Source organism: Neodiprion lecontei, chromosome 1 (genome assembly GCF_021901455.1).
Source record: "Neodiprion lecontei isolate iyNeoLeco1 chromosome 1, iyNeoLeco1.1, whole genome shotgun sequence".
Classification (NCBI taxonomy): Eukaryota; Metazoa; Arthropoda; class Insecta; order Hymenoptera; family Diprionidae; genus Neodiprion; species Neodiprion lecontei.
Window position 1 is genome coordinate 28189880 of NC_060260.1, and position 550023 is coordinate 28739902.

The 550023-nt window shown below is 42.7% G+C and overlaps 25 protein-coding genes and 4 long non-coding RNA genes across 78 annotated transcripts; 18 read left to right on the forward strand and 11 right to left on the reverse strand.

The window, feature by feature from the left end:
• The first annotated feature begins 10436 nt into the window (after window positions 1-10436).
• On the forward strand, window positions 10437-11804 carry LOC124292610. Its single transcript, XM_046729749.1, has 3 exons — window positions 10437-10604; window positions 10738-10862; window positions 11111-11804. The coding sequence occupies exons 1-3, from the start codon at window positions 10507-10509 to the stop codon at window positions 11260-11262; spliced, it is 375 nt and encodes a 124-aa protein (XP_046585705.1). The 5' UTR covers window positions 10437-10506; the 3' UTR covers window positions 11263-11804.
• A 71082-nt stretch (window positions 11805-82886) lies between these two features.
• Window positions 82887-224299, reverse strand: LOC124292612. Its single transcript, XR_006902487.1, has 5 exons — window positions 224018-224299; window positions 223816-223953; window positions 216727-216830; window positions 146740-146885; window positions 82887-82992 (listed from the first exon to the last, which is right to left on the reverse strand). It is a non-coding gene; the product is annotated as an uncharacterized LOC124292612 (long non-coding RNA).
• LOC107223700 (protein downstream neighbor of son homolog) lies at window positions 142618-240111 on the forward strand. Of its 7 annotated transcripts, XM_046746869.1 has the most exons (11): window positions 143986-144006; window positions 152892-152962; window positions 192196-192415; window positions 196243-196357; window positions 208897-208937; window positions 235872-236510; window positions 236789-237117; window positions 237475-237695; window positions 237959-238162; window positions 238731-238917; window positions 238988-240111. In XM_046746869.1, exons 2-11 carry the CDS (start codon window positions 152917-152919, stop codon window positions 239164-239166), a joined length of 2181 nt encoding a protein of 726 aa, XP_046602825.1. In that variant the 5' UTR covers window positions 143986-144006; window positions 152892-152916; the 3' UTR covers window positions 239167-240111. The 7 variants fall into 7 exon arrangements, with proteins under 7 accessions (XP_046602824.1, XP_046602826.1, XP_046602825.1 ...); XM_046746868.1 differs by lacking the exons at window positions 143986-144006; window positions 196243-196357; window positions 208897-208937 and adding an exon at window positions 142618-143954 and having other exon boundaries at window positions 238988-240110; XM_046746871.1 differs by lacking the exons at window positions 143986-144006; window positions 152892-152962; window positions 196243-196357 and having other exon boundaries at window positions 192278-192415; window positions 238988-240075.
• A 1790-nt stretch (window positions 240112-241901) lies between these two features.
• Window positions 241902-247249, forward strand: LOC107223687 (zinc finger and BTB domain-containing protein 14). 3 transcript variants are annotated; one of them, XM_015663466.2, is made up of 6 exons: window positions 241902-242206; window positions 244240-244505; window positions 244570-244961; window positions 245035-245313; window positions 245916-246338; window positions 246577-246712. In XM_015663466.2, exons 2-5 carry the CDS (start codon window positions 244286-244288, stop codon window positions 246315-246317), a joined length of 1293 nt encoding a protein of 430 aa, XP_015518952.2. In that variant the 5' UTR covers window positions 241902-242206; window positions 244240-244285; the 3' UTR covers window positions 246318-246338; window positions 246577-246712. The 3 variants fall into 3 exon arrangements, with proteins under 3 accessions (XP_015518952.2, XP_015518944.2, XP_046585687.1); XM_015663458.2 differs by having other exon boundaries at window positions 241904-242206; window positions 245916-246299; window positions 246577-247249; XM_046729731.1 differs by lacking the exon at window positions 241902-242206 and adding an exon at window positions 242847-243259 and having other exon boundaries at window positions 245916-246299; window positions 246577-247249.
• Window positions 247250-247503: 254 nt separating this feature from the next.
• On the reverse strand, window positions 247504-281345 carry LOC107223654 (probable G-protein coupled receptor CG31760). 6 transcript variants are annotated; one of them, XR_006902481.1, is made up of 18 exons: window positions 275083-275401; window positions 269635-269761; window positions 269365-269505; window positions 267744-267933; window positions 266396-266636; window positions 264394-264525; window positions 262437-262584; window positions 259481-259625; window positions 258326-258458; window positions 258081-258234; window positions 257404-257513; window positions 256039-256253; window positions 255042-255180; window positions 254697-254802; window positions 254446-254592; window positions 254188-254364; window positions 253828-254104; window positions 247504-252436 (listed from the first exon to the last, which is right to left on the reverse strand). XR_006902481.1 is itself a non-coding variant. In XM_046729723.1 (18 exons), exons 3-17 carry the CDS (start codon window positions 269482-269484, stop codon window positions 253849-253851), a joined length of 2433 nt encoding a protein of 810 aa, XP_046585679.1. In that variant the 5' UTR covers window positions 269485-269505; window positions 269635-269761; window positions 281065-281345; the 3' UTR covers window positions 247504-252436; window positions 253828-253848. The 6 variants fall into 6 exon arrangements, 5 of the variants coding, with proteins under 5 accessions (XP_046585679.1, XP_046585678.1, XP_015518894.2 ...); XM_046729723.1 differs by lacking the exon at window positions 275083-275401 and adding an exon at window positions 281065-281345 and having other exon boundaries at window positions 253828-254124; XM_046729722.1 differs by having other exon boundaries at window positions 253828-254124; window positions 269645-269761.
• A 1486-nt stretch (window positions 281346-282831) lies between these two features.
• LOC107223602 lies at window positions 282832-287479 on the forward strand. The gene is made up of 3 exons (XR_006902485.1): window positions 282832-283144; window positions 284529-284660; window positions 285654-287479. It is a non-coding gene; the product is annotated as an uncharacterized LOC107223602 (long non-coding RNA).
• Window positions 287480-289309: 1830 nt separating this feature from the next.
• LOC107223611 (dual 3',5'-cyclic-AMP and -GMP phosphodiesterase 11) lies at window positions 289310-381749 on the reverse strand. 8 transcript variants are annotated; one of them, XM_015663378.2, is made up of 16 exons: window positions 381467-381749; window positions 339389-339475; window positions 302173-302407; window positions 300889-301249; window positions 300316-300660; window positions 298415-298663; window positions 296981-297091; window positions 294665-294762; window positions 294494-294557; window positions 293992-294227; window positions 293773-293872; window positions 293342-293599; window positions 292860-292969; window positions 292310-292715; window positions 291607-291690; window positions 289310-291468 (listed from the first exon to the last, which is right to left on the reverse strand). In XM_015663378.2, exons 3-16 carry the CDS (start codon window positions 302373-302375, stop codon window positions 291262-291264), a joined length of 2832 nt encoding a protein of 943 aa, XP_015518864.1. In that variant the 5' UTR covers window positions 302376-302407; window positions 339389-339475; window positions 381467-381749; the 3' UTR covers window positions 289310-291261. The 8 variants fall into 8 exon arrangements, with proteins under 8 accessions (XP_015518864.1, XP_015518873.1, XP_046602822.1 ...); XM_015663387.2 differs by having other exon boundaries at window positions 381251-381749; XM_046746866.1 differs by lacking the exon at window positions 381467-381749 and adding an exon at window positions 370252-370277.
• Window positions 328192-331028, forward strand: LOC124292613. The gene is made up of 3 exons (XR_006902488.1): window positions 328192-328327; window positions 330443-330565; window positions 330908-331028. It is a non-coding gene; the product is annotated as an uncharacterized LOC124292613 (long non-coding RNA).
• Window positions 333299-399264, forward strand: LOC107223645 (ring canal kelch homolog). Of its 4 annotated transcripts, none has more exons than XM_046729728.1 (9): window positions 333299-333480; window positions 373210-373412; window positions 383826-383972; window positions 385468-385872; window positions 385963-386216; window positions 386327-386554; window positions 387476-387789; window positions 387920-388175; window positions 388497-391504. In XM_046729728.1, exons 3-9 carry the CDS (start codon window positions 383956-383958, stop codon window positions 388685-388687), a joined length of 1665 nt encoding a protein of 554 aa, XP_046585684.1. In that variant the 5' UTR covers window positions 333299-333480; window positions 373210-373412; window positions 383826-383955; the 3' UTR covers window positions 388688-391504. The 4 variants fall into 4 exon arrangements, 2 of the variants coding, with proteins under 2 accessions (XP_046585684.1, XP_015518884.1); XR_006902484.1 differs by lacking the exons at window positions 333299-333480; window positions 373210-373412 and adding exons at window positions 382498-382957; window positions 399259-399264 and having other exon boundaries at window positions 388497-390164; XR_006902483.1 differs by lacking the exons at window positions 333299-333480; window positions 373210-373412 and adding exons at window positions 382498-382957; window positions 391546-392633 and having other exon boundaries at window positions 388497-390164.
• Window positions 399265-402596: 3332 nt separating this feature from the next.
• On the forward strand, window positions 402597-417410 carry LOC107223679 (protein spaetzle 3). 2 transcript variants are annotated; one of them, XM_046729733.1, is made up of 7 exons: window positions 402597-403126; window positions 403884-405112; window positions 405887-406124; window positions 415041-415165; window positions 415892-416158; window positions 416245-416370; window positions 416547-417410. In XM_046729733.1, the coding sequence occupies exons 2-7, from the start codon at window positions 404661-404663 to the stop codon at window positions 416734-416736; spliced, it is 1398 nt and encodes a 465-aa protein (XP_046585689.1). In that variant the 5' UTR covers window positions 402597-403126; window positions 403884-404660; the 3' UTR covers window positions 416737-417410. The 2 variants fall into 2 exon arrangements, with proteins under 2 accessions (XP_046585689.1, XP_015518931.2); XM_015663445.2 differs by having other exon boundaries at window positions 402597-403122.
• A 127-nt stretch (window positions 417411-417537) lies between these two features.
• LOC107223352 lies at window positions 417538-420660 on the forward strand. Of its 2 annotated transcripts, XM_046729742.1 has the most exons (4): window positions 417538-418719; window positions 418974-419542; window positions 419670-419792; window positions 420563-420660. In XM_046729742.1, the coding sequence occupies exons 2-4, from the start codon at window positions 419035-419037 to the stop codon at window positions 420595-420597; spliced, it is 666 nt and encodes a 221-aa protein (XP_046585698.1). In that variant the 5' UTR covers window positions 417538-418719; window positions 418974-419034; the 3' UTR covers window positions 420598-420660. The 2 variants fall into 2 exon arrangements, with proteins under 2 accessions (XP_046585698.1, XP_046585696.1); XM_046729740.1 differs by lacking the exon at window positions 420563-420660 and having other exon boundaries at window positions 419670-420481.
• Window positions 420519-422585, reverse strand: LOC107223357. 3 transcript variants are annotated; one of them, XM_046729747.1, is made up of 4 exons: window positions 421940-422118; window positions 421606-421851; window positions 421301-421486; window positions 420519-421212 (listed from the first exon to the last, which is right to left on the reverse strand). In XM_046729747.1, the coding sequence occupies exons 2-4, from the start codon at window positions 421652-421654 to the stop codon at window positions 420998-421000; spliced, it is 450 nt and encodes a 149-aa protein (XP_046585703.1). In that variant the 5' UTR covers window positions 421655-421851; window positions 421940-422118; the 3' UTR covers window positions 420519-420997. The 3 variants fall into 3 exon arrangements, with proteins under 3 accessions (XP_046585703.1, XP_046585702.1, XP_015518505.1); XM_046729746.1 differs by lacking the exons at window positions 421606-421851; window positions 421940-422118 and adding an exon at window positions 422208-422585; XM_015663019.2 differs by having other exon boundaries at window positions 421606-422118.
• Window positions 422586-423671: 1086 nt separating this feature from the next.
• On the reverse strand, window positions 423672-426288 carry LOC107223369. The gene is made up of 3 exons (XM_015663031.2): window positions 426078-426288; window positions 425821-425991; window positions 423672-424638 (listed from the first exon to the last, which is right to left on the reverse strand). The coding sequence occupies exons 1-3, from the start codon at window positions 426142-426144 to the stop codon at window positions 424397-424399; spliced, it is 480 nt and encodes a 159-aa protein (XP_015518517.2). The 5' UTR covers window positions 426145-426288; the 3' UTR covers window positions 423672-424396.
• Window positions 426254-426936, forward strand: LOC124292611. Its single transcript, XR_006902486.1, has 2 exons — window positions 426254-426388; window positions 426478-426936. It is a non-coding gene; the product is annotated as an uncharacterized LOC124292611 (long non-coding RNA).
• A 423-nt stretch (window positions 426937-427359) lies between these two features.
• LOC107223370 lies at window positions 427360-429042 on the reverse strand. Its single transcript, XM_046729748.1, has 3 exons — window positions 428768-429042; window positions 428113-428268; window positions 427360-427589 (listed from the first exon to the last, which is right to left on the reverse strand). Exons 1-3 carry the CDS (start codon window positions 428814-428816, stop codon window positions 427360-427362), a joined length of 435 nt encoding a protein of 144 aa, XP_046585704.1. The 5' UTR covers window positions 428817-429042.
• Window positions 429043-432563: 3521 nt separating this feature from the next.
• LOC107223354 lies at window positions 432564-435818 on the reverse strand. Its single transcript, XM_015663016.2, has 3 exons — window positions 435637-435818; window positions 433688-433930; window positions 432564-433566 (listed from the first exon to the last, which is right to left on the reverse strand). Exons 1-3 carry the CDS (start codon window positions 435686-435688, stop codon window positions 433316-433318), a joined length of 546 nt encoding a protein of 181 aa, XP_015518502.1. The 5' UTR covers window positions 435689-435818; the 3' UTR covers window positions 432564-433315.
• Window positions 435819-449346: 13528 nt separating this feature from the next.
• LOC107223365 lies at window positions 449347-452333 on the forward strand. The gene is made up of 3 exons (XM_015663026.2): window positions 449347-449595; window positions 451038-451205; window positions 451296-452333. Exons 1-3 carry the CDS (start codon window positions 449541-449543, stop codon window positions 451499-451501), a joined length of 429 nt encoding a protein of 142 aa, XP_015518512.1. The 5' UTR covers window positions 449347-449540; the 3' UTR covers window positions 451502-452333.
• A 309-nt stretch (window positions 452334-452642) lies between these two features.
• On the forward strand, window positions 452643-460253 carry LOC107223366. Of its 3 annotated transcripts, XM_046729757.1 has the most exons (5): window positions 452643-452896; window positions 453311-453677; window positions 453734-457713; window positions 457808-457951; window positions 458016-460253. In XM_046729757.1, the coding sequence occupies exons 2-5, from the start codon at window positions 453413-453415 to the stop codon at window positions 458250-458252; spliced, it is 4626 nt and encodes a 1541-aa protein (XP_046585713.1). In that variant the 5' UTR covers window positions 452643-452896; window positions 453311-453412; the 3' UTR covers window positions 458253-460253. The 3 variants fall into 3 exon arrangements, with proteins under 3 accessions (XP_046585713.1, XP_046585712.1, XP_015518513.2); XM_046729756.1 differs by having other exon boundaries at window positions 452643-453677; XM_015663027.2 differs by having other exon boundaries at window positions 452643-453638.
• Window positions 459260-466548, reverse strand: LOC107223364. Of its 2 annotated transcripts, XM_046729761.1 has the most exons (11): window positions 466283-466548; window positions 464636-464752; window positions 463989-464031; window positions 463766-463907; window positions 462706-462848; window positions 462347-462470; window positions 461572-461718; window positions 461233-461477; window positions 460943-461140; window positions 460730-460851; window positions 459260-460565 (listed from the first exon to the last, which is right to left on the reverse strand). In XM_046729761.1, the coding sequence occupies exons 3-11, from the start codon at window positions 464026-464028 to the stop codon at window positions 460407-460409; spliced, it is 1320 nt and encodes a 439-aa protein (XP_046585717.1). In that variant the 5' UTR covers window positions 464029-464031; window positions 464636-464752; window positions 466283-466548; the 3' UTR covers window positions 459260-460406. The 2 variants fall into 2 exon arrangements, with proteins under 2 accessions (XP_046585717.1, XP_015518510.2); XM_015663024.2 differs by lacking the exon at window positions 464636-464752.
• Window positions 466549-466857: 309 nt separating this feature from the next.
• Window positions 466858-472647, forward strand: LOC124292614. The gene is made up of 7 exons (XM_046729764.1): window positions 466858-466876; window positions 468554-468622; window positions 468734-468791; window positions 471428-471529; window positions 471608-471829; window positions 471908-472129; window positions 472208-472647. Exons 3-7 carry the CDS (start codon window positions 468774-468776, stop codon window positions 472430-472432), a joined length of 789 nt encoding a protein of 262 aa, XP_046585720.1. The 5' UTR covers window positions 466858-466876; window positions 468554-468622; window positions 468734-468773; the 3' UTR covers window positions 472433-472647.
• Window positions 472648-473617: 970 nt separating this feature from the next.
• Window positions 473618-474953, reverse strand: LOC107223373 (60S ribosomal protein L32). 2 transcript variants are annotated; one of them, XM_015663034.2, is made up of 4 exons: window positions 474886-474953; window positions 474535-474647; window positions 474047-474199; window positions 473618-473823 (listed from the first exon to the last, which is right to left on the reverse strand). In XM_015663034.2, the coding sequence occupies exons 2-4, from the start codon at window positions 474625-474627 to the stop codon at window positions 473665-473667; spliced, it is 405 nt and encodes a 134-aa protein (XP_015518520.1). In that variant the 5' UTR covers window positions 474628-474647; window positions 474886-474953; the 3' UTR covers window positions 473618-473664. The 2 variants fall into 2 exon arrangements, with proteins under 2 accessions (XP_015518520.1, XP_046585727.1); XM_046729771.1 differs by lacking the exon at window positions 474886-474953 and having other exon boundaries at window positions 474535-474666.
• LOC107223355 (tRNA pseudouridine(38/39) synthase) lies at window positions 474646-477065 on the forward strand. Its single transcript, XM_015663017.2, has 6 exons — window positions 474646-475338; window positions 475406-475539; window positions 475625-476196; window positions 476273-476564; window positions 476643-476782; window positions 476884-477065. Exons 1-6 carry the CDS (start codon window positions 475261-475263, stop codon window positions 477000-477002), a joined length of 1335 nt encoding a protein of 444 aa, XP_015518503.1. The 5' UTR covers window positions 474646-475260; the 3' UTR covers window positions 477003-477065.
• Window positions 477066-477264: 199 nt separating this feature from the next.
• On the forward strand, window positions 477265-483510 carry LOC107223374. Of its 2 annotated transcripts, none has more exons than XM_015663035.2 (12): window positions 477265-477751; window positions 477879-478356; window positions 478542-478786; window positions 479720-479847; window positions 479978-480078; window positions 480174-480314; window positions 480486-480631; window positions 480748-481155; window positions 481354-481579; window positions 481680-481727; window positions 481862-482422; window positions 482543-483510. In XM_015663035.2, exons 1-12 carry the CDS (start codon window positions 477554-477556, stop codon window positions 482821-482823), a joined length of 2961 nt encoding a protein of 986 aa, XP_015518521.1. In that variant the 5' UTR covers window positions 477265-477553; the 3' UTR covers window positions 482824-483510. The 2 variants fall into 2 exon arrangements, with proteins under 2 accessions (XP_015518521.1, XP_046585714.1); XM_046729758.1 differs by having other exon boundaries at window positions 480561-480631.
• On the forward strand, window positions 483234-494032 carry LOC107223368 (protein mahjong). Of its 7 annotated transcripts, XM_046729752.1 has the most exons (18): window positions 483234-483374; window positions 483582-484120; window positions 485823-486093; window positions 486330-487718; window positions 487989-488198; window positions 488431-488597; window positions 488676-488916; window positions 489100-489222; window positions 489301-489600; window positions 489708-489905; window positions 490000-490256; window positions 490364-490615; window positions 491456-491645; window positions 491806-491938; window positions 492038-492099; window positions 492177-492585; window positions 492676-492915; window positions 493156-494032. In XM_046729752.1, the coding sequence occupies exons 2-18, from the start codon at window positions 483972-483974 to the stop codon at window positions 493359-493361; spliced, it is 4797 nt and encodes a 1598-aa protein (XP_046585708.1). In that variant the 5' UTR covers window positions 483234-483374; window positions 483582-483971; the 3' UTR covers window positions 493362-494032. The 7 variants fall into 7 exon arrangements, with proteins under 7 accessions (XP_046585708.1, XP_046585707.1, XP_015518515.1 ...); XM_046729751.1 differs by lacking the exons at window positions 483234-483374; window positions 483582-484120 and adding an exon at window positions 485026-485114 and having other exon boundaries at window positions 491806-492099; XM_015663029.2 differs by lacking the exons at window positions 483234-483374; window positions 483582-484120 and adding an exon at window positions 485058-485214 and having other exon boundaries at window positions 491806-492099.
• Window positions 494033-495369: 1337 nt separating this feature from the next.
• Window positions 495370-511549, forward strand: LOC107223367 (zinc finger protein Xfin). Of its 2 annotated transcripts, none has more exons than XM_015663028.2 (10): window positions 495370-495504; window positions 501046-501183; window positions 501311-501518; window positions 501603-501996; window positions 502200-502663; window positions 502857-503179; window positions 503394-503653; window positions 503720-503990; window positions 504945-505133; window positions 505461-511549. In XM_015663028.2, exons 1-10 carry the CDS (start codon window positions 495370-495372, stop codon window positions 509553-509555), a joined length of 6477 nt encoding a protein of 2158 aa, XP_015518514.2. In that variant the 3' UTR covers window positions 509556-511549. The 2 variants fall into 2 exon arrangements, with proteins under 2 accessions (XP_015518514.2, XP_046585706.1); XM_046729750.1 differs by having other exon boundaries at window positions 504945-505001.
• A 426-nt stretch (window positions 511550-511975) lies between these two features.
• On the reverse strand, window positions 511976-540008 carry LOC107223371 (60S ribosomal protein L11). Of its 3 annotated transcripts, XM_046729759.1 has the most exons (13): window positions 539746-539984; window positions 539333-539647; window positions 538978-539258; window positions 538491-538709; window positions 538019-538320; window positions 537754-537934; window positions 537054-537141; window positions 536425-536430; window positions 526298-526302; window positions 513273-513416; window positions 512552-512701; window positions 512299-512446; window positions 511976-512167 (listed from the first exon to the last, which is right to left on the reverse strand). In XM_046729759.1, exons 1-13 carry the CDS (start codon window positions 539846-539848, stop codon window positions 512040-512042), a joined length of 2070 nt encoding a protein of 689 aa, XP_046585715.1. In that variant the 5' UTR covers window positions 539849-539984; the 3' UTR covers window positions 511976-512039. The 3 variants fall into 3 exon arrangements, with proteins under 3 accessions (XP_046585715.1, XP_046585716.1, XP_015518508.2); XM_046729760.1 differs by lacking the exon at window positions 512299-512446 and having other exon boundaries at window positions 539746-540008; XM_015663022.2 differs by lacking the exons at window positions 526298-526302; window positions 536425-536430; window positions 537054-537141; ... (4 more) ...; window positions 539333-539647; window positions 539746-539984 and adding an exon at window positions 513739-513868.
• Window positions 513930-519434, forward strand: LOC107223363 (dynein regulatory complex protein 1). The gene is made up of 11 exons (XM_015663023.2): window positions 513930-514082; window positions 514426-514534; window positions 514666-515016; window positions 515174-515571; window positions 515756-515972; window positions 516056-516182; window positions 516312-516526; window positions 516820-516962; window positions 517026-517189; window positions 517310-517698; window positions 517774-519434. Exons 1-11 carry the CDS (start codon window positions 513955-513957, stop codon window positions 517831-517833), a joined length of 2301 nt encoding a protein of 766 aa, XP_015518509.2. The 5' UTR covers window positions 513930-513954; the 3' UTR covers window positions 517834-519434.
• LOC107223353 (zinc finger protein 385A) lies at window positions 522252-525893 on the reverse strand. Of its 7 annotated transcripts, none has more exons than XM_046729765.1 (6): window positions 525783-525893; window positions 524647-524871; window positions 524369-524507; window positions 524105-524134; window positions 522687-522829; window positions 522252-522608 (listed from the first exon to the last, which is right to left on the reverse strand). In XM_046729765.1, the coding sequence occupies exons 1-6, from the start codon at window positions 525858-525860 to the stop codon at window positions 522441-522443; spliced, it is 783 nt and encodes a 260-aa protein (XP_046585721.1). In that variant the 5' UTR covers window positions 525861-525893; the 3' UTR covers window positions 522252-522440. The 7 variants fall into 7 exon arrangements, with proteins under 7 accessions (XP_046585721.1, XP_015518501.1, XP_046585722.1 ...); XM_015663015.2 differs by lacking the exon at window positions 525783-525893 and adding an exon at window positions 525665-525775; XM_046729766.1 differs by lacking the exon at window positions 525783-525893 and adding an exon at window positions 525655-525775.
• On the forward strand, window positions 526073-536020 carry LOC107223359 (zinc finger protein 583). 3 transcript variants are annotated; one of them, XM_046729763.1, is made up of 2 exons: window positions 526073-526411; window positions 527034-536020. In XM_046729763.1, the coding sequence occupies exon 2, from the start codon at window positions 527172-527174 to the stop codon at window positions 528264-528266; it is 1095 nt and encodes a 364-aa protein (XP_046585719.1). In that variant the 5' UTR covers window positions 526073-526411; window positions 527034-527171; the 3' UTR covers window positions 528267-536020. The 3 variants fall into 3 exon arrangements, with proteins under 3 accessions (XP_046585719.1, XP_046585718.1, XP_015518507.1); XM_046729762.1 differs by lacking the exon at window positions 526073-526411 and adding an exon at window positions 526458-526615; XM_015663021.2 differs by lacking the exon at window positions 526073-526411 and adding an exon at window positions 526668-526781.
• Window positions 540009-550023: the final 10015 nt, after the last annotated feature.

The window sequence follows — 550023 nt, forward strand, 5'->3', positions numbered from 1 at the left end:
CGAAGTTATATTTATTGCTTAAAAGCATGACTCGCCGCGGTGACGGCGACGGCAACTATAGGCGCGCGATCGCTCGGATATTCTTTTTGTCGTTGCGACCTCGTTCGCTCGACGTAATTGCTTCTACTGCAGCTAACCGCCACCTTCAGGCTGCCCTGGAGTTTGAAATTTTTGCAGGAAGAGCCAATTCCGACCGGTTACGATTTTTCTGTAATACTCGCACCCTCGGCCTCGGCACCTGGGTGGTTCGTTCTCCGCTTTTTCAATTGCCCTGTGACATTTGGCTGGCGAGAGGAGCGCTAGTCTCGGTATTTCCTTCGGCGTAAGTCAGTTACGGCCGAAGGACAATGATAGGTTGTACGTGGCTCTACAATGCAGCGCCTCGCTTAGGCCTTACGGATCTCACCGGGCATGAACGCTCTCGAGTATAAGGGTGTCGGTGCGTCGTTGTGTGTAAGGTACCGATGTACCCACGTAGATGCTGCCATCGCACACACACCGACCCACATTCGTATTTACGAGTTGCCGGCCTGCACCTCCGTCACTTTTGTCGAGCCGCTCGAGCCGTCCGGGAATTATTTATACACACCGGTAAAAGACCGGAAGTAACAGACTGTCACCAGCGGCGAATCGAAGCTGTGTCACCGCTGCAGTCCGGACTACGCGACACGAACGGCGCTATAACAATAAGATATAAACATAAGGATACGAGGCCCCGTTTAAGTAGTGAGAATTTATTTGCGGCTGGCTTTATATGCGCGTATTATGCGAAGCGTATGAGCGATGAAAGGAAGTTGGCAAGTATTTTTCCTCGGTCGCAAATCAGGTTTCCTTTCCTTTTTTCTTCTACTTCTTTTTCTTTGTCCCGGTTGCGAAAGTATTTCTTCATTTTCTGAAAACCCGTTTGAAAATCTCATACCGGGTGGCTAGGATCCTTGCCGGGACAGGGGATCCTGCCATAAAGGCAGCGGAATATGAATTCTTATTTCGTCGATGAGCCTGCACGGGGTAAAATATTAGAGGGGTCTCCTAGGACGTTGGCCTCCATAAATATGATTTTAGTACGTAATATTCCGTGGTCTCCATTGTATTTTTATCTTTATTCATTTTGCATAGTTCTACCGTTCTTCCCATATTATCGCAGCTTCTTTCCCTTTCTTCTTTTCTGCGGCCTTCTTTCCTTCCTTCCTCCCTTCCTTCCTTCCTTCCTTCCTTCCACACTTCTTTGCATATACCTATACCTACCTACTACTTCCCTATTTCTACCTGCGATGTGCTCTTAAAAAAATCTCCCCCTTCGGGCGCGAGACGCGCGCCTTTTCAAGGGCCTCGTTTTCCCTTCTTTCCACGTCGATGCTGGAACGCCGAAGATGATTTTCCCGGATCGGAATCCAATATCTGCTATTTTCCAAGATTTTTTATCTCCCGTCGACATTGCCGCGAATATGGAGGATCCACTACGTTGTATACGAACCCTTCAACTCCCTCCATCACTGTGATTTCTCTCCACGGAGCTGCGTGATTATTTGCTCTTACTTTCGCGCGCTTTGTAGGTGGAAAATATTTTGGAGAAAAAAATCAACCCGGCCAATCGAGGAGGTGCGGTAGGCCAGCGTCGACGACGTCGCGGCAGACGCAGGTAACCTAACGAGATCTTATTCAAAGTTTGGAGAACGATGATATTCAGGCGTCGCAAAAGCGTTGAAAGCGCGCATTTTTCTCCCCTGCGCACATAGGACCGCACGACAAAAATTGGCAAAATATGCAAAATGGTATTCCGCCGGGAGTTTCAGCCAAATAAGGGAATTAAGATAGGGACGAGGGGGCGGGCTCCCACGCTCCGCGGCACCCTTGGGAACAGGGGCGTCTGAAAACGTCATTTTCGAAAGGTGTTGGACTCGTAGAAGTAAATCTAGTCGAACCGGACGAGCGGATCGGAAACCTGGAAGCCCCAAATGTCAAGTTCGACCAATATCCGCGAGAGAAAGAATGAGAAGCGGGATACAAACGACACGGAAAATAGCGTGGCATCAGTTTGAAACCGTTCTTTGCCCCTCTGAATAACAACAACCGGCTGGCTATGCCTGAATTGTTTCCCTGAGACAAAAGCTGGCAACTGTAAATTCCGCTCGTTTCTCTAACACGTGTGTTCCACTCGAAGCAAAGCGCGTGCCGTTGCATAAGGCGCCAAGACTCGCGGTTCCGCAGGGGGCATCGCTTGACCCAGACTGGGCTCGTACAAGTAGCCTTGATACCCTCCGTCACAGTTTCCTCGGCTCGGTCAAACGCATGATGAATTATTGCTGGAGGGGGGGAAAAATGTGACAAAAAAGTCGCAGCCCGCAGCTTTCCCCGCAGAGTTAACATAAAAGTCCTCATTAAGAGTATATTTGATCGTTTCATACGTCGTAACGAGATGCTATTACGAGGGACACGCGCCAGACTTTGGTAATGGACAAGCAGCAGCCTAGCGGTGCGTGTAGCGTATGTGTCTTTGTAGGCGTTGGGTCCGTGTGGAGGAGGCGAGTGTGCTCCTACATATGCGAGTCTAACAAGACGCGTGTTCCTACGGCTGTACGCCGTGGCGTGCATTCCGGGGCTCTAGACACGCGAGGAAGCGCGAGGACGAGCACGCGGTCGGATTTGACGGATCAATTTATTAGCATAAGCGAGCCCGGGAGCGTCCGGCAGGTCCTTGTGTCAGTAACGAACACAGGCACGCCGCCGCGGTGATGCAGTCACAAAACATAATGGTCGCATACCAGACATGCCTCTGGCCACGCCGACCGGCATTATGATATAATACCGTAAATAGGTATCATTTTCTAAACCCGGCCGGGTTGCCCAGGTATAGGTTTATCAACAATACGGACGGACATGCCGCCCGGACAAATGAACCCGCCAGCTTAAAGGGTGTTCAATTAGTATTGACCCGTTTTCGTTTTATCCCAATTATGAATTGCTCGTTATAAGGAACCCGGAGTGCCGGGGATTATCAGACGAGTTTCAAGCCCGAGAGAAGCGGGTAACGATGAATCGCTTCTGCGTTCTGTTGCGTTCTATTAAATTGCGAGCGCCGTAAAATTCAATACTACTGCGTAATGGAATTTAACAGAATATGTACTTTTTGAGTCGAACGTTACTCCTTCAATTTTCTTTTCAATAACATTGTGCGAACCACTCTTTGATACAAGTATGTAGTAATTTGTTGCATTCTTTTTGCTACACTTTGTTTATCATTCATGGACTACAATAAATGAAATAAAGTGAAAGATGACAGTTTCAAGTATACACGAATCATTCCGTATTGCATTTAGAATTGGAAAATAAAATCATCTCAAATTTTTTCTTTCGTGTATTGAATATAGACACAATTCATACGTGTTTTCTTATATCAACGTGATATGCAAAATTTCGGAGTCATGAAATTTTCGAGCTTCAAAGTTGAAAAAATGAAACTTTATTTGAATGGTTCTAGGTTGTAAATAGTTTTATAGAAAACAAATGATATTTTCAAAGAAAGTTAGTCATCGCTCAGACTTTGCATGTAGCAATGAATAAAAAACTTTGTTTGTTTATTTATGCAACGAATGCGCAATTGTTTGAAATAAATAGTATTTACACAAAATAAATCTCTTTAAGCTCATTTTTTCAAGGATTGAAATGCTTCTCATAATTGCATACTTGTTGTATAAACAAACAAAGAAATTTTTTCATTCGTTGCTACATGCAAAGTTTGATCCATTATGGACTTTCTCTGAAAATTACGTTTTTTTCTATAAAATTGTTTACAAACTAGAAGCATTCAAATAAAGTTTAAGCTTTCCCACTTTGAAGGTTCAAAAATTCATGACACCGAAATTTTTCATATCATGTTGAAATAAAAAGACAGGTGTCAATTATGTCTATGTTAAATACGAGAAAAAAATATATTTGCGGTGATTTCATTTTTCAATTGTAAATATGATATGGAATGACCCATACGCAGTTGAATTGACCTGCAAGATTTTCAAGCATGTGCTCAAATCGTTAAAAACTAATTTTATACTCTAATTTTGATGTATTGTTCATTGGTTTGTTTAATTTCAACAGTTGGAGAATCGTTGGAGATTTAGTTTTGCAAGTCCACAGACTTGCGGTGCGGATAACCATTACAATTTAAACTAACATAAATAGTCACCACTGACCAGTGATCCGTGAAGTTCAAATAATGAACATCCGGAATTCAATTTACTATTCTTCGATACTGAAAATTAACGATACACATAGTGATTCGATAATTGTGTTCTTAATTCAACAAGTTTTGGAAACCATGAAGTTAGTCTGCAAATGTCAGCAAGTTTCGCATATCGTCTGAATCTGTGATTGAATATGTTTATGCAAGGCAGGCATAACACGCAACACGTAACGAGAGAATGGTTTGATTTGATTTTAACACCACGTATATCCTGAGGGACCAAGATATATAAAATGGCATTTAGTTATGCCAGTTACAGCATATCGTGAAATAAGGGGTTATTAGGTGTCGCTGTCCCTGTATTTTGGTGAGCTTGCTCATGGTACTGTTTAGGATCGGGCGTGTTGTCTTTAGTTTGGACTTTTTTTGGGCCCCTTGGATCCGCGGGCTGCGGTCGGAGGGCCTTAGCCTTAGCCTTAGCGTACTATGTTATTACACGTCTGCCGAGACGACCGGGGCCTCAACCCACTCGCATTGGGCCCGGTAAGGCCCACGGGGCTCGCGCTGATCTTGCGAGTCCCGTCGCAGTGCCTCCCAACCGTGTTTCTTGGATTTTCGGCCCGCCATTTACGTCGAAGAGGAAACGGAGCCGCGATTCACAGCGAGAGAGGCACGTGAAGGATATCAAACTAATGTCTGGACTTCAAACGTCCAGCCAAGGTAAAGGGTTCAATCGACTAATCGCGTATACGCTTGAAAACATTCGGTCGATTTCCTTCGATATCTATACGAGAGAAAACTTTGGAAAAGTAATGCGTTGGGGGCCGTCGCGACGCCAAGGCGTCGCCTCGAGTAAACTGGCGTTGGATGAAAAAGGAAAAAAAAAACAAACAAATTTTTGTCGTAGCTTGAGGCGCTCACCGTTCAGAGTCGCCGGCTGAAATGAGTCGGACTCGTTGCTGAGGGCAAACCCCTATTAAACCAAGATACTGGTGGTGCTATTATTCAATAGGTGGGTACCTGTTTTTCCCAGAACTGATGCACTTTTATATAATGGAGAGAATTAGGCTATAACGTGTCCTAAATTGTCTAATGAGTGACCGAAGGCTTCGAGACCAGCTCGGGGTGCTCAAGGTTGCCCTATTTTTTTCACGGAAGAGATCGTTGTTTGACCGTGATCATCATCATCGGAGTTTCGAGAGAGTATAAGATAAAAAAGAAGACACCGACGACGACGGGGACGAAGAAGGAATTCTGCATCGGAATTACAACTTTTCTTCAAGTTTGTGGAGACGCTTGTAGATAAACTACTACGTTTTTGGAAAATGATATAATTCTACCTATTAGTCTGAAATACACCTTTTACCGAAAAACGGCGTATATTTAAAGCTGCGCTTATTATAGTTTCCGAAATATTTTTTATTTCCACGTATAGGCTGGCCTTCCGTCATGTGTATAGTATTTATTATACTCACGAACAAAGTAGGCTGTTTTCAAATAATATCTCGCATTCATCGGGGCCATTCGAATGAAAAGAAAAACAAGAATTACCTCACCGTACCCACTAAGCGTTTATTCTAATATTTGTATTCGTTGCAAGAAAAAATAAATCACTTTTTTTTTCGTTGAGTAGTACATCAATTGGTCTCAAAAGATCGACGACAAACCGCCATCGTTACAACAGAATCTTGAGATCAGAACCCAGTCAAAAACACAATCTTTTTTGATAAATGCATTTTCAGTGATCGTACGAGATTGCATGCATGCAATAAATTACGATTACGGACAGAGTCGAAAGAAAAACAGCAAAGAATGTGGAATAATAAATTATTCTGATCGACAACATAACCAAAATGATCTCACGCTAATAAAATATTTTCTGAAACTAAACGGATGACTCGTTTGCAAGTTCCAACATAATATTTTACACATTTTCTCTCTTTTTCCAAGGCAGCAATCTTTCAGACGGCTAAACTTGGGTATCAATTCTCACTAATATACAAATAAGCATGTAAAATCGCAAGACTGCATAAAAAGTAAGAACGTTGGCGTGACCTTGGGGTTGACCTTATCGTTTCGTATTACCTAACATGTAGCGCGCAAACAAAATTCCCGGACCTTGTCCGAGGGGATTCCCGTAAAATAAAGGAAACGAGAGAACCTCGGTCCCCTCGTCAGTTCGTCGACACGTTCTGCATCAGGCGCGGGTTTTGCCGAATTGCAATCAGCGGCTCGATTCACCAAGAAATCGGGCCGATCGATTTTTTAACCGATACACACCATCACCGGCAACCCGCGGTGACATTTGACAGCTCGAGCGGCAGTTACGGTCCCTCCGGTGATTCGACGCCAGTTCCTGCGGTTCTCTCGCTCTCCACCCCCGAACGGAGTACACGGAGTGAAATCCGACGCCACCCAACCCCCGCATACGAATCGCCGAGCGTTTGCGAGGGTGGGCCGTCGGGGGAGACGGCGAACCTCGTGCACCATGCCGGCAGACACGCCACCAATAAGTGAACATCGCTCGGTCCCGCAGTCCTGCAGCCCCCTACGCCTTTGCCGGCGACGACCTGCACGCCACTTTGGTAGCGACATGCCGCAGGGTGAAAGCGGTTGCGGGTGTGAGATCGAGGTACGTCGTACCAACACAGCTAGGGGTGAGACGCGGGTATTTCAACCCCTACACACGGCGACCCGCGCCGTTTTTTATCCAGAAAAATTTTTCACCGCTGATCTCCGGCACGTGGGTCACTGTGTCGGTTCCTGGTCGAGGGTGCAGAGAAGCGGTTTGGCCGCGGTGTTTTCCGTGCGGTGTTTCCCCCCGAAAAAAACCGCCGAGACGTACGATACGTCGCACGCGTCCCCGTGCCCGATGGCCTCGCCTCCCGGGTCGTATAAATCAATGTCTCTCCACTCCATGCCGCACATATAACACCGCAACGTCATCTGACCCAAGACTCCGTGAGCACTTCGGCTATACAGATATATAATCCACGCTGCCACCGACTGAGGTCACTTCACATGCATCATCGCCTTGGTCAAACCTCCCGACCGACGTTCCACTTGTCAGCCTAAGATGACATCATTGCGACAATCTATTGGAAGCTCGGGGTCCCACTTTCAAGGGTGCGGCGAGTCACCAATGCTGTATAAACGCATATCCGTATTTACAGCTAGTCATTCCCCAAGGAGGTTGGGAGAGGTGGAATACCGCAATTCTTGAGTTTGCATGTTTGATGGATGTTTCGGAAAGATCGGAGAATCAAATAGAACTTTGTAAATCCGCAGTATTCGCAATTTTCCCTGTTTTTGTAACAAGCCTTGTTCTGTTTATTTTCACTATTTTATTGTATTTATGTGAAATAGCAGCTCTTACTTCTGGAGAAGGAGTTTATTCATTGATCGCACAATGAACTCTCGGCTCAGAAGCACGTAATGTCTCCGGTAATTTCTGGCAATGTTAATACGAATACATGATACTTTTTTCGTTCCGCATTGTTTCAGCTTCCTATGGTTATACGAAGGATTTGGAAAATACTGGAATTAATAAATTGAAACCTAACATCCGCGTAATGTAGCGAGAGGAATCGATTGCACGCAGTCCAAATACGCTGCGAGCAAGGGATCGAGAGGTACATCAGAAAAACATAAAACTTACACAGGTTTTTTAAGAAGGTAGAAAAGAAAAATCACAAATTTATAGCTGCCAAGTTTTAGTTTATTCAATATGCCTCAATTTTACAACACGTCTTCATGTAACAGTGTGTAGTAATTTAAAAACTAGACAAACAGAATTGAGGTCAAAGACAAAAAAAATACTAAAATAAGATCTGAAAATACATATGAAATGTAGGTTCTATGTGGAAAAATAAGTGTACAGTATACATCGTCGTTAACAAAATGTGAAAAATACTGCGTTACATATGAATTATCATACTGTTAGAATATAGCTTAAGTTTCGGCATATGTAAAGGTGCAACACAAACTCACAGAATACGATGTATTATGTATGAAATTGGATCGTGTCTATCTCAGGTAATTCATATGGAAATGAATGGAAAACAATTTTTCGCAATAATTCCTGTGACGTTCTTAAATTGGTGATCCGTGGCTGATCTCGATCTCTTATTGATACTCTCGGGGGTCCAAGTGGAAAAGACGGGTTCAAAAAAATCGATTCTGGAACACAAGAATTTTTTTTATAAAAATGGGGCCCAACTGTTTGAAACAATGTATATATTTTTAAGCATTTCAAATAATGCTGGAATCGATTCACTACTTTACGATATCAACAAGGTTTTGCAAGGAAAATCGATTGCAAGCAGTCCGATTACGCTGCAGACAACGGATCAGGGATAAACGGGTAAAAAACGTAAGATTTTCTGCGTAACTCTTCTGCTGTTGGTCGCTCGCTAATTTTGGTGCATTTTCTGGGTTCCTGGGGGTCCAATGAGTCAGGAAAGGGTCGTATAAATTGAATCTGAGACCAAAATTTTCTGGCGAAGAAAAAGGTAAAAAGGTAAGGCCGTTGACTGAAGAATATAAAGACGGATACGCCTGGGTAAATTTTTGTGACCAGATTTCGGCGGGCAAATGGGCCGAGGGGGGCCTGGGAGCGTAGGGGGGTTCTGCTCTATCCACTCTACCTAACGGGCTCTCACCGACATTCGTAGCAGCCAAAGTAGTTTCGGTATGAAAGCTTCAGATTGAGTCGGTGCAAAGTGGGTACGTAAGACCACTTGTCGACTGTGATTTAGAAATGTTGATCAGCTCGATTATCCCTGTGAGAAGACGCGTAATCGCGTCCAACGCCAACCACCCCGACGACCTCCGAGCACCTCCAACCACCGTCAACCAACTACTCCCACCTCCGACCACTTTCGTCCTCCTCGACCACCTCGTCCTCATGGACCACCGCCGATCACTTCCAACCCCCACCAAACACTTCCTACCCCCTCCAACCACCGCCAAACACCTCCTACCACCGCGTACCACCTCCGAACACCTCCTAGCATCTTCGTCCACCTCCTACCACCCCCTACCACCTCCTACCACCCCCAACTAACTTCTACCACCCTCTACCAACTCCAACGACCTCCTACCAGCTCCTACCGCCTCCTACCATTTCCGAAGACCTCCGACCTCTTCCTAACACCTCCTACCAGCTCCGATTACCTCCTACTACCTCCTACCATATCCAACTAACTTCTACCACTCCCTACTACCTCCTACCAGCGCCTACCACCTCCTACCATCTCCGAACACCTCCGACCACCTCCGACCACCTTCATCCTCTTCGTCCCCCGGTTCCTCCATGTATTCTATAACATTATTATTCATATTCAATTCAATTTCTTCATTATTGTAATTTTATTTGGTGTATTAATTGAACAGATCAAGTTATACATTTCGTCTTGTAGAGGGCCCTCACTTTGGGCCGAAACGTTAACAAGTTATTCTACGTTCTTATTAAAATATACCTTCATATCCAAGAATTAATCCCCATTGAACAAACAGAGGTCAAGAACTAAGTTGATCATTGATATTCATGATTATTCCGAGAACTTTTCATTTCCTCTCTCGATCGTGAATTTTCGTAGGAATAGAATCGAAACGCTGTTTAAGCTAGTCGCAAGTGAAGTATCTACGTTGGATGAAGAATCAGAATTGTTTTTGAAATGTGTTCGTACCGGAAAAAATTCAGAGTAACTGTAATCCATCACGGATGCGCTAATTTGATCGAGATGAAATGGATGCTCCGTATAGGAGACAGTATTTAACACAGTGTCCTGATTTAAAGATCTAAAAAGGTGATTGTCGGCGATTTTTTTTTTTTTTTGATACGGAGAGATAGATAGAGAGATAGAGCGATGCTTCTTGGAACTTTGAGTGTATTTTAACAAACATTTGAAAAGTACGAGCAAAATTTAACATCCAACTGTCGCAGAACAGCAGTGTCATTAGCTGATCCGTTAACTGAAGAATATATCTTTAGTCAAAGGCTGACCATCGAAGGGCCTAGCTGCTAGAGTCTGGAATCGGCGGGAAAGATAAGTGCGTATTTCTTGTCTGGAATATAGACACTAAGATCATTATACATCATATCACATCATCATACATCTTACATCATGCATCATACATAGTGTTAAAGTTCGAAACCAAAGTTTGGATGTTCAGAAAGTGACGTCACCAAAAATTTTTTTCTCGACGTCATCGATCTAAAATCAGCTAGCCAAATTCCTCAGTCTGGAAACAACCGCGCAGTAGAGCGGACGGATGAGAATCGCGCTCCGCAGATTTCGAGTACCGGGTTCTCTACCCCGTTCCGGATGCTCTTTCTGGTGCAACTCGACTTCCAGGACAAGCACTCCGTGACTTCTGCGCTCCAGGTTCGCTACCTTGACTTCCAGGACATGCGCTCCGTAGGGTAGGTACAAATTCAGTAGCTATAAATCCGCTAATAAAATTTATTATATTATCTATTAATTAATTAATTGGATGAATCCTTATACAATATTTTTGATGTGTTCGGATACTAAATATGGTTATTACTATTCAAGGTATAACCCGAGGTGGTTGTCGGTGGTTTTTGGAGGTGGTTGGCGGTGGTTAGGGGTGGTTATGGGTGATCAATGTGGACGAGGAGGAGGACAAGGAAGACAAGGAGAACGAGGATCACTGCACGGTGAGTAAAACATTTTTATAATATTTAATGGAAATTGTATTCATATTTTATCTAAGATTTTTTGAATTTGTCATGTTGACATTTAATTACTTGAATTCGTGTTTCGCGCAAGCACAAATTCGGTAGCTATGATTGCGCTACTAAAATTTATTATATAATTGGATAATTGATTAACTAATTAATTATAATAATGCTTACACAATATTTTTGATAGGTTCTTATACTGAAAATGTTTATTAATATTTCAGATATAACCCGAGGTGGTTATCGGTGGTTGTTGGAGGTGGTTGGCGGTGGTTGGAGGTGGTCGAAGGTGGACGAGGAGGAGGATGAGGAAGACCAGGAGCATAAGGTGAACGAGAAGGACGAGGATTTGTACACTGTGAATACAACATTCTGAAATATTGAATAGAGTAGAAGTAGGAATAGAAGTAGGATCAGGAGTAGGTTCAGGATTAGGAGTAGGAGGAATTTCCTACTATTCCTAACCTACCCTACCCTACCCAACCCTACCCTACACTCTCCTAGCCTTGCCGCCCCTCCCCTCATCGTATACTTCTATTTGTACTCCTACTCCTACTTCTACTTCAATCTTACTCCTACTTCTACTACGATCTTACTCTAACTCCTGATCCTACTCCTATTCCTACTCTCACTGTTGGACCTACTCCTGATCTTACTTCTCTTCCTACTCCTACTCCTGATCCCACTCCCATTCCTACTCCTAATTCTGATTATTAATGTTATGAAATATAAAGACTGCGTGTCGGATTGAATCCCATATCAAAACGAACAATTCTTTTATTGTCATATTATAGCCGATTATTGTATATATTCTAGTTTGGTTACTAGGAATTTAAGAAATTTATAGTATGTATCACTTGTTAATCATAAATAAATCATATGTATCAGTGTCGTACGTGGACCGCACATACATTTGTACTTTTTGGTCTCTGCATCATTATTACATCTGATCTATTTTTATTCATGATCTATGTATACATTCTTCTCTCGGGTAACTACACTTTAATGGAATCACTGTTTCGCTACGAATTTTGAAAGATATTTACTCTCATTATTGATTTCTTGTATCGCCGAGAAGTCGGTAGGAACACTCAGGCCAAGTACTGGATTGGGCTTACCATTGCGAAGACTGTGTTACTCAGAAGGTGAATGCAGCCAGCATCATGGCGAAATCGGAAACTCTCTGATGTTCTGCAATAAGTTCTCAAATCAACAGTTATAACATCTCATGGAGCAATTTTCGGTTGTCACATCAAAGCCCATAAGGGAAACTGTCTTGATATTCTTCATCCAGTGGTGAGGCTGACCCCTTTGTAATTTTGGCGAAAATTTTGGCGATTTTAAAAAGTGCTGGAATAAGTTAATTGTGGCGCTATTCCGACGTAACTTTGCGGGAGAAATCGATTGGGTGCAGTCCCAATAGGCTGCGATCAACGCACCGGGAGTTACAGCCAAAAAACGAAAACCTGAATTTTCGGCATTTTTCAGCAGATGCTTCTTCCTTCGTCATTTCTCTTCTGTTGATCCCACGCTCTTTTCGCTGCGTTTTCTGAGTTCCTTGGGGTCCGATTGGTCGGGAAAGAGTCATAAAAATCAATTCTGAGACGAAAAATTTTTTGGTCAAAAAAAAAGGAAGGTTAACCCCTTTGTATTTTTGGCGAAAATTTTCGCGATTCTGAAAAGTGCTGGAATCAATTCTTTCAGGCACTATTCCGACGTAGCTTTGCGAGAGAAATCGATTGGGCGCAGTCCCAATACGCTGCGATCAACGCATCAAAAGTTACAGCCAAAAAACGAAAACCTGAATTTTCGACATTTTTCAGCAGGTGCTTTTTCCTTCGTCATTTCTCTTCTGTTGATCCCACGCACTTTTCGCTCCGTTTTCTGAGTTCCTGAGGGTCCAATTGGTCGGGAAAGAGTCAAAAGAATCAATTCTGAGACGAAAAATTTTTTGGTCAAAAAAAAAGGAAGGTTAACCCCTTTGTATTTTTGGCGAAAATTTTCGCGATTTTGAAAAGTGCTGGAATCGATTCTTTCAGGCACTATTCCGACGTAATTTTGCGAGAAAAATCGATTGGGCGCAGTCCCAATACGCTGCGATCAACGCATCGAAAGTTACAGCCAAAAAACGAAAACCTGAATTTTCGACATTTTTCAGCAGGTGCTTTTTCCTTCGTCATTTCTCTTCTGTTGATCCCTCGCACTTTTCGCGGCGTTTTCTGAGTTCCTGAGGGTCCAATTGGTCGGGAAAGAGTCATAAGAATCAATTCTGAGACGAAAAATTTTTTGTTCAAAAAAAAAGGAAGGTTAACCCCTTTGTATTTTTGGCGAAAATTTTCGCGATTTTGAAAAGTGCTGGAAACAATTCTTTCAGGCACTATCCCGACGTGATTTTGCGAGAGAAATCGATTGGGCACAGTCCCAATACGCTGCGATCAACGCATCGAAAGTTACAGCCAAAAAACGAAAACCTGAATTTTCGACATTTTTCAGCAGGTGCTTTTTCCTTCGTCATTTCTCTTCTGTTGATCCCTCCCACTTTTCGCGGCGTTTTCTGAGTTCCTGAGGGTGCAATTGGTCGGGAAAAAGTCATAAGAATCAATTCTGAGACGAAAAATTTTTTGGTCAAAAAAAAAGGAAGGTTAACCCCTTTGTATTTTTGGCGAAAATTTTCGCGATTTTGAAAAGTGCTGGAAACAATTCTTTCAGGCACTATCCCGACGTGATTTTGCGAGAGAAATCGATCGGGCGCAGTCCCAATACGCTGCGATCAACGCATCGAAAGTTACAGCCTAAAAACGAAAACCTGAATTTTCGACATTTTTCAGCAGGTGCTTTTTCCTTCGTCATTTCTCTTCTGTTGATCCCTCGCACTTTTCGCGGCGTTTTCTGAGTTCCTGAGGGTCCAATTGGTCGGGAAAGAGTCATAAGAATCAATTCTGAGACGAAAAATTTTTTGGTCAAAAAAAAAGGAAGGTTAACCCCTTTGTATTTTTATAGAAAATTTTCGCGATTTTCAAAAGAGCTGGAATCAATTCTTTCAGGCACTATTCCGACGTAATTTTGCGAGAGAAATCGATTGGGCGCAGTCCCAATACGCTGCGATCAACGCATCGAAAGTTACAGCCAAAAAACGAAAACCTGAATTTTCGACATTTTTCAGCAGGTGCTTTTTCCTTCGTCATTTCTCTTCTGTTGATCCCTCCCACTTTTCGCGGCGTTTTCTGAGTTCCTGAGGGTGCAATTGGTCGGGAAAAAGTCATAAGAATCAATTCTGAGACGAAAAATTTTTTGGTCAAAAAAAAAGGAAGGTTAACCCCTTTGTATTTTTGGCGAAAATTTTCGCGATTTTGAAAAGTGCTGGAATCAATTCTTTCAGGCACTATTCCGACGTAATTTTGCGAGAGAAATCGATTGGGCGCAGTCCCAATACGCTGCGATCAACGCATCAAAAGTTACAGCCAAAAAACGAAAACCTGAATTTTCAACATTTTTCAGCAGGTGCTTTTTCCTTCGTCATTTCTCTTCTGTTGATCCCACGCACTTTTCGCTCCGTTTTCTGAGTTCCTGAGGGTCCAATTGGTCGGGAAAGAGTCAAAAGAATCAATTCTGAGACGAAAAATTTTTTGGTCAAAAAAAAAGGAAGGTTAACCCCTTTGTATTTTTTGCGAAAATTTTCGCGATTTTGAAAAGTGCTGGAATCGATTCTTTCAGGCACTATTCCGACGTAATTTTGCGAGAAAAATCGATTGGGCGCAGTCCCAATACGCTGCGATCAACGCATCAAAAGTTACAGCCAAAAAACGAAAACCTGAATTTTCGACATTTTTCAGCAGGTGCTTTTTCCTTCGTCATTTCTCTTCTGTTGATCCCACGCACTTTTCGCTCCGTTTTCTGAGTTCCTGAGGGTCCAATTGGTCGGGAAAGAGTCAAAAGAATCAATTCTGAGACGAAAAATTTTTTGGTCAAAAAAAAAGGAAGGTTAACCCCTTTGTATTTTTTGCGAAAATTTTCGCGATTTTGAAAAGTGCTGGAATCGATTCTTTCAGGCACTATTCCGACGTAATTTTGCGAGAAAAATCGATTGGGCGCAGTCCCAATACGCTGCGATCAACGCATCGAAAGTTACAGCCAAAAAACGAAAACCTGAATTTTCGACATTTTTCAGCAGGTGCTTTTTCCTTCGTCATTTCGCTTCTGTTGATCCCACGCACTTTTCGCTCCGTTTTCTGAGTTCCTGAGGGTCTAATTGGTCGGGAAAGAGTCATAAGAATCAATTCTGAGACTAAAAATTTTTTGGTCAGAAAAAAAGGAAGGTTAACCCCTTTGTATTTTTGGCGAAAATTTTCGCGATTTTGAAAAGTGCTGGAATCAATTCTTTCAGGCACTATCCCGACGTAATTTTGCGAGAGAAATCGATTGGGCGCAGTCCCAATACGCTGCGATCAACGCATCGAAAGTTACAGCCAAAAAACGAAAACCTGAATTTTCGACATTTTTCAGCAGGTGCTTTTTCCTTCGTCATTTCTCTTCTGTTGATCCCTCGCACTTTTCGCGGCGTTTTCTGAGTTCCTGAGGGTCCAATTGGTCGGGAAAGAGTCATAAGAATCAATTCTGAGACGAAAAATTTTTTGGTCAAAAAAAAGGAAGGTTAACCCCTTTGTATTTTTATAGAAAATTTTCGCGATTTTCAAAAGAGCTGGAATCAATTTTTTCAGGCACTATTCCGACGTAATTTTGCGAGAGAAATCGATTGGGGGCAGTCCCAATACGCTACGATCAACGCATCGAAAGTTACAGCCAAAAAACGAAAACCTGAATTTTCGACATTTTTCAGCAGGTGCTTTTTCCTTCGCCATTTCTCCTCTGTTGATCCCACGCTCTTTTCGCTGCGTTTTCTGAGTTTCTGAGGGTCCAATTGGTCGGGAAAGAGTCATAAGAATCAATTCTGAGACGAAAAATTTTTTGGTCAAAAAAAAAGGAAGGTTAACCCCTTTGTATTTTTATAGAAAATTTTCGCGATTTTCAAAAGAGCTGGAATCAATTTTTTCAGGCACTATTCCGACGTAATTTTGCGAGAGAAATCGATTGGGCGCAGTCCCAATACGCTGCGATCAACGCATCAAAAGTTACAGCCAAAAAACGAAAACCTGAATTTTCGGCATTTTTCGGCAGATGCTTCTTCCTTCGTCATTTCTCTTCTGTTGATCCCACGCTCTTTTCGCTGCGTTTTCTGAGTTCCTTGGGGTCCGATTGGTCGGGAAAGAGTCATAAAAATCAATTCTGAGACGAAAAATTTTTTGGTCAAAAAAAAAGGAAGGTTAACCCCTTTGTATTTTTGGCGAAAATTTTCGCGATTCTGAAAAGTGCTGGAATCAATTCTTTCAGGCACTATTCCGACGTAGCTTTGCGAGAGAAATCGATTGGGCGCAGTCCCAATACGCTGCGATCGACGCATCAAAAGTTACAGCCAAAAAACGAAAACCTGAATTTTCGACATTTTTCAGCGGGTGCTTTTTCCTTCGTCATTTCTCTTCTGTTGATCCCTCGCACTTTTCGCGGCGTTTTCTGAGTTCCTGAGGGTCCAATTGGTCGGGAAAGAGTCATAAGAATCAATTCTGAGACGAAAAATTTTTTGGTCAAAAAAAAAGGAAGGTTAACCCCTTTGTATTTTTGGCGAAAATTTTCGCGATTTTGAAAAGAGCTGGAATCAATTCTTTCAGGCACTATCCCGTCGTAATTTTGCGAGAGAAATCGATTGGGCGCAGTCCCAATACGCTGCGATCAACGCATCGAAAGTTACAGCCAAAAAACGTAAACCAGAATTTCCGACATTTTTCAGCAGGTGCTTTTTCCTTCGTCATTTCTCTTCTGTTGATTCCACGCACTTTTCGCTCCGTTTTCTGAGTTCCTGAGGGTCTAATTGGTCGGGAAAGAGTCATAAGAATCATTTCTGAGACTAAAAATTTTTTGGTCAAAAAAAAAGGAAGGTTAACCCCTTTGCATTTTTGGCGAAAATTTTGGCGAATTTGAAAAGTGCTGGAATCAATTCTTTCAGGCACTATTCCGACGTAATTTTGCGAGAGAAATCGATTGGGGGCAGTCCCAATACGCTACGATCAACGCATCGAAAGTTACAGCCAAAAAACGAAAACCTGAATTTTCGACATTTTTCAGCAGGTGCTTTTTCCTTCGTCATTTCTCCTCTGTTGATCCCACGCTCTTTTCGCTGCGTTTTCTGAGTTCCTGAGGGTCCAATTGGTCGGGAAAGAGTCATAAGAATCAATTCTGAGACGAAAAATTTTTTGGTCAAAAAAAAAGGTAGGTTAACCCCTTTGTATTTTTATAGAAAATTTTCGCGATTTTCAAAAGAGCTGGAATCAATTCTTTCAGGCACTATTCCGACGTAATTTTGCGAGAGAAATCGATTGGGCGCAGTCCCAATACGCTGCGATCAACGCATCAAAAGTTACAGCCAAAAAACGAAAACCTGAATTTTCGGCATTTTTCAGCAGATGCTTCTTCCTTCGTCATTTCTCTTCTGTTGATCCCACGCTCTTTTCGCTGCGTTTTCTGAGTTCCTTGGGGTCCGATTGGTCGGGAAAGAGTCATAAAAATCAATTCTGAGACGAAAAATTTTTTGGTCAAAAAAAAAGGAAGGTTAACCCCTTTGTATTTTTGGCGAAAATTTTCGCGATTCTGAAAAGTGCTGGAATCAATTCTTTCAGGCACTATTCCGACGTAGCTTTGCGAGAGAAATCGATTGGGCGCAGTCCCAATACGCTGCGATTAACGCATCAAAAGTTACAGCCAAAAAACGAAAACCTGAATTTTCGACATTTTTCAGCGGGTGCTTTTTCCTTCGTCATTTCTCTTCTGTTGATCCCTCCCACTTTTCGCGGCGTTTTCTGAGTTCCTGAGGGTGCAATTGGTCGGGAAAAAGTCATGAGAATCAATTCTGAGACGAAAAATTTTTTGGTCAAAAAAAAAGGAAGGTTAACCCCTTTGTATTTTTGGCGAAAATTTTCGCGATTTTGAAAAGTGCTGGAATCAATTCTTTCAGGCACTATTTCGACGTAATTTTGCGAGAGAAATCGATTGGGCGCAGTCCCAATACGCTGCGATCAACGCATCAAAAGTTACAGCCAAAAAACGAAAACCTGAATTTTCGACATTTTTCAGCAGGTGCTTTTTGCTTCGTCATTTCTCTTCTGTTGATCCCACGCACTTTTCGCTCCGTTTTCTGAGTTCCTGAGGGTCCAATTGGTCGGGAAAGAGTCAAAAGAATCAATTCTGAGACGAAAAATTTTTTGGTCAAAAAAAAAGGAAGGTTAACCCCTTTGTATTTTTTGCGGAAATTTTCGCGATTTTGAAAAGTGCTGAAATCGATTCTTTCAGGCACTATTCCGACGTAATTTTGCGAGAAAAATCGATTGGGCGCAGTCCCAATACGCTGCGATCAACGCATCGAAAGTTACAGCCAAAAAACGAAAACCTGAATTTTCGACATTTTTCAGCAGGTGCTTTTTCCTTCGTCATTTCGCTTCTGTTGATCCCACGCACTTTTCGCTCCGTTTTCTGAGTTCCTGAGGGTCTAATTGGTCGGGAAAGAGTCATAAGAATCAATTCTGAGACTAAAAATTTTTTGGTCAAAAAAAAAGGAAGGTTAACCCCTTTGTATTTTTGGCGAAAATTTTCGCGATTTTGAAAAGTGCTGGAATCAATTCTTTCAGGCACTATCCCGACGTAATTTTGCGAGAGAAATCGATTGGGCGCAGTCCCAATACGCTGCGATCAACGCATCGAAAGTTACAGCCAAAAAACGAAAACCTGAATTTTCGACATTTTTCAGCAGGTGCTTTTTCCTTCGTCATTTCGCTTCTGTTGATCCCACGCACTTTTCGCGGCGTTTTCTGAGTTCCTGAGGGTCCAATTGGTCGGGAAAGAGTCATAAGAATCAATTCTGAGACGAAAAATTTTTTGGTCAAAAAAAAAGGAAGGTTAACCCCTTTGTATTTTTGGCGAAAATTTTCGCGATTTTGAAAAGTGCTGGAATCAATTCTTTCAGGCACTATCCCGTCGTAATTTTGCGAGAGAAATCGATTGGGCGCAGTCCCAATACGCTGCGATCAACGCATCGAAAGTTACAGCCAAAAAACGAAAACCAGAATTTTCGACATTTTTCAGTAGGTGCTTTTTCCTCCGTCATTTCTCTTCTGTTGATCCCACGCACTTTTCGCTCCGTTTTCTGAGTTCCTGAGGGTCTAATTGGTCGGGAAAGAGTCGTAAGAATCAATTCTGAGACTAAAAATTTTTTGGTCAAAAAAAAAGGAAGGTTAACCCCTTTGTATTTTTGGCGAAAATTTTCGCGATTTTGAAAAGTGCTGGAATCAATTCTTTCAGGCACTATCCCGACGTAATTTTGCGAGAGAAATCGATTGGGCGCAGTCCCAATACGCTGCGATCAACGCATCGAAAGTTACAGCCAAAAAACGAAAACCTGAATTTTCGACATTTTTCAGCAGGTGCTTTTTCCTTCGTCATTTCTCTTCTGTTGATCCCTCGCACTTTTCGCGGCGTTTTCTGAGTTCCTGAGGGTCCAATTGGTCGGGAAAGAGTCATAAGAATCAATTCTGAGACTAAAAATTTTTTGGTCAAAAAAAAAGGAAGGTTAACCCCTTTGCATTTTTGGCGAAAATTTTGGCGAATTTGAAAAGTGCTGGAATCAATTCTTTCAGGCACTATTCCGACGTAATTTTGCGAGAGAAATCGATTGGGCGCAGTCCCAATACTCTGCGATCAACGCATCGAAAGTTACAGCCAAAAAACGAAAACCTGAATTTTCGACATTTTTCGGCAGGTGCTTTTTCCTTCGTCATTTCTCTTCTGTTGATTCCTCGCACTTTTCGCGGCGTTTTCTGAGTTCCTGAGGGTCCAATTGGTCGGGAAAGAGTCATAAGAATCAATTCTGAGACGAAAAATTTTTTGGTCAAAAAAAAAGGAAGGTTAACCCCTTTGTATTTTTGGCGAAAATTTTCGCGATTTTGAAAAGTGCTGGAAACAATTCTTTCAGGCACTATCCCGACGTGATTTTGCGAGAGAAATCGATCGGGCGCAGTCCCAATATGCTGCGATCGACGCATCGAAAGTTACAGCCAAAAAACGAAAACCTGAATTTTCGACATTTTTCAGCAGGTGCTTTTTCCTTCGTCATTTCTCTTCTGTTGATCCCTCGCACTTTTCGCGGCGTTTTCTGAGTTCCTGAGGGTCCAATTGGTCGGTAAAGAGTCATAAGAATCAATTCTGAGACGAAAAATTTTTTGGTCAAAAAAAAAGGAAGGTTAACCCCTTTGTATTTTTGGCGAAAATTTTCGCGATTTTGAAAAGTGCTGGAATCAATTCTTTCAGGCACTATCCCGTCGTAATTTTGCGAGAGAAATCGATTGGGCACAGTCCCAATACGCTGCGATCAACGCATCGAAAGTGACAGCCAAAAAACGAAAACCAGAATTTTCGACATTTTTCAGCAGGTGCTTTTTCCTCCGTCATTTCTCTTCTGTTGATCCCACGCACTTTTCGCTCCGTTTTCTGAGTTCCTGAGGGTCTAATTGGTCGGGAAAGAGTCATAAGAATCAATTCTGAGACGAAAAATTTTTTGGTCAAAAAAAAAGGAAGGTTAACCCCTTTGTATTTTTGGCGAAAATTTTCGCGATTTTGAAAAGTGCTGGAATCAATTCTTTCAGGCACTATCCCGTCGTAATTTTGCGAGAGAAATCGATTGGGCGCAGTCCCAATACGCTGCGATCAACGCATCGAAAGTTACAGCCAAAAAACGAAAACCTGAATTTTCGACATTTTTCAGCAGGTGCTTTTTCCTTCGTCATTTCGCTTCTGTTGATCCCACGCACTTTTCGCGGCGTTTTCTGAGTTCCTGAGGGTCCAATTGGTCGGGAAAGAGTCATAAGAATCAATTCTGAGACGAAAAATTTTTTGGTCAAAAAAAAAGGAAGGTTAACCCCTTTGTATTTTTGGCGAAAATTTTCGCGATTTTGAAAAGTGCTGGAATCAATTCTTTCAGGCACTATCCCGTCGTAATTTTGCGAGAGAAATCGATTGGGCGCAGTCCCAATACGCTGCGATCAACGCATCGAAAGTTACAGCCAAAAAACGAAAACCAGAATTTTCGACATTTTTCAGCAGGTGCTTTTTCCTCCGTCATTTCTCTTCTGTTGATCCCACGCACTTTTCGCTCCGTTTTCTGAGTTCCTGAGGGTCTAATTGGTCGGGAAAGAGTCGTAAGAATCAATTCTGAGACTAAAAATTTTTTGGTCAAAAAAAAAGGAAGGTTAACCCCTTTGTATTTTTGGCGAAAATTTTCGCGATTTTGAAAAGTGCTGGAATCAATTCTTTCAGGCACTATCCCGACGTAATTTTGCGAGAGAAATCGATTGGGCGCAGTCCCAATACGCTGCGATCAACGCATCGAAAGTTACAGCCAAAAAACGAAAACCTGAATTTTCGACATTTTTCAGCAGGTGCTTTTTCCTTCGTCATTTCTCTTCTGTTGATCCCTCGCACTTTTCGCGGCGTTTTCTGAGTTCCTGAGGGTCCAATTGGTCGGGAAAGAGTCATAAGAATCAATTCTGAGACTAAAAATTTTTTGGTCAAAAAAAAAGGAAGGTTAACCCCTTTGCATTTTTGGCGAAAATTTTGGCGAATTTGAAAAGTGCTGGAATCAATTCTTTCAGGCACTATTCCGACGTAATTTTGCGAGAGAAATCGATTGGGCGCAGTCCCAATACTCTGCGATCAACGCATCGAAAGTTACAGCCAAAAAACGAAAACCTGAATTTTCGACATTTTTCAGCAGGTGCTTTTTCCTTCGTCATTTCTCTTCTGTTGATTCCTCGCACTTTTCGCGGCGTTTTCTGAGTTCCTGAGGGTCCAATTGGTCGGGAAAGAGTCATAAGAATCAATTCTGAGACGAAAAATTTTTTGGTCAAAAAAAAAGGAACGTTAACCCCTTTGTATTTTTGGCGAAAATTTTCGCGATTTTGAAAAGTGCTGGAAACAATTCTTTCAGGCACTATCCCGACGTGATTTTGCGAGAGAAATCGATCGGGCGCAGTCCCAATACGCTGCGATCGACGCATCGAAAGTTACAGCCAAAAAACGAAAACCTGAATTTTCGACATTTTTCAGCAGGTGCTTTTTCCTTCGTCATTTCTCTTCTGTTGATCCCTCGCACTTTTCGCGGCGTTTCCTGAGTTCCTGAGGGTCCAATTGGTCGGTAAAGAGTCATAAGAATCAATTCTGAGACGAAAAATTTTTTGGTCAAAAAAAAAGGAAGGTTAACCCCTTTGTATTTTTGGCGAAAATTTTCGCGATTTTGAAAAGTGCTGGAATCAATTCTTTCAGGCACTATCCCGTCGTAATTTTGCGAGAGAAATCGATTGGGCGCAGTCCCAATACGCTGCGATCAACGCATCGAAAGTGACAGCCAAAAAACGAAAACCAGAATTTTCGACATTTTTCAGCAGGTGCTTTTTCCTCCGTCATTTCTCTTCTGTTGATCCCACGCACTTTTCGCTCCGTTTTCTGAGTTCCTGAGGGTCTAATTGGTCGGGAAAGAGTCATAAGAATCAATTCTGAGACGAAAAATTTTTTGGTCAAAAAAAAAGGAAGGTTAACCCCTTTGTATTTTTGGCGAAAATTTTCGCGATTCTGAAAAGTGCTGGAATCAATTCTTTCAGGCACTATTCCGACGTAGCTTTGCGAGAGAAATCGATTGGGCGCAGTCCCAATACGCTGCGATCAACGCATCAAAAGTTACAGCCAAAAAACGAAAACCTGAATTTTCGACATTTTTCAGCAGGTGCTTTTTCCTTCGTCATTTTTCTTCTGTTGATCCCTCCCACTTTTCGCGGCGTTTTCTGAGTTCCTGAGGGTGCAATTGGTCGGGAAAAAGTCATAAGAATCAATTCTGAGACGAAAAATTTTTTGGTCAAAAAAAAAGGAAGGTTAACCCCTTTGTATTTTTGGCGAAAATTTTCGCGATTTTGAAAAGTGCTGGAATCAATTCTTTCAGGCACTATTCCGACGTAATTTTGCGAGAGAAATCGAATGGGCGCAGTCCCAATACGCTGCGATCAACGCATCAAAAGTTACAGCCAAAAAACGAAAACCTGAATTTTCGACATTTTTCAGCAGGTGCTTTTTCCTTCGTCATTTCTCTTCTGTTGATCCCACGCACTTTTCGCTCCGTTTTCTGAGTTCCTGAGGGTCCAATTGGTCGGGAAGGAGTCAAAAGAATCAATTCTGAGACGAAAAATTTTTTGGTCAAAAAAAAAGGAAGGTTAACCCCTTTGTATTTTTGGCGAAAATTTTCGCGATTTTGAAAAGTGCTGGAATCGATTCTTTCAGGCACTATTCCGACGTAATTTTGCGAGAAAAATCGATTGGGCACAGTCCCAATACGCTGCGATCAACGCATCAAAAGTTACAGCCAAAAAACGAAAACCCGAATTTTCGACATTTTTCAGCAGGTGCTTTTTCCTTCGTCATTTCTCTTCTGTTGATCCCACGTACTTTTCGCTCCGTTTTCTGAGTTCCTGAGGGTCCAATTGGTCGGGAAAGAGTCAAAAGAATCAATTCTGAGACGAAAAATTTTTTGGTCAAAAAAAAAGGAAGGTTAACCCCTTTGTATTTTTGGCGAAAATTTTCGCGATTTTGAAAAGTGCTGGAATCAATTCTTTCAGGCACTATTCCGACGTAATTTTGCGAGAAAAATCGATTGGGCGCAGTCCCAATACGCTGCGATCAACGCATCGAAAGTTACAGCCAAAAAACGAAAACCTGAATTTTCGACATTTTTCAGCAGGTGCTTTTTCCTTCGTCATTTCGCTTCTGTTGATCCCACGCACTTTTCGCTCCGTTTTCTGAGTTCCTGAGGGTCTAATTGGTCGGGAAAGAGTCATAAGAATCAATTCTGAGACTAAAAATTTTTTGGTCAAAAAAAAAGGAAGGTTAACCCCTTTGTATTTTTGGCGAAAATTTTCGCGATTTTGAAAAGTGCTGGAATCAATTCTTTCAGGCACTATCCCGACGTAATTTTGCGAGAGAAATCGATTGGGCGCAGTCCCAATACGCTGCGATCAACGCATCGAAAGTTACAGTCAAAAAACGAAAACCTGAATTTTCGACATTTTTCAGCAGGTGCTTTTTCCTTCGTCATTTCTCTTCTGTTGATCCCACGCTCTTTTCGCTGCGTTTTCTGAGTTCCTTGGGGTCCGATCTGTCGGGAAAGAGTCATAAAAATCAATTTTGAGACGAAAAATTTTTTGGTCAAAAAAAAAGGAAGGTTAACCCCTTTGTACTTTTGGCGAAAATTTTCGCGATTTTGAAAAGTGCTGGAATCGATTCTTTCAGGCACTATTCCGACGTAATTTTGCGAAAGAAATCGATTGGGCGCAGTCCCAATACGCTGCGATCAACGCATCAAAAGTTACAGCCAAAAAACGAAAACCTGAATTTTCGACATTTTTCAGCAGGTGCTTTTTCCTTCGTCATTTCTCTTCTGTTGATCCCACGCACTTTTCGCTCCGTTTTCTGAGTTCCTGAGGGTCCAATTGGTCGGGACAGAGTCAAAAGAATCAATTCTGAGACGAAAAATTTTTTGATCAAAAAAAAAGGAAGGTTAACCCCTTTGTATTTTTGGCGAAAATTTTCGCGATTTTGAAAAGTGCTGGAATCGATTCTTTCAGGCACTATTCCGACGTAATTTTGCGAGAAAAATCGATTGGGCGCAGTCCCAATACGCTGCGATCAACGCATCGAAAGTTACAGCCAAAAAACGAAAACCTGAATTTTCGACATTTTTCAGCAGGTGCTTTTTCCTTCGTCATTTCGCTTCTGTTGATCCCACGCACTTTTCGCGGCGTTTTCTGAGTTCCTGAGGGTCCAATTGGTCGGGAAAGAGTCATAAGAATCAATTCTGAGACGAAAAATTTTTTGGTCAAAAAAAAAGGAAGGTTAACCCCTTTGTATTTTTGGCGAAAATTTTCGCGATTTTGAAAAGTGCTGGAATCAATTCTTTCAGGCACTATCCCGTCGTAATTTTGCGAGAGAAATCGATTGGGCGCAGTCCCAATACGCTGCGATCAACGCATCGAAAGTTACAGCCAAAAAACGAAAACCAGAATTTTCGACATTTTTCAGCAGGTGCTTTTTCCTCCGTCATTTCTCTTCTGTTGATCCCACGCACTTTTCGCTCCGTTTTCTGAGTTCCTGAGGGTCTAATTGGTCGGGAAAGAGTCGTAAGAATCAATTCTGAGACTAAAAATTTTTTGGTCAAAAAAAAAGGAAGGTTAACCCCTTTGTATTTTTGGCGAAAATTTTCGCGATTTTGAAAAGTGCTGGAATCAATTCTTTCAGGCACTATCCCGACGTAATTTTGCGAGAGAAATCGATTGGGCGCAGTCCCAATACGCTGCGATCAACGCATCGAAAGTTACAGCCAAAAAACGAAAACCTGAATTTTCGACATTTTTCAGCAGGTGCTTTTTCCTTCGTCATTTCTCTTCTGTTGATCCCTCGCACTTTTCGCGGCGTTTTCTGAGTTCCTGAGGGTCCAATTGGTCGGGAAAGAGTCATAAGAATCAATTCTGAGACGAAAAATTTTTTGGTCAAAAAAAAAGGAAGGTTAACCCCTTTGTATTTTTGGCGAAAATTTTCGCGATTTTGAAAAGTGCTGGAAACAATTCTTTCAGGCACTATATCGACGTGATTTTGCGAGAGAAATCGATCGGGCGCAGTCCCAATACGCTGCGATCGACGCATCGAAAGTTACAGCCAAAAAACGAAAACCTGAATTTTCGACATTTTTCAGCAGGTGCTTTTTCCTTCGTCATTTCTCTTCTGTTGATCCCTCGCACTTTTCGCGGCGTTTTCTGAGTTCCTGAGGGTCCAATTGGTCGGTAAAGAGTCATAAGAATCAATTCTGAGACGAAAAATTTTTTGGTCAAAAAAAAAGGAAGGTAACCCCTTTGTATTTTTGGCGAAAATTTTCGCGATTTTGAAAAGTGCTGGAATCAATTCTTTCAGGCACTATCCCGTCGTAATTCTGCGAGAGAAATCGATTGGGCGCAGTCCCAATACGCTGCGATCAACGCATCGAAAGTTACAGCCAAAAAACGAAAACCAGAATTTTCGACATTTTTCAGCAGGTGCTTTTTCCTCCGTCATTTCTCTTCTGTTGATCCCACGCACTTTTCGCTCCGTTTTCTGAGTTCCTGAGGGTCTAATTGGTCGGGAAAGAGTCATAAGAATCAATTCTGAGACTAAAAATTTTTTGGTCAAAAAAAAAGGAAGGTTAACCCCTTTGTATTTTTGGCGAAAATTTCGCGATTTTGAAAAGTGCTGGAATCAATTCTTTCAGGCACTATCCCGACGTAATTTTGCGAGAGAAATCGATTGGGCGCAGTCCCAATACGCTGCGATCAACGCATCGAAAGTTACAGCCAAAAAACGAAAACCTGAATTTTCGACATTTTTCAGCAGGTGCTTTTTCCTTCGTCATTTCTCTTCTGTTGATCCCTCGCACTTTTCGCGGCGTTTTCTGAGTTCCTGAGGGTCCAATTGGTCGGGAAAGAGTCATAAGAATCAATTCTGAGACTAAAAATTTTTTGGTCAAAAAAAAAGGAAGGTTAACCCCTTTGTATTTTTGGGGAAAATTTTCGCGATTTTGAAAAGTGCTGGAATCAATTCTTTCAGGCACTATCCCGACGTAATTTTGCGAGAGAAATCGATTGGGCGCAGTCCCAATACGCTGCGATCAACGCATCGAAAGTTACAGCCAAAAAACGAAAACCTGAATTTTCGACATTTTTCAGCAGGTGCTTTTTCCTTCGTCATTTCTCTTCTGTTGATCCCACGCTCTTTTCGCTGCGTTTTCTGAGTTTCTTGGGGTCCGATTGGTCGGGAAAGAGTCATAAAAATCAATTTTGAGACGAAAAATTTTTTGGTCAAAAAAAAAGGAAGGTTAACCCCTTTGTATTTTTGGCGAAAATTTTCGCGATTTTGAAAAGTGCTGGAATCGATTCTTTCAGGCACTATTCCGACGTAATTTTGCGAGAGAAATCGATTGGGCGCAGTCCCAATACGCTGCGATCAACGCATCGAAAGTTACAGCCAAAAAACGAAAACCTGAATTTTCGACATTTTTCAGCAGGTGCTTTTTCCTTCGTCATTTCGCTTCTGTTGATCCCACGCACTTTTCGCGGCGTTTTCTGAGTTCCTGAGGGTCCAATTGGTCGGGAAAGAGTCATAAGAATCAATTCTGAGACGAAAAATTTTTTGGTCAAAAAAAAAGGAAGGTTAACCCCTTTGTATTTTTGGCGAAAATTTTCGCGATACTGAAAAGTGCTGGAATCAATTCTTTCAGGCACTATCCCGTCGTAATTTTGCGAGAGAAATCGATTGGGCGCAGTCCCAATACGCTGCGATCAACGCATCGAAAGTTACAGCCAAAAAACGAAAACCAGAATTTTCGACATTTTTCAGCAGGTGCTTTTTCCTCCGTCATTTCTCTTCTGTTGATCCCACGCACTTTTCGCTCCGTTTTCTGAGTTCCTGAGGGTCTAATTGGTCGGGAAAGAGTCGTAAGAATCAATTCTGAGACTAAAAATTTTTTGGTCAAAAAAAAAGGAAGGTTAACCCCTTTGCATTTTTGGCGAAAATTTTGGCGAATTTGAAAAGTGCTGGAATCAATTCTTTCAGGCACTATTCCGACGTAATTTTGCGAGAGAAATCGATTGGGCGCAGTCCCAATACTCTGCGATCAACGCATCGAAAGTTACAGCCAAAAAACGAAAACCTGAATTTTCGACATTTTTCAGCAGGTGCTTTTTCCTTCGTCATTTCTCTTCTGTTGATTCCTCGCACTTTTCGCGGCGTTTTCTGAGTTCCTGAGGGTCCAATTGGTCGGGAAAGAGTCATAAGAATCAATTCTGAGACGAAAAATTTTTTGGTCAAAAAAAAAGGAAGGTTAACCCCTTTTGTATTTTTGGCGAAAATTTTCGCGATTTTGAAAAGTGCTGGAAACAATTCTTTCAGGCACTATCCCGACGTGATTTTGCGAGAGAAATCGATCGGGCGCAGTCCCAATACGCTGCGATCGACGCATCGAAAGTTACAGCCAAAAAACGAAAACCTGAATTTTCGACATTTTTCAGCAGGTGCTTTTTCCTTCGTCATTTCTCTTCTGTTGATCCCACGCACTTTTCGCTCCGTTTTCTGAGTTCCTGAGGGTCTAATTGGTCGGGAAAGAGTCATAAGAATCAATTCTGAGACTAAAAATTTTTTGGTCAAAAAAAAAGGAAGGTTAACCCCTTTGTATTTTTGGCGAAAATTTTCGCGATTTTGAAAAGTGCTGGAATCAATTCTTTCAGGCACTATTCCGACGTAATTTTGCGAGAGAAATCGATTGGGCGCAGTCCCAATACGCTGCGATCAACGCATCGAAAGTTACAGCCAAAAAACGAAAACCTGAATTTTCGACATTTTTCAGCAGGTGCTTTTTCCTTCGTCATTTCTCTTCTGTTGATCCCTCGCACTTTTCGCGGCGTTTTCTGAGTTCCTGAGGGTCCAATTGGTCGGGAAAGAGTCATAAGAATCAATTCTGAGACTAAAAATTTTTTGGTCAAAAAAAAAGGAAGGTTAACCCCTTTGTATTTTTGGGGAAAATTTTCGCGATTTTGAAAAGTGCTGGAATCAATTCTTTCAGGCACTATCCCGACGTAATTTTGCGAGAGAAATCGATTGGGCGCAGTCCCAATACGCTGCGATCAACGCATCGAAAGTTACAGCCAAAAAACGAAAACCTGAATTTTCGACATTTTTCAGCAGGTGCTTTTTCCTTCGTCATTTCTCTTCTGTTGATCCCACGCTCTTTTCGCTGCGTTTTCTGAGTTCCTTGGGGTCCGATTGGTCGGGAAAGAGTCATAAAAATCAATTTTGAGACGAAAAATTTTTTGGTCAAAAAAAAAGGAAGGTTAACCCCTTTGTATTTTTGGCGAAAATTTTCGCGATTTTGAAAAGTGCTGTAATCGATTCTTTCAGGCACTATTCCGACGTAATTTTGCGAGAGAAATCGATTGGGCGCAGTCCCAATACGCTGCGATCAACGCATCAAAAGTTACAGCCAAAAAACGAAAACCTGAATTTTCGACATTTTTCAGCAGGTGCTTTTTCCTCCGTCATTTCTCTTCTGTTGATCCCACGCACTTTTCGCTCCGTTTTCTGAGTTCCTGAGGGTCTAATTGGTCGGGAAAGAGTCGTAAGAATCAATTCTGAGACTAAAAATTTTTTGGTCAGAAAAAAAGGAAGGTTAACCCCTTTGTATTTTTGGCGAAAATTTTCGCGATTTTGAAAAGTGCTGGAATCAATTCTTTCAGGCACTATCCCGACGTAATTTTGCGAGAGAAATCGATTGGGCGCAGTCCCAATACGCTGCGATCAACGCATCGAAAGTTACAGCCAAAAAACGAAAACCTGAATTTTCGACATTTTTCAGCAGGTGCTTTTTCCTTCGTCATTTCTCTTCTGTTGATCCCTCGCACTTTTCGCGGCGTTTTCTGAGTTCCTGAGGGTCCAATTGGTCGGGAAAGAGTCATAAGAATCAATTCTGAGACTAAAAATTTTTTGGTCAAAAAAAAAGGAAGGTTAACCCCTTTGCATTTTTGGCGAAAATTTTGGCGAATTTGAAAAGTGCTGGAATCAATTCTTTCAGGCACTATTCCGACGTAATTTTGCGAGAGAAATCGATTGGGCGCAGTCTCAATACTCTGCGATCAACGCATCGAAAGTTACAGCCAAAAAACGAAAACCTGAATTTTCGACATTTTTCAGCAGGTGCTTTTTCCTTCGTCATTTCTCTTCTGTTGATTCCTCGCACTTTTCGCGGCGTTTTCTGAGTTCCTGAGGGTCCAATTGGTCGGGAAAGAGTCATAAGAATCAATTCTGAGACGAAAAATTTTTTGGTCAAAAAAAAAGGAAGGTTAACCCCTTTGTATTTTTGGCGAAAATTTTCGCGATTTTGAAAAGTGCTGGAAACAATTCTTTCAGGCACTATCCCGACGTGATTTTGCGAGAGAAATCGATCGGGCGCAGTCCCAATACGCTGCGATCGACGCATCGAAAGTTACAGCCAAAAAACGATAACCTGAATTTTCGACATTTTTCAGCAGGTGCTTTTTCCTTCGTCATTTCTCTTCTGTTGATCCCTCGCACTTTTCGCGGCGTTTTCTGAGTTCCTGAGGGTCCAATTGGTCGGTAAAGAGTCATAAGAATCAATTCTGAGACGAAAAATTTTTTGGTCAAAAAAAAAGGAAGGTTAACCCCTTTGTATTTTTGGCGAAAATTTTCGCGATTTTGAAAAGTGCTGGAATCAATTCTTTCAGGCACTATCCCGTCGTAATTTTGCGAGAGAAATCGATTGGGCGCAGTCCCAATACGCTGCGATCAACGCATCGAAAGTTACAGCCAAAAAACGAAAACCAGAATTTTCGACATTTTTCAGCAGGTGCTTTTTCCTCCGTCATTTCTCTTCTGTTGATCCCACGCACTTTTCGCTCCGTTTTCTGAGTTCCTGAGGGTCTAATTGGTCGGGAAAGAGTCATAAGAATCAATTCTGAGACTAAAAATTTTTTGGTCAAAAAAAAAGGAAGGTTAACCCCTTTGTATTTTTGGCGAAAATTTTCGCGATTTTGAAAAGTGCTGGAATCAATTCTTTCAGGCACTATCCCGACGTAAATTTGCGAGAGAAATCGATTGGGCGCAGTCCCAATACGCTGCGATCAACGCATCGAAAGTTACAGCCAAAAAACGAAAACCTGAATTTTCGACATTTTTCAGCAGGTGCTTTTTCCTTCGTCATTTCTCTTCTGTTGATCCCTCGCACTTTTCGCGGCGTTTTCTGAGTTCCTGAGGGTCCAATTGGTCGGGAAAGAGTCATAAGAATCAATTCTGAGACTAAAAATTTTTTGGTCAAAAAAAAAGGAAGGTTAACCCCTTTGCATTTTTGGCGAAAATTTTGGCGAATTTGAAAAGTGCTGGAATCAATTCTTTCAGGCACTATTCCGACGTAATTTTGCGAGAGAAATCGATTGGGCGCAGTCCCAATACTCTGCGATCAACGCATCGAAAGTTACAGCCAAAAAACGAAAACCTGAATTTTCGACATTTTTCAGCAGGTGCTTTTTCCTTCGTCATTTCTCTTCTGTTGATCCCTCGCACTTTTCGCGGCGTTTTCTGAGTTCCTGAGGGTCCAATTGGTCGGGAAAGAGTCATAAGAATCAATTCTGAGACGAAAAATTTTTTGGTCAAAAAAAAAGGAAGGTTAACCCCTTTGTATTTTTGGCGAAAATTTTCGCGATTTTGAAGAGTGCTGGAAACAATTCTTTCAGGCACTATCCCGACGTGATTTTGCGAGAGAAATCGATCGGGCGCAGTCCCAATACGCTGCGATCGACGCATCGAAAGTTACAGCCAAAAAACGAAAACCTGAATTTTCGACATTTTTCAGCAGGTGCTTTTTCCTTCGTCATTTCTCTTCTGTTGATCCCTCGCACTTTTCGCGGCGTTTCCTGAGTTCCTGAGGGTCCAATTGGTCGGTAAAGAGTCATAAGAATCAATTCTGAGACGAAAAATTTTTTGGTCAAAAAAAAAGGAAGGTTAACCCCTTTGTATTTTTGGCGAAAATTTTCGCGATTTTGAAAAGTGCCGGAATCAATTCTTTCAGGCACTATCCCGTCGTAATTTTGCGAGAGAAATCGATTGGGCGCAGTCCCAATACGCTGCGATCAACGCATCGAAAGTGACAGCCAAAAAACGAAAACCAGAATTTTCGACATTTTTCAGCAGGTGCTTTTTCCTCCGTCATTTCTCTTCTGTTGATCCCACGCACTTTTCGCTCCGTTTTCTGAGTTCCTGAGGGTCTAATTGGTCGGGAAAGAGTCATAAGAATCAATTCTGAGACGAAAAATTTTTTGGTCAAAAAAAAAGGAAGGTTAACCCCTTTGTATTTTTGGCGAAAATTTTCGCGATTCTGAAAAGTGCTGGAATCAATTCTTTCAGGCACTATTCCGACGTAGCTTTGCGAGAGAAATCGATTGGGCGCAGTCCCAATACGCTGCGATCAACGCATCAAAAGTTACAGCCAAAAAACGAAAACCTGAATTTTCGACATTTTTCAGCAGGTGCTTTTTCCTTCGTCATTTTTCTTCTGTTGATCCCTCCCACTTTTCGCGGCGTTTTCTGAGTTCCTGAGGGTGCAATTGGTCGGGAAAAAGTCATAAGAATCAATTCTGAGACGAAAAATTTTTTGGTCAAAAAAAAAGGAAGGTTAACCCCTTTGTATTTTTGGCGAAAATTTTCGCGATTTTGAAAAGTGCTGGAATCAATTCTTTCAGGCACTATTCCGACGTAATTTTGCGAGAGAAATCGAATGGGCGCAGTCCCAATACGCTGCGATCAACGCATCAAAAGTTACAGCCAAAAAACGAAAACCTGAATTTTCGACATTTTTCAGCAGGTGCTTTTTCCTTCGTCATTTCTCTTCTGTTGATCCCACGCACTTTTCGCTCCGTTTTCTGAGTTCCTGAGGGTCCAATTGGTCGGGAAGGAGTCAAAAGAATCAATTGTGAGACGAAAAATTTTTTGGTCAAAAAAAAAGGAAGGTTAACCCCTTTGTATTTTTGGCGAAAATTTTCGCGATTTTGAAAAGTGCTGGAATCGATTCTTTCAGGCACTATTCCGACGTAATTTTGCGAGAAAAATCGATTGGGCGCAGTCCCAATACGCTGCGATCAACGCATCAAAAGTTACAGCCAAAAAACGAAAACCCGAATTTTCGACATTTTTCAGCAGGTGCTTTTTCCTTCGTCATTTCTCTTCTGTTGATCCCACGTACTTTTCGCTCCGTTTTCTGAGTTCCTGAGGGTCCAATTGGTCGGGAAAGAGTCAAAAGAATCAATTCTGAGACGAAAAATTTTTTGGTCAACAAAAAAGGAAGGTTAACCCCTTTGTATTTTTGGCGAAAATTTTCGCGATTTTGAAAAGTGCTGGAATCAATTCTTTCAGGCACTATTCCGACGTAATTTTGCGAGAAAAATCGATTGGGCGCAGTCCCAATACGCTGCGATCAACGCATCGAAAGTTACAGCCAAAAAACGAAAACCTGAATTTTCGACATTTTTCAGCAGGTGCTTTTTCCTTCGTCATTTCGCTTCTGTTGATCCCACGCACTTTTCGCTCCGTTTTCTGAGTTCCTGAGGGTCTAATTGGTCGGGAAAGAGTCATAAGAATCAATTCTGAGACTAAAAATTTTTTGGTCAAAAAAAAAGGAAGGTTAACCCCTTTGTATTTTTGGCGAAAATTTTCGCGATTTTGAAAAGTGCTGGAATCAATTCTTTCAGGCACTATCCCGACGTAATTTTGCGAGAGAAATCGATTGGGCGCAGTCCCAATACGCTGCGATCAACGCATCGAAAGTTACAGCCAAAAAACGAAAACCTGAATTTTCGACATTTTTCAGCAGGTGCTTTTTCCTTCGTCATTTCTCTTCTGTTGATCCCACGCTCTTTTCGCTGCGTTTTCTGAGTTCCTTGGGGTCCGATCTGTCGGGAAAGAGTCATAAAAATCAATTTTGAGACGAAAAATTTTTTGGTCAAAAAAAAAGGAAGGTTAACCCCTTTGTACTTTTGGCGAAAATTTTCGCGATTTTGAAAAGTGCTGGAATCGATTCTTTCAGGCACTATTCCGACGTAATTTTGCGAAAGAAATCGATTGGGCGCAGTCCCAATACGCTGCGATCAACGCATCAAAAGTTACAGCCAAAAAACGAAAACCTGAATTTTCGACATTTTTCAGCAGGTGCTTTTTCCTTCGTCATTTCTCTTCTGTTGATCCCACGCACTTTTCGCTCCGTTTTCTGAGTTCCTGAGGGTCCAATTGGTCGGGACAGAGTCAAAAGAATCAATTCTGAGACGAAAAATTTTTTGATCAAAAAAAAAGGAAGGTTAACCCCTTTGTATTTTTGGCGAAAATTTTCGCGATTTTGAAAAGTGCTGGAATCGATTCTTTCAGGCACTATTCCGACGTAATTTTGCGAGAAAAATCGATTGGGCGCAGTCCCAATACGCTGCGATCAACGCATCGAAAGTTACAGCCAAAAAACGAAAACCTGAATTTTCGACATTTTTCAGCAGGTGCTTTTTCCTTCGTCATTTCGCTTCTGTTGATCCCACGCACTTTTCGCGGCGTTTTCTGAGTTCCTGAGGGTCCAATTGGTCGGGAAAGAGTCATAAGAATCAATTCTGAGACGAAAAATTTTTTGGTCAAAAAAAAAGGAAGGTTAACCCCTTTGTATTTTTGGCGAAAATTTTCGCGATTTTGAAAAGTGCTGGAATCAATTCTTTCAGGCACTATCCCGTCGTAATTTTGCGAGAGAAATCGATTGGGCGCAGTCCCAATACGCTGCGATCAACGCATCGAAAGTTACAGCCAAAAAACGAAAACCAGAATTTTCGACATTTTTCAGCAGGTGCTTTTTCCTCCGTCATTTCTCTTCTGTTGATCCCACGCACTTTTCGCTCCGTTTTCTGAGTTCCTGAGGGTCTAATTGGTCGGGAAAGAGTCGTAAGAATCAATTCTGAGACTAAAAATTTTTTGGTCAAAAAAAAAGGAAGGTTAACCCCTTTGTATTTTTGGCGAAAATTTTCGCGATTTTGAAAAGTGCTGGAATCAATTCTTTCAGGCACTATCCCGACGTAATTTTGCGAGAGAAATCGATTGGGCGCAGTCCCAATACGCTGCGATCAACGCATCGAAAGTTACAGCCAAAAAACGAAAACCTGAATTTTCGACATTTTTCAGCAGGTGCTTTTTCCTTCGTCATTTCTCTTCTGTTGATCCCTCGCACTTTTCGCGGCGTTTTCTGAGTTCCTGAGGGTCCAATTGGTCGGGAAAGAGTCATAAGAATCAATTCTGAGACTAAAAATTTTTTGGTCAAAAAAAAAGGAAGGTTAACCCCTTTGCATTTTTGGCGAAAATTTTGGCGAATTTGAAAAGTGCTGGAATCAATTCTTTCAGGCACTATTCCGACGTAATTTTGCGAGAGAAATCGATTGGGCGCAGTCCCAATACTCTGCGATCAACGCATCGAAAGTTACAGCCAAAAAACGAAAACCTGAATTTTCGACATTTTTCAGCAGGTGCTTTTTCCTTCGTCATTTCTCTTCTGTTGATTCCTCGCACTTTTCGCGGCGTTTTCTGAGTTCCTGAGGGACCAATTGGTCGGGAAAGAGTCATATGAATCAATTCTGAGACGAAAAATTTTTTGGTCAAAAAAAAAGGAAGGTTAACCCCTTTGTATTTTTGGCGAAAATTTTCGCGATTTTGAAAAGTGCTGGAAACAATTCTTTCAGGCACTATCCCGACGTGATTTTGCGAGAGAAATCGATCGGGCGCAGTCCCAATACGCTGCGATCGACGCATCGAAAGTTACAGCCAAAAAACGAAAACCTGAATTTTCGACATTTTTCAGCAGGTGCTTTTTCCTTCGTCATTTCTCTTCTGTTGATCCCTCGCACTTTTCGCGGCGTTTTCTGAGTTCCTGAGGGTCCAATTGGTCGGTAAAGAGTCATAAGAATCAATTCTGAGACGAAAAATTTTTTGGTCAAAAAAAAAGGAAGGTTAACCCCTTTGTATTTTTGGCGAAAATTTTCGCGATTTTGAAAAGTGCTGGAATCAATTCTTTCAGGCACTATCCCGTCGTAATTCTGCGAGAGAAATCGATTGGGCGCAGTCCCAATACGCTGCGATCAACGCATCGAAAGTTACAGCCAAAAAACGAAAACCAGAATTTTCGACATTTTTCAGCAGGTGCTTTTTCCTCCGTCATTTCTCTTCTGTTGATCCCACGCACTTTTCGCTCCGTTTTCTGAGTTCCTGAGGGTCTAATTGGTCGGGAAAGAGTCATAAGAATCAATTCTGAGACTAAAAATTTTTTGGTCAAAAAAAAAGGAAGGTTAACCCCTTTGTATTTTTGGCGAAAATTTCGCGATTTTGAAAAGTGCTGGAATCAATTCTTTCAGGCACTATCCCGACGTAATTTTGCGAGAGAAATCGATTGGGCGCAGTCCCAATACGCTGCGATCAACGCATCGAAAGTTACAGCCAAAAAACGAAAACCTGAATTTTCGACATTTTTCAGCAGGTGCTTTTTCCTTCGTCATTTCTCTTCTGTTGATCCCTCGCACTTTTCGCGGCGTTTTCTGAGTTCCTGAGGGTCCAATTGGTCGGGAAAGAGTCATAAGAATCAATTCTGAGACTAAAAATTTTTTGGTCAAAAAAAAAGGAAGGTTAACCCCTTTGTATTTTTGGGGAAAATTTTCGCGATTTTGAAAAGTGCTGGAATCAATTCTTTCAGGCACTATCCCGACGTAATTTTGCGAGAGAAATCGATTGGGCGCAGTCCCAATACGCTGCGATCAACGCATCGAAAGTTACAGCCAAAAAACGAAAACCTGAATTTTCGATATTTTTCAGCAGGTGCTTTTTCCTTCGTCATTTCTCTTCTGTTGATCCCACGCTCTTTTCGCTGCGTTTTCTGAGTTCCATGGGGTCCGATTGGTCGGGAAAGAGTCATAAAAATCAATTTTGAGACGAAAAATTTTTTGGTCAAAAAAAAAGGAAGGTTAACCCCTTTGTATTTTTGGCGAAAATTTTCGCGATTTTGAAAAGTGCTGGAATCGATTCTTTCAGGCACTATTCCGACGTAATTTTGCGAGAGAAATCGATTGGGCGCAGTCCCAATACGCTGCGATCAACGCATCGAAAGTTACAGCCAAAAAACGAAAACCTGAATTTTCGACATTTTTCAGCAGGTGCTTTTTCCTTCGTCATTTCGCTTCTGTTGATCCCACGCACTTTTCGCGGCGTTTACTGAGTTCCTGAGGGTCCAATTGGTCGGGAAAGAGTCATAAGAATCAATTCTGAGACGAAAAATTTTTTGGTCAAAAAAAAAGGAAGGTTAACCCCTTTGTATTTTTGGCGAAAATTTTCGCGATTTTGAAAAGTGCTGGAATCAATTCTTTCAGGCACTATCCCGTCGTAATTTTGCGAGAGAAATCGATTGGGCGCAGTCCCAATACGCTGCGATCAACGCATCGAAAGTTACAGCCAAAAAACGAAAACCAGAATTTTCGACATTTTTCAGCAGGTGCTTTTTCCTCCGTCATTTCTCTTCTGTTGATCCCACGCACTTTTCGCTCCGTTTTCTGAGTTCCTGAGGGTCTAATTGGTCGGGAAAGAGTCGTAAGAATCAATTCTGAGACTAAAAATTTTTTGGTCAAAAAAAAAGGAAGGTTAACCCCTTTGCATTTTTGGCGAAAATTTTGGCGAATTTGAAAAGTGCTGGAATCAATTCTTTCAGGCACTATTCCGACGTAATTTTGCGAGAGAAATCGATTGGGCGCAGTCCCAATACTCTGCGATCAACGCATCGAAAGTTACAGCCAAAAAACGAAAACCTGAATTTTTGACATTTTTCAGCAGGTGCTTTTTCCTTCGTCATTTCTCTTCTGTTGATTCCTCGCACTTTTCGCGGCGTTTTCTGAGTTCCTGAGGGTCCAATTGGTCGGGAAAGAGTCATAAGAATCAATTCTGAGACGAAAAATTTTTTGGTCAAAAAAAAAGGAAGGTTAACCCCTTTGTATTTTTGGCGAAAATTTTCGCGATTTTGGAAAGTGCTGGAAACAATTCTTTCAGGCACTATCCCGACGTGATTTTGCGAGAGAAATCGATCGGGCGCAGTCCCAATACGCTGCGATCGACGCATCGAAAGTTACAGCCAAAAAACGAAAACCTGAATTTTCGACATTTTTCAGCAGGTGCTTTTTCCTTCGTCATTTCTCTTCTGTTGATCCCACGCACTTTTCGCTCCGTTTTCTGAGTTCCTGAGGGTCTAATTGGTCGGGAAAGAGTCATAAGAATCAATTCTGAGACTAAAAATTTTTTGGTCAAAAAAAAAGGAAGGTTAACCCCTTTGTATTTTTGGCGAAAATTTTCGCGATTTTGAAAAGTGCTGGAATCAATTCTTTCAGGCACTATCCCGACGTAATTTTGCGAGAGAAATCGATTGGGCGCAGTCCCAATACGCTGCGATCAACGCATCGAAAGTTACAGCCAAAAAACGAAAACCTGAATTTTCGACATTTTTCAGCAGGTGCTTTTTCCTTCGTCATTTCTCTTCTGTTGATCCCTCGCACTTTTCGCGGCGTTTTCTGAGTTCCTGAGGGTCCAATTGGTCGGGAAAGAGTCATAAGAATCAATTCTGAGACTAAAAATTTTTTGGTCAAAAAAAAAGGAAGGTTAACCCCTTTGTATTTTTGGGGAAAATTTTCGCGATTTTGAAAAGTGCTGGAATCAATTCTTTCAGGCACTATCCCGACGTAATTTTGCGAGAGAAATCGATTGGGCGCAGTCCCAATACGCTGCGATCAACGCATCGAAAGTTACAGCCAAAAAACGAAAACCTGAATTTTCGACATTTTTCAGCAGGTGCTTTTTCCTTCGTCATTTCTCTTCTGTTGATCCCACGCTCTTTTCGCTGCGTTTTCTGAGTTCCTTGGGGTCCGATTGGTCGGGAAAGAGTCATAAAAATCAATTTTGAGACGAAAAATTTTTTGGTCAAAAAAAAAGGAAGGTTAACCCCTTTGTATTTTTGGCGAAAATTTTCGCGATTTTGAAAAGTGCTGTAATCGATTCTTTCAGGCACTATTCCGACGTAATTTTGCGAGAGAAATCGATTGGGCGCAGTCCCAATACGCTGCGATCAACGCATCAAAAGTTACAGCCAAAAAACGAAAACCTGAATTTTCGACATTTTTCAGCAGGTGCTTTTTCCTTCGTCATTTTTCTTCTGTTGATCCCTCCCACTTTTCGCGGCGTTTTCTGAGTTCCTGAGGGTGCAATTGGTCGGGAAAAAGTCATAAGAATCAATTCTGAGACGAAAAATTTTTTGGTCAAAAAAAAAGGAAGGTTAACCCCTTTGTATTTTTGGCGAAAATTTTCGCGATTTTGAAAAGTGCTGGAATCAATTCTTTCAGGCACTATTCCGACGTAATTTTGCGAGAGAAATCGAATGGGCGCAGTCCCAATACGCTGCGATCAACGCATCAAAAGTTACAGCCAAAAAACGAAAACCTGAATTTTCGACATTTTTCAGCAGGTGCTTTTTCCTTCGTCATTTCTCTTCTGTTGATCCCACGCACTTTTCGCTCCGTTTTCTGAGTTCCTGAGGGTCCAATTGGTCGGGAAGGAGTCAAAAGAATCAATTGTGAGACGAAAAATTTTTTGGTCAAAAAAAAAGGAAGGTTAACCCCTTTGTATTTTTGGCGAAAATTTTCGCGATTTTGAAAAGTGCTGGAATCGATTCTTTCAGGCACTATTCCGACGTAATTTTGCGAGAAAAATCGATTGGGCGCAGTCCCAATACGCTGCGATCAACGCATCAAAAGTTACAGCCAAAAAACGAAAACCCGAATTTTCGACATTTTTCAGCAGGTGCTTTTTCCTTCGTCATTTCTCTTCTGTTGATCCCACGTACTTTTCGCTCCGTTTTCTGAGTTCCTGAGGGTCCAATTGGTCGGGAAAGAGTCAAAAGAATCAATTCTGAGACGAAAAATTTTTTGGTCAACAAAAAAGGAAGGTTAACCCCTTTGTATTTTTGGCGAAAATTTTCGCGATTTTGAAAAGTGCTGGAATCAATTCTTTCAGGCACTATTCCGACGTAATTTTGCGAGAAAAATCGATTGGGCGCAGTCCCAATACGCTGCGATCAACGCATCGAAAGTTACAGCCAAAAAACGAAAACCTGAATTTTCGACATTTTTCAGCAGGTGCTTTTTCCTTCGTCATTTCGCTTCTGTTGATCCCACGCACTTTTCGCTCCGTTTTCTGAGTTCCTGAGGGTCTAATTGGTCGGGAAAGAGTCATAAGAATCAATTCTGAGACTAAAAATTTTTTGGTCAAAAAAAAAGGAAGGTTAACCCCTTTGTATTTTTGGCGAAAATTTTCGCGATTTTGAAAAGTGCTGGAATCAATTCTTTCAGGCACTATCCCGACGTAATTTTGCGAGAGAAATCGATTGGGCGCAGTCCCAATACGCTGCGATCAACGCATCGAAAGTTACAGCCAAAAAACGAAAACCTGAATTTTCGACATTTTTCAGCAGGTGCTTTTTCCTTCGTCATTTCTCTTCTGTTGATCCCACGCTCTTTTCGCTGCGTTTTCTGAGTTCCTTGGGGTCCGATCTGTCGGGAAAGAGTCATAAAAATCAATTTTGAGACGAAAAATTTTTTGGTCAAAAAAAAAGGAAGGTTAACCCCTTTGTACTTTTGGCGAAAATTTTCGCGATTTTGAAAAGTGCTGGAATCGATTCTTTCAGGCACTATTCCGACGTAATTTTGCGAAAGAAATCGATTGGGCGCAGTCCCAATACGCTGCGATCAACGCATCAAAAGTTACAGCCAAAAAACGAAAACCTGAATTTTCGACATTTTTCAGCAGGTGCTTTTTCCTTCGTCATTTCTCTTCTGTTGATCCCACGCACTTTTCGCTCCGTTTTCTGAGTTCCTGAGGGTCCAATTGGTCGGGACAGAGTCAAAAGAATCAATTCTGAGACGAAAAATTTTTTGATCAAAAAAAAAGGAAGGTTAACCCCTTTGTATTTTTGGCGAAAATTTTCGCGATTTTGAAAAGTGCTGGAATCGATTCTTTCAGGCACTATTCCGACGTAATTTTGCGAGAAAAATCGATTGGGCGCAGTCCCAATACGCTGCGATCAACGCATCGAAAGTTACAGCCAAAAAACGAAAACCTGAATTTTCGACATTTCTAGCAGGTGCTTTTTCCTTCGTCATTTCGCTTCTGTTGATCCCACGCACTTTTCGCGGCGTTTTCTGAGTTCCTGAGGGTCCAATTGGTCGGGAAAGAGTCATAAGAATCAATTCTGAGACGAAAAATTTTTTGGTCAAAAAAAAAGGAAGGTTAACCCCTTTGTATTTTTGGCGAAAATTTTCGCGATTTTGAAAAGTGCTGGAATCAATTCTTTCAGGCACTATCCCGTCGTAATTTTGCGAGAGAAATCGATTGGGCGCAGTCCCAATACGCTGCGATCAACGCATCGAAAGTTACAGCCAAAAAACGAAAACCAGAATTTTCGACATTTTTCAGCAGGTGCTTTTTCCTCCGTCATTTCTCTTCTGTTGATCCCACGCACTTTTCGCTCCGTTTTCTGAGTTCCTGAGGGTCTAATTGGTCGGGAAAGAGTCGTAAGAATCAATTCTGAGACTAAAAATTTTTTGGTCAAAAAAAAAGGAAGGTTAACCCCTTTGTATTTTTGGCGAAAATTTTCGCGATTTTGAAAAGTGCTGGAATCAATTCTTTCAGGCACTATCCCGACGTAATTTTGCGAGAGAAATCGATTGGGCGCAGTCCCAATACGCTGCGATCAACGCATCGAAAGTTACAGCCAAAAAACGAAAACCTGAATTTTCGACATTTTTCAGCAGGTGCTTTTTCCTTCGTCATTTCTCTTCTGTTGATCCCTCGCACTTTTCGCGGCGTTTTCTGAGTTCCTGAGGGTCCAATTGGTCGGGAAAGAGTCATAAGAATCAATTCTGAGACTAAAAATTTTTTGGTCAAAAAAAAAGGAAGGTTAACCCCTTTGCATTTTTGGCGAAAATTTTGGCGAATTTGAAAAGTGCTGGAATCAATTCTTTCAGGCACTATTCCGACGTAATTTTGCGAGAGAAATCGATTGGGCGCAGTCCCAATACTCTGCGATCAACGCATCGAAAGTTACAGCCAAAAAACGAAAACCTGAATTTTCGACATTTTTCAGCAGGTGCTTTTTCCTTCGTCATTTCTCTTCTGTTGATTCCTCGCACTTTTCGCGGCGTTTTCTGAGTTCCTGAGGGACCAATTGGTCGGGAAAGAGTCATATGAATCAATTCTGAGACGAAAAATTTTTTGGTCAAAAAAAAAGGAAGGTTAACCCCTTTGTATTTTTGGCGAAAATTTTCGCGATTTTGAAAAGTGCTGGAAACAATTCTTTCAGGCACTATCCCGACGTGATTTTGCGAGAGAAATCGATCGGGCGCAGTCCCAATACGCTGCGATCGACGCATCGAAAGTTACAGCCAAAAAACGAAAACCTGAATTTTCGACATTTTTCAGCAGGTGCTTTTTCCTTCGTCATTTCTCTTCTGTTGATCCCTCGCACTTTTCGCGGCGTTTTCTGAGTTCCTGAGGGTCCAATTGGTCGGTAAAGAGTCATAAGAATCAATTCTGAGACGAAAAATTTTTTGGTCAAAAAAAAAGGAAGGTTAACCCCTTTGTATTTTTGGCGAAAATTTTCGCGATTTTGAAAAGTGCTGGAATCAATTCTTTCAGGCACTATTCCGACGTAATTTTGCGAGAGAAATCGATTGGGCGCAGTCCCAATACGCTGCGATCAACGCATCAAAAGTTACAGCCAAAAAACGAAAACCTGAATTTTCGACATTTTTCAGCAGGTGCTTTTTCCTTCGTCATTTCTCTTCTGTTGATCCCACGCACTTTTCGCTCCGTTTTCTGAGTTCCTGAGGGTCCAATTGGTCGGGAAGGAGTCAAAAGAATCAATTCTGAGACGAAAAATTTTTTGGTCAAAAAAAAAGGAAGGTTAACCCCTTTGTATTTTTGGCGAAAATTTTCGCGATTTTGAAAAGTGCTGGAATCGATTCTTTCAGGCACTATTCCGACGTAATTTTGCGAGAAAAATCGATTGGGCGCAGTCCCAATACGCTGCGATCAACGCATCAAAAGTTACAGCCAAAAAACGAAAACCTGAATTTTCGACATTTTTCAGCAGGTGCTTTTTCCTTCGTCATTTCTCTTCTGTTGATCCCACGTACTTTTCGCTCCGTTTTCTGAGTTCCTGAGGGTCCAATTGGTCGGGAAAGAGTCAAAAGAATCAATTCTGGGACGAAAAATTTTTTGGTCAAAAAAAAAGGAAGGTTAACCCCTTTGTATTTTTGGCGAAAATTTTCGCGATTTTGAAAAGTGCTGGAATCAATTCTTTCAGGCACTATTCCGACGTAATTTTGCGAGAAAAATCGATTGGGCGCAGTCCCAATACGCTGCGATCAACGCATCGAAAGTTACAGCCAAAAAACGAAAACCTGAATTTTCGACATTTTTCAGCAGGTGCTTTTTCCTTCGTCATTTCTCTTCTGTTGATCCCTCGCACTTTTCGCGGCGTTTTCTGAGTTCCTGAGGGTCCAATTGGTCGGGAAAGAGTCATAAGAATCAATTCTGAGACGAAAAATTTTTTGGTCAAAAAAAAAGGAAGGTTAACCCCTTTGTATTTTTGGCGAAAATTTTCGCGATTTTGAAAAGTGCTGGAAACAATTCTTTCAGGCACTATCCCGACGTGATTTTGCGAGAGAAATCGATCGGGCGCAGTCCCAATACGCTGCGATCGACGCATCGAAAGTTACAGCCAAAAAACGAAAACCTGAATTTTCGACATTTTTCAGCAGGTGCTTTTTCCTTCGTCATTTCTCTTCTGTTGATCCCTCGCACTTTTCGCGGCGTTTTCTGAGTTCCTGAGGGTCCAATTGGTCGGGAAAGAGTCACAAGAATCAATTCTGAGACGAAAAATTTTTTGGTCAAAAAAAAAGGAAGGTTAACCCCTTTGTATTTTTATAGAAAATTTTCGCGATTTTCAAAAGAGCTGGAATCAATTCTTTCAGGCACTATTCCGACGTAATTTTGCGAGAGAAATCGATTGGGCGCAGTCCCAATACGCTGCGATCAACGCATCAAAAGTGACAGCCAAAAAACGAAAACCTGAATTTTCGGCATTTTTCAGCAGATGCTTCTTCCTTCGTCATTTCTCTTCTGTTGATCCCACGCTCTTTTCGCTGCGTTTCCTGAGTTTCTTGGGGTCCGATTGGTCGGGAAAGAGTCATACAAATCAATTTTGAGACGAAAAATTTTTTGGTCAAAAAAAAAGGAAGGTTAACCCCTTTGTATTTTTGGCGAAAATTTTCGCGATTCTGAAAAGTGCTGGAATCAATTCTCTCAGGCACTATTCCGACGTAGCTTTGCGAGAGAAATCGATTGGGCGCAGTCCCAATACGCTGCGATCAACGCATCAAAAGTTACAGCCAAAAAACGAAAACCTGAATTTTCGACATTTTTCAGCAGGTGCTTTTTCCTTCGTCATTTCTCTTCTGTTGATCCCACGCTCTTTTCGCTGCGTTTTCTGAGTTCCTTGGGGTCCGATTGGTCGGGAAAGAGTCATAAAAATCAATTTTGAGACGAAAAATTTTTTGGTCAAAAAAAAAGGAAGGTTAACCCCTTTGTATTTTTGGCGAAAATTTTCGCGATTTTGAAAAGTGCTGGAATCGATTCTTTCAGGCACTATTCCGACGTAATTTTGCGAGAGAAATCGATTGGGCGCAGTCCCAATACGCTGCGATCAACGCATCAAAAGTTACAGCCAAAAAACGAAAACCTGAATTTTCGACATTTTTCAGCAGGTGCTTTTTCCTTCGTCATTTTTCTTCTGTTGATCCCACGCACTTTTCGCTCCGTTTTCTGAGTTCCTGAGGGTCCAATTGGTCGGGAAAGAGTCAAAAGAATCAATTCTGAGACGAAAAATTTTTTGGTCAAAAAAAAAGGAAGGTTAACCCCTTTGTATTTTTGGCGAAAATTTTCGCGATTTTGAAAAGTGCTGGAATCGATTCTTTCAGGCACTATTCCGACGTAATTTTGCGAGAAAAATCGATTGGGCGCAGTCCCAATACGCTGCGATCAACGCATCGAAAGTTACAGCCAAAAAACGAAAACCTGAATTTTCGACATTTTTCAGCAGGTGCTTTTTCCTTCGTCATTTCGCTTCTGTTGATCCCACGCACTTTTCGCTCCGTTTCCTGAGTTCCTGAGGGTCTAATTGGTCGGGAAAGAGTCATAAGAATCAATTCTGAGACTAAAAATTTTTTGGTCAAAAAAAAAGGAAGGTTAACCCCTTTGTATTTTTGGCGAAAATTTTCGCGATTTTGAAAAGTGCTGGAATTAATTCTTTCAGGCACTATCCCGACGTAATTTTGCGAGAGAAATCGATTGGGCGCAGTCCCAATACGCTGCGATCAACGCATCGAAAGTTACAGCCAAAAAACGAAAACCAGTATTTTCGACATTTTTCAGCAGGTGCTTTTTCCTTCGTCATTTCTCTTCTGTTGATCCCACGCACTTTTCGCTCCGTTTTCTGAGTTCCTGAGGGTCTAATTGGTCGGGAAAGAGTCATAAGAATCAATTCTGAGACTAAAAATTTTTTGGTCAAAAAAAAAGGAAGGTTAACCCCTTTGTATTTTTGGCGAAAATTTTCGCGATTTTGAAAAGTGCTGGAATCAATTCTTTCAGGCACTATCCCGACGTAATTTTGCGAGAGAAATCGATTGGGCGCAGTCCCAATACGCTGCGATCAACGCATCGAAAGTTACAGCCAAAAAACGAAAACCTGAATTTTCGACATTTTTCAGCAGGTGCTTTTTCCTTCGTCATTTCTCTTCTGTTGATCCCACGCACTTTTCGCTCCGTTTTCTGAGTTCCTGAGGGTCTAATTGGTCGGGAAAGAGTCTTAAGAATCAATTCTGAGACTAAAAATTTTTTGGTCAAAAAAAAAGGAAGGTTAACCCCTATGTATTTTTGGCGAAAATTTTCGCGATTTTGAAAAGTGCTGGAATCAATTCTTTCAGGCACTATCCCGACGTAATTTTGCGAGAGAAATCGATTGGGCGCAGTCCCAATACGCTGCGATCAACGGATCGAAAGTTACAGCCAAAAAACGAAAACCTGAGTTTTCGACATTTTTCAGCAGGTGCTTTTTCCTTCGTCATTTCTCTTCTGTTGATCCCACGCACTTTTCGCTGCGTTTTCTGAGTTCCTGAGGGTCCAATTGGTCGGGAAAGAGTCATAAAAATCAATTCTGAGACGAAAAATTTTTTGGTCAAAAAAAAAGGAAGGTTAACCCCTTTGTATTTTTGGCGAAAATTTTCGCGATTTTGAAAAGTGCTGGAATCAATTCTTTCAGGCACTATTCCGACGTAATTTTGCGAGAGAAATCGATTGGGCGCAGTCCCAATACGCTGCGATCAACGCATCGATAGTTACAGCCAAAAAACGAAAACCTGAATTTTCGACATTTTTCAGCAGGTGCTTTTTCCTTCGTCATTTCTCTTCTGTTGATCCCTCGCACTTTTCGCGATGTTTTCTGAGTTCCTGAGGGTCCAATTGGTCTGGAAAGAGTCATAAGAATCAATTCTGAGACGAAAAATTTTTTGGTCAAAAAAAAGGAAGGTTAACCCCTTTGTATTTTTGGCGAAAATTTTCGCGATTTTGAAAAGTGCTGGAATCAATTCTTTCAGGCACTATCCCGACGTAATTTTGCGAGAGAAATCGATTGGGCGCAGTCCCAATACGCTGCGATCAACGCATCGAAAGTTACAGCCAAAAAACGAAAACCTGAATTTTCGACATTTTTCAGCAGGCGCTTTTTCCTTCGTCATTTCTCTTCTGTTGATCCCTCGCACTTTTCGCGGCGTTTTCTGAGTTCCTGAGGGTCCAATTGGTCGGGAAAGAGTCATAAGAATCAATTCTGAGACGAAAAATTTTTTGGTCAAAAAAAAAGGAAGGTTAACCCCTTTGTATTTTTGGCGAAAATTTTCGCGATTTTGAAAAGTGCTGGAATCAATTCTTTCAGGCACTATCCCGACGTAATTTTGCGAGAGAAATCGATTGGGCGCAGTCCCAATACGCTGCGATCAACGCATCGAAAGTTACAGCCAAAAAACGAAAACCTGAATTTTCGACATTTTTCAGCAGGTGCTTTTTCCTTCGTCATTTCTCTTCTGTTGATCCTTCGCACTTTTCGCGGCGTTTTCTGAGTTCCTGAGGGTCCAATTGGTCGGGAAAGAGTCATAAGAATCAATTCTGAGACTAAAAATTTTTTGGTCAAAAAAAAAGGAAGGTTAACCCCTTTGTATTTTTGGCGAAAATTTTCGCGATTTTGAAAAGTGCTGGAATCAATTCTTTCAGGCACTATCCCGACGTAATTTTGCGAGAGAAATCGATTGGGCGCAGTCCCAATACGCTGCGATCAACGCATCGAAAGTTACAGCCAAAAAACGAAAACCTGAATTTTCGACATTTTTCAGCAGGTGCTTTTTCCTTCGTCATTTCTCTTCTGTTGATCCCACGCACTTTTCGCTCCGTTTTCTGAGTTCCTGAGGGTCTAATTGGTCGGGAAAGAGTCTTAAGAATCAATTCTGAGACTAAAAATTTTTTGGTCAAAAAAAAAGGAAGGTTAACCCCTATGTATTTTTGGCGAAAATTTTCGCGATTTTGAAAAGTGCTGGAATCAATTCTTTCAGGCACTATCCCGACGTAATTTTGCGAGAGAAATCGATTGGGCGCAGTCCCAATACGCTGCGATCAACGGATCGAAAGTTACAGCCAAAAAACGAAAACCTGAGTTTTCGACATTTTTCAGCAGGTGCTTTTTCCTTCGTCATTTCTCTTCTGTTGATCCCACGCACTTTTCGCTGCGTTTTCTGAGTTCCTGAGGGTCCAATTGGTCGGGAAAGAGTCATAAAAATCAATTCTGAGACGAAAAATTTTTTGGTCAAAAAAAAAGGAAGGTTAACCCCTTTGTATTTTTGGCGAAAATTTTCGCGATTTTGAAAAGTGCTGGAATCAATTCTTTCAGGCACTATTCCGACGTAATTTTGCGAGAGAAATCGATTGGGCGCAGTCCCAATACGCTGCGATCAACGCATCGATAGTTACAGCCAAAAAACGAAAACCTGAATTTTCGACATTTTTCAGCAGGTGCTTTTTCCTTCGTCATTTCTCTTCTGTTGATCCCTCGCACTTTTCGCGATGTTTTCTGAGTTCCTGAGGGTCCAATTGGTCTGGAAAGAGTCATAAGAATCAATTCTGAGACGAAAAATTTTTTGGTCAAAAAAAAGGAAGGTTAACCCCTTTGTATTTTTGGCGAAAATTTTCGCGATTTTGAAAAGTGCTGGAATCAATTCTTTCAGGCACTATCCCGACGTAATTTTGCGAGAGAAATCGATTGGGCGCAGTCCCAATACGCTGCGATCAACGCATCGAAAGTTACAGCCAAAAAACGAAAACCTGAATTTTCGACATTTTTCAGCAGGTGCTTTTTCCTTCGTCATTTCGCTTCTGTTGATCCCTCGCACTTTTCGCGGCGTTTTCTGAGTTCCTGAGGGTCCAATTGGTCGGGAAAGAGTCATAAGAATCAATTCTGAGACGAAAAATTTTTTGGTCAAAAAAAAAGGAAGGTTAACCCCTTTGTATTTTTGGCGAAAATTTTCGCGATTTTGAAAAGTGCTGGAATCAATTCTTTCAGGCACTATCCCGACGTAATTTTGCGAGAGAAATCGATTGGGCGCAGTCCCAATACGCTGCGATCAACGCATCGAAAGTTACAGCCAAAAAACGAAAACCTGAATTTTCGACATTTTTCAGCAGGTGCTTTTTCCTTCGTCATTTCTCTTCTGTTGATCCTTCGCACTTTTCGCGGCGTTTTCTGAGTTCCTGAGGGTCCAATTGGTCGGGAAAGAGTCATAAGAATCAATTCTGAGACTAAAAATTTTTTGGTCAAAAAAAAAGGAAGGTTAACCCCTTTGTATTTTTGGCGAAAATTTTCGCGATTTTGAAAAGTGCTGGAATCAATTCTTTCAGGCACTATCCCGACGTAATTTTGCGAGAGAAATCGATTGGGCGCAGTCCCAATACGCTGCGATCAACGCATCGAAAGTTACAGCCAAAAAACGAAAACCTGAATTTTCGACATTTTTCAGCAGGTGCTTTTTCCTTCGTCATTTCTCTTCCGTTGATCCCACGCACTTTTCGCTCCGTTTTCTGAGTTCCTGAGGGTCTAATTGGTCGGGAAAGAGTCATAAGAATCAATTCTGAGACTAAAAATTTGCTGGTCAAAAAAAAAGGAAGGTTAACCCCTTTGTATTTTTGGCGAAAATTTTCGCGATTTTGAAAAGTGCTGGAATCAATTCTTTCAGGCACTATTCCGACGTAATTTTGCGAGAGAAATCGATTGGGCGCAGTCCCAATACGCTGCGATCAACGCATCGATAGTTACAGCCAAAAAACGAAAACCTGAATTTTCGACATTTTTCAGCAGGTGCTTTTTCCTTCGTCATTTCTCTTCTGTTGATCCCTCGCACTTTTCGCGATGTTTTCTGAGTTCCTGAGGGTCCAATTGGTCTGGAAAGAGTCATAAGAATCAATTCTGAGACGAAAAATTTTTTGGTCAAAAAAAAGGAAGGTTAACCCCTTTGTATTTTTGGCGAAAATTTTCGCGATTTTGAAAAGTGCTGGAATTTATTCTTTCAGGCACTATCCCGACGTAATTTTGCGAGAGAAATCGATTGGGCGCAGTCCCAATACGCTGCGATCAACGCATCGAAAGTTACAGCCAAAAAACGAAAACCTGAATTTTCGACATTTTTCAGCAGGTGCTTTTTCCTTCGTCATTTCTCTTCTGTTGATCCCTCGCACTTTTCGCGGCGTTTTCTGAGTTCCTGAGGGTCCAATTGGTCGGGAAAGAGTCATAAGAATCAATTCTGAGACGAAAAATTTTTTGGTCAAAAAAAAAGGAAGGTTAACCCCTTTGTATTTTTGGCGAAAATTTTCGCGATTTTGAAAAGTGCTGGAATCAATTCTTTCAGGCACTATCCCGACGTAATTTTGCGAGAGAAATCGATTGGGCGCAGTCCCAATACGCTGCGATCAACGCATCGAAAGTTACAGCCAAAAAACGAAAACCTGAATTTTCGACATTTTTCAGCAGGTGCTTTTTCCTTCGTCATTTCTCTTCTGTTGATCCTTCGCACTTTTCGCGGCGTTTTCTGAGTTCCTGAGGGTCCAATTGGTCGGGAAAGAGTCATAAGAATCAATTCTGAGACTAAAAATTTTTTGGTCAAAAAAAAAGGAAGGTTAACCCCTTTGTATTTTTGGCGAAAATTTTCGCGATTTTGAAAAGTGCTGGAATCAATTCTTTCAGGCACTATCCCGACGTAATTTTGCGAGAGAAATCGATTGGGCGCAGTCCCAATACGCTGCGATCAACGCATCGAAAGTTACAGCCAAAAAACGAAAACCTGAATTTTCGACATTTTTCAGCAGGTGCTTTTTCCTTCGTCATTTCTCTTCCGTTGATCCCACGCACTTTTCGCTCCGTTTTCTGAGTTCCTGAGGGTCTAATTGGTCGGGAAAGAGTCATAAGAATTAATTCTGAGACTAAAAATTTGCTGGTCAAAAAAAAAGGAAGGTTAACCCCTTTGTATTTTTGGCGAAAATTTTCGCGATTTTGAAAAGTGCTGGAATCAATTCTTTCAGGCACTATTCCGACGTAATTTTGCGAGAGAAATCGATTGGGCGCAGTCCCAATACGCTGCGATCAACGCATCGACAGTTACAGCCAAAAAACGAAAACCTGAATTTTCGACATTTTTCAGCAGGTGCTTTTTTCTTCGTCATTTCTCTTCTGTTGATCCCACGCACTTTTCGCTCCGTTTTCTGAGTTCCTGAGGGTCTAATTGGTCGGGAAAGAGTCATAAGAATCAATTCTGAGACTAAAAATTTTTTGGTCAAAAAAAAAGGAAGGTTAACCCCTTTGTATTTTTGGCGAAAATTATCGCGATTTTGAAAAGTGCTGGAATCAATTCTTTCAGGCACTATCCCGACGTAATTTTGCGAGAGAAATCGATTGGGCGCAGTCCCAATACGCTGCGATCAACGGATCGAAAGTTACAGCCAAAAAACGAAAACCTGAGTTATCGACATTTTTCAGCAGGTGCTTTTTCCTTCGTCATTTCTCTTCTGTTGATCCCACGCACTTTTCGCTGCGTTTTCTGAGTTCCTGAGGGTCCAATTGGTCGGGAAAGAGTCATAAAAATCAATTCTGAGACGAAAAATTTTTTGGTCAAAAAAAAAGGAAGGTTAACCCCTTTGTATTTTTGGCGAAAATTTTCGCGATTTTGAAAAGTGCTGGAATCAATTCTTTCAGGCACTATCCCGACGTAATTTTGCGAGAGAAATCGATTGGGCGCAGTCCCAATACGCTGCGATCAACGCATCGAAAGTTACAGCCAAAAAACGAAAACCTGAATTTTCGACATTTTTCAGCAGGTGCTTTTTCCTTCGTCATTTCTCTTCTGTTGATCCCTCGCACTTTTCGCGGCGTTTTCTGAGTTCCTGAGGGTCCAATTGGTCGGGAAAGAGTCATAAGAATCAATTCTGAGACGAAAAATTTTTTGGTCAAAAAAAAAGGAAGGTTAACCCCTTTGTATTTTTGGCGAAAATTTTCGCGATTTTAAAAAGTGCTGGAATCAATTCTTTCAGGCACTATCCCGACGTAATTTTGCGAGAGAAATCGATTGGGCGCAGTCCCAATACGCTGCGATCAACGCATCGAAAGTTACAGCCAAAAAACGAAAACCCGAATTTTCGACATTTTTCAGCAGGTGCTTTTTCCTTCGTCATTTCTCTTCTGTTGATCCTTCGCACTTTTCGCGGCGTTTTCTGAGTTCCTGAGGGTCCAATTGGTCGGGAAAGAGTCATAAGAATCAATTCTGAGACGAAAAATTTTTTGGTCAAAAAAAAAGGAAGGTTAACCCCTTTGTATTTTTGGCGAAGATTTTCGCGATTTTGAAAAGTGCTGGAACCAATTCTTTCAGGCACTATCCCGACGTAATTTTGCGAGAGAAATCGATTGGGCGCAGTCCCAATACGCTGCGATCAACGGATCGAAAGTTACAGCCAAAAAACGAAAACCTGAGTTTTCGACATTTTTCAGCAGGTGCTTTTTCCTTCGTCATTTCTCTTCTGTTGATCCCACGCACTTTTCGCTGCGTTTTCTGAGTTCCTGAGGGTCCAATTGGTCGGGAAAGAATCATAAGAATGAATTCTGAGACGAAAAATTTTTTGGTCAAAAAAAAAGGAAGGTTAACCCCTTTGTATTTTTGGCGAAAATTTTCGCGATTTTGAAAAGTGCTGGAATCAATTTTTTCAGGGACTATTACGACGTAATTTTGCGAGAGAAATCGATTGGGCGCAGTCCCAATACGCTGCGATCAACGCATCGAAAGTTACAGCCAAAAAACGAAAACCTGAATTTTCGACATTTTTCAGCAGGTGCTTTTTCCTTCGTCATTTCTCTTCTGTTGATCCCTCGCACTTTTCGCGGCGTTTTCTGAGTTTCTGAGGGTCTAATTGGTCGGGAAAGAGTCATAAGAATCATTTCTGAGACTAAAAATTTTTTGGTCAAAAAAAAAGGAAGGTTAACCCCTTTGTATTTTTGGCGAAAATTTTCGCGATTTTGAAAAGTGCTGGAATCAATTCTTTCAGGCACTATTCCGACGTAATTTTGCGAGAGAAATCGATTGGGGGCAGTCCCAATACGCTGCGATCAACGCATCGAAAGTTACAGCCAAAAAATGAGACCCGGTGTCTTCGACATTTTTCAGCAGGTGCTTTTTCGCTCGCCGTTTCTCTCCTGTTCGTCCCACGCTCTTTTTGCTGCGTTTTCTGAGTTTCTGAGGGTTCAATTAGTCAGGTACGGGTCATTCAAATCGAATCTGAGACTAAAAATTTTCAGCTCCAAAAATGAAGAAATACTAAGGTACCCTTTGCATTTCTCGCGAACGTTTTTGCAATTCTGAAAAGTCCTCGAATAAATTTTTTCGAACACTATCTCGACGTGATTTTGCGCAAGAAATCGATCAGGCGTAGCCTCAATACGCTGGGAGCTCAGGATCAAGAGTTACAGACGAAAAACGAAAGATCTCTTGCGTAACCCTTCTGCTGTTGGTCGCACGCTCCATTTGGTGCCTCTTCTAGGTTTCTGGGGATACAATTAGTCAGGAAAGGATCATACAAATCGAATCTGAGACAAAAAATTACTAGTTCCGAAAATGACGAAAAAAATCCTGCAGTAAACCCCTTCGCAGTGGTGTGGATTTTGCGTTCCAGGGATCCAATCGTTCAAGAAAAGAGCATAAGAATCGATTCTACGACATAAGGATTGTCACCCAAAATAAAACTTAGGCTGGATCTGTATAGCATGTTTTCAGAAATTGCTAGATCCGGACTCATAAGGACTGATCAGACTATACCCTGCTATCTCAACACTTTGTACCGGGTTATGCATCATACACGTACATAAGGTCAGATATCTTAGCGTATGATTGTGTACGTTTCGTGAAAATATATTTTCACACTAACGTGTATGAGAATTGTAGGGTATAATGTCTATTAATATCAAGCTATATAAGAAAATAATATATCAGATATGGCTGTATCCATTTATATCTTCTCAGAAAACTTTTTCACTGCCGGCAATCGAAAAATGACGAAATTCTTCTCAAATTACTCAACAGATATCACAACGCTACCCTAGATGTTATCTTTGCATCTCTAATGATCTAAGTTGTTGACTAAGAGTAGTACAAATTGATTTCAGTTATAAAATTTTCTCGGTTCAGAAACCGCAAACAGAAGCAATGTCAACCGGTTTCAACAATGGAACAAGTTCTACGGCCAAAATATATGAAACTCGCTCAGGGTTTCTGTAATTAATGTGGGGAAGAAAAATAACAAATTTAAAATCACAAGTTTCAGTTGTTTATTGCATATTCCTTAATTCTATCACAAGTGTTCGAGTGTCAGTGTGTAGTAATTCACCAAGTTACCAAATATCATAAAGGCGAGGGACAATAAGAAATGCAATAGTATGATCCAACAATTTATGATAGTTCTGATTATCGTAAGAAGACGAAGGAGTGCAATATACCTTATCTCAAGCAACATATGATAAACATCACCTCAGATAGTCTTTGTTGTAGTTAATAAGTATTGTTGAAGTTCTGGCTTGCGTATAAGCGCAAAGCACCTTTGCAAGATACTGATATATTATGTATGATATTGTATCGGTACTATTTTACGTATCCCTTATTGAAACAAATAAATAATTGAATTTTTCGATATCTCATTCGCATTTCGTTAGCTATTGGTCGTACGACGATTTCAACGCCTTTTTTGTACTTCCTGGGGTCCGACTAGTCAAGGAAGATTCGTATGAATAGATTCATAGATGTTGCATCTACAGTATCTTGCTAAAAAGATCGAAAGAATGTAAGAATGTAACCCATTTGATTTGTGGGTGAAAATTTTGACGATTCTGAAAAATAGCCCTTATAAGTCTAGAAATCTAGAAGTCTAAGTTATCCAAATCGATTCTGAAGCAAATGATATTTTTCTTTTCAAATCACTAAAAAATTCAGATTAACCCCTTTGCATTTCATTGACCCATTTTTGAGCGATTTGTCAAAATGCTGCATAGAATTCATAAGTACTGACGTGACTTTGCAAAAGGAATTGCTTCGAAGGATGCCAGAATTTTCTTTGCTTGAATTAAAATCTTTATCATTGAACCGAAAAATATACAACTATTTTAAGTAGTTCATGCTTCTTACGAGTAAACCGCGTGCGCTGTCAATTTTTCGAAGAAATCTTCAGCATCTAGTGTATTCCCAAAAGAATGTGGTTTAGTCTACCTACACTTTACTTCAAACGATAAATCAAACCCCAAATGAATGTAATAGACTGCTTCGTCTATATCTCACTTGATCACTGAGCTCATTCCACGTCGTTTTGACGGATCAGGAGACAGTCGTAAGTATCGTAAGGTGTTACGATTCCACCTCCCACGTGCAAATATTCCCAGATGGCATACAAATACAAATTTATTAAAAGCATTTGACAATCTGTGTGTTAAACTACTTCATCTTTTTTTCCAGACAAGTCTGATAAGTTTAAGAATTAAAAGAGAAGTATCATATATGAAATACTGATTTATTTTCAGAGTATCAGTTTATACCACATGAGACGCGGATACTCCGCGTGTGACGTAAAATGTAAGGATATAGTATCAGTGTAAATGGTAAAATCTGTACTTGAATAAAACCCAGACAAAGTTCCCTAAAATCAACACATACTTTTATACAAATCCATGCAACTCAGTTTCTCACATTTAATAATTTTCTTTACACTCTTCTCTGTTGACGCTGATGCACGCTGTGAATTGGCTAGGCCTCAGATACAGTACGATGCGTGGTGCAAAGATTCCGGCATGTAATCTTTCATTTGGTTTCCACATTAGATTTCTGAAAAAAATTCATCGAATTAATTTAAATTGAAAAATTTGACCATATCTCGATTGTTCTGTCAGTTTAATCGTTCATTCATAAATATGATTCAGTTATTCTGGACTTCCTTTCACCAATTAAAAATTATCGAAAATTTTCAACAGCAACTGAGTAATAAATATCATCCAGTTATTTTGGACTTCCTTTTGTGAGATAATACCCACCGGTTTTAAAGTAAACACCCTCCTCGACTTTTTGCAGACAGGTATTCAAATTGAAATCGGAACAGTAGCATTTATTCAGCACTGAATGATCAAAAAAAAAAACTGGCTTATTTTTCGAATGCAATTTTCCTCGTATACCTCTCGCGATGCTGAATTTCCTTCTACCCTATGAATATCACCCTTATTTTCTCACCGTGACTAGCCCAATCTCAAAGAAAAAGTACACAGAAACAGGTGATGCGTTAGTGACTTATGATTGCAATCTCTTTCAATTCTACAACCGCCTTGGTTAATATTTCGCAAAAACATGCCTACTTAATGGATATCTAGCAATGGAGTTGAGTGTACATATGAAATGTCGCAGTTTCGTCGATTGTCTTTTTCTATAGTGTTGTAGCCGAGCGTGTGGGTATTATTTATTTTGACCCCCCGTCCATCGGGATGCATTCCGATACGGCGTCACGTCTTCTGGTCGCGGAGGGAGACTGGAAGGCGATATATTGGCATACCTACCAAAAAGAATTCCTGAGCGAGTGCTGCGTCGTGCGATCCGTCCGTCCGTCCTGCATCCGTCCCTTCGTCTATCCGTCTACGTACACGTCGGTGGTCAGGAGACGACACGTCGTACGACCCCGCCAAATGCAGTTCAATTGTGGACGTCAAAGGTGATAGATGTTGGCTCGACCTTGGAATGCGCCGTTCAATTCAACTCCTAGCTCGTCTCCTCCTTTTTCTCACTTTTTTTCCGGTTCTGCACTGTCTGTCGGAGTTCCCGATCAGACCTCGTGCGAAGGACAATGGCATTTCCGTTCGTAGAGGTCTTGTGAGGAGAATAATAAATGCAGGGATTCGCGAAAATTATATTCCGCATAATCCAACTGCAGAACAATTAGGTACTGGAACATTTCACGGCTCCATTCGGAGAGAGGCGTGCCTTACGACCCGCGGGGACTTGCACACGCGAGCAAGTGCGGATAGCGTTTGCTCGTCGTATCGTCGAAGGCAAAGTACACGCAGGCATGCGGGCTTAGTCAGACTCCTTTGCAACTGGGCAAGGTATCATTGACATATAACCTCAAGTGTGTGCCTATATAAATACGTAAACTCTCTCCCCGAGGCGATCCATTCTCCCGCTTAGAGCGCGATGCATCATAATAGGAGTGCTCGTAAAGCAGCGTTCATCACGCACAATAGACATCCATGAAACAAAACAGCGGTCCACCAGCTGTAAAGAGGAAATATGTCAAAGATAATAAAACAATTAGCCATAAAACGTAACGACCCCCTCAGCCGAGGTCGCCTCGCGGAGGCTTCCACCGCTTAAGAGCTGCAAATGCGTAAGAGCCGTCACGGAGGGTGTAGTGCGTGGCGTTTTAAGTGTCGGTCAGATCTGTGGAGTGCATACACCGTATTGGCCTCGGCAAGAGGTCTTCGGAGACAAATGAACGACGAGTTGTGTCGGAGAAAAATTTGCGGAACAATAAGTACAGTCGAAGGAGAGTCTCTTGTGTCTCGCTGAGGATACAGTTCCTGTCAAAACGAACGATTACGAAGAAGATGGCGTCACACCTGAGTGGTGAAAGGTAAGGGACGTTCGGTAAAACAAGGACCTTCCAAAAATTGGCAGAAACACGTTCGTCACCTGAGGTGCACCTCGGGCGAATAACGGAGAGCTAGGGGATTGCTGGCACAGCTTAAATGAGGAGGAGGAGAAAGAATTTCGCACCGTATTGCATCGGAGTCGGAAACGCATAGCGTGACGTGACAAATGACTGGTGTCGAGGAAAAAAAGGTTCTTTCCCTAAGTGAGGTGACCCGAGCAACCGAGGAATGACTTTTAATAAGAATCCCGTCGATCGCGTGCGGCCCGGCCTGCCGTGGTCTGCCCCCCTCGACTTCACCCTCGGTGGTGGTGGAAGAGAAGTCGATTTTCTGGCCGCCTATTCACCGCCACTTATCATTTAAAACGGTATTAAAAGCGTGGAACACGTGCCAAGAGAACGACACATTTCTTTTAGCTTCCCGTTGCTCTGTATTCGAATAAGAAAGGAAACACTTAATAAAAATCAATGCGAAAATGAAACGACGAAGTTTCACATGATATTCAGGTTTAGAAAATTACATCCAATCATTTTCAAATGGATAATAGTGTGTGCAAGTGTGATTCGTTAACGTACGGATGATATTACCTTATTAACACGCGTCTTCTAACCAAAAAACTGATCAAATTGTAAATAAAATTGGCCTAACTGTTAAATCCAAAACATGTCCAACAGTGTAAATTTTTTTGCTCAACAATAACTCATAAACGGACAAATCTATTCAAATAAAATTTGGGTTTAATCGACTTCACATAACTGAGAACTGATCTAACGTCAAGTACAATCGGCCAAGTCAACTAAAAATGTTTGCGATCGAGAATAGGTACGTAGGTATGTAGGTAGTGTTTATTCATTAATCTTTGGGCGGTACATGCAATATAACCATAGAGAATATCGTTTTCTCCGATATGCGTATTTTCAAAAATAACGGAAACAGCAGTGGGTTCTACGACTGAAGATTAGTTATACTGCGACTTATAAGAAGCCGATAATTTTTTGCCGATTAATGAGTCGATTAATCGAAGGCCAGAGGAGCGCAACAAATCTTTCAATTTTCGTTTATACAATCGTTGCCTTCTCGACATGATCGGGGTGCACATATTATATCGAGTGGCTATCGCAATCCGGTAGTCTGTAATGGTCGCAGCTGAATTTCTGTAAAAATAGAGAATCAGATAGATCGAGAAAAGCCGGGGATCGAGAGGAGGCGATTTCTCGTCTGTTTTAATGACAATAACCACAGGGAGTAAATGGTGTTGAAGATACAATGGTCGCACCGTAGGTACGTGGTTATTACAGTACCGCCTTCTCTCTGGAGACGCTAGCGCGTATAGACTGACGCCAGTACCGCAAAGTGCGTACCTACATAATAACGGTCGGTTATATACGGCACGCACTCGGAGGCAAAGGGGAGGCAAGTCCACGCGAGACACAATGCGGTTCGGGCTATACGAAGTATTCTCTCACCTCGTCGTTTCCGGGGTCATAGCTCGATACTTTACATCTTACAGTTTATAGTCGTTGCAGGACTTGAGCTAGCACCCATTTCCTTAAGGAATTCGCGTTCTGGGTAACTCGAGTTCCTGATGCACCGCCATGCGAGCGCAACGAGACGAGCATCGCTACGCACAAATAATTACAATATTACCCACTGTTCATCATCCGACCGCGACAGGGAAAATCTCCCCGAGTCATCTTCGAGTTTGGCACTCGACTGCAGCCTGGCGGCAGCAGCACAGCAGCAGTGGCTTAGCGACAAAATATCCTCCTGACAAATCTGAGTCCGGGAGCTTAGATGCATAAAGCCCTTCCCGCAGCCCTCTCCTTATCCCGCAGTCTTCCGCCGGCTGTATTTTTCATTCTCTTCACCCCGTCCTACTCTTTTCCTCCTACAGTCAGTCACCCAGCCCCGAGCTGAGCATCGGTCGCGAAAGGAGCCGTATAATGCAGGAGCCGAGTCTGGAGCGAGCCAGCAGCTCAGTAAAATGATTCTATTAATTTTTCCATTGGGAGCGGCACTCGTGCATGCCACCCCCGGAGTACTCCGCGTTTCTTCCCCCAGCCGTGCTCCGCGGTTTTGTGTACGGGGTCGGGTGTATAAAGATGCTTCGAAATTCAGAAGAACTGTACCGAGAGATCCGGGGTCGTTGTCGTTTGGCGTCCCCGGTGAAATTGGCTCTCTCTAATTTCCCCTCCAGTCATTCGTTATTGTATGCCCATCAGAGATACGGTGTACACTCTCTGCCCGGAGGTTTTCGCTCACAGTATTCTGCGCGGACGGCAAATTTTGTAACGTCCGGGTACTGCGTGGGCTGCTGCGGAGATACGACGAGATACCTTGGCCCAGGCATAAACCATGCCCACGTGGCGAACGCATCCTGTATTTAGGTTCAGCCGTGCGTCAACCGAGGGACCGTAACGTCGACGGATGGACGGGCGAAGGAGGGACATGCACTCCCGCGAGGCCCACGCAAGACTATTACCTACAATCGGACGTCTATATTGTTTCTATTGTCTCTATTGTCTAAGGCGTGGATGGATCCCCCGAAATACCCTCTGGCCCCGAAAATGATGACCGGTGTTGTTATTCACTTTTTATACTGACCGACCAACGGATGGACGAATGGATACATACGTGACAATTTGACGCGTCCACATTCACCCGCCTGCATCTCGATCTTGGTGAGAGGTTCAGCCGAGATACTCCTCCGTCGTGTAAAACTGTTTAGCGCGTGGGCGCCCTCACGACCTTTCACCTCGCGCTCGTCCGTCAGCGAACCGAATCATGGATTTTTATACACTGTCAGACTAGGATTGAATGTGGAATACCCCGTAGGGTGCAACCCAAATTGCTGCACGTTGGAGGTGTAATTACTTAAAAAATCGTCAAGCTTGTTTTGACACATCGCTGACATCTAGTGTCCGTTTAAAAATTGGTGACACGAAGTGGTGAGATGTTTAGAAAATATTGATCAGCTTGAACTAAGAGTTTTCGTCGTGTTATTGTTCACCTGATATTTAATAATGCTTGGTTCTCAATAATTAAACACGTAGTTCTCTGTTGCATAAAATAAATCGTTTACAAATGAGTCCGAGGATTTCTGCGATCTCTACTCCACTAGTTCACTCAGGTAACAATATTTTTGGTATCTTATGCCTGACTCTTCTCCAACTGTATGTTGGCAGCTGGATCTAGTAATCTCGAGTGAGTAAATATATATTCTTGGTACAGAATTATCGGTGTAGAGTGTGAGACACGGGCACTTTACTGACAGAAGGCAGCAGTTAGTTCAGTGCAAGAGTTTCATTGTTTGGTCAACAAAGGTGCCCGTAGCACGGGACAAAAGGGGTGTCGTGAGATTTTTTTCTCCGTTTTTTTTTATTCCGTCCTTTTTTTCTCCTGCGTGGGCGAAGGAGTGAAGCTGCAGCACCGGGACGCGACGCGACCCGAAGACCCCGCCCGCGGGTTCCCAAGGAAGTGGAGAAGCGGGTGAAGAGGGAGGAAGATCTTCCTCAGGTTGAAACCGTACGCCCTTTTTTCGAATTCTCCCTCCAGTGTAGCCGCGAGAGCGAGAGAGACTATGACCAAGTATATTTCGTCCAAGGTGTGGCACGTATCGGCGTTCAGCGTCGAGCTGAATGCTCGCATGTCTCCAAAGATGAATCTTGTTTCGTGTCACTATTGATAGAACAAAGCATTGACGGCCTACATGGCTTACACGTACTGTTAGCAACGTTCGCGCGTCTCCTCTCCTCTTCGGATCCCCCGATGTTAGTGTGACCTGTAACGCTTAACCCTTCCCGTGTCATCGACGTCAACGAGTTGAGGAAGGAATAGTTTACGGCGCCGAAGACGGGGACAAGGATGGACCAGCTCAATGGACAGACAGACAGGGCCGCGAGGGCGGGAGGAGGACACCGGCACGGGCTTGAATGAACCGTGGTTCACAATAACTGGTGCCGGTCCTCTCGGACCAGACCCACGATTCGACGGCTGACTCAAGAACGCGTCGAGATGTCTGGAGGTCCCTATTGTGTCGTAGGTATACACCGTCCTGGTAGTACACCTACGATAATGTGTTTACAAACTGTCCAATCATGTCGACGAATAAAATACATAATTCACCGTCTTGACGGGTTGCGTCAGAGGGCCGATTTCCTACGGATGTTTTTTTCTCACTTCTTTCTCGGCCAGCCGATTCATTCAGCCGTTTCCTTCTCCGGACAAACTTTCGCCAACTCACGGCCTTCTCTGGAAACGGAGTAGGATGCACTCGCCTGTTTCAATCCAAGAGAAACATACGTACAGGTACCGATTTACCTTCTGCTGAACATTTCGCATGACATGAACTGCGTCTTGTACGGAATTTCGTGCGTGGTTGGTAAAAGGACGCGAGGATTACGGCTTGTAGCAATTGCATTATACTTGAGTCGATGGCCTACGCAAAGTTAGGTGTTCGGATGGTGCGCGGTCACATGTGTACAGGTAGATATACCCCGCGGTCGAGTGCCGCAGACGCCCACGTCGAGGTTGAATCGAAATAGGCAATGCTGCGGGATTGGTAAAAACAGATTAAATCGAAGATCCTATCTTGGAGTAATTCTCCTTGGGCGGGAAGGACGCCGGTTTCAGCCGGGCAAGGGGCGTACCGTACGCGGGCGAGAGGTCCTCTCTGGCCGATGCACAGGATCTGAGGTAGGCTTCGCGCCCAGGGTCCAAGAGAGCACTCGTGTCCTCACCATGTATTCTGGAATGTAAAGCGCGCGTCATTATGGCGACGTCACTCAATCTCTCCTCCCGCTCTGCTGGGGTCCTGACTTATAAGGAATTTGATGCTGAAGTAACCCCTCGCGAGAAACTTCCAACAATCATTTATAACCGATAATTTGTATAACAAGTTTCCGAACAAAAGCCAACTTGGTACGCCTTGTTGGTGAGATTCTTCGGATAGGCGATGCTCTCTCGCTCTCCTCACGGACGACAAGAATACTATCTTTACAAGTTGAGCCGATACGCGTAACAATGTTAAGGTAACCACATGCGATCCGAAGGAGCCAAATAATCGTCTTTCCCGGTTCGGTTGGCGCATTGTTCAGCCCGTATGTCCGTTGTGCTGGAGGTAACCTATCACGCTTTCTTTATAAGAGAATCTATGACGCCGACGGATCACGACCCGCGGTTCGTTCATTCAAGCTTCGGTGCCGGGGTTATCGCTTTGAACGTACACCGGCATTCCCGACTCGACTTATTTTCAAAAATATACCGAACTCCCGAAGAAACCCGCTTCGCGATGAATAGCGAGATCGAAGTTCTGCGACGACTCTCGGAGCTGGTAATTCCATTGAAGAAATTGCTTGGCGGATGGAAAAAGAAGAGAATAACGATGAGAGAAAGGACTGTAGTAACGAAGCTTGGAAGGCTGGATATGGGAGAAACGGTAGGTCGTCGAGCCAAAACCCGAAGTGCTGGGACCGGGACCGGGTTACTGAAAAGCGTGGAAGTGACGTAGCTGTGAGTCGCGACTTCGAGGGCTTAGAGCGTAGGCGATTCGAGGGTGTGCGATGCCTCGCCCTTTTCCGTCTAGAGCCATTATTCGACGGCACACACGTCTTGGAAGTCCCGAGTCCGCTTGGCTCCGCAGGTTGGGTCGCGCGCGCGCGCGGTCCACTAACCCATAATTAGAGACTTTCGCAAATTATACGCGCGAGTGTGTCCCCTTGGTAAAATATCGGCTTAATAATAACAGTTGGAGGGTACAACGATAATTATATCGGGTCTCGAATGCTAAACAAAACGCTAGGCCTTGCTCGCGGCATTTTATGGCTCATTCGCTAGGGACGATCATTACCCCAGCTGCTTAGGAGGAAGCAGCGTCCATGGACCAGCCATTTCTCGTTATTCGAGCCACTATTTCCACGAATTCTTATAGCAGCAAAATTTCACCTTCTGCAAAATGGAGCACCTCGGTTCCACTGACTTCGAGGAAACTGATCGAGGAAACTACGAATAAAATGATCCCGACGAGTTGTGAGGCAAGAAGAGGGCCAAAAGGGGACAAGATCGCAAACCCTTTAGCAGCGTGTCTCGTGTTTTGCGGGTTATAATTATCCAGGGTCGTTTTTGGAGCGACGTGGCATCAGCAGCATCAGGAACAGGGCAGCAACGAGTGAAGACTGTGCAGTGTGTGTTGGTATAGTAGGTTCTTAAGGGGAGCCGTAATATAAGACTACTCCGTACAGTAGCTTTTTATTAGCTAATTGGTAATTAAGCTGGGTTAAACAGCGGGCAGCCAACGCTTTCTTGTCGGCCTCATCGTTCGGCGACTCGCTAATTTAATTTGCGGTTTCGTCGCGTTCGCCGTTCATGCCTGAAGAACTCCTCCGCAGTCCAGCCACCAGGGCGCTCCGTACTGCACCCGCTCCGGTGATTCTGCAGCCGCCGAGTTAGTTGATGGTCCATAACGCGACCATCTCCCTCCGCCTTACGCCCATCGAATGGCACTCTTGAACGCAAGTGGTTTGCAATTATTATCACCGGTCATCATTCCAGTACCAATTAACCAAAGCTCTCTCCTGAATCGATCTTGAAATACCGAGCCCGGTATCTCATTTCCTGTCAGAGAATCGATCAGCATTCCTGCACTTCCCAGAGCAGAGTCTGAGCTCCAGAGGGAGCGCAAGTACAGCCAGGAATCGACGATAGGTTTACGGATTCCTCGAAAGACAGTAGCTCTGCAGGTTTGAAGGGTAGTCTTGGGTGACTGCGAACGGACAACTACAACCATTGTACAAACTTTCGAAGATAGCTTAGATACTGTTGTTCTTGCTAGTATTTCACGCTGGAAGCTTACAAGTGTTCGACGAGCATCGAGTGTTTTCTCAACGCAAGCAAGAACCGGGCGTGCAGGGTTGCTATGACGTGCGCCTGTAGCTTTCCTTCGAATAGTCAGGATTTCGTCCAAGCTTCAGGGTTACCCGGGGCGCCCAACGCCGCGCGAGGGAACCCAAGAGTCTACCCTAGTGTTTGTCTTACGGTGGGCGGGCCCCGGCAGAGCTCGGTAAGGCCCAGTAAGGCCCGGTAAGAAGGACCGAGCTGCAAGTCACGAGCCAACAATAGTACAAATAATAACAAGCCAGCCTCGACTCTTCGAAAGGGGCATCTTCTTACCAGCCTAGTGGCTCCTTTCGCTGCCTCCGTGCTTTAGGCAACCTTCACACCGCGGTTCATCCCGACACAATCTATTCGGTTTTTATTCACCCTGAGATTATCATCTACACTGCCAAGTGTCTAACTATCGTCTCTAATGAAAGTACATTTACACCGCTGTAAGTTCGAATTAGTGATCGAATATGCAATTCAGTACACGGCAAAGGGAGAAATTTTATCCATTTCGATGTGAGAACAGCTTTACGTGTTGTGGATCGAGCGTTGCACGTGTGTTCGTATATTGAGGGGGGGTATTGCATGGGAATAGAGGCAAGCGACGGTAAATGCAGTCGCTGCTATCATTGCTCGACGGGCCCACCCACAAGCCACGATCCGCGGTTCTGCAGCCGCTACCGGTATTGAATCCCGCAAAGCTCTGGGTTGTTTTACTCCAACCATGAGGATATTATTTGCATCAAGACGTTCCCCACCAATGAGGCTTGGACGTATAAGGAATAACCAAGAGCAGCCACTGTTTATCGGTCGAATACGTCCGGCACGGCAACGCGAAGCCATGGGGTCACGTCTCCTGGATTTCCGCTGCTCATAATCATGGCGACAGTCGTCTTGCGCCGAGAATCAAGTCGGTAATTCGCGTATCTTTCGTTGACGTCTTTTTGAAAGACTGCGACTTCGGGAGTTTGGAGTGATAGTAATATCTACCTATCTTGGTCGGACGGTGAAACGTGGCGAAGGAACGCGGAATCTTTCTTACTTTTGCAAAAATCACCCTTGTCATAATATTACCTAATACCGGTGCTTATGCTCCATGCGATGGAAGAATTGGCTCTAGTGATTACGAAGGGTCAGGTCCCGGCAATAAACCATTCCTGGATTCTGTGTTGGCCATCAGGGCCTGTTTACATTTCGGGGAATCGGTGAATGCGGACGATATAAGCGAGCCGATAAAAAAAGTAGAAAAATATCGCATCGCATATCTCGTCTCATTCGGAGGAGAGCATGGCCCAACACCGGGAGCCATCCTACTGGAATTTAAATAATAATTATAGTCTTTAATATCATACGCTCGGTGGTGGTGCAGGTTCTCGTTTCGCCATTCCCCGACCGATCATGCATAAGGCCAACCTTTAACACTCGATCACCGATACATGCACCCCTCTATAAATCCTGAACCATGATTTCATGGTGCCTATAATAATTCTACAAGTTTCGAATGGTGATCCTTGTCAAAATTTCGTCAAGCAGACTTGATGATCTTCGAGGCTTCGATCGGGCAAAATTCTAGTACCCACAGTAAAATATTCCAATTAGAATTTCGTCATAAGTCGATTTCATATCCTAAACACTAGATGCCGAGGTATGAACGAAGCCTATTCATGAAGTATAATTAGAGCTTTACAGATTCTGTGGCTATTTCACTGTCAGGTTAGGTCATCACGAGGCAGTCGCTCATACTCACTAACTTTGATTGGGGTTTAAAACAAATACATAATATTACCCAGATACCAATTGTACTTTGGACGACCGGTTGGACTTGCAGATGCATAAAGATGTTGCTTGATTCTAAGCGAAACACTGCCGTTACCCCGAATTCTTCATCGATTGTACCGTTAATCATCCGATGAAAGAGCCCCTTGGCAACGGTAAATTGAGGAAAACTAAGAGTCCAAACTATTCGCGATAGTTTGCAGGATCTCGTTGATGAATAAACCGAGCTAATCGAAACCGCGACATTCCCAAGTCTACCGACATTTCCCGCAGGTATTGTCAGTAGCTGTACGTTGAGGTAGCTACCTCGGTAAGACGGTACAAAGTTCTCCCCAAAGCCAAACGGGACAATGCGTTGGTTGGAGGCAGTTATTGCTTCGGTTGAATGCATTAATAAAATTTAATAGTTAGTAAGTGCGCGCACACCTTAATGGATTTTGAGCGAGCGTCGGGTCCATCTCGAACGCGTCCTCCGTATCGGTCTTTGCACGGTTCGAGTACACAGGGACGTTGAGCGTTGCTGAATTGGTATTATATGGTTGGCTGGTTATTCCTCGGCCGGTTCCTCTCTCGAGAGAGAATCCAATGCGAAAGCTCGTTGCCCAGTCCTTCGGGAGGGCCGCGTCGCGGCGTGACAGAAGCCCGGGGGATGGGATGGACGGATGGACTGGCGGATGGGTAACTGCGTGCAAGAGTCATTACCGTGTGGAGTCTTTGCAAAGTCGTAATTCGCGATTCGTTCCCTGCCTCGGCAGCGCTGTGCAACCGGCGACTCGGTAGCCCGAGGACTCGGTGGACGGGGAGACGAGACTCGCTCGGCTTAGACGATCACTTCGTTTAGGTCTTGCCCGACCGGAATGAGACTTACATCACGGTGCGTTAGGAGTCCTGAAGCTCGGCTCCCGAGGGCTGACGGCCACCAGCAACGGGCCGTCGCCTCGCGTAAAACGACTCGGGGCAATTAATAGAAACCGGGTAGGTCTGCGTATTGGTACTCTGGCCAAAGGCGAGGTGCTTTAGTTACCACCTACGCGCCATGCCACCTTGGCAAATCAAGGACCGTAGTTCAATGTCACGCTGAATGTTCATCGCTTAAAAAAATCGCGCTCCGCAAGCTGGAGCTGATCGGAGGGCAGGGTGGGCGTACAAACAACTTGACTGAGACCAGCGCAGGCTACCAGCCGTGTGCAATCCAGACGTAGATAGGTACATAACGCGGCGCGTTGGAGGAAACCTCGCGAGGGAGCGAACCGTAGAATAGATGGACGTGACGTCGGTTTATCAGCTGACACACGTCCACTATTAATCAACGGCCCCTCTTAATCATTTGATAAACCAATCAATAAATCAATATTTCATATCAATCATGAACTCAGTTTCAGGATATACACTCAACGGCGTACGCGGACTATGCAGAAAACGTGCACGACGAATCACGTACATGGGGAGAAACCATCTCCTCCGTTGCACTCGATCAAAGTCGGCTCAGTTTCTCATTCCGAGAGGATCGCTCGCTTTGCAGACAATGAGAAAGAGCGATTTTGTTCCACGGAATTTGCGCTTTGATCCGTTGCAGCAGTTCTGCAGCCTGCAACTTCCGTGGATAAGCCGCTGCTCCCTGTAAGGTGACGACTGGAAGGGTGCAACACCACTGCATCTTTTTATATCTGCGAATCTAATTTCGTATCCAGCAGTGCCACGGTGCGCTAACGCAGAGCGGGAGAGTAGAAGACGTTCGGCAGGTAATCGAAAGCCGTTTAATGGAATCATCGATCAACCAGACCGCGTTCTGTGAACGGATGTCAGTTGTGTTGTTGTAGCACACCTACCTCAGTCGAGTCCAGTAGCGTCTGGCAAACAAGGCGGTGTCTGGTAGTGGCGTTCGCTACCGCAGAGATGACTCGATGATAGCCAGAAGACTAGAAAGGCTCGGCGCCTATACTTGCATTGTAATTTGTATCGAAGCCAATTGCGCGTCTGACTCTGCCGCGTCATTTGCATCGGTTACAAGCGAACGCGCGTGCGAGGAATGGCGCGTTGTCAAGCGTCTTCGAGAGGCAGAGAGATGCGTCGGGAGAGATTGTTTATTGCGGCGAAGGGCGCATAAGTCAGTCGGGGAAAAGCAATTCGAGATACCCACATACATACGTTCGACAATTTTACACTGCAGTCCAGTAACAAAGTAATACGAGTAGTAAGTAGCCGGTCGAGGAATATGAAAATAAAATAAGGTGACGGGAGATGCGGCGGCGTAAGAAGTAGTTAGCTACCCACCGGGTTTAATTAATACTCTTGATATATTAACCTGGTCACACAGCTAAACTTTTATCGCACGCCGACGTAGGTGTATCCTAGTAAGCGTAAAAGTGTATACGCTGCATTGTAAATAACAAAATAGAAAATATAACCACGCTAATGACAGTGATAAGAAACTCGAATGGATACCTACAAGCACCGCAAGCGAGATAAACGAATCTGAACAACGACCAGATAGAGTTACCGCAGCGGAATGCGAGCCTTAGAGTGAAAACGAACTTGTGGGGAATTAATTAGTTCTCGTATACAAGAATCTAGACTCCGCGTTGATATTCTGGCACGGACCAAGCCACATATAGTCTAAAGACGTGGTATATACCTAGATTCAGAGGAATATGTTATCAAAGAGTGTAACCCACATAGATTATAGACATAGTCTGTGGTTGCGTTAAGTCTGTTTTATATGGGGTTGAAATAAAGCAGGAAGGCAACAAAACTTCATGCCAATACTCGTCGCGCTTTATCAATAGACTGAATCTTATTGGTCGATAATTCAAACAGCTTGAGAATACATCAATGATAATGAATAATTTTTGAAACCACATGGTTTATTAGAATTGTCCTGGACGGATTAAAATCTCAAATATACGCTTGACAACTATTGCGAACCTGAGGAATGTAAGTTTAAAATCAAATTACACATTTAAATAATACACTAAAACTTGACAAACTGTAACGAATTTCTGGTTTATCATCAACAGATATTGGGTGGCGAGAGTTACCTTTCATTTATTGTCTAAAAAAAAGGGACTCCTTTTTTTATGAGCTCTGCACGCATGACATGGGTTAGGAGGAAAGGAAAAAAAAAAAGAATAAAATGCCAACTATTTAACCTAAGCTCTAATCGCTAACGAACATCGAATGTTTAAAATCGTAAAAATAAAAGAAGAACCCATAGAGTCCATATAGAAAATTAAAATCTAAATAAATATCAAATAAACTATACACGGCCAATATATGTATGTATAAAATTTTTACAAAAAAGGACGTCCTACTGGCGGGAAATAAATATATACTAAAACCAAGAATACGAAAGAACACGCGGCAAATAGATACTGGACCAGTTTTGAGTTAAGAGGGCAATATAAAAACAAAAAATAAGTGATAGAAGGGACAACACAAAAACAACATAAATCTACTGGGAACCCCGGGGTGTTGCTCGTATGGCCTGTTTCCTCTTCCTTTTCCGTCTCAGACTGCTGCCGTGGATCTTATTGAAAAGTCTGCTTCGAAAATGTGATGATGCCGAAATCAGTGCCGCGGTCCTGTTGTGCAAATGGCTGGTGGTCGACTGACTGCGGTCTTGCTTGGCTGGCGGGTCTTGTCCTCTCCGTACACACGGATGAGTGGATTTTGTTGTGCGCTAATCCCAACCAGCCTCACGTTACCAGTCACACTAATATTTCTTACAAAACCAAAGTTGACGGCGGTTTAGTACCAAATATACCTGAAACACACACAGGTTGAAGTAAATATTAAGTAAACCAGATTAAGTGAAACAACATGCTGTATGGATTATCTAGCCTCAAGAGTCTGAAGTGACTGGTACTCCAGAAATGTCCAAGGTCTGATTGGGCGAGATACCGAATTGTAGAAAAGGCGTAATAGGGCATGGGGTTTAGCGGCAGGAGGGAATTTCTGGGTGCTATGCATAGTCCGGTAAGGTCAGCTCGGTATCGAGGGTGGCCGGTCGAAGACTGGGACAAAAACAGCAGGAGAGATAATCTTGCTATTAGAGGCGTCCCCAGGAGATGGCCGGGGAGTCGATATATCGGGCGGCGGGTCGTCAATGGACCTTCGAGGTTAGCTAGGTTAGCTAGGGAGGCTGGTGGCCCCAATTTGTCGTAACAGGCGGGCAACACACTTTTTCCAACTCCTTATCCTAAGCCCCTTACTGACCAGGGAATCCCCGGACGGTTCCCCTAACTGGACAAACTGAATCATATTGATTGACCGTCTCCACAAAAACATACCCGAGGTGCTCCAGGGCGTCAGGACTCTCGGCAATAAGATCTGTCCCGTGATAATTCCTTTGGACGAATTCTTAGGCTTTATTCACATCGGTTGCCGGCGGCAAGAGGGGAGCAATGAGGAGAGTGCGGGTGGGTTGGTGAACTGGAACGCCCCGGTGATGCGACGGTAGTGAGTTTGCGAGTCGATCGTAGAGCTCCGGGGTGCTTATCGCCGTTTCGGATCTTGAATAAATTAATTATCTGACAGGTTAATCGAGTTAGCTCGCCGCGCCAATCATAAACTCGGAGCTTTATTAACTGCCTCTCTCTCGCCCAAGATTGAAGTATGCACATGCAACTCGAGAGCCGTGGCTGTAGTTCTCGACCGGAGGAACCGACTTGACGCTATCGCCGTCCAAGTACGGAGTCCAGGGATGACAGCAGTCGACGGAATGTATCCAGTCGCGGGGTGTTTGGACAGGCTGTCGGCCCGCGAGTCTTGCCGATGCAACATATTACCTTCAGCTACTTCCAGGTAGCAGGTAGCCCGACGTCACGTAAGCGCACCCATAACGTCGCAGAAACTTGCAGCATCAGAGCACCGATTAACGACGCAGAGACGTCGCGACGCCCCGGCGAGAAACAGCTGACCGAGTGACTGAAGCGTTATACCGGCTTCTATATCAGATTAGCTTCGTCATTAATCACCCGAAAGGATGTACAAGGGGATGCACCAGCCTGGCAGTCGAAAACACCTACGCCCTGGCCGAGCGGACGAAGAACAGTGAAGATCCGGTGAACCCGATATCCCGTAAATTCCTTGAGGAATTGGCGGAGATTTTTCATTCCTGAACTCTCGGCTAAATAGGTTCGATGTTCGGTTATCTGAATAGTCGCGCGTGCCGTAGTACACAAGATGCTTTCGTCGAGGTGAACGGAATTTGGTCCGATGATCAAACGGCATTCCAAACAAATTAGCAAATAGTTGGTTATTGGCTGCTCGGTAAGTAAAACGATATTAAATAGCAGCCTGGTTACAACCCGCCGCGATCATCCGGCGTCGGTTCAGCCGGGGCTCCGGCAGCGTATAATCTCGCTGGTTATTAATGGCGTGGTTTGGGAAACAGCTACCGGGCAGCCACGGTCCACAGCCTCGCTTTGTAAAACAGCATTCCGCGCTATACTCGTTACCATCCCTGACGATGTGCCCACATTAATTGTATTTTACGCCAACTCTCTTGCTCCAGCTCTCTTAGGTACTTGGCAGTAACACGATTTTTCACCTCAACTCAATTCAGTTACCATTGCTCACTTTTCCGAACTGCGGTTGATTATTTTGCTCGGTAGCAAACTTCGAATGAACTTCGTATCAACGAAGCTTCGCCTGTATATTTCTACCTGTAAATTCATCCGCGCTGAATTCAGACAAGTGCGAAGATATCATTCCATCGTACTTGATTGTTTATTTTGAAAATGACGTCACACTGACAACGAATAAAGCCACCCCCGAACGAGCTTACGTACCGGTCGTTGTATCTGTATCTCGCATACGTCTCACCTCACCGTCGGTTGGTGGAGTCTTTACAGAAGGTGCGGCGAAGGGCTCTCAGACACGAGGCATATCCACGAGGTCGTAAATCGAACGGGTCGGTGTGTCTGCCGGGTCTCGCCGAGATTTGCACCGATGACCCTTCGAACAATAAAAGAGCGGGAAGTTCATTTAACAGGCTATAAAGGAGTCTACGCTTAGCGGCGTCGATTGTGGTAGTGGGATAGCAGTCGGTGGATGACGGCGCAGGGGTGAATCGCCGCGCAAGTCGAGTCTTCGGACCATCCGAGGTCGCGCTTAAAATGGGCTAAAAGAGGATTTGAGTCCGGTACCACTGCCTCGCTATCGGAGATCACCTCCGGGCCCGGAGCCGGCTTATCTCGCCAAGAGGAAAGCTCTCGGTCGCCGGGGAGGTGAGATGGAAGGGGGGATCGGTTTCTCCTTCCACCTCCTCCCTTCCTCTCACTCTCACTCTCTTTTTCTCCTCAGATTTTCGTCCCATGGTACACTGGAATTGTTGAACAAGAGAAAAGTCGACGTAATGCGAGATAGGAGGCAATCGAAGGTAGCTGGTCGAGCAATTACGTATAGTAGGAACTAGAAGCATAGAAAGGTGCGTGAAACGGACGTGAGATCTTCCGGTTCGCCAAGCAGCCGGTCCGGTGCAGCTATTATCGTGAGAAGCCCTTTGGAATGCGAGTGAGTAGAGGAGGTAGGTACATAAAATTCGCTCGTTGGGCAACGCGGGTTATTTAGCTGACGCGGAGGAGATCTCGGTAGCCGTTAAAGCGGAAAATCGGGCGTTCAATCAGCGCGAGTACTGAGCAGAAAATCGAACCTGGGTGATGGACATCGCGAACGCATTGAGCCCAGACTGCTTTCAGGCCGAGGAAAGACACCCAGGCGGAACAGAGAATGCAGTAGAATGCAAGCGTTACTCGACGATCCATTAACTCGGCTTCGCCTTTGCTTGCTGCCATGCGTATGCTTGAATTGGACATTTGGAGTTGGAAAAGTGGCAGACAGGTGCGCGCGAATTGTTGAGGAATCGCGGAAATCGACCCGATGCACTAAAACGTAGTAATAATCCCCGGGGATCGAGTAGGCGCGCTAATAAAGCGCCTCGTTGCCTCTCTGATTTCCCGAGCAGTGGAAGGACCCGAGGTCGTTTCGAATCTCTAAGTACACTTTGTACTTCTGACTTAGAAGTAATATTAGCCGTCTGCCCTGGGGAGTCGGTCTTTGGTAAAAGAATGAATAAATTCAAGCCCGCTTCGCCACCGCTTCTCGCGGACACGGTGATCCGGGAAATAATAGATTAAAGTGTTACTTCTGAATAATATACAGATTTGAAATGTGTCGCAGGTACTGGAGGCTGCTTATCATCCCATACGAGGTGGACGAAACGATGTGATGCTCAGCCTTGGCGACGTGAACCGTGCAATGCAACAATGCTTTATCTGTTCGAATTCCACATCAAGTTTTATCGAGATAATTGAAAGCTAAAAATGTGCCTTTGTTTTTACCTGTGGATTGTCTGCTTATTCAAAGGAGAATGGACCCTGTTGTTCGTTAGTAGAGATGAGTATTGTTTCATCGATTTTATTCCACAGCGTTGAATCTTGTTCAGTGAACCCCAGCATCGAAAGCTCGGTAACATTGCAAGTAAACTGCAGGACGAACTAGGACCGAATGAAAACAGAATATGAAAACGGCTTATTGCACTTTCTCGGTAGCTCGGTTTCAGATTGAACGTGCGTGCGCGAAGCGTCGGCGGTAACGACGCTATCCAGCACGCGTGCTAAATGTATGGCGTTCGTGATTTTAGAAACCTGGCGTTCACCCGTTTTACGACCGCGGCATGCTCACCGACAATGCTTAACACTTTGAGCGGCTTCCTTGTCTGCTTGGTCGTTCAGTTATTCGGTTATCTACTTATTTGGTGCTTCGATTTCTCGCCTCACACAATTACCGTCACAGTCCGGTGTACGGAAATACAGTCATTGAGTAAAGTGGCATATTGCATCGCGAGGTGATTCTGCTATAGTTTAAAAATGTAAATAAATTAAGCTGTACGGTACTATCAGATGAAAAACATCTTTAACAAGGAAGTTACAAATCCACATGTTTCACGATCCACTTTAAAAAGAAACGAAACGTGTCTGACAATGAGATACGTAGTCACCACCAGTTGTGAGTAAGCATAAACCTAAATTAATAACTGGCAACTTTCGACTTCTGAAACTTGTGAAAATCATTAGAACAGCGTCATCGCGCACAAAGGGAACAACAATTCATATTAATAACGAATTGATGTTGCAAATAATCTTTCACCTCTCTGACGGCCAGAAAGAGAGAGGGCATTGTCTGCAGGCCTAGAAATTCGGTGTTTGTCGAAAGCCCCACGCGTTCTAGCGCCGCTCGGGATACGCCTGGGCTTTGTTGATCGGGCGACACTGATTGCCAATCAATATACCCATCTCGGTGGAATTTGATTCAACAACAATGTTGATCAATCAGTGTGCCAGCCTGTACCCCGTCACATACATAGCGCCGCTGCAATTCTCTCTTGGAAACAACGAAATAGCAACTTCTATTTAAACAATCCCGCCTCTGGCTGTCAATAATCCTTGTCCCTTGTTTATTCAGAATTGAATTTTCGAACGTTCAATTTTTGTTTTCTATAGGAAAGAAATACCGAATACTCTACCGAATTTTGACCTTCTACGTAAATTTTTTCCACACTTCAATTCCATCTGTGGTCATTTTCAAACGGATTCAAAACGTACTGTCAGTGCTGGCTGCTACAGGTACTACTTATAGTCAAGATGAAATATGTACTCGACGTTACACATCATCAAGAAGAGCTATTCGTGTATGCTTTTATCTGTTCTTGTCGATGTGTACCGTATAAATTGTAAATTCTATCAATATTTAGAATAGATGGACAATTGCTTCGTCAGGAGAACCGCGACTACACCACGAGTCTCCAATTATATGGATTTGACAAAAGTACACGAACGCGGTGTACACCGAGAGCTCGACACGTAGGAAAATACAGAATATTCTCTAACACTTAATCACCGGTCCGCAAACGCGGGTCCGAATAGCTACGTTTCCCCATACACGTTACTAAACGTTACTAAATGTCACCGGACCAGAAGCTCTGACTCTGATTGCGCGCTGTTTGCCAATGTAACCCACTCCCCTCCGGAACAACGCGTTGTACTTCATCCTACCCACACGGGCTTGCGGTGGGCAACAGCCAGCTTATAGGCCCAAGCCGTCGGAAAGGAAATGCAACAACTCGAAGCGCGGAGGGTCGGGATAGGAAGTAACCAAAATTCCGAACCAATCGGAGTACAATAATTATCCTGTGCATGTGGAAACCGCTGAAACAAGCAACGGAACGACACAACTTGTCGACGGTTACCCTTGCTCCTTTTCTCTTACATCAAGAGAGAGAGCCGAAAGAGACAAATGGTGTGGCGGTTCCGGTTGCTGGACACCGCGACCGGTGGGGTCAGTCGCCGACTCCTGGGGGCGTTTCGGGTGGTGGCTAAGCCAGGCACGGAAGATGTATGCCAACCGGAAGACACCGTAGCCGGAAACCATTACTGCCCCTCTAATTTCTTTACGATCACAATGCTATTGGTTCCGATTGGTCATGCTTCCGTGCCGTTCTTGTTTATGGCTCCGCCATGGCCAATCATCCACCGGGCGAGGGTAATCTGGTCTTTCCTAACCCGGCTGCTCTTCGCTTCATTGACAGGACAGCTGCGTGCAGTCGTGTAGGTATATTTACCTACGCACATACAACTGCGGATACAAATTACACTCTGAAATCGATCCAACTTTCCGCGTTCCGCGAGTGGAAGTTGACAGTCCTGCAGTCGTTATCCCTCCGCCGTTCTCTCCATTGCCGCTTCGATATCTGTATTAAAATCTCGTGCTGCAACTGCTGGGTCCGTGGTAAAAGCCTTGAGATTACTCTCTCCTGGATTCTCATACTGTAACTGGTATTTATACGCAGTGACACGGTGTTACTCTAGGCATTTATTCTTCGTTTTTTGACTCCTATGCGCAGATCTCATGTTACCGCCGTTCCTTGTGGCAATTTTGAACTTGGTCCTTCCAAAAGTCGTGTTTAACTGCTGCCCGAAAACTCTCGTGGATTGACTCTCAGCATCGTTCGTGCGTGAAACTTTATTGCGCTACAGGCACAATGCCGAATGATCGTCTGCCTTCACGCGATGCATCCATTATACTGCACAGTCCATCCAAACGCGATGCATTGTTGCGCTAATCACTGGATACATGACTCTTCGTATGGCCACTGGCCAATACCGTGGAGTTGGAGTGCGTGGCACGCGCTGGAATCAGAAAGTGCATTTGTTATCCCAAAGCTACTAGTGAGTTGCAGCTTTCCGTCAAATACACTATATTGGGGAGAAATAGTGATCTTTGTACCATGATTGCCTCAAGAATGACGAAATGGAAAAAGGAAACATATTATATTCATGATTGTCACTTACAGTAGTCTTTTCACTCGTGCCTCAAATACTTTAATTTCAATTCTTATATATTTTCATCATCAGTGGTTTGCAAACATGCATCCGAAATACCGCAAACATCTATGCACTGAAACATCTGAGTGAATGTCATATTTTGTCATAACTTATTATATGTTCCTGGTACTTTCGCTTCTCATTGAGTCATTTGTATCATAGGTACAAGTGTTCTTCGGTATTTGAAATCCCGTTGATATTGTAGATGGCACGAAGCCATATGGAAACCATCTGCAGCATGTGCTTGGCGATATTGTGATTTGTTGTCTGACAATCAATTACCAACGCGCAATATTGAGACAATTTTTTTAACATCCGGTAACCTAGCAGAAACGAATTTGATACAGTACTTAACTTAATTGTCTAATGCTTAAAAGTATATCATTCGTTTATTGCGGCCTAAAGCGAACATTGTCGAGTTTTGTTTACGACTTGGTTACGTGTGCTATAGTTCACCGAGTTAACCTTGATACCAAAAATATATTTCTAAAACGAAACATCGAGATAAATACAATGAGAAAATTGTTGTAAAACTTTCAGCGTCTCTCCTACATGTCCCGAAATAAAGAGCAACTCTTCGAGCAGGAATGAAAATTTCTGAAAATTGAGAAACGACTCTTAGACACCGATGAGTGCCGATAATCCAACGTCAAGTGCAGACTGGCGCGATGAGGCCGCTATCCAACCAGTTTTGGATAAGCCTCGAAGTGAATTACAGGAGGACGTGGAGTAGCGCCCGGCTGTGTATGGATGCACGAACAGTATCCAAACGTGATAGGGATGTGCGGCGTATTCCCGCGTCGAGGAGAGCGACTGTGTGGGTACGTCGGGCCGTGAGCGCCGTGGCTCCAGGCACAATGAGGCTATCAGATTATATTTCTATTTTCGACACGCGGTCTATCGTGCAATCCCATCTCCATCTCTCGGAGCTCCGCTACCGCCTCGGCGTTGAGCAGCACCACCCCTCGGCTCCTCGCGATGCTCGCACAACGGCAGCCCGACGTGGCTACACCAGCATTCGAAGGGCCCGAGGGCCTGCCAACCGTCGACGGTATAAGGAATGTAACGCGGACGCGAGACGAGGCGGTCAGGAAGCCGATGACTCTCTATACACGCCACTGTTTAATACGAAGAGCGTATTACTGACAAGCGATATGCCACCGCGGAGAAGCCAGTCGCCCGGCTCGCACTAAAGATAGTACCTACCCACCTTAGATCCAAGATACTCGTCGTACATGAATTCCGCTCATTACATACTTACTTTTATCTCGCGCACCGTCAGGTACCTGATTGCTCCGATAAATAGCGTTGCAGTTTGGTGGAAATCGTTTACTTTACCCCTTCTACCGTAGCCACTATCCAGGTTCAAGTGCACAAATCGGGTCACAGCCCATTTTTCACGGTGTCATGTGTCATCTCTAAACTTCATTGTGAAACACATTTTTTTTGTCAAAATTACTGTCCATCGAGTAGAGCAACTTTATACTGAGCCATATTGGTCAAGTTAATCGAACGTATAGACTCACGAAAGACCGCAGATCATTGAAATCAATAAAAGATCGTTACTCAATACCTAACTAGGTGGTAATCTTCAAGTGTAATTGCGGTTCACTCAGACCGCAGCACCGTTGGACCAGAGTACTTTGTATCACGGTAGTAGCACCCAGCGTCAACGAAACCCGAATGTTCTGTATTTCAATATTACCTTATGGGCGATGGTATCACGTGGATGGATTTGAGGTACGTAGCTCGCAGGTATCTCGGATCCTCAGCCGGACAGGCGGCGTGTTCAGTCGTGACGTTGGTTCGCATGGGTAAGATGATGGGCGACCTTCCTTCGTCCCTTCGGGCGGGGCAGCTTCTCTTGCAGCGGTTTCTTCTCGCATAGCACGAAACATCAAGTTGGCTCTTTCGCATGGCGAACTCCGCGGTCTCGACCGTGCAGGTTATTTATGGGCTAAACATCCGTCTTAAACCCCTTAGCCACTGCTAACCTTTTGTTCCTTCGTTCCTATACGTCTACTTCTAATTTACTTCTGTCTCTTGTCGAGGTATGCCTAAGAGATTGCCTGCCGATTCGTTTCGATCATCAGCAGAAACGATCCTGCGGTAGATAAATGTATATATGTATATACCTGCACGGGCGGAGAGTCGATGGTATTGAATATCGATGACGTCACCTTCGCCCCCACTGGCTCGTCTCTATGCCTACATATTGCCGTTAAGTGATCACGCTGGTTGGCTAAAAATAAAAATTCGACTTTCTCGGAATTAGATGAGTCACGGAGGTGGCACCGCATCACACGGAGACACGGGAAACGTGGATGAAAATTAGAGGAATGAAAAGGAGAAGGCAGAAAACAGGGGGCGAAAAGAGGGAAGAGAATGGCCGAGTTGCTGTACGGGCTCAGCAAACAGCTCGCGATGAAAGAGCTGCAGAGGGAGGCATTGGCGGGAGAGGAAGTATACCCGAGAGGGGAGAGGAGAGCACCCGTCGACCGGTTATCGCAACGCTTCGCGGCGTTGTACCCCGAAGCAAGAGAGGACGAGGAGGAACCGCTAGATGGTACGATGGACGGACGTCTACGCACGACACTGTAAAATTACGGTGTCAAGAACAATTACTTTACACACGAGCAGTTACCGCGCTCCACAAGCCACTCAAAAGACACCCCCACCACCCCCTTTCACCCTCCAGCCGTGTTGTGTAATGCGGAAACTGGATTCCGTATTTTGCGGGTCACGTGGCCGACGCCTCCACCCCCGCCTCTCTTCGAGGTTATTATAAAACTTTGACAACGCGATGAATTTCAGGCTCGCTGCGCGGGTACGGGCAGCGGCGTTTATCCAGCCGGACATTTTTCCCGGTTCCCTCTCCTCAACCTTTCGCTTCCTTCCAAATTCGTCACGTCCAACATTTTCCTGATTTCCTCTGTCTTATCCAGCTGGCTTAAGCCGAGGCTCGTGCGATCGAAGCCGCACTTCCTCGGACGACGCGAATCACGAGATTGTCCAAGCGGGGCCGAGGACTACGCGACCGGGCGTTTTCGACGAGGGGGTGCGCCCGATAATATCAGCGGTTCTGGGAGGCGGGGGTCGCAGGCAAAGGGTCCCAATCAATCAGCCGGAAATCAGTATGCACGGCACGTCTGCCTAATGCCGCCACTCTTTCATCGTATTCATTTGATCGCAGCTTCATCGAGCGACCTGCTGCAGAGTGCCCGTAACGCTAATGGGGTATATTTGAGTCTGTTGTCTACACCACAACCGGGGCAGCGATACGCCCTTCCTTCGAAATACGTATGGAGTCGAGGCGCGTGTGCACGATGAAGCCTTATACACACTTTCCATGACGTATTAAAACGGCTTATTATTTGCCAGACGGTGTTGCCGAGAGGCAAATGCAGCCTCTCCGACCGGACGAGGCGCGGTGGAGGGGTCAACACGGGGGTAATTCCAAAGAGCTTCTCTCCCGGCAACTAGGTGATCCGGATTATCCTGGATCCGCTTAGTTTACCGGACACTTGCGCCGGACGCCGACGATGACCGATACGATACCATCTGACTTCGCTTCTCCTTTCACTCTTCGTCTCCATCCCGTTTTCGAACCAGAAAAGTCATCGAGGCTCGAAAGCCAGAAAGCCATCGAGAAAAGTGTTGCAAACGTTTAGACGGAGCCACCAAGTTCGATACGGGCTTAGATTGGCAAGACTCGTGGCAAAATACAACCAAGCCTGGACACCCGATGAAAACGGCTATTCTTTGATATATCATTTCTATGAATTCGAATATTAAATTTTGTAAGCAGTAAGTAGGATTAACGAGATAGTTAAGTGCTTACATTCACAGAAACAAAAACTCTTGATACAAAATTTATAAAGCTTAAAAAAATATATAGTCAATTCTTGATTACCTTCATCAAAAGTGGTGAGAAAATTATTTCAAATAGATCCTATCCTTAGCCTTTAATCAACATCCCTTCTGCTAGTCCAAGTACATCGGCATCAAAAGCACCAAAGAGTTCATGGCAGCAATTGGCGTTCGGTGTCGTTGAAACCGAGTCAAGACCTCCCCAGGCGTCATGTGTCAAGCGCTAGCCGCTTGACAGGCCGCAGACAACGGAGCCCCGCTTTTTTGGGTGCGCTGTCAAAATAGATAGCGCTTCGCGGTATTGGAGGGAAAGTTTACCGAGTATTTTACGAGTGGTAGTTTGACGGTGTGGGCGACGAGGCGAGGGGTTAGGGTTGGATGTGACGTCAGGGGTGATTAACATAAGCGTATCGACTTGGCGAGGGTCCTCGTCAAAGGGTGATGACCTTGGGGCAAGGGTGCAGAATGCAGGCAACCCTTTTATGGCGGCACCGGATGACTCTAATATCTAATGTGCTCACATTAGCACGGGGATTGCATTTTAATGAAACCGTGCATGCTCCACTTGGGGTCCTCTTGCGGCTTCCCGAAATTTCGCCACGGATACACGGACGCGCCGGTTGGATCGAAGGAAATTCATGACATTGGACGATCGGATGTCGGGAGCGAATTCTCGTGCACTTTTTACTTTTGCGCGCAGTTGACGCGACCGCGAATTGGCGACTTCGCTTTCTGCTCTGCGACCAGTGTTCCCACATGTCCTACAAGGTTTTCCGATGCCATTACCAGTGACACGGTGCAAGCCGGCGATAGAAATCCCGTAATACTAAAGTCTCGGACCAGGCTGCGGTCGACTCGTTCAATGATGTATCGATCACACAGCTGCACCATACGAATTGCAGGAACAACCGCTCAGTTGTAATAAGCAGCTACAAGTAATCTGACGGTAATTAATCTTCCCCCGAGAGCGACGCAAGCCGGCTTATAATAGACGCCGCCGTAGCGCAGGAGGTGAACGAATGCGTTTGATGGAAATAAACGGGAATTACACCCTGTGAAAATGATCTACACCACGGTCGGGTGTGACAACTGTAAAACTATAAGGTGTAGCTGAACTTGATTTCAGGTAGCCGTTTGGTGCGGGTCATCGGACTCTATTTTCGGACGGTGAGAATTCGGGTACAACTTGGATGAGATTTTTCGTTACACATAATAATTTGCAAATAAACTCCCGTCGCCAAGTTCATACAAACCAGTGAAAAGGGAACGTTGATGTCGTTTCTGGTGGGGATATCAGGAACGGGCTTTAGACTGGGAGAGTAGGATGTGTAATGGATGCAGACCAGACCGTGAGTTGGACGGAGATGGCAACTGCATCTCATTCATACTTTTGCATTTGAAAAGTCATTTATGCGCGGGGTAGAAGGAGACCGGTGCATTGCTACGACGCTAAGCAGACGCGGATACGAGAGAGAAGGAGCGGGACCCACAACCAGAGGGTATTATAATAGATATGTTAGCATGCAAACGTTGTCTTTTACGTTCCCTGCCTGCCAGGATAGACGTGTGTTAGTGGTATTCTCGCCTGCAAGGATGTGCCAAGTTGTTTGCGGGCCACGAGATGTTACAGGCCAGGTCTTGCACTTGGAGAGAAGACGCTCGAATTAAATCCAAGTACCCTGACAATTCACTTCTATTCTCATCGGTGTAAAGTTGTAACATACCAATGAAAAAGAAGTCTCTCAAGGTACTTGGAATTCAGAAGGATACATGAAGTCAGCAATGGTGAACTTCTGATCATTTGTTCAAATTGACCTTTATAATCCTTCTCTTCGCTGATCCCAGAAGTATCATCAAATGGACTCGCATCTTGGTACTAATGTAAATATCGGTACAGGGTTTGGCAATAACCATTTCTGACCCAGAGGACGTGATATCTTTCGTGCATCAACTCACGTTCCTTTTTGCGACGTCTTCCGGGTGGTCGGACGTCGCCGTCGACGTGGTCGGCCCTGAGTCCGCAGCGACTGGCTCGCGCGCGGCTCGTCGGCGAGAGGGGCGGGTAAGCGCGGATCTCCGAATAGGGGTGGGGGCGGTGAGGGGTGCACCTACTTACCATACTCCCAGTATACCAAAGTCTCGCTGCCGACGCGCTTGCCACAGATAGTAGTTGCTAGCACGCGGCACTCCGCCGCAGCGCACCGTGTGCTTTCGCTCCGTGTAGTATGCACGATTCCGTGTGTTCCGCGATTTCCACGTGCCAGTTTTTGCCAGGTGGATCGATCCCCCCTCCCCAACTCTCGATCTTTTTATCTCCTTTGCGCTAACTCGCTCTCTCGGAAAACGAAAAACGCAAACTCCCTCTTTTCACGTCTATCAAAAGAACGATTGGGGGTCGTCTTATACCAGTGACCAAGGGTAATGGTGGGGGAAATCTAACCGGAAGTAGCTGGCAAGCGTAAGTGTTGTCAGTTTCGTATGGTGCCAGTTCGCCAGGGTCCCATGGTATCCGGTTCCTCGTGTTCATACGGAGTGGGGGAGAGGCAGACGAGGAGGAGAAGGAGGATGGCGACGTGGTGGGGGTTGGAAGGGAGGGAGGGAGAACGGGAGGGATGAAGGCGTGTGATGCAACCAATGCATCTGACTCGTTAAAAGTCACGTGGCTTCTAGAAATTTTGAGGATGAACCGAAGAGCGATCACGGTATCCATCGCTTAGGAAATCCGTCAATTGGTACGTACCCAATTTGAGTCATTTTTCCTACGGCAATTTATACAAGCCAGTTCTTTATACAGGGCTCGACAGGCTGGTTGACAGGGTAGACTTTACGAAGTTTGAGAAAAAGGAGACTGAGAGCTAAACGTGTTTTAGCTTCTGTCAAATCAACTGATTTTCATGCAATAGGCATCACAAAGATTCGCAAATAACAGTATAGACCGGCACATTGTCTACTTGTTATCCGTAACGAAGCCTTCTTGTGCGGTGTGGACGATGACTGCAGGGCAAGTGAGCTGAAAGAGAAAAAAATAAATTGTAAACAGTATATGTATGCCCCAAAATTGAATTCGTTTGGTGAATGACGTCTAACAAACCGCAGTTATATCATAAAAAGCAATGCAGCAGAACGTGAATTAATTCTTGTAGCACCCCTCTCGGAAGTGTCTCGAAATTCAATAAAGGCGAATAAGGCCTCGACGCAACCCCCGTTCCCGCCCCTCACCTTCTTCCATCCGCAATCCTCATCCGTATCGCAAGCTCTCTCTTTCTGTCTCTCTATTTCTCTTTCTATTCTATGGGGTGGTCACAGAGCTTGGCTCGGCGGCGTTCCAGAGTTGTAGACGAGCCACGGTGCATATATTAGTCTGTATATTATGGTGGCTGAAGAGGGTCGCCGCGACGCCAAAGACAATTACCCCGCAATAAGCAATTTCTTCTCTTTGTCATCTGACGAGTAGAGTCATTATTTTTCGAACCTCGACATCGGCATCTCGACCCCTTGAAAGACGGTGCAATTTTTCTTAAATATATTGGAGAAGGAGTGACATTAGAGGTCGCGTAATTATCCTTCGGGAACCGTTGGCGGGTCGGGGCTCGCGGTAACCTCTAAGAAAACAATGAGCTTCGAAGAAAAAGACGCGGAGTGGCGCGCTACGCAGTCGGGTATTGAGGACGAAAATTTTTGGAAACAGGAATTTCACACCCCGTATTCCTTGAGGAAAATTGAGTAGCAATTTCATCGCGAATGATCAGGATACAGCAGAAAGTGATTCGCGATGCATAAAAGGCGAGTATTCAGCAGCGCGGATGTGATTCGCTCGATATCGATCGCTACAGACGCATTATAGGTACATACTATGAATAATGCATGCGTCCATGCATGCTTGTGTAGCATATCGGATACAGACGCGTATTCGTATAACCGATCTTTCAGTGTCAACCGAGTGAAATCTAGCACGGCCACGCGTCAGGCCGGATAGCTAGGATGTTTGACGTGACCACCGAGCAGGGAGGGATTGAAGTGACACAACATTGCAATAACTGCAATTACTCAAACGGATAAATATATGTGCGAAGAGAGAACCGTGAGGTTAGCTGAAAAAATTGCATAAATTAATCTAAGAACCCCGTGGTAGCAATTCACTGCTCAGCGAATATTATATATATGTACAGTATATACAAGCAGAGATCAATCTGCAATGTTAAACGCTGTCAATGAATATTTTTCTCCATTGTTTCTATACGTGGAAACAATTTTCACCCGAGACAATTTTAATAATTATACTACCAACGTCCGATGAATAGCAAGATATGCACGGATGCTTTCTAGGCTTATCGCACTATTCGCGCAGGAGCTACAGCAAACGTTGTTATTTTCTTCCAAATGGATTTTAATTCATCAAATACCGGCTGGCCGATGATCGTTAATAATATGGTAATCAAACATCCCAGTATGGTGAAATGTATTCCGTTGAAATACGTTCAGCATTAGCGTCTGTCCGAGATCGAAGCTATTAATTACGGGCGTTAAATACTTCTATGTGTTTATAGTCAGAGCCGAATCGAATTAAACGGCAAAGTAGAAATTATTCCAGACTCACTGACAGCAAATGTCGGTTATTTTGCGTCTCTGTTTGCTTTTCTAAGCTTTCGATTCTTGCGCGTCATGTGCCTCTCATACTTGCTCGGATCTACTCAAAGTCGAAGAGGGTTGTTCTCTCGAACTGCAGCGGCTGTCGGAGGGTTATCAATTCGAAACCGAAGCACCATAGGCAGGATCAGGAGACTCAGCCGCCCGGGGCGTCCGGCAAGGCGAGACGAGGCGAGGCGAGGCGCACCCTCCTCACGTACCACTCAGAATTTCGCTTGGTTAACGTTTTTTAACATTTCATTTGACAGCTGTCGCCTGCAATACGTACGGGGTTGGCTGTCTTCCGTGGTTTCAGCCCCGAAAAACCCGCAGGATTTTGATACTGCACCGGGTTTCCGTCTGCGATTGCTATTGACTCTGGGCGTGTTGCCCTTGGGCCTTATTTTCACGGACCTTGTAACCCGAAAAAATAACCGGTGGAAATCTGGAAGTGTAATCGGCCGCAGAGGTGAGAAATCTGCCTGCGGTGGGCCTTGCTGAGAACCATTTTTAACGGCTTAACGGATCTTGTTATCGAGGCCCTGGCGAGATGTTCCCATCAGATGTCAACAAGTTTTAATGGGTACCCAAGAATCGCTTACGAAATAGGACAGAAGTTGACCCAAGACGACACGTGCAGCGCGTCGCGACGCGAGGACGCGATGCGATGCGATGCGATAGACGTTGTGGGACGCCGCGCGTTCGCTTTGAGATAAAAATGGATAGCGCGGTATATAAAAATTGCTAAGAAATCCCATGGCGTTCTAGCCTGAGAACTTTCTCAATTAAAGTCAACAATTAGCGATAGATGTAATAAATAATGACAAAGTATAACAAGCAGCTTGTCTCATCCGCTCTTACGTTTCGCTTGCCGCCGCTACCAGCTCCTCTCGCACTCACCTCTGGAATGCCCGTTAGATGGAATGGACGTGGCGGTTCGATCCGGTGTTACAAGTAGCGGCTAATGGTGTCTCCTTTTTCTTCTCTCCTTATCCTTCTCTGTCGCAACGGTATTTAGCGAGTTCGTGGGCTGCCTAATTAATGCTGGCAAGGACGCGTATTAAACTTCGAGTAATAGATTAGAAAATAGATACGGCCGGAAAAAAAATAAGAGTAATATAAAAAAAGAAAAGAGACACAACCTAACGTTTAACGAAAAAAATAAACTCGACTCGAGGTGCAACTTGAATATTTCGACACTAGCCAGTTTTCCATAGTCTTGGTTAATAAATTAAAAGTCAAGTCCACGTCGGATTCCGCGCATTCGCCTCACAGCTCTATCTTTGTTTTTGTGATGAATACACACCGTGAGAAATGATGTTGAAAACTAAGCTTGGGCAGTCAAACGACCTTTCATAATTCCCAAGAAAGTTTCCTCAAATCCAAGGGACATGATGATTAAACCAGTGAATTAGATTTTCGCAATAGCTATAGCCTCGAGTGAGATTAAAATTGATATTTCTTTACAAGAAATTACTTAATTTTGCAACATAACTTTGCAGTGTTACGGTTTTTACTGTAGATGCCTCGCAGTTGTTGTATAATAGATGGGAATTATGGCCTTCTTTACATCATTTAATCTCTCTTGAAATCCAAGCGCGATGCTATATGCATACACGGCACTAATGAAGTTTTAGTATCTCCGCAAAATAAGGTAAATTTATATTTTAGACAAATAATGATGTGTTACAGATCCAATTAGTATCTTGCGTATGATCACCATTAACTTATCGTATTCTTAATCGAGTGACTGATTAACCGCGTTGAATTATCAAAACCAGTTATCCAACGTATACTTCCTCGTAAATCATTAACCGCGGATAAAAATGCGCCTATGATTCTGCAATTGATATACAGATATATATATATATATATATATATATATATATATATATATATATATATATATATATATAGATATATATCATACGACTGCGTGTATACTCGACCAGTAGCGTTGATACGATTTGTTACTTCGATCTTAGCTCGTGGATTTTTACGGATAGAAAAATCTAGGAGAATGTTGTCTGCGCTGGATAGCGCGCCTAGTTTCCGACGACGGTAGGCATTCCTGTGTCGGACAGTGCGGAGTCTCGATGCGCGTCCTCGAAGGCACCCCGGACAGAAAAAGCAGACGACGTTGTCGTACGTGAGGCCTGCGGGAGTTAGGTACGTGACGATCGATCGTTCGCCGATTTATCGATGGCTGATTCGCGATCGAACGAAACCGGATGCGACGTTACGACCGGCGAAAGACGTTGCCGTGCGATGCGCCGTACGCCTCGAGGGTGCCTGTGCGATATAATACTCATCTCTCGGTATCACGTCGATATCGTCTGATTCGAAAGCTATTCCTTGGCGATGAAATCACTTCCATAAACATTCAATCACTCGAGTCTGTACTGCGTTAATAATTCCATTGTTTCCGGGCTGCAGTGTTTCTCGCTACTCTGACGTGCGTTACAGGGCCCAAAGCCTTCCGATAGCCACGTCGCTCAAAATCAGCGAGAAATATATCCTTCAGAGGAACTGCAAATCGATACTTTCTATATTAAGCCCAGACAATGCCGTGACGCGCGCGTAATAAACGCAGCATAACCGACTTTGACGCGCGGGATGTGCACCGTCTTATAACGATGACGAATCGCTATCGGAATGCCCAGTAGCCGGTGTCCGTTTGGTTCTGCCTTAACAGTCGATCTTGCCTTTCACGTGCCGGCAATTTCATCCGTGGAACAATTATTTTCGACAGCGATCTCGAAGACGGCTTCGTCCATGTTGCCTTTTCATGCGTTACACACCTACACTTGGAATGGTCCCTGTACCTACGACCATGTAGTCAACTACATACGCCTGGTCGAAGACAGGACCTAAGTATAGTTTACTTTTTAGTGGAATTTAAAATGACGGCCATAAAGAAGCCGGGGGCAAATTAGGCGGTGAGGATCGAGGTTGAGGCCCCTGGGGTGTCCCTTCGGTCCGCGCGAGACGCAAGTATGAGGTACGTAACTGCGTCTATACGCACACAGATTAAACATCCACGTACGTATTTCACCCCCTCGGAGTCTTATACGGTGCAAGTTTGACCCCGCCTGAATTGACGGGATGGTGTTGGATGGTGGTCTGGCGGTAGGTACGCATACGTACGGTGGCGTTGGCTGGGTGTGTACAGACCACGCGAAGTCCATGGGCTGGAATCAATTGCTGCCTCGGGGCATCATTTACATCATAAGCAATCATAATGATCGAATTTTCGGCGAACGACGATGATCCAATGAGTGGAACGAGCCCAATGGGGAGCCAATTGAGAAGCGGGCTCCCACTTACTGACTGAGCTCTATTATAGTTCAGCCCAAAGGCCTTCGCCAACAACCCTCTGCGCTTTTTAGAACCGACAAATTGTCCAGAAAGTGAAAATTGGATCAAATCATCGCGCGGATTATACATATATGTATCCTACATGTGCTTTTACGGTTCTTATTTCTCATGAAACTATTATACTCGCTCTTTCCACTCTCGGAGTTACTCCTCAAGGCCTCCCGTTACAGGGTACATTTGAAAATTAGGAGCACTTGAACACATTTTTATCACAAGTTGACTAACGAAAACAAAAAACAAAGTGATAAAAGAAGCCACTATGAATGTTTCCACCCGGCACTCGATAGCGAAGGTCCACAAGAACAAATGGTAGTTAACACAACGATGTGCGATAAAAAAGACCAGGTTTCCAAATTTGTATAGCATGGAATTACGTAAATAACCGACACATCTGTACGGTTGATGGAGAAGAGATTGATAAAAAAAACCGTAATTTATAAAAGCTAGACCGAGTTGAAAGTTTCCTAAACGTCCTACAGATTTCACTGAGGGGTCATTAACTTGGTGACGAAATGAATTATTCAAATGTGATTTTCGAATTGGACAAAATTGCACGAAGTCACACCAAATCAAGGGAAGTCCGTGTAAAGATAGAAGTTAATATAGAGACCGTTAATCAGTTAAAACCACTCGCCGTTTATCGCAAGACTTACAAGGGTATTCATGAATTCCAACGCTTGCCGCGCGACTTCTTCAACACTATCATGCAATTTCAAGTCTTATGCAACGATTTCCAACGATTCCAGATATCCCGAATAATTCCTTGTCATTTCAAAGAATATTTCAGCCATTCAAGTTCCTTCGATTTACACTTTAACTTCCAGCAATCAAATGTATGATAGCCTTGGGTGGATGCCCTCTCGATCGTTACAAATTCGAATCTCAATATTTGATATTCTCGGTCAGGATCGCGATCAAGATTTACCATTTAAAACTACCCCCAACCTACGAGATTGATGCACCGCTTATCAATCTGCGGGTAGTTTGGACGACGTTAACAACGAGTTTCCACTCTTACGTTATAAGTTTGCTAAGAACGAAGAAAGGCGGACCGGATGACGGAGGGGCTGGGGGTTCGTGGGGGGGAAAGGAATTCTCTCTCTCGGAGGAGATCGGAGCTCCGAGCTCCGTACCCGTGTTCGTGGGCTGTTGGGAGCTCTCCTCCAGCGCTGCCGGTGTACGCGGGAGCGGGACCGAGCCCATCAGTATGCGGACCGCGGCCCGTGCCGACCCTCCCTCCTCCCCCTCACCCTCGCCCTCGCCGTCCTACATCCCTCTCCGTCCCGCTCCCGAGCGGCCGCTCGTCGCTGTCGCTTCTCGACCCGAAATGTAGGCTGTTTCAGAGAGAGTGTTTCTACCGTAAAGCCGAAACAGTATTGATTGCAGCTCGCCTAGCTCAGCCTCGCCACGCCACGCAACGCCAAGCCGAGTCGAGTCGAGTAGAGCGCTATGCGAAGGCTCCTGTTTATGCCGCGATAGGTCCTCGGGACGATACTCTCCCGTTTTCCGCTCCTTTTCGCGTCCACCTTTAAGGATCAATGTTAGAGGGCCGCAGACCGCGAAAATTACGAGAGCTCGATCAACGCTGATCGTTCTTTGGCCATGGGTCACCTGCGCTTCGTATTGCCAGACGTCGGTACCGCACGTATGAACTTATCACTGTGGTTGAAGCAGAGACTGGAGAAACAGAACTGAATAGACGAGGGAGAAATGAACAAAAAGTACCATCGGTGTACAACGGTCTGGCAGTTAGCCCGGGTGAAATGGGATTTCATTCGATGGTTATACGAATTGAATGAAAACTGTTACATCAACTACTTTATTGCTGAAATTCAACAGCCCGGCAATTGAATCTCGCTTGCGAAATATTTTCCGATCATACTGCAGGCGAATGTAGAAGAAAGACATTGTTTTTTCGAAACGGGTATAATACACTGGATTTTTCTTTTATTGTTGATTTCGCAATAGATAAGAGACTTCATTTTTGCAGAGTGAACAATGGCGGGCTCTCTACACTGCAGCCGATAAACCCAGCATTAGTTGGCCAAGTTTGTTCGACATTATATTAACGGCTTGAGAAAGTTCCGTACAGGAGGGTGGGGAGGCAAAAGATAAACAGTTTTCAATGCCTGAGAAGTTTAGTACATAATTTGGTATCGCGTCAGCTGTTAATTAAGCCTCTAATTACCGAACGCTCAGCTTTGATTGTTCGGTTGGAATATTTCCAACCCTTAATTTTGTAGCGGGAACTAGAATGTCAAAGTTAAAAACTGGTTACCGCTAATTATAGGATTAGCACAGCCCGCAATTACTCCGGTGAATCTGCGCTCCCATCGTCCTCGACAGGGCAAAATTTCGAATCACAAGACCGTACTAAAGGCGAGTAATGACGTAACAATGACCTAGGAAGGCAGTTCCCGTTCTAGAGACTGTCACCCTACCGACCCATCTGGATTTCCGAGTTCCATCTCGTAAGATGGGGCTCCCTATCGTGCCTTGGCAGATAATTAGGCAGGCAATCTGACCGGGCGGAGCTTCGGAGCATTTATACACCCAGTCCGCAACCCGACAATCTAGGAATCCTGGTGAACCGCCAGCTAGCACCCTCTCCGTAAGGTCCGTTTAATGCCATAAGTACGTTACGGCGGGACAAGATTTACGATATTTAACGAAAATTGAAAATTATGGATACTCACTGAATGTCGGAGTGAGATTCGAAGCTGTTTGCACAGTTTGCGGACATGCGCTCGTACGGAAGCTAGTCCGGTGTACATGGCGGCTCATATCGGGGCGATAGATTTTCCCATGAATTCAGGAAAAAAGATCATAAGGTCACCCGTGACGGCTGAGACTTTGCTGACGTAATGAGGCAGATCGATTGCCAGTTACATTACCATGACAATGAATCACACCCTAGCGAATGGCGGCTGGGGTACGGAGGAGTAACACAATTGGTAGACGGCTGGAATTTGGCAGGAAAACGCGAAAACCGGGGAACCCCAGGGCGCGTGCAGTCAGGAATAGGTTGTAACGTTTGGGGAGGGGAAACGTCGCACCAGTTCCCTTATTAGCGGGAAATGTGATCTATTTGCCCCGTAGACGTATAAAGAATCGGCCCTGCGATATGCGGTGGAGGCCTAGAAGAGGCCGTTATTGGCCAATGGGGACCGTAAGTTAAGTTAGCCTAGGTTGGGCTAGGTTATTCCGGTATACTGCCGCGCGGCTGTACTATAGCTCATAGTTATGTCAAACCCCCTGGGACGCTGATATATCAGTAATTTTACCTCCATTCCAGATATTGCTTTATTATTTTATACGTTCCGCTATCACCCTGCACATTGAATCGCACTAATTATTCCCGCCTACGGACATGGATCGTGTCGCGGTTGGTGATCATTAACGTATCGACTGAATAACGGATCTTCAAGTCATTAGGAATTGAACATTAATCTAGAAAAATCGGACGTATTCGATTGAATATAAGAAGGTCTGATACAATCGGAATAAATTTAAAAGTTCTTAGATTTACCTGCTCTTTTGCCAAAAACTTAATACTCATTCCTCACACCCTTTGAACTCTTTTCAACCTGAGTAACTCATTGACTATTCAAAGCTCGTGCCGAGTCGAAATTATTTCGAAACGACGTAAGATCAGAATAAAACAATGATGGCCGTATATAATCGGCTCGTATTGCCTACCGGACAACGGGCCGCAGATTCACCGCTGGTGAATTTGTCCTCAGGTCGTATTTGCGAGGAATTTTGGTTCGCGGGACGTGTCGGCGTATTCGAACACCTCGAGGCGTCTTGTAAGCGGCAGATGCAGGCATGAGGTATGTTATACAGGCATGTCCGGGGGGTCCAAGCGAGACGGAGAAGCGAAGCCGAAGCGGTGTCTCCATCTCGGGAGTGTTCCGCAGAGCTGACATTCCGATGCCATGGAGGGTGGTGCGAATCGAGAATAAATTAGCCATCTTAATTTGCGTACAATCATCAACGTCGACGAGGCCCACCTTATAATTTCACCGGCTGAAACTTATTGACACAGTTTCCATCGGTAGAAATTGTACGTTTCGCAACTGGGCGACAGCCGTTGTCCTGATCCTGATCAATAACACACCTAAGCGGCATCTAGAATTAATGGAAAGACAATTATCACTGACATTGTGCGAACGCGCCGTATCCAGTCACCCTGGCTAAGCCTCCTCAGATCCGCAGCGATGACCTTATTACAGAACGATGACCCCCACGACTGTGTCAGCCACAGTTATTGAGCAGTGTTCACACAAGCCATGCGAGCCAGGTGGATACGTTATACGTACGTGCAGGCATACCGCGGCTACGGCTCGGATGTGCCCCCAACGGATGAACGGCGATGTCACCGTGGGTGCGAGCGTCGGTGTCGGGAGTGGCGTCGCCGCGGCCTCCATCCGAAGGTACGTGTCCCATTGTCGGTTTTGGTATTGTACAGTCGGGCCCCCACCCACCCGAGTATTGTTTAGCTACCCGCGAGTCGGTTCTCCGCAGGTCTCGTCGAGCATGCAGCAGGGGCCCGATGCAGTGACTCACGGCATCGGCTTCCGCCGCCCGGATTGCGCTCCGAATCGAGCCGGTTCCGACGCCTCTTAGTTGCTTTGGATTTCCCGGGCGTCACTCGATGAATAATAATCGAAAAACGGCGTCGCGGAAGCCTGCAACCGGTCTCCAGACACCCGCTGGGCGCTCCGACGCCTGCACCAAGTAACCTTCAGGGCCGGGACAGGATCGGCTCAATCAAGGCCTGCACGAGCAGCGTTCTAATCGCAGGTTTCCGTCCACGCTTGTCCACTGGGCTATAAAACCGTTTTCGAAAATCCATACCGGGCGCCGAAGCTGACGCACACCCGTAGCCGCTTGTAGAGATAGGCTCTTCTGCCAGAACGAAACACAATGGCGTGTTCTAGGAGAGACGCATCGGGCTGAGAGAATCAGGGAGAGAGCAAGAGAGGGTCAGGGGTGGGTGGGTGGGTGGGTGGGTAGAGCTTGCGTCGGTCCTTGCCCTGAGTACGTGCTCGGGGTGTGAAAGCTGTCATCGCACTGAGAGCGACCATCGACTAGTCGGTCGCTCGGTCGGTCGGTTGGTCGGTCGGTCGGTTTCGGATTCAGCCAGAAGACCACGGGATCGACTCTTGGGCGGCGAAGGGCAGAAGAGGGCATCGAGGTGGGTGGCGAGCCGCGGGACAACGCCACCGAGGAAACAGCAAGGTCTTAAGCGATCGATCGTGCAACGAAAAGTGGTACTTTTCACCGAAATGTCGCCCATCGCCAATGTTAATGCCTGCACCGTGCGTCCTGAGACAATGCAACCGTGTAACATCACGCTTTGCTGTTATAGGTGGGCATTGAGTAGCCTTGGCCACGTTCAAGGTCAGTGGTTTTTCCCGATGGTGTTAAATACGCATCGGAGTCGGAGAGTCGAGGAATATTTTGGACTTGAAAAACGAGTGACCGTTCCATCGGCATTGCGGTTGGTAGGGAAAGGCAATGCCAGTGGTTTCAGACCACCGGTTCAAGGCTCGTTTCATGATAGTCCCCGTGATTCTCTCCCCGTGTCACTGCGTGGTTTCCCCACGTCACCTATATCGCCTGCACACCGCTGCACCGCGTTGTGTGCAGTGGTTTCTGAACAAATTTGATGCTCATCTGTTCACACGTCTGTCATTATGAGACACCCCTCGTTGTTGGCGTTGGTGGTCCGGTTTGCATCACGGAAGAGATAGCATCTAAATAGAGATCAGCGATTCTTTGAGCATATAATTTGGTTTTCGATGCGGGGATAGCTGCCGCTCGATCGAATGACCCTGTAACAGTACCCTGAATGGGACCGAACTTCAGCCCCGCCCGGATGTTGGAACTTTGATCTTAGATAACGGCTGCTTCGATTCACTATCAAAAGACCATTTCAACAACAGCCTGTAGAAGTTGCTCACGTCGATCTCTTTCTCGTCCAGGGTGTGAGTTTTTAGGTGTGAACTTTGTCAGGTTCTCGATAAGACAGCCGAGCTATCGGATTGTGGGTTAATCATCCTTCGCGACTCTAAGTAGCTCGCGATTAATTTCCGAAACCGGATTAGAAAGAAGCAGGTCTGCCAGGATCCGTCGGAAGTGACAAATGTCTAAAACGCCTAAGGCTGACCATCCAGCGTGTTGCCCCCTTCCCGCCTCCTGAAAGACGCGGGCTCGTTGCAGCGCAAAGTACCAGCCGACCCGGGCATAAGTGCTCCAAGTGCCCTTCAACGGTTGATGTGCTTAGGCAAATGCAAAGCCCGAACAAGGGCACCGGTCGGCCAGAGGGGCGTGTGATGTATTTGTAAAAAGGTGTCGGGTTGGAACTAAGGAGGCCTCCGGTCGCTCGAACCCATGCCCCGAGGGAATCAGGGTGGGAACAGATAAAAGAGAATTGTATAAAATAGGCTACGAGGGGGGTGATGCTAGGGGGTGGCGGGCGATGCCCGTGGGGCACGGTGAGAGGCGCGGGAGGCGGCTGCTAACGCCATTTTGAAACGAGCGTCGCTCTGATCTGTCAAATTTCATTTCACGCGTCTATGCGCTGCGCCAATGCCTCGCGGAGCTTTGACGCCGCGACGCCTCGACGGGGTGCAGATAAGGATCCACAGACAGCCAACACCTACCCTCCGTTATGTGAGACCAGATTGCGATCTTCGTGCTGGTCGAGATCAGGGTCAGGCACGACCTTTGCCCCCGTGGGTCAGTAGGCCCTCTTCATCGTCGCAGCGTTTGTATAGAACGAAAGATTTAAGAAGAAAGCACGAGATCTAAAGTAGACATGGCATTTTCTATTTTCTAAAACCCGCCGACAGTTGTGACAATTGTGTAGCAAATTATTTTCGAAGATCGGTAGTTATCACTCTCACATCTATCATTTTAAGAATTGCGCGAATAATGTCCCGTGGACATTTTCAGAGGAAGGTCTAAGTGCTGTGGGTGAGAGAGTAGGTACCGAAGAACGAAACGCTGAGACATAAAATTGAAAAGTTTGACGTAGGAAGGTTTATGGGAGTTTTAAAAGGCAGTAAAGTCAGGCGTTATGCCTTCCGTGAGTCGTTATATTTTCTTCTCCCTTCTTCGCGCGTTTTCTTCAACTTTCATCGCAAACCTCCCTCACCGCCCGGCCGTTTCTCGCTATTCCACCGGCGAGTATCCACCGTCAAGTGCGTTTTTGTTTCCTGGGTCGTTGCCGGTACGTTTGTCGCTCCACTGAGCTCCGGTTTCTCGGCTTTTACGATCCCTCCTTTTACCTCCATCTCTATCCCCGTTTCATCCAACGTTTTCCGCACCGTCGTCGACCTGCATATTCAGATTCCACCTACGTCTGCGTAACGCTGCGGCTACCCCGTGGATACCGCAATTCACCGGAATATTTGCCAGCGAAAAAGGACCCCGAGCATCAAAACAGCCCGCAGACATTCCACCGCAGGAATCGTAGCGAATCGCGTTTCGTCTCGGTCGTGTTTTCGGGTTTCACCGAAGGAGGAATTGAGACAGCCCTGCGCATGGCCTGCGCATAAGGGGTTAGTAATGAAGCGAGTTCGGTAATGAAGCCAACCCCTAGTTGAACAAGTCATCGCCTGCTTCGGATATATTTTATTGCACCACTGGTCTGGTTTATTATCGCCCACCCCGGATGGGAAGATCAACCCTTCCTCACGCCCTCCGCCGCCCCGCGGGCCTCGGGCACCCGGTCGTCGGCAACCACGCGGCGACGCCTTCCCCGTCTGACAGTGGCGCTCAACGAGGCGTCGCGGCGAGCACGAGTTCACCCCGAAATGAAAGGGTTGCGCTTCGGTTCCCCGCTGTAAATATTACCCTAATTTCTCCACCCTGCTGTAGAAATCCGGTAAGGGGTTCGGAATCGAATTTACGCGATTCAAGCGCGCAACCCTAAACATTATCTTCTTTCTTCTACGGCGATGTCGCACGTCGCGGCTTTGTTTAACGATCGAACCCGACCAATTTCCCCCACGAGTTACGCAACAGACGTGATTCCTTTGTCCTTACGCATTGCGTTATTCGCCCAGTTTCAGAAACGAAAGTGTTCAAACAAAAACCACATTTCACTCTTGGAGATGGACCATTCTAAAATAATTCGCCACCTAAATTCTTGAATTCTTGCAGATCGGATTGAGAACCGATGCCTTTTAACGCGGTTGGATTAAAACTATAATGCACCCTAATCCAGCAATATCTCATCCTGTCTTGTGGGATTCGTCGCTCAGGCACAACCATCCCTATTTAGCGGAACTCTCTCAATATCTCTCTCGTTATATGAATAGCTATAATATGCAGATACCTACATATTATCATACATACGTACCGGGGGTGTATATACATACATTATCGTAGTCACACCGTGCCCAACTGGGAGTGAAAGTGGCCACTTGGAGTTCCCGACTGACAGTCGAATCTTTCCTCGTCCGTTCAGGCCCGGATATCTGAGATCAGATAGGCGACTACGTCGTCTTTTCCCGGGGTCAAAGAAGTGCTGAACCACCCGAATGTCCGAATAAGAGTAATTCCCATCACATCACCCGGAACCGGGCAAAGTGTCGCCAGTGTATGATCCCTGATGGACCCGTAAAGATTTTGATCTGGAGCTGATAGACTCCGAGCAAGCTAATAACGGGTCGAGGTTGATACCGGATTTTGCGGATACCGTGCATGTGTGTAGGCCGGAAGTGACACTCGGTCGTGGTATTCCTTGAAGGAGCGGCACCACCGTGTATTGCTGCGTCTTATAGTCATCGGCATCTGTTCCAGATGGAATTACGAGCCAAGTTCGCCTTGCTAAGATAATGCTTCGTTCGCGCTTCCCTGGAAGTGACTGGCTCGAGATGCTGGGCGACAAGGGGGGCAAGGGGAGCCGGGAATACTTGGTGAGTGAGGCTGGAACGGGGTGGAGCGATGCGGGTGGAGAAGAGAGCCGAAGAGCCCTGTGTATGATGGGTGAGGTTCTAGACTCCGGCTCCAGTTGCCATCGGGGTGGTTCTTGCAAGCGATATAAGCTCTCTCTTCCCTCTCCTTTGCCTCTTCTCTCGTCTCCTCCTTCTCCTCTCTGCTCTGCTCTTCTCTTCCCTTCCCTCCCCTTCCCTGCCCCTGCGCCACCAGAACACCACCCCACTGGAGCACCCACTATCACCCACAGATAGTGGTTCAGTGCTATGGGGTGTCGCGAGCTCATACATATTCAGCAGATGCATCACCCGACCTCGGCTACGTACTGGAAAATTATTGACCACGCCGACCGCGGCTCGGAAGCCTTTCAACTTGGACCAAAGTCCTCCCGCCGCTGGGTAAACTCAAATTACGGACCCGTTTTCGAGTCCGATTGATGTTTAGGCGTTTTATCAAAACTGAAAGTGGATTCGGGAATTTGATGCTTTATTCGAGTCGTCGACCGTACACCATGCGTGCTTGCGGGCTTCACGCCATTTCCAGTAGCGAAGCGTATTTTTGTTTCTTGTCCAGTTTTCCATGAGCAACGTACACAATTTCGAATATAAAGTTGATAGATGTCATTCTCTCATATTCTCTGTATCAAAACACTTTCTGTCAAGCTGATAATTCATTAGCATATTTGCAGCATACAATTTCATCCAAAATATACTGAATGATGTGAAATTTTCTAACGGAAACTTGGGCAGCGAAACCTAGTTTTAATACCAATAAAAAGAATTTCTGAAGATGAACGCAATTTATTCTAGTATCATATTCCAATTGCATGAATTATGGATAGGGTTCAGAAACAAAAAACATGTGCAGTATATTAGACGCCGGCCATCTGAACTCTGTTTTGTTACTTTCGGCGTCTAAGGACGTGATGAGCTTTGGTTTGAATGAGTTCATGATAATGACGAGCGTAAGTAAACGGTAATGGAGGAACAAGTGGAGTTCTCAAATGGTTTTTAAATAAAATTTAAGAGTTTTGAAATAGTACTAATTGCAGGCTACCCCGGGGGAGGGGAGGAAAGGAAAAATCTCGGAGAAAAAGAAACCAAATCAAAAAATTACGACCATCAAGTTAATCTCAAAGATTATAGGTCCGACAGGGTATTTCTTCTAATGAGGAATTAAGTGGTGCCTGGCACATCGAACTTAACGACTACTCGGCTACTTTTTGGCTTAATTATCAGAGATTATCCTGGCATTTATATGCGAGATCTTGAAGGGACGTGTCGCGCACGACTGTTTCGGTATCTTAAACTATAATTGGACTACCGAGGACCAATACGATTGTATTAACATAATTATCTTAGCCACGGGATGACACGAAATTAATATAAATATGCGGCCGTAGACGACGGTCTGGTCAGACAAACGCCAGACTGAGCCCGCTGGCCAGCTATAGCTTGTCCCGCATAACTTAGCATAAATAATAAATAATATTGTGAACACGTGCCAGAGTTGTAACGTGCGTCGATTTAACGCGGGTTATCAACACTCTGAATTCCGATTCTCAGTTTGATGCATTCCCTTGACTGTATGCTAGTACTCTAGCCGAGCGCTGTACAGAAGAATAATTCCGTCCCAGTTCCCGCAAACGACGGCGTAAATAATCATCGTAAAGTAATTAACTGTCAACCAGTTTCCGGCTTACTGTTCGAAGCGGCCGCACTTCGACGGCTGACGATTCGTCCAATAACCGCTGTAAAATTTTCAAGATTTTTAAACCCTAATGAAACCGCGTCGTGGCTTCCTAACTAAAAATCGAATACTCACCTCAATGTTTCTTCCGGTAAAATTTTAAAATGCATGCTTGCATCACCATTGAATATCGACGTATTTACCATAAATTGATGACTGATACCTAATTTGAAACCACCTCGCTTCAGGATCCGCAATGACGTTTGTAATTTTTCGCACCAACATTTTCTTTGCTCATTTCAAAGGTTCGGCTCGCAGCCCCGGAGCCTTGGTACAGCGTCAGGACTGGGCCGGTAAATGTCCTTCCGAGGCTTAAAAGATGCTAATCTGACGTGGATACTGGGAACGGTTGGGCTGCGTGTCCTGGACCCATCCCATTCGCCACCCAGTCTGTAGACGGTTCCGAGTCCTAATACCTTTTATCGCGAATTAAGATGTTGTCAGGGTGTGGTAGGTACGTTCCGAGAGCAACGAGGCTGGTAAGGGTGTGCTCACACGGAGAAGATCCTCCACCCGATTGGTCCGGCTTGAAATAAATCCGCCAAATTTATCGCTGTCACGCGAAGCGTTTACTCCGGGTACGCGCAGTGTAAGAGATCCGGGTGAAAACGTGAAATCCCTCTTGCGGACAATACGGTGACGGCATTGTGGCAAAAACCACGGTGCGATCCCACAAACGGCGCGATGGTTTGAACGGCATCCTTGACGGGTTTTTTTTTTCTCCTTTCTGGTTCAAAGCTTACCTCCGTCCAACTGTTTCAATAGAGTAAACGGCGGAAGAAAAGTGATAATACGGTGCATTAAATGTGTACGATCTTCCTGATTACATCCGCGTATTGGAGGGAAATTGAGGATCTTTTTTCAAAAGCTCAAGCAGCATTAAGCGTACCCTTACGATTGTGATGTGGTGAATAATATTATACCAGGGGTTGAACCGGAGCTCGTGAGCGAGTTTTAAAACGTCGAGCATCGGTTCCTTGGTTACAGTGGGTCCTGGTGGGGCTTGGGTCGGCAATTAAGAGAGGGAGACGAGCGAGTCGATCAATGCATATTGGTAGCGAGTTGGCGCCCGGAATTATTGTATCGAAAAAGTTGAATGAGTATGAAAAGGTGGCGGATGAAGCGGGATTGCAGGGAATCAGTCAGAGCGGGGAGTGAGCAGCGCAGCCTCGCCGTCGAGAGTGGTCCAATGTTCAGGAGCAGCAGCAGCAGCAGCAGTCGGCGTATCCGCTTGAAATATGCCGCCGTAGTCGCGCACGTTGTGAGTTAGTTTAATATGCAAATGGCGCAGATAACCTGAGCGTCCGTGGCCAACGCCAAGTCGTGATTCCACTTCCAGTAGCCGTGTCCCGGAGACCCGATCCAGGTTTCTGGGGAGGGACGAGGACTGGCGAGTGAATTGAGAGATAAGACTGGCCCACGCTCCCCGTACTCCTCCCCGCCCCCCTTTCACGAGGAACCAGCAGGGCCCTTAAGGGAATCAGGGACGCAGGTACCACGAGGTAATATCCGAACACTCGTGATTGGTATCAACGGTCCTTCAAAGATTCCCGCAATTGTTTTCACGGAGAAATAAGGTACGACGCGCGGAACCATTTATCGGGTGATGCGGACGGTTCAGACTTCCTGGATCCAAAAATGGATTGCATCGCTTTCTCTCCCGGCTGGGGATTGGCACCCCGTCGATAAATACATCCCTGAGAGGTTAATCTCGTAATGGTCTCCAAAGATGGTAGCGTGTAACGCGGAGTTGCATCCCATCCCTCTCGAGTCCGTTCCTCTCGTCCCCCGCAAAGCGTGATCAACGGTTTGCTAGGTGGTGGTGTGAATCGAGGCTGCAGCCGCCAGCCTTGGTAGGACGACTCATCGGCGCTCCTCTCGCTTTCCTCTCTCTTTCTGGCCAAAGTACCGTCGCCTAGCTCCCGCGATGTAGCGTGGCTTGTACGTGGGGCGGGGGTCGGGGGTGGAACCAGAGGAGGCCTGGTATAGCTGAGGTAGGTAAGGTAGGTAAGCGCTTCATTAGGCCGCGCGAGCTCCCTAATTACACACGGCCTCATTAGCAGCTTCCACTCTCGTTCCGAACTCCTCTACCCTCTAAAACCTCTATACGGTTCCCGAGCTATCCGCTGCTCGACGCGAAGGGGAATACCGCCGGAGGTGGGGGTGGTGGTGGAGGTGGAGGTGAAGGTGGGACTGAGGGCAAAGGAGAAGCTCAGAGGCTCGACGAACCACAACGGTATACATTCCTTCACCGCCGAGACTCGGGCAACGACAACTATACGCATCTGTCTGCCTGGCTGTCTGTACGACTCTATGCTACCCGACCCAACCGCCAAATGGCGTCGGGGCCCTCCAAGGGTTCAACCATCGCGTAGACGAAATGAATTATCTTGCTGTTTCACCACCTCTAACGTTGCGACAACGATCCCATTAGCAGGGTCGAGAATGGTGCTGCACCTTTCGCCGTTCACCCATTAATTCCACCAACTTGAATATTATTCAGCGGGATATTTTTCACCATTAAGTATTTTCGACTGTTATTATTATCATACCTTTCAAACCTAGTGTTGTCGCGAGTCATGGGGGATTAGCTCGGTGTCGATTCTGACATGTGGGTGGCCAGTTTCTCCTCGTAATCGGGTATAGCTGCTTATAGCTGGCGTCGTTTCCCCGGTGCCCAGCCTTCGTGTTTCCGGGGGCTTGACCTCGGGCCGGGGATTAGTGTCCCTTTGTCACGTGACAAATGATTCAGATTTTCGAATAACTGTACACGTACATGTTCATTTCGATAACTGCTCCGTCTGAGTAGGTATATGTCGCTATCGCCAGAGCCAGCGCGGTTATCGTTGGGACTATCGAAGCGAACTCTAAATTCAAACGCAACGTTTATAGTGTTCATAAACATTTCGAAAGATTCGATAAGAATCTTAGTTAGAACCGCCGCTGCCATTACCCCGAATAGTTTTATTTCGTTTAATTTACTAACGTGTATATGATCCACGTGCCGATCGGCGATATCGCGATAGTAATAATTTCTCTATCTTTAGTGGCTAGAACGCGCCGAATTAAGTCCATGCTGCTGTAAAGCGACTCACATTCTAACGTGAACGGCAGGATCAAGTTTCGGGCCAACCGAATTCGCGGTGCGTCGCGGCGTTTATCACGACGCTGGTGTTAAGTCCCGGAATGGCGCGTCGCGAGGCTCCTGCCAGCGAGGGTAGCGGAAGGGTGTGCAGTGAGCCTAGCGGGGCAATTCGTATTAATTAACCCTCTCAACACCTCCATCTAAATATTAAGCGCAGCAAACAGAGTTAGACCCTCGCTCTTGTAAGTGTGTTAGGCGACTCTGCCGAGCAGAATCCTTCGTCCGCTGGCCGAGTTGGGGCGCGATTCACAGATGTGGGGACGGGATTCCATCGGTGCGGTTCTCGATGCGCTGCTCGTTGTTTATGCATTTAAAACGCCACCCTATCCGCGCTCAACCCTTTCCTCGACGAGTGCCATGGTCGTTTCCCTAGTCCAAGGGCAATACGACAGACCGTGCAGGTCGTTGGAAGCAAATCGGTCCCCAGGCGCTACGGCCTCAAGCTAAGAGAATTTTAATAACTGTTTGATATCTCGTCACGGGTATATAAGGTATTATGCATAAGCTCCGAAATATCGCAGACGAATCGGAAATTTCATTTTCAAAGATCGATAGCTGCATCCTTGGACGGCAATTAGGCTCCGCTGGGGATGAAAGCAGAATGCGGAATGTGCAGGTGAATGCGATCGCTGGTCGAATCATCCGGAAGTAATTCGAGAGGTTGGGGAACGCGAAGAAAATATCCGTACGGGTCGAAGCGAGGAACGCACCGCTTCACGGTTTAAGCTCATCCAAGACGCGCAGACCTTGCTGTTCGAACAGAAGTTTATATTATAGACATATATATATATATATATAATACATATATACATGCAAGAGGGGAGCTGCAGAAGAAAGCCAAAGGAAGCAGGCAAGAACTCGAATACGTGGAACCGATCGCTTTGTCTCTCGGGCAAGAATCGGCGAGTATATACCTACTGCCGTTGCAGAGATCGCACGAGCGATGCTCCTGCCTGTTTATTGGTCTTGGTAGAGTCCCCTGCAGCTCTCGAAGGCATACCAAAGCCCCCTGCTTTCGATCGAACAACTTGCATTAATAGCTCAGCTCCGAAAACACATTGTCTTCATTTACGATGTGATTCGATCGCGAAGGGTTCCGAAGTGATCCGCGTCCCCGCTGATTGCGAATTCTCCCGCAATCAGGCACTCACCACTCGATCAATGAGTAGGTGACGTACTCTTGAGTCGAGACTCCAAATTCCAGCTCATGGTGAATGACCAGAAATTTCGCGTCTCCGGGACGTCAGGATCACTCAGTCCACGTTGACGAAGGACGGTATGTAGATATGCGGTAGTCGGGGAAACTGATTAATCGGGAATTTTCCAAATCCGTGTTGCCTGTCGGCCTGACCGTACCCGGTGTATAACCACGGGTTTGCGGACGCCGCGTGGATCAGCGGTGAACAATGTTTCGCGTTAATGAAATACGGCGTTGATCTTGTTTGATTTGATGAGGCATCGGTGTAGCCTGCATCGGCAACGGGTGCTGGTGTCGACCACCCTCAAGCGCGGACGGTTTTTGTCTGGCATTAATTGGAAGCATACGACCACTATAAAACGGGGCGGTCAGCGCGCGCGGATGGGGTGAATGGGGGAGGAGGCGGCAGCCACCCACGAGCACGAGGAACAGAGCCGATGAAATAAACTCCGATGCGGCGGCGGAGAACGACAAAAACTCGTCTCCGAAGAGGCTCGCATCAATCGTTCGCTGCCCGTCGTAACCAGCGACTGTCTTCTCGTCGACGGTGAGTCCGCTCCTCGAGTCAGCCTTCAATATTACGTGGAAAACGCCAGCGTTGTCTGGTGAGCACCGCTGGGAGGATCAGACGTTGGCATGTACCCGCATCAGTGGACACAGGAACAATGAGTGTCACTCGGTTGCGTACCCGGTAGAAGACAAGGGAACTTCGCGTACATGCTTGAGAGACAGTCGTCCGGCGAATCCGCGCGTCATTAAATCCGCGCTAATTTGATAGAGATGAAAAAGAGCTGCTCTATCCGTGTAACGCGCCTTCTAGGCGAAGTGGTGGAAAAAGCACCGGAAGCTGCGACGCACCCCCGACAACCCGAGGTTTAGTCTGCTCTAATCTGGATACTACAGCGGGAGAATGTTCTCACTGAATCGTATATAGAGAGCCGTACGGGGTGGCTGTCTAAATACACTTTAAAGATTTTAAAAGGTAATGGCGGCAGGCTTTGCCCAGATTTGCATGTCACGGGCGCGCATCATATATCTGGATTTAGCACACACTACGGTGTTCTTCGTGCCGAGGGGGGCCGCTGCTACGGGTGGGTTTCACGCCCCTCGCAACGCGCGCGGCTTCGACGTGGTGTGGTGCGCGGATCAGCGGAAGATCCTTCCTCGACGACATCAGCCCAGGGTGCAGAGTGCAGAGGGCGAGGTACATTAACACCGTGGGATTACCCAATCAACTCGGATCAGAGATTTAGCGATCGGTTCGATGGCGAGATGCGTGCAGAACCGGCTGGAACACATCGCCCCGGCAAAAGCGCCGATGTGTCTGCGAAAGAAAAATGGAAATGCAGATCGAAAAAAATGCCCACGGCACCGCCGAGAGTAGCGGTAAGGAAGGGTTGGGCCGCCGCTAGGGAGGCAGGTGGATAAGGCGGGGGTGGGACGCCGACGGAGGGAGCCGCAAGACAATGGGGGCATTGTGGTAGATGCTGCAGTGGGTCGGCAGCGTCGTTTCGGCATATTGACAGACTAATGATCACGCTGAACAAAGGCTGGACTGTCGCGTGGTCACGTGGTCACGTGATGGACCGTTTCCGCTTAAGCACTGCCAGTCCAGCGCCAACTGTATTCAACCCCATCCGTAGGACGGAGGCCATGAAACCGTCCGCTGACATCAATCAACCAGAAAGTGCCCACCAGTCAACCGGTCAACCAGGTGAAACCAGCGAACGCCGCGTTATTTCACTCGGAATTCTGTCGGGGCTCCTTGTAAAAAAGCCTCCCCCTTAAAAGTTACCGATCGCGGTTCTGGTACCAGCGAGCGAGCGCTGATCCATTCCCCGTGACGTTGAAATTAAAGGTGTTACTAACTTTCAAGGAATGAATTTCCATCGTCAGCAGTGTCGATACCGTATAATTATATTCAACGGATAAAAATAAAACAAAGAATAATTAGATTAAATACAAGTTGGAGGCGAAAATAATCGAGGTAAGAAAAATGAGCGGCTCATCGTTAGCAAAAAGTGCAGCCGATATTTTGCAGACGTATATATATATGTACGTAGAATAAAAGAGCCGACAAGTGACCGTTCGTACTCTCTGTAAGTAAACTGATTCGTAAGCGTGGAGTCCGAGAAACAATGGTCGGCGACACAATGGGGACCAAGTTGCCGGTCTGACCTGTGACCCGCGCGCGCCGCATTGCGCATTCGCTCGATCGCCGCGTTCGCCGCTCGCCCGTTTCTTCGATTGTGTGCTAATGTTATCCGCTACCGTTTCGGACCCCACCAAGTATCTCTGTGAGCTCCCATCGGACCCCGAGCAAACAAACACACGTCAAAGCGTACTTTACGCGTCTGGGTGCTGCGGGGAGCCGAATTATACATATTTCCACCGTTCCCTCCGCATCCCGGAATGAATTCTCATTCTTTGGCTTCAGTCCGATTCGCCACCTTGACATTTGGCGTCTGTCAGAAATATCGCGGTCGCCGCTCCGCCCAAAGTAATATACCGCTCAAGCCAGCTGTTCTCGTGTTTCAGACACTGCCAGAGCTCGTCACTACTGATCGACCCGGTGACTTGGACCGGATTGTGCGGAGAAGAAAAAAACACCGATCCACTGACATTTGGTGGAAATTAATATTGGAGGAGTGGCAGCTGACCATTGCGTCCAATGCTGGCTTCATCAATTCGTAATACGGAAAAAAGACTAGGCAATATCTCAGGGCAAGATTGGATTAGTTCAGAGAGTTCTCTTACCAAAGTAGATCGGTGAACCATTACCGTAATTACTTGAGCGAAAGGTGTCGCCATTTCTCTTTATCCCTTTCCCTCCATTCGGTTGAAGCAGGCAACTGCAGGTTGAACACGACGGCGATCTTCGGGATTTTGATAATTCTTCTCTCGTATGCTGTTTCTGTATTCCGTAAAGTCAATTGGGGTGCCTCGACGAGTTATCGGCCACTTCGCGGAGAAAGCAGATTTCTCTACTCACCCGAGCCGAGGAGCGAAGAGACGGGGGCGGAAGGAGCGGCTAATCGTCGGGTGAATCGCCTTCCGCCTTCCGGCTCGGCCAAGGTCGCAAGATCGCACTCTCGCCGCGTAACAAAGAGTAGGTATAACACCGCGTGCAGTCGTCTATCTGCGGCGGGGGGGGGGGGGGGGGGGGGGGGTGTAGACCAACAAAGCCGCCGCTTCCGCGATGGCCTTGCACCCGCAAATTTGTGAAACTTTCTCCGTTTCCCCGCAGGGCGAGAGGAAGGCGAAACGGAGTACGGAGTCGGGTAGGCGAGGGCAGAGCGAAGGTCAGTGTCTGCTTAAAAGCGCCAGGATCGGACGGTGGCGGGGCCGAAGCACCGCGAAGAGGGGCTCTTGCTATGCGGGCTGCGCACTGCGACGTACGTGCGCTGCCTGACGGCCGACTGTTCAAAGTCTGCACGCTCGCTCTCTGCTTTCCCCGAGTAGGTACTCTGCACGGCGCGGCGTGCTGCATGCGCTCCGTGTGACATCGGCCGATTCGAAGACGGATGATCTTCGGGAAGTTGTTATGACGCTCCGCGTCATTTTCGGAATTTTAACTGCGAGGTCGCACGTCGTCGTCCATTCTGCGCTTCCTGGTAGAACGCAAGAGAAAAGTTTCTATTACCCCCGTCTTGGAATCAATCGAGTCTAGTCGGAAATCGCTGGTATTGGAGTGGTCGATCCATTTTTCTTGGTTTGCAGTAATGAGAGCGATACGTTACAGTTCTGGTTTTGCAGATCGCTGAATGTCGGTATGAGTTTGGGGATGTTTTTCGGAGAGAGATTGCAGTGACTCTGCCGCAGCGAAGATCATAGAGAAAAGCTTGGCCTCGGATTATACGGCATGACACTAATTGAACCGAAACAAAAGTCTACCACCGCACCCATTGCGCTGGCTTCCAACGCGGCAGATCGAGGCTATTAATACTGTGCAGTGGTCAGTAGCGGCAGTCAAGCCGGCCTCCCAGAGCGTCTCACCAGTTTCTGACTACGGCTGTTTCTCATTCTGATCCTCTTCGTGTTGCGTCGTAAGTTAAGTACCTTTAAATCGGTACTTATTATACCCCGCTCGTAAACTCACCTTCGGAAAACACAGACCGAGTGACTCTGAATGCTTCGGTATAAGGGAACGCCACAAACCACAGGTTGCGCAACTTTGTTGATGCCCGTTTCTCCTCTTCTTACCGCTAAACCTTATAACATACCTGAACAGCGTCCAGGCTACAGTTATAAGAGATACCATGATGGAATTTTATTCCGACCGTACAAGTTTGACTTTCCAAAATTTGTACGTTTTTTTTTTTGAAGTTCAAGAATGTACAATTTGAAGAAATACCTGATGACGGCTCGCATTGTGCGTACCGGTAACTTAAATCAATTTGAAAATAGGAATTGAATAAACCAGTGAAAGCTGAACGATATGGAAAGTTTCCAAATTTGGATTTCGCGTTCAATGGCAAAAAATGGAAGAACGTTTTTTTTTTTTACACTTGTAAAGAATTCTAAACCGTGGAAAGTATACATTGTTATACGTCGTTATAAATAACTCGAATTCATGATGTCGTTTATAAATTTCAAATTATACGTAAATGCAGGTGTGTAACGCCACGCAGAATAAGCTGTCTATTATATTGTGACAGTATAACAACCGTATATATAGAGCGCTCGTATAATTTGTGCTGCACGAACATGAGTTTAGGCGGCCGTTAGTCGAAAGTCTTGAAGCAAGGATTCCTAACCTCGGTTAGCACGGTGTTGTGGGTGAGAGAATCAGCTGACTAGCAAAACTGACCTAATTATTATGCATTTATTCTTGTATTCAAATGCGACGGGCTGCGGGCGGCGGGCGGGTGGCAGAGCCGTTGTCTGGGTGACGCGACGTGGCGCTCAAAGCCGGTGTAGCTACGCGGTGTTTCCACTCTGTTTCAACCACTACCTGTTCAACTCGACTACCAGAGGAACCCACCAACCAACTGTTATACCGCCTCTATCATCAGCGAGCGTTATTTATCAAGCGACGCGCGTGCGGTGCAGGAGAAGAGAGTACCTGCAACAGCATGAACTTGCTACCTGCAGCAAGTATTTTCATGTTTATCGCTTTCCGCGGCGGCTTTTCGCTACCCTGCATACGGGTTGAGCGTTGCGGCCATATAATATGACAATTGCGACTGTTAAGCCACACGGGATAAACTCCTCCGTCCAAGAGTAGACTGACGCCCCGGTGTTACGTAATCGATAAGTAGGTATCTCCGCCTCGCTCCTCTCTCTCTCTCTCTCTCTCTCTGTCTTTCTGAAGCGATGTCGTATTCGGAGTTGTCTGACGCGCGAGGCATTCCCTCGGCTTCTACTACTACAGTGTCTGGATTCATTTCTTGCTTCATTTAATGCTTATAAAACTCGATGCATATGTGCGATAGCGATGTTCCTCGGAGTCAATGCCCGTTATACTACTACATCCATATGTGCAGATAATTAGAGATATGAGGCGAGGTACCAGAAGCAACTCACAGTAAAGATTATGTAAGTAACGGAAAAGATCATTGGCTCCCGCAAGTTGCACGGTTCGTTATTCAATTCAAATTAGAAACAACAGCTCACTTCCTCCGAGACGAACGCGAAGTACGTACGTAGTCCGAATTTAGTTCTGCGATCGGGCTTACGTTAGCTGTTGGGAAAGTTTATAAACTCTGTAAGGTGTTCAGATCGCGGGGGATGAATGCGTGCGGGATAATCCGAGTGGTGCGGACCGAAGGTGTTGTGCACGGGGCGAAACTCCGTAAGCAAACCGGGGGACATAATCGAATCGGGTTCGTCGATATTAGGCGTCTGTCTGCGTCGTCCTGCAGGGTCGGTAGCGGCGGTTCGGGTTGTCCTGCACCGCGGCGGATATATCGGGGGTTGGAGGGCGTCTCGACGCCATGCTGATTTGCATGCGCCGCCATGACGGCCGCCGCCGCTTCACCGACCACCGGGGGCGGCTGGAGGGTCGGCGGAGCTTTCGGAGGGAGGCCATCGATCGCTCCCCTCTCCTCGACTCCCAATTCTTCCATCCCTCTCGCACCCGTGCGGACAGCTTTGCACGCGCCTCGGCCCCCGGCTCCGACCGGCGAGCGGGAGCCCCGCCGAAACCCAGCCCAACACCGAGCCGAGCCACCCCTGCGCCCTTGTCCTCCCCGAGATACCGCCGAACGCTGCTGAGTTCCGATTCGAATTCTCTTACAGTTTTCCTCAATTTTTACCAACCCCTGATCTCTTGTTTTGCCACCACGTGCTGCGCTCACCCCCATTCTCCCCACTTTTTCTTGCTGCTAGACCGTGGATTTGTAGGTAAAACGACGATGTTATGCAACTACTATTGTCTGTATTACTCGGCAATATCCCGACATCGATATGCATTTGAAGGTACAACGGTAAAATACAATTATGACCGATACACGAAAAATCAATTGATGCTTGATTTGGCTATTAGATCATTCATTTTATGGCGCGTACCTAATGAGTAGAAAAATATTGTCTCCGACACTCAGGATTTGAACATTTATCACCGCATGTAGGTTATAAGTTCTTTATACTGTACGTGAAAATATGGTTATAGCTACATGCATGAGATCGGTGTTCCGAGGTATTTGGTCTATGGTGTAGAATAAGTATCGTTAAGAATATTGCTATATAGGCGAAAAAGCTTCGTCTGCATTGATATCACTAAACAATTACGTCTTCTGAAAACCGATGGGTGAAAAGCCATTTAAAAATCTATAACAAAGACTTGCTAAAAAATTTAGGGCAGTTTTCCTGAAATTTTGTCTTTCGATTTAACTATTCTAACAATTTCATTTGCATAATGCTATCGTTCAAATTATCAAAATTTCGACAAAATTTCTGTTCATGCTTTTCTCGTCAGATCGATACACCACTATCCACGGAAGACTGGAAGCGAATTCGAATAATTGCCCACAAAAATTTTCCCTGAGAATTACTTCGATACATGTCCCATCAGTAATACTGATTCTCTGTTCTTCGTTTAAAGGAATTATAAACAAGGTTGAGCCCCTCGATTCAGTTTTTCTATTCACCAGAACTCAACACATTCTTTCTAACATGATCCTAAATCCTTCTCTCTACTACTACCACTGTAAGAAGCATAAGGTGCAGACTTTCCGGCATAAAAATACAGCTATGCAATCGTAGCGAAGCCGGTAGGTTGATGTGCAGCATAGCGTAGCTAGGAATCAAATGCCCGCGAATTATTGGGCAGAGCGGGGAGAAAAGGACACCCCGGGTCCCGCGGCTGCATCGCTACATCAGCAGGATGCACGCCATGGTACTCTCTGCAGGCTGGTACTTCGCACGAAGAGCGATATAATTTATGCAGGCGGCGCGGGTGGTGCGGATGGAGGCAGGCAAAGCTGCTCTCTCTCTCTCTCTCTCTCTCTCTGGGGTCTGTTTGTTTTCATTGAGCCACATAGCGTGATACGTTTGCGTAATGCGGTCTGTCCGTCCTGACGTCCCAGCTCTCGCGCCGGCGACGCCCGACGTATAAACGGCACGGATCTAGCGCACATACGCGGCCATATAACTCATCCGAGCGGCTATTTCGCGTCCTCTTTTATCTTTATTTTCACTCTCGTCCGGATGACGTTTACCGGAAAAGTAGCAGAACATTCGAGCCGCGAGAGTCCCCTGCGTTGAACACGCCACACGACACATGTACGAGTTGACGATTTTCCACTCCGTATTTCGGCCCGAAAATTTCGCAACGTTTGATGGAATGCTCGAGGATCTAGGATCGCGATCATCCGGAACGTGCTTTTTAAGCCCCCCGTCACCAACGACAAGAAGGACGAGAAGGGTGGAGAGGACACGTGCATGACGCGTAGAGGCGCGACTGCATCGACGATCCTACGTATTCGTGAGGCGGTAGTGGGCAAGAGGGAGTGTTTTTAGGGGTTTTCTGATCGTCCGAGCGCCCCGCACCGGCACTAATCTTCGATACGCGACGATCGGATCCATCAATCTAGATTATAATTAATTGATAGCGGGATACACCCCCTGCGGTGGGTGGCAGTATCCAGTATTGCACGCGGGGTCCTGTATTGCACCGGGTATTAGGGTGACTGTCGGTCTGTCTGTTGTCGACTCTTTATCGCGCCCCTGGTGAGTCGTCTTATGCATCTTTCATGAGCCAGGCGGGCTTCGAAGGGGTCCGCGGTATCCGTAGTCGGTAACCCGTGGCCCGGAACCCCGAAAGCCGTATAGCGAACGTCATCCGCTACTGTAACTCTGCCGCAGCCAGCTATTTGAATCGCACCTTATCGAGAAGACCCTTCGAGAGACTAGGCCACCAATGTTCCCATCATTCGTTGATACCACCCTCGAAAAAAAAGAAACCTCTTTCTAAAGAAATTCATCCCGCGGCGCGTCGCAAGGATTTCTCGTTCGAACTCTCTTTGTCGGAGTTTGAAGCGGGACAGGAAAAGTTGAGATACGTTCAAGTCTGCGTTCTACAGGATGTGCAATCTTAACAAAGTAGGTATCACGCACTGATTGATATCGAGTTTTTATTTTAACTGAGGCGGATTTTACGGACTGGTCGTCGACTCGACGATTTCAGACCACCAGATACGTAAAAATTGCTTCAAATGGAATATAGCTGCGATCCTTTGTACTTTGTATTCATACCGATGAGGCGCTGGATACAGTGCCGACAAAAGAGCGGTACGTTGTACAAGAGAGACGTGAAGCGACGGTGGGCGAGGTTCCCATCAATAAGAGGAGTATGGAAGGTATCATAAAGATCAAGCCGTGTGTACGAGACGAGTCAGAAATTGAATAATCTTGGAAGAGAATACCTTATTCCGAAAAAGTAGCGATCCAAAAATAGTTATCTTCGCACAGCTACGGTTCACATCAAAGTGAAAATATTGATTAATTTGGAGAAAAGATTGATTCAGAATTCGCACTTTAAGCTACCGTCGTCACTCGGGTTGTTGCATCAAGTGCTCAAGGTATAGGTACCGGGTAGCCAAGGTTGATCTTGATAGTTCATCTGAAGAGTTTTCTGAAACCTGAATCCTAATACAAACCCATACGGCTCTTGAAATAATCGGTTATAATTATATAAAAGTTTCCTTCGTGAGAATGTAAATAACTCGAATGGGGAAACACATCCAGCACTTGAGAGATACAAGTATCTGGCAGCGAACTAGCGCACTATGATGATCTACTTGGCACTAGATTCCCACTGGAATAGGGCGGTCGAAATGATGAGTGGGCGTGTATTTACCTACGCCAACGCTCAAGATGCATGCGAGAACAATATAATTTGACATTCTCATAAGCACACTTGTCTCCCATAAAGTGGGGGCGCATCTGTCGTAGGCTCCCGGATACCAACCTGCGGCTCGCGCACCGTTCGACGTAACTGGTCAACGATAAGTGTCCAGCTGTACCCGGCGCAGTTTCGCAGCTGGCGGTGAGAGAAAGAGAAAGAGAGAGAGAGAGAGAGAGAGGATCGGGTTGGGCCAGAATGCGTCGGCGGTTCCACGCGTTGGGTCTGTGGGCTAATAGCATGCAGGCGAGCAGCTCCCGTCGCCGGTCGATAGAAATTACCATTTTTATGGGTCTATCTCGTTTGCGTCGTATACTCACATGTTCACGTGTTCTCTTCTCGATGTTCACGCACGCGGCCACTTTGCCTACTCCCCCTCGTTCCGTTCGCAGTCTCCTTTATCTCCAAGCATTTGCGAACAATGAACGAACAAGCGAATCCGTCGTTCGGACGAAATAATCGTCCTGCCCGGTTGTGGTTAAAGAGCGCCAATTAACTCTGGCGAAGTTTACACACAGCGGCTATCATTTCCCGGTATGCAGGATTCGAGTACAACGATGGGCTGTCAAGTTCTGCGGAAAAATTGCGAAAAGAGAATTACCCGCCGCGGTATTCGAACAGCCTTCGGCCTATGGGCTCGTTCTGCAACTGATGGATCTTGAGAGTTTTTGCAATCGCGGTATCGTTGCTCCAGCCGTGAAACCGTCACGGGCAGAAGCGAGGCTGCTGTTAGAGACAAACGGGATGGTGGTCTTGTTGTCCCCGGAAATCACCGCCCACTCTACAAACGCGCCAAGCCCCAACCGTTTCAGGAGTTCCTAAGCTGGGCTGAACACCGCCTTTTCCGTCCTATTCTGAGGCTCCGTTTCTACATCGCACCACGGTTATATTATTTCAGTGGGAATCCTGAGCCTGGCGACGACCAGCCGAGCACCTCTGAGCCATACTTTTATCAGAGGCACGATTCGGCAGGTGCCTCGATGATAACCTTTTCCGAAAATCACAATTCTCACATAATAATCTTACGGTGAAAGTTCAATCTCGTCTGTAAAGAAGCGACAATGGGGGAAGTGTTTTTATCGCATTCCTCAATACCCCGAAAGCACGGGAGATCGATGATCGAAAATAAATTCAACCCGTCGAACGACCTTTGGATGCATGCTGAATGCATACGAATGCGTCGACGCGCACGTAGATTGATAGATGCGCGGGTATTCGAGAGCCTCTGCACAAGTGCATACCCTCGCAATGGCGCATTTAGGTGCCTGTGTGAGAATATACGGGCGTTTTCCGCACCGTCAGTCGACACGTGTGTGCGGCGACACGGCGCGTGTAATGTGCGTGTAGCACGGGCCGCGCTCTCTATAGGGTGTTTAGTGTGTATAAACGGGGGAATGTTCGGCGGGTCGGGGGTCGGGGGTCGGAGGGCCGCGGGATATCGGAGGGCTGGAGAGGGCCCGAGGGAGCCGGCGCGTCTGCGCCGCGGTCGCCATGGACACCGCGCCTGTACGCCCAGAACACGCGCGCGATCCCCTTTAATCACTCCATCTCGTTCCGTCTCGTTCTGTCACTCGGCCGCCCCCGCAGCCCCGAATCACACGGGCGGAACTCCGCGCGCTATTCTGCGACGATTCCAGAAGTCCTGCGCATTTTTCTCGTCGTCTTGACTACCCTGTGCGTACCCGAGTCGAAATTTAGCGCCTACTTTAAAGGTGCTCCTACGAAGGGCTTAAAGATAGTAAAAATTCACGATTTACCAAGCTTAGGTTCAAAGTAGGGTATGCTTAGAACCTCCCTTAGCCCTTCAGAGGTAGGGTTAAAGCTGCTTGTTTGAAACCCTCTTTTAACGCGCAAAGTCATAACTCGCTGATAAAGGTCCATCGATTTTGATGGTGGAAATATAAAAAATACGATTAAAATGTATAAAATTAAATTAAAGTCCCAATACATAGGAATTGGTTTGGACAGGCGTTTAATCGTATTTTCTGTATATTCAATCACTTAAAAGGGCTATCATATCCGTGAGAACGTTGAATGAATAGTTGAAATGCGGTACTTAATTTTCAAATGTTATTAAAACTTATAAAAATTATCTCGAAATAGCCCTTGGATTATTAATTACGAACACTTGAATGTCGCCGCAATAATATATCTACAGAGGAAGACTTACAGGTCCAATGGAGAAGCTAGAGATTGAATAGCGTCAAAACAGGTTCAATCGTCTACTGGAAGCGTCAAAGTAGGATTTGGTACTTCGATTTTTAAGAGTTGGAGGTTCGATGTAGAATTTGTTCTTAAATTTTTTAGACTTAGAGGGTCAATGTAGGATATCTAGGTTTAGTTTCCTTCAAAGTAGGTTTACATGAACCTTAATAGGGTCAAATGAAGGCCCTAAATTTCGGCTAAAGTACAGAGGCACTCGAAAGATTATTATGCTATATGGAAAATTGTTTCCCTACTTTGATCGAGAAAATTTATTTCGTTCAAATTGGTCCTTCTCTTGGGTAAATCTGTATTCAGGGTTTAGTCACGCGAGGAGAAGAACATCTAAAAGAGAATGAAATGGGTTCAACTTGACGAAGAAGATAAAAAGATAAATCAGTTCTAAACTAATTATTACTCGTATAGAAAGAAACGCAACGTGCGTCTGCTAGCCATTTCTCAAATATTTTTACCAAGATTCCAAATACGAGTATATACCAATTCGAGGATTCTCTTTTTAATAAACAAAGGATCTTTTCGAACAACGAAGCCTCCAATCACCCGACAAAACAATCCAGACACTTAGTTCCATGCTGGTAAGTACGTTATGAGGAGGTAAAAATCTGTCACCCGAAGAGGAAAGTTATCTCGGTGACCTCGAACTGGACGAGAAGCGGTATAGACTGCCAAACAGCTCGGTTCGTCAAAGACGATTGGTCATGCGAAGCTGGGTTTCACGGTTACGAAACTAACTTCGATGGATGGACGGACGGATCGACGAATGCAGGCGAAAACCAGAATGCTGGCGATAGCAGGACATGGCCGCCACTGCTGGCTGGATGGCCGGGAAAAGATACGCTCCACTACGCACTCACGCACTCTCGTTACTCCCCCGCCAACCGTTGGCTGTTCTTCCCTCGGTGCTCGGCTCAACGAGTGAACCGACAAAGGCCTGAATAAGCCTCCGGCAATGGCGGGCGATTTTACCGTTTCTAGACATGAGAAAAAAACGAAGGATCTACCGTATGGAGAATGTAATAATTTCCAGTGTCATTTTTTGTAAAATTGGCGCTCGGCCGATGTATCGCGAAACGTGAAACGAAAAATTTTTTTTTTTGATACTATCTCAATCTCGAAGTTTCGTACTGGAAGTGCAGGCATTTCACGTCTTGAGGTCAGTCACGGGGCTGCAAGGGAGTAAGATTTAGGTGAATAGAAGTTCCCGAGAGTAATTCTTGGCAAACTCGAGCTAGTATCCTCTAATTGAAACATACGAGCGAAGGAGGCTTTTTATTCCAACAATGGGCAGAAGATTTCAAATTTTTTTGCAACAAAACGAGGGGTTGTATCAAAAAATCACGATGCTGACCTCGAGCGAGTTGAATATGTCCGATAATAGCGCGAGTAAATTTTATTCATTTTGTGCGCAAGATTTTTTCCGCCCAAACCTATCCCTTGCCACAAGGTGTATCGTATTGCTCCACCCCCGTTGGGAAACAAGGAAACGCTATCAAGACAAACGTCGGTAACTGGTAAATTATTGCTTAACTTTTTGCGGCTGGGTAATATGGTAATTTATACGGTAATCACCAGCCCTTGGACGCGGACAGCGGGACCAGCTATTCGTCACTGACTTGGCCAAGCGCGAGGCGCTGCCACGCGGGTAGCGCAAGCCGGAGATACCGCAGGGAGTGTTCACGCCAAAAAATGAATCGGGCAAGGGACGAGGCGCCCAGGGTCAGCGTTTGTTCCCGGAGATGGTCGCCCGGTGTGAGGGAAGCCTGCGATCCCTGAGATCGAGGGAGGGGGAGGAGGACAAGATGATGGATGGCTTCTCCCTCCCCGCAGCCCGGCTGTGCGAAGTGAGGGCGTCCCGTAGCTGACGACGATGCTGACGCTAATGAGCAAAATATGAGGCGCCACCCCCAACGTCTCCGTCGCCCCGGCGGCTCTCTCGACCTATCCTCCACGTCCCCGGCTTCGTCCTCCACCCCGTCGTTCCATCTTGCCTGCACTTCTATATTGATTCCCGTTGTGCCAGTCAGCGGTGAACGCGGAGGATGAGAAAGAAGCGGATTCAGACATATTCCGAGTTGTGATTTGCGGGAAATTACTGCGGAATGTGCATTCGAAAAGCGGATCACTCCATATTCCGCTGGTATATTCGATCGTGGTTTGCTTAACCGCGGTGGATGAACTTGCAGCGTTGATGGCTAAAAAACTCGATGTTTACTGAACTGTGTCTCTTTTTCACTGAATTCCTCGAGCTGTATCACACGCGGAATACGTACGTACTAGAAAGCTGCTATTGAAAGCGAACGAGTTGACCGGCTTTATTGAAGATTGACTTTATTGGTTTTTACTCGCTTGATAACCGGCAAACCCATCAATGACCGCTTAACGGCATCCCCCGATAGTTTACTGCCGCGTTCACCCCGATGTTTACGGTTCAGTTGACCGTACTTGACTTTAGCTAAAAATATATATCGACGTACCTATGATACTGACAAATCTGTTCCAAGCATATTTTACGTAGCATTCGATGAAACACGGAATCGAGAGAACTGATTAGTACTCGTATTGTAAAATTTAATATTAGTGTTTAGGTATTCGTGTGAGCCTGATCAGTATTTGATTGTCCACCAGATACGTCGTCTATTAAAATCCAAACTCCCAATTCGATATCAGTTAGACGGTCGGCCCTAAAAAATAAGTTTCTCCCGGTTGTTTACGACCGTTTCTCACCCCTGACTAGCAGGGTTTTCGAAATCTACATATCTGCATAATGAGGCAAGGACTTGAGCCTATACACATGTCTAGAGTGAGCGAATGTCGCTCCATCGTCGCTGCGTGCTTGCCCAGAACGGTTCGAACAGTTTCAACCGATTTTGAAACGCCCGTATCACGCGAGTGATCTCGATTAATATCGAGCATGCCAGTAATTCTGTAGTTGCCCCACACCACGCTGGAGCTTGCATCGTAACGCAGTACCGAAAAGTGGAAACATGATGCTTAAGCTCCCTCAGACACGACGCAGCTGACGAGCGTGGATTATCAACACGGCCTCGAAGATTGTTCGGAGTTTCCGCCAATAGAGGGGCTTCAGGGTTTTAGAGTAGGGGGGAAGGCCTGAAACAAAACTAATTAATTTGGCAAATCATCGCATCGCAGTGTAAACAGGGTGGTTCGATCTGTCTTCTCCGCACAAAGGGGGGTGTCGAAGCCGAGAGCGAGGGTGGCGTGTAAGGGTGGTGGACGGACGGGGGTGGAACGGTATGAAGAGGCGAAAGGGAGGGAGGACGGTGGCGTCGGAGAATAAAAGGGGGCTGAGGAGGATGAGAGGAGAGAGGAGGGATATCAAAGGGGAAGAAGATGAGGGATATCAGTCCCTCGAGCAGCCGCAGACTCAACTTCGCGGACCCCATACTTCCGTAGCTCTCAACTGCAGAGTCCGCCGGTGAAAATTTATTGCAACCGTACTAAAACACATTCTCTCCTCCGGGTCTTTGGCGTCGGTGTTTTCCTCGAAGGCGAAAAATACTTCGAGTACCTACCCAGAGCTGAAGGTGATGTTCGCATCGCGCATCCACGACGCCGGATATCTTTCATCGGATTATTTTTCTCTGAAGAAGGGTTGAGAGAAGACGCGTGTGGGGCGATCATCGCCGACGATCGGAAAGATTTGCTCCTCGGTATCGCTCGTAACTTTTCACCAGAATGTCAATTCGATACTCGGATCATGCCTCCGCCCCTCGAGTCGCATGCTACTTTTGATTTCGGAGGGGTTGCAGGCTTACCCACCGCCAAGAGGGACTCCTGGCTTTTTTCTTACGCCGCGTTCTTTATCTTATCGCACGGTGAAAATCGACTCGGGAGGTCAAGGCGGCCACGCGATATTGCCCCGACTTTACAGTACTCCGCGGCCGCCTTCCTGCCCTCTTCGCACAGCCACCTTAACATACACAACCGACTTTCTTAGTAACTAAGTACCCGGTTACACGCTCCTCCGATCGAGGCCGTCTTCCAGGATTGACCGAACCAGTCTGGACTCACCCCTTGAACTCGGCTCCTGATTGCCGCCGCGTATATTCTTCATGTGATATTTAGACGTTACGCGAAACGTGCGATCGAGAACGAAGATATCGACGTCGTTACGCTGACCAATGACCGCTATTTTTCACGGGTGATCGTATCAATTTGCATTTGGTAAACTGCGGCCTAGTTTTTCGCCCAGGGTTGAAGTTATGCTTGAATTTTTCTTTTCATAATCATTGATCTCTTTACCTGGAACTGCACCATCGATACCATTGAATTTGTCACTCAGCTCGCAAAGATCGCGTAGCTATTGCAGTCTGCTCTATAGTACACGTATTATGCAAAAAGAGAGAACGAGAAGTAGTGAAAAAAAAAAAATTATCAAGAAACAAAGTCGTGAGCACCCCTACAGCCCAGTCGAGATCTGCGAAGCGGCGCGGAACGGGGCTGCGAGGGCGTCGGGCTCCGGGGGACGGGGGTGTTCTTTCCCTCCGTGACGGAGGAGTTCGGAGTGCCATTGAATATGCATGAGACTCCGCGTCCTATCTACCGACCTAAAAACATCGAATCAGCCCCCCGCAAATCCAGCCACTCGCCAATCAATGTCCTGGACAGCTGAGCCGCGAACGTCACGAGCATTTTTCCCGTTATAAAATATACCTGTAGCCATGGAAAAAAAGAAAACAAAAATGAAAGAGAGACAGTAAAAGGAGCCCTATTTTATCCAGATGTCAAAAAATACAGGGAACCGATTTTTGTTACGCTGTGCAGCGAATTGGAGACACGAATCCGTTCATACCGTGAAAATTTATCCATGGTCCAAATTACTTCCATCATATGTACTCCGGTAAAATCTTTTACAGTATATGGTTTCCAAAAATTATGATGTTTTCAACGGTTTAACAGTGAACTTGACATTGTGAAGTACTCTTATAATAAGGATAAAGATGTGAAGTATAATGCTGCAAGATACGAGAGGCCGGAATTGCCGCTTCAAATTTTCATCATTATCCAAGATCCGCGTAAATTTATTTACGTAAAACACGCTTCCTATCCTTGGACATTTTTTCCTACGTTGCAGATTGAGCGAGGACGTTACAGCTTCCATTCGTGCCAGTAGCCAGTCACTTTCGTGCGTGCTTTGAGCTGCAGAGACGACAACAGCGACGAAGATGATGGACGCTTCTGTTTACCACTGTAAGGTAGGTACTTTTGACTTTCTGACTCGACGATTTCGGCACCGTCGCTTAGAGCTGCTAGCACGCCTCAGTATATATGTAGTATATACGCCTTTTCCACGCATCGCTTAATGCATTCAAATGATATTCACACGTGGCACAGGAGCCAGCTAGGCCGAGTGGCGTAAGATCTGCAAAAGCACCTCGCGCGTACGACTACCGTCGGTATTTTTGCGGCAAAAAATGAAAAGAACTCAATCACCGCTGCAACGATCACTCGCGCATACTGAAGCGATGCAGCTATTTTTAAAATGAGTCGCATGCCCGCAGCAACCTGGATAATATACGCCGATGAAATCGGAATGTACCGCAACGATTATTACGAGCTATGTAATTACTGAATTTCTCACGTAATCAGTTTCAATGAGAGAGAACACAGCGTGGTGGCTCGCCGAATGAAATATGGATGTGCGAGCTGCACCACTTTCGATTTTCAGGGGCGCGCGTCTGCTCCGCGCTCGAGATATGCTTGGAATTCGTGATGTAATGCTGGTTAAATTATTGAGGTAGGTTACCGATTCTTAGCGCAGATCTATCGCTCGCTGCATACATACATATTTAATATCACGGGCTTGGCACAATGTTACATCTTAATGCGGAAGGAGACCAAAGCCGTCGTTGTTTTAGCACTTGTAAATTAATGAGCCAGTTATTAATAATAAATAGCATATGGCGGTATGACCGAACAAGGTCTCGTGTGTTTTCATTGCAAAATTTTGTACCTTGGCCAGTTGTATTCGAATACACCGCCTTTCTCCAACAAAATATGGCAGAAGATTATTGTAGCCATCTTTTTTCACTCAACTAAATTCACAGCGACCGATTTGAGGTTCGAAGTTACTTAAAAATGCAAACTAGAACAAGAGTGAAAAAAGTTTGTTATAATTGTAATCGAAATATTTTCGCCAACACTCTCTCCACCTAAGGTGAATTTGTTATTTAAATTTTCGTTGAGAAGGTTTATTTTGTGATACAATTCAGATTTCAATCTTTTTTCAATGTGATTACGATGGGTCGTAATGACTATAGCAGATATCATCTTTTCGAGGATATCTATTGACGAATGGCAGTGAACGATTCTATTTTTTTGTCCTAATTAATTATTTCAAGTTAAAAAATTTGAATTCAAAAAGCGAATCCAACGCCTTTCTGAAATACTAAATCGTTCCGTTATTCATCCAACTCCGGGAAGCAAAAGTTTCAAAGTAGACTTTTTATTTGCATAAAAGAATTGCATACCTAATACGTATTTTCGGAATATAAATTCTATTTTTAGCCACAGATGCGAGCTGCCGCAGTATTTTATTCCCACTGCAACGTGATCACTCTGTACATATAATGTAAAGAGATTTCCGTATGCCAGCGATCTAATCTTATATACATTGCGAAAGCGTATAGGGATTTCACATGCATACTCAACCTGTGGTATAATAATATTTTACGCCGCACGTACAACTTCATAGTTATAATATGATATACGAATTTTTATAGCTGACTGTGGTCACAGCGAAGCGCAGAGACGAATTTGGCCTGCCAAGACGGTCCGTTACTACTCCATGGGGTAGCCTGGTTCGAAAATCAGATTTCTCGATGCTTTGTAGAAATGATTTTTCTGCTCGAGCTCCGCGGTGGTTGCGGGATCAAATTCGGTGATCGGCCGTGTTGCACGGTGAATAAAACGAGCGACCGACAACAGCAACAAACCGTAAACCGGGCATAAAGCAGAAATTTTGTGGCGCATTTATTATCGAGTCCCCGGTGCGGGTGAATGCCGTATACACCGTCACCATGTGTATCGGTATACAGGTAGGTAGCATGTGCGTATAAGGCATGGCTACGGATCCTCCTAAACGACGAGGAAACGAGGCGGTAAAAATAACAGTCAAATTGCGAAGCCGTGAAGAAAACTTTTTACGGTCTTGTCGGTCTTAGCAGAAGAGTACACTTCGCAACTTTTCCCGTGTACTTTAAACCTCACCATAAGCTCAGCCATCCGTTGAATTGATTTCTGAATAATCGCATACGGCATAGGAATTTGTTACAAATTTGTACCGTGGTCGAAGTTTCCCCTTCGAAAGAAAAAAAAAAAGAAAAGAAACGGTCAGGCACTCGATTCTCCGTTCAAGCAGATGGACATAACTATTTTGTATGAAAAAGTATCCTCTCCCCTGCAATAGGTCTCGTTGTAAAAAGATTCGAGTTCTGGTAAAGCTGCGTGGGTTGTACAACCATGAAACTCTTGCAAATACGTCCAGCGACCGGCTTTGGAAGGTGCTGGTGCCATCTGACGGTGAGCTTTCGAGTGCAGGTAGCCATTTTGTTTCTGGAGGTGGCCAGAAGGTCGCCGTGGTGTCGCGGCACACCCGCGCATGTCCATTGGTCCCTCCCACGGCTTCCTCCAGGTCCTCTCCTCTCCTCTCCCGTCGCTCCACGCCATTCCTCTCGCGTTGACGCTTCGCTGCTCTTGCTCTTGCTCTTGCTCTTGCTCTCTTCTCCTCCAGCACGTCGCTATCCCGGGGCGACGGATAGTGGGAGGTAAGTGCCAAGTGCCAAGTGCCAAGTGGCAACCCCCCGCTTCTCGCTCCTTTCCCCCTCTCTGTGTTTCCACCCCCTCTTCACCCCGGCAGCGCCATTCCCCCGGCGAAACGCGCTGCGCTCTCTCGATATTGTACAATGTATACGTACATAACTATCCTAGGTACATCTATCCGCAATGTGCCTGTCTCTCGGCCCGACGATGCACGGCTATTATCACTTCGTTAACCCCGTGATTTATCGGCCTTTATCAACTAAACTTCCCTTCCTTCCGTCACCTTTGTACGTTGTCAATCCTTCGATTCAGATCGAATTACGAGAACCGATTGTCAGATAAAATCTTGGAGAGGAATTCACGAAAAAAAAAACAGAATTCGATCTTGATATTTTTTCTGCGAGTGATCTCGATCACAACGGGTACCTATATATATTATATACGTGAAGCGAAGTTCTATCTCGGTGATGCGATCGCAGATCGCTGTTCAATAATTGCGGCCGATCCGGTTACCCTTACGTGCGACCTGTTTTTGAGTTCCCGTTGCACACTCGTCAGGCATTTTCCTGTGCGATCTCGTTTTGCCAATTGATGCATCATGTATGATCCGTGTGCTGTAACGAGGAAAAGTTGAAACCGAAACCTCGTTGCACAGCCAGCGCAGCGCAGTGGTTAAAATCGAGACGGCGCATCGTGCGGTCCGGCGATGATCGGCACCGCCCCTCGGGGACGGTAACCGCCAATCGGTCCGCGGCGTCGCGACGCCGTTGTCACGGTGCGGTCTGCCAAACACGCACACCCACGTACGACGGAATCTCGCTGATGTACCGACAACCAAAGCCGCGACAAAAATCAATCACTCCTCGCTGCCCGCGCTCGTCTGCAATGTGCCGGCGTTTTCTCCCGTCCCCCAGCGTCGCGACGCCGCGACCTTTCACCCGTCGAAAAATACACCCCCTACTATTTTTTTCCATTAAAAACAAGGTGTATATAGTTCTGCTGTTTTCAACGAGGTGTACATGATATATTACAGTTTGCTGTGAAAACGCGCAGGCCTTTTGAGCAAAATTATTTTCCCTCGCGACGAAACGCTGTTTCGACTGCCAAGGAACAGGAGCTTGGCTGATGAGAATCTGACGGTTCGAAAAGTGGCTGGCGATGTTCCTGGTAGGGCGACAATTGCATAAGCTTTCCAAGGAGAGGTAGACAGCCGCAACATTGACCCAGATCGAATCATATGTATATACAATAAGTTAGAAGTAAGTTCTCATGACGGTGACGGTACAGCCTGCAGCCCTGTCGCAACGGCTGTATTCTCGTCAGGGTTTCCCATAGCGCGACAGTGGGAGCAAGAGCGCCGCGTCCCTTCTGCGGACGATGGTTCGGACGATAGAGAAACAACTGCCGGTGAGCGTGGCCGAGGCCCGGACCCGTGAAAAGGCCCCGGACACGGTGTAGGGGCGATAAGGATCGCAGCCGATTAATTGGTATGACGCCGGCATGCGGCGAGGCGGGGTGCGAGGTTCTCCTCACGTAGTAGGCAGTCAGGGCTGTGCGAAGGCGAAGGTACGACGGCGTGAGACGTACGTGACAAAAAGCGTAAAACGCGCCGGTAAGGATGGGATCTATCGAGTCTCGCCGGAACTGTAGTTCCGGGGAACGGAGAGCCCAGCTGCCGGAAGTTGCCGACGATCCCTGCACCGCCTAAAGCTCGGCCGAACTTTCCTTCCAAACTTTCAGCTTCTATGGTACGTCGCGCCGCTTTGCGACGACTCCTATCTCGAGCTTTATCTGGGCATGCGCCCGACGCCACGAAGGCTGAACCTCCGAAGGCAAGGCAGAGATCCTTCCGAGACGAGCTTGCGGGCTAAGCCCCGCAAGCTTATCCTCCACGTCTTAGCGCGCCAGAGGACTTACGGCAAAATCTTGAAGTTTCTGAATTCCAGGCTCAACAATCGATTCGGCGCGACTTTCGTACTTCTATTCAATCTTTAGCTTTTACGCTCAATTCTTGTCTCGCAGTAGTGCGAGCTTTTCAAAATTTTCAATAGCCTAGTTCTCCAAGGCGAAATATGTCTATCGGAATAATGTTACATCGATAATTTTTGTAATTAAAATTAAAACCAAATGACTTTTCTTGACTGGTTTTCTGATTCGACGGTTTCAACTATTTCAAGCTTGTTCAATACTATAATTTACAGAAATTTATTAGTCCTTGTAAAGTAATTTCTTATTTTAACTATTTTTCTCTTACGTTTTCTGCTTGTCAAACTTATCTTGTTGTATTTATCACCTGGTTGGTGCGTAAAGGGGACTTGTCCCAGAAACGCAATAAACACCATCATTATTAATGTTATTATTATCTAACTAAAATAGTTATATACTTAGCCAATTGGTTTTCGGTAAAGCTTATGAAATGCTACGCTACAGTGAAATCTAGCTCTAACTGAGATAAGGTAAAATTGTAACAAAATTAGAGATACCGAATATATGGTAAGCGATCGGTTCACTTCAGCGTTCTCAAAAATATTATGGCCATGTCCTGCTGCAATTTGGATAATCGTTTCTTTTCTTCCCAAGTAACCCGTAACCGGCATCCCTATACGTGCCGTGTGAATGACTCCACCGTAATTTCCGAGTCTGGTAAAATTTTTCACGTCAGTATAAATACGTTGAAACTTTAACGACCGGCGTGAAGGAGAAATATTGCAGAGGGCTAAGGATAAGTGAAAGAAGGCCGTCCGTGCACATGTATAGCATGGCTATCCGGTGGTCATCTTTCCGTGTATTTATCCGGTGGTAAAGTGCAGCTGCTCGGTGTCGGTGTGTCCGGTGCCGAATGCGTCCCTCGCATCTCCCGATCTCTCTGATTACCGCGGTCGACGCGAGGTCAGCACTTGGCCCACCTGCGATCGCCTTCACCTGCGCCAAACGCGGTTACCGCGCCGCATCTCCTCCGGCCGAGTCTTCTCTTCCGTTTTCTCTCTGCAATATCGTTTCCTCCAAACTCTCGAAAGACCGTGGAAGCGAAGGCTCGGCATTAAGCAGCAAGGATTGTATTTCGACACCGCGATGTATCGTTGCTCCGAGCTGGCACGTATAAACGATATGTAGGTACACCGAGTGGTAATTTGAACCGTTAGTTTCAACGCTCAGGGCCTCAGGACGAGGACTCCGGCCGCACACCTTGCGCGGCAGGTGCCTGTCGTCGAGAGACTCGGATAAGCCAGCCGACGGCACCCTCGACGTCGCGGTGCTGGAAGAAGCCCGGCGTCCTTCTCCGGGGAAGCGGACGCGGCGAGAAGTCGCCCGGTAGTTAAAAGTGTGTTAGTGCAACGGAGATAAGAGCCGTGACCGCAGCGATACGATCTTAAGAACCGCGGCCACCGTGCCGAGGAGGGAAATACGCACGTCAGTTGTTCGATTCGACGGGCACGAGTGCCGCGGCCGGGGAAGTCGGTGTCACGGCGTGACTTAACCGTCACGCCGTTGGACGAGCGTGGATTATACGGCCGGCGAGATGCCCCGGGGATAACGAATTAACGGAGACATATTGCGCGGGGATTCCGGGGGTAGGAATCGGGCCGAGTCGCCGCACCTGGATGCTCCGTCTCCGCGAACTTTTCGCGGACGTCGCGACGCTGCTCGAGGCTTCCGTTGCGCTCCTTCGACGCCCGTCCCGACGACGTGATTGATGCTTCCCGCCGTTATCTTCCTACTTTCCTTGTTCTTACAGCAATTCATCATCTCCGTCTGTTTTTCACTTACTTTATATGCAACATATTCCATAATTTTTATCCAGTCAGGCCCACGCCACCCTTATAAAACAACAGACTTATACCGCGCCACCCCCAAACCCTCGCCCTGCAGACCGCCTCCAACCCCCGCAGGCCAACCGCCTCGGCTGAGGCGCCGTCGGCGACTTCCACCCACGGGGAACGATACAACTTTTCCGAGATAGGCGCGTCTTCGCTGCCTTTGCAGGGTAACACGCTCTCTGTCTGTATGCTAAGGTCCTGCGGGGATGTCGGAGCGGTCAGCCTCCGGTCAGTTTGATTTATTAGGTCTGAGAGCCACCCCCGTGCGCAAAAATTTTAGAGAAAATATGCTGCCCCCTGTATTTCCATAAAGTGAATTATTGGACGGGTCCGATACCGGAGCGCGATGTATACCGGATTCCTGTCTTTTTTTTTTCTTTTTCTTTTTTCTTCTTCGTTGACCTTATCTTTACTTTATCTCGAAGAAATTCGACTTGATCCGACGGACACGGGGGGAGGGCTCGTCTATCTGCGATTCTTTTCCCATTGCGAAAATACCGCGCGGAGATAAAACTGTTTTGCATCGGTTTTTCGAAAGCCTTGATGCGACGCATCGAATTTCAATCTTGATTTACTCGAGCCAAAGATGGGATGCGTATGTGTATCACGAATTTTTCCAACTGTATGTAGTTAATCTTGAAAAACTTATGAGTATCTATCTGCGAGTATGTAGTATACAAATATACACATACCAATATTATATATGTATATACAACATATACAACTTCGCAAACTCGTTAGAATAATTGCACGAGCTGGTATAAACTTAAACCGAATAATATCTCGGCCTCGGCATTTTATTTAGAATTATTTTTATTCCAGCCTCGAATCTACTTGCATAAATCATGCAGATCGTTTAACCGCGAGTCGATAAATTAACTGCACCCCAACACTTTCTCAAACACCGAGAATAATTCTCCCTTTTTCTTCACATAGAGCAATTTATTTTCCTTCTCTTCGCTACTTGCTTCTGTAACACGATTTAAATTTCACTCGAATCTAACATTGACCCAGAAAGATTGAGTGATTTTAAACATGGGTTGAGCGAAACTGCAAGTTATCAAAAGATCGCGTGACAGGTTAATTTCATTGTTGCTTCGTGTCTTCGTTCTCGAGAATTTTTCGTTACTGAAATCAAACGACTCAGTATCGAAGATGACGAACTCGAGCCGTGAAATTAGTTCGCTGCATTCTATCTTAGAAGCCTGTAACGGTGATGCAGATCGAGGCGTCGAAACGACGTCACCAATGGAGGAAGAAATATCCTATGGAAGAAGAGCCGGGCCGCTCGAGTGGGTCTCGGGCATAAAATAAGTCGCACTAAGTAAATCCCCGGCGCTACGGTGAGATGACGCGGCACCGAGGTTACGGGCCGGGGGGCCAAGGAGGAGGGGGCGGGTTCAGGGCGACGCTTTCAGAACTCGAGAGTCGCGCGAAATCTGCATTTTAGCCGGCCTTTCTCCATCCAGGCTTTCGTTCCATCCCCCGCAGAGCCAAAGAGCTTTCGAGAGTCGCGCAAACACTCGGGAGATCTCCTGCCCTTCCTCTTCCCTCCTCCCATCCTCGTCTCATCTCATCTCTCGTTCGGCTTCTCTTTCGGTTCAGGTCCTTCCCCGCTTCCGATGAAGGCCTCCTCCGACTATCCGCGTGTCACACGCCCGGTCGATTTCGCTCTAGCATTTTAGTATTTACCTTAGAAGAGTGTGAACCCACTTGTTTTATTCGAACGAGATCAGCGCTTTGTCAAAGAAAAGGGCAATCGTCCTCCTCGTTCCCCGCCATCACAGCTGCACCGACTCTCGTCTACACAAGTGAGTCAACTTGTGGTCCCCGGATCTCTTTGCCCGACTCACACCGTGGTCTATGTAGCTGCCTTGAAAATTTGCAATGGAATTTTGCCTCGGCGGCAGGAGGTGCACGCGTACCCTCAACGTACACTCTCGCATCGTCATCTCCTTCTTCTTCTCCTTCGAGTATAAGATCCGCTCCGCCTTCTCCGACCTCAGCGCCGAGACCCCAAACCAGAGCAAACTCGAAAGCTCCGGAGTGAAAAATTGTTTTCGCCTCGGCAAACGGACGAGCCACGAAGGGCCGACGGAGGCACGTCAGAGGCGACGGGTAATTAATCCGCGGTTTTTCCTCGTCTAATTAGTTGGATTTATTCCGTTCTGCCCCCTTGCTTCGCTCCTCAACTGGTTCGCCTGCTCGCTCGCTCGCTCTTTGTACCCTAAGTCTCGAGCTGATGTATGGAAATGTATGCGCAAAGACCGAGGCATTTTTCCAACCATGCTGACTTCCCGCGCGAGGCTTCCGGGATTTCGTTTCCAAAGCGTTACGCTAATACTACCCCTAACCACCCCGAAACACCCCTCGCCGTAATGACACGTCATCTCGTCAAATCGCGGTGTCGCTCAAAGCTTGCCGCAATCTCTATCCCCATCGCAAGTCGACCGAGGACAAACCTTACCTATAGATGCAGTATTATCTGCATGTTGTCAATACTTCTTTTTTTCTTCACACTGCCAGGTCATGCTACGGAGGCGCTAACGAACCGCCATACGAAGCCAAAATATTCCGAATGGAAATAACAGGGAAGACTGTTCTGCATCATGCCATGACCTTGGCACGTCTTTTGAATTCATTCGAAACGGGTTCAAGGTTGAGGCTTTGGTTGAATACCACATCGATTCTCCGTTCAATCTTCGACGACTGTGAATCGTTCGTGACGAATTATTCGAAGAAAAACAGCTAATCGCACCAAAGACGAATAAAAATTATTTCACACAAATCATTCTCGGTTCACGGAGTTAGGTAACTCCTTCCGCGTTTTGACTTCGAATCAACTATTACAAATGAAAATCGCAAGCGTAAACTTCCTGGTCAAGAATCAGGTGTTGAAATACAGAAATTTCGAGGAAGTCATCGCGCCGCGTGTACGATCATAAGTCCAAGGTGTGCGTATACAACTCGTCTTGTACGTCGGACCGCGGACGGCGTGAGTTTTTAACGAATGTACCTAGCTAGCCGCGACGTGGTAGACGAGACGTAGAGATAAGCCTGCGCGTGTAATTATAGCAACAAGGAAATGTACGGGCGAGGCAATAAACGTGGCAGAAGACGGGCAACAGTAGGACGACGGCTCCGTAGCGATTCGCAGCGGTGGTTAGAAAACTCCGGCACACAGGCATCGGGTGTATCGACTAATTGGTGTGGGTTGCGGCTTGCAGAAATCCACCAGAGCGGCAAGACAAAAGAATGGCGGGTATGTCTCCTGGGTAAGGACTCAGGAGGGAATGGCCGTCCTGGACACTGCGCCGAAGTTCGCTATGAGTTCCGAGTAACAGTTTCGCGAGCAATATGGCAGCCCCAGGACGTCCGGTATCGCTGGCATTAAATTGAGACGACGGATGCAGCAGATGCGTTATCTTCCTCACTGTTGTAATTCTCACTGTATAACTGCGGCGAGCAATATCCCCTCTCCAAAGCCGACGGATCAGGCGCCGAGCCTTCGCGTATCCTCTAACGATAACCTCCGATCACCAGCTTTCAGAATGTTGTACATTCCAGTGGTTAACGGCATTGTAAGGAACACTTTTATGCCTAAAATTCAAGAGTCAATATTTGCTTGTAGTATTTCTCAAGCATAGATGAGATTTGGACGAAAACAACCACTTCGTTTTAGAAGCATTCAAATTGTCAGTACGAATAAAGAATAGTCGCGTTTGGTTCATTGGCCTATAGCAAAACTAGGTAGGTACAACGTATCTGAAAAATGACCCAGAGTGCGAATTTCATATCGCTTGACTGATAAAATAACACTACACGGATTTTGCAGCCTTCTTCCAAAACCATACATGCATAGATTTATCGCGGTAAGGTAATCCAACTTGAAGAGCGATTAGTTGAGATATAAAAACGTTGGTCTCTCTATAGAGTGCGAAAATGCAACAACATTTTCTGTCATCTACGATCATCGTTTTAGTAACGTACCGTCATGCCAACCCATGTATAATATAGTTGAAACCATAAGAATGCTTGCTTCTGCCGAATTAAACTCAGCCTGCGTGATTATCCTTTAACCGAGCACAGTAATTCGTGCTCTGTTTAATCCCAACGTAGGTTATCGCGTACGTCTTCGTCGTCTGTGGATAAATAAATTTGAAGGTACGAAACGAGCGCGTAGCTGACCAGAGGCATATCTCTGAGACTATAAGAGTAGCTGGTGCGTGTACCCAGTTGCGGGCTGTTACATTTCCCGGTGGAGTTGTTCGCGTTTCATCCTTTCAGTCGGGCATTAAGCGCGCCATACGAAAGTCGGTCCGCGGCACGCAGCTATAACCCGTGGAAGTTGGTGGTAGGTGTGTTCGGTCGTAGGAACGCCATCCAGTCCCGATGCCATGCTAGTGGGTGGGAAGGCTGCGTGACGGGGCAATTGCGAACCGTGACTAAAATATTTAAAAATATGTATCTTTCTGACCGGACTACCGTCCAGCCGCGGTTCCAGACCTGGTTCCAAGCCGAGCTCTACTTCCACTTCGAGTTCCACCCTGCAACCTGACGGCTTGCCGAGCTACCACCGTGTATTTCATTTCACGTTTCCTTCCTGTTGCGACCCGCTTGTGCAAGCTATGTACGTTGACCAGAGGTATCAGTCCTGGAGACCATCGCAACGCTGCGCCATTTTCCAAATTTCGAACTAGCGATGTCGGCCAGTTACCAACCTGGAGAACACAGCCGTCTAAGCCAGTCGAAAGTGACGAACCGCTCAAGTATGGGCTACGTATCGTAACGCGGTGAAGTTTTGACCCGTCATTATCATTAGCATTCGTCATTAGCATGAGGCGGTTAGCCCACAGAAGTCAACTGAAATCGACAGAACCGGGACAGCGATAATCTAGCCCCTTATTGCGTAGATACGAGCCGCGTGTACGCCGGTATATCCACGGGAAACACAATCGCAAGTGTGCACGAATACAGGGACTGTCTCGATGTGCCGGCACACCGGTGCACGCAGGGCGTCCCATACCTCGGCTGATGCATATTCATGATTTTTTCATCGGTTAGCACCGCGGGAAAAGGAAGTAGGCACGTCTGTTTGTTGTGGGACCGCGTATAGGACCCATAGCGCAGCGGATAGGAGTCCGTAACGTCCTGGAGAACCGATAATACCAGTTCGCAGTAACCCGCAGCCCCTAGCGACACGTTCTGACAAGCAACGCTCATGAAAATCCCCCTTCCCGTTGCCTGCTCATGCCGTTTGTTCGACCACGGTTTTTGATTTTCCGTTGCTTTAATTCTCTCCACGCAGTGAGGCAGCTTATCCAGATGCATCTTCCACTGAAATCTGATCTACCTCAAGGAGATGGAATGACAATTCGTTACTTCGTCTCTGTGTGTAGTCAACTATGCATACAACTTATTGGCTCTGAGTATTGTTCAAATATCTTGACAAAATACATGAAGGATGAAACGCTACAAGAAGTTCATACCTGGCCACTTACCGAAAAATTCAAAGCGTACGTCACATACTTTTTCATGGGATTACGTGACGATTAGTCAAACTTTTGTAGCACAAGAGATAAAGAAAACTCATTTTAAGAGAAAGCTTCTGATCTATAAGACACTTTATAAGTTAATATTTCCAATTTACGATATTGTAGATATTAACCAATAAGGATAATCAGTGAATAAAGGTAGAAAATTATAACGTTAACTTCTTTCCCTGACATCTTGATCTGCATATTGAAGGTTTTTGTTAATTACTATCACAATTCTGAGGTCCCTCGAAGGTACCGGGGGCCAAAATTGCTTGGGCAAAAGATGCAAGGATCACTCGTTGAGTGTATACATTATACACTAAATCGCAGGTCGAGGTTTTCGAGACCCTTTGAACACTGGAAGTATGCGTAGGCCGCAGTAATGGCCGGGTGGATAAAAATATTCATTGGCGTTGAGGAGCGACCGGACGGGGGAGACAACTTACATTTTTATGGGGCTTAATTGTAAAGGCTGCAGCGAAGCTCGGGAGGAGTCGAGGGCAGGGTAGTAACCGGGGCTTCTATTTCCCGTTTCGCCGTAGCCGGTATATACTTGCCGCATTAATTTAATTGTTTCGTTGAGCCGCGTGAATTGCCGTTTGCTCAAAACCCCCCGGAACGGCGTTAGTATCTCGTTCGCGGTCCTCAAAAAATTAAGCGCCCAACGACTTTCCGGCCGTAGCTCAGCACCGCCACGAGTATAAGCTCACAAATTTCTTTAATCTGATTAGCAAGCTGAAAAGCTCTACTTCAGACCCGAGAATAAGAAGTCGTAAAATTCTTGTCGACATCGCGTTTGTTGCGCCTTGGTATGTCCCTGCGGTACAGAAGCATCTGTAATTTACAAACATGCGAGGCAACCGCGCCACGCTCTCTCTTATCCAAGTTGCCGCGGACGAGAAGAAGCGTCGATTTCAAGCAATCCATCAGCTTCGATGCGTCGCTTTCAAATCTTAATTTACAATCCTAACAAATCAGCATTTGATTGCCGTCGCGGAACGATCAGTGAATCGCGGAGCGCCAGGGTATCCTGTAGAATACCAGAGAGGAAAAACAGGTCCGAGAATTATACATCTGGTGCCGGTGAAAACAATAGCGTTGAAAAGGAGGAAGCGACTGCAGGAGGGGAAAGGGAAAGAGGAAGTTAAGAAACGGGACCATCTCCGGCGGGGACTCGAGTGGGCAGCAGTTAGCGCCAAAATAAAATAAGGATGGAGTGAAATAAAAGGCAGGAAAAATAAGTCGACTCTTATCTCGGGCAGTCGCACGACGGCGGGTCCCCTTCGGGGCATGCATATTCAGGAGCCTCCACTCTTCTCTCTGCCCTCTTCCACCCAGCTCTCGCCCGGCTCGGTGCGTTCGCCACCCTTAAGCTCGGCTCGGCCGGCTGGTGCCGCCTGTTTCTTTATTCTCCGTAATATACCTTACATATATACAGTGTAAGTTTGGGCACTCTATACTTACACCAGCTAATTTCTAGGCTTCCTCTTCTTTAATTGCGTTACCGCGATAATAAGATCCGAGAACCGTAGAGCGCGGCTAACCGGAAGGCAGTCGGTGGTCAACCCGATTCAAAGAAGTCCAGAAGTCCAAGCCGTAACGAGCCGACACCCATTCCGCAGTCAATCTTTACGCGGTTGCAAGAGCCGGATCAACCGGTTGAAGATCACCGCACTGAGATTTTATTTCCGGATTCAATTTCCAATCGAGTTCACCTCCGCAACGAATACCAAGAATCCAAAGAACAGCAGCTGTGCACCTAAATCGGACAGATAATTCGCGCCCCGGCTACAATGGTGACACAACTTAAAACTTGGTATTTTTGACTTGGGACCATGTTTGAATTTGCAAAATTCGAATCTATAGTCTGGTTGAAAAATTGACCTTCACAAAGCAGAAAACAACAGGTAATGTTCATAAGCATGCCAGGCTTTTACTCGTAGTTATTTGCTTTTACTGAAAAATCCCAATTGTTGAGTTGCTTCACCCTTTTAGCCGGGGTGCATTGTATCCTGTGAGGTTATGTATCTGCATTGCGAACTTGTAAGATCGTACACGGTTCATATCACGTCGACGCTCGTTAGTTTTGCATAATTCAAGGTGCGTACATCAGCGATGGAAATAAGGTCACGGTGCACCAATGCCCACGTCGCTGGTTCTGCCGATTGGCGGCAGAGTGGAAGTAATAAAAAAATAACCGAGATTTCTCGGGCTGTGAAAATGGGGGCCCACTTTCGCGGCCAAGGACCGATAGAGATCATTCGGGCCGCGTGAGATTTTCGTTTTCTTGTCGTTGCCGATGCGAGAGAATCGAGACGGACGCGCGGTGCCAGATGGAGTGAACAATGGGCGCGGCAAACGGCGAAGCGCATTCCTCGTTCGAGTCCGATGACATCGTTTCGTAGCGTCACACCTTGCTCACGTGTCTCCGCGTGGATTGGGGTACGTGACTCGTGCGAGAGGCGAGCGTCTCGACGCATCGCGATATCTTTTCGGCTCTACAACATGCCGCGTGATATTGATGAAGATTCGAGCCACGTAGAGAGCGCGAAATGGCGTCGCAGAGTGCCGGGGAGTCTTCGATGAGGTTTGACTTAAGCTGCGACCTGCAGGACGACGGTGTGCAGGAGAAGCCGTTCGCGTCGCCGTTCACCTCTCACCAAACGCACGGCGCAACGGGCACCTCGCCACCTGCCGCTCATTAGAAACCTTATCGCTAATTAATCCGTAAAGCCGTAACTTCACGGTCCCGTGTCTCAAAGCCCTTTACCCGCCAGAATATCAAACTATGACGAAACCGTAACGAAGCACCGGAGCACCGAGCTCAAGGTAAGCTTTGGGTATAACGTCCCGCGCGTCGAGCTAGGATGCGGTGAAACCGCCTGACAGTTTTCTTCGATCTGTATGACGTTTTCTTTTTTGTTCTTTCCCCTTTTTTTCTTGCCGTATTCCAATCGCGGCTCGACACGGGGTCAAAGCGGAATATTCGACACGCCGATGTGAAACGGATCGTACCGAAAGCTCGTTGAAGAGCTTTTAATGTTTGTCGAGTGGAAATGCGTCGAACGGTTGGTTTTTAGTTAAAGTACCGTGCGTATGATATATAAAACGGGCACGCAATAGCTGTACAACGGCGAAAAATGTTTTGTACTCGTTTGACTAATTACAACGTTATAACTTTGACTTCAAAGTGTTCAACTGGGTGATTTGCATTTGAGGAGTAGGTAGGTATGTATATTTCGACCGCGGCTCGCTGACACCGAAAGTCCCGCTTCGCCCACGCGTAATTATTCCGCAAGTCTCACAAAACTAATTACTCCTTCGCGTTTATGTAATACCACAGCAAGACTCTGACACTTCGCAATGGAGAGAACACGCGGCCCACCCCCATTAGTGCGAACTCACGAATCCCAGGAAACCAAAACGAAACTGTTATTAATTATTCGTTTTGGAGGATCAATATCGTTTGTCGTACACCGGCTTACGAAACTGTAGTTTTTTCCCCGTTAAAATTAATCGACAAAGTATGCGTAAACCAAGGCGAGAGCAAGGCGGTGTGGAGATAAGCGTAGGATATATTTGATCAGTGCACTGGAGGAAGAACAGCATCAGTTGCGGCATGGCACGTGCCCCGCACCCATGTGACCAGTTGCGCGAGTATGCCGAGACTCGGCTAATGGAATAATGGCTAATTTCATTCATTTGGCGTCGTTGTGGACGACGTGGTGTGTGTTGTGGACGCGGAGAGGTAAAAGGAGGAAGAATTCATGTTTATTAATGGGCGGGAGGATCGATTCGCTGTTTCACTCTTGCTTTTCAGATAATGAAACTGACCTAGGGCAATCTATGAGCCGTTTAAATTCAAATAGACGCGGCATATTGTGTGTACCTACATGCATCGTGCATCCGAACCGGCGGGAAGTCGGTGAACAGTGGCATGCGCGTATAATAACTTTGGTGCTCATACTTTTACATGTCACACATAAGCGGACGATATGAGCTCACGCGTGCAGATCGTATGTATGGATGGATGGATGGATGGATGGATGGATGGATGGATGGATGGATGGATGGATGGATGGATGGATGGTCCTCTATCGGCCATGCGAATGCCCCCGGGTGCCATGCCTTATACCCACGAAGCATACGCAAGAAGCCGGGGCAACTTGTTAATTATTAATCAGCATGTTTAATTCATATTGCGCGCGCGCGCGGCAGCTCGCCTCTGTTTGTTTCCTTGATGCGCTATAAGGTCCTGTAGTACTTAACTCTGCGCCGGTGGTTAACGAATGGTACTTAAGTATGCTCAACTCAAATGTATATAAGCTCCCGAGCAACAATCTTACTATATATTCACCACGTGTGCATCCGCGCATCGCAAGGTCGTCTCGCGCACATGATGCATATCATTTACGTAGTACGCCAGCTACTTATGCCTGCCACCGCCTTGTGTACACGCCGTTTCTTAAAACGCATTAATTAACCCGATCCCAAGGAACCGATCCAATCCACCGGTTATGCAACCATTGCAGGCGCCCCTCGCCTCTCCCACGGCACGTGCTCTTTCTTCTTCTCCTTCTTCTTCTTCTTCTTTTCCATCGAGTTTATTCACCGAGATTCGATCATTCCATCACACCGTCTATAAATCGCTCACCTGCTTTGCTTGACAATTCCAACATCGCTCTACACTCGCAATCTGCATGATCAAAATTTACATACGATTGTCACATAAATAAATAAGCAAAACAATGAATTCCATTAGCATTCGATACCAGCGTCTCACGGATACTCAAATATTTCCCGAACATGTTTCCTGATGATTTCCTGATTGGCGTCACACGAAGTCGTTGTTACGTACATGGCCACATTCAAACGTATGGAATGACCAAATCAACGCTAACAGTTCGGGTAACCAGAGATTCGAATTTTCGGTAAGACACGGTTTGAATTTTATCTAAGTGGTTCATTCTATCAAGAGTATTGAATTTAATATTATTACATAATACTGATTACCAGGAAATGAAATTTATCTGAATGCAAAACGAGGTTATGAGAAGACAATAATGCCGTATCTTCTTGGCTTTATGCTTTGTCAATTGATATGAAAGAATATTGAATTCAGCATCTATCAAAGTAAATTCGAATTGCAAGATTCCTAAATTCTGTAGTACCAGAGTGTTCGCAGTGCGCCACCACGAGTGGAAGCAACTATCCCCCCATTCCGATTCAGCGTCACTTCATCAACGAAAATTTATTCCAAAGCTTGAAAGGGTGCAAATCAGCGTTCCGGAAATCCATAAGCAGACTGCAATACAACACAGATTACAGCATACAACGTCTGTAGCCTGCAAGATCTGAGACTTTCCGAGTGATACTTCGACTGCTTGGTGAAATACGATCCAAACTCTCGTCGATTCTGGTAGACCGGTGCTTGCACCCACCGATGCGACCTTTAAGCTGGTATCAAGGCCTGCATTCGGAGCTTGTGCAGGCAGTTTTATGTATCACACGGGGTGGCCCGCGCGCTGCTCGACTTGGGGGTGTTTATGGGTTTATTATACGATGAGTCGACTGGCTCTGTGGGATACACATGCGTATGGGAGCTCGTGTAACAACCATGTACCAACGCCAATGTATGGGTACATTTATAAGCCGCATACACGATAACAGCATTCGTGAAGTCGGGCGAGACGCGTGCGGAGATCATCTTGGCGTCCACCACGGTCGTCGCGGTTGCAGCAGGCGAGCTGGGCCGTCGGTAACGTATACGCTCGGAACTCGGAAGGCCATAAAAAATACCTACTCACGAAGTGAAAATAAATCTAGTCTAACCTAACTTGGGCAACTACCCTCGGCAACGCGGAGACCGAGTAATAGAAACGAATGGCCAGGGAAGAGAATAGTTTATATATATGCATTGTATATATATGTATGTATATATATCTCGATATGTCGTAAAATTTCACTTCCCCGCTTCCACGGTACAGTAAACGCTCGACGCTGTCAGCGTTTGTGATTTTTTCACGTAATGACAGTCGAGGAGTGAGCTTTGTTATATCTCCCTGGGTCTTTGAAATTTTTCCGCAAAACTACAGCCACGAGTTATTTCGATCGACGATTCTGTTATCATTTAATCACCCTGAGTCTATGAGGTAGAGTGCCTGCTGGTCCTCGTGCAGTTCCTCAACCTCGTGACATTTCCGTGATCAATTACCATTCCCCTTATTAGTTTCACTGGGTGATCGTGGTCCGCACAGCCGGCAGCCATCACCGAGGGTAGAGAATCGAATAAAATACAGTTTCCCAGCACCCTCTGAACCACCTCTGTCTTTCTAGCTCTCGAGGAGTTTCTCCTTCTCCTCTTCTTCCTCGTCCTTCTCCTTCCTCTTCTTCTTCTTCTTCTTCTTCTTCTTCTTCTTCTTCTTCTTCTTCTTCTTCTTCTTCTTCTTCTTCTTCTTCTTCTTCTTCTTCTTCTTCTTCTCTGTCGGAGTAAGGAAACGAGAGGAAAAGAAAATGTTATCGAAGGTTTACCAGAGCTGAGAGGCGCTGCAGGAGAGTCACGGGGGCGAGACGAGGTTCAGTTCATTGCAGGAGTCATCAGTATCCATAAGTGATGAGTTGCCCCTCCCGCCTTCATCCCCCTCTCCCCACGTTCCTTCATCCCTTCCCCCGTCTACCCCTGCCGCTATCGCGAGGAGTCGGCGAGGCTGAAGGCAGGCTGGCACCTGGTTCGGTTGTTCGCCGCGGCTACCCACACCTCCGTTTCAGCCCCTAGCCGCTAGGAAAGGGGTTCATTTTCTTAGGTCAACGTATAATGAGGACTCTGGGCGACGAGAGAATGCGGACCAGCCGCTCTAGACCAATCCGCGTTCTCCTGGCGAACCCCCAGGTCGCCAGGGTGAACCAACCACGACCGACCAAAGAAGAAGTCTCGCTTCTGCACCCTGCAGCTGTTTCAACTTACCCGGATACAGATTCCCGCGACGTACACCGTACACGTACACGTGTGCGCTTGCGATAGAGGAGAGGGCACCACTCCCACGCAATAACCTATCTGCGCAGCATCACACGCGTGTAACGCACACGGTACCTGTGTAATGTACTTGACCGAGAAATTGAATAAAACCGACAAAGTGCTGCAGGGACTATTTTTACCGGCACAATAGCATACGTATCACACGTACCTGAAGTCCGCGCTTGACATACATGTATATCTGAGATCCCACACGATACCCACTGCAGGTAGGTACGAGTTTGCCGTCAGCATCGAGTATCTCCCAGGCTAGTGAGTAGACGAAGGCAACGAGGCGCGATGGAAAAATTGCCTCGATGTAAAAACATGAGGATCGCTTCGGCCGTCCACACTCAATAAAACCCGGCAGCCCTCCTCTTCCATCCGACGGCTGCCGCACACCGACGACATCGTATACGGTGCCCAAGTTCGACGGGTGTCTTCGCGAGATTCGGTTCGCCGAATACGCCCCACATACACACACACACACACACACACACACATCGACACCCAAGCACACACACGAGGGTGAAAAAGCCCGGAGAACGGCGGTCAGCTATCGAAACTACCCCGACTCCGGGGTTCTGACCAATAATAAAAAATATACGATCTTGGATGCTGTGCAGACCCACCGCCGATCGCAGACAGGGAACCGAATTATACGTCGGGGCCGGCTCTAAGTGATCGCATTTCCACATAGACGAGCTGCTTCGATATGATATGAAAGAGTGGCTGACGCTATTGCCAAAGTGGGTGGGAAGGGGCGAACAGCTCGAGCTTCGCTCGGTTCTCGGACTTTCCAGTACCCCATACACAGATATTTTTCCCACCGACGTTTACGATCGGTAGTTTTACCCGCAGGGATGCGCGCTGCAGTGGCAAGCAGATTCTGGGTCAAAATTGTCCAGGAAGATGAAATTACTTGTGAAAAATGTAGCGATGAACCATTTTTTTTTTTTTTTTTTTTTTTCAATATTCAATTGCTTCTATTTCGTTTCTTTTGTCTTCTTATACTCGTCGCAGGGGCATAAAATAATCGGCGGGGTTATTTTTCTCTCGGTATTTTGACGGTTATATATGTCATACCGATACATTCCCGCACTGCGCAGAGATGATCAGAGTGAGAAGTAGAAACCTTTTTCGAAGTGAAGAAAAGATGATCCATTCGTCATAATATAAAAATGACTCTGACAGCCGTTATCTGGGACCATTTCCTGCAGGCAGGGCTGCGCTCACTTGTCACTATACCGGATGTAATGATCATTACCGGGGTTCAGCCCCTGCTCTCGCCGAAACGAGGAACACGGCAGCGCAAAGTTCGCGGGGTCCTCCAGACGCGAGCGATAGAAGAAGAGCCAGCTAAGATGATATAGTCGACTCGGCGATCTCACCCCACTGGAGATGGAGGAAAATATCGTGTGGGGGTGGAGCGGGACAAGATGGCCGCTGGTAGGACCTCCCGCGATGGTTGGGTTTACGTGTCGTAATAAATGGTAATTTAAAACAGCGAGAACTAACAATTTCTTTCTTTATTTCTCCCCCTGTGTTCTATGGCCGATCCTCAGCGTCCTCTGCTCTTCTTCTCCTCTTCGAGCCGCGGTTCCGCGGACGGATACCCGTGCAGCCTCGTGATCTTTACTGCCTAGCTCGAAGTACCGGAGGAAAGAAAAAATGGGGGGGGGGGCACATGTACAGGGTGGCTAAAAGTCGGCCTCGAGTATGGGTTAGGTTGGGCTAGATATAGCCTGAGCAGAAGCAGCCGCGTAATATAAAGAGATATGTGCCTCGGAATAGCATTACCATTAGGAGATATAGTTTAGCGGAGGCCCGCGGATGAAATGAGATACTGCGACTGAATCATGCATGAGAGGAAAGGTGCGATTCGCTATCTCATGCCATTACTCCCCCGGCCCATCGCCGCCACCTTCCTCTTTTCTCATCCTCTTGTTCCGAAGAGTAAAGTGAATATGCTACAATATTCAAATGGTGAACGCGAGGAGCACCGAGTGACACTTTATTAAACGCGTTATTTGCATCATTTTTCTCTATTCCCAACCCTTATTTCGTCGAGGGGCTGCCGTAGAGGAGGAATAATAACACGCATGCGGAGGTGCTGCAAATACTGCTCCCAGTCCTTTCGGCGCACTCTGTTTGTGTCGTTATCGTCGTTATAAACTTCGTGCTTGATTAAAGAACGTCTCCGGGACGTCTCGTCGATCCGTTTGCTCATTGGAAGGGCAATACTGGCACGCATTTTCGAGGAAAAACCAACTTTTCGGATCGACACGTGCAGCTCGAGTCCACTTCTTACACGTTCGTGTGACGACACATGCATTTAAAGCCAATTTTCTCTTCAATACTGCGGCGAGTTGTGTTGGTGAGGCTGCTTTTTGCTGTAGAGATTTGTTACTCTTTCCCTCTTTGATCCTTGGAGGATATAAACCAACGTTGCGGCATCGAGACGCAATAGACGGATAAAAAGTTAAGCATCCACCATGCAAGCGGTGAGAACCTCGTCAAGCATCGGCAAGGATCAGTTACGGTGTGTAAGAAAAAGAAGCTTTTCGAAAGAGTTTCGCCAAGAGTTTGACGTACCTGTAACCTCATCCGCATCCCGAACTCTCCGAGGTATTGAAAATCCGACGAGACATGCACGAGTGCTTAAACGATATTAATGGCTTATAACACCTCGACAATTGCGGATGCGAATGAGGAGGAAAACAAAGCTGTTCCTCGTTCTCAGAGATACCGTGCGAGTAAACCGAAGAGACGACCTGGAGGGGCGGAGGGGAAGAAATCTGGAGTTGGCAAGAAGCCGGTGGGCGGAAGCGGCGCGACGCCGGTGACGGGACGGGGGGCACTTGTGCATTCATGCATTCATATTTCTGCGGTTTGCGGCTCTCTCGCGCACCGGTAAGAAGTCGTCTCGATACTCGGGGCGGGGAGAGCCCGGAAAGACTGTTTGCAAGTGGGACTAGGTGGCATGGGTTGAGGAAATAAAAGACGCGGTTAAGCTTGGGGAGGCAATATGAACGAAAATAATTTCCTGAGAGTATACGACATGTTCTCAAAAAAAATTTCGATTCTAACGAACACAGGTAAAGAAACCTGCAGTCGTTTTGAAAACTGACACCAAAGACGTACCCTACAGCCGGACAACGCAACCTAGGCTCCGGTGACTCCGCGTTTCCGGTCCCTCACGTGGCGTCCTCCGGGTGCAGAGCTTGCGCTGGCTAACTCTCCTCGATTCCGCAGAGTTTGAGCAGACCGAACTGCTTTAAATTATATGAAACATACATGAGGTTGGCGCTGGAGTCGTGTCTCGGCGCGGAGCGGCCTCGTCCTGGGATCGCCGTCGTTTCTGGGCGAGCTCTGGTGCCGGAGCCCCGTCGCGGCTTGGCTCGTCGTTGCGGAGGGTGGAAGGGCGCCGGCCCCGCCTATCGCAGCGCCGTGGAGCGCCGGTGAATACATTTAGCCTGGTTAGTTTACAAATGAATACAGCGATTGAAGCAACTTATAATATCAATGTACTTCGGCGTCTCCCTCGCACGCGTCCGCGCGCCCCTGCGGCGACGCCTGGCGTCTCTCTCTGCCCTCTTCCGCGCCCCCCGCGCTCGTCAGCGCGCTCTCTTCCACCCACTCTCAGGCCCCATACAGAATGGCCATATTAACTTGATAATTAGCTCGGCTATACGACTTGCAGATGAGGAAAGAGACGCAAGTCCTGGGACGGACGCCGGCTACCCCTACCAGGGTGGTGCCAGGCGGCAGGCAGGCAGGCAGTGTTCCTTGCTCTGCTATCCTATGCTATGCTCGGCTCGGCTCAGCGCGCTCCGATGGATATAGGACCCTTAGTTCGTATTCCTCTCCCTGTCTGCCAGGAAGCCCGTCGTGCGGTTCCCTTTCGCGTTCGGTTCAGGTGACTTACATATAAAATTCAGATCCCATCCGCGACGATGGTGCATTCTTGTCGAGACAGTGGCGCGGTGAAGACGTTCCAACCCCGTTTCCGTTCAGGGTTCTTTTCGCGGCCGAATGCACGCCCACGTGGCTGTTTACTGCACCCGCCAGAGGGAGGGTTCGAGGATAACCGAAGTCGACGACCACGTGGTCCCTCATAGCACGTGGTCCCGCAACCTCAGGTGGACCTCTGGCGAACGCGGCACCAACGAGCGCAAGATGGACTCTCCTTGCACGAGCGATGGGAAACCCAAGCCTTCCGAGCCTCTCGACCATCTTCGGTAAGCCGTGAAACACGAATCATCGCATCGATACCCGAAAATATAACGAATACCGCGTTGTCACCTTGGACCCGATGGAAAAGCACGCGCGCGCCACGTGGTCAGCTGGGTTCACAGATGGCGTTGTGGTACTGGAGCACGCGTGAGGTATCACGGTCACGTTGTTTGGTACAAGAGCAGGGAGTGACGTGATGAAGATGATATCCGGTTCTCAGTAGACCAACGCGAAGTGAAGGTACTATCTTTAAAGAGAACTAAACAATGAAGAAGAGGAACGAAGGAAGGGAAAAGGGAAAAAGAAGCAAAGCAGAGGCGATGCGGGGAAACCTATCGTCGAAAAACACGTTCACCTGCAGGAGGGAAGCCGAAGGAAGGAATCAGGTGGCGCCTAAAGGTCACGATATCACGGCCGCGTTGAACTCCACGGGAAGAAAGCGGTCTTGAAGGCGCTGCGAGCCTTCGGGGACCGACGATTCGACGATGCGTACGTCTGTGCGTTGCTGGCTGCGTACGTCGTCATGTCCTCAAAGAGATTGTGAAGGCCTTCGGACAGCGCGCACAGGAATACAAAGTACTGGACTACGGTGTAGGCGCATTCCAAGAGATGACTGGCATTGAAATCTGTCCTCAAGCCGCACCCGCTGCCAGCTCTTAGCTGTGTATGACCGGAATACAGAAGATGGCGGCCATATTAGGTCCCCTCTTCGCGGCGACATGTGTGTGTATGTGTGTGCACGTGTGTGTGAATGCGTGTCTGTGTCGTGTCAACGGTGTCCCATTGTGATACACCCGCGATTCACCCAGTCGAAAGGATTTTCTATTCTCGGGGTGCCGGTTCTTCCTCCTGTTCAGATCCGAAGCGCTCTGCCGACGCGGAACGATGCGACGATGACAAGACGATGGTCCATCAAATTCATCCTGTACGCTACTGTTCAACGGGAAGACGACGAAGATCGGATGTCACGGTGATGCCATACATTAATCTAACCTGCTGATCGATGCTTCCGAATTCATTACGTAATTTTTCCCTCTTGTTTCTTTTTTTTTATTTTTCTTTAGGCAAAACGGTGCCTTACTTTACAAACGGCGAGCAACAGAACAAGATACCGTTTTTCGTATATTCACGCAATTTATTTCTTCCGAAGTTTCTTTTTTTTCTTTCTCTTCTTAAATTCAATGTTAACAGCTCTGACAAGTCTTTTGTTCGTGCAGAAGAATATCTTGGAAGTTCGATGGTCGGTGAAAGTTTTCGAATGCGGCATATACGGCCTGTATCGTTGATTCAGAGGTCGTTTAATTCGGACGTTGCAACTTGCTGGCACCTGTCCGAGGTGTGGGTGAGATTATGGAGGAAAAGAGGGGTGCAGAGGGAAAAGAAATAATGTATGCACCCCCGTGTGCACGGAGAAAGGCCACCTGAACCTGCAGGCGTTATTCGAACCGGCTGCGGTCCCCATAAGTTTGTTACACGTCGGCGTAATGACCGATTAATTCAATTCTGGTTTGCTGAGCGGATGTATCGGCGTCGTTACCAGGGTAATTTTTGTACCCGTTGAGAAAAATTATTCCCATTGACATTAAGTGGCGGCTATCGGCAAAAGGATAATCGTTATTGCTCAAATCTGGGATTTTTACCGCTTCTCAAGTCATAACTTCAAGTAAAGTTTAAACAACAATTACCCCGTAACGAAGGAAATTTCTCGAGCTCAGGTACATTGCGCGACGGTATACGATAAATACGACTGAGCGTTGACTAGATAGATATAGTATAACTCTATAATGGCTAGAACGTACACATAGTTATTAAAGTCCGTCGTGATTATTTTCATTACGGAACGCGCGATTCCTATCTGACATTTCCCATGACTGTGTATAAGAGAACCGTGGCTTGGATTTCATGTTTTTTTCTTAATGATTTCAGCAATTAGCTACGCTGCCTGCCTCTCCCGCATCGGTGTAGAGGGACAGGGTTGTGAGTATAAAATATAAGCTCCAGGCAATGCTCACGGGCTCAATTTTTCCTCACTTTGTTCGTATATTTCATCCGCAAGTGGATATTATTATTGTTATTATTGTTGTTGTTATTACGGGTTCGCCTCGGCGACTCCTGTAGATACTGAAAAAGACTGGAACAAAGAAAACGTCCCCCGTAACACAGAACGTAAGTCGAGCCCGACGGTGCACGCGTACCTATAAAGAAACGGCGACGAGGTCCGATATGGCCTCACCGCTGCAGAGTTGCCCGAGCTCATTTCGCCGGCGAACGAATCGAAGGCAGAAACAGGACAGAGAGTATTGTTATGTTAACGCCTAGCTCCGGCGTAACAATTGGAACGTACACAATGGCGGGCTCACCTCGGCACGATCCAAGCCGGTCTCGGGGGCTGCAGAGAGGGTTGAGGGTTACGAAGAAGAACGGGACGCAAGCCACGGAGGTGTTATCGCATTATCGCGTATTGCGGCGCCTCCGAGTCCAGACTCGGCGGCATACATTAACCCCCCGTAAATGTATGTACATGTGCACGCATCGTCTTCCTTCAAACGCGGAAGCAAGTCGGAGGTGAGAAGAAAAATTCCTTGAAAGGTGATGCATTTGAGTACCAAGATAATCGTTGGAGTTGAAGTCGAAGGATCCTAAAAAAACGGTCCATCGACGCCGTGCTGCAGTCCCGTACTTCCGAAAGCCGGCATCCCCGCAGCCCTTATACCAACTGCACAGCAGACGGCAAAACGGGCGGATGGTGGATATGCAAATGTAATTGATATTACTTTTTAAATATTCCCCACTCCCCGAGCACAGGCTCGGCAGCCTGTTGTTCGGGTACGAGGTGCACGCTGCCCCTCGTTTCCACGGCTGAGCCAAGGGTGCGCCGGGTTCATACACTTCGGTCTAAGTGCCTTTGGCACCCTCTCCTTCTCCTTCTCCTTCTCTCGTTGCTCGGCCGTCGCCGGTGAAACGGAGGTAATTAATAGGCTTGCGGGAATCTACGAACAGGGTATAATACGTGCACATACACAAGACTAATGCTGCAGCGCGGCAAGTCATACCTACCGTGGGACAGTTGAGCTGGATTCTTGGACCTCTCTCGGAGCTCGTTTTCAAGAACGGGGTTGAAACGGGGAGCGTGCGCGGTGAAAATAAATTGGATGAAAAATCGCGCGAGTCTTGTCGACAATTCGTTATGCGGAGAGTCCTGCAGGAAGACGTATTCCTCGGTTTAGAGAGTAAGAGAGCTTAACGCGTTCGCTCGGAATCGGCGCGTTCACCCGCTCACAATAACGACCCATAAATATTCGTCGGTGCTCCCTCGTGCGTGAAACTTGTCTCCCAATAGTCGGTCTTGGGCAGGTAGTAGGTGCACGCATCGTCGCACCGTGCCGCGAATCTTCGTCATCCGTTCCTTGCCTACTTCATAACGCAATAAACACTCGTTCCAACTCCTGTACGTCGACACGTCTATTCCACGCTCGACTTCATATTTCACTTTTTCTTCCCATATCACCCAGAGCCAAATCGACATCCATTTCATATCGCGATATTTTCGCCCCGTATAATACATTGTATACCAGAGTAAAAACTCAAAGAGTAAATGTTACGCTAGCCAAAGGCAATTCTAAAGAATAGTGATCAGATTGAATGTATACATACGTGGATCATTTCAGGTAGTTTAATGATAGATCATCTTGAAACTCAAAGTCAGTAATCAAGCGTAGAAGTATATTAAACGATGTAAAAGTTTCGAGTTTTACCTGCACTGTGTTCCCTGGTTGTTACAAGTTTGAATTCTTTGTTAGAGGACGTCTGGTTTTTCTGCAGAAATCTCGGTGATTCATGATTGGGAATCCCTCGTTGGTCTGTCAATGGTTGACTGTTTTCGTATCATCGAACCGGAACACTGAAAAATCAAAATCGAATTGTACGACAAGCTCGACTAAGTTAGATATTGATAATAGTATATCAATAAATATGGAACAGGGTTTTGTCGATGATATCGAAGTGGTTCGAACGATGTTCTCGTCAATATTCCTGAAATGTTGCGGCGTGGGTATAAATCCGCAGTGGAAGTGCCACGAATGGGTAAGACATTAATTTAGCGGACCGTTCGGTTCGCGTGGTCATAGTGGGCGAAGGAATTCGCCACAGTCGTCCAAAACGGGCAGCAGTAAGTCGAAGAACGGCCGGCGGTGTGGTTTATAAAGTAATGGCCGAAGCCTCCCGCGAAATAATAAATCTCGTTGGCATTGTACGCGTTGGTTGTAAGTAACCACGCACGCATACCACGCACCGACCGACGCTAAATAGGACGTTAAATAATTCGAAAGCAAGCAGGGGGTAAGGTGGCCCCGGCCCCCCGTTCCGAAGGCGTGCGCACGCCGTGCAAGGAGCCGCAGCCTCCTGAATTGCTCCGATGAAGACGCTAATGAATGGAAGAGATCCGAAGAGCGCGTGGGCGACGCTCACCGAAGCGGCGTTCCTACCTAAGGGGGTGAAATTCCCCTGCAGTTCCGAGGCCGTCCGAGATCTGCTCCCACCGGGCACTAAATTTCACCCGCATTTCGCACGTCGTCGATTATTACGAAAACTGCTTTATCGGGTGGACTCGTATTGCATTACGTTGCCCCAGTGTCGGGCGCCTATACGCTGCAGGTGAAACAGCCACTTACGGTGGTTAGTAAAGTATGCATGATGCATACCTATAAGCTGTATTATACCCGTGTGTACCAGCGCCGTTTTTTTCCGTGGCTTGCCCGGGTTGCGTTAAGTGAAAATTAATACATTAGGTACACGCGCGTGTGTTTACACCTTGGTAATATTCTAATATACCCGCATTACCTCAGATAATACCCGAGATAAACGGGTAATGGGGTCGTTCACGACGATTGGTTTCCTCTCTTCAATTTCAACGCTCGAACAACTATGTGAATTACGGCTCCTGTAAGAATTAATTAGTTTTTCAAGAATCTTCAGCAATACTTGTGCCAGAAAATTATCATTCAAACCATCAGCCTCGCACTAGATTCAGACTCTTGCACATTGATCTGCAAAAATGTGGTAAAACTGGTTTTAGGACTCGGTATAAACTCGGCACATCGATTTCCTATTTCCACTATGAACTTTTGTTCGTTTGCACAATTCTCGCGCGGTGCTTCGTTTGATTACATTTTCTCGCGTTAATTACATAACACTCTATAGCCTTACCACGAACATCGCAAAATTCAACCAACTTTCCGAGCTATTGTAGGGATGAGAAATCAAGCTCGCGGTACCTACGTTCGAGTATATAACAGCAACTTAAACCTTTTGCTGGGGCTTCGAATTAAATCATTGTCACGTTATAATCCGTGGCACGATTCACTTAAACATGAAGAAAAAAACTAAAAGTTTACTTGCAGCGTTGAAATTATCGTAGCAAGTCGCAAATAATTAGCAACGACACGATTTGACCGATCGATTTTCACAAAATATATTGTAGTGCAATCATAAAACTATTAATTCGGTTCCAATTTGATCACCAAAATGGCAACTTTCCTCCATGCGTGTGATCTTGAAGTATGCAGTACGTTCGAGTTCCCGAACCCACTGAACTATGGAGGGTTCTTTCACCCCTCAGCAGCTTCGGCAAGCGGTCCAATTAAGCCTAAATAGCTAGAACAAGATCGCCGACACCCGAAAACCCCCGAGCTTGGAGGATCAAACCGTTCCTTTCGAAATCTCTGCCCCAAGTAAGAGAACCAAGATAGCTGTAATATCAGAGCCGATCGAGGGAGTAAGATGAAAGAAATATGGCCTCGCGGCGTAACCTCATAACGCACGACCCGGCAGGTTGCGTGCCGGTAATTACCCGGTTGTATACAGCTCTAACTATAACGTGCTGTGTGAATGTGTGCCGGTGGCCCGGACTTGACGGCCTGCGAATATGCGGCTCGACTCGGAGGAGTGCGGTGTGAGTTTTTGTCCCGCAGGTACGGTGATGCCGCATATAATGTCGCGTGTAACGGAGGCCGCAATGCGGTTGTATCGACACGCACACTCGTCCCCGAGCAATGGTGGACTCGGGCCTCCAGGTTGGCGACGCCGCGCCGTCCTGTTCCCGTCACACCGTTGGTTTCAACGCCAATTAAACACCCGCTTGTCAGCCCGATCAGATTCCACGTCTCTGATTCGTTGTCGCACGCAATATTCCTGCTAGGCCAATACCTACCGTCCGCGTTTCATTCTCACCCGGGTGTCCGGCCAATCGGCCCAGTTCTTGGCTGTAATGTCGCTACGTATGGCGGTCATTTTCGTAAAGAATTTCAATCTGTCGACACCGTCACGCGACTGTTACATCAATGATTCGGGACCAATTCCGACACGTAATTTTTCAATATTTTTCCCCCCCAAATGTAATCCCACGCTTTCAAAGAATCGTTCCATCAACACTAAAGCCATTTTCGAAAGGATTCAGACAAGATCCGCAATCGTATTTTCCCGTGGAACTTACTTTTCCCATTTTTGCACAAAACTGGAATTATTCATAATTTGCAAAATTACAAACTATTCAAATGATACTTCTAGTTCCAATAGTCGTTTAAACAATGCCTGTGCTTCTGGTATCAATAAAGTTTCGGCAAAACTTTCGTTAATAATTAGCTAATTATAATAATCGTACTGTGAATCGTGAACCGCATCAATCCTCGATAGAATTATTCGTAAAGCCACTTTTCGGAGGTATTGGTTCCAATTTTCAAGCAATTTTTTCCCCGCTCGAAATACACCGCTAGCATCATCACATATTCGGTTGGTAACAAAAGGCGAGCATACGCGAATGTGTACATAGAATTTAAATGGGTCAGAATGAAAAATACGGCAATGTTCCGTGATACTGTAGTTATATGCCGCGTGTCGTGGTATGCGTGCCGTGATAAAACAGCGGCGTAAAAATATCTGATTTATCAACTAGGTATACCATACGTATGCATGCACAGAAATTGCAATGTGTTTACGATATACGCGGTCGCGTTATATTATACGTAAGGCAAATAATCGAGACCCCCAAAGGAGCCAATTGTAAAGCGTTTACGTTTTATCCACCAGCAATTACATTCTGGCTCAGATTTTCCTCATTGTCAGCTCCCAAACATTAATTGGCATAATTTTTGGGATTCTGAGCTTTCACGGAAGGGGAAAAGTCCAATATAGATCAATTGCAGCTATCTGAAAATGCAGGTACGACCGGTCCGTGACTGTTTATCGCGTTACATACTCCGTGGGTGTATTGCAGGTATATTATGCCTGACGGGCTGCAGAGGATCGCAAGTGGGGCGTTATGCATATTACGTACGTATGTTATGGCCGTCATTACTATTATTATTAAATTAACATTACCATGGATGAATAATTACCTGAAATATCGTTTTCAACTAAAACGAAACTGGTATACATCAGCCACGTGCACTCGTGCCTCGGGGGGCGCTACGTAACGTATCTACATTATAACCGCGATAAAGGCCTTTTTCCTTTTCCCTGCTCCAAAAGAAAATTCTAATTTGCCGCGCTATCAGCACGGGTCGACATTTCCTGTAATAATGTATCGGTCCGCACGCTTTCTGTGCTTTTTACCTTCAGCTGTTGCAGCATGCTCCATTTTATGATTCTATTTTTTAACCACGCTGCGCTCAAGTTTACGGTACGATACTATTTTCGGCTCTGTTGCTGCCCAATTTACTCTTTCATCTCCATATTAGGAAACGAGGCTCTGCGTCAGGTTGTTCACCGAGACACGTTACAGGTACGCAATAATCGCTAATCGATCGTCTCGAGCAATTCGAAGGCGCGATGAATACGAAATATATTAAAAGCCCCTTTGGATTAGCTGTCAAGATTTGGTCCGACGACATCTCAATAAATTAGCTTAAGGGCTGCCCCCTCCGCCTCCCTCTCGACAATCAGCCCCCCGGAGCGAAGAAACTGATGGGGTTCCTATGGGGATCCTGTGGGGGATGCTAGTTTTAATCACATTGAAGCGATGGGGGCCCCGGGGCGCCCATGGGGCTATTTTATTGAAATACCCACTGCTACTTTATTGGCCCATCCTTCGGGATCAGGTACGCGGAGGATTGGTTCCTTAAATTAATTAAAACGTATAACGCGATGGAAAATTCTCACTAATCTTTTCTACCCATGATCCGTCCTTCGCGAGGATTAAACTTTCAATTTCTGTCACGCCAGATCGGTATCTTCGCGACGGTTGTTGCAAACAAGTTGTATACCTATAAGATAATCAGTTTCCAGAATCAGCGCCTGAAGTTGCGGATAACATTTCAAAAATATCGGTAATAAGTAATCTGAAAAAGTGAACATATAGTAGGTATTTATTTTGAACGGTTCGAGTGTTTCCAACTGCTTTCAATCAAGATCACAGCAGAAGATCAACTACATTATATATTATTAGAAAACAGAAAACATCCTTGATCGAGATTCGCTTTTCTCCGAGTGGGTAAAACACTACGGTCGCATTTACCAGGCGTAATAGTGTAATTAGTACGAGTATAGCCGGGATCTCGAGATGCAAAAAGACTTCCAAGTGGCAAAAACTCTTCGAGGCAGTTTTGCGGAGAAAGCTCGACGCGTTGCATGCAACGCTTCGACCCGTAATTCTTCGTCGAGGCTGACTTTGCCCGTGACGTACTTAAACTGCAATCGACAACCCCCGTAGGCCACGGAGTAACCATCGTTCGAAAGCTGGAGGCGAGGGTTCGTTTCGGCGTGAATGGGGTTGTCTTTGGGGTTCGGGGTTCGGGGGTTGCGCTGACTGAACCGGCGACGTCCTCGGAACCTCGCAGGGGGCTCCGAAGCCCTTTATTAAGCCCACCTCAACCATACGCGAGCGGTCCTTTATACTTATCCCGGAGAGACCTTCCATCATTTTTAAGCTCGTAGAGTTAAAATTAGACGGACAATTTCATTTCAAGACTTCCCCGATTGAATGGAACTACGCGTGACGAGATAATTCGACGCCCGGAGCTGCAGGGGGATCGGACAGAGACGTCTGTATGCCTGTAGAATCTATGCGAAGGCTGAATTTCAAACTGGACAATATACCGACTGCCCGACGGGATTATTTCCAATCGTAAATATATCTCAGGTACTCGGTTGCGTCGGTGCTTGTTTAATAACCTGCCTCAAGATTGTTGTGCGCGAGAATAAAATGAACGAATGCAGATTTCTGTGGCAAATGCACGTCAAAGTCCACCCGCGATATTTCACACTCCCATAAATAGAGCTACCTTTCAGCACTGCTTGTGCCTGTCGCGTTAACCGCAGGCTCGTTCCGTTTGCAAGCCATTCATCAGCGCTCGCAATTCTCGCTGGATAAATGGTATAAAAATCAAGAGATGACATTTTCTTTCTCACGGGGTCAAAACTCGTATCTCTTTTTTTATTTCACCCCATTTCGGTTTATCTTTTGTCGCGGGCGGATCATGCGAGTTCGCTCTCATAAGTACTTTCACCAGCGAATGCAGTAAATGGTCAGAGCATTTGACGTATGCTGGTACAGTTGTTTTATTTCACATTTTTCAAGCCTCGCTCTATCCGGACTGAGCCGTGACGTATAGCCGGAGCGAAGAATCCCTGAACGTTTTAATTGACACACTCTTTCTTGAGGTATACGTACCCAGATCTGTATCTAGGTATACGATTGCAATGCTTGTGTGAAGGGATTAAATATCGTCCGCTTGTTGCGACAGTCAGCTAAAGCAGATGGAATTCGTGTCTTCATTTACACAGGTACTGCATAACAGAGAGAGATATCGCTGTCGGAAAGTAACAGATCAATGAGAGCTCTGCTAGTTCAGGGTAGGCTTGAAAAGCACTTGGTAGTTTTTTCACGCGTTAACTCATGTCCGTTTAATTACAGGTGGAGGATAACGATTCTTGGAAAAATGAAGGAATGCAAGCCCAAGACTGATGCGGTCCGCTGTGTCGACTGTGAGTATTATTCCTGCCGCGGTTTAATACATTAATTAAAAATGTCGGCGTATGAAGTTTTCCGTGGCACCAAGGTACCACTCGTGGTGGCAGGAGCACGCCTAGGTATAGGCGTACAGTGCAACTTCGGAATAACAATGACAGTGATCGGTACACCCAAGGAATTCCCAACAAATGACGCGTCGTTCGCAGGTGTCGCTTGTCACAGCTATAGCGATGCGGGCTTTTATTTCATTTCGCCGACCTGACGTATTTCAATTCACCTGAAGCCCATTATGCCCAATACCTGGCCCCTGGTCCTCGTGAATGAATCGAGGTGTCGGAACAAACAGAAACCCGTCGTGCTTATTCGCGAGTCATTCGTTTAGCTGGAAAGAGTAATGCAGGAAAATTGCGCAGCTAACGAAATCGCTCAAGGCAATCGGTTTGGTCACCGTCCGATCCTTTCGTTGGCATAAAATATCGATGAAATGAAAACGGCCGCGTTACGGAATAGGTCGGGAATTTCTCGAACCGCGATATCGTTCCGCCCTGAGAAGCAAGGATCCGATTCCCACGGCGATTCACGTCCGCGAAGCACGAACTTAACTCTACTCCTGTACCGCAGCTCGCTTCAGGCCGTCGGGGCGCGACGCGCCGGTTCGGATAGCGACGGTAGCAGCCTGCCTGGCTTTTCCGTCCGTCTGTTCGTCCGTCTGCATCGGTTCGGTACTGCCTCCGTCCATCCCTGTAATAGAGCTCTGTTTCACCCGACTACCTGGCTCCGATGGAATAATACGTAACAGTCTAGCCTAGATCCAACCCGGTAATCAGAAAGTAATAATCTCCAATCACGGAAGATATTGCACATTTCACCCGAATTACTGCTATTCTCAGAGAAGATGCTACGTCGGGGGCGTCTAACTGCTCCTCGACATGCGATCCTGGCGCTCGATCCTTCGCCGCGATCTCCCTGCCGATCTGACCTGCGGTTTACCTATATTCCTTTACTACCGTGTCTACCTACTTAACTGCAGGCATCTCGCAAAGGCGGACCAGACCGTCATTTACTTTTCATCGAAAGTCAACGAGAGCCCAGGACAGTGATTTACTGTTCAGATGTCCATCAGCTTTGTACTCGACACTTCGCGTAGAAGGTTTCAGAATTAAAGTCGTAGGGTTCGAGCTGATAAGCTGCGAAACGAGCTACAGGTACTCCTTATGATGAGGATTAGCGAATCCTGTCGAGACTTGTGAGAACAGCTTGAATCCGTGCAATGTGAACGAAATTTGATAATTGCGAAAGAACGGACGGGGAACGAGGGAGTCAAGTTGTGAGGGAGACGGAGTTGAGAGGGAGAGAAATACGAATGAAGAGAGAAGTTGGACGAGGGGAGGAGAAGTACCTACAGACAGGCAGGACAGGTTTAACATCGGGATCTTTTTTACACGTCTACCAAACAATTCGGTCGAGCGCGGGCCGGCGGCAACGTGGACTGCCATTAATCATCGAGCCAATTCCGTAGATGGTGCAGCTCCGAAACTATTCGCTCCTTGTTGTGGCCCCGTTGCTGCTCCGATCTTTGCCGGGCGAAAGAGCGAGTTGCAGGAGCATCTCAAAAGTCTGATCTCGTCGCTTCCGATCTCATTCTCCGGCGTGCGGTCGATTTTCATTCATTCCATTTTCAACGGACCGAAGCTCACGAGGTTGTCGCACCTTCCCTGATCCTCGTGTTCTTACCCATTGTTGGATGTATTAGGAATTTGGAGGAGAGCTTGGACCGGCATGAGACGATAGTCACTCGGTTTGACAAACGTCGTATAATAAGGGAACGCTGCATCTCGTCTCGCAGACGCGAGGGAGGAGAAGAAAAGAAAGTAAACGAAAAATTGGAGAGAAAAACTAGCGCATAGTATACGGCGTATATTTTTACATCCACGTCGAACACGCGTTGGTCAAATTTTATACCGCGAGACTTCGCGGTGCGTTATTTATGGAGCATTAGTCTGCTCTCGAAGATTGTGCGAGTATTCTGATGACTATAATTTATCGGCCATTTGGTGGATTAAAAATGCACGCGGCAATTGACTAAGCACAACAGACAGAAACACAAGTGCGAAAAAATTCAAAGCGTATAAAAACTTGTCCGAACTTCGTGCAGATGGATTAATAATAACCAATTCTTTTGGGTAAAACGTGCTTCTGGGGATTCTATTCCACTTTAAAATTTATAATTCAAATTTTCACTTTATCTGCCCCAAACGTAGCAATCGTCCTGAGTGATCCGAAATAAATGTTGTAAATAACTTAAAATTAAGATATGCCAGTAACGCGGCGCGGCGGGCTCTCTCACAAAACTTTATTAAAATTGTTTTGTTACAAAGCATTGCATGGCCATGAATGACATGAAACTGCAAGCACTCGTAATAACCATAAAATCTTTCGTCCCTGTACAAAGAAATACATTCACCGACTGCATCGACGTATAATGGAGTGATTTGCAAATGATCAATTGTCAAACCCAAGTTAACTATGCCGGTAGTCCTTTGCGAACATCGAATGTGAATCACGATCCGGATTGCGGTGCAAAAAATCGAGGCGAAGACCCGGGTTGGACCCCGGAGGATCTGCAATGGAACGGAGTTGGGTGGCCGCAGCCGGCCCGATGTCAGGGGCTTAATCAATGCATTTAGCCGAATTCCGTCTGGCCTCCGGGCCCCTGATCCTCTGGCCCCGTAGGGTCCATGGCCCAAATAAGAGGCGCGCGCTCCCGCAAAAAATGTCAAGTGCGTCGTCGTTTGTGTATTCAGCGGGTGTGTCCTCCTCGCCGTCAGGGTGGATTGCTCTCTTTAAAGTTCCTACATGGTTTCCCTGGCTCTCCGATCCTCGGGACGCCCGGAGACTCTTCCTTTCGTCACCGAAGAGACTGATGCATTACCCCCCAAGACAAACGTTGCCCCTTTTCTACAGGCGTATAACCGCGTATGTACAGAAGGCACCAAGATGGGATTTCTGGTTTTATATACATGCATCTGCAGAAATTGACTGATTGAAAATATTCGTATCAAGATGCCTAGTCTGTAAAATTTCTGTACAGGAATTATCAAAAAATATAAATGTCTTCATAATTGTTGTGTTGTATATAATTATTACCTAAGATTCAGATTATTTGTATCCAAGTCTTTACTTTATCGGTAAAAATGGCGGACAATGAGCAATACATTTCATACTCCGAAGTTAATTTCGAGCCGTTCTTCGTGACGGTGAAATCAAGGCAGCAAGTATAAAGAGGACACTATAAGGAACAATTTGAGGCGAGAAATCATTTAAATGCATTATCGTACGTCGGTCTCGTATGCTGTGCATGTGGCCATGGACCACCAGGAACGTGCGAGGCTATAATTCACCCGGGACACTGTAAACTGGCGACAATGAAATTACACGTTATAATTCACGGATCGTACGACTCAATGGAGAGAATGAATAAACTTGCATTATAAGGGAGCAAAAAGGCTGGAGAAAATCACTCCACAAAGTCCCGCCTTATAAACTCGTGCTGCGGAAGATTCATTGATCATAGGCGCTATTCCTCAAATACTTATAAATTACCTAAAGCCTGTCTCTCCGCGAGACTATTCAAAGATATAAAAAAAAAAAAACAAAAACAAAACGCGTATAGCGCAACGACCAAAATGCCTGCAGGTAATAAAACATTCCCACAAGTGGCCTCGATAATTTTTCCCAATTGTCAAAAGAGCGCATTCGGAACCCCACATCGGCCGCGATCCTGCACCCTTGATCAGATTCGATACAGCTATTACGTTTTGATATTTCATTAAGGTTGCCGAGGCACGAGGAGCCGCCGAGGCTCGCTCGTTTTCATTGAGAGTCACAGAGTCTGTTGCGTTTCCTGTTCGTCGAGACGTTATCTTCGCGGACATCTTGCCAGGCTGCGGGCGGAGGCTGCGCCGCAAGGAGACAGACCGCTGAGCTCTCCACCGTCCGACTGAAACCCGGACAAATAAATCTCAACGCGCGCGGTCTTCAACGACGATGCACCGAGATCTGAATCGCATATCCGCAGACCGTTCTGTGAGACGGACCGACGACGTTTTATTCCTTTCCCTCAAAATTTCGTCCTTTGACTTGCCTGTATGATAAAACCCAGGGAAACCTCGACGCGGCGATACTCGTCTTATTGTAGAAAACCTCGCAGAAAGTCGCTTGCGAAAGCTGAACGCTGAATTATCCAAAAGGGAAAAGTTGAATAGAGTAGAATCTTTCAATTTTTCACCTTTTGCTTTCTCGTTGAATTCGATTTCACTAAGTCAGCGAATTGCCGTTTAATTATCAGAAGGTCTCAGTCTTTCCGAAGGATTTTATCCATCGATAATACAGTTAAGAGAAGGTCAGGGAATATTGCAGGGAAAAGCTTTTAATAAAAAAAAGTCGATATTTAAAAATGAAGCCATGTCAGTCATAATCGTTCAATGTCAAACGCAAAAGAAATAAATTTTTTAATTGTTAAATTAGTACACAAACATCTTCAATTATACTATCATCAAATTTTTTTCCCTTCACTGGTTAAATTTTCAGTCCTGCCTCACTTTGCCCTGGTCTGTTCCTCTACATAAAGAATATGTATTTCTAAATTATTATTTCGATTGTATCACTGATTAATTCAGTATCTTTTTCATCAAAGTCAAGCATACAATTCAGAAGATATAGCAATTTTTCTAAATTTTCATTAGGGAGTCGAAATTTCGAGATCGGTTACAATTATGATTTCACCGAGTTTCGTACTTATTTCGCACATAACACAGTTTTAACGGAGATTTCCGCGCTTGTAGTCCGACTACAGGTAGTTAAAACAAACACAGCGTTGACGATGCGTAATTTGCATACCACACATATAATATACCCGTCGATAGGAGTGGATGATGCATAGGACATATCTAGCAAGATAGTGGCCGTTACTATTCATCAACATTAACGAGCAATATCCCATCTACAAGCTGTTAATTAGATTTGCATTTGAAAAGGTGATAGGACCGTTTAATTACTCGAACACTGGACAGTGCATGAACGTGAGAAATATATAGCTTTTCGCTATACTTGTTTTACGAACTTGTTTAGGTTTTTACCTTCCTTTTTTCTATCACCAATCCGGCTCCAGCAATAGAGCTATCAATTTCCGTTGTGAAGCGATATTATATTATTTGATAATAACATTCGTTATGTTACCTTATTTCTTCCACTTCGTCAATTCGTTATTACTGCAGGTATAACGAGAGATCGCGTCACGAGGAAAAGATCGCCGGGCCCCGATTAGGACTAAGTCGTATAATGCTTCGTGCGTTGAGAGCGACTCGATGTGGATCCAGACATAATAATGTCAGCGGACCGAAGCTATGTGAAAAGTAATCCATGCTGCCGACTTACGTCGTGGGCGCCTCTCGAGTCCGCTGGTTACCTGGTCGGAAGTATAAATCAGTCAGCCGGGTCTACATTTGGAGCCGAGAGCCTTATCGGACGCAGTGCCTAGACACGGATCAAGAGAATCTACCGGAATTCTTAAGCGAGCCGAGAACGCGTTCACTGATGAGCGGTGCTCCCTGCCAGTTCTGAGCATCCTTCGTTCGTCAGTGCTCACTCCGCAAGTTGGAGGAGGTGGAGAAGGTAATGTTGATAAAGAGAGAACGAGGGAGCGGGCGAGGGGGAGAGCCGATGACGGAAGAGAGACAGAACTCAGCGGGATAACATCTTGAACTAACGCGATTATATAGGAGTTCTCTCGTGTCAGCCAGTTATCTGAGTCGTTTCATCTGAACCGTTTCCCTGCAGTTGAATACGATTGCCGAATAATTACCGTATACGTATCTTCCGTTTACGCCTGGATTTTCGGGCCTGGCCAATTGTTTCTAATTTTCTGAACGGCGAGAGCACGAGAAAGAAAAGGAATAGACAAATCGCATACCTGACTGTATATTACAACTTCGGGTGTCGTACCAGCAGGTATGATAATAATTTGAAACTTCTGCGTGACGGCTGAAGAAATAATCCTTGACTTCCGCAGCGGTTACTTTCGTAACCCAGGGTGGGTATAATGTACTTAAACGACATCGGTTCCCATGAGGCTTGATGAATCAGCAAGACACGTCAGACGCCCATAAGGAATATAATCCGCTAATTAATAGCGCAAGGGTGACACCATAGATCGTGGAATTTCTGCAACTGTGACGGAGTTTTGTTCACCGATAACTGGTTTCTTTCGCGTAGTTTAGCGAAGCCAAGAGTCCCTTGCCGTCAGCTACGGGGGAGTCAAGTCGAGCCAACTCTTGTCAACTAGACAGAAGTAAAGAGTCGTCGGTTAAAGGAGTCGAGAGAGAGGCACGAAGCGGAGGAAGGTTTTCAGTCCGTGTGACAGCTGAGGTTCCCACGCAGGACCGAGTCCACGTGGTCTCGGGGAACTTCTGTCTTCTAAACTGGTGGTGCCAGAGTCGAGCTGCTGATGTTGCTGCTTCTGCCGATGCAGCTAGCCTGGCTAGCTAACCAGCTTCACCTTGGGTGAACAGAAGAGAATCCGAGCGAGCCGTCTTCGTCCAGCCCGCGGTAAGAAGGTCGAACGGTTCGCCGCCGAGCGGATGGACTCTACGTGATTCGAGACTACGTGATATGCTCCCGGTTTTGTAGGTGGACTAGCGACTGACCGTGGCTCGAATGCGTGTTTTTTTTTCTTCTTCTTCAACCACACTACGACCAAAACGCTACCAAGCTATACACATGGACACCGTAAATATTTTACGATCGGCTTAGCAAGTAGGAAACTTTCTCAAACCTTCCAGTACGCAATCACGTAGCTTCGAAAAGTCAGTAGGATTCCACAAAAAAGTTAGTTTCGGAATTATTGAAGGTGAAATCGTCGGCCACCTCTTGTGTGTTCGGTCGATACTGATACGGGCTTCCAAATCTGGGTCCCATCCATTGGAATGTGACAAGTTTATAATCCATAGGGAGCATATGCATGACACATGACACATGACACATGACACATGACTCATCGAGGCATCAACGTTCAGCATGTTCAAATTATACCGTTGCTGATTAGCGTTGGATTCTGAAGTTTCCTTAGCCACATCTTGAGCACCCTGAATTCTCATCTGTCGATTGGCAACGGTTGGTGAAACTGTCCATAGACACACGCTAGTCCATTGTCAGTGAGAAAAGATGACGCGAGTTTATGAGAATGATTGACACGTGACCTTATAGATAGTCGTTTCTGATCACGCCCAAAATTCGGACCGCATACTTGGGCCTAGAGTTTGCGGAGGATCGTGTCTACTGTTCGAAGAGCGATCCGTTATGCGGATCAACCAGGAGGCGGTATTCGTGACAGAGCTCCTGGAGAACTAGAACATCGAAACGATTGTAGGTCGCGAGAATCATAAGGACACGAAGTATCAACGAATCTCACGTACTCGCGTTCTCCGTTCTCCACAGATGAAGTTTGAAGACTGCAGATCAATGTTTCGTTGCCTGGTGCATGATTTACCGCGGTTCGGACCGACGCTGTTCGACGTGGAGTTGAGCCCTTATGCCACTGGAGCTTGACTAGCATGAATAGTTTCAACTATAACACGACTACCTTTTGTCGCCGGAATAATTATATATGCGGTCTCGAAGCACGGGACAAAATCCTCGAGTCATCGGACTCGATGTTTAATGTATTCGGAGCGGACTTGGAACACAATGGGCACCCATGGGCGCGTTGGAAAAAAATATATACACAAATTAACTCCAGGAGAAAACGTGTTTCTTGAACGTCTGCCGTCTAGCTGTCGCTGCAGGTTTTGTCATACCCACGCATAATTTTTGCAAAAACATCTTTGCGCTTCTTCGAGTTTGCACGCTTCATTGACGAATTTTTCAAACGCTATCGGTCCACTCTACGGATCCTCGAGTTCGACGAAAACCTTGTAGACTACTAAGGTTAGCGACTGGTTGATCACAGCCTTGAGCCTTGAGCCGTTCGTCGAGCTTCGTTACGGTGGTAATTCAGGTAGTAAACGACGTCCGATCATGTCGTGAATTGAATGAGCTCCGCGACGAAATCTATACAATTAGCTCGTTCCGAAGCACCGGTGCATCGGTAAACGTCCGACATTATTATTGACGAGCCGATCCGATCGCCACATGAATCCAAACATAATTCATCGCGAAAAAATTACTTACGTAGACGGAAAATTTACGATTCGCAACCTGTAAATCACGTTTTCTGATCACTCCTCAGTTGCAATAGCGAGTCACCAAAAGACTTGAGTCGAAATTGCATCGCTGCATGAATGCAATACTCGTGCATTTATTCATTCACGCATGCAACTCTCCACGTCACGTACCAACAACGTAATCAGGAGGTTGACGCATGTTCGCACGCATCAAGCACGTAATATCGAATCATTGAGCATGCGTCAAGATGATGTTAAGTAGGTATAGCTATTCTATTCAGACAACGAGAACCTTTACGTCGGTTGATATTGCGCGTATGAAGAGCAACGAAGAGCTTTACAGTGACAAATTTACTTCCTGGGCTAGAATGAGCATCTCCAATATCGCATTACGTATACGACGAAGGTGAAAAGAACCCTTATTGTAGCCTCCATCATCTCCCCGTGTCGCTTACACACTTTTCGGGTCTTCGGCTGGCACACCCTCGACTTTGTACACGTGGCGCCGGCCCGGCCACCCGGTTTCGCTACTTGTTCGCCAGGGGTTTAGACTTTAGGAGAGGCTTATGCTAATGTTATAAGTCCAAGGAGCCAGCGAAGATGACGCCTTCGTAACGCTATTAGGCGATCATCTTGGATTATCTGTTACGATTCCGAGGCTGCAGCAGCAGCGGCAGCAGCAGCTATCCTTCGGTATATGGAATCAGCAGCTGCGGATACCGGTTGAAAACGTCTCCCGTCGGCCGTCGGCGGAGCTTTTCCTCAACGGGGAAGAAGACCGCCCCGGGTTTTACCCGAGGAGGTGACTTGTGGCGCGGAAGGCGCGGGACGCGGAGGACGCAGCGCTCACGGACTGCGGCGACGTGCAGACCGGACGGACGGACGTGACCAGCACTGCTCGCCCACGGTTCTCGGTTCGTAAAAAACAAACTGACACGCGAAACTATGCATCGTCCTGGCGAGGAGTCCTGAATCGTAATGACTCTGAAGTATCTCGTCGGACGGTTATACTGCTCGATTCGTACGTCGCCGGACTCTTAGTTTTATGCTCTTACTCCCTGCACCGCACAGTGCCCGATCCTCCGCATCCTCGTTCCTCGAGCGCTGTCCAAATTTCGTCTTCGGCGTGGTTTGTCGGACACGAAAATCGCCAGGAGGACCATTGGTCAATCGGCGTCAACTGCCACGCTCGACGCGGCGACGGCGATCTGCGTTACTGATCATCGTTCGGGAGAATGCGTAAACAATAGGCGTGTACGATATGGACAGGATAAAACACGCGTGTGGGTATTTCGTTGGGCGGGGGTCAGGTGCCGGGTGCGGCAGGTTAGAAGCGTGCATCCTGTGCGTCGAGGTGAAGCGCACCTGTTCGCTTGTAGCTGTTGCAGTTGCCCAGAGGGTAGAAGTCTACCGAAAAGGTGGTCTGTCCTCAAATTGGTCAGATAAGAAATTGGGGGACGAAACCGCATTATATACGCGTCGTTGCGGCTTGTGTTGATCGAGGAGCGTCCGGAACGATATCTACATGCACTCCATCGGATAAAATCGGTTTCGGTATTTAAAACCTACTCGCTTGCTCGACAAGCAAAAACTCGCGATCTACTCCATAGTTCAGGGTCCCGTCTAAAGTGCCGCTACGAATTATATCACACAAGCTCTACATGACGCGTGATGCCCTTCGTGCACCGTGTGTCTGCGTGTTAACGTATCATATTTACTCTCGGACGATTGTACGATCAAGGTACGATGTGTTGCATGAGTTGCACAATGCATGTATATAAAATAGATATGTATATACATATGTATATTGTATATACATGAAACCTGGTGAAAGGAAGAACCAACAATGACGTGATGCAGGTAATAACTCGATTACGGAACGTCTTTATCGGAAAATCATAAAGCAATTAATAACGTTCATTAGAGACATGGCGGTGCATAGTGTGATAATAATTCCATTTGATAGGTAATTAGGATAGGGAGCATGTAATTGCATTAATTCAGCACGCCGCGTACGTTGCGCAACTGGCACGCTGCAGAGCCACACGCAGCCGCGACTTAATTAACTACCAATTTTTCAACCCACATTGTCCCGCTTCGGAGACCTTACTCACCCTCTGGCTACATGGTCCAAGGTAAACAGTCACGATTTAAAGGCAAATATCGCAGTCGAGATCAAATTCCGATATTCTAGAATTTCCGGAAATACACCCATTTCCTAATCAGGCTTATCAGTATTGCTGCTGAAAAACTCTCTCAGAATCAATTACATAAAACAACAGAAAAGCTGATGACACAAAAAAATCGTACAGCTCTCGTGATTTATACGGTTACGGAATACTTGTGCAGTAGGTATAATATGAGGTATAATATTCGTTCTGCGCCACGGAATGACATCCCGGACATCTGCCGGTTCGGACGATTTTTTCCTCCAGTCTTCTCTTCTTTCTTTACTCTTTTTTATTCTTATCAAAATTTCGCATAATAAACCGAGCGATGCATAATACGGCCGTAAGGCTCCTGGATATTTTCCGTTTTATTAGCCGCGCTTACGTCACCCGTCTCATATTAAACATTACTATAAGAATTACGACGTAACCCTCAGCTGGAATTGGATAGGTGCAGAGGGTAGGTCAGAGGAGGCGGCTGGATCAACCCGCTATATTAAACGTCATATATGATAATGTTTGGTCGTGGTATGGATGGGTAGATGGGTATGCATATAAGCGAGAGCTGCGTCGCACGTTGGCTCGAATTGGACGCGAGTCTGCGGAATCGTCGTCGAGGAACGCAAAGTGCTTATAGAAAACATTAGAAACCGACAAATAAAAAAATTGCATCAAATCGAATTATGCAAGTAGCAAACAAACTTGGCACTGTGAATTTTATCATTCTAAACCCAAGCTGCAACTGATCGCTGCAATTTCGTTAAAATTTTCACATTTTTACCCCCATAATTATAATTGCTAATTTAAAAATGTTACGGTTAATCGTTCGTTCAATTTGTCCAGCAGCGTCAAGATCTTGCTTCACGAAATCAGATTCACACCATACGCGTGTGGAGGGCGCTCCCTAAAGACACATGAATTATTCGAAGTGATATTCGCCTGCGAGACGGCACAGCTACAATTGCCGAGAATGCCGTACGCCTGCTCGGAGGTTACAAATAATGACAGTATCTCGGTATACTTGTTACGTATCGTATCGCCTTTGTCTTTACCAAGCAGGAAAAAAATTATAACCCTGTACAAGTTGCCGTTTCGTTGGATGGGTGAGATTCTCTTCGTCCGTGAGTAACGAGTCAGCAGATATAACTCAGCTGTGCAGAAATACACGAGGAAAGCCTTCAACCTGTTATTTAATTATTTAAACTTTTATGCCCAGTTACTCTTCCGGAGTAAATATATATATATGTATATATATATATATATATATATATATACATGCTCCCTATTCATGAGTCTCTCGGAGCCTGGTAAACGACCGCCTATTAACGATACAATTAAAAATGTGCATTCTTCCAGTACCTATGTACTTTATAGCCCGCAACTTTAGCCGCCCCGACAGCACAACGGTGAACTAACTCGGTGTCCCGAGGACCGTGCACAATCAGCGAGCCGGTATTTTAACTTAGATTTTAGTTTTTTCAACTTCTCTCCACGAGATCCGTGGCTGCGTTCGAGTATCTCGACAATCGGTGTGCGTTATGCTCGTTAAATGGACTAGAATTTTTCTCGGAAGCCTGAGGTCTGGACAAGAAATATCTGTAATGATATTAACTTACTACGATTATTCGAAATAAATTAGAGAACCATAAAAATCCATGTCTTAACAGCCTTTCTCGTGCAATAAAATTGGTATTGGTACGTTTTTAGTCGCAGCTGCGGAAAATTTACGTTTAAATTCGAGAAAACGGACAATTTGAATTCTGTAACGTGAAACCGTGGTCCGGGTGGATCCGCAACTGCATGTTTATTAAAGCATCTAACTCACGGCGCAGGTAGTTGGAATGTATATACATATATCTCTGGTGCTTGTTTATGTCTTTGGCGGTATCTCTACACATTTACAGGAAGCGCGTGCTACTCTTCCCGGCGATGAATATGTATACCTTAATTCGCGCACTAATTGAATAATTTGTAAAGCGAGCGAGGAGCGGGAGGGTAACCTTTTTGGTTTTTTGCACCCTTTTTCGATTTTTCTTTTGTTCCTCTGCATTCTACGGTGTGGTCCGGACTCTCGTGTGGTATGAATAGCGGTATGGATACCTCGCGCGAAATGCAGTCTGCCGACGGGCGACAACCGACTAGCGAATTTCTGTGCCTCACACCGAAGCCACTCTGCAAATTCCTTTCGAACGCCCTGAAAAATCCATACCAATCGCCTCTTAGCTCCGTTAGCCTAGCAGCTGGCTGCAGCCTTTATTTCTTCCCAAATGAAAACTCACGTATAATAATAGTGGTGTAGTATATATTACAAGTGAACATTAAATGGTACGTTATACAATTTGGCATTATAGTTTTCGCAACTAAGACTAGAAGTGGAAGGTATCAATCGTCAAGAATAAAGATGAAAAATTTGTTCAGCCTTTGAAATGGTGTTCTATGTATTTTCTTCCGACAACTTGAGAACCATTGCAGTGTATTTTTGACACAGTGTCGTAATCATTTGATTAGCGCGTTTTCTAATGTGACACGATTTTTTAGTGAAAAAGTGATATTTTTATAGTTACAACTCTGTTCGTTCAAAACATTAATCTCAATTTATCTGCGTTCATCGTTTGTATATTGCACCTTGACGGTGCGATGTTTTCACCAATTTTGTGACAACTACTCTTCCCTTTGATGAGCGAGTGTAGGAAAGGCACAAATTTCTGTTTCGCCCCACTTTTTAAAATACCTGATTACGATACTGATCGACGACGCTTCGATTTCTTTACGTATTCATTTGTTATAGTGTTGACAGGTTGCAAAAGAGCTAGAACCGACATAGGTCTAACTGTAATTAAGTTTAATAATCACAGTTTTCTTTCGAACATTAGACATATCAGCACTTCCCTCGATTACCTCATTGCGATCCATCATCGCCGTAATGTGGCACAAATTAGCAAACGTCATAGCCGCGACCAGGTACTTGATGATAGACAACAGCCGACTGATTGGCATTGCACCGCGATTTCTTAAGGATATGCTGGATGAGCCATAGGCTTGACACGAGCGCGTACTCGAAGAAGGAAGCTTATTTACGTGGAGTTAGCAATCTGCCGATACGAGGCTAGTACCCAGAGTTCTAGGAGCGACGTCCGTCCAGGGTAAAAGATGGATGACTGAGCTGCGACGAGGCGGAGGATGGGTGGATGGACGTACGGATAAGCGCTATTCCAAGAATGTTAACACGAGTAATCATATTCTTTCCCATTTCGAGCGTAAAAACTAAAGTTGGCAGTGATGTATGCCGGCGGGTGCATGCGCTGCATAGACAAGTGACTCGGAGGCCACGACTCCATTCATCGGTTAATAGGGTCCCACCGTGAGGCCCCATCCCCGGGCAGGCCTCGGGGACCACCGCACGAACACACGACACCACCTTGACAAACCTGCAAACGTGATTCCGAAGCAACACACTACCTGCCGCCGCTCCAACGCGGTACCTACTCCTCTTACGAAATTTCACTACTCAGTTATGCTCGACGCGATACTCTATAAAGACGTCAATTTACGGCATCCGCTATCACCGGTGTTATCTACTCCACAAATCCTTGCGTTTTTCGACCTGACTTTGCAGAAGCGTCTTCTCCCATTTTCGGAGAGATGATAACGGAGTTCTTGACATATTCGCAACGTCCATTATATCACTTGGATACCCTGAATCCACACAATACTTGTCTTGGGAAAAATCACCCCGAAGTATTACGGGGTCACTATCGTGAGCAACAAAATTGCTTCTACGCAATATTGTTCTCAAAAAACTATCCACTGTTTCATATAAGGAAATACTGCGATGACTAGTGAGATTTGGAGGAAATCAGGTGCGATCAAGCGGGGCATAGTTATACCATGTTGTGAACCTCCTGCACTTTTCGTTGTTTGATGGTTCAACGGTCGCAAAGTTCAATCGTCTTTAGGGAAACAATTCCAAGACAATAGGCGCGGACTGTAGGAAACCGCAATGGATAGTGATTTGTTCCGAAAGCAATATAGTAGTTCTTGGGGATCCCTTTTCCTGAAATTTACATGAGACATTAAAGCTCGGTGGCTGCCTCCGCCATCCCAGTTCTTGTTTGCTGACGGCGCGGATCAAAGGGCTTCGAACTGATACTAACACCAGAGGTGATCCTTTTAACGTCACCTTCCAACACCCACGTTTCACCCTCTCGACTCGTTTGTGTGCACGGGACTTCCTCGCTCAGTTGACACTCAGAATCGTCGATTCATACATTATACAACAACGTCGCAAAAACTTCCATCTTCCGTCACACCTTCGAATACGTTTTACAATTAAGTTACCATAGCACGGATGCAGAACCTCATCAGAAATCTAATTGTCCTTCCGTTTCTCTGGGTAATTTTGGCCACCGCACAGCAAACACACCTCGCCGTCCCCGAGGCTGGGATATCAACGTTCGGTGAAGGGATAGAGAGGGTGGGTCGCTGGATCCATCCAGCGGAATCGCAGCACCACCCTCTTCACCCCCGGCGTACACCAGGGGCCAGGCTTCACGCATCGCCGACTCTTACGCGCCGGAATTATTGCACTGATGACTGATGCTACATAAATAGTATGTAAATTCGAGCCAAAATCAGTGGCGAAAGTGATGTCTATTCCAGCAACCGTCCAACGGGTGCAAACCGGCTTTTCCCGAGGTTCAAATACTCCCACATATTCGCACCTCGTCTACAGCCTCGAATATGTTTCAGACGAGCGTTGCGTCTCTTGCAGGGTATTCTCTTTAGACACTCCCTAATTGGGCAACAGCAGTGGGTAGAATACGAGTATGTGCAAAGTACAAAGCTATGCCATTACAGGCGCTAAACTGCATTCCCGTTTAGAGAAACGGTCGATCCATGTAGCGTTTGTTTCAGACGTAGTCAGTTGATCACATTTCCGACGTCGGTCTTTCATTTGCTGATGCTTCGATAGACTGAAAGTAATTAAATTATGTATTCCCATCACACCTGGGGGAACAAAGCTGATTCAACGTAATTCGATGATGGTCCTCACTCTTCATAATATCCGCAGACAAAGCGCTTATGAAGAATTTCGATACGTAGCAGTATATTTCCAACAAGGTGTTGGAGATTTTCGGGTTTTTTTTTCAAGCGAAAATATACTTTGATCACATCGCGTTAGAAGCGTGGAAACATGAAGTCAAAAGTCCGTTCGCTAGGACTTTCAGGACTGCACGTTTCCTCCTACGCGCATGGGTATGTGTTAGAGATCTCGCGCATTGCTTTGCATTGCGTTTCATTGTATGTATATCGGTACCGGGAGACCACGGTATACTCGGGGGAACACCGCATCGCCGGGAAGTACAGAGGTATAAGATAATGTAAACGCAGTCAACGGGTCCGAGGCTGCAAGTAGGCACGCGAGGTCCGGGTCCCTCAGGAGATCGCACCGCCGATGTCAACACGGGAACTCTGCGGGCCGCGTATCCTCTTTTATTTCACTTTTTTCCACATGGATGCACATATACATATATATATATATATACATATATATGTCGGTGTATTGTCTTAGGCTAAAAACGGCGCGTTACGTCGCCTACATCGAGTGGCAAATCGCAACCGGGCAAAAACGATTTTCAGGAAGAAGGCCACGACTTCTGAATGGTCCTCTATGATCCTTGATCAAAACCCGAGTAATTGCGTCATTTTTTCGGACTCTGATACCAAGGAGACAATGATTGATATTTGGTTCGGGTGTCGAAGCACGGACTGGATCCTTGCTACGGTCATTTCACATGCAAGGTTGACTATATTGTATTGTATTTTGACCGTGCGACACGAAACCTTGGAGCCTCGTGCAGGTGGCATTAGTGTATTTCTCGGTAGAACAACGTCGAATGACATGAAAGTACTGTGGCGAACTCGTGGCTTGTACCTTAGATGCCTTGCAGGACCTCCTGTGGCTGCTGGAAGTCGAGGTGGAGCTACGGAAGAGCATCGCGAGGACGCGGTGAGGCATGGAAGCATGGAGTCCTCGCGGAGTGCCTTTTTTGCCATAGCAAACCGGAGAATGTCATCCAATGGGGATGAAGTAGAGGGAAAACAAGTAAAATAATGATAAAAGGCGGAGCCGCAGGCGTGATTTGATTGGTCGAGATATCGCGGGCGAGTCGACGGCAAGCCGAGAGGGAGGTCGTGTCCTCTCTTCTCTTCTTGTCCTCTCCTCTCCTCTCCTCTCTTCTCCTCTCCTCTTCTCTCCTCTCATCTCCTCTTCTCTTCTCTTCTCTCCTCGCTCGCCTCGCCTCGTCGACGAGCTCGTGGTCTCCGATCGTGTCCCGACTCCAGCCACGGCATTGGATCTCTCTTCTCTCCTCGCCTCCTCGCGACTCAGTCTCTCTCTCACTCGACGGAATAAGGAAAAAGAAAAAGAAAATGCGTCTGCACTATACCACGGCCCCTGTTTTATACGCAAGACGTGAGTAAAAGTACGGGATTCCAGGGAACGCGCTCTTACGTATTGATACTAAAATGAGCAATTCGAACGCGTCGAGTTGCTCCGATAACTCTTTATGTGGGTCGAAGAGAGTTGCGCGGGAAAAAGGAAAAGCAACGAGAAGCTAATCACGCGAATTGACACACGTTCGTTTTGAAAATAAATGTTTCACGGCTGCCGTTGACTCCCTTTGTCCGTAGGAAGATAGAGAGGGAAACTGAATTATTCTCAACCAACGGAAGGGCGAAATACTCCACCCATGGCACTTGCGTCCCGGTCAAAGGCTGCAATCGGTCGGAAGCCACAAATAGGAAAAGTAAATATGAAATTCGCACCGTAGGCATCGGTGTCTGAGGCAAACAGCTCGGGGCGTAGCGTGCCATCTGTGCGGTAGCCAGCCACCCCCGAGACACCCCTATAAGTGCGCCGATCATATTGGCGAAATTAATAAGCCAGCGGAACGTTCCAAAGGGAAATGGTTAATTCCGGATTTACGGTTAAGCACGCGAACCCCTGATTCATCACTTGCCCGTAATAGATTGTGGGGAAACTTGCCAAATCGTTTAGAAAATTAATTAAATTTATTATTGCCAACATGTCGAGATCTCAGCTTCGACGCGTCGCTCGATTCTTGACCGTGAAAATTTTTAGTCAGTTCCCGTGTTCTTCGTGTGTGTAATTAATTTGATAAAAAAAATTCCTCAATCGATTTCCCCTTGTTTATTTTTCAATACTTTTCTCAGCCATGCTATAAAAACTATAACACTAATCTTTGATTCGTGAAAAGAGTTGGCGGGAAAAACGTTTCAAATAGATGAAGGGGCTTGGTGCACCTGGCCGAAGCTCACGGACACGGAGTCGCTGTCAATACCTCGTTAATCATCCACAGAATACCAGTTCCACCGCGCGGCTGCAGAACGTCCATGGGGCTAATGGTACTTTAAAAGAAGTGCCCCTGTCAGGGCAATCAGAGATCGCGTGCCGGGTTCATTTCACGGGTATTTAACGCAATTCATCGCCGACAATGATTCAATCAATTCGGATTTATTCTGCCTTAGGCACGAGCCCTGCAGTAATTACCGCTTCCCAGGAGCCTCTGACCAAAGTTTCGCACCGCGAGGATCACCCTGTTCCAAAGTATCAAACCTCTTGATAAAAAGTGAGTGTAGGGTCAAAACGGGAAATCTGAGATTCGGAGACGTATGAGGAACCGGACTTCGACTTGGTTGGGACTTGATTGGGGCATGTGAAAAGTGGTGAGAAACTGAGGTCGCACAAACGTTTTCTAAACCTCCGATTCCTACCTATACTAGCCGACGGTTTCTGAATCGGAGTAAACCAGCAGAGTCCAACGGTCTGGGGTAGAGGAAGGGTGAATTCCGTTCTATTGGCTGAAAGTCCAGGCAGAGCGGGCTCCAATTCGGATTGTGCGAAATGTTGTCAGCCAATTTTCTTGGCCAGTGCCTCTGAATGCCGCAGATTTACATCTCCCCCATCCAGCGCGTGGTTCGCGTTGGCGTCCGCATGTCCTGTGTGTGGTAGGTAAATACCTACCCCAGCTAACCACAACTGTGATTATAATTCTCACCCCCATAGCACAAGAGCGAGAGATAGAGAGATAGAGAGAGAGAGAATCGGAGAGAGAAGGTGAAGGAAAGAGAATTCTGTACCCGGTATAACCACTGTGCCCACACCGTCAGGGGTCGATCTCCCGCCGTAAAGGATTACGTACGCGGATTTAACTGATGAATCACATTGTCGTCTTGATTTGCGACGGCGTTAATTTCACCGGGGCTAGCTGATGCACCGCGCCTACGTTTTCGATACGAGACAAGGAGCCACCGCGGTGGTCAAATCATAGGGCCTTTAACCCCTACCCGGAAATAATATTTTCTCACTGTTAATATCAGGCAAGAAAAATTTTTTCGTCACATTTATGTAGTATGCGATAAATGGTAAACTATAGAAGGGATACTATAATCTCATTTTTCCCAGCTAATGGTAACCAAGTGAAATGATCAGCTACGGTGGAAAACATCGATGAACCATGCACGCATATTTATCACCTGACGCGAAATTACTGATACATAAGCCAATGGGTTATACCTAGTAAACGTCTCGGTACGTAGCTTGAGCATCTGCATAATTGAATAGAACAGCCAAAGCGTAAACTGGATATCCACCAGCTACCAGGTAGGTATTGACTTCACCGGTTATGTAGTAGCGACTACTCAAAGTCACTCAATAGTTCAGTTTTGTATGCAAAAGAATCTATGAATATACATGAATGAACCGTACAGGTACAATACTGGTACATATGTAGATGTGCATCGTTCTGTACACGAAGTAATAGACGAGCTGCATTATTTGGTGGGAAAAAACAGCATTGATTTATCACAGTGTCACTGCAGCGCTAGTTGATTCCAAACATCTCAATTTGCAAGGACGGAAGATAAAGGAAGTCGGCGAGGGTTGAGGCTAAATTTTTAACTAGCATAGATGACGATTCGCCGCGATTGGAATCTCGGTCAGGCATTCTTGGACGGTCTTATTTCGGTAACGGGAAAGGAAATACCGAGGCTGAAAATAATTGGAAACAGAATTTCCCGTCGGTGCATTACACCCTTTCCTGGATACTCGACAACGAGCATAAAGACAGAGGATACCGTCCTGCAACCCCTTCGTCGCTGCGGGGTTAGTTATATCTTGCTGGCGGCTGCAGGGTTCTCTCTTGGCTAATACGATCACCACGTGGGGTTCGCTGGCGTATAAACGCTTCGGGGAAGACTCGGTTAGCGCCAAATGAAATGCCTGTTCCTCGGTCCCGATGGCCCGAGTCCTCCTGCCCGACTTCCGCGCCCCATTACTATCTCGGCATTCTATTTGGCCGACGAACGATACTGCGGCCATGGCTACAAGATTTGTCTACTTCAGTGGACACTTAGTATTAGGGGAGGGCCGAAGACTGGACATATGGGACCGCCATGTGGCTCGGGGTGGTCCACAAAACCAGCCGCAGATTCACCGCCCACGAGCCACTAAATGTTCGGCGCAATTTGTAGCAATTTGTTAAGTAGCCGGCCGGAACATTACGTCTATTAGATCGGGAAAGGCTGGGTCAGGAAGGTTTGGTTAACCCCCGGTTGATGTATACGCGAACCGACGGATTTATTGCTCTTCGAAACCGAGTGGCTGGCTCACAATCAGACGGTGTATCGCTATACACGCTTTGAGAATCGTGGCTATTCTCCATCGGAATTACAGTCGCCATTTCGCCAAGTGGAAGATAATTGGAAGAGCAAAGCTCATTGCAAGCATCGATAAATATTACCCGATAAATCTGATCTACGATTGAATGAAAAAAAAAAATAGCAAATATATATATATATATATATATATATGGCACGGGGTTGCTGTTGAGCAAAATACTGAAACCGGTTTCCGAGCGTTGACCATCTCTTCTCCCGACGTAGACGACGGCCGTGATCTCATATAACCAACTTTCTAACAGTTTGACGTATATCTTCGAGTTCCAATCAACGTTTGCTCCCTCACGTACAATCCCGATGTAGGCTGCTATGGGGAACACGCACGTGGATGCAAGTTACCTTCGTTCTCAATCAACTTTTGAAACTATTCTCAAACCGCGATTGCAATCGACCGACGATTTTTCAATCCTTCGTCGTGGTGAACCAATGCTCTGAGCAATCTCTTCGCGAGCTTCGGCTAAGTCGAGATTCCTATTCCTAAAGCCCCTGTAGCTGCACAGTTCGTCGTAAGATCGAACCCGCACGGTAGCCTCTATAAATTCGTTTACCTCCGTCAAAGTGGATCAGGGTTATCAGCCTGGTGGTTGAGAAAGCCAACAAATCGTTCTAAATTACACGCCGGGCTCCGTTGCGGTATAATGTTTCCGTTTCCTATTACTGAACAGCGGATTTGGAAAGCAATCAAAGTATCATACGGCAATAAAATAATACTCAGAGACAGTGTTCATTCGACTAATAACATCATTTTCATGTATTTCCGAATCAGGGTTATACACACGCGAAAATTTGCGGGTCCGTTTAAGCTGGCTTAACCACGGGCGGAAAACAAGCTCGCAAATTTCAAGGAACCGGGGGGAGGCGCTCGGCGTGTAACGACTGGACAAATGGCGAATAGACAATTCCATTATATTTATCAGATAATGAAAAGACAACAATAAAACCGCAATAACCCGTAACAGACCGCGACTCGAGAACCTCGGAAGGACAAAGAACGGGGAATCCCCTACCCCGTCATTAATACCGGGGTGACTGTTACATATGGATGAGAACGTCGGGACAGCTCGGTCGGGATGTAGGAGCAGAGACGATATGGGATCTGGATTGGATAGGATAGGATAGGATAGGATAGGATGCGATAGAACAGGACGAAGCTCATCAACTAAAAGCATTCGCCCAAGATCAACGAATGCTCTGGTTTCTTTAATCTCGCAGGCTGTCCTCAAGCTTGGCCGTAAAATCTCCCGGAGTCCGTGACCTAAAAGGAATCTAACAATAAGCGCTTCGTCTCGCGATCAGCTTCGAAGACTCTACGCACGCCGAATCGGTACAAGAAAATTTAATTACACCCGCCGGCTCGTAATTGTTCAGGACGGATTCAAGCGAGCATTGTCCGCCTAATCGTCTTGCCATTTTTCAAAAACTGGCTGGCCACTTATACATGGATAATTTGAAGTAAAAATAAAGTCTTCAATTATTCTCATCTTACACACGAGAGCTGACTTACTAGCTTCTCGCTCTACCCGATCAGGTTACAGGGGGCTGGCGGTGTAATTATTTTGTGTAAAAGTCGAGACCGTAAAAGTACCTATGTAGGTACGAGGAGCCCGGGGCGTGGCTTGCAGGGAATTTAATCAATTACATACCTCGACTCAATTAGCGGTTACCCCAAATAATGTGCACGGTAATTTTGTCGAGCATCGTTATGTATGTGTACGTGTATAAAATGTATACGAGTGTCTAAGATATTATGCAGATGTCGATCGAATGATTACACCGACGGGGTTCGGATCTAGTGCATAAAAAATTGCGAACATCCGTTCAATGATTGATTTTCGTGGAAGAGGAACCAATCCCTCATTCTATATAGAACGAATAACAATTTTCCTTCACAACGAAGACGGTTATAAAAGTAATTGAAAACAATCTATCGATCTTTTTGATCGTAATCTCAGATAACCTTCCTGAAATTTATACCTACTGTTCCATGTATTACATAAGCATATTACATGTACATATGTGCCGTCTACACCTGTACGCGTATAGTATAGCAACTGTTTTTACAGACGTAGAAAACCTTCCGTCAGATTTTTCTCGCACCATCGTATGTTTGAATAAAATTTTTATTTGTATATTCCATACCGCGCTTTCCTCACCCTGCCTCGTTTTTCTCGTTCTTATTGAAACTGAACACGGCGTCAATGGGGTGTGTGTCCTTTTGTTCATCCTCGAGGTATGTGTTTCGTACGGTTATTTATGTAAATTGTACGAAACCGACGTGACCAATGCTTGGCGTCTGCGGTGCTGCGGGCGACGCGATGCTAAAAGACCGGAACTGATTGCGACAAATGGCGCCTCCACCCTGGTCTCGAATCCATTCACGCGGTCGACTGCCACCGCCAAAGCCACCGGAGTAATCCATCTTGACGTGCTTAAAAGGTTAACTGATTGCTACTTTTTATCAAGGCAAGAGGCTCACAAGAGAGCCCACTCACTTTCCGACCACCTGTTCTCTCTCGTCCCATACACAGACTCACCGGCCTAACGTTGCCTCAATCATCACCGCCTTTCTATCTCTCACTGCTCCGCGTCTCAACCATCTCGACCCCACCAATATGCTTCCACTCGAAATTGTGGCGACTCCGATTTGTCTAATTTTGTTTCAATCTCCCGCACTTCTTCGTCGAGGTTCAAGCACCGAAACTAAAACTCGGACATTCTCGGGAGTAGGCATATTCTCAAACCTGAAAATGACGTTCAACGTGCCACTCGACCAACAAACGCAACTGCGAATCCATCAATTATCCGACACGCGGTTCTCGACGAGAGTTCACAAACGCAGGTATATTTCTTTGTATTTTTTACCCGTCAAAACATATTGTCTTGCGCTGCGTACTGTAACGGGGTGATGTGCGCGGGGCATAAGGTGGCATTAGAAGTTAAATGAGCGAGACCACTTCTGTCCGTTGAAAATGAAAATGGTCCCCAGGCGGCAGTTAGCTCTGATAGTTTCATTCACGCGCCAACTGCGTGCGATCCGCAGACGGAGTGGCTGTCGTGTATTTCATGCATGTGCAAGCGAGAGGCGAAGCGACGAGTGCATTTCCACCCTGCACCCCGTGTGCGAGGCGCCAAAGTCAAGATCGGAACATGTGGCATCATTTGTTACCTCGCCCGATGCAACGCAGGCGTCTCTTCAAGAGTCGGACATATCCTCAAGGGGAGGTGAAAACTGGGGTCGGAAGAATCGGAACCCGCTGAAGCGGCTAAATAACGCGTCGCCTCTTCGACACGAGCATCGATTAATTAACCTCTCTGCCCGAGTTTCCTCAACCGAAAACTTTCCGAATAGAATTTCCATAAAATATTCAAAAACCGCATCTGAATTTCGTGCTTTTTTGCGAAAGGGGTGAAAAGCACCGAAGCGCCGAAGGCTAGACGGCGCCAATCCGCATTTGCTGGCCGGGACGAGGCGTAAGCTGCAGGTAGCCGACGTGAGTTAGGCTGAAAATCGTCCCGCGTGGACATATGGTCAGCCTAGCCGGGAACAAAAAAGCGATAGAAAACGCCGACAGAAGTTGGGAGTGTCGGCGAGCGATATATCAGGGCTTAAATATCGTTCGTACGTACGCCATCTCCCCCCGGCTAGTTCGAGCTCGGCCAGGGGAAGTCCCGCGGAACACGCGTATGTCGTTTATACGGGGGAGACATTAGTTAATAGCTGCCTTAGCCACGCCGAGCCGCACCGCCCGGATTTTCGGGGACATCTGATTAAATGCGGTTTCCAATCTGTCACGTTTTCAACGCTGTATACTGTATGCGTTCGTATATGTCGCAGCACGAGAGAGATTCATGTATGCACCTCTATTATTTTTTTCTACGTAGATATAAGCTACAGTCGATGGTCTACCTGCGAAATCAAATGGCGAAAAAGTGCGCTAATTCATCGTTTTTATAATTCGTCAGGTAATATTACGTGAAAATGCACGTGGCTTGTATGCTGGTACTTTATTTCTGATACGCCGACGGGAATTTCTATTTGTTGTCAATATGCACTGTCCTTAACTTGATTTTATTCTTTACCATAAACGAAAAATACTCTGGTAATAACATGAAATCGAATTTTGTAGCTACAAGGTAGAGAGGAAATTTAATATTCGTTGCTACTCTTTTTTGATTATGGTTATTCGTACAATATTTTCGTGCAATTGTAAGCCTTAGCGATAGTTTGGTGTTGATGGAACAATAAATTGATTTTTAGGCCTTGTGTGATCGAGGAGTGTAGTAAACTGAATAAACAGATCTAATGTTGCAATAATCAGAAACTGTAGTATTGGCAACTTTAAAAGGGATATTAAAGGAGGTTTAAATCGGTTGAAGAATCCCAAGCGCTGAGAGGGTGCAGAAAAACGAGAAAACGAACGAAGCGGGAGACAAACGGAACTCAATTAACTCGGGACGCAACATTGCGTTAAGGTCCTCATGAGATACGTCTCCTCTGCTTAAAGATTCGTTAAATATGCAGATTAATGCGTCTTTACTGCTTTGCTCGTAGGTACAAGGTATGTATAGTATAGTACGGTATTATACCTACGCCGAAGGCACAAATCCCTCGGGAAATGCAAAAAAGTAAAGAGAAGCAAATAGTATATAACTGCGATTTTAGCAAGTGTTAAGGGATACGCGGCTACACATAGATGGGTTACACTCATTATTATATACGGAATAAAATGCAATATAATCTGCGCCTACTTGCTCTATTAATGGAAAACGTGGTTAGAAGAGACCTTGGCCAAAATATCAGTCACGGGGGTTATTTTGTCTCTCGGTCTTACTTCGTCTCCTTTTTATTATTACTATTATTATTCTGTCCCCTTCACAATTTTTTTTTTCCCTATTTCCAAGTGAAAAGATTCGTGAGAAAAATTGTGTGTCGCCTCGTCGATTTGTCAACCGCTTAAGCACTCGCCGGTGGTGTCGCAAGAGGGGTCCGAGCGATCGTTGAGCTTGTATTTCTTATAGGCGTTCGAGATGAGCCGCGTTGCGCGATGACCGCCGGACACGAAGAAACCCGCAAAGAAACCGAGAACTCTGTCGACCATCGCGTGAAAAGCAACGTGTCGTCGATCATGTTTTTGGGATGAATTTGTTACTAAATTGGACGAAAAGTAAAATAAAAGTAACCCAAGCTTCGGGATGAAGATGATAATATATTTAAAACACTTTTTCGAAAATACTGTTGCGAAGACTAGACCTTCCAATTTTTTCTACTTACGATAGAAATATTTCACGGATGCAAAGTTTGTCTTCATTTTCTTAGAAGTTTTGTGAATATAATTTTTATAACATCAATCGCTACCTCTTTTACTTATTACAATCCCTAATTCGGAGACGTCGGAGTGATTAAGCGTTGAATATCTAAATTACAATCTCGAATTAGGATAATGTATCCAAAACTGAAAAAATAGTTCTTACACTCAGCAAGGTAGGTTCGTTCAATTATCTAACCGTCAACTCTCTATCAATCCTTGAATTATCCTTTTCAAATTCTATGTATATGGTCGAGGAAATATTCAAAGCACAATTATGACAATAACAAAGACCATACAGAATGGGTCGAAAAAGAAGGCCGCGATTCTGATTATTGACAAGATTCTCTAAAAAATATGCCAAGAGCATTTTTGTAAATCTCCGAGATTCAAAATCAATTAGACGAATCAGACGAGACTGAAAATCCCAAATGAAAAACAATACTCAACGTTACAATCTTGCCGTCGGACGAGCTCGAAACTATTTGCGCGAAAATTAACCGTCGGCGTTGGAAACAACAATTACTTAGATCAGACACACCAATTAGGTACCTAATCATCCGTATCCGTGAAGTTACTAGCACAAATTAAGCTACCAAGCTTTAACGGTTCTGTCGAGGGTTGGAATTCGTTCTTTGATATTTTTACATCTTTGATACCTGATAATGCTGGATTGTCTTCAGTCCACAAGCTAAAATACTTAAGATTATCGTTAACCGTAAAGGCAGCCAGCGCGAATCAGTTTTTCGAAACGACTGATCAAAATTATGAAGCAGCGCTATCCGTTCTAGAGAAGCAATTTCAACTTACAAACAAATTAAGAAATGTCAACGCATTATTTGGAAAAACGTAGCAGGGAAACAACAGAGCTTCCAATTAAATACCTACTGTCGGGTTCCGATTATCACCTACACCACATCTCGCAATAAGATCTCTAAGCCAATTAGTAAACGATGAAGCTGAAAAATGTTCAGCAGCAGCAAGATTCTTGAAGGAGTACATGTACGTCGACGATGCAATTACACAAGCACCTGAGAAAGAGGATGCTATCACATTGCGTGATCGGCTGATACAAATACTAGTACGCGGGGGCTTCAAAACTAGACAATTGGCATCCGACGATCCAGACCTGCTGAAGGATCTTCCAACCAGCAGGGTAAATCAGTAACTCAAATGCGAAATATCATCCACCATAAAAACCTTAGGTGTATTTTCGGATTCAAGCACCGATTCTATTATGCTAACGAGTGTTTTGCGACACACGTGAAGTCTAGTGCCGATGTTAGTCAACCTTGCAGTTTGACGATGAAGCTTCAATTTAATCATCTTGAAGGTCTTATCGTATCAAAATTGTAATTACTAGTAAAAGAAGAAATAGAAAACACTTTACAGGTTTCGAGCACAAGTTTTCTTTTTCCATGACGCAAGTAGTGGAAGTCACAGATCATTCCGAATCGCTACCTGAGGTATAAACAACGTTGTATAAATTGCGACGCTTTGATGTTGACCACTATTAAGGTAAAAAAAAATAAACACCTCCATTTGATACTGGATTGTGTGAAACAGTGATATTAAAAAACGTCATATTCAGTAGCAAGTCCAGTCAACTCAGTCAAAGCGTCGATTGAGAATACGAGTGCATCGGTGAACGTTAAAAGTATGGCATAGCTTATAACGAATGCAAACTACATGCGGAGAAAAGTTAAAGCAACTAACAAAGTAAGTATATATAAGTACGACGATGGCCAGCATCTGGTGCCTCGGAGGGAGCTGAGTCTGAAGTTATTATAAAAATAATCAAAGTTGCCGTGGGCCATGGAAGTCGAGTGAGCCGAGTATAGAGCGGGTCTTGGACCCTTCCGACATTCGCCCTGCTAGCGAGAACCTTTGGTCGAGTTCATTACGTTTGACAATTATGCGTTAATTTGCACCTAGCGATACTTCAAACGTTTTTATTCATCACACGACGAGTCAACTTGCGATCAACTCAAACGGGGAACAGAAACAGGCCGCGGGGTCGAGTTCGTACAAAGTAGAGAAAGGGAGGAAGGGGGTGGGGGGAGATTTCTGAAGTTTTATATTTTGAACTTGCCGCGTCTCGAGAAAGAGAGAAAACCGAAGATGAGAGGATGGACCGTCTTATATCAAAGGAATGCTATGGTAATCATCTCGTCCGCTGAATATGTAACGAGCAAACGTTCCGTCGTGATTAGTTTTTACCTTCGATCCACCATCTTGGTTTCGTTTTTCATCTTTTGCTTCTTTATTCTTGATTATTTACAATACATGTAGGTGTTGAATCCCATTTTAAAAGACTCGTATGACGTTACATTGGTATAAAAATTAGTGTGTCTACAAATTCCCGGAGGATAAATTGATTTGCAATTTGTTTCTCCGCACCACCTGGATTTAATCCAGTTTCCTGCATGGCCACCTGAAACATCTTCACACGTATCTCTGAAGGAATACACGCAGAGGTTTACAACGAATTAAACATTGCTCACACTACAAAACCTCTCGTGTTTCAAAGGAGCTGTATAATAAGCGAAGAAGAGTAAGGGTAAAAAAAAGAAACGAAAACACCGACTAAAAACAGCCCATCAATTTTGAGGACAGGCAGTCGTCCTCCCGTGATTAACGGATCTGCTCGACCGAGTCAATTAATCTCCGTGAAAGATTCGAGCCAATGCCAACGCAACGAGGTAAAATGCACGTTGAAAACGTGATAAAACACGACGTGTCGTAAAAAGAGAAAAGTAAAAAGAGGCTGGAATAAGGAGGAAGAAGAAAGGTCCACGTACCTATAGGTACACACATGCTGCACATGTAAAACCATTAAAACTAGTCGGATCCACGCGACATCCGCGTGCCAATTGGTCCGACTCTCGGATTAAAACCACTCGGGCGTAAAGACGCATAGAAGTAGTGATTGCAAACAAATCCCAGTTGCAACTGGGTTCGTTTCGCGCATTGCACGTTGCCGGTCGTATCGGCGCACGCTTCTCCAGAAGTCTATAAGTACAAGTGAAATTGCCACGGCGCTTAAACAGGGAACCGGGCTGATTTAACCCTTGCGCAATGCTGGCTCACGTGGTATCAATTAATTTTGTGTATCGGGAGTCGCGAGGAAGGGGCGTGCAGCGTTCGTTCGCCTTCTCGGACACGTGCCAGCCACAATCGTTCCTAGTGACTCCCGACGTCATCAATTGCCATCCGGGCGGTGGGCGATTCGCGAGGGACGAGAGGAAGTCCCCTCGGAACACCGAAAGCAAACACGAGTCCCACTACACCAAAAAGCATTCATTCTTTTACGCTGGTTGCGTGCTTTGAGTGGGCGTGTCGATCTCACGCCGCTCGGATCAGCCTGTGTTTTATTGTTAGGAAATTAATGATTGCCTACTTTAACGTGTATATGTATGTATATACCTATACGCACAACGGACACGATTATTCCGCCAATTTCTCTCTCTCTCTCTCTCTCTCTCTTCATCGCTGTCCTACATATTTAGACCCTTCAAATCCGATAACGAAGACGTACAGAATCAGTATTGGTAGAATTGCAGATACGTTGATTACTCATCAGGTTGATGCATCTGATGAGAATTATATGGGATGTGAATTCCGGAAGAAACGTTACGTACAAAGTCCTGCTGACTTATTGCAAGAAAGAGGGGATTAGATTTAATCCGCCGCAGAGACACTGCTCGTGAATTTTTAACGTTTCTAATGATATTTAAATGCTCATCTTTGTAATTGATTTCTTTCTATTTTTTTGTCTCATTTTCTTCATCTTCCGAATGAATTTGTCATGACATTCAGCGGATATTATTACACGCGTACGTCGCATGTGTGTTGAAAAATACGAAACGAATAGAGCGAAATATACTTTTTGCCCCGTATATTTTACCACTTGAATTATCATAATTTAACATCTATTAATAACGACACTGTACTAAACGCATAATGAGCGAGTAATAGATTAATCAGACACAAATTTGACGGGCGAAATCATTGATAAAGAAATCGAATACGTTAAAAGTAACTTGTCATAGAAGTTATCTTCAAGAGGTAGTAAAAAAAATAATGCATAATTAAACCGTGAACCGTGAAAGCGAACCAGACAGCTGGCAACGTTACGTACGTCAAATTATAGTTGCAGAGTTTGCCGTGTTAAAAGTAGGATGCGCATAGAAACGAAAAATTGGGACATTCGAAGATCGTGCTCTGCTCATTTTGTCCACGTGCCCGTTAGAAAAAAAAAAAATTAATATACCGTATCGTCAGTCGCAACTTTACAAGACATTATTCAACCCGACCGACTCGCTAATGACAACGCTTGCGGAAAAAAATAAGAGCCGTCGTTCTTCTCTACGTCAGTGCGGCATCAATATAAGTAAGACAAATAAGTCCAAGCCAAACCGAATGTCACGGTTTAAAAAAGTGTCTCGTCATCCATCTCGATCTGTCGCCTTTCGCGATTGCTCCACGTGCGTTTAACGAGAGAAGATAAATTTCTAAATTACGATTTCGTACCATCGTGAGTTCGAGAGTAACTCCATGCTGTGTCGTAGATTAAATTCGCGATTTCCGTCCAATGAATTTCAGATTACCGAACCACTTGTAGTTACGTTGAAAAGGTATTGGATCGAATCAATGTCTGCAAGAAAACCGAAAGCAAATGCAATTACGCGTTCTGTCATATAAATAAAATTTCATCTTTATCGTGAGACGTGAAGCAGAAATTAACGTAAATCAGTCTAAAAAATTTAGTCGCTACACAAAAGCGCCGTGAGGTGATTGGCTTAAAAAGTTAAACATTTTTCCCCATTTTATTCTATATCCACATTTGAGTTTGCATAAATTTAAAAATAATACGAGCATCAAAGTAACCACTTTAAGTACGGATTTAACTGAAAATCTCTAAAATTTGGTTATGAACAACGATTGCACACGTCAAAGGATCTGCGATGCGTTAGTACGAAGCACTCATCGATGACGTTGTTTAACAATGACGACCTTGATATACATGTCGCAATACGACAGTAAAAAAGAAAAAATGAAAAGAACCGTAAAGCAACGTTTCAGAGAAAAATATCCGGAAGAAATTATATATCATATATACTTCCCCCCCTAATCATATACAGTGGACATATTTGCCGTGTTGGTTTCAAACTGGACGTCACGGACTGGGTGAAACTTTCTGATATATCGCTTTATGGTTTTATAGCGGGCGATCTCCCCCACCTTTTCTTCGTCCCCCAGAATCGGCACCCCCCGCTAGAACTTGGCCAATTTATTCACCTTTTTCTCCGCACTGTAGATACAGCTTTTTATACGTCAATATGCCATGCGATTCAATAGACCACACGTATACATATATAGTTATGTATAAAATAAGTACATATGTTATATACATATACATACCGCGCTGGTGCACCGACCATCGGCTATAAAAACGCTCATCCCGAAGGCAACTCCGGGCACACGTTAAATATACCCATAAAAGTATAGAGCAGTGAATATAATATGCGGTCGGTGGGTTGCTACGTAGGGATTTCGAAAAAGGCAAGAGATGCCTGCCCGCACCGCGCATCGTCCAGAGTTCGCCAACTCGAGAGGACGATACCATGGACGTTCCCCTGACCGTGCAGGGGGGCAAGATGTCGGAGTATATTAACCGCGGTGAAGGATAAAGGATAATGTTAAAAGAGAGCCGAGTCTCGTGGTTATGGAAAAGGAACCGCGAGGAACTTGGAGGATAATGCGAGCCTCGAAGCCTAGCGCGTGTTGCAGTGTACATATTCGGGGCATCAATCTTCATCCATCACGCATGGGTCGGCGGGGTGGCACCTCCTCGCAAGCTCTCGTCCCGTCCTCCTCTGACCTCGGACGGGGCCGAAAGGCGATGGATTGATCTCACCTCAACTCGCGGAGGCTTTCGTTGCCCTTTTTGCTCCTTCGTATTTCCCCGCAAGACGGTATTTCGCAAGCGCTTTTGTAACGCAATACGTCGTATTGTACGAATGTCAATTGTTACTGACATATAATTAGCTTCGGTTTCGGTTTCGGTTCTTCCAGTTTCGGCGATCAATTCTGGTTTCGAGGAAAAATTTTGGCTCGGCCGAAACTGGCGTTAGTGTCGTTTTCGGCACTGTCCAATAGGTCCGAAATTAATTTTGTACCTACATTGCACTCCGAAAATAAAGCGAGTTCCTAATAAATTTAAGACTTTTATTTAATCTAATCAAACAATCTGTTGCAAAGCTAGAAACAACACTAGATTTCAGAGTATAACGTATATTTAACGAAATTTCGACTCTACTACACAAGTTTTTATTTCGCTTACGGTTTCGGCCGAAACCAGAAGAGCAGCCGAATACTCGGTTACGGTTTCGATTTCGGTCAGACACCAATTATTGTTACACCATATCGGATATTGAGCAAATTGACCCGAAGCGAAATCTGCTCACAGTACTACTCACAATCAGATATAGGCGAACGGTTATTCTGCGAAGAGCGTTGCAAGGATGCATCAATTGCCGACTCATCAATGGGTGTTTACGCGGGTCTCTGACGCCGCGACGCCGGCGTCGGCTCACCCGTCAGATGTTATTGATGGACCACGAGCACTCGGGCATTCAGGCATTGAACATTGACCATGGCGGCGGCGAAGCGGGGGCGGTGGGCACCTATGACGTTAACGCGAATATAATGCGATCCACCCCTCGCCCGGCCAACAATACAGTTTTCATTTTCGGAAGACCGTGGAAGGGTGAACGGACCCTGAAACCCCGGCGGAACCCGGGCTGGGATTCGGTTTGACGAGCCGAAGAACGCCGGCCAAATATCGGAGGTAATGGCGCGTGATCGAACCTCGGCTCTTCGTCACGGACGATTTTGTCACCCAGTTTCTCGACGAGAGAATGAGGAAGGCCGCATTTGTCACTCTCTGTGCGGAAATTGCCGCTCTATTATACAAGCTGCTGAAGGAAACTTTTCACTGATAATTGATTCCGCCCTTTATACGCCCTGGCGAACTTTGTTCAACGAACTTTTGTCAACTTTCTCACAAGGTTGGCGAGCGAATATTGCCAATTATATGTATAAGCGTGTTGACAAATGGCAGCAGTCTTCGGATATCAGATGCTAATAAATAAATCAGCCTTGGTGTGATATGGTGATTGGAGAAAGTCAAGTAATAGATCAATCAACGCATAACTTTTTTCGTTCGATCTGCCAATCCAGCTTTTCTAATCATAATCTGCCTCAATACGTAAAAAACTCCATGGTTAAACTTGGAAATGCGTCAACGATACAACGTATACCGGGTATCCTTGACCTCGTAAATCAACAAACAGCAAATTAATTATCCACAATGTGAGTTCAAGGATCGGGGACCAAGCCGAAAAGGTCGTCGAAGTTGCGAGGTTTCTTGTTCACCGCCTGCGACGACTACGTATGAGAATTACAGGTACCTATCTCACAGATAACGGAGAAGCGATCGTTTCCATCGTATCCGCGGACAGGACAAAGCGTCAAAAGTAAATAACCGAAATAATAAATAATGGGAAACACACGTGTGTTTGCGATCTTAGTTCAGTAGCAAACACCGGTCTCCGCACGAGCTGCGAGATGTCACCGAGATAGCACACACCGTTGTGCAGAAGGGGATGCGGTCGCAGTCTATCCTCGACCTGCAGTGCACTCGTACCGAGGGAGTCAAAAGCCGACGGTGAGGGAGCGGTCCGGGGGTTGAAAGCGACGCGAAGGGTGGCGACGGGGGCGGCGGACACGTGACTCGTGTTTGCCGGGCACACAGGACGAGCCTAGTACCTACTTTCGGCGCGATACGGAGGTTGGCAAAACACCGGCGCAATGCCGGCATAAGCGATATTTATGTCAGCACAAAGGGACGCGCGTGCTAAAAGAACAACCCGAGGTTGGGGTCCGAGTCCGAAAGCCCATTGTGCATCTCTGCCCTGATATACCCTGGGTTATACTTTACCGTGCACGCTGTGGCCGATATAGAAAATCATGCTCCTCGCTGTCAAGGATCCGGATTCTTTTTCGTCATACTTAATCGGACGCGCAAACCTGGGGTAATGACAATGGTCAGCAAATTTTTTTAACAAGACTAATTTTTAAGTACCTATTTACCTTCGTTATAAACCCAAATTTCTTTTCCTTCGATCAGGTCTGGTTTTTGTGTTACACTGACTACGAGTAAAATTGAGTGTTTATCGTTTTGACTTACCTTTTTTGATTCAGGGTGTTTTTTTAATTGTTGTAACTAATTAACTGGTGTTTCAAATCAATTTCAAATCTGAATCAAAAGAGGTGAGTCAAAACGATAAGTATTCAATTTTATTGGTATTCGATGTAACACAAAAACCAGACCTGATCAAGTGAAAATAAATATAGTTTTTTAATGAAGGTAGATATGTATTTAAAAATTAGTCAGTACCTGCCTTGTTACAAAATTTTGTTGACCAGTGTACCGCAACACTATACATAACCTAATTTTTGTTCATAAAAACTGTAGTCTTCGAAAAACTAAAAAAATTATATTGCATTAAAACTATTCGTATCTGAAATATTCTAATACCAATTCTGTTGTACGAAACCTTGTTCCTAACACAATCAGTTAAAAGTTTTCATTTTGCACACAAAAAGTGAATTTTTATTGACCAGTGTAATCTTGTCTAATCCAAAATTTTGCCAGTTGCCAGATAAACTCTTTTTGATATCTATGAATCGTAATATAATAAACTTTTCCTCAAAAGGCTGTAAAATTTTTCCCACTTGCATAATATGCATAGATATATATTAAAGTTGCTGCTTGTTTAGCAAGGTCGAAAAATCGTGCTGCAGTTTTTTCGATAGCTATATACCTATAACGTATATGTACTGCAGCCTTACTATCATGAACCAGATTTGGGAGGGATGAGCGTCCCTCTCTTTCGGAACGGAAAAAAATAGAATAAAAAAGGGATGCAGCAGTTGGTGAAGGTGTGTGTATATAGCCCGCAGGAGCGTATGATGCGAACACCGACGTAAGAGTGGCATTGAAATTTATGCGGAGCGGTTTATCCAAAGTTTAATACTTTTCGAGCAAACAGAGACCCACGTGCGAGCGCCCCGCCCTTCACGGATGCTGACAAGATTAAAACGGCGATTCTCTGATGCGCGGATCAGCCGAACTGCACTGCAGGCGGTGTTAGAATCGAACGAAACCACTGTGACTAGGCGTAAGTGATAAGCGAGATGAAGGTTCGAAAACTTTTTCGTAAATCACAACGACGACAGAAAAAAAATCAAACTTTAAATATTCAATATAATAATTATATAATTGCGAAATATTATATTTACGAGGAAAACGTCTCTATAGCGTTTTTAAGTGATAGTAATTGCCAAGGCTGAAATTCGAAAGCCGGTTTGTAGGTACTGTGTGACATAAAATTTTCGAAATGATTACATCCCATCAGATGCTAGTAAATGGATCGTAAACTGCTATTTTACGACCGGACGCATAGTTCTGGAATGTCGACTTTATTATAAGCCTCCAATATTTTCCCATACAGTGACAGCGAATGTCGTTTGTCGATTCAATTTAGTATACGTACGGAGCCCGACGGGTACAAATACTGGAAAAAAAATATACCAAACACGTCTGCTGCAAACGATGACGAGTAATTTGAGAGATATGTATATAATAGGAAAAACGTTTGGCGATTAGTATTACGGAAATAATAATCAATTTGTAAAAAAATGCAAATCATGCAGGATATTCCCTGCCGACTAACTCCAGGCAAGATTTATTACAATCGAAGTATATGCAAAGTCGAGAACCTGGGGTCAACGCACAGTGACATACGAAATCCGCCGTACGTTGGTATAATACGTTCGTACACGGCGTACCTACATACGTAGATAAGTAGGTAGGTAGGTAGGTAGGTAGGTACCGTTTGAAAACAGCATTTGGACACCAGCGTCGTCAGTCGCACGGTGACGAGTGAAACGTTTGACCAGGAAGAACGATAAAACCACAGAAGGTATAAAAATAAAAAATACAGAGCCGAGAAAAACAAGGTATATGAGAGATGAACGCCGCGGCGTAATCTTCCATCAAGCATCATTGCGGGTGAATTGAGAAAAGGAATAAGAATAAGGAAAGGGAAAACGTGCGTGCAGGTATATAGAATATAGATGTTCCCGTAGGAACACTCGAACAGGTGTAATACATACGCCCGCGTCCGCCATTTGAGTAATGGCCGTAATCTGGGAATTTATAGAGACGTCACCGCGCCGCGGGTCCTGGAGGATACAAATGAATTCGGCTTCGTTGCTCAAGCATTAGGAACGGGCCGTGATCCGGGGCTTGGAACTGGGGGAAAAGCGGGGGCCGGGGATGCGGAAGATGAGGTCCGGGATTAGACCTCGCGGTCCGTGGGCTCCCACGAAGATCGTGCACGGGGCCGTTTACGTAGTGCGAATAATTTACACCGGGCGAAACGCATACCGGACCTTGTACGCCGTTGATCAACGGATGCAGCGTGTCTTCCGCGTAAGGTGTGAAAGCAATGACCTACGAGTGTCAAAATTCGAGAGCCCGAAGACGAGGGTCGTCAGAAGAGAACACAGACCGAGGTATCAACGTTTCTTGGTAAGACAATGTGAGGAACCTCTTCCTCGCGACCCTCACCCTTCGCAGCGGGCGACGACAGATGGATCACGATACTCACGTGCTCGAACCTTCGAAGGGTCGAAAGACCAAACACCTCGATTGACACTCCACTGTCATCGGTGTCTTCTACCGCGGAATTCTACCACTGATCTATTCACGCTTCGTATCATCTGTAGACTCTGAGCTTCGCCACCTGTACGACTGTATTCGAGGAGACGCGAAAATCTGCCCGGGTGATCAACGGACCGAAATCAATTTGCTTATCTTCAACGTCGAGGATCCTGAATTGATTCAACGTGTCGTTAATTTTTGCCACACGTTATGGGGCAAATTGATCATCGACTATAGGTTTGCAAGCGATGAACAGGTGTGTTGGAATCTTAACCGTCCGTTCTCATTGTTATTTTCGATACACGGTTCCCACTGTGGACACTCTAGTGCTCGGATGTTATTTTACAGGGAACCCTCCGTTAAAAAATGTTGAAAAAAATGCTTGAATACAGAAAAATATATATATTCCATACTCCAAAAGGTTCTGGATCGATAACTTTTGTTGATTAATCAAGAAAAATTCTTACAGTCAATTAGAATGAAAACTGCAATATCTGCTTAGCACTAAAATGTACACAGTGGGGACGGAGGGTTAAGCTAGTTCGAGACAATCGTTGTCTTTGCAATTCCCTCCACGATAAACAAAACAGCGTTTCATATACAGTCCACATTTATTTTCTGGCAAATAAAGCTTCAACGGTACTTTTTACTTACCATACGCCTTGTATTATAGAAGTATCGGAAATGTTCCGATCCAGGTGGCGGTTCGATGGCAGCAACCGATGACTGCGGATTTCAGCACCGAAGGTGAATTAGTCACACACACACACACACGCACACACACGTGACAGAATGGATCGCGTTGCACCCTTTTTCGCCTCGTTTAGCCCGTCAGAACAACACCGTTCGTTGACTGACGCGATCAAACTGAGCAAACTCGAGCCGTTCTATTTACCGATGTCGTGTACTTCTCACCTTTTCGCAGCAAGGGTAGACGGCGGTGTTGTTATGTAAACTGTGAGGAATAGTTGCGCCCTCCTACGGTCACGTGACCACCGAAGATCAGGCGAAGTTATCGATACTCTTTGTTGAATTGTTCGATGTCTGACTCTGCACCGGTTCTGGCCAAAGTGTAACATTGAACAACGTTAAGCGAAAGTTGTGTAATTGAATATAATGATATCGTGCCCATTCGGTGAAATAAATTATTAGCAGCAGATATGAAGTTATCTCGCCTCCCGGGAGACGTAAATTGCCATTACGTCTCCCCAGCCGGGGACCCACGCCCCAAAGATCTTAATTATTAATTATCTCCGGACGTTATCTGGGCGGCATCGTTTCAGAAATTACCGAAATCCCCTCCGATAAGGACCCGCCGTTACTGCGCTCTCGTTTCAAAAGTCACGCTGCCTCCTCTCCCCCGCCCTTTTCGCCCCGTTACTTTTCACAATATCAAACGTGCGGAGCACTCTTTCCGCGTGACTTCAACACGCGTGTGCGTGCACGCTGGCCAACTTCACGAACCCCCGGGCTACACAGACGGCGGGGTATCGTAGGAGTCCACGCTCGAAGGGGTGTACGCACAATGGCCAAGGATTAACCGTGACACCCGTGGCATAAAACTAACCCCAGATCAGTCCGAACCCTTCGTCTATCTCAGTTTCGAACCTAGTTACGGTTCCTCTGTCGGCTAGGCTTCTGTCAAAGCACCAGCTGCAGCGGAGATTTCGCACCAACGATTCGTCCAACGATCCCCGATAACCTCAAGCGTCCGTTTTAACCAGGTGTCCCGAAATTCGGCTGATTTCGTTTGACGGAAAAAAAATAATACCCCAAACTTACTCGTCGCTTCTTTTCTTTGCTTTTTTGTTACTCGGTAGCTAAAAGCTGAGTTTTCTTAACATTGAACTAGAATTATTGGATTATTGGTTTAAACTCGATTTGAATTTTCCACGATGCATAGAAAATTGTCCTTACTTTCTCGATATTTTTCTATCTTCCTTGTCGCTGATCGTTGACAATGATTTTGACCAAAATTCTCCACAACGCATGCTTTACAGACGCCGCAGCGATCATATTCCATAATTGTTGACTTACGTACGTGTAGGCGATGCGAGACCGGAGAATGTGTTAATTATTCCGAAAGAAGAGACGTCGCTAGATTTACGACACTCTCACCCGCCTTGGACGGCGGCTGGACCCGAACCGTCGTCCGTGGTCGATGCACACGATTCGGTGTGTTATTAATTGGTCAATTATGAATATTTTTCTCTTATCTTTTATTCATTATCCGGTCCGACTTCCCTCGGCAATTAGTCAAGCGAGTGTTAAGTCTCCGACTTTATTAAGGGTCACGTCAATTTCTCATCTATCCGGCATTTGTCCTTATTACAAAAAAAATTTTTTTTTCAACTTATCCCACCTTCTAATTTACCGTCCCTATTTGTCACATGCAGAAATATTAATATCCGTAATTTTTTTTTTTTTTTTTTTTGGTTCCAAAAAATGCCAATCTGCATCAAAACGTGTCGCGATCGTCGGTCACTTTTATTTATGACCTCAACATTACTTCCCATCATTAAGAGAAACTGTCATTCATCGAAATATTCGTCGATGTACGAATATCACGTTTTTCCCATAACCCCACCGTCTCGCGATCCTTACTCTCGTGTAAAACCTGAATCGCCTAGCTCCTCGATGACGGTCAGACGACCGGTGGCCATTGGAAATGAGCTCCCCTCGATCAGTGGGCAGCACCCTCGTCCTAGACCGAGAACCCTGGTTTCGGTACGCTGGAATCACACCCCGGTAAATTGACCCTCGGTGCTAAATACCTCCCTTTGACACGTCAAAGTTTGGGGGGGGGGGGGGGCGAAGGGGGGAATCCCCGTACGGAATTACGGGACGAAATATACCGACGAGGCGTACAATTCAGAGATAGCTGAATAGATAGATACCATATATGTATATATACGGAAGCAGAACGCCACGTTGTGTTGTTCGCATTCTCTGCACCTATGCCAAATGCACCGTCATCCTCTATCTTTGTCTTTCCAGATCCGAGGAGAGATGAAAAAAGCTCCATTGATTCCTCCGTCGATCTGTCGACCCGCGAACCGGGAGGCCACTCGCTTATTGTACTCGTTATTGATGATCCCGGAAGTGTACGCGCTCATTTCTACAGTCAATCATCGCCGGCTGTACGCATCGAATCGATCCCAAATCTCCACTCAATATTTCATACCAGCCCAGCTAACGATCGGATCCTACAAGAGCGGTAAGAAGCCGCCTGACTTATATTTATGCTTAGACTTTGCGCCTTGTTCGTGGCCGGATTCGAATAAACGGTATCGAACAAGTCCCGCGTGTCCGTTTGAGGTCGGTAAAGCGAAGCTGTAAGAAATCGTCAAGGCTTCAGGACCAAGCCGGCAACCGAGAAATCGGACCGATATCACAGTACGCACGCGGCGCGGGGGAATAGAAAACGCAGAACCGTAACCGTGCGATCCTTGGCACGTGTCTGAGATTAATGTGTTTTGATTTTTAGACTTCATATTATATCGACGCGGGTTCGTACGTACAAATACACAAGCCTTCTCCCTGTTGTCCGGATGGGTGAACTGCTATACACGTATCGCACCAGTCGACTCTACCAATACCGAACTCTTCTCCATTGTGCAGGGCCCTCGTGCCCTCTTGGCCAGGGCGCCCTGCACTACGGGAGCACGTATAGTAGCTGATTCATTCGTTCTGACGTTCTGACGTTTTAATAAATGCCCACGATCCACGCTCCGAACCTACTGATTGATATATAATGACTGGCGTATACGACCGCTCTGACCGCTGGATCGGAGCTTTGCACTGACCAGCCCCCGCGGTTGTTGTAAGACGTTGGTTTTTCGACCTTCATTTCGAGAAACTGCAGATTTCATCCCAGATTATTGCCCCAGGTTGAAGTTCCGGGGGAAAAGTAAACAGAGTAAGGTATACGTATAAGCTACTCTTTTCGAATGGTCTTAAGTGACCCGGGCGAAGTTGGCGTAACGCCTACCGCGCGTAGGCGAATGCATAGGTGCAGCAGTTGTATATTATTGTATGCATACTTGATGCGGCTCTGCGGAAGCTGCAAACGGTCAAAAGCCGAGAGTGGAGAAGCCGCGATGGCGTAGCTGCAGCGGTGAGGTTTAACAAGAATTCGGAGAATGAGAGAGCGTCGAGACGCCAACTTCTCGGGGGGAGAGCTCGGAAATAATCCAGGCGCGAAGAGGCCGGGAATAAGATGAAAATACCTGCGGTGGAGTTAGAAGTCTTCGGAGCCTGAACCCAGTCTCACCTCGACTTGCGGTGCGAGGGCGAATTGCGGGGTGTGAGAATAAGACAGGAGTCTTTATATAATTCCGACTAATACTCGGTCGGTAAAACTTATACAACTCTCGGAATTAAGGGCTAAGTCCCCCAGATACGTTCTCAAATATTCGTAATAAGCAAAGTTGGCTAAGCGAGAGAGCTGGGAACTTTGTCGACAATTTACATTTCATTTTATTTATCGGGATTATTACCGGCACGCCGGATAACGCGCCTTGTAATTCGTATCGAAGGATGACGAAACGCAAGAAGAACAGGGCGCGCTGAGAAGAATTTTACGCAGCAGTCCTGCTGCCGGAATTAAACGAAATTCAGTAAAGCAACGCGGTTATACTACCCGCTGAAAGTTACGTTACAGTCCTCTCTAACGGAATAACTGAATAGTTTCCCTCCGGAGAAAGATTTTTTTAATAGCTCCGCCCGCAATACCGCGTTTTGCATTCGACCATTTCCAACAACTGCGACGTTATATTCGCACCGGTAAAATCTGGCTAATAGAGCCGTTTGTAGTCCGCTGTTTCAGTTTCTTACACTCCGAAGTTAACCACCTGCTCTGTCCTTATCACCGTCGACGACTCCGCTTCATACCAGATCATCAGTCAAATCTGGAACGCCTGCGATAACTTTTTGTTTTTTCAAATTGATTTTATTTATTTCAATGGTTTTTTTTCTTGGCAAGTTTATCTCCGATACTCGTTCTCGTTTGTAGGTATGAGCACGCGAATAAAAGAGCGAAAAACTGACGCGAGACAATCTCCGCTCAGTTTGCAAATATACGCGATACATAGATTCGCAACTCGCAATGTGTATATTAAAGTGCATCGTAACGTGAAGAGGAAAATCTACCAGACAGGATTGCGTAAGCGGCGTTATACGCGTTAAATTCGATAAAACAACGGGACACTCGTCCGGTTTGTCGAGTATTATACGTACAGCTGATACGTACACCAGAATCGTGTTCAGGACCAAGTGGGAAGCGTTGCATTTGCGAATTACTACATGACCGGGAGGAGAAACTACTGGAACCGACAAAGAGGGATCGTCCGGTGTACAAACGTATTATATGAACGATTTGCACAAACTCAATTACCTCATAAGTACACAGGTATAGTTACAAAACGAAATGGAATCCTGTGTGAAAAAAATGCGGTGTAGACTTCTACTGAACATTTTTCGGTGTCAATCTAATACTACTTATCGTCAAGTTCTGAATTGACCACAAAAATTGTTCTATAGTAGTCCATACCGGCCACTTTTGGTCAATTTTAACACCGTCAATTTTTCACAATGTATGAGATCTAACTTTTCTCCAGGTTCCATTAATTCCCGTCATTTTTCATCGCCGACCGCCGCTCGCCCTTTCCGTATTCATTAATTGCGGCCAATTACGGACTCCGCGATCCAGCATTCTTCTAAATTCCTGCGCCGGATCCGATAGTCGTAAGACGTAAGGGAATATCGGCGTATATACCGATAAGTAGACCCAGAAGCCCGACAACCCAGCGACTCGTAGAAGGTTGGTATGCGCGGTGCGGTGTTAATCTCCCAATTAGCACGTGCTGCCGCGAAGCTTACAGGACTCAACGAACCTAGCAAACGAGATTGGAGACCCACACGGTGAGGACGAGACTACGAGACTTATCCGCGGATCTGCTTATCCGTTTCGTACCCCGGTGAAATCTAATTGTAAGAGACCAGCGCCACCGACGCGATACGACGCGATGCGACGCGACGCCTCGATCTCATTACGGCGTTCCGCGAGTCACCTTGACGAAATAAAATCACCGACGAGGGAACGCATGAGGGAAAATTTCGTTTCCTATCGTTAGTGGCAAATTCTAGCCGATTGGATACAATCGTTGTGATAACGGTTAAAATATTGTATAAATTGCAAAAACAATTTTGTACAAGTAAGTATTTCGTGCAAGTATAATTTCAGGGAGTCTTCCAGGTAAGAGGGGTAGAAAATAATGATTTTTTTGTGTTTCATCGTGGCTGGACTAATGAACGGAAGAGAATATGACAAATTACGTTCGAAAATTAAAAATTTTCGCTTTGAAAGAAAAACAAATTGAAAGTTCACTCTTGTATGTCACGAAACCTGATGAAAAAAATCGCAGCTGATACAAATTTTAATTTGTCAAATATCCTTTCTAAAGAAGCTGAGAGGATGCATTGACGATTCTAAAAATTTCATGGGTTTTTGTATTTCAGACATTCCGTTCGCTTGATAGCGTCGTTACCGTTTTGCCAATCATTTTCTACAGAGCTCCACTTAAAAGGACGTGCAAGAGTTAATTTTTAAGATAATTTGAAAAACTTTTCGTGTTTTAAAGCAGAAATTTGCAGCTTTCAAATAAGTTTTGGTTGGAACAAAAGGATCATTTTCTACTTCTCTTATCTCGAAAACCCCCTTAGTGGTTACTCTGACGTTAAATCTGTTCAGTTTACTATATGTTTACACTTAAATAAGGCTTTAAAATCAAAAATTCATTTTTGTTTTCTACCCACACCTAAACTGTTCGATTATTATCGTTAAAAATTTTAAATAATTAAGGACTGTTTAACCTGCATGCACGATTATAAATGTACGAATATATTTTTCTTGCAGAAACATAAACGAAATAAGAAGTTCCGAATCACCGTTCCTCTGTAAATTTCCTGAAACGGTGAAATAATTTCTATATGCCTAGAGTCGATTTCGATTAGATAAGTTTTTTTTTTTCTCCGCGTTTGCAGTTTTGCAACGGCGCTCTTGAAAGTCAGACGAGACCGCATCGCGGGATATATTCAAATGATAATTGGTACAAATGCAACGAGGAACAATACCCACGCAATAGAGAACAGAGAGCGGGTGAGTCGCGTTCCAGGGCTTTGATTTCTTCTCTCCCTTTGGGTGGAGGAAGAGAAAGAGAAGGACAGAAGGAGGGTGACGAGGAGGCAGAGAGGAAGAGATACAGACGGAGGAGAGAGAGAGAGAGAAAGCCGTGGAGAGTGAACGATATTTACATGCGATTTGCATACTAGTTGATCCCTATTGCTTCCATCTCCAACCACCCCCCGCCCTTCTCCTCTCGACCTCTCCTTGCGTACACCGAACCTATATCTGCGGCAGCCGCCCTCGCCTTCGCCCTCGTCCTCGTCCTCGTCCTCGCCGTCATCCCCATCTCGAAGCTCTCGTCCCTCCACCCCCCCCCCCCCCCCCCCCGCGACTCGTTACCGCCGTATTTCAACAGTTTTATTAATATTTGCTCGAAACGGTTCTTTGTTTCTCGTTAGCCGCCACCGAGGGTCGGAACCCCGCGACTTCTTCAACGCCCGGGATAAAAGAGGACGTCTTCTTCATGATCCGCAGACGCTGCACACCTCGGCCGCGGAATAATTCATCTCGACGGTGAGATTCTACACGCGGACAAATCGCGCTCTCGAGACCGCGAGGGTTGATCAGGGATTTTTCACCTGCAGCGTGAAATTATCGAACCATTCGTATAGGTCTTTACCTCATACCTTGTACCTTACACCTTGTACCTTACGCTCGTGTTATAACACGTGTCGCCGGGCGGCGAGAACGAAAATGGAAGCTGCGTTTACGAGCGCCTCTCGCGCTTAAAATTATTAACGAGGTAGTCGATTTGCCTAACGAGGTACTTTCGGCCTACTCTTAAGTTTACGGCGTAAAGATCTTCTTCTGCACCGCGAGTCCGAGATTTTTCCCTCCTTTTCTTTCCTGCATTTGCTTCGTCGGTTTCTCTTTCCCGTTTGTTTGTTTATTTATTTATTTGTTGTTTTTTTTTTACTCACTATTCAAGATCCCAGCTCGTCTAAAATGTATTCAATCACAGCCCGGAAAAATAGCGGGCACTACGGCTAAACCAGAAGCCGAACGAATTTTTAATTGATTTTCTTCATCCATTCTCCTTCTGATTTACACCTCATTTTGCCAGAATCAAAAGATATTACGAAACGTCAAATGGAATCACGTCACAGAAGTGAATAAGTCGGACACGAAACACTTTACATAATAATCCATTTGTATTTTTATCTATCTCTCATGTACTTTATCTTCGGCCGTTTGTTCCTCAGATCCGTGACACACTTCAGTAGCGAGTGTTTTTTCCCCCCTTTCTCACATGTCGACATAAGTTTTGACACTTTATGCGCGTGTTACGTGTCCAAAAATATTATGTTGTTCCTTACGTTATTAACTGTTATTTTATACGACGCGTCGTGTCTCGCACTTTGCATTTTCATTTCCCTATCAATTCACCCTCCATCATTGGCGTGTATTTAAAATTACTCGACTCGGTGCTTTCCTCATATTTTTTTAATCACGCAGAACTGGGATAAATAAATTAAATCGCATCGCCTCGCGTTTGTCCTCCTCCGTACTTCTGTGCACCAGAGAAAAGAGCTCTTCATAAAAATGCGATAAAATTTTCAAGTCCTGCCAGCCAGCCACCGCGCCATGGTAACCAATTAGTAGAAACCAAACGGGTTTCCTTATTTTCTTCACTCTCGGTTGACTTATTTCCCCCCGGCTTTGTCCAATGCCTTCATTATCGCTCATCGATGCAACGAGACGCAGACAACAAAGTCGAAAACGGTCGAAGTGCAGCTTTCATTAGTGATACCGCGGCACAAAGGTTTCATTTCATAAACTAGAGTCGCTTAGCATAGTGGGTGGAGTTTTCTAGAATTGGCTGGTAGCACCGCAGTCCCGGGTATCGGAGTATAAAACTTCCGAGGTTTCGCGGGATTCTCTCTTCGGGTTTGGGCAAGGATCCACAGGACCTGCAGCATCCTTGGCCGCTACAGTTTACGCACGACTAACTCCTCGGCTGCTTTTTCCCCGCGTCTTAATTATCCCGGCTAATTCGGTCCGCGGCGAGATAGGAAAACAGAACGCTTCACTTCCCTCCGTCTTAGGTTTATATATATATACATATATATTATATATGTATACCAAACAAGCCCACTACATTTATACGACCTGATTACGCCAGTTGCCAACTGTTAAGACCGGAGCAGCGAACCGAAGGCGCGAAGACATAAAGTTCCGCTTCTTATCTATCACCGCGTGGGTCGAGACGAAGAGCCCGAATTGACGTGAATTATGTCATTCCTGAGGAAGCCCGCACGCTCAGGTACAAGAGAAAAATCTCATGCTCAGGCTGCATTACTTCAGGCCTCACGATCACCGATCTGGATCACCGGCTTATACCTACCTCGGGATACACGAGAGTTCCTGATCGAGACGATGCGATCGATTCAGAGATTCACGGAGGCGATAGGCCCCGGCATATTTACTTTTCGAAGCGCAGCGGCGAGCTGGGAGTCGCCGTGACGAGTCCGGGTGTCAATCGGCTCTCCTGCTTCCGGATTTCGCCTGAAACCGGGTCCAGGACTCGGGCCATCCGGAGCGTCCTCGACGAAGATGAGGGGACAATGCTTCGCCGCAGACCGAAGCCGAAGCCTCCGAGGTTACGATTGATATCTGGGCCCGTGCCGAGAGGGCGAAGCACACTGTCTAATTAACTCCGTGACTGGGTGACCCCACGGAACCCTCTCCTTCACCCTTCAGGCCCCGTCCTGCAGCGTCAGGCCCGCTCTTCTCGCTCCACACGTATCTAGACTCACACCGAGATTCCTCGAGCATACAGCAGCAGTGTCTTAATGGACACACACGCCCCGCTCCTCTCTGCACGACACGCTACCTGGATAAAGACATCATCGTGCTCGTGGACGAAAGTTCGCTCCGGTACAGTCGGAGGTTGTGATATCAACCGATCGACGATCTTTACGTGTGGAAGATCACGCGGTCGGCTAAAGATCGGCGAAATTTTCAGAAGGATTTATACAGCGGATATTTCACCGTGAGAAATTTTCGCGGCAGCGGAAATTCGACGCTCGCACGGCCGCCGTCGATTCTTGAGAGGAAAGCTCGGTGCAAGGAGTGTACCGGACGATACAAGATACAGCCGATATCCACGCGGGGTCAGAACGCCACGGATGGACGACGGACGCGTCGCGGCGCCTGGTGCTCGTGGTGTTTCGTTAATTAAAACGAACGGACGGAACGACCGACGGATGGAGCGACGACGAGCCACCGAGTGAATCAGGGGGTTAATTTTATGCGGGTGTCGAACGACGGCCTGGCTTTCCCATTACGGGCGGCGGTCCATCCATCAGACCGGGGATACGGCAAATGATGTCGCAAACTTGCCGAACAGGACTTGTTTTTGCAAAAATCAACCCGCCGGCGTATAAGCTGCGCGTACAACCCGTCTACTCCACTTCGAGTAATCGGCCTGCTATTTCGTATCGGCGTGATTTCTTTTCAGGGAAACGCTACGTGTGTCCAGCTTGCAGCCTCCCGAACGTAGAGTGGTTATATAGTTTACATTTCGACTTGCAACATTTCTCTCCGACTTCTCAAGTGTTTGGATTCCCTGAGACGGAGTTGAAGTACCGAATTTGAAAAGTTCCCGAAAGCGTCTAATTCTGAGTTATTTGGTAGCGAAACTTGAAGTAAAGACATCAAACTCTTACGAAACAAGAAAGTTTGGAATGGTCGGAGACCCGACATCTCAAAGTTCCGAAATGCAAGATTCCGAAAATTCAAGTTTCGATAGAGAAACATTTCGAAAAATAAAGTTTCGACCGAGTAAAGTTCCGAAAGTTAAAATATACTCACACAGCGGGGTTTACTCAACGAATGGATGTAAAAAATCAGAAGAACCAAAAGTCAGAATTACCAGAACTCCGAATGTCAAAATATTAAAAATCCAATGCAAAGAAAGATCAAAGTGATAAAATTTCGTCAAGTCAGAAATTTACAGAGGTGAAATCTTCGATCATCCGGAATTTTGATGGTTTCAAATTTTTAATATTCTCGTTTTCGCACTTTCGGAACTTTAACTTGTCGGAGCTGTGTCCTTCCAGCAGCTTGTCCTTTCGGAAGTTCGATGTTTCGTCAAAGTTTGATTTCTTTACGTCAAGTTTCACCAGTAAAAAATTCGGAATTTGGCACTTTCGGAACTTTTCAAATTCGGAATTTAAAACCCGCCCCGATTCCTTGTCTAAATCCTAAAATATTATATGAAATAATGGGAACTGTAGAACGAGAATGCGTGTATCGCCAAGATCTTGTCGGTGAATTAATTTCTGTAATCAAGAGTAATTCTGGCAATCTGAGAATTATACGATGAGAGAGATAATACGCGGTGGATAATTTTTATTCGCCGTAACGTCCGCGGTGCGCAGCTGAGGAACACGGCGTATAACGTCTGCAGCGTGGCGGTTTTTATGAGAATAAGGAGCGACGGCGTCGCGACGTCGTCGTCGAGTAATAGTTATTAATCTGTGTTTTTATCGCGGTCCATATCCACCGTCGCCGTCGTGTATCTCCTAAGAGCCGCGGATGGTCGCCCTCTAATTCACAGCAATTTAATGCCCCGCGAAACATTGATACAGTGTTTATGGCCGTCGGCTCCGTTGAATCCTCAAGAAGGAAGGGCCGAGAGGTTGCAGTGACTGGCTGCGAACAGACGACCCGTTTTATCTCGCGAGTTCGCTTATCCGGAAGATCTGAATCTGACCCAACCGTTTCCGGACTCAGGTTTGATAGACTCGAGGACGCCGCCTCTCATCGTCGACGCGGTGCTTTCACTTGAGATAAAAAAAAAAAAAAAACCGAACGGACGTTCTCCGGCAAAAGGTTCCGTAGCGTGACACGATTTGACGAGAAATTGCAGGGGAAATCGTGGCGCGCGATTAGTTAAAACCAAGGCGAAAGAATGGCGGGTGAATCGGAGCAGTTATGTATGCAGTTATTCCGGGGATAATTGGGTGTGATAAAGTGCAGGCGGTAAACGCAGGCGAGGCGATAATAAAGCAAACGAGGGAAATTATTGTAATTTTTGTATCTCGGTATGCACGTAATGCGAGGAACCGCGGAGTCCTTCAAGACACGTGATTTAATGTCTCGGAGAGAAGCGAGCCGCGAGAGTTGGCGCGATTCGCTGAATCGCTCATTTTGCTTCACGCTTAAGAAGTTATGTATAATTTTCATTTTCATTTTGTTTGCGAATATTTGCATGCAAAACACTCGGAGAGATCCGCGGTTCGGAGATATTATGAGCCCGGCGTGCGCTTTACCGCAACCAGCAATTCCAACGGATTATAATTCCGGCTTACGATTCTTCTAGCTCAGAGTATCTCTCTCGCTTGCGATATCTTTCTTCCATAGTGTTCCTCCGAGCATTTTTCCCGCACCAATTCGTACCACGCTTAAGCTCGGCAATCAGCACGATATCGTTTCAGGTAGCAACTTTCTGGTCGTTGAATGCTATCGCGTATTACGCTCAACGTGTGTGTGTGTGCGAACAATGGTGAGAAATGTTGAACACGTAATTACAGTGTATCAGTGAACCCTGTGATTTACAGCTGTGAAATAAACGCGTAACTCGTATTTAAATTCCGCCTTCGCTGGCAAGAAGTTTCCGAGTCTGAACATAATTAAGGCACAATTACATGGATCAATGATCCAAATTTCATACCGGATAAAACTGGCCGAGTGAAAGTATATAAAGAGGAATAGAAAGCATACGACAGGAAATCTTGAGAAATCATAAGGTGCTATTTTTGCTGCTGCCCAGCCAATTAGCAGTTTCACAGCCCTAAAGTGTTTTAAAACTGAATTCATAACACTCTTGATTTCTCGTCTCATTAGCTCTCGAAAAGTATCAGAGCCCCGCAGGCTGTGTGTCGAAGGAATTTTACCGAACTGAAATTCTACCGTCTCCCGCACCCTGCGTAGAAAAACACGCGAGATATTTTCACTACAGTTTAGGATACAGCTCGTTGAACACAAGGCAAAGGTCAGCGTGGCAAACATTTTGTCACGCACTCGCAAGCATCCCGTTCAACGTTGCGTGAATTTTCGCGCAGGGGAGCGTACGTTTCGTATACGTACGTGTGTATAAAGCTCGAGTTTGCGTAGGTACCATTCCACCTGAAACAACAAGCCATTTTCAGATCATGCTCAGAAGCATCCCCTATCAAACGGTGCGGAAATGTTGATCCAAGGAGTGGTTTTTTTTCCGTCATTCTACTTCGAGTCTTTCAATTCCTTTCCATTTTATAGATACAGCGTGAAAATATGCATTATACTCACTATTAGGATACGTCAATTGTTTTTGCTGGGAGGAAATTGTGCCTAATCCTTATTCAAATCAACGTACAATTTTTCTCGCCCAAATCCTTTCTTCCAGCAGCAAATAAACGCCGAATCTGTTTAACACGCAACGCGTTTCTCCAATTAAACACCAGACCATGCGGTAGTAAGGCAGGGTATTGCCTCGTATCTGCTACCGCAAAAACCGACGCCCGGGTCTCGCCCAATTAGTTCGTTTGACCGACCGTCTATCTCTACCGCTTGTACACAGATATAAGTGTACAAATATACATTCGAGTTTGAGGAAAAAAAAATTTATCGTTGTATGCGAAAGAAATAATCATGATTCAATTCACCCAATAATTATCGTGAGAAAATCCCATCCGTCGTTATTTTAGTTACGAATATAATACCACGATTTGATTGAGGCATGACATTGGATTTGAGGGTCAGTGGGTTTGGAGAAGTCATGCAATATGCATAGGTATGTACATAATGTATTAGGACGTGGTTCGATATTTTAAATTTTAAATCATCTAGTTTGACACAATTATGCATTTCTTTTATCACCTGACAAATCGGAACTAGCTAGACGATTTAGCAATTGCAAATTTCAATCACAATTCTTGATAACATTCAATCACAGGGTTGAACGAACGATCATATCGCTGAATTACGAAACGACTCAGATTCAATCATCAGCTATTATTCTTCAACACTATATCATAGTATAGAAGAGGAAGTTAAAATTTTCCATTATGTCAGGAGAAATAACTTTACTTTTTTACTATAGTCACGAAGTAGCACTGGAGTTATAATTTCTCGTTCATCAACAGGTTCCAATGCTATAAAAATATTTTATACATTTGGAACAAAAAAGAAGTATAAAAAAAATGCCATCAGCAGCAAAGCGTTTAACGCTGCATTGCAGATTCGAGCGTTTAACAGATAACAGGCGAGTCAATAATCACCTGGTCCGAGATACTCGCGTGGTATTTGGTGTGAGACGCGAAGCGACACTTTGTCGCTAAAATTAAACCGAGACTGTAGCGATCGACTCGCGAATATCCCGAGGAGTCCCTTTGCTCAAGGATCAGACGTCCGAGTTCCGTCGAGGAATGCGATCCTGCGATCCGTCCCCAAACCGGGCTCGTGGCAGCAGCCGGTGCTCGCTGAGGTGGACCACACACGCGTAATTTTGCAACTTCGAATCGAACGCAGCGACGGAAGCCAAAGAGAACATTCGCAGTGACTTATTTATGTCCCAATGGACATTCCCGCCCTCCGGTTTTTATTACTACCTCACGGATGAGGTCGCGACGCGAGTCTTGAGTCTCGACGAAGGCGAATCCGGCGAATCTTGATAATGCTCGGCATCTCACAGGCTCTCGCTGTGTCCTCGGTCGTTTCTGCATCGCTAAAATTCTCGAGAAATCCGAAATTCGATTAATACGTCAGCCTCGAGTCGGCTCGTCAAAACCGCAGCCTTTTCCCTTCGCCACTGAATGCCAGTAGCATGGGTGTTAAAAATATGCCACCATGTTATCCATATCGCTGATTATCTCAAACGGAGAAACAGTATTTTGCAATAGAATCTGCTTGATCAATTACGGCAAAATTTGATAAAGTTGTAGTAAAATTTAATCGCCAAGTGATTCGCGATCATCGGCAAATTGTTTGGTAGATTTTATTAAAAAATATTGCTGGCACGACAGTTATCGCTCACCTGCTACTTCATTTTGAAAAACGATTTCTCTTCGACCATCTGACCTGCCATTTTCCTTTTAAAAAATATTCATTCGCAATATGCATCGCGGAGTAAATTTCGAGGCGCGCGAAAGTATAAATGATTGTAGATTATTACACCATGTATAACAGTGACAGTTGGTTGCCGCCAGAAGCGCAACGAGAAAGCCTGGAGGTTTAGGGTCGAGTGAAGCGACCGCAATCTGAAGTGAAATCAGACCGGATTAGATTAGGCTGAAATCGCGTAAAAATCATGAAGCGCTAGGTGCGTAGTTTTGTATTGATGTACCCGTGGGCAAAGGACGCTATTGTGGGTGCGTGTGACGCGGAAGCTAGATGGAGGGTTTTCGAGCCACGTGTGGGATACGCGTACAAAATGGGAATCGCGTTGTCCCAGTGTGGGTAGAGTAATATGCAAAGTAGATCAGAATTCAGGGGCGCGTGGTCAGGGGGGTTCGGAGAGGCATGCGCGGCCCAAGGGGTGATTAGCGGCACAAAAGCCGACGTCGCTACAAATGGAACCAAATTGGTAGAAAATTGATAATCAACCACCAATATCAACCTTCGAAAGCTCGCTAAGCGGGACGAAGACAGCGCTACGCGGATCACGTGTTCGAAACCTAGGATTCGAGGGCGGCGCGGACCTCGGTACCCGTATTCAAATTCAATCCGGTGAACAGGGTCGCCTCTGACGTACGTGGCACATATTTATCACACCGTATTACACGTTAGACACGCGTGGTTGTCTCTGCCTCGTTCGGATCATACTGACGCCTCTATTAATCGTCCCGGGGAATACTTATTCAAGCAGGACGCCGGTCGAGGTTCGAACTGAGCGTTAAATCCAACGACCGAAAATCTGAATGGTCAAAATCCCAAATGGTCAAGACTCGGAATGGTCGAAATTCTGAATGGTCAAGACCCAAAATGACAAAAGCTCGGAATGGTCAAAACTCAGAATGATTAAGACCCTAAATCACGAAGATTCAGAATGGTGAAAAGTCGAAATAATCACGACCCAGAATGACAAGAACTCCGAATGTTCAAGACCAATAATCGTCAAAACCCAGAATGTTCAAAACGCGGAACGTCAACAACCTTCACACATGCCAGTGAAGCGTTAACCGCATATTAAAATTTTGACCATTTGGATTTTCGACTGCTCAGAGTTTCTATCACTGGACGTAACGGTCACAGTCTGAGCTTTGAAAATACGTAACTTTCACCTACACACTTTAAAACACCGGCTAATTGCAGGTAACACGCGACCAGATTTGGCGATTCCGATCTTGAACACTACAGAGGAACAGGAGTAAACGGGGATGAATTACACACCCTTGATGAGGCGGTTTCAGCGAGAGAGTTATTAAAATGTAAATAGGAAATCGACGACAGGGAACATCGCAACGTGGCGTTTCATTGCAGAAGAATCGTAACAGGACCTCAATGGTCACCCAGTCAAATTCATATTACACAGAATCAGATTATAATCTTCATCCTTGAACGTTTAAATTTTTTTCCCCTTATCCCAACGTTCCGTTGACACTATTTGCGGGGCGCGTAACAAACGACAGGAACTTTCTCGAACACCCGTTGCGTCTCGGCGATGCTACACACGCGCGGGCTGTGGTAAATGGTCATTGTAAACGACGCTGTGTACCTCGTGTTGTATCGGGTCCCGGAACCCTCGGGCGTGATAACGTCAGTTGAAAAATCCAGGCGATGAAACATCGTCGGTCGTTGTAACCGCGCGGAGCACCAGGGGTCCGGGAATGTCGTGTACCTGACCCGTGCCTCGCTGCACAATGCGTCATCCCCGCAGAAGAGAATGCGTGTTTTGGCTAATTGTTCCATTGATTTCTTGCACGTCAGTTTTCGGTGGCGATGAATTATTGTTTCTCTCTCTCTCCCTCTCTCTCCCCCTCTTCAACGGTTCTGTTTGTTTCTGGTGGGACCGAAAATTGAATCTCGGTGATCGCGAATCATCGCTTTCGAAAATCATCGCCGAGTACCTACCGCGGCGGAATCAGCGCGAAATGTTTCGAGGGTCCGCGGATTCGGTTTCCGACGAGTGTGGGTGACGAATCGGGGCGTCGGTGTGAGTGGACCACGGCGTAGGTGTATGATACGGTATGTTACGATTTGCATTGCAAATCCCACCCCGCCCATCTTCGGGTGAGCCGGGGGTGTGTTACGCCCGCGCTAAGGGTGAGTCAGAAATCGCGCGAACCCCAACGGCGCGGATCAACGAACCTACTTCTCCTCGTCCTCGACGCCGTCGACACCTCCTCGAGCTCGTGTCGTCCTCTTTTCCGAAATCGAGAACGCGGAACGAGGATCGAGTCGAATCGTCACGCTTTTCAAACGCATAATTTCGCCGCCTCCCCTTCTCTTGTCGGCCAGATATATGGGGCGTTCCAGACCGTCTCGAGCTGGCCGTAAACCTCGCACATTTTTAATTTTATCTTCATCTTTTAGTATATGAAATAAAATATTAGCGAAGGGAAAACGATTTGCACAGTTCCTGATTTGAAAAGAATTACTTTTCTAGTACGATCAATTATCGATTGGCCAAATCACCGTTAGTCGTATAATAATCAGTTTTGATGAAATTTGCATAATCATATATCTTCATGAAACGATCAAAAAAGTCCAACCCGAAGAAAAGGTGAACGCGAATTTAGACTCGGCGATACGAACAATAAAAATCAAAAATGAAATATGTTTCAAAAAGATGAATGGAAATAGAATAGAAAGAAAAATCTCCTGCACTGGAATTTTGCGGACCGAGTTTAAGTACCGATAAAGGATATCTTCCAGTTAATCTCATTTTGTTCCTCATCTGTTTTATAGTAATTTATTATTTAAAATTGATTTCCTTGTCTAACCGCTCAAACTAAATACACACCCATTTTCACTCTGAGCTAAAAATGTTTTCCTTACAAAGATTTACTGTTTAAATTCATGAAAAATGACTGTGGCTAACAGAGGTTTAGCTAATCGAATGATTACTTGAAAAGCTATATCTTTTGTTTAGAGGTTTGGAAATTACATTCTTTTCGAACGCTCCAATGCAACATGCGCTAAGAGGAGTGTAAAATTAAAAATTGTGAAGGTCTGGAATGCCCCATATATAGAAACCGAGGGGCGTCCATGGTCAGGTTTAATTTGCAGTTAGAACACAGGAAAGAAACGACAAGAGAAGAGAGAAAAGGGAAACTAAATGAAGACGGTATTTTCCTGGTTCGTTAAAAATCGAGGGTTGGGGAGCAGATTTTCCTGATTCGAAACGATGAAGAAGTTGTATTTTCGGCGGGCGGATATATTTGTTTACATTTTCTTTCCATGGAGACTCCCGTGCAGGATTGTCGAATCCGGTGCGCCGAGGAGTGCAGAATTCGGAACCATTGAATATCGGGGGGAATGATTTCGAGCCTAAAGTAAATAGATTCAAGGCTCGTTTCTGCGGGGAAGGGATGGGGGTCAATCCGTCATTAGAAATTCCACGTAATCATATTTGAGCAAATAATTCGTTAGGTTCGTTCTGCGGTCTGTTCGTTAGTGTAATTAAAATAAATTCAAATGACTTTCTTGTTCTCCCGTCCGTCTTACTCTCCCGGCGTCCCTCGCATCCCTCTCGGCTCCTCCCCGGATTCCTTTCTGTCCGTCTCTCGGTCGTCGAACGTCGTCTGACATCCTGCCGCCGCCGTTCGACGCTCGAGCTTCAGGTTTCCTTCTCAGATCCGTTGATTAGTGCAAAAATCCGCTTACAAATTAAATAAACTCCCCTGAAAAACAGCGAAGGCTCCTGTATAAGCGACGCGTCCGCGCTGCGTCAGGACGAAACTACACAGCGACTCGAGCTGCGAGCCAGGGAGCCCCCTTTAATATCTTAAGTAAGCCTGCTGGGGGCAAAAAATAAGGTTTGCCAGACGAGGAGACGGAGGTTGCCGCCCCGGAAAGAAACACAAACACCGAATTAAAATACGAAATGGAAAAGAAAGGCGGCTTTGCGGGTGGATACACGTACGCGTCCTGCACCGCGGTTTTCGAAGCCTTCGAAATCTTCTCCTCGCAAACAAGTGTTCAGGTTGCGACGCAAAATTATACATCCGCCTCAATTTTTTTTTTTTTTTTTTTTTCGCAAGCACAAGATATATTGCGGGCGAAGACGTTACAGTTTTGGAAAAAAAAATCTTTTCCCTCTCAAGTGAGGCGGTTAATTACATCGCGAAGTCGAAACGAGCGGGATTTGTAAGAGGGATGGGGGTGGATCCATTTGTCGGAATAGCCGATGTTAAAGGGGGGAGGAAGGCGGCGACGAAAGATGGAGAATAAAAGAAACTCAAGGCAGTGGTTTTCTTAATGAGAAGTACAGAGTAAAGCTTTCTTTGGATTTGCTTTGAATCCGTTCGAATTCGCGGCGCCCCGTGTAGCGGAGTTTACTTTTTATCTTCCTTTTTTTTTTACAGGCTTCTCCAGGGGAGCAGTCGCACGTTGAAATGCTTCTTGTGTAAGTAAAAATCTAAAGTGACTACCGACATCTAAGTTTTAATTAGTTTATCTTAGCCGCGTGGGCATTGAATATTTATAAGCTCCCCGCAGTCGCGCGGTTGGGGCGTTCTGCAAACCTGCAGCAGGAAGAAGTATAAAGGGATGATATCCTCCGGTTCTGGTACACCAACACCCGGCGACAAACCCGCAAATTCATCCAGTGTCACCAAAATCCGCGAAAATATTCACCTCTTTCTTCCCGTATCGTCGCAGATTACATATCGATCGTTTTTCGCCACGAATGCGATTTCGGGAAAAAATAACCGAGGTTGCGTACAAGTTTAATCAGGAAAATGCAATCCTTTCACTGGACTCGGGCCAGAGAGAAGAAGCGGGCGATCAAGAATCGACGACGGCGAAGAGAGGAAAGGATGGAGGAAACGGGAGCTGAAGTAAAGTGACAAATTTATGTTGGCCAGAAAGACCTCTGCATGGCCGCATAACTTATACGCCGGAGGGTTGCCGGGGGGAGGAAGAGTATCGCACGAAACAAAAACAGACAAAACGAAACCGAAACACGAAAAACGGGAAAACCAGGAAGCGGAAGAATCTATAAGTCCATAAATCTGCGCCTTGGCTACGGGGGGAAGGGGATCGGTGCATGAGCCGCTGGATCGGATCAGAGAGCGGAATTTATATGCGTGCGTCCTAAAAACCTCGAGCACGAAGCAGGTCGCGAGTCCCGCCGTGCGGCTAAGATATACGAGGATTAAGACGACCCGACGTTGAGGATGTCGCTGGACTACAGCCAAAAATCCGGAAGCCATCGGGTCTTACCGAAGCCACCGGCAGACTTGCGTTTTGTCGGACCAGCTCTCGAGGTGCGTCCATATTTATGCGAGTGCAAAAGTTAATCGAGTCGCACTCGATAGCAAAAAATTGGATAATAATTTGAGGATGATAATCGTTAGAATATGAAAAGCGAGTGAAAAGGGTAACGAGGTTGAAATTATCGACGTTACCGTAACGAAACATTGTTCAAAAACACATCATCTTGCAACCGTAGAATGATCAGTTTAAACGAGTTGACGATGAGTTTTGAAATATGAATGTCATGTTTGGCTTCGCTATCGTTGAACGAATCTCAGAGGGACCTGATGTTGTGAAATGCCGATTTTTAATGAGATTGCATCGTTACAGTAAAGTTCCTGACTTGAATTTTGTAAAAGGTATAAGTTTGCGATTGTAAAATAATGATCACAAGCGAGGGTCTGGCTGTTGAAAATTGAAATGATTATGGAAAGCACGCGAGACGGTATCTAACCGGTAATTACTAATCGTGACAATTCGGAAATCGCGAAACACGAGTGTAAAAACGATAACGATCGACTCTGTTACAAGCGACCAGCTAATGACCTTTTCAATTAACCGCGCTTCCCACCTGAAGTGCGTCAAAACGGCAAACCTCGCGTACATATTCTCACAATCAGATCATTCGTACTCATAAAATGATCGCTTGAATTTTACTCGCAAATTGGATCGAAACGAAAAAACAAAATTGCAGAAAAAGGTGAAAATTGGATAGCTGCAATCTTTTTGTTTCCCTTTTCGAGCCGCACTCGGTGATCGGTTCGGTCGTTTTTACATTCCAATCGTCTTTTTCGGCGTCCGCGAGTTGTTGCAACACAAAACAAGCCCAGAGGGATGAAAATCCGCAACAGTAACACTTGGCTGTAGTACAGAAAACGAAGTGAGATACTATTAGCCCTAATCCCTGCAAACAGGACCGCGGTTGAAATTTGAGGGGTTCCTTTGACGAGGCAGATCGAGTATATAAACAGAGCTTTGTTTGCATTCAAAACATATACAGAGTGTATAGGTATAACTACCCAGCGCACACGGGGCACCCCGAAAAACGGGGATAGCCATAACCGCGTTGGCCATCGCTGCACGCCCCTTCTTGATTGCAGCATGCCTGCTTCGTACAGCTGACGCAACGTTATTTAAAAAAAAAAAAAAAAATCCCGAGATTAATCTACACAACCTAATCGTTATGTATTGCGGGAAGCTGAGGAGAGTGAGATTCTGGATGCAGTTGAGGATCGGCGATCGATTCTTAACTGCGATCCCCGTCGTGATGAAAATGTTGGAAGATCAGAGAATAAAAAGAAAACAGTACTGAATTTTTTCAAAAATGGAACGACCCACTGAGAAGAGAATTTTTGTACTGTTAACAAATGTATACTTGGATATGGTGAGATAAACGTTTCGATATTATTATCAAATTTTAATTGAGCTAAATATGATTTGTCAACAATTAACAAATTTATATCGATTATTATTTGGCTCGATTAAAATTTGACAATAATAACAAAACATTTATCTCACCATATTCAAATATACGTTTGATAATGGTAAATAAGCTCTTTATTCTTCGGATCTGTTTCATGGAATTTCAAAATGGAGAAAGGTTAAAGTCATAGAAAGTTAAAACGTGAAATCATTAGAACTCTGATTCTAACTTTTGGTTTTCTGTGCTTTACCTTTCCACATTTTGAATTTTCTAAATTCCGGCTTTCTACGTTTTGAAACAATTGTAGAATAGATTTTCAAATGTTAGATGATTCGACATTCAACTGTCTTATTTTTCTATATCCCCCCCCCCCCCCCCCCCGCCCTTCTGGCTTATATACATTATATTATTCAATACTTAACTCTCTACGTTTAGACTTATCTTGTATATTTAGACTTTATACATTTTTAAATTCAATAAAACAGGTTTTTCGTGGTTCGACATTCGATATTGTGACTTTTTTATTTTTTGATCCGTCTACCTTTTACCCCCGCGCCGGAATGACTGAACTTTTTTGTAACTATGAGGAAAAGGCAATCGCCTCGACGGTTCGGACCAGGGTCGGTGTAAGGGAATACTATATTTTCTTTTGGGATTGGTAAATGTTTGTCGAGGTTTGGAGATGGGTATTCGCGTCGGCCCGTCCGCCGAGGCCTGGATCTTCGACATTTGCATAGCAAGGCCCCCTCGAATGAAAACCGCTCTAATCTGTTTTGATTTATAAAATAAGAGGAGAAGTGGAGAGGTTACGAACCGGGTCGCTTTCTCCCTCGCACCCTCTTTCCTCTCTCTCTCTCTCTCTCTCTCCCTCCGCCTCTGCAGACCGTTATTAAGCGCAAGGCCGCGATACTTGGCGGGCTCAAAGGTTCGCTTTAATCACTGCGTTCTCACGACTCCCGTCCCCGTCTCCCTCCGACAGGAACCAGGAACCGGGAACCGGGAACCACACCGGGGACTTTAATTAATGTATTCCACTTCTGAGAGGCGAGCGGCGAGCACGTCGAATGATTCGGAAAACGCGCCTTGATTTTCCCCGATTTTCATCCCTTGGCTATATGCTCCAACCACAGGGATTTTCTTACTCCCGATATAGTAGTTTCCACCGTATCGCAAGATCCGCGGTTTTTAACACACATCGTAAATTCGCCCCCTCGCTGCTGGTGCGTGAGGCTATATGTATAAATTGGCATTCGACATTAATCCCTTCTTTCGACAGGCCGGAAGCTGATAATTCGTCGACCGGTCGAAAAATGAAAGGAGAAGAAAGAAGATGAAAAAGAAGACAAAAAACAACGATATTTGAAAGAAAATGGCGAATCCGAAGCGGAATGTAAGCTACTGCGGCGGGTATTCTCTCCCCTTAGAGAAGCTTGCGCAAGCTTCCGAAAAAATCCGAGCAACACAAAGCGACGGATGACCGCGGGGTGGAGAAAAATGGCGTCGGATTCGCCAGTGGAAATAAATACCTCGGATCGGGAGAATAAATTCCATCGGGGCAAGAATAATCAGCTTCAGGACCAATGAAAAGTCGATCATCGCCAACCGCGTTTGAACGCAGGGTGCGGTATAATATATAATACAGCGAAGCGGCGAAAACCTCTGCGTACAGTGAAAGAGTGAGAGAGGGAGAGACAGAGAGAGAGAAAACTCGGTATATGTGTAATAGAGCGGCGCGGCGGACGAGGTACGAACGGAACGTATTTTCCAGCACGGAATATCCGTTTTAGCAATGAGCTTATTTTAAGTCGGCCATTCCGGGCCAGCATGCCCGCGGCTCCACCTTGCATGCAACTTATAGGCCGGTAATTAATCATTTAGGGAGTAGCCGGCGGGACGAAAGGGGGTACAGGAAGGAAACGTGAAATGGCCAGCTAGCCGAGACCAAGATTGCCGCCCCCGCCGCCCGTTTACGTGAATTCTCTCCTTATCGCGATCCACCCCTTCGATATAATGGTCACTGTGACGGCTACAGTCTTCCGACACGCGACGCCGCCGAACTCCTACGCGGACACGAAGAGCCGGGGAACCGGGAACCGGGAATCGGGAATCGGGTAAACCTCCGCGGCTACTAACGAGCCCCGACGCATTCGCTTCTCCGGAGGACGCGTCGAGGGATGTAATGTCGTCGTGGCAGCTCGGACTCCGGGCAGCGCCATAGAGGACACACAATTAGCGCCGGGAAACGCGGGGGCGGGCATGTAAGCGTCAGGAGGTGCTAACAAGTGTTCGCCTCGGTCTGGACCGGCCTCGACGACCCTCCAGACTCCCGGCTCGAGTGCCGTCCCTTGGGCCGCCATTACTGATACCGACGACCTTCGACCCTGCACCTTGACACCCCCTACCAGCTTGCGTCGACACTGATTCTCCTCCGATGGCGCGCCCCGCGGCAAGGAGACGATCCTCGCCGAGGGATGTTGCCACATTTTTTCGCTCGGAGGCCAAAACCCAGGGGAATTGGCCGTGTAACATGCAGGGTGAATTTCGCATTGGAACGAATCCTGCAGATTTTATCGGTTCTAGGTATACAAATTATTTTTAGCGGAAACCTAACAAAATTTAAGAAAAAAAGTTTTAGATACTTGGAGAATTTTACAAAAATTTTCATACGCGAAATCTCTGCACTCCTGTCGGAGAGGATTTTCACTCCGAAAGAGTAACGTTTCACTCGACGAAATTGAGAGCTGTTTACATATGTGTCACAGAGTATATAAATACGAAATCGTTTATTAGTATAGTATAATTATTACTGCAGAGGACTTTGTCAGCCCAGATGCATACCGTTCACGTTCAACGACAACATCGACAGATGTAACAAGGTCCGTGACGTACGTACGAATTTCTAATCTAAATTTTCGAGCCCACCGTACACCATTTTGATCTCGATTTTGAGCTCCGCTGTTCTCGCGCAGCTGAGCGAATCATGATCAGTGAAAAAACAAACCGACCCAGCCGTTTGTTTTTGCTGGCGTAAAATTTGTACACGCTCAACGGTACGGAAGTAACCTTCCGTGACGGCGTATAATTCAATTACACAGAAGTTGTGCACTTGGCAAGGTTCAACCCGACGCCTCCGCACCCTTCGCGGCGAACCCCGAGTCGCGATTGTCGGAATAATGCGACACCCATTGTGACTCGCGCACGGTTCTTATCACTCTTTTTATCTTACTTCTTTAATTATTGGAGCCCTAAGGAGACACGTCAGTGAAAGACCAAACTTTCTTTATTGACATCAAGTTTAAAGCATCGATCAGGCTTCATAAAACAATCAGGTAGTCTGCTTAAATTGATCATATTCGGTAAGTTCTCATGCAGGTGATTGATTCGGCTATAACATATCGTCAAAACATGGTGTTCTCCAAAGAGCTCTTGCACACGCTTTCTCGCAATCAGAAAAATTAGTGTCGAATTGGGGCACTTGTCTGCAGAAAAAAAGGGTGTAATAAAAAAAAAAATTTCATGCATAATAAACTGTCAAAATTTAATGACAAAATTATTTCTGAGATTGCATTCGCGTAAATGTTCAAACATTTTTCAACTGAAAATTTATATTTATGGATACACTATCTGCTGTAAGTAACTCAGTTAATTTGATATTTGTATAGTCGCGAAGAGATACATACCTACAGTACAGCTGTGAAATGATTCCAAAATTTTATGTAGGAAAAAAAAATTCGCGATACGAGAAGCTTATTGAAGAACACCAATTTCTACGAGAGATTGATGAATATGACAAATAAAAACGGACAGAAATTTAAGTACTCGTTTCACGAGACGTTATATTGATTATCGAGTTTTACAAACGTGAATCTCTTCAATTGCTTCACTTAACAGCATAATCCAAAAAACCTAATTGTGCCACCTCGCAGAGTCGCTCGGTACGGCATCGAAGCGTTGGATAAAACTAGACGCGATACCGGTTTTCCAACTTTCCCGAGTAAGGATACCTACCTAATTGCGCAACAGATGCTCCAGGGTGTAACCTGCAGTCGAGCTCCGGTCGACCCGACGATCATCGGAAGCTCGTGAAAATCCGTCAGACACACGAGCTTTGCTCGAGAACGAGGCGAGGCGACGTAAAAAGGGGGCTGTTGTCTCGTAACTCGGTTAACACAAGGAGTTTGCGGTGGTCGGACAGTGATTCACGTCTGCGGCAGATTCCGCTCTCCTTCTCGCAGTTTGTCGCAATGATTGATGGGCGAGAGGGAATCGGCGCCCGGGGCATGACGGGAAAACGGGGCCGCGCCCAACGGCCCGTGGAGCTTTCCTGCGCAAAGTTGCAGCTCCGACGGGGGCACCAAAGGTAGCTACGAAACGGCGGGGTTCATGACGCGTGACGTTCGTCCTCCGACCAACCACCTAACCACTCGTCCGTGCCTCGCTAAACACCGCAGCACGCGATGCCCGCCATTCACTGTCTGCGACTGCAGGGGCTCTCCCTATTTTAATAAGAATTTATTGTCGCGCTAATTTGGCCTGCCTCGACGCCGGGCGTCGCGCTGTTGGTCGCGCTTTCCACCCTGCACACTCTGTCTCTTCTCCCTCTCGCCGAGGTCCAGTTAAATGATGAATGTCACCGCACGTGATAAAAACGGTGAAAATTTTTCGCACAGAATTGCTGACGGCTCATGGGCGTTTTTAATGGATGCTCGAACATATCTCGACAGCTTTTTCAAGTATTCCATCGTTTTTTATCTCCATCGATTCGAAACGATATACGATCAAAAGTTTCACTGTAATTTCCACGAATTCTAAAAATGACTGTATCGTTGTAGTATTTTTTTTTTTTTTGTTTTTCGCAAAATCGTAGAATACGCTAATTATGAAGTTGGAACTTTGATTTCGGGGCCGATGGAATGTGAGTGTCAAACAACAACACAAAATTCAAAATTCAAGTACAAAATTCTAGGTCTCACTTTGTGAATGTTTCTAAATAACTTTGGCAGAGCAATCGCATGAAACTCGAACAAGTTTACTATTCCCAGTAATGGTCCTGACTCTGTTTTATATCGAAGGTAAGCTGTTTCAGAGCGGAGTCTGCAAATAGCGACACAGAGATCCAGGACAGTCAATTCCAGACATCGCAAAAAAGGACATCGCTCGGAGACACCTCACTCAACGAGCGTCGCTATTAGCGGGACTGATTTGTTGCTCTTGCCTCGAAAGGAAGATACCGAGATAGCGAGAGTAGAGTTACACAAGAAAGGCTGTCTCGAATGCTTAAAATTGTAGGTACAGCGATTGAGGACTAATTGTTTTTTGTTCCGTTCAGTAAAAAACTTGCCTAGAACTAAATCATACACTAGATCATTCACAAACCAAACAGCGAAAGTTAAATTGAGTCAGAAACATAGTGACGTGTATATTATACAGGAAAATGGAGAAAGTAGTCGGAGAAAAACTGTGTCGTGGTTGATACCTGTGCTATGAAGCAAAATATTGCAAATTTCAAACTCACCAGGCAGATCTGAAGCCCATTAAGAGTATCGAGACGAATGACGATCGGTAGAGGTTGCACGGAGGCTGCAGGGCGGATAGCGAAGGCTGGCCCAGTCCATAAATCTGAAGGAGATTGAATAACATGTTGAATCGTAATAAATCAGGAATTGAGGCTAGCGAATTAGGAAATTGCCTACTTAAAAACCGCACCAGAGTTAATCCCGTTCGAGTCAGGCACGCGGGACTAAGACAGAAGGAAGGAAAATAAAATAGCTGAAACCTGGAGGGGGGAATAAAATCAACGTAACTCAATCGTAGTTGTCTTCCGAGATCAGCCTTTTACCTTTCTTTCTTTATTTCTTTTTCCCTTCTCTTCTGATACTCTGATTAATGTCCCCCCCTCACCCTTGGCATGTACAGTTCGTTCATGCCAACTTCTAATTGTCCTAAATGCCAATAAATAAGTAAAGAAACAGGACGAGTCACGAGACTTACGGCTTATTTATGCGAAATTGAATTCACCCAACTCTTCGGCGGAGGATCAATGCGCATGTTAATATATATATATATTGCGGTGAAAATCGATTTGAGTATTAGACGGATGCTCAATCCATTATAAGAGCCCGATTAGCGTTTTCCCCTACGTTCTTCATTCGGCCTTGACTACGCGAGATTCCAGAGAAACAGGATGTAACGAACCGACTCCAAAAAGCAGGGAAACTTGAAGAGATTTATTCATTAGAAACAATACGTAAAATGAAAGATTGGCGTTCAGATTTTTTGAAATTAATTTCAATTCGTTGAGAAACAAAGGAAAGCTGTATGAAAATGAGCAGCTTCATTTTCTTAAGGTGAAATTAAATTGATACGATCTCAATCGTTGAGGTCTTCTATCCTACACGAATACAGACGAATTAGGGTCAATGAAATGTCAAAATACCTACCGATGTGCAAGCCACGATGAAATTAGAACTTTTTTATAAGAGAGCTTCTAGGTCTCTCCTTGCGCAGGATAAGCAACGTTTGGCATTATAATAATGACAAATGTATAGATCTGTACTGATATAATTCTGATCAAACGCTTCGACGTTCAGAAATGCTGGCGACAGTATATAACGTATAGTAAGGAAAAAATACAGCAACCAATAAATGTCAGTCCATGGATCGTGCCGCTATTCTTTTCCTGTTTACTTTATTACACTTTCGTGTTTTCGGGTCCCAGCGAGGAATCAGAAGCGCGTATAATAAATATATATCTATATATATATATAGGTACGTATATATTACGTATCCTTCAGATCGGCGATAAATCCGAATACAACAATCTACATTGAGTGAAAGCGGGATTAGCAGTGACGTATCCCCGATTCTCCGTAAGGGGAACATTAAAAAATTTGCCACGCACTCTGATCTGGAAAAACGGCGCCTCGACAGGTGTAACAATGCAATTATTCAATTATCTCAGGCTCGTTACGGCACCGCTGAAGACAGAGGCACGCAACCGAGGTCCTAACGAGTTGCAATTACAGCGGGACAGAAGCGCGGCAAATTTTCGTAACAATTGTAACGCGTGCTGCGGCTTCTCATGCGTAATTTGCAAACCCGCAAGTGTTTGTCTGCAAAGATAAGAATTGCAAAACTTGTCTTTCTCTGCCTTTTTTTTCTCCTCCTACGTACGTAATCCACGCCTCGCGGTTTCTTAATCTCGCAAAATTCTTTACTCAAACCTAATGAACCCGACCCTAAGTCTTTGGTTATACAGCAGCCAGTTTTCGGGGAATTTACGGCCAGCATAAATTGATTAACAATCGAGGGCCCAGACTACTGATAACCGCGTAATCAATGACCCGTGATGTTCGCGGCTGGGGTCAGATCCGGTCGAATTAGGCCGATATAAGCACGACGCGAGTTACCTTCGAGCTCGTAATTGTTCGGGCAACGATCGCCGTCGTCATCAATTACCTCGACAATAGATTATAAATAAACAGACGCGGTACGAATCACGGATAGATCTGTAGATCATCCGCGACGCGCGACGTCCGGCGGAGGCTTGATTGGCTTCCACGATTGCGGAATCGGCGCTCTATGACGTAATGAACGAGTACGCGAGGCAGACACGATTTTGGTCGGGATGTGCGTAGGTGGGCAGCAACTCTACCGTACGTGGAATACAGCAGCCTGGTGAACCGAGAGGCGAATCATCGACCAGCCAGACGTTCCGCATCCTCGCATTAATCAACGGTAATTAATCATTAAATCCAATGCTAATCACGTTTCCAAACCGTGCTGGTCGCAGTATCGTTAAATATACACCTACGCCAAATATCCGTATTATTTGAATCAGTGAAAAGCCCGATAAATCGGCAAAAATCATCTTCGTGAAAAATCGTAAAGATCGTAAAGTGAGAGAAAATGAATTCTATTTATCGGAACAAAAACTCGTACAAAATGTCAATTTTCTACACGATTTTCAAACACGCTTTCATCACCTAACGCTGCTAGACTAATTTTATCCAGTTTTACGCGATGCAGGGTATCTTGAAAATCAGTTGCTCGAAATTCACCACATTGATATATTAGCAGCATTACGGATAACAATAACAAGATTCGTCGAGTTACTCGTTGCTGTATCAAAATTGGATTATCGTACTCGGTGAAATTGAATTAATTTCGTATTTACAGTTACATTTAAGAAGAATACTTCCAAGTCTACTAACTCAAGCGTACACTGATTACTATTGTCAGGAAGAAATGATTTAAATTCGATTTATTGCATTTTTGATTCATCGCTCGTTTTATGACCGACAGCAATTGAAGATTTGGATTCTATTCGTAATGTATCGAAACTCTGAGTGTACAACAATCGTTGGAAAACCTGGAGGAACGAGAATTTCAAACAAATTTTAAACAATGTTTCAGATAATTTTGCAACTGCGTATCGATGTAACGTAACAGCGTGATCAGTACCATTTCCACTACCTTGTGCCTCACGATTTTAAAAATATCAAAGTCTTGAAAATCAATTGCTTCATCCGCAGTACTTGAACATCAAGGAATCGACATGTCGCAACAAATCCATGAATATGGATTATGTATATATCCACCAGGTATGGATGAATATCATAAAAATGAATAAAACGAAAGAATAAGAAACAAACCAAGAAAGCCGACTTTTTCAAATCTCATTCGAAACATCCATATAAGCTCCCAGACCTTAATTGGGTGAAGAATGCAATCCTTAAAATTAGGATCCTTTTAGAAGCCTGTTCCCGTCATTTCCGGGTTTCCATCGCGCGCGGAAGAATAAAGAGCCAATTCATCGGCATTCGGTACTTTAAACCGCCCACCTGACTGCAGTCGAACCATAAAACCAATCATAATTCAATAATAGCCCTCCTAAGCAGGACCCTTTGCGGCTAATAAGCTTTATAAGCTTTATAAGCTTTATACGACGCCTAACCACGTCGACAAGAGACCAGACACGGCCCGGTGAATTCCCCGACTCATGGCGTGTGCGCTTCGCGAGGGCGATGGAAGCCCTTAATTAAGCACCTGTCGCACGTTCCACCTTCTCAAACACTCTCTCACCCTACTACTACGCCCTTTACGCCAGAACTTGTTTCTTGATCCGCGTCAAATGACCCAATCAAGACCTCAGTTTCCGGAATCCATTGGAGCTGAGATCACGACGAACACATTAGGCATTCGCATATACATAGTAAGCTCGGATCAGCGAGTATGAGTGATTGAGGACCGTCAAGTTTGCGGGATACTTAATAAAAGCAAAATCATGACTGTAACATACGACAATGAAACTTCTGACTCATTCCTCGGATCCGTCACTGCGTGCAGGCGAACTTCGCTGTGGTATGGTGAAATTAATTTTCGAGTTAACCATACTTAAAATCTTCATGTGTCAGATCATGTAATGTTTTGAAAGAATTCGACGTGTAATTTGTTACATGATTCATTTTGTAAATTCGATCAAATACATAAGAAATCACAAAATAAATTACGAAAGCACGGATCATCGGGTATACTGGATCAAAAATCATATCATCAACTATATCGTAAACTATATGAATTTTGATCTAGTGTATCTGATGATTCGGGCTTTCGTAATTTATTATGCGATTTATTATATATTTTATCGAATGTACGAGATAAATCATGTGATAAATTACATGCTCAACTCTTTCAAAACATTTTATGATTTGACGCATCAACATTTGCAGTAGGGAATGCCGTGAGAATTCTTGAATAGAAACGATTCCGCAAACGTTTATAGTCAAACGAAAAGCCTTGCTCGTTCTGACTGAAAGGACATCAGATCGAGACACCTCCCCTACACCTCACGTTTACTCGAGATTCTGTACCACACGATCAGGTTTAGGCCCGGCGAGTGCGTAAATGCAAGAAGTATCTTGGGACTATTGTTGTACGCGTCACGCGTTTACACGATCACGCTGCCGCCTGCACCCTAAATTGCTACGAAGAATGGTCTTATCAGGGGCTTTCATCTCGTCTACTAGCGACTGCTGGCTCCATAGCGGGATGCAATTACCGATGGCCGATTCAATGCGACTACCGCGCGATAGTGGAAAAATTGTTAGGTAATTTGTTTTATCGTTTGCGTAGTAGAATTATTATAGTCTCTTTGGCGTTTATTTAATTAGCAGAGCTTCGCGTCGCGTCAAAGTGTCGTACGTGAAGTAATAAAACTACGTAAAGACCCAACGACCAGACTGCATCTCGGCTGCTTTACGACTACATTATAAACGACGAAGGTATCTCCTCATTTTTTCTTATGCTCTTCTTCTTCTCCTTTCTCGATAATGTTATCGTACGGAGAACTCGTTTGAATTAGACTTTGAAATCAAGCTAGCAAAAACTCGAAGAAATTCCGAGCTCAGGTGTGTGTCCCTGTAGGTGCATTGCAGAGTGAGTTCGAGTGGGTGCTGCAGGTACTTTCTTCGATTACACCCGGCAAAAAGAGACATTTACATTTCCTTGCCTCGCAGAAGATTAAAGCCCTCCGTTCGTAGCCCATTCTATAATATAGTTATATATATATACATACACCGTATACACACATACCGTCTTTTTACGTTTTTTCGAAAGCCACGTGTGCATGTCGGTGCTCAACCTCGATAGCGAAATTCTGAGGAAAAAAAAAATCATTCATCACCGATTCTATTCCATTCCTGCATCTTCCTCCCCTGGACCAATGGCGATTAAACAGCCGAATTATCGGCCCTCTGAAATTCCCTCGCGGACACGGCGGAGGCACCGGAACGACGCCGAGCGTCTGTCGAGGGGTAGCATCTTGCGGGGGCGGTCCCTCGGCGTCGTTATCAGGGACGCCTGGGGTTGGCCAAGCTCCGAGGTTCTCCCGACCAATGGCGTTCCGGTGTTCGCTTTTCTCTCGGAAATTGAGCCGACGGGACACTGTGTTACATATATCACTGCCGGACGCTGCCCACAGACCAGCTACCCGAGGCCAGACCAACCCCCGGGACGTCCTCCCTCGATCGAGGGATACGCGGCGCAGAAAAGGCGACGGAAAGAGAAAAAGGGAATGGATCAACGGATAAAAAGAAACGCCGCTGCCGATTCATCCTGTGGAATTGGGCCGGCATTCATTATTTTCTTATATGCGCGATAATAATCCGCAGCAAAGAGACAGGTTTGCCGATTCGGCAATGTTACTAGAAAAAATTTCTCTGAACTTCAATTGCATACCGATAATGAAAATTCATGAATTTTACTAATTATGAATTATAAAATCATTATTTTCATCTGTCTAAAGGGCACAGGTCAGTTAGTACGAATAAAAATAATTAATAACGACAACCAGAAAAATAAATCCCCCCTCCCGCTCGCCATGTTAAATTGTGAACTTGGCAATTATAAGTTTTCATAATATTTGACAATTACTACCAATTCTTATTGCGCCGTTTGAGATTAACATGTCCTTCATTCTATGAAACAAGAAAATAAAAAAGTGCCTTTATTTGATGATAATGCCGTAAATGGTTTCTGAAATGCAGGAATTCATTTTCCCAAGTTTGCGACACGGTTCCATTGTTCTGAGCGTACGCATTTTCTAAGTATTTTATTCAAAAATGCATTTCAATAAGGAAAATTTAATTTTTTAACTTTGATAATCGAATCTAATGTTTAGAAAATATAATCAGATGAAAATATTCTATAGCAAAACGCCATGAAATTTAAAAAAATGTTCTCCCGGTAATCGTGTGAGATAACAAGAACTGAAGAATTATATCTAGTATTTATTTTGTCTCATGTATCAAGAAATTAGCAAAGAAGTGGAAGCGGGAGCTGGGTTTGACGTTGGTCAAGTCGCATATGAATTTCCCCGTATGTGATGTATCATATAAGTATGCGTACAGAGTGTACGGAACTTTATTTTTGAATATTCCGTGACGAGCTCAATCCTGTTTCGGAGAATTGTTAATTTAGCTGTACTGTGTATATACATACCCATCCCGATGATATATATTCTTCGTTAATTTTTTACATCTGACCGATTTGATCATGAATCGAGACTAAATCATCACCTATGAAACGAAGACTAATGGAAAAAGAAGAGATTTTTAATGGAAGAGAACACTTAGCATTTCTTAATGCACGCGAGGGAACGAAAATTATAAAAAAGTACTACGGGGAACAGTTTTACAAGCCGTGAGACAAAGTATGAGGTAAGTAAAAAAAAAAAAAAGAGAGAGAGCAAACCGAGGACAAGAATTGCAATAATCAATAAATTTTTCGCAAGTTATTGCAACGCGAAGAAAAGCAAAAGTTGAAATGAGAAACAAGTGTAAAATCAATTATAAACACTCGATTAACTTGTAAAAAAAGTGAAACTGAAAATGCGTGCATGATAATCTGCAGTTCGCTATAACGATCATTCAAAAACAGGCTGACAAATTTTTTAAACCAATCAATAAGAAACTCACAGACTAATGTAAACCATATTGACTAGAGTTTCGATTCAGCACCAAATTATATACGGCTGCAACAATTCGAACGAGCGGGGAACATGCAAAATATCATATCCATGCAAAAAAGATAAAGCAAACAATACCGATCGCGTTGAAATCGTCGCATCGCAGCTTTGTATCCAGAGTGTCGATTCTGCGACGTGAAAAAGCCCGAATCACGAGGCTGACGTCACCAATCTTCTTTCTCAAATAGGCGACACTTCAGATGCGTCTATTCCTTCCTGTGAAAAACAGAGAAATCGATCAAACATTGTGGGTTAATTCACAGAGCATCTTTTTACTCACTGTTGTAATAACGCAGATTCTATCACATCGAGTACAATAATAATTCTGAACAAGATCTGTTGGTCAGTCTTCTTCTGTAATGGCTGACGGCAGTGAAGAGGATTCTCCAAATTTTTGCACATTGTGATTGGCGTTTGTCACGTGTCAAGCAAGAATATCGTCGACGATGTCGACGTTTCACAGATTATGAGCAAATCGTCATTCTAGTCTTACATAACACGATAATACGTAGTAGGTACTGAAATCCAGCGAAAAGAGACTCACTCACACGTTTGTGTCGCAATCCCGTTCTCGAATGTAACACGAAAACAACAATCTGAAGATCGGCCGGCCGCTCGTGACTATTTTCACGTCGTAGTCTTCGGTTCTAACTTCAAGTAACACGCATGCACGGATGAAAGTTGGGTTGCGTGCTGTCAGGCGCACTCGAGTTTAAACCGTATCGGTTGATCTATTAGTTTGAAACAAGACACGCCGTATTTTGCATATTCACTCAAATCACATTTCGAATAACGCTGGTTCATTTTGTTTCTTCAAAACAATTTCACCCTTTCATTCGGATTTTTAATAATGTTTAAAAGCAGTTTCCATCACCTTGAAAGTTGCCGCAAGTGGATATCCGGCACCGGAGCATCGGGGAAAAAAATAACAAGTGTATAGAGATTGTAACATCGATTCGTATGTGAGAAATTGGATGACTCGGAACAGAATAACACGGATCTTTGAATCTGTTAAATATAAATCGAATATTAGGCAAGTCTTGAGTGCAAGTTCTAAAGGTTTGGAAGATCAAACGTAGCTCGTTTTAAACAGACTCAGGAGAGCGTAAGCGCCTTCTCAAACCTGCGGAAGCTCCTCTCTAATCGCAAAACTGTACTCGTGTACTTAACACTGACGCTTTTGAATTTGGTTTCAAAGCCCACGAAGCACACTAGAGTCAATACCCATGTGTACATTTAGTCTTTGTTTCATTACACTATATTTCGGGAGATAAACTCTTACCTGCAGCTTCTCGACGTTTTCATGTCCGCATGTGGCTTGACACCACAGTGCCAAGTCATAAGTTTTTGCCACGCGAGCGGAAAATATGAGAACTGAATGTGACGCTGGACGAACTCTGTATGGCTCAACAAGGTTTGCTGCAAGCTCTTGTGTCTCAACGTGAGGTCGCAATATCTAGATGCCATTACTTATCGCCTGTAACGGATGATTGTCTGTTACAAAGCCTGAAATTTCATTCGGTATCGCCTATTTCTATCACTAGTCGAGAAGGCAGATGCTTTTTTTTCAAAACACATCAATAGTTATCCTGAAGCTCGAATACGGTATGGTTCGTTCGTTTCTAACTGTGTCGTTAGCATTTCTGCCTCTTTAGCAAAAGGCGGCAGTAATAATAGTGCCGTTGTTCGACAAACTACAATAACCGCGGAAGCCGCGAGTCTGAAGATGAGAAAAAATATCGCGCGTCACGTAAAGTCGAGGAACCATGAGCAGGCCATAGGTTAGAGAGGTCACGCGTGTCCAGGCGGATAGAATATGGCGTTAATTTGCATGCTGCAAACATTCGAGACGCCGCGGTATGACGCTGGCTCATTACGTGCGTAAATAACGGGCATTTCAGCCGCGCATACATCAAGTGCCCATCGCGTCACTTAATATCCGCACGGCAGGCAAATTATGTCTGTCGCGTATTATCCGGTCTTCTCTTACGTCCATCCGTCAAGTGTCTCGACGACGCGCGTCTTGAGAAGATAAAATGAAAGACGAAACATGAAAAAGATTGAAATGCCAAATTTAAAACGATTTCATTTTGTGATTGATTTTAGGGCATTAACGTCAACCCTGGAAAGCACGGATCATAACTGTACGATAATAATCATATCCGGAGACGTGCATTATGTGGTGAATACATGGCAAATAAACAGCGAAGCTGTGCTTACGTCAGTGAAGAGGAAAACCATCTCGGTGCTTTTGCCGAGTAGGTGCATTCTGCAGTCCGTATCGCGTTACGTACGTACATACTCACCATTTCGTGGAATATTCCTTGCTCCGACGCTTTGCGCTTTTAAAAGCTCACTAATTCCCCGGTTGGAGGTTCCGCAGGCAAGCAGGAGCTGGTACCGTTTCGTCGGTTTCCATCGTCCGTCCGCAGGAGGCAATATATCGATGTTTAGCAACCAATAAACGGATTCCTCAAAGAGGGCTTTTACCGTAAAGCGCTACCACCGCACTCCTCTTACGGCACTCTGGCGCTTTCAGTGCTTTGCCGGCAGTCGAAGCGTACTTTACACACCTACCGCAACGTTACACTCACGTAATACATCGGTACGATGTACTTACTCGCATTCAACCGTACGCTTATACCGCATATCCTTCCCGAGATCCCGTGCGATGATGCTAAAACGGCAAGAATCCTTTACGACACAAAGCAAACGCTGCTGCATTTATGGAGCAATTCAAGACCGCCGTTTACGGAACTAAGAATTTGCGATGGAAGCTGTTACATTTACGAAGATGTATTTCGATTTAACCTGGAAAAATCCTCCTCTCTTCTCACATCCCCATCCCAATCAATCGCAGTTTTCTCCACCGCACTGCGTTTTGTCCGCCTCCTCGATGACGATTAATCGCATGTAACCGTGTTCCGCAGGCGGGTAAGAGAATCCCAACTGCCCGACTCGCTTCCCTAATCCTCGGCGCTTTATCGAAATACGAATCGTTAAGTCGTCGTTATAAGGTTTGTAAGGACTCGGAGGTACCGGGTGTAAAGTTTAATGGACCTGTGCAGAGTCTCGGGCCACGAATTACGATGGACTTAACGCGCCAACCGGCCAAGCGTTACACAGGCGTAACTGCTCAGCTCTTCTTCTCGGGCAAGGGGGAGGGATTCAGCTCGGTTTTATGGAGCTTGCAGAGCGTTATGCAACGCTTTTAAAATTATTGCATTTCAATGCGCCGCTCCCCGCGACACAGCTATGCGTGTATGTAAGAGGAAAAATGCGATTGTTTAACGAAATTATTCCTGATTACCAACCCTGCGATAGACCCGAAATCCTCCGTTTATTCTCTTCGCCGCAGGTATAATACAGCGTAATACAAGCGTACCTACGTGGCGTCTTTCACCTCCGAAATCCTAAGATATTCCAACCGTGTCACAAGGCTTGCCAGGGCGATGATGCTAACGGTGTGCCGAGTATATCGCCAGTAGATCACACACCCGCGACACAGTCTGCAGGGCATCGCTGATGCTCCGCTCGGTGATGGATTGATCGACGATCCCCGGAGATCAAGCCTCGAATTTCGATCCCCGACGTCGCTGTATAAACGCGATCCTTTCCATGCAGGCACATCACCCTCCGTGCACACGTATTTACGTCTGGTGGAAGAATAAACCTAGGTATAGGTATGCGTCTATTGGGTACCTATAGGTTTTATAAGCCGCCTATCCATCAGTACATGTATAAGATACACGGGATCATTCTCCTATTGTTGCCATACTTGGAGATTATGCCGTAATCCTTTTAGTCACGTTGCAGAAAAATAGCGAAAGCACAATTGTGTACGTGGCTGGAGATTTTTTAAAACTGCATGACCATGAAATTCAAAATATAACATGGATATGGTTCAAACTTATTATTCTGCATAGATTTTCGATTCGACATCGGTTAGACTCGATAGTTTTTTTTCTACACACCGATGATATTTGTATATTAATTTTTGAGCATCATTATTAATTAATAGCCGTATATTCCAATCACGATTAAATTAGAAGATTTATGAAATTTAATAACGATACTTCAATAGAATTTGGTAATTGAATGAATTGAATTTTCATACAATTGCAACTGTATTTTATAAGGTTGAAGGCAAGTGGTAGACGAGTTGAATCGACTACTTCATTCGTCGCAATATGCGTTGCCTGGCGACTTTATAGCTATCGGATCGCGTGAAGATAATTAATATAATTCGATTAATATACAGCGTCGATACGAGGGTTGAGATTTCGTTTGAAGAATCTCGAGTTCCCTGAACCGTGAGAATCACGTCCGGACGATATCCATAGATTTCCAATTACCGTCGTGGAGTGGCTGGATTCCCACAGTTCGTGAAAATACGGATTCCCTCCGCATCTCGGCGGCTCGATTGGGAGTCATAATGCATTACAACCGGGGAATATCGAGATGAGGAGGAAAAGCGTCGTCAACTGAATCGTCTGAAGTGAGACACGTACCGTATGGGAGGGAATATTACCGCGGCAGATATATATGGACGGAAATAAATGAGATGCGTGGGCTTTGGTTGATCCCTTGATAAAAAAGAAAATCACCCCCATGCACCTATCCGCGCCTGCACGCGAGATTGGGGTCGGCAGACTTCTCGGGTGTATAAATATTTATATTGACGCGTAGTGACCGGGCGTCGAGACGCCGATCCGTCGATCGGCACGTGATTGTCACATCGGAACCCAGCGGGGCGCTGAGCTACAGGAAAAGCTGAAAAAGAAGCTCAAAAGAGACGAGGAAAAAATCATTCCTTCCTCGCCGCCGCCCAAGGGAGAAAAGCCGCGATAAGTGGGTCGTTATAGCCGAGCGGCGTCCCTTTCCGAGGCTGCCCAATGGCTTCCGGTCTCGAGGCGATGTGGTGGATTTGGATCACGAAATATAAGGATGACGAGTCGCCTAGAAACAGGAGCGAAAGTAAAGACGTACGTCTGGAAATCAGTCGGCGTCGGGAGAATTCAAATCGTCCTGAAAGTTATTCGTCCTTAGTTGCGCTTGCAGCTTGGTTGGACAACAGGTTGGCACGAAGGTTGTACAGTCGAGTGAAAAATTCGTCGAAACAGGAAGGACGTCGCGACGATCAACGCTCCGGAGGGTGCAGCTGAAGCGAGACAAGTTGAATATGATTTTTAAAAAAAAGTTCTTTGATCCTGAAGGAATATTTAAACATAGTGATTTCAACTGTCAGTGCACCTTAATATTAACAACCTCATAAAATTACCAGTGTTCCATTATTTTTTCAACAAAATATCCTTACATTTCTTCCGATTCTAGTAAATAGTAGCTCGTCTTATTCGTTACAATGATTCCCTACAGATTGTCTGAAATACTTGTCGTCTTGAGTTCGTTACTGGTAATTAAGCAAAAAAAAAAAACAGGTATGATAATCGTTACAATTTTTAGGTGATAATTTATGATTCACGAAACACGTTATCGTAATAATTCAACAATTTACCTTGAACGACTTGTGGAGAAATAATGCATTAATAAAATGAACTACTGCTCATCAGAATCGGGCAAGTAATGTGAATTATTTGGGGAAAAAATAGTAAAATAGGTAATATGACTTGTTTCATGTAGTCGAAACGATAAGCGAGTTTACAGGTTAAGTTTAATATGTTTTAAAACGTTTTCCTGGATCACGGGAATCTTTTTGGTTGGACGTAACTAGATTAGCTTCACTGACGCTGCTTAAAGCATTTTTCGATCAAGTTTTTGTTTCGACGCTTCTTTTTCCGGACTGTACGTCCCGTACATCCTTAAAGTCATTTGCCAAGTATATACGGTACCTCATGCAGTTGATATTGCATTTTGAAACGATGGCGTTCTTCACCGCGCATCGCGAAGGCTGCGGCCGACGCCTCGTCCTGCACACCCTCTCGACGGATCGTTGGCCCCTGAAATAACCATGGATTCGACGGATAGAGGTGTATGTATAGCGACGAAGCCCAATTTCCTCCAGTGCAAACACCCCAAAAGAGTCCCCTTAGCCGACCGGTTACGCCCTGAAATTTGCATGAAATTGCTTATTAAATTACTAAGTTTTTCGCAAAGATTTAGCGAGACTGGAGCCATTTGTCTTTCGGCTTTTAATTCACCCCCCTCTCCGCCCCTATTAATAAAGCTCGAGTGATGTATTGGTTTTTAGGCGCGGACGCCAACTTTTTGAATAATTTCAACTGGCGCCCGATAAATTTACTCCTCAAATTTATATTATTTCCACCTGGACATGTATATTTTTTAATCTGCAGACTATATACTTATACAATATTCGCGTTATACCCTTACAGTGAATCTGTAGACTGTCAAAAATTTTCAAGATGACACGGTTTATATCCCGTGCATTTTTCATTGCCCCAAAAGCTATGTCACTATATTTGACCAAGATACTAAACAAATAAATTTTGAAGTCTGTAACTAACAAAAATGATTGCAGAGAAATTAGTAATCGGTGTACCTGTGTGTACCTGTATAGTAAAAAAATGACCGTAATAGTCTTGTCGAAAAATTGTTCATCCAAAAATATCAGACAATAAAGAAAGGTTTGAAAGGCAAAGCTGCACACAAGGAATAACGAGTGTTCTAAAAACCTGTTTGAGACAGATTTTCAATCTATAATAATTTTCCGATCGATTCCGTGAAGTCATATAATAAATTCAAACTACTAGATTCTGATTATCAATTTCTTCATTTCGACACATCGATAACCGTAAATAACGTCGCATAGAACTGATTCCACGGTTTTTCATTCCTTCTGTGCTATCGACGTCATTTTCAGGGTTCCGTACCTCAAAAGGAAAAAACGGAACCCTTATAGGATCACCTTGTTGTCCGTCCGTCCGTCTGTCAAAACCCTTTTTCTCAGGGACAGGTAGAGGTATCAAATTGAAAGTAATGTCAAATACCAAGGTCTACGGTCCCTTAGAGGTGTAAAAAATTCAAGCTTCTAAGTCAACGCAATCGAAAGACACGGCCATTTATGCCACATATTTTGATACTCGCAAACTCACTCATCAAAGTCTATGGAGTACGTCCCGTTTACTTAGAATTATAAAATTTGGCAATAAGCAAGGTCTCACAGCACAAATAAAGGAAAAACTCGATAAAATCGTTACTTTGTAGTTAAGTATCAAATAAAAAATTGCTATACGGAACCCTCAGGGCGCGAATTCTACTCGCACTTGTCCGTTTTTTCTTTTTCGCTAAAATTCAACTCGTCGAACAACGAATTGCTGAAACTAGGTGGGAAATTCGACGAGTCGGCATCAGGAAGGGCGTCGAGTGTCGGCGGAGAGGCTGTCAGTCATATCTGGGGGCCGTGGCTTGTTCCCGTGGAAATCAAACCAGAGTTGGCGGCATGTGGCTTGACGCGCGCAATCTGTCCCTGACATCCCAGGCGTCGCGTCGTCACTCGACGCCCGGCGTACCGACGCGCTTCAAAGGCCGTGGACATACAAACCCTGGCTGCCTGCAACCCGAGGGAACATCGCCGATATTAGAAATGTTACAGCTTATATTATGCTTGTACCAGGGTGGCGAGAGGTGCCGACGCCGCCCCACAAACGTATATTATCTCCAGCGTGTGCGGCAGACGCGCACCTAAGGCGTCGCGACGCCGGGCGTCGGTCCGAGAAATCTAGCGTAGACGGAGGGTATACGTTGGCCGTGAGAATTAGAATTTCGCATGCGGAGTGTATATTAACGGAACGGAAATCCGGGCGACCCGATAATCTTATTTCGCATTATCGAGGAGTATTAATTAACGTCTGAGTATATACGGAATTGGGGTCGCCGACCTCTTCAAGTTTCACAAGCTTGAATAATAACTGCGGTATTTCGGAACCACGCGGTGACAATGTGACCGTGAAAATTGTCGCGTACAGCGAAATTAGTCCATATCTTCGCAAAGTCGCGATTTCTTTCGAATCTTGCACGGTACGACCTTCTTCGAAAGATTCGGGAACGGTAGAATCTTTTTCGTCGAAAAGCAGCACGCTGCCTTTCGCACAAAAAGGGTTCTGCACGCTAAGCCGATATGCATTCATTATAATAAGAAATGGGAGCTGGGAGTGAAAAGTTTGAGCGGCTGCGGCTTATCAAGTTCCCCTGAATTTTATATTATTTAAGAGAATTCCCTCCCTGTATACATATATATCCGGCATCCCTCCCCGTTTCGCCAATCCTGCAGGACGCTCGGCTCGACGCCTCATGCCTCCTCACCACTCCTGCGACGACGGTGTAAAAGTTCGCTAAACTTTGTTCTTCTGCTCGTAAAGGCGAAGATGCATGGCATTTGAAGTTTGCGAAATGTAATTTGCATATTTATTTGTCCTTTAAAAGAGTTTAGCCGAGTTGTAAGCTGATTTCCTAACCCGCGCCGCCTGCAAGCTGCGTAGTTCTACGATTTGATATTATTTCTTTTCGCCGTCACGCCACGTGCAATACTCACGCCGTAATAGCCGCTACCAATGCGTCATTCCGCTTCTAATCAGGTGCCGGTACCACCTTCGAGCTTCTTTTTACCAACGTCACAGGTATACCTGTTGTATGGATTTTATGCAAAACGGAACGACTGAAATTCTATTAGATTTTAATCGCCTCACGGAGTGCACCATTTGTAATAGCAGAAAGTGATTAATTGGTGTAATCAGCATGGTTGAAAATCGCCATGTTATGTATCTAAAATTTATCAAGACTGCCACCAATGTTCTGAAGAAATAATTTTTGTTCAGCACTAAACTTCAACTCCGTAGGATCACTTCGGTTTCTCGTCCCGGTCTATGTTTCGACCTTATATTTTTAATGAAGCAACCGGAAACGGGAGCTGGACGGAAAGTAATCACAGCAAGGGATAATAATTCGCAAAGGGTTGTCGCTCGTTCCCTATTAATTATTCGTATAATATGCAAATCCAAATCACACAGTATGCTAATGGAACCTGATGTAAATACCATAAACGGTAAGTAAGTGTTTTGATCTGGGGACCCGTAAAATATAGTATAAATTCGCATCAAACCGGCACCCCTTACAAATGTCACGTTGTAAAGTTGATTTATTACGACGCAGAAGTGAAATAATATGCATTACATGAAATTCCAGACGTATAATTCAAATTCTCGTAGAAATGTCGGTTATTCCGTATATATACGAGGACCAATTCAATTTGCGATATGTATAATGTACGTAGACTTTTGCCACCGTGAGCAGAGAAGATTTTGGACTTTGAACGACGAACTGCAGGCATCCAATATTGAACAGTTGCTAAAGGTGCTTTCCAAGGTGTGTTGAATTTCGAAGCAATAAATCCGCGAAAGGTTCCGCCCGGAGTTCGCAAGCTCCCCATAGGAAATGATATAGGCGGTGCTCGGAGGAATCCGACCGGGCCGAAACCTTCCTTCCTTCCTTTCTTCCTTCCTTCCATGTCAGCTCATCTCAAAGTCAAATACCCGTTGGAGAATACACTGCGCTCATCTCCTCGACTCACTCTTCCCATATGCCCGGTTAAAGGGCAAACTCTGTCAGTTTTCCACTAGAAATCCCCGCGCGACGGTTGAAAGAACAAAATAGATATAAAAAAAAAAAAAAGAAAAGAAAATATAACAGAAAATGAAATTACTCTTCAGTCCTCAATTTATAATGCTACCTTGACACTTGTATACATCAACGTTTCATAAATTATCTATCAGTTATTCGGTAACGGATTGAAAAATTTTTAACAGTGAAGAAAGAAAATCACTTTATGAATAATTTGTCGCGACGAATGGGTAAAATGCGAAATTAAATTCTCTCAGTAGAGACCGAACTGCGGAATTTAAGGAATTGTCTTGAAAAATTTAACTTTTCACTACTATTTTCCTTGATTTCGTTAAATGCGTTTGTAATATCTGGATGTCAGCTGGGCCCGCAGGTTATACCTACGTAGCGGTAAGGAATTGGGTATTTTTTCAATTCTGCATGGAGAGACGCAACAGGCGGGTCTTTCCCACACGGGAGGAAATCTACCGTGGCAGCCCCGCGGTTATGTTCGGTTTGGCGCACGTATACATATTCCCATTCAACAGGAACAAAAACGCCCCCGCAGGGCTTTGCCCTTTAGCGGGTAGGCCGAACAATGTTCCGTTTCGACAAATGGCAGATCAAAAACAAACGCTTGACTAGCCGCCACAAAAACAGAACCCGCAGAGCCATTGTACAGGTGGAAATCTGAAAGCGTCGCGTTGTTTTCTTGTACGCACAGTATTCGTCGATTTGAATCGAAAATTTTCGAAACGCGGTCAGTACAAGCACCGAACGTACGGTATACATTTTTACTGATATCTATGAAGCAATGGAGAGAGAGAGAGAGAGAGAAGAAAAAAGATAGATATTATTGCAAAGTCTTGGGGGAATATAACGCGAATATTCCTAGCGCGAAAGACATGGTCAAACAGGCAACATAAGCGGTCATCTAATGCATAATGCATGCGGTTCAATATTAGAAGCGGAGTTTCGAGTACGGAACGAGATGCAGGCGGGCTTTATATATATTTTAGATATATATATATATATATACATATGTATCTTGAAGGGCGCCTCTCAAAGTGAACCATATCTGTATTACGACGTGGGGTGGAACTCGCTCTTCTGGAAGAAAAGCGACTAAGCTAGCTTCTCAGCGGATCTGACATGATATTTATTGCCATCCAGTTGCACCAAAATAACACGTAATTTATTATCCACTTTTTTCTTCTCTCTCGAAGTACAGATTCCTTCTTTTTTTTTTTACTTTTTACTTCTACCAGCATAAAACTACCGACAAAAGGTCATACGATAATACGAATTAATCACATGTATACCTATGTATGTTGCAAACCTTGCTCAACTGCACAGATGGTAGTCAAAACGAGTGGAAACTTCAAAATCAAGCAAGTTTTACATTCAAAATGGATGGGTCAAAATGAATGGTTGAATAATCCCAGTTTTGGAAATACAGTTTCGTGCAGTGTGTTGAACAATTTTTATACACGGTGTAACTGGTTTTCATTGAAAAATTAGTCGCCAAACTCAATAACTGCATGTGCAGTTCGATTTCACTCAACAATCAGCACAGCAACGTAATTAAAACAATGATTCAACTTTTTGAATTACCATGCTATATATTAACCATAAGCTACTACGACAGATCTCAAGTTTGAAGAAAAGCCTAATTTGCACACGCGGAAAAGGTGTTATTAAGATTATCTCACGTTCGTTTACAAATAAAAATATTTCAAATTTGCTAGCCGCTCATAGATAAGTTTTCCTTTCGGAAAAGGTAGAGAACCGTATAGTTTCATATCAGCCCTGTTGGCTATTCTTACCTTTTATATGTCAGACAGGCCGATTAAGGACAGCTCGTCTTGATTAATTTAAAATCTCTGTGTGAGATTTGAGTAGCCATAAAATCCATAAATTTCTGATTACGTTTAGTAATAAATCAATTGTACCAGGTTATTGATACCATGACAGTGTCGACGATTAAACCACGTTCAAATCAGCCGCCATATTGAAAAGCATCGCGCGTACTCAGCGCGCGCATAGAAAAAAGACAGAACTCAGCATCTGCGCTTCTCATTGACGGTGTAGGGGGGCATCGAATGCGTGAAACGCTACGTCTGCTAAGAAGTGAATTTTCGTATTTTTGAATGAACGCAAGTTATATTTCTTTTATTATCAGTCTAAAATGTTTAGCGCTAACCGTAAAACTTGAAACACCGACGTAACAACTAGAGAGATGAAATATCGCTCGAAAACATTTAACTTAACCTAAAAAACGTCACACTCATGTTTATGAAAGGCAGCATCTGCCATCCACTCTGTATAAGTTCATTTGTGAACGACGTAGTGACAGCGTCCAACGAATAGCACATCTGCTGAACAGCTCTGTATTAATAATTCGACAAACTTTAAACGGTGATTTATGTTAAAAATGTTTGGGTTTACTTGTGCTCCTCGATGTTGTTGCATGTTGAGACGGTTGCACTTGATTTTAAGTAAAAAAAGAAATTGGGTAAATCATGCAAATAGCTACATTTATTTTTCTTATCTCATTGCAGTATGACGAAGTTCACTTTCAACCCATCAATGGATGAAAATTCTGCATCTGATCTGGCAGAATGGAAACGGCCGGAGCAAGTGATGCAGCTTCATCGATTGAAGCTGAAAAAGCGAGCGCTTCAGGCACGCATGAACAGAACTTTGGTAGAAAAGGCTTTACCTTCGCTAGATCAGAACAGTTCAATTCCTATAACCGACATCAGACAAGGTTCAACGACTTTGAAGCGTAAAAACCCATTCTCTAAAAATGCAACTACGTTTAAAAAGCACAAAACAACGCCATTGACAGCGCAGGAATTGGAAGCGAGCAGCGACACAACCCTTTTTGAGTTGTTGAACATTCAAAAATCGGGAAACACCGACAAGCCTGGGCAAAATACCCCCCTCTCATTTTCCAGCGTACTGACAAAACTAGAGAATGGATACGCAGAGGAGGAACCAACACCAGCGCCTCAAGGAAATAACTACATCCCAATAGATTGGACGCTGAATACCAAGATGCGATTCATGTCTCCGAAACCATTTGCTTGGAATGGAAAATTAAAAACTAGCGAAGAAGCGTCTGGCACTACTGGGTTTGTTCGCTGCGTCGACATCGGTGAAAAGGAAACTACATTGGACACTAGTCCTAATGCAAGGTATATTCAATTCACATCGAATGTAGACTTTGGTATGCAAAGAAGCTTTTAAATTCTTTGAAAAATTATAATCCCTTCTTAAAATCGAGACAGAATAATTCATGAGATATTGCCATGTAATATTCTGAGTAGTGATAAAATGAAAACTCTAATGAACACAGTTTGGTTCGATGTACTTACGGCCTTAAATTCCTGCACCAATGTTGTCGTCAGGTAACGCTTAAAAATTGTTATATTTCACCATCCTCATAAGCATAATCTTTTTCATTCTCCTGTAGGTTTCACCAATGCTGTTTAGTATGGCAGCATCCTTCGCTACCTTGGCTAGAATTATTTCCTCGCTCTGCTGGCAGAGCTAGTGCTGCAATATCGAGCAGCCCAATGGCAGCAACAAACCAGCACATCAAAGACGCTCTGCACCGGGAATGGAGTGAAAGCTTCAGATCGTTGTTCCAGCTAGTACGTGCAAGACAATGTCCATACTTTTACGTATGCGCAAACACGTTCACAGTTCTCTTCCGTGCTGCTGGTATTTGCGGTGTTTCAGAAGTTCACGCCCTTCTCACACCGACCACCAGAGGATTTAGACAAATTCTTAAGCAAGAAGGTAATGTGTATCAGTAGCCTTCTAATAATCATACATAACTTTTTTTGCAAAGAATTGCATCCCGAATTTTAACAGCGCATTTGTTATTCACTGGTCACTGGTGATCGGTAGCTTGATAAACATACCTATTCTTTGATCTGTATTTACCATGACACCATAAACGAACTTGCCCAGCCAATGTATACCTGGTGGGTAAAAGAAGTCGATAAAGTAGAGTCAGATGTTTGGTATTTTCTTGACGTTTCAGCAAATTATTGATTTTGCTGCTCAGTTGCCATATTATCTGTCTATTTTGCGTTATCTACTACTGCGGATCAAATCTGCATTCCATTTATTCAATTTGTGCTTCCATTTCAGACATAGAGTTTACGATGCCATTGAAAAAAAATTCCAAAAGGCGATCAGATACAACCGATTCTGGCTGCGATACTCTGGACTCTTCAGCATCAAATATGACAAATCCTACTGACACGGAGCATTTTAATGACGAAGATGAAGACGAGGATGGGCCAGCAGACAAGTGGTTGCAAAGCCTCGGATTTGAAGATTCTGAAATTAGAAAAATAAATAATTTGCAGGCATGGAATCAGATTTTAAAATATCGAATTACTTCTAGTATAGTTAAATGCAATTTTGTCCGCTAACAGAAATCAAATTCCACTCTCGGGATTGCGTACTTGATGATGCCCAAAAAAAAAACATTGTTAACCAAACCTATGAAAAAACCTGCATTTCTTAGTGTCAAAATTTATGCAAACAACGTAATTTAAAATTCACGTATTATTGTCTTATCATATGAATACCTGATAATTCATTTTAATGCAAATTGTTTCTGCTCTAGGCTCGTCTTACTCAGGATAAAGAGAGTGAAATAGACAACTCGGCGGAGTCGTTAATTTTCGTTCAAGACGTCGAGACGCAAGCTTTATTTAACTTTTTGATAAACTGTAAATCGTCGATCGCTTCGACCGGTGCCTTGGCAGGCATTCCTCCAACTCTTTTGGCGCCCGTTGCATTTCACGGCGCAACGCTGAAGCCGCTCAAGGTATTTATCGCCGCTATGGCCAGGATTATTACGCACAGGGGAAAATTGGGAAAACTCGGGGAATTTTTTATAGCAGGAAAAAGTCAGAGATTTCGAAAATAAAACTGGAATTGTTCTTATACAAAGTACTATCGATCTTGAAAAACAAATTGTACTCAAGATTTTGTTTCATCGCACCACTTCATACATTCTATGTATATTACTTGATACCAAGCCTTCTTTCGTTTTTTTCTTACGGAAAATTGCTGCCTGTTTTTTGTAAATTGATAGTCAGATAGCAAGATATTTACTAGGTAATACTGAAGATCTTGGTATTAATGTGTAAAAAAAATTGTCATTATTCAGCGGTATATTTCTTGTAAGATTACTGTAAAAATGTTAGTTTAAGGCTAAAATACCTGGAAAAGTTAGGGAATTTCAGATTCCAAAAAGCGTACGAACCCTGAATTGACATACCTCGTCACACGTACTTATCACCAATCGATCTTTCGCGGTCAAAATTGCTGCGAATATTTTCATAGTTCTCAGTACTCAAGCTAACTTTCATATAAATTCACTGTTTACACAGGTCAGAGAGAGCGTCGTGACCATAGATATGGAGAAATTTTATTCCCTCGAGCTGCGAGGACCGCTCTTACCGCACACGTTACCGAGTCTTTGCCATTTGATGACTTCGAGTCACCTGGAACAATTCTCGGTCAGCTGCGCGCATCTCAATTCGACTATTCCATTTTCGCGAGCAGGAAATGGACGAGGTAAATTATATGCCATCTAACAGTCGAAACTCTTTCTCCGTAATACATGAAATTCTAAATATTCTTATAGGAGGTGCAGCCGCCTCGGAAGAATCTGGAAAGGCGCCATCTAACGTGTTTGGCGAAGAAAATCTCAGCGATTGCGGCTTTAGCGGGAAGCTGCTCCAACATTTTTGCTGTCCAGATCCGCAACGCATACAGATCTTAGAAAGTTTGAAATTCTCCAATGACGGATACGTGTGGTCTTGATCTATGTCGATGATAATTTAGGACTAAGTTTTAATCGAAAAGTTACGTGTTCACTAAGTGCTACTACAAAAGATAACTTTTTTTGCGCTGCAGTAAATTAACACTAGCATTATTCAAAACATTCAGTGTAATGAATGCTCAATTCGTCGCAATCAGCAATTATCCTGACGAAAAAGTATCATTGATTTTTATTTAACTCGCGCCTTAACGATGCATTTTGACCTGTGACAAAATATTTGGTTTACCTCGACTGTTAGAAGTCGCTAGCTATTATCAATCATTACTCCAAGGTTATGTTTTTTTTTTCATCACGGCGCATTTGATATCGCATTTTTTTGTAGTTATTACACAAAGAATTAGACATGCGCTACAAACGATTTAGTCGACATGATTTTCTGCAAATTAATTAGCATCTTGAATAAACCAGAATCCACCCGACAATGTTCTGCTTGCTCGCAGCGCAGCGATTTCATTTTATCTACATCACGACAGTTATTGTTATTTTATTTATTATAGCTATTAAGACGAAATACCGGTATCTTATTTTTTTCACGTTGTATATTGCGTGTTGATTAGGTTGAGATTTTCAAAAATTCATATATTACAAACTGTAATTCATTTTGATATAGGTGTATATTTTTGCATGTCAATTGAATAATAAAATGCATACAATATTTCATTCTATAACTATATTTGAGAAAAACGTGAAGTGGATGAGTGAACGTCGGTGGAATTTATTTCACATCCATTTTGTCCGTACTTGTTTTCGAATACTTTCGAACTTCTCTTCAACTTATTTCCAAGAAACTTGAAAGAGAACGCCACAACTATATCGCTAATGGAAGTTCCGTCATGTACTGCGGTTCGGTTTGATAACGGCGTCTGGCAGCGAGATATAGAGAATGTGGTCAGATTAAATGCAGCACAGTACACAGTTTCTCAGTTAATTTCCGACGAGTTTTCATTTTCTGATAGGATAATATTTGAGTCCACCCTTTCAGTCCGCGTTGCAAGAAAATAAGAAACCTGACCAAGCATTATAACTAATGTTTTTCATGCATCACGAAACGGAAGTTTACTGCATTCTAATACGTATCGGTCTATCTATAGCACCGTTAGGAAATCGTATTTTCTGAGAACCGTTGATCAGTGACGGAGATACGGCAATGTGATTAACAGTTTTCGAAACATTCAAAAATTTCCATCTGCGTTCTGAAGTGGAATTATCGCTTCGAATATTCGTGTATACTTGGCTTAGTACGAACTCTAAGGTACCGTAACATAGCGTGGATCACAAAAGTGAATATGAAAGTTGTAAGGTATGAATTTCAAAACGAGTTACAGTACGCGCTTTTCACTTTCGCGATACTCGAGGCGTGCTTTTTTACCTGAACAATTCCTGTTTTGATCGGTACATATTAACAAATTGTGTTTGAAAATTAGTCGAAAATTCGAATCAATTTTTTACGCATCATTGAGACCTAACGACTCGATTTTATAGTCCGAATATAATGACTCGTTAGTGCAAGTGATTTTATATAAAATCCTGCTCCATAACAACGTTTCAAATGACATTCCGGCAGCCTTGGTCACTTTCCCGACAGACTCTAGTCGGCTCGATTATCGGTAACGCGTAGTCGTCCGCCTGCCGCGAAGAGTGTATTTTTGAAGCGACGCGGGGGGTTGGCTAATCCTAAAAATAACGAATCGATATGAACTGCCCCCGAAACGGGGATTCAAGATTCCACCGGAGGGTTTTCGGCCCGCGAGTTGCGAGCTGCAGGGGGTCGGTCCGAGGGCTGCGTCCTTCATCCTGCGGCGTCGCGCATACCCGTAATAACACCCCCGTTTCACCGTGAACGCGTACATACGCGGACACGTATGCAGACTCGCGTGATATCGATTGTGTGCTTTGAGCAATTAATGTCCTTTTCTCCCATACGACGTGCAAATTTCCATGAATTCCTCGTCGCCCCCGCGTTTCGCCCCCGCGGTAATTCCCGTCTGATCCTTTGAGTGGAAGGGATTTTTGCCCAAGTAAACATCGTCGTGGATCAAGAATTGAGAATTTGGAGAGAACGCACGGCGATAAAACAACGTAATATTTTATAAAGAGAATCGAGAGACAATTCCTGCATAACACGGCACGTTTTCAGCGGGTCGTAAAATCTATACGCAACGTTACTCAGAGAGCAAAAGTCGTTTCTTCCGTTCGGGGGTCTCGCGATTACGGTTGACCCGATAAGACTACACAAGCGTAAACGAATATCTAAATGGTATAAGAGCGATAGCTGTTGCGTAATGACAATTCAATGCCGCAGCCAAAACCGCATTTCATCCAATGTCTATAATTATTATAGGTCAGTAGCCGCCGTCAAGCCAAACCGCGCGTGTAGCGTTTTTCCGGCTCTATAACGAGATATCCCAACTTTATTAATACGCGACATATTATAACGCAATGTCCCGCATCCTATCACCCAAAGTAACGAAACGCGTACTCCTCGCGTCAGCCTGCAGGACGTGCGTATTGTGCGTGGATATAAGCGCCACGGCGAGGACGAAGAGATCCGAAATCGCCCCTGACTACGGCGTCGGTTGCGTGGGGAAAGTTGTGGGGCAGGGGGGGCGGGGAGGAGGCGGAGGGCGGCAGGGACGGCATGGCAAGGCGGGGGCGCGTCCCCTCGGCCCGCTCTCTCTCTCTCTCTCTCTCTCTCCGTCTCTCTTTCTCTCGCCGTGTGGGGGGTGTCGTCCCCCCCGACAGGGCTTTGCCCCCGGCCCATCGCCGAGTTTCCAGTCCCCCGTTGATATCGGGCGCGGAACGTCGAGGGAGCCTCTGCGTGCCCCGAGCTTCGCACTCGCATACCCTGCCACGCTAAGGCAACGGTGCCCTCGGATTGTGCCGGGTTCAGTCAGCCCAGTGCGCCGACCCGGATCGTCGCCGTTTCGCGCGAGGAGGAAGAACCCCGAGAACCGGAAGGAGTTGAAGGAACCGGCTGGAGGGAGGCCGAGGAAGAACTTCTTCGGGGCCGTGATCGGAGAGGTAGGTCTGCACGAACGTATTTCCCTCCTTGTAATTCCTGTTAGGGATAATTCACCTGTTTCGCGGCTCTCGCGGCAATTCGCCAGATATCGCCTCTAGACGTCGTACGTCTAGGAACGCTGACCGTCCGGGGGTATAAATAGACGCGGTCGTATCCCGGGGCGGGGAAAGGGGGGCACTCGGATACACACTTCGAACCGTCTTGTGTCGTCGTCGGTCGATTATTCCTAGACCCGTGGACCGTAGGCGCAGATATATTTGCGAGGCTTCCGGGGCGGGCGAAAATTCAAACGTATCTCGCGAGCTTGCGATCCTTCGGTCGTGAGCTTTTCTGCCCGACCATCTTCAGCCGACTCGTTTCAACGGGAAACTCGCGATACCCGCCGCTGGTGTAATTTCCCCAGCATCTTCGACGCCTCCCCCGTTCGAAGATATTGATCTCGATTTACTCGTTAAGCTTCCGCGACGACGGCTCACTCCGGTTGCCTTCATCCTCGTCCACGCCGAGACAACCGAGTCCGGACTAATTGGCGCGTCGAGGTACTTGTCGTTGTTTTTCAAAGTCGTGGATATTACGCCGAGGTTGAAAATGCCCCGAAGAACCTCGGTCGCAGATATCCGGAGGCGTCGGCGAGGCGAGGCGAGGCGAGGCTGGGCGTTTGTATTTTTACTTTCACGCAGCTTTGAACCCTCGGCAACACGGGACGGCAGCTCTCGTTGCATGGGGCCGCGGACAAATTATGGATCGACTTCGGCTTCTTCCTCTGCGCATGACACGTGGTCCCCCTCGACCCCCGCCGAGGTCCGATATAAACGCTACGCGTATCCGCGGCGTCGTGGATTTCAAGAATCTCGCTGCTAAGACGACACCGGGGATAGAAGCGATTTTCCACTTTGCTATTCCCGCTCGATGACACACATTATTCGAATAACTTATTCGCACAATCGGTGGAGGAGCTTTCGGAAACCTAGGATACGTTCCTGCACCTTCTCTCATACGATTCGATCGGATTTAGAAGTTTCAGAATTAACGGAATATATATACCGTACAGCGTATGTTACTATGCATTTTTACACCGCATGAGACTGGCTGCAGAATTGCTACGCGTAACGATATGTATAGTAATGGCATCGATGCTGTATTAATCTAACCGCGCCCAGCTTTAAGCACGTATTGTAAAGTCTAATTTTGGAGAGGAAACCGAAGATCTATTTCCGATAATTTTTTATGTGAAAACCTCACTCGAGTCTTTTCTTTATCGTTATCCCTAAGAATTTCTCGTTTGTGAAAGAAACTCCTTTGGTCGTGAGTAAAAAAAATGTACACTCACCGGATAGTGTCTTAACTTGTTATATTATTGTTTAACTGTAAAGGAAATAAAATATGGTAGTGGCAAAGGAATGATTCGGGTATATCGAGAGTCTGTCGACCTTTGTTCTTGAAGTTCGTCTTAATACTGGCTGTGTTGCGGCCTAGGTACACTGTCGTGTTTATGTTACTTGTGCATTTGCAATGTGTGTGTGTGTGTGCTCACTTCCTACTACTAGCGTACACAACAGATAGCCTCGATCAATATTCGTTTTGGCGGGCCGTCAAACTGTCCATGTTGTCAAGCAATTATTTAACCAATTCGATCACAATACTGACGCAATTGATCCGCGAAAGTGTAAAAAAACTCGTTAATTGAAAACGAGAATCACCAGACGCCGATGATTTAATTATTGTCTGTCATTATTTGCTAATTACGAACGTGAATCGAATCGTTGAACCCACCGGACGAACACCGAATGAACTTTTCAAACAGACCCGTGCAATATCCTCCCGCGCCTTCAACCTTTTCTTCAGCCCGATAACAACCGAAGCGCAAAAAGACTGGCCATCGTTTGTTCAACACCATAGATATGCCGCAGCATGGCTGCTGGGCCGCGCATTGTTTGCATACGCGCGTGAATTTAGTTTCATATATTATAATATTTTTAATGAAAAGTAGCGTACCGAGTACGCGTTAATCTGGCGGTTATCGGCGTTGCAGAAGTTTCTACCTGCCGGCTGAAGGATAAATACCCCAAGTCGCAACAATGGGGGACAAGACTTTCAACCTGACCTGGAACAACCATCTGGCCAACCTCTCCGGCCTGTTTGAGGGTCTCTACAGAAGCGGATCCCTCACCGACACGACCCTGGCTTGCCAAGGCGGCATGCTCAGGGCCCACAGACTGGTGCTGGCCGCCTGCAGTCCCTATTTTGAAAGAGTGTTCAAGGAGCACTACGGCGACCAGCCAATCCTCATTCTGAAAGGTATAAATATCGTATAAATATGACAAGTATAAACAATCGTGTCCAATTTGTGAAACCGATTCAGGTGTCGCGGTCGAGGAGATGGAATGCCTCCTGGACTTTATGTACAGAGGCTCGATCGACGTCGCCGAGGAGCATCTGGCGTCGCTTATCAAGACCGCAACGGACCTCGAAATCCGGGGACTTTCCGCTGACCACAAAAACGACGGTGCCTACCAACCCCACACCGTCAAGGCTTCCTGCACGACTCAGAGCAAGGTTGATAGGTGTCAGATAGAGGCAAGGGTCCAGGCCATTGAACGGAGGAAGGGAAAAGGCGCGGGAGCCTCGACCGATGGGTATCAGCAGAAGCAAAAAGATCAGGACGTTAAGCTCGAGGAAATCGAGGACGACCCGATGGTCGTCGAGGCCGAGGAGAACTTCGAGTCGTCGATGGATACGTCCGACGAGCAAATCGTGAGTGTTGCCTTGATCAACGGTCGGATCGCGGATCGCTGTACTTACTTATCTGTTCCCTTTAATTCTCCAGAGACGAATCCCACCGCCAATGTACAAGCGCGAGACGAGGTACAAAGGCCAAAAACGAGTCCCCGTTGGTCGCGTGCCCAGGAACACGGACGTTCTTGACATAAAGATAAAGGACTGCGTCTCACTGAAGAATTCACCCGGTGAAGATCTCTTCGAGGAGAGCATGTCCCTACCTGCCGTAAAAGAGGAACCCTCCTTCGGCAATTGTCCCGACCCCACCGTACCCACTGTTCAGCTGAATGAAGAGCCCTTCGAGCAGGATCAAGATCTCGATAATTTGGTAAGCCATTGATCGACACGTACTTGTACAACTCAAAGATTAATTCTCCTTCGTATCGTTTCAATCGACCTTCCCTGTAAGACCAGTATGTATACCAAACTATATATACCAAAGTTTGTGGACGTTGCTCGGGATCCTTATAATTTGCATCGAAAAAGCGGGTAGGGGTAAAACAACCAGTATAACCGATTGATGCGAGGAGCCAGAATATCGGATTCTCTCGGACCCGACAGTCTTGTCGTAGAGTTTATAATTGTGGAGAGTTGAAGTACAGAAAATTGAAAACATAGTTATATAGCGAAATGCAGAAAGACAAGGTACAGAAACGTCAATGCACTGAACAGCAAAATTGAGAATCCTGACAATTCAAAAGGAATTCTGACGATTTTACAGTTTGGCATTCTACATTCTCACCTTTCTAATCTTTTACCTCTCCATACTTCGAGTTCCAGCATTTTTAAATTCTACGTAACAAGTTTTCGGTGTTTCAAAAATTCGATACTGTGGCCCATCGATTCTTTGATCTTTCCATATTTTTAACCTCACCCGAACACAGGCGCAATACCAGCCACAACGTATAATCGGCAATGACTTTCCCCCAGGGATCAACCAGCGGGGCTGCTTCAACGGAAACGACGTCAAAGTCTCACTCGAGTTCTGGAAAGTCCGAGGTAACGGGAAAAAGGGTCAGCTCTAAAGAGCACAAGGCACAATACAAACCGTTCTCGTGCGACCTTTGCACCCTGGCATTTACGAGGGCGTCTCACCTCGCGCGTCACAGGCGTGTCCATACCGGCGAACGTCCCTTCGCCTGCACCCTTTGCCCGAGGATGTTCGCAAGGCAGGACAAACTCAAGCAGCACCTCGACTCTCACCTGCAATGGCCAAAGCGACGATCCCTCGGGCACAATCTGAGCGGGCATTCGATCGGGGGAAACGAAGGAAGCTGCCCGCCGACGAAAGGCAGACGCGGAAGACCGCGGAAGGTGACTTGCTGCAGCTGACCAGCTTAACTTCTCAGCCGTGTAAATTCAACTTGCAGCTTTGAACAACAATAGTCGTGTATCTCTCAGTTGGTTAATTTTTGCGACGGATAGAATTTTTTTGACATTTTTTTTTCCACCGATTTGTCGCGCATAGTAGATTTTTTTTTTTTTTTAAATTTCATCTAGTGCGTGGGTGTGTGTAATTATCCATTTTATATATCTTAAAATTAGATCGATCGATCCAGACTTTTCTAACACTTGAATTTTGTCACATCAGATATCTTCCGAGCAGTCAGCGATGGAGGAGATCCTCAAATTCGGAGAGTTCAGTTCTTTGCTTAACAAATCGCAGAACAGTGAGAGCAATGCTGACGGCGAAGGTGGTTTGACATGCGTCAAGGACGAGGCGTCTCTTTACAAAGATGTTGATTGCAGCTACGGTTGTCAAGTGGAAAACGGACACGATGTTCAATGAAACAGCGATACTCCCTCCATCCCAAGTCCTAAGGCTCCACCATAAAGTCACTTATACTTTTCAACCATGCGATTCGAATATTTTTCTATGATATACATATTACTATGTTATAATGAAAATCTGTGCCCCTCGTAAAGTTTCGTTCAGGGATAATTACACGGAAGAAACAAATGATTCGGGGCGTCTAGCGCTCAGGGAATTTTGGGAAACAAGGAATATCCAAGGAATTTGAACTGTCTGAAAAATCCAGGAAATTCTAGGTAATTACTGGTATTTTCAGAGTTTTATCTCCGTTGGATATTATTATTCGCTTGAGTTTTTAGCTCAGGATAAAATCTGAAATTGATTCTTGAACACCATAAATCCCTCTAGTGGTCTGAATTCCCCGATTTCTAGGCACCTTGAATCGTTCCAACGATTACACCGCGATATACGTATTGAACCAAAACAAGTGAAAAAAAAACTGATAAGAAAGTTAGAATAATATCGACCAACTAACAGTTTTTTATACTTAAGACTGCACATTATAGGCTCAACTGAAATACGAGCTAAAAGTAGTTTTTCAATATTTTTTCATACACAATATTGTAACATATGATATACGTAAAGTACAAATATTAATATTCATAGCGATTTACACACACACACACATGCGCACACACACTTGGCATCGTGTCCACGCGTTGTAATAGCTACAGTTCAAATTAATCAAACTGATCTTGAGTTATCGCAGTGTCCCTATTTATTTATAGTTAGCTGAATTTGGCGCCTGCAAAACCGAGGTATTTTTTTTTTTTTTTTTGTCTCCAATCAGAGGTAATGTTCCATACATTTTATTCTATCTTTCTTTTCTCCAAATTTTTTACTTTCCCTCAATCTACGCCAAGCCAATGCAGAGGATTTGAAAATTCTCTCACATTTGAATGATTTATGGTTTATCACTGTACAATATACATACATATACCCACGCACCGCACGAAAATCCAGTTGAAATATACTTGATGATAAAACTTGTATTTATTGTTGCTGTATAAAGTTCGTTTTGTTTGTTCATTATTGTTGTTTAATTTCAATGTTAACGTGCTTGATTAATCTTTATGAGCATGATGTATGTATATTATAGATACAACGTGTATACCATACATACATATGTATATCACATGACGTGCAATCTTTTAGTGTTCATTACTTTAGAAAAACAAATATATATATATACATGTATTATTATTATTATTATTATTATTATTATTATTATTATTATTATTATTATTATTATTGATAAACAATACGCATTAGTGTGCTTAGGGTATACAACGTACGATTATTAACACGTAATTATATTCTGAATCGTAATTATACGGATCTGTGCAATCTTAATTTACGATTAACGAGAACTTCAATATGCAACGCGGTCGTCCTTGAGTCAATCCTGTATTCATTAACAAAGAACCACAAACATCTCGAGAAATTGTGTGAACGAATTACTAATACTAGAATGGGTAATATATATGTATATAACAATGATTATTATTGTAATAAAAAGAAGTCTCGACTAACCACTTGTATCAACTTCCGTATTTCTTCCTTTCATCTTTATTTCATGTAATATGTTATTGACATACAGTATATTTTTACAAATATTTCCATTGTACACAGGTTTTTCTTTTTTTTTTCTTTTTTTTTTTTCTAGGGGTGAAAAATGAATTCGATTGGAAATATCTAAAATATTGACCAAAAAACAAGTGAAACTATTTCAACAAAGAAATACGACGTTAGGTACGAATATGTTTTCCGTACAATTGAGGCTCGCCAGACAATCGGTTAAGTTCCTAATTTTGTTTCTTTATCGATCTAATAAGTTATTTGTTACCTTTCTTCACAATCTTATTTGTACGTGTATCTATCTACTCATCTCTTTGACGAGGCACATCCAAATTGATTATAATGAAGTGCAATTACGACATAGAAAGCAATATTGCAAATAGCAATTTGTCCGCGCATATCGTATATTTATCTAATGAGTCATAATTAACTCAACCTAATTCCTATACAACGTAGAGGATCCATGTTTGTCTATTCTCGCGAGGGGCCAGAGAGCAGCCTCGGAATTTGCTCTTGCGAACGGTATACTCGGTTGGCAACAACAATTTCCAATATTAAACAAAATTATGTTTGGGGCTCATTCGTATAACTTCTCGGTGGCCTCTCAACGCTTCGCGCATCCTTATAATTTATTCATTTAATTAACGACAGATTGATAATCTTAAAATTATAACTTACGAGCCTACTTACGTATTCAAAATTCGCACTAATTGTTACTATATCTTATAATTTTACCGAAGTTTAATATGACATCGCAGTTACGTTGTTACGGTCATCAGTATAACCGACCAATGGTGTCTGCACTCGTTTTCAGTAATAATGTAATTTCAATCGGTTTCTCGAAACTTTTTTTTCTAAATATTCTTTGAACTGTACAAGTACTGTAGCTTACTGTATTCCTGACCATCGAACATAAAACAAATTTGCGGTCAATGTGATCGATTAAAAAAAAAAATTAGTTTATCTTCAATCTTTAACATTGGATAAAGTATTTTTGACCGTAAGAGGTAAAATACTCGTTCAGACGTATTATGTGATCATCATTTTTGGCTCGCGATTCAAACAGATCTCAGCTGACTCGAAAAATCTTTTCTGTCTTTCCCCGGAACGAGACTAAATTCTGGTGGAATTTGTTATTTGTAAGTTACATAATTTGATACGACACCACCGGTGAGAATTATAGTTTACTCCTGCCGGTTTGTAAACCTCTGACATCGATTTATCTTCCGCTGTGGAATCGCAGATGAATCCTAGACCACAATTTAACAGGACCGAATAATTAATCCTGCCAGATGTGTTCTGGATTGGATATACAATAACTTTACCGACTTACTTATTCTCTCTTGGGTGTTTCCGTTCTCAGGTAAAGTTTAAAACTATCGCCGAAGAACTGGGCGTAAGCATGTGGCGAGGGAAGCAACTTCGTTAGACGAAAGTTGCACACGCATCTCTACGCGACGGACATCAATAAGCGCAACTACGTGTAGGTATAGCTCAAGGTACATAGTTTCACGAAAATGAGCCAACCCACGTTGCCTGGCGAGCCCAATTTTAATCATAAAACGGTTTTTGCACCTAACGCCGAGTCTCGTCTTACCGCAGGTTGTTAATTCGGCCTGTATTTCCACGTCGTTTTAGACGCACGAAATTTCGAGCCATGTTTTACTCACTTAATGCAAAAAATGATCTCGCTTCACGCTTATTGTACGTTACAAGTTTGTTTGCATGTGTGTATGCATAATATAGACAGGTACGCGCTTAGCCCACAATTGACAAGTTTATCATATAATTATTTAATATCCTCCCGCAAATCAGATTCAATTTAATTTACGCGACTGGTAGGTGAATAATTAATACACTATCAATTACTGCGAGTGTTACTTCATCGTTTTTCTTTTCTCTCCTATTCTCTTACAATCTCGTTTTATATTCCCTTTTCTTTCTTTACTTCTACTTTAAAGATTTCTTCACCCTTCAACAGTGATTTATACTTCTATGAATCGTGTAACATACTCAATATCACGCTTTCGTCAAGCATAATAAATGTGTTAAGTCGTTTATGAAAATTACACACGTTCAACATCGATATTGTACAATAAACATTTTACACCTAAACGGCAATATTATGTTATTATGTTCCTATAATATATATATATATATACTTATTTCTGTGTCCATGTATAATAATAATAATATGTGTATATGGATGTATATAATATAGATTTATGTTCGTATAAATAATCTGCATTTGCATCATACGTAATTATCTATCTATATATCTAAAATTTACCCAAACGAATTCCAAAAAAGCAAAGAAAAAAAATACAAGGAATTATTACCTCGTCAATTACGGAATCTTCGTTCCTCCATATAAAAAAAAAAAAAATATATATATAAATGAAAAAACAGGCAACGAAAAGAAAAACTCACCTTGCCGATTGATCAGGCATCGGTGAAAAAGAGACATCTGGAATACGAGCCGCGGAATGAGCCCATTCTAAATGACACCGGAAGCGATGTTTGTTACTGAATACTATATTAGCCAGGCGTCGCGCATTCGGCCAAAGCGTTTATTATTAGTCTAAGTCTAGGAGACATACAGCTGTACGACTATGAAGTATCGGCAATAGAAAGACGGAGGTGCGTCTATAACGGAATAACTACAACTAGAAAATGCCTGAGTCTTTGTGTAACGAGCCAAGAACGTTCGTGGAGGACTCACGTGTCCCTCTAAATACGGCAGAAAACGTTCGACGAGTGATAATTTAGAACGGGCTCGAATGCGTAACCATATTAACTAGTGAAAAGAATTTCTATAAAATATATAACATTATACACCTGGGTATATATCTCTATTCGGGAGAGCAAGGCTGAACGTTGCATTTATCCGTGATATTTGGATTTTGCTTGAGTATGTTTTTTTCAATTTTATTCGTAATTATTTTGATTCTGCTGAATAAAAGTGAGTACTGTAAAGTATAAATTATCTTATGTCGACTCTTTTATTATGGTAAATCTTGATGTTTCAGGTATGAAGCAAATTTGCGATTTCGAATCTAAACCGAAACCAAAGGCGGTTCGCATTTTCGCGACGTCCGGGATTCTCCTGGTAAAAAAATTAGTCCCGGTACAAAAAGGGAACGTCTTGTATCGCACGATGGAGTAGTCTGGTAGAAATTCTAATTGAATGAATAAATCCAAGAAAAGGATCGTGAATCGCGACAGCTAGCCCTGCTCCCCGTCTCGTCGCTCCCTTATAGCGTAGTAAGTACGTACATATTGTCAACACTGATAGATAATGTATATGAATACCCTTATCAACACTTTGTAATATATCTATGTATAGTTACTTCGGTATAATACGATAAATTCACCGATAGTACTTTGTAATAAAGTGGATCGACACTTTGCCGATAGCCACGATCATAATTCGCGTCTAAAACAATACGAACGTTCAACGTCCAATTTATCCATGTATACATCGTGCGGTCGAATAACATTATAATATATATTTCTCAAACGTACACGTAAGCAAATAGTAAGAAGCTACGATCGTGAACAGAAGGTACACGTAACATGACCGTTTTCTCTACACTCCAAATTCTAATCGTCTCCGCGGCGGGTATATCATGGTGTAAAAAATTTGTAAACGGTTTTCAAAACGCGCGTATAGTATATTATCATGGGTACAGGGCAAGTATTCGGACATACATACGGGTTTGGGAAACGTTCGCATCCAAGTCGCGTATTACATACATACCTATGTAGTTGCACATGTAGGCGTGTAAGCCCCGCAGATTCAAGGCGCGAGGAGCAATATTCGCAATATTCGGACATGCCGTAGAGCTTGCAGAGCACGTTAATCGACACAGTTACAAGGACAGTGATTCCGGTCATACTTTCGGTTGCCGACGACTCAGACGAAGACCGGAAGCCTGGCGTCGAGTCGGGGGAGACGCCATTTTTTCAAGCCACGACGCTTCGAGCGCGTCTTGCCTTCCAGGATTTTTCCAAACACTGCGTTTCGGAACTTTATTGACCGTCTTTGTCACAACCATATCTGCGGCAGTAAAAGAAACTTTAGTTACCGCATAAATTACCGGCTTATCTGCAGGGCAATGAAACCTCGATAATCGTTTGTAACGATTTTACTCCTTCGCCGTTTTACGACTGCAATCGGACGAGTTTGAGTAATTGAAATGGAAGGTAGCAAAATCGAAAACAGACTAAATCCAGCATCTCGTTCGGGTCACAACGGAATTTCGCACACCCGCATTGAGAAAAATTTCATTTGTTACAGTAACTAGAAAAAATCAGTAAGTCAGGTATCGTTGAAAAAACTGTTTGAATATTGTTGGAATTACGAAAAACGAGGTACGCGTAACCATTTTGCGCTCTTGTCAATCTTTTTTTGGTAATTGTAACGCAAAATCAGTTTGTTTAGTTTACTGTACTTTTTTAATTAAATAAGGCTTTAATATCAATTTATTGTTGCACAAGCATTAAATTTTCGCAAGAGTTACAAGAAAATATACCAATGAGAAAGAATAGTAACGGATGCTAGACTTTCTGGTAACAGCTACAAATCTAATTTTTATTTTCTACCTACAACTGTATTTTTCAATTGTGGTAAAAAATGAATATAGTTAAGGACTGAGCGGTGACCGGAACTAAAAATTTCTCTTAGTGCGCGATCTTCTTTACATGCGTGCGACAAACTAACCGTTACTCTAGTTATCCCAATTAACTTTCACCCCTGTTGAGCCAGGGACGCGTTACACATTACGCTAAGTGCTTGATAATGAGTCTTTGTTGCGTGAGCCCACGGTGATAACGATTTATCAACACCGGCGCTAACGAGAGGGTGAAGTTAACCGCTGGCCAGACTGCAGACTGAACTCGTAACTACTCTCAACACCACGCGTAACTACTGTAATCGATGTAATTGGACGCCAAAAGTTCTACGGGTCAGGCTCAACTTCAAAAAACATGGTCTGACATGGTCATGATTCCAGTTTTCGCAGTATAATTATGATAATTCGACGATTGCCCAATGTAGGATGATCGCGTAATAAAATTGATTAAACGTATCGATGTTTTGCCCAACCCACTTCCGTGAAGGAAAGAGATCGGTAAAATTTCGGTCACAATATGATAAATGCTTATTGAAAAATTTAATCTGTTGTAATGATGAAGCACATGGGTAGGAAAACTATGATAAAAAAAAATCCACGTAACAATTAGGAACGTTCCGAAGAAACATTGATAAAATATTAAAAATATTTGAAATTGTAATTTCAGGGTTCTCGGTAAATGGTAAAGATATCAGAAATATTCGTTCAAAGATGGGAATCTTGAATTTCCCGGAAGTCTCCGAGATTAACCTAATGCTCTTAATACGCAATTATCGGGGAGTAGAAATCGTTGGTGATTTAATATCCGGAAACTCACCTCCTCACTATTTACCACTAGTCAGACGCGTTCCGCGCTCTTCTGCGCCTGATCCTGAGACTCCCTCTCGGCCCTCTCGGCCCTCTTAGCCCTCTCGGCCCTCTCGGCTCTCTCCGCTCTCTCGACCCTCTCGCGTTCCCGTTCGTTCTCCCGTTCCCTCTCGCGTTCTCGTTCCTTCCGCATCTCCCGACGACGAGCCCTGTGCAGGCTCCCCGAGGGAAAGGTGGAGTCCTCGACAGCCGCAGCGGCCGCCGCTGTCGCCCCGCGCTCGACCGCGCTTTGGCAAAAATGTTGAGCCTTGGAGAAGAAGAGCAGTTAAAAATGCCCGAGGCGGTTTCGACGCCCGACGGTTATATCTACCTTCAGGATGAAACTGGCCGTCGAACTTTTGGCGATCGGACTCTGCGCCGATGAGGGATGACCGTGACCCGGCGTGCTGAAGTATCCCCCAGCCTTGGGCTTGATGTGCCTGTTGTGCATCTCCATGTGGACGATCTTCATGAACTCGATTTGGGCCGCCAATTTCTGGATTTCTTCCTGAGGGACCGATTTTCCGATATGCGTGAGCGGTTAACTGTCGGGAAATCTACAAAAAAACCGCCTCTCCTCGTCACGTACCTTGAGCTCCTCGTTCTCCTGGGTGAGGTCTGCCGCTTCCTCCGGGACCAGGCCAATGCCGTTTAACGAGAAACTGGCGCTGACACCCGCTCTTCCTCTGGCTCTACTGTCCCACTGGTCTCCTTGACCGCGAAGTACCCGGAGTACCTGTGCCGGGTTGGTTGTGGTGAGAATTACATCGTGCCAGGCTATCGATCCCTAATTGCTTTTTTCCGATTAAACGTGTCTTTTTGTCTCTCTCAGATGCATACCTTCGGGCCAAAGACCAGGAACACCGTCACCGATGTCGAGAGCTGAGTACGCGCGAATCCCAAGAGGTATTTTATGTCCGGTCCCGCTTGCGGAAATATGAACAGGCTGGACAAATCAAGCACAGAAGAAGTTTGTTCAGAAGTTTATGACGCTCGATACGATATTCGAATCTCTATTATTCGATGCGTTTTTAGATAATTATGAAAACAAGTCTGCGTAAGATTGCGCTGGATCTTTGGGGACAGAGAGGTGATCGATATCCGATGCGGAGCTGAACGTGGGAGTTCGGTGTTAACATGAAAAATACAATGACAACGACAACGACGAGGATTACGAGAACTCACTGAATCGCGACCATGGCAGTGTTGACTACCGCGATGTTGTATATCGCATAGCTGATGAGGCGCGCCTCGTTGAAGAGACTCTCGGCATTCCGGACGTTGTAGCAGACCTTGATACCCCAAGCCAAGAAGATTACCTCACCTGTGAACCGAAATACACAACCCGGCATAGTTCAGAATTCTCTGGTTCGTGGACCTGATCACCCGATCCTCGACTTTTTCATTGCTGTTGTCAGCCCTGAGGGCGGGACCCTAATAATTACGTGTCCTGTTCCTGAAATTTTACCTCGAGGCTAAGCGAATTTGTGTTTCGCAAGCTGATCGCGGAACTGATACCGAAGTGAACACGCGACCATTGTAGGTACGATATTACATGAAAACTTACAAAGATATAATTAGACCGGACACTTATCCGCGCGACTTCAAAATCGCGGATCGACGTTCTCGCCCCGAGGCAAAGGTCTTTAAAATTCACAGCGAATGTATCACAGCAAACAGGTTAAATCGGGCGGTGAAATCTTCGCGAGCTTGGCCCTAAAAATCCGGCACACCAATGGACTTAATCTACCGTCTTAACCTGCTCTTTCGTTACAGGCGTGTCCTAAGCCCGGCTCGTTTGTCTAGCCTAAGCAGGGACGAGTGACACTGTGCGTGGGACCTGCTACACGAGGTAAAAAGATAATCGATAAACGATTAGGCTAATACGATATCCCGAACGACGCGGGGATCACGCTAATACCGTACGTGGTGTGGATGCCGATAAACAACTAAAACGGAGACGAGAATTACGACGACGTTACCGCAGTGTCCAGGTGTTCGATCACGAAACGCAACAACTTTCGATCGCCGCCAAGAGCCGGTAGCGGTGATAATCTACCTCGATCAATCTGTCCCAGTGATGCGGTACCTACTGTCCTTAAACTCGATGGGCGTGATGAACCACGGAAAATGGAAGATGATTTATACGGCGGTTTTAATCGATCCTGAAATCAATACCAACCTATAGCCATGCTGTGGTCCCACCAGTTGAAAGAGCACTGGTTGAAGAGGAGACCGTGGCTGTCGGCGATCACTTCGGCAATCGGTGGAGCACTCAGAGTCCAGGTTCCCAGATAGATCAGCATCACCAAGAGGATCGGAACCATCCATTGGAGGAGCTGCTTGTCCGTGAGTTTTACCTTGTGTGCACTTTTTACTCGGTAGGTCAGAGACACTCTGTTGGGATATCGAGGAATGTTATGACGGATGAGCTGGCTAGATGCAACGGAATATCGAACCGTGGCCCATAGCGCACCGTTGAATATTCACGCGCGTTGCTGCTCGCCATTGCAAGACAATAAATCGTCTGTCCAACCGACAGCAGTGACACTTAATTATGACTGGACGAGAATTGAAAGTCTGTTGTCAGTTTTCGGCGAATTTTATCTTACCAGTGAAAAACTAACGTGTAAATCTTTAAATTCAGCGAACCATTTAGCGAATTTGTAATACAACATTGATTGGTCAAAAAGGTATGTATTACTGACCGTCCGTGATCTTTGCGGGTGATCGCAATTTGAGCAGCTCAGAGCTAGGTGGAAATTTATTTGTATTTGTACGGAGACCATTACCTACGGCTCAGTTTGAATGAATAGTACAACGATTACAACTCATGTTTATCTTTGACGCATAAAACAATATCGATATATGATTTACTGAATGTATTCTACAGCCACTCATTACGATTGCACTTCGGTGACAGGCAGCATCGGTTAGCAACGATAACGTCACATTTTATTCAACTCATACCGTACATATTTTATTTCATTTCATTTCATTTCATTTCATTCCATTCCATTCCATTCCATTCATCTCCGCGCTTTCGTGTGTATGCGCGATGTACAGTATCTACAGCAATCAGGTTGGTACGTTCTTCAAATTGGAAATTAACGAGTCTATCGATTCGAATTGGATTTTCTGTCACAATCTCGTAGCGTGACACATCGGTTACGTGGTCGAAGCTTGGATGTTTGCATTTCTCGCGAATTCACAACGAAACAAAGCTCATACGAATATTTCAGGCAGCCACTCTGTTTCTTTTTTTTTTTTTAATCTTTTTCCATGCTTCACACTTTACTCATAAATACAATTCGCGTGAAAGTTAATTCAACCTCATGGAATTTTTTCGATTCTACAAAGCGAGTTTTTCATGTGGATAAATTTGTTTTTTCATGGAAAATGAAAACAGTGATGACAAAAAAAAAACTAAAAATAAAAAAAACACCAAAAATTCAATTCTTGCGCCAGCCTGAGTGGCAAAAAAGCTATCTGTAAATTGAGGATCCGGTTATATGGAGGCTTATTTCCGTTCAACGACAAGACTTACCTCCACGTCTTCATTAGGAGCGCCGTGTACGTGATGCAAAAGCCAAGATGCCTGCTCCACTTAGTCGCGATACAAGAATAGATATCCAAGACGGGAAAAATTGCAGCCATCTATATTGAAATTGAAAGCCGATCAATACACGATGCAGCGAGTTGTTTCACTTCTTCTATTTATACGTATACCACAGGCCAGCTACAATTCCGATCAATTGGACAAGGCCGTAAGGTTGAAGAGGAATTGATTTTCAGCAGTAATTACGTCGGTCCTGTGATTGAGTCGAACGAACGGTAGCTAAAATAATAGAATATTGCTTTTTCCGTGCGACCGCGGAATCGGAAACAGGTTATACGTACTGTGAAAATATTTTCATATAAAACATCGAAAAAAATTAAATCGCTTAAGCGAAGATGCGAAAGAATAGCAATGCAGGTTGAAACGCAAGAGTCCGCATCCGAGAAACTTACAAGCGTATTAATTTTTTTCGGAAAAGCCTAATATTGCAAACTGAATACACGCGCTGAGGTAAATCAGAGAAAAATTCGAAATGTGAGGAGAAGGCGGTGGCTTCGCGTATATTGGAGATGAAAAGCTTAGTGTAAGGTACGTAAAACGATGACGGTAGATGGCAATTGGGTTCATACTCGTACTTACGTATGCGTATACCTTCTCGTACGAACCTCTAAATACATTATGGCGCAGCCGAGCAGCGTGATGGAGAGAAAAATTGGCGAGGCGACCTTAAAGACCTTGAGTTTCCGATGCTGGTACATATAACCGACCAGAACGACGGTTCCGAAGGCACAGGAGACCGACACGGTGAGCAGGGCGATCCTTCAAAGGTAAAATAATGCGCTCCGATCACTCTCGTCGGGGAGTAAAGAATACACCGATATCCCGGTGATCATTAGCGTACGGTACCCACCTAAAAGGCCAATTATAGGTGGCCAGACAAGGTTCCGGGCCTTTGCACGAACTGCATCCCGGTGCACAGGCCAAGCACCGGAAAACCCGCTCGTACAGATCGGTCTTGTTCTCCTTCATCTCTTTCCACGCAGCTGAAATCACGCTTGCCGTTACAGTGGGAATAGCGTTTTTCGAATTATACAAACTCGATGTGTTCGGCAATTTGGGACGTCTCTTTCCTGCCTTGATAAGTCAAAGCCGCGAATAATTTGCTCGGAACTACCTCGATTAGCTGTCGGAATATCTGGCGCGGCATAATACTGCGGAAATCGTTCTCCGTCAGGGGTCACGATCAAGATGCAGGATCTGACGAAATGCTAATTTCTCGAATTCGATCCAGTGTCGGAACTCGGAAGTGTAATACATGTGCATATTACAAGCGGCGAGCAACTCGTGTCGCATTACCGTGGTCTTAGGCTCGGGTCACGGGACGTAAAGCTGACCTGCAAATTGCAAATTGCATTCCGAGTTGATTGCTCGACCGAGCCGAGCTAGTCACGGTCCCTTTACAGCTCGGCTGCCTTGGACAGTCGTTAACGCTCTAAAGCGAGGGACTGCATATGCTAAAGAGATTTGATTCCCGAGCGAAATCGGCTCCCTATACTACTCGCGGCTAGTCTTCGTTCGACGGAATTATTCAGCATTAACGATTCCGCGGAGTCTCGTATATCGAATCCCGTTTCTCACCCTGGTCAAGCTGCCCGCGTTAAAACAGGAATGCGGCAAGAAATTGGTTCTGCTCACGCAAGGCCTCAGGGAATTTGGAAATTTTATAGGTGCTCGATACTATTTGGTCGAGGGAGAGGAGTGTCGTTAATCAACACTCAATTCGAACACCGAATTACGAGGATAAGCGATTCGAGAATTCGAAAGAAAAAAGAAATCGATGGGTGAACGGCGAGATGAAAATTTTTTTTCACCATTAGCCAACGAATACCGACAAATCGAACCCAAGATCTGTGCGATAATTGCGTTATTGAAATGAATTCTCGCACATTATACGCGCAGTGGTATACTTACATCATGCAACGCACAAGAGGAAACTCCCTCTCTGTCAACGGCACGCGCGATCAAGTTATAATGAGGGAAGTTATGCAACAAGGATGATGCTTACCCTCCACGAGCGTCCCATTAAACCCAGACTGATGATGCCCGGCTGTATAAAACCCTGGACGACATCTGCAGACGTAGGCACCCTTCATCCACCCGGCACCAACCGTCTTTCCGTTGACTCGGCTTGCAGGACTCTGATACTCGCACTGCAATCATTTTTTAATTCGTTGCCAATAACGAGTCGCCAATTTTCCGCGAGTATAAGAAACTTCGATTTGACGCCGGGCATTCAAACTTGCAGGACGATAGAAAAGTATTACCGCACTTTTTAGCGATGGAATGTTATCTCGGTTCAAGAAAGTCATAGCGTTGTGAGAAAATTAGATTTTTTTTTTAACCGCTCTGAAGGGACAAAAGCCACCACCTCTGTGGATCAGCCTTTAAATTAGGTCTCACCTTCAAGGCGCTTGCAAGAATTGCCTCTTTTTCACGCGGGCTCGAAATGTGCGTGGGTCGTATGTATTATTATCTATATGTATAACTTTGCTGGCCAAGTTTGTCGCCTGTATCGTATAAATGTATATTTACTTAGTTATCCCGGATCAGACAAATCCTATTGCTGTTTGTAATAAAAACCACTGAATTAGGCTCGTATATGCATAGTTTTACACATCTATAATCCCTCTGAAGCGAAGAGAGGGATTGAATTTTTTTTCGAAACATTTTTCAAGCGAGGAAAATTTTCCTTTGCTACATCCGAATTGATTTACCGAGCAAAAGTCGTTATTGCCGTAAAAGAAAAATGCGAAAATAAAACCGCATCTGCGTACCTCGCGCTTAAATTGCGCGAGGAGTATTTCGGTCAGCTCTGTAATGAAAGTTATTACTTTTTGAAATAAAATTTTATCCCCTTCTACGTGAAAAATGGGCTGACGGAGGACGAGTAAAGTCCTAGTTTTGTATACAAACTTGATAAAAATATTGTGACGGTAAATGGACTTTATTCAATTCGCCGAAACTTTATATTCCGGAGAAATCAAATTAAATTTTGTCAACTAAAGATGAGTTAGTGAGAGTAAGAAATTTCTTTGATTCAAGCTAACATTTGTGCCGAACAGATAAAATTCCCAACCAAAATTTCGTTGCCTTGACGCTTCACATTTTCGGGCACGGAAAGTCGTCGATTCGAGCCGAGAAATATACGTCTTCACAGAATTTTACTGATGCATGGGACAAAAAGTTCGACGTATAGATCTTACCCCAAGATTCTCCAGGGAGGATACTCGACCCGGAACCACGCCTCGAAGAATTGCCTTTTCAAAAGAAATCCATCGCCTTGCCCACCGGAAGACGAAGAGAGAAACACGCGATTCCGGGCTTATTTTCAAATTATTTGAAGCAGGCCTTTCGCTCGGCCGGAACTCAAAGTTTATCCGATGTACGCGTGTATGTGTTCGCACACGGGGAACTTGTCACCTACGAAAGCAGGCCAAGCATTTCCGCTCGAGTTTTCGTGTCAAGCTCACGATCGGAGCTTCGGGTCTCCGATGTTTGATCGGAATTAAGAATCGTTTATTGAAAAATTCAATTAAATATTTTCGCGTTCATCGGATCGAGTGGAACTCGCCCCTGTATCGGATGTATGCGGATATTTCTACGCCCACGTTTGGATTCCGAGGGGATTTCCTCGCGCGGCGAGAGTAGCTGTACAATACGCCTGTATGTGTTTGTTGAGTAAATTTAAATTTGTTGCTACCCGCTTTACGCGTAAGTAGCCCAGGCAGCTAACCGTATTTCTCGGCCTCTCGAGTCTTCACCGCTGGTGAGCGAATCCAAGCTCGAGATTTGATCAGTCTGCATGTGTTGAGTAAAATATCGCAGCGTATAAAGCCGGTGCAGTTTTGCCCGCTCAAAAGTATCAGTACCGGCTTGCGTGACTTATAGCATCATAAATTGAAAAAATGAAGTAAAAATACTAGAGAAAAAATTCACTCGCTGTCGTTATATTTCAAACAGAATAAATTATACTACGTAGAAAACTTATGTCGGATAATTGGACTTGCCTTTTTTCGTATACTATAGTGGGAAATTTTACTTTATTAAATTGCATTTCAAAATGAGTAAAAAAAAAAAAAAACGATGGCCAAAATTGTAAGTTTGCGAGCGTCAATACACGAGAAATGTGAAAAAATTCAGAAGCATATATTTTTACGTGGAATCTGATGATAATGCGACGAGACACGGAGCGTGTGGTACATAAAAACAGGGTGCGAAGTTATTCGTGGTTTCTACTAAATAGAACTGTCACTGGGTGAGTATAAGCGTGACTCAAATGTTCGGGTCTTGGTATTCTCTGTAATAAAGAGACGTTGGAATGAAAAATGTATAATTAAATTTCGAGGACGCAGTTATTAAATTATCGTAAACGCGGTGGGTGTGTCAGTTATGTAAAATATAATGATTCAACGTCCTCGTAAAAGAAACATCGGATTCCCTGCCGTGCCGAAAGAATTAAATGCAAAATGATGATCCTCGTACTCATGCCGGGTTTTCTTTTCCGCCACAGCAAACATCCTTACTTGAAACGAATGGCGTGTAGTACCTTATGCGTCTCATGGTGGCTGTGCGCGTACTTCGTTAAGAATAAATAAGAAAATATGAAGGAAAAACGGACTGACACTTGAGAGAGCTATTTTTAAGTCCTGAAAGTGAGGAAAAAGCATATACGCGAGACTCGGGAACAAAAGCGTTATACAGGTATATGTATGTATATGTACAGAGAAAGGCGTCGAGGAGGAGAAACAGAGAAAAGAAGCCCGTCAAACTTTGTCCAAGAAGTTCGCTCCCCACATCTTACTCATTCAGACACCGTCAACCGCCTCCACACTCAAGAAATCGGGTCGAATCGATCTTCGGGAAAACTCAAACTCGCAGTAACGATCTGAAACTATTTTCCCACCGTCTGCTGCGGCAAAGAACAACGAAAAAAGCCCCGGGAATCTGACCTCCGCACTTACCTGTGTTGTCGAATGGCACTTGTGGGTCCCTCGAAAAGACGCGATTTGGTTCTCAGAGGATGCTTCTTCGCGCGTCGTCTGCTCCAGGTCGCACTGGTTCACCTCCAGGTCACTCACGTCGACGTCCATGCTGAGGAAATCCCGGATCCTGGAGCCGAGTCAGACATCGTGAATTATTCGCTAATATGTAGCGACACGACTGATATACTTTACTGAATAATGTTCACGAGGATCGGATTTCACTCTACGGCAAGGTACATCGATTTCCGATATGTTTAACACGTACGCTTCCTGGATGATTCTCGAGTGTCTCTCCCTAATTACCGATGTATTCGAGCTACGCAGTCGATTCGCCTCGAGGATGCTTGATATCGCCTTTCCAACTTTGACATCAAAGTTGCTGATTAACTGATGAGGGAAGCTACCGGATCTCGACCCTCCACTCTTATAACAATTTCGGCAATACCGTAAATCAAATGTGTATGTAGGAACCAAATTAATCATCAACGTGAGACTTCGTTGTCCCGTGAGACCTGAAGGGAAGGTACCAATCCGTTTTCGACCTGCGTTACGTCGTTTTATTATTATATCCAAGAGTACGTCGAATACGAAGGTTAACTGATCATGTACCGGAGTCTGAAGTTACTGTCAAATATTATACTAAATTGTTGCCAATTGGTAAACCGAAAATTTTGCCACTTCGAGATTGAATTATTTTTTTGTAATTACAACTTCATCATTTCCTCGAATCATGTTGCAAGTTTATCTATTTATTTTTTTAAACCTTCATGACAGGAAATCGACGTACGTTTAACTTGGAGAATTTTGGTGGAGTGATTTGCTCGCTTGACGACCGGCACAGAATATTCAGCTTTCCTTAAAACGAATTCAATTCACAATCGATTCGAATGAAAAATAAACAACAATTTTCCGACAAGCTGTGAATACGAATTGAGCTACGATGAAAATCAGCCCGGTAATGAGTTTGTATTATACTTGCCAAACCTGAGTGTGATACCCTTGTTGTATACTTAATACGTGAGGCAGTTTGCCGACGAGCGCCTCTGTTACAAATACGCCCCGGTAACAATTGGTGATTCGCAAATTGCCTATGTATCAGTTCGAAATCGTTAATTACTTCATTATCATAGAGTAATATCGGAGGGCTGAGGATGGGATCGGGGCCCCAGACATAATCCATAATTGAATTTTGTGATAATTTCGGGATCCGCAGCTAATTATATCAAAGTGTGATTTCGCGATACGTATGGAAATTTTCGACGAACTTGTACAAACGAGCGTGAAAATTAAAGAAATGATCGATACGAGCTTACTTTGATAGACGAGAAATACATGGATACAATCGCATCAATTTTTCGGTTCATCAATCAGATAAATGTCTGAAACATGTTTCATTCAATCGATCATTGGAAATTTGTGACAATTATGTCAAACTGCCTGTAATACGAGTATTTTGTTATTCAAGATTTCGCATATCAATAAATTTTCAGTGAAAAAGAAATTTCTTTATAAAATTCTTCAACTTTATCCGACTAAATGTGAAAATATTGAGAAAAAATTCGTCCAGCCTTTTTTATAATTACTTATAGCCATGTTGAAGAAATTAGTTGTGTCGCAATTTATTTTGTTCGTACTGCAGTTGTCTCTATTCTTTAGAGTTGTATATCTCGACAGTTGAGATCGGTCAACCGATCAACTAAATTCAAACCTTCATACGCGTACGAGTCTTTGTCGAAGCAGAAACTACGACGTAACCGAATCCATGTACCTTATACTCTGTATTTCCCAAATCGTCAGAGTAAACTAATCGCGGTCCCTTTGGATGAAATTACAGCCCTCGGAAGTTGCACAATGCTCGACATTATCGGTAGAGTGCGTATTCATTACACGAGGATCGCTCGATAAAGGATCACCGCGTAATTGGTGAAATACTAACCCGTGTCGATTCGGAGGCGGCACGCTGACGCTGTAGGAGATGAGCCAGCGATGTTCCTTGCATGAGAAGTACGGAAGGGTCCACCACCCCCTGTAGGATTCAATCGGTGGTGACTGCATGAACTTCGGCGACCTGGGATCACACACAAACGCCACACCGCCATAGAAACTTCAAACTCACCCTCAAATCCTCTGGATTTCACATCAACTGAGCTCTTCACAAGATCTGGGCGTAACTGTACGTATAATTTCTTCGAGATCACTTATACGGCTCGAATCACCGACGAATCTACTTTACATTGTGGCTAATCGTCGAAGGTGTAACGGCACCTCTGTCATTGTACCGGGAGTTTGAAACTCTGGATGTGTTTGGACTATCGATGAAACGAGTAATCCAAACGCTGGTTTACAATTCGACTTTGCTCTACAAGCTCAGCTCAGTTTACAAACAGTTTCAAAACAGACGAGGACGTTATTTCGTCTCTCGCACGAGTTTCTATGACCTGACGTTCGCATAGCGATGAAGTGGGGATGAATGGCGATGATATTGTGAATTTTGGGTGTCCACCGGGTGAAAGATACCTATACCGTCTACTTCGATCTCAGTTCACGTTCGGATTCGCGACGCGACGCGCTTCAGCTCCGCGGAGCAGACCGCGGCAAGTGAATGTGACGTGAAAAGTATACACCCGGCTGTAGATTGAGACTGCGGAGAAGTGTCGAAACGCAGGATACAATTTGAAACTGATTTCCACGCGAGAGAAAAATTATACGGATTGTCGGTGCGTTATATTGATATACGTATGTGTATATATATATATACACATTAAATTCAAACGATGAAAAAATCTTGCTCGAGTTTCAATTGCTGTGCAATATAAAATATAATAATAAGTACGTATATATAAATGTATATAAAAATTAAGTAAAGAGTTGAAACTAATAGCAATCAATATTGTAGCAAGTATAAAATACGAAGTGTGTATATAATATTGTAACAATATATAAATATATAATATTTATAAGCGAAATTTGTGCAAGTGCGACGACAGCTTAAACGGAAAGTGCGATTTAGCGAGTGGTGGGCAGACGTGTGTGCGGGCGAATGAAATTGCGGTGCGTATATCCATAAGTATATAAGAATTATAGTGAATGAACATTGAGGAAGAGGACGATAAAACATAGGTATGTACATACATATTTCATTGTACGTGTATATCTATGTCAGAGTGGCTCTATAATAAGGGTCGACAAAATGTGACCCTACCACCACCGAAAACCGTTACCAAATAAATAAATTACAACCCAGGCGAAACTGATACTAGAATTGTGCCTGTGAGCACGTGTCCTTTGCCATTTGAATAGCGTTAGTTTTTCACGGAGTATTTCGAGTTATCATTTTTCCTTACGTTCGTTCAATATCAAAGAATCCGAAATTCACTGAACGAATCGAAGGTACATTGTCACTGTTGTTTCGAAATTTCATTGTCTCGCAGCCGTAGATATGAAATATCTTCCCTACGAATATTGTTCCAACCATATATTATAGTACTGACTGTAGAGCTTTTATTCAAATGAATTTCAGGTGTCTGAAAATGTTCACCAAACTTTGGGGGTAAATAATAACCCGAAATGTCCTCACTACCAACGTTATTCAAATGAAAAATAAAACCTGGCTCATACAAACGCCATAAATCGTAATTCAGATACAGAGTTTGACTTTGGCGTGGATTTTGATTTATTCGTTGGAAGTCGATTTGAGGGACGAGGAGGAGGAGGAGGTGGAGGAGGCAGGGTGAAATGCTTCTTCCCAACCCCATAAAGGGCCACTCTGATCCGTATACATTGCATGTACATGTATGCACCGATCCCCATCGGCCCCCTCGACGAAAAGCAACTTCAGTCATCCATAGCATCCGTTCGTCATTTACGTAATTTTCCAAGACTACTCGGTGCCGTTGACGTCGAGGGGGCCGCGATTCGATGAAAATCAGTAATCAAACCTGAGCCCAGGACTCGTGTCGGCGTCCTCGAACCAGGGGAGCTTTGGATCCGGCCGGGAACCTGACTCGAGAGCGTGGTTCTCGTCCCGGGCGCGAAGGGGTTCGCCCACACCCCCGGGGGCCCGTTCCCACCAGGTGGACCCGACGACGATCCCTGTCGATGCGTTCAGCGCGACGACTCTTGTGGCGACGGCGTCGTCGACGGAGGCGAGGAGCGACCGTGCGACGGCGTCCAGGAGAGCTGGGAACCAGAATTCGGTGCAGTTGAGGCTTGACGGAAGTGGGTGACCGGGTATGGGAGGATATCCGTTTGCGAGGTGCCAAGGTATTCGCAAAATGACGCGTTTGTTATATATATGCTTGTAGGTGTAGTATACTCGTGAAATCCAGGAACCGAGATTGGGAGTGGGCTGAAGGACCTTGTCGGGAATTGATCGAATCGAATCAATCACTGCAAAAACACCTAGCTGCAGTTATCGAATCAGGGTAAGCGATTTTGGCACCCGACACACGTTCATTAGCTGATAATCGATCCGTGGAGGATGTCGATCTGCATATTCTACGTCGCGGTGTAATTTCGACCTGGCGTAACAACCTGCTCACGATACGACCATTCCCGAAACTTCCGTAATCCTGTTTCGAGACCCTTCGAATCCGCGTAAGTCGTGTGGGTGAAATTGGAAGACGACCGCTGGTCCTTTCACCTAATTTTTTTTTATTTTGTCTTTATTTCTTCGTTCAGTTCTTCCATCATTTCAGTAATATTTAGCTGCCGGAACGGACGACGAAATAAAATTTCGTCCAGGTATCCAAGGTCTACAACAAGTTCAGAATGAGGGAAATTCTGGTTTCGGTCACGTCTTCAACTGATCGAAATTTAAGTACCAATATGTTGAAAATAATATTCTCGGAGTGCCGGCATGTCGTACCACATGCCCGTAATTATAAATATGATAATGTTGCACAAATATTTCTAAAGAAGATAGTCTAGTCTCCTTCACCTCGAAGGAAATGCTTTGCCAAAACAGTACGTGTAATATAATACGACACAACGAAATCTCCGAGTTGTAACTGATTTCGTATATTCCTATAAACTTGACCGAACTGTTATATCACGAGCAATATTATTACCGAAATCTAACTGCATTCGGAATTATACTCTCGCGTTTCGGTGACAAATGTAATGTCATCTCCCGGACTGCAAGGAGACACAATTGCGTCTGACGCTGGATTACGTATGAGAATCCCCTGCCAATCAAACCTTGTTTTGCGGCGACCCAGCTGTTCGTCAGGCATTGCGGAATATCCTGTTGGTGACAAGCGGGGCTTAGGATATTCCTATACGTACTGTTGTGGCGAGCGACACCCAGGTCTTGGAGCATCATCGCAGCCATGTCGGCCTTTTGACGAGCCGTGTCGTACCGGCGAGGATCCAGAGCGGCGAGGAGGGACTTGTAACCGGAACCGGTGGCGCAAGCTTCCCCGAGAGATCCGGTGGACGCAGCCTCGATCACCGCCAGGGCCTCCTCTATGCTGGCCTGAGAAACGGGTGAAGTCAGCGGAGGGGAGGCGGCATTTTGAGGATTATGGGACTCACGGTACAAGGCTCGAAAATAGGTCGAGACAAAAGACAGACTAGACGGAGGTTTAAAAGGTGTAACTGAACGTCGTCGGGTTAAATATGATTCGAAGGAAGGTCCCTGTGATTTAGAAAAACATGTTTGAACACTGGATTTCAACCGTAAGAATTGTTTTATCAACGGCAAGTTTTTTCATTTTTATTTATAACCGGAAAAGCCGTCTAGTTTTTTTTTTTTTTTTCATTTTTACGAATAATTGAATACACTACTGATTGTCTGAAAATTAGACAGATTTTGTTGTTGCGCTCGTCGGTCGATAAAACAAATCGGATATCTGCAATCGTTATGATTTACAGGTGAAAAACTTGTGCTTAGGCAGTAAATACATCATTGCTGCTCAAAATCTAACTCAGACGATCTACGAAGAATGCATTTGCGAATCAAATGTAATGCGAGTTATTCCATGATCAATGATAAAATTCAGAATTCAAATTTTTTTCGTACGTCACGGGGAGTTTCGTAGTTATATGTAACCGGATTAGCTTAAAAGAGACTTTCTAAGCCTCTGCTATACTATGTTTTTATTTCAAAAGCGTCCCATTCAGCCTTACGGAAGTTATTTGGCCATAATCATTACTTTTTATTAATTTTATTAGCGATAATCGTACATTGAGTATTTATCAAATTGTTATATTCTTAATCGAAGCAGCTCTTTAAAAATAGAAAAATACAAGAAAATACCAGAATCGTAAACAAAAGTTTAGGTATCGATACTTGATTTTAAACAGCTTCAAAATTATCAAAAATCTAATACATTTGTTTGATTTCACTATTTGATGGCTCATTTCATTTAGGAGACTATTTTCAACAAGTTCACAAAACCTTTTTTTATCTCATGCTGGTATCATGGAATATCGAACGAACATTAATTCCAATCGGCAAATAGCAATATTGAATTGACTGGTGAAGAAAAAAACGAAAAACCGTTTCAATCAATTCCTAGAAAATATTCTCTCGAATCTCATATTAACAATAATAATAATAATTTTAGTATTTCCCGTTTTCCCATTTTCAAAGAGCTCATCTCACGAGACAAATACTCCATGTCCGACAGACTCGTAATAAGATTAATCATAGGTACGTATCGATTTTTGCCCATCCAACCTCCTCCCAAGTTCCCAAGGAATTACCGGAGCGAGTAAACTTCTCTCTATTCGCATCGCCCCTTGACCCTGATACGACTGTCAACGGAGCGAGGCACTAGCGACGTTACCCGTTTCCCAACCGGGATATAAAATGGCGCCTCGCCCCTTTAACAACCCTCATGCCAGAGCCTGGTCGAAACCAGGGGCCCGGAACCGCTTCGTCCTCTGCTCGTTGGAAACTCACCTTCTCGAGATAGGATCCTTCCGTATCGGATGGGGAGGTTGATGCCGAGGTCGGGTTAGCTCCGGAGAACGTGGACACCGTCACCGTGAGCAGCAGGGCCGCGAGCCAGGACGAGCCCATCCCGCGCCCTGCTCATTGGTCCTGTCGGAGAAAGAAACGGTCAGGATGCACTTCGGCCTGGAGGACCTGGCCTCGCGAAGAGACGAGGACGGAGTGCGGAACCGGGAATTGCGGGTTCAAGGTTGGTGGAAAAATCGACTAGTAAAGAACCTCTTCGTGCCTCGTTCAAGTGGCGCTGACCGGGCGGCCGGGGCCCTTGCCGAGGGCCGCCGAGTATGCCAGCCGCCTCATCGCCTGTTCCTGAGCTCTGCTACGTCACTCTCCGCCTATTATTACCCTGGAAAAAAGAACGTTTTATTTTTATTCCTTCTTTTTTTTACCCCTAAATCCCTCCAGGCGCCATTCACCCAAGGAGGTCATTACGAGTTTACCGGTTGGAAATCAAATCGGAAATCGAAGAAACGGTATATTGTGTAACAATGCGAAGTCTCGCGGCAATTGCAGGTTCGAAATCATCGCGTAAATTGTTGTAAGTCTTGCGGTGAAACCAACATGGTTTCAATTCATTAACGTCGATGTCGAGTATTTCCTATTGATTTTTGTGTTGCTGTGTGCTTTCGTTCATCTCTAGTTTACCAAGTGATTTCGATCGCAGCTTTTTAGTTAAGTGATGGTGATTTATTGTGATTTATAGTTATATAATCCTTGGAAATCAGGGGTGCCGTTACAAATAAACGGAAATCAGTGAAAACGTGAATCACGCAGAATAGAATATCTATGAGAATCAATATAAATCACTTGATATGTATGAATATCAAGGAATTGCAACTATTGATTTTGTTTTCAAGTGAATAGGATGCGGGTCGAAGTATCGAATTGTCAAAGTTCGAACCGAAAGGTCGTTCGATCGGATTGTCAGAGTTCCGAATAGTAAGTACATAATTTCAAAATATTAAATTCAAAAGTGCCGAAGATCTGAATCAGAATTTCATCGAAGCTAACAATGGTTAAAATCCCAAACAGTCAAAATCCTTTTTTATTAGCGGTTTGACCATTCAGAGTTTCAACCATTCGGAATTTCTACATTTCAGGAAACGGCCAGTCTAAACTTTAACAATTCGGAATTTTTACCCGCACCCTTAAGTCACGATCTCTCGGAGTAACCACGTTGCAAACGACTGTTGGTCGAAATTTCTATGATTTTGTGTTCGGCACGGAACAGAGCAAAGATTCGCGTCGATCAAACATACACTTAATATTCGAGATACAATCAAAATCAGCAAATTGCTTTACGATTTGTTCCATTCTTTTATTCATGCGTATTTAAAATAAAAAAATATTTTCTCACTGAACAATTAACCTATATCTGTAGAATATATATTAAGATCCATCTCCGGTTTATTCTTCGAATGTGAGCGTGGTGATTGAATACACTCGCCTGATTAGCGAAGTGCGTGTCATTAAGCGATCCGAATGATGTGTTTAGTTCGTATACGGATAGTGAGGAAGAATCTTGCGTTCTGAATGTACCGGACTATTTGTCTCTCAATATAGTAAACAAGCTTATGCGATCACCGTTGAAAGCTTGAGAATTTATCATAGTCACGTAGCAGTGAAGCAGTATGCTCTCCTTTAACTGAATCGATACACGAAAAGAGCACAAGCGAAACGAAAAGTCTTTGAAAAGTATGATACATAAAAAGTGAATTTCTCACAGCATTTCTGAAAGCAAATATAAATTTGAAGTATACGAATTTCATTCATCAAAATTTTATGATTGTGAAGAAAATTATATTGCATTAACTGGACATATGGTTGAGTCCTATCATAGTTTAAACTACGATCAGACTAGTATTTTAGACGAAGAACCCTTGTATTATAGAAGACTCCTCCTAGTGATGTGTAATATTGTTGAACAATTTATAACTCGGTGGCATATTAATTACTTCCATGATATTTAAGATTTTGTTTTGCTTTTTTTGGTTGTGACAGATGTAAAAACATATTCGTTCTGAGAAGCGCCACCACTTGGGCCGAAACGTTAACTAGTTAATTTTTCAGTCTCATTAATCTTCATACCCCAGAAAGCCCTGCAACTTTTTATATGAAATTCAATCGCAGCGCGAGCTCTAAATTTGTTTCATACTGGTGAAACGGGGAAAATGCACGGTAAAAATTTCACGGAAACTATTCGAAAGCACGAAAAATACGTATCCATTGACGTAAAGAATTTTACTAGAAAAACAAGATTAAAAATGCCTCCAACCAACATTATATTCAAGAATAAAAACGCAATCGACGAGTTTGGATCGCGGTTATTTTTGGGTAGAATATACAGTTGCAAAACTCGATTGGATAAATTGGAAAATTTATCGTGATCGGAATCCTTTCGCACAATCATTTGCTGTCTTCAATAATATGCAGCGCCATATCAGTTCCCACCGTCTGATCGAATCTTCAACTATGCCGTATACCCTGGGATTAATTATTCTTTCCGAACGGCCAGCGTTATTAATAACCAACAACGCGAGTTACACACGTGCATACGTCCGCGTAACTTATACATGGGTGGAAATCCGTACTCGCTTCGATAACCGCCTGTAGCCTGTCTGCCTCCCGGCACGTATGCTAGCCATAAAATATAGATGCGTGCCCGACGGGGTTTCCCTGTCACCGTGGCTAGAGGATGTACGAACACATGCATCGATTCACACATATGTGCAATACGCGCAGGGATAGGTGTACACCTATGCGAGATACGTTGTCAGCAGAGAGAGAACAGGGCTCGTCACAGGACTTAGCAAGGGTTCGTTGAATCTTACGCATCACCTGTCAAAGTCCCATCGCGGGTAGCTGGTGTTGTTCAGCCCGCGGCTTGGCTTTCCCTCCGTCTAGTATTTTCTATATCCCAGGCCACTTCGGCCTGGTTTCAACCCCGAGTCGGTAGATAATATAAAAATAAAAATTAAACAAGACTTGGAGCAGCCTGAGAATTCCGCGACTTTGGCGCGCAAGGCACGTCTTCTAATCTGATCTAGTTTAATCTAATCAACGTCGACCCGCCTCTCCGACCCGGTAATATTCCCCACCTTTCATAGAAATCTCGAGGAATGAACTGCGCGCCTCGACTAACTTCTCGACTAACTCCCGCCCGCCCAATAATCGTGTAATTATCTTCTACTCAGCTACCTGCCAGCTTTTTTGACCAATTCTTGACTTGATTGAATACCTGTACGAAGGGTAAACGATAGAAACGGTAACCAAACCTGAGCGCAATTACTAACTTGAGTAACGAAACGGCGATTCCATCGAGGCAGCTAGCTGCCTAGCTAGCTTTCAAGTGTGTACGAAGAGATTTGCTCTATTCATTCCGATAAAAAATCAAGTCCCATTGTTCACAGTCCTTTGGCGGAAAATTGATTCCTATGCTTCGATAAATGCCTGCTGCCGTCCAGCGAGTTAACGAATCTACGTTCTAGTGACCTGAATAACATCGGGATGATTGGAGTCGGAGGATATTATGAGTCGATTTATGAGTGCGGATCTGTATACGCGTCTGAGAAACGACGTTGTTGATTTCGTTTCTAAAAGCACCTAGTGTTAGTGAGACAGTTCGTAAAGCTCGCGTTTCGAATACGATTTAAGTCACGTCTGCAGGCGGCGGAAGGCAGCCAAGTTTTCGCAGGACGTTCGACTCTCTTCTTGGCATCTTTCCTGGCCATACGGTGAAGCGATTAACCCTCGTAATGGCCTCGAGGCATTCGTCGTCCATTTAACTGCCGAGCTACACTCGAGAGTAAGTAACCTATGGATCACCCTAACGGCTTTGACGGAAGAATTCTACCCCAGGCACCTTTTGCCGCAAAGCTCACTTCGCGATTGAAGCTTTCCCAGAACCACCCTTATAGCCATCCAATTTTCTTTGTTCTCCGACGACGACACCTGCTTTGTTTTACGGCGAATAAAGAATGATGGAAATGGTGGTCCGCAAAAATGACATTTCACGCCGCGGAGATGATTAAGCGATAGTCGCGTGTTGACGCAACCTGATATCCATAGAACGATGAGATTCGAGCCACAAGGTAAAGTCAACCTTTCAAAACAAACGTTATGAAGTTTTGATGATTATTAATGATCCCCTCTCACTGTATTGTTATCTCAATTTAGCTACACCCTGAAGAAGGTTTAATTCTGCAAAACGCAACCTACACTCGCTTTCACTCCCGGCATACTATCGTTGAGAACCTTTGTATTTTACTCAATTTTTTTTTTTTTTTTTTGCAAAATTTATTCTGAAAACGTTAATGTTAACGATGTTAATTCCTTAAACGGAAAAATTCATGTTCTGGACATTCGACGATAAGCGTGAAGGAATTTGCCAAGTCATATAAGTCTCACCAGTATTTAGATCAAACGAATGAATGCGAAATCCCAAAATTACCGTGAAAGATCGTATAAGCCCGGATAAAACTTTCGCTGCTACGAAATTACCAAAAGTTAATACAAGTTGAAATGAAAAGTCACAGTCCCTCGCGTTTTCGAAACTACGTAGATTCTGAATTAAACTTTTGTGAAATTGAACAAGACGACCGTAAAAGCGTACGGTGTTTTTACTACGTATATTCGAAAACTTGTGAAAATATATGCGTTGGGTAAACATCGTGTAAGAAGCCGCGCGAATTTTACCACGGGGAAGATAAAAGAAAATATTACGTTAAAAGTGTTTTCTTACATTTCTACTTTAATTCCAGCCATTCCAAATTTTGTCGCGACTGTTTCGAGAAAAAATTCATAGGAATGATCGGTGCAATATACTTTTATACGGCACCGTTATATGTTTATTCATTATTCTTTCACATTATTGGATAAATGTGAAAGTAAATGAAGTTATGTACACTATACACGGAATTTACTTGTCGCTTACGAGTGACGTAGATGTCGTCTACCTAAAAAATGCAATGATCTATCGAAGCTATTCAATCGTTACAATTTAGCCCGCCTACGTGCTTTTCTCTTTTATACACCGAAGCCTTGTCTGCAGTCTCCAAAGCCCGTAAAAATATAACCTTGAGCTTTATTCCGGCTTTATTGGGGCGGTATTACGGCACCGTCAATTACCGTAACTTTATTCCCCCATAAGAGTAAACTCCAATTTGGAAAAATTCATGTGAAATGTGTTCGGCACCAATACTCAGCGAAGCCCGTTTCGTATATATTTGGATTGCAAATATCCGCAGAGCGTACATTGGCAGTGTTTATTTATCTTGGAACAATCTCCAGCGAGTATCTTCATTTGTTTTCACAAATTCAGCTACAGATATCTTTCCATTTCAACTTGATAAATTCGCGAATCTTATATCTGATACATTCAACGACTACACGACCACGCTGAGTGTTTGTTCCAAGTTTTGTCTGCGAATCTATCAATCCGTTGAACGCAAACGGTTCTTCTTTGTCAAGTAACTCATTCGTGAATGGCTCTAAAAGGTTACAAGAATAGCTCGTTGGCACGTACCGCGATAATTACAAGCTTAAATTTCGACATTCATGCCAGCAGGATAGTTAAAACACATTCAAGGAGCGTTATGCCTGCATGTTGGGAGGCGTAAGAAGCGACAATGGGCTTGAAAACATGTCTGCAAGCACAACGACGCTTACCTCCGTTTTTAGCCACTTTCATAGTTTCTCGATGGTAGATGTATCGAAGCGATTCCTACGCGTACTTAACCCCCGGAAGTGACGAATGCTTTGAACACCATGTTCGAGAACTCCGAAGGGAAACTCGACCGTGACAACGACGACGACCCCCGTTCACCCCCCGCGTATACAAAACGAAATCGCGACACCGATACCGAAGCTCGAAACCGTAACAAGTGATGAGCAGGTGCCGGAGAGACGGACGCACGACCGCGATACGCGCTCGAGGAGCATTAAATATGCATGGGACACCGTGGTGAGCGGGACCACCAGCTGCCGGAGGCAGCCCTTGGCCAAAGCGCGCTACCAACGCGAGCCTCGCAACCAGCGGAACCCCCGGAATCCACCGAGGATGTACGAAGCCTTCCGAGAGCCGCGAGGGTTGCTCGGCCACCCCTGCCCTCGGCAACCCCCCCAAACGTATCCGCTGTTATGTGGATATCGAGCCGACTAGGAGGACCTGGAAATGCCAGGACTCCGTGATTCCGCTTCTTCTCGACACCCGGGATCAGGTGAATTACCCTGAAACAGATCCTCGTGGTCTCCGCACGAAGAATCCGCACTTTTTGTTTCCGTTCCAATCGCGCGGTATTCGGTCAGTCGAAGAGGCTGGCTGGCCGGATATCCAGGCTTTTTATTTATCTTGTTACCAGACAATCGTACGTTGAGTACATCTACCTAGGTGTCTTTAGAATTATTGTACTATTGTAACAATGCATTGAAATCTGGTAGATTCGGTCGATTTTACCTCACGATGTCTCATCTTATTCGCAAGACCATTATCTACCAAGTCACTGAAACAGATTTTCTGTCTTATCAGCGGTCAATTCTACATTGCCATTTTTTATTTTATTTTTTTTTAATTATTATCGCAGTGTTTTGAAATTCAATAACCAATGATGCCAACGTGATGAAAAATAACGTTTGAACGACTGTGTACACGAATATAATCTTGTCGACAATTCTCAAGCGATTTATCGATATGTTATTTAGAATTCCAATATTTGTATTTTATTTATGTTTAAAGAGACTAGCTTCGCAGCTTATGTATACAGTAATTTCATAACTACTCAAAGTACGACTGTCTCGTAATAAATTTTATGAAAAGTGTCGTTTTTTTTTCTTTTTTTTTTTTTGACACGAATCACCTTCAAAGCGGCTTCGCTCGACTTGCGAGTTCTCTTCAATTTTTTCATGCGGGGTCAATTCGTGTCCCATTCCGTTTTTTCGCTACACCTCCACTACGAGACCTACACGTTATAATTGTCTTGAAAAATAGCTGTTACCCCTAACTCCCGAACTGTTGATGCAATCTCTCATTTCTCCAGTTTAAGTTTTAAGGTTACCCTGTTTCGTCTGTCCCTTTGAATATGCATAGTAGGTACTTTGATCTGGGCATCAGCGCCTCCGGCAGATTTATTTAACCCGTTGAGACCTATTCAAATTACCCTCTCCTTTAACGGACAGACCTTTCGCGATAGCAATAGCTTTGCAGCTACTGTTGCAACAGTTGAACCCGCTCAAATGCCGTATAAATGTTGCTGTTTGAAACATCCCGCTACCTACAAATTTTCAACAGAAGCGGTCGCGATGAGTACTTTTTGCCACTTGCGTACGGCCCGAATTGAGCAGTCGAATTTGATGTATGGGATAATGATCCAGAGTGTCAGGAAAGAAGATCGACGTAAGCCGAAAGCTGGATAAAAAACAATTCACGCCGATGTGAACGATCAATGGTGCTTTAGGGGCGAAGCTTGCTGGCGACTGCCGAGGGCCGAAAGAACTCCCTTGCGAAGCGGGCCTCTCGAGTCGAGGGTTCTAAAGTCGTGCGTTCAAAGAATCTGCACCCGTCACTAACTGTAACTAATAGTGTTCAAAGAAGGAGGGGAAATGGCAGAGAAAAAGCTAGCTTATCCTATTCGCCAAACAATGAAAAACCGCGTGAACAAAACGCCGGATCAGGGATGCTGCTCCAATCGGAGAAAACTTTGTGCTCTTTTAAATAAATCGATTTGAGGATACACTTTTGAAGAAAGTTTTCTCGTCGGAACACAACATTTTCTTGCAAATACGAAAATTAATTCAATAATTTATTCAAAATTGCAAGAAAATTTCGTTGAATGAAATATACTTGTAAATACGAAATCGCTATTTTCATTCAGAAAATTTGATGAAATGATATTTTTTTCGTGCTATCATGCAAAGATTGAAGCATCCTGTGATAGATTCAACTAAATTGCTTAACACAGTTCACTAAACCTATTCGGTGGATGGACATTAGTCAAATTCACAAAATCATGAAAGCCACTAATTGATTACCGCAATTAATTAATGTATTACAGCGTGTATCTACAAAATTTTTTTGTTGAAGTGTCAAGATACTTTTTGTGCCGCGATGGTGCGTCGAAAATCCTTTCTCGCAAGAGAAGTAAAATATGGACAGTTATTAGGAAGGGCATCTCCACGTCTACTAAAATTAGGAAAACTAAATCATTTGTAGCCTAATACCTACAATTGAATCAGTCTGTCAATTTGCAGTGGCATATTTCCCGGCCGTTGTTTAATGTGGCACTTAATTCGTGTAGCATAAATGACAATGAAACGATAACTTTTTCAATACAGCAATTAAACAATCAATTACCAATCTTTGAAAAATGACCTCGCTGCGTAGATCCGGTTTTACAATTGCAACAGAAACTGTAGGATAGTGGTGCCAAACTTTTTTTGATACGGGATTAAAATATTTTTGTTTCCTGTGTAAAATCGTTTGGTTCAATTTTTGGTCGCTCCGATACAACGTTTATTGTGTTGTTTATTAACCCTGTAATTTATTTACGATGAAACAGTTTAGGTTGTCAAAACACAAAATTTTCCTGAGTGTGGCTGAAATATAGTTTAGCGTAGGCGACGAGGTTCATGAGGGCCATTTTGATATTTGTATTGTTATACAAGTTCGTGTATACGAATTACAAAATGATGCGCATTGTTGTATGTTGCACGCAATAAAATTTCCTTCAAATATTTTTACAACTCACTGCGAAAACATTCTTCGTGATGAATTATACGCTTATGTTTAATACCGTGACCAAAGTTTCTATGAACTTACAGGGGTCTACGGCTAAATCGTGACCAGCAGACCGAAATATTTATAAATTGTGGAACCTTCTTTTTATCAAGTTACTCCGCGAAATGGAACCTCCGGCTCTCAAGTTATGATTATTCAATTTTGAGGCGGTGGAAAGAGCGAGATAAGTTTTGAAGATGAAATTCGTGTCGGTTTTTTGGAACCCCATACCGCATGTTCAGCAAAATATACACTAAAAAGTAGGTAACCACAGTTTTGATAAAAACGTGTGCCGAATTCCGCCACCGATTTCAATCAACTGTTAAAAATATGTGCATTTGTTTCATTACGCTGTTTTTACACAGTCAAAGAGAGACCTTCCAAATATTCCCATTAACAAGGCTAACTTTTAAGAAGACAAATCTAATTAAGACTGTAAAAACTTTGATTCCCAGTACAGTGTTTTCGCTAATTATAAGTAAAAGAATGAATTAGTAAAACAAAGAATTCAGAGTTTTACCGGGTTCTCAAGCGCAAGATGACCACGGTGAGATAAAAATTACGCGCGAACGGAATCCGTTCAATTTTCAACCCCGTTGATGTGCGAACCAAGTACCGAAACCTCGAATGTAAGCCACCTGTCGATTCCTCATTGACCCACTTGACGTTGAACGGTTCAACCTATCAGTGCCTGTCTCACCTCAGCCACCCCAACTCGAGCAACAACAGCCCCTCACTGCAATCGTGCATGACTCAAGTTATCAATCATTATCGAACCTGGGACTGCGATATTCTCACAAACATTAGTAATAACGGCGGTGATTTCCTGGTGTACTTTTATCCGAGCACACGCGGTACGGAAAGACGAAGCGAACGGGATTGTAATTTTGTAAAACTCCCGAAAGGCACGCGTATGGCAATTTCTGATCATAAAGCGCAAACCTTCGCTGTTTACATTCTCTCATGAATTTTGAACGAGCAATATTCTCGAAAGCATATTGTATACGTCAGCATTCGAGACGGACATGGTCGTTGGTTCGATTAAAATTTTCAGACACGGAAAGAGAGAGCCGAAAAGTCCATTGCCTTTGGCGACGGATCCGTAAAACCACAACTCATGCTTGCAGCAACTCTGACGCGTTCACCGATTGGAATCATTATCGGCGAATAATTTGCGAACGGACGAATGTAGAAGATGAAAAAAATAAACAACCCAACAACACAGCACGGGACTAGAATCCACCTTACAGAAGCCCTGCGACAAGGAAGCTGAGATTTTTATTGCAAAGGTCGTCCGGTTCCCGGGGACGCCGCGTATAAAGAAATCGTCGAGATGAAGATAACCGTGACGGTATATCTCATTCCGCATCGTCGTTTCGAGTGTTGCTTAAAAATTCACCGGTTACGGAAAGAAGGGGATGAAACAAACGCAAGATAATCTACTTCAGTCTCCTAAGCTCCCCTCATTCTGTTCTCGTCAATCCACACGCGCACATCCATCTCCGTTTCTCTTCCCGAAGAATGAGAGAAGGCTGGATGGACGAGCACTCTCTCACCCTGAAAGTCGTTTAGAGCAAACGATTTCCGAGCTTCCTGTTTGCTCGCGGTTAAGCGGTGCGCCAAACGCTGTGCAATCGTATTATTTTGAATGTGCTGCGCGTACGTGTCATGCTTAGGCATAAAAACGCGTGCGCGAATAGAGGTCTATGAAAACATCCCCCGCACTCGCATAAAAGAAGAAGACCGAGTGTCTGGAAGTCACACGCAGAATGAAACGTTGTCGCCGCGTGGATGTGGCGTTGAAAATTTTTGGAGCTTTCTTTACGCCTAAGAAACGCTGCCCCGTGGGGCAAGGGGTGGTTTAATAAGATTGCGTTAGGTAAGGCAAGGTTAAGTTAGGTCGAGTCAGGTTCGGTTAGGCCGAAGCTCAGATATAGGCGCGCAGCATTCGCTCCCTTCGTTCGCGATCGATGCAGCCAGCGGCGAGCGACGTTCATTTCCGTGCAGGCAACGCCGCCACGAGGACCCTTAGGGCCGTCCTCGCCACTGCCGGATGATCGAGAGGGTGCAGCGTCCTAGACGAACTTGCAGATTTTGCATAAAAAAGAAAAGAGCTTCCACCCTCTTGGCAGGATATTGTACTACTCGGTTTCATTCCGGAGGACGATGCGTTATCGGTAATCCTCCGGTCTTGGTGCCCGTGATCTAAAAGTACTTGTACATTTTTGCTCCCGCTTTGGCGAGCCGTGCTTGACATCAATCCATTTTCAACGTTTTCGGCGCAGATTTGCCACCCGGAAGTGGATACATGCGGGAGTAAACGAGTTACACGAAGATCACAGCTACACCCACGACCCGTACGATCGGCTACTAATTGCGGCTGGACCGGAAGTAGTTGACCCTGAGTTACATCAAGGGATTACGAAGCAGCGGAGACGCTGATGCGGGGTTATTTTGCGCAAAACTCGGTCCCTCGTGACGCTCCGACGAGGTATTTTTACGTATTTTTTACACTCGGGAGACCCTCGAGCTTCGTAGCATTTACGGCGAACCCTTGCCCTACGGAAGTTTACCGATCCGTATAACCCATGTGATAGAAACAGGGATAGAGCTCCGGTTATGGAACATGCTCGTAAATAAAAACGCGGGATTTTCGGTGGGTCCGGCTTGTTGGTAGATGGATTAGGATTTTGAGAGGCGAACCTGGCGGCGCGCATCTCTCGAATGTCTATCCTTCAACCTCGGCTGGGTCACGTGCGGAAGATGCGCAAATTCACGTCAGAGTCGGCGACAGGATATAAGGGACCAGTGACAGGGCAACCCTTCGGAAATTGAGTTTCAAATACAAACTACATTGCAAATTGAGGGAAATCACTTACCTGCGGTAGCACGTGTCTCGTTCGGAGTATAACGCGGCGGCATCGTTACAACCGCATGTCACGATCGAGATTGAATCCGCAGAAACTTTACTGCCAGTAAATCGACTGGCCGGAAGTAGCATCGCTATATTACGCAAGCTGAGCGCACCATCGCGGTGCGGATTCAAAGGGCTAATTACCCGTCAACCATGCGGAGGTCGACAAGCAGAAAATTCAATATTTTATCTCCCGGCGTTTTCAAGGCCCCCGGGGAATCACCGGGGTGTTCCACCCCCAACCAAGTCTCGTTTCAGACTGCTCGCAAGCTCGCTCAGCTGTGCGGCAAACGGAGCTTGCGCTCTTCTTAGCGACACATTTTCTACGTCATGGCAAATTTATGATTACTCGGGAATGATAACGGGGGAAGTTTTCACTCAAACCTGCAGCTATTACACTCAAAGATTGAGGCGAGGCAAGGCGAGGTGCCGTACACGGTCCGAAATATCTCTTTCTCTCTCTCTCTCACACACTCTCCCTCTCTCTCTCTCTCTCTCTCTCTCTCTCTATCTCTGGGGGGAAATAAAATTGAATTTACTGCCACGGCGAATAAAATGATACCCGCCCGTTTGCCACCGTCAGAGTTCGTGGGTCTTGCGATTGCCGGGTATATGGAAAAAATATTGGACCAGCGATATACCAGGGAGGCACAAATTGTCAATTCCTTTGAGGATAAGTCGATACTCTATGTCTTTATGTGTCCTCGTTCTACGTATTCGATTTACACCTTCTCGGTTCCAGCGAAACCATTCGCAACGCCTTAACGGTACAAATTGAGACATCCCAGCGGAATCAGACTCTGTCTTGAATGGATCCGGAAATATTGAAAGGGTCGGCGAGTTCTCGCACTTTAAACTACGACGAAGAGGGCTCGAAGCCTTGCAACTATTCGTCGAATGATTTCGAGGGTCGCACTTCGATAACTCTTCACGATATTTGCGCAGCTTCAAGGTTCGACGAGGAAAAGCTCATCGAGGATGAAAATCCTCGAAGGCGTTTCAAAATGAAAATTTCTATTCGGTGAATGAGACCAGCGAGTCGACCGTGACGTGGATACATCGAAGTATATAAGGCGTCACGAGGTGATTTAAAGATCGATCGATCAGGAAGTACACCAGGTGCGGAAAGTTACATCGCGACTAAAAGCGGGGAAGGACGACGCGAACGGGTGAATTCCTCAACAAGAATAGCCGTCGATTGTCGAAGCTTTGAGAAAGTCGAAAACCCATTTCCGTCGAGATATCCGTTGGACAGAGCAGGGCACTCCAGCTACAGAATCGGTTCCACAAAGGACGTAGTTTGCCGGTACTGCTGGTTGCCCAATTTACTGAACGAGTTTTGTCCTAGACGAGGTATCTGTTTTGGGCGCGCTTAATTTGATAGTGATCATGGACGTTGGACGGTCCGCAGTGTCTCTACTTCGTTAACCAAAATTCTCCTGCATTTGACTAGAGTGCAGAACCATCCAGCTGTTAGTGCGAGTCCTAATACGGGTCAAGACGGAAGCGCTTCTCCTCCATTATAAATTGGCCGACATCCGGTTGGCGGGTGTAACTCATCCGCAATATCGCTAACGACTGTTCGGCAACTTGCCGACAATTGTTCTGCCGTTCCACCTCTTACATCGCTTTGCTTTTGTCTGTAACGCTGCGAACGGTGCATCGGAAATAGTATGTAGGTCTGTGGGAGCCTCTAACTCCCCGGCAGACTTCTAGCCGGCGCGTGTACATCCATCCGATTCTATAATAGACTTTGGAAGAGTGCGGAACCCGAAAGTTTACCCAGGAGTCAGTCGCCAGCTGCTACTCGTGGCGAAATCACGCTTTCTTCAGACTATCGCAGACCCAGTTTCCCCCTTGAATAAACCGCTAACATCCGATCGGATCCCAGTGCCTTGGAACCTTCATTAAAAAGGGAAAAGATACAGGATCGAAGCAAAGCCTACTCTAAGCGGTGGGCGACCCACTCACGGTTGAATTATAAACAACCTTTGAATAAATTCTTGTACAGGGGATTTACGCAGTAACGATCAGCTTCTAAGCCGGTGAGTTTCTTCCTGACTCTATAAGTAAGTTGCCAGGGCGCCGGGAAATGTTTACCGACTGATTAAACTTAATTTGAATTTGAGGAACCTGGGTAACGCCTAAGGCTATCACCCAGCCATAATATGCAAATTAACAAAATTTCTTCCTTTGAAAAATATTCAAGTTATCATCGATGATCGTAGGATGGTATTTTCAATTTTCAATGAGAACACGCCAGCATCTTGAGGTAATTTTGAATACCACTGAAATTCTGGATTGCACAATTTTTTTAATAAATTCTCTTCCGAATAATGCGTTAACTTTGGCGATAATTACGAGTCTCGAGAATTTTTTTTTCGCAACAAACAAACGTCTAAGTTGAAATTTCAACCGGTTAATGCTGGAATTAATAACGTGAATGTCTGAAATGGGTGAAACGCAGTTGGTATTCTATCCTAAATAGCTTGTCCTTATTCCGCGACAAATTTGCTGACTGAAAGGCAATTGAGCTTTCGACTTAAGAAGTTCACCGAAAATCGTGGACCGAATTATTGAATCACACTTATCTTTTACTCGCCGCGACTTGTGAATGCTGAGATGCAGGAGTCCTGATGAATACTGTCTGAAATTAAGATCTCCAAATCCGCCAAACTAATTAATTTGTGCAATTCGATTGTTTAGGACTTGGCCGAAATGTATCAAAAAATAAAACCAGTCCGCATTTCACGTCGTAATTTGGGCACTAAGCTCGAATTCGACATTAAGCTCTGCAAATTAAAAACAACGTATACATGACACTCAAGCATCTTTAACCTTTCCACGCGTAAATTGATCGAATTTCGCGAGTACTCATACCTCCAGTTTCAATCACAGATCGACGACATTTCAACGCATAATTTCCCGTCAAGTTCAGTAAATCTACATGATCTTTGAGCCAGATTGTTCACAAAAGATGAGGTATCAAAAGATTGTATCGTGGATGATTGACAGAAATAAACGGAGAAATCTGTTGTATGAACGTGTAAATGTTCTATGATGTTAAAGCAAGCAGTTTCTCAAAAAGAGCAAAAGAATATTGACCCGACTCATAAGTTACTCAGGAAGAGGCCGGCTCCAAGTTTTCCCATTTCGAGTTCAGTATAAGGAATACAGTTCCAGGAAGTAAGCCCTAAATGGCAACCATGAGTGCATTATATTGTAATTTGATGAGCTCCAACGATTGGTTCCGGTCCCAACTTAGGATCAAATTGACGTGGGTAGGATACTCTGTCCTCAGAGGTTTGCGTCCGTAAATCGATTATTGTGGCTTTGGAAATTGACGGAAGTGGTTTGTTCGCCACAATGCGGTCCGCAGTACCTTCCATAATTGCTGATGCATGCGATTTTTTCAAAAATATTCCGCAGAAACGATTCGGTGCAGTGCAGCGGCTCAAGGGTATGGCGATAGACATCAAGCTTTCCAAATTCAATAACATCCCATGGGGATTCCGGCTTTCCGGTGGAGCGGATTTTCCCCATCCACTCACGGTTGTCAGGGTGAGTAAAAAAAGCACATGTTTTTTCAAATATTCGCAATTCCTGCTTCCCTTTTTGCATAATCGTTTACTCCTGGTGGGATTTTTCCATTTTTAATCTCGATCGAGCATCAAACACGTTTCTCCGCAAATACTTTGTGGCCGAAGGAAAGAGCTCTGGCTTTTCACGGGGAGTTGTTCAATTAATTATTAGACCGTCACACTGTGACCGACAAGCGAATGACAAAGCCTGGATTGCATTCACAAGTTTTTCCGAATTCCGTAATAAAGGCTCGTAGAAAGCTCGGGAGTGCGGAAACGGAGATATCGATTCATCAGCGATCTTGAAATTACTTTTAATGAGCTCGAAGCACGCTTTGGTACTTCAATTATCGTCGGTTTTCTCTACCTCGAAGATTCTGTCACCTCCCCAGTCAAGCCTGTCAAGTATCACTTAACGCGAAGTGAACGGATAACCATTGACCGTGTAATTCCGGTATTCAAGCTGAGAAACGAGCGAAATTTTCCCCTCAGCAAAAGACACCGTCTACTCGAATCACGCTGGTTTTTCAGAAAGATTCGATCCTCAAATATAGCATTGTTCCAGTTTCTTGCAAACGCTCGAGGCGGTTGCACAAAGCTCAACGATACCGAACACCAACAGATGTCCGAGAAACTTAGTATTTCCGTCGGTAAATCATTCATAATATATCCGTCTATAAATAACTTGAAACTGGCAGAAACTTATCCACTGATCGTTACTCGGAGCATACGAGTAGAACGACCTCCTTTTTTATCCATCATGCGTGCGCAGACTCGGGCAGGTTTTAAAATCGAACGGCTAAAGATTCCTCCATCTTTATCGCGTTAATTTCGTTCTTGCATCTTCAATAATGAATCAGGAGATTCTTGATCCCGCGATCCGACCATCTTCAAATTTTTTACTGCTCATCCAACAACACCGCGCGATGTTCAAGGGTGAGATAAGAATAACGAATTTTGAATCCGAATTAAGGTGGCCCGGGGAAGTTTGGCCGACGATGCCGGGCTGCAGCCAGGTGACGTCCTGATAAGAGTCAACGACAGTCCTCTGCAGAATCTGACACACGCACAGGCACACGATTGGCTGGTGCGAGCCGGTAACAACTTCGTTCTCTCCGTCGTCCGCAATCATCGCATCGCCAAAGAGGCCCATTGACCTCCGGCCATTCCTGATCGTAATTCTTGTCCGACCTCTCGTTCAGCTTTTCGAGACGGTCTCGGGATGGATTTATATTTTCCAATGCTACAAGGGTACGAGACTCGAAATGAGAAAATAATTCCCGGATGGCGATGTTGGTTATTCAGAAAACCCCGCGCGGGTCGCAAATATTTTTATAGTTATGATATAAAGTGACTTTATAGGAAGATAAAAAAAATATATTGCTATATACTTTTTCACTGTACGTATTGTAGTTTGATTCGTGTTCTATAATTCGTAATTAGGTAGATACGCAATTAATGTTGACATCCTATCTGTGAATTGAGCGGGTCACATATTATAATGGACACGCCCGTATTTTTCCATATCTCGTTCTGCGTGAAGAACGCAGAATTTCCGTATCAATTGCAATGATCGTTTGAGCGAATATCCAGATACGGATTTGTTTGTGCAATTAACGATTTGCAGTTGACAATATTTGATATTCGCTGGTAGTGACTGAGCCATTTATTTACTGTCATACTTTGATGAAAAGTACCATAATCACGGTGACTGATCTTGATAACCCGCATTAAAATAACCCGTACAAAAATAACCGGGCATAAATAACCCAACCACAAATAATCCGTGATAAAAAATTGACAAACAATTAAATTATATTAATATTAAATTGAATTTCACATGTATTGATATTTTTGTTTGGTCTATTTGGTCCCAGTACTGATAATTACCGACCAACGGCTCAAAAAATCGATATGTTGCATTTTAAATATTTCATTCAAAAACTTAGGTAACGGAAAAATACTGGAGGCCGGTGACAGCCGTACCGTAAACATGGCTATACAGAACAAGCCTAGGGGGTGCGCTGGTCGATTTCGACGTGACATATACATATATCGCCGGATATTGCAGTCGACGTATCTCAAACGCGTGAAAGGGTTCAACAGTCCCACTCCATAAGCAATTATGAACAAAAACATTCCAATATATTTTCATTCGACGCAGAAATAAAGAAACGGCATGGATTCTACTAATTTAATATTGCAAGCAATTTCGTAGAAAGCACGCCGTTTCTTTACTTCTGCGTCGAATGAAAATGTATTGGAATTTTTTCGTTCACAATTGCTTATAGAGTTGGACTGATGAACCCTTTTACGCGTTTGAAATACGTAGACTTCGATATTTGGCGATATATACGTCAACGTCAAAATCGACCAGGGCACCCCCTTGATCTTGTTCTGTATACCTAGTCATGTTTACGGTACGACCAGGGGGCACCCTCTTAAGCTTGACTTCATTTTCCTTCTATTGGTTGAAGAAACTTCTTTTATGTGCTTAAGATTTGTTGATATTACGTTCGTTCAATATGGGCCGGGGATTCAGCGCAGAGTGCGAGCTTGGGAGATAAGGGATCCGTTGTTGCATTTCATTTGCTTGAATTAAGATCCGTTGAGTGATAGATCTATAATGTGCAGTTGGTATACGTAGGCATTCAGCTACTGTCAGTATATCCTACGTGTATGAATGAGCGTGCGTAATTCGCAGCAAAAGATTTTCTTTGAAATCACTTACAGCCACATGGATAAAAAAAAAAAAAAACAGTGTGAGCGAGGTTGTAAAAAATTTTCGCGACTCGATTCTACGCGCTGACAGCACACACGGACTCTACGATTACCAAGTCAAATTGGTAGCTAACAAACACCTGTGTATTATTCGAACCCCCATCTCCCCCTTGGCGTTACATGCAAATCAAAAGAGCTCGGTGAAATTATTGCAAAACCCCTTTCCATTCGAACGAACAATTTTCACCTCCTGAAAATTTTTCTGTATTCAATAATATGCCCAAAGCGGTGTGTAGTCAAAGTTTGACAATCACTGGAGTACTCCTAAAAAAACATGGCGAATATTTTTATAGTGAATTTTTTGGTCGTTGTATAAATTACATCGTTCCAGTATTATTTTTGTGGCAAATGTCTGCACGACACAAATATTACATAGGTATAGAATCTACGTGCGGTATTGTGTGTTTAATCACTAAAGACAACATTTATATTTTACGCGTACACTCTTTCAACTTCGTAATAACTTCATTGTAAAGTATCCTATCTCTCCTTCTTACCTTTTACGGCGGACGCATTTACTTTGACTGCCTATAGGTACGAAGGGAATCCTCACCTTGACTCGATTACACTTCAAAAGGCTAGTAAACTGGTGTAATAAGACTGTTTTATGAAAAAAATTCCCTTGAAACATACAGGCCTTTCAGAAATATTAGCTTTTAAGGCGTGTCGTATACATAATATTATAGTAGATGTATATTATATATACATATATGCATATATATATATATATATATATATATCGTTTACCTCCTGCAACACTGAAAAAAGATTAAATAAGAATTAGATGCGTTGAATCCTTTTGAAAAAATATCGTTTCATTTTTACTGAATTACAGGGTAAGCCGGCGGGCTATTTGCTCAGACTTTTAGTATACAAGTGATTCATGACTTCTAATGATTTCAAGTGATTTCAGATGATTTCAGCTGATTTTAACCGACTGCAGCTGATTTCAACTCAATTCAACTGACTTCGTATACAATGTCATCGGATTTCTTTCTTATTCCGAACGACTTTGAAATACCTTCAAACTAGGGCGTGCAGTTGATTTCGCGAGGCACCATAAATGCTCGTTAATACAGATTGAGCAAAAATGGGGCTATGAAAATCCAAAAGTCAGATTTCTAAACTATCGATTATCGACCATATTCAACTTATCGACCATATGAACACTTCATTGTCCCTCGGTGCAATGAATAAAGGAGTGTGAGCGAATCGGTATTCTTCCGATTCGTAAAATAAAATTCTCGGAATGGTCAATAAATCAATTTCGAGGCAAAAAGCAAGACACGCGATCAATCCGTTGAACGGTGGAAGGACGCGAAAGATTTACCTGTCAGAGAGCTCTCCGCGGACGTGATTCTGCCGAGATAGTAGATCATGTCGCGTTACTGTCTTATGATTAAGGCGAGGAAGATTACGGCACAAGGTAAAATGGATGAGAAAGAAAAAGGAAAAGGATGAGCACTCGTGGATCAAGAAATGTAAGTACAATATATAATTTAATTTCATTTTAATATATTAGATATTGTTCACGTAATATATTTATATTTATATGTATATTATATAACTCTTGTGCTGTAATTCACCTTAACAATAATCATCATGTTTTTATATTCTTTGCTTATATGGACGAGTTACACGAAACTGTACAATATACATATGTTCTTTGTTTATCTGTATACGTAGCAACGTCGTTTCGCGTTTAAATTAAAACCTGTAGGTTGCGTCAACGATTAGACAATATCAACTCATCATCAATTAATCGTTGAAAAACTAACGTTAAATAAAATAAGATAAAACAACGAAACATGTATAAGAATAAAGGAACATTAACGACACAACGCGATGTAAGTAACAAACACGCACCGTACGTCTGTAGAGAAAACACTCTCGCAAACTCAAGTTACCAAAGCTTTTCTCAAACTGATTATCGCTCTCAGCGACGAAACATGTCGGTATCCTCAATTTCGAGCGGGTCTTCGCTACACGTTAGACTGACGGTTGAAAATGTTTATATTATTATATGTACACGTACAGGTAATTCTCAAAAGGTAATCGTTTCGGTATCGGTATCGTGTTGCGCCTGAGGTGTGCATAATATTTATGTTTTTGTGCGCGCGTCCACCATTTTGCACAAATATTTCTAGTTCTTTATTCACTCAGTACACAATTGTTTTAATTAAGACATAGACATGATGAACGAGAAGACCGCACCTTTTCGATTTTTTCGATATAAATATACACTTTGGTTGAATATTGTTTTCACTATTATTATTATTTTTTCTTTCCTTTCGTCTTTTACTTATCCTGGTTTTATGGAGTAATTAATAATATTGGTTAATGCTAATTAAAAAGAAATACCTTTGCGCACGCAGTATGCCTACATATAGGTGTATACGTATAATTGTGTATTTATTTATCTAGTACCTAGCATATGTATATGTATATATAAAACTTTTCTGCAATTTTCATCAAACTACTTACTATTATTAACGCTCCAACGGTTCGCCGCATGGCTGTATAAAATACAATCAGGTACAAAAGTAGCATCCACATGCTCGTTCATATATAATATAGATCAGAAGTTTAGGTATTTCGCTAAAATATTCTGCATGAATTCAAACAGTTCATTATTACAGACGCAAAGCAGTACGTCGTTAGATATTTACTGTTCATTAAATTGTTCTTGATTTTTCAATTCGCTTTTCTTTGGTGTTCTATTCATGCTATTTTGCGAATTCATTTCTTCATCTTTTTTTTTCTTACTTATTCTCTCATTTTTCGAATGCTGTTTTTCTTCGGTTTAAATACATAGGATTGCAATCAACCGTTGGCAGCGTTCCTTACATTAGACCCTACATCGTAATAATATTATTTTTAAAGTTAAATAAATAATTGGTGCGCTGATGTCCTTGACATATAGTATACAGAGCACCGTGACAGAGAGCAAATATTTCAAAACGTGTTCTCACCCGCCTGACAGCCTTTTAAATGACGATTATATTTTTTTTTAAATTCTTAATTAGGTTATTATTTCATTTAATTGTTTATTCGTTTAAAATTTGGTTAAAATCACGATTTGACGATTCACACTTAGTCGTTGCTCATGTTCGAGGAGGAAAACTGAACCATTCATCGATCTAGGTATTTACACTTAAAAACTTAAGATATGCTTAAGTCGTGCCTAGCGCATCATAGCCGTTTTTCAATACTATCGCTCTGTCGCCGAGCGAACGAACCGAGAATTAAGTCTTTGTATCAGTCAGTATCAGGATTCGCTTCGACCGGTGACGGCGGTAGCTTGAAAAGAGTTTCGAGCCACACGCAAATCTATAAAATCAAAGTATCAAGCCATTCGGAATTCACCCCGTGTCCGTATAGTTGCACTTACATTGCACATAAACTAAACGGCAATTCGATGCTATTATATGGTCCCATTAAACTCGCTGTACGAGGTCACCAATGCGGTTGTGTCGAAACACGTCGAATATCACCGAAGCAAATGCCTGACACTTGGACTTTGTATAGGTAAAACTTTCCGACTGACTCGAATCGTTGAATTAAACCGAAGACTCAGTCAAATATCGCGTCAGCTCTTTTGACAAAGAGCCCAACGTGAGTTCGAATTGCTGTTTACATATTTGCCAGGTTTAAAACGCGGTTCACCCTCAATCCCCTGACACGACCATGAAAAGAGCTCATGAATTTAATCCTGTTCAAGTGCTGGCCGAGTAGGGATCGCGAGGACGGTATCGAAGGTCAAATTGAGGAGGCATAATCGTTCCGACGTTATGCATAATCTACTGCTCGATACTGTGACCCTCGTTAGTGTCTTCAGTATTATCGATGTCCGAATTTTCCGAGGGTGATTCAACCAAGGACCTATCGTGATTCGTACGATGATTCATGCTTTCGCTTTGCGAATTTGCAATCTCAATCCAATGCTGTTTGTTACTTCGAACTCCTTCGCTCAATGGCTCTAGCTTGTCCGATAGCAGCGCGAATGCCTGTAAAGATAATCAATTCATTACGTAACAATGAATTATTTTCTGATACATTTAACGAGTGTCATAAATTCACAATCTTTGTTCTAGTTAGTCTAGTCAAAATTGTGCAATTGGTATTTGGCATGAAGCTCGGCCTACCTCATATATGGGAAGGCAAATTGAATCGATAAAGTCGACTTGCATCATCGGTAGTTGGTCCTCTTTTTCTCTGTTCATAATATCCTGTAATTACAAGGTTTGTGTGATATTTAAAACTTTTATTTTTCGTCGATTAACGATCTTCTTCAAATGTCAATATGAGAACATACGCAACAAAGTGTTTTCAGTAAGTTGTTATGATTATTGAATACCAGTACTGACTGCGGAAGAGAAAAAAAAAAACACCGCGTGTGCCAGCAACGGGAAAACCGAGAGCAAAACTGTTTCCCGAACGTTAAGCTCCAAGAATCTCACTTTCGTAAATCATCGAATACCTGTTCGCCGGTAGTAGATTATTTCGTGAAATTCCAGGCACCTGACTCACCTTATCTGGCATGGATAGGAGAAAAATAAAGTAAAATTTCATCGGAAAATGTCTTTCTAATAACAGTGACAGGGGTGTGGAGACTCGTGTTGTACTTACGCGTGTCGGGAGAGAATTATTCCAAATGGTTAGAGCTCCATTGAATTTCCTACTTTCAAAGTGTGTCAAAAACTAATTCATGTCTGCAAATTACGCTGGTAATTACAGCCGAGGATCAGGTAAATTCGAGATTGAATGTGACAAGATTGTGCTTTGGCACAGGCGGTGGATACGCGGCTCATAATTAAGGGGGACTGCAAGTTCGCCGAATCTACTTACAATAGGAGTAATGTTCAGTGTTTGTCTCTCGATGTCACCCTGTTGGAAGAACTCAGTGCTCACGAGTTCGGCGACGCGTTTTTCTACCTCCCAGGGTTTTGTGATTGCTGCCAAGTCGCAGACAGTCATCAACATACCACGTAACAGTTCACGGTGTTCACCAAGCGCCCAATTGTACGACCCACCCTGGGCTAAACTGAGGAACGCTCCTCTCTTGCGAAAATAGACGGCCAAATCGGTCGACAGGATGGCCTCCTCCAGGACCTTGACTATTCGGGAATATTCGTCCGGAGAGACGTTCGCTAGGATCTGATTACCGTGGCTGCTAAGAATCATCAAGCACTGGTCGAAGTGATGGTGTTCCATCGTAGACGTGGAATAAAGCCGTGCCAACGGCGAAGACGCTCTAAATCGACAAAAAACAATCCCTCTGTTACGAGCGTTCTTCAACCCGCAGAAGAAGTTATGCCAACTTTCATCGACTCGGATATTATATATTATGTATTTATACGGACGGGGTTGGATTGTATTCGACGAAGAAACAGCTTACTTGATTTGAAACGAGTTGTTGGTGCCCCGGTGATCAAGATCGTGACACAAGCAGGCAATTATTAATGCCAGGCATTCGATTTCTCCGAAGATTTTCCACCATTGAGTGGCCTGAAAAAACGAACGACAGCATTAGGTGTATTTAAAAAAAAGTCTGATCACTGGAATGTAAAGAATTCCCCAAAGAAATTTTTGTCGTATATTCGTGTAGATACGAAAATATTTGTCTCAAAAGGTTTGGCAAAACAATTTTAATTAAATTCTCCTTGTATCGAAACTCGGTTTACGATGAAAATAACAAATTATCAAATATATCGACTTTTTTTACGTATTCTTTGTTTTTCCTTGTTTAAAAATAACTACTGGTGTGGTGGTGAAGATTTTATTTGGAACCAAAGTTCGGAATTTTTCACGTCATGCGTCATCGCTGGTCGTTAAGACGGAGTTAAAGTGCAATAAAATTGATATTTCCACTGGACTTACCGTCAGGATGGCAAACATCATCTGTGACACGTTGAAAGCGTGCCGCCAGTTATGATACGTGACGTTCCTGTAATTCTTCTTGACACTGAGTAACCATCGGCAAAGAACTTCGTAATCTATGTGAAATCGTTCGACAAAGTCGAGATCTAGGAACATGCGAAGACAGGCAGCGAGCGTCTCGTCGTCCTGCATATGAATGTCGTCGAACTTAAAATCGTGGAGCTGGAAATGCGCCGAAGAAGGAACCCGCAATTCCTGCTGAGTGGAGCAAATGCCCAAAAATAAATGTAAGTATCGACATTTGGCTAATTGTTTCGAGACGAAGACTCCGGTCGTGAGAGTTAAAAGAATTATGAAATCCGTATTATATCTCTAGAATCGTCTCGGTTTCAGATCAACGCATAAGATACTTTTGATTTGAATGAACTAACCCTCAGTCTTAACGCGTCTTCTAGAGACGCTGAAGCGTGATAACTCAAAACCTCAAGGGTGACGCTCTGCTTCGCCATCGCTATTACAGCCTTTTCATACCTGTAAATGGAATCAAAGAAACAAAATAATTTACTTTCTTGACACATTACGTATTGATAAATTAAACGGTATAATTTATATTTCCCGGGTGAAAACGGCTCAATTACGGCATTACTCACATGTGAGTGTTGTGGATACCCATACCACAGAAAATGGCAAACGCCTCGACGAAGTTCTCGTCATTTTTAGTAAACGCGAGGTCGTCGAACTTGTTTATCAGTTGAATAACGCCTATTATCTGCCCCGACGAGTTCTTGATTGGCATACAAAGAATTCCACGGTGGCGGAACCCTGTGCCGTCGTCAACCGACGGGTCGAACCTGACGTCCTCGTAGGCGTTGGGGATGTTCACCGTCTGTTGAAGGAGTAATACAATGTAAGAAGTATTGCACTGGTCAGGAACGATAAACTATTACGAACTGAAAAATATTCACAAATATCCATTCTGACCGAGTAAAATTGCGTCCGAATCATACTGTCAATATTATACTTTTACTTTCGGAAATAATATCGATGACAATGATGAAATAGCAAATCGTGTTAGTCTCTAATGGAAGAATTTCAGCTCGCGGTGAAATGGATGGAGAGTAATTGTAAAAAAAAAAAAAATTAAAGACTCACCTCTCCGGTCGTCGCTACGTAACCGGTAATACCGACGTTGATAGGAAATCTGCTTTCAAAGGGACTGTAAGACGTGAAAAAAATAACCATGGGTTAAATTAGGAGAACTTTATACACCATCTGTAAAAGGTGTAAATAAAAAATGGAATGGCAATTACAAACTTCATTCACCTAGTGCGGGAATCCGAATCCTCTCCGGCGAGGTCATTCGCCTCGAAGTCAAAGACGCGGGAGAAGCTGATCTTCGACGCCTTGTGGACCAAAAGTACCTGTGCCGGGAACAAAGCGGAAGATTAATTATAAGCATATCTCTTATCGTAACGGGATTATACAAGTATTTTACATGGATCGAAATATTCAGCAGAAGCGTCGGCGTAAATTAATGGATAAGAGATCAGTGATTACAGGGAATTGCGCGGGCATTTCCTCTTGTATAAGTCTACATAACAATACGCGTTCTTATTTTTAGACACGATCTCCGAGCGAAACGCCTTCAAGATTTGGCATCGTGAAAAAAGCAGCTTCGTTAACAAATTATCTTCCTCGACTGACGAGGAGGCCTTTCATCTCAACTCACATCGTCGGCCGAGCGTTCAAACGAATTTTCAATTCTCGATTCCGGAGAAACGTCTCAACCAATTTGGACGATCGCTAGATGAAAATTCTATACAATTGCATGCGAAATTTTCAAAAGCTTTGTTACTATACTTGAAAAATTTCTTCCCGTATTCATGTCCGCCCCCCTTGATCCGCAAAAAGAATTCTTGGAGTATGGAGACGGGTTCATAAATAAAACGATACGGAGTCTCCGGGTTTGATACGGTACGTGTCGAGAATGCTCGATAAGCGGTTTAAGGGCATCGAATCACCCCTCGTAAAGAAAATCGTGCTGACCGGACATCGCCGTTTCCAGATATCGGACACCGGGAAATCCAGGTGGTCAAAAGGCACGGCAACGGATCTCGTGATGCAAATTGGCACAGAGTTTAAGGCGTGAGTCAGTGCGTACCGTGCCAGCGGGCAAAGTCTTATAAATAAACACGGACCCGTGGCGCACGCATCGCGGAGACGAGCATAGACGATATCGCCTCCTCTCGACCCCTTTTCGAAGATGCCAAGGAAGCAGGTGCCTCTCGTGTCCGGTGCAACTTGGAAGCCCAAGAGCGATAAAGTTGATCCACCAGATTTCTAACCGGGTCAACTTTCGCTAGTATTTTTCTAAAATTTCCTCCATTAGAATGATTGCTACAGAAGAATCGATGAACAGAAGATATTCGGACTATCTGCACGTGGATCGCGAGTAGAATGATGAATAGTGTTACAATTTTAACGTTTACTTGTACCAAAACTGCGGTGAACTTTTCTCGAGTGATTAGTGCCTGGATTTGATACTCGCCGTGATTATCGTGTCAAAAGTTTGGTTTCCACCTTTTGCTTTAGGCGAAATACAGCAACGGTCAAAATTCTGATATCGTACCCCGTAATTTCATCAAGTTTCAACCCCTTTTCCAACCCTCGTTTCGAGAGATGATGGAAACAAGAAGTAATTTCCACGGATAATACCAAAATTTTGATGGCCACTCTGCCTGCTTATGTCATAAGAGATAAGAAAAATTTCAATCTCTCTTAATTTCTTGCCCTGTGTCAATCCTTTAAAAACTGCCGAAGAAATCCGACATTTATTTTCCGGCAATGCCTGCGATTGTGGAAAAAATAAAGAAGAAATAAACTTTGCAGGCTTTTAACTCCTTTTCAGGGGTCGTATTTTGTTCCTAGGTAGCTTTCGTTTATGGGTGTAACTTTGAACCTAAATCATGAAAAACGAGTCAAAGTTCGAGACAAGCTTATCCGAAGATATACACATATAAACTTTGATTTGACAAAATTCAGATTTCTAGCCAGCTTAAACTTTGGAAGAAAGATCGCGTTCAATAAAAGATTATTACAAACAAGCTCCAGGGTAAAACGCACCGCGCAATCGACACCTGATGTCGTTTTATAAGGGGATCGAAACAACGACAAGAACTTTGCACCGATCGAGATGACCGATGGTGTAACTCTTTTATGACAGAAACCGTCATCAAGCGTCCCTGACTCGGCGTATAGGAATTCTGTCGTAACCACGTGCTCCCCACATACATGCTACCGCAACGGATTGTACGTACTACAACATATATAACGTAATCGGCGTGATATATGACGCAACGAACTTTTTACCGTCGCGCCTAACGACTTCGAACAGCGATCCTAACATTTCGTGTATCGTATACACGGACGTACACATCCGAGGAAATATGTGGAACGGGGACCCTGAGGAAATGGCGCAGTTTCTACCGCGAGTTATTTAGTTCAAGCGTGTATATGAAAGAAGGAAAAAAAAATAAAATAACCGTGACTCCTCGAGTCCCTATATAAGGGCCGCTGCTGATATTATATGCCTTATAGATTTGGAAACATTCCTGCACGTTTTAAACGTTGCACACTTACCTGGACTCGTTGACACTGTATGAGGGACTGGGTGTGGGTCAGAATCCTAAAGACCATGTGCTCGATGGTGCTCTGTTCCTCGAATATCATCCGCGCCAAATCGAGAAGAACCTGCGCAAACGCAAAAGGAACAAAAGCGTCAGTGGAGATCAGTGAACACCGGGCTTTCAATTTCACTTTCGTTAGATTCATTCTGCGATGGGCGTAGAACAGCTTTTTCTAGGAAAAGATCAAGGAGGGGCCAAAGCACGAGGTATGATAATGGGAGAAAAGCGATCTTTGAGCGAAACCCGATACTTTGGCTGAATCATTCACAGCTTTCATTTTAAGGGCTACTGGGCGTAAAGGGTGTAAATAGCTTGGAAATGGGGGTAAAACTCGTCTTAGCGATAGCCGATACACATTTTGACATAGGAATAGAGTTGACGAGAATTTAAGAGACGGTAAAATGGAGACAAGGGAGATTTACTTCTGAAAATTGGGTTGATTTCCCAACGGCCAACGCGTAGATTTTTTTACGGAGGAAAAACACCCTTTATTGACAAAGTGATTCGTCGAACGGTCATTCGAAGTAGCTTTGTTATGATGTAAAAGTTGGATTCTACGCGTAAGTCGTGGCCACTTAACTCTTGTCAGATTAGATTATGTAGTCAATTAATACAAAGATAGATTTCGCGATAGATAGGACAAGTGTTTCGAGTCCGGTTATCTACGATTCCGATCGTTAGGAGTGGGAACACGTAAATTAGACGAGTTCACAAGCTTTTTGCTAAGTCATCTATCGTTATATCCATACATGTATATATCACGTAATATAAAGTTTCAGGATTAATAGTAGCCGAGGTAATTTCTCCATTATTGAAAAATTGAAAACGTCTTGCACGGATATCAAGAGACCGTAAAACTCAAAATCCAACCCACGGTTGATCTGTACTCTTGACACAGCTAAACTCATAAGTTCTGACACTTGATGGAGCGGAATTTCTAGTAAAATTAAACCGACGCACTTCAGACGACATAAGATACTCTCTTTCGAGGTGTGTTGATCTTCCGAAGATAAGTAAAATCGAGTTAATCAAACACGCGATGACCGATCAAAAGAATAACGCTCACGGAATTCGATGAGAATATGGATATACGTACATTACACGTAATCTTGTGCTACAACAAAAGCAAAATGTTCGCCAATAGGCTCGCTCGTCGCGAACGACATGGCTGTATACTCATCTCAATCTCATCTGCGTTGGCACACAGTTTCCGATTACAAACAACAACGTTAACGTTCACGTTAACGTTAAGTACCTAGGGCTCAGTGAGGAATAAGGGGGACACGTGTTTGAACACCCCTAGGAATAGACCCACTTACCGTGATCACTTTCCACCTACACAACATCGTTGGTATCGACCGTTCACCTATCGCGAAATCGACTTTACCTGATTCCTTTTCACCTCCAACTGACTCTTCTCGTAGAGCTGTGCGTTCCTGAGACCGATACCACAGAACTGGAGATATCCGGCGAACACCTTTTCGTCTTGCGTTGTGAATTGGCCCTCGCCCCCGAGTTTGTTGATCACTTGGGCGACTCCGACCACGTCTCCGCTGCAGTCCTTGATGGGCATGCAGAGCAGAGCTCTCGTCCTGTACCCCGTCAACGCATCTATCTCCCGGTTGAATCTGGCGTCCTGTAAAGATGACCGACAGTAAGATAGGATCGCGTTATTATTCTTTAAAACTATTCGATCTGCAGGAACGCTCTCCGAATCAAACGTATCAGTGACGCAAATTCGGAGAGTATAGACGTGCCGCAGTAGTGAGAACGATGTCGGCCCGTAGAAAGCAGGAGGTTCCGAAAATTTTGAAGATGCGTGCTATTTTCGGTTACACTTATACTACAGTGCATCATTCGGCTTGAATTACATACTGCTTCAAATTCAAACGAAGTGTAGTAATATTCGGTGGAGAAAATACTGTATTCGTTACGGGATTCGTTAATGGTCTGAGAATCTGTGGATTTTCTGATCACTCTTGCACCTTGTTTAACCATGTGATTTGCATTCGTAAAATGCGTGCTGCAGGAAAACTGTGTAAAAAAATGCTGAGAAGAGATCATCGAGGATTGAACGTACGCATATGTTTGTGCGTCGATGTTGCTTCACCTCTGCATGCACCCGAATGCCAAACCCATTGTCTCGACTCTAGGACGAAAGATGCACGGAAGCGGAGGATTTCAGTGCGTCTGCGGCGAACATCTGTTTCACCGTAACACATGACGCGTCCGTCCGTCAAGCCAGAACGCAGCAGCTTTAGGTATACATATATAGGTATGCGTATATACATACATATATATATATATATACACCGAACGGCAAATAGTAACATCCTGCTAAGTGTTAGCCGGAAATCACAGCTGGCTTGACAGTCGACGAGGAATGAAGATCTCGCCGGAGAAGACAACGACGGAATTCTATGACGCAGCCGTCTCTGAGCCGCCTTATAATATACGTGAGCATATAAGAGTTTTGTCGCCTCTAACCCGGCTATATATATATATATATATATGTGTGTGTGTGTGTGCGCGCGTGTGTGTATGAATGTATTCGATCGCGTATAATGAGGTCTGGGCGTCGTGACGCGGAGAGATTGATTGCCGTGTCAGGTGACAAATTTTCATCTTTGGTAACACCGATCCACACTGCGTGGACGAACGAATGTTTTCACACCTAACAATAGGCTGGATATCACACTTGCGGCAAAAGTCTTGCATCGACGTACGATTTCTTTTTCAGGAGAGAAAAAATTTCTCCTGTGGTACTCAGCTTTGAAAACAAAAAGCATACCAGAATGAGACAAACGAGCAATTTTTTTGTTTTCACGAAAAAAAAAGAAAGAGAGAAAAAGTATGAAACGGAATTTCGGAACCGCTGTCCGCAATTAGAAACAATTCGATCGTTATCGTAGGTAAATTTGGGCGTTCTTGGTGCGGTAACCGACATGATATTCCGTCCATCGATCCCGTGCGGCACGCGTTATCAGGAGTCTGGGTCACACATATACCGTGTACGAGAGGTAATCCATTAATATGTATGAGGTCCGGACCCTTCAGCTCCGCCTTTGGTTGGGTACATAGAGCTATTACCTACGTATACCTCCGTGAAATCTGATATCCGACATCAATGCGAGACCCTCAAACCAAGCCCGCAATTGCAACCAGCACACATGCCGCGGGTGTAAAAAGGCACGAACGAAAACGGAATGGGGTAGGAAAATGGTTGTGAAAACTTCTAGGAAAAGAAACCCCCGTTCTTCCTCGAGAAACGAGAAACGAGAAACTTGCCTTGTACGCGTCAGGAATATTGACGGGTTCCCCGCTCTCGGCGACGTAACCGACGATCCCCGTACCCCAGGGTATTCTAATCTCGTCTTTCTTCTCCATCTCAAGGAGGGTGGACCTCGAACACACGTCGAAGAGCTTCGAGACGAGACATCGACTCCTCGAGTATGATTGATTCCTCCCTTGACCGTGATCACGGTTCCGGTTATTGTGGGGCGTACAACCGCCGCCCCTTTCACCCTGGACTAGAAATAGCGATCCTCTGTCCGCGTGCAGCAGTGTGCTAACGTTCTGGAGAATTTTGTGACACAACGATCTCACGTCCAGCTCGTTGCAGATATCCTTTACCTGCGTACAGAGTCAGGGTATAAGAAGAAGAAGCAGTGCGGTGTAAGAGATCAAATCTAACCGGGAGTTTTCGGTGAAACTCGTCGGTCGCCTAGATCCGCTGGCGTCGTAGACGGTGAGTTTCACAGAAAACGTCCGGCACGGTCCTCGAAAGTGGATCGAATCGCCGCTCATAAATCATATTTGAAGACTTTTTCGTTCCAGTCTGCGAGACTCGTGGAAAATTACCAGTTCAAATATGAGATCCTTTTCGTCGAGGTGTCGCAGCTCGTGCCTCGAGCGACGTTGAGGTCGTCCCGGCGTCCCGGCTCCGACCTGCTGGTTTCCCGGCTGTCCCGGTTCTCCGGAGACGCTCAAAAAGGTCGGCGTCCCGTCGATGGTGTTAACGATCGGCTTCAAAAGGCCGCCTCTCTCGAACTCGTGGGCCGATATCTTTCTGACGGGTGTCGTCGCTCCGGAACCACTTCCGCGACTCGAGGAAGACGGGGCCGCGTGCGTCGGGCTTGACAACTCCATGCAGCTCCCCGTAGCCGAGGTTGGTGTCGCGTGCGAGAGCAGCCACAAATCCACCGTCTGACGAGTCACCTTCCTGAAAATTAACGGTCAATCGATACGGGGGCGTTAGACCGGATCGAACGGAAGCACGATCAGAGCTTAATTATCAAATGACCGATTTGTTCAGCAAACGTGACTGTACTGAACGGATTAAACGAATTAGCATATTTAGCATATTAGTATCGGCAGAAAAATATTTTCTTACAGGAAAACATAAGGGAAAATTCACAAGAATTGTTACACTGAAAGGTTTCCTCGTAGGGTTTGTTCAGGAAAAGACCCTCGTCCGTAGCAAGGAAACCGCTTTCAAGCGTCGCCGGTAAGTCTTTGAGGAAAAAAGAAGTAAGATGAGGAAAAATAAAAATTTTCATCAACCTCAAAGGCGGAAAACGATAAAACCAACGGTTTCAGAGTCCACGATTATCTTCTTAAAAAAAAAACTTTGAAGCGAACGAAGTAATTATTTCGAGATATTACGTGCGACTAGCGCTTCAGTTATGCGGTTTGATATCCTTCCGGGAGTGTTGAAATAAATTACCTATACACATGTAAGAACAAAAAATCATCCATAAACAAACGCTTTTTCAAAGTTCAGCTTCTGCGCGCATGTGTGCGAAGTGTCACACATACGCAGTCTGCGCAAGTAACGCAATTGCGTGCGTCCAGCAAAGCCCTGTTAATATTCACAATACGTATGTGTATCGACACGAGTTTAACTCCACCCACGGTCACTGAGCATTCAGCCAAGCGTCTAACGCGCTAGTGCACGTTGTGCCAATAAGTACTTTGCTCGCAGTGGCAATTCGCTGTGATGTTAATCCGACCGAGTTATCAAGGGGTCAATCACTCCGCCGACCCAATATAATGATCGAGACCCAAACGAGGCGAGAATTTAGACCCCCGGTCCGTAAATGTTCCCCGGATCTCTCGAATCGTCGCGCGTGATTTTCTTCTCACCTGACAAAGTAGTCGGTGACAAAGTCCGGATGCTCGTCGAGCCAAGCCTCCATCCGGGCGTATTCCGGATCGTATATCGCAGGTGCCGAGGATACGTTCGTGTAGTAAAACTTCATGTGTCCACCACCGTCTTGGCCCTGCTGGGAGGCAGAACCCATGGCGTTGACCCCCTGAACGCAGGGGGCCGCAGTTTCCGCCGTCATCCTGGGCTCCTCTATGCTCCGCAGATGCAGGCCTGGAACAAGATTCGGGTAGATAATTAGGGGCGAATGAAGTTCGGGGCGCGGACGTTCTTCTATGACAGGACGAGCTCGGTTGAAACGGGTGAAAAATGCTGATCGTTATTGTTGCTGCTGTTATTATTACAGTGAAACGGCGAAGGCGTCGCCGCACGTCAGCATATTCCGGGATTATTTATCGGTGCGATAAATTTTCCATCCCCTTGTTCGCAGCCGGCGTTTCACGTTTCTCTAAGCACGATAAATATGCGTTATATACACTGGCGATTCTCGCGTGTTGTCTCGCGGTTTGAGATTCGCGTTATACGAACCCACGTCTAATTAGCCCGCACGCGTCGCGTAAAAGACTTCCGCATAAATCAGTGGGCGACGAAAAAAAAAAAAAAAAAAAAATTAGAAGAAAAAAGAAATTGCCTCCCCTCCGACCGTAATTGACGGCGAAGTCTAACTAGCTGCTGTTTATCTTGACCACCGCGAGCTTCGTATAACTTGTACGGTATAAACGACGCGTAAGGCGAGCGTATAATAATCGCAAGTTAGAAATTACGTCACGGCAGATTGTGCACCACTATCATAATTACAAGTCGCATTAGACCGAGTTGCGAATGACTTTATTCCAAAGGCGCATCGTTCAGCCAATCAAGAACGAGGTTGAAACCCCAACGAAGACGCGTGATTTCGACGCTCCGTGCAGGGCTGCGGTCTGGCGGGTACCTATTAAAAATCGTGTCAAGGGCCAATAATCGTCGACAATGACGGACCCGGAAGACGCTACTCGGATTGACGACTGTTTTTCTCGGCCCGAAGGACGCGATTCACGAGCAAGCACAGAGTCAGAGTTCAACGGCTGAACCGGGGAAGATAATGTCGAAGGTGCACAGGGTGAACGACCATTTGAACAGATCAAATAATCATGAGGCTAAAGTTGGTAACGTTAACGTAACGAAACATCGGGAAGGAAATTGCTATTTCGCAAGTTTACAGTGACTTTGAAGTACTCGAGTCATCAAAAATATGAATAAGTTTTCCCTTGTTATGATTTAGTGCATTTCAGACATCCCTGCAATTGTGAAATAACGATTTTTCCGAAAAGCAAAACGTTACGACGACGTCACCAACTTCAGCCTTGTAACAAATTTGAGTGAACGGATTCATAATTCGAGTGAACATGGCGTTGAACAAAATTCTAATCATCGATAATGTATATATTTATACAAAAAGGGTGAAAAAAAAAATTCCTATTTTTCTCTGTCCCTCATAACACGAAGGTCCAAATATGATACCAGAGATCAAAGATATTGGAATTGCATAAATCATCTCTGCAGCTTCTGAAAAGGTGATGAATTTTTATACAAAAAATCTTAACGCAAGAATCCGAGGACTTTTATGGCGGTAGTTAAAAGCGCAAGGGTGCAGAGAGAACGCAAGGGTGGTTTTCGGTAAAGTTCACGGCTACACGACGTCAGTTTGTGAAATTGTACGGTACGAGAGGGGTGTTTCATTACTCTTGAGTACGAGTAAAGAGCAAAACCGTGCCGGTAGAACGGGTCGTAACGTTTGACGATGCGCATGCTGCAGAGGACGCCATGAATGGAGGAAGAGACGAGATGGCGAATAAATTGAACAAAGAAAAGATTTCTTAACGTCTGCTCGAAAGCCGCGATGTAGGTAAGGCAACGTCGACCCATTCCGGCATAGAGGAGGAAAATTCCTGCACGCGGGAGAAGGAGAGTCTTGGACCACGCGAAGAAACTCGTTTCATCCTTCGTTCGACCTTGACACTCGGCGGTAGCCGTCCCATGCAGGGGCAAGGGGCGAGGCGCTTGAAAGAAGAAGAACAAGAAGAAGAAGGATAAGAAGCAGAGGAAGAAGAAGAAGCACAGTACAGGAGAAAGACGGGGGCAAACGGGAAAAAAAGAACAGCTCAGCAGCCAGACGGGTAGGAATTTGTAGGAAACAGCTGGCAGCCGCAACAGCACCAGCAGCAGCAGCGAGCCAAAGCCAAAGCCACACTTTGGTACAGCATACTTCTGGAAAGCCAAAGTTTTCACCCGGGATGTTCGGCAGTGGAGGAGCTTCATTGAGGTCAACGTCGACTCGGAACGAACTGCAGGTTTCATTATGTGGCTTCCATGTTATTTACAGAGGACAAGGCTGCGTCGATTCCGGGGATCCGCAACAGCGGTGAGAGTTTGCCGAGAGAACTTGACTCTGTTGACCACCGAGTCTCGGCTATCGATATCCGATTGAGAGATCGTGCTTTCGGAAGCTGCAACGCTTTTCCTCGGCCCGTGTAACATGTGTAATTCGTCGAGCGCTCGACGCCGGCGAGCCTGACTCATAATATAATCATCACGGACAAGCCCAGGTGAGCTGATATGGGTTCCGCACTGCGTCAACCCGGCTCGTAGTCAGTTAAAAGTCCCTTCACATTCGCCTAATCAGGCGTGACGGAAGCCAGGGCGAGGACGGAACCCTACCGGGGACAAAGTTTTCAGGTGAAGAAAAAAAGGTGGAGGAATAATGGGGGAGATTGGAGAATGAGAAACTCGGCGACAAAGTGCGAACGAGACAAGGAAAAGGTTGAGGTACGATTTAATTTTACTTGAGCGAAAAACTCCCAAGGTACCTCTCGACTCGCACTTTGAGTTCATCCGAGGGGTTAATGAGGGAGGAAAAATCGTCCGAGGTATTTCTGCTTTGTTTTAAAATTTATTGTACAATTGTATATGTACGCATTCTATTCTATGTGGCAATAAAAATCGATTGTTCAGACAATTTGATACGTGCTACGAACTAACGAACGATCATCTCGAGTATGTTGAGAGAAAAGCTTCACGGCAGCGGTATTTAAAGCGGAGAGAAGAAATTTAGAAAGCAATATTTGGTCGTGCAGCGCAGCTTCGCCTCTAATCTTTCTTTCGTCCGACAATAATAATTCCCGTGCTTACCGTGAATGCATACATACGACCGACTGCGAAAGGTAAGGGGGCACTTCACTGTCGATGGATGTAATTTCACCGTGGCACGATCCGACCGACGATCGAACGAATACTAATTATCTACAAAAGGCTCGAATACGTGACGGAATGCTTCGATGCGGTGCGATGGATTAAGCCGAGACTTTGTTGTTCGTTTGAACAATATAAGGAAACTTTCCGCGGACAAGCTGGTTACCTACGAGAGACCTGAGCTTGAATCATACCGCGGTATTCGATCCTTGAAATTGCGATTGTTTCAATACCACAATTTTTTTTCAAATAGTCAGGTGGGGGAAGAGATTCGTTGGCAATGAAAATCCCAGAATTTCAACCAGGTTCTGCAGTATTTAAAATTTCAGAGGTAATTTGTTTTCGTCAAATAACTCGCCCATTTTCAACTTTTTACTAAAAACTCATGACTAAACTTGTGGAAAATTTAATTTTCTTTATTTTCTGATTTAAACCATACATTTAAGAGTTCGGCGGAAGCTACTGCAAAACATGGTCGAAAGTCTGGATTTAGACACATCCCCCAGCGAGATTAGAAAAATAAAATTGTATTATGAAAAAAATGACTACTTCCGGTGTTATTTCTGTTTTACTTATTATACCCAACGACTGGGCTAATCGTCGCATCGCGCAAAATTCAACTCGAATAAAATATAAAATAACGATGTGCATCCTTCGTCGTCGCGTAATCGTTTCGGTTTGTATATGCACATATAGTATAGTGTGTATATAAACGCAGCGTGCGCGCGTCGGTTAAACCCAATTCTATCCACGGACGTGCCGCTGCAGCACGTTACAGCGACGTCGCTTGCGTTATATAGGATAACGAGTAGACGACGAGAGTTGATAACGGCAGCGCGGGTTACTGTAAAACAACGCGCGGTTTGCACAGGTTAAATTTTTATTGTCCTCTCGACGCCGTACTCACGTATGTATGCACGCGTGCGTGCTTGGGTATTGGTACGGACCCGCGAGGCTGAGTAGGACTTGGATTTTTCATCGAGTAAACCGAGTCGGCGTCTTATCGTTTGTTATACCTATACATACATGTGCGTGCACCGAGCGGCTCCTTTTCGGCGTGCGTTGCGAAACACGCGACGCTCCTCCGCACGACGATTATTAATCAACGTGAAATTTGTACAAGAGTTCGTTCATAGGTGTAATTTATCGTTAGTCTGAAATACGGTATCCGTGAAATTAGTCCGAAGGACCGTTATCCTGTAGCAGCTGACGCGTTGTAACCAGAAGAGGAACATCACCGATCGATCGGATCGACGGAGGAGATTTTCCCGGATTTATCGATACTGTTTTCTAAAACAATTACCCCGACACTTCAACGTATACCGATCGTTTAAATGAACTGTTAAATTTGCGGCAAATTTCCAAAAGTTTTCCACTTTCGCTCTGCACGCGGACCATATATTCACGTCGTAGATTCTACAGGTGTAATAGATCAGCGGATTCACCCAGCAGCATGTAAAATTATCCGCACTCTGCAGCAATCGTCGTAGGAAAAATATATGCAGGAGAATATTTTCTACATGGGAATATAAAATGCGGATTTTCGTTCTCTCGATTCATTCAACGCGAATCGATTCTATCTCGGTAAAATAGGAGATAACTTACACATGTCGGTACAAGCATACATGCATGTATGTGTAGCATGGACTTTCGTGTACGTCGTCGTTTAAACCGGGTACAAATTTCGAAAAGTATCGACGTCAACTCGGGAATTTGTCACGTATCGCGTCAAACTCGTTGGGAAATTCATTCGATCGATCATTTTTAGCGAATCGCTTCATCGTCACTCGAAATCGAACGTATCACCTTTATCGTGTATCGTTGACGAAATGAAATTTCAAAAAAATCAAAACTGCGAATTCGAAAACAGCGCTCCTTACACGCGAAGCATAAATTACACTATACATTTTTTTTTAATCGACGCGTCGTTTTTATTCTAGAATATATTTATTCGGATAAAAGAAACACCGTGTTCGATAAACCTTTGACTACCAGTCAATTTGAAACCGTACGTTTTTCGTCGTTTTCCAACCCGCATGTAGAAACAACTTGAATCGTGATGACAATACCGAGTAGAAACAAAAATCGACTGTAAATATAAGCCTCACAGATTGTTCGACAGGATTCAATCCGAGGTTCGATAAAACGAAAAAAGAAACTACAGTTTTTCCCAACTTATCCGCCGGTATCTATTCGTTGCGCGAGCGTGCGTGCATGTATAAATATATACACACGCATCCATACATATATGTATAAATAGGGACAATGGCTCGTTGTAACGCACGGTGCGTATAACGATTAGTAATTCATTTACGCGATCGCTTACGTATTCCTCGGGCATGGGCGGCACCCATTAGAATCGATGGTGCCCCAGACCACCCAGAACTACCACCCATGCAGAAGCTACCCGTCAACTGCGCCGAGGTTTGTTGATGTTTTGCATATGGGGATATCCAAACGCTGCGACAACGCGGCAATCGAAACCTGCAGCCGCGAGTGCGTTATCATCTTACGCGCTACAACGAAATCGTGTACAGTTACGAACGAATCGAAGCGTCCGATCGAGGAAATTAAGATTTAAGAAAATGTAGGACGAGTGATTTGAGGAAAATGCAGAGTGATAGCCTTCCTTGAAAGGTGAGCCAGTATCGTCAATTCGACGACAGTTGAGGACGGCCTCGGTGAAAGGAGTTTATTCGCAAGAGACCCTTCCGTGATGATTTCGTCACCGCGGTTCCTCCTCTCCCGAATCAATGCACGAGGCGAACACGAGGCGTGATCAGCACGAGCCCGCGTGCGACGTGTCGTGCGAAGGGAGCACGGCGAACGACGAGATGTGGGTACAACGTACGTATTGGTGTGGGCGCAGACGACGAAGCGTAGATGGAATCCGGAGTGTAAGCCAGTGGGTGTCGAGGAGAGCCGACGTTCGTTCAGAGTTGAACCGAGTGCGGAGTAGATGGAAAATCACGACGAGCTGCGCGGTAAAATTCCTATCTCCCATTCCGCTTTACGATCCTGCGACTGTCCCGCTTCGTCGTGGCCGCAGGACTACCGGGTACGGCAAAAAGCTCCGTGCCGAATGCGAATTAGTTGCAAATCGGGTCCGCGCGAACTGATCCAGTGGTTCAATAAAAACGTTCACTTACAATTAGCGCCGTTGATCGGAGCGCAGCGTTGGCCGGACGGTGTTTTGTTACGCATGTACGAATGCGTGTGTATATATACGTATACACCTGTATACCCATGCACGCACACACCGAGAGCCAGTCAATTCGCTGGGCAAATCACGGCAAACGTTCCACGGTCCCCGAGTATCCGATCTTGGAATACTCGTGCAGGACAGCACGCGAACGATCAGGTTGATACCCAACTAAGCGTGATTCACGGTATTGCCACACGTGGTTATGCTGTGGTACACGACGCGCGAACACGTTAACCCTGATGATTGATTCGCTAATGTAACTTGTGTACGAGAACCTTCGGAACGATCCGACGCGCGACGGTAAATTCATTCATAATTTATTACTCCTCGCGCTGACGAATATTGCTCAACGATTGAGTCGAATAGTTTTCGAAATGTGGGGAATACTTAGAGCGAATAAAATCTGACAAGCACTGCTCGACTTGACGCGAATGCCGTGCGGTGTGCAAAATTTACGTCTCGATATTGATTCGGTAATCTGCAGAGCTGGCAAAAGTTGAGAGGTATAATTATTATTCATATAATAACATAAATATCAGTGAAATTATATCCAAAGGACGAATGGCGGGATCCCGTCTGATCCGCCTGATCGATTTAACTATCCTGAGTCATTTATAACGGGCCTTATCGACAATTTGGGTCAGGTTACTCTGGCACTGAACCGTTCAAATATCGATAGCGAATAAAACACTTTACGGGTGAACCAGAGGATATATTAATCTACCCCTGGCGTGGGTGGCTCGGTTTTATTCCTCTTACGAATGTCTCGTGAAATGCCGGTATACCAATATTCCTTTTACTTAGAAAGGTTCTTGAGGTTCAGCCTTCTCAAATTCCTTTGTAAAACTCGACACTGCCGTCTCGGAGAACGAAAACTGTACCCCAAGCCGCAACAATGGGTTGATATTTCACAGTGCAGGGAAAGTGAGAAAGAAATGAAGAAATGAAATTCCAATGGTTCTGTCGCAGCTGGGAAGTGCATTGGCCACGTAGCCTTCTGTGCGACCTGCGTATTGCGCTTTAGAGAACAGGCTACATGATAGATCAAGGGAAACTTATCTTCAGGGGTTAGGAAAAGAGGATGAACTTTTTGTATACGGTAAAATGGAAGGCTAAAAAGCGACTCGTAATATCTACCGCGAACGCGTTCAAGTAATAAAATGTTATTAACGTTACACGCTCGTTTTTTAGCGCCTGTGTACTATAAGTATACGTATAATACTACATAGTCTTGACGGCTAATTCGCTTTATTCATTCACAAATAAGCCGCTGTTTCGTAAACCGCTGTCAATTCAAGCGCGTTAAGTGTAATCAAACTTAGCAACAATCTGACTTTCTAAATTGAAGTTGAATCAATCTTTCACTTCGCGGTTCAGATTTGATTATTATACCACTGGTTTTCCCAAACAAGTTGACTCCATAAAATATGACATACAACACCGAGCTAGTTTTGAATAATCTATAGATTCTCTCTACTGCATCGACTGGAAGATGTAGAGTATCGCTTTTCGCAATACAACTTCGAAAGTATATGACATATTTCGAGAATTTGGTATAAGAAAACAAAACTATCCATAAGCGCATATACATGTATATATTCATTTATTCCAGTTAAACCGACATTTCGAGGTAAGAAAACATGACCATAATAATTTAGCGAATGACGAAACGGTGAGCGACGTGAGAAACGTACAGCTTTCGCCTCTCAGCCCTGGTCGTTGAAAGTCACCCCGTGATCCTGGAGGACTGCTGCAGGAATAAGAGTGCGTCCGACTTATTGTTATCCTGAAAAAGACCTGAACCAACCTCTCTCTCTCGTCGTAGGGTAACACGGCGAGTAGGTGCAGGTAAAGCGTGTGAGCAAGATGCACCTGTTTCGAGTTGAAAGGAAACACGTACCTCTCTAGATTGTGGGTCAAGCCATTATGTGAAACAGGTAAGAAATGGTCCCGAGATGCAGGTGCTCGGTTGGCTCTGAGGGCGAATAAGCGCAGCTGTACAAGGTGCCCAGGTATAGACGTACGAGCTCCTTTCGGCTGGCTGGTGAAAATAAGAGAAGAATCTAGTCGCCGTACGGCTCTGAGAGCGTGTAAGGTTGACTCCTCTTGACGAGACGGAGATGTAAAGAGGACGGGAGAAGAGCGACGAGACGTCGTTGCCCCCTTCAAATTTTTCATCTCGATGCAGCCATGCAGCCGTCATTGTCTATCTACCGTTATAGGAGGCTGCGGGAGGTTTCGAGTTACTATCACGCTTCGTGTCGGAGTTGGCTGAAAGATCAGGAGGGGAAGAAACGACTGTAAGTTGCGCCATCGAGCTACACGGGATTCGGATGTATATTCCGGATGTAACAAGAGTCGCGGAATGTTATCCCAGGGCGAAAGAGTGACGGGTGAATCATCGACAAGTTTTTGCGCGTTCTTTAATTTTGGTTTATTTTCAAACACCTCCCGGTTTTTTTTACCATTTTTCAGTAACTGCACACTCGTCGACGGATCCTTTGGACGATTTATCGTCCTTGTCGGCCTGACCCTGCATATCCGCACTCTCGGAGATGGGATTTATTATACTTTGACCAAAAAACTGGCAAGGAGTCAAGAGGACGCAAAGCAACGAGGCTGAAGCTAGAAGCTAGAACTAGCAGCCAAACGTTCTAATGTTTGTTAGAAAGTCAACATTTTTTGAAATACCTTGAATCCCCAATGCATTGATAGAATTATGAGGATAAAACCGAACTGCATTTTTCTATTTCCAAAAAGTTTAACACATTTAGCTGCTGCTGATAAGTATCGATAAAAACGCAAAGAAAAATGCCAAACTATCACGGGGCTTAACCAGAAACGTACTAGGTACGATGTGCGTCATTCAAACTGCACGCCAATAAGGTTTTTCATCATCTGTGCAACATCTGCCGCAGCGATTTTGCATCAAAGTTGTATGTATTTTGCACAAAGAGAAAGGATTTTTCTTCAAATCCACGTGCGGGTGGAAATTGGCAAAAATTGGTTGGACTGTTCGCGTCGCTTTCCTTCTCTTATCATCTCCATTCCCAAGGGATGGATAAACTCTGAAGTGAGGTAGCATCAAGTGTGTAGATTATATATAATATATACCTATAACGCAAAGAGAGAAGAGCACGTTCGCTACGGCTACCTCTGGGATTATTTAGCGAGAAATACTGCACGTGAGAGACCGAGTGTGTGTATGTACGACACACTTATGTACACTGGCAGAAAAACGGTACAAACAATCTTGGAAAATGTATAATATTATACGGTAAGCGGTACAGTAGCTACGTCGCGGTGTCGCTGTGCGGTAAAAGATGTATTTTAGGTATATAGTAGAGTATGTACAGTATATGTGTAACGTATAGGCGTAGGCTAGTCAGCTTATCAGCGGTATAGGGAGCCAGCTCGCATCCTCCTATTTTATCTCCGCAAAGTTAAGTAAATATCAAATATTTATCCTGAAGGCAACTGGAAATCCATGACGGAAATTGGCAACCGGCTAATAACACGTGCCAATTTTTCCAGAGCCACACACGTTACAGCCGTGTTGTTTTGTCGTCGCGCATCGTCGAAGATAAGATAACGCGAGCCACGGCTATGAAACGCGGGATGAAACGTATTCAAAAATCATTACACACGTGATATTATGCCTGCCATCGCCGACGTTTACCTTCTTCGCCGTAATTCGTTATTACTCTCACACGGTTACCGAACGCAACTGAGAAATATAATGCGATAATAAATTAACAGAATGCCAGTAAATTTTTCCTTCGGTGATCCGGCGATTAATCGCGGAGTTTAATTTCTGCTTTCAATTTTGCATACGTGATACTTTTTTTCCACACCAGAGTGATTTTCCTACAGATATGCATACGCGTTAAGATTTCACCGACCGATCGTAACCGCGTGTATTATAAATACGGACGGAAATACCGTGGAGATTTCCGGAAGAAAAACCGAGAGTTATAAAAAAGAAACACGGTGAAATAAAACCGGCAACGCGCAACTTGAAACTCCCAAGTTTAACGATATGTAGATAGCTGCGGTCGACTGTTTCACCGTGGCAATGAGGATAATTTTCACACGTGTACAAATATAATAATGAATTATAATATTCCACAAAAAGGAATGTTAAGGAGAAAAAAAAATAAAAAATTTCAGAGAAGCGAAGATATTTTTTTCCGTAAAAACTTGCCTGCAACGTACGTCGTAACTATTTACCTTACATTTTGTGTACATACCTATATACCTGTAATACCTAGCTAAGTTATACACTCCTGCCATAATGTGCATAATATCTTTGGTGAGTTATCCGATAAACCCAATCAATTATACGGGCGCTTCGATCGCTGATCCTCGTCTTCCGGATCAAACATTCAGGGCTTGCCGAGGGCGGTTATTCCGCAAACATGAAGGGGACAACGACGGCGGTGGTGAATCAGAAATTGAATTACAAATGTCAGAGTCAAAAGGGAAAATTAACGATATGAATTATGCCAGTGAAACGAAGGTATCGATTATTACGCTGCAGTTGCTTGAGTTTCAAAATAACGAATACTTTGCGAACGTTTTTCCCGCAGGATTGAAGAAACTCGTCAATTTTTTCTCGGATCATTACGGAATACCGCGTTTCGAGTTATAGGTATACTATACGCCAGTTGGTAGCGGATCGACGAAATCTTTCTAAAAAGATATTCGATTATCTGAAGGAAATTACCTCCCGCAGAGGTGTATATGAACAGACACACACACACACACGCACACACATTGTTTACTCAAGTTTTGTGAAAGACTGTTGCTTCGGCGTCGCTCCACATACGCTAGATTCGTTACACAGGGCGAAAATTTCCATTCCCAATATACGTAGTCCAGAATTTGAGCGCGGTAATTGAAGCAAAGAAAACAAAAAGTCTATATACAGTTTAATGCAACGTGTAAAACCATAAAAAATAAACCATCTACTGTAGAATTGAATTTTTTTCTGTTTAAATTCTTAAAATATATCCGCAAAGCTCGTCGAAAATGATGGACAATACTTAGCTAACTTTGAACCTCTGCTATACGTGTCCCAGATTCCGAATTTCTTATTTATACGTACGAGAAAACGTGCAGTATAATATACGCAGTATAAATACGTGTTAGAGAGAAGTTTGATTCATGGAATGCGACAATTAAATATACAGGCACAGTTATAATACAATCTGCGAATGCGAGAACGTTAAGTAAAAACTGTTTATAATTGCGATTCCGTATAAAACTAATTATCTTTGTATAACGTATGAGGGAGGACGGTGTAACGATGTAAAATATGTTACGGCGTATTACAAGGGTGTATAATGCACACATATTAATTATTACAACACATGCCGAGGAAGTAACATTTTTACACAGTTGTAAATATTTTATTGCGACCCTCGGCAAATTGCAACAACACGTAATTCCTTGAATATTTTTGTACAGGTATGTATGTATATAATGAACTTTTAATTTCTGTCCTATTTTTTCTCCCCCGCTATTTCTTTCGTTTTCTTTTATTCAATTCTTTTTCCACACCGCAGAGCGAACATTGCATTCGTCATGCAGGCGCCACTTAATCACATAGTGTCAAATGAAATTAATTAACTTGAATGTAATTATTAGGTCTCCTCGCTCGCTCTCCGACATGCCGCCGATGATTTCTAATAAATGATTCAACGCTACTGGGAATCGTTCACTTTTCGAATATACGAGTGGCACCGTCGGCTGCCGCCAGCTTTTTCTATCCAGCCGCTGTATAACGTGTAATTTGCTTCCATTAACCGTAAGAATTCAACAACTTTGAATGATTTATTTGTATAATCGTTTTACTCTTTATAACTACCGTTTTATCGACCCATTACTTCACGAGGCGAAGTTGAACTTTTATAAATTTATTTATTATGCTATTTTTGTTTCAGTTTACTTTCTTTTTTTTTACACACACACACACACACACATGGGTATATCCAAACTTTTATATCACGCGGTCGACCAAATATCACATAACGTGCGCGGTGATGAATTGATCCGAAACTTTAAACGTATCCATATAACGACGATCCGCGACGCATTTTCCACAAAATAAAGCGAGATCCCGCTTACGTAAAATACCATTTTAGCACTGACCAGATTTTTAGCACGCGCAGCCTCCCGAGTTATATAGTTTAAAAAATGATGCCGCTGTTCTTGGTTTCTGGCGATACGTACGCGCTACTGGTAACATTATCGCTTTGAGCAGGCGAAATGTGAGTAGATGGCAAACTTATGTTACGTATACTCGTAATATAAATTTATCAGTATTGGAGGGAAGGTCAAAAGAGATAAAAAAAAATGAAAAAAAAGAAACAAACAAGACGAAAACTCAACCACCCATCGATCCATCAGCGCGTAAATACGTCGGAAAAAAGATGTTCAACTCGAGGATCGTGCGAGATCGCACAAAGCATCCAATGCGTTACGTACGACGTAGGTATCGTAAATCAGATAAGAGTGCGATAACGCTCGCGAATTATTTTCACCACTAGGGGATGTGAGTCTCTCGTCGTCGGTGGAATTTTTTCCTTTTTCCTTTTCTTTTCAACTCTCTCTCTCTCTCTCTCTTTCTCTCTTCTTCTCTCCCCGCCGCGTTTTCGTCTCCGACGTGCTGATATCGGTTGAGTCAGGTCAGGCGCAAAGATCGTGTTACACCTGCAGATGGCTATAAGCCTTGTGTCAAGAGACGTTGGTACATGCAGCACGCGCAACATGTACGTAATGATAATCGGGTTTGAAGCATTCTCAGATGTTTTTCGAGTTTAAAACCAAGCGCAGTTGTACGAACGATGAGTAAGTGAGTGAGTATACGGTTATACATATATCTACCCGCAAGAAATATCGCGCAAGCTTTTCTTTGTTGTTTGTTCTGTTATTTCAATTTTTCTTTTTTTTTTTTTGCTTCTGCTTTTGCTTTTTCTCCCAATCTTATACACTCACTTTATTTTTTCACTCCAGAGCAGCCTGTGAATCACTGTACATCGTACACCGTCTTTGAACAGAGATGAGAGAGAGAGAGAGAGAGGGAGAGGAAATAACAATCTACCGCGTATTTACCGGCTCTCGTAAGATCGTGAAGCAACGTCGCCGTTTTAATCCGGCTAGCTGTTCTGTGTTTACCACCTTTTACCCACCTTCCGCAATTTTCTCATTAAGACAAGAACGCCACCGTAATGATTCGCACCGTACATCGGAATCAAGATTCACTGACTCGGAAAATAGCACCTAGTTCTCTGAACGACCAGCGAGATTTGAATACCAGAGGATTTCCATTATACCTGTTATGCCAATTCCGTTTCACCCTTTGGATGCAGAACGGTGTTACGTACGGTTTTTATATCGTAGTATTACACAGCGCCGTTTCTGCAACCGCGACTTTGACTGATGCAGGTGCAACTTTTCAAACGATCTTTCTTGTTTGAGGCCAAAGATATAGAACGAATAAAAAGTTTTTACCTACAGGGACGAAAATGCGATAAATTCCTTACGTGTATGTGTATATGTATATATATAAAAGAAAAAAATTACCGCTCGTTTCTAGTGGCCGATTGAAGTTTCTTTTACAGACATTTTGCAATGCTCTTTGTGATACGATTAACCGTCGCGATTCCATCCGGAAAAAGGGGCACAAAAAATAACTTTAATCGCCTCATTTTCTTATTGTTAGAATTTTTTCTATATATAATCGAGTAAAGATTCAACATTGTCGAAAGCCATGAAACATTTTCATGATAGCTGTATACGCATGGTAGGAAAAAACGACAATTTAATGGAGGTTCGTTGATTTATCTCAAAGATTTGCAAAAAATTTTACATAAATTTCACATTATAATAATTAGTACAAAAGTCTATAGGTATTTCACAATGCACAGGTAAACTGGAATTAACGCGTGACATGCGATTGCGATTCGATGGCTGAATATACTTGTTTATTTATCATTCACGTTTCACATTTCGACGAAAAAACCAACAATCGTTCGACGATCGTCGTTCCGATTACTTCGATCACGAGACCTTATCACAGCTGTGAATTATTCCGCAAATATATGTATATCATATGCGAGCGTCGAACGTGACGCTTCGTCGAAGACGATAAGAAGGTAATCCGTAGTTATAAGAAGGGGGAAATTCCAAAGTCGATGTGTAATATCCGACACGGAGTCGTAACTCACGCTTACGCGACGAGACGCACGTGGATAATAACATTATTGTTCCGAAGTCGAAAATCAGTACTTTAGAAGATGAATAAACCGTTACCCTTCCAAAAATTTACGAAATGACTCTGATCGAAGTCTTATTCTTCGATTGGTAAAAAAAAAAAAAAAAAAAACCGAAATAATGACAACGTCGTTCAGTGCAGCACGAGGAAACTTTCCACCCATGACTGCATCGCGTCCTTCAAATTACATTCGCCGTTCGAGCTAATTAGTTGATACGTAATACCATTTCCCTTTCCTCCTTAAAAAATGATAATCTATAATTCGTCGTAGTTTCCCACTTTTTTTCGCGACACCCAATTTAAAAATTCGAGTAGTCATTTGCTTACTCTTTTGCTCGAAACAGGCGTTGACGTCTCTACACATGTTCAGGGTTTGCCCCATACCCATCACGAATCACCTGCACTTACTTGCTTCACCCCACTTCACTTCACTGTTCACTTTGTACTTCTTTGTACCGAATACGGAACAACCTTTCGACCCTTGACGAGCTGTCGGTGCAACAGAGTTTCGTGTTTTTCGCCACCAATCTTGACCCGTACTCGTTATATTTTTCTCTCGCGAAACAAACATCGCCACCTCTCTCGTTTATTTATCCACCTGTATTCGTTTATTCTATTATTAATTTTTCTTTTGTTACAACATGAAGAAAATTGAAGTAAAAAAAAAAAAAAAAAAAGGAAATCACTCACAACTTCGTCGCTATGAGAACGAATCCAGAAAGCAATGCCTCTGCAGCTATGCGAACAAAGTGTAGTGTATTGCTAGTTTTTGTAATTATCTGTACATTATGTAGATACATGTACGTACATGTAACGCGTGAACAACATGACGACAACCATAATTGACAATTCATCCAGCGGCAATTTGATATTACCATAAAGTCATACGTGTATCCATATAGTACAGTAAATACAAATATTTGCATGCATGTACACATTGTACGTTGGCGTAATTAAAATACATAACAACGTTTTCTTATCTGTGCCAGCAAAACTTACCGAGAAATAATAATTACAATAATACCAATAATATGAATAATTATAACAGCAGTAATGATAAGAATAAATTACCGCGACTAGCGAATAGATCAAATCGTAAACTCGCAAGATAAAAATGAAAAAAACAAAATTAGAATAAGGGAGCGAGGGAAAACGGAGACATAACACGCATACGCAGATATCGCGTATATATACCTATAAACGGTGAAGAACCGTACGAAATAACGGGGGATACGTGAAACTGGTGAAACGGTGATCTAGCGAGAGAGGATCGGGAGGTATGAAACATACGCGCACGCCATACGCACGAAGATGGAGACGAATGAAAAAAGTTTTGAACACGGAGAAAATCCACCCCGAGTCATCTTTTCTCTCAGTCTCTCTCTCTCTCTCTCTCTCTCTCTCTCGCTTTCTCCTTATGCATTTCTACCTGCCGAGATATACACGTAACGCACCTACCCATCGCACATACCTAGATACAAAGGAGGTTGCGGTACGTAGCGCACGTTGCAAGGCATCTAAAGTAAATATATAGATTTGAGCATGAACGGCCTTCGTGTGGCAAGCGAGCCTCGTCTTGGCGGCGCCAAGCTGACCTATCTGTCTACTCGTAGCAGGCGGACAAACGCGAGCGAGTGAGCTAGCAAAGGCGCAGCGAACGACCGCCGAGAGAGCCGATCGTGAGTCGCCGCAGTCAGCTGATACTCGCCGCCGATTGCCGCCGGGCACGAAACTCGTCTATCAATCCGCCAACGAATTCACAATGCTTCGTTGATCCTGCGGGATTTTTTTTTATTTTATTTTATTTTATTTTTTTTCTCCTGCAAGCGATAGCTCGAACGATGGAAATCGTTGCAGTGGCATCGAGAAGCTGACGGTGAAAGCGCAAAACGCGATTGCGTAGAACGCTGAGGCGTCGTTGAAAATCATTTGGCGAACCGTAGATCGGCGAAAACTGATGTAGATCGAATGTGAAAGATTTGGAACCATCGTTACTGTTTCGGAATAAGTAAAAATCCTTTGATTCGCGATAAGGTATTCAAATCTCAGATTTATAAATGTGCTGAGTGAATGGGCCGCTGCTCGGTGAAAATGGAGAGACGAGTCCTGTAGTGTTTTTAAACCACACATTTGTACTTTCTTTGTATAATAAACGCTGTACCGAGCATCTTGCACGTAGGACATAGTCGACGCATCCTTACGTAAATATGTATACATCCACTTGCGTCAAGTCGCGTTGCTTCGATTCGATCCTCATCCTCGACGACTAGACGTTGCTCGCGGAAAATGCAACATTCTCATGTCTATGTGCACCGTCTATATAATATGTATGTACATCGGAGGTCTTCCTTGCGGGAAACGAAAAGCATAAACCGTTTCGTTTGAAACGTGTTCACATCACATCGTCGTTGTACAGCGATCTTGCAGCGTCCGATTATCTATCCGTAAACCGTCTCAAAATTGCCAAATGAAAAATAGTCGGTAAAGTGAGGATACGTTCTACCGAAAACGTTGATCTCAAATCGTTTCCGTCCACGCAACTAGTCGGACTGGCTTTACGAAGCCGTTAGCGGAGCTGTAAGGGGGATTACATAACAAGTAAGTATAAAATATGCTGCAGGAATCCTCGGCGAAACCGTCCGGTCGCGGAGTCTTCGGTTGAGATCGTCGGGTAGAATGAGAGGAATCGGTGCAAGCTTGTCCGGCAAGAAGCGGTCCCATATCGAGGGGCCTTACAACGCGACACGACCGTATAACGAAGCCGATCCGAAGTGAACGGACGATAAAAAGAGGAGTAAAAAAAAAAAACAAATCATCGTCTCTCTCTCGGAGGCTCGACCAGAAGTGACCTTGAAACGGCTTGCAAAAAGGTCGATTTCCACAGCGCAGCAACGGACGCGGAGCGCGTCGTTTTGCGCGGCAAAGATTTATCGTAATCGCGACGTACGTTCGGCCGGGCCTTGAGGCCCTTGAATTGGCGAAAACCGGCTGGCCGACTCCTCGTCCCCCCCCTCTCCACGTGCTCTCGGCAAACGTTGCGCGCCTTCGTGTCAAGTTCAATGTTCCCTGCTCTCGGCATTTATTACCACACCGGCTAGCGCCGAAGGACCTTGCGGCCAGCCGATCCGAGCGACCCAAGGCGAGGGGCCCGACGTTTTCAACGCCCCCTAATCAACCGGCCCATGCCGAACCGACTTCCTCCGAGCCTTATCGCACCGGCAGTTAGCGCGAGGTGACGCAAGCCTGGCTGTTTTACCCGACCCGATATGAACCGGAAGAGGGAGCCCGGCGGTTTGGTTAAAAATAAGAAAAATAAAAAACTCCGCCCGATTATCGTCACCAGATTAATCGCCTATCGGACCCCGAGCTCATTACGCGTACGCTCGAGTGCCGTATCGTAAGAACGAGCGTGTGGTTTACACGCGTATATACCTATACGTTTTTATCGAAAAAATATACCTACTATCGCACAGCTGACGGCTCGGGCACGGATTTGCTGTACGTGCAGCATATATATATCGACCTTATGAGAAGTTCGGAATTTTAATATGAATAAGAATTATATTGCAATAAGGCATGGAGCACTGCGACTGTACTCTGATATCTTTGATTACGCGTATAGCAACGTGACGTATAACGAAACGTTGGGCAAAAATTCACTACATTTTTCAACATGCAAAATAGTTCTGAAGCTGTTGCGTTTTCAAAATATTATGTAACGTGCTTTGTTATGATTTATATTGAATTTCAGACGATCGCTAAAACTATCAAGATGAAGTTATTAACGTTGGATTTTCAGGAGAAATCATTACTTCGCACTTATAGGGTCGTCTGAAATTTGATAAAACACGATAAACAGAACATACTCATATTTTTAAAAGCCCAGTCCTTGGAAAGTTATTCAGAAATTGTACAGTAATGATTTTATTCCTGATGTTACGCTAAGTTAACGTCACTAATCTCAGCCTCGTATAAAACTACGGTGTAACAATTTCTCATCGACACACGCATCGTTACTGTTGCAACATCGCCAATCCCAACGTGATGTATTTTCATGATAGCGAACAATGGTCGGCGTGTTTCAATGTCGCGAAATTTCGTTGTAAAAAAAAACAGCGAGTACATACGAACAGAAGTTTTTAACATGAGATGGACGGAAAAAAAAAAAAAAAAGGAAAAAAGGTAAAATAGAGGGTGTTAAGTATGTACAACTGCCTGTAAAAAAAAATTAATCGACTAAACAATAACCTTCGTCTTTCGTCTGTTGGGGTTTTTCCCCCCCTAAGCAAATGGCGCAATCTTTCGATTTTTTCTTACTACACCAGCAGCAACAGCAGCAGCGAACGACCTCGACCGTGCAGATATTTCATCGGAATAATTCATTGGCCGGGTATCCGATGGTGCCACGCGTCCTGATCTACGTGACCAGAAATCGGTGCTTGAATAAAATTCTGCCTGGATGATGACGAAGCGAGTCGTTCAGATAAAGAACTCTTCCTAGTGTTTTCTTTTTCTTTGGAATGGTCATTTTTTGTGTCTAGAAAAAGGTCTGAAAAGGATTAATTGGCGCCGTGGTCGATCCGCAAAAAGAGTTGTTCTTCTTTTCCCGCGTCTACGTTTTTCACCACTCGAAATTTGGCGACCGGAATTTGTAAATACGTAATTCGGAGAGCGCACCACGCCTGATTAACAACAAACGAGGGTAATAACGACACGGCGATGAATCAAATCTCCAAATGAGGAATTAGACCCGATACTCTTGCTCTTGTTGGTAGCGTAATCGCGGCTCTGAATCGATCGGTAGGTCCTGCATCTCGGCATTATCGTCGTAGGAATCTGCTTCCGATGAGATTAATCGCCGATCGGACAAAAACTGCTCTCAACAGCCAATTCAGCTAACTGTAAGACAGTTGTATAAGCACGCCTTTTGCATACCCTTGCCGTATACGGCGATTGATATTGCGCTCCGGATTGCGAAGGAAACTGTATCGTTCTCACATTCAGAGTTGTCCCGGTCTCAGTGAGTCGCATGCGGAACGATTTTGGCAAAAATATCACCAACCTACGTTTGAACTTCGGCACGTGAGTTGTAGTGAAAGTTGAGCAAAACCTATCGACCTTGGACTTCGTCACGGGCCGTAGAACCAATCACTCAAACCTCACGCGCACATAAGTGTCGGTATATGAAACGTCTAGAAGTAACTTTTATTGACGAAGATTAGTCGAGTCTCTTTAACTCTGCATGACTATACGCAATCAATCGAATTGGCGTAAAATTTCGTAACCGTAATTTACAGGGCGAAAGAAAACACCCGGAGTGAAATAACGAGTGTGCAGATTGCCATTGGCAGTGACACCGACGATAACGCGACGTCACTGACATACGCGAAGATGACGGAGAATCGATTTGCTGGTAAAAATGAGATAAAGAAAAAATATATTCGAGGTCTGGTAAGAGTCGAAATACAGGTTGAAAGAGAATACAAATATCGAGCAGTCGGCCGAAGGCCTTGGACTGAATTTTTCACTCTACGATATCTCCTGCGTAATGTCACAACGAAGCACGGCAAAGAAGGTGGGTATAGATTTCCCTAAAGAGCTGTTCGTTTTTCATACGCGCGACGTTTGTCCGTGTTACCCTTTAGCACAGGCAGCGCAGAGCCGGCTTGCAGGTAACCAAGTGTTCTTGTACGAGGGACGGCAACTTCTTGCACTGCATAGAATAACAGGATCCGCCTCCCGGTGAAGTTGGTTCGTCCTAAATTATTGCCACGCTCGGTTTCCACGAGCATCGCCATTAGCGCCCCCCCAACCCTCTGATTATGCGCTAGCCGAGAGAGGTTCGAGATTAATATTGAAAGTCGAGCTTCCCGATTCAACGCTATACGTACGTACGTAAAAGTTGCCTCCTAGTCCGCAAGGTTGGAGCGTAACCTCCTCGGCTCCTCGGAGAAAACGAGGCTGTCACCCGCCTCGCGGAATAACAAATTACCACAGGAGGTGGGTCCGCCCCTCTTCTCCGGGGTCCAGGCGCCACTTGTTCCCGACGACGCGATCTCTCGCTCGTCTTTTTCATTCTCTATGATCGGCAACACAACGACGCCTTCGCGGTCTGCCGCTCCTCGAAGCCGCAGCGCCGTTTTCGACAGCACGCGTTCTCTGTCGGACTTTGGCGTCGCGTCGGTACCGGGCATGTGACCACGTGACCGTTGTTTTCTTCACTTCCTGGACTTCGAAACTGACAATAAGTAAGCAGGTCACATTCGCTCTGGACGATTGAGCATTCGCTTGGAAATCAAACAGTTGACTCGACTCCGGTTCGTCGACATTGATTTCGGAAATTTCTTGTGATTTCCAGTGTCTACCCTAATTTCCAACGATTTTCAATCATTTTTGGATTCTATGTATAGAATCACAGTCACTGGAAATCATCTGGAACGCTCGAAGTATTTAAAAATCAATGAAAACACGTGATAAGATGAAAATCGATAAGATTTTAACGAATTGAAGTCATTCAGCGTTTACCGCAAGACTTGTCAACAATTTCCATTCGATTTCCAATCCACGCCGTGCAAATACATCTTCGGCAATGTTTCGAGTCATCTCTATTGATTCTGATTGTTTAAAAGAAAATACTACAGTCATTAAAATTCATTTTCTTTACAATTTCATCCCCATGTGTTAAATTTATAATTTCTTCGATCGAATGTCCGACCCTCGACTCAAGAGTTATGAATTTTCGAGCACAGAGTACGAAACAGAGAAATTTCAACCTAGCAGTGAAAAATGTGCGTTGAGTAGCGATAATATACGAGAATCGGGCGAGTAAATAAATTGCAGGAGATTACAGGTGTACCTCGCACGTTACACGGATGGCATAAGCATTATCGTATCGACACGACACACGGGCCACGCGTGTTTATGATTACGATTACGAATAGTGGTCGTGTCGCGTAGACGCATTATATCTATAACATTATACACGCGAAAGGAGACACACACGCACACATATAACGTGTATGTGTCAGACACTGCACAGGCGGCCATCCAATGACAGTGTACAGACATTTGCATTAGCCAAGGTAACAGCGCATTGATGCGGGTTGCGTCACTGGTCGTCATCGTCGTCGTCGTTGTCGTACTCAAAGAGACCGAGAGCCACAAGAGCTGGTTTACCTATTATTCCAGTTGCAGAAAAGAGCCTAACGACAAACCTTGGCAGAGTGTCTGCTCTCGGTGCTTCGACGATGCGAGATACCTCCATACCTCGATCAAGATCCTCTCCAGCCCGCGTTGTTTTCGATCTCTAATCTTTTATTTGCTTTCAATTTCCGCTATTGTATTGTATAATATATTGCGAGGCGAAAGATTATATCCACGGCGGCGGCCGCACCTCTGCGGATCGATTTCCCCTAATCGTTCGCGACGATCTCGCGATATAAGAAACCTTTTGCCTTGCAGCGAGACCAACCCTCTTCTTCGCGGGCAAACTCTACCTCCACATATGTATATATGGATATAAAACTTGAACTATTCAATATGTATATATATCGTTTGACGTATGTGACTGTCGCGCATCTCGGTCACTCATTGTCAGGGTATCGGAGACGAGTTGTATACTCGACTCTAAAGATTTTACAAAAAAAATCAAAATATAAGAGGAAGAAAGACAAACGGAGACATGTGAGTAATGACCCGTAGAATGACCGTCGACCAAGCAGACTAATCGTCGGTAGTGCACGATGGTACGTTCAACTCTACATGTCATATGCGCGACAATGCAAAGTGTGTATGCACTGCGTAATGGTGCTACATTGCTGTCGGACGTGATCGCCACGGTGCCTTGCTTGATATGGCTATAATATGAACTGTTGGCATGTTGCTGTAATAAATTTGCAGTCAAATAGGAAAATGAGGGAACGAAACGAAACGATGGTCCGAGAGACAAAGCAATTGAATAATAAAAAAAATAAATAAATTAAAAAAAAAGGTAAAACGACGACACACCGCGATACTGCAACGTGACATCGTCAATTGGAAACTCGTTGAGTTGATCGCTCGTATCCTGATCGGACGCGCAAGATGGCCTAGATCATAATAGCTATAAACGAGTACGCATCTTGCGGAAATAGTTTTGAAAAAAAAAAGAGGAAGCTCTTGGAAGCGAGTTTACGGTACGAGAGGAGGTACTTTCGAAGGCAGATATTTTATGGTAATCAGGGCTCGTTATTACGCTATTACGACCCCGTGGCACGCTAATGGGACCCGTGCTAAGCGTAGTGGAATCACTGACTTCGTAACGATGAGTGCGTGCGTATTTTGATGAATTCGAACAATCTTCCTGTGTTGCGAGTAGAGGCTGGAGTTACACGAAAATCCTGGACAATATCGCGGGTCAGTTTCTATGGTGTTTGGAGGAAAGACGGGCCTGGTGAACGATTTGCGTGAATATTACTGTGGTACCGATGAATTACACCGAATGCCAATCTTCGAACTTTGGCGATAATCGCATCAAGGTTGGACAGAGGTGAGAGCGATCGGAACGAGTCCGTGATCGAGGAAGGCGAGACACGCGTCACGTGCTGTACGAAAATCATAAATTTATCGAAAATTTGAGTAACATAGCGAAGCGTGGGCGTTGGTGTAAAGATGGTGTGGAGGGGGAGGAGCGGTCAACGAGAGGAAAAAGAGGTCTGCATCCGGTCGGAGAATACAAGAATAGATTGGGTGACGACCCGATTGTGAGAGGTGAAAATTATTAGACACGGTAAAGATAAAGAAGAAAACGAAAGTCGAGAGGGAGATATGGCAAGAATGAAAGTGTATGCGAAAAAAAGAAAGAAAAAAAAAGGGTAGAACTAAAAAACGGAAAAAATGAAACTTACATTGATCAAATATCTTAAGCATTGCTTTCTTTAACTGCATAATCGGACGTGGTGTTTATCGTCCAAAGACAGTAATTCATAACCACACTTTCACCCGCGTTAAAAACAATTATTATCTGCGATATTGCACTTGCGGTGAAAAGGTTCATTTCTCGGTCTCCACGTTGAGCAATATGCAACAACTACCGGCGAATGCTTTTAATCCTTGCGGTCTCTCTTCGAATGAGACGTTTTATTATTCACCTCTTCCTTTATTATTCACGAACGAAAGTTCAGCGATATTGACACTCAAGCTCTCTTCTCGGTAAAAGCTCGTCAACCCCCGCAGAGCCACTTTAATCCCTCGACGGTGTTGCGGCAGCGTCGATCGCGTAAGCACTAACGAAACAACTATTAGTTTTTCCTCCGTCAACTGCACGACGAGCGGCGTTTCCTCGGTCTTGCGAAACGGCGGCGATAAATGTGCGCAAAACGCTACGCGTCATCCCGCTATCGCTTTACCACTTGACATTTTGCCATCCGCATGGATTCTCGGCAGAGACATTGATAAAAGTCGACGTTGCTGCTGCCGCCGTTGCGAGATACCGTGAATGACGGATCGTCGGCTGTCTTCGGAACTTTGAAAGACACGGAAAAGTCGAGGAAACTGTCGTGAGTAAGAATGGTCCAGGCCAAGGCGGATCGGACGTGATGCGAATTCAAAAACGGAGGCGCTGCTGCTTCTTCCGAGTCTGCGGCTTGTGACAGTCTTCCTTGCGATGCGTGATACAAGATATTATTATACAAATGTATCACAGCTGCAGATATTATAGGTTCGTTACACTTCTTTACGACTCGACAAATATTTGTTGAAACTTTTTGCGACGCAGAATTATATTTTACACAACCGCTGATAAATTAAAAAAAATTTTACGTTCTTTGCAGAGGTATATTGTATTATAGTTCCTCCCGTCCTGCAGGGGCACCGATTTGCAACGGTACGGTTTCAAACGCGTTTCGAAATATAATGCTCTTCCAGTTTTCTTCCAGCTCCCCGCATTCAGAGCAAATATTTACTAGTCTGTAACACTGAACGGCAATTACGGACGGATTATTTGAGTTTGTCACGACCGTCGAGGAGTCTACTCCAAGTCTTCGCCAAGTTGATTAGCGATAAGTAAAAGATAAAGAGAGGCAGAGTAATGGAAAGAATGACGGAGTCAACGATAACGGGGAAAAGCCTCCGAAAGATTATCTTCGGGACACTCGGCGCTCGCTTTTCAGCTCGTCAAGTATCGCACTCTCCTTGGCGTCGTTCATCTCGGAGTACAAAAACAGCGAGAGAAGAAGAAAGAAGAAGACAAGATAAACAAAAAATTAAAAGCAAACTAAGAACCGATAGATAACGTTCATTGATAACGAAAGTCTCGATCGCACTTGTTTACACGTTTCTCGCATGCGTGTATACTTTTGTTCAATTTTCTGCACATCGGTACGTAATTCCTGCAGGGTAAAAACTGTACGCAGTACTAAGAAACCGGGTAACTCATTCACCTCTTCACTCAAACAACGCGACGCGTTGAACCGCAGAGTCCGTTACTGCACAGAAGAGGACGGTTGGTGGTTAGTTCGGTGTGTTTGAAACCGAACAGAAAGTTTCACTCGACGCAGGCGCCGATGCAGCGATGCTGATGCCGCTCAACGGCAGCTTCACCGTTTCTGAAGCAAACACGAGGGGCGATTTTACTCCGAAACGTAAATCGATCTCCACGCCGGCTCTCGTCGCGTGTCGGATACTCGCCGTTTAAAAGCGATAAGACGCCGCGGCGAAGAAGGAACGAGACGGAGGCGGAGGCGTCGAGCGTTTTACTCGGACGCCCGGAGCTGCTTCTGCTGCGCGAGTTAAACAGCGACTGGCGTCGAGTCGCGACGGAGTGCGGCCCGCAGTCCCGGCGACCGCTCGTGTCTCGGAATCAAGCGTCGGCGGCGTCAGCGTCAGTCGGAGCGTCGGCAACGCGAAACAGCAACGCAGCGCGACGACTCTCGCCGTAACTGTGAGCGTTTTCAACCGATACACCGATTAACGGAAACGTACGTCTTTCCGCGCTGCGGGCAAACACCGGGGCAGAATCGTCGTTCGATTGGAACGAACGAAATTTTCAATTAAAGGAGAAAAAAATTTGACCACGCGTTGAAAACTTCGCTACTTCGATAATTTATTCGAATCATTTGGGTCAGGCGAGTGGAATGTTTTATGTGTTTATTTAAACGAGTAGTTTTTAACCAATGCCTTGCAAATATGGTTCAATTACTTCTTTTTTTTTTTTTTTGTTTTCTTAGTTTCAGTGCCTGCACAGCTGCGCGTTTGGTTTTTATAACAACTCACTCCGCGCAATGGGATTATCGACTATGTTGTATTTTGGATAGCTTTGGCGCGCGGTACAAAATTTGAATTGAAAATAATTTTCCGGCTTCTTAATGTCGTGGTGATTATTTCTCATGCGTTATATACGAGGTTTGCGGAACGGATTAGAAAGAAGGCTAATAAAAGCCGACAGGTTTGTTTGAAGTCAACTAAATCACTTTTGTTTGAACTTTACACCCTGCACTGTATATAAATATTTATCCGAGGCTGGCGAAATTTTTTCTATTCAAATTCGTTCGATCGATGTATAATTGATTTCCCTGAAATGAATCCATCCATTGTATCCTCTTCACTTTCGTATTCTATCGCACTCTGGTTTAATGTTGAACTTGTCGTTACATCGGAATTCAATTGTAAGCCGCCGCCGGATTAGGAAAATTTTTCAAGAATTGTTAAAAGTTTACACGCACGGTGTTTCATAATTCTGCGTGGCACGCGTAATGACGTAAGACGGCGCGTGATGTGACGTCACGTAGCGCTCGTAGCGCAAAACGCGATTATTATGTATACACATAAATTTTCCATGTTTCATTTTTACCAGCGAACAAAAAACTGTGCGGTAATTAAAAATGCCGATCACCTAGAGATTTCGAAGGTGTCTACATACAACAATGAGCAGAAATAGCAACGATTTTTCCACAAGTTCACAAAGATCGTAAAAAAAGTTTCTTTCACTCCAAGCATAACGATAATTTACTCGAGTAAAATTCGAGTCTCGCGTCAACGGACTGGAACCGTTCAAAATCGTCGACCGTTCAAGGTTACGCGCTCTCTAATTCGCCGAAGATTGGCAAGTACAGGGAAATGTGAAGCTGAAGTTAGTATTTCGGTAGTAAAAAGCTGACCGTCGGAATTGCTCGACAATCGTGAAAGCGCGTGGAGGCGGAAGCCTTTTGAAAAGAATCTCTGATTAAAGAAGTTCGCGGTAAACGATTGCAGGGACCGACAGCTTTCGGAAGAAGACTTTTCTCCTTGAAAAGAACGAAACGAGAGATGTGCTTTCGTTTGAGGTGTTATCCGACTTCGAGAAGACGTACTTTCCTGTACCTGGAAAAGCGTTATTCTCAGCGATGCGGCAACATCGTTTCTCCTCGTTAATCAGCTATATGACATCAAGATAAACCTTATCGAAGATCTGAACTGCCATAGGAAGAGTGTCACATCTACGCGAGCGGTTCTCGTAAGGAAATTGCGACCTTTCGCGTTAACACCTGGTATTTCTTCCTACTTTACCGCTTCCCCGTCCCTTATGTCGTCAGTTTAGTCTTCGTTTCTGAATTCTCGGGGGCTGTTACGCAACGTTGTTCCGCGGCGTTGGCGGTAAGCCACATCTGTGACTGTGCGCACGTTCGTCGAGCGTCGGTGTGCCAGACTCACAGTCAGCAATAGCGTCGAATATCCGCTGTGACAGCGTCTTCGTCGCGTCGGCTTCAAAGACGAATAGAACGAGGCTAGGCGAGGTGGAGCGGCGCTACCCGGTTAGGTGTATCGAAACCTTCCACGCGGGTTCAGCGATTCCTGAAATTCCTACGGGCTAGGCTCCCGGAGATGCGGGAAAATCGCGCGAAAGCGACGTTCCCCGATCACGCGACCAACCGCTGCAGCTAGACACGCGTCGCGACGCTAATCGTCCGATTACCTCATGTCGCAGGAAACATTGTATTATCGCGACAGATACGACAGCCTCCCGCTCTCTCGGCGAACGGGCCAAATCGTTGAAAGCAGGGAGTGCCGACCTGTCTCTAAAGAACTGGTCGATGGTGTTGGTCCAGACTGATTGCCTTGTACTACGGTTATCCAACGAAGTTATAGCGTGAGCGACCCTACGTTCAGGCGATGTTCTGAAACATGATCGGCACACCGACGTTTTGAGCTAAGAGCAAACCGAAAGCAACACTGAAGCTGGCTAGAAAGTGTCCCGGATAAGTCATAGGAGAAACTGCTGAGCATCAATTGCAAGACAACAAACTATGTTCATTGATTAAATTTTTTGAATTAAACAAACCGAAGAAAAAATTCTTAAACGAGTGATAACATGGCACTACTTTCTACGTAGGGATGAACGGATGGAAAATGAATTGGTATCAAGGGGGATAACTAGATTGAATATATTATCAATGATTCGTTATCTACGGTCAAGAAACACAGTGTTGAGTGTGAAATTCTTCATTCGTACGAAATAGATCTCGAAGTTTAATTATGAGTGTTGGAATTGATACTTGGTAAATAATGTGTAATTTGATTACAGAAGATTGAACTAACTGACAAGGAATGAAGTGGAAGTTGGCTTGCTGAAGTAAAGAATAGACGCGTGTTTGCTGAGAGATGGAACAGAAGTATACTTGTTGAGAAATCGAATAAAAGTAGTATGGTACGTACTACGCAATTTTGGAATTTGTAATTAACCATTCGGATTTTACTTCTTCATTTTGCTATTTATAACGGTGGTTTTTTTGAGTTTTCATTAAAAATTTAGATGAATATATTCATTTTTTAATCCTCAATTTCAAATTCAGAATTATGAATTAATTCTACAATTCTGAATTGAAAATTTATGGTGATAAATAAAGTTTGCAACGCTTGATTGTAAATTTATAATTACAAATTAATTTTCCAGTTGTCAATTGCAAATTTTATAATGATGAATTAATGTTTTTAATTTTCGTGTTTAAATCACCAATTAACAATTACTCTATTAATTACTCAATCGCAGTTAATGATGAACAAAAAAAATACAAATATGCCCAAAGCTGCCGTCCACTCTTCCGTAAGAAGGTATTCATGACCGCTATCCTGTGTCTGCGATAGGTTTCAAGTAAGGAATTTGATGTCGAGGAACTTGTGAACGTATCATACAGCTCCTTGATCCACGATGTACGAGGAACAGGTAATATATTTGGGTAAGGCGACTCGCGCATTAACCGTACATCTTGGTGGCTAAGCATCTTTAATTCACTGATTGCAATAATTCGATTCGATTTGTCCGAAAAAATTCGTGAAATTCGTGAAACTCGTTTCCGTAAGGTAGAAAATAGATCGGGCATTCGGAATGGTGGTGGATCAAGGTCGGTCTTAGAATTTAATCTAGCAGTCGGAAATCACGTCAGCTGTTCTGGGACGTCGGATATGCTATTAATATTTAAAGGTGGCAGGGATGGGTCGCTCCCTAGTAAAACAGCTTGTGCTTTATTTCCACTGAAAAAGTTCTCCAGCACATGGATCACGATTGATACTGTTTTCCTGAGGAGGTAAAGCCAGTGAGATATTTGGAACCAAGAGATCACGCGTCTCCTTTTTTCCCTCTAGCATCTCATCATACTTCACTGAGGACGTCGGTTGCAGAAGGATTGCACGTCTTCCTTCTGCACGATTTCTATCCACGTTTGCAGGTACTCGCTGAATGTCCGATATGCACGAGTCGTTACAACCGCGAGCGAAAATTAGAGGTGGCGCTAAAAAATGGGTGGGATGGTCAATCGGTTTGTGTAACTCGAGGAATTCGAAATACCGAGATAAAAACGATCGGCTGCGATGTCAACCAAGATAGAGGACAAAACTCATACGGTACATCGAGACATCTCTCGGTTCCATCGATCGTGAGATATCGTACATATATAACGCTTGACCAATCGAGCTGTTGATATCAAAGATTCTTCACCTTGCTTTCCGGGTAATCCGGAGATCTTCACCAGTTTAAGAAGCAGCTGTTCCAGCTGGACGACCAAAGATTCACTGCTTTCTTCATCGCTGGTATCTTCTATTTCGTAAACGCGCTGCTCATGATCGACGAGTGATTCCAGATGTTCCTGGCTAGTTCCAACATCGGTCACCGACTCATCGAGAACCCACCATTCGCTTTTCAAATCCTCATTCGAGTTGACCAAGGTATCGATCTTTTTTGAAACGTCGCTAATGCTTTGATGTAAGGCTTTCACGGATTTCAATTTCTTCTGTGTCGATTCTACCATGGACTTGAGTGACTTGATGGTTGCAGCAGCGACGGATGACAAGGCGATGCACTCGTGGCGTTTACCACTGAAATGCGCAATATCCTCACAATCCGACGATGCCTGGAGCTTACGCTTCGTACTGGCTAAGTGATATGAATGCTCGCATTCGGAACCGCGATTTCTCTCAGTATCCTCCTCGTTCGCAGGTCTATGCATATGCGTGTTTCTATTGTCCGCCATGTTGTTAAAAATCTGCACGCGAGAAACACGCCTTACAATGATATTGGTGGCTTCGATGGAAACTGCTGATTTTGAAGACTCCACGAGACGCGTTACGAAAATGTATTGGCGGATTAACACGGGGTAAACACACCGCACTGACACTTTGGATCACGGACGCAGGCAGAGTTAGAGACAGTTCGAAAGAGGGTCGGTAGTTCTAACCGTCGGAATGAAACTAGTTTTTAATATTTCGCTGTGATCTAGGCGCGGCATACGTACGAATAGGACGTCGAACTAAGCACAAGAAATTTGTGTTGCAGTAGTGACAGAAGGTGGTGAAAAATTTCGGAAAAATCCCAACGGAAGACACGAAATTTGAAGAAGCCAAATTCACACGTTCGTCACTCTCTACCACTTACACACACACACACACACACACACACACACGCAACACTACAACTCCATTTACAGCATTGTACAGCAGACAATTCTGTAGTCTACAAGGCGCGACAATTTTTGTTTTTCACATTGGTATCGCTGTAGACTCTAGAAAGGTACTTCTTCCTCTTACATATGTAGTTTCTCAATACCTATTGAATAATAATACCGGTTTTGATCAACGAATAGTATCGAAATTGAATTTTTTATTGAAGGAAAAAAATCTTTGTTGATTAATAACTGTTGTAAGAAACAATTTTCGAAATAAAACGACCCAGCGCGGAGTGAAATTGAACAAGCCTGATAAAATTTTTGGACGGTTTTTGAAGCGGTTTGAAACAAAAAATCTATATCAAAGCCCTTATTCATAATCTTACTCTCTTGTTTTTTTACGTGAATATAAGTTGTAACTATTTTCCGAGAAAAATTCATTTTCGTTTTTTATCGTCGAATAATCTTGTTTCAGTTAGTTCATCGCCTGTGCACTACAATAAATAATTCTGCAAGTACGAGGCAGAAATGGATTACGAGTTTACTTACCCTCCACTAAATTCATTCGCGGGAGGAGCAGTAAACGAAACAGAGAATGAAAAAGACCGAGGAAACTCCACAACGTAAACTGCAAAGCCTAACCCTGACGATCCTGGAACCTTACGACAGCCGCAGATCCGTTCAGGTAAGTGTTGCACCGAGTGTCAAAGCTATACGGGAACGCAGATTGATTTCCATGCAAAAATCGTCATCAGTTGCCGATGAGAAAGAAACTGAAGTCGCGATTTTCAAAAGCGTCATACCGCCCACTCGAAGCACTGAATATTTTCGTTTGGTACAAGAAAAATTATCATTTCTCGTGCAGAGTTATATTTATCATACACTTCAGTTATACGTAGCGGAATCCAAACTTTGCCCATTTGTTGAGGTTCACCAAATCCGCGCCACCGATTTTGCGAACAATCTTTTCAAACAACGGTGATCTTCACTTGCATATGATACGCGCTTTCCATATAATATTCCCGTTTTTATTCAGACAGCAAAGCGTTATTATAGGTACGTAGTTTGAATGACATTATGAAGCCGCGGGCGATAACACGTCGCAACTTTGGATATTGCGCTCTCCAGCTCCGTAATTTCTCCGCAGTTGATGCTAACGCCGCAGCTTATATACGTACATATACGTGCGTGTATATATATATATATATATACATATATATATATAGAAATGCAGGCACGGCGTAAAACTTTTCTATACAAAATTTTAAACACCGCGTTGGCAACTCTTCGCGCTCTCAGCCTCATTCCATGCATAACTACTATGTAGGCACACGCGTGTGTGTGTGAATTTACGTGTATACGTTTTTTCATCTATGTGAAATGTGTATATTCGCGCATGTGCGAAAGCAGCTGCTTCTATACCTGAATTCTCATTCCCCTTTACGTAGCGTACACTGTTAGCTCGTGCAAAGTATAGCCGGACTTGCACCATCTGAGGTCAAACGAAACGCGCGTATTATGTTATAGGTATACATGTGGTACATACTCGTTGCGCACTGCGTCCGTTTGTACTCCGTATATGATATTCATGGACAATCCATAAGTCGGTCTGTAGGTTGTGGCACAGAAATTCGAACGGTGATTCGGTTTTTCATCCCGGTTTGTACGTAATTTTTGGACTGTGACTCTTCATCTTTTCTTATTTTTATTTCGCGATGCGATTTTTTCATCTGTGCAAAGATCAATGATTGCGATTATAAAATCCTAATTCACGTGGATGTAATCATATAACACGCCAAATTTCTATGTTCGTTTCAACCCTGAAATACTTCGATTATGTTCGTTGAAATCGGAGTCATTTTTTTTTTATAGAGAAGTTGACGCTATACCTGCGACTTTCTACGTGACGCTCAAATTTATCATAAGCAGCTTTCAACTACAGTTCGTTTCACATTCAGTCACCGTTTGTTTAACTGCAGGTATTACTTGAACGTAAACTTGTAAAATCTGTACATGGCTCTCGCGGTTCAGAAACTTTGGGAAAGAAAAAATTTCCTGTACAGGTATATATTTCAAGCAATAGTTTGACTATCCAATATAACTTAAATAATCCGCCAAGCTAGCAGCTAAGTTTCTTGAATTTCTAGCACAGTGATTAACATATCGAATATCAATGGAAATTCTTGTTCCACCTTGCCTGACCTTGAGAGTCTGGCGAACGCTTCTCGTTAGAATCTTTCACCCGCACTCCGCGGTTCCGTCTTACGTGCCGCTGGCAAGTATTTGACGCTGGCGAGGTGCCGGTTCGATTCATTTGAAATTCATGCAAATTGATGATCGGCCGACTGATTCATCGGTACGTCGCGTTGGTCCTTATGTAACGAACATAAATATATAAGCTGTACATATACTCAACGACCGCGTTGATTGAGCACAAGTCGTTATAACCGCGAGCGAAAAGGTGCGGCGGCGCTAGAAGATACGTAGAGGTAATTGGAAAACTCGAAATATCGATAGGTTCGAAAAGAAGATCGGTTGCGATGTCAACGAAGGGATAAAGAGAAAGATATATGATATATTTTACGCTCCAAGTACACTTTGTGGCAAACTCAAACTAACTGTACAAAAATCAGTACTTAGCCTAAACACGGTGCTACGAAATATGCAGTAGAAGGAATAATGTAAAGAATTATTAATAATGGTAATGATAAAGAAGTGATACACAATAATTAGTAATAATAGTAATAACGAATCGGAATACTAGATTATCACACCGCTATAACCTGAAACTTATAAAAGTTCGAACAATGTTCGGACATGAATTACTTCATTCAATAAACTCCTATATCGAGCACTATACAATGTATTACAATAAGTAACAAATACAATATGAGAGAGAAGGTGGGAGGGAGGGAAGAAAAAAAGGTCATATTGCATATCGCGGTATATCTACAGGAATGATTCTATCGCGAGTAGGTGCGCTCCGACAACCGGATAAAGCCGGTTTCGTTGTCAATGAAGAAGAAGAAGAAGAATGAGGTGTAAAAAAGTAAATAAAAAAAAATATATCTATAAGAACACAGAGAGTATATGTACGGAAAAAAGGAAAAGCATAAAACAAGCGTCGCGTCGGCAAATATGAACAAAGTCTGAGGCAGATAAGCTGTAGACTATAATACATGTATACATACATGTTTCCTGATTAATGGGAGAGACGAATGATACAAAAAGTGTTCGCAATGTCTGAAGACGGAGGAGCCGTATGCGCAAAGGGATAAAGACCAAGAGAGAACGTGATATTCGATGCCGTTGGGGTACGCATACGCAATAGTTACAAAGCGAGCACCCCGAAGAGCACGCGTGGCGGAAAGCAGGAGCACCGGCACATGTCGAGATAACGAACAAACAAAGTCTCTCGCGATAAATAATTCATGTATTCGACTATCAGACGTCTTGCATCTGCATAATTTCTGAGCGTCTAAGAGGGGGGGGGAGGAAGGAGGACGCGTCTAGGCGTTTCGGTAAAACTGTATCGTAGATTCGCGCGACTTTTTCGACCCACGTGCACCCGACGTCCGTTCAATTGTTGCAAAAATTTAAATCAGCGAATCGCGTAACGGGGAATCCGATGAATCCGCGCAACGCGTTCTGCGGTCTGCAATAATGGATTTGGCAGAGTATTACGCAAACTTCGAGGAACAATTAACCGCGTCGCGTGCGCAACAAATTATTTGGCGAACCGTGACCACGGAACGATCCGCAGCGAGCAAATAACTGCTCGAGAGTTGGGGGATTGCGTTGCATGCGTAGATATAGGTAGACACGTACGTCATATAATAGAAAGATCCGGCGTTAGCCTGGATTCCATGAATGAACGACGACGCAGACTCCGAATGTGGGGTGAACGCGTATTGATACCTACACGTTGTACGTGTATGTACTAATCGAGTCGGTTGACGCATCGTACGGCGGTAATTTTACTCAATGGTCGTGTAAACCGAGAGTGCGATAATTACCCACGCACGGAGCGGTAGCTACGCGGTTTAAAAACACCCACACTTCGCGACTCGTCGCGTACAAGGTAGCTGGGCACGACAGATCTACACCAACTGATATACGAATTATACCGTGACAATACCTGCGGAACTTCGACTTCGAGGGTCTAATTTTAGGCGTTGGTGGTCGGTTTGAAAAGACCGAGACTAACGGAGGAGCCCAAACAGCGGCGTACACACACACGTGCATGCGGTAATAAAGAGAGGCGAAAGGGAGAGGATGCCTCTCGCAGCGACCGGATGCAGTGGGCCGCTTCCGGCAACGCGACGGCCAGCTGAGTCCCGCGTCGACGGACGACGGCTGCGCCAGAAGGCGAGTCTGCAGCCTCCGTCAGGCGTCTCGGAGGAACAGGAAGGGCGAAGGAAAGGGAAGATTATCGCGTTACGACCGCACGATAACCTGACCCGATCCACGCGACGCGACGTCGTGCCCTCTTAAATAAAACGGTAATTCCGGTCAGACGACGCCCACGCGACGCGGCATCCGGCGGTGGAGCAACGCTTCGGGATCGAAGCATCGCCGAGATACGAATGATTTCCCCGACGTTGTATGGCGATATCGTAATTCGGGGAAATGCTCGACATGATCGCGTGGCGGAGGCATCCCTGAATTACGACGATTCTGCCGAGCCTACGTAGATGCGACGACAAGCGTGTCAATGTCGAGTCTTTGCATAGAATTCGCAACCGGGCTGAAGGCTGTGACGATCGCCTGCTGATAACCCGGAGCTGGCTCGATTAACCTGCAATAATCATCGTGTCGAAGTCAGTAACGATTCGCGCTGAAGAAAAACCGTTGTTTCGCGTTTTAGAGCCGTCTGAATTTCGGTAAATCGTAATAAAGCGAAACGTACCTACTCATATTTTGAAATCTTAGTTCCATCGACATTATTTTAAAAATAATAAAATAGCAGTTTCTTTTTTTCAATGTTTCGTTACGATAACGTTAATAACTTCAACCTCGTCAATAATCGCGGTGTCCTCGCCGGGTTTGTACTATTTTATAACTAGAGTTTGGAGAGCATTACTGATAAGTGCGATGATACGAGGATCGGAATTAATGTCCGTAGGTACGCATGCGTGTGGTTTCAAATGGGATAAATTAGCGTTTAACGGGATTGGGAATGATTAATGTTTGTGTGTACCTATCCGAAAAACGGGCGCGTGTAATAGGATATAACAGCAGCTGCGTATAATAATCTGCGAATTTGCGTAGAATGCCGAGATTTGCGAGTTCGAGGAAATCCTTGCACATGACTAGTCATCGCGTTGAACGAGGCGTTTATAACGTACCGGGACTGTGAGAACTTCTACATTTACATACGCGTGTATACGCGCGTGCTTTTGGCGTGATTTTGCGAATTTCAAAGAAACTATCAAATTTCTCCGCGTCTCTCTTTGCCGCTGTAGTTCCGCGTGTCGCGCGGACAAGAAAATAGCTATTTTTATCACCGTCGAAAGGCTATCTTACCGCGGACTACCGGAGGATCACGACACGGTCCCGTCCATCGGCTGACCCAAGACGGCTCTTTGACGAGCCTCGACGATAAAACGGAACCGAACGCACGAGCCGTGCGCGTAACGCGATTCGATGAAATTGCGTTGAACTTTGGGATCATAGAGGCTAACCGAGCGAGAGGACGAGGACGAAGAACGACCGGCTGCGGAGTCAGCTGGCAAACCGACCAGCCAATTGGTCAGGGTCAATTTCTCGACCGACTAATGCGATACAATCTGGCAGAGCTACCGCCTCGTTGACCCCGGCTCTGCATCGTCGATCTTCACAGCTGACGAGGGAAAGTGTTTGTAAGAGACGTTTTACAGTGCGGACGAGCGGATGGGAGTCGAGGGAACACGGGAGGCGAACGAGAGCGGATCGGATCTGCGATGTTCCGAAGTAAGTATTAAGGTGTTTTCGTCACGCGGTCACTTTACCGATTTAAGACCATTTACGAGAAACCGTCCGATTCTTTTTTAAAACAACGTTCGAAATCGACGTTTTTTCGACGCGTCATCGTTTTGACGTCAGCGATTGATTATCATACGAATTAACAACCGAATAATTTGCGTAAAAATGTCACCCCAAAATTCGTCTCGCAGCGAAATAACCTACAGAAAAAGTCTCGATGAGCGCGATAATTTAACGAAGAATTGCAAATCTGTTCGACGTTTCAAGATACCAAATCATCACGATTTTCGTAAATATTCTCGAAATCTGTCACACGACTCCGTGCGGAAAAAGTACATATATTCGCTGCATAGTGGCGAATTGTTCGTAGTTTCGATATAGCCGTGCAGAAATATTTGAAAAATTCTAACCATTCAACGGCAAAAGTTTCGCAAGCATTGTAGCCAAGCAGAGTTTCGTTGTATCAAAAGTTGCAAAACATCGCCGCAGTCAGCCGTTGCAAAAAACTGCCGCCGCTACTGCATCAGCACTAACGATAAAACGACGCTGATGCACCGAATTATTCTTTTAATCGTGCATTCTCGACGCCCCGAAATCAGCTTGTGAATATAAACACGGAATGAACTCACCTGGTGTTCTGCGCAAACTCCAGAGCACTGGAGGGTGCACGGAGGGTTTACCCGCGGAGGCAGCCAGTGTGACTGCGTTCCGCGTACCTGTAACAAAAAGATAAAGAACGACGTGATGAGAGTGGGCATTGGAAATGTGCGAGAAGTCAGACATGATCGTGGAAATCGGCGTCGCGACGCGATCTGGGGAGGATTTCTATACCGCGCCGGGGACTTGGAAATACCTGCGGGGGCAATCGCGACGAGCAAAGCCGGGGACCAGCGCTTCCAGGCGTCGACGGGCATCTTGGTTCCACTTTCCCTGCGGGTGTTCTTCGACGGCACGCTCTTCGGAAGTGACGGCGCGCCGGGCTTTCCGAAAGACAAGCTTTCCCCTACCTTTTAAGGGGGAGTTTCTCAGGGGCGGATGCGCTTCCCGGGGGGTTTCCCCGCTGACGTGTAACGACTCGGTATTAAATGTTATTCGCGGACCCCGTAACCAACCGCGGGAGCCATAAGCGATTAGCCATAATGGCAGGACGCGTGGCGTGCCGGATTCGTGCTGTCCTTATCTTACGTCTTGTGCTCCTCAATATAATGGCTCGGCTATTATATCGAAATACCTAATGGAATTACGGAGGTATATTTACTCCCACGAGGCACGACATAACTCTATCTTATAACACTGTCGTGGCCATCGACTTGTGTAACAAATATACTATGAATTACACCCCTGGCGTATATGTATAGGTATAGACGCAATTATTATATACACGCAATAATTGGAAGGGTGTTCCTCGGAAGATTACCGCAGACGCGTTTAGATAACTTTGCACCAGACTTATACCTACAGGTGGTTATACGGCGGGCATTAACGCCTTAGTTAATTATCGACGAGCCATCGACTCGTCTGCTTCTAAACTCGCGGTCTTTTCGCTGTTATATATTATACCATTTATACTCCAGCTGAATAGAAAGAAGAATAACGGCTCGAGACTCGGTGAATGGGTAATAATATGCCTCTCGTATCTATGCCAACTCATTGTTGGTCCGACGTATCTACGTTCAAACATTTATACAAGTTCGGCGTTTCACTACTCCTCGAAATTTTGTTCAACAAAACTGACGCATACATATCGCCGGTATAATTAGTGCAAACAGACGGATTGACCTGAATACCCATCGATAATAGCTCACCAAATTCGACGAGTTGTATACCAAGAAGATAATGATGATGATGACGATGATGGTGATGATTAGATAACAATAACAGTAACAATCGTTCGCGTAGAATAAATATTATATGCTTGTACGGTGATGAAATTTGGAGGGAATTGTGGATGCATGTGTAAGGTGTTGGAAAAAATTCAACCAACGAGCGCGGTTATTTATCATCTGAAACTGTACAAGCGCACCTGTGTTACGTACCCACTTAATCTCACATGAAAAATAAATTGCTTTTTGTTTTCTCTTTTTGTGTCTTCTCACCTTGCCTCCGCAATGGGAACGGCGTTAAAACTCTTTTCCCTCCTTTTCACGTGTATTTGCATTACATTAGATCACGTACCACGTTACAAAGAGATAGAGAGAGATTGACGTTTCAACTCTCGACGGCATCATTCTTCTACACATAATTACGTTGGCTCAGTTTTACGTTGCACCGGTATTATACGTATACATACTAACGTAGATTCTACGTACGTACCTACATTGGCGAATAGATGCATCGGGCAAAAAATTTGGGACGCGCGTGTAATTAAAAACTTTCGAATTGTGTTCTAAAGCGTTTATGTACTGTTAATTAATGGCGGTAATTATCGAAAGCGACAAAGATCCATTCGACTCGACGCTTATTCAATGCATGATGCGTTACTGCGCGTGGAAAGAATCTTCCACTATGCCCCCGAATTTTTTCCTCTATTTTTCAAAACTTTTTCAATTTCGAGAAGTGGACCTTTCGCTGACGGATGCGAGTGGAGCGTGAAGAAACGAAGGCTTCAAATTTCAAGGATATTTTTCCCCGAAAGCCTTTCGTCATTGTCCTATTATTCTTAACAAGCGCCAGCCGTCGTACAGGCACAATGAGTAAATGCCAGCGGAAATCAGACGTCAGCAACGAGGATGAGCGGACGGTGACAAAGATTAAATTAATCTTCCGGAGCGGAAGTAAATTGAGCGCGGTTCGGGTAATGAAATTATTTGGCGGTTGGGAAGATGAAAGACTCAAGCCGCCGCCGCCGAGGCCGTAATCGAGCTATAATCGAGCTTGCGAACATTTCCCCTGCAGCACGAGACGGCGAAACGCCTTTCCTGGATCCTTGAAGTTCGCAATTCTGATTCAACACGTTTCTGTGCAGCACTTTTTTGTATTCCCTCGAAGCTAATCCTGACAAAGTGCGAACGAACGGCGAGTCAACAATATTCGCATACAAGTCGTTTTCCCTTCGACAAAAGCTTTCCAAACAAAAAGATGCTTCGCCGTACGTGATCAAGTATTCCTTTTTCGCAAATTACAAGTTCATGATTTAATGAATCACCCTCGATATCGTCATATAATAACGGGGTGGTTCGACTAAAACGAGACGATCGTTTTACAGGCGTATTACTTTTCTCACATTTCGCGTAAGTTTATTATATTCACGGAAAAATGTCGATCATTCCATCAGACGAAACCATGGAATCCAATTAGAAAAGCATTGCAAAATGACATTGAATTAGACATTGCTCACTTTTGAGACTGGTTGTGAAGATCCTGTAATAACTTTAATAATATACTCGACTGAATCTAATTCTACCGATTCCACGCAATTCAAGCACTCGAATTGCTCGCTAGCAGCGATGGTTTTCAAATAACTGGCGACCCCTTCGCGGTTCGAAATTATATTGAGCCGTGGTTACAAGGCTCTGCGATTTCCGTTGGCGGACCATCGCCGCAGAGTTATTGGGGTTAGATGATGACTAATATTGATACCTCACCTTTCGTCGCAAAAATTAATAAATCATACCTTAAGTACTTGGAGATGGGTGGAATAGATTTTTAGCTGATTCGAAAATGTTTCAACTTTATAATTTTTTGAGACAACCGTGCAATTGTACGATTCCAATTTACAATCAGCTTATACGGCAGTATATCTTGAATTTTCCTGCATACCATACGGATGTATACGGATTATAACGTCCGTGGCATAAGCTTGCACCTACCAGCTCGTATAAATGCTATAAATTAGTGCGTAACGGTAAAATAACAATCCTCCTAACACTGCTGTGGAAACGTTCTAATAACGGCAATAATAGCAATGACGATAATGCCGCGGTAGTAAAAAATCTATCGCAATAATAATTGTGATCATCGTATCGTTGCTCTGCATTGATTGGTAGGTCACACAATGTCGCTGCAGATGTGATCAATATCCGGCGAAACTAATTCGACGATTCGTAAACTCAAGCATAATGCTTTTAAGCACACCGAACGTCAGTTTCGCCTGAAATATATATTCAAACAATATATTACACGAGTCGTGAAAAAAGTAAATGCATGAAATTTCGCGGGTGAACATTATTTGAGAGCACTTACACCTTTAATACCTGGTAGGTAAAATTAGGTACGGAGAAATTTGATTGTTTGTTCTGCAAATAGGTATGTATGTGTAATGCGTATGTATAATATGTATCATAATTTGCATGTAACGCGCCCGTATATTTTCGCCTAATCATGAAGATTGTATGCGTCGAATAAACAACAAGACTTTACCGTGAATATAAGAGAGATATTTGTCAAAATATTATTTTGTACTGATTCACTTTCAAGAGATAAAAATCCGAGTCAATATTACACACAGGCGCAATCTCGTTCTGCATACAGCATGTATGTTTCTTACATCTGAAATACCGTGACGTCAATCTACTGTTTATTCACGCGTGAATCGCGAGACCGGATCCAAATGAGCACCTTCAATCAAACTGCGGTGAATTTTCAACGACTGCCTCCACCTTTCCCTGCGGGAATCCGCAACGGCGAATCCTCCATCGCATTGCACAGTGTGTCTAATTACGTCGTGGCGTTTGAGTCACGTAAAGGTGACGGTGTCCGTTGGTGAAAATCAGCCTCGCACCCGCGGTTTGACAAGAAAACGGCATCGGCCAACAACCGTGACTCAGGAATCGCAGTGTTCTTCGAATTTGCCGCGGTTTTGTTTTCGGCACAGACTGCAATGGCATGCCCGTAAAACATGATCAGTGCCGATTGCCAAGTGCCGATCCGTTCCGATTAATTTACGCGGCAGAGCAAAAGGAATTCAGTTTTTACATGAAGCTACAGTTTTTTTTTCGGTTCCATTTTCTCGCCCAATTATGACACATGGAACGTCGTATTATAGGTATCTACGTATCATACGGTGTGTTATTAAAGCGGAGAAAAAATTGATGTTTATGTGCAGTGGGTGAGTACGACAGAAAGAAAAATGTATAGTATTCAGAAAAAGTTTGACGTCTAGATTCGTAAGTATTGTCCCAACTCTGAAGAAGATTCTCTCTGTTCGTTCGGGGTCGAGAAGTCTGCGAAGTATGACTTAATGCGAGGCGTATGCTGGAAGGTTCGCGTCTTTATATCTTTTCAAAGTCTGCAAGGAGATAAACGCCTCGACGAACTTTATCAATTAGCATTCAACGTTCGATTTCTTTGACGCGAAGTTACGCTGCCACGACAGCCGTAATCATCTTCATTTTTCTCCGGCACCCTCGAATGTCGAAACTTGACGCCGCGCCGAGGCAATTTTTCCGCGGACTTTTTACTTTCCCAAACAGATGCCCAATATCCGTTGCCGTACGGAATACGGCGCGTAAAAGACATCGACGTGATCGACGAAAGGGAACGTCAGTTTTAGCCAGCTCTTTTCTCCGCAAAAAGAAACTCCGTCGGATTTAATCGCGCGGCGTTACATCCGCGGAACTTTTTACGCTAAATACAAAAGTGTGAAAAATTTCGGGAAGTTGTTACACCTGTAACATCTTTCGAGAGCATTTGAATTGCCTACTCGGAAAACTGACTCTAATGTATCTGTCGCAGGTTAATATTATATATAAACTGACGCGAGTTCCTAATTTTGGCAATGGGAATAGAACATGCCTTTTCCATTTCGAGAATGGGTTTCTCCGCGCGAATAATGTCGCTCTACCATGCAAGGGCTTCTGATTATTTATACGGGAGTAGAGTAAATTAAATTTCCGAAAGTATAACACCGCGTGGTTCGATATACGTGAAAATAAATGCGATTTGGCCAGCTTCGTCGTCAAGCCGACAACAAGAACACGAAACTCGCCGACGTTGAGTTGAGACGGGTTTTACGTGATAAAAATCTATTTATGTCAATTCCGAGATCGTAACCGCCGATTTCCTCCACTCGTCCGGAGCTTCTTCGTCTCATAGCTCCGAAAACAGCCGCTCTCTGATCGAGCTTTACCCCGTGAGGCAACTCTGCACTACATCAACGCACACGAGCTGTAGCGCTGATAACTTTGGATTATTTTTCCTAGATGCTTGACTCCCGGATCAAAGTCCTTCCACAGCTGACCGCTTGGTCGTCAAAATCGTGTTACGATTAACTGAGGTGGAAAGGAATTTCCCAGCTTCTTAATTAACGTCAAACTCGACGCATAATTCGGGCATCTGAGATTGGTATTATTTGTACGAAAACCAAGTTATAAGTGCCCACTAGCGTTGGTACGCAGCGCAAACCCGTTTACAACATCATGCAGAGATAGAAAAATATGAGAAAAAAAGCTCAATGGTAATCCGTTAATTGCATCCTGCCAGCCGTTCGCGCGTGGGCAGTTTGACGGCATGGGATTACTACGTGGCTCTACGATATTGTTCAAATCTGGTTAGCCACCGGAGAAATGAACGAATCGGATAATTGTACGGATCCCGAGGATCGCGACGCCTGCGTACTGCGGCTGCAAGCTTCTCGAGGCAATTACATATTACTCGACCTTCGATTGGGACGATCGTATACGTGCCCAATAATTAACGAGAAAGGTCGTCGGGCACGAGACGATTCGCCGATTTTTTTCGGAGCATTCAAGGTACAGCAGGTGCGTTTTCACCAGCCGATAAATCAGCCGCGGAGTGCCGACGGAATGCGAATTCAATACAAACTCTTTCAAATACCGTTTAGTCACTGCGGCTTGGTTTATTGTCGAAGTAAACGCCGGCTGTCGGCTAGTTCGCCAATCGAAATATGATTATTTAGCAATATACATACTACGGTAGTTTGGTTTTTAGTATTAATAATATGTGTACATTGCAATTAATGATAAAATTAAAATGTACGGAATCGACACGGAGATAACTAAACGCGCGCATCCCGCTACGAGACAGCCGGTTGATAAGAAGAAAAAAAAAAACACGCCTGCATACCTGAGACGGAGAATCCACGGACCGACGGGCGCCAGGATTACAGCCACGGGTGTGTTATTATACTGTTGCATAAGACGGCTATACAGCCGTCAGCCGCCAGGATCACTGACTAGATCGTGTGATAGCCTGTACAGCTTGTACGTATCCATTAATGATGTGCTAGCTGCAAAAACACTGATCAACGTCCAATGATTATACCTGCTGATTGATTTACTCGGTGTAATAGCTGGCTGGTATGAATTCCTCTTTAGGCGCACGCTCGAGTATATTCTATGTGTGTCAATTGGTGTAATACCGTGCCACGGATGCGACTTCGCAGGCTGCATAATACCCATTAATTGAAGGTGTGAGAAAAGAAAGGTTCGTTAACAGCACCTCTTCAAGCGCGAGATTACGACCGATGATTCAAGTGGAGAAATTTGAAATTCGCTTTTTGGACTTCTCAAAGGTTGAACAACGAGTCAGCGGCTCTGATAAAACTAACCGGAAAAATCGTCGGCTTAAGCTCTGGCAGTCATGCGCTCGGTAAGTAATCGGGGAGTTATTAAATTAATTCACAGAGTGAGAGAGAGAGATTGATAGAGAGATAAGAGTCTTCCATCAGGCTAATTTATCATGATGAGGTATCATCGAAAAATTCTACGAAACCGAAGTGTCAAGCTTACGTCGTTTCGGCGTAGAGACACTTCATTCATTCTCGCATGTGGTAATAAACTAAGTAGCCAGTACCACACCTGTATTATACAACTGTACGTTAGATCGATCGATCGATCTATCGATTGATATGTAGAATGATTCCGGTAGATACGCCAAAATTGGTATGTGCAACGTCTCGCGTGTCATTTCGCTTCCGTAACAATCATACACACAGTCACGTTACATCCATACGGAGATGAAGAAAGAAAACCCACCGTGATATCATTTTTGCACGTAGCCTGAAACGATGTCTAAAACAAATCATCGCGTTGATCTACTTTGTTGAAAGTATAATTTATAGTTCGCTTTCTCGGTGTATAAATAATAACACACATCGCGAGCTTTGTTCAACAATGTGTATTCTCACCACATAATCGTTATCACCGGTGAATTTTTTTCAAAACAACGACAGTATAAGCTGATCGAATGATTGTAGGAAATTTTTTAAGACTCCTGTAACTTTTAGAACGGATTGCGAGTGTGAAACTGAAAGTTTGGCATTGCCATCGCGCGAATAAGCCTGTCGGTGCGTCGATCGAAAGGCGACGTCGAAAAAAGCTCGTAAGAGATGAACGTGTGTATGTATAACTGACATAATGCTGAAATGTGATAAAACGGAAACGGACGTTACATCACTCGGACGGGGCCGCCTGCAGACAATAAGTGAACGAGGTCCGTGTAAAGCGCTCGGCATGCGGTAATGTGCCTCGGTATATCCGGCAGTGATGACCAACGTTGTGGGCGTTTCCGTGAGACGTAACAGGAGAAGACTGAATTCTCTTCGTTCCAACGCCGAGGACCTCAAAATCCCACCTAGGATGACATCCGAGTGTTGTAAGAAACTCGAGAATTTCTCTATGCCTAAACCCAATCACACCGTTATTATGAACCCGACTGATACCCCGCGATTGATATTCCTCGCGAGGAAGACATTAGCCATGTTCGTCGCGCCCTCGAATTGACAGCAGCTAGTACGAATCACGCATGATTACATTTGTTCGCCGATTCGTATAATCTGGGATCGCTAATTCGTAGCGAACAGCGCAATGCCAACGGACGTTAAGCGTTCTCCGAAGCTTTAATTCGGGCGCCTTGATCAACTCGTACGTGACCAGAAGGCATTACGGGCGATTATAATGACTCGACAGGATGGCGATAAACCGGGGAAATCCGACTAACGATCATCCGTGGGGGAAAAAATTATACTTTTCCTCAATCAGTGCCGTGATTAGGATAGCAGACATCACGTGCTACTGTTAATGCGACTGGCTGAATTTCAAGAAAATGTGTCACTCGAGAGTCGGTGCACGTTGAAGGGCACGTGATTGTACGAACAGACAACGAAGCAATGAATTCTCACAGTTAGATCGTAGGAAAATTGACGCGGTATTTCACTTCGGCTGATAAACTCGTGATCGTCGACCGGACTGCATACGTGTGGCCTTGAACGCAAGGAATCCGCAATCAAAATTGCGGCGTGTTATTACTGCGAAGATTCAGTTGAGCTGCAGAAACTCTGGCGATCCGACTCCTATATCTTCGGCGAACGATGCGGCACTTCGGCTGCATGGCTGCACGACCTGGTTTCGAAAACGTCTGATTCGATATGTTGGCGCCTGGCGCGAGACCGCGACTGAAAGGCACCGAAACGTCGGTCAGAGGATCGTTACGGTCGTGAGTTAAAAATTGATGGAGAATTGTCGATTTCTTTGAAACAAGCCGTACTACGCGCAACTCGAAGGGAGGTGGAAAAAATGGCGAAAAATTAGAAGCGTTGTAGCGTCGACCAACGTTACAGCTCCGCGGCTTACGATACGAGCAAAGGCTGCGGGAAAATTTCCGCGTATAACAATTGTGATTGGCAGTTTTATCGCCGGACTACGAGCCATGATCCTTCCCGGTACAATAACATCGATTACGACTGGCCCACGGATTATTTTCATCCGAAAATCATCGGCTACGTGCCAAATTCAAAGCGCCAATCTCCGCGGGTTATCGCGACTCGGTGTCACGTGATTCCTGCCAATCGTCGATGCCTTTTCCTCGTACACCAGAAGCTGTCAGAGGCTGTTTACCGCGATGATCCGCAGTATCCATGCAAAAAGCGAGGCTATCGTCATCGCGTCCACTTCTAATATTGGTTTACACTTTATCGCTCACGGACATAACCGGGTTCAACCTGCTTAGGTCATACGCACATATCCTGAGGAACGACGACCGTCCATCTCGCATTTCGATCCGCATCCGTAGACGCTCTGTTCGCAGAAAAATATCACGCGGAAAGCAGCTGGCTTGATAAAAACAAGTGAGCTTCAAGGAATTCGCGAATCAGCTGAACAAACCCAGCGTGCAGGCGCCGAACCGAACGTGACCTAAGATAAGCCAACCAGACCCGACAAAATAGTCAATCAATTAGCAAGATAGACAATGCCTCATTTCTCCCCCAAACTCTTCCAAATCACCGGCTATACATCGAAGGCCAGCTCGGTGTCGTTCGCAACCAGAGCCGAGTTTGTTGTTGGTATCCGAATGCCGGAGAAGTACGAGCTACGTTATGTTTCTGTGGTGATTAAAAGCGTTCGCATACCTACGTTGCTCTTGAGTGATAAGGGAAATCCGCATCTGGCAGCATTAGAATGTTGCCTGAACGACGTGGCTTTGGAAGTTGGACCGGAGAAGCAGGTTCGACCCGTAATATACAGATACTGGTGGCTGTAGATACCACAAGCCGCATCCCCTCTCTTTCTCTCTCTCTCCGTCTTTCTTTCCGAGGATTTGAACACCGCCAAATTGATACAACATTCCGACGATGGTATATTTGACCACGGAAATAGAGATGCTAGTCCTTTTCGATAAAGCAGAACGGTGTGGAGGGAGACGGGTTAACGTTGATTGATATTTGATTAAACTACACGGAATGATAAGCGTGGGGAACTTTGTATGATTACGTCAGTAACATATTTCCAGGATCCGCTTAGTTCGTTGAAGAATCCGTTACCAGATGGTCGGTCATCGCTGGTAAATACTTCGTCGAGACGTACGAACTTTCTGCTGCCATCGTTACAACGATCATCGAAAAGCTTTACCAGAGTAGACACCTTTTCAGTGTCTATCCGTATCAATATTTACGTCGTTTTTCAACGCGACCTGCGCGTTTTGCGGTTTTTAGTGAGAAACCATTACGATTAATACGACTGTGGTCTAGACAAGAAAAATAAGATCGAATTGATTCGTAGAGAAGAAAAATATCAACTCTGCGCCATCGGTTCAGTGTTAATTTCACGGAATAAAAGCTACGCTAGCTGATTGTCGGTAGTAAGCTCGAAGAATGCTGTACCATCAGACGTGCTGGTGTGGAAAACGTAGACGAGTGTAAGTAGTGAAAAACAGTACACCGAGCAATCCGAAGCAGCTAGCGTTGTTTGGACGGCAAAAAGATTATCCGTCATTTGTTATTCTGAAAGTGGAATCACTTTGACAGCAGGAAACTCAGCGTCGCGGGCACGTAGCTCGAATGGCTGAATCGCGATTGAGAAATTCATTACTGTTACTTCTTTCCAAGTGATCGTGATTATTCATACCACCTACGCTGGAAGAAAATTCAGTTCAATTGATTCGTTTTACTTAAATTCACCTCATTTGATTCAGACATACTTTGTCTTCCGAACGCTAAATTTATTTCAATCGATAATATCATCAATTCCGAGCTACAATTAAATTACCAACATATATGACGTTAATTAATCAAATATTTCATATCTTTGACGGGGGTTTGTATTTTTAAACTCAGCAACCTTAATACACAATGTAATTTATGCACAATTGTTACTGGTTATACAACTGAAATTCGTTTGGCCGAAATAAGGTTCTTTCAAAGTTTCTACTGTCGGGTACAAATATTGATCAGAGCATGTATTGAACGAATATATTACAATTTAACATTTATCTCCCGGTAGATGTACGCTCACGATATTTTGATTAAACAAAGTGCTTTCAGACCAAAATACGTGAGATGCGGAAAAACCACGGGCAGTAATTTCACATCGATCACGGAATTATTCTTCTTGCCAAAAAGATTTTCCGCCTGTTTTTCGATGTAAAAGTTTCAGTTTACAGTATCAAAGGTCGCGGTGAGAGTTGAATTTCTGGTACAGATCCGAGACCTACATTCGCAGATCCACGGTAAACTCCACGACTTGACCCCATCTGGCATTATAACTGACAGCAGCTAGACTATCACGAGATGCGCAAAGTGATGCCCTGTACCGGAATGACCGGCGCTATTAATCGGTGTAAATATTTTTCCCGCACAGTGAGCGATCTTTTTAAAAATAATACACATATTTTTCCCTTAATGGTGACAAAAGTGAATAAAACCGTAGTTTCGTTTATTTTACTGTATTTATTATTTTAGGAAACGGTTAGAAGTTGCGGTTGGACCGACGAGTTGGTGAAAAATACAAATATTTGTATAACTAAGTTTCTCGGGAAAACCATTAGATTCTTCTGACTTCTGCATTAAATTCGTAGCTGAATTCTGATAAATATCGTCAATTGAAATTGTTATAGTAATTATAAATTCTCTTCGATGGATTGAAAGTATAGAAATTTGATCTCAGTTAATAAAAAAGAAGCCACAAAGACGCAATATAAACGTCGGAGGTTTTCTCGCAACATTTCCTATCACTGATTTTTACATTTACTTCTTTTCTTATTTCCTCAACCAATAATGAAAATTGCTAATTTGTAACCGCACGCGGTTATTCGCACTTTACAAGCGTACCTACATGTACCTGTACAGTTGTACATACCTTAACGAACGTCATTGGCAAAGGACTTGGGCATACATTTTCGCAATGCATAAACGATAAGATTCCCGAGAACCGTGATATCATAAGACGAGATAAAGCTATAGACAAGATGAAACCGTCTCTTCGCCGCGACCTCGCGAGTTTGGATCACCGTCGCACATTCACTAATTTTTTATCGAGTCTTCGTACAATCCGTACTTCGTATCCTGAAATTTTTGGTGTTAGTAGGTGAGGCGACCGAGGTTTACATATGTATGAATTTTTTTTATCTGCACGTTCGCATATTTGTATGCCTATTTTACGCCTGGTAAGAAGTGAATTTTTTTTTCAACGCAAAGAAACTGCAAGGAGAGCAAATATCTTGCAATGAGCGTTTCACTGCAGAGAGGAAAGTTTTTCCATCGAAGCCGCGCGTCTGCTCGCTACGTGACTATGAATTCTCATATTCGGTGAAATAATGGAGGCGGGGGATAAAAAAATGATACCTGCAAGCGAGTTTCTTTTTTTTTTAAGTTTTTATTCACCAGAGACGAACGTAAGAATATTTTTTGATTGTCGCCAAAACGACGTCGTGCGAAATTCCTCAACGAATAACCACACGAGACGTCATGTTCAACGAAGTGATTCAAACACTATAATTATTGATTAAAATATACCGCCTGCACACGGACTCCCACACATAGCTACGTAAGCATCAAGTGTGACGCCATTATATCCTACTCAGCGCATAATATGACCAACTGAGATATGTCAAAATCGTAAAACTTTGGCAGAAGTGTTTTATTGTCCGTGACATCACGCTTCCGGTGAGCTATGAAACCGTGTTCCACAAGTCTTGTGTGACTCGCAAATAATATAACTTTACATAGTTTTCCTTGAATATATAAATCATGCGTGAGAAGGAACTGGAGGTAGACGTATTATGCGACGAAGCGTCAGTCTTCGGATGCTATAGAATTCTCACGATCAGCCTATGATGGTCGTTGATTTTGTTTAAAAAAACAAAAACACGAAAAGAAGAAACGTACGTCGGTAGCCGGTAAGAAAAACTGGGTCGAGAAACTTGCTTCCAAACAGTCGATCGATTTAATGTCCAATTTGCGTCGGTCAACCGCAATACGTTCATCTCTCGATCAATCTAATCGGAGTAGAGGTAGGCGAACAGCTGTTGACAGAGAATGGCCGAGATAAGTTCCGCGTTATCTTGCTTCTCGAGAACTCTCGAGAACTCTCGAGGAGTCACCGCCTTAATAGGAAGCAAATTAATAGCGTAGCCGTGATTTGCAAATCCGTGTAGTCTACGCTTATATTACACAACCGCGGTTTCACTGCGAGTTAACGTTTGATTGATAGAAGCTTGGCCGAGACGCGCGATCGGCGGGAAGATTCGTATTCCGATATAAAAACGATACCACGTGAAGACCCGGTCTCGTGCCAGTGAATTTGGTCGAGACGCAGAATATTGCGAATTTTCGGAATGATCAGCTCGGGTGATGGAAGATTAGGTGCGGCTGCAAAATCGTCAGACGGTAAACTCTGAGCAGAAAATCTCAGATTCGCCGTTCGAAAAGTGAGTTCAACAACGCTCAACGTTCTGTTATCCATAATGTATCAGCTCCTCGCACGATTCCGTGGCACAATGGAAGAAATATCAGGAACAAAACCGCCCCCACTTCTCACCCCAAGCGCCATACGATACGGCAAAGCAAATACGAAACAATTTCTCTTTTTCCGTGCCCTATCTCGCCGCCGACGACGTCTTTCCACTCCTTCGCGATGTACTTTATACGCATACACTCCTCTTACTACATATCCGCTCTCTGCACAACGGTATTCGTTAGGACGCTACCTCGGCAGTTACTTCTCGTGCAATAACTCGCTTTCTATAAAGATTTTTGCTTAAGGAAACCTGCTGCAGAGCTAAGGATGATAATTTTAATGAAAAATCTCACTGAAACAGTCGATATCCAACATTATTTGTTCGAACTTCGACGAGCAAATGACGGTGTAAAACGATTTTTTATCAAACTTTTCTTTTTCTGCTCCGACTCGCCGATTGGGATTTTATCACGGCGGAAATAACGAAAATAACCATAATAAATAAAAAAAAAAAAAATTTTACTACACCGCATCGTAGATCGAGAAGTCCAATCAATGATTATCCCACCGTTTTTACACATCGCCAGCTCGTATCTATCGACAGATAGAGGTTTCTTTTCTACTCGAGTCGAGTCGAGTTGTATGTACGGTAGTCAATAAGCTTCAGCCTTCGTGAATTACATCATCGTACCACGCATGCACTCATTTACACCAGCGGAAATGAAAGCCTGTATGACTTGTACGAGTGACGTGACTCAGATTTTAGTGAATTTGAGATCCCGTTCACCGGCTGCCAATCAAATAAGCTTCGCATACAAATATACAAATTCTAATTTATTCATACGCCGTTTTACGATGTTTAGAAGTTAGTAAAGAGATCCAACGATCCGAAACATGTGAACAGGAAGTGTCCCCCTAAAAATTAAAAAAACAAATTAGCGAGTACAAAGATTCGATTGGATAAGAAAACGGGCGGAATAAAAAATCCATTGAACTTTTGACGTATATTTACAACGAGCTTTTTGTCCGGCGCCACGCATTGCGAGTAACTGCAACATTACACAAGGAATTTAGGTGCTGAGTAGGCACGAGGCGACTTTCACCTAGAATAGACAAATAAATTTAGGAGAAAAAAATTCAATTGAAATTAAACACCTGTCAACGCAGCGGTGAGAAATTTCTCGTCTCGACCAAGACCGCTAATACATATTTTTTTATTCTCCTTTTTCCTGCCAAAGGCTGGCGCCGGTACAACTGGCGCCAGCTTCCCACCGCAGAACAATTGACAAGGTGAACCAGAGTTGAAGACCCACGCCTAGAAGCGGGGGGTAACACGAGATATACAGAGATCGTAGACCTGCGCGGGAAGTCGGGGAGAAACGTGTCCAGGACGCGTGGCTACGTTATACAGATATAATTGCACGTGGAAACCCGAAGCAAGTAGGTCGTTACCGTAAAACTTTAGCTGTTAAAATCAGATCCGCACTGAGAAAAATTTCATTTTGTTACAGTAACTAGAAAAATTCAGTAAAACAGGTATCGTTGAAAAAAACTGTTTGAATGTTGTTGGAGTTACGAAAAACGAGGTACGCGTAACCATTTTGCGCTATTGTCGATCCTTTTTTGGTTATTGCAATACAAAATCAGTTTCTGAGGTTTACTCTACTTTTTTAGTTAAACGAGGCTTTAACGTCAATCTATCGTTGCACAAGCGTTAAATTTTCGCAACGGTTGCAAGAAAATATAGTAACAGTGATCGTAATGAGATAGAATTAAACTAATTTTCATTTTGTACCTAGAACTATGCGTTTCGGTTGTGGTAAAAAATGAAAAGAACTGATCAGTAACCGGAACTAGAAATTTCTCTCAGTGTGGTAACAGCGAACAGTGACAAACAGTTTGTGCGAGCTCTGATTGAACTTGGAATAAAAAATAACTCGTTGCTAATCCACCAGAGTGCCTTGTATTGCATTCACGAGTTGTTTGTCTCGTAGAGTTGGACGAGCGTTGAAGATAACGGAAAGTAAATTTGGATAATTTCTTAAGTTTTGAATTTATTGAAATAAAACTAATCAACTCGGAAGTTGATTTTTTCCTCGTGATGTACGTACAAAAAATTTGTCACGATAAGAACCGACGTTCACGGTACGCCAGATCGTTTGCTGATACTTGAAGACACTCAGGGGAAATTACATAACGAATGAATCTTACGCGTTGCAGTTTCGAGAAGATTTAAGAGAAGCGTATACGAGACTTGCCGCAGCGGTGGAACCCTGAATTGCATTAGTATAAACAAGTGTCGGGAACTGCAGAGATGGGTATGTATATGAGCTGAAGATTAAGGGGCAAAGAATAGAGGCTGCGGGAACGATTTAACCGAGAGGTCTGCGGTTTGTCAGCTATAAGTGCGTAGCTCGTCTTAAGTCGAGTCAAGCGAAGTCAAGTGGTAGATTAAAGGTTACGTTCGAGCCGGGTATCGAGGACGACCGAACAATTATCAATAAAATTAATTGCTCCAAGGCACTGGCCGCAAACACGCGACCCTGAGTACAATACTAATTAATTATTATTATCCTGCCCATTGTTCGCCATCGACTTACCTTTCCAACCGCCTCCTACGACGACGCCCGGTGTCCGATATAATAGCTATATAAGTACGCGCACCTATGTGGGTGGACGATCACCCTTGACCGGCATATATGTATAGGTACACACGCGTGTCATGTTCGGGTACACGCGTGCTTTTACGGCTGTACGAAGAGGCGCCCGGTTATAGGTGTAGGCGCGGGTCAATTATAAACGGTGTAGCTAATGGGAGTGCCTATGCATTTGTTTCACTTGACGAGTGGTAATTGAAGTCGAAAATCGGCCGTTAGAAAACGCCACACGCAGCGCTAAGAATTCTTTCGAGTATATGTAATACGGTAAATTGAAATGCGCGACGCTGATAAGCAAACCGGCAACGTGCATCCGTGGAGTATTCGTGTCTGGGGACAATTATCGTTGTACGGATAGCTGGGTCATTTTGCCGTAATCTTACAATTACGGATGTAGATCTACTCACCGAATTCAACGTCTTCCTGGGTACAACTAGGTATGTATACGTATGATGTCTGTCTGCTGTTTAATTGGCGCGAAATGATGTTATCTTGCAACAAACTTACAATTAGACGACCTTTGTTATAACGTATGATCTATACGAATCAAAGGAATGATCGATGCAAACGGAGAGTCAGGCTTTCTGAAACTCGCCTAGATTTTCGATAACCGGCGATTGATGATACGGTTAAATGTACGGAAAAATAACCGGATTAATCATTTTCAGCAAAATGACTCGGGGTTTTTCAATCTTCAAAGTTACGTTACACGTATGACTTGAAATATTATTTTTCATCAAATTTTCTATTCAACAACTGAGTCGGAAACCTGAAGCGTGGTAATTTCTTAAAGATATCCATAAAAATCAAGCTTCAGAAATCGTTGAACTTAATTTATTTGTACGATGAATTTTTTACAGTTAATTTTGAATACACTCCGTTCGACCAGACAGTAATTTCAATCCTTTATGAAAGTTCGTACACAGAAAAATTGATATTTAAATATCGAAACTTCATAACTTGGCAAGCCTGCAACAAGTCAAGCATCTTCGTTTTATCGTCCGAATCGAGAACGTTCGCATCTGTTCATGACGAATCTCTCGGTCAGTTTCGAACGAGATTTAAGTCATCATAGATCATCAAATTTGATAATTTTCTTGCGGGGAAAAATTAGGTCAGATGAAGTGACTTGGGCTTAAATTCAGTTCGTCGTAGATTTTAAGTTATAATTTGACGACGAGCATATTTCTTCATTGCGGTGTACGCATTGAAAGTAAGTCAAAGGCAAAGCTGTCAAATATTCGTAAGTGGCAGACCTTCGACTTTTTTGACATGATTGGACCCAGGCCTTAATTACGTGCTCTTCAATCATCGAGCATTAAGATATCACGACTAATCGGGACGAAGCATGGTACGTAGTAGCATTTGGAACAGACGAGAAAACGGCTGCGCTCTCCGCGACAAAAATTGCCATATTGTTTACATATTAATCTGTACCGACTTCTTGATCTATGCCTACCCTTATCTGATACGTTGTAACTGCTATCGTACAATGGTTGATGGTCGTTGTAAATTATTTCACTGTCAGATAAATTCAATTAACTATATCTGATACCTACAGATATAGGAGTCAATCGTACGAACAGTGCCTTGAAAACAAAACGAAAAATGGCACTAATCATCAGTCACGAGGATGTATGTAAGATTCTGCAACGCAATATTGTGCTTCTTCGTCGTAAGTATATTGTAACGTACGTCCGACGACTTACTACCCACATCAGTCTTCGTCAGCCATTGACTAACATCAATTCGTACATCTCACTCTAATTATCGATCGATTATAAAACGGAATTTTTTATTTATTTATTTTTTTTTTCTTGGCACGTAATTTTCGCTATCGAGCGACGATTGGCGCAGAGACGAATCAGAGATCGAACGATACACAGGCCCCCGAGGGGATTATGTAAAACGGTATCACATCCATGAAAACATGAATAATCGAGGCGTTTACAGAGCAAGTTCGCCGTGTGACAAAAACATCGTCCCTTATCATTTCATACCTCGGATGTATTCGGTATACATGTTTTTGTCAAACCAACAAAAGTTATGATTCGGAATGTTTTCAGAAAAGTATGAGTAATCGCCACGTGAGTGCTATGCCAATACGAGGTGGTATCAGTAAATGCTGAGTACGATAACTCACAATCTGAAGTACCAGAGAATTGTAAACTAAACGCGCATATTCACGGGCTTTGAAAAATGTAAACAAAATGATTTGTGAAACGTGGTAGGTACGGAAAGGAGAATACTTGACGAATTTCCAGTGCCGAACAGATGTCTCTCATGGAATTCGTCATTCATCGGCACTGAAACCATCCGGATGAAATCTATTTCCGTAAGAGATTTTCTAGGCATTTCGTGGGGGTGATAAAAATTTACGCGAGTATGTAAGTACGTGAGATCAAGACCGTGGTTCCGTTCCAGAAAACGCGGGATTTTTCAGCCCTGGTACATAAATCTCGCAGCATCCGGTGCTGCATGCAGTTACGACCGTGACAGTTCTGCGCACACGCGTAAATGAAAGGTTACCGCACCCCGGGAGAGTATAAACCGGGTGACCAGAAATGCTTCCGTGAAATAAAAGGGGGAGAAAAAAAAAAAGGGCGGCGGCGGAGGAGAAGGTTTCGCCGGGTGATTATGCAGATGCGGTCCACGAGACGAAGAACGAACGTGGGTGGGTTACCGTTGAAAAACCCGAACCTGAAACCACGCGGTCGGGGTCGAACGGGAAAGCTTTTATACTGGCATCAAGCTACCGTCTCGACGCTTGGCGCGCGCGAGCTTTAGCGCAGGAACGTGACGTCACGGCTAAGCGCATGAATCTGCATATCTTTAGAACTCGGAGCTGCAACTCTCCGGGATACACGTCTTAACTGCAACGGGAGAATCCGACCGACTGGCCACTTGCGGCTGGACTTGGTCGAGAGGAAATATTACGAGGAGAACTTGCATTGAGAGTCTGCGTGTGCCTCGTCTTCTTTTCATTCACATTTAACGCCGCAGTCTTGGTGTAGTGATAATATAATCTAGCCGTCAAGCTTGCGGCAACCATTGCATGAATACATCGTAAGGCGAGCCGACAAATCTGCGGATTATTATTGGAAGCTTGAATGGAAAAGTGGGAAAAATTTTACGAGTGCATTTACACTTTGCGATGTGTTGTTTATTCGGTACAATTTTCGAACAGACACTCTATCACAGGGACTCCGAGCTTGGTCCTTTTATTTTCTTTTCTTTTTATATTCGACGTAGTGTAGCGCAGTTTTGACGAAAACGAAAAAACACCGGTTTCAATCGAACACTTCAATGCCCGCGATGACGTTATATGTATATACTCATACATTGATTCACCAGAGAGAAAAGATACAATTTTCGAAAACCATCTATGTGATTCTTAGACAATTTTCTCGAGTGTTTTATCGTCGTTCAACTCGACCTCAATCACCGCGATTAGAGATTAATTGCGGATAGTGGAGTAATCGGCTACGAGTTACGTACCCAATTTGGGAGAATCGCGAATGCGCGGGAGATCGTATAATTTTTTTTTTCCGGATCGGCGTAGGAGCTTCGCGAAGGGTTTTTGTATCGTTACAGGATGAGAAGTGAAATTTACGAGGCACGGACGATCAGTCTCGCAGTCTGGATGCCAGCTATGGCCCGCGGAGCGGGAGGGGGGTCGGGAAGAAAAACTACTCTCGTAAAGTGTTTTCGGCCCGATGTGAGACACGTCGGCGTATCTCGATAAATTGGATTTGCAAAGTATACATATATACATATAATAAGCGGAGCGAGCATAGGAGCGATTTTCACCCTGTGACAAATGCCGAGCGATCAGGAAGGCGTCCTGCATCATCCGCCCTCCGGCGTAAGGATCATCGAACTCCGACGACTCGGTAAAGGGCATAATGAAAGAATTCCTCAGGTGGAAATAAACCATCGGTTGTCCCGCCGGAGATTCCTCCATGGCTTTATCCTGTAACTATGTAGGGTATAATAGACAAAAAATCGAGGATGAATTGAATACGATCAATGGGAAACGTTACTGTATAGCGATTCGCGTTTCGGAAAAAATCGTTGTTCTGCAATTTTATGAATGTCTGATGATGCGGTAAATTATAACAAGGGCAAATATATTCATATTTCGAAAACTCAACCACCTCGGTTAATATAAAATTGTGATACAGTGGTTTTTTTCCCCCAAGTTTCGTTACGCTAACGTTAATAACTTCAGCTTCTTAACGTTTCGGGAATCGGGTAGGAAAAGTGCAGATCATGCGGAGGGTATGCGGAACAATTTATAATATTGATAAATAAATCAGCTACAAATTGGTATGTAGGGTTTACTTTGCCAAGAGGAAGTAAACGCTTGTGTAAGCTTTGCCAACCGCCGTTCGAAGGTTAATTCAATATTTACCCCGTTATAACGTTTGAACAAGACGGTCATATATGTATACATGCATACATACATACGTACGTGTGCTTTTAATTTGTTACGAACGATCAGTAGGTACGTAAATGGTGAAGTTATTTGAAATTAATATTTTCTTTCTAGTTTTTTACTTTTATTCCTATCTTAATCTCTCTTTCGTTCTTTTCCACATTCTGTTTTGTTTTTCCCTGTAAAAAGAAAAAAAAAAAAAAAAAAATGTACGGTATTAAGAAGTAATAATAATACTTACGTTATGCCTATATTGCGTGTGCATACGCGATCACGAAATCACGGCGCGGTTTATATTACGATCTCGGGGACATCATCCAATTAGCTGCTCTATACTGTGTTTCTAGTGAGAAGAAGATATACGATGTATAGGAAAGAGTCGACAAGTGTCACATATCACTCCGATTAAACTTTGACTTGTCTCTTAATTGCGTATCACCGCGTCACACACGATCGTTACGCCGACGGTGTGGCATTCCGTATTATACATCTACGCTCTCTTACGAGTGTATAAAAAGTCTCGCAGTGCTGCAGGGGGATACACTGCCGCATTAGTAACCGACAATGAGAGTCCGCAGACCATGAAGTGATAAAAGTGATGCAACATTCTCACCGAGAGACGTTGCGAATCGCGCGTTCGTGCGTGCCAGCGAATATCAATATATGTAGGTACATGCATACACACGCGTGTGCCTACATACGTAAATTTATACGTGGAACATGGACCTTCGTAGGCGGGGACAAAAGCGTGTTTTTTAAAAGTTAGCAAAGACGCCCGTTCGCGTGCGCTCTCCTGCCTAGGGTCTGACTCACAGCTTTGCTCCACCCAACTTTGCAGCTGTAAATTGCCTGCAACGACGGAGGGAAAATACCAACACTGTGTTCCTGATGCAGCCCAGCGTTCATTCCCGACGAGTATTTCGCTCGATCGCTGCTCCCGCATCACGACCGTAAAGTCGTGTCTTGAAATGTCGTCGGAGAGTAAGTAGCCTTCGTCGGTTTAACACGGTGATTTGTATCATTTATTTCACCTTCTTCGTACCTACTCCAGAAAATTGAGCTAAAAAGGAAGTGAGGGAAATTTAACTCATTTCGGTACAATATGGCAAATGGTACTCGTTTATCGAACCTTATACTTATGTCAAGATCAGATTCTGGAGATGAGCTTGTCGCGAATATCTTGTCTGGATTTAAAATGGATTGGCACGAGAATGTTCAACTTATCGCATGTCGGCATATTATTGTAACATCCATAGTATGTTTTCAGTTATTCAAAGAATTTGGAAAAAAACATCTTTTAAAGTGAATTTTTTTTAGAACAAAGTAATGAAAAATATGAATAACATGTACAGTAAAGTTCGATACTGCCTTGGGCTTCCGGCTAACTTGTTTTCGGTTCGAAACAAGATGCGAGCTCGATTCTAAACGAATTATGTAACAATAACTCCCAATCTCTCACGTCGGCTGCATCGCCAGTCGTTGTCACACAATTCGTATAAAAGCCCAAAGCATTAGGGAACATTACTGATAACCGTGAACATCATTGTTAGAGATCGGACAAGTTTCGCGAGAATAACGTTTGCTTGACGATGACGGTCAGCCTTGTGGACTTGATTTTGATACACGAGATGTTGCGAGCTTATCGTAACAGATACGTCAATGTCATTAGCAGCTTTATTTGATTTATTTGGAGCATCGGCATAAAATAGACATGTGCTTGAGTCGCAGAATAAAACGAATGATTATGAATACCTGACACATCTAATTGGTACAAGGCGCAATGGGAAAAAGTGTGTCAGCAGAACCGTGGCCGATTATTCTAATCGGTTAACGAAACGAATGTCAACTGCGAGCCACGAGCGTAATGAGCGATAAATTTGGAACTGATGCGAGTAGCGAATTCCTACCTTGCCAATTAAAATCTTCGCCTAGTTCGCGAAGGCAGGTGTCGCTCTCTCGCGGTGCACGACGGTACGACAAAAACAGTGCTCTTGCTCAACGGGTAACTGACGAATCTCCGTCGATAACAGGGCTGGCAACAGTAGTATTCGAATAGTCGAAAACAAAAATCATTATTGATGTGACAACGTTACACGATAGTGGAGGTAGTGTAAAGAAACACGACAGGTAAACGACAGGGTGGGAGATATCATTTGAAACGGAGCCTTTAAGACCCTGCAAATCTGCGGCAGTTCGAATTCTCATCATTCCGAGACTTCGAAGAGGCATTCGTGGTATCCGTATTACGTGGGCTCCATTGGCTGCTCGGAGGGGTGAATAAAATCGCTAAAATCGCTAAAATCGTTCACCGAGCCGTGCAGATTTCGCCCTCTCTCTGTATTGTATACCGTTTATACGGGAAACATACAAGCCCCGCGTAAATCGGAACCGTATAATTGAAAGAGCGGAAACCGAGAGGAACTCCGATCGGCTGCGGGACATTTTCTCTCGGAAAATAAAACTGGGCTATACTCACTTTGACAGCGAAGCTCGCTGACTCGGTTCAACATTACAAGAGATCCATTAGAATTCTCCGAGGATGACTATATACGCTCCCCCTTGTCTCCGGTTACCAGGCATCGATCGTATTCTGTCGCGTTGCTGCAGATATGGGGGGAAACCAAATCGTGACGAAAGATGGGGAGGTCTAAATTGCCGTCTGAGAGCCGGACACCCTTGATCTTTCGTCCGGACAAGTATTAGCAATAGAGAAAAGTCTTTCAACGTGTTGATAATAACGATCCCCGAGAAAATGTAATGTGCTAAAATTTAATCAAATACAAATGAAGTACACACTTTCATCGGGGTTTGAAAAATTCGAGGAAAAATTATCATTTTGCGATACAATATCCCGAATCCTCAAACTTCATTCGAGACAAGTAGCAGAAATTGTTGAGACCGGCAGTTGATGCTATATTTTTATTCCAACACCGTTTAGTCACTTACAATTAGTCGCAAAATGAAGACTGTTAGTCAACTCCCCCCGATCGCCTTGTCACGAATAACAGTTTCACGAAAGAATTTATCTCGGCGTCGGAACGTTTATGGAAAGTATATACACATCATTCACAATAACGACCATTAAATGATGTGTGCAGTTGTGATTCTGCATACGTGAAAGCTTCGTAAATCTTATCTCACTCTTGACAAAACAATTTATCTTGACAGTTCGCGGTAACTTCGGCCAATTAAGGATACGATTAAATCAATTCCCCGCTTATACGCACAGTTGTATTTCTGCTTGGGATTTTTGATTTTGGAACAGAAAACCAACTTCATTATTTCGACAAATCGTAAGTGTATTTTCGTTTGTGACTTTACGAAGCCTGCTACGCGAGATTTACTTACTCTGGGTGCAACTAGACTCAAAGCTGTCCTAATTTTAGCGAAGCAGATGCTTACACATTGCGCTAACATTCGTATAGTGTACGTACGTGACTCCGAAGGCTCAAAGTCTTGTTGACGTGAATGGTCATTAAAATAATGTAACAAGTTTGTTGATCGACGGGGATCGAGTTCCTCCGTGTTTTTCCAACACGCCGCGAGCTCGGCAGTGGTTTTATTAGTGCGGCTTAGAACAACAGAAGGAAATCAACAAAATCAACAGACGAAGCATCCGGTCATGTAGACCCACACTGCATGAATGGTAAGAATAATATACGAATGCGAAAAAGGCAGCGCTCTGGAAACCTTCAAGTCGTTCGTCCTCTGCACAATGCCAAGGTCTGAGAACCGCGTTTCCCTCCCGGGTTTAACGTCTGACTGGACTACCTATACAATATATTTGGTATCGATACAACGGCCATGCAATACACTGTTGAAAGCGGCGAACACACGTTACAGACACGTTTCGACTTTCCCTACAGGAATAAGGCGCCACTTTATTGGCAAACCGTACGTGAGAAGCGCAGAAACAGTGGAAATCCGGCGGACCGATTGGCGGATTTATTTAACACGGTCACATTCCTGGTGAAAATGATTTCTATGATTTTCTAGAGATTTTTAGGGAATTTGGGACATTTCTAAAAATTTTATGCAAAAAATTTGTATTATAAAAACTTGTAGATTTTTAGTAAATAATTTACAAGACATTACAATTTTTAACGACGATTAATAGTTCTTTACGAAAAACTATGCATATTTACAATTTTTTACTAAATAATACGAAATGCTCCAATGTGTGTAAAAATTCTTAGTAGGAAAAATATTCACCTAACGCGTATTCACGTTCGTCGGGACGACTGTCTATTTTCATCTACAGTATGAAAATAACTGGAGATCGTGACAAACGCCACGTTAAGTATTCTGATTAGAACGCATGACACACGTGCCTCGCGGGGTGTGAGACTTAGTCGAAAGTTGCCGACCCGATTTGCAAGCGACCAACCGCGTTTACATTCAAGCGCGTGTAACACACGTCGCACCTCTCGGGGATCAACGGCGCGTGGAACAATTACCATAAAAACAATCAACCCGATGACCCGGGGGTTTACCCACACATTAAAATCCTCGTCCTTCGTCCTCGTACACGAGTCGCGACGAGGATGACGCAGGCCTTGGAGACGCGTCTCGCAAGGTGAGATACCTCGGTAATTGGCGGTGGTGTCAGGGTAAAATCGAGCGAGAATTATAACGGTGAAAAGCACAGACGCACCGCCACCGCCGCCTGCGCATGACCCACGGTTCATACGTCATGGTCGTACGGCAGAGGTGCAACACCGTAAAGCTTCTGCATATCCAGCGTACAGGTATTGAAGGTGGAAGGTATTTGTGCAACGCGCACTATCGACCATCTGTCCGGATAATATACGGACGAGGATTTCTCGACGCCGTCCTCGGCTATCCGAGCTGTAAGCCTGCGCGATCGAATAGGCTTACAAGGTATACGCGGGATGAATAGGTGCAAACTAACGCGTGTACCGTGTAGTACCGCAGGAGCCATCATCGGACGTTAATCGCTGGACTCTAGACCCGAGTGAAAGCTGCAGCCCGTTACTTTGGCTTCCGAAGATCTTCGGCTAATGCACCGCAGTTGCGTATAAACCGCAGGCGTATGCGTTCTGCAAGAAAAGGAAATCATTAGCCACGGCAGGCAGCGGCAAAGGCTTACGACTCTTGGCCGATCATTTACTTGCCATTCCTCCTCGGCTGGTGCCTGTACCTCAAACCTTTCCTAACTTGCCGCGCTTAATCACCGCCGCAGCGGTTGGTTCTACTCGGGTAGGTAGGTAGCTGGGTATGCGTATATTTTGCTTTATGCCTGCAGCCAGTCGGGCATCTTAACCACTTGCTGCAATGGAATAGTCAAAACTTACTCGATGACTCAGATACGGGCGAGGCAGACGATCATAGCGTACCATAAGACGTCTGACTGTACCGGAGAAAGACCGCGGGGTGACAAAACCGGCGTTGTCAACGTGACGTGAAATATTTTTACTTTATTAAACATTTACCGGCGGTGAAACAGCCGTCGCAGAAGTTTTATAAGCGCCAGCTGTGGAATTCACGAATGGCAAAATAAACTCCATTCCCCATCATCCGCAAGTGTTTCACCTTTCTCAGTCATCTTTTAAGCTGTTATAACGCTGCTGTTATAATCTCGGCCGCATCTATACGTATAATGTCACGTATATAATACGTTTATACGACTCCCTTCGGAGGGAAAAATGCCATCTCGGGGTTCCGCGCATTTCATGATTGGGTATCATTTCCTCGGAGCAATTACGTTACGTATCTGGTAAAACAGTCGTTCGGGTGACTCGTGACATTTCATCCCCTAACAATTATCGTTATATTTAATGCACGTGGGTTGCAGCGTATCTCGTTTCGTTTACATTCCGAATTTCAGTATAGACCTTCATTATTTTTCTGTAGGCGGGATAGCTGACGTCAGGGTCGTGAAAAGAAGTGGAAAATCGAACAATCCAGCTCTTACTGGTCGACGGCTCCTGACGATCTACTCCTTCATACTCGTTCCGCGATTCCGATGTCTTCCCGATGGCTAAACGACTCCATAAAAGTCCTTTATGCCGCTCCGGAAGTGACAACGGAGTCTCTATAGGGCTAACAAACCACGGTGCGCATCCTGTCACCATCGCCAGTTCGGAATCCTGAGGATAAATGTTCCTCAAAGTTTCCTTGAAAGTTTCCAACGAAAGGATACTCTGTCTTTGAACGGTCCGAAGAGTGACTGTTCACTGATATCAGTGTGTATCCACCGATTCATATTTATCGAAGGTACATATGACAATATCGTTCAGAATGACTGACGCCACATGCAAACTCATACTGAAATATCGCGCAAAACGAAAGTTGTAATCTCTCGATTTTTGGAGATTAATGCTCTTACAGTAAAGAGACTTTTTTGCGATTTGTTTAAGAGAATATCAATCCACGCACACCTGTAACCTTGATGAGTTCCGAAACAGGTACATCTTTGTTAGGCAATGAATGTGGTGAATGCCATGCGAATTACTCACCCACGAATGTATCACGGAGAGAAATTTACGTGAACCACTGTTGCGTAGATACGATAAATCTGAATTATCGCACAAGTTCAGCGATATATGTCCATTTCTTTTAACAACTGTAACTGTAATGGTATGCACATTGCCGATTCTACAGTAACAACTAAAACAAAACTATCGCTCAACTTGCTTAATAAATCGTCTTTATTACAGGTGTCTAAAAATATTTACAATGAATTTTACTGATGGGATTCGTCTTCGTTGCTCTGATTCTTCTGGCTAAGTCTTTGAGCTGCGTGACATTTCTTCATCAGCGAGACTTCTTCGTGTATCCTTCATTATAGTTCTCCAGATACTAACGGTGACGCACTTAACATGATCAATGCGTACTTTATACGGTGTTCGAATCGCGTAACAAGTAATCGGGGCGACACCGACGTGTCGTATTTTCGCAATGACCGTCACCACATCGCAGTTAATCGATATGATGTGACGTCGATGAGCTGATCGATCGGAGCTGAACGATTTTTTTTCCCCGAGTAAAAAATAACAATCACAATATCTCAAGTCGTGTTTCTTTTTTTTTTTTATTTCTCATCCTTTTTCCTTTTTGCCCTTCGATTTCGTTTATCCGACCATCAGCTTAAATTTGCATTGAATAGTAACACGCGATTATACAATTCTCCCACATGTCACACACATACACGCATGTCTGCACGTGCCTTTGCATTGCGCTTCGGGATATCGCTAGCAGAACCAATCAAAAGTATATTATTCACTGATAAGCGACAATTGAATTCTCGCGTATCTACACGCTGCAGCTGCTGCACGGTGAAGTAGATCTGATTCTCGTATTATGTACATCCATATGGTGTTTCGACCAAACGTTGCAGTGCACGGGATCTCCTATTACAGTCCGGTTCTATCGATTCGTAATACAATAAACAGATTTCGGTTTTCCTTGCTGCGTTTGATTGTAACAAGAGTGGTAACGACAATTAACGACTATCGTATTCATATCATAAAACCCATTTTCGCATCCTGCAACCGTACAGGTATGCAAACCAGGAGTCTTCGGTGAAGGGTTCCGTCGCGAACGATATCTCGCCGGCAGATAAGCAATAGAAGTTACATCTTACGCACTTACAGCACGTATGATGTTACTTTGGTTCCCTGCGTCTTGACGCGATATATCGTTTGCGTCAAGACCCTTCACCGAAAACTCCCGGGTCAGGAAGATCGCAATATAGCACTTGTCGAGAAGCTGGGATGGTCAACTGTCAAGTTCACTTCCCAAGTGAAATGACTTCGCAATCACCCTGTTACTGGATGCTTATCGACACTTGTCATTAATTTCGAACATCTCGTATATTATATACTATATGTAAAATATAACGTGTACTACACGGACCCGATATCATTTTGGGAAAGTTTGATGAACTTTGGGCACGACGATATATTGACCCTCGAGTGGTTTACGTTACGGGCACGTTACCAGCTTTCGTTATAAGACGGGACGATGGTCAGTCAATACACTGTGTGACGTTCACTCTCGAGCACTGATCCGTACAATGTAGTATGTGGATACGGTATGCTTATCGATCGGACGCCGACAGTTGATAGAATATACCAATCTCCGGGTGATAATTCATAAACGCGTCACACATTTTCTGACGACTAATTCGCGCGGCTGGACGAGTCGATGGTTATAATATCCGTAATACTGGTACGCGGATAACTCGGCGTGTTTCTTAGTTCAACTTACGACATTCTGCTAAGTCTTGTACCACCCGTCTCGGCCACGCCGGTCTATAAGAACTGTAATGGTTATTGCCAGGCTTGTTTGCTTCCCGCGCATAAGCTTAGCTATTTATTTGACGGCTTCGATATCCAAGGGCCTAGGCGAACACTTCAGTCTTCGATAACAACGAGGTCACGGGAGCCAACGTCGGTGCCAACGTTGCGGAAGAGAGAAGAAAGAGGAAAATAGAACATTACAGTCGCATCGCTGCTCTTTTCGTTGCAATTACACTGCTTTGTTCACTCGGCGGAAATGTTAACCTCGGCTATAATCCGACACGAATCGGCTAGGTCTAGGCTCGCTGTTACATTCGTTGAGTTAGATTTAGAGCCTGCGGACGTACCCTCGGTGTGCTTGATTTTACGTTCGATAAGAACGCGAAGCGTTCTGCCCTACTTTTACCAGAGTCGAACCATCATCCCTGTCAGCCTGCCCTTTGTTCGTTGGGTCCTCTTGGAACAAGTGCGAATTTCGTCCGAGACTTTTCTTTCCTTTCGCTTGTACAGCTCTGGAGAAATTCAGATACTAACAGAATAAATTCGTGTTTTCTTACCGCCATCGTTGTTACACTCTTTGTTCGAATGGAAATCTAATCCAAACTGCGGATAGTTGTAGGAGCCGGAGCCTGGTCGAGACCCCGTTAAATTGTCTTAGAAAAATGAGCGCCTTGGGCTGGTCCCTGGAGCTGATTGCAGAGAACGGAGACAAAGCTTGAAGCTGATTGGAAAAAGGGCGGAACGCAAAGGTGGAGAAGGAAAAAGTTGGAATCTCTACCAAACTCATGAAATAAACGATGGAGTTCAAGAATACCAGTTCAAGATAAACTCGGTATAATAAAAGATAGTTTTGGTATGAAAAATCAGTGAGAAAGAATATATATAACAAGATTCGGAGAACGGACGAAATGGGGTCGAGGATGTGGAAATCACGCGTTCCGAATTTTTAAGGAGAATAATGGAAGCGAGTTTCCGAGTAAGAAACTTTTAGCCGCCGATAGATAGGAAATGTTTTCATATTCTGGAACAAATGTTGTTGAACCCTGGAGGGTGTATCTCGCATCTCTTTATAATTCCATTACGAAAATCGGGCGAATGGCAGCCGTCGTTAGCAAATTTTACGACAGAAGGAGCCTGTCGTTTTCCAAGGAAGTTTATCTCACTTCGGAATAAAAGGTATTTGCCCCGTCCGTACGGGGGTGGAAGACTTCGAAGAGGGAGAAGCGGTGACAACAAGGAGGTGGCGCAGTCGGGCGGATTTTAGGGCTGGATCAATGACCCGAGCCACAGTTCGACACACGCCTGAATTCCCGTGTAACAGAATTAGGCGGCGATGAGGGCTCGTTCCCTACAGGTGGTCCACTATGCTGGTATCGGAAATTACCCGGGAAAAAAATGGACACACAGGGCAAGTATAATCCACGTCTAATTCATATCGTAATTAAGTTTGCGTGTGCCTAATTCCTCTTATTCTTCGATACGTTGTACAGTGCGTGAAAAAACGTGACACGCGTATTTTATTACGTGCTGATTCGACCCTTCAAATTGTAAAATCAGTCCTAAGGTTTACCCCCAAAAATTAAGGGATGCAAACCCTGAGGGCTTATGGTGAATAATATTCCATCGGTTTGATTAAAAAAAAATTCACCTCATCGTCGAGAAATCTTAAAAAAAAAATCGATTCTTGGGGTCAAACTTTCGGTCCGATTTTTACCTCTCGAACGGCCGAATTACCACGTGAGAAAATACATGTTATGTTCAATGTTTTTCATACACTACGATATATTATCACATAAAAAAATGAAGAAATTCGGTGCGGTACTCCTCGGATACTTTCCTAACATCAGCGATGCGCAGTTCGATCGTATCGCGCGCAGGGTTTGGTTATCAAAAAATCACAACACGCGAGAAATTCGATAAGCGAAGCCTCCTCCTCCTCCTCCTGATCCTCCTCCTTGGTATTCGTCACAGTATGCAACTTCCAGCGTGACAACATATACATACCTTGGCATTTATTCGTCGCGTGGGTCGATGCCCACGACTGTAATATTTTACCCGGACCAAGTGTAATTTATTTTCTGCAAAGGGCGTGCCAAAGATTGGATGGGTAGCTTTTCAATTCGACGGCTTCAAAGCTTCCGCTTCGCTGTTTATACACGTACGAATGTACTATACGTATCTGTATATTCAGGATGCCATTACTCGGGTGTTTCGTACTTTCAGCTTTTTTTATACACCTGTAGATTGCAGGGGCTCAATCTCATGCCGATTGACTTCACTTCGAGCACACGTTTAACGACGTTTTTTTCACGCAGGATCTTCACGACGATAATTACGAAGATTTTACGTCGTGCCTTTTGCCGAGCGTTTTTTTTTTTTTTTTCTCTGATTTTTTACTTATTTTTTTATTTTTCGCCAACGCCACCGAGATGCGAAACAGTCTATAGTACGGCACGTCTCCCTTACCTGAAACAAAAAGAAGCGTTTCACGTTTTAGTATACCGATAAATGAGTATTGCGTATACCTACAAACACGTCATATCGTATGATGTACATTGTACGATATATAATTAAAGTTTTGTCATCGCAGTAAAATAATATTTGCACGAGGCCGTATGTACGCGGTGTCTGCTGTAGTTATAATATCCGCACAGATGTTATTTTCCTCTTTCAACGTCCTATGTAGCGTGAATATCTCGCGCACGTCGACTTTTTGCGGTATAGATACAAGGAGAGAAAACAAAGAACAAAAAAGACATGAGAGACGGAAAAAAACGAGTGTGTAAAGCGGAGTAGAAGAAAAAAAAATAAAAAAAAAAAAAAAAGAAAAACAGCAGGATGTAAAAGAGACGGCGCAGTTGCTCTATGCCCCCGTTGACACATTAGTATAAGATCTTCAAGAAGTCTGCGCGTTTTATAACCTCATCATTACTTATCGCCGACGACCTAGAAACGGCATTCAGATAACAATCTGTAGCTCGGTAGATAGATGGCATGTCATACATTTCACCGAATACTACATAAAAGCTGCATCACTACGACGCGTTAATTTATACCTACTGCAAGATATCCATTATACCTATAGGCGTATGCTCTCATTATGTCAACGGAAATAAAGAGATATTTTGTCGTGACTGAAATGGTTTTTATAATAACGCGAGCGTGTTTAACGCGTTTTGTCATACGTGTTTTCCGTACACGAGTACCCGTTTTCTACGACGGTCGAGTGGAGTCTACGAATGCGCGTGCGCGGAGTACACAAAATACCACTTTTCAGTTCTAGCAGTTAAAAGTCGTCTTTTCCGTACTGCTGTCGGGAACAAATCGGACATTACGCGGCGCTAACCTCAATTCCCTGCTTCGTGAACAAGCGTGTAGCATGATATTGTTGTATAAAGAATCGTGTGCAACAAAGAAGCAACGGTTTTTTCGCCGCGTGTATTTGCAATATTCATTTTTGGCTGGTACGCGTGCTCACATAGGACTCATATTGAAAAATTACGCTCGGCCCGCGAACACCGAGTTTGCCTCGTCGTTACACGATTTCCTATTTTTCTCCTTCTTGAGTGCTGAATTGCAAGAAACACGTTTCTATTCTGTCATCAAGATCCTGTAAGAGTTTCACACCCAACTACACCTACCGTCGGTGCTAATTCTCATCCGTCCATGCCCGTCTACAATCTCTATCTTCTCTCTGCGCTCGCTCTTCGGTACGTCAACGGTATCACCAAGGTGGAAAAACTCGGCCTTCGATAACTCGTGAAATATAATCAGGTCGCAGTTATAGTCCAATCCTCTACGTGTACGTATAGCGAGAAGACGCGACCGTGATGAGCAGGTTGCACCGCGGCGCAAGAACCGTTGGAGATGACGCTGATTGCGATCGAACCCCGAGCTGTGCGGAAATACTCGTCAAAGTGGATTCCCTTACCAGGCCAGGGGCTGACGTGCAATCGGAGTTATCTATCCTCGTGCAGATAACGAACTAACGCTTCTTCAAGCCGCTGTAGGCGTGCGCTCAGAGATACGCGATATCTCCGAGTTGACCGCTAGTTATCAGTTCTGTGCGTGTTGACACAGCCGTTTTTCGGGCGTCAACATACATGGCGGAATGTATACATTGTACGCGTACACGATATGCACCCAGTGAATGTCGTGGAGAAAGAGGCGTTCGAGATCAACGTTGTCACAGTCCCTGCGTGAACGGTTTTTAGTGCCCGAGGCGTATGTACGACTACACTTCTTGACGAAGCTACGGTTTAATGTAAATTTCACTAGCGGAGCAGAGTCCCTCTCGTTTGCGACGCCACGACTTACGTAAAGAGGCGTGTGTTTCACTGCTGAGATAGGTGACGTCGGACCCCGGGCGTTTGCTCTCCGTCACTTACAATAATGCACGCATCGTTAAACGAAACTTTTCAAATCATGCTAATAGCCCTGAGCTCAAACATTTTTACATGCGGATCGGTGAAAATTTTTAGTCTTACAACATGTCGGTTTTTGAAAGATACGATAAAAAATATTCGCAGTACAGCGAGAGAAATTTTTAGTTCCGGTTACCGCTCAGTCCTTGACTATTTTCATTTTTTACCACAATCGAAAAATGTAGTTTTAGGTAGAAAATGAAAATTAGTTTTCTAGCTGTTACCGGAAAGTCTGGTATCCGTTACTATTCTTTCTCATTACGATCACCGTTACTATATTTTCTTGTGACTGTTGCAAAAATTTAATGCTTGTGCAACAATAAATCGATGTTAAAGCCTTGTTTGATTAAAAAAGTACAGTAAATCGAACAAACTGATTTTGCGTTGCAATTACCAAAAAAGGATCGACAATAGTGCAAAATGGTTACGCGTACCTCGTCTTTCGTAATTCCAACAATATTCAAACAGTTGTTTTAACGATACCTGTTTTACTGAATTTTTCTAGTTGCTGTAACAAATGAAATATTTCTCATTGTAGAAGCTTTCATCGCTGATTGGCTCCCGTGAAAGAGCTCAGAGAACTCAACCGGAATATCATGAAATCAACAGCTGATAAAATACCTCAACATTTTCGGACATTCTGCTTCATCTTTTGAGTCGTTGATCAACAGTCAGTTGAAACTGTGACAACTATTCGTCGAACGTCCTCGACCTGTATCAAAAGTTATCGAGCAATTCACAGTAAGTTCGTCACGACTTTGATCACTTTGTAGATAGTAAAATTTTCTGTAAAATCGGTCGGGATAATTATACACCTAAGTGTTCATTTTGTATTCGAAACGAACGTTTAAAGTTGAGTGCATTGAACAAACGAATGAAAATACTTACTACCTTGTAAATTTTTATCTCACCCGGGTTCTAAGCCGATGCAAACAGTGTCTCTACCTTTTGTATAGAAAATTTGATCATCTACAAAATGAAACCAAATACAGCTTCCCAACTTGTATAATTTTCGTTATATTTCGGTAGGGGTGTTTTAAAAATTCAAACCGAATGAGTCTCCTTTTATAATTTTACTACCGAGTTCCGGTGTCACAAGGCTTCGTTTGAGACTAAAAACTAAGTTTTCGAAGGATATGTAAGAGGAAAAGAAAAGTTAAAAAAATTCCGACGCAGTCGACGCATCATGCACTCGTACACCATGACGTAGGATACCTTGCATATGAATTAGGCATCGATCAAGGAGACTTGAATCCTGCTTGCACGCAACGAGCGATCGACGGTGTTTCTTTTTTTATTTATCCGGCAATAATCGTTTCACATTCCAGTTAATACAGAGTTTCATTTTGTCTATTTCAATTGGCCTCCGGAGAAAGAGTGCAAGCGATAACAGTTACCTCGGACGACTGGCTTAAGGCTTACCCTTCGAGGATAAATAAATTGCCATTAACCAACCGGCACGTGCCAAGGGCAGAAGTGGGAAAGACGTCTATTCGGTATGAGTTTAACCTGGCCAACGCGGAGGAGGCAATTGCCGATTTTATTGTTTCGAAACAGTTCGTATTCTTGGCTTAAGGTACCGCGGGACCTATTTTCTTAAGTTGCCGGTTCATGGGATTGGCAAGATTTCGGATTACGAGTGACGTGAGAATTGGAGTTTGGTGTAACGTATGAGTGAATCTGTACACTGACTTTACGCGTCTAATTGACTCTAGGCTGCACGTGGACACGACTTCAGGTACGCGATAACTTTGTAAAACAAAGTTTAATGTGCTGTACACAGTCTATGCTGAATATCGCATTTCTTTATATTGGCATAACTGTACGACGGTTGGTTTTAATGCCATATTTTCTAATCAGCGATATACCTCATCTCAATGAATCAACGGATCAAAATTCATATTATTACGAATGAATGTTAGCAGTTTGAAGAAAGAATTTTACGATCGAAAACTCTGCTTTTTACGGTCTGGTTTTTGCGGTGGCTATAATGAAAAATCAGAGCAAAAGCCGCGGGAGCGGGTGATAAAATGTTGGCAATTTTACTTTCAAAATCGATTTATCTGTTCTATCGCGGAGCGTGGCCGCAAGCCTACCCTATACATGGCACAATTCCAGACCTTATTTGCATGTTTTCGTAGTCAGCCGCAGGAGGTACAAGTGCGTAATATGTTCGGCGGTCAGTATCGGGATAACCTGCTCCGCGAGATGCGAGGGTCGTATCTACGCAATCACTCATACATATAATATGTATAATATTCGTTAACCGATCGTCGTAGTACAATATTTATGTGCTCGGTAGGCTCGCAACCAGGGGCTCATTACACATCCTACATGTGCACATCGAAACCAGAAGCATAGAAAAATATGAGCTGAAAAACGTATATACATCGTACGTTATACGCACGAGTCGGCATACTCCAACGTACTTGAATATGATTGTACAAAGTTTAGATCTTCAACACTAACAAAATGATTAGTCCGGTCATTGTACAGTCACGTTTGGTATGGATTTTCGAATAGCCAGCTAGCCTGCGTCTCTCAAAGTAAAGACTTTAACAACCTTTAGCCACGCCCCCGCTTTCAAACACCAAGCCCGTAAAAACTTTCCTTTTTGGTAACTTTTTTCAAGACTGTACGTAATATCGACGGATTCAATCTGAAAGAAGCTCCGTAGGTCATTAGTTAATTAGATGTTTTCCGGATGAAGGTTGATGTGTCTATTGCTTTATATTTATCCGTCCTATTTAGAGCATGATTCACAAGTTATTGCGTTACTTGGATGTAGGCGTAAGCTTCTTAACTAATACACATGACGCGAGTATTTCTCCTTCTTGTTTGTTCACATTTGTTAACGAATTAAATTAATAGGCCATTAAGCATACCAGTATATGATATATAATACTGTTGTAACGGTTACGGAGTGTTTCTATGTGCTTCTATATAGTTAGGCACTTGTACCTTAAAAATGTGACTATATTAATTACAGCGTGTAGATCAACGGCATTAACGCTTTGAATCCATTGATCAAGAAACTTGGCTTCCATATTGAGCGGGGCGAACAGAATGGGAATCGATAAAAAAAACTTCGTCATCCGTGGGAGTTGTTTTCAGGTCAGTATCTCCAAAGTCGCTAAATCGATCGACAACGAATTAACGGAATATTTGACGGTCGTCAACGTCATCTTAATAAATTTGAATTACGGACTTGAGCAAACGACACGGCACATTCGGAGCTGTGTGAACATCTCACGTATAAAGAGTCAAATTTCAATGTTTCAAATTTCATGACTCGTGAGAGAGATATCGTTTGATTTGTCGGAAGGTTTCTAATCCACACCGAAGCCGCAATCCTTGCGATTATCGGGGTCACACTCGTTTCGGTTATTTCTAGATCGTATCCAAATCGTGCTCAGAGACTTATTGCGAAACAACCGAACGAACTCCGAATCCTATTCACGATCGATATTCAATATCATTTATACCTTTTACTCCCGTCTTCGAAAAATGCGAACCGAGTTGGGTATCGACACGAAATTAATAAAAGTCGACCAGGTAACCTGAAAGACTCTTCAATTTTCACCACAGCCACTCTGCCGGAGAGACAGAGGATCCTCTTAATCCGTGGAAAATTACGTCCAATCGTGACGAACAACAATTGACGTCCCATTTTACCAGTGAAAGCAATCGGCTTGATGCGTACTCGTGACTTGACGGAATAATACAGCGTTTGGATAAAATCGAAATACGAACAGTAATAACAACGACTCGAATTATACGTTATACATCTCTTCTCGATTAATTCGGAACAATGTCGCGCTCACGGACACGTTGGACAAATATCGGCGACGGTTATGTTTGCTCTACGGAATATCCGCAGCGTGTCTACGTGTGATTACGCAACGATCACCGGTTATTCAGCAGTCGAGCAGCTCAGGACTCGAAGTGCTGGAAGTCCTCGGAGACCGAAACCTGCAGGTCCCCGATCAATAGTTGTTTCGAATGAAAACATCAGAGATTTCAGCCCTCCGAATTAATTAATCGCCATTGCGAATACCGACGATCCAATTAAGGGCCTGCGGGTTATTTTTTCCCCTCCGATACGCGGGCACAGCAGCTGGAATGTGCATAACCAAGAGTTGTAATCGGTAATCAGATGGGCATGACGCGTGAGCGTATATTCGACTTCCTGGCTGTGATCCCTGTATGTCACCGGTTCACATTGTACAAGTCGCATACGTACGATGAGCGTGTCCGTGACTCCTGCGTGACGTGTTGCGGTGCCAGGTAATCGTGGCCATAAGCCGACGATAAGTTGGACGCAGTTTTGAGCAGGCTGACGTCAATTGCTCCGGTCATTTGGTTATCAGCTGTGCCAAATGAGTAAGCCTTGGGATCACCGCTGTCCGTGGTTAGTTAGCCCGGACATCTAATTCTCACGCTCCCACGCGTCCATAATACGTGTATCTACACGTACGTGTAGATACGTACGCGTAATTTTCCCTATGCAGTTAGGTGCGCCGTATCCAAATCGAATTTCCAGACACGTGGGCGACCGGATTCGTTCCCGAATATGTACCCACGTCACACCGCCGCGGGGGGAAGGAATCGAAAGCCTCGCAACCGAATTCGAAACGAGTTGTCAAGACGCGTGCATACCTCGAAGGTCGCGGGCTTTGTATATTGTTATTAATTTAATTGCTGTACGGCAAATGTCACAGTCCTTGTCTGTTCTCGGCTGCACGTAAGAGGCCACTTATGTACATCCTCCACATTTCCACGATGGATGTACATGTTGCGTTTCCGCTTGCGTCTACAATTCGCGCTCTGTCTTAATTTCCCTCCCTTCTGATCTCACGGGACCCTTTCCGGCCCGTGATTAAACCAATTCGAAGGGATTTCCATGCGATCAGAGGCAAAGCGCCCCGTCGTGGTAATGCAATTTATACGAAAGGGCCTTAAGTTCGAGCTCAATATCCGTATTTATTGACAGCTGCGGGAGACGGCGATCGCGGATGCAATTCGTCCAAGTTTTCATGCGAATCGATCGCACCTCACCAGCGTAAGTAACTGTTCCTAACGACGACCGCGCGCTGATTGAACGGTTAGACTTAATTAGTCTGCAGTTGAAATGTGGGAATTAAACGATATGACACTCTCTGATTAACGCGCTACAGGCGAAGCGATGTCGTCGAAAAAAATTGCCGACGAAAAATAGCATGGTATGTTACTTCGCGTTATATGATGGTAGAAGCGCTTTTATTGAGTCCTCAAATTGAGTGGAAGAGTTTGGAAAAGTTATGACGTATGAAAGACCAACGATCAACGCCGGTTTGAAATGGCGTGAATTAGCAGATTTCAAACTTTATTTTCACTTCGGGGCGGGGTTGGACTTCGGAATTTCAAAAGTTCCAAAAGCGTCTAATTCTGAATTATTTGGTGGCGAAACTTGGAGTGAAGAGATCAAACTTTGACGAAACTACCAAGGTTCGAATGGTTGGGAACCCGACGGTTCAAAGTTCCGAAATACAAGATTACGAAAATTCGAGATACGATAGAGCAACATTTCGAAAAATAAACTTTCGATAGAGTAAATTATGAGATACAGCAAAGAAAGATCAAAGTGGTGAAATTTCACCAAGTCAGAAATTTACAGAAGTGAAAATTTTAGACCACTCGGAATTTCGATGTTTCTAATTTTTAAATTTTCTCATTTTCGCACTTGCGGAACTTTCACTTGTCGGAGTTATACCCTTTCGGCATCTTGGTCTTTCGGAAATTTTCCCTTTCGCAACTCTATACTTTCGAACCATTCGTAACTCTGATGTTTCGCCAAAGTTTGATATCTTTACTTCAAGTTTTGCCACCAAAAAAATCGGAATTCAGCGCTTTGGGAACTTTCAAATTTCAACTTTCAACCTTGCCCCTTCAATTCAATTTCAAAACTACATACTACCAGCTGTGAAGGCGGAAAGTTACGGAATCCGTTACACTCGTCCTTTGCCACCGAAAATTACCCAATTTGGGATAATCGCGAACCGGCAGGCAGCGCGCTGGACACTCAGGAATATCATATACGTTGTTTATGATGTGACGGCGTAATGTCTGGGATACCACAAACGTTACTTCCGGTTTAATAAACCACGATTTCCGGCGTTTGTTATTCAAAATAAAATGCGACTGACAGTGCAACGAAAACAGATAAGGGCATGGAAGCCGCGGTTCTCCGCCCTTATACTGGGATCGAAAACAATGACACGCCATGTTATTGTAGTGAGTAATGTAAATTATTTATAACAATCCTTGAGGATTTGACGATGAGAAAACCACGTTCGTGTTACATGTTTTGAATTTTTTATTTTAATATAAGCTTCGCATTTATATATATGTGCCCCATATATCGCCGACAATTATGAGGGAAAAAAAAAGTTTTTAGTAACAATTATCGTATACGAAGTCCCAACAATATTAACAGTTGGATAATTATAATATGATGAACCAATAATAGGTAAATAATTCTGACGATATAATAATTATCTTCTTATTCGTTGATGTCAATTGTTTATTCATTTTTTTATTTTTTTCGTGTGCTTTTACAAGATGATTATAAATGTAAATCTTTCTAAGCATGAAAATACATAATTGTAAAAGAGTTCAAGCCATGCAGTGACAAAAGCTTGGATATTTCGGGTGCTGTGTTCACCAAAATCGGAAAATTTGTTATATAACAGAGGTTGATTGGTTGAGAATTCGTCTATATAGGTTCGGCAAGTAATTGAAGCCCATTTGTACTTGTAATAGTAAATTTGATGCGAATCGATTCTACAATGATACCACTATATGATACTTGTTTAAAATACAAAGTAAAAAATAGTGACGCCAGGTAAAACAAATACTCACAATTAGACTAGATAGTAAAAACCATTAGATAAGATGTATTTTTATTTTTCAGTTGACCTAGTATTTTTCGCCTTGTTATAAATCAATCGACAAAAAACTTTTGAACCGCGTAATGACCTGTAATTGTCAACGAACCGAGATCCTATATTCTATGAACATTTCGTTTACGCGAATAACAACTAAAGAATGGAGCGCCGTATCGGAGAAAATTGGCACCGAGTCCCTTTCATATCTCGACTCTCGATATTATACCGTTCCTAATATATCGTATACGCTAACTCGGGGTTCCGGGAAGCTAATTGAAAAACACACCCATAACCGGGCACCTTTTCGTAAGTTGGCCTCCGTACCTCTAGCAATCTCTGAACGTTTCAAGTCACACTGATTCAACTTCTTTGTCGCAGCTGTTGGCGAATTGCTGAATTCTTCGTCAGCCTAATCGTCCCCCACCCGACGCAAATACCTGTGAGTGACTCAGTGTGAAAAATTTTGCAAATACGTGCAAATCCCAAAGGCAAACCGTACGGGTCAGAATAATTCGGTGATCGGTGCCATGCGCTGCGCGTATACACGGCGTCCCACATATTGCGTGCCATGACGGTGTTAATTTCATACACGCTATAACGTTTCATTCAGTGCACCAAAGTGGCGCGTTTCCTAATTTGCTTACGTAATTTCTGAATGAACCGGCCTGCACGCGAATTCATACAGCCGTTTTGTGCGGCGGAAAATGGTGGCAGTGATCGTTAAAAAAAATAAATTAATAAACTGGTGAATTGAGCCGGAAGAAAACGAGGCCTGTAAGACATATTATTGTACACAAGTAGGTAATCGATAATAAAACGACACGATAGAATCTTCAGCGCGGCGTCGTGGCTCATCCTTTCGTCGAGTCGTAAACCCGAAATGCGCAGTTTGGCATTTCTCATACCTGTTTCATTGCTTGAGCATAAGAGAATCTATCCGGAACGCGAGTCAACTATGAAAGTTTCAATTGAGTCATAGTCCGCGCGATTCGTTGCCAATGCTTTGCGCATACGAAGATTGAATATTATTTTCCTCATTCACGAATGAGTAGATTCGTTTTTTTTTACAGAAACTTATAAACGTTTGGATGATCCGCGTAACTTCATCGCTGCTCGTCGAAGCGTTCGATATTGTAGCTTTGAGTTTAATTCTTTTGATTAATGACGATAATCGGCTGGAAAATACCGTTAAATGCGCGCAAGTATAAGCCGTATAATAGCCTTGCACTTGTCACAACAGACCTGCTGTTTCATTAAACATTTTGCGGTGAGACCTTAGTCGGAGGTAAGTATACACGCGGTGTAGTTGTCTACATATTCCGAAACGAATAAGACATGTCGTGACTGGTGTGATGAAGCGGCGGCGGTAACCCGAGAGGCGAAGTTTATTGCGAGTGGAAAAAGAACAAAAAACCAATTATAAAATACTGACTACGTCGACGAGAGGAACAGACGTAACATATATGTACAAGTCACGACGTCAAGTGCGCTGCAAACACGTAATACAGGTATATGTGTATAATACACAGGTGTACGCTGTATACTGTATACCTGTATGTACGCGTGGCTAGGGACGATTCTTATTGTTAGCACGATATCGTTTCGCGTGACATTGATAGAACATACGTTACAGATCATACAAGGACCACGCACCCTTAGCAAAGTTGAGATGATAGAAAGGGCCGAGATGCTCCCTGCGTTCCGGCTTTCAGCTTAACTTCCGTCGCACAGTATCACCGTTATGTCTGTCACTTTTTTGCGCGTGTCTTTGTATACATATATACGTGGCTGCGCAACAGCTTAAACCTCGCCGATTAAAAAGCCCGCCACGCGGCCTTCGAATGCCAATGATAAGAAGAGCAAGCAAACCTGGTGAACGGTTCGCTCCCCTCGAGATCCACGACGCGAATCGAAGATGCAGTCGGCGGATCGTCTCCCGGCTTTGGGTCTTCCTCCTCCTCTTCTTCTTCTTCTTTTTCGTTGTTTTAATTTTTTACCAAATTTAATCCTGGGAGCTTTTATACGAGATCCCTATACTCTTCGCATCCAATACACTCGTATCCCAGTCCCGACCGAACACCGCGACGCGCTTACACGGCTGGCTGCCGGGTGACTATCGAATCGCGCGATGAGGGCACCTTCCGAAGCCTCCACGATATCGCGGACCACGAGCGATACTCACGCCAGCCGCCCGGCGCCTCCACCACACCTCAGCCGCCTCGTCAGTCTGCCTCCTCCTCCGCCTTTTCTTTTCTTTTCTTCTTACGTTTGTGCGGCGGTTGCTTCTTCTCCGTAGCGTTTTTTCGCTCGGGTACATTTGGTATTTATTGAAGGCAAGCGTCGCTCGATCAGATTTGCTTTCCGCCCGACGTCTCCGCGATTTCACGCAATGAACCTCGCTGTCATTCGAACTTGATATTAATTTGCCTTTCTATTTTTTTCTAATTAATAACTCATCGTCATTGGCACTCTTTGAATGCGGTGATACGTCGATGGACTTGGTTCTCTTTCTTTCGTGTGAGCGCAATTAATTTTGCAATTTGCATAACGGAGGAGAAAAAAAAACACCGTTCAAACAAACTGGTATGATCGTGACGCCGTCAATTGTTTCACTGAACTTTCTTAAACATTTTCTTGTTCGGTTACTACCGTATCATCAGTCGGTAGGATATGTACGGCTCTTTCGTTGTTGTCAAATCGTCATCAACGTAGAATAATCTTCGGTTATTATGGAAAAACGATGTCACGTGAATCAATAAAGATTTTAAATTTTTTCACTGGTTTAACGCAATAGTTATCAATTTCTGACCTTCTTTTGAAAAGAATTACTATCGACTAATCACGGTCGGTAAGACGGTCCCGTTCTATCTACTATTGCTTTTGGGGAGCCAAAAGCTTGATGAAAACGTCAATAGATGGAGTTACAACTTTGTTGATACGAGTACCCTCGCATATCTATAAATACATCGGACGCCATCTTTGGTGTTTACCAGTAGTGCTGTAGCTGAAACTTGGTTTTAGGCTCGACTTTCGTTGAAGAGAGTGTTTTCCGTTTTCAAAAAGTGGCCGATGATAGACAGTGAAAGCTTAGACTATATCATGATGATTCTAAGAGTGTATCGAATACGTGTTGTGTTCAATAGTCGAAATTCCGTGTCCGAGACGATGATTTAGTCGAAAAACAGTGTTGGCACGTAACGTGCGAGATATCCGACATACATACATCTCTCGTCGTATTTGTGTTTAATGGAATCTCTATAGATTAATTTGCGACTACTAAACTGCACTATCACGAATCACCGTGGACATGGAGCCGTCATCGAACAGCGGAAGCGGCGATGGAAATGACACCAAGGGCAGGTGAGACCTCCTTCTCTATTTCTCTCTGTCGAAAGTAGGAAACCATGTTCAAACGTTCGAAATTCACCGTAGCTCACTTGTTCTTACGATGTGTCCACAATTGGCGTGAAACACATCACGAACATGTTTGCTGACGACATTAATAACGGTCTTTCCTTACAAAAACAGCAAAATTCGCTGCAGAAAATTACTCCTTAAATAGAAATTACCGCGAAGTTCCCAACGCATATCGCACACATGCAGACACGGATCGTATGAGATATACGAGGCCTGTAGCCTCTGTTTACTTACTCGAAAAGTGTACGAATACTGAGAAAATACTAATTGACAGTCATTCGTACGGTGCAACGGTAAACCCAGAAATTCTGTGATCTTATTCCTAACTGCGCGAATCGTGACTGGCGCGTTTCAAGCTAAAGCCAAGGCGCCTTTTGTATTCCTAACGATATTCCGGAGTAGGATGCTCCCGTGAAATACAATGAAGATCTATCTTACTCCGAGAATATCTGTCAAATCTTTGGTCAAAGGGACGTGAGAACGTACGGATCATTGTCTGGCGATGATGTCTGCTTGTCTAAATATCCCCTGCCGCTTCTCCCCCTCCTCCTCTTTTCCCCTTGTGGTTTAAGTTATTTTTGTTATCTAGCTGCTGGGAGACGGAGTGGGAATAAGGTCTTCACCCTTGGACTTTGTACGTCTCGTGCACAACTATGTACAGCGTATACTATACTTTTATAGAAAAAATATTGAGCGATGAGCGAACATGGAGCAGAGAAAAAAGTTTCAATTTCGCAATAGAGAAATTTTTCATTTCTAGTACTCTTGGTACTTTCCATTTCTCATTTAAATATACTTTGTTTACTTTCAGCTGTTTGCTACTGCGCTACGCAAGCCAGAATTCGCTCGACGAGAGCTCACAGAAACACATTCCAAGGGAAAATGGAAAGGACAAACCACCTTATCGAAACCACCATCACACTAATCGGGCATTCGACGTGATGAATACCATGAGAAAGTAAGTGTTACATTCAATAACTTGCGTCTACCGTGCGTAGAAAATTAATAGATCGTACACATCCGGCATATGCCGAGGAAAAAAAGCTGCTTTTCGCAGAAATTTATAGTTAAAGTCTCATTAATTTGTATCCCAAGATTTTAGTACACAACCTGTTACGTTTTACTTATATAGATTTTCTATTATTTTCTCGATTTGTTTTTTTAATTTTTTTTTTTTAAATTCTTTTCGCTTCGCAACTTAACGCCTCCATGACATAACAACATATCCGACAGTGACCTTTGCTAATTCATCATGATTTCAGTAACAAATTACCGTCAATTTAGCTCCTGATTCAACGGTTGCGCGAAGATGTGAGCGTGGTCACTAGCATATAATGAGCAAACTATTACACACTTTCTACTTTTAGAGGCGCCGCGATATTCGGGGGGAAAAAAACGAACACACAAAAAATAGAATGATAATAAATTGAAGAGAAAAAAGAGATTACAACGGAACAGCCTCCGGTGAACAAACGGGCTAATCTTAAGGAGTTTCGTCATCCACCGCATGAAACGCGTAGTGCAATTTGTTTGTCTGCTCCTTGCTTTTTTTGATCTTCTTGGTCTAGACTTTTTTATGTTACGAACGTTTGGTACGTCACTGATTCAATACTCTGCGGAGTGTGGCATCTTTCGTTTACACCATCGATATAAATAATCTTGAGCATTCTCTGGAATTCTCGGTGTAGCCCGATGAATCGCCGCGACCGGATCCAGGCGTTTTTTCGATTCTTGTTAAGGATTTATGAAATACCCTCGAGTAATCGACGGACGCTATATCGGGCCGGAAGTTTAGAATTTAACACGTACCGCCGTTTCATGCATCAACAGATTTTACTGCTTATTGTAACAGCGTGACACACCTTCTTTGAACATCATTATTCCTACCCTTCGAATAAAACCTGGAATTTTCATGGTGTGAAAGAAAAAAAATGTGAACGGCAGCGTATAGACACTGGCGATGTACAAAATAATTTGAAGATTGGAATATCACATTTTTACTCCCCTAGATGAATGACCTCCCATCACATGTAACGAAGATGTAGTTCGTTGAATGTATCTTGGAAAATTCAAACTCGAAACAGCAATTACAACATTCACATGTTTTAAATCTCTGAAAAGCTCAAATATTCTCATCAATAATGCTTCTACTCGCGACCATAAAAGTGGACGCTACAGGTATTCCTCAAATTCAGCGCTAACGTTGTTATATCTGGAGTATGAAACTTTGCTTTCATGTATTATGCTCACTGTGTAATTCCCTTTTCAAAATCGCGAAAACTATCGGCGCCGTTTGAAGGCTGGAAAACTTTTCTTTGCTGTTAAAGTCGATACCTCTTCGGAAAGAAGTCGCGTCTACGATCTATTTTATCACAACTTTGGGCAAGGATAGGCATAGAACTGAGGAATGGTGAGGGAAAAAAAAGTTTGACACAAAATGCAATTGATCATAGGCAAAACCTGCTTTGCGACGTGACCTTGGTGGCGGATGGCGGGGTGGAAGTTCCTGCCCACAAAATGGTGTTGGCCGCGTGCAGCCCGTACTTTTATGCGATGTTTACGAGCTTCGAGGAGCGGGAACGAGAGAGGATCACTCTGCAGGGTGTTGACCACGCTGCTCTCGACCTCCTCGTCGACTACGTCTACTCCGCGGAGGTTCACGTCACCGAGGACAACGTGCAGGTGCTTCTGCCGGCGGCGAATCTCCTCCAGCTAAACGACGTCCGTGACGCGTGCTGCGACTTTCTTCAGGCCCAACTCCATCCGTCCAACTGCCTTGGCATCCGAGCCTTCGCCGATCTCCACGGGTGTATGGAGCTCCTCGCGCACGCCGACAGCTACATAGAACAACATTTCTCGTAAGGGTCATAGATACTCGTAACCATGATGATTGTGCGCGGTTCCCTCGTCTTACCACCTTTCTTTCACTTCTGCTTTCGATCGTGCAGAGAGGTAGTCGAAGGAGAGGAGTTCCTCACCCTGACCCCGCAACAAGTCGCCAAGCTGATATGCAGCGATCGTTTGACTGTTCCGTCCGAGGAGAAGGTGTTTGAGTGCGTTATATCATGGGTCCACAACGATCTGGAGCGAAGGCAAGACCACCTTGCTCAGCTGATGGAGCACGTCAGGCTGCCTCTCCTTTCTCAGGAGTACCTAGTCCAGAGAGTCGAACAGGAACCACTGCTAAAAGCTAACTTGCAGTGTGAGTTTTTGAAGTGGCAGTGAACAGCCGGAAATATCTATAGATACGTATGAATGTTGGCCGGAAGCCGAAGCATTTCAAGTGATTCAGTTTACACGAATTCGTTTCAGGCAAGGACTTTCTCATCGAAGCTTTGAAGTACCATCTCCTCAAAGGGGAGCAGAAAACCTTGTTCAAAACCGCAAGGACCAAACCACGGCAGCCGGTCGGTTTACCCAAGGTTCTATTAGTTGTCGGGGGACAAGCACCCAAGGCCATCAGAAGCGTTGAGTGCTACGATTTTAAGGAGGAACGATGGTACCAAGTTTCCGAGCTTCCTACGCGACGCTGTAGAGCTGGTGAGTTTTATTTTTTTCAATTCCAGTCATACTTTCGAATAAGACCCTTCTACCATTGTCCTCCTGAAGAGTGAATCTTTATGCGCAAACTTAAGTGTCCTGCGATTATTGTACATTCCGATCATATTCTGGAGATTAATTATATGTAATTACGCAGCATGAAAATATCCTATATATTTACTTTCGACTTGGGACATTTCTTAGCTCACTTCTCATTTATCAATTATTAAATTTAGAGTTTCTACAACATGCGTTACACAAACGAAGCACGCAGGAAAGTATCGACAAATTCGAACTGTTTTGACAATTGGACCGAAAAAATATTGCGGTTTATTTATGTGAGCAGATGCGATTGTTATTCTAAAGTTCGTGGCCCGAACTGTGACGTGAATAATTTGCGGAGAGTCCGTTATACCTGTAACCAATATTTATGAATTCAACGTTCCTGAATGGTATAACTCGATAACTTCCGAAAAGGTATAACATATACCATTATTATAGATGTACAGAGTAATATGAGAAGGGAATGTGTCATTCTTTTACCATCAGGCCAAGCTTCAGCATTTTTACCTGTGAATAATACCTGTTACTGCGGTACCTTACGAAATCAAATCTTGCCGTAACTGCTCGTAGCAGTCAAGAGGCGTCGGCTGATGTGAGTTGACCGATGTCACAAATCCCGAGAGGCACTTTTACCTGCATTTGATCCAAGAAACTACGAATAAACTGTTTAGGATTATTTTACAGGAAAAATTCCCTCAAGGTAAAACAGCATGTGGCCTCTTAAACCATGTTTAAGTTGATACTGAAAAACGTGGCAATCGTTCGAAACCCTGGAACTACAATTATCTCCCTCAAAAATTATTAAACAATGCAATGCAATTGTGTCTGAAGAATGTTTTGTGATCTCCGTTTCCGCAGGACTTTCCGTTCTCGGCGGTCGAGTTTATGCTGTTGGGGGCTTTAACGGTTCTCTTAGAGTTCGAACAGTAGATGTTTACGATGCGGCGTCTGACCAATGGTCAGCCTGTCCAGGCATGGAGGCTCGAAGATCAACCCTGGGCGTCGCAGTCCTCGGTAACTGCATCTACGCGGTCGGTGGTTTCGACGGTTCAACCGGGTTGAACTCGGCCGAAGTCTACGACCCTCGGACCCACGAGTGGAGGATAATTGCACCGATGTCAACGAGGCGGAGCAGCGTCGGCGTCGGCGTCGTTAAGGGCCTTTTGTACGCGGTATGTCGCTGTTCCAATTCCACCCATCGATCCTCCAAAAATGTTTTATGAGAGTCCTATTTTACTAGAGTGGTTGAGTTTGTTGGCGGCTTTCGTTTGTGAAAGCAAATTATCACGTGTACAATTTCAGGTTGGTGGTTATGACGGTGCCTCTCGGCAGTGCCTCTCGAGCGTCGAATGTTACAATCCGGAAACCGATCAGTGGAAAGCGGTACCAGAAATGTCCTCACGTCGAAGTGGTGCCGGGGTTGGAGTCCTCGACGGTATTCTGTACGCCGTTGGAGGTCATGATGGGCCTCTGGTAAGGAAAAGTGTCGAAGCCTTCAACCCCGAGACTAATCAATGGACCTCCGTCAGCGACATGGCTCTCTGTAGAAGAAACGCCGGTGAGTTTATACCCGAAAATTTAATTCTTATCAAAAAATATGAAATTTATGAACTCTTCAACAAGAAATGTAAATGTATATCAAGTAAGCATGTTTTTTCGCGTAACGTTGATTCAGCATCACGGGTTGCTGCCGTTCATAGTTGCGCAAATTCCTTCTTCACAGTCATTTGACTGTATGATGGGTAAACGCTACAGTTTTTTAATGCAACTACAAAATTGTGTTCGTGATTGGACCTTCCTCCATTCGATCTTTCAAGCATCGGCTTTTCCGAACCTACTATCTTTAATGAAAATGACACTTTCTTTGATACCACGGTAGGCGTTGTCGCGTTGAACGGGATGTTGTACGTCGTTGGCGGCGATGACGGAACGTCGAATCTCTCCTCGGTCGAGGTGTACGCTCCGCGTACGGACACGTGGTTAACCCTGCCAGCATGCATGGGAATCGGTCGCAGTTACGCCGGTGTGGCTATAATCGACAAGCCGTTGATGGGAACCCTGACGATGTGAGGTATGCCGGCCGCTGGACACCCGTTCGACGTAGATAACGACGTGGAATCGACCACCGATCATCTACGGGAATCGGGTCCCAGCGGCACTCCGTCGAACCACTCGGAGCAGCACGCACCTCCGCTCTACCACCAGCTTAGCCACGACTGCGAGGGGCCACGTTGCCTGTGCCAGAGATACGAGAACGGGGAACTTGCCGCGGCTGTTCTGAACCAGAACCGGAACCCGAACGAGCTTAGGGACTACGAAAATCATCAGAACCTCGGGCGCGGTCATCGGCGCCCAACCCAGAGCCACCCGAACCTGAATCCGAACTATCAAAACCCGATCGATTTCATCGCGAACGACAACCACGCGACCGGAAGAAGGGGCGGAAGTGGACACGACCGCGACCGCCGGCACTACGAGCCTGAAGAAAACATTTACGAACGTCTCGACGAGGTGCAGGGCTGCAGGGAAGGTGATCATACCTACGAGCGCATAGACGATAGAGCGTGGCATCGCAGGGCTCGGTACCGGACTTCCGGTCCCCAAAACGTAGCTGGACCCAGCGACGTCTACGTCGATTCTAGGCGCATAACGGGGCCCTCGTGTCTGAGCAGGCTGGGGAGGAACTGTTTCTCGACCGAGAACATTGCCTCTGCGTCGAACCGACGCTACGTATATCAGCTCGGTCAGAACTGCACGTGCCAATTTTGCAGGCATCTCGACGCCCGCGCTGTCTGCCAATACTGCAACAACTTCCACGACAAACTCCGGTACCAGGATCCGGGGACCCTTCCCAACCTCGCAGGATCAAGACACTACATATATCAGCTATCAAGGAGTTGCAGGTGCGCCTTGTGCCAAGATGATTCGCTTTATACTCGCTTCCCCATCAACTCAAGACTCTCCGATTCGTTCAGGCGGGACTGCCACTGCCGAAATCCGGGAACCTGCTCGTGCAGGAACAGATTTTTGTCGTACTCAAATCCCGCGATCTACATCGGCAGGATTAACCATGCGGTAAACAATCCACTCTACGCGACCCCCGTCGGCATTTTGGACCCGAACCCGTCAACGTCGAGCGGTGCGCAAGGACTCGGCGAGCCCTCGACCAGCACCGGTCGGACCTCGGGTAATTACGCGTCGAGCAATCCTTCGAGCTCCGGGGTTCCCGCTTGTTCGGGAAATCGATCAAGCGATCGTCAGCACGTCTGCGATGACTCCTGCATACGGAATCCCAACGTCGGCGGTGTCTATCAGATCCTGGGCAAGTGTGAGAGAGCCGATTGTCATCACGGCAGGGTTTCCATACACTGGGTGTTCGTGAATAAATGGGTTCCCTCGTGGAGTGCCCAGGATTCTGTACCCGAGGCCGACGCTAATCCCGAACCTGCGTCCAGAGATGACGAACCTCGAAATCAGCCGGAAGGTGACGCGGACGAATCCTAATTTCTGAGAATTCTTGACTGCGTGTCAGTCAATTGTAAACAAGGTAGATGAAAATGTAAACATAATGATATTAATAATAATTACCCCAATACCTCTAATCCTTTCCTCTTTAAAAATTGTGAGCGTCAAATAGTATATCTATATTTCTTATCTCGTATATAATAAATCGATATGATTGTTCTATTCTTACATCACGTGATTGGATATAAAAACGTTTCGGTATGTCCTTACACTCCTACATAAGTCCTCGTCGAACAATAATAATTGTTACATGTGTTGTATGTATCTACCTATTTCCATGTTTTAGGAAAAAAAATAATGATGTTAATAAATTAGTAATGCAGCTGACGCGCGCCGATGTAAATTAAAGTATAAATGATGTTTACTCAAGTACTAGTTGAAATTTGTGATGAGAAGATTTATTATAACGTGGCGGTAGTTTTGACGATAATAATTCGAATACTATTGCGTGTCTATATTTTCTCTAATTGTTATATTTAATTGTAAGCTGTTTTACGATTCATATATCACTCGCCCAAATCTTTCGTACGAATATATAGATAGAAGACAACATAAAAATACTTTCAAATACCATTCCATTTTATTAAACGGTCATTGATAAACAGAGACCATATCTTACTTTCGGATAAATTTTCTATTCGACGGGATGTGCGCATGTGTTTACGCATTGCGTAAAATTATTCTTTAATTTCCATCCAGTCCTTTCCGATAATACCTGGAATACTCTAATTTTCTTTTCATCGTCAGTCTAGATGTACACCTATAGCTATGAGATTGAGCAGTCAGTATTAGGTGTAGCTATAGTGTATACGATACAAATTGGTATAAAATTAATATAAATCTATATTACGTACATCTTTCTGTAAATTTATGTATAGAAAAGATACGCTATGCAGCTTGATACATACATCACCCCAATTTTTTAGTATAGGTACATTCACTTCGGTATGACGTCCCTACTGTACAGCTTAAAACGCGAAGTTGCTAAGAACTTTGAAGAGCGGGGAAAGAAAACATGTGAATAATGAATAATGATAACAATAATTGAAGAATTTTCCCAACAATTATCTTAAATCTGCGTATAAACTCAAAACAACAGCTAAAACCATTCTCGGCCTAATAAATTATTTAAAGAAATGTAAAATTCTCAATCGTTATATATTATGATGAAACGAAAAGTAATACGAAAAGAAATGGGAATTATCGAACCTCAGATCGAATCTATTCAATTAACGATAATTATATATTTATTTTTTGTAACTGAAAAATTGTAAATCTCAGAAGTATCTAGACAACTCGGCGAAGTATGCTATCTTTGATAATAATAACAACAAGAACAACAATAATAATAATGACGATAAATTTCCATGCATTCTTGTTTTAATATTTGTATCTCTCTTTAGATCCTGGGGGCGACAACTGGCTCGTAAATATCGCTGAAAAGCACCACGGAGTGACAGCTCAAAGTGATTAATAATCGAGTCAGCTTGACAAACAGACGCAAAGGCGCGGTAATTGACTTGCGGAACGTCAAAGATGCGCGTGTGTGCGTGCGTGCGTGTTCGTACAATATGGAAGAGATAAGAAATTCCATAATGTCAAACCCCCGCGGTGATAAAAGAGCTCTGCTGGTACAGACGCCAACGCCGAGTTTCCTGGTTCCGCGTTGACGTTGGGGGCTGATTAATCTCAATCGTGATCTCCCGGTCTGATCAATTTCGTGGAAAGCAAGGAAATGTCAATTTTATCCGTGCATGCAGTGGGATAGGGCTTCAACCTTGTCGGCAATTTTTCAACCTTGGGTCACGCACGACGTCCCGATTATTGCCAGCCAGTCATTTGGCAAGCATTTTCAGCGCGTTTCCGGTAAACAAAATACGTACACCGCCTGACCGACAGCTGGTTCATGTTACACTTCGGCATATGTCAATCTAACTAAAATTTCAACGGAAGCTACTTTGCACAAGGCTTCGAAGTCTCGATAGGCATAAGACATAATGTAGTTTTTACTCTAGATATTGCATTACGTCCGTAAGGAATTTCCTGTTAACACACCGGCAACAGCCACGTATAAATCTGGCCTTTTACTCCCCGTTGTGTCTACTCGCACTCTATATACTTATTATTTTGTAATAGCGTTACGCTAACTCACTTCACTATCGCATGCCGGTATTCGCATAAGTGTGAGTACACACCTGGTCATTGTAATACAACAGAGTGATAGCAGTTAGCCTTCGTTCGCGGGGGAGGCGATTACCGATCAGACAAACCGCACGTCGCAACACCGTTGAGGTTTCGCTCTTGCAAAAGAATTCCGGAGCAGGCTGACTACCGCCCGTCGGCCTCCGCCACGAAAGATACCGAAAATAAATAAACAAATAAATCGAGCTGGCTGAAATATTATATCTCGGAAAAATTTGAAGGATTTGATATTCAAACGAATTAACCCGAATGTTTCCAGCGAATTTAAATTCATTTCAAAACTTAATTTCTACCGCGGTGTAGGTACACGGAGATCTGTACTGCATCCCTTAAACAGAGATATAGCTAATTTTGCTAATACGGTTTATTTATTTATTTTTTACTCTTCTTAATGCTATAGAATCGCTCTAGTCATCCAATCTGGCATTGATCTAGATTTCTATGCTCTGGCAGCGAGCGACGTACGCTTAAATCATCGGCACACTTTCTCAACCATGAACGATGGACGGCAGTAACGCGGTGACCAGATTCGTTGTGTCATTCCTTTGCACGCTGTGATGCGCTATAGATATACGATAGATAGTATCTTATACGTAAGTGTATGCATCGAGCGGTAGAATGCAGATTTGATCGAAAACTGGTAGAACAACTTGCAAAGCTTATCTGTTATCAAATATCAAAGCAAGCCTCAAGCTACCGTGTATTTGAAATACACGGTAATCGAGGGATAATTGGGATCTCCGCAATGTCCGTGCATACCAGAATAATTACTTGCTGTTATATCGTGAATATTCTATTTCTTCTGCTTTTTATTTTCAACAAATTCTTTCCAGTCCATGTTTCCCTAACATTAAACACACTTAATCTATCGGCAATGGTACGTGTTCGAGAAAATTTTTTTTCCCATATAAGCTTATACATATATAAATACGGGCAAAAAATCAAAGTCAAGGTCCGTGCGGCAAAGCATATTAAACGTAAACCCTTCATCCTCGATCTATAAATGTAAATAAATTGGACATGTTACGCAACAGTGTACATAATAATTATCCGTGATGTCGGATTACAATCGTACCGCCCAACGACCAGGCGATTTATTAATTCTGGGTCTTCGACACACACTCGTATGGTAGTACCACGATTAACATGGACGGCGCGTTTGGATTCGTAGCCCTGGTGAAATGGCGCAGGGTGTGGTCACCTTAGTCTCAACCGTATCTACGTCCTGGTCGCCCGCACAGTCGTGTATAAAACGCCCGGCCACGTGTCCAAGTAACAATAATATTCCGACCGATCTGACGGGCGTGGTCTTCGAGGCCGTTTACGTGATCCTGAGCCACGCGAGTGTTTCTCTCTGGCACGCTCGCGATATAATAGCGTGTGTAATTCTTGTTCCATGTCGTGCGACACTTTAGTTTCACTACAAGAAGTCTTTCTCGATTATTCACGACCGCTGCGTAAAAGACAGTTAAACAAGAATAAGACAGAAAGAAAAGGGCAAGGATCGAAGAGAGCTTCGCTCGATTCGGAGGCCGCGCCTCTTCGCCTCGGACAGTCTCGGTACTTTATACCGATTAAACTCTTCGAGGCAGGAATAATTTCCATATATTATCGCGACAGTCGACTTGGAATCAGTTCAACTCGATTGGCGTGTCGACGAACTTCATTCCGGATAAACGCCGCAAAATTGCGCATAATGTAAACACTTTAATTGCACGAAAGTTGAGCCGTTAGATAAGATACTCTTGTCTGAACGCATTAGTGACTATGACAAAGAGGGTGTTTCAGTTGCATCATCGCCTTCTAGGATGAGGAACCTCTCGAGTTATAACTCGAAGAATAATAAAATGATCGTTAATCAATGTGAGCTATTTGCGTTCAGAAGCACAACTGCGGTATTTTCATTAAAATCGGTATCTCATTCGATCTCAAATATTCCCCAATTCGATTACTTTCACACAAAGATTCAATCACGGATTCGTAAGAATTCTTACTGCGACTCATCGCCGATAACGAAGAGACAGCAAAAATCCTTACGAATCGTGAAAATAAGAATTTATTACACGGACTTAGATGAATCACATGTGTGACGTTTAATTTTCTCCGTGCGTTCTCACGAGTTAGTTCCATACCGATGTTACGTTATAGTTTGCGGAACGGAGTCACGTTATGATCTATATCGCAGAGATTGCGCCAGTAATATGTTGTACACACAATCATACAGATATTATGTATGAATATATGTACGCGTACCTACATGGTCGCGAGACATTTTTTGGAATTCCCAGCTGAGAAATACTAAACCCGGAAGTTACGCTTCTGGACATGACCACGCTCGGTATAATATAAAAGCGAGCTGCTGAAAAACCCCGATCGATTCTGTAAAATAATCATAATGCTCCCAGCTAAGTACAGCGATAACAATGAAAAGTCGTTTTTGTCTCCGATTCATATCAACAACCTCCTCCGTCGATCATTGATCGTTTCGTATATCTGCCTAACTAACTTGCTTCATAAAAAGTTAGCGGTCGCGTGGGAACTTGTTGAAAGAATGGTATCGCAGTTTCAGAGGTGGACCTAAGCGTTGCGTTATCAGTGGAATAATATCCGTTTCCTTACCCCGTTCCCAAGCTGATGCGCGACTCAATTCGCAGATTTCCCTGATCGGGAAAGAAATGCCAAAATATGAAAGTATCGGAGTCACAACACCCCGGGTATTTCCGTTAATGTTAACAAGAGAGACAAAGCGAATCGGAAATTAGGTTTCATTTACAGGAGATCATCACGAATGGCTACTTTTACATCTGTCGATACACAAAATCGCACACGCGATTCGTCGCCATCCTGTCTAGATATTTGTAAAAATCAAGCCTCCAGTCCTGTTTCCGAGACAATTGCGTCACTTTAAATTACCGAAAAGTTACACGCTGGACGATCGATCCTTAAAGTATAACATTCTGCAGTGTATCAAACTATTAGGTATAAGCTGAATAGGTAATCCCGTCAGAACGTTGCTCGCCTGACTCGAAAACCGTAATTGCAAGCTGGGGCTATGCTCGTTTAATTACCACGAATAAATTAAATATACGTGGTAAACAAACTCTTGATCCAGTAATTATTATAGTCATATCGCGCTAACGCGAGATCATAACATAAGAGGTGTAATTTTCCGGGTGCATATTGCCCCAGGCTGCTTACACTGCTCGGCGTTCTTTGCTAATGATCGAGCTCAGCATCCGAGCAACATGCGACCGGTTATGCTCGTGCACTAGGCATGTTCTTCGCACACATGAACATATATAATGCGGCAGCCGTGCGTGTGTTTGGTAATCATATTCGCACACGTAGACGAATCCAATTGGTACTCCATATCGTAAAACTACCCAGATGCGGTATTACCTCCGTTAATAAACCGGTGTCGATATCAATTGATTTCAATCATCGGTGCATTGCATTAAAACTGACGATTTTATCAGCGCAACAAATATTTTCGTTCTATGGTTTTTTCTGACCACATTCAGATGTCTTTTCGTTGAATAAACCGATTATCTGTCGTGCACGTTTAGCCGCCCGTATATTGCGTGCCCATGAACGCCCACCAAGTGAATACCGAGGTGTGGGGCGTTGACTCGAAAACTGCCTACTATACTGTCGGCGGTAGCTCTTACCACTTAAGACTCTGTGACTGGCGTCTTAATTCTGGTGGACGGCCCTATGGCCATGTTTAATTACGAATGAGTATAAACACTAGACTAGACTGTGTCCAAAAAAGTCGACTGTTTTTTTTTTTTTTTTTTTTTCTAATCCAAGTCGTAAATATGGTTCCAAATGACGAAAAAAAGATGCAGTCCAAGCTTCAGCTCTTAATATTAATACTTGGAGGTGCATCATGGCTATTTTCTATTTCCCATTGAAATAACATAGAAAATAGAAAATCCCGATGAGATACCTCTAAATATTAATATTAAGAGCTGAAACTTGGGCAGCATCTTTTTTTCGTAATTTGGAACAATATTTTTCACTTGAATTTTGATTAAAAAAAACAGTCGGTGTTTTTTTTTTATACAGTCTAATAAATACCTGCGGTATAGGTATGCGTGGTGCCGTTTTCACACTCTGTTTCTTTCATTCTTCTGATCTTGTATCTTATGCTAATTAAAGTCTCCGTTCCCCTTCCCGGATCACTTGTGTTCCGAGCGCTCAAATTCTGACAGCTAATTGTTCCAGGTCGTTACAATTTCCCCATCGTTTTTACACCTCGATATTTTTTGCGTCAAAAATAAACTTACATTTAACAATATTGGACGTTCGAACGAATCCTGTATATGTATATATATATATATATATAGATAAGCGGCACGCGTACAGAGTCGACCTATAGATTTAATTAAATCCGGCTTTCACTGTGCGGCTAGTCGAGAAACAACCTCCTGTGTTGACCTCTCGAAGGGGAAGTTATCACGCCGCGTGCGCACCAGGCACGCAGGGTGAGTGGAGACCGTTTTTCCTTTGTACTGGGTGATTTGTCGAAGTGGACTGTGGCATTGAGTTCTTCCAGTGATCAAGACACACGTAATAAAAACTCGGATCTATATGAGGGAACGTTTCTTTCGAATGAGGTCGGAACGACGGTAACTGCAACGGTATAAGATATGAGGATTTGTCTTGTCGACGTAGATCAAGGATGTAATCTTTACCGATCTTACGTCAACGCAGCATCTTTACATCCGACTTATCGGGTACTTTTAATACCGACTTGACCAATAGATAGGTTATTAGAGTTGCAGTTGAAACAATTCTGATTCGCCTGATAGATATAATACTTGCGTCAACGCAAACATAGCAACAACGCGAGCGAGAATAATAATGACAGGATTAACGAGGAATAACAAACGAGTTTAATAAAAAAAAAACGTCCTCAACTACTGCTCCCGGATTCAGAACTTGACTACCGCACGGTTTGTACCATCTAGTCGACATTAAAGGTGCGTATACCACCGTCGCTGCAACTGTTAGCAGCGGGGTATACGGATAATGCCTGGCCGATAGAGTATTAACTGCCTCAGCAACCGTAAACAGCCACAATCGCTAAGAGTTCACTTGTTCAGCCAGACGGTGATTCTATCCCAGTTGTCCGTTGAATCCTCTCTCCGTAGCGCAGCAGGATACGAGCGGACATTCCTGGGCGCAAAACCTTATAATAAAATATTAAACCAATTCCCTTACGTGCAACGACTTGCCGTTGCCACACGTAAATGCTCAAGGATAGTGAAGACGAATTTATCATTCCCGCATTGAATGGTGGCGCCTTTCTGTTGCAAGCTCCTAGCTGGCCGAGCGACGTTCTGCGTCTCACCGACGGAATGCAATCCCTCGCAATATGGCATGCTCTACTTTGAAGCCGACTAAAATTAACGCTCGTTGTCCATAGTTTATCTTGCACTCGGTAATCACTGATTATTCAGCATCCCCTTATCGCCTCGTAATCACTCTGCAAGATTGACTTTGCACAAGTGTGTGAGTTTTTTTCCTCTCCTGTATCCTTATGACCTGTTCATTACAGTATCTTGTCCGCAGTCACTTTCACTACATCGGCTATACTTGGACTTTTTTCAGTACCTATAGATCTGATTTCGAGTTCTCAATATTTATTTTTCTTCGATCAATCGAAGAACCAGGAAATTTTCCGAGGTCAAGGGCTCCGCCAATACCATACAGGATACAGCCTAATTGTAAGAGGGTGTCATGTGTGTCAGCAGGTACGGATATCTAAGTGAGTGTCAATAGTTTGAGCACCTTGGAAGGGTCGAAAGGTGGCTTAGGACCGAAAGGTCAATAGCGAGGATCAGAGTGTCGGTTGCGGCCAGAGTCATAGAGAAAATTAACAACCAATAACGCGTAATGCATGTACTGTCTATTATACGTATTTGTCGTAAGTGTTAGTAGACAACAAATAAATACGTTCCCTGTCCGGAACTTACGGCCCCGTTTTGCCCCCGGGGCTCCGGAGACCTTGTCTTCGTAGAGCCGCGTGTAGGTGGATGTGGCTCGTGCTTATCAAAGCCAATAACCGAGCGACAAACAACGATACCGGTCCCACCCATGCACCTTGAATTCCTCGAGGAAGCGATCGATTCGACGTCTATTATACGGCGTCAGCTTAAGAAAAGCGATCACGACTGGTAGAGTTTTGCGGCCAATCACCGGCATACTTTTGCATTTATGTCAGCTAGATCGAATAATATCTTTATCGGGTTCTGCCTGGACGGAGGAAGATATCCCAATTTATTTGATTCCTCCTTTACAGGCACAGTGTTACACCATGATTGCTTGCAGTGTAATGTTGAGAATTGAACGATTGGTACTTGGTCGTTATATCGAAGTCTGACGGAGAAAAGCGGACCACCGCATGATTCACGAGCAAACTTGACAGCTGCAACTAGCACTCGGTGTGCAAATCAGGCGGGGTATGACAAAAAGTGTGAGTTACGAGTTCAAGTAGAGGGAAATTAATTAGTCGCGTTCAATTGAACTCGGGAAAGACCAACCCCAATCGACAGTGGCGTGTTCAGACCGGTGGAAGTTGCGCCAGAACCATAAGTAACACCAGTTCTCGTCTTAAGTCGGTTAACGACTGCAACTTGTAAAAATGATATTTTCGCAACGCCTCAGTGCTCAGCGCATTATGTTTTTGTCCAACAGCGTATAGACCGACCTCCGAATGAGCGTTGGTCTACCGTCAGTTATACATGCCTTGGCTCCACGAACCTGCGACAAGGAACCCGTTCGAGATTTAATCTCAACAACGCTCTGCGATACGTAGAGTCGAGGTATAACCAGACGCCTTTCGTACGTGCTTTTCTAATAAATAATTAGTCACGGGCCTATTACACGTAATGGTCCGCCGGCAAAAGTGATCGGTTACGCCGGAACGTATGTACATGTGTAAAGTATTGAAAAAACAAAACAATCCTTCACCGAGCCCAAAATCATTCTGTAATTAAGTAGGCAGGCGCCATCTGGTAATATTTAATTGACAAGAGCAATGGAATTCTTTCACTTCCTGACAACACGTACTGACTTTTTAGAAGGAATAGTATTTAACAGTGCCGATATTCGTATTCAAACGTCTAGAAAGAGGAACATGACTAATACTCAAATAATGAGCACTTTCTGCCGAGTTACTTAAGCATTGTCGAATTGAGTTTACCCTTTGCGAAACATTCGCAAGTACGGATTGACGTGCTCCAATCCCGTGAATGGCAACGGGGTGATTATCAATAGATTGGCTGTACAAACGAGTCTTGTTGCCTGAAATGTGAAGGCTGGTGTTTTTAGGATCAAGGATCAAGGACTGTATATAGATCACCGACAGCGATACCGCGATACGCCATTTTTTCACCGACCCCCGTGTACCGAGACAACACTTTTTCGGCCGTCCGTGAAACTTATCACGAGTCCTACATCCCGGGATGAGACGAGGAACACTTGAATTTACGCACAATTGATCATCGGGCAGATTCGATGGTAAAAAAGCGACGAGTTTTTTACACCGCAGCAGTTGATTTCTTCCTTTTTGTCTCAATAACTGCATTCTCGAAGAGGCGAGTGCCAATCCAGTTGACGGTGTTGTAGTTCAGCTTACGACATCACATTTCACATAGTTACGTTAAATCAGTGCATCGATCGACCCCATAGCATAGCCGTGGTTGAATTTTGGTAAACAAATTTTTTCATCTTTGCGTCAATGGAGAAACCAGCATTCCATACTTGGAATCCAATGAGTTGATATTGTAGGCTACCTTATTTTCGACACGGATATGCGATGCTAGCTGTAAATAGAGTAGCTCAGGCGCTTGGATCGTAGCGTGTTCTGCTAATTAGGCTAATTAGAGACGGATTGAATTTAGAAGAGACACTAATGTTATTTCCGGATTTCTTAGCGTCAGAATTATATTACGTGGGCGCAGCAATTTGTTGACTCAGTACAGAAATACCATAAACCTTATGATATTCAACATGCAGACACTGGGTTGCATTATAATGCAAATAGAAGCGGCAACCCAACGCTGTATCCTGAGAATTTAACCTATTTCTGAGTCACAAAGTAAAAGTATACTCTATATATGTATATCAGTCGTGTAGTCGCAGAAGCGAATAGTTACAGGTAAGCTGATCTGCTTACATCGCGACGGAAAGTGTATCGACGAAGTGTTGGTACATATTCACTGCGTACATGCATAATCAGTGTGTAGGTACACGCGAAGGTTTACGATCGTTTGTTCCCGGGCTCGATGTGCTCTCGCGATGCTCGGCCTGCACGGTAAAACGCGAGACCAAGAAGTTAATATGTGTACACATGCATGGCACAGGTACCCGTACGTGTGTAGGGAATTCGTGTCTCTTCTCGCGAGATTGTCAGCCGCGTGTAAGTAATAAGCGAGGTAAATATCGTAGCAGAGTTATTTCTTGTTGCCCCTCTGCAAACGTCGAACTATCCAATGCGACGAAAATGTCCTCGATAGTTGGATTTTGGAACAATAGTATGGATCGCGACTTATTTTTATAAACGAATCGGTCTATCCGCGGTTCGCGTAGCTGGACCGGGAAGCTGATCGATGACGGTTGCCGCTGGCATTGAGAGATTGAAACCGGAGCGTACGAATCTCTAAATTATCGACCCATTGATTTCTCGACTGTCATAGTTTTAAATTTCAACGCGCAGCTACCCATTCAAATCACTACCGGTGATCGTCCCGTTCGAATGAAATATAAAAAATAAAATAAATTAATACGAATCGAAGCACACGCTCGAACGAGCTCAAAATCTATCGGTGACTGAGGTTTTCGGATCTTCGAGGTGGCCTTTGAACGACGCGTCACATCCGATACTTGAACCACTCTCACCCGTTTCCTTGAGATTTTTCGCTCCTAGCATGATGATATATCTATGTAGGCAGGTACGTACGCGTACCAGCATCTAGATTTAATCAAAACGACGCTGACACAAAGTTACATATTTATTTATGTACGTTCGTAGGTATATGCTGGTTCTGTGAGACATTTGCAGCCCAACAAATATGCATGACTATATTTTCTCAACAAACACAGACCGGAAATGAACGTCTTTATGTGAGTATATAGCAAACATATTCGACGAGTGTACAAACGACGAAAAGAACCGCGATGCGTACCTTGAAGCGCGTACTGTGTTCAACCAACGATTGTATTGGGATTTCTTTAACAGCGCTGTCGATATTCGAAGCCAAGTTGTCTATTAGGTTTTTCTTCGCTGTAACCGCGCTACGAAAAGCAGGCGATATGGAATTTTAAAAAAGCCTTGCACCTCGTGAGACGTGCGAATAAATCGGCGTCGTTGACATATTTCGGTCTGTTGTGCATTAATGTCGCAGTCCGACCTCGAACGTGTCGATATATAGGAGTGACTTAGAATCTTCACTCCTTTCTAACTGACAGATGTTACGAGAGCTGAATACGAGGTTTCATTTCATCCTCGGTGTGTATTTGACGGTGAACATTCGATCAAATATCAATTCTGCAGAAGCTGCAATTAGCGTGAAGCTCTCGTTGTCGCGGCGCTTAACGCTCCGCCGACTTCTCCGACGACCGGACGAGCAGCAGCGTTGCACTTCCATATCGCAAGCTCGACGAAGCAGCTTCGTCGACGGATCGGTGCCTATCGAGCGGTACACGTACCTAGTCGAACGATCTGCAAATCAATTGAAATGAAAGGCATAGCGAGGAGGAGGCGTGAGGCAAGGCTCGTGAGAGAGAAAGAGAGAGAGAGAGAGAGAGAGAGACAGAGAAAGAGATAGAGACGACCCGCGTCGCGACGCCGCTTTTAAGAGGGAGACGGATTTCGTAATTTTCAGGTATAGGTAATGAAGTGGCTGACGAGGTACTCATCACCAGCGATTAATGACCGATCCGATTCTCGGTGTATCGAGGCTGATGTCACCGTCGTGTACTTGAGGACACCAACACTCGGTACGAGGCATATAGGGTGTAATTGGACGGTGGAAGTCTGCAGGAACTCCCGGAAGCTCGGCTGAAAGGGTGAGGAGACCGCGAGTGACTGGACCAACCGCGAACCGTAATCAACTAGCGATATTACGATCGGTCCCGATAGTATACCTGGTGGCGGGAATTGCTCTAGCCGTGACAGAAGGCCCCCGTCACCTTCCCGCACCGGTTACTCGCCCGCGAGCCAGAGAACGTCACAATCCTCTCCAAACGCTCTATGGAGTTCGCAGACTCCGCAGAACACGTCTTATCCCCGTACCGAGGCTGGCAGTCTCTCAGTTCATGTTCGCCCGCTGAACATCGCGCGTCGCTAAACATTTTCAGCCTAGTGATCACGTGGCCGACGAAGTGCCTGTACATGACAAGCGTTGGATCATCGAGTTGCGCGGTTGGTTTTAACTAGCTACGGTGCCAAAGCGTGCAGCGCACACATATCGAACGACGAAAGCAGAAGTCGAAAGCTGAGTTTGTTGAAAAGTGAAAGTTTTGCAAATTAACGAATTCAGTTCCTGCAGTGCGCTGGGTATAACGTATAACTCAACCTGCCTGCCTTCCTGCCTACCTGCCTGCCTACTTGTGTTCGGCGGCTAATGTGGGCCAGGCCGAATGACAAGTCTATCGGTGGAGAGCGGTATAACCCGTTGATCGGTCTGCCACACCACCGCCGTTCAGTCCATATATTCAAACGTTCGTAAAGATAGCCGGACGAAATTTCTCTATAAGCCACGTCGGAGGTAGGTAATTAATACATGCACATATTCATTTAAGAAAATAGCGACGAAACGTTCGAACCGGTAACTCTGCAGCCTCGTGGAATTTTTCCCAACACCGCACCTGTCGCCTGCCGATTGTATTTTTAGTATCGACTCATTATCGGCGTCTCAATTCTTTCCATCTCGTTCTGCGTCGTCGGCTCTGCCGCCGATGCATTTCATCGCTTTCTTTTTCTTCTCTTTCCAAATCTTTTTCAAAATACAAACCAGAGCCCCGAGCAACGCGATTCGGGCGTCCTTGTGACCGCCTTTACTCGCACTTTGCCGCACTTTCTACGCGGGCCCGCGCGTTCCCCCAACGAAAGTGAATGAGCGCGGCCAGCTGCGGGGCCCGTGTGAAGACGCGGTGCGACTCGCAACTTGGTAACGAGCACTTACGGTCTCTGTTCGTTATTGCCTTGTATTGCCATCGCGAGGACCCGTCTTGGCAGGACTCGACAGGACAACGGGACGGTATGACATTTTGGCATGAAAAAAACATCGGGCTTGTTCAAATCTACGGAAGTCTCGAAACGCCCCACTCGCGGCGTTCCAACGCTGCAAGTGAAAAAGAAAGTTTCCACTCGCGCTACTCGTATCATTCTGCTTCTTTCCCGGTCAGTCATCTTACGGTCCGATTAACTACCAAGTTCGAATGCCCGGTGCCCAGGCGACCTTACACATAACGTGCCTCTGTGAGATCAGCCAAGTTTGATATAGCTTGACCTTTCATTCGCTTTCAGGGTGACCATTTCGGAGTGCAACGACATCGAACGCCCGTAAAACTTCTGAAAGGACTGACAAAGAAAATCGGGAAAGAAGCACGCGGCTGATTCCTCAAGGACGGGCAACGACGACGTTGACAATATTACTATCCCGGGATAGGATTTTAATCTGTCATGACGTGTCGCCGATACGAGAGCACCCAAAAACGGTGCAGGCGATCCGATTGACAGGCGATCGATCAGCCGTCGGTTGTCAGCCATGAGAGCCAAGGGCGGGCGAAAGAGTTTGATCAAATTTCACGTGACAAACCGTCATCACCTCGCGGCAGCGGCGACAAAGTGAACTGTATCTTCATTGTGGACACCCAAGGTGTCGCGATGGTCTGAGACCTTCGCTTGTTGGTGAGAGTAGATCGAAGAAGAACGGAAGGCCCTACCGCCCCGCGGACAGCCCGCGCTTTCGGCTTATAAGTGATTAAGACCCAAGAAACAGTGACGCAATTGTACGCAAATTACGTAACAATAGTTTGAACAGTGTTCGCATATACACCTACATACATATATGGTAAATAAAAAGCGACCGACATTCGTTTCGAATACAAATAAATCCCATTAATAAGACACACACGTGGAATACAGAATAGACTTGTGCGAAAATCATCGTAATTGCACTTTGACTGAACGAAGGAGACGCGGATCTGTACCCGACATAAGACTTGAGAAAATCTCGTCGACTGCGTGGTTCGAGTCGCGTGCACATTACATACGTGAAATCTCTAGTCCGAAACGCTAACCATGGCCCTGGTCAACTTCACGCTTCCTTATCAGACGGCGACTCCGTCGCCGTTCCTGCTTCCTGGTGCTCCGGGACACTCGACGGTGAACAATTTACGCTACAACGCCGTTCCCCCGCCGCCGCCAGCCCCGAGCTACAACAACGAAGACCCTTATCACAACGAACCCTACGTTCCACCCGCCGAGTATCGTCACACCCCCAGTCTCACCACTCAGCAGCATCAGAGCACTTATGCTCGAGTCACTCATGAAACTCACTACGCAAATTACAACCAAGACTTCAGAAGGACGCAGACAAGGCAGTCCCAGCAGACGAGGCCTCCGCCGACCATCCCACCGACAAACAATGTTCTAACCCAGGCACCTCTGCAACAGCAGCCCCGCGGACTACATGAGGCTAAACAGTCCCAGGCACCCTCACCCGCTGACAACTATCCCGAAAGACCGAACGGGTAAGTGCGAATCAAAAACGTATGTTCCTGAAACCACCAGTCGGCGATTATAGATCAGATACCCCAACTCTAAATGCGGGAATATCATCTTTGGTTTCATTTGGCAGCCAGTATGATAGCTCTGCGCCTTTACAAGGATCGAACCATTTGTCGCTTGTGTCTTTAATTTCATATGTTGAATGACGCGAGTAGAAACTAAAGTAGCTACAGTTTTCACAATGTCGAGTTCAGGCTCATTTTTTTTTTTTTATTTTAATCACTGAATCGATCGGGGCGGAATCACCTTGTTGATGAATTCCCTAGAGTGAAGCGTTGGTATTTTCCCTGTTCTAACCATGTGCCGCAACCTTGAAACAGCCGAACAATAATGGACATTTTGACAAGTGTGTTACACGGGGATTGCGATGCATGGGTGGTCCGCGCACCGTGATGTAATTCAACTTTTGAGGGAGTTTACCTCTGTTGGCACAGCTCCGGAGAAATTTAACAGTTGATTATGTACATCCACTAGTCAGTTTATGCGGAGATGAATAATTCATGAAAAACAAATATTACACTGGTGGAAGGTACTGTAGAATCGTGCGTGATATTGCCGATGCGTTTATGAGGTCTCTACGTGGTTACGGGGATTACGGTGTACCTACACGGTATACTCAGGCTTGTAGTGTCTGGCACGTGTGTCGAGGAGACAATAAACCTACACGCCTAGATACATGCGACCAGGTTGTCCACTAGAGCCTACTTGAATCATCGGTTACATGTCTTTCTCTCCAGGTATACCAGAGTTAACAGTGAAGCGTACAGCGGTCCTGGCGCCAAGACATCCGTTCACGCTGTGCTCGATTACGATGATGACTTCGACGACTACTACGACGAGGAGGAGCAAGAAATGCCGAGTAACACCCACGTCACGCCGATCCAGGGACCAATATTTTTAAAAAACGGCTCAGTCCCCGTTGTGCCGCTCTACTCTTACCCGCAATTGAACAACGGAACCTTCGTTCAAATACCGGTACGTACCTGCCAAAGATGAACATGTTCCTGTACACCGTCACGCTTGTGTCATTCTAAGAAACGGACTCTTTGCATGACGTAAGAAAAATTTTTACTCACGTAATCTCAAGGCTCCGCGGCGATCTTACAAGAGACCTCTTTTTTTCTGTCACACCCGCGTTTATATTGTACGTTTTTCAAACAAAAGCACAGTACTCCGATGACCAGCAAACCGAGTATCCTTTTTAGAGACATACGTGGCCTCACGCCGATACAAGTTCTACCTGAAAAGCGTTTAAATACCGTGGTTCGTGAATGCTGCCAGAAAAAAAAGCGTCGTCGTTTTGGTAATGAATTACACATAGAAACGAAACTAGGCGCTCTGCAGGCTCGTAGATCGTGAGATCGCGTCGTAGCGAGTTTCGGTGTTCTCGCTGCATGATGGGCGGACGCGAAGCGAGCAATAAACCTGACACTTTCTAGCTTGCAATTCCACGCTTTTTATACAAACACCTGAATCCGGAGACTCCGCAGCATCTCCTCGCAGCAAATGACCCCGCTGATAGGAGGGGAAGCCCCGATCAGTGCTCGACGACGGTGGCATTGAGACGCTAACCCTTGGCCCCACCTTGTGTTACCTACGGTTGTAATAAATACGGTGACTTACTTTGGATGGGCCTTGCCGGCCACGGCTGGCACGGTGAGAGCCTGGGAAAGTAAAGTTCAACCGGCGCTTGCACGCGTACACGTGCACCATCGCAAAGAGAATTAATTTTAGCACCACCACTTCGGTATCTCGCAGGTTATGAAAGTCACACGCCGGTAACCAGTCCAAAGTGTTCTTTATTCTTGGCGGTACATAACGTAACCGTTATTGACGAATGATTTTGGCTCAACACTTCGGTAAACATCGGTATCGTCATTTTCGAAATTTTCTGAAGTGTGTTTCACAACAATTATATTACAATAGTTCCATGGTCCTTCAAAGTGGCGTGATCCTGTCAAAGTTGGAATTCAACTGATTGTGAGACTATCTTTATGAAAAGTTAGGAAATTAAACGTCTATTAGACTACAAGATTCCACTACTTCAAGGAATTGGTGGTAAACCATTACACGTGCGGATGAACTGGCAACTTTTTACCTAATGTTTCACCTTCCGTGCCACTGTCAACCACCGATCAATGGTCATGAGGACAAAGTAAAACTGTACTAGCTACCATCTCGACAGCAAATTTATCAGCGGTGCAGTTCAAACATTATCCTTTGTCCTCCGAGCCGGACACACTATACCGAATATATGTAAGATAGGTCGTGTGTGCACGCGTTTGCCGTGACAGATATATCGTATTCCTAATTTTAAGTGCGCGTTTAATGGGCGCTGCCTGCCTTCGAGATACGAAGAGCGCGAAGGTTGTTCCAGAAGTAATGAGTGGGTACTTCGAAATGAAACAGTAGCCAACGAGATTGGACGAGTGCGAAATCAGCTGGCTGAAATGAAGCTGTCGGGTACGGTAATAGGGCCAGCATAATCTAACTTAACCTAACGCGAAGTCTCTAAGAGAATGTTCCAAGCCAAGCCTGATCTTGATTGGCAAAACTGGCGACCTTCTCTTTTAACAAAAGAGATGTTTTCCTCGATGTCATGTCTGAATACGCACGAGGGAGGAATCTCCTTTCACTTGGTAGCATGGTCACGGACGTTCTTAAAATGTGAAAACACTGCAATTTGCTACATCGCCTTTAATGCACGAAGGAAGGGCGTCGATTCAGTTGGGGACATTACAGTGTGACTGTATACGTGAAATAAAACCTAAACAGCCCAACAGACGAAACCGGACGAAGCTGGTTGTAACGTTGTCATGCTCGAATGAATTGGCACAAAACACGATATATTCAACGAACGTCTCACCACGATAAAAAATCTTGATTCTTGACTAGCCGATTCAAGTGAACCACTGCAGTCGTTTGAATATCGGCCAAAAACGCAGGAACGTCTGTCCGTCTGATTTACAATTTATTTCACAATACTATCCGTTACAGATGGGGCGATACTCGGACTTCGCCCACTGACGCTGCCACAAAGTTCAGAAAATATTGTCAGATTGATTGAAACAAATGTCAAAATTTTCGCACTTTCTTTTCGTGCGTAAAAAAAATTTTGCGACTTTGCCCATTTTTTTGTTACATGCGATAACGTATTGAAAATTATTTTAAAAAATGCTGATTCACGGTTTAAACAGATCACTGTAAAACCCAACAGGATTTTCACACAAGGATATGAGGCCGTACAAGGTAACCGTAAAATCGTTGAAAGTTGAAAATTCGTGACGGTCTGATCACCTTGCGATTCTGGAAACGTGGCCTCATCTTCATGACTCATAATTCTAATTTGGTAAAATAATTGACAGATACAACTTTCTAGCGCTTGTTTATTAATCACGTTAACGATTCTGTAAGAGACAGCTCTTATAAATATATCATCATTTGCGGCGCATGGGATCACTCTGACCACTATAAGTATATTTTAATCCAATCAACAATCTGCGAAGTAGGCACTTTCTCAATATTCTGTAATGAATTTTCTTCAATCTAAAGTAAGAAAATCGAAGAATAATTGGTGACGAGTTCAGAAAGAATACAAATAGTAATAGGAGACATACGCATAGCACATACATATATATTATTTTCGATCAAAGTTCTTCACCGTTATGTATTTTCCACCTATACGAACATGTAAAGTATGAGAGTGAGGTTTGGCCTAAAATTACACACGACTTTAACATACGTCGTGAAAATAAGTTATCCAGGAAAATTTCCGGAACGCTCTCCGAGTTTAAGACAGACAGTTTGCAACAAAGATCTAGCTCATATCTGCACTTTCGCAGCAAGAATTGAATAGCCGGAGACTGCGTCGTCGTAAATCGAGCGAACAAGCTTATATAAAATCACGAAACGCGTCGTAAACGCAGCCGTATAATACAGTCGACCCTGTTAAAAGACATCCAACAATAGGAAGCGCGGAGAATGCAATACAGTTTAGTAGTATAAATCTCGCGTTTGTTTGCTCAGTCATATCTCTGGCGTACTGAATTTACCTGGGTATAACATGAAATTGATCATAAACGCCGGGCGGAAGATATTTAAGTGCCCATTTCGACAGCTTTGTAGTTATTTGCACCCACCCTGACCAGGATCTCGTAAGCAAATACCCGGACCTGGATCTAACAGCGATTAGACCCTCCAACGAAAGATCAGACCTTCGTTCTGGGGTCAGTCGGTTGTGCAAGCTCACCGGGTCAACCATATCAACCGGCATACGGTGCGTCGGATGAAGACAGATATAAATATTCCATTAACGGAGTGTTTCGCACGTACGTCTTTTATACCAGCAGTGCACAGCGATCAAACGTAATAATTTATCGCTGGTTGGCGAACTCCTTTCACCGCCTCGCTATAAACTCGCTCGTTGCCGAAAAAACACGACAAGACGAAGAAGAGGAAAAAATATCCTCAATTTGGCCACGCGAGAAAACTGTCGAGCGTACTTTGCAAAGGGTGAACATAATTACGTGCATGCCTATAGATTCGTACGCGTAACCGCATATTACGGTAGCGCGAATATCCCGCGGCTGTTAACGCGTAATTAGCAACCACCACTCGATTTCGTCGAGGCCTTGCTAACCGCATGATTGCACGGCTCTTCGAGTCCTTCATTTAGCTCAGCGTTTGCCCCCTGCGCGTTTGGCGTAAAAATTTAGGTCATCGTTCGTTAATACCGCGCGGCAGTGGAAAGCGCCGTTGTATACATATAACCATTAACGTACGCGCGTTTGCAGAATTTTTCAATTCAAAACACACGCGAGCGCGCAAATTATATCTCGACCAATCTACGTTGTGCACAATATTTTGCACGAATTTTCGCGTCACCCGAATAAATACGTACAGGTACGTCAAACCTTTCGCAAGTGTTGGGCGCCGTTTCTGCACTCGAGCAAAGAGGTTGGATTCAAAGATTGGAAATACTATGACGTCATTATTGCAACCCCCACCGGTTTAGTTGCGATTAACGATCCTCGCGTCTCGTCGTGCATGACTTTTCTTTTGTCTCTTCCAGCGCGTTCGTCATTAAGCAAGTATGCGCGTAGATTATACATTGGATAGCATGAATCGTGGCGCGGGACTCAGCAACACGGACCCAAAACGGTCTCACCACAGTCGGACCAACACTGTCTAGACATTTTCTAATGCCGATATTGGTGATTTGTCGAAGTGACGTGGAGTGAACGCAAATGGCATTCAAGGAAGACGAGAAAATGAAAGCCCGGGGGATATGCGCAAGAATACTCAACATGGCATGCCGGCTGTACGTAACTATTACATTTACGTGTACATCACTGGTTATAGTTGGACCCAGTGTCGAACAGCCGTGTACAATTGTGAATGAAGCCACGCCGATATCATCATAAGTCCCACATGAGTAACGTGCGTTTTTCAAGCACGGATATGAACTCATAGCTCAATATTCCAATTTATATAACGTAATAGTATTATTCTGAAGTCTGAACTGATTTAAAAAATTCATTCACTAATAAAAAGCTAAACTATCCCCGGGTAACATGGACTGTAATTCATTTTGATGGAAATAAGTTTTTAGTGTGAATTCTCAATATTTGTAAATTAAGTCGGAAGGAAAAGTACTGCTTAACTGCTGTATCGGCGTGCGCTAATCAAACAAAATATAGGTGAAAACAATGTACATTTATCTTAGATTTGTCTATCCGTGAGAAGCCGAGACAGGACAGCTAGTATTCAGATATACTCTGATCACTGATGTATGTTTTATAGAAAATTTGTTTTAAAAAATGTTTTATCCAACTGCAGAGAAAGTCAGGGTTCCAAGGCTGATTATTTATGCGAAATTTTATTCGCATTCTATCATTAAAGAATAACAAAGCTCTTTTTTCTCATTACCTTTGAGTACAAAACCTTTGTATGGAACGGTAAGGTATGAGAAATATAAAAATCTTATTACGTATAGCGTTAATTAGAATAAATTTTGCAAGTTGAAGAAAATTGCCTCAACAAAAAGTGCAACAATATATGTGTATAATAGTGAAACGGAACGATTTAACAAACGACACGATAAACCAGCTTTGCATTACACTAATTTAATTGAATCTGATCATGCGATTCGTAGCCATTGAGGTGAGATGACAGTAGGCAGGCATTCGCGAATAGAGGCGCGTGACTCGTTAGCGTGACAAGCCCGTCGATAAAAAATCACTCAAGATAAATACTTATTCAATTTATCTGATAAATCTCAGGCACTTTAAAGTTTGATAGCATGTAATGGATGGGAAAAGGACGCGAGCCGGTTTGAGTAGTTTGTACGAATACCGCGTCAAGTTATCAGCCATACAGTAACGTAAGAATTTGCAATACTATCCCCAAAATTCACGCGCGCTGACCGATTCCGCGCTCGATCGAGTAAGGTTGATAAACTCTAAACTTGTCTTATTCGCAAAGTGAACACGAATCGGAACTACCGCGATCCGTTTGAAAATTACACAGAGCTCAAATTGAACTGATCCATCGCGTGAGCACGAGGCACACCGAAACTTGATCCGGAGTGAAAATACAATCATGTATTTCCGTGTAGAGACACTCCGCGCATGTTATAATATGCAAAGACACGCTCTGCACCGACGCCTCGAAAGGCCGTCCTTCGGACTATTCAAATATCGCAATAATGTCCCCGGAAGTTGTTGCGCAGAACCAGATCTGGATATCTCAGGACGCCCGCGCGCGCTGCCAACTCGGCATTGATCTCTCTCGTTGCGATAACTTCGGTAATAATGATAAGAGGACTTCAAATGACAGATCACGGTATTCCACGCTCTGGTCGTATGGCAAGATTAATACCTCGGACCGCTGAAGCTCTCGGAATCGGCAAAAAAAAACTATGTGCATCTATGCAAAGCGACAGAATTAGATAGTGATTAGATACGCGGACATCTGCTTGAACGGCAGATGATTTAGACAATCTTGCTAATGCGCCCAGGTTAGGCCATTTAGATGCTGCGGCACGGCTGATCGTCGTGCGGGGGAGTGAGATCGATCCTCTCCGGCTCTGGAGGTGATTTATTTGCAAGTATATCGGTTCCGTCTTTACCTTCGTAAGCCGCGTTCGTCAATTTATGCGCACTATTAGTCTCCTACGAAATATTCAAATTACTTCAGAAAGTGTCTTCTGGGGTAATTAGAGAAGTTTTTTTAAATGCACGCTGTACCTACTGCTGTACGTTCGTTATCCGAAGATCCGTCGGAGTAACTTTCGAAAGAATGAATCGATTTTGGTGAAATTGGGCAGACTGCGGGTAGCTTGCAGATGATTTATGAAACTAAAGGCATTTCATCATTTTATCAAAACCATTTGAGTGGCGTTGCTTGTAGGAAAAAAAAATTGACGATTTTAAATAAGCATCACCTACCAATACCTTGTCGACCGATTATAGTGGAATTTGTTGATTATCATATTTCTCCCATAAGTTTTCTACCGCAGTCGCTTAATTTCTTGCTTATTCCTGGATATTCATCTTCGTTTAGCAGCTGCAGGCCATGTCCAAAGTCACATGCGTTATATACATATTTTTGAACTTGGGTATTTCCCTTCATTTGCGAAATCCATGAAGGAAATGCACCGCGAATATATCACAGTCCGAATTTAATAATCGCCAAGAACTCTCGTAATTACGTGCTCGCGGCTGCGTAGCATCTGTTGATGTACGCGTAGATCGGAAACGCGATTTTCAACCGGCCATTACAGGTACCGAACACCCACGTGGATACAACTCGTAGGCGTACACACGGTAGAGCAATCCGCAGTCGAGTCTCCGTCACATCAGCAAGAACGCGCAACTCCTGATGATTCATTCTGTTGCACGCTTGGGAAACCACGCTCAGGATATCGCGCTCATTGACAGCCGTTTGCAGCCTGGGGGATTGAATTGGGTCGGGTCTGACCGTCGATAATTGGTAGAACCGAAAATAGTTGGCAGGAAATATTAAATTACAGAAGCCGGAGATTCCGATAGCAAGAAATTCGAGTAGGGATCACGGTTGACGGGTGAAATTTGTAAATGATTTCGTAAATCTTTGGTATAATGGTTGCGGTGAATGATGCTTATACATTCCGGTGGTTTCTACTCGACGACCCTAATGAGACCAAAATACCGCTGCAGCCTAATAGGTAGAAATGACCGGCAGGAGAATGCGCACAGCAAAACGGCAGTCAGCCTTCGGACACCATTGTCGTCGTTAATGTCGTATGCAAGTCGTCGCTCGTATTCGATACTCAATTATAATAGATGACTAAGGTATACACGTCAATCAATCGTGAAGATCGGCAGGAAGCGCACATCAACGGGTTCATCGACGATTCATTCATTTAGTCTGTTCAGTGGCGCGTGACCGATACTCGAGACTCTCTTGGTGGATGTGGGGCTGGTTGAGGGAAGTTAATCGAAGTAAACGATACACGTATGGATTAACGATCGGTTGAATAGCAAACGATGGATTTGAAGGTGACAAATTTATGGAAATAAGATACCGGCTGAAGTGGTCAACTTGGAAGTGAAGTGATAAACAGTTACTTGAGTTAAAATTCATTTATTATAGAGTTTCCAATATAATTCAGTAGGAAAAACAATTTGTACGCCGATCATCCGACTCGATGACCATGCGACACCCGTGCTCCACGTATATAAACACATCAGCTGTGATGATGGTGATGAGCGTTTTCTAGAGCTATTTTTACACTTTTCGCCCGGAGGAAAACACCGAATGCACCGTTGTAATGAACGTGAATCTATTTCAGGTAACTGTGCATTGAGTCCTTAAGATACAGTGCAGCTCTTTCGTACACTCTGGCTGAATAAATCTCTAGGTATGAATAAAGTTTGAATAATCAAGAGTTATGGTTGGTCTCGAAACCGCAAGAGCGTAGAATTATTCCCAAATATAGCGCAAAGATCGATATCTGTTAGTATGGGCTGTGAGGGGTCTTACCAATTTAGGTAGGTACGGGTCAATAGACTCGAGAGCGAAGCTGCAAAGGCGGTGTAAACTGTCAATCCTTTCGTTCCTTTTGCCTGTCCTAGCTGACGCTACATAAGAGCGTAAGACAAATATTTATTATCTAAGAAGCTTATATTTGTGTGTTAGTAACGTTTGCTCATCAACAATTTATGCTAAAAACTCAACCGATGGAATAACGTCGCGGTTCATATGTTGTGGCGCGTATCGAGTGAATCCAAATGAACGCTAAACGTTCGGCCGGGTGAAACTTATTCCACCTACTCGATCTTACATTGTAAGAATCAGGTAAATGTCAGAGGAAACAAATTTTATTATCAACATCGCTGAAACACGGAAGTTTACAAGTTTCACGTATGCATGTACGTGTCGCCGGTTCGTCAATCCGTCCACCAAATGCAAATATTCCTACACTGAAAGAAAAAAGGCATTTAATCAACTAAATGTGTGATCGCGGGTGGCGAAGTAAATATGTATTTTTCTCAATTCAAGATCTATCGGTCTAACAAGATATTCAGTTGGTTGAACTAAATTTTGTTACAGCAACAAAAGTATTTTGTTGAATTAAGTAAGTATATTGTGTTCACCGCATTTACTTGAATCAAACGAATACCACTTGACTCAAACAAGCCTTTCACTCCGTGTAAAACAATTCGTTTCCACTTCGATTATAAGTATTATACCTACTGGAATGATGTTTGAAATTCCATACGAATGATTTGGATTCCATCCGAATGCGTGACTCCTATAAATTTTATGTTTACACAAGAGCTACTGAACAAGTTTGTTCGTCAGAATGCGGATTATATTCGCAATTGAACACTTATTTAACTGTCCCAGATACTGTGGACTGCGCTGTCCGTGGCCTTGGGGGTCGAACTGCGGGGTGATTTGGTTCGAGGGTCACCATGCATCAAGAGATACCATCAACTTTTCTGTCCAACTGCCGGTAACACCTATCCCATGTAAGTATTTCGTTAAAAACACCTGCACACGACGTTCAAATTTTGCGAAACCCGTCGTCCGATCGCACTGTGCACTTCTAGAAATGGGTTTGCTTCGTCTACTGCAGTTTAACCGCGGATCATTAATTATTTCGCGTTCCTTTATTTTTCGGGCTTCGCCTCGTCGCTGCGAGTAAATCACTCGATCGTTTTTCAGAACCGTGACACCGTTACACGCAACACGGCGCGTTCAATTTGGAGGAAAAGAAATTAATCTTATATCCATATCTAGAAATCTATGAAGACAGAATAGTATCTTTTACTATTCCGACGTAACTACTACTGGAATGAAAAACGTTGGAATAATTTTGTGATCTGGGGATTCGATTCAATGCGCATAAAGAGTGATCGCAATCGCGGATGACGGTGTTTTATTAATGCCTGTATAGAATCTGACAAGTACATCTTGCAACGATTTATTCTTTACATTTTCTTTTAAAACGGGAATACTAATCGGTTGTCCGATCGCGTGTCGATACAACTTGTACCGCAGCAACGCGGCGGTAAATGCAAATCTGCAATTGATCTATAGCATATGGTGTCAGCATAATCCTTGACAGATAACGCGAAGTTGACGTAGCGGCTGATTCTTGCGTCGTATACATGTGTTCTTCGGTTGAAATCCATTCGTTATACTGGATTTATTTTTCTACGTCAACCTACAGACTAGAAACCAATGTGTTACAGCGACCGGATAGAACGTTTCATCGACGAGAACAAGGCGTTGATGAAACGGATGTACGGGGATTTCGAGATGAGCACAGAATACGGTCCGCCGACCAGAGAACCGGCTGGGCATCGCCGGAAAAGGGCCTCCTCGAAACACGGCATACCGGATGGCGGGCCCAAACCCGAAGACGACGACGGGGGTAATTCCGACGGGGAGTCCTACTTCGCCAAGATGAGAAACACGCGTCAATCCTTCGGCAACAATCAGAACAACGAAAGCGGAAGGTGTGTGAAGAATTGCTGACACGGAGTTGCGATATCCGTTGGAATTCGGAACAATCGTTGAATGCTTGTTTCATTTTACTTCCCAGGGTTGACGCTTGCGAATCAAAGATAGAGATAGTGACGCCATATTGGGCCAGCAACAGCGCTGGTAAAATTCGGGCGATCGTCAACACCCAGCATTTCGAGCAAGCCATTCACCAAGAAGTCTGTTCGTGAGTATAGTCAGATAGATCGTCATGCGGTAAGACGAACCAGGAAAAAGAACAAGGTTTTTGGTGACTTTCGGGAGAAAACATTTCTCCGCAATATTGTCAACTTCGCAGAATTGTTTTCAACCGGAAATATAGACGGTATTATCGAAGAGATTTTTTTCTCGTACTTTGGACAGGATAACAAGGACGAAGAGATGCAGCGGCGACTGTGGATGCGAACAAAAGTACAAGTGGCATCGTCTTCTCGCTTACGATCCAGACAACGACTGCAAGGGTATATTCATGGACTGGTTCCTCTTTCCATCGTGCTGCGTTTGCAGGTGCGATCCTCTTCCTAAATTCCCATCGACAAACTCTCGGAATTAATACGATTCTTACGCGTACGAAGGACGTCGTTTAGTCGATTCCATCGTAGCTCCTGACTTATTCACTGGCGATGTTCGCAGGTTTTCAATCGCAGTTCAATGAGAACTTGCGACCAACGACGTAAGTTGTAAACTAGATATAAGTAAAATAAATTCGATCGTATTCCTAGTAGAATAAAATCCAAGACTGGCAAGTGACCCGTTCCAGATTGTCTTGGAAGTTATTTATCATTTATTAGTCGCTCGAAATAGTTCCATATTTATGTTTTATCTGAAAATCTTTATTTAGAGCGAAAATTTATAGTAGTATGTAAATTATGGAACAGCCTAGATAGCCAAATGAAATTTCACGCTGCGTTGTACATGTATAAAATATCATTAGCGTTATAAGATTTTATACATAAGCCAGTCTTCTTTTTTTTCTTTTTCTTTTTTTTTCTCGAATATGTGCCTAGTATATCTCTGACTTTTGATAACACCATTTTATTGTAAGGTTATTTTAGCTAATACTTGGATAATATATCGATAATTATAGTAGCGGTGTACTTCTACGCGTAGATATCATTCTACGATTTCAACACATCATTCAACACCTGCAACAAAATCTCACCTTCAATAATTGTTAACAATTATTATACCAATACAGAATCGAATAAACTATTAAGACTACGATAACTCGCAAGCCTTTGATGCAAGCTGTAACGCGTATTGACAATTAGAAATTATTGGAAAACTTTCGTCCGACATATGTATCGCGCGATTCAAATATAAACTCTTACAAATCCACCGGTTGTCGGTTGTAGTTATAAACATTTACATGAAAGTTCAGGGTGTAAGGGCTCCCGGAGTAAATGCATTTCTTTTCGAAATACATTTATAGCCACATTCTTGTCTCGAAAATTTTGCAGGAAGTAGCAATCGCCGCTACCTATCCTAATTGCACTTTCTACTTTCTTCTTCGTGCCAACCAATATTTTGATTAGCTAGAGCCGCGTGGAATAGGGTAGAGAAATAGGAGAGTGTATGAACGAAATTCCACGACTAAACGGATCGCATGAGAACTGTCACGTACTTCTTACACGTATTACATGTATAATAAAAACAGCCGTAACTCAAGTCTTGAGAATTGCTCAAGGGTGATCCGGTTTATCAGTCATAAATTTTCCCAACTTTCCTGGCCTCCGTGGAAATTTACGCAACGATATAAAATATCGATGTTACTCGGTTTGCACACTGATATCATAAAGTCATTATGTTTAAGAGAATACAGCTCATAGCTATTGCTTATACCCGTCGTATGCACACATCCATACATGCACAATGGGGCTGTATTAACGGTCATCGGTTCAAAACAAAACGGACTATGTAAACTGGACGTGAATTCCCAGTTGATACAACATAGACTTTAGCCAATGTCTGTGCAAACGTCCTTTCATCCTAAACAACGACCTCTGACCGGGTTTAGAAATATATAACAAGTCGCGATCGGTCAGTCGCTTGTAAGCCAGTCATCCGCATGGTTACCGACGACTTCCAACTAATATACCCTTATTAATGCAATAAAAAGAGAGATCTCAATACGAGTTAATAAAAAAATTATACTAATAAAGTGCGGGCCACAGTTGCAGAGGCATATTGCTTTCTCCATACGAATGAAGAACTAAGTGTTTTACATATCCTGAATTTCAAAGTTTGCGTAATGTGTTAGACGCTAATGGATTTTATCGCATTAAAAATTGTAATTAATTAGATTCTAGTGCCTTGTAATCGCACTTTTTATATTCGGCAATTGGAATAATCATCAACTACCAAGGAAGCTGCACGTGGTTTAATAGCGAATGAAAAATGTCAACCGATTTTCAATACCGTTATATATCAGGTGAAACATTATCCTCGATTTGTCAAGCAGCGATAAAACCGGTGATACAATTGGCGAGGCAAGTGCCATAAATAGCTCTGGATCAACATCTAGCGACCAGGACAGGTGAGTCGATTTATTATTAGCCGTATGAAATTGATTATTTATATACAGGCGGTTTGAGTTGAATAATCCAGTCAACCCGCATCGTGAATCAGACGGACTGACATATATGTATACATTTTTTCTCTCATAACTGTAATCTCAACGAGCCTCTTACATAAATTTGACTTACTGGATTTCTAATCCCACCAAGAACCCGATCTCTCACACTCGCTGTACGTAATATTATTTATAGCAGAATGTCGCATGAATTTCAGTAACGATAACGAGAAACGGTGCAGCGATGCCAACAGACGGAAATCGCCAAGGGAAAACCATATGGATTCGAACTCAGGATTATACTGGAACGTGGGATTGCCTCCCGCAAAGAAACTGACGATGGACTCAATACCCGAAGACGAGCTGCCGGTTCCGAAACTCAAAGAGCTGGTCCTAGACAGCGATTCTGAGGCAATTAACCGAATCGCCAAGCTATCTATAAAAGATGATGACAAGCCGCTGGCCGGTGTTGTCGCTTCAGTGGCAACATTTGTCGGGTTGATTATGGTCAAGCCACTAATGCCTCGTGACTTCTTGCTGTATTATGGGTCGCCTCTCTTCGTTCGAACATCTAACGCGTATTCGGTCTCAAAGGAAGTAGCTGTGGGTCCGATAATCAACATGTTGGGCCCTGTTTCAGAGCCTTATTACTGTGTTGAACTGGTCAGAAACGGGAATGAACTTGTGTCTATGGGAACCCAGGTGTTCTATTCACCTGACGACCCGCGGACGAGATACATTCCTCTTAAACACGAATATGATAATCGCTTCACCGCTTCATCGAAAGGTGCGTATGTGATAGTCACAACCGAATTATAAAAAATGCGCGACGTTTGATTTAGGAATAGATGAGAAAGTAGAGGACGAATGGCACAGTAACCATGAAGTGATTCGCTTTGAATTTTTACTCGCAGGTAATCCGTATACCGAATACTTCCGGCATAGCGGTTCTACAGAGAGGTTCCCACACCTGCAAAGACGACGGCGGCGAAGTGCCGGCATACGTGGATTTTCCGATTATAGAAGTACATACTCAGGTATACTTCACTCCATTCGCCCAAAACACTCACACTTCTCTCATTGATCCAACAGCGTAACTGATTGTGAGGTAAGGTTTTAATGTGTGTTTTAAAACTTACCCCGAAAAAAACGTTTAGAATATGCCTCGAGCATATAGGTACGTATAGTTTCAACAATGCCGTGGAAAATTCTTATGGGATATCCTTTATATTCTGGGTTATAAACGTATATCTTCTGCAGTTGTTGCAACCTTCGTATTCACATGACAACTCTAGCATTCTTCAATTAGTCCTCACCTATGTTAACACTCTTTTATCACTTCAGCTGTACCCGCAGTACGTTAATTATACACTCTTGATTATAGATTTTAGACTGATTTTAAGGCATTTGAACACGTCAGGATATTTGATAATATTCTATTACACGGTGAGGACGCAAGTATCGGTTACGAATTTTATACTTTACAAATTCGTCGGTGAGTTCATGATAACACCACAGCCTTCAATCATTGCGCTATTACTTTGAAAAGATGTTAAAACAAAAAGATTCATACATGCTTTTTAACATGAATCTAAACAGTTCCCGATTTTAATCAATACTTGTAACGAGTAATTGATATTTCTATAAATTCTTTAACTTCAAATATTATTTTGTTTTTATTTTAATTATCATTTTTTCATGTATACAAATTTCACTTTCATATTAAAATAAAATAGCGGGCATATACATTTTTTGCATATTGATCATAATGATTAAAATAGTTATCAATGTTTAAACTGGTGTATAGCTTTTTCTGCCCACTGCTCCAACACAGTGGCTTGATGGTAGATCAGGAATACGGATAGTGAAAATAATTTTCGAGACATCTACTGAGTTTTGGTACATAAAATGTAAATATTTATAAAAATTCGTTTGTATAAAAAGGTATACAAAAATAATGATGACTAACAGTATATTTAAAAAATACCTACTTTCTAATAAACGCTAGTACGTTCGTATATATAATGAATATTGCTCGTGCTTACATGAACTATCGAAATCTGAACGAATTTTTCTTAATAATATTAATATAGGGTATAAAATTACGTAGTAATCCAATTTCTTGAAAACATGTCATAAAATCCGATTCAGTTCTTTTTCGACTTATTAAACTAGTGTATTAAACTATAAACGTACGGAATCGCTGGTATATATCACCATTATAATAATTGTCGGATGTATCTTATTTAGAAAGAAATAGAAGGGCAAGAAAAATCGTAGTAAATACTGAAATGGACAGGGGTTTAAGATCCGATGCTCCGTTACATCCATCGCTAGAACAGTAACATTCCTCCCAATATATCAGATTCTCGTCCACACCCCAATTGCAGACATCCATCATGCCAGAACTTGATACAGATTCGCACTGCCGTATGACTTGACGCCATCTTCCATCCCCTGTGAATATAATGACAATAATCCTACAAAAATCTGTGCATCTTACTCGGCAAAGAAAAATGAAAATTGAATGAATACATTCACTTACAAACGAACCCTTTGGATCCCTGTTGCGTCTTTTTGACGCAGAACGATCCTGGCATATGAGATTCTTCACTGTTGCATTCGATCGGCACGTTTCGCTGCTTGTCAAATTCTTCGTACGCGCCACAGTTGTCCTCATTTTCAGGATCCTGAGAAGAACTGCACTGATAGCAACGGATTGCTGTGCATCCTAAGGAATTGATTATGCAAATTGATTGGCAGTTTGATCGGAGTAGCAAAGTAAGTTGCGAATAGAGTAAAGTTGTAGCGTACGAAATAAGCTGAAAATGAACCCAGAGTACCTCTTACCTGCGATCGTTGCTAAAAGCACAGCTAGAAGCGTGGTAATATTTGCCATACTAATGCCTAGAACGACTAAAATATAACGTGTCGTTGGTTATGTTCCGTGTAATTAACTATAGGACTCTGGCAGTGATATGCTGCTGTTTTACGAAATGAAACGTTAGTGCCTGAGTTATGTTTCGCGATGAATCAACCCACGGATAGTTACTCATGAATCACTTCTACGATGATCGTCAATAGGGTTATGTGTTACTGTTGAAATTAATGCGGCTCGTTATTGCATTTGCGTCTTGAAAGCTGCATGAAATTTTAATCTAGGAGAGATTAGAGCAGTTTGTACCTTCGGATTTTTCAATCCACTCGAATAATTACAAATATTTGCTTTCCGTGGGTCGGTGCAAATATCAGTGGAACGAAACGGAGAGACGCTTGAAACTTTGAAAAGACCCACGCTCGCGTTTCGTGTCACCGTTTGCAATAACGCCTTTCAATTAGGTTTTTGGAACTAATTTACGAAGTGTCTGGACGGTAAATTCCAGTTGGTAAGCGGCTAATACTCCGCCACACGTAACATCACAACAGCGGTGGATAATGCAGAGCATACTTACCGTAGCGAAGTGCTACTAAAGGCAACGCAGCAACGTTGAGTAAGTTGTCTAACACCAGGAGCCAATCGGTTACCATTAAGCATTTTCAATTTAATTTTGGAAAATATTACAACTCGTGTTTCGTAAACTGTCATGGTTTTTTGCCCAGACTGAATTATGTCATCCATATTCTACTCACTTATGATATTTACAAAATGACCTTAATTCATAACTATCGTCTCAGCAAGCGCCTGCATTGTACGTCGTAATGCACAATAAAGACTGATGACTTGTGAATGAATATACGTATATTCAAAAAGTGTCATTTCACCTAGCAGTCATCTTGTATACTTTGATTGTGATGAGTGACACGTAGAATAATTGAAATATTCTTCTAGGTAGAAAACAGACCGGTTAAAAATGAGGATAGTTTCTCTGTTTACGTACATATTTCTGTATTTTATAATCTTGTTGGCAGGTTCTGATGTGGACATATGTAGAGTAGTAGTACTATCCTGTATCCTATTTTATCCCAGTTTTTACTAGCTACTAAACAACTGAGAGAGAGGAATTGACGTGTGATCAATTATGCAATGATAGATTTCTGTTTTGCGCAGCAAGTGTGTGCACATATTCATTCAACCACAATCATTTCCATGAACAAGTATGATTATGTAACACATGATGTGCGCTCTGTGACTCATATGACATCAGAGAATACAACCTCAATTATAATAATACAACAGTGCACCTTCGTACGATAGAATCTACGTTAGAAAATCTTACGTCAGTTTACTGTGACGAATCGGTGAATATAAATCAATCAATTTTTAACAGTGATAATTCAGAATCATATCGATAAACAAGAGAATCGAACTTTTCCGCGCGTTTTCAACTTGTATTCCCAACGGATATCCAATCAACCCGACGATAATTCGGTACCTCTATGATCAGAGCGAAAAACTATTTGATAACACGTGCAAGGATGATTTGACTTACACACACCAGTAATTGCTCAGCAGGTAACGCGAAAATAATTATCAATGCCACACGTCAATAGCTCTTTTTGCTGTGCGTGAATTCAGTGAGTCATAATGCCTGAATCACTACTTTAATGTGCAATGATCGTCGTGGTCTTGGACCATCTGTAAGGTCGCGGTGAACAAACGGAACGTGACTGGGATTATGGAAAGCGACAAAAGGCAAGCCGATCAAAGTGGATCATGATCGGTACTTAGAAATATGAACATACTTAGAAAGCTTACTCACTCAATAACGATGAAGCGAAAGATTCCTCATCTGAAATATATATGTAGATGCATGCAATTTCTAAATAATCGACTAATCGCATAGATCGGTCTGTATCTGTAAGATCCTGAACGCACAGGATATTATAATCACTGGCAAAAAATGTATACGTACCTGCTATATGTAAATTTACAAGTGTAGGACAATTAAGGTATAATGAAAATTACACAAACACAGTTTCGATTCTAACATTATGATTTATTATTTTTAATAAGGTTTTTACACGGATAATTATGACTTAACGCATTGGGAGCAAAATCTATCTAAACGCAAATTGCAATTGTTTAGACCTGAATTGTGATCACTGTAAAAACATTAAATTCCTCACTTCTTGAAAAGTGAAAAACATGAATATTTCACTACATCTAGAATATATGCTTTGGACGGACTCTGATAAGTTGTTCTCAAGTCAGTTGAAGAGCAGGACAAAAAAGAACAGCCGAGAGGAGTAAGCAGAGTATAATATCAGATGACGGCCTATTCACAATTAAGTAAAAATCTCTACGTCTACATAGAATTAGATCCTTAAAACATTAATTCTTAAGATTAGAAGTACACTGTTACGAAAAAGTTATAAACATCTTCCGACGCACCGCAAATTTGATTACATTCGTAATATTTTTGAATTAAGTAAAGCGGTTAATCATTATACAACATCTACACCGTCACTTCATTGGGATTCAAAGTCGGTTTGTACAGTAGCCGCATCTAAGCGTCTTAAATCATTGGCTCTAATTAGTACAACCAACGCCGCCGTCTGGCGCAGATTCTACATTAAATACAATTTCGAAAACCAAATCCATATTTCAGTTTTCTTAATAATTAGTTATAGCTATATGCACATACATCGATTGGAAAAAAGTTCTCTCTGTTGCAGAAAACAAAAAAAAAAAAAAAAAAATTTAATAGCTCCAACGGTAAGCGAAGAGGATGCTCGGTATTCCGAAAAAGAGTAGCGATGTCATTACTGATGCATGGCCCAATGCCGAATGGGCACCGTTGCAAAGATCGGTGGTGCAAACGTGGCAGGACTCCACGGTGACGTGGCTGGGTGATGGTACGGTTGAGCAAACCCCATCAGTGATGTCTCGTTCGTCCGGAAGAGGACTGTCACATTTCCTAATCACTATACGAGCTCCGTTCTCTGTTCCGGTGAAAAACAATGACTGGGTTAGCCGAGTCTAATAGCGGTTATTCATGTAAACTGGTTAGTAGATAATGGAACGTGTTGTCGATATCTGTGACAGAGTAGCCTTCAACTGGACATTAAACAATGCATTTCAAATAGGTAGAACTGTCATGGCTCAAGGTGTTCCTCAAAGTATATTTACCTGCTGTAATTCACATTTGTATGGTAAAATAAGTAGATAAAAAATTCTCGTAAGTAGGTATGTTGTTGCGTAATAGTATCGTGCGGCGCAGTGTCAAACAGAAGGCAGCCAACCGTGAAGGATGAATGGTAATTAGAATATCGTTTGTTCTATCGCGGTATAAGATCTGCAGCAAATAGGGAGATTCGACATTGCGGAAGACCTTTATATCGCCGCGTCAGCCAACCTGTGTACGATGATGTAACTCCCACGGCAGACGTGCCATCCGAAAGCCCGGAAACAATTAACCTTTGGTCTAACATTCAATCAACGTGCAACGCGTGGGATGCTGCCTCCTTCGTACGTAGAATACGTTTACATGTAATTGCTGTTGTCTCGTAAGAATGTTGCTTTCGCGAACGTGAATCATTAACGAAATTAACCGGCTTGATACTTGATCCTAGAATAGCGTGTCAGAAGAATGTCATCCGAGCTTGACACGGGCAATAAAAGAGAGCGATACTTGGTACCTGTATAATGTAATTCGATTCTCACAAAGGAGTTTGAATTTCAAGTGGTTTAATGTTTAATAATACGAAATTACGCCAGCGTAGAACTTTTCTAAGTCATCGTTATTCCATTGTGAGCTTAACGCAGCAATGCAGGGTGTGGTAAGGCCTCGTCACGCCGAATCATTAATGCGGAAACGACAAGTGATATAATTACATCAATTATTGGTCGAACACGCAAACTATCCTACAAATTATTAACGATATCAGAAAAGCAGTCCGTAGTTATTATGTACAATGGGAAAAAAAACCTACCATAATCCTCACGCGATCTACTAACGATAAGTAAACAATGATGTATCGGTGAAATTTTTAACGTTACCACGATAGTTACGACGATGATTTTGAGTATTAGTGCAGTTGTCGAGTAATCAATTGATTCGCGCAGGTTGTGCGCCCGATATCAGTTCACGGTACGAACAAGAAACAAAACTCGGGTATAATTACTTATTTCGACGATTTTTTTGCAGACAGGCCTGGCGAACGTGTACGGATTTTGCCGCAAGTCTGCCTCACAATCTGCAGTGTGGAACTGTCGGTTGTGTTCGCTGTAAGTGATCACATCGCCACAATCAGGACTGCTGTCCGAAGAACAGTGCCAGCAGCGCAAAGCTTCCCCTGAAATAAAGAGACCATGATAATCGACCGAAGGAAGTTTCAAACGTTGAAATTCACTCGCTACGATTGTTCACGTGAAGAATTACCTTGGTAAAGAACTGCAGCCAGTACGAAAAGGGTGGCCTGCAGGGCGACAGTCATCCTCCCAGCCATGGTATTTAATTCTATGTTCACCGTTATATTAAATTCTCAACTGGGAATAATGCCTCAAGTATTTTCTGAAGGCTCAATAGAACTTTGTAATAAATGAAGACCGGAATTTCCCGTCTCTACTGCACCACGAACGATCTCGTTGGACGAAATGATGCCGAGGTCCGGTATATTCTACTGTATTAGGCCCGACTCCCCCACCGACGTGCAGCGCGCCTTTTGTGGGGAGATACGTACACACCCATCGGTATTATTATTATTATTCCAATTATAAAAATTACGTCGCCGAGTTTCTTAGGGTTAGCTTATGACAACGACAAAAGTGGTATTTTATAGTGACTAGTGCAGCGGCCTCCGGAAACATAAGTGGATTAATTTCACATCGGTTTCCAAGCGTCAGACACGCATGTACAATGTATTTCTATAAAACAATGCAAGAACGTTCAATTATCGAAGAGTATAGTCAATGTGGATTCGATTACGTGTTACAGGATGAAGAATTGAAGAAATATGGTTCAAAGGTGAGCCGTTTATTGACTCGTACATCGTTCTGCGTTTTACACTTATAAAATTACCGCATAATACCAACGACTGGGTACGAAAGATTAGAGTAACAGGGAATTTATAGTTGTCCTTTATCTGTTTGTTCAATAGCCCGAATCCTGTCTAGGGAGCATCCCAGTAACCTAAATCCAATGGAACTAAAAAGGAACCTGCCCGGCTCGGTGGTTCAATTTAACTGCAACTTAACTGGATATAATGAGGCACGTAACGTTAATTCACTTCACTTTAAACCATCCAAAGTTTCAAAACATCTTCCACGATCTGTCTGATCACGTCGTCTCGCGAAGCATATTACAAGTCGACGGGGATCATCGATACGTGATGAAATTCCGCCTCACTTGTCGGTCACTGCTTCCGGCTCCAGAACTAACCGCGGAACTGTTTTTAAAACATATCAACAATGAAACAACGCACTAATCGTACGGTTTTCTTAGCCCTGCAGCGCGATGCGGCCAGTAAGGGTCACGCGTCCACTTAACCCTGTCGGCGTTGGTAAATTGACAGAGGCACCTCGACCCTCTCCCCTCGAATACGACTTCCAGTTGATCCAGGGTTCCCTCGTCCAGACCCAAGACGGCCCACCCATCCCTAAGATTACTTAATCTTCTTGTCTGAAGTCAACTGCCGCTTCCGTCAGTGCACCGGCCTATTATACTAGCCGATAATAGGACCTGCTGATTTCAAAACGACAATAGCAAACAGACCCAATGCTAATTCACCGGCAGGCTTGACTCGGGGAGTGGAATGGTTGCAAGCATCGTATTCGCAGTAATAACAGCTTATTTCTGCCCCGGAAAAGGAACTGGCAAATTTGTCAGCCGCACAATACGTATCCAGCGACCTAGATGGCATGCAAGCCCTCACGGTGAAGTGGTGATTATTATCTGAAGCAAGAAATTGTCTCCGTTACGTTACTTGACGGATGAATTTCTTTGCAGAACTTATATAGAGCAGGGTGGTCATTAATCTGCCAATGTTTACTTTCCACCCCTGGAATCGTTGGATAGTGACGAAAATACAGTGTCTGAATTATTTTAGATTTTTAGCTTGTTTGGAAAGGGTGCCAAAATCAATTTGGAATTGAAAACTTTTCTCAATTACAAAAAAATTAAAAACTATTGTTCGATTCGTTTTATTTGGTCAGAGAAAAAGGAGAAGAAGGAGAAAATTTTCTTTTTTCTTCCGACAAAATAAAATTAACTAAACGATAGTTGCGAATTTTTTTTCTATTTCAATTTGATTGCGGCATCATTTCCAATCAAGCTAATAATCTAAAATAATTTAGACGTTGTTTTTTCATGGTTATCTATCGATTCCAGGGGTGGGAAGTATACCTTGGAAATTAACGACCACCCTGACGTACAGTGTATGCATATACAATTTATATTGGGTGAAAATGAAACTTACAAAAAATTGCAGCCTTCAAACAATGATGAGGCTCTGTTTCAGGACAAGGGAGTAAGTGGTGCAAGGGGGACGGTACGTAAGGATCACTGCAATCGTTTGAAAGTCTTGCCTTGTCTACGTTGCACTGATAGCATGAAATTTGTCCTTCGGTGATTTCTGGTTGAACAAGAATAAAAATTAGCGAGTACACGGATAGCAAAATATTGTAGATTTTACATCTCCTGTGGTGAATATATGGACAGCACGTTTTTTGGAGTTAAATCTAGAGCAATTATAGCAAGATTTACAAATTCGATACTCAAAGTTACAAAACCAATAGTAAGAGTTACAATATGCTTAACTAAATCTGTCACAATTGATGTAGATTTGACTGCAAAAAAGTCTTGTTCATATATTCACGACAATAGATATGAATCTACATTAAATTTTTTCCGTGGAAGTGAGTTAAGAGCGAAGCATCACAATTGCGATAACACAACTTGTTAATATATCTCCGTAATTTTCGGTTCGCTGTTCGTGTACCACGATTCTGCCCCGTGATCAGTAACTTTTAAACCCAGTAGCGTGATTAGATTATACCGTGAAACTCGATTTTCGTTTCAAGCGATTATTTCTGAACTGAATAACCGTGCGAATAACCAACAAAACGACTCACCTAGACCGAAAAATCCAAGGATAATCCACAGCAAAATGTTTCCTGGCATTGTGCAACGTGCAAAGAAAGTCCCCTTCTCGAAACGGCGATCGGTCCACGAATGTTATTCGTCTGCGTAAATTGCGAGAAGACGAGCACATCGTCTTGAAAAGAAGATAAGCTATCTCTTAATAATAAGCGTAACTACCCGAACACCGGTATTCGTGCATAGGTGCGGAACACACGTAGACAACGTAGCGTGCGTGATCGTATATTGCTATTGCTGGCCGACGTCGTCCTCACATACCGGCGACGTTTACCTTTGTTATTGCGCAAGCATACGCGGGTGAAACTCGCCCACTTCTTTGAGTTGAGATGAAGTTCGTTGCCTCAGACGCTGTACGCATTAGGAACGTAGGAGTATAAGTTACATGTTCAAGCGATCTACGAGAGCATTGAGACTGTCGTACCCCAATCACAACTTCGGTGCACGTATGAGACCGAGTCGTCTATGTAAGCGGCATATTGAGGATTGAAATCGCAGAGATTGCAAATATTCTTCTACCGGGAAAAATAGCGTACAAACGGCGAATCTATTTTCATCTACAACTGTTCGGCATGCCTACAGGATCTCATGAAAAACCTATTGGTTGGGTTGGAAGTTCCGTCATGGTAAGACCTTACGTTCTTTAGAGATAAGTGGAAATATGAGCGATATGTTTGTCATTGAAGCCAGCCAGTAAAGTCGTTCAACATTAATTATATTAACGATTTGGCAAAATTATACCGAATCTTATCCGCACTTGCGGCTTTTAACCCGCGCCAGCCGTGCTCTTATCTTTTGGACTTTTACTCGGTCCTTCCCCTCCCCCCCCCCCCCTTCCCCGTTGCTCGGCCCCAGGGATACAGAGTTTTACTATGTTTTCCTGTTTTATGAATATCGTAACCTTCTAGATCTAATCAACATGTGACCTTATTAAGGCCGCACGTTTATCGCCTAAATAAGGACCAACCGTGTACATGCCTGTTCAATCAATAAAAATCAATAAAAGGAGAACCCGAGGTAAGAAACAAACATTTTCTAGGTGTTTTGTTCACAACTGTTCTTGCTATACTTCAGATATTACTTTTCGAGAAAATTTATTTATAAACCGCGTGCTCTCGTTTGCGCGTTAATAATGCTTTAATAAATTCTTAGCGTCTAATAAACTTCTGGCGATATCACATAGCAAATAGCACGTACTTATTTAAATTCGTCCTCCATTTAAGCTTTTGGAAACATGTAAAGTAAATGTGCAATTTTTTTTTTTTTTGTTTCCGTATTATTTCATTCCCTTCCACAATTCAACGCAGAAAACTTGTCACATTATTTTGTGTGGAGTTAATTGCTGACGTGTCTTATAATAGAATGTGTGTGATATGTGTATTAATTATTATACTTGGTCACGCAAATGCAATACATATGGCTATATAGTCTTTGTATCTTGATGATCTCACGTCAGCTATGACCCAGAAATCAAAAGGATCCCCAACAACACCGCGACGACGCATGAAGCTCCAATACTAGAAGCTCCACTGCTACGTTCATTCTTTACTGGTAGATTATTTATCGTATTTAAGATTGGATCACCACTATCCACAATTCCTGGTTTCAAAGTTGTGAACAGACTGATTGGCTTAGTTGAACTGCCAAGCTCCAAAGTTGTCCCAGAATCAGATATCATAGTTGTCACGAAGTTTCTTGGTGTCCCAGAATCAGGTTTCGAAGTTACCTCGATATTTTCACCTATTCCAGAGTCAGGTGTCAAAGCTGTTATCAATTTTCCGGGCGTTCCAGAATCAGGTTTTAAAGTTGTCACCAATTGTTCAGCTGTCCCAGTATCATGTTCCGAAGTTATCACGGGGTTTTCACTTATCCCAGAATCAGATGTCAAAGTTGTCACCAATTCTTCAGGTGTCCCAGAATCAGATTCCAATGTTGTCACGATGTTTTCGAATGCCCCAGAATCAGGTTCCAAAGTTGTCAGGAATTCCCCGGGAGTCCCAGAATCGTCTGTTTGAGCTATCTCAGAATTTCCACGTATCCCAGAAGCAGGTTTCAAAGTTGTCACCAATATTCCAGGTGTCCCAGCGCCTGGCTGCAAAGTTGTTGGGAAGCTTGGTGGCTCCAAGGTCGTCGTAAACCTGCCAGACTCTCCGGATATGGGCTCCAAAGTAGTGGGCAAGTCGCCAGGCACCAAGTTTGTCACCAAACTATCAGGCTTTGCAGAACCGAGCTCTAAACTTGTCACTAAACTGCCAGTTCCTCCGGAAATGGCCTCTGGAGTTGCTACAAAACTCCCAGGTGACGAAGAACTAGGCTTCGCATTTACCATCGTATCATCAGGTTTCTTGAGGCCAGGATTTGAAGTTGCTATCGTGCGACCGATCTCCTCGGAAACGGGCGAAACGGTAGTTGTTGAACTTAGGGGTTCCCCGGAATTGAGATTGTTGGCAATTTTCTCCTTGGTCCCAGTATCAGTAAGTCCTGTGTCATCGGCAGATGCGTCCACACGTGTAGATTCCGCGGTGATATTGAGGGAGATGTCATTCTCAGAATGAACAATTGTCTTCGCAGGTGCGGAATCTGGTCCAAAAATAATTCTGCATTAACCCATGAATTAGGAAGAAAATAAAAATCAGACTCGTTGACTCTAGAATTTTTTAATGCTCAAGTCCGTAATCAAGCTCAACGAATATCACGTTATAACCTTTCGGTCCAATGCCCCAAATGTCAAATATTTACTCCCTTTTGCCATTAATAAAATAGGTGTTTCGTGGGTATCCGTCATGAGAATATAAACAATGCTCGACGTCTCACAGTTCGCCGTAACTTACCAACTTGTAGAAAGATGCCAGCCAGAAGCGCCGCAATCACAAAAGTTATCTTCATTTTTCAAATTATTTTATACTTAGTAATCTCCTTTCGGTTTTCACAGAAGAACAAATCTTGTCGATTCGAGCAACGAATCTTAGAAGACTCTGAAGTTGTTTTACCGTTCACCGATGCAACTTCAGACTGCAATCGAGCCATTGAGCAGCATTATATACACGTTCACGCATCGATGAAATCTCATATCATAATGATGATTAATATCGGCAGAATTACACTAAAGGAAACGATAAGGCAGGTAAAAATGATAAGCTTCTGAGTTGGTGGGGGGTAAATTGTTTTATTTGAAGTGGGACATAAGTGATTCACCATGCCTGGGGGTGCACAGAATTTCTAGTACCAAGGATGTGCTAATACTCATGATGCTTGCGATTCAGGGAAATTCCCTGCTTCAGATTACGTGCTATTTGCAAGTTCGGCTTGATATCTTATTGCTCGCAAAGATGGGTGGTAGATTTCCAATTGCCGTGTCGGAAGTATTATATATACCTTACCTTGACCGATTTTGCGGTACCATTAAAATGCTCTATCCCAGTCTGAATTTCATTGAAAAAGGGGCTGTATGCATAAAAACCTCAGTTGGCATCAACCAAGATTGAATGAATGGAACGTTTACGTACGGGAGAAAATTTTAGTCACCCTGACATATAACCACGCGTGTAGTGTAAAGTCCAAGATGGTTGCAACCAGGAGTTCATCAATTTTATCAGCATTTTCCTCTCAAGTTGACAACAATAAGCGTTTGATGGTATAAATACCATCGTGCATAGCGTGACAGAAACATTGGTCGGAGAGTGAAGAAACCTTTTTGGGTCTGGAAATTTTGACATATCATAACAAAAATTTCCGAAACTCTGATCGTTTATAGTACGCCTGAATTTTTTCCACGACAACCTGACATCACGATGGTTCTTACACATGATATGCCACAGAGTAGGTATAAGGAGTCCGCAGTAAAAAATAATTATCGTACTACCCCATAATCATATTCCTCAAGTCCCTGTTACCCTGAAAATTACCAAATTTTCGCTGACTATTGCATTTCCGAACTTGTCACTCTATGCTCAAAGTAAAATGATTACAAAATCTTCCTTTTACATATGATCAAGGAAAGAGAACTTCAAGCACAAGGTGGTGGCATATGGATAAAGAATTTTGAAATCGAGGTTTGTCGACACCCCTCATTAACTTTTTTTTCTATTTATATTTTTTTTTACTATTTTCATTTATTACCACTCTTACAATACATGAATCTGTGTATGCAATAATTAATGTAATAATACAATATATACATATAATATAGATATATATGTATGTGTTGTGTGTATATATGTATAATAGAGGTACGCGTACAAACAGTTTGTATAATATATCAATGTAACACCTTATATCATATCAAACAAATTCTTATCCCGTGGTAAAGTTTCCTGAATAACAAAGCCAACAGTATGCAATAGGCTTTGGCGAACAAATTGGGCAATGCACTTATTGGGGCCTCGTTTACGCTTTTACTCTCGGATCTGGTGTTCGATTTCGAGTTTCCACGATGGTCATGGAATACCATTATAACCGCCATTTGTCAACGAGAGTCGCGGTGTCCGCGCAGCTGCACTTTACTAACAAATCAGGATAAGCGTTTACGCGATGCAGTGCTGATAAGCTTGGAGCAGCATCAAGCCAATGAACCCAAAGACCAGCTGGATCATCTTAGGGGGTGAAAGACCGTAAGCCCCGTTGCAACCTTCGCTTGTGCAGAGGTCACAGTAATCGACGACAACGCCACTTCCGACACCACTTTTTTGCAATTTGGTGCGGATGACTTCGCACGGATCCAAGGATGCAGTCTTGGCGGTCTGGCAAGTCCTCAATGTGTATTTCTGGAGCCCAACTGAAGAGAGGTTGAAAGTTAAGTTAGAACCCAATAGTGAGGGTTTGATTAGACGTGGGAAAAAATGAGGATTTTCGGGTTATTCGTCAATTCCTGATTGGACTTTCTTATCTAAGTATACCTTTCAGATTCATCTTGGCACATGCAGGATTGATAATCTCGATGTTCTGGTTATGGTTCACTGGCTGATCAATCTCGAATACGTGAACGATGTTTTGAAGGACTGGAGTCTGCACCATTTCACCGTGCCATTTGGTCAGGGCTTTGTTGTCGCATTCGACAAGCGGTATGTTTGTATCCTTGGTATGATCCTTGCAGTCCTCATTAGAGAAGGAGCTGCACATGTGGCATTTCAGCATATTCACTGTGTAACAAAGAATCGAATATCTATCAAAATCATGCGGAATTTTGTATTTTGATTGTTTACAAAGAAACGATAATTCCATAAACCTTGTGCTGGAAACCAAAAAAATACTAAATGCACAGTTGGTGTAAAAGTATTTTAATTTTCACGAAAGAATTAATGCCGTGGTTGATTCCAGGATCATGTTTCTTCGTTGTTGACGATACGAAAGCTCTCACCAAACCGAAGTAAGAAAAAAAGAGCAAATTACCAACGTATCAATTCTAATCTCAACTTGAAAATCACGGAATTGATCAGATGCACCGTGCATGATCTACAGTTTATGGCTGATTACCAAAAATATGACTTATTCGAAACTCGGCTAAGTAGGCGCTCCGTTGAACTGAAATTTTTCAAATTTTCTACTTATTTTGCGACAAGTAATTTACAATTCCGGTCAAGTACGCCAGAAACACTTTGGTAAAAAATGTATGTTTTTGGTTTGATATTTGAAATCAATTTGAATAATCGTGCGACAATAAATCTCAGTGTCAAAATTTTTTGGCAATACGGTGACAAATATAGCTCATCGAAGACTTGCTATAACATCGCACGTCACTTTCTTCTTTCAAGAAGCATCTTCAAATAGCTATTTAGCATATGACAAATTTCATGATACTGAAAGTGCACTGAAAAAACTTGTGATCGAAACAATCTGCCGAACGGTGGTTAAGGGTGGGAAAACGCAGCTTGAGTTATATACCATAATAATTAGATATCGGCTAATAAAAGCACTTTATACTATTAACTGATATTTAATTGTCATAAGAAAATCTGTATCTTCTTATCCGTAACCGCAGTTCTCTTTGATTCAATCAGACTTTTTTCTCTGCGTGACGACCTAATTATTTTACGGTGGCGTGAGCTGATACATAAGATTTGGCACATGGTCAAAAGATAAATAAAGCGATAATAACATGATGCAAACAAACAAGTTTAAAATGAATAATCTTAACGTATATACGCCCAGCCTCTTGGGAATGATCAAACTTTCTATAATATAAGCTCTGTAAAATTTGTTCGAAAAACTGCTGAATGATTAAGTTAATGTATTTCCACCGTATTTTAGCGCGCTGAATACGATGGCGTTGCCCATTTTTTCCTATTAGGTCAGGCTTTCGAGATACTCGATCGAAAAATTGCATTTTCAACGAAAGTTATACTTTTTGACTCGTATTATCATCCAAACCGCTTCATAAGATACGTTCAGAAAAATTTATGCTCTGTTTTATAATCTGTACAATGGCAAGCTAATTTTATTTTTTATTTTATCACGCTTGAAAATAGCTATGAAAAAGTATTTTTAACCCGAAAATTTGATATTTCTCATGATTGTCAATATATACATATTCTTCCATATCTTAAATGCTTTATCCAAGATAAAGTCGACTAAAATAACAGCTTAACAAGTGGTAAACTTTGACACAAGAAACCGAAATTTTCATTAAAAAAAATGCCATATTCGATCGAAAAATTTGTAAATCCTGACGTGATGGAAAGAAAAACGTGCAACGCCATCGCAAACAGCGTACCAAAATACTTCAGAAATACACTAACTCATTGGTTTAGCGGTATCTAAAAAAAAACTTTCAGTGTCGCGATCAGTTAAAAATTCACGGAGTTTAAATTCAACGATATTCGAAACACCAGATAATAAAAAAAACCACCTTCTCGAGCCGCCAACGCAAACACAGCCAAGCCAAACAAGACACGGTTCATTTTTGAATGAAATTCGTTGTTCGCAGAGTAGGTTTGAAACGTCGAGTCACTGGGATACGCAGCTCAGGTCTGGTCGAGATTTCTGTTGACACTGCGAACTTTTGAAACGTCGAGTCCTGGCGGCGGTCGTGACGACGCGACGCCGTCTCATTCCGTCGATGGCGGGGCGCAGCGTTCAGCCGAAGCGTCGCAGATGGGGGCGGTTCTGCCCGTGGCGCCGTAACTTTTCATGAATCATCCCGATCGCCCTGTTTCAGGGTGTAATAGCCTAAGTAGAGAAGCCTAACGCCCGGGTACGCCGGCGTACACTTTCGGGGACAAGACTAAAAAGATGGATATCGCCGTATACTGTACCTACGTGTGCGAAGCGGAGGATGGCTGGCGACACGTGACGTCTACGGGAAGTCAAGCCTTTCAACGTACTTTTAAAATTAAAGTAAAGTTTCCGATGGATCGGGTCACCGGATTCCCGGCATCGAATTTCATTTTGTGCTCATGAGATTTTCTCAACTTTCTTTCAGCTCATTCGCGGGAGAGGCAAAAACGATTTTTTTTTTTGAAACGACAATTATCGTCTTGAGATTTCTGCAATAACAAGTGTATGATATGATGAGACGGATAATCATCGTTCACTGTTCCGCAAATGATGTACGCCGCGTGTATATCGTATCGTTAATTTCCCTAAAAACACAGCACGCTAAAAGACAATTCCCTTCGGACCTTTAGTGTCTCATCATGACATCACCGTTGCAATTATAGCATCCTACACTGTTATGTCTTTCAGTTGAATTTAATGGGAAAATTACCAGACTGACAATCAGCGCAGTGTTCACGTCGTGAAGTTAGTTGCAATTTAGCCTGAAATGAAAACCTGCGAGACTGTTTCTTCGGAAACAACTGTACTGAAGTCGAACGGTTCTCGCAATAGCGAGAATATTTGATCTTGCGTCGCTGTAGATTAAATTACAGGAATAGCCACCGATTACTTCTGTAGAAATATTGTTTTCCGTTCCGCAAATGGAAATACCGTATATACATAGGTATAGATATGAGTAATAATTATGAGCCGTATAATATATAAATGCGTACAAGCTGCTTGTCACACCGGCTTCTTTTCTTCTTACTTTTTAACATCTTCACCGATACCAGAAAAGTATTGTTTTCAATCAAAAATCACTTTTTAAAATTTCCGTGAATCTTTACGTTTTCGAATGTGTAAAATCCGAAAAACAGGTTTTCAAAGAAATTTCGGCCTGTCTGTCGGTCCGTTTAACAAACTGCCGCGATGATCATGGAAACGGCTTGTTGAATAAATCTAAAATTTACAGGATTTTATAACCAAATAATGTGCATGAAAAATTGCCGTGTCCCGTTTGATTTTAATTTCCAGTTCTACCGGAAATGAACCGATTTTCAATGTTCAACCGACAAACCTATACTTTATTCCTTTTATTTCTTTTTCAAAATGTTCTTCCGAGTTTATTTATTTATTTTCAAGAATCTGGTATAAATATTTTGTTAGTTCAGTCCTGTAAGTTCTAGATTTTTCATCCATCAGTTTTCGAGATCATCGCGGAAGTTTGTCAATCAGACCGACAGACTCTTCCCTCATCACGGCCACGAAGAGTATCCCCCCCCCCCCCCCCCAAAAAAAATAAAAAAAAAATCTGCCTCTCCAGCTTGTCTCCTATGATCTATGTTAAAATATACCGAATGAATTTTCCGAGAAAGCCGACAAAAATAAAAAGAAAAAAGAAAGAAATTAATAACAGCATCGCTGGTATGCAACCCTTGGGTGACCTCGCCGCGGACAAAGACTGCGCAGTACGAAACCCACGGAGGACGAGAGTGCATATATACAGCATAAAAGAAAGGGAAAAACACCCGAATCTACGCGTTAGAAGTAAAACGAAACCGCAGCGGTCAGCGACCGCCGCCGCTGATGCATATTCGTACCAGAGCGGATGAGGCGTAATCGCATCCTCTCCGCTCGTCTAATTGTAACCCGGGAAAAAACAATACCCAATGCTCACCGACGACCAGCCGACGTCGCCGGGGGTTAAATGGTGCCTACTTTACGGGATGAGATCGATTCCTCCCTCGGCTTATCGCGCGGCTGGTTATGCGTCGCAGAGGGTCGTCCACCACGGTGGAAATACCCTCGTCCTCCGTGTGTGGGGGCGTCCTGCTCGTTGTTGTAGTCATAGTCGGACGGCGACGAGGGAGAGAATCGGCATTGTTGGGCGGAGAGGAGACGCGGGAATTGTACGACCGACGCCAGGCACCGCGGCGCCCAGGCGTCTTCGACGCCGCCGTCGCCACCAACACCGCCGCAACCGTAGTCGCCGCGGTTCGAGCCATTACCTTACTTATGAGGAGGAGCTCTGGTGTAGCTGCGGAGTAGGTCGAAACGAATCAAAACAAGCCATTCTTATGGTAAAATCATTCCTCTGCGCGAGCCCTCGTTCTCCAGGGCGATCTTACTCCGCCGGATCATCGGATCTTGATCTGAGAATTACTGAAAATAATCCATTTTCCATCAAATCGAATATTTTTCAAACTCGATTATTTCTACTCGTTATCGGTTTTTCGCTTTTTACTCCAATGAACGATGCGACACAATATCAATTTATGTGATTAAAGTATCAATTGTTACCGTTGTCTTACTTACTAAATACACTTTTCATATAATGAGTGAAGGATAAATGAATATTTTCACCTGAATTAAAAAATATTGTGAATGAAACTGTAAATTATCAAAAAACTTGTTTCGCTGTTAAAACTACGTACTGAAATTTACGAAATTTTGGTTTCAAAAGCACCGTTTCAAAAACAATACGTAATAATCGATCGATCGATTCACTTTTACCGATTCAATCGACTTGTGTTCGATTATTTTTGGCTTAGTGACGCCCGATGCACGCGTGCTGCCTACAATTCGTACATGTCATAGGATGAAAGTATTGCGAAAATCGCGAGGGGATTTTTTTTGCTGTCAATATTTGATTGATGCCGCCGTTCAATTTACCACATGGAATTAGTTCTGCATTGCAGTAATAACTTTACTACGTTTTGCTAACATTACTGCAATATATCGTAATGCCTATTTTTTCAGTTTTGCAGTCAACACTTCAAGACGCTATAGTCACCGGAATAAATTCTTGTGTTGAACTGTATAACAGAAATTTCTTATCGTTTCGATTCCATTTGTTTAAATTTTTTCTTCAAATTGCCTACGGTGCAAAATAAAAGCAACGCTGCGGAACAATCTACTTTCTAGTGACGCTCAATTGTACTCACATGAAGAATTTGGAATTGTCAGTAAATGAAAACAGACTTTCCCAAGTGGATGAAAAAAAGGAATACTAGGAGATGTTCGTTGAACTTGAAACAAGAATTATTTTTATTAGCTGCAATTAGAATCATCATAATATATTCCACAGCACATTTATTGTTCAATCGACCTGATCTTTTATAATAATAAGAATACACAAACTGCACATTGCAGATACGAACCGCTCATGTTTGTTCAGAAATCAATATAATAAGATACGTCGTTAAACGTATAAACTTTGATTCTCGGCTTGACTTACGATGAATAATATACTGTTGGACAATTCTATGTACCTTATATATACACACCGTATAAGCTATCCCCCATCCATGATTAATTCCGAAGAATTGTAACGACGTTCGTTCCAATCAGACAAATAGGAATAAAACATCGCAATAATAGCTACGAGGAACTTTTGTCCACCTACTACCTAAAAACTCTGAAAATCTCGCCGAATCAGTATTGCCCAGTCGATGTATCCAACTTGTGATAGGCTGGCACAAAAACTTATGATTGCCTGTTAAAATCCCAAGGTCTGAAATTCTGTCGCGAAGTTAATTTGCGTTCCGATACTATAATAGTAAAATGACAATTGCGGCAGTTGGTGTGTTTTCGAGTCACGTGGGTCCATTTAACAATAAGGTATTCCAACCACGTACAACCAGGTTTTTCATCTTCCATTTATTTCGCATACATAAGTATCCTTGGGAGTGGTCGTTTTTTCTTCAAAGTTGAATGACCCGCCTGGGGGAGGGAAATTGAGGGAAGTAGAACAGTGCGCAGAATTGATGGTATCTTTCGTATCGCTTCAACATTCGGTATCCTGTCCGAGCTGTTACTTTTGTGATTCAGGATTCAGTATTTCAGACCGTGATGGTGGGTGCGTACTAATTGTATGACTTATATGACAATTCCGAATCACGTAGGTTCTTCGAAACCTGCAATGGCGTCTCTGCGTGAGAACCACTTGCCGAATTGAGTCAGGAAGAAATCGGAACGAAAATCAGCGCTCGTAGAACGTACGTAAAAGCTCCGGGTTGTAGGATATTCGTGTGAAAATTCGTTCGAGGAATATCTCGACTCCCGATCCTCCGGACGACCCCTCCAAATTACTTGTCTGGTTATATACGATATACTGTCGAGGGTGAACTGCCGTAACTCTGAAAAACTTATCTGAAACAAACAAGAGAGGAAAATCGCCCATGCCGCAGCTCCGGCAGGAAAAATATTTTTAAAAGGCGTTGGCTACCATCAGTAGCCTGCAACAGACAACGTGTTGCGTGCAATCGATGTGAAAAGAGGTTGGGTACGGATTCTGCATGCACGGCAATATTTACTGAGTAATGTAACATGCCGATAACGTCGTCGGGATGCGACACATCTGTGCTCGCAAATATTTACAGTTTTTTTTATTTAACCCAATTAAAGTTACGTACGTGTAAGTAGATTTGTGCGATCACGAATAGCAGGAACTTCGTACCTGGTTGAAATCATCATCAGGGACATTGTCAATACGAGGTAGCAAAGTTGGCGAAAATTCGACTATCATTTGATTTGTTAAAGTCGACGTAACGTCAAGAGATGAAAAATTCCACTCGGAGTCATATGTCATCAATATGCCAACCATATTAGTCGATGGATGTACCTACTCAAAATCGTCAGGATCAAGACAACGCCGTGACGAAAATTCGACATCGCATAGAAATCGCCATGATGAAAGACATGGGATCAAAAAATCTGGTAATTATCGAAATATCAATGTTTTATGCGAGTATTTTTTGATGACGACAAGTCAATTTATAATCGATTTCTACATAACTGTTGACTGTGAATTAACAACCTAGCGGGTATTTGTAAACGTATTGTTTGCACGTATACGATTATTGGCTTCAAATGCGCCTTTTTCGACAGTTTCCAATCGGTTGACTATTTTCTGCCGATAATAAGCCAAATATACCTACGAGTTGACCGTGCGCTACTTGGGTAGCGATGCGAAATAATCGGCACGATTCAGTTGCTTATAACCGCGGTGTTATTTGTCACGATTAAGAAGGTTCGCGAGTTAGGAACCAATACTTTTTCATTCATTCTACTAGTACTCGATAGAAGATAAGGAAAAAAGAATAGTTAAATATTAGTGTTACACTTCTAGCATTTTTAGAACAATCGTCGTGGGTATTTATACGAATGTATTTCATTTGACAAACAATGATTGTCAATGTGCGACCATATAGAAATCAAATTAACGGAATATTATATATTATAGAAGTATTGTAAAGTAAATGAAGAACCTTTCGCCAAGGGACGGAATAAGTTCTGCGGGAAAAGGGCGCGCCAGAAGACTGTGGTTTACGATACGATTGAGTTGAAACTTCCTCGTATTCGCGCGTACCTCGGTATATTACTACCGTATTACATACCATCGCGTGGAAACATCCATTTCTCCATCAACTACTCAACAGGAAATTCTTATCTTATTCACGAGTTTGCGTTCGCAAGTGCTTTTCTATCGACTCGCCAACATCGCAGTCACAATCAGTCCGGTATGAATGACTGTGCCGCAATCTCTGTTTTAGTTAAGTGCGAGCAGCAAATGTACTATAAATAATGATGTTTGTCAATTTCTCGTAATATCGCATCTCAGAATCCGTTAAAGACGCAATAGAGGCATAATACAAACCCAATCAATTTTCTGGCAAACGTAAATGTAGGGATGACCTCAGGAGTTTGAGAAAATCGAAGTAATAGCCGTTAAGACGACGGGGAATCGCATTTCTTTGTTTAGTGAGATCGCTTATCGAGCTGCATGCCCGCGGTAATTCAAGCGAATGACTTCCGGCTGTAATACCGACGGATTATAGCGTCATGATCGCTGTCTTTTTGCCAAACGCATGAATTGGAAACTCCTGGCAGCCGTACAACGGCTGCCGAAGCCCCAAAAGCATCGGTTCTTAAATTTCCCACGCCGACTGTAAGCTTTACCCGTTCAACGAACATTATGTACCTGTTAGGAGTGTAAGTTTAGCCGTAACTGAAAAAAATTTCATATGCTATACGTAGTCACTAAGAAATTTTCAGTAAAATTAATATCGTTGCAACGACTGTTTGAATACTGGTACAATTACAAGAAGATAGTTCTCAACACATTTTCTGCATAGATTGCAACGTTATATCTGTTGGTTCGGATGACTGCATTTTGCCAGTTAACAAAGCTTTAACATCAATTTATTGCAATAATTGCAAGAAAAAAATATAGTACGACTGGCCATAATCAAAAATAACAGTTACACATGCCATATTTTCTGATTACAGTTGCAAAACACATTTTCATTTAGAAACCCAGGAATATGTATGTATATTTCGGTTTCCTAGTATGTGGTAGTCATAATTATGATTATCTCTCGAGGCAATAATAATTACTGAGAGTTAGTTTGAAACTCGATTTAAATTTTTTTTTTTTTTTTTTTACATGTAGTTCTTGTTTGCTTGGCAGAGCGTCGCACGGTCACATTATACCCAGATCTAATGCGATGTGTACTAAGTTTTTTATTTTCTTTGTTTTTCTCGATGTTGTAAACCTCGACGACGAAGCCGCCAGTCCGCGATAAAACGGGTGAAACTGCCGTCAGAACAGGATTTTCAGAGAGTTGGGAACGTTTGCTTTTGCCGAGGGGTGCTGACGAGGGGTTGAAGAGTGAAGGATAGTGGCGACTGGCAGGCGCCGCTCGTCTGCGACCCAAATAATAACAGCTATAGTGCCGAACGTACATCGTACCGAACCATTTCTCTCCCCCTTGTACAGATCGACGTGCACACAAATGCATTACGCAAAACATAGCTGCCCAACCTGCATATTACAAGGCGTTGGTCATATTGTCTGCACATCTTGTAACATAATATCAACGCGAGTAAATTTAAGCATTAGTAGAAGCAGTTTCCGCACACACAACGTGAAATCGGACTGTGAAATAACAACTTCTTTCATACCGTTCCAACCTCGAGTAACACCGATACGAATAATGGCTTTAGGTGTACCATAAAATTAAGTAATAAGGATAGATATGTATCACTGTTTACTACGTCTCATAGTACGTTCTTCGTGACTAAATTTTTTTTTGGCACGGAAATAATTTAACTCTCCGCACGTGCGTTATTACATATGCATTCCCAGAGAAACTATAGGAAATTTTTATGTTCCACATCGGAACGATAAAAATTTTGGACGTAGTACGCATCGCCCTACTTCTCTTTCCGTGCGTGCGGCGATCGGTCAACCGTGCATACGTGCGTGCGTGCGATTGTTACAGTAGATTAAAAAACACATGACGATTGTCGGTGGTGTGTGCGTCCAGTAATAGTGAACGAGGATCAATGGCGTCTTTCTTTGTTCACGGATGGCGTAACCCAACACCTTCCAATGCCAGGTGCGCCTGGCGAACGCAATTGGTCAAGCGTATAGGTGGTTGCGTAAAGAGGGCAGCGTTCTTTTTTGTATTACGTTATACTCTGTTTCATTTTTCTACGTCGTTTTAACGCGCCGTGCCGATATTGTGCTGCATGAATTACAAGTATTTTGTTAAACCGTAGAGAGGTTAATAAAGTTCTACGAAGAAATCAGCAATTGTCGAATAATTTTTGCAGCTATAAACCCGCGATTCACCGTCCAGGTCGGACAAACGTGAGGCCAACATGCAACTGATTAGTAGAAAGATTTTGGTAAAGCCATTTGCTATCTCCGTTGGATGAGATTCGTATATTTAGATAATACGCATGCAGCAGGGAAAGGGGAATTCGGGTTAATATTCATGAAGCTCACAGGGCTTACCGCAGATTTATAGATAGTAATACTTTTAACAGAATCAATTCGAAAGTGGTAAAGTATGTTGGGGGACCGAGTCACGCACGTCGTAAAGTAAGCCAACGGACAAAACAAACGGTGGGTATAGTTGTTATTCCGTTTGAAAATATTAAATAAACAAGGCCGAGCTGAAAACTTTCCTTAGACAGCAGTACGTACGGTACCAGAAACAATGCGATGTGGAAGTCAACTCCACTTGATGCGAAACGATCCTTCCTTTTGCCGCGGAAATTAGTCAGAATTAACACGGTTGTCTGACACAGTGCAAAAGTCGTCAAGATCACTTAAGTCGGAAAGGTCGAACTTGTTAATATCAGAACCGACATTTTTCGGACTGAAATATACACAAGAAAATTCGATTTCAACCTGGGACCAATTAGCAAAGACTTCGTGTAGTTCATCGTGGATACGAAAGTGGATAACGAAAAGCCAACCCTGGAATGAAAATACGCTTTGTTATTATAGCGCCACGTGCATGTCTAGGTCGGTTACGCAAAAACTTCCCCTAAGTTCACATGCCATTCAATAACTGTCGTACAGCCATTTCTTGAAATAGGAACCCTCGTCTGTTGCCGGAATGCCCGATCGTTGGTTCAAACATTATCGCCGTTGAACACCCGCCCTGCAGAGTTCACCGAAAAACGAAAATTACTTTTTTACCCTTGGCGAGGGTCGAGCGAATGGTAACCCTCTTTCGTTACGACATGATGAGGTCGTGCCGCAGGGGGTCACAATGGTCTCTGATACGGTGGGGGAACAATACCGTCAATGGTACCGGCAGTGGGTGTAATAACGTGACTTCATTCTTGTACTGGAAGCACTTGTGAGCTCTGCGCACTTGCTGTAATAACATGAGAACAAGTTCAGTACCGGATCATGAAAGGAAACCGACAGTCGATAAAAGGAGCATACTGGTTGACTTCATCCAACGTTGGTATACCATATGCTGGTTGCTAATTCTACATGGGTGCACTTAGATTTTGAGGGATTATAAAATAGCGACTCTGTCTCTAAAAAAGGTATGTTTAAATTCTAAAGTTTAAACCCCTCTCACCATAATTCACTTTGACTTACAGTGGTTGATATGGCATCGAAATCGCCCGATAACCCTTTCAGTCACGTGATTCATTCATTTTTTTTTTTTTTTTTTTTGGCACGGAAGTACAATTATATGCTTCCTATGTATTTTTCGACGCTAAATGCGAATCTGATACCAAATATTTAATAAAACTGAAAAGACCTCTAAAATGGGGTGAATAATCCACATTGTTTTACAAAGTGTTCTTGAATGAGATTTATATGAATATTTATTTTGATACAGTATATGATTTTAGGCCGAGAGTAAGTGCAACCCCCAAAACTATCTACATGCGCCTCTAATGAGGGTAAAAACTACCCCTATGCATCGAATTTTGTAAATTTAATGGCCATTCGGAGATTTCTGTTTGGTACCCAATGAATTCTGAGCGTTTTTAGTATACGTTTACTATCAAATTTCTCAGCTAACGAATTATATTCATGAAAGTACGTTTTTTTTTTGTAGCAAAATTTAAGTAGTTTTTTACCTGAAAGAGGAAAAAAAATCAAGGTTTTTGCATGGAATATGTATAAAAAAATGACAAAAAAAATATATTGGCATCTGCGACTGAAAGGGTTAAGTAACACCTACCGTATAACATCCTATGATATCATTTACGCAGTGAAGCAGTTGATAAAAACCTACTTGAGTCCCACACTAAATCCAAAAACTATTCTCACCTAGGTTCATGCCGATCACCGATCAATTGTTAAGATTTAGTTGAAGGTACTCGACATTGGCAATCCCACACTTATCGCGGAGAAGGAAATAGGAGGAATACGTACTGCGGAATAACAAACTTTGAACTGTAATTCATGAAATGTATCTTATACGTGCAAACGTTTAACCGTCATAGCTATTTTTTCACGGTGATGTGGACCAAAGCGTGATGATCCGCATAAGCAAGAGCTCGAATAAAATTGCACTGATGAGAGGTAGAACATTTCATTATTCTACTAATTTCAAAGCAACTGTTCAAATATATAATAAGGGAAATCATAAACAATTCCACAACACCTACTCATGTGCGGTGAAAGACACTCGGACACCGCATAGACAGGCAAGCGAGCAGGGTCTGAAAGTTGCTCTGAAATAATAAACGACTGTTCCTCCTACACATAATAAAGAAGTTTATCCTTTAGATAGTTTAGCCGCAGCCTCGAATTGTTCTACTTTCGGACTTTGTACTCGTCGAAAATACGTAACTATTGATAATCAAATGTCATAAGCTGCAGAACGCAGTTCGGTCGCTATAATCACGTGAATCGTGTCAGGGACTGTAGTCCTGGAACAGCTTGAGCAGCGTGCCGTTAATCAAATCAATTAGAAAACCACACGTTACAGATCTCTAAAGACACTCTGAAGGTAGGCTGGCAGAGATTGGCGAAAATGCATTCGAACCTGTTAAAATCAACGACCGTTCTCCGCGAGTAGGAACGAAATACGACAACGTAAGTCGCTAAAGAAAAATTCTCTGCCAAAGATCTTCTCATTGAAATAGTGTTGAGTAACTTTGTCTAGAGATATTTTGAATCTCATCAACCTGCGCCACCTCATCGTACAATATGTTGAACGTGCCGCTGATAGTAATCCCTCCATCCAACCATCATTACAACTTCCAGATAAAAATGTTCGGTCATCAAGTGTCCTTTGACGAGGTGCGGCCATGCAAACTGCACTGAATACGCACGACGCATTATAAGCGGATGTTATTCACGGTTGAAATCACTTTCTGATACAGATCCCAGTACTTTTATAACGATCTATTATAGCTGCAAAGTGGTGTTACGTGACGTTCGTGAAGCAGATCGCATACAAACACGATCGCAACTGCTTTACAATTTTGTATTAAAAGCTTGAATTGGACTAAACATACGGATATTTACTGCAGAGTCAGAAATTAGTCACAGTGCTGGATTTAAACTTTCAATGCGTGGTACCATTGCAGTTATTCGTAATCAACCGCTATGTTGCACCATGTACAGAGGCACCAATAACAAGCCATTTGGACTTTTGCTTCCGGGTGAATAAATTCGTATTCCGGTATTGGGGGCTGAGAGCGATGCGGTACAGGTGAAAAATTTTTACGATATTCGACAGACGAGATGGTATTTTGTATCTTTCATCCTCAAACGTTTTGTCATACGCCATTCAAACCGCTGGCTAGCTACGTGCGTATTATACGTGTACCAAATAGATGTCCTCCGTTTCTAATTCGGCAAATGTCACGAGACGTTAATATCAGTGTTACATGTGTCGCGTTACCAGTCGGACAAGTTCACCCATACGCATACAAGGTGCGACGGTACCTACTGTACTGGATGCGTGGGAGAGGCAGGGGCAAACACGAGTAGAAGCAATATTAGGAGCAGGAGGTCAGTTAGCTTGGCTATTAATAATATTTAACCGTTTCTTTACTACGTCGACGTGCGTTTCCGTGTATCACGTGCGTTCATATATGCGTGCACGTACGCCGCTGGCTGCTCCGCAGGAAAAGAGACATTATTCACTTGCAGTACCGACTCTAAAGCTGCGAGCCACCAATTTACAAATTAAATTCCATTTGATGATAGAACATAGGTAACGTTTTACATTCTAATACCCGTTCCCTGCAAATGTGATCCTTGAGTCCTCCTCATTTCGGGGTACATCTTTCCTGTTTTCGTGTTAACAGTATCGTCGGTATCATTTGAGTCATTCATAATCCTTCAACTCCATATGCCGAGAGTTATATATGACCATTCTGGTTTATCGCGGTACATCGGGACAACCGATAATTAAACGAAGACTATCTACACCAGGGCATTGGTATAATCTTATCAGGCACGATCCTTAGTAAACGGAGTGCCTCGTACATTTGCAATAGATAAAAACCTCGGATTGAGGAAAAATCCTGTGGCACGTTTTTCCACTTAAAAAAGAGTTGACAAATATTTTCAGAAATTAATGTACGTAAACACGAATTTCTTCCGAACAAGATTATGGTCGAATCGCTGAACTGATTTTGATGAAATTTGCGCGGAACAATGTTCCTACCACAAACTTTATCACACTTCCGATTTCAAAACAGCAGTTGCTGAGTCGATTATTTTGTCGATATTTAAAATCAGATATCCGGCAAACCGGCACTGTGTCATCGTGCAAAAAAGCCAAGAGTCTGTCTCGTTTAATGGTACCAATTTGAAAGATGAGCTGAGTAAATAGGATACGGTCGTTCAATGCTTTTTTCTCATGAAAAGGCCACGTTCGCGAAACCGAGTTGTAACTTACACTTACAGGATCGCATCAGCAAGAGCCATGTATTCACGTGCAGATTTTCGGAGCTGCGAATACACAAATGGGCTCGTCGGTCAAATTACAATTTTGGGCGTTAATCGAAAAATGCATACGCGCTCACGTTCGTACCGGTATACATACGTGTACAACGCATTGAGAGCTGCTGAATCGTATTCAGCTCGTTCGTATCCTTTACTTTAATACAGAAGGTTGACTTTTAAATTCCGCTCACGCACCATTGATCATTTTGTTCAACTGCGAGATAAAAATAAAACTTCATTGCGGTCAGTTTATGTAAAGTGACCCTCAGCAGTGTATGGTTGATCTGCTGAAAACTTTCCTGTTCAGATACACACTTGCGTGTACGTGCAGAGCATACATTCAATTCACAGTCTCAATTCATGATCCCATGCATGTAAAGTAACAACTCGTTTAGGTATACGTTTTTCGAAGAGTATGGCATTTATGACGTATAATTGAGAATAACGTTGAACTAAATTTGGACGCAATTAATTATTTATTCTAAATTTATGACTTCAAATGGCTTCACAGTTATCCTTTTGTTATTGCATGCGTAGCAAAATTGACTGATATCACGAATGCATATGTATATGACGTAACTCGAATAATCAAATTTGTGAAATCTTTCTTCTTGTCAGCTTCCACATTTATACTAATACAAGTGGAAGAGTTGATCGTACAACCTATAGTTTCGACTTCATCTATTTTTATTGATTGGCAAAACTATGGTAATAACTACACGATACATCTTGGTTGGAAGATCAACGTGCTTATGACGTTCAAGTGATTAGAAAAGAGCGCTAGGGACAGGAATGAATGACATAAGTACAATATTCTATCTTTGCTGTGAAGAAAATTGGACAATACACTCCGATTTCTGAACATTATCTCTTCAACCTGTATCAGTAAAATAGTAAAATAATTCTCCAGGTTAGTGGAAACGATTATCGAAGATATGACGCTGAGTTTCGGTCGGTGAGATATAGAAAGAGAGGCTTCGTTGCGATTCGAAGAACTTAAGTAGTGCGAAATCGGGGTTGGTCGACGGGCAGTAGCTGCAACTCGTAGGGCGGGTAGCCAGGCGAGTAACTGCGTGATGAAGTACTAGTAGGACACCAGACACGGTCGTCAGCTAAGCTCATAAGCTGCAGAGTATACCTTCAATCAGTTCGCACAGAGGCGTGACAGCGGTCATTTACCGGTGCTTCCATTTCCGCACATCCTGCTGACCTGACTGGAACTTGAAAACGTTACCAAAGTCCATTCGAACAAACACTTACGAAAAATGCACGCGCAAGTTTTGTATCTACTTATGAGTGTCTACGTCCTAAGTCACTGTGGTAAGTCTCGATTTCCCTGCAATTTCAACGCTAGGAAAAATGTGGCAAGGCTTTTACAAGCCTGACAAATTCAGAATCCCGCGTGACATGATATAGTGCGGCGTGTAGAATTGATGATTCTGTCGTGCCACTTTATACTCGAGAATGTATTGCAAACGTGAATAAGTAATCGACAAGTTGATTAGGAAGTGACAGTCTTGCCCGATAGTCTCACGAAATTGTCATTCGACGAAAATGATCAGAGTCGTCATTATTTTGATTTTAAGCTCTAGCTACGCGGTCGGTCACTTGGTATACATACAACTAACGCAGGTTCATATGGTCTAAATGAGAAAATCATATTAACTATTGTCGCAGTTATAAGACTCTTTGCCAATTACCGTAAGAATATAAGCTCCAAGGTTCAATGAACCTTGTATCGTCTGCATAAACAGATTCTTGGGGTTGAAAGATAACCTACTTTCCAAGGACCGATTCGTGAAAGCCTGACGTATTCCAATATAACGCGTTTTCCTGATGTGTGACTCGTCAATTCATGTCTGTGATGACATTACGATGAATATTTTTGAAAAATTACTAAATCAAGTACAGGAAAACTGAACTATCACAATCGGACTGTTTTCTATTGGTTGGAAAAAGCGGAGTGTTCATCCTCATCAATTTATTTGGTTACAATAGTTATCTCTCATGACATTCGACCTACCAGCAAAGTTAGAGATACCTCATTATGATTATTTGAAAGATATGCATTCGGATTACCGAGCACAAAAGTTAACCCATATCAAGGCAGCTTTGTAATCAGCAATGCCAATTAGCTGGCATGGTCTAATACGCTGAATTGAGTAACTCATACCTAACTGCCTCGCTTATTGCCTCATTGTTAATTGAATTGAACGTATGCTTTACCGTCTCACGAGAAATGAGCGGCAATTATACGTATTAACTACTTTCCTTCTCGTAAATTCTCGTTGAATAGCTGCCTTATGAAAATTGACTCAATACCGTAAAAGTATGTCGACGCTGCCTGAAAGTCACAATATCAAACTAACAATAATCTAATATATTTTACCACCGAGCAATTGAGTCCAATTGATCCTATCAGTAGGCAGTAGTCAACCTGGCTGCAGAGCTAGATCATAGTCGCGTGTATACTGTCAGTAAAGGAATGAAGTTGTCGATAAATCAATCGAATGATATTGTATTATTCAATTTAACCCCAGCCTGCCACTTCACCAAGCATCAAATTTAACTGTAAACCTTGACAACTCGGGTAAAAGAAAAGCGCTCGATCAGGCTTAGGTGAGAAAACGCTTTCATCGCGAAGCCGAGAGGAGTTACTTTAATCGATACAAAAGACCGGTTGTTATGCGAGCCAAACAATCCTCTGTCAACTGAAATGGGGTTAAAATCTTAACGTCATGCGGACATTATTTTTGTCTTAGAGGTGGACGCCCTGCTGTGCTTCGAATGCAACAGCCACAACGATAGCCGTTGCGCCGAGGCTCTCCCTCCGGATGTCTTGAAGAAAGATTGCTCCGACCATGTTGAGGGTTCGAAGTACACGATGTGTCGCAAAATTACCCAAGTCATTGAATTCAGCGTCAATGGGCGTAAGTTAGTTTCTTGAATAAAATTGCCTGATTTTGTGTAGATATTCGTTAAATTTACTCGCAACTCTCTTTCGATTGCGCACTAACCAGTGCCAGCAGATTCACGCGTCATCAGGGGCTGCGGCTGGGACGAATCAAACTACATGGGAAGGTGTTACCAGAGAAGCGGATTTGGAGGTCGTCAAGAAGTCTGTTCCTGCGTAGGAGATTACTGCAACGGTGCTACGGAGTCGAGGATCAGCATCTTTCTGATCGCCACTGTCATTGTTGGCTTCCTAGCCTTTTGGCGCAACTAGTCCACCGTTGTTAAATCAGAAGAAACGATAAAGCCAGCCGCAAAAGAAGAAAGAACGGCGCTAGACGAAAATATAGCGCGACCAGTCCTATGAGCCGATCATATAGATGCAATTGTTAGAAATTCAAAATGCGGAGAAATGAATGGCGTCAAAAAAAAAATCACATAGTGGGGTAAGAGAGGCCCAATTAATTCGAAACCTCTAACAACAAAATGCCACCGTAGCTGTGCTGTCTTGAAAATCTTTAAATGTAAAATCGACCAATCGATCCCACCGTATTTCACTTTGTACAGATTAAGGTCCTAAACCATAGGTTGAAAAGAGTATGTTGAACTCAAAACTCACTGTATATTTTAATGTATAATTGTAATGAAACAATCGACATCACGGATTCGTACACGCAGTTGTACGTAAGAATTATTATATTTGATATAAATTAATATATAATAATATATAGTATAGGTGTAAGTTTATAAACACATAACTGTACGTAACGCATGCATCTCAAGCCACCAAAAGCAATTCCTTGATCGGATGTATATAATAATACGTTCATTAATGTCTAATCACAATCGGAGGGTTACACACTGGGGTGAATTTATGGCAATCATGTAATATTTATTTCCAAAGCCGATGAGATATCCACCTTGATCAATTGTGCAATATGGATAAGCTGTACGTAAGATATTAGTCAAACGATTGTATTTCGGTGAAAAATCTACGTTACGAATTTAGCTCGTTACGTGCTTACAGCGATAAGTAAATCGTCTAAAGATTTGACTTTTTGTACGTTAAGAGCAAATAGCTCTGATAAATGTGCTATATCACTATACCGGAACTTGAAACTTCATGATTTACAAAATCACAACTATACGATCGGACAATACAATACCACCTTATATTACGCAATGCTAAGAGAGATTGATTATAGAAGTGAGTCATCGAAATCGTGGCTCAAAGCGATTTTCAAAAAAAGAATATCACTTTTGGTAACTCACATTTTTCGTTGTTATTAAGAAATTTGTTTCCCCATTTCAGTAGTCTGCCATTTGCTTGACATAATACTTTATTTTTTGCGAACCTCACACTTTCAGTTCAATTCATGTAATTTAATTGAATCTGTTGCGTGTTCAAAGAACGATTCGCATGTTCATTATACATCCAACAGTTTGAGGGCCGAACCAAAAGAATAGAATTTTCATCAGTTCTAGATTTCGCCATCGCCCTAACGTCTATCATATTTTCCGTTCTCCTTTTTCTTAAGTTTCTTTTTGTTAGGGCTAACTCTTGTATTACATATGACGCGAACAGCGGGTAGAATGGCGTCACGGTTTAAAGTATTCAGTATACTTTGATGCCCGCCGTCTTTCGAACTGGAAAGGACTTATAAAACAGGTACGTGGCAAGCCAGCAACGTTATGGCCAATTTTCAATCCATCATTTAGAGTGAGGTTAGTCTAAACACAATGCCATGCTTAAAGTCTACTATTTCATGGATCTAATAATTTATGTGCGACCCTCGGGGCCAAATGCCGGTTAATCCCAGATTCCTTCCGATCGAAAGTGCAAGGTATAATAAGTGCTGCAACTGCAATTGCTAATTCGTGAACAATCCATTTATTCCTAACGTAACTCATATTACCTTCAGACTAGGAGTTCGGTGCTTACAATTTGGCTGAAGGGAGACGCGGTATTGACAGATTTTTTCCCTATCCTTCCACCTCCTTCCGTTTAGCCATTTCTCGACGATTCGAAGCGCACCCACCGATATAACATGGTGTTATATCGTTACTCTTGACAATGTTACAGTCAAACTTCGAGTCAGTTTCTGGCCCGGAAGCAGTGATCGGCAGTCCAGGGACCAATCTAAGGACACTTCACCCTGCAGCCCCACCTACAGGGTGGAGGACCATGCATCCAACTGCCCCGCGATCCAGCCGATCATCAGTTCACTCCTTGGCTCCATCTCCAACCGTAGCACCTTCGCCGTGTCCTTCACCATCGCCGTCACCATCGTTAGCACTTCCACTTCCCCAACAACAACAGCAACACATCATCTACGGACCGATAACAGCATTGCAGCCTTGCACCGCAGCTCTGCACCCCCCCTGTGTTTACCCTTCAAACACTCAGCGAGGTACGAGTACGCCGGTATCGGTACCACAGCAGGCCCAAGGTTAGCTAGTTGAAAACGGTTGAACAGCGATGTGGCATTCATGCGAAATGTTTCAGGTAAGAGCACGAAATGGCACGGAAAATCTAACAATAAGCCCCCGAGAAGCCAGTACTGCCACGGCCAGCCCGGTCAGTCTGCGCATCCATCCTACGCTGGAAAATCGTTGGTGGTGTACGATCAGACGCAAACCGGAACGCCGGTATCAACTTCCTCGTTCCTAGTCTCTTCGTCAGCTTTCGCTCACGGCCAGTTCCCAGCCGAGCACTACAACAACTCAAGCGTTGCCCTTGTACCTCCACCGTACTTCAAACCACCCGAAGTTCAAACTTTCTGCCTTGTCCAGGATCGGCAGACTGCTCCGCAGCACAACTCATACTACAACATCTCGGCCACTAACACTTGCAGCCTCCAGAATGTTAACTCGACCTCTGGATTTCAGCTGCCAAATATCGCTCCGTACACTGTAACCGCGTTCCCAAATAACCAGATTCCCGCACCCGTCCCAGTCCAGTCGACACAGTTATTTCAAACCGCCCCCGTCGGCTTAGTCTTCGGTCCGCCACCGCGAGAGAAACATGCGACTACCTCAGTGCTTGATGTATCAACGTCGGCAAAATACTTGAGGAATAAACATCCAGGCAGTACGGCAGATCCGAAAATTCCCACGATTCCTCAGCTGCAAAACGAGTGGCCACCATCGCTTACTCCTACCACCAACTGCTCTTCTTCCTCTGCCGCCGCAGCTACCAGCATCACTGTGCCTGCTCTTTCCTCCAACAATGTCGCATTTGATGCCTGCAAGAGCCCGCAAGACACTTCGTTTCCGAAGCTAAGTGTCCCGACGCCGCTGAAGCAAGCCCAGGACCGTTACTCCGACGACTCCTCGATCAGCTTTGACTTCACCATCGAGGCGGAAAAGATGGTGTCCGCTCTCTGCAATACCGCTTCGTCGAACGATCTTGGAGGTGTCTGCGGAAAGGACGAGATCCGGAAATCAGAAACGAGCTACTTCAACGGGGCCGGAGACAACGTGGGGAACAAAGGAAGCTGGTTCGCTGACTTGGGGATCGACTACTCCCTTAACGGAGATGGTGGTTCTCGAACTGTGGGTACTCAGACTCAACCGAATCAGGTCTTCGCTCAGCAACTGCCCGAATTGATACGCAAGACTGCGTATTGGGGCTGTAGTGAGGCCGAGTCAATATTGAATTCGGTTAAATACCAAAATCCGAAGCAGACCTGGCTGTCGAATATCTCCTCAGCAACGAGGACCGCTATTACAAAGTCCTCCACCTGTTTCCCCGTCTTTGCAGGCGACGGAAAATTTGTGCATGACCTCATAAGCGCTCTGCTACGAGTAACCAATGGTTGGCTCATTCTGGATAATTATTTGAACAAGCAGCACTATCCCAATTTAACGGACAAAATTGACGATGAACTTACTAGATGCTTTCAAGGCTGGGAAGGAAGCACTTACGAGCTGCTCAGAAACGTGGTTCAGACCTTTCTTAAACTCGACGAAGCTAGTAAATCGAATTTCAATCCGACGTCTGGCTCACAGTTCGAAACACAGAACGGTTCTTTCCCAGGAGACGTTTCCTTGTACACCAATTCCGATGTTTTCTGTCCCGCTGTAAATACTGCCAGCTGTCAACATCGTACGGATAATAACATCCTATCTTCAGCGTTCCCTTTTCAACAACCACAAGAGTCGGCTTATGCTGTACACTACACTCCGCAACCCGCTGGAGTACAGAATTTTCGTTACTTCAACACTCAACAAGGACTAAAAGAGACAAAACCGCGCAGTAAGTGGACACTAACTGAGAGCTTGGTCTCGGCTACGGAAGGTACAAAGTCGGTACCAGATGTTACTCTTACAAACAGCGAAGCGGGTCTTGGTGGATGCAAATTTCGGTCAAAAATAAATTCATCTTCGGGAAAAGGCACCTCGCGACAGTCTCTGAATGCGGAATTTGTCGACCTGAGGAATAAAGTTGTGGAAAGCAACTCTGACACCGTTAAACAATGGAACATGAACGCTGATTCCAGGAGGAAGACGGATTTTCTTTTCAGAATAAAATCTACTGGCGAAATGGAACCGGTTTATAAGGCGAATTCATCCACGGGACTTGTATCGATGTATTCAACGAAGACATCTGACACAGCGTATGATACAGGCGGTACAACAAGGCTATACACGCAAGATCCTGAGGCAGTGTTTCGTAATGCCACTTCGGTAGCCGAACCAGCTTATATCGGTAGACCGACTATACTAGGAGAGTCCAGTTTTAATAGAAAGTTTCACAGGGATAACGACCACCGGAGTAAATCTTTAAAGTGCATGGATCAAAATTATTTAGCCAAATCAGGAAGCGGCGTCGGCACAATTTGCTTAGGAAAATCGTCAACCGATCATTTAGAATTGGCTACAGTGCCTAGAAACAAAATGACCCTGCTGAGTCAGATTGAACCAAGCGCGACTCTGAGCAAAGGACCCGAGGAAATGGCAGCCAGTTTGTCAGCTTGGTTTGCTAGCATGCGAACTTCGAATCCAATACTGTCTGCAAGCTCGACGGGAAATTCTGAAAATCGTCTCTCAGAGAATTACAAGTCACCCCATTCTCAGGACCTGTCACGGAGCACCATTGACATGACCAGGCAACTTCAAATGGACCCTAACCGGCAACTGAAGACTCTGCAGAACATGCAGAGCATCCAAAGCGCTCCCTGGAACGCCTGCAACCTGATCAACAATCGAAGCAATGTTCAGCAAATCGAGGAGTACGACAGCTCGGAAGATGTGAGGGTGTACATGAAACCAGGAAGCTACAATGTCCCGAAAAAACGACACCAACGACGTCCAAATAAACGCGTGGAAAATCCACCAGTTCTGAGAAATCCTAGCGGTAACATAACCCAAAATAATTCCGCATCCACCCAACGACTTCAGTTCCAAGCTGTGCCGGCCCTCCCGCCATCTTCACTTTCGCTAGACAATTCCCCTCGGATCTTACGCCGGGTAAATTCTTCTTCGTCGCATGATTTCTCTCAGGACGTTACATGGAAGGCAGCTTGTGCTTCTGCCGAGATACTGCTGGAAGCTCTGGCTGTGAAGGAGGGTGAAATGGGCGCAAGTGAGGTCAAAGAAACCCCCGCCCGAATGAGCCCAAGACCAAAGTGTCAAGACGGTGGAGCCTCCAGCTATGAGGCTTCGGAGGATGACTCGGGGTCAACGTGCAAGTTGTCCACTTCCGGCTTACAATCCGAGGACACCAAGATGAGTAAAACTAATATCAAGACGGACTCTTGGTTGATCAGAACTCTGAATAATGCTAGTATCAAACAGAGGCAAGAACCCGACTTGGACAGTTCAGAGTCTTTCAACAGCTCTATACACGAGGATGAACTGGTCCGAGGGAACTCGGGGAAAAAGCTTGACACTAGTTTGAGTCGCAGTCGAGAACCTAGAGACGAAGACCAGACTACGGACTTGGCTGAAGGGATTGCCAGGGCGACATACTCGGAGACGGTGCGACGCTGTGTCTCTGGTAACGGCACAAAAGAGTCGTGCCGATCGCGACCTCAGAAAGCTACACTGGCGAACACTTCGGGAACCGGAAATATCATGTCGACTCGGAAATGTCAGCGCAAAGAAAGCGAGCGTTCGTCGCTGTCGTACAAATCGCGAAAATCAGTCGGAAAGGGAGTCGCGAAGGATACGGATTTAGCTCCGAGCGAGGATAGTTGCGTCAAGATAAAATTACCTAAGGATGAAATTCCCCGATTGCCCGTGGTCAAAGGACACTCGAAGAAAAAAGACGCGGTATCCGTAAATTCTGGAGAGAATGGAAAGAACAAAGGTGGAGATCGTGGCTGGTCGGTTTGGTACAGCTCCCGAAGAAGACAAAGTCTAAGTCCACTTGCATCGAGAAAGCTAGAGGCGATTCACGACACGGTCTGGCAGATGGAAGAGGCTGAAATTTTCAAGTATCCTCCGTCAAATTCGCTGCCGATGCGCTCTTCGAGAGAATCGGTTTGTGATTATAATGCCTTAACGACCAAATTTGCATCTTGCTGGTCATACTTGGTTTCAATTGTATCTTTCTTATGTTATTTTCTCGGCACAGAGCGAAGATTATTACAAGGTCATAAAGAGTCCCATGTTCCTCGAAACAATCGGCTACAAGCTTAAAAACAAAATCTATCATAAGGTGGAACACGTCATTCGAGATTTCAGAAGAATCATCTTCAACTCGAGGATGTATCACAAGGTTCGTTGAATTCGAAAATAATTTCCGTAGACGATTTAATGATCATTCCTTGATGCGATCGTAGAACGATGCCGATCGCATGGCGCGCGTCGAAGCATTGTCGCAAAAACTCGACAACCTCTTCGACGAACACTTTACAAGCTGGGATTTTGAAAATATAACCGGAAGCCCGCGGGACGGCAACGGATCGCCAACTCCATCCCGTTACAAATTGCCATCGCAGAAAGCGACGCGTTCCGTAAATACGAAAAAAAGTCCGTCAGTTCATATAGATCTAGATAACTCTGGCTCAGTACACTAAAGGTACCCAAAGAATAATAGTTTTCTAATTGTCTAATGATGTTTATGCTTTTTGTACGGGATTCACAAATGCAATACGATCGTTTACACCCATCTAGCTCCTTGCTTATCTGACTTACCTCGGCTATTTAATTGTAATATAGGTTCCAGGTACCACAGATTCATTCTTAATTGGTTCTAACCGTTCAATAACGAACGACTTTGAAACTGGTCAGTATTGATTATCATCGAGCTAGAGTAACATGATTTAGGACATTGTTATGCGCATGAAACGTGATGAACCGAGGCCTACCTCATGGTTAAAAACTGTTTAGAGATATAGGGAAAATGAGGGAGAGTTGAAGCAACGCCTACGATCATTAAAAAAGTAATAATAATAATAATAACAATAATAATAACACTAACAAAGGTTACATTAGCAATATCGGTGGCAATAGATATAATAATAATAAAGATGTTAATTTGATAATCGTAATTTTTTGAACGCACTATTAGATTTGTGGAAATCGTTAGGTTTTTATATCCGAAATATTATACGCACGACACAATGTATTGTAAGCTAAGCCGTGACGGCTTTGAGTTTGGTTTTGATCAGGATACCTTCTTATCGTCAAATGCTTCTTGGAAAAAATTTTTTTGATTTCCGTTTTTTGTGAGTATTGTGTGGAAATGTTGACAGATGATGGAATATGTGACAATAAATATCTTCTCTTACATATTATTAGTACAATGGTTTCAATTCTGATACTGCATTACGTTACGAGAAGGTTGTTTGTTTTTTTTTACTTATGTACTGTACAAAAAAATGTAATTCATCCAACATCCTTAACTATTACACGAGTTGATCAGGGTGAGAAGATAAATCTCAATGTGTGGATTACTTCTACTTAATTTATTCTGTTTCGCCTAATTGCGAAAACAACATTATATAATTTAAATTAAATTAAAAACTAACTTACGAGAGAATTGTTTGATGAAAAAATATTATTCGGTAGTGAAGAAACTGAATTCGTACATAATTTATATTTGCATTTGTGAATATTTGTTGCGGACTTCAAGCACCATACAAATTACTTGGTACATCATCGTATTATGTACATATATGTATTCATTTTCTACCTTGGTCATTGACTAGTGTAATATTATTCTACTAAACGGAATTATTTTCATATACATATATGTATATATATATATATTTCATGTATATTGCTTATTATAATGCGTAACGAACATTTAAAGACAAGTATGTCAATTTGTAACAGAGATATTTATATTTCACGGAGCATATCTTGGATTCGTACGGCCTAATAACCTAAAACCAAGACTAAAATTTTTTTAAACGCCGAGTAATTGAAAATGAAAAATTTCATAAATGACATCTCACGCAAGTTAAATGCATGAACAGCACTATTGGAAATGTCAGTAAATATTAACATTATTATCTGCATTCTTTAAATAGCAGTATACTCTTTGGTTACACTACAATTTGAAGATGAAATAAAGTTCGTATATTTCATTTTGATCGTGGAATGAAGAAAAGTGATTCAGGAAGCGTTCATCGAGAAGAATCACTACATGATTTATCGTAGGTATAACAGGATTGATAAAGAAAGAATGATATCCTCGGGGACGTTAGATCATGCCGGGAAAATTTTTACACTTAAATTTTTGTCGTACACTTCCATTTCAATTTACCAATGACAATATTCTACACTCGAATTATACGTATAACTCGATATGATAACAGCAGTGGAAGGAAACTATTACTTGTAGCACCTGATCTATTACAATACGTGACTAACCTAATTCTATGACCGTATTGCGCTGAGTATATAACGTATAACAAGCTATAATTTCATGCCGAATATAAATAGGATCGAAACTCAGAATCTTTGTCCACGAATTTAACGATGCAAAGATTGAATCTTTATTCTAAAATCTTTGTAATAATTTTTATAAAAGCTCTGGCAAAACTTATTTTTTCAGGTCCATTTGCACTCAGCCTTCAATAAAAAAAATCATCCAAATGACTCCTCGAGCTGAACTTGACTTGTGTCCAGGAGTAGCTTGTATCATCGATACAATACGGTATATTATTAGATATGTTATGTATATCTTATTATCATTAATGATCTTCTAATAGGTAACTGATCGCTTACAGTATGTAAGCGATACCGATCATACAGATCATTGTGGCGTACTTGTTTGACAATCCGTTTTGCGCGTTTGTCAAGCCTTGCTGATTGGGTTCGTCTATATGATTTCCACCGTAACTACCTGCTGCTGGATACCAGGTGTCATCAGTCACGGGTATCTGTTGAGATTCAATAACATTCACTCTTGCCAATAAGTGTTTAAAATATGAAATTCCTCAATTTCTGACGATGAAAAATGTGAAAATTGATAATTACGAGCGTTAACGAGAATACTGGGCACCAGTTTGTGAAAACTTTTGGAACGAATCGATGTCACATTTACCTGATTGGAAACAAGCCAAGTGCTGGTGGCCCAAGCCGGTATTTCCGGTTGCGCCTCTGTCGCCGGTGACGTCCACAACATCCCTCTTCCGTAGGTGGATGGTCTTTGCGTTACAACAACGGCTGAGAGAAAAGATATGAAAATTTGATCAGTTGTCAGAAGCTATTCAGCTCTCGAAATATATTCGTTGTTACGTGATTTGCATTGATTTACCTTGTTCGTCCTGCGGCTGAGTTTTAGCATAATTTGGAAACGTGCTGGTTTCCACTTGTGCGACGTCTTCGCCCTCCATATCGGTCCCCACTTTACTCGGAATTACGTTGTTGCTCAAACTGACACTGTTTTTGTTCACGTTTATCGCCGACATCCACGTTGACGGAGACCAAGAATCGCTTCTTTCAGTGTTCGCCACTAAACATAGAACGTACCAGTTATTCATACATTATATCGCTTAATGTGGCAAGAACCGGAGTAAACGGAGAATCGATCGATCAAACATTTACCAGTCGGAGGATTCAGCGATCGGCCGGTACTTCGAAATCCGCTGGGGTAAGCTGTGTTGGCACTCGCATCGTACACTGTGGTGGTGGCTTGTCCTGAAATCATTTCAGGTGTTTGGGTCCTGTGATACGGTCGACTTCTGGTTCCCAATGTACCAGGCATGCCGTGACTGGGACGACTCTCCCCCAAAGGACTCACAGACATGACATTCTCGGTCGTCGGAACCGGACAATCCCCGCTGTTTGGTCTGTAAATAAAAGGAACACGAGTTAACGACAGAGAAGTTGATGGCATCACTCAATTGTGGAACAGTTTGAGCAATTGAACTGAACGAAACTTACATGTAATTCACACACTGATCTTGCAAAAATTTCAGAGCCTTGTCGAGAACTTCCGCTGAAAACCTGGCTGCTCCACCTTCGGCTTGGCCACCATCACAACGACGACGTGCTTCCGAAATGACGCAGGACCGGAAACGATGATGTGAACTACAAAAATATTGAATCATGGTATGGACGCTACTATTCTTAAAGGAAATCAGACGTTAAAAAATTTGGACAAAGATTCAACATGCAGAACCTATTGATCCAATGTAAGTTCAATAATTTACAAAGTTTTAACGAATTTTTGTTTCACGCGAAATAGTTTAGTCCACGTTATAGATGGTAGTGAAAAGAATGTGTAAATGTATGTCTCACATGGTGAACCTCTGTTAACCGTTTGCGTGATTCAGTGAAGGTCAGGTTATTATTACATTTTATACAACTGTGGTATAATATATCAAGAAATTTTTTCAATTATAATATTCCGCAGTCACTACTGGAAGAGAAAATATAGTAGCTGCTTAATTTCAGGGTGAATGTCCTCTTCTTTTGCAAACTAAAATCACGCAACTCAGTCGCACAAGCGTACGAGTGAAAAAAAAAAATATTGCTTCATAAACTGTCAAGTAGATCGTCATATCGAGAAAATAATATTGAACACACTTTGGAACTCCTTCTCGTTTCATTAAAACACGACGGTGGTGGATTTCCACATAAGGATTTCCACCACTTGACAATTGCTGCGATGTGACTGCGAATGAAAACAATGTAACGGAGCTTTGACCTTTCTTACCAGCACAAACTGATCCGGGCGACTTCACCCCTGGATACTTCATCCACCAAAGCAGCGTACTGCATGCCGCAATGTTCGGTTTCAGTAACCGTTGCTTTTATGCACGTCGCGTGCTGCAAGTATTCTGAAAGAAAGTTAGATAAGCGTTAATAATTCAGCATTTAATTTGTACCAAGTAGTCTATACGTCGATTATTCAATTGAACAATCCTTTTCAGACTCAAAAACATGACTTGAAAGTGTTCAGTATCAAGTACCCAGACGGTTGGACGCAAAAAGTTCACCAGAACCTCTGTGTGTTAATAATCAATCGTTATTGTTATGTTCATCGTGATAAGAAGAAACAAAAAGAAAACTCACCGGCTTGGTAAGTAGACACCGAACACATTTGATGAACGGAAGCGATTGGTAGCTGAACCGCCGAGTTGAATTCTTCTTTCCTCTGTTCCGTGAAACAATTTTCAATATATCGACGTATGCAGTCGACAAAACTCGCCCACGTTCTACACAGATTGAAAGTAAAGAAAAAGTTCGTCACTCTTCTGCCCTTGAACTTTAAACTCTGCGTAGATTTCTACGCACGATTAATCATATACATACCTATAGATGTGATGTTTCAGGTGAATAATGTGTCTGTTTTATTTTTAAAATAGTGGTTTTACACGCGTTGCCGTAAATAAGAGAGATAACACAAATTTAATCCAGTGTGTTTAGTGAAAATTATTTAAAAACTTACCGCAGGTATATATATAATTGGAATTTCAATAGCTTCGAAAGATTTTCCTTCAAATTAATTCCTTCTACATTTTTGCAAGTATCTCGTAAAACGCTACATATTATTGGTATAAGTTTATTCTAATTTTAATAATCTATGTTCAAATCGACAGCTATGGCATTTCACTTCATGATCAAAACTAATAAGCGTGTGTCACAGTCTGGTAGTTTAACAACGACAGATCGCGGATTAGATAACACAGACCTCACTCTTATGTTATACGTATAAATTAAATTCACAATAGCAGGAATTCGTGAAATATTCCATCAATTCGAATGCATTAATGTCTGGTGTTACAATGATAGATGGTTTCCGAGAGATAACCTTGATGAAATCCCGAATTATGACCACAATCGAACGCGTCGTGGTCTGTGCACATCCGTTTCAATATCAAGAGAACAACGAAAGCTTTGTGCGGCGTGATTCGCACCCAACCACCGTGCATTCTTTATATCAATTTATTTACAACCAACGTATTCCAAAATACATCATTCAACGTGCAAGCTCTGATATCAGCTTCCGCTTCGATCACTCTTGCGATATTTGCATCGCACATCGACCATAATTCTTCTGCGGACACGCGACGATTAGAGTGTTGATAGAAAATTACAACATGTATTAGTTCCTCAGGCGCCAAGTAAATACCTGCAAACCAAATCAATGTCCTGCATGTTGTCTGGAAATATTAGATGAGGATCTTTCAGCAGCGGATCTGCCAACGATACACATCTCTGATGATCCTCTCGCGAACAAGTTTGTCCGTTCACCGTATTCCAATATGTGGTTCCTGTTCAAAGTACCAAAAGCTGATATAGGTGATGTCACATCTTACAATTATAAAATAGAGTGGAACAACGCAATTGCTTACCGAGTAAAATAGTACCGATTACCAATAACGATGACGCCATACTCTGAAAGTAAATCGTAAAAACACTTTTTCGAATTAGTATAAATTATACGGCCTACCGCAATACTTCTGTGGAAGTATATTTGTATGAATAAGTTTGTGGACAAGCGTATCACGAGTAGAGATCACTTTGTCTCTGTTGTGTGGAACGGATTCGAGTGATCCTGAAGGTCCGATTATGCCTTGAAATTGCGAAAAAAAAAACTGCCACCCCACGGAAGTAGTGTATCCTGTTTGTCAGCTCTATTACCTATCCTTGTGTAATTATCCGGACACTACGCGGAGGCAAAAACACAATGCGTTACAGGAACCCAATCGTGTTTTGAGTCTATATTCTGTGGTCACTGAACCGAACGGCTTTGCATGTACCAGCTGTACAAGTACATCTGATTCTCAATTATGCTGCAAGTATGATTTCTTTGAAAACTTGTGTTCATCGACACCGACGCTACACAAATTTCTTATCGAGCATGTACTATTCTTGCGTAAAATTTTTCGGTAACACTTGATCTGCTTTCCAAGCTAATCAATCACTGTCAATACTAAACGAATGTGCCTGTTTTGCATACAAATTTAAGTCTGAATTATATTGGATTGCAGATACCTACCCAGGTCAGAATTAAATATTCTAAATATCGATGATTAAATGTGGGAAGGCGTGTGAGCCGATGATGCACAATTCAGCTGCTCCCTGTCTTTGGTGCGATATTTCTTTTTAGCCGTGGCTAAATATAATGGAAACAGAAAATTCTCGTCAATTTCTGTTCACCGTATACTCGACTGTAAAAATCTAACCAAAGTGTTTCACTGGGTGCAAAGATGACAGTATCAGGTTTACGCCTGTAATCGCTTCTCAAGAGAAGCAGAATTATTATTGTAATTAACGGAAGCTCCACTGGCACGCGGCGCCGCAGGTTACAAGACTGGCCGGGAAACGGCTTGCGAATCGTAAGAAAACCGAAGTGCAAACTCGCACGACAGGAAGTCGACCTGGTCGATTGTCGGGGGGGGTAATTTTACTCAGTTTAGTTCACGAGGACCCAGCAAACCCCAAGTCAAAGTCAGCGGGTATAATAATTTGCAGTACTAATTCAGTAAGAATGGACGTGTGTGACGCACATACACTTATAATACAGCCAACGAATTATAATCATCTATGATGTAACTGTAAAGAAGTAATATCGAACGATTTTTACAATCTACCGATACACGTTAAGACGTACCTCGAGAGTAAAATCTTCCGGTGTAAACAGAACGAGGCTAGGGTAAAATTTGGGATAGTTTTGAATTCGAGGGAACGTGTTGTCACGGAAAGAAAGTTCGGAGTGCATAATTCACAATTATTGATCAGTAGGAATAGACTGGCATGGTTTATGTACCGTGAACATTTAGGGGAAGGTGTCAGGCCGGAAGTAATGCGAGGGGTTATACGATTACAAGCATTGCGGGAAAATGTTTTTTACCTACGCGTTTAGGTTTTACATGCCTGACAAAAGACAACAATCGATTTGATCTCGTATTTAATCTCTAATTACCCGAATAGTGCGATTGATGTATGATAACGAACGAGGAGTAGACTCGTATCAATATCACCACGTAGAAATCTACTCAGAGATGATATTTTGAAAATTCAGTTCAGGTTCATAAAAGTTGCGAACAATACTGCAGGATAAAAAGAATAGTAAAAGAGAAAGCATTTATTTAGTTACAGACAGTGCTAGGAGTGTCATTGTTCCAAAGCTTCGTTGAATAGTGTACGAAAAAAATTTGAGTGACATCCTGTTACATCAACGGAACCACAAACGATTAAAACTAACAGGCTGATTTTAAACCGAGTCTAAAGAGATGACACATCGTGGAAAATGGTTGCAAAACTCGTATTTTGGATGGAACAATTGACAATATTTAAATCATTCAGAATAATGGTTGCAAAACTTAAATCAGTACGTGATACGGAGAAATGACCGTTGGTTACTCCAAACAACTTATTGTTTTCTAGTTATTCTTTGTTTTTAACCTTCTGACAACAGCGGTTATTTCACATTACCCGTTTAAACTGTACTGTACAATATTTTATCGCACCACCAAAATTAGTAGTTGACGGGTTAAAATTTTGTTTAGAAAGTTACAAGCCGGCTCACGTAACAGGTACAGTCACTTGACTTCCGGATATCTTATGATTATACTCGACAAGTTGAAGTAAACAATTGGCATTAAGGCCCGTGAATATAAATGAAAATGTGAAATGTACGTACTTTTGTTTGTAATATTTTTCCTGCGGATATTAAAGGGTTTCGTTCTCACTTTCATGGGAGCGCATGTTTCGAAAGAGTATACACGTGTTCGAAATACGTTGCAGCGAAGGATAGTCGGAAGCAGAAGTATCTTTGTTCAGATTGAAATTGTGAATTTTTTATACCACGGCACAAATAGACGACTATTGGTTGGACTATGTAGGGCAGAAACAACAAGGTAGGCAACGTCCGAACACTCCGGAGTTCCATACACGACTGCTTCGCCAAACGGATCTACACCCTGTGGTTTCAACGTCGAGGAAAAACAATTGTCAGAACGCTCTTCTATGCTATAAGGAATCCGGTGTTACAGTGGAAATATCGTTGCAGTGAAAATAGTTTTAGCAGAACTTTTTACCCATCATACTTTTGCTCGTATATCATTTCAATGCGAAGTTGATTAAAGTGACCACCATCTATTATAGCCATTCCTCAAAGTTGGACTCCAGGTTTAACAGACACATAAGGTAGTGAGACATTTGCAGTGTAAAAAGTAACGCAGCATTATGCATTCGTTGAAACCAACAGTGTCTGACTGTGCCTATACATTACCGGGTACGCGCATTAACCATGAACAATCGACTGCACAGTTTTTATTGTAGCCTAATAGAAGCGTTGAATGAATTTCACAATTGAAACAGTACCGTTTAACAAGTGGTATCGTCGATCGATCGGAGACACTATCTCCAATGAAATGACTCGTCTGTCTCATAGTAGGAAATATCCCTTATTTCACGTCAATTCAGGACACTTTTCTAATCGGATAGCTGCCGCTGCCGAGTGTAAGTAAAGATCGAGAAAGCACGCCTTCTTCTTACTATTCGGTAGATCGAAAATTGCAGTGATGATATAGTGGAAAAAATGGGCTATTCCGTTCAATCCATGTTCTCGATTTCACCCGCTGCAACTCATACCGCAAACTTCCTATTTAAGGGGATGTAAACGTACGTGATCATGTGGTGCCTAACTTCGGTATCGATTTATTCGGATTGTTCAAATATATAACGACCATTTGGTCATCGGGCAATGTAATCGTAAAATTTTACCAACGTATCATTCAAAATTTAACCATCGCACGGGGTCTGGTATTATCACTACACTTTCCTCGTGTTCACATGGATGAGGTCAGGGCTTTAGTGAAGGTTCCGAGGAACTGAAGAAGACCGTGACCTTTGGTTTTAACGTAATTCATATCTTCGGCAAGATCTATTACACGAACCTACAATTACCGTTTTTTATTGGGGTGTAATTTGCCTCCTTTAACAGAGATAAATGATTACTATATTTCTGGGGTTGAATTCGGACAATTTTCGCGTTATTGTATTCGATTCGTTGTACTTATTCCGCTTTAATCCGGAAATGATTTTTCATCTTTACAACGTGTTCCCGTCACCAAATTACCAAGTAACTTGTTCATCTTTTGTTTCGCGATGCACGAGTCACGAGTCATGTAATTCCGTGACAAAGGTTTGAAAAAGCTTTATTACGCTTTGACAAATCCGCAACAGCTCTATCCATAAAACTATTGGAAAAAAATCATATTTTTCATTCTTCCGGAGCTATATTTTGTTGCTTGAATTTAGCAATGACCAAAACAAGTTTTCCAAATGTGAGATATATCCTCTCTCTGAATCGAGAAAAACCGAGGAAAATCAAGTGTTGTTAAATGTGAATGTCTGTATTTTTTTTTACACACTTCATGACTCAATCATTCATATTTTTTCTAACGATAAATCAGCCACCAACCCATAGTGTTGATTTAGGCACACGATATTACTGTACTTGCTCGCGTAGCCAGTTGAGCGAATCCTTGCATGAAGGAGTGCAACCTAGGAAACGGAACAACATTCACTCCGCCAGCTTTCGCGGAATAGTATTCAATTGACTGTAGAATCTTGCTCTTTTAATGATATCGTATAACGATAAATCATACGCGACTACTCATTTCAAAGAAATATTATGCAACAAAATGTAAGGAAGTATAGTCGTTACTGCACACATTCACTATTCATATTCTATAAGCGCTTCGATAATAATGTCAATTTTTGAAAAGATGATCATACTTTGGTAGCGGAGCATAATTATACGAGCTTGATACGATCCAGTGTTCAATTCCTTTTTCACTCATCGTTTTGGGTTAGTGAAAACACGTCATATTATACATGAAACCAGTGTCCTAGTTTTTTCTGTCACGCTTCCACCGGATTATACTATATTTTAATCAATTTTCAGTCGCCATCGTAATTTATCAATTCGAGTGAGTAATTGCAAACTATATTGGGAACAGACAAGAACGAATAGGTACTGTATATTTCAAACTGTCGGATAGAGACAGTTTTTATAGTCTCTAATACACATTACTAGCCCTGGAATTGCTATTCTGTATAACTCATGATGCCATGTGTGCCGTAGAAAGTCATTACAACTCGCGACTGGCAGGCTGGAAAAATTTATGGAGGGACAGAATGAGGTACGTTACAATTTTCTATTGTCCTGAGTTTGAGTTTTAGCCAAATAGGATCAAGGATCGTGCACAATTCTAAAAAATAAACTCTATAAAAGGTATATTTCAATCCAAAACATTATGCGCATAACTTGTCAACTCAATCAGATCTGTATTCGAAATGAGTTCAAGACCGAAGGACGTTTCGTGATAAGAAATGCTAATTTTACGGTGAAACGCACCGGAGGATCGAGATAAGACTTGAATACGTATAAAAATGTAACATATAGGTACGTACAAAAACATGGCTCGGTCCTTAAAGTAGGGGCAGGTAACACTTTGTTCCTGTAAGTAGGACAAATCGTAAATGGCAACGAGATAAGATCGATTCTGTTCCATAACTTTTTGAAATACATTTTTAATTCGGTGAATATTTTTTATACAATGTTACTACGGGTGCTATAAAAACCGCAATTTTTCTGCCTAGCTCCAAATATTCGCACCGCGGTCAAAAATGGCAATTTCAAATCTGTTTCGCGTGTGCAAATCGCGAACTGGTCACATTTAACGACGTGGTTTTCTTTCAAATGTTAAGTGCTCAACTGCCTTGTAGCCACGTCTTGGCAGCAATGGTCAAGCAGGGTCGATACTCTTAGGTCAGCTAACGCAGGACACGCGAACTCACCCTTCTGGTTCCTTAGACGTTTATAAAGACTTCGATTCGACCAGATTTCACGTGAAGAAATTTTCCTAAGATATTAACATCGTCGCAGAATATCACTTTATGCAATAATTTGAATTGCAGTTTTTCAAGGTAAAACGTTGCGAAGAAATTACGGGCTGATAATAAATCTTCCGAAATTCAAGTCGCATGGATAACTATCCAGTCTCAATAATAGAATAGTTAGTCGACGTCTATTTGTGTCGGCTACCAATAGTCCTGTAATAGTGAACTTTTTATGTATCTCTTTTTAATGCAGTTTTTCTTTTTTTTTTGCATACACAGTGCTACGTATTCACTGTGAGGACACTATTACAGTAGTCGTGACTTGTGCTTGCGGTAAGAAATCGCAAGAACCTATCAATTGGAACCGTCCGGAAGAATTCATCTGACTCATTGAAACTGCAATATTTTTTAAATCAAAATTGCACGCCACGTTGTATAAAGTTTTCTGTCGACTAACTGGCAAAACCTGCGATTTCTCTGAGTCGGCGATGCGTAGTCACAAATTCCCCTCGTGTCAGCGTTGACATTCAACTCCGCAGGGTCATTCTAGCGGTCTCGGGTTTGCCAGTTAAACAAATAGGTACTGCAGGCATAATGAATCGAGGACACTTCTCGATATTCTAACATAAATTTCAAGCTCGGACTTTCCTTGGATCGAATCAAGTCGAGGGTTGGAAACAAATTCTAAACAGTGGACGGATACAACGGTGAAGACTTGCTAAATAACACATTCGGAAGTCTTTAAACACACGATGGAAGTGGATACACCGTTCGTCTTTACAGATCTCACCTATCGTTAAGAATTGTTAAAAACTAAACAAATTTCAAAATGGACTGCACACATTTCGTGGGAACATTTTTATTTCTTTCGTTTTGCTAATGAGTCTCAAATGACATTCGATAAGAGATCTTTATTTTTTTTGCTTCTAATGTTACCATTTTTATTACAAAATTTCGAGAATATTGTACAAAAAACAACGGCTGGGTAATTTATTTTGTCACAAAGACGTATATGAGAGAAATATTCTGTAAAAGAATTTAAAAAATCGCTCTATTCTTTTACTGTTATCATGACTTCGGCGTGCAGCAAAATAGTAATTAATTGTGCCACGGATACTCAAACGTTATATCTTTACTTCGCTAATAACTGTTTAATTGTAGTATGATACAAAGGGCGAAATTCACAACCAGTTGCTTATATTGCAAGCGTTTGTTAATTCCTTACTATGTAGTATATCTTAGCACCGTGAATCCTGGTCAAATATATAAGCTAATGGATCAAGTTTACTGGTAAAGACCCTCCAGTAAGTTTCCTAGAATGTCTGAAGGACATCTGCCCAGTTGGCCGTGCGGCTTTACACTCTATAGAGCGTATACGATCTAACTGAACCACTGTGAACGAACAGGTATGCATTATCTTCCCCTGAATAAATAGCTATAGTAACACTTGTCATGCGTAAATCGAAACTGTTTCAACTTTCATTAAGGTCGTCGCAATGTAAAATTCATTCTACACTAATAACACGACATATCCCCAAGACGACTTTCTTTCCTATTTATAAGCGTGGTAAAAAGCACAGATAGATTCTGTACACTGTGAATGCTTTCTGCTGTTATCATCATCATACATAGTCACACATAGCATTAAATTTCGATATCCAAATTTCGGATGTTCGGATGTTCAGAGATTACATTTTGACGTCACAGAAATTTTTTTTTTCTCCTATACATATATTCGACCACGATAACAGTCAGCAGAATTCCTCAGTCCGGAAATAATCGCGCAGTAGAGAAGACGTACGAAAATCGCGCTCCGCTAATTTCGAGCACCAGATCCTCCATCTTCCGGGTACTGCGGTTCAATTTTGATTTTCAGGATTGGCGCTCCGTAGTTCCTGGGCTCCAGGTATTCTACCTGGAGAATTTCGACTTTCAGGACCGGCGGTCCGTAGTTTTTGGGCTCCGAGTCGTGTACCTGCTGAATTTCGACTTCCAGGACGAGCGCTCCGTCGTCCCGGCGCCTCAGATCCTTTACCTGGTGAGTCTCGAATTTCAGAACGAGCGCTCCTTAGTTCCTGGGCTCCAGGTATTCTACCTGGTGAATTTTGATTTTCAGGATTGGCGCTCCGTAGTTCCTGGGCTCCAGGTATTCTACCTGGAGAATTTCGACTTTCAGGACCGGCGCTCCGTAGTTTTTGGGCTCCAAGTCGTGTACCTGGTGAATTTCGACTTTCAGGACTGGCGCTCCGTAGTTCCTGGGCTCCAGGTATTCTACCTGGTGAATTTCCGCTTCCAGGACGAACGCTCCGTAGTCCCGGCGCCTCAGATCCTTTACCTGGTGAGTCTCGAATTTCAGGACGAGCGCTCCTTAGTTCCTGGGCTTTAGGTCTTCTAACTGGTGAATTTTGATTTTCAGGATTGGCGCTCCGTAGTTCCTGGGCTCCAGGTATTCTACCTGGAGAATTTCGACTTTCAGGACCGGCGCTCCGTAGTTTTTGGGCTCCAAGTCGTGTACCTGGTGAATGTCGACTTTCAGGACTGGCGCTCCGTAGTTCCTGGGCTCCAGGTATTCTACCTGCTGAATTTCGACTTCCAGGACGAGCGCTCCGTAGTCCCGGCGCCTCAGATCCTTTACCTAGTGAGTCTCGAATTTCAGAACGAGCGCTCCTTAGTTCCTGGGCTCCAGGTATTCTACCTGGTGAGTTTTGATTTTCAGGAGTGGCGCTCCGTAGTTCCTGGGCTCCAGGTATTCTACCTGCTGAATTTCGACTTTCAGGACCGGCGCTCCGTAGTTTTTGGGCTCCAGGTCGTGTACCTGATGAATTTCGTCTTTCAGAACTGGCGCTCCGTAGTTCCTGGGCTCCAAGTATTCTACCTGCTGAATTTCAACTTCCAGGACGAGCGTTCCGTAGTCCCGGCGCCTCAGATCCTTTACCTGTGAGTTTCGAATTTCAGGATGAGTGCTCTTTAGTTCCTGGACTCCAGGTCGTCTACCTGGTGAGTCTCGAATTTCAGGACGAGCGCTCCTTAGTTCCTGGGCTTTAGGTCTTCTACCTGGTGAATTTTGATTTTCAGGATTGGCCTCCAGGTATGAGAACTTATTATGTCTTACTGAATAAATTATGAACATTGATAAATAAATACGAATAATCACAATCATCGTGTCCCCTTTTGGTACACCCCAACGTCATCGTCTGTGTTAACAAGTTGAAAAATCTCTAACGATACACCTGTTTTGTTTTAAGGGCATACAGACTGAGGTGATTCGCGATATATATACATTGTATATATATATATATATATATATAATTTATTGTGCAGTTATAGGTTCTCAAGTATATTGAGACATTGTGTCATCCGAATATTTAATGACCTATTAATTTTTTAGTTACTCACCCAATCGATTTACAGATCCTAGCAAGAGCACCAGCATAACGGTAATTATCTAGTCGAATATATACATCATGATGGTATATTTTCTCAACATTGAATATCCATTTACATCATTATCTAATTTTCGCGTTTCACCAGGTAGACTATTACGTAGACTATATATTACGATGTATACGAGTGCGATTATCAGGTAGTCGGTTAAATCTGACTATTTTACGAATATATGGTAAACCGCTGACGGTAAAGCTTATCCAATCGAACATAGCGATCGAACGAGCACAAAAATCATCTATAATTATAGGCATACCGACGCCGAGCGAGCTTTAGCGAGCGAGGGTTTTGCAGCTAGTAACTATTAAAATGACGTGGAGTAGTCGGGTTCCAATTCCATTTACTCACCATATCCCATGCAAATTCTACTTGCGAAATAACAATTCCGAAAATCTTGTCTGCTCTCAGTATTCAAACTTCGAGAATTCATACGCATACCTATAGTCAGATGTTCGATCGCAGATCGTAGATTCGAAAATATTTAGAAACCCTAAAGAACAGCCTGATATGGTGTCTGAATTCAAATGGGGTGGGTTGTTTGAATCAGTGAATAGCCAAACGACTTCAGCGATCATTGCTTCGAGCTATAATTAAAGGGAACAACTTAATGCAAGAGATATTAGATCTATGAGTAGCTAGCTCACTCAGCAGGTAAACATTGAATGATATAATACACGTTAGATTTGTATTTTACAAATTTTTATTGGCCTTTCGTTAAGATTTTAAAATTTATTCATTCTCTTCAGAGCGTAGACGAGCATTGGCATTCGTTACGCGAATGGAGAGTTGTTGTGCACGTTCAACAATAGCTTTGCGTTTCTTGCTACTGACAGCATGAGCTATTTCTGCGCAGAATTTGCGGTTCTGCATCATCAGGACTTCCAACTCCTGCCAGACAAATAAAACTCATGTCTTTATATAAAGTACAACCAATTCAAAAACCATACAAATTAGTCACACCAGTCTAATTACTATCTGATGTCCTGCATGGTACACCTACGTAACATGGCTGGTATATTGTTGTTGGACAAAAAAAGATGATTTAACAAACGATTGAAACAACTTCAATTATAAACTGTTTAATTGTGTTTGAAAAGCCATGTTGAGTTACCTTAACGTTGTGAACGAGGACTTTGCGGAATCCAGTAGGCAGCATATGACGGGTCTTCTTGTTTGATCCGTAACCAATATTTGGCATAAGGTACTGTCCCTTAAAACGCCTGCGAACTCTGTTGTCGATACCTTTAGGTTTACGCCAGTTACGCTGAATGGAAAAAAGGATATATTAAGGCACGACAAACATTATTCATTTAACAATCAGTGATTGGGAGAAAAAAGTTGGCTGAGACAGGTTTGTCTGTAGAATTTGGATAATTAACAAGAGTATTTCAAAACGTTTTCCCAACAGATGTAACGCTAGCATTGAATAAAGGATGATAAAATTGTTGCCTGTTCCTTAATTTAGACACTGAATATTGATTACGTGAATTGAGGGTGCTTAGGGCCGAGAAAAATCAGCGCATTCGCTGCATTTTTAAAATGACATGACTTAAGCTGTAGCTTAATTGAGTAGAACAATATAGATTGAGGTTATGATACCTTGAGCTTGTCATAGCGATCACTTTGATGCCTTATGAACTTCTTCGTCCTCTTCTTGACAATGGTTGGCCTGTAGACAGGGCGGATCGACATGTTGCTTGTTCGTACAGCAACTAAAAAGAAATATTATCTGAATTATAGTATCTCAACAATACAAGACCACATTTTCTCTACCGGACCGTCAACAAACGGTCGTTGCTTTTAACCCCAATATTACGTCAAAGAATCACAAATTTCGAAAAAATAACACTATACAGGTAATCTTTATTTCATACACTATACTTCTGTAACAACAAAATACACTTTAAATCTGCGATTACTAAGGAATTATTGGATTCCCAAAGTACCTACCGTTCCCTTAGAAATATACGAAAAAGAGACAAACTTCAAAGAGCTGGGATTTGTCGAGATGGTTGAGTCAAAACTGACCTAGTCACAAGAGTGTCTGTATATGCACAATTTAGAAAACTTTCAAACATATGGAAATATTGCATGTATGCATTAAAAAACTATCACAAATTTTGAAATTCTACCTTTCTGTATTCGAAAATTCATTATACCTGGGCATATTTCGTGCATACAGAGAGATTTGCTGCATTTCTAACTGTCCTCTTGACAAGTGTGGTACTTGTCACCTTTACAGGTTCTCGCGCTCTAGTTTGAGTCAAGAAGAAAGACCGCAGATTTTCATTGTCAACTTTACAATTCAATCCTCAGCTGATAATTATGACTGAAGTTAAGTTGGTTAAAAATAAAATCAAAAAACTCTCTACTAGAGAAGAATTGAAGACTTTCTCCAACGAGGTAACAGGGTAATACTGGGCCATACAAAATATAACCTATGCTAACCTATATTAATGGCATGTTTCAGGCGTTAATAGACAGAGTCTTACAGCTGGAAGCGCATAATTTACAATTAAAAAATATAATCACCAAACACATGCACGATGATAACATACCAAATTCAAATTGTCCTAAGAGCGGCAAGGGATTTGACTTTTCCAAGTGAGTACGCATTTTATGGTGACAGTAGATTAGTACTGATAATTTTTTAGTTTTTTCTAAACGTAAACTACAAAACATTTTGTAGAAGTCACAAAAGACATATTCTTCTCAAATTCTACTATCTGGGCTGGGACTATCAAGGATTCGCCACCCAGGAAGACACGATAAATACAATTGAGCAGCATGTGTTTGCGGCATTGAAGAAAAGTTGCTTAATACAAAATCGAGAAGACTCAAATTACCATCGTTGTGGTAGAACAGACAAGGGTGTTAGTGCGTTTTCTCAGGTCATTTCATTGGATGTGAGAAGTAAATTAAGTCAAGAAAATAAAAATAATCTACAAGAAGAATTACCATATTGTAAAATATTAAATAGGCTACTGCCACAGAACATTAGATGCGTTTGCTGGTCTCCAGCTGCTGCCGATTTTTCTGCAAGATTTAATTGCAAACAAAGACAATATAAATATTTTTTTCCAAGGGGCAATTTGAACATAAATGATATGAACACAGCAGTCAGATATACCATTGGCACCCATGACTTTAGAAATATATGCAAGATGGATGTTGCTAACGGAGTTGTGTCTTTTGTAAGAGCTATTTCAGCCGCTGAAATTTCGTTATACTCTAAAGATTCTGAGCAGGTAGAGACCTCAGGTAAATCTGTAGAAGATTAAATGTAGTCAAATTTTTACGAGTACGGCAGTTCAATCATTTGAAAATAGTATTCCAGGGTACGACATGTGCCAACTGACTCTGACAGGCCAGGCTTTTCTGTGGCATCAAATTCGATGCTTGATGGGAATTCTGCTGCTAGTAGGTCAAGGAAAAGAGAAGCCAGAAGTAATTCTGGAACTACTGAATGTAGAGAAGTATCCCAGAAAACCTCAGTATAGCATGGCATCTGAAATACCATTGAATTTGTTCCGCACTGATTTTGAAATCGCTGAATGGATATTTGATCAAGATGAATTAGCCCAAGTCATAAAAACCTTACAATCAGATTGGGCTTTAAATACCATCAAGTAAGTTGCATAAAATATTGAAATTCAGTTGTATTCATCAGCCATTTGCCAATCTTACACCTGAACTATTAATTTCAGATCTGCAATGACTAGAGAAATGCTAACAGACATGCAAGCGAAGTTAACAAATGCTGAAAAACTAAATTTCCAAAGCGATTGTCTATTGACAGGTGTCAAATCAAAAGTTTATCAACCTCTGCTGCAACGAACAACCTGTGGTGTGTATATCTTTAAATATCTCAATTTCACAATAAACGAAGTACGATTCTGTAACTAATCTCCTGCAGCACAAACCGATAATTTATCAATTATCTTTCAGAACCCCTGGAAAACAGAATCGACCATTATGTGAAGAAGCGAAGGCTGGAAGTTAAGCAATATGAACCAGTAGACGGATCCATCTCAGAAGATTCTGAAAGCTCCATGAAATACTGTTGAACGAATCAAATGATGTATTTTTATCTCTTATGAAATAGATGATGGTTATTTTATAAATTGTAATAATTATAAACAAAGTATATCTATCCCTTCTGAAAAAATGTCTAATATACTGTCTACGAGAGATCGATTTCAACTAAATGACATTTACCCGGTAAATACGCAGGTTTCCTATTAGACAAAATCATAGATATGCGTAGTTCACGGTAGTCTCACGATGTGAATCACGTGCGGCGCTAGCGCACGTGGCCAGTGGCGCGTAGATGACAAAACGCCAAAAGGACAAATGGATCCTCTGAGTTTGGTGGGACCTTGTTGATTAACGGTAGTTTTCGATGCTGGGCCGTAAACGTTGTTGAAAGGAATGTGAATTAACCGGTTCTAAAAAGTTGAACCGCACGTGGTACGTAATGGGTTTAAATGAATTGTCGTGTCCCTTCGTATCCGCGTACAGGTTAATTATCCCGTGATAAAGAATGTTGATGTAAATATAACCAGAGTTTATCTGTTCTCATTAACGACGACCGTAAACCGAGTGAAATTGAAATAAAATGTCGAAACGTCACGGCAAAGCTCACGATACCCCCTCGAAAAGAGCTAGACTGGATATAACCATAACTGCCTCTCAGCAACTCACCCGAGAAAACAAACCCCCATCAGCATCGAAGAATGAAACAGACGATGATGATCCATGGGGTGCAGACTTCAACGATAAAGATATCGAGGAAATGGATATCGTCGCTTCTCAAGTGAGCTCAAGGGTTTTGTAATCATTCGTCTCAATTACTTGAAATTTAGCTATCTGCAGACGACAGTGTTCCAGAAATTCTATCTGCTCACTTTTAATGTAAACCATATATTTCTTTGATATTACAGTCAGTTCATATTGAAAACAACGTTACAGAACCAAAACTGCAATCAACACCCACGAAGCTACCACAATATCCTTCATATGCCAATTCTAAACCATCTACTAGCAGATCCTACACCGTTGCAAGCAGTATAGAACGGAATAAATTTGTACCTAAGATTCCATCTAAGTTCGGTTTGCAGCTAAAGGAATCTGGTCAAATAAACAATAATTATCATGGCAACCACATACAAACGAGCTCATCATATACTGGTAGCCAAAGGCAGCCACAAATGTCTCAAAGAATATCATCCTCCGATAATCACAAAGAAATTTCCACGGACGACAGGAGCATTATATTCGATGACTTCGAAGACCGGTTGCTGAAAGTCAATAATCACAACTCAACTTTTCAATCGCAAATTACAGGCAGGGCAATCAATGCTGGTAATAATTCTAGAGCTTCAAATGTTCCTGGTACTAATGATGCGATTAACATATCAGGTAAATTTTTCCAAATCTTTTTTGTGATTAAATTGATTTTTTATGTAATTGGTTTATTCCAACATTATAATTTATTAAAGAACACTGTAAAGTGAATCCACTGTCATTCTGTGCAACTCTGTTATCGATTAATTGTATTTGGAGTTTAAAAATCTCATTCAGTCCCGTGCTATATATTTTCTCAGACGATTCTATTTTGAGGCAACTGGAAAAACTGAAATTAGAAAATCAAAAGTTATTAGCAGATTGTCTAACAAAAGAAGGAGAAACATTATTTCTTCGCAATCAACTACAACAGACACAAACTCGAGCCGAACATGAAAAACTTGAAAAGGCACGGCAGATTGAGGAACAAGCAAATCAATACCGATCTGAACTTGATCAGGCTATCAAGAAAGAAGAGATTTTAAAAACACAATTGGACTTCCAGGTTCGGTTGCCATGATTTTTTACAATTCTTTCATACTAATTTATTTTTTTGTGTACGCTTTGTTCCTCTAAGCATTTGATTTCCTGTTTAAAGTACAAGTTTTTTCAATACTATTAATCCATCCATATTAATTCATTTCATATTCATATAGAATCAGTATTCCATCTACACAGTGGCTCCCCTATTTGCCTAAAAGTACCGCATTTTTTCCCCCCTATAAGCATTCTGAAACTAAAGGATTACTGTAAATGTACCATCAAGCTGTCAATTTCCCCCTTCAACCCCCCTATTTTTGCAAGCTGGTCCCTTTTTTTTTCACCAACTAAAATGGACTGAAAAAATAAATTTAATGCTTGATAACAATGTTTATACTTCCAACTTAACGTAAGAACAAAAAAATAGTTTGAATCTCAAAACTCTTCTATATTTCACAAAACCAAAATTTTTACAGTTTAATTGACTGAACATATCTGTGGAATACATGCGCTCATCTAACATTATTTTATTCTTACATTTACTTGGAAATATAAACATTGTTCTCAAACATCAAATTCATTTTTCAATCCATTTTTGTATATGAAAAAAATAATTCTTAACGAACTTCGAAGATTTCAATGCATTATATGTTCAAAATTCAGTCGCCCCCTGGCCCATCTTAATATTATCCGAAAATTTTTATATTTACAAGGGAATTTTTTTTCTATCATATGAACTTATTTTTAAGGTACAATTGAAAAAATTCCAAAACAACATAAAAAAAAAACGGAAACCCTAGAGTATATCTAATTTTGCTCTACTTATTTAGTACTACGGAAAAAAATTGGAAGTCTAATACTCCCCTATTTTCACAAAGGTTTTCCCCTCTGTCCTGTAAAATGACCTGGCCCGAGCACTGCGAAACTTGGTATTCTGATTGCAAATATTTTTTCCCAGACTCTGCAGCTCAATAACTTGAAGGAACAGTGTAAATTATTGGAGTCCGGTTCTATTAAATTTACCCAACCACACACTGCAAGTCTTGATTCAGAGTGTAGAAACAGGTTGAATACAACTTTGAATAGGTACAGCAATTAATATATTGTTAGAAAAAACAGTAGTTTGTATATATACCTTTGCAAATACTATTAATTTACATAGCACATTTCACATGTCAAGAAATTAATACACTTAATCCTATATGCATGATTTCAGATCATCACCAGCTGTCAAAAGTGTTCACGTCAAAGAAAGTGGAATGCAAACTGTAAATATTAACATTAGAAATACTCACACGCTCAAAAACTCAATAGAACGTAAGTACCAAGTAATTTTTTTTTCTCTATTATTGGAAAAAGTATAGCAGTAGTATAAATCTAATCAATACTTACTGTAATTTTCCCTTTCACAGTGTTTCCTCTCAGCGGAATACCACAATCCATTTTTGAACCGTCACAATCTGAACGACCAATAGTTGAGATTCAAATAATTGAAAAAGTGGGGACCAAAAATCTACCGATTTTACAGGATGAAGAGAGCGTCAGAATATTTGGTATACGCAATGTTTTTCTAACATACTGTCAACGCAACTTCATAAAACACATGTTCACTGGTTTAATGATTTTTCCTCAAATTTGTTTCTGCTCTGTGATAAGTAGTCTCAAAAATTGCAATAACAATCCTTGTACAATAAATTAATAGTCGATGAATTTGTTTCTTCTAGAAAATCCAGATTTAGTGAAACCAGTAGTCACAATAGTGAATGATCGCAAGTTGAATATAGAATTTTGTTTACCAGACGTAGCCACTCTAATGAAGAAAACGGATGCAGAAATCAATTGCTACTACACATTACCCATGATTAATAAGGTAGAAAAATTGAAATTATTTTTCCTGTTATCCATATTGGAATCATCAAATGATATTTATAATATTGTTTGCATGAACATCCAATTATTATATAATACACTCAACATTTTTCACAGTTCGTAGCTGTAACCCGAGAATTGTTACTCAACACAACACTGATCCTACAAAGAATCTCTAAAGTAATGAGAAACGATGACATAAGGGACATGAATGATGTATACTTTTCGGATTTCTACAAAATACATGTGGATTCTACTAAATCTATTTGTGATTCAAATGCATGGCATGACAGAGAAAGAGGTATCGAAGCCAGGCGATCCCTTGCTATTTTAGCTTATACTGCATTAGTATCAAACTATTTAAGTGAATATGTAGCAGGGAAGATACCTCTAAGCTTCTTCGACGATTCCAACTACGAACATTATATCAAACAAATGAACAGTTATAACAAATGGCCAAACAAAGGCTGTGAATTTGAGATGCTTGTACTACTTCTAGAATTTGTTTCAACAGTTGGTTACGTGGTATGTTTCAATATAAAATCCAAATAATAAAAACATTTTCGTCAATTATATACCATTTTGAACTTTGCTGAAAAACATATACCTGGTTTCACACAGGTACAGAAAAAAAACACTATATTCGCAAACTAAATTTACCAACAAATGTAGTACACTATCGATACTAAATTACTACTTTGTAATTACCGCTAATTGTTGCAGAGAAGATCACACCAGTTCAGTGGACTCATAATAGCTATCACCAAGCTTTTAATCAGTACTAAAGAGAAACTCATCCATAATGAAAGAAGCATAGAATATATCTTCAAAATCGTGAAAGAAATCATTTTTTCTCGGCCTCTTCTGAACTGCTACAGATACATAACTGAGCTTCTGATGACTTTCAGTCAATGCACACAATTTTGCAGAAAGCTTTGCTCTGGTACAAGTAGGTAAAATGTTCTTTCTAATTCATCTGCTCAATTTTTTGCTGCACCAGTAAATCGAAATTCCATTCTAAATTCCAATCATCCAATAATATGTTACAGGTAAGACAGCAGTTACGGTTTGGAAAGATGAGCTGCATTTTACTTCAGGTATAGTATACAGTTTCGCGATTGATAAACAAAGTAATGCAAAAGCAGATAACATTCAGGTTTAACTTCACTTTCTGACATGATTACAAATTGCATACTGATGTTATTCCTATTTTTATATCATACTATTTCAGATGCTTGTGTTGTGCAAATATACACAGCACAGCTAGAGGTTTTGCAGCCGGATTCTATTTCTATGGTTGACATTACCTATGCACTGGTTAGTTTTGTGTATAATATTCTGTCTTTAAATGACATACCATGGATTTGTCAACCAGGATATGCATGTAAGTGTTCAATGAAACTATTTGAATTGACACTTCATTTTTTATGTAAATGCTCAAAAGTGAATTTTGACGAACCAGTACAAAGACAGAATTACAATTACTTCGCTAGTTTCAAAGACCCAACCAACGGGTTTTATTTGAGTAGTGAAACTAGCCAAGCTGTGGCTCATAATACGAAAAGTCGCTCAGACACAATATGTTCCAACTCGGAACAATTAGACAAAAACATCAAGCTCCAATCCAAACATAAGCAACTAATCACAATACGAAAAGGCATTATGTTTCTGTGCTTCTTATCCACCCGAGACCCAGATTTCATCATTAGATTATCGGAAATTCAAGACTCTTTCAACCTGTTTATGCAGCAAATCGAATCTTTTGATGATCTGCAGCTCAATGATACAGAACGTGAGTGGATTTATATTTTTATTGAACTTTTACCAGATTCCGATATTGGCAAAATCACGGTATTGTATAAGTATAATGGTGTTGCCAGATTTTTCTATAGTATTGCCATCTTCTTTGTAGAAGCTGCTTTGACGAGTGTGAAATCAACCTTTGTCTATGATAAAACGGCATCTTTTGATGGACGACTTGATAAGACTCCAAAATTCGAAGGATTCAAAACGCATTTTGAACTGAGAGAAAAACTGCCTTGTACAAATACACAGCAAGCTGTAAAGTTATTTGATAATAGTATATCAACTAATCAGGGGAAACCTAATAATTCATCATGGTTGTCAGAAGTTATTTCCAAAAAGCAGTCAATCAGTAGGTCAATTTCTGCACGCAGAAATAATGCGAAATAGAGTGGCATGTCAAGTCATATTTTCAATCCGTTTCAAAACCGGAGAATGTGGCGGAAAGGTGAAAAAAAAAATCGTAATTAATTGAGTATTCTTTATATTTACTTGTTCTAAATAATTGAAATATGTGGTTCCCCAAGAAAGTCATGGGAACCTGTGATTAAGTCATTTCTGCTGACATAGTAAATGAATAAACGAAGAATTTGTAAAAACTTATATTTGTGCAAAGAATAAACACTTGTAATTACAATGTCAGTCATAGATTATTGGCATTTATTTACATTAAATAATCGATAGTGTTGTTGAAAATTCAGTAACGAATGTGACTCTTCCTAGGTTCATACACTTGCATATAGTTTCATGCTTTTGGTATTGAAATTTTTTAAACTTGGTAGGACTATAGTCAGTTTTAAAAAATGTTAGCATGCGCATAATATTTCTTATTATGATTTAACAATTACTTACTGGTTACAGTATGAAAGTTTTAAAGGCAATGGTCACCCAAAAGCAACATTCAAGATGAGACGAGGCAAGCGGTGCTCGTATCTGGAAATGTACATAGACCAAAGTTATAGTATATTTTATTATAATATAGAATAATGTTTTGTACTTTCAAAAATTTGAGTTCAATTTTGTAACATAACTCGTTTTCAAAATAAAATATGTAAGGAATATCCATTTCGAAACAAATCTCAATTATTCTCAATCACTTAGTTCCTCTTCATCACTAAAGTAATTATTTTTTTTAAAACGTTTTTTAGGTTTCGAAGATTCCTGTCTTGGCTCTTCGTACTGGCCAGTTGCAACTTGGAACCTATACTTTGCAAGTTCCTCTTGTTCTTGCTGAAATAAAATGATCAAATAAGAATCTAAAAAGTGCATTTAAGATTAAAAACTTTCCAAATGACACAATTTCCTACCTCGTGATGTATAGCAGCACTCAAAGTTTCTAAATCTGATTCAGCCACTGCATTGTCATATATTGTCTCAGAGTCCCCAACACCACCTGGTTCTCTCAAGCCTTCGTCACTGTCACTATCATAATATGAGGTATCGCCTTTTGCTTGATCTTTATTTTTTTTTCTAATTCTGATTTTTTTTGGTGGAGGTTCTCTGGGGCCCAAAGTATTTTGAGAGCATTGGTACGACAGATGCCCTTCTTCACCACACTCGTAACACTGAGATTTGTCTGGATAATCCTTTCGTCGAATGAATTCAGTACTGCGTCCATTATCCACGGCTATGGAGCTTTTCACAGTACGGCCACCAATCTGAGAATAGAAAATTTTCTTCATTTTGTGTGAGATGTATATTCATTATTAAAATAAGTTATGATAGTAAGACAAACATATGATATTGATATATATTTTACCTCAGTATTATTTAGAGTCTTTGCACAAGTAATGGCATCTTCACGTGTGAGAAATAAGACGAATGCAACACCCTTGCTGCGTCTAGTCATCTTGTCTTTCAACACAGTAACTCTGCAATTCATAAAATCACATTTTAATCAACTGTTTAAGTTAGCTACAATTATAGATTCAATACATTAGATAAGATATTATATATGTTTCTCTGGGTAAAGATAAAAGAGAAAAGTGAATGCGTGTATGGTAATTACGAAATACTGAAATTCCAAAAGTTTATTAAATAGTTAACAAGTTGCATCATTAATTTTCGAAGTGATCACTCACTTGACGATCTTTCCGTACGTTTCGAGAAGCTTGTGTATGTCATTATTAGTCAGAGAAAAGGGCAAGTTAGAAACGTAAACCGTTGATTTACTCGGAGCAACACCTCCGCTCATCGCTCTGAATTATTGTTTCGTATGAACCGTATGAACACAGTGTAAATTTGAAATATACACGGTGTAGGTTATGTTCTTGTCGCATATTTTACGGTTATGTTTCACTTTGACGCAGAAGCATAATTTTAAATTTGTTCATTCACGATTCGTCGATATAGATCACGTGGATGTCGTTCTTTGTTCTCATTGGCGTAGGAGCTCTGCCAGGTCAAGTCTTGGGGCGCGAAATGTCAAAAAAAAATTCCAAAAATTGAATAATTGATGACAAATATTTTGGTTTTTCGAGTTTGATATCGCCCAGTGACCATTTTCCCTGAAAAACCTAACATAAGTGACGATAGCTGGTCATCCCGACATTACCTACAAACACATTGATCTGAATTTGACCTTTCGCACGCAAACGAATCGTGTGCATGAATCATAAATTTGGCCATGTGCAGACCGCGTTCGGCAGTCGAAGCTTGTGTCGGTGGCGACAGTCTTGTATGTGCGTTTTAACAAAATATTTTGGGCAATTAGAAGGGATATAGGTTGTTTGCTATCGAAAAACGTTGATTAAACTTTCTTGGTAATTTAACATCAATAAGGTACAATTTTGAAAGCTGTCATAGTCGTTGGTACTTGAAAAACTTGTTGTTTTAACCTAACCTAACCTATACATCTGGTAACATTTCTGTACAAGATTTAAGAGGCACAGATATGTCAAGCAGTTGTTGTATCACTCCCTTTAATAAATAGGAGTTACATTTTGCGATACCTGTAATATGTCTAGTATAGTTAATAATTTTATTACGCTTTGATAGATCATACTTTAATCTCGGAATTCTGTTATTTAAGGTTAGAGTCTTCGGTGTTATGTTCGTTTTTTCGAGTTGTGGAACCTTCCGTTACAAAACTGTACACTTTTGCAAATTAAGTACATGGCTTATCCTTTGCTTAAAATTAACGAGTCGTATTCATTATTAGCAGATTCTTCAAAGACCTTATTCCAAAATCAAAAATAAACATGGCTCAGCAAAATTGTGTTAAAAGGTTGCATTTGAATAACTATTTACAAATATCAATTATTTCCTGGTTTGTAATTCCAATGAATTTTATTCATTTGAAAGTCTCAATGGCTCATATGAGTACAAGGTAATTTTTCATGATTCAGACAATTCTGCTTTAATTTTTCCTTGTATCTTTACTTTGATAGAACAAAAGTCATGGCGACAGTAGAATCACTTGCGGAAGTAACAGATGTTGTTCAAATTCTGCGTCAGTGGGAAGAAGACCATGTTTCACCGACGTATGATCCAATACCAACATTGCAACGTTTGGCTGAAATTATAGAAATAGAGACAGAAAATTACTTAAAAATGGATCCAGATCCATTTGACGAAAGGCACCCTTCACGCACTGATCCAGAATGTAATTTTGGACATATTTTGAAAGTTTTGTTTAGAAAGGACAACTTCATGACAAAGGTAGTACCTTGTTCCATATTTATTGTGTAATTTTTTGAAACAAATGATAACAGCATTGAAACCATATCAAATCTAATAATTTCTTACATCCAATGTGAGTAATGAAATCAGGGACAAAACAAACTTGTCTGTCTCAAACATCAGCTTTGAACAATTGTTGAGTCTTTATCCGAAACATATTTTCGATCTGTCATTTGACTATTTGGAAAAATTCAATTCAATGATTTGTGTTACAGCTGATAAATGATTATCTAAGAGACACGTACTGGACACGGTCAGGTATTAACGGTCGTGATGTGCGAAAGTTGAATATTGCAGCCTGCCGTTTGATGTTGGACATATTGCCAGGCCTAGAAACATCAGCAGTGTTTCAACCCGATATGGATGGGCTTATCCATAGGCTTTTTTCGTGGGCTGAAAAAAGCATAGAGCCTTTACAAAGTTATGCCACCGGTTTGTTAGCTGCTGCAATGGAAGTTCAAGACATTGCTACAGGATTTAGAGAACAGAATGGTAAAATGGTGCCTTTGATGCTGCAAAGATTACACAAGCTACAAGAAAAAGCTTTGGAAAATCGTCATGCAGCAGTTAACACAAGACCATTTGCACATTTTGGTCAGAATAGAAATAGCCTGGGTGATACTGAACACAAAGGTACTCCTGGAAAACGGAAAGTGAGAGAGAAGAAACATGAAAATGGAACAATGAAAAGCCCTACGCACTCAATTTTTTGCTCAGATGAAGAAGACTCGATTCAAAGTTCGGACGAAATGCCACCAAGCAAAAAACTCAAGTCTCAAAATAACATGGAAAATGCTGTTTTAACACCTGTTAAATCTAACGATAACACCAGAGATTCATACCCCGAGATTATGTCCCCACCGTTATCTATTCCTCGTATAACTACCTATACAACTTTACAAGTTACACCAGCGAAGAATCAAAACACTCGTGTAACACCACCAAGACCTGTCAACATATTGGCATCTGGTAGATCTAATTTGTCTAAACCTCAGACTCAAGTAATCAACCCGCCTTCCTTGCTTCTAGAAGGTAATTCGAATTCGTCCTGGGCTGAAATGGAGTCTTACGTTATTGGCAATGTTCAAATACATCCGCCCACTTTGGCTACTCGTCAGATGCTGATTTTAAGGTACCTCACACCAATGGGAGAATACCAAGAATTTCTTGGGCACGTATTCGAGCAAAACGCTTTGGAATTGATATTAAACTACATAAATGTACGGGAAACAAAGGATAGTCGCTTAGCTTTTGAAGCTTTAAAATACTTAGCATCTTTACTGTGTCATAAAAAATTTTCTATCGAGTTCCTAAGTATGGGTGGATTACAAAAACTCTTAGATGTACCAAGACCCAGTGTCGCGGCAACTGGTGTTTCTATTTGTTTGTATTATCTTGCATACTGTGAGGATGCTATGGAAAGAGTTTGTCTCTTACCGAAACATATAATAACCGATTTAGTGAAATATGCATTGTGGTTACTGGAGAGAAGTCACGATTCTGGTAGATGTCATGCAACAATGTTCTTTGGATTTTCATTTCCTTTCAAAGTTATTCTGGAAGAATTTGATCTCCAAGATGGACTTAGGAAATTATACAATGTTGTGAGTATATGAACTTAATATCAAACTGCAGTGTTTTGCGAGACATAATAAAGTCATTATACACAAACCACCATTTTGAACGAGAAAAAAATGACAGTTTAATTCCAAAACTAGAACAATCAGTAATTTCATTCATTTCTGTGATTGTGAAAATGTATGTCGCATTAATTTGGGGTTTGCAATGTGAGAATACTATATTGCATTTGCTAAATCTTATTATTATTATTATCATCATTATTTTTGAGACATGTATTTCCTGATTTACATTAGATATCTACATTACCCATTCTAAACATTGATGATGACCCGGCTTTGAATGATGATGAAGAATGTGCGTCAAGACAAATAGTAAGACATGTTGCTGTAGCACTGAAAAGGTACATGGAGGTTCATTTATATGTAAAAGCAGAACAACTACAACGAGCTGAAAATGCCAGAACAGAAAGAGATACCTGGCAACCATCTCTACCTCCATATAAGGTAAAATTGCATGCTAATTCATCAAATTTTGTGGTTATCCTTATCAATGATTCAATTCCACACATTTGCTTTACTCTACCTCGATTTAATATACTAGTGGTGAAATCATGCAAACTGAATGAAACTGACTAACAAATAGCATCCTATAACACGTTGTTATGGTACTTATGCGTTTTGCTGTAGCATTTCAATAATTACAATGTTGGTTACCCAATTCTTTTCTTTGTTATAGGCTTGTAAATTAAGCAGTGAAGAAGTACAGGCAAAAGTCGAGGTTCTGCAGGAACTGATGTCCGTTAGAGCATTGTGGCCTCCTGTTGAAGAACTTTACAGACTTGGTGGTATCACATTGTTATTGCAAATTATTGCCTTTGCTAGGGAATGGAATTACAGTGGACGGTAAGACATACCAGGTTAATTTTTGGTGATAACTCGCACGAATATTTGATTGACTAACTGAAATGTAATTTTTTATAGCGTTCACACAACTTCTAGCGCTGAAACTGTTCGCTCATGTTTAGAGGTTGTTGCTATCTGTTCTGTGGTACCAAAAGTCATGCTTTTACTGTGTGAAAGAGTTGACATGCCTGACATGTCGATGACAATGGCCATAAACCTTTTACTAGCAGCAGCGGAATGTGAAATTATTGCTGATGCTGACGTCCAGAGAGCTGCTTTAAGAGCTGTAGTCAATTGTGTCTGCGCACCTATCAACAGAGTTTGTTATCTTATTCTTTTTTAATCAGATATAATTTTATTACTGTCATATATTTTGCAGAACAGATGAATATTGCTAGCTTTTATCTAATTGAATTGCAATATTACAAAGATGATATATACATGAATATGGAAAGTTAAAAATTGAAAAAATTTAATCTTAATTTCTCATAATTTTCTCCAGGTTGGTGGAAATGTGGCAAGATTTTCATTAACTGGCTCAGCTAAGAAGAAAACTAATAATCATAACAGTGAGGAACTTATACAGAAAGTGTGGGAAAGTGTGAGATCTAATAATGGAATAATGGTAAGTAGCTCAAATTATGCTCCCATGTATCGTGGCTCATTCTATTGATGAAAGCTTATTGATAATATTTGAATTCAGGTTCTTCTACAATTAATGATGGTCAAAACTCCGATCACTGATGCAGATAGTATCCGTGCATTGGCATGTCGAGCACTAGCTGGTTTAGCGCGCAGTGAGAAAGTGAGACAAATTATCAGTAAACTGCGTATGTTCACTGATGGCCAAATACAGGTCTTGATGAAGGACCCCATATTACAAGAAAAAAGACAAGAACATGTCATGTTCCAAAAATATGCTCTTGAGTTGATGGAGAGGGTTTCTGGCAAAGCAAAACCAACTGGGAGCGAATACGAAATTTCTTTGGCAAGTTTACATCGGGTACGTCTACAAATTCTTTCACATACAATTATTCTTATTTCACGAAAAATAATGAAATGAAAATTTACAAAGTATGATTCATACACTCATTCTATTCAATGTTGCAGGCAAATGTTGTTGCCCAAACAAGAATACAGTATAATGAACAGCAACTGATGCAACTTATGCATCAGCATCTCCTCGCAAGAGGACTTAATGAAACAGCAGCAACCCTACAAAAAGAAGCTAGTCTTGATTCATCGGCTATCATGAAACCTGCCACTTCACATCAAGCGTTTCACTACAGAAGCCCTGCTGTAACCGGAGTGAGTAACAACTGTTGAAAACAAGTAGATGAATTGTTCAATACTGGTCAAGGTATAACGTGTTCTGATGTCTGTTATTATAATTTATATCTAGACGAGGATAGGATTCTCACCCGTTGCACCAGTCAACTTATACAATACCAGCAGAGGAAGTCAAAGAGATGTTACTGTACGAACTGGAAGTACTCCAACTTCTGGGTCGGCTCGGTTCATATCACATTCTGGTTCCTGTTCCAGCACTTCACCTCTTCCTAACAATACACCTATCAGAATAAAGCTAGCAGATGCACTTGGACCAACTCCAGTCAGTACCAACATCAACCAGCCAATCAAATTACAGATAAATCCAAAGTACGTCTTCTGTTTATTATTGTCTCGCGCTTAGAGCAAGCAGAGAAGATAAGATTTAGTGTTTATACGAATAGAATATGACTGATATTTTCATAATTTTGTTTTAGAAAATGTCAGGTGGATAGACAACCAATAACAGCCACAACTATTTGTCAGTCAATCTCACAACCACAAAGTGGCATCTGTAGATCACTTCAAAAACAGATATCAAGTGACCCTGGAGGCCCAGGCCTTGAAGTAGCTACTACTTCTAATATCGCTACTGTAACCTTGGACTCCATTATTACCGAATACTTAACTAACCAACATGCATTGTGCAAAAACCCCATGGTCACTTGTCCGCAATTCAATCTTTTGGAGTGAGTAAAACTATGTATTTGTCGTTCTTAAGTTTCGTATTAACGCAATGGGGACTTGATCAAAAAATGAAACAATTTCGTGATTCTACTTATATCAAAGAAAAAACTGATAATTCGACGCAGTTTTTATTTGTCGACTACAAATTTTCAATTTTCACCAAGAAAAATATTGTATTGGTCTGAATATAAGTAGAATTTTTGTTACCGGTTTTTTTGTGAAAATCCGTACCCAGTTATACGATTTTTTAGAATAGCATCAGTTTGGAGTACAACAAAATTAGAAATACGATATTTATACGATACAATCAGTTTTATTCATATAATGTGTGCAAAATTGCAATATCAATCAACAAATACGCCTGTGGTGATAAATAATATCAGACCACCATGGCAGTATCCTTGAATGACTAGTGCCAAGTTTTGTACTTATTTGCGTTTTATTATCGATCAAATTGTGATCTGTAAAAAATTGGTATACTAAAGCTATCGCAAATTATTGCGACATAAGCAAATGAATAACAATTTTTAAACGTTCGATATATTTATATCATCTTACCGGCACATACTGGTAGATTAGTTTGACTGTTATAAAGTTTCGAGAACAATTAGAGAAAGCAGGGTATCAGTTATTTACAGCAGCACATATACCCAGAAAAATCGCAAGAAAAAAATTAAACACTGAAAAATTACCATAAAATTGCCCTTCTAGTTTCAATATTTACAATATTCATCTTATTTCGTCCTTACAAAGCAGCTCACTTCGGGGCATTCTTCATAAATGCATTTCTCTCTCTCGCTCTGTCTATACTAGGAAATATAATACACACTATCCGTTTATAGGCCACACAAATGTCCAGATCCACGTGCAAAAAACTCATCTCCGACAAATTTAGCAGTCAGACTTACCAGAAGATCGTTAGGAATGGACAGTAGACGACTGGATAGAAGATACATTTATAGTCGATTTTGCCCTGTAAAGACGTTCAAGCCCACAGATATTGATGGCACGTTTAGTTGCTGTACATTTTCCGTATGTATGCCTCCCTTTCTTACACATGCAAGATTAATATAAATGTTGGATATGCTAATGTCCAAGTGACATTGTATAATGAGTAAACAATATTCATGATATATCCAGCGAAAAGGTAAAATATTTGTGTAAATCTTTAACGCGTAATCTCACTTTATAGTCATGTCAGCAGTACTTGATGCTCGGTACTCAAACCGGAGAAGTGAAGATGTTCAATGCTCATACTGGTACCGAAGAAGCAACCTATCAATGTCACGAGTCGTACGTCTCACACATGGAGTGCAGTCAGAAAGGTAATCTCTTGTTAACATCCACAACCTGGAGAAGACGAATGTCTACTCTTTGGAGTATTGGTACCTTTTTTGACATGAAATTATCTCTTGACAACGAAGACTATGCGGAATTCGGAAAATTACAGGAGCGAATTATTGGTACTCAAGGAGAAAGTGCTACAGTGAGTGAAATACAAATGATTTCAATCTACTCATTTGTACTTCCATTTTATTTATCTTGTATATTTATGTGTTTCAGATATACGATATAGCAACTGGTAAGCTCCTTTTGACTTTAACACCTTCGATTTCCAACCAGTATACCAGGAACCGAGCAACATTCAGTATGAATGACGAACTGGTTTTAAGTGACGGTATTCTATGGGATGTAAATTCTGGCAAAGAAATCCATAAGTTTGATAAGCTTAATCAAACTTTGAATGGTGTATTTCATCCTAATGGAACTGAAGTTGTTTCAAATACCGAAGTTTGGGATCTTAGGACATTTCATTTATTGAAAACAGTCGTGACATTGGATCAGATGGATGTTATTTTTTCACCAGTCAATAATATTATCTATGCAGTTGCCCTGGATCAGGACAACGAAGATGAAACCAATTACGTTACATCATTCAAAACTTTGGATGCCTTGGACTACAAGAGTATCGGTAAGTTATTGTAATTAAAACTAATAACAGTTAATGTATTCCTAAATACACATTGGATTCTGGTTTGCGAATTGTATTGTTGATTTTTAGCTACGTGTGATGTAAAGAGAGGTATATTTGATTTGGCTTGCAACAAACACGACACACAAATTGCAATCGTAGAAAATCAGGGTGATTTCGGTACCATTCAAGAATCTTGCGTCAGGCTCTACGATGTTGGGAGACGAAGAGATGACGAAGATGAGGCTGAAGAAGATGACGATGAAGATGATATTGATGCAAGTGATGATGATGGCTCCAACTCCGCTTCGGACGACAACAATGCAGATGGTGATATGCATTATTATATTGTACATGAAAGTATATTTGAAAAGGTGGCGTTCAATCCCGAAGTACCTTGAAAATTTATGAATCTCTTTATTTCTTAGTCGCTAATACTGATGCCATAGTATATAGTATATCCTGTATTTAGTGCTCAATGCAATTTCATGATGAAATAAAGTTAAAATAATTTATGTAAAACTAAATGAAAATTTATCGAACTAACTTTTGGTCATTGACTTTTCACAGATGGTGATAATGGCGATGCTGCCGGTGATGACAATGCAGATGATAATGACCGAAACGACGGGGATGATAATGATGATGGTGCAGATGGTGATAATTCGGGTGATGACAGTGCGGACTATGACCCTAATGATGATATTAATGGTTCAGATCTCTCTGATGATTTCTCAATTTCGGATATGGATGATCTTGAGATATTGTTCTCCTGAATACAATCAAAAAATCTCTTGATGTATTTACAGAATTGTTTATTCATTGTTTTGTGCCAAGTGGTACTTGTAAAACAGTGTAGTTTTAACAGGGTTACCTACTTTCTCTCAGGATGCCAATTTCACAGGTTCGGCTTAAACTCGCAATCAGTCGGTACAAAGACTTTTACTTTCGTACCCCAAACCTCGTAGTTTTTTAAGTGCACCACGCTCGAAAAATTTCGAGTGTTTATTAAGAGTTGTAATATTTTTATAAAATGCACAATGTAAGTGGTTAAAGTTAACATATTCTTCACAATTAATCGTGAATACACACGAAAATACCTTGCTTGAATACCGACTTGGAAGTTGCAAAGATGAAAGTACTTTCAGTGCTCACAATTCTGCCGCTAGGAAGTTATCTTATTTAACCCTCTAATTTTTTCTACCCATCAATCTAGGGTTACTTTATACTTGAATTATAAATTATCATCATTATGACGAAACGAACTTAGCTCACTTCATTTTGCGTAAAGCCTGTGAAAATAGTAGATACGTTTGAAATTATTATTCCAAAGGCTAAAAACTTCTACCGAATTTTACTAGCGCAAACTAAAGCATAACAAATTGCCTAAAAGGCAGAAATGTACAGAACCGAACTTGGAATTAAACTGTATTGTGAATTATAAACATATGCAATGTGTTCGAATATATCGTGAATACCTGCTGGACTTGATACGCTTTATTCAATTTTTGATATTTAGTACAGATTCTTATTGTATTTGCCAAGTGATGTGGTGTAAAGAATCTAAACCATGAATTCTTACAAAATACTGGTTTGCTCTAATTGTCTGTACTGTCAGTTATTTGTAAAATATTGTGTAATTAAATATTATTTGGGTCAAGTGGTCAAAATTGTAAATTGAAAAGCAGATAAATAAATATTAGACAGCTAAAAGTACTGGAGGTGAGTTAAGTCATTGTTCTCTGGCAACTAAATTTGCTCAGCGGAAGTATTTACAAATAGTAAAGCACGGAGTATTTCTCTTACTCTGTGTACGTACGTGGGCCTACAGCCTTGATCACAAATAAACTGTCATGCGCACGGGTTTACATCATTACTTAAATTATGAATCTTAAAAAAAGTATTGTTGGACCATAGACCAACAATATAAAGTAAATACAACAAGAGATTTCTGTATTTCTTTTCAGCTGTGTATAAATGATTTTGGATTATTTTGCGTTATTGTACGTCTCTTTATTAGTATGAATGGAACTCTGGTACATGCCTAGTTAGTATGATTGTGATATAACTGCTGATTGCAAGTGATTGAATGAGTACTATAATTATAATAATTATTATTAAAATATAATAATGTATAGGTATATAAAGTAAAATTAAAAAAATCAAAACTGATATGTTCATTATTGGCATGTGTATCAAGTTGCAAAAATGTATGAAGGCAAATCCATGCCAGAGATTTTGTTCGACTACATCAATCGCATATGAGATTTGAAACGTGATTTGTAGCGTGACTATCGTCACCGTTTCCCTATATACATTCGAGTCGAAATTCTTACAGCAAAAATTTGCAGATTGCTGTTCTTGCGAGGGAACGTTACGTGCTGTCAGTTTGAGGACTTTCTAATGTAGATGGCGACACCATCTCTGCGATGCGCCGTATTGGTAAAAACAAGTGGCTGTAGTGACTGTATACAATATGGCGGCTTGGCTCGAAAATCGTAGGCACATCGCTGATATAAACACGGTTTACTCAAGTTTCGGTGAAAACATTAACTGTTGAGTGATAGAAGAAGATAAGGGACATGTGTGAGGATTGGATATTTGGTAGAACAGTGGGCAGTTCCTCGATACCTAGTTGTATGAGGTGAAACAGTGAAAATGTGACGTGAAGTGGGCGGCGAGGCTCGGCGAGGAAGAGTGTCGCGCGGCAGTTGTACGAGCGGCGCCGAGTGCGCGGGTTCCCTGGGTGGTGCTTTGTGAAAAATCAGTGAGAAAATTTCGAAAATGGAGTCCAAGGAAGGCTACGCTGACCTCTGCAGGCTCTGCGCCTCCTACGACGCCATAAAAATGGACATTTTTGGTAAAGAGGGACGGAGTCGACAGCTTGTCGACAAAATTCAGACCTGCCTTCCCTTCAAGGTAAATCCCAGACATGTTCGTTAACACCTACGCCATCGAGGCCGTGCCAGGGTCGTCGCTACGGCATCGTTGTATGTTATACGCGGCGATTTATCCTCGTTCTTGACTATACATTTAACCACGTTCGCATCTCCTCCGATTCGCTACAAGAGGTATCGTAACGCAACGACTTCCTCGGCGACGCCCAGAGATTCTTTCTTTCTCGCAGCTTCAACGCAACGTCTACGAAGCTAGGGATCGGGCGACATTTTGCGCATTGGAGCTCGACGTGTAAGATCACGTCGTCATCGGGACGACGGTTAATCGTGTTGATCGCGTATACGACAAAGTCTTCAGCCAAACTTATGGTCGATCATTCGTTTTCTACGGATATCTAATGATTTGTTTAAAGAAATGGCAATTTTTGCGATGTATAGTAACAATTTATGCTTAAAATTGAAAACAAAAAATTTTATCAATAATTATAATGCTGAAATGACCGTCGACTTTTTAAGCGAATGCACAAGCTTGCATGTAGTACATGCATACAGCCACAGCATGTATTTTGTTTATATTTACAATAGTTGATACAATAATGACTAATACCAAACAGAGTATACGTTAGTGTTACACATTTTTTTGTTCTTCTATTTTCATTTTGCTCCTATGAATCTGACAGCTATTCGTCAGCTAGTAATTTTCAAGGTTAATTTAATCGCTTCGTTCAACTTCCACGTGTTGATTTATTCTTCGCTGCTTTCACACACGGTTATTATGATAATTCAATTTCCTTCAATATGGGATTCTTTCTAACTCCAATAACCGATTCTATTAATCTACTCAAGTTGTGGTCAGCAATGTGCTTCAACTTTACACGAATTTACGGTACGCTCAAACGTGTGTTTACATTCGATTACACCCTTATACCCTTGCGCACGCTATCTCCCGTGCATTCGACAAACACATTCGTCTGTACATACATTAGATGCTACGAAAATCATGAAAATCGATGCGATTGAAACAGGGTGTTAGATTTACGATTTAAAAAAGGAGTAACAAAACAATATTTACCTGCGTATTAATTAAATCTCTATGTTACTGCTAATTGTTATTACTCTAAACATACTTTTATTTCCATTTTCTAATTCATAGTATAATACACGATGCATTAACATTTCGAGTTTGCATCAAGTTACTGAGTGGATACACATATCTTGTATCAAAATTATAAGAAAATTGAAGAACTCGAACTTGAAGGTCTTTGTGTAATAACATCATTAGTGGTCTGCTACGTAAGTCGAGGATACTCGTGGTATATTTTTTATTATCTCGCGTCCACAACAGTTTGGTTCTTCGAGCAGTAGGTATGTCGGGTCGGGTGCGGTTGTTGGCTACGTGGAAGACGAGCCATGTCCCGGTGCCTCGGTTGTCCCCTCTTTTCCTCTTTCCTCTTTCCCTGGTGTCTGCCTGCCCTCTCCCTCGCGGAAGTTGGCCGTCTGCTAGTGCGACGACAGCGAACCCTGGGTCCCCGGGTGGGTCGGGTCGGGTCGGCTTAAGAGCTCGGCTCTGCGTTTAGCCTCCCTCCGGCCTCTTGAGCCCTGACGCATCCTCCTAAGCGATAAATGCTCTCGGTAGGTTTTACCCATTTTACCCAAGTTTTCCGCTGCATTTCGCTTTGTTACTTGTTAAAATCCCGCATCCCGCATCTCGCGTCTTCTATCGCGTTATTTTGTCTTATTCTTATGAACATTCGACGCCTGTTATCGTGGTTTACTTGACGCAATCGTTGAAAATTAACGTTCGCAGATGAATACTATGTACGTTGTTTCAACATACGGCCTTCGAATTTTTCGGTATACAAACGGACGCGCGACTTTTCCTTCGTATTTTTTCCCACTGTTACTTTGACATGAGTTTTTCCAGGCACCAAGAAGCCTGTAATTATTTACTCAAACTCACCTCGACTCATTTGAAAAACTCAACTCCGATTCAAATGTTGGGATCTTATCGTTAGATTCTGCGCAGAGATAATTTTCAAACGGCATGCTTCCTCTCTGTCGGTACAACTAAACATTTCTCGACGAAGCGTTACGTTTCAAATGCATAGAAAAAATCCTGGAATATTCTCATTTCGATTCATGAACTTTTCATTTCAGTTTGAAATCATAAATAGCGTTTGGAAATTTGTCACACTTCGAAAAGAGTCGAGACAAACTATTCTGGAAATTACAGTCAAATAAAGACCGTACAATTTTGAGATATTTTCAAACTCTATTTAAAATATTTTTCGTGCATTGCCGTACATAGCTATTGACAAGTATCTGTAGCTAGAAAATATTGATTGCCAGTTGTGTACGAAAGTCTTGCGAAAATCATTCAGCGACAGGAAAGAGGAAAAAGTAAGTTTGTCTTGTGATAATTTTATTTCGCATGGTCGAACGTATCGAGATCCATTCCGAAATCCGAAGCTTTCTGCAATTCACCTGCCTCGAGCAGCCATGCAAGAACATCAGCTCGCGCAGCTGCACAACTGGCTTCGGACGTACCGAGCTAGTCGTCTTGTCTGCTGCTCAAGACGGCTGCGTAATCTTACTGCACGGCTATGTGTGCATTCTGCTCATTCGCATACATGCCATGTGTTTATACATGCATGTCCATCACTAACGCATTGTTTTCCCTACGTATTTCAATAAGTATATCATTACACACGCAATAACGCATTAAATGCCCACCTTCGATGGTGCAACCATCACGCCGGCATTATTATATACCTACCCCGACGAAACTTTCAGGTCGTGATAACCCGTTGGAGTCCCCCCATTGACAGTACCGTTAGGTTGAAATAAAACCTGACCGGCCTGACCTAAGTACCTGCCTTGAAAATCTAAGGACCTACCTGCCTTTATGAAAATTGGCACGGATACCTGCGGAACTGTGTAGTCGCAAACTTAACGTACTTGGTTTTGTACGGACATGAATATAAGATTTATTACCATTTATTGTACGGAGGACAAAGTGAAATACGTATTTCACGGCGACACATTTTCTTATCCAATATGTATTCATTTCCAGGTAATACAGGTAGAATGGATACAGGAGGTGACCAAACGGTGCGGGTTTGAAATTCCGAATTACCTGCTAGTTTGACGAAGCCGAAGTTAGTATCGTTACTCAGGGTTCGTACACACAGGGAAAACCGGAAAAAATCAGGGAATTTCTTACAGCATGGAAAAGTCAGGGAAAAGTCAGGGAGTTTCGAAATTAAGACTGGAATTTTGAGTCTATCGAAGAAATAAACTCGTTCTTATACAAAGTACCGTCGATCTCAATAAAAAAATAGATCCCACTTAAAATTTTGTTTCGTCGCACCACTTCATACATTCTATGTATATTACCTAATACCGAACCTTCTGTCGTTTTTTTTTTTCTTACGGAAAATTGCAGACTATTTGTAAATTGATAGTCAGATAGTAATAAGTGATATTGTAGGTATTAGTGATAATGTGTAAAAAATTGTCATTAATCAGTGGCATATTTCATGAAAGGTTACTGGAAAATCCTATTTTCAGACTGGAATGCCTGGAAAATTCAGGGAATTTAAGATTCCAAGAAGCGTACGAACCCTGATACTGTAACGAAACATCAGTGAAAACTTCATTATTGTTTAATTTTAGAATAACTTTCAATGAGTTGGCTTTTCCAAATATTAATGTATTTTATTTATCGTGGTTTACTCAATTTCAGGCAATTCTGAAGGTGTGAAGTAACGATTTGTCCTAAACGTGCATCCCTACAACAACGTTACTAACTCCAACCTCATCTAGTTTCAGCGTCATAATAATTTTACGTTTCTTCCGCCAAATAGAGTTTAAGGAATTACATCCATCGGAATGAAGCTGAAACTAGTAGCCAGAGTTAGCAGCCGAACGTGTTAAACTTTTTGGAAATAAAAAAATGCCGTTCCGTTTTATCCTCATAATTCTATAAAAGTATTGGGGGTTCAAAGTATTTGACAAAATTAGGATTTTGCGACTTCACTACCTCATTCAAATGAACATTAGAACGTTTGGCTGCTAATTCTGGCTGATAGTTTCAGCCTCGTATCCATCAGACGCAAAGTTAAATCCTAATAATTATACGATTGTCACGATAACAATCCGCGCCTGATGCAGCTTAATCGTCTAATCGTATATCCAACGTTACTAGCTCATTTAATAGTAATCTTTGTGCAACCGAATAAAAGAGACCGATTGACGATTGCAAGTTTCAGCGATTACGCGAGAGTCGATTACACACGAGTTACACGTCCGCGGTAAATTACAGTAATTTTTATGCGTGCGGTATTACAAAATCTCACTTCCGTATACACCAACGTGCGGTGATGGATAGCTAAAACAATAGTCGTAAAATAACATAAGTGGGATATCGGTGTCCCTGCTTTGCATGGAGTTCATTTTAAATTTGAATTCCAAGTAGCTTGATCAAAAGCCGAAATTAGACGCATGTTATGTATTTATACTTATTTGCATTTATCCTCGTTAACTCAGTATAGCTAGTTAAAGTTATGATTGAAATTTTTTTAATTATTCGCAATGAAAGCAAAAGTAAAGTAATCGTGCCAGTCTAGACATCGGGAGAAAGTAAAAGAAGTCACGTGCGCCGCTGACTCAAGGTAATTCGTGTATTTGGATTTCGAGAATATATAGATATATTTCCGACCAATATACGTTACTTTCGATTATAGTATATGTTGAACAAATTTGCCGTACAATGATAATACTGTTATCCATCTCTGCAATATTTTTTTTTTTTGTTACATAAATAAACAACAGGGCGGCTAGGTGGTCTAGTGGAGTAAGTCTCCGGTAAAGCATCTCTAAATACCAGGTTCGATTCCTGGCTCCGTCATTAATTTTTCAACTCACCTGAAAATTTTCGAAATTGTTCTCTTTCTAATAAATAAAAAACACCATCAATCGTCAGCGTCCTATCCTTTTCTATCAATAGACCTATAATTGTCTAATATTTAATATATGTAATCTAAGTTGTCCAATTCTGAATTTTTATTTGTTTATAATTTTTTAACGACATGAAATTGGATTATGGTTAAAGTTATTTGGATGCAACACTGGTTGTTCTTGACACAGTTTAATGCATGTAAGAGTTGTTTTAAAAATGCTCTCAACCAAGGATGATGAACCCATGTGTATAGTAATTCAATGTCTCCTTAATATGTGCTTTATTCAATTCTTGTGCTTGTTGTACTTAATTAATTCATTCAAGAGTAAAATACCTTGACCTACATAGTAAATAGTAAAGTAACACTTTCTCTTTTGTCCTTTCATGAATGAATTGGGACTCAGGGAGTTTTTACTACTATCAATCCAGTTGTTTCTTATTAATTTCGAACCTGCTTGTACTGACGTTTTTTAATACATAGTCGGAAAATTCAAATGAGAACTTTTGTATAATACGTTCGCTCTTCCTAGTATACACAGATAAAAACTGTAAAACTGTGTAGGGTAAAGTCGTTGGTTAATTAATTTTTATTTCATTTTTCAGATTGCAGAAAACGACAGGCTACCGAAATGTCTTTGCTATCGGTGCATGTATAATTTGGAAAATTTTTACGACTTCAGAACAGCATGCGTTAACGCAGTGGCCCTACTTGAGAGATATCTGCCGCCCCATCACGGTGATGTAAGTATCTTCTTTGTCTTTTGTTTGAAATTAAAAACTTATGTACAAATCACGGTGTAATAGGTAATAAATTGACAAAGAGGTGTAATAACATATCCAACAATCCTTTTCATATTGCACAACCAAGATCGGGGATGGAACACAAAACCACAGCCATCAGTTTAATCAGCTGCATTCAGAACTCCTTAAGGAAAAAGAAAATATGCCAATACTCATTCCAGAAGCCCCCATAGTAAACCCCAACGGTGCTTTAGGAACTCCACCAAGGTTGAATTCGGATGGAGAAGCAGATCATGAAATTGAAGAGATCCTCGATCACGGTGTCAGTGATGATGGTGAGTAAATTTAATTATTAATTAAACGATTTTGGCTTCATTGCTCTCATTGAGTATATTGCTAATTGCGCCATACTGAGATAGGTGCAGATGATCACGATGACCAAAAATCAGAAGAATATGAAATGGATATGGAAACAAACCCAAGTGACTTTTTGGAACTGACGTCCATGGTGACTGAAGATGTGGATGAAGGTGACCCTCTCAATCTTCCAGGGGCTAGTAATGGATCTGGTATATTTCAACATACTTCAGAACAACACGAAGTTTATGTCTGCTCTTTATGTAACAAAGCGTTTAGTTCGAAAGGACACTTGTCACTGCATGCTAAAATTCATGCTGGAGCAGGTGATATTGTTGGAGAAAAGGTCATCACTGATGATCATACATCGTACAAAAGGCCGTTTCAATGTGATTTATGCAACAAATCATACTCCACTGCGAAACATAGGTGGGGTCATGTATCTACTGCCCACAGGTGAGCTAATTGTCTGATCCATGGTAACTGTCACGTAGAAATAGTTTCGTATTCATACGATTTGTTCATTATGTGAAATATTTTTGCGGATTAGAAGAGTGTTTTCCTTAAATGTCAATTAACATTTATTTCTCAATTATTATTTCGTAATCTTTAAGTTCTTTCAAATCATTACTGTAATCATGTTATTTTATTTACTCTAGAGGACATCCAGCAGTGACGTGCAGGTACTGTTCACGGATTTATTCGACAAGAACAAATTTGGAAGAGCATGTAAAGGCGCGGCACTCAGGTTTACCGCCACCTCCTGCGTTGCCGCTGCCCTATGTTCAACAAGATAATAAATTTCAGTGCAAAACATGTCCAAAAATGTACACAAATGTGACAGATTTGAACAAGCACAGTCGGGTATGCGCTGGGGAACGAAAGAAAGAAACTTCCAACAAGATTTCTATGCAAAAAATTACTAAGACTGTTATTGACACATCTGATTTGTCAAGTTTAGACTCTGACGATGAAGGTAAAGATTATAGGGATGCAAAAGCAAAACTGGCAAAAAATCCCCAATTAACAATTCTTAAACAAGCCTTGACAAAGAAGGAGAATTTCAAACGAGATTATGACGAACGAAGAACAAAGCAAAAACCGAAGCAAATATGTAGAACAGGTAAATTTGTCGAAAACGTAACACATTAGTCTGTTTCATATTTTTTTTATTTTTTTTTTATTTTTTATAATTCTTATGAAAATTCTCGTACCCTTTAATATTTCGTCTTCTTTTTCAATATTAATCAGATGTTCAACTTGTCATGAATGATATAATAGTGAAATGTTAACAGCAACATTATATTACCAAACAGATAGCAGTGAGACAGATGGACAGAAGAGGTGGTATTGTGAGACTTGTCCGCAGAGCTTTACGTCTGTGGATAGTCTCAAAGAACATGAACTCACTCACGATGCTGACAAACCTTTTATTTGTATCCTGTGCGAAAAAGATTTTTCATTGAAGTCGTCACTAAGTAGGCACATTGTGGCATCTCATGGCGTCGATCCGGGTCCAATAATTGATAGTGATAAATGTCTGAAAAGATCTGCAGCTTTGCAGATATCCAAAAAACCAAAAGAAACAGTAACCCATGACCACAGCAGGGATATTTCGGAGTCCTCGATGTCCCCTCAGGTATATTATAGGTCTATCTAGATTGAAGTTCATTTACTCAATGCTAAATGTATGGCTAGAACTCGATGAAATTGACGTTTCGTTGATGTTTATTTAGTACTTCACAAAAACTTAACTTTTTACATTCTTAGCCGTTTTTCAATCCTTTATAACTCATGATAGTTCATAGGTTCTGCAATTATATTCCTATGAATTATTTATTGAATTATTACAGGGTAACCTTGATAATGAATCAGAACATGAAAGCAGTCCGGAGAACATGATTGAAATTGAAACTGTTTTCGTCTGTGAAATCTGTACTCGCGATTTCAATGATCGTGCTTCACTGTGGTTGCATATTCGAGCAACTCATAAAGAACATGCAGCATTTGCATGCGGCGTGTGTTTGAAAATTTGCTCTGATAATACTCAGCTGCTGAATCACGTCAATATGTACCATGGAGGGTCTAAGTTACACGTTTCTGAACAGCGAAGGTAAGATTCTTTTGTCATTTGGTTCTAAAGTACTTTATCACTGAATATGTACATTGCTTCTTTCAGGTATAGTTGTACAATTTGCGGCAGGCAACATGATTCAAGAAAAAAATTAATAACACATGTCTCCATACACAATATTGACTCTGGCTATGACCCAGCCGGTTTTGTTCAGCTCAATAGTAATTACTATAATGAAAATTTCAACGGTAACGAAGCAAATGATCAGACATTAGAGTTTGATGGTGACGAAGGTGAAAGAATGGATTGTTATATTTGTAACAAGTCATTTCCTAGTGAAGATCATCTTATACGCCATCAAAGAAATGCTCACAAGGTAAAATTGTATGGTATGAAACTATGAAATATGAACAGTTATTTTTCAACTTTTGAAATGATGATTGAAGAACAAAATTTATTCAGCATTTATTGAACAAGTCCCCAATCAAGACGTTTCGAGGGTAATATATTAAATTCTTGCGGTTTTCTAATTATACAAAGTTAACCAGGACTACCCTCCCATAGGCTACCAATGTATTCCGCATGAAAGTCTGCTACTAAAACGTTTCTTACTTCTCATAGGAAATTTGTCTTTTGGGTATTACAGCTGTTTGAAATTGGCTAATCTAGTAGCATCTGATGGCGCAGAATAGAATGCGATTGGCAGCTCGTGGATTTCAAATGGCTGTAATTCGCAAAGAACAAATTTCCTATCAAAAGTAAAAAAACCTTTCTGCCGCAGACTTTTATGAGAAATACATCGGTAAACGATAAGGCAATAGTTCTGGATCAGCCTATATATCTGAATATACCATAGTTATAAAAATATCACGACTATTTGGGCACAAGCCTCTCACAAGTCTTGTTACCAGATTAGCTGTTTCCGAGAGTAAAAGAATGTTTTTCTATGCAGATTGTTCTTATTTCATAATTGAACAGTACTAGTCTATAAGAATAAATAGTCCTAAGAAATAGGCAGATATATGCTATGACTGATAAAGCACTACTAAAAGTGGTGATGTCAATGTGATCAAATAAAATACACGTACTCTTTAAAGAGAATTGATTCTATTTAGTAGTATGACCAATACCAGTTCATTATTGTTTTATGAATTGGTCATCTAGTCTTTTAGAAACATCTATTTTTAAGGATCATATAGCATAATTTTACAATAACATTTCGTATTTTTGTGAAGTATTCAGGCGATATTTATCAGTTGGAATACTGATTCCGAGATACGTTTACAACAACGAAATTGCAAATGATTAAACTTGTCACTTCCTTTTTCAGTCTGAACCACTGGCACCAATCGGAGATTCTGCTGGCAATGGAAGCGGAACTGGTTCTGTGAGTGGTAATGGAAATCGAGCACAGTATCATTTATTTTTCGTATGTGAATTATGTGGTAGTTCTCACCCAAGCAAATGGGAACGCTGGCTTCATGTCAGTAGTATTCACAGCAATGAGCCTGCTATTAGAGTAAGTCTTTAGTTTATCATGTGTTTCTTCTCCTATGGCATAGTATTCAATTTCAAATAAGTTCAACTTTTGTTATTTCATATTGTCTTGAATATAGATGCTGTATTTACAGATGAGATTCATTGAAATTGAATGTGTAGACAATTTTAATAACATAATTACAAGCAGGTTTCTATTTCTTAACACAGTAGGCTCGTGAAAAATCTTCTCTGAGAAATAAATTCATTATATTTGATTTCGTTTACTTTAAAAATTCGATGCAAATATTATTTTTTGAAATCAAAAACGAAATAATGATACTAATTCAAAAATTTTTGTTGCATTTAGTGTGAACGGGACACCTGTGGCAAAATTTTCGCAACTAGATCATTGCGCAATGAACATGTCCAACATCATTCTGCTCAAGGCGCATCCCCGAATACCTGTGAAATATGTGGAAAACTTTGGGGTAGCCGAGTTGATTATTGGAAACATGTGATGGGCGTTCATTCAGATACCGTGCCTTTAATTTGTGGAGTTTGCCTGAAGGTTTTCCCTGACGTAATTCAACTAAGTGCCCATGTAAAAGCCAAGCATTGGCCTCTTACAAATGGAGATTTTAGTTGCGATATTTGTGGTAGACCATATTCGAACAAGTCGAAAATGTCCAGACACAGAAAAATTCATGGGCTGGATGTAGATAGTTATATAAATAGCAGTGTTCTCGAGTCAATTACCGACGCCGCCAGGATTGATTACAGCATTCCTGATCCAAATTTGAGCTGTGAAATGTGTTCTAATTTGAAATTTGCAGATTTAAAAGAATTATGTACTCACAGACGAAATATTCACGGCTTGTTCCCGTGTGACTTATGTAACAAATTTTACGGACGGACGTCTCACTTATGGAAACACGTTAATCGCGTGCATAAAGGACATGAGGATGTAACGTGCAAGTACTGTTCAAAGACAAGTGCTTCGAAGGAACATTTAGCTGCCCATATTGCAAAAATTCACAGGTATGAACCAGAGACTAAAAAAGAAACACGGGAATCGATGAGTGTCAAATCACCAAATCCAGATGACGAAACTCCTCATCATTGCGAAAAATGTAACAAAGGTTTTCACAAACGGTATCTATTACGTCGTCATATGAAAGGCTGTCAGAACTACCGAAAAGATCCTGGGGCATTGCTAACTCGCTGTAGAGCTTGTGAAAGGATATTCAAGGATCGTGCCAGTTTGCAAAAGCACATAGAAAACCATCATAGTACGTATATGTGTCACCTCTGCAATGAAGAAGTAACATCAAAGTTAGGTATTATGACTCACAACAGAGTTCATCATATGAACCATCCTGAATTGACTTGCGATCATACCAACTGCAAGAAATTATTCAGAACCAGGGAAGATCTGGAATCTCATAAAAAAGATCACAAATATCACAATACACCAAATGTCTGTGATTTTTGTGGTGACACCGTGGAAAATAAGCTCAAATTGAAAATGCACATTTTATCTCTACATAGAAATGAAATCGGTGTTTCTTGTGGAGTTTGTTTGATTCCAATGAAGGATCCCAAGGAATTGAAGAGACATGTAGAGGCCGTTCATAATCATATTTTATCAAAGCCAAATACCTGCAAGGTATGCGGCAAACAGTATGCTTCCAAGTGGAAAGCTTTCGATCATACAAAAAAGTGTCACGGAAAAGTATTCCGGACTTGTAAACAATGTCTTGCTGTCTTCACCAAAGATGAGGCGCTGAGAAACCATTATGCTAATGTTCACAATGTTCCAAAAGACCAGTTATCTGGGTTCAATTATCGATTAGAGACGTTGAGTGGCAAGCCAGACGACTACGAACCAGCAAACCTACTTGTTAAAGAAGAACCGGAAGATTTAGACTTTGAAGAAGATGCATGCGATGAAGATTCTAGCGAGCTGAAAAGAAAGAGACCTTTAAGTGACACGTTTGATTGCGATCTATGCCACGAGATATTTTTAAATGATGAAACATTGACCCAACATTGCCAAAATGTCCATAACACGAATCCTCTTAGGATGTCGAAAAAATCGAAAACAGATTATGTAAGTGCTAAAAGAAAAATGAGGGAGAGAGAAAACTTTGAATGCAAAAATTGCGGAAAGCAGTTCTGCACAAAAACTTTGTTTTGGAACCATATCAACGTTTGCACAAAACGTAATAGTGTAAACAAAGATAGTAACAATAGTTTTCAAACCTCAATTCTTGAAGCGCATTTGAAAAACAATAATCAAATAAAAAAAGAAGAGCCTGACCCTATTCTAAACGAATCAAATTTGAATATACCAGACTTCAATTTATTTGAGGACATAAACATGCAACTTTCAGCTCAAAAACCTATTCCGGATCTAATGCCTATATCCTCAGTCAAAGGAAATTCAAACAGTAAGTACCCACGTAAAGATTCTAGAAAAGTTTACGATGAATCAACAAATACGGAGTGCGCATGTGAAGTTTGTGGAAAACAGTGGCCAGCGAAGAAACATCTATGGCAACATCTGATTCGTTTTCACAGAGTCGAAGCAGCCGTTACCTGTGGTGTCTGCTTGAAACTTTGTCAGACTTATGAGGAATTAGCAAATCACTTGACAGCAACACATGCAGCGATTCTGACTGGCGAAGGAAACAACTTTACATGTAAAATATGTGGGAGATATCACAATGCAAGAAGTAAATTATGGTTGCACATGAGTATTCATATAAATTATCATGGTATTGAGTGGTGTCAGGATTGCCAACAAGGATTCGAGGACAGAGAAAAATTGACTGAGCACTTGGAAAATTGCACAGGAAAACAAATTGAATTTGATGATCATAGTAATGACATAGATGCAAGTGTACAAAATGAAAATGATAATGAAGAGAAGGGCAGTTTGATAGATGAAGATAATTCATTGATGGAAGAAACAGAAGAGTTAGAATTTGAGTCTGAGGCAGAAGATCATGTAACAGAAAATCACGAGGACAGTAACAGTGATGTTTCACACAGTGATGCTGGTACTGGCAATACAAGCGACGAGGAAGAAGACGACATTGACAATGAAGAGGACGTAGATGATGGCGAGGAAGCAAACGAAATAGATGACGAATCTGGAACACAGAGTAGAATCACGGAAGATCTCAGTAGTGATTCACACAGCGAAAACGAGGATTCTGAGCATAGCAATAATGATTTAAATGAAAAAGAAACTAACGATGTAAGTGTTCTAAGTGACAGCAATGAGACAAACATCATGGACACTGAAGATTATGGTGAAGATAAACTCCAGGAACAAGGAAAAATTGTTGATGTAATTAAAAGTCCAAAAATTGAAAATGAGAATGAAAAGGAAGATCACGATTCTCGAAACGTCGAAGTGAAATTGCAATTACACAATGTTTATGAAAGAGAATTTGAAGAAAGACCTTGCGAACTACAAAATCAAGCACTTTTAAAAGAAGAGCCTGGAGATTATTTAGACGATGAGGGTCCGCCTATTTTAAGTCCAATGGTACCATTACCTGTGAAGACTAATATGGAAGATGAGGAAACCAATCAGTTTGATACAGTGCAGTATAAGTTGAGTCCAATAGCAGTGACAGCTCCAAGTTCTGAGAGCCTGACAATGGTGAGTGAACTAGACCAAATTAGAGATGAAATAGAAAAAAGTGAATCCTCATGGCCAGGTGCTTATTCGATAAAAGTCGAAGATGATGCAAGCACAATGGAAAATACGAATATATCTACGAATAATTTGACAGAAATTTTGGGGTTAAACTCTGATAATGATCAAGAAAGTACGGAACTCGAAGATGTAGGTACAAAGGTCGAGAGTGAAGCTTCTGAAAATGAGGAGGCTTCTGGAAACGAAGAGGTCACCTTGAATGACATAGACGACAGATCAGATCGTGAAAACCATAATGAAGAAACAGTAGAACATAGTGATGAGCATCAGGAAGATAATTTGGCAGAAATTTCAAGTGTAGTTGACATTACAGAGGATGTATTTGATGAAAATTCGAACGAGGAAAGTGATGATATGGAAGTAGTAGATAATGAAGACACTGTGCAAATACCTAATTTAGATGGAACTGTACTTATGGTCGCCAATGATGCTGATGGTAATCAGATTCTAATACAGCGTAATGTTTCTGATTTGCCCAACGAAGATTCGAATCCCGAAGTGACAGAGTACATTTTACAAGAAGATAACGAATATGAAATAGATAACTATGATGTGACTTTAAACGAGGAGGATGAAATGCAACAGTCTGACGACAGTTCCGAGGTCTCTGAAGAAGTGAAGAACATTGAGTGTGAAGAGAATAGTATAGAAACTGAAAATAATACAGAAGCAGTAGAAGACGATCAGATATCTATCATCAGTGCCAAAAGAGAAGAAGTGTCAAGGACGTAACTTACTCTGTACAAATAAAATTAAGAAATTCATCAACTATTATAATAATCCAAAACAAACAATTTATTTTTTAACAAATCATGACTTTCTGGCTTAGATATATCTATTTTCCAGGAATTAATCATGATGTGAAAAATTCTGTGGGCATTAAACCACACTGAGTTTTATACGAGCATAAAGTATTACCAAAAATATTTCGTTGAAATAAAGTCGTTGTCTTACGGGCCAAAATAGACTCATTATTCAAAACAGAATATCTACTCATAATACGTTCTTATTTTAGGCAACATCATAGAGTACCAATGCCTCAAAATTAACAATAAAAATAAGTCGACATTTTTTGAGTACCAAACTTGAGCACAAGTGGTAAAGTACAATTGAACAATCTTTTTATTTTCAACCCAACCCTATATATACATAGTTACATAATAATAATAATTGTGGAAATAAAGGATTCAAAACTCAGGGCTTAAATATTTAGTGGCACAGGCATGGTCATGCTTTTTGTGCTATGAATATCCGAAATGCTACAGAATAATTTAAAATATCCGCAATATCGAGTTAAGGCCATATCAAGAAATTGTTATATCATACAAGTGAAATAACTTTTTAAGTTTCAATAAATCTGGCAAAATTTCAAATTTGCTTGAAGAGCACAAACTTGTTGAATGGTTAAACGTATAATAATGGTAACAGACCGTTCCCTAGCTCCTGTACCCCACACAAGCTATTAATAGCTCGTGGAGGATATACCCTTTCAGGAATAGCGGGTTTGTAAGTAATTATTGTTGTTATTATTATTATTGTAACATTCATAGTTCCGACTAAACTGTTATTTGTATAATATTGTGTTACGAGGTAATTTGAATAATTTTTGTAATTTTCGGCGAACTTTCGTTGCAAAGTGCCAATTACTTGGTGGATCGGTAATTCTGATAATAGGACGATACGTAATCAAGTACGTCCGTATTTATTTGCCATATATATATATACACATATATATATGCATATATTATATTTTACATATCAGTGTTACAGGCAGATTGGATAATCTGGAATATTCCACACATACTTGTATCGTCATTAGGCTTATGAAATTCTACACATATTACATATTCTACATGAATTTAGTATATACCAGGATCCGAGCGAGTTAACGTATTCCAACGGCAAATTGTTTTATACGTGCAATCGTAATATATAACTATATCACTGTATAACTTCTCCGTTGCTTGACCCTGTCAGTAGATTTCGTGAATCATAATGAACTAGAGTCGCGACATATTCTCTACTAGTGCGTCTACTAAACTAGTCATAGATTATCTATTCTGCCTGAAACATCAATATTATTTATTGTATTCATTCCAAAATAATTATTAAATAGTATGACAGTTTATCTTCGTATTCAAATTACATAATTAATTGACTACGGATGACAAAAATTGAATGGTTGTGTTTACCTTGCCGATTTTTTACTTTGCTTATAAGAATTCTACAAATCTTAATTTCATTTGTGCTTTTCTTAAGATATTTTGAACATACTATTCACACCTTGAATACTGCAAAGAACGGGTCACAATATGAAAATTTAAAGTGGTGTAGAAAATGCTTTCTGGATATGTTCTCTGTAAATATTATAGCATATTGCCGTCATTGAGGCAAGTAACTATAAAATTAAACTTTAAGTTGTGATAAAATGAAAAACAGTCATACTATATTTTCTATTGTATAATGACACTGTTTCGTTTAGACTTAAAATTTCATATCTAAGGAAATGTATATTGTGATAAGTCGATCACTTGTATAAAAAAATCAACAAACCATTTACTTAAGTTCAGCGATAATACAAAGCACGAGAATGAAGTTTATTTAATCATTAGTTAATTAAAATTGGATTAGTTGATCATTTAAATAGATAAAAGTATATCATTAGAATTTGCTAACATAACAGTTATATAAAATGAAAACCTTTTGAAATAAATGCCTAAAGTTAATTTGCATAATTTTGTATTAATGTCGACGCTTGCTTATTTAGTGAATGCAAAATCTAAATCTTTCTATTGACGTAGATGCAAGTCAAATTTAAATCGATTAAAAAAAGAACCTGTGAAATTGAAGTGAATCCATTAGTATAATAATGTCAAATATGGTTCAAGTTTAGTTATAAATATTCGTTTTACCCTGAATATATTACAATTGCACTCTATGACAATTGATCAACACATTATGCATAATTCATTTCGCTTCTTCCCTCCGGATCAATATTAGAATTTCTGACCCTGTCTGACTTCCGATGTTTTGTTAAAATAACTATCTACGTCTACCTGGTTAAAATCCTTTTCTTATGATCAAATGAAAAGTTGAACTGAGGTATTTCATCATCAGGATGGAAGTAAGGTGAAAAATAAGATAGTCAAGGATTCACTTTTCTTTTTGTTTTGTTTTTATTAAGGTAGTTCAAAAGCAAAATACAGGAAACGTAAATTACTTTTTACCAGCCAGAATGATGCCGTCATATTTCTGTTGGAACCACTTCATAGCATCTTCCTTGGTGAGTCTATGTTGGAAGCCAACTTTACCAGTCTTCCTTCTTCTGTGAGCTACATTGAAACCTATAACAGTAAAAAAAAAAAGAAAAAACGTTAATCATCAAATCTAACGATTTCTAGATTCACAAATTGAAGGATAGTTAAAGCAGTTTGTCTGACTGAGATCTCACGACGTAATATGGAAACTAGCTTACCAGGACGTCCAAGTACGACGTAGAAATCAAGACCGTAGATACCAATGCTAGGATCATACTTGATACCCAAGTCAATATGTTCTTGGATACCAAAACCAAAGTTTCCAGTACCAGAGAAGTTTTCTTTGCGTAACTCATATTCACGTACCTATGGTAATAAAATATTGTTTATAATTGGACAATTTTCAGAATTGACTAAACTTCTTGCCATCTAGAATGGAACAACCCAAGCAATTTTTTGTATTTAAATCACCTTCAGACCACGCTCAAGTATCTCCTCAGCTTTTGCTCCTCTTACGGTACAGTGAACAGCAATCTTTTCATTACGACGAATACCAAACGAACGTACAGTGTAACGGGCCTTAGAAAAGACAGGCTGTTGTCCAGTAAGCTGCTCCAACACCTGTTTAAATTTCATAGAAGAATCAATTTGATATCATCAAATTAGGTTCTAGTTCATGGTTCCAATCAAGCTGAAGAACAATTACTGCATTGGAAAAACATTATGGTCAATGGTCAATTCTACTAGAGTGAATTCACATGGCCAATTCCAAACATTTCAAAATATTTGCATGTCCTGCACTTTTAACTGAGGTTAACAACACGCATAAAGTAAGAACCACATTGCTAGTATATGAAATGTAACTATAAGGAAGTAGAACATTTTTGAAGGATTTTTACATGACTCATATACGCTAACTCTCAGCAGTTAGCATGTTAACGTGTTTGGAACGACCTGTGTAAGTTTACCCCATGTTGGGAATAGACGCCGTGTTAGAAAAACTAGAAATGTAACTCCTCTGAAGTAACATCCCCAGTACAACAAGTGGGCATGAGTTGCAAATGAGAAGTATTTTATTTGGCACATGCTCAAGGAGCTGGTAAACATCACTTATACTAGAGACATTTACGATACCAGATAATGTGCGTTATTATATTCATGTGAATGTTATACTTAAAATATAAGAATTTACCTTGGCAGCACGCGTTAGTCTGTCACCGGATTCTCCCACGCAAATGTTAAGGCAGAGTTTGCGAATTCGTACTTCACGCATAACATTTTTGGACGCATCCTTTGGTTCCTTTCTGGTCTTTTTCTCCGCTACTTTTTTGACGTCCTGAAAGTATGTTAAACATTTCAACAAATCCTTACTAGCCCACAGGCTTAAAGATAGATGTGTGCGAAGAGGTTATTTTAATCACGATGCTCTGCACGCGAGTCAAAAACAAACGTGGAAAAATGGTTGATTGGAACACCGACCGCTCTACTCGGTATGTGAAAATCGTATTTATCACCGCCATATTCACGGGAATATTAATTGAATTATTGGTAATGAAGTGTCGATTTCCGATTAGCGAGTGAATTATTTCATTACAACACCCGATCATGAAGATGTTATTGGATTCTGTAACGTATTTTAACGCCTGACGTGCACTCACCGCCATGATGGAGAGAAAAAAGGTTAAGGAACAGCGACTAGGAGACCTCTTTTGGCAACCTCGAGTTGCGACGGCAATTCTTGACTATGATCACTTGTACTTCCGGTTCCGGCGTTCAGATCTAAACAACTCTGTCTATCGCGTGGTCTATCGTGTGCTTTATTCAAACTTCAAACTTGATGTTGACATTTTTAAACATCGTGTCGAGTTGTATCTATGGCTGAAAAGAATCCCTTAGAAGGCTACGATGACCCAGAAGAACCTTTAGTTACCTCCGCTGACCCTAACGAGCGAAAATTAGCACGGAGACTCCGCATTCAGCGACGATTGGAGGCTCTCAAAAGGTCTGTGTAATAGTGCTTTTAACTTTCCGTAGCAACCAATTCATTCGATGTATTGATTTATTAACAATCACGTTTTAACAACGAGACTCGTCGATAATTATGCTGCACTGTTATTTGCAATTCCTGTTATTTTTTAGGCATAATAATAGAGGACTGTATTTTCAAATATTTTTAAACCCTTGGTTCGACATAACACATAACATTAGTAAATCAACTTACATTGTGAGGTACAAAGAATTAATTCGCACTGTAAATTGTTAGGATTCTAAACAATCGTCGAGGTTTTTCTCTCCTTGGTAGTTCTCTATAATAATATTACTAAATAATAATAAATTTATTTCAGGCAAGATGGAGAGGAAGAGGAAGTTGTTGTTGATAAATCATCGACTGAGAAGCAAATCGACACTAGTGCTGATCTGCTAGAGAAATTAATATTAGAAGGTGAAGAGGCTGTAAGTTTCCTTAATGATGACATGTTATCTTAATTTAAAATGATTCATAAAATATATATGTTGCATTAATTAAATCATCACATGTAATAATGATTATCTATAGAGGCTCGCATAGACCCATCTTTTTTTAGATATTGAATGTAAAAATTGCAAATGATGCAAGAGAAGTACATAGAAGAAATGAAGAAAGTGAGATTCGAAGGATATTATTATGCCAGTTGGAAGAAGAGGCGAAGCAAAGTATGGAAAAATATCATATTATAAATGAAAAATGGACAAGTATTTTGGCCTCAAAGGATCCTCTTGACATTCACTGCGAAATGAATTCTCAAAATGTCAAGTGCCTTGAAATTCTTGCGGAAAAAGATCGATTGATTGCTAAATTGAAACAGGAGTTAGAAGAGACCAATTTAAAGTTTACCACAGATCAGCAAAAGCAAAATGATGATATTAATCTATTAATGGAACGAATCGATAATCAAGTTAGTCCGTCATTCAGAACTTTTAGTGAAATTTTATTCTTGAATGACGATGAGCATGAAACCTAGTTAAATCTTGTGTCACAATGCCTTTTAGAACATAAGCTTCTGATAGAAATATCAAATTCGGACATATCTGTGTTTTTTTCTGTTTTTATAGATCAATACAATATCCAAGGCTTATCAGCGTGAGCTGGTGCTTATTGATAAAGCTATTGAATCAGAACGTAAGCTACTTTTAGCTACTAATGCCAAGAAATGGGAACAATTATACAAGCAACGTAATCAGGATGAAATAGATGGGGTTGAGACTAGAAAACAAATAATGCGCGACTATGATGTCGAGATGAAAAGAGTTATGATTGAACATCAGGAAGAGTATAGAGCTCAGAAAATTTGGTTTGAAACTGAGTACCAAAAATTACAACAAGAACTTCAACAAATGAAATCCATGTGTCTAATGAACATAGAAAAGCTAGATTACAGTTACTCTGTACTGAAACGCAGAGAAGATGAAAATACCATAATTAAGAATCAACAAAAGCGAAGAATAAATAAGTTAGCCTCTGTTGTCTTACCTTGGTTATAAAGATCCCAAATTATGTCTATGAGTTTCCGAATATATCAATTTTTGCTAGAAGGTTTCTTCAATTCTGTGTACTATAATATCATTGTAAAAATATTCAAAATAATGGTAATTTACGTAAAATTATGCTAAACTCTAGTATTTCTAAATTTTTAGACTGCAAGACACGGTTAATGGGTTGAAGAAAACTTACATAGAGTTAGAGGAAAATAGTACACTTGAAATACAAAAACTTACAGAACAAGTAATTAAGACTCATAAAAGTATTCTAGAATTGGAGCAGAAGTCCAATCATTTTACAGTAATTAATGAAAAACAATATCTACAAATTTGGGATATGAATGCAAGTATAGTTGGTGAACTGGCGAACAAAGTATGTTATTTAACGTATAGAAAGTCCTATGTACCTATTTAAGTTTCAAATGAGACTTTTTTCGTTTCTGATTATTTTTACAGATTCTGACAGTGGATCGTATTATCTATGAAAATACATTGGAACTAGAATGGGAACCTCCCCAAAAACCGTTGTTGCTTAAAGAAGACTTGCCTTCGTATCGTGGAGTTATCCTTGAAATTGATCAAAGTATTCTTTTATACTGACGGAATTACAACATCTATTAGTTAGGCCCACTAGATGCTGCAGTACAGAATTCTATATCATTTCGTAATAATATCGGTAATCAAGTATCAATAAGAGCAAATCTTTTTTCAGAAAAAGCAGAGGCGAACGAAAGACTTAAAATATCTGACCCATACATAGCTGTCACTTCATTGCCTGAAGTAAATGCAGAGAGACGTTTATTGCAAAACATTTTGAGTCAGATATCAGATCATACCGGATTTTTAATTGAAGACCAGCTTCGAGAACTACTTAATCCATACACAGTTGATGACAAAAATATCATTAGGCTTGACAATGTGTTTCAAGTATGCTTTCTGCTATAAGTTAATACTTCAATTATTGAAATCTAAAACTTTATACTAGTATTTTAGATCCTTCCTAAACGTTAAATGTTTGTAAGGTAATTTGCAGTACAAATTCAAAACGGCTTTGACCTGAATAATATTAAAATAAGTTTGGTTTTTGACAACCGTTTGACCAAAAAATCATTGTATTAATATCCAGATAGTTGGCAAAACAGGTTCACAGTATTTGTATTAAGAGTAATATCAAAGAAACATATCATCAGATTGCTAATGATAATTGTGATTTATTTCAGGCATTGTCAATCAAATCTGAGGCCGACATAGACATGATGATGAATTTCTTTTTACCTTATACGTACTGCGCTACATGTACAACTGTTCCGTTGATCGGCAAACAATCTAATGAAACATTGATAGCAGCGGACTTGTGTGACAGGTGATTATTAGTTTCTGTGGTTTACTGTAACTATATTCTAACAAAACTGTATAATTTTAATAGTGATCAATATCCCAAAACGTGTGAGGAAGATGAAGAAATGACTAATATACCACATCAGAAGACAGACACATCCTCTAAACTTGAATCATCGCATAGCAAAGATTTGAATGTCAAGAGGAGTTGTTATTGCATTGTACCTATAAACGCAGACTCTGAAAATGAAGGTTAGTTCTAAAAATGATTTACACTAAGTTTCTACCACTATATTTTAGTCGTATGTACAACATAAAAAAACTATCCATACAATCAGTGGTTTGAGGTACTGTAATACTTGTATCTTGCAGTTGATGTTATGCAAAAGAGAACTGTGGTTTGCGAAAAGAATCATCCTCTTATGACTCAATCTGTTTTTGTGTTACGCGCATTACAAGAATTTTTGACTAAATATCATAATGCTAAACGTGGTGAAGTGCCTCTGACATTTAAACAGAAGTTAAGTCATCAAGAACTGACTGTGTCACGCAATTTGTCAGTCGAAGATGTGACAGAGTTTTGGAGACGTTATAGAGATATTTTTCCTACAAAGAAAGAAAAACTCTGGGATGGACTCCTAATAGGATTACATAAGTATCATGAAGTACTCAAAGAACGCCATAAGCTGAATACTGAAACTAACATGCTACGTAAACAAAATTCTGAACTACGTAGACTGCTGGAGACTTACATGCAAAAGGTATTAATATGAACTGATGTTGAAAACGAACGAATATTAAAATTTCTTACAATATTTGTCACTAACTTGTTTCAGCCGGCAAATGGTTTAAATTTACCGCCACTTGAACTGGGATCAAATAGCAGTATCGAGTAAATAAATTTGGTAATTAATTATCAGAGATCTAGTAATTATATTGACTTTTGGAGTAACAAATTTTCTACTTAAGCTTAAATAACTTAGAAAGTTATATTTATAGAATACCACAATCATATCAAACATCTTGAATTTTTTACCCACCCAACTTGAAATTAATTGGTTGCATAAAACTTGGCTCTCACATTTATCTACATTGATCTAATTATATAATAACAATAAATCTATACTGCTAATTTTTTCTAATACATTGTTCATCATTCAGCCATAATTTTTTTAATATAATTGCTAAATCGATAAAAAAATGTTCACATGATCAATTAGAAAAACATGTATTCTGTATATTTAAATCTCGATTTTATTAGTCTCTTTTTTATGGGACGGGACAGATTAAAAAAAAAGCGCTGCATAAACTATTATTGGAGTGATGTTTCATAACTAAGAATTACGGTCGCAATGATATCATAAACTCTAACTGAAAACACTTGTGTCAACTGGTAACAAAAATTTGTATAATAGTTAATACAACTTATGTATAATTTTCATAGCCATCTGGAATAAAATTGTTCGATAGCGATTTCATGTAAGACACAGAATTATCAATGCTCCTTTGTTTTTTTCTGTAGGGAACAAACCGCTTGTTCCCTGGGCTGTTAGTACTGTTCAGCTTCGCGCAATGCTTTTTTGACAGTATGTGCTGGAAAAAAAAAGTAAAGAAAAAATTGAAACTATAATATTGTAAGCTATTTAATAAACACATTATATTTCAAAATACCTCGTCATATTGGCCCTGAGAGTTGAATAACTTGTTGCAAATATCACATGTCAGGAAGGTACTTTTTGTCGGCAAGATGGGTCCTGCAGCAATCGGTGGTGTTATAAAACTGGCAACTGATGCCTCTCTCTCATTCCACCCACCTAAGCATCAATGTAAGGTCAACACTATCTATCTATCACAACCGTGTGTACACAGTGTTATGTGATAATAAATTAGCTTGAGCACTACATTCATGCCACAAAAATAGTCCAATTATACATACATTTATTTTGATTCTTATTCTTGAAATTACCTAATTGTAAAATATTAAAGTCTTAACTATAATGCATCATTTTTGAGTACTTAAATGTGAGAAATGGAATGGGTAGATGAACTATTATGATCTGATTAGTAAATTGCTTTGGAAATGAATTCAAGGCACTTCATCGAAACTTTCACTTCGAAAAATTCTTGAAGGATATTGTATGCAACAGTTACATAATACACAATACTAATCGTGATAAAAATGTTTGAATCAAGAAATTTTCTTTCAAATATAACGCTAAAGATGAAATTAACTCTATAATGTGGAAAGATTTTGTATGGCTTATGTGACTCAGTTTAATTGTATAAATGGTATTTGCATAAAAAATTTGTAAATTCAGTAGTAAATTTCTTGCCAAACCGTAGTTTTATTTCGTTTTAAATCTAATTTCTTCCTATCTACCTAAATATTGATATCATATTGTCATGAGAGTTATAAATAGCGATGTAAATCAACGATTATATATAGTCTTTTCCTTAAAGCTAGACATACATGCAGAAGCATTATTAAACGAAGCAACAAATAGTTAAAAAAATACAATATTAATATAACAGGTAACAGTGCAATAAATAAGTATTAATCTCTATCGAGTAACTATTGTTGAGCAGTGTACAATAGAGTTAATCAATGAGGAACTAAAAGCATATAGAATATGTAACAGCAACAATAACAACGTAAGAGATAACAGTGCATTAAGTAAATGTTAATATACAATATCAAAACAGCACCGTTTGATTAGTGTTGAGCAGTGTACAATAAAGGACTAAAAGTGTCTATTAGAATATTCTATAGCAACAATAACAATGTACAAAGTAACAGTACATCAAAAAAATATTAATAAATAATATTAAATAAGGCCGTCTGATTATTGTTGAACAGTGTACAATAACATGTTGATTAATGAAGGACTAAAAGCGTCAATTAGAATAGACCAGGCTCTTACATAAGTAAAAAACGAACGTGATTAAGAAAAGAAAACAAGCAATAACGAAAGTAGTCGAGCTGAACACAATAATTGTGACATTTCGCTCTTCCACTTTGTCCATGTAAAGCAATCGCTTACATCGAAAACTATCAGGCTTGGAATTTTTCTGCGAATGTGGTTTATTACCTTTTGTAGCCTTCTTTTTGTGACGATTGCCTATGAAACAAAATTTAAAACATTTGAGACGTCAGAAAAATTATACTGTGTAATTAATAACAGAGCACTCTACCTTGAGAAATATATCCAAATTACCATTTGTTTTTATTTAATAATCTTTATTTAAAAAAAAAAAAGCTTTTTTTATATCTGAACTAATTATTTTCAATATGGTAATGATTCATTGTTGAACCAAAATTTTTCAAGTAAGATGGAAAACTAAATTTTACAACATCTATTAGTTAGGCCCACTAGATGCTGCAGTACAGAATTCTATATCATTTCGTAATAATATCGGTAATCAAGTATCAATAAGAGCAAATCTTTTTTCAGAAAAAGCAGAGGCGAACGAAAGACTTAAAATATCTGACCCATACATAGCTGTCACTTCATTGCCTGAAGTAAATGCAGAGAGACGTTTATTGCAAAACATTTTGAGTCAGATATCAGATCATACCGGATTTTTAATTGAAGACCAGCTTCGAGAACTACTTAATCCATACACAGTTGATGACAAAAATATCATTAGGCTTGACAATGTGTTTCAAGTATGCTTTCTGCTATAAGTTAATACTTCAATTATTGAAATCTAAAACTTTATACTAGTATTTTAGATCCTTCCTAAACGTTAAATGTTTGTAAGGTAATTTGCAGTACAAATTCAAAACGGCTTTGACCTGAATAATATTAAAATAAGTTTGGTTTTTGACAACCGTTTGACCAAAAAATCATTGTATTAATATCCAGATAGTTGGCAAAACAGGTTCACAGTATTTGTATTAAGAGTAATATCAAAGAAACATATCATCAGATTGCTAATGATAATTGTGATTTATTTCAGGCATTGTCAATCAAATCTGAGGCCGACATAGACATGATGATGAATTTCTTTTTACCTTATACGTACTGCGCTACATGTACAACTGTTCCGTTGATCGGCAAACAATCTAATGAAACATTGATAGCAGCGGACTTGTGTGACAGGTGATTATTAGTTTCTGTGGTTTACTGTAACTATATTCTAACAAAACTGTATAATTTTAATAGTGATCAATATCCCAAAACGTGTGAGGAAGATGAAGAAATGACTAATATACCACATCAGAAGACAGACACATCCTCTAAACTTGAATCATCGCATAGCAAAGATTTGAATGTCAAGAGGAGTTGTTATTGCATTGTACCTATAAACGCAGACTCTGAAAATGAAGGTTAGTTCTAAAAATGATTTACACTAAGTTTCTACCACTATATTTTAGTCGTATGTACAACATAAAAAAACTATCCATACAATCAGTGGTTTGAGGTACTGTAATACTTGTATCTTGCAGTTGATGTTATGCAAAAGAGAACTGTGGTTTGCGAAAAGAATCATCCTCTTATGACTCAATCTGTTTTTGTGTTACGCGCATTACAAGAATTTTTGACTAAATATCATAATGCTAAACGTGGTGAAGTGCCTCTGACATTTAAACAGAAGTTAAGTCATCAAGAACTGACTGTGTCACGCAATTTGTCAGTCGAAGATGTGACAGAGTTTTGGAGACGTTATAGAGATATTTTTCCTACAAAGAAAGAAAAACTCTGGGATGGACTCCTAATAGGATTACATAAGTATCATGAAGTACTCAAAGAACGCCATAAGCTGAATACTGAAACTAACATGCTACGTAAACAAAATTCTGAACTACGTAGACTGCTGGAGACTTACATGCAAAAGGTATTAATATGAACTGATGTTGAAAACGAACGAATATTAAAATTTCTTACAATATTTGTCACTAACTTGTTTCAGCCGGCAAATGGTTTAAATTTACCGCCACTTGAACTGGGATCAAATAGCAGTATCGAGTAAATAAATTTGGTAATTAATTATCAGAGATCTAGTAATTATATTGACTTTTGGAGTAACAAATTTTCTACTTAAGCTTAAATAACTTAGAAAGTTATATTTATAGAATACCACAATCATATCAAACATCTTGAATTTTTTACCCACCCAACTTGAAATTAATTGGTTGCATAAAACTTGGCTCTCACATTTATCTACATTGATCTAATTATATAATAACAATAAATCTATACTGCTAATTTTTTCTAATACATTGTTCATCATTCAGCCATAATTTTTTTAATATAATTGCTAAATCGATAAAAAAATGTTCACATGATCAATTAGAAAAACATGTATTCTGTATATTTAAATCTCGATTTTATTAGTCTCTTTTTTATGGGACGGGACAGATTAAAAAAAAAGCGCTGCATAAACTATTATTGGAGTGATGTTTCATAACTAAGAATTACGGTCGCAATGATATCATAAACTCTAACTGAAAACACTTGTGTCAACTGGTAACAAAAATTTGTATAATAGTTAATACAACTTATGTATAATTTTCATAGCCATCTGGAATAAAATTGTTCGATAGCGATTTCATGTAAGACACAGAATTATCAATGCTCCTTTGTTTTTTTCTGTAGGGAACAAACCGCTTGTTCCCTGGGCTGTTAGTACTGTTCAGCTTCGCGCAATGCTTTTTTGACAGTATGTGCTGGAAAAAAAAAGTAAAGAAAAAATTGAAACTATAATATTGTAAGCTATTTAATAAACACATTATATTTCAAAATACCTCGTCATATTGGCCCTGAGAGTTGAATAACTTGTTGCAAATATCACATGTCAGGAAGGTACTTTTTGTCGGCAAGATGGGTCCTGCAGCAATCGGTGGTGTTATAAAACTGGCAACTGATGCCTCTCTCTCATTCCACCCACCTAAGCATCAATGTAAGGTCAACACTATCTATCTATCACAACCGTGTGTACACAGTGTTATGTGATAATAAATTAGCTTGAGCACTACATTCATGCCACAAAAATAGTCCAATTATACATACATTTATTTTGATTCTTATTCTTGAAATTACCTAATTGTAAAATATTAAAGTCTTAACTATAATGCATCATTTTTGAGTACTTAAATGTGAGAAATGGAATGGGTAGATGAACTATTATGATCTGATTAGTAAATTGCTTTGGAAATGAATTCAAGGCACTTCATCGAAACTTTCACTTCGAAAAATTCTTGAAGGATATTGTATGCAACAGTTACATAATACACAATACTAATCGTGATAAAAATGTTTGAATCAAGAAATTTTCTTTCAAATATAACGCTAAAGATGAAATTAACTCTATAATGTGGAAAGATTTTGTATGGCTTATGTGACTCAGTTTAATTGTATAAATGGTATTTGCATAAAAAATTTGTAAATTCAGTAGTAAATTTCTTGCCAAACCGTAGTTTTATTTCGTTTTAAATCTAATTTCTTCCTATCTACCTAAATATTGATATCATATTGTCATGAGAGTTATAAATAGCGATGTAAATCAACGATTATATATAGTCTTTTCCTTAAAGCTAGACATACATGCAGAAGCATTATTAAACGAAGCAACAAATAGTTAAAAAAATACAATATTAATATAACAGGTAACAGTGCAATAAATAAGTATTAATCTCTATCGAGTAACTATTGTTGAGCAGTGTACAATAGAGTTAATCAATGAGGAACTAAAAGCATATAGAATATGTAACAGCAACAATAACAACGTAAGAGATAACAGTGCATTAAGTAAATGTTAATATACAATATCAAAACAGCACCGTTTGATTAGTGTTGAGCAGTGTACAATAAAGGACTAAAAGTGTCTATTAGAATATTCTATAGCAACAATAACAATGTACAAAGTAACAGTACATCAAAAAAATATTAATAAATAATATTAAATAAGGCCGTCTGATTATTGTTGAACAGTGTACAATAACATGTTGATTAATGAAGGACTAAAAGCGTCAATTAGAATAGACCAGGCTCTTACATAAGTAAAAAACGAACGTGATTAAGAAAAGAAAACAAGCAATAACGAAAGTAGTCGAGCTGAACACAATAATTGTGACATTTCGCTCTTCCACTTTGTCCATGTAAAGCAATCGCTTACATCGAAAACTATCAGGCTTGGAATTTTTCTGCGAATGTGGTTTATTACCTTTTGTAGCCTTCTTTTTGTGACGATTGCCTATGAAACAAAATTTAAAACATTTGAGACGTCAGAAAAATTATACTGTGTAATTAATAACAGAGCACTCTACCTTGAGAAATATATCCAAATTACCATTTGTTTTTATTTAATAATCTTTATTTAAAAAAAAAAAGCTTTTTTTATATCTGAACTAATTATTTTCAATATGGTAATGATTCATTGTTGAACCAAAATTTTTCAAGTAAGATGGAAAACTAAATTTTGATATACCATTCAGATGTGTCTGCAGTTGTTGGATTGAATTCAAGGAAACATTGCAGACGTTGCACCGCAGCCCATTGGTTTCTTGATCCTTAGTGAAAGCAACTTTGGTGTTGTCCAGAACGGCCATGATAGCCTTGGATTTTACCTGCGAAAAATTGGAATATTTAATCAACCTTTGCATACATTATTGTGAACCATATTAATGATATTAAGCCCTATTACATATTTTGGATGGTTTATCTTGTAGGCTAAAGCTATGTGCCAATGAAAAATTATATGTGAACCTGCTTGGCATGTCGAGCACCCTGTAGGTGTGCGTCCAGAACTGTTTGGCTGGTAAATGAGAGGTCACAATCTTCACAACGGACAAGTGGTTTCTTTGTAGGTAAATTTCCCATTATATTATCTACCACCGCTTTTGTTACTGGATCACTAATGGGTGTATTTATTACATTTTCTGTAGGTACTGCCATCTTGAAATTTCCCTCTATGTGCATGTAAAGTGATATCTGTAATAAAGTGCAAATTTAGAATAAACTTCAACAGGTAAATGTGTCTTCGAATCAAAACAAACTGAATAGCCTAACGAGAATGCTGTGAGATAGATGGTGTTTATAATTATCTGTGGTATATCATAATTCTCAAGGAAACGAAGTATAAATATAAAAATCAATAGTTTTCTTGTATTCAACATATAATAGGATTCGTGAACGAACCAAAGTAAAAATCAAGTTTGAGCGTCAGCTGTTTATCAATCATAGCGTGCGAGAACACTTAATCAGGCAAGCACAAGTTCAGTTGCAATGTGTATAACTTTGGCGCATCATCTTTTTTTCATCATTTATAATACACATATAATCACAATATCTATGTTTTGTGTATTTCAGCCAACTTTACAGTCTGGGATTTGGGTTGGTGTATTGAATGTTTGAGAGAGATGATTGCCATAGAAAAAGGTTTACAGCATGGAGTTCATCGTAAAGAAAATATGTCATGTTGTTTTTATTGCTCACATGGTGTATTTATTGTTAAATGAGGTTAACCACAATTTTCCAGAAAAATATAACTGTATTGACATTTTGCAATTATATTGTCGTAATACCAGAGCTATGGTAAAACGATTTTGGTAAACAATGAGCACTTGGTATAACGAATAACTTTCAATTTGATTATGAAGTGCATGGATTTAAAAATTGTGGGGATATACTTTTGTTGGTTAATAATTTGCTGTAATAAATAATAATTTGGTTTATACACATTATTCCGTCAATTGAACGAGCGAATTTCATTACTTGCGCATACTTGTCACTGGGATGGTGTCTCTGTCCGTTCAAGGTACTACAGGGTACTACAGGGTACTACAGGGTACTACATCAATACGTACGGGAAAACAAAAATTCAAACGTATGTATGTATGTACATGCGTGTATAGCGTTGCATTCAGCGTCAATGTATCGAGTAAAATTTCATTGGGCTGAAGCGTTGGGTTGAGTGTCATAAGACCTTACATTGAGTATCATGTCCACAAAAATCTACCGGACAAATTAGAATCTAATATTCTTTCGCAATCGTTCAACTTTTTCGCTCCGATTGGTGAAACGATCGTGGGACAGTTAAAGGCTCGTTCACAATATAATCGCTGGCAAACTTAAAAATATTGTAATATTACGATTAAAATGATTTTGAATGAATACCTAATTACACTGCTTGAAAGGAAATTTTAAAAATGATAAGTGGTGTGTAAATTTGAAAAATGTAATTTTTCTAACTGTATTTTTACTCCTAAAGTGCCGGATACTGGACGAGGTATACGGCCACTACGGCTACAGCGGACTCCCACAGACATCCGGTTTTTTCGTATAGTTAGCTGATAAAAATTACATCCCAAAAGAGAATAAAGAGTATGTGAACCGGCAGTATATTACTGAAATTCACGTAAGCTTATTTCATGCAGATATAGCCAATAATTGTGGCTCTGTATACTGCTGTTATTAATCAGCGGTATTCAATGAGGACGTACGGAATAGGATCGACCAATCAGAATATTCGGTGGGTACACACTCAATTTGCATTTACATATAGCTATAGTTGGCTGTGGAGAGATATAGAAGCAGCCATCTTATATTTTGTGTTGTAGAAAAACATTATTTAAACAAATGTTTCGCGATATTCCGTGAATCAGATAAATGACAGGCGTGCGCTAGATGAAGCGTAACTTTTTTGCCACTAGCCTGGATCACCACATTAGCAAAGGTTGGTCCAAGACCGTTTAGTTTTTGTTGAGCATTGAACCCCCGCCGTGATCCGCGGAAGAGAATCCGGTTTTAGCGTCAAAATAATCTGCCGCCTCTTGTGCCGTTTTTAAAAATAGTTTGCGGCACGTTGAGTGACAGTTTCTGGACAGATGCAGAAATTTAACGTAATAATATATCGTTGCGATAGTTTTCTCGTGAAAAAGTTATTATGCAATCAGCTGTTCACTTAGTTCCTTCTGTCACTTGTCAAAAATAAATGTCAAACTATTAGATCTAACCTGATGTGTCTTTTTACACCGTTGCCATATCTGCTGAGTGTCTTTTAAAACGTCGCTAATTTTCATCACTTCCTACTAACATTGATAGTCTCACCATTTACTTGCGTATATTTAATTCAGCTGCGTTGTGTCATGCAGGTGGATTGGTACGCGGGATATGAGCAGCTTGTCAAGCGCAACCTGACTCTGCTCCCCCATCAGCAAACCGCCCAGCAACCGCAGCCCCAGCAGCAGCAACAGCAGCAGCAGCTGGTTCACCCCCAACAAGCTGACATCATGACATCGATGTTCGAACAACAGATCAAAAGCGAGCCAATGGGATTTTATTCGGTTGCCTCAAGCCGTTCAGATGGTTCCAATTCAATGGTCAATTTATCGGATGACCGAGAAGAACTTTCTCAGCAAGAAGCTCACTTGCAGCCTCAACAGCAACAGACTCTGCAACAAACGCTGCAGCAACATCAACAGCAGCAGCAGCAACAGCAGCAACAGCAACAGCAACAACAGCAGCAGCAGCAACAACAGCAGCAAGGTCAGCCGGGACCTCAGGTTCCGCAAGGCCAAGGGGTACCACAGACAGCTCCGACACGTCAGTCAACGGGTCAACAAACAGTGAAGGAGGGATCACGTTCTAAACCGCAAGCCTGTAAGGTCTGTGGAAAAGTCTTATCTTCAGCATCGTCGTACTACGTTCACATGAAGCTTCATTCGGGAAATAAACCTTACCATTGTACGGTATGCGAGGCAAGTTTCTGTCGCAAACCGTACTTAGAAGTACACATGCGAACACATACAGGCGAACGGCCGTTTCAATGCGAATTGTGCCTAAAACGTTTCACCCAAAAAAGCAGCTTGAATACCCATAAGCGGGTTCATACCGGGGAACGACCTTACGCCTGCGATATTTGCCAAAAACGTTTTGCCGTCAAGAGCTACGTTACTGCTCATCGCTGGAGTCATGTAGCAGAAAAACCTCTGGTGTGCGATCGATGCTCACTTACGTTTACATCTAAGAGCCAATTTGCAATCCATATTCGTACTCACACTGCGAGTACTACGTACGAATGCAATATATGCGGTCGCACTTTCGTGCGTGATAGCTATCTTATTCGGCATCAGAATAGAGTACATCGCGATTTGAATCAGGGCAGCTCGAACCACAATCCGACGACTCCCCAAAGTACCGGTGGCGGAGGCTCTACGACTGGATTTGAAAGTCCTGTCTGTGATCTGCGCTACAGCGAAGGTCCGTCATCCTTGGATCCATTGGGGGGAACAAAGGGTGGCATCGCCGCCGAAATTGCTAGCCTAACCAAGCAGAATAGCTTACAGCTACCTCTTCCTCTACTTCACCCGCAGACAACCAACTAGTGTTTAGATACCAGCGCGTCTCAGCCCTTGCAATTGCAACAACCTCCACAGCAAGTAGCGTGTTCTGCCGCGGCGTGTACGCCGTTTACACTTAACCCGCCACTGTCGCACGAGCACACCACACCACAGAGTGTCTACCAAACTACGGGACTTGCTACTATGGATACGGCGAGCTCTCGCTTCTATTCCCATATTCCTTTAACTCCTTCGGAATCGCATCATCACACGCATCATTCGCATCAGCTCCATAGACCTATTCCTCCACCTGGTCTTCATCCTGCGCTTTATCTCTATGCCCAATATAGCAATACCAGTGCTCCTTTGGCATATCCTGAGTATACCCAACCCAGCAATTGAAATTGAGTTTATGCTAGCATTATACAGTGCCACTCCGTTATATTGCGGTCTTCGGGGCTGTAGAGGAGGAGAACCGCGTTATAAATAGTTCCCCTACTTCGCGCTGCGCCACTGCTGTAGGACGGCTACTGCTTACTCGCGCATGATCACATAGTATGGGTGGGATTGCATAGTAATCAAGTGAGATAACTTAATGTGCACGAGCGACTGGTAGGGGAATGAGCTTCGAGGAATATTTACCAACCACGATATAACACGGCGCGATATATCGAGGTGGCACTGTACTCAATTCTGATGTTAGTTGATCCCAATCATGTTCTCAAAAATATTATTCTGGTTTAGTTTTTTTTATAGGGCAGCTACATTGGTTGGAAAAACTAGATTCGCAATTGTGCACAGATTTACAAAACTAACTTCCTAATTTTTCAAGTATACTTTAACAATCTGTGTTTAAATTTAGACAAAGGGTAACGTGTAAATAAAAAAGTAGTCATTTTTTTTATATCATACTATGAGATCTACAAATAAGGCCTTATTATAATAATTGTTAATGTTTCGAGAAATTTTTTTCTTAAATACAATTCTTGTTCAAAGTCAAATTGTTACTATGGAAATTTTGTATAGAAACCTTAACTTGGAATACTTTTATCAGCTCGACTCCTACAGACTTAAGAATTTTAAAAGTTCCTCTTATTAATTTTCAACTTAAAATATCTAGGCTCCGACTTTTTACATTGAATGGATTGAGTAGTGTATCAGAGTAATATGGTGAAAAGTGTGTAGTCAGATTTAAACTTGTCAAAAAATTCTACTTTATTTTTAAGATGTAAAAAATCGATAAGAGAAATTGACAATGACTATAGATTGTTTTATTATTTTGTATAAGTGTCGGATAGTCTGATAAATTTTATTAGACTTTTCTCGGACTGCTGTTGCGTTTTGCGACATTATTTCCATGGCACCTATAAGAAATTTGGATACAGAAATTTTACTCGTTGTTGGAAGTATCATATAGGTATATAATTTGGTAATACGTTCAGTTAACCAATTGTTTAGCCTTAAAGTTAATTTTCTACATACATATATGTTATGTAAATTGCACTGATTATGGTCGTCAATAATTTTATCAGAAATGAGAAACATATTTTCCATAAAATATGGGCTAAATTTTATCTTGAAAACGTAATGTCCACATTACATATTTGAACACATTTATATCTTTATAGTTCCAGACATTTTCGTGTTGGTCAAAGATGGTCGAATATTTTAGTTCCTATGGAATCAACTGTCGACAGACACTGCAACAGTGAAAATCAATATTATGATTTATGAATAATAAATAATAATATCATTGATAATAACAGTTGATAAATAAGTATTAAAATATGTAAGCACGCTCGAATAATATCAATGAATAAAACTCAAGCTAAATATAATTATTTCGAAATTTTCTTTACATGTGTCCATTTCAAAAAAATAATATCTAGAACAACTCAATTTTTTGCTTGATTATTCAAATATTTGATTTAAGTAAAAAAATTTTTTTATATGAATATGATATGAATTTGAAAAGATTTTTGAATGCTAGCATAAACTGACTTAAAAAAATAACTGGTCACTTCCATTACGCCAGCACGCTTCTTTAAACTTTCCCTTAACATACCACATCTGCGACTACATAATAAAAACAATCATCATACATATTTATATTATATTCTTAAAGAGTTTTAGTCACTTGAATCTGTGATATAGATAGTAATTATTGTCTACAAGATTGAAACATTGGTTTACTATTTTAATGTCAAAAAGAAAATGAATTTCATGAAGCGGTGTAGCTAATCGACCAAGCAAGAATTTTTGGTCTCTACCGAAGGTGTTTGGTAGACACCCTACTATTACTTTTAAACACACAAACGAACACACGTTCATTCAGTAGAATACTTGACACTTCTATACTAGTGGGGCTGATGTACACAGAGAAGTCATGGTTTCTTTGGCTTTAGACGCTTCATGGGCTCTCTTTGTGCACACTGTGGGTATACGACATTTTTCACAAAACGAAAAGGATATTCCTGTTAGGAAATGAAGGTAGCTTGGTATACCACGACTTTGAACTTTCATTCTGTCCCATAGGCGTACTTACTTTCTACATATCGAAGCTTGTTGTAAAGAAAATATGTATATAAAATCAATTAACGAGGATGTTATGGCGGGGCTGTTAATTTGAACACTATTAGACTTAGTTTAATGACTAACACGGCTTAAAACAAGCAGAGGAGCCATGACAATCGCGAGAATGCCCGTAAATATTAATCGCGGTTAATTGGGTAGTGAGTTGGTACAATAACTTGTTACTATTTATCAATAAGTAATTTTGAGTAACTATAAAAAAACATTGTATTAGTGTGCCTCGAACAATTAGGTCTGTTTCGGCAATTTAGTTGCAAACTGCGTGTGTATGGCCAAGGCTTTCAATTCCATGAGAGATGGAGTCATCTGGCAAGACTGATTACTGGATCATAAAATTTGCAAAAGTAAGAATATGAATATAAAAAGAAGATAATGATCTTTATATTGGCTAGTCAATGTGCAGCTCTAATAAGACAAAGTACTACTATGCTGTGATTAAAGCCTATATGGACATGCCCACGCAGGCCCTAGCTAGTGATATATGTTATAATCTATTATTAATATGTAGCTAGTAGTAGAACTACCTAAATTTTCATATTAATTGGTCGGATCTGAAGATGTTTTAGGTAACACGTTTATCTAATTACATCCAAAACACACACATTGTGGTTGGAAGATATTTGGTAATACTGATCATTTTAATAATAAATTTATAGGAATCTTTATTTTGGCAAACATCAAAATAATATGTATTTTTAATAAAAAAAAGAAAAGAAAAGATAAGGTCCCTTCTTATAAAGAGCACTTGGACCAAGAAATTCTGAAAGGCTTTTAAAGCTATATCTGAAGATCAAGATTAGTATGTTGGAAATTTTGTTGATAGAAGAACAATTATTTATTTTTAACTATTTGCTCTGTGAAATATAAATATTTTATTTAACATACTTGCTTCTAGTAAGTTTTTAAGTCGCTGTAAGCTTTTTAAACTATCACAGATGCGAGAAAGGGAAATAATTCAACTTTCCAACCGTGAAAGCTAAGTTTGTACATAGTTTACATACGAAGTGAAATAATAAGATATTTGCAAAGTTTTATTTAAAGCGATACATTGTCTACAATAATATTACACAACTATACGGCAACTGAAATACTAAAAACATGTAACAGCTGTTTTCTAGTCAAAGCAAGGTGTAAGGAGGCATCGTACGCAAAAAATAATTACGGCAAATCTTGGGAGTTTAAACCTCACACGGATATCATGAGGAAATATGGGATTTTTAATACTTCCCAAGTTAAAATTTGATATATGCTTGTTTTTCTTTTTTCCTCTTTGATTTCTAGAGCTTGTTTATGACACTGATCAGATTCTTATCATTTCATTCTTTAGTTTCACCATTGATACAAAACAAACATAATAAAACCTTCCAGAAATATTTTTAAGGAGGTTCAACCGGTGTAAAATACATATATTCATATAATTCAATTGGTGTAAAGGAAAACATCAATCTAAGCACCCCAGAAAATTCCTTCAACCAAAAGTCGGTATTTTTTTGTTACAGAAAACCATTCTTAAGTGCGTAATAAAAAAAATTGACCAAAACATGGTGACAAAACTATCGACCACATCACACAAAATTTAATCAATTATATAAGATCACTACAAAAATTTTCTAAAATTTAGGACTTTCTATGCAAGTTATGAAAATCTGAAAATATGCACTTATTCTTTTTAAGAAGGAGCTTTTTCAACTGTAACATGAGTTTCTAAACTTTTTGAAAACGTTGGATCTTCACCAAATTGTCGGAGCCTACTTAAACTGAATCTTTCGATTAGTTGATACACCCCAGCTTTTGTAACTTAATTGAAGAAAAAAGAAATTAATCATAGAAACACGAAAATGGAGTAGAAAAAAATTTCTTAAACTACGACCTCCCGGAACTTGAGACAAAACGACTGTTACTTGTGCCTCATATATAGTGCCCTGCAATGGTTTATACACAGTGGTCACTTACAGATGTCCATGAATTCATATACTTCCCAGCAAAAAAGCTTAGTCTCCCAAACACATTGATCATAATTAAAAATTGGGCTATTCCCACAATTTGTAGGTCCGCCCTATCCATAAAATCGACAAACGCATAACTATCCCAGTGACTACCTGCGTAACTAAGTGAAAGTATAGAGACAGATACTAGATGCCATCCAGTCGAAAATTACACGTAAAGAATTCCGTGTGCAGCGTTATAAGTACAGAATCACTACAATACTTTTGTTAAAGAGAAGATACGAAACGGAAAGGAAATGATATGAGGATAGATTAGTTGCGTCGCTCGATGTTGTGTGTGTACTATTTTGCTTCTTTAACAGAGTACAATGCCATTTATTTTTGTAATATGTTTACGTAGGATAGTTGTTATTTTTATAGAGCTTTACCATGCTTACCGTAAGATTTATGTAGGCCTGCATAGAGTAGCAATAGCGAGATTCGTTACAAGCCAGGGTGCCATGAGCTTGCATACCCTCGAGCGACGCTGCAACCGATGAACAAATGACACCATCAATCAGCCGCAGTATCATATATACAAATATATATATTAATAACCAATCTATAATTGTAATAAAAAAAAATAGTATCATATTAAAATTGTCTAAAAAATAATCTACCTAATTAATAATGACAATGAGTAAGTAGATAGATACCATAACTGATAACGAGTATCGATATAAGAAACGAGTAAATTTTATATAGCAGTAAAGTGATGCTTGAAATAGTTTCACAGTACATATCCTGGCTAACACACATCTTTACGTACATACTGCAGAGGTATGTATATATCTGAGTTGATATATACATATTATAAATAGTTATTTTATGTGTAAACAATAATATTATATATATATATATATAAATATTATGATCATAGGTACCATTTCAACGATGGTTCAATTGAGGCAAGTATGTACTGTACATAGCTGTCACTCGCTCCTTACCCACCATAATAAATACTATACATACACCCCTTATACTATAACACATTAACCATTGTTGTACTAATTATCAATTATTATGATTATCAAATTATTATTACAATCTAATAATAATATCGCATATACTTTTACTTAGGAAGCTAAGCTTACTATTACGAAAGTTCCCTCACTTTTAGCACATTCAGAAAAGAAAAAAAGAAACGAAAAGAATTTTTAATCTTTTAATTAGACTCTACCTCAATTTTACAATAATAGTACATCGTATCCTCTCATTAAAGTTTCAGAATTAATCTAAATTATCGTTTGAGAAAATTAGCAATATGTTAGCCTGCAGCGACCTCACCCTGTGATAATTATAAAGAATATTATTTAATCTAAGATTTGTTGTTTTAAGTTGAATGCGTAGAAGTTTTTAAGACCTGATGCAGTGGCAACATAGTAAATGTTCATGACGGACTATTACCTGAATCATTTTGATAGCACCACATTGATCTGAAAATAGAGGTTTTTGTTAGCTGATTTCTTTCTCAAAATCGGTACTCTACTTATATTCGGGATTTGTGTCGAAAATTTGCTCTGTCGACTAAGAAAACTTCGTTATCGATTAATTGTCGTAAAATTTGACCAATAAAATTACACATCTTTAAAACTCAAACTTCAACTTTTTCAAGTAGTATCAGTCTGAAGTATAAAGAAATTAAAAACAAGATATTTATACAATGTGCTCAAGTTTTATTGGTTCAATGTATACGAAAAATACAATATTAATCAACAAATATGCCTGTGATTATAGATGATTTTCTCGTAAAATTCGAGTTGTATTCGGTTTATAAGAAAAATCCCTGAGATGAAGTCTTAACATTGGAGGTCGACTTATATTCAGACAAATATGGTAATTTCACCTGCCGAAGCATTAAACATGTTCTTTTTGAATTATTAATCAACACTATAGAATTACATTGACATTTTTGCATACCTACCATTTGCTTACTATTTTATTATTCAAACGCACAAAAAGATTATATTATTAATATATTTTTCAAACGCTCTCTGTTGAAACATGACCGTGTTTTATTGAGCAAGTATCAATTCCAAGGCAGTGCTGCTTATATCCTTGGATTTATATAATTTCTCAACGAGTTTTTGACGATTATAAATATATGCATTATTGTCTCTCAGAGCCGCTTTTGAATACTGTATTACGTCAGGCTGTATTGTAAAGCATATGACCAGACGCCAATGTAAGAGCTGCCATAATTCAAGCCGTGTTTACCTTGTTTCGTTTTATATATTTTTTTAATTTAGGTTAAAATAATTGCTCCATTGGATAATTCTACATGATTGGATAAAAGTCATTTAGACTATTTAATGGAGCCCAGAATCTATTTTAAACTACAGGATTTTGAATTCAAAGTAAAAGATGTTCCAGGCTTTAGTGACGACGCTTCTGTTATAGCAGATTTTGCTTGAATACACACGAATAAAATGCCCTTGACAAAGTTTTCGAGATGAGATAAAGTGATACAGTTTTGAACAAACTTGTTTTAATTCAATTAGACCCGATGTGCTATAAGTAAATTTTGAAGTTTTATCTTTCCTCACATAATTTACTTCAGTACAATAATTTGCAATGCCACTGCATATTGAAGTTCTCCCACAAAAGCGTTATATGGCTGTGAATTGAGCTGATTCAACAAACTGAAAGTAATGCACGAAATCAATAAGTCATGGTAGTATGAGTTTACCACTACGTCATGTAACGCTTCTAATATTTATTAATATAACTACATATTTTTTTTATTTGTGTCTACGAATTTTTTTTGGTGAAGTACCTTCAGCGATATAGATTGTTTCAAATGATAGCAAGTGTGAAGAATCGGCTCCTTATACAATTTCACTGCTAGAAGAATTGATATAAGAATACTGAACATGTAGCCTAGCTATAGAAAGCCTAGTGGGTCTGATATTTTCAGTATATTACATTGTGATGTTAGGATAAGCTGTGGACCTAGGTTGGAGCGTTACACTGGGGCCGCTGTAGGTGAACTAATGCTAATGTGAGGGATAACTTTCACAATTTTTACTAGGCCACCTAAATCACTATAAACTGATATAATTATCTCCAAAAATAAAATAAAAAAATAGTTGCATAATTGTCTTTGGAAGGTGAAGTCCAAGCGAAGATGTAAATTGTGATAGGTGAACAAGCTACAATGCAGTTTGTTCGAAATATCTTGAACGAAAGAAACATGTAATAAAGTAGAAATCCATAGACAAATGATTGCTCCCCCCCTCCCTCTTTATTACCCAATTTTTATACGAGTATTATAAACTCATAACTGAGCTCGATCGATTTTTGTTATTCATCTTGGAGAGGGCTGAGGACAACACCACCGTGTATTCTTTATCACGTAAGATTCAAGTGCCATTACTGTACCTTTGATTTGTTTGAATTATTTATTATAAAAAAATTGTTAACTTAGTTGTAAAGTATAATAGGTATTTAAAATATTTATTACCATCAGAAATTTTCCGACTATATCTGTACTACGCAGTACATAAAATTTGCATAATCTTTTCGAAACAACAAGAGAAAGAACTTTCATGAATTTTAAATCTATAACTGAACTGAAGAAGGTTTTTAATTAAACAGTTCAAATTTGAAATCACAAAAGTATAAACAGCACACTTCCAGTCAAAGCTGATATCTAATTGCAAACTACAATTTAAGTTGTGTCTTCTAATTACAAACGTGTAACAGATTTATAAGGGCCCTTCTCATTCCATTTCAACATCGACTATAGCTTCTTCTACGACAATCTGCTCAGCAATTGGTGGAATTTGAATTGGAAGAGGATCAGGTGACCAAGTGTACGTATTACTTGCAGAGTGCTCTTTCAAGTACTCACCTCCCTTTTCATCGTAATCTTTACGGTTCACCAAATACTCAGAAAGGTTACCATTTAATGAAAAATCTCTTGCACCATACCACGCATCTAAGCTAGTATTCTTTGCTATGTTTACTTGAAAACTAGACTTGAAAGGCCTGATCTCTCTCAATTCTCGCTTCAATCTTTCAAGAAGACCTGGAAAAGTTGCAGATCCTCCAGTGAGGAATATATTAGCAACCAAAAGCTTCTGTTTTTCTTGTGAATAATTTTTCAGGACAAATTCAATAGTTTCTGCGATACCAGCCTCAATAGATCCGATCATGGATGGCTGAAACAATAGTTCTGGAGCTCGCAATCGCTCCACACCAATGTGAAGCTGGTGTGTCTCTCCAGGTACCAAGGGGATGGAAGACCCAGCACCGTCGAACTCAGGGTCATGATGTCTCAGGACATCTTCAAGTTCAAGAAGTTTTTCTTGTTCCAACTCAGAGTCAGAATCGCCTCCTTCCTGAAAATAGCTTTCATATCAATTTCACATTTTAATAAAAGAAGGTAAAGAAAGATAATTACATAATTTCATCATTCAAATTGTATGAAAATGAAAAAGTATTACGCTGAATATTTATTTTTTATCATGCCAACTTCGGTGATTACGTTAATTACAATTCAGGAATTGAATATAGTAATTTTGCAGAGTTAAAACTGTCACAAAAATGTAACTCGTTACATCTAAACAGAGTGCCCACAAATTATTGGGAAAAAAATTACAACACATTTGCAGATTTTCTTGGATCTAAAATATGGTTTTCCCTGACATTTTCTCAGTTCTAGCAAGTTACTAATACCTAAATCGTTCAACTTGTTAACTCCATTTTTGGATCAAATTCAATTTGATTTGAAGAAGAATATAATGTACATTAAAGTCGGTATAAGCCAATTTCTTTTCTCAACCAGAAGAAAAGAAATTTATTATCTCAAAAAATCGTTTCTAATTCCCATTACAAATAACTGATATTTTCAGTTTTTTTCATAACCAACTTAAAAATCTCTTGATATTTCCAGGTTTTACAGATTTTCCAGGTGTGTGGCCACCCTTTGTAAAGTACCTGTTAAAACTCACTCGATTAATTGCTTTGTATACATCCCAGTCTTCATCCCTCATACCAAAATCATCATCACGTTTTTCCTTTCTTGCTAACTGACTAATTATTCTCATTCTTTCTTGTGCCGCAGCGGTCCTTCGTTTAGCCATGTCTTGCCTGCGTTGTCGTTTAGCAAGTCGTTTGTCTAATATATCTTGCCTAAAATAATGAAAACAGCAAGGCATTATTGTTCACCTGTTAAAGATAATTATTTTTTAATGGCAGCAACTATTTTAGAAATACCTTTTCTTTCTAACACCAGTGATCCATTCATCAAAATCTTGCTGATCTTTGGGTTGAAGAATTGATTTTATTTTAGGTTTTGGCTCTTCGATAACAATATTTTCTTCATGAGAGTTAGCTGCTACTATTTTCTGTCTAGTTCTTTCAACCTTAGCCTGTAAATTATTTATCATTTTAATTAAGTCAGCTTCATTCGATAAGCAATACGATTTTAGTGCTTCTTCAAATTCATCAGTTTCCCCTTCTTCAAGGAGATCCTGAACAGCCATTAGCTGGTTCAGCTGTTCTTCATCCTCAGCTAACTGAAAGATAACACAGTGGGTAACTTTAAGGTAATACAATATTATACATCTTCATATAATATCTATGAAGAATGTGTACACCAAAATTTCTAAGAATTTGATTTTCTCAGAAACTTTAGCTCTGACATTCCAATACATGGCATGCTGTACAATACAGACATGTATCTGACCCTTTCCTCCCGTTTGCGAGCATTGATTTCCATCAGTCGTCGAGCGAGTTCTCGTTTCCTTTCTTTTTGCTGTTCTACAGTTAGACCAGGTGTGCTCGCTGGAGCCACATAAGGTAATTGTACTCTGAGTACATTCATGTCATAATAATCTGGCTCAGCCCATTTTGATATTTCCTCTTGATATGCCAAAGCAACTACTGAGTGGTCACGAATCAGCTCCTAGAAGTCCAAAGTTACTGAACGATTAGAAGGGTACCGCGGAATGTATGCCAATGTGAGCACAAAGGATGATCCTTCAAGCATTTATGCCTAACAACATATCATTGTAAAATTACAACTCCTGAATCAAGTAAGATAATTTTTAACAACTGTAGCTGAAACACAGTTTCTCAGCGAGCTAATTTTATCAGCAGAAAATTGCTTTATAGGAGGAGCAGTAAAAAAAAATAATGGAAATAACTTGCACTGATTTCTCTAATTGACATACTTCTGCTCTGCTTGGTGTTATTGCATTGACATGCACCGGGTACTTGAGCTGAAGTAATCGGTGCATGTAAGAAGTGATATGGTAACCACCAATGTTAATTCTCCTCGCTTTAGTAGGATCAACTTTCCCATCAAGTACTGGAATGACGTGAGTTGTATGGTAGCCAATACTGACGATTAGACCATCCGGTGGACAATTGTTGTGGTGATATGAAAAGAGACAATCAACTCCATAGGATATAGCGGGTACTCCGTAGCATTCGAATAAAAGCTCGGCCATCACTGGAAGAAAGTTCGTGGTATTTGCAACGCTGACTGATAAAGTAGGAAAAATAATTGTCTCATGTGATGCTTACAATTTCTCGAGTAATTGGGATTTAGAAAAGCTTCGGTGAGGACAATTGGATGCTCTACGGAACCTTCAGTATCAATTCCCATGTGAGTAAATGTGTAGTCAAATATCTGCTCCTGTGCCTCGAAATGTGTGACGACGTTACGATCGAATTGGGTTTTCAATTGAAAACGAACTGCTTCAATATTTACTATGTCATTGCCCACTTGCAATTCACCATCTTTTTTACCCCGTTCCTTACGCGGTTTCGCTATCAAATTTTTAAATATCAACTGTGGTTCCTTTTCTATTGCCCAGCCAACTCGGCAATTATACGAACCTACGATAATAAGGTAAAGTAACAAAAATAGCCCGATAGATTGCGATATTAAATGTATATATGTATATATATATATATATATATATATATATATATACCATTGTCAATGATCAGTGGCGTTGCATCGTTCTTTATTTTCGCCGAATATTCGTAAACTAGATCAGGCACGGTTTTGATATCTTTCAATTCAAATATTTCCATTGTCTGGGAATTGAATTGTGTATTTACATTTTCTCTGATGCGACAGGCGGAGAAACGACAACACAATTCTGAAATATTTAATCACTCAATTCCTTGAGCGACGCGCACGTTTACTCACTTTTACTCACGATCAGTACCCACCCCACTCATTGACACGTTACGTGCGAATGATAAAACGTATTGTGCATACCACCACGGAGTAGTAGGAAAGAGACAGCACTCTGCGATAAAACATGTCCCCACTTTTTAGTTAACGTATGAATTAGCTGGATGCGATTTAAGCGCCTCTTACGGATAAAATTCAAATTTCCGCTATGCTACGTAAGAAAAGAAGACGGGTGATCGTAGTTATAAATGTTCGTGCCATAAACATACTCCGTAAATTCGTAAAATACGGATTTGAACCAAACTCAACCGATATCAAATAAGACATTAACTAAATAATATAAAGACAATTGTCCTAATGGCTTTGTTGTGACAACCGAAAATCGTCATGCGCTTGCGCCCCTTGAGATATTCCAACGGTAGAGTTGAGGATTTATTGCAGAACATCAGAGAGTTACCGATTTCGACATTATGCTGGCTGCATTCACCTTCCGAGTAACACAGTCTTCGCAATGGTAAACCCAAGCCAGTACTTAGCCTGTGTGTACTTACCGAATTGTCAGCGATACAATAAATTAATAATGAGAATAAATTTCGTTCAAAATTTGTAGCAAAACAATGATTTAATTGAAGTATAGGTACCCGAGAGAAGAATGTATACATAGATCAGAAATAATGATAGATCAGATGTAATAATGATGCAGAGACCACAAAGTATAAATGTATATGCGGTCCATGTACGATATTGACATATATATATATGATTCATTTATGATGAATACGTGATGCATACTACAATTTTATAATTTTCCAGGAAACATACTAGATTATCTACAATAATCGGCTATAATATGGTAATAAAAGAATTGTTCGTTTCGATATGGGATTCTATTCGACACGCGGTCTATATATTCCACAACATTAATATTCATAATTATTCCAAGAACTTTTCATTTCCTCTCTAGATCGTGAATTTTCGTAGGCATAGAATTGAAACACTGTTTTAGCTAGTCGCAAGTGAAGTATCTACGTTGGGTAGAAAAGCAGAATTGTTGTTCTAAAAGTGTTTGTATAGAGAAAAATTCAGAGTAACCGTAATACATCACGGATGCGCTAATTTTGATCGAGATGAAATGGATGCTCCGTATATGAGACAGTATTTAACACAGTGACCTGATTTGAAGACCTAAATAGGTGATTGTCGGCGATTTTTTTTTTCATTTGATAGGGAGAAATAGATAGAGAGATAGAACGAAGCTTCTTAAAACTGTAAGTGTATTTTAACACACATTTGACAAGTACGAGCACAAATTTTTAACATCCAACTGTTGTAGAACAGCAGCGTTATTAGCTGATCCGTTAATTGAAGAATATATCTTTAGTCAAAAGCTGACCATCGAAGGGCCAAGCCGCTTGAGTCTGGAATCGGCAGGAAAGATGAAGTGCGTATTTCTTGCCTGAAATATAGAAACTAAAATCATTATACATCATATCATATCATCATAGATCATACATCATACATGTACATCATACATCATACATTATAGTATTGAAGTTCGAAACCAAAGTTTGGATGTTCGGATGTTCAGAAAGTGAAGTGACCCAAAAATTTTTTTCTCTCGACGTCATCGATCTAAAATCGGCTAGCCGAATTCCTCAGTCTGGAAACAACCGCGCAGTAGAGCGGACGGATGAGAATCGCGCTCCGCAGATTTCGGGTACTGAGTTTTCTACCCCGTTCCGGATCCGCTTTCTGGAGCAACTCGACTTCCAGGACAAGCGCTCCGTGATTCCTGCGCTCCAGGTTCTCTACATGGTGGAACTCGACTTCAGGGACGAGCGCCCCGTAGTTTCTATGCTCCAGGTCCGCAACGTGGTGAAACTCGACTTCCAGGACATGCGCTCCGTAGTTTCTGCGCTTAAGGTCCACTACCTGCAGGAACTCGACTTCCAGGATAAGCGCTCCGTGGTTCCTGCGCTCCAGGTCCGCTACCTGGTACAACTTGACTTCAGGGACAATCACTCAGTAGTTCTGGCTGTCCAGGTCCTTGACCTGGTGACTTTCGACCTTCAGGACTAATTTTCCGTATTTCTGGCTGTCCAGGTCCTCCACCTGGTGGATTGTGACACCCAGAAAACGCGAAGCGTAGTTCCTGCGCTCCAGGTGCGCTACCTGGTGAAAATCGACTTCCAGGACAAGCGCTCCGTAGTTTCTGCGCTCCAGGTCTACTACCGCGTGAAACTCGACATCCAGAACAAGCGCTCCATAGTTCTGGCTGTCCAGGTTCTTGCCCTGGTGATTTTTGACCAAGCGCTGCGTAGTTTCTGCGCTCCAGGTCCACTACCTGGTGAAACTCTGGAAGGAAGGAGGAGGGCGAGGAAGACGAGGAGAACAGGTTGGGTGAGGAGGAAGACGATTTGTGCACGGTGAGTATACCATTTTTATAACATTTCATGACAATTGTAATTATATTTTATCTAAAACTTTTTAAACTCGTTATGTTTACAACAAATTATTTCAATTCATTCTTCGCGCAAGCCCAAATTCAGTAGCTATCAATACGCTAGTAAAATTTGTATAATATTTTGTAATTTTCTCATAATCTTCTTGGTAAAATGTGTCAATACAAAATTATATTAATCCTTACACAATATTTTCGATGTGTTCTTATACTGAAAATATTTATTACTATTCCAGGTATAACCCGAGGTGGTTATCGGTGGTTGTTGGAGGTGGTTGGCGGTGGTTGGAGGTGGTCGGAGGTGGACGAGGAGAAGGATGAGGAAGACCAGGAGCATAAGGTGGACGAGGAGGACGAGGATTTGTACACTGTGAATATAACATTCTAAAGTATTGAATAGAGTAGGAGTAGGAATAGGAGTAGGATCAGGAATAAGGAGTAGGAATAAGAGTAGGATCACGAGTAGAAGTAGGAATAGGAGTAGGATCAGAAGTAGGTTCAGAATTAGGAGTAGGAGTAGGAGTAGGAGTAGGACGAATTTCCTACTATTCCTAACCTACCCTACCCTACCCAACCCTACCCTACACTCCCCTAGCCTTCCCGCGCCGCCCCGCAGACTATACTCCTATTCCTACTCCTACTCCTACTTCTACTTCAATCTTACTCCTACTTCTACTACGATCTTACTCCAACTCCTGATCCTACTCCTATTCCTACTCTCACTCTTGAACCTACTCCTGATCTTACTTCTATTCCTACTCCTACTCCTGATTCCACTCCCATTCCTACTCCTAATTCTGATTATTATTGTTGTGAAATATAAAGACTACGTGTCGAATTGAATCCCATATCGTAACGAACAATTCTTTTATTGTCATATTATAGCCGATTATTATAGATAATCTAGTATGTTTTCTAGAAATTTAAGAAATTGATAGTATGTATCACGTATTAATCATAAATAAATCATATGTATCAATGTCGTACATGGACCGCATATACATTCGTACTTTTTGGTCTCTGCATCATTATTACATCTGATCTATTTTTATTCATGATCTATGTATACATTCTTCTCTCGGGTAACTATACTTTAATAAAATCACTGTTTTACTACGAATTTTGAAAGATATTTATTCTCATTATTAATTTCTTGTATCGCCGACAAGTCGGTGAGTACACACAGGCCAAGTACTGGTTTGGGCTTACAATTGAGAAGACTGTGTTACTCTAAAGTTTAATGCAGCCAGCATCGTGTCGAAATCAGAAATCCTCTGATGTTCTGCGATAAGTACGCAACTCTACCGTCGGAACATCTCGCGGCGCAATTTTCGGTTGTAGAATCGAAGCACATTAGGGCAGCTGTCTTTATATTCTTAATTTTTTGCCCCTCTTTGCATTTTTGACGGCAATTTTTGCGATTTTGAAAAGTGCTGAAATCAATTCTTTGGCGCACTATATCGACGTAATTTTGCGAGAGAAATCGATTGGGTGCAGTCCCAATACGCTGCGATCAACGCATCAAAAGTTACAGCCAATAAACGAGATCCTGTGTTTTCGATATTTTTTAGCTGGTGCTTTTTTGCTCGCCGTTTCTCTCCTGTTGGTCCTACGCTCTTTTCGCTGCGATTTCTGAGTTCCTGAGGGTCCGATTGCTCAGATAAGGGCCATTTAAATCGAATCTGAGACCAAAAGTTTTTTGCCCAAAAAAAAAGTAAGGCTAACCCCTTTGTGTTTTTGGCGAAAACTTTTGTGATTTTGGAAAGTGCTGGAATCAATTCTTTGACGCACTATATCGACGTAATTTTGCGAGAGAAATCGATTGGGTGCAGTCCCAATGCGCTGCGATCAACGCATCAAAAGTTAAAGCCAAAAAACCAGAACCCGAATTTTCGACAATTTTCAGCAGGTGCATTTTCGCTCGCCGTTTCTCTCCTGTTGGTCCTACGCTCTTTTCGCTGCGATTTCTGAGTTCCTGAGGGTCCGATTGGTCAGATAAGGGTCATTTAAATCGTATCTGAGACCAAAAGTTTTTTGCATAAAAAAAAAGTAAGGCTAACCCCTTTGTGTTTTTGACGAAAATTTTCGCGATTTTGAAAAGAGCTGGAATCGATCCTTTGGCACGCTATATCGACGTAATTTTGCGAGAGAAATCGATTGGGCGCAGTCCCAATACGCTGCGATCAACGCATCAAAAGTTACAGCCAAAAAACCAGAACCTGAATTTTCGACATTTTTCGGCAGGTGCTTTTTCGCACGCCATTTCTCTCCTGTTGGTCCTACGCTCTTTTCGCTGCGATTTCTGAGTTCCTGAGGGTCCGGTTGGTAAGATGAGGGCCATCTAATTCGAATCTGAGACCAAAAGTTTTTTGCCCAAAAAAAAAGTAAGGCTAACCCCTTTGTGTTTTTGGCGATAATTTTCGCGATTTTGAAAAGTGCTGGAATCAATTCTTGGGCGCACTAGATCGACGTGATTTTGCGAGAGAAAACGATTGGGCGCAGTCCCAATACGCTGCGATCTACGCATCAAAAGGTACAGCCAAAAAACCAGAACCTGAATTTTCGACATTTTTCAGCAGGTGCTTTTTCGCTCGCCATTTCTCTCCTGTTGGTCCTACGCTCTTTTCGCTGCGATTTCTGAGTTCCTGAGGGTCCGATTAGTCAGACAAGGGCCATTTAAATCGGAACTGAGACCAAAAGTTTTTTGCCCAAAAAAAAAGTAAGGCTAACCCCTTAGTGTTTTTAGCGAAAATTTTCGCGATTTTGAAAAGAGCTGGAATCAATCCTTCAACGCACTATATCGACGTAATTTTGCGAGAGAAATCGATTGGGCGCAGTCCCAATACGCTGCGATCAACGCATCAAAAGTTACAGCCAAAAAACCAGAACCCGAATTTTCGACATTTTTCAGCAGGTGCTTTTTCGCTCGCCATTTCTCTCCTGTTGGTCCTACGCTCTTTTCGCTGCGATTTCTGAGTTCCTGAGGGTCCGATTGGTCAAATAAGGGCCGTTTAAATCGAATCTGAGACCAAAAGTTTTTTGCCCAAAAAAAAAGTAAGGCTAACCCCTTTGTGTTTTTGGCGAAAATTTTCGCGATTTTGAAAAGTGCTGGAATCAATTCTTGGGCGCACTAGATCGACGTAATTTTGCGAGAGAAAACGATTGGGCGCAGTCCCAATACGCTGCGATCAACGCATCAAAAGTTACAGCCAAAAAACCAGAACCTGAATTTTCGACATTTTTCAGCAGGTGCTTTTTCGCTCGCCATTTCTCTCCTGTTGGTCCTACGCTCTTTTCGCTGCGATTTCTGAGTTCCTGAGGGTCCGATTGGTCAGATAAGGGCCGTTTAAATCGAATCTGAGACCAAAAGTTTTTTGCCCAAAAAAAAAGTAAGGCTAACCCCTTTGTGTTTTTGGCGAAAATTTTCGCGATTTTGAAAAGTGCTGGAATCAATTCTTGGGCGCACTAGATCGACGTAATTTTGCGAGAGAAAACGATTGTGCGCAGTCCCAATACGCTGCGATCAACGCATCAAAAGTTACAGCCAAAAAACCAGAACCTGAATTTTCGACATTTTTCAGCAGGTGCTTTTTCGCTCGCCATTTCTCTCCTGTTGGTCCTACGCTCTTTTCGCTGCGATTTCTGAGTTCCTGAGGGTCCGATTGGTCAGATAAGGGCCGTTTAAATCGAATTTGAGACCAAAAGTTTTTTGCCCAAAAAAAAAGTAAGGCTAACCCCTTTGTGTTTTTGACGAAAATTTTAGCGATTTTGAAAAGAGCTGGAATCAATCCTTCGGTGCGCTATATCGACGTAATTTCGCGAGAGAAATCGATTGGGCGCAGTCCCAATACGCTGCGATCAACGCATCAAAAGTTACAGCCAAAAAACCAGAACCCGAATTTTCGACATTTTTCAGCAGGTGCTTTTTCGCTCGCCATTTCTCTCCTGTTGGTCCTACGCTCTTTTTGCTGCGATTTCTGAGTTCCCCAGGGTCCGATTGGTCAGATAGGGGTCATTTAAATCGAATCTGAGACCAAAAGTTTTTTGCCCAAAAAAAAAGTAAGGCTAACCCCTTAGTGTTTTCGGCGAAAATTTTCGCGATTTTGAAAAGAGCTGGAATCAATCCTTTGGCACGCTATATCGACGTAATTTTGCGAGAGAAAACGATTGGGCGCAGTCCCAATACGCTGCGATCAACGCATCAAAAGTTACAGCCAAAAAACCAGAACCCGAATTTTCGACATTTTTCAGCAGGTGCTTCTTCGCTCGCCATTTCTCTCCTGTTGGCCCCACGCTCTTTTCGCAGCGATTTCTGAGTTCCCCAGGATCCGATTGGTCAGATAGGGGTCATTTAAATCGAATCCGAGACCAAAAGTTTTTTGCCCAAAAAAAAAGTAAGGCTAACCCCTTTGTGTTTTTGGCGAAAATTTTCGCGATTTTGAAAAGTGCTGGAATCAAATCTTGGGCGTACTAGATCGACGTAATTTTGCGAGAGAAAACGATTGGGCGCAGTCCCAATACGCTGCGATCAACGCATCAAAAGTTACAGCCAAAAAACCAGAACCCGAATTTTCGACATTTTTCAGCAGGTGCTTTTTCGCTCGCCATTTCTCTCCTGTTGGTCCTACGCTCTTTTCGCTGCGATTTCTGAGTTCCTGAGGGTCCGATTGGTCAGATAAGGGCCGTTTAAATCGAATCTGAGACCAAAAGTTTTTTGCCCAAAAAAAAAGTAAGGCTAACCCCTTTGTGTTTTTGGCGAAAATTTTCGCGATTTTGAAAAGTGCTGGAATCAATTCTTGGGCGCACTAGATCGACGTAATTTTGCGAGAGAAAACGATTGTGCGCAGTCCCAATACGCTGCGATCAACGCATCAAAAGTTACAGCCAAAAAACCAGAACCTGAATTTTCGACATTTTTCAGCAGGTGCTTTTTCGCTCGCCATTTCTCTGCTGTTGGTCCTACGCTCTTTTCGCTGCGATTTCTGAGTTCCTGAGGGTCCGATTGGTCAGATAAGGGCCGTTTAAATCGAATCTGAGACCAAAAGTTTTTTGCCCAAAAAAAAAGTAAGGCTAACCCCTTTGTGTTTTTGGCGAAAATTTTCGCGATTTTGAAAAGTGCTGGAATCAATTCTTGGGCGCACTAGATCGACGTAATTTTGCGAGAGAAAACGATTGGGCGCAGTCCCAATACGCTGCGATCAACGCATCAAAAGTTACAGCCAAAAAACCAGAACCTGAATTTTCGACATTTTTCAGCAGGTGCTTTTTCGCTCGCCATTTCTCTCCTGTTGGTCCTACGCTCTTTCCGCTGCGATTTCTGAGTTCCTGAGGGTCCGATTGGTCAGATAAGGGCCATTTAAATCGAATCTGAGACCAAAAGTTTTTTGCCCAAAAAAAAGTAAGGCTAACCCCTTTGTGTTTTTGACGAAAATTTTCGCGATTTTGAAAAGAGCTGGAATCGATCCTTTGGCACGCTATATCGACGTTATTTTGCGAGAGAAATCGATTGGGCGCAGTCCCAATACGCTGCGATCAACGCATCAAAAGTTACAGCCAAAAAACCAAAACCTGAATTTTCGACATTTTTCAGCAGGTGCTTTTTCGCTCGCCATTTCTCTCCTGTGGGTCCCACGCTCTTTTCGCTGCGATGTCTGAGTTCCTGAGGGTCCGATTGGTCAGATAAGGGACGTTTAAATCGAATCTGAGACCAAAAGTTTTTTGCCCAAAAAAAAAGTAAGGCTAACCCCTTTGTGTTTTTGGCGAAAATTTTCGCGATTTTGAAAAGTGCTGGATTCAATTCTTGGGCGCACTAGATCGACGTAATTTTGCGAGAGAAAACGATTGGGCGCAGTCCCAATACGCTGCGATCAACGCATCAAAAGTTACAGCCAAAAAACCAGAACCTGAATTTTCGACATTTTTCAGCAGGTGCTTTTTCGCTCGCCATTTCTCTCCTGTTGGTCCTACGCTCTTTTCGCTGCGATTTCTGAGTTCCTGAGGGTCCGATTGGTCAGATAAGGGCCGTTTAAATCGAATCTGAGACCAAAAGTTTTTTGCCCTAAAAAAAAGTAAGGCTAACCCCTTTGTGTTTTTGACGAAAATTTTAGCGATTTTGAAAAGTGCTGGAATCAATTCTTGGGCGCACTAGATCGACGTAATTTTGCGAGAGAAAACGATTGTGCGCAGTCCCAATACGCTGCGATCAACGCATCAAAAGTTACAGCCAAAAAACCAGAACCTGAATTTTCGACATTTTTCAGCAGGTGCTTTTTCGCTCGCCATTTCTCTGCTGTTGGTCCTACGCTCTTTTTGCTGCGATTTCTGAGTTCCTGAGGGTCCGATTGGTCAGATAAGGGCCGTTTAAATCGAATCTGAGACCAAAAGTTTTTTGCCCAAAAAAAAAGTAAGGCTAACCCCTTTGTGTTTTTGGCGAAAATTTTCGCGATTTTGAAAAGTGCTGGAATCAATTCTTGGGCGCACTAGATCGACGTAATTTTGCGAGAGAAAACGATTGGGCGCAGTCCCAATACGCTGCGATCAACGCATCAAAAGTTACAGCCAAAAAACCAGAACCTGAATTTTCGACATTTTTCAGCAGGTGCTTTTTTGCTCGCCATTTCTCTCCTGTTGGTCCTACGCTCTTTCCGCTGCGATTTCTGAGTTCCTGAGGGTCCGATTGGTCAGATAAGGGCCATTTAAATCGAATCTGAGACCAAAAGTTTTTTGCCCAAAAAAAAGTAAGGCTAACCCCTTTGTGTTTTTGACGAAAATTTTCGCGATTTTGAAAAGAGCTGGAATCGATCCTTTGGCACGCTATATCGACGTTATTTTGCGAGAGAAATCGATTGGGCGCAGTCCCAATACGCTGCGATCAACGCATCAAAAGTTACAGCCAAAAAACCAAAACCTGAATTTTCGACATTTTTCAGCAGGTGCTTTTTCGCTCGCCATTTCTCTCCTGTGGGTCCCACGCTCTTTTCGCTGCGATGTCTGAGTTCCTGAGGGTCCGATTGCTCAGATAAGGGCCATTTAAATCGAATCTGAGACCAAAAGTTTTTTGCCCAAAAAAAAAGTAGTGCTGACCCCTTTGTGTTTTTGGCGAAAACTTTTGTGATTTTGAAAAGTGCTGGAATCAATTCTTTGACGCACTATATCGACGTAATTTTGCGAGAGAAATCGATTGGGTGCAGTCCCAATGCGCTGCGATCAACGCATCAAAAGTTAAAGCCAAAAAACCAGAACCCGAATTTTCGACAATTTTCAGCAGGTGCATTTTCGCTCGCCGTTTCTCTCCTGTTGGTCCTACGCTCTTTTCGCTGCGATTTCTGAGTTCCTGAGGGTCCGATTGGTCAGATAAGGGTCATTTAAATCGTATCTGAGACCAAAAGTTTTTTGCATAAAAAAAAAGTAAGGCTAACCCCTTTGTGTTTTTGACGAAAATTTTCGCGATTTTGAAAAGAGCTGGAATCGATCCTTTGGCACGCTATATCGACGTAATTTTGCGAGAGAAATCGATTGGGCGCAGTCCCAATACGCTGCGATCAACGCATCAAAAGTTACAGCCAAAAAACCAGAACCTGAATTTTCGACATTTTTCGGCAGGTGCTT

Coding starts and splice junctions, on each gene's coding strand:
- LOC124292610 (XM_046729749.1), top strand. CDS start 10,507: ATGCTCTTTCTGGTGCAACTCGACTTCCAGGACAAGCACTCCGTGACT. Junction 10,605..10,737: donor CAGGACATGCGCTCCGTAGG/GTAGGTACAAAT, acceptor TTACTATTCAAG/GTATAACCCGAGGTGGTTGT. Junction 10,863..11,110: donor AGAACGAGGATCACTGCACG/GTGAGTAAAACA, acceptor TTAATATTTCAG/ATATAACCCGAGGTGGTTAT.
- LOC107223700 (XM_046746868.1), top strand. CDS start 143,704: ATGTGTGTGTATGTGTGTGCACGTGTGTGTGAATGCGTGTCTGTGTCG. Junction 143,955..152,891: donor GACGAAGATCGGATGTCACG/GTGATGCCATAC, acceptor GTTTAATTACAG/GTGGAGGATAACGATTCTTG. Junction 238,163..238,730: donor CAACGCTGAAGCCGCTCAAG/GTATTTATCGCC, acceptor CTGTTTACACAG/GTCAGAGAGAGCGTCGTGAC.
- LOC107223687 (XM_015663458.2), top strand. CDS start 244,286: ATGGGGGACAAGACTTTCAACCTGACCTGGAACAACCATCTGGCCAAC. Junction 244,962..245,034: donor ATACGTCCGACGAGCAAATC/GTGAGTGTTGCC, acceptor TTAATTCTCCAG/AGACGAATCCCACCGCCAAT. Junction 246,300..246,576: donor GACGCGGAAGACCGCGGAAG/GTGACTTGCTGC, acceptor TTGTCACATCAG/ATATCTTCCGAGCAGTCAGC.
- LOC107223654 (XM_046729723.1), bottom strand. CDS start 269,484: ATGGGCTCGTCCTGGCTCGCGGCCCTGCTGCTCACGGTGACGGTGTCC. Junction 267,934..269,364: donor AAGGATCCTATCTCGAGAAG/GTGAGTTTCCAA, acceptor CCCGTTTCTCAG/GCCAGCATAGAGGAGGCCCT. Junction 254,125..254,187: donor CGGCCAGTTTCATCCTGAAG/GTAGATATAACC, acceptor TTCTTCTCCAAG/GCTCAACATTTTTGCCAAAG.
- LOC107223611 (XM_015663370.2), bottom strand. CDS start 332,384: ATGGCGGACAATAGAAACACGCATATGCATAGACCTGCGAACGAGGAG. Junction 302,408..331,852: donor CGGATTACCCGGAAAGCAAG/GTGAAGAATCTT, acceptor ATCTTGTTCCAG/GCCTGCATCTGCGGAGCATA. Junction 294,763..296,980: donor TACAGTGTCAACGAGTCCAG/GTAAGTGTGCAA, acceptor TTCCCGGCACAG/GTACTTTTGGTCCACAAGGC.
- LOC107223645 (XM_015663398.2), top strand. CDS start 382,905: ATGGAGCCGTCATCGAACAGCGGAAGCGGCGATGGAAATGACACCAAG. Junction 386,555..387,475: donor TACGCGACGCTGTAGAGCTG/GTGAGTTTTATT, acceptor CCGTTTCCGCAG/GACTTTCCGTTCTCGGCGGT. Junction 388,176..388,496: donor TCTCTGTAGAAGAAACGCCG/GTGAGTTTATAC, acceptor ATACCACGGTAG/GCGTTGTCGCGTTGAACGGG.
- LOC107223679 (XM_046729733.1), top strand. CDS start 404,661: ATGGCCCTGGTCAACTTCACGCTTCCTTATCAGACGGCGACTCCGTCG. Junction 406,125..415,040: donor GAACCTTCGTTCAAATACCG/GTACGTACCTGC, acceptor TAACTGTCCCAG/ATACTGTGGACTGCGCTGTC. Junction 416,159..416,244: donor CAGAACAACGAAAGCGGAAG/GTGTGTGAAGAA, acceptor TTTACTTCCCAG/GGTTGACGCTTGCGAATCAA.
- LOC107223352 (XM_046729740.1), top strand. CDS start 419,035: ATGGATTCGAACTCAGGATTATACTGGAACGTGGGATTGCCTCCCGCA. Junction 419,543..419,669: donor CTTCACCGCTTCATCGAAAG/GTGCGTATGTGA, acceptor TTTTACTCGCAG/GTAATCCGTATACCGAATAC.
- LOC107223357 (XM_046729746.1), bottom strand. CDS start 422,283: ATGGTAACCGATTGGCTCCTGGTGTTAGACAACTTACTCAACGTTGCT. Junction 421,487..422,207: donor TTTAGTAGCACTTCGCTACG/GTAAGTATGCTC, acceptor TCAATTCCTTAG/GATGCACAGCAATCCGTTGC. Junction 421,213..421,300: donor GGGATCCAAAGGGTTCGTTT/GTAAGTGAATGT, acceptor TTATATTCACAG/GGGATGGAAGATGGCGTCAA.
- LOC107223369 (XM_015663031.2), bottom strand. CDS start 426,144: ATGGCTGGGAGGATGACTGTCGCCCTGCAGGCCACCCTTTTCGTACTG. Junction 425,992..426,077: donor GGCTGCAGTTCTTTACCAAG/GTAATTCTTCAC, acceptor TCTTTATTTCAG/GGGAAGCTTTGCGCTGCTGG. Junction 424,639..425,820: donor CAAAAAAATCGTCGAAATAA/GTAATTATACCC, acceptor TCACCGGAACAG/AGAACGGAGCTCGTATAGTG.
- LOC107223370 (XM_046729748.1), bottom strand. CDS start 428,816: ATGCCAGGAAACATTTTGCTGTGGATTATCCTTGGATTTTTCGGTCTA. Junction 428,269..428,767: donor CCTTGGATTTTTCGGTCTAG/GTGAGTCGTTTT, acceptor TTGTTCAACCAG/AAATCACCGAAGGACAAATT. Junction 427,590..428,112: donor TTTGAAGGCTGCAATTTTTT/GTAAGTTTCATT, acceptor TTCTTGCTTCAG/ATAATAATCACCACTTCACC.
- LOC107223354 (XM_015663016.2), bottom strand. CDS start 435,688: ATGAACCGTGTCTTGTTTGGCTTGGCTGTGTTTGCGTTGGCGGCTCGA. Junction 433,931..435,636: donor TGCGTTGGCGGCTCGAGAAG/GTGGTTTTTTTT, acceptor TTTGTTACACAG/TGAATATGCTGAAATGCCAC. Junction 433,567..433,687: donor TGCCAAGATGAATCTGAAAG/GTATACTTAGAT, acceptor ACCTCTCTTCAG/TTGGGCTCCAGAAATACACA.
- LOC107223365 (XM_015663026.2), top strand. CDS start 449,541: ATGCACGCGCAAGTTTTGTATCTACTTATGAGTGTCTACGTCCTAAGT. Junction 449,596..451,037: donor CTACGTCCTAAGTCACTGTG/GTAAGTCTCGAT, acceptor TTTTTGTCTTAG/AGGTGGACGCCCTGCTGTGC. Junction 451,206..451,295: donor TGAATTCAGCGTCAATGGGC/GTAAGTTAGTTT, acceptor CGCACTAACCAG/TGCCAGCAGATTCACGCGTC.
- LOC107223366 (XM_046729756.1), top strand. CDS start 453,302: ATGTTACAGTCAAACTTCGAGTCAGTTTCTGGCCCGGAAGCAGTGATC. Junction 453,678..453,733: donor GGTACCACAGCAGGCCCAAG/GTTAGCTAGTTG, acceptor GAAATGTTTCAG/GTAAGAGCACGAAATGGCAC. Junction 457,714..457,807: donor TGCGCTCTTCGAGAGAATCG/GTTTGTGATTAT, acceptor TTCTCGGCACAG/AGCGAAGATTATTACAAGGT.
- LOC107223364 (XM_015663024.2), bottom strand. CDS start 464,028: ATGGCGTCATCGTTATTGGTAATCGGTACTATTTTACTCG. Junction 462,849..463,765: donor GACATTGATTTGGTTTGCAG/GTATTTACTTGG, acceptor CAATCTGTGTAG/AACGTGGGCGAGTTTTGTCG. Junction 462,471..462,705: donor GGTGTCTACTTACCAAGCCG/GTGAGTTTTCTT, acceptor ACTTTCTTTCAG/AATACTTGCAGCACGCGACG.
- LOC124292614 (XM_046729764.1), top strand. Junction 471,830..471,907: donor CGCCTCAGATCCTTTACCTG/GTGAGTCTCGAA, acceptor TTTGATTTTCAG/GATTGGCGCTCCGTAGTTCC. Junction 472,130..472,207: donor CGCCTCAGATCCTTTACCTA/GTGAGTCTCGAA, acceptor TTTGATTTTCAG/GAGTGGCGCTCCGTAGTTCC.
- LOC107223373 (XM_015663034.2), bottom strand. CDS start 474,627: ATGTCGATCCGCCCTGTCTACAGGCCAACCATTGTCAAGAAGAGGACG. Junction 474,200..474,534: donor ATCGCTATGACAAGCTCAAG/GTATCATAACCT, acceptor TTTTCCATTCAG/CGTAACTGGCGTAAACCTAA. Junction 473,824..474,046: donor TCCTCGTTCACAACGTTAAG/GTAACTCAACAT, acceptor TTTGTCTGGCAG/GAGTTGGAAGTCCTGATGAT.
- LOC107223355 (XM_015663017.2), top strand. CDS start 475,261: ATGACTGAAGTTAAGTTGGTTAAAAATAAAATCAAAAAACTCTCTACT. Junction 475,339..475,405: donor TGAAGACTTTCTCCAACGAG/GTAACAGGGTAA, acceptor GGCATGTTTCAG/GCGTTAATAGACAGAGTCTT. Junction 476,565..476,642: donor TGGGCTTTAAATACCATCAA/GTAAGTTGCATA, acceptor TATTAATTTCAG/ATCTGCAATGACTAGAGAAA.
- LOC107223374 (XM_015663035.2), top strand. CDS start 477,554: ATGTCGAAACGTCACGGCAAAGCTCACGATACCCCCTCGAAAAGAGCT. Junction 477,752..477,878: donor TGGATATCGTCGCTTCTCAA/GTGAGCTCAAGG, acceptor TTGATATTACAG/TCAGTTCATATTGAAAACAA. Junction 480,079..480,173: donor GCTCAAAAACTCAATAGAAC/GTAAGTACCAAG, acceptor TCCCTTTCACAG/TGTTTCCTCTCAGCGGAATA.
- LOC107223368 (XM_046729751.1), top strand. CDS start 485,041: ATGAATCATAAATTTGGCCATGTGCAGACCGCGTTCGGCAGTCGAAGC. Junction 487,719..487,988: donor TTAGGAAATTATACAATGTT/GTGAGTATATGA, acceptor GATTTACATTAG/ATATCTACATTACCCATTCT. Junction 492,100..492,176: donor CTCAAGGAGAAAGTGCTACA/GTGAGTGAAATA, acceptor TATGTGTTTCAG/ATATACGATATAGCAACTGG.
- LOC107223367 (XM_015663028.2), top strand. CDS start 495,370: ATGGAGTCCAAGGAAGGCTACGCTGACCTCTGCAGGCTCTGCGCCTCC. Junction 503,180..503,393: donor AGTCCTCGATGTCCCCTCAG/GTATATTATAGG, acceptor GAATTATTACAG/GGTAACCTTGATAATGAATC. Junction 503,654..503,719: donor CACGTTTCTGAACAGCGAAG/GTAAGATTCTTT, acceptor TGCTTCTTTCAG/GTATAGTTGTACAATTTGCG.
- LOC107223363 (XM_015663023.2), top strand. CDS start 513,955: ATGGCTGAAAAGAATCCCTTAGAAGGCTACGATGACCCAGAAGAACCT. Junction 514,535..514,665: donor TATTAGAAGGTGAAGAGGCT/GTAAGTTTCCTT, acceptor ATCTTTTTTTAG/ATATTGAATGTAAAAATTGC. Junction 515,017..515,173: donor TGGAACGAATCGATAATCAA/GTTAGTCCGTCA, acceptor CTGTTTTTATAG/ATCAATACAATATCCAAGGC.
- LOC107223353 (XM_046729765.1), bottom strand. CDS start 525,860: ATGACACTCAACCCAACGCTTCAGCCCAATGAAATTTTACTCGATACA. Junction 524,872..525,782: donor ATGCAACGCTATACACGCAT/GTACATACATAC, acceptor ACTTTATTACAG/ATATCACTTTACATGCACAT. Junction 524,508..524,646: donor GTGCTCGACATGCCAAGCAG/GTTCACATATAA, acceptor AATTTTTCGCAG/GTAAAATCCAAGGCTATCAT.
- LOC107223371 (XM_046729759.1), bottom strand. CDS start 539,848: ATGGAAATATTTGAATTGAAAGATATCAAAACCGTGCCTGATCTAGTT. Junction 537,142..537,753: donor TATACAAAGCAATTAATCGA/GTGAGTTTTAAC, acceptor AGCTATTTTCAG/GAAGGAGGCGATTCTGACTC. Junction 512,447..512,551: donor TACTTGAGCGTGGTCTGAAG/GTGATTTAAATA, acceptor TTATTACCATAG/GTACGTGAATATGAGTTACG.